The following is a 564,472-nucleotide window of genomic DNA, read 5'->3' as shown; positions in this document are numbered from 1 at the left end:
GGTGATAACGATTCGGCAAAGGCCTTGATTAAATCCATGCCATTTGAACCTGATGTAATGGTGTGGATGACTCAATTGGGTGCATGTAGGCTACATGGTAACATAGAACTCGCTACTGATTTAGAGAGGCACTTACTAGCACTGCACATACGTTATTCTCTCAAAGATGTATGGCCATCTTGGAAGTTGGGATGAAAGAGCAACAGTCAAGAGAGTCATGAGGGAGAGAGGAGTGAGGAAGGTTCCTGGTTGGGAGCTGGATTGAGGTGAAGAATAAGGTCCAGCCATGCATTTCACACCCTCAATGTGAAGGGATCTATCAGAGACTTGGGGAGCTAATGGATGAGATTCAAATGTTAGGTTATGTAACAAATGTGGAGTGTGAGATGTGTGATTTGGTGGTCTCTTTTACTTATCGTGAGGGCAACAGGGCAACGGATTGGCTGGTCAACTTGGCATATGAGTCAGCAGCTGATAAGTTCTTTAGTGGAGAGTCAAATTTACCTTTGGATCTTTGGCGTATTACATGAGCGGATGTGGTTGGTTTCCTAGTTTTAAGAAAATAGTCTTTATTTCATTGGGGGCTTTTGTATGGGTGGTGAGCTGTGTTCTCGGAGTGTTGGAGTGTGTTCTCTCTATTTTTGGATTGGGGTAAGACAGGCATGTCCCCCTTCCCCTTGTATTTGTTTATTCTTTGATAATTTGCTTTTTAATAAAATTCTAAGAGTTGGCCTGGGTCCCAGATGATATTCGGGTTAAAAAAAAAGCAAAAAAATGTGTGATTTGGATTATATGGGGATGGTTTCTGAGTCATAGTTGTTGACCTCAATCTTACCATGGATCTTGAAATAGCTTATATTTGTTTTTGGAAAAAAGAAAGAATTATATATTGATATTAAAATTAAAAGAACAAGGATATGTAGACCAAAAGACAAAAGGGGGAGATGGAAACCCCTAATGAACAACAAAACCTTGGATGTCTACAACCTCTTAGGTCCCTTGAAATAGCCACTTGGATCTCAGAGGACAGGGCAGTGATAGATAAGCCACCAAGTAGTCGAAGGTGCCTTCTTTTTGCCCAGTAAGTAATCATTAAAATTCTTCAAATCCGATTGTATTATCGCTCGGTAGAAACCCTGCCTTTTCATGTTCACTATCCCGACCAATGCAGCCATATTCCCTCGTGGTAATTAACATCATAGGAACCATCACAATTAATGACAATATAACCAGCTTGGAGGAGGAGACCATGAACATCAGCGAATGGAGGGTTAATGTTGGAAGAGACGAGTGATGCCTCACCAAGTACAAAAAGATCTTGCTCAAGTAGATCGAGTCTTTAATGAGACGTCATCAAAATGGTGTAGACACCACATTTTGCCACTTTGGAAGTGTGTCTTGGCAATGATAGTCAAGGACGTAACTCGTGTGGTGACTGAATGGAAAGAATTACCAATTTACCCTTACCCCACTTTTTGTAACCAAACTGTCCCAAATAGAACCTAAACCCCTAACATACCCGTTTTTAACCATTTTAAGTCCACATTTGAAGTTTCACCCAAATCGAACACCTTTTATGAAAATGACCATTTTGCCCCTGATGCGGTTCTCGATATCTGGACACCCGATTTAGTCTGAAACACTTTGGATGACCTCATTTGGTCTTATTAAGCTTTCACATAAAGTTTTGCAAATCGGATAACTTTTATAAAATTACCATTTTGCCCCTAACATGGTTCTTGGTATCCGAGCCACCCGATGTGACCTGAAACCATTTGGATAACTTTATTTGGTCATATTGTGTTTACACATAAAATTTCATGTAATTCTGGTATCATTTGGATCTTGATCGGTGTGAAACACCATTTATGTGTTTTCCTCGATATCCGTGCTACTTTTAGGCAAAATCTGGACATATCTGCCACACGGATGGAAAGTACGTGTTGAGACCTTTGCGGCGATATGTGGCGCATCAAAATCGGCCATTCGATTTTAAAGATATTAGCATTTGAACGTGGACCTTTAAAATGGAATCTTTAAAAGGTTTATATAAAAAATAAATTAAAAAGGGTGGGGCAAATTGAGTCGACCCAAATCGGGTCAACCCAGTCCGACCCAGCCTAGTTGAACTGTTGGCAAGGGACAAACCCCCACCATTTAGGCTGAGCCACACAAAGCCCATCACCCATGCCCACATGCATGTGTGTCAGCCAAGTCAAGGAAGGCTGCACCGGCCTAGGCTGCCCCAGCAGGCCTAGGCACACGCAAGCCCAACTGCCCATCAGCCTTTGGTTCCCTGCATTCAATATCCCAGGGCTCATTCAATCATTTCCTTGAATAGATTTTTTCCTATAAATAGGAGGTGTTTTGGAGAGTTTAGACAAAGAAAAATCATGATAAAATTACCTTCGTGAAGCCTATGCTCCCCTCTTTCAATCCATGCTAGATATATCCCGAGACCATGCTCCCGTAGATATATAAAATTTCATAAATACCCCCCTTGCTCACCACTATTGCCATTCGGAGCAACCACATTTGGAACGGCTTTCAGAGGTTTCAGGCAACTATTTACAGTCAAACAAGGTTACCCAAGCTGAGTGCAGGCCCTTCCACGCTTCAACGGTATTTTATATATTTTCATATATTTTTATATATATTTTTTGATTTTCTTTACATAAAGAGGCTGTTTTTCAGTTACAAAATATTAAAAATAATGTAAGATTGATAAAATCTTGGAATTTTTAGGGGATATGTTTCCCACTGTCTTTGATGTCCACTAATTTTCCTAAGCTCCAAATCATGTTTTTTGGGACACTTTTGCCCTTGTGAACATTTTGGCTTTTGCAAGAGTGGGGCCCACAAAATCGGATTCATGCTTAGAAACTGATATGGGTGTGAAGAGCATGTTTATATTAGTATGTATCTGTTTTGGTTTTGTCTGATTCGGGTTTTTAATATTTATTTTGTATTTTCTTTGTTCTAATCCCTGTTTTTTACCTTCCAAAAATACAAAAAAAATTGTTTTTATGACTTTCTTCACTCAGCAAGGACATGGGGTGTCCTCTGTGATGTATCATATCACAAAGAACAATCCCCATCCGTGTGTGGGTTTGATTTGTATGTCATCCATGCCTTTTCTCACCATAAGGGCATAATGGTAATTTTGTAAGTGGAAAACCCAAAAAAATGAGAAAATCTCAAAAAATCAGAAAAAAAAATGCTTTTATACATGACATGCTGTTCTAGAATGTTTTAGGATGTTTTCATAAGCATACATGCATATCATGTGTCATAACCATGCATAAAGTTCATTCTTGCCCTTAGGGGCATTTTGGTAATTTTACCAAATATGGTCCCAATGTACCATCCAGTAGCCTTACTTGGCATTTTAGTAATTTGGATGTTTAATGACATATCAAATGCCTGAAATTACTTGAAAGTGCATGTTCTTGCACTTTTACCATTTTACCCTTTAGGGGCATTTTGGTCATTTTCTGACCTAATCATGTTCAGGGCCCTGGAAAGGTTGCTGTCACTTTATTTGCATGTTTTAACTTGTATAAGCATGTTTTAAGTACAAGTTTGCATTTTCATGCATATTTGTGTTTTTGCCCTAATAGGGGCATTTGGGTAATTTTATTACTTGGTGCTTTTTAGCATTGTATACATTTTAATGATTCACATGCATGCTGTTAATTAGTTATAATCATGTTTTAATCTATCGTAGTATTTAAATGTGATTTCATGTCTTTGTACATATTTTGGCCCTTTAGGGGCATTTTCGTAATTTTGGTCATTTCGGTTCTTAAGTAAGTTTGTATTCTAGGTAAATGTCATTCTTCATGATATAATCATAGGATTAGGGTCTTAATCACTTTTGTACAGTTAACCTTATTTTTACCATAGGGTTAGGTTTTCTAACTTGAATAAAACACAAAAAAAAAATTAGTTTAATTAGGTGCATAATATGTATAACATAACAGTACACAACAAAGTTTGGTCTAGGAAGACTGGCCGTTGGCCGGGCGGTTGCTGGGTTCCTAACACCTTCCCAGTCTGTAACTTGACACTTACCCAGAGATCTGGGGCAGACCATCCATTGAGTTATTGGAGTTAATTAAGCATCCCTTTTGCAAAGGAGGGGCACCATTCATGGGTCATAGATCCTAAACCTAGGTGGCGACTCTCATTTTTCCATTTTCCTTCTTTCCCCACAGTGCACTCCGAGCGACTCTCCGTTCACTGCACTTACAAATGGCATCCCATATTGCGGTTGCAAAGGAACAAGATAAAAATAGATGATCATGTAATTCAAAATCTGTTTCACAAAGCAAGCACATTTTGGCTTATATCGGATTGTCGTGTGAACAATCTATCTCTATCGAGTGGATAGTATTTTGATCATAGCCAACCATGCAATAAAACTATGTCTGGGAATATGAAGAGCCACACAAGGGGAGCCCAATTCCACATCACGTCTCATTGCCAAAAGTGATGATCTTGGAAATCTGAGGCCATTAGTTAGTAAGGAATATATCATAACCAGGGTGGGTTACCCAACCATCCCTACCAAGACTGCTTAGCCGTTATTCTTGGTTTCTACCAAAAGCAGGAATAATCGGTCTTGGCTCTTGTCCAACTGTGGCAGGAGCTAGACGATCCAACCCCACTAAATGACAGCAAAAACAAGGGTTGGGTGGTCATTTCACATGTGGGGCTCAGGTGGGATCTACTTATGAAATGACCACCCAACCCCTATTTTTACTGTCGTTTAGCGGTGCTACCTGAATGCTCCAGCTCCAGCTCCCGCCACGGCTGGACAGAATCCTTTTCCGGAATAATCTCATTTCCCATTATAGATTCAATCGTGCCAGGGAAGAGCCAAGGATCAAGCCAAAAATAAGTCAAAACATTGATTATTACATTTCCAATCATGTATTGAATCAACGAAAGGATTAATCCCCAACTTGAAGAATTGCTCCAAAACAAGATGAACCTTGAGTTGGAATTTTCAAATGACCATATAGAGTTATGGACAAGGTATCTTTCTAGTACCCAAATAGTCCAGGGAGTGCCCGCCCCTTACTCTAGAGAAGAGACCAAACATGTCGAACCAAACCAGTTTTATTCCAATTCGCAACTTGATGAAGCCCCAATCCTCCCTTAGATTTTTTAAGACAAACTCTTGGCTAGCTAACCTTATATGTTATGTGTGTCTTGAATTCTTGTACCCGTTTTGAAGAATGACCCACTTCGACATTTTTCGATGATGATTCAAATGAAATTTTTTTTTTTCTTAGATCTACGATAATAGCGAAGGACTTGAGCATATGGGAAACTAGGCCGAATAGAAAATTAGAAGAGATAATTTTCCATGCCCATGACCTATTGTTAGGAAATAATTTTACATATATCGACAATGTATGGAATCTTGAATGTCCTTGAATGACATCATGATTGGGCTTATTAATTAACCCACAAACACTAGCTTTTTGGTTTGAATAACTCAATACGATATATATAGGAGTGGAGCACCAAGTCCCACAAAGATAGTTTCGTCTGAAATTATTGAACTCTTGAAACTAGAAAAGGCCCGAAGAGTTAAACCTAGCTTGATTGGTCAATGACTGAGGTGGAGAAGGCACTACTTGTGTTGTGTGAATTTAAGTGTCAAAGAGAGCAATCGATTAAAAATCCAAAAAAACCTTCTATCCCAAATTAATTGTCTTCCTATGTTCCCACAACTGATCTTTTACAAGTTACAAAATCCCCTGGGGTCTCCAATTGGACGTTTGGAAGAAAAAAGTTAAAAGTTATGGTGAAATAAACACGCAAATCTGCCGAGGCCAATGCCGATTCTGATTGATTCTAACCGATTCAGCTCCATCAGCCCGATTCTATTTGAAAATTAGGGATAAGATCAGGTTTATTCCGATTCTGACTCACCGTAACTAATGGTCTAATAAGTAATATATAAGAGATCCATGAAAGACTTAGACTTACTTTTAAGCTCAAGCTTCTTTGTTTCTTTCTTACCAATAATCCTTTAAATAATTGGATACTTCAATTCTCTCAAACACAATAACATAGTAACAAACTTTGATTTTGATTTTGAGGATGGCTGCACTTCTTCAGTTTTTTCTAGTTTTCAATATTCTCCTACTCTTCTTTGGGAGCAGCTCTTTGATGATGATGATGATCGTAGTAGGCAACAATGAGACAGATCGATTTGCTTTGCTGGAGTTGAAGAAACAAATTTATGATGATCCGTATGGAGCACTCAGTTCTTGGAATGATTCCATCCATTTCTGCAATTGGGTTGGGATCACATGTGGTCATCGTCATCGACAACGGGTTATCAGCTTGGATTTACAAGGGAAAAGCTTGGGAGGTAACATTTCTCCTTCCATAGGGAATCTCACTTTTCTTCATTCCCTCGACATGGGAAACAATAGCTTCCATGGCAAAATCCCACAAGAGATCGGAAATCTGATTCGACTACAGTATATTGTTTTTCAAAACAACACTCTCGAAGGAGAACTTCCTTCCAGCTTGGCCAACTGCACTCATCTAAGAGAAATTCGCTTCTCTTATAACAACCTTGTCGGGAAGATTCCAATTGAACTATTTACGCCTTTGTCAAAGCTGGAGGTAATTTCCATTAATTATAATGGTTTAACAGGAGAAATACCATCTTCTCTTGGAAACATTTCCTCCATCCGACGTATCTCTTTGAGTTATAATGAACTGCAAGGGAGCATTCCAGAAACCTTTGGTCAGCTAACAAACTTATTCTTTCTAGCACTTGTTCTAAACAAGTTATCTGGTATGTTTCCTCTCTCACTATACAATCTCTCATCTCTTGAAAAAATTGGCCTTACACAAAACCAACTACATGGGAGCCTTCCACGAGACATAGGCCTCACTCTTCCAAATCTCATAGAACTAGATATTGGAGCGAACCTTTTCTCAGGGAGAATTCCAAATTCCATCTCCAATATTTCAACACTTGAAACAATTGATCTCGGTGAAAATAGTTTTGTTGGACCCGTCCCTAACAACTTAGCAAATCTTCAAAACCTTCAATGGTTCAGCATTGAAGAAAATCAATGTGGAACAGGGGAAGCTGATGATTTAGATTTTGTAAATTCTTTGGTCAATTGTACAAATCTAGAGATGTTACAATTAGACACCAATGGTTTTAAGGGTCTCCTTCCCAACTTTAAAGCCAATGTCTCAACACAACTCTCAATACTTCTTTTGGGAGAGAATCAAATATCTGAAACCATTCCTGTTGGGATTGAGAATCTCGTCAACTTGACCTTTTTGGACTTGGAGGGGAACTTTCTTGAAGGTAATATTCCGTCTGTCGTAGGAATGCTTCCGAAGCTTCAAAGATTATTCTTGGATGGAAATAGACTTTCAGGACAGATACCTTCCTCTATAGGCAATCTCACTCTTTTGTATGAACTCCATTTAGAAGGAAACAACTTGAATGGAAGCATCCCTTCCAGCATTGGAAATTGTCACCAGTTACAGCATCTTAACATTGGTAATAATAGCCTCCAAGGCCCAATACCTAAACAACTCTTCCTTATTTCCTCCTTATCATTATCTCTCAACTTGTCTTACAATTCTCTGATCGGTTCCCTTCCAATTGAAATCGGTAACTTGAAAAGTCTTTCCACAATAGATATCTCCAAAAATAGATTGTCTGGAGAAATACCCTCTTCCATTGGTGATTGCAATAGTTTGGAATATCTTTATATGGGGGGTAATTTCTTTGAAGGAACCATTCCTCAATCTCTAACTCGTTTGAAGGGGATTCAAAATTTAGATCTCTCACACAACAACTTTTCAGGGCAAATCCCGAAAGATCTAGAAAAGCTTTCAGCATTGCAGCGTTTGAATTTATCCTTCAATAATCTTGAAGGGGAGGTACCAACAAAAGGAATCTTCAAAAATGCAAGTGCAATTTTAGTGAATGGAAATGATAAGCTTTGTGGTGGAGTTGCGGAGTTACATCTGCCTGCATGCACAGACCATGGATCTATGAAACGAGAAAAGTCCCATGCTTTTAGAATAGTTTTGGCGATAATCGGTGTGGTTCTTGGTTTTCTTCTGATATCTTCTTTTCTTACTCTCTATTGGATGAGAAGATCAAAAAGTAAAACTCCATCTGCACCATTAATCGGTGAACATTTCTTAAAGCTTTCATACAGAGATCTCTTCCAAGCTACTGGAGGATTTTCTTCAGCTAATTTCATAGGTTCTGGTAGTTTTGGCTCTGTATACAAAGGGATTATCGACCAAGATGAAACTATTGTTGCAGTCAAGGTACTCAACCTTCAAAATCCAAGAGTCTACAAAAGCTTTATCGCTGAATGCGAAGCATTAAGAAACATTCGGCATCGAAATCTTGTCAAGATTTTAACTTCTTGTTCAAGTATTGATTCAAAAGGAAAAGATTTCAAAGCCCTTGTTTATGAGTTCATGCCCAATGGGAGTCTAGATGATTGGTTGCACTTGCCGGTGGAGGCACATATTCATTCAAGAAATTTAAACCTTCTTCAAAGATTAAACATCGCAATTGATGTGGCTTCTGCTTTAAATTACCTTCATTATAATTGTCATGCGCCAATTGTTCATTGTGACTTGAAGCCAAGCAATGTTCTACTTGACATAGACATGATTGCACATGTCAGTGATTTTGGTTTGGCGAGGCTACTTTTGGAACCTGATGACAATTCATTTGAGACTCAAACTAGCACCATTGGGATAACAGGATCTATTGGCTATGCTGCTCCAGGTAATTAACAAATAAACAATACAATTTTACTTTAAGTTATCAATCATTACATTAAATTTGTATTCCATTTTTTCTAACTATTCTAATCACAATCTTTATGTAGGCTATTAAACATGACCCAAATAATGGTTTAGAAAAATGGTCCAGATCTAAAGTTCATGTTTATTAGGTTAATACTTCAATCCAACTAGTATTGGATATTCATATCTTGTTCTTAATAGTTGATTGAATATATCAACACGTTTTTCTATCTTAATTAGGGTGGATCATGGTTTTATTCATGCTATTTTATTATTATGATTTTTTATTCATGTTCATTTCAATTAGAAATTCATTATAGTACGAACACATTGGATCCTAGTATCTAATTTGACTGAATTTAGATTGGATTCTTTTTAACATTATCAAAAGAATCATGGTTTTCAAATTGAAGAAATGACAATGTAACTTGCTAATTTTGAATAATATGTTCACAGTTTTCATATCTCAGACCGAAATTTCGATTATATAAAAAAAAGAGGCAAATCTCTTATTGATATACTAACATGAAGTTTCTAAATTTCAGAATATGGAATGGGTGGAAGGGCATCTATACAAGGGGACGTGTTTAGCTATGGGATACTTTTATTGGAGATGTTCACAGGAAAAAGGCCAACAGATCATATGTTTACGGATGACTTAAATCTCCATACTTTTGCAAAAACAGCTTTATCCGTACATGTGATGCAAATTTTAGATCCAACATTCCTACTCAGGGAAGAACAAAGGGAAGAAATTGATGAGGTTGCTACCAATAGGATTAAAGGTCCTAATCATAGGACAGATCAATTGCAAGATTGCATAACGTCAATAATTGAAATTGCAGTCCAGTGCTCCATGGAATCTCCAAGAGAACGTATGGGCATGAATGATGTCATGAGGAGACTACATTTAATCAAAGGGAAATTTTCTTGAAGCAAGAATCGATCAATCATTCAGAGCAACTATGCCTAATTGGAAGGTGATTCTGAATTTATTATCTTTGTATTTGTTGTATTATCTTTGTCACTTAATTAATGATCATGAAAAATTAGGGAAAAGAAAGTTCTAGATCATGCAGAAGAATTAGGTTGATCTAGGGTTAATCACACTATGATTCGGTGAAGGTAACAATGGAATGAAATCCCCAAGCAAAGCTTGGTTTCGTGGAGCTGTACATGTTATGGCACGTACTCTCTCACAAATTGAAGTTCTTGGACTCAGATAGCTTGAAAGACGTACTCCAGTTTTTTTTTTTTTTTTTTTTTTTTGGGGGGGAGAAGAGCTTTTGTAAATAAAAGAATCAGACTAAAATAGGTTACATTCTTTGATATCTTCTTCCTCTAGCGTCCTCCCTTACAAGGTGGGACAGGGCTGGAGGAAGGCACGTGGTGCTAAAGGGAATCTCTTGGTCAATGAGCGAGAGACTTGCCAGGAAATCCGCCCAAAAATTTGCTTCTCTCATAACATGCATAAAAGTGCAGCAGGAAAACCCCACCTTAAGGCACAGAATATCCTCTACGAGGTCCATGCAGTGCCATGGGGTATGGAAACTACCCCTAATCATTTGAATGGCATACAGGGACCCTAATGAAACCTGCAGAGGAGGCTGTGCGAAGACCACACCGAATGGCTTCTAACTCCATACGCAGAATGTTGGTAACCCTGGAACCGCCGGCGACAGCGAACCGAACTCTTCCCAAACGATCGCGAGCTATGACACCATAACCACCCCGACCATCCTTCACCGACCCATCGCAGTTGATGGCTATACAATTGGAAGGGGGACGCAGCCAAGAGTGGCAAGAGGGCCGCTGCAGGTTGTAAAGCACTTTAATCCTCCATCGGTGGAAGAAGTCTCGGTTGAGGCCGGAGTCAGCAACGGTAGGAACTGAGCCAGAGAACCTGTTTCTAATGTCCTGAATGATTTGGCGATGAACACACTCACACTCGGTGACCATCGCGCCAAAGCTAAAACACCGGACTCTATTCAGGAGGGAGTCCCCCGTGAAGTGATTGGTGGTCCAGAGCACCACGTGAGACCAGGAAGGGAGAGTGGGCGTAGTAAACCCATTCAACAGGAGAACCTTTTGCCAGATCCGTTTGGAGAAGAGGCATTGGAAAAAAAGATGATTAAGATCTTCAATGCTCGAGTTGCAGAGGGGACACATAGTCTCCACCGTCAGGCCCCAAGAGGCGAGCTTACATCTTGTCGAAAATAGCCAGCCAGACAATGAAGGAGAACCGGGCTTGAGAGGCAGGGAACCAGACCAGCCTCTTTCCTATTTTGGGAAGTGTACGTGTGGTTGAAGGATTATAGAAGAAATAATAATATTGTAGCAAAAAAATTGCTTCATTAATTTTGGTAGGAACTTAACTTCTCACTCTCCTCCTCCCACAACCAAAGCTATCCAAGCATATGTGGGGGAGAGGGCCGGAGCTTCTATCAAATTGAGCTATTCAATATAATGGAAATGTGGTTTGTAAACAAGTAGGGGATTATTTAATTTTGGGTTTTTTTTTTTTAACAGATCATTCATATATGGGGTTAAATGGGTGAATTGTGGGAAATCTGGGTTTTGAGATCATCGATCTCTTCTGCATGTCAGTTATGCTTCAAAAAGCTTTCATTATCATTATATTAAGATACGGGAAAGATGGCTAAGATAATATTATCCGCTATTTATCTATTAGAAATGAAGGCAGCCCGGAAAAGAGAAATTAAATAAAAAGAGGCAAGAAGGCCTTTGAGGCAGTTTTAGCCAGTAACTTGGCAATGATCTTATAAATAACATTACATAGGTTTATAGGCCTAAAGTAAGATACTCAGGATGCCACATCTTTTTTAGGAATCAAGCAGCTGAGAGTATGATTGCACCCAGGGGGAGGGAGAGAGAAGAAAAAAAATCCTAAAAAAAATTACAAAAATCTGAGCCAATAATATCCTAGAACTTGTAGTAAAAGCAGGCCCGGAGACCATCAGGTCCTACTCCAATAGAAAAAATTGCATATTTAATTTCATCATGATCAGATATAGATGAAATGTTCAAAGCCATAGAGAAGGATCAATGAACCTATCAAAACACACACTCAACAAAATTAGGGTCCAAAGGACAGGATCGAAGATGTGAAAATGTTGAAGGAAACACGCAATAAGATACTTAATAAGATGTTGACTCCTAGTTAGTTTTTCTCCTAGCTAAGGTCTTGCTTTTGCTTACTGCAAACTCTAGCTTTTTGGTTTGAATGACTCAATACGATATAGGAGTGGAGCACTAAGTTCCATAAAGGTAATCAGTCTCAGTTTGAAATTATTGAACTCTTGAAACTAGAAAAGGCTCAAATATTTAAATAAACTTGATTGGTCAATGACTGAGGTGGAGAAGGCACTACGTACTTATTGGTTTAAAAGAGTCAAAATAGAAATCGATTCCTAATCCACCATATCAAACCTTCTACAAAGACTCTCTCGTTTGAAATTATTGAACTCTTGAGACTAGAAAAAGCCCAAAGATTTAAACCTTGATTGGTCAATGACTGAGGTGGAGAAGGCACTGGGGTGAGGTTGTCATTTTCGCCCTCACTATGAGAGGAACCTGAGAGGAGAAAAATTCCACTTGTATTGTGTGAATTTAAGAGTCAAAGAGAGCAATCAACTCCTAATCCACCATATCAAACCTTCTATCCCAAAATTCTCTATCTATGTTCCCACCACTGCTCCTTTACACTTACAAAATGCCGTGGGGTATCCAATGGGAAGTTTGGAAGAGAAGAATTAAAGTTATGGTGAAGAAAACACGCAATCTAAAGGATTTAAAAATCATTCTCTGGCTGATCTGATTCTTATCCAAATCTACCGATCGAGGTTGATGCTGATTCTGATTGATTTTGATTGATTCTAATCGATTCAACTCGATCGAAATCTATTTGAAAACTATATATATAGGGTTAAGATCAGGTTTATCCGGATCGTTCCAATTCTATTTTATCCTAATTAAACACCCTTGCCTTTCCATGGGGGGTGGGACGGTCATTTCATTTGTTGACTAATATTTTAATTCTCTGACTGGTTCCCTACCAATTGAAATCAATAACTTGAAGAGTCTTTCTACAATAGATATATCAAAAAACAGATTGTCTAGAGAAATCCCCTCCTCCATTGGTGATTGTAATAGTTTGGAACATCTTTATATGGGAGGTAATTACTTTGAAGGAATCATTCCTCAATCTCTAACTCTTTTGAAGGGGCTTCAAGATTTAGATCTCTCACGCAACTACTTATTAAGGCACATCCTAAAAGATCTAGAAAAACTTTCAGCATTGCAGAGTTTTAATTTATCCATCAATAATCTTGAAGGGGAGGTACCAAGAAAAGGAATCTTTGGAAATGCAAGTGCAATTTTGCTGAATGAAAATAATAGGCTTTGTGGTGGAATTGCGGGATTACATCTGCCTGCATGCACAAACCATGGATCTACAAAACGAGAAAAGTCCAACGTTCTTAGAATAGTTTTGATGATAATTGGTGTGGTTCTTGGTTTTCTTTTGATATCTTCCTTTCTTATTCTCTATTGGATAAGAAGATCAAAAAGTAAACCTCCATCCACACCATTAATCGATGAACGGTTTTTAAAGCTTTCTTACAAAGATCTCTTCCAAGCAACTGGAGGATTTTCTTCAGTTAATTTTATATGTTCCCATAGTTTTGGATTTGTATACAAAGGGGTTATCGATCAAGTTGAAACCATTGTTGCAGTCAAGGTACTCAACCTTCAAAATCCAAGAGTCAACAAGAGCTTTATAGCTGAATGCAAAGCATTAAGAAACATACAACATTGAAATCTTGTCAAGATTTTAACTTCTTGTTCAAGTATTGATTCAAAAGGCAAAGATTTCAAAGCCCTTGTTTATGAGTTCATGCCCAATGGGAGTCTAGATGATTGGTTGCATCTTCTAGTTGTGGCACATAATCATTCAAGGAATTTAAATCTTCTTCAAAGATTAAACATCACAATTAATGTGGCTACTGCTTTGGATTACCTTCACTATAACTGTTATGCACCATTGTTCATTGTGACTTGAAGCCAAGCAATGTTCTACTTGACAGAGATATGACGACACATGTCAGTGATTTTGGTTTGGCGAGGCTACTTTTAGAAGCTGACGACAATTCATCCCAGACTCAAACTAGTACCATTGGGATAAAAGGATCTATTAGTTATGCTGCTCCAGGTAAAAAATAAACAATACAATTTTATTTTGAGTTATCAATCAATACATTAAATTTTTATTCCATTGTTTCTTCTATTATAATCAGAATATTTTTGTAGGCTATTAAACATGACCCAAAGAATGATATAGAAAAAGGGTCTAGATTTAAAATCATGTTTATTAGGTTAATACTACAATCCAACTATTATTGGATATTCAAATCTTGTTCTTAATATTACGATCATGGTTTCACCGTATTCATTATAATTATGAATTCACTATACTACGAACACATTGGACCCTGGTATCTAATTGGACCGCATTTATATTGGATTCTTTTTAACATTATCAAAGAATTGTGGTTCCCAAATTGAAAAAATGACCATGTAACTCACTACTTTTGAATAATGTGTTCACAATTTCATGTATCATCCCATAATTGCTATTGTATGAAACAAAAAAAAAAACAGTAATACTAACAACGTGAGGTTTCTAAATTTCAGAATATGGAATGGGTGGAATGGCAACTATCCAAGGGGATGTGTTTAGCTATGGGATCTTTTTATTGGAGATGTTCACAGGAAAAAGGCCAACCGATCAGATGTTTACTGATGACTTAAATCTCCATAATTTTGCAAAAGCAGCTTTACCTGCATACGTGATGCAAAATTTAGATCCATCATTCCTACCCAAGGAAGAACACATTGAAGAAATTGAAGAGGTTCCTACCAATAGAAATGAAGGTCCTAGTCAGAGGACAGATCAATTGCAACATTGCATAACGTCGATAATTGAAATTGCAGACCAATGCTCCATGGAATCACCATGAGAACGTTTGAACATGAATGATGTTGTGAGGGTACTACATTTAATCAAAGGGAAATTTTCTTGAAGCAAGAATCTGTCAAGCAGAGCAACTATGCATGTCTAATTAGACGATAATTCTGAATTTATTATTTTTGTATTTATTCTGCTGTCATGGATGCTTAATGCTCATGAAAATCTGGAGAAAGAAAGTTCTAGATCATGCAACGGAAGCCTATTGATCTGGGTTTAATCATACTATGGTTTTGAATCTCGCTTGTGAATCATCAGTTAACTCCTTATTCCATGCCACTCAGGAGCTTCCTCAGTTTTTATGCCAGATATTAAGGGAAGACATAGGTGGTTTACAAGTTTTTAGATTGTAATTTAATTAATAGTTTTTCATGCTGGGTGGCTTTATATTTTAGCTCTGTGTGAAAGAGTAATCTGTTCCTTTGGGTAGGGGTAAGGCAGGTTAAGTCCCTCCTTTGTAGTTCTGTTTTATATTGATTTCTCCATAAAGTTTAGGGGCATCCCTGGGTCCCAGATAATATGCGGGGAAAAAAGTGTTAATCACACCATGATTTTGAAAAACGGAATCGATACCAATCAGGGTCAGGTAGGTCACGGCCAATACTGATATGGATCGATCAATAGACCTGATTTGATACCATTTTAAAACCATGATTCACATATGATATTAATTAATTTGGAAATTGGAAGAGTTTAAGTCTCAATTTCAACCTTATTTGAGCCAAACCTGTATCAAGGTTGTATCAGTTTTGAACAAGTAACTATATTCCAAATTTTTCTACGGGGCTTATGAAAGCAAAAATTTAAAATGGAGCATGACCCTGAAATTAAGTTAGAGACTCCTCCACATAGTGCCACTCTCTTTGGATTCAAAGGATATGAAAGAAACACTCTTTCCAATTTCGTTCTTCTAAGGCTAGATTCCCTTCTCATGCCTCTTGTCCACTATAACGGATCAGCTTCAAGTGAAACCGAGGTTATCTCATTCTACACAACACTCTCTGGAGACTATATAGAAGTCTAGGTGGTATCTCCTCCGAGAAAGACCAAACCCTCTAACTCCTAACTCTTCAAATTCAGCACAAATGAAGAGGGACTTCCAAATCAAGGAATCCTCCTTGAGTTTTTTCTTCTTTTTTTTTTTTTTGGTTCTTGTTTTTAGTTTTTTTGTGGCATTGTAATGAAAAAATGAGGACAGGCAAAACAGTTTTAGAGTAAATTACTCCCCCCTCCCCTCGATTATGCTCTAATGACAAACCCCTCCCCTGAGTATTGAGTAATAACTCTCCCCTCCCCAGCATTAACAAGATTCTATCAACTGTACCCATTCCATTAAAAATGGCTGTTAAGTGATGGGAAAAGACAATATTACCCTTTCACAGTTTGTCTTAAAATATTCTAACTTCTCTCTCCTTGCTCTATCGTCTCCAACCTTCAGCCGAGAGAGAGTGAAGATGAGGAGCTGAAACTGCCCCTGTTCCTTCTTCGTGAATATCCCATGCCCTTCCTCCTTCCTCCTCCAAATCTTAAATATCATAAACCCACCAACCCCAATCAAGATCACAACCGAAGCAACCAACAGAGCTAGACCTCACCTTCCCCAAATCGTTTCCCCAAAACCTGCAAACCCAAAACGAAATACTTACAAAATTAAATAAAAAAAGAAGAGATAAAGTGAACAAATTCGGATGGAATCAGCTACCTCTTAGAGAACTTGTGTCGTGAGGCTATTTCCATGTTCTTTGATGGATTCAAAGAAGAATCATCCCACTCAACTTCAAGCATTTGCGCACCATAAGCCGCTTCAAACGAATCATACCCCATTGTTGAAATCATCCACAATAGCTGAAAGCCCAAGAAGGTTTTCATCAGATAGAGGCAAAGTGTCCAGAATGTAAAGGAAAAACTCTTGTAAGGGAAGCAGAGACATTAACCAAAAAATAAAACCACATTCATAAACAGAGTACTAACCCAGTCTGGCTGTTGAAAACATGAAGAAGAGCACCCAAACCCGGCAGTCCACTAGACAGATGGGTTCTAAGACAATCTCAATTAGACTCAAAATCCCATCTGTCCGATTGCACAGCAGCAACTCAGATCCCATCGGAGAGGAAGGAACCAGAGGGAGAAATGACAAAAAAATTTGCAATTTTTTGAGATTCAAAAGGAGGGAATCATGGCTTTAACTTATATCAACATAGGAATCCCAAGTCAAAACATGCAAGAGGTTATTGAATCCAAATTCCTCTTCACCGAATTGGGTTTGAAACCCTAAGAAGGAAAGAAATTACCCAAAAATAGGAGGAATGAGCAGTGATTGTGGTTCTGAGAAGGGTTCAATGAGGATATGGGAGAAATCCTGAATTGCAAGTCCCAAAGCCTCTGAGTTTTGAATCTCTTATGCTCTCACTGTTTCGTTCTCATTCTTCTTCAAACGAAGAAGAAACCTGCTGTCTGAAAACCCTTTTTGTTTTTTGGGCAAAGTCTGAAAACCTTTCTTGCTTTTGAAAACCAGAGAAACCGATCTCAAACCCCTTTGTATCCATCTCTCTTTCTTTCTCTCCCTCCCTCTCTCTGTGTTTTTTGGAAGAAAACTGAACGAAGACGATGGAAGAAGAATCGAGAAATGGGGAAGAAGAATCGAGAAATGGGGAAGAAGAATCGAGAAATGGTGCTGTGAGCCTGTCCTCTCACTCAGGGGTATTATTATAATATCACAAATATAAGGGTAGTTTGGGATTTAAATAAATGTATTTAGGATGATGTCATCACTTAACAGCCGTTTTTAACGGAATGGGTACAGTTGATAGAATCTTGTTAATGCAGGGGAAGGGAGAGTTATTATTCAATATCTAAGGGAGGGGTTTGTCATTAAAGCATAATCGAGGGGAGGGGGGAGTAATTTACTCATAATTTTATTAGAAATTTTTTTCGAGAGAACCTTATTGTTCACAAAGGCCCAAAAATAAATTTGGAACAGAGAATTCCATGCCCTTCTGCTAAAATTTTCTGAGCCTCTTCATGTTAGACGCTATTGGCCATTAGTCACTAAAGCTGAAAGATTGTTCCCATTTCGCTTCTTGGATTCGTTTGTTTTAGGAGTCCAAAGGGGTCTTAAGCTTCCAAATTCTTGACTTAGTTTTGTTGCTTCAAAATCGGGAAAAAAAAATGTGCTAAACAGTTTAGCTAGATTTCAAAGAGACAACTTTCTGCAATCTAGGGTTTCTTTGTCAATGGGTTTGCTCTAACCTTCTGTTCATTAATTGTATGCCCTTCTCTTCCGTAGTTATTTGGTGCATAGGAAATTGATTTTGTTTTCTTCCAATAGATGAATACACCGGAAAGAAATTTACTTCTTGCAAGGGATAGAAATTGATATTTCTTCTTGAGGGTTTGTCTTCTAACAAGTTGGAACCATGGCACTAGGTCTAAAATGTCAGAATAAGAAATTTTGATTCCATAGAAACTAATTGTTCAAAGCATTACACTTTTTGAAAATTATTTGTGATTTCTTCATTTGTTGTCTTGGTACAATTTGGGGACTAATTGTTCATACCATTATACTAATCAAGCTATGGTTGACCATTGATGACAAATTGGAGCATACTTATCATCAAACAGGTGTGTTTTCTTTGGTCTGTGGGTCCTACTGTATCCAAAAAATTTTGATATTTATGTGCTTTCAATAGTTTATTAGTGATATTGGGTTAAAGCAGTTTTTGATTGGATTAAGTACCTAGAAAGTTTTATGATTTTAATTTCGATTTCAGGGGGTGATTTCTATTTCAGAAATTGTTTGATTTGATTTTTGCGCATTATTTTAGTGAAATAGAAGTCAAGTGTAATAGAAATTCTGAAATAACGGCTCTGCCACTCATGAAAGACAGAAACGTTCGGTCATGTTCTAGATAAAGAGTCAATTGCATTATGAAAGTGTTAACAAAAATCAATTGAAAAAGTAAAATCAGTTCAATATTGATTTTAAAAATTATAATTAATTTATTAAATGATTCAATTTGGTTTTAAAACTAATTAAAACTGAGATACTATTGAACCAATTATACACGAAAAATAGATTAAAAAACTGGTTCGTCCTAGCATTCTATATACGTTTCCTAAAATGTTTTATAATAGATATACACAATGTAGATTAATTTAGTCTAATTTTATATTTTAAATCACAATTTCAGCCTAAATTTCGTGATTCAAGTCTAACAGAAATAGGGGTTCCCACACCCTGGTTTTCCCTTACCTTGGCTCTGATACCACTTGTTAAGGACTTGGATATAACTCATCCTCAAAAGCTAGCTATTAAGGAGAGTGTGTTCAAATACCAATAAACCCACCCAAATCCTCATTCATATCCGATGTGGGATTATTTTTTCTGCCTACCGCGTGGAATCCCAACACATGAAACCTTTGTGGTATTCCCACTTTTAATCATTTTTCAAACTCTATTTCGATTGAAAATTTGACATGCGAGCAAAAAATTGTGAGCTCTATGATCTAGTTGCACATAAAATCCAACCCCAACCAAGTTATATCAAGTGGTAAATGATATACATGCATAATACAACAATAAAATTATGTAGTTTGCACAGACCATGAAACCCTGACCCGCAATGATGAGCTTGATCGATTTGACCAATTAAAGCCTGAAATCGGACAGATCGGTTAGTAAGCAGGTTGGTACTAGACCGATTATTATTCGCTTGTTCATGTTGCTTGGTTATATCCTGTTGAAAGCTCGACTGAGACCGACCGTTTATAGCCAATTTACAGTACGTTTATAGCCTAGTTACCTCAAGTAGTCCGTTTAAACACCGATTGTCCCCATTAACTTGACCCCAGTTACACGGACCAATAACTGATTGACTCAATATATATATGTTTCTATGCCTAACCTATGAGGTCCGATTAATTAAATGATGTAGAGCCTTAAATTGGTGGATACCAATTAAAGCCAATTCTTCCCTTCTTTCTTTCATTTTCTTGACAAACGGACATAGCCTCCTAGTTGATTTTCTTGATAAATGGGATTAGTTGTTCGGTTTTAATCGTTTCGTGTGTGCCACCGCAGACTGCTTGATTGGTTTGATACTCGTTACTTATTTTGTCCAAATCCTAATCCCTCTTTGCCCTTCTTCTTCACCTGCCATCATAGGTGTTTAATTTGACGAATAATTGCCAAATTGAAAACTCAATGAATTATTCCGATGAATCTGAATTATGATTGCTTTTCTTTTGGAAACTAGTGTGTGGGTCCTCCTTCATAAAGAAGGAAAGTGACGTGAGAGAGTAGCGTCAATTTTTTAAAGCAATTTGATGTAAGGAGCCGTGTGGGTCCTCCATAAAAAAAGAAGTGACGTGAGAGAGCAGCGTCAATTTGTGAAACCAACTTGATGTAAGGAGCCGTGGGTCCTCTATAAAAAAGAAGTGACATGAGGACATGAGAGAGCAGCGTCAATCTATGAAACCAACTTGATGTAAGGAGTCGTGTGGGTTCTCCATTAAAAAGAAGTGACGTGAAAGAGCAACGAATTAAGTATCCGTGTGATCCCTCCTCCGTAAAGAAGGAAATTGACGTGAGAAAGCAACGTCAATTTGTGAAACCAACTTGACGTAAGTAATCGTGTGGATCCTATTCCGTAAAGAAGGAAAGTCATGTGAGAGACCATTCTAACTAAGAAAAAATAAGACTTCAGGGAACAGAATCGGACTTGAGGTAAGTAACCGTGTGGGTCCCCCAGGGGTGCCAAATCCAGGCCAGGCTCGACCCGACAGACCCAATAGAGCCCGACTGGCTAAAGCCCTGTCCTACCCGACCTGTTTACTAAACATGTTGTGCTTAAGCCCGATACATTTAATAATCGGGCGTTTGAGTGTGGGGTCCTAGCTTATCGAGCATCCGACTGGACCGATCAATTCTAGGCCCCACCGAGCCCAACCCTTTAGCAGGTTGCATTTGTTGCTTCGTTTGTGTGTAATGGATGTAGTCAGTTTGTGTTTTTTTCTTTTTAGTGTCTAGTGGGTTCCCCATCACCTATTCACCCTTACTAGTAATTACTGGTTACATGTGCTGATCTTGCACTTCATTGGAAAAATAATCTTATAAATTAAGGCTATGGTGAAGTGGTGGTCCATGAACTTCTTATAAAGGCTAGAAGGCATTTTAAGTAAGTGTAAGGTTTAGTTAGATCTGAGATTTGAATGGATATAAATGGGAAGGTAAATCTATTACGCGAGAGGATAAGGCTCTCTTTAGTTAGATTTCAATTTTAGATTGGATTCTTAAAACAAGTTAAAAAAAAAAATTTTGATTTTTTTGGTCAAGAAATCCAAATTATTTGCTTGCACAAAACAAATCCAACCAAAGAGTGCTATTAGTGAGGTTATACATAATTAAAGCTTTAAATCTACTAGGTCCGACAACCAGCAAAAAGGAGATCTTGTAATTTACAAATAAGAAACAAAAACCCAAACAGTTATACTGAGAAGCACATACAAGTGACAGAATTGATTACAAAATTAAACTAAAACAGAGCTTTCACAAGTAGAATCCATGAATCGTTTTTCTTTTTCTCTCTTAACTATTTTGAGATCTCATGTGATAGTTGAAGCTGGTTATTTTTGTGGATATGGAATGGATCGATCTAAGTACTCCAATTTATTCGGTTTGAGGTAGAAACCATAATTAAATCGTTTATTAAAAACTCTACAGTTTGTGGGCCCTTTCGTCCTATGTCCTCTCAATTTTCTGCAATTCTTCCTTCATTCCCTGATTTTGAAGAATTATTCAAGTGTTGTGAATTATTTAATAATTATTGAAAGTTCTCTTAATTTATAGAAGGGGCAATTAGTATTACTATCCTCCACTTAGCCTATATTTATTAAAACTATCCTACCTTAAACTTCTTTTCTAAAACTACCCTGCTTTTAAACTTTTACATCACCTTCTATCCTCATGTTTTTAAATACCCAAATTGCCCTTCATTTTTACCTAGTAACCTGCTAATCTATTTAACCTACCATTCATCTTCTACTTTTTACTATTTTTGTTATTAAAATAGTAAAAAATGAAAGCACCCACCCGCTTCTTCTCTCTCCCATTTTTTATTCCATTCGGTTATTTTTTTCTTCAATTTTTCTATTTAATTAATTTTTTATTCAACATTTCATCCTCATCATTCTTCTTCTAACAGATCATGGTTCTAAGTATTAGTATCATATCACCTGTATAGGACGATACCTACCGATTTTGCTAGCCACCGATACCGTGCCAATACCGTATCGATAGCACGGTAAGAAAAAGGGGTAAAATGGTATTAGAAAAAAAAAAAAAAAAAAAAAAACCTCATTTTAAAGGAGATTCAAGGGTAATTTTGCTTGATACAATTGATCCAGGCCGATACCGTATCGATTTTGCAGGTTTTCGATACCCATTTCGATACCGTGCACTAAAACCATGGAACAGATGGACTCTCTTCAAAACACCCCACTTCTTCTCTCTCTTCCTCTTTTTATTCAATTTACTTTTTACTATTTATGGTGAGAGTCGATCTGTTCCATGGTTTTAGTGCACGGTATCGGAACGGATATCGGTAACTTACAAAATCAATACGATACCGATACGGTATCAGCCTGGATCGGTTGTATCGGGCAAAATTACCCTTGAATTTCATTAAAAAATGAGTTCTCTCCCCATTTTACCCCTTGTGAGTACCGTGCTACAGATACGGTATCAGCATGGTATCGGTATCGATGACTAACAAAACCGGTACATCGCCCGATACGGGCGATATGATACCGATTCTTAGAACCATGATCTGTTTGAAGAACAATGAGGATAAAATGTTGAATAAAAAATTAATTAAATAGAAAAATTGAACAAAAAAAAAAAAAAAAAAAAACTGAATGGTATAAAAAATGGGAGAGAAGAAGTGGGTGGGTGCATCATTTTTTACTATTTTAAGGATAAAAATAGTAAAAAGAAGAAGATGAATGGTAGGATAAATAGATTAACAAGTTACTAGGTGAAAAGGAAGGGCAATCTAGGCATTTAAAAACATGAGGGTAGAAGGAGATGTAAAAGTTTAAAAGCAGGGTAGTTTCAGAAAAGAAGTTTAAGGTAAGGTAGTTTTAGTAAATATAGGCCAAGTGTAGGGTAGTGATAGTAATTGCCCCTTAGAACCCAGATTGACACACAACTCTTGGAGTCTTGGGATCTCTCAAGTTAAGGGAGGAGACCCACACAGTTACCAAGCTCAAATCCAGGTTTGTGTGATTCTGCTCCCCTACGTCTTTTATTTTTTCTTGGTAGAAATATTCTTTCACGTCATTTCTTTTATTACGGATGAGACAAATTTTGATGCTGCTGCTCTCTCTCTCACTCACGTCACTTTCCTTCTTTAAAGGAGGATGACCTAGGATCCTGATTGTCTAAGGCGCTACGGGCAGAGCGGCCTGAGCGGCGCACAAACAAGGGCCCCTGCAATGACCGCCTTACCTCTGCCCGAGCACCTTGCCAGAGCAGGGGTAAGGCGGTCATTGCAGGGTGCCTTGTTTGTGCATCGCTTAGGCCGCTCTGGGCAGGGCACCGTAGACGATCTGTGTGCCACGTTGCCCCGGTAGTTAGTAATTTGTTAGGAGAAATTGGTAAAAGAAGTTGTGGATACAGTTCTTGATAATAGGATCTGTGGACAACCAATCAGGGGTGATCATAATAAAGCCGTGGATACACTTCTTGATAATGGGATCCGTGACCATAATTTTATTGTGGTATTATAGATGGATATCTTGTCCCGGGTACCCTGATCTTCTACGGCGCCACGGGCAGAGCGGCTTGAGCAGTGCACATACAGGTCGCCTTGCAATGACCGCCTTGCCCCTGCCCAAGCACCTTGCCCGAGCGGGGGTAAGACGGTCATTGCAGGGCACACTGTTTGTACGCTGCTCAGGCCACTCTGGGCAGGACGCCGTAGACGATCTCTGTTGCGTGGAATCTAAGGATTTAAAAATCAGATCCAAATCTGACAGAGGCCGATGCCGATTCTGATTGATTCTCTAAACCGATTCAGCTCGATCAGGCCTAGCTAGTTATTCTATTTTGAAAACTACATATATTAATATTATAAGGTTTGTTAAGATCATCAGGTTTATCCGGATCGTGTTCCGATTCTGAGCTATATATATATATATATATATAACATCCTTAATTATTAAACACTGATCTCGTCTCATGGACTGACTCAGTACCGTAACTATAAGGTAATAAGAAATGAAAGATTTTACTTTTAAGGTCAATTAAGGTTGTTTTGGTGGAATATAATATAATATAATATAATATTATCGTTATTTCTTTCTCTTGCCACGTAGTAGTATATCAATCCTTTTAAATAGCGAGTTGGATACTTCAATTCTCTCAAACACAATAATTCCGAGCTATCATCCTTATTAAACACTACTACTGTTCGATACTGCACTCCTTCAGTTTTTTCTAGTTTTCAATATTCTCCTCCTCCTCCTCCTCTTTGGGAGCAGCAGCTCATTGATGATGATGAGTCTAGCCATAGCAGGGAACAACAACAACAACAACAACTACAACAACGAGACAGATCGATTTGCTTTGCTGGATTTCAAGAAGCAAATTTATGATCCTTATGGAGCACTAAGTTCTTGGAACGATGCCATCCATTTCTGCAACTGGGTTGGGATCACATGTGGCCATCATCACCGACAACGGGTTATCGGTTTGTATTTACGAGGGAAGGGCTTGGGAGGTAACATATCTCCTTCCATAGGGAATCTCTCTTTTCTTCATTCCCTCGACATTGCAAACAATAGCTTCCATGGCAAAATCCCTCATGAGATCGGTAATCTGATTCGACTACAGTTCATTGTTCTTCCTAACAACACCCTCGAAGGAGAACTTCCTACTAGCTTGGCCAACTGCACTCGTCTAAGACAAATTGATTTCTCCTATAACAAACTTGTTGGGAAGATTCCAGGTGAACTATTTACATCTTTGTCAAAGCTGGAGATAATTACTATATATCTTTGTCAAAGCTGGAGATAATTACTATATATGATAATCGTTTAATAGGAGAAATACCAGCTTCTTTAGGGAACATTTCCTCCATCCAAATTATCTCTTTGAATTGGAATACACTGCACGGGAACATTCCAAAATCCTTTGGTCAGCTAACAAACTTATACAGTCTAGGACTTAGTATAAACAACTTATCTGGTATGGTCCCTTTTTCTCTATACAATCTCTCATCTCTTGAAATAATTTCCCTTGCAATCAACCAACTCCATGGGAGCTTTCCACGAGACATAGGCCTCACCCTTCCAAACCTCAAAAGACTAGCAATTGGAGAGAACCTTTTCTCAGGGAGAATTCCAAATTCCTTCTCCAATATTTCAAAACTCGAAGTACTTAGTATCACTGATAATAGTTTTGTTGGACCCGTCCCTAACAACTTAGGAAATCTTCAAAACCTTCAATGGCTCTTTATTGGAGAAAATCAATTTGGAACGGGGGAAGCTGATAATGATTTAGATTTTGTAGATTATTTGGTCAATTGTACAAATCTAAAAATTTTGGACGCAAACACCAATGGTTTTAAGGGTCCTCTTCCCAACATTAAAGCCAATCTCTCAACACAACTCTCAATGCTTCTTTTGGGTCAGAATCAAATATTTGGAACCATTCCTCTTGGGATTGAGAATCTCTCCAACTTGACCATGTTGGCCTTGGAGGAGAACTTTCTTGAAGGTAATATTCCGTTTGTCATAGGGAAGCTTCTGAAGCTACAAAGATTATTCTTCGGTGGAAATAGACTTTCAGGACAGATACCTTCCGCTATAGGCAATCTCACTCTTTTGTATGAACTCCATTTAGAAGAAAACAACTTGAATGGAAGCATTCCTTCCAGCATTGGAAATTGCCACCAGTTACAGTTCCTAACCTTGTTAAAAATAGCCTCCAAGGCCCGATACCTAAACAACTCTTTCTTATTTCCTCCTTCTCAATATCTCTCGACTTATCTTCTAATTCTTTAAACGGTTCCCTACCCATTGAAATCGGTAAATTGAAGAGTCTTTCTACAATAGATATCTCCAAAAACAGATTGTCTGCAGAAATTCCCTCCTCCATTGGTGATTGTAATAGTTTGGAACATCTTTATATGGGAGGTAATTTCTTTGAAGAAAACATTCCTCAATCTCTAACTTTTTTGAAGGGGCTTCAAGATTTAGATCTCTCACACAACAATTTATCAGGGCACATCCTAAAAGATCTAGAAAAACTTTTAGCATTGCAAAGTTTGAATTTATCCTTCAATAATCTTGAAGGGGAGGTACCAACAAAAGGAATCTTCGGAAATGCAAGTGCAATTTTTGTGAATGGAAATGATAAGCTTTGTGGTGGAGTTGCGGAGTTACATCTGCTTGCATGCACAGACCATGGATCTATGAAACGAGAAAAGTCCCATGCTTTTAGAATAGTTTTGGCGATAATCGGTGTGGTTCTTGGTTTTCTTCTGATATCTTCTTTTCTTACTCTCTATTGAATGAGAAGATCAAAAAGTAAAACTCCATCTGCACCATTAATCGGTGAACATTTCTTAAAGCTTTCATACAGAGATCTCTTCCAAGCTACTGGAGGATTTTCTTCAGCTAATTTCATAGGTTCTGGTAGTTTTGACTCTGTATACAAAGGGATTATCGACCAAGATGAAACTATTGTTGCAGTCAAGGTACTCAACCTTCAAAATCCAAGAGTCTACAAAAGCTTTATCGCTGACTGCGAAGCATTAAGAAACATTCGGCATCGAAATCTTGTCAAGATTTTAACTTCTTGTTCAAGTATTGATTCAAAAAGAAAAGATTTCAAAGCCCTTGTTTATGAGTTCATGCCCAATAGGAGTCTAGATGATTGGTTGCACTTGCCGGTGGAGGCACATAATCATTCAAGAAATTTAAACCTTCTTCAAAGATTAAACATCGCAATTGATGTGGCTTCTGATTTAAATTACCTTCATTATAATTGTCATGCTCCAATTGGTCATTGTGACTTGAAGCCAAGCAATGTTCTACTTGACATAGACATGATTGCACATGTCAGTGATTTTGGTTTGGCGAGGCTACTTTTGGAACCTGATGACAATTCATCTGAGACTCAAACTAGCACCATTGGGATAAAAGGATCTATTGGCTATGCTACTCCAGGTAACAAATAAACAATACAATTTTATTTTAAGATATCAATCAATACATTAAATTTGTATTCCATTTTTTCTATCTATTCTAATCATAATCTTTATGTAGGCTATTAAACATGACCCAAATAATGGTTTAGAAAAATGGTCCAGATCTAAAGATCATGTTTATTAGGGTAATACTTCAATCCAACTAGTATTGGATATTCATATCTTGTTCTTAATAGTTGATTGAGTATATAAACACACTTTTCTATCTTAATTAGAGTGGATCATGGTTTTATTCATGTTATTATATTATGATGGTTTTTTATTCATGTTCATTTCAATTAGGAATTCATTATACTACGAACACATTGGATCCTGGTATCTAATTTGACCGAATTTAGATTGAATTCTTCTTAACATTATCAAAATAATCACGATTTTCAAATTGAAGAAATGACAATGTAACTTGCTAATTTAGAATAACGTGTTCACAGTCTTCACATCTCAGACCATAATTTCTATTGTATAAAAAATTATTGCAAATCTCTTATTGTTATACTAACGTGAAGTTTCTAAATTTCAGAATATGGAATGGGTGGAAGGGCAACTATACATGGGGACGTGTTTAGCTATGGGATCCTTTTGTTGGAGATATTCACAGGAAAAAGGCCAACAGATCAGATGTTTACGGATGACTTAAATCTCCATAATTTTGCAAAAGCAGCTTTACCCGCACATGTGATGCAAATTTTAGATCCAACATTCCTATCCAGGGAAAAACAAACTGAAGAAATTGAAGAGGTCGTTACCAATAGGATGGAAGGTCCTAGTCATAGGACAGATCAATTGCAAGATTGCATAACGTCAATAATTGAAATTGCAGTCCAGTGCTCCATGGAATCCCCAAGAGAACGTATGCGCATGAATGATGTCGTGAGGAGATTACATTTAATCAAAGGAAAATTTTCTTGAAGCAAGAATCTATCAATCAATCAGAGCAACTATGCCTAATTGGAAGGTGATTCTGAATTTATTATCTTTGTATTTACTATATTGTCTTTGCCGCTTAATTAATGCTCATGAAAAACTGGGGAAAAGAAAATTCTAGATCATGCAGAAGAAGTAGGTTGATCTAAAAAAAAAACGGAATTGATACCGATATGGATACCGATCGGGGTCGGGCAAGTCACGGCCAATACCGTGACTTTCTCCTGTACGTTTATCTTCCTCCCTTTGCCCTCTCTATCAATCTCTTTGTTTCATCATCCCCATCCATCCATCCATCCATCGTCTTTCTGCCCCCTTCCTCTTTCTGATTGATTTAATCCTTCATAGAGATAATCATTGAATTTTTTAATGCAGCAGAAGACAATACTCGAACATGAATGAAGACCAGTAATTAATGGTTTGGAGAAAGTAACAATGGAATGAAATCCCCAAGCTTCATGGAGCTGTACATGTTATGGCACCTACTCTCTCACAATTTGAAGTTCTTGGACTCAGCTGGCATGGAAGACGTACTCCAGTTTTTTCTTTTCTATTTTGAGAAGTGTACCTGTGGTTGAAGGATTATAGAAGAAATAATAATATTGTAGCAAAAATTGCTTCATTAATATACTTTACGCTGTTATACTTTACCTTATTTGGTATATCTTCTGGTATATATATCTTCTTCATATACTTTACGCTGTTATACTTTACCTTATTTGGTATGGTGACAGTTGCCTTGACATCCAACCGTAACATTGTTGCTGTAATTTCTACGGCATTCTTTGCAATGTGGAACCTCTTCTCCGGATTCATAATTCCAAAATCTGTAAGTTACATCTATGTTTTACCAATCTAAGAGAACAAAAGCACAAAAAATAATAGAAGAAACACAAATTTTTAACTTTTATTTTTATTATAGTTATTTGCAAACGTTTTCATGCACTGCCGTGTATATGCTCAACTGGCATTAAATATGATTAGATTAGTTATTTAATTATGACAAAAGGTTATATGTTTGGCTGTGCATGGTGCACGTTGTTCATACATATAACCTTACGATGGAGACCAATGCCCTATTGAAATACCATACCCCATTATACGACGACTCACGCAATAGCCTGCACGAAATCCGTCCCCTTTAATTATTTATTTTGGTGATTGTGCACGAAATTCCTCTCTTTAATTATTTATGTTTCTATCATTTGATTCTTAACAGAAAATTCCAATGTGGTGGGTTTGGTGTTACTGGATGACCCCTGTTGCTTGGACAATGTATGGATTGGTTGCATCTCAATTTGGAGATATATAGGAAAGGTTGGAAAAAGGGGAGACAGTAGAAGAATTTGTGAAGAACGTACTATTTTGGCTATGAACACAGTTTCCTTGGAGTTGTTGCTGTTGTGATTGTTGGGTTCACCATAATATTTGTTTTCGTATTTGCTGTCTCAATTACGTTGTTCAATTTCCAGAAAAGGTAATTAAGAAGATCTCATACTCTACTGTGGAGAAGCTAAATCAAGCAACAACCTCTAAGTCGGGCATATAAATGTAGCAGATGTAGCATGCACGATCCAAAAAATTTACAGAATAAGTTCCAAGCTCTAAATATTTTCAATTTGGAAAAAATATTGAGATTCTGTTTTTTTCTTTCTTTTGTAATGTTTGTATAATCTTGGCGTTGGAGTGGTGGTTTTTTCCCTGGGTTTTAGAACTGATTCTACCCTACTTGGGTTGTTGTAGAGAGGCATTGTAACCTTATCTGTTGTTTGGGGTTTTGGCTGAAAGTCACCCCATTTATATTATTTATTTGTTCAATAAGGGAAATTTACACATGCCTCCCCTGAGGTATCTGTTAATTACCAATGCATCCATGATGCTTCACTATTTACACGTACCTTCCCTACTTTTCAAAATATTGAATAAGTTAATGTAGTCCATTAATCTGGTATGAAAACGTTAGAATATATCATATATTTATCAAATTGCCCTTCCTGTTAAAATAAACCTTTGCTTCTATTATTTCCCTTATTTCTATTCTTCAAGAACCCTAACGGCAGAGAATCATCCATGGACGCACCGTCTCTCCCATCTCCGGTAAGGAGAAGCCCTAACATGCAACTCATCTTGCCCGCGATGATGACTAACCTTGGCGGGCTAGTAACCCATTATTTTCAGTTCTTTGAGAGAGTTGTCTTGGCATGCAATGGTTAGCTGTGGAGACGAAGGTGAGCAGCAAATGTCTTCACTGTACTGGTCCCAAACTTCCATCAATTTTGGGTTTTCCAATTGTTTTCTTAGCTGCAACATGACTTGGGTTTGAGAGGATTGTAATTGATGGGTAAAGGGATGAAGAAAAAAAATTAAACAAATAGCAAAAGAAACAGGCCTGAAGATCCCATTGAAGAAGAAGAGCAGGCAGCAGCAACGATAAAAGATTTGGGGTTGTCTTACAATTCAGGAGAACACATTGAGATAGCTCAAAGTAAAGCAACAATATGCAAGAAATTAAAACATGAAAAGGGATTCTCCATGTTGGATTTTCAGAAGTTCAGAATGAACAGAGAGGGTTATAGAAAGATGAGGGCAATTTAAGTGTTCAGAGAGGCTGACCAAAGACCCAGGAAGGACTACTCAAAATAGCACCAAAAGAGGAGGACCAAGTATGATTTGTGGACTTGTTTTTGCCTTATATGAAGGGTTTCATGAGTTACGGAATTTACAGTTCGAATTCTGCAATTTCAGTGTATGATCAATGCAATAGTAAAACAATTTTCATCGTTTCACAAAGAATCTCTGTTTCCACCACCTAATATTGTCATTTCTGTCAATAACAATTACTTAACTGATAAATAAACCCCTAATTCTCTCTTTAGTACAGAATCATCTTATCTTAAAAGACAACACGGAGGAATCTCACAAACACAAAGCTGTGATTGTTTAATGAAAATATTACTAGTGCAGAAGAACATAACAAAAATATAATAAATATGACAAACATCAAAAAAGAGAGCAAGGGTTGAGGTCGAATTGAAACCTGAGAGTTGGTGAAATTAATGCTTAACAGAAATTAAGTAAGGCACAAGATACGGCTCGATATATAGGAAGAAATTGAGAAAAGAACGAGTACACCAGAAGAACAATTAGTAGTGATCTTTAAATTAAACTCTGGTGTGGCAAAAACAACCTTATCGTGGATGCAACCCCTTCCATCTCTCTGTCTCTCTGTCTCTCTCTCTCTCTCTCTCTCTCTCTCTCTCTCTCTCTCTCTCTCTCTCTCTATTGGGATAAGACTGAGTAGTAGTAGTAGTAGTTGTTGTTGTTGTTGTTGCTGTATTTGCCTTCCCACTCAAAGAATATTTGAGAATACAAATCAAAACCATAAAACTTGCAATGGTGACTCAGATTTAATCTGTGTCACTGTTTGAGACAATGTGTAACTCTGTTGAAGTCTCGTATACTGAGTGAAGTGAGTAGACATGCCATCAATAAACTCCTAACTGAAATAGTTAATTGATACATCCAATATTCATCGGGCCAATCAGTGGCCGCCACGTGTCACAGGGCCACCCGCTCCAGAACCAAGGGAAACGAACCAGGGTCCCAATACCCGGGCGCGGCCAGCACCAAGGCGTGGCCTCCACTCGGGCGCAGCCTCACCTAGGCGTGGCCACAACCAGGAGGCCTCTCACCCAGGCGCGGCCACACCCAGGCGCGGCCTGCACCCAGGCGCGGCCTGCACCCAGGCGCGGCCTGCACCAGGCGCGGCCTGCACCCAGGCGCGGCCTGCACCCAGGCGCGGCCTGCACCCAGGCGCGGCCTGCACCCAGGCGCGGCCTGTACCCAGGCGCGGCCTACACCTAGGCGCGGCCACCACTCAGGCGCAGCCTCACCAAGGCGTGGCCACACCCAGGCGCGGCCACACCCAGGGGCGGCCACCACTCAGGCGCGGCCTCACCTAGATGCGGCCACATCCAGGCGCGGCCTCTCACCCAGGCGTGGCTACACCGAGGCGCGGCCTCTCACCTAGGCGCGGCCTCACCCAGGCGCGGCCACATCCAGGAGCGGCCTCTCACCCAGGCGCGGCCTCACCCGGGCGCGACCACATCCAGGAGCGGCCTCTCACCCAGGCACGGCCACACCCAGGCGCGGCCTCACCCAGGCGCGGCCACCACTCAGGCGCGACCTCACCTAGGCGCGGCTACACATCCGGGCGCGGCCTCACCCAGGCACAGCATTGTGGGCACAAACGTGAGGTGGGGGCCACTCACCTATGACCCGATCGTATCGCTACAAGACTCATGTCACCACCAGGACTCTAGACCACCGCTTAGAAGTCACGTCATCCAGACGGATTCAAGCACCAAGGACGTTATCACCATACGCGGATATCTATCCACCAAGGATCCTGATGCCATCAGGACACTCCCTCCCACGGGGAGATGACCAATCAGGATAGAGCCCCGTTACCCAGGGCCTCTATCCACTCAACGGCACAATCGCCATCAAACTAGGACTCTCCACACCGCCATATGCTACTATAAAAGGCAAGGTACACAACCCCATCGGGGACATCTAAACTCATACTGAATAATCACTATTCATCTGTTTGCGCCAGGAGATCTAACTTTGGCATCGGAGAGCCCTAGGCCGGGACCACACCGGTTCTCTCTGATTGACCCCTTTGGTCCACTTGCAGGTGACGGCACTCGCAGGACCGCTCGACGATTTCTTGACGCAACATTAATAAAATATTAGAATAAGGTAACAGCTGCAACATTTTGAAATCCATGAACCCTCCTACCCAAATCCAGGTCTCCAATCCTTGCACAAGCCGTTATGGCACTAACTGTAGTTAACTTATTCGGCCTCTCTGAACTAGCATCAATCATTTCACCAAACAATTCCAATGCTTTCCCACAAAAATCCCTCTGCAAATACCCTGAAATCATACTATTCCAAGACACCAAGTCTCGGACCCAAACAGGAACCAAATCAAATACCCTGCGTGCAATTTCAATCACACCACAAGCTGAATACATCGAAATAAGAGAATTCTGCACAAAGACATCAAACTCAAATCCCAATTTCAGACTCGACCCATGAATTTCTACACCCTTCTCGAGGAATTGGATTCGGCTACAAGCTTTAAGGATGAAAGGGAAAGTATAGTTATCTGGTAAAACATCATTCTTTCGCATTAAATTGTAAAGAGAGATCGATTCCCAAGGCAAAGAGCTAAAAGCGTAAGCTCTGAACATGAAATTCCAGGCGAAAATATTGGGGTTTGAGATTTGGGAGAAAAGGATGCGAGCAGAGGTGAGATTAGAAGATGAGAGAGATAAAAGGAGCTTACTTGATATAAAAGGGTCTGTGAAGCGGCCGCTGGTGATGGCCTGAGAGAGGATTTGATTTAATTGACGGGTGTTTTGGGACTTTTCTAACAGAGATAGAGAGCAAGAATAGTAATAGCAATGGCGAGTGATCCATGGAGGGTTCAAACCGTTGGAGAGGAAGGATTGGAAGGTTTTAGATCTAAGAGAGTTCTGAGCAGAAGAATACAAGCGGAGCATCAAACTCATCAATCTCAAACAGCGCGGGAAAAGGTAATGAGTTTATTATGGACAGTTCGTAATTCGTATGGGTGGCAGGGGTAAGCGTTGCAACTGGACCGAGGGGCCGGGTTTTTTTAAAATCCAGGACCAAATTAGAGTGAAAAACCTGAACGGAGAGAAACATTCAAAGCTTGTGAAGGAATCAAGAAACAATTTGTGCGGGCCGGATTTTTTAAGATCCGGTCTTAAGATCCATGGAAACTGATTATGGGATTCCATTGCGTGTGGGGTTGATCTTTTTGGGCCAGCCGGGTATCTTGATGAGACAAAAGCCAAATTTTTATCACCTCCAATTCGCTACCCCCTCCAATCCCTCATATAGGAGCAGAAATGACCACCCTACCTCACCTTGGGTAGTGGATAAGGTGGTCATTCCGCTCCTATGTGAGGAATTGGAGGGAATTGGAGCGGGCAGGAATTGGAGGTGATAATGATTCGGCAAATGCCTTGATTAAATCCATGCCATTTGAACCTGATGTGATGGTGTGGATGACTCTATTGGGTGCATGTAGGCTACATGGTAACATAGAATTCGCTACTGAGTTAGGGAGGCACTTACTACCACTGCACATACGTTATTCTCTCAAACATGTATGGTCATCTTGGAAGTTGGGATGAAAGAGCAACAGTCAAGAGAGTCATGAGGGAGAGAGGAGTGAGGAAGGTTCTTGGTTGGGAGCTGGATTGAGGTGAAGAATAAGGTCCAGCCATGCATTTCACACCCTCAATGTGAAGGGATCTATCAGAGACTTGGGGAGCTAATGGATGAGATTCAAATGTTAGGTTATGTAACAAATGTGGAGTGTGAGATGTGTGATTTGGTGGTCTCTTTTACTTATGGTGAGGGCAACAGGGCGACGGATTAGTTGGTCAACTTGGCATGTGAATCAGCAGCTGATAAGTTCTTTAGTGGAGAGTCAAATTTACCTTTGGATCTTTGGTGTATCACAAGAGAATGTCCCAATTTTAAGAAAGTAGTCTTTATTTCATTGGGGGCTTTTGTATGGGTGGTGAGCTATGTTCTCGGAGTGTTGGAGTGTGTTCTCTCTATTTTTGGGTTGGGGTAAGACAGGCATGTCCCCCTCCTCCCTTGTATTTGTTTATTCTTTCATAATTTACTTTTTAATAAAATTCTAAGGGTCGGCCTGGGTCCCAGATGATATTCGGGTAAAAAAAAAAAAAATGTGTGATTTGGATTATATGGGGAAGGATTCTGAGTCATAATTGTTGACCTCAATCTTACCATGGCTCATGAAATAGCTTATATTTGTTTTTGGAAAAAGGAAAGAATTATATATTGATATAAAAAATTAAAAGAAGAGGGATATACAAAGGGGATATGTAGACCAAAAGACAAAAGGGGGAGATCGAAACCCCTAATGAACAACAAAACCTTGGGTATCTACAGCCTCTTAGGTCCCTTGAAATAGCCACTTGGATCTTACAGGATAGTTCAGTGATAGATAAGCCACCAAGTAGTCCATGGTGGCGTCTTTTTGCCCAGTAAGTAATCATTAGCATTCTTCGAATCTGATTGTATTATCGCTCGATAGAAACCCGGCCTTTTCACATTTGCTATCCTGACCAATGCAACCATATTCCCTCGTTGTAATTAATATCATAGGAGCCATCACAATTAATGACAATATAATCAGCTTGGAGAAGGAGACCACGAACATGAGCGAATGGAGGGTTATTGTTGGAAAAGAGGAGTGATGCCTCACCAAGTACAAAAAGATCTTGCACGAGTAGATCGTGTCTTTAATGAGACATCATCAAAATGGCATCCCATATTGCGTTTGCGAAGGAACAAGAGAAAAATAAATGATCATGTGATTCAAAATCTGTTTTACAAAGCAAGCACATTTTGGCTTATATCAGATCGTCGTGTGAACAATCTATCTCGATCGAGTGGATAGTGTTTTGAGCATAGCCAACCATGCAATAAAACTATGTCTAGGAATTACTATGAAGAGCCACACAAGGGGAGGCCAATTCCACATCACGTACTCTATCAGGTTCCTAGCTCATTGCCAAAAGTGATGATCTTGGAAATCTGAGGCCATTAGCTAGTAAGGAATATATCATAACCAGGGTGGGTTACCCAACCATCCCTACCATTGAGAAGACTACTTAGCCGTTATTCTCGATTTCTACCTAAAGTAGGAATAATGGTTCCTAGCTCTTGTCCAGTCGTGGTGGGAGCTGGACGATCCAGCCCCACTAATTAAATGACAACAAAAACAGGGGTTGGGTGGTCATTTCACATATGGGGCTCAGGTGGGACCCACCTGTCAAATGACCACCCAACCCCTGTTTTTGCTATCGTTTACCGGCGCTAGCTGGATGCTCCAGTTCCAGCTCCCGCCACAGCTGGACAGAATCCTTTTCCGGAGTAATCTCATTTCTCATTATAGATTCAATCGTGCCAGGGAAGAGCCAAGGATCAAGCCAAACAAAAAGTTAAAACATTGATTATTACCTTTTCCAATCATGTATTGAATCAACGGATGGATTAATCCCCAACTTAAAGAATTGCTCTAAAACAAGATGAGCATTGTGTTGGAATTTTCAATGACCATATAGAGTTATGGACAAGGTATCTTTCTAGTATCCAAATAGTCTAGTGAGTGCCCGCCCCTTACTCTAGAGAAGAGACCAAACAATGTCGAACCAAATCAGTTTTATTTCAATTCGCGACTCGATGATGCCCCAATCCTCCCTCAGATTTTTTAAGACAAACTTTTGGCCAGCTAACCTTATATGTTATGTGTATCTTGAATTCTTGTACACGTTTTGAAGAATGATCTGTTCCAGCATTTTTTGTGATAACTCGAATAAAATGTTTTTTTTTTCTTTTGAGATTTATGATGGTAATGGAAGACTTGGGTATATGAGGAACTGACCCAGATAAGGAGTTGAAGGAGATAATTTTCCATGCCCATAACCTATTATCAAGAAATAAGTATGGAATCTTGAATGACCTTGAATGACATCATGATTGGTCCTATGCGTTTTGGTTTGAATAACTCAATACGATATAGCAGTGGAGCACTAAGTTTCACAAAGATAGTCAGTCTCGTTTGAAATTATTCAACTCTTGAAACTAGAAAATTAAGGCCCAAAGATTTAAATAAACTTGATTGCTCAATGACTGAGGTGGAGAAGGCACTACTACTTGTGTTGTGTGACTTAAAAGAGTCAAAATAGCAACCGATTCCTAATCCACCTTATCGAACCTTCTATATATCCCAAATTCTACAAAGATAGTCTTGTTTGAAATTATTGAACTCTTGAAACTAGAAAAGGCCCTAAGAGTTAAACCTTGATTGGCCAATGACTGAGGTGGAGAAGGCACTGGGATGAGGTCGTCATTTTCGAACATCGGAAACAGATTAGTTGAATCAACCGTGACCAATCCCGATTTTGGACATTACAATTCGACCAATTCATGGGTTTTTTTTTATTACCGGATTACTGAGTTTTCAGATCAGTGCAATCGATTATAGGGTCAATTTCAGATCAGAATTTGATTAGCCATTGCAATTTTCATATCCCTGATCCATGTAAATGGGCCTTGCTTTTTCTGCCCTTAAATCTCTTCTTTCCCCTCCTCTGTGTTCTTAATTTGATTGATTTTCACTACAAAGTTTGAGGTTTCCCATGGAGAGAATATGCCCTCAATGAAGTTTTTTAACTCTCTGGCTTTTTAATCCCTTTTATGTTGAGTATTCGGACTAAGAGACAAAGTTTGGGTTTGCTGAATTTTTAGGGTTAATGGAGATAAGGGATAGGTGTGAGATGAGGAAAAAAAAAAAAAAAAGATAGAAAACAGAGGGAGAAGAGACGAGTAGTTGAGATGAGGGAGAGAAGACATAGATAATGGCAGGTGGTTGTGAAGGGAATACCCGTGCGTGCGGTAGAGTTGCAAGTCCAACGATTTCAATTTGGGGAAGAAGACAACGATTTTGGTTTATAATCTTAGAAGAGCGTAAAGTTGTAATTTTACATTGAGTATTATTTAACAGGATATTAAAAGAGGGTAAAGTTAGTATTTTACATTGTATTATTTAACATCGTCCACTCAGGGGATGCAGTTGTACAATTTAGAAACACAGGGGATCGCCCTGTATGTAGTACAAACCTCAGGGGGTGATAGTGTCATTTTCCCTAAATTTTATTGTTGTGGCATAGGTTCTACCCCAGTCTACAGAGACTCTAGGAGTGACAGTCATGAAGTGTAAAGGATTTTTTACTGAAGCATACTGGTATTGGATTGGAGTAGGGGCATTGATCTGTTATGCTTTCCTGTTCAACATTATTTTCACTGTTGCTCTCTCTTATTTGATTCGTAAGTATAAGAGAGATAAGAGAGAGCAACTATACAAGGGGACGTATTTATCTATAGGATCCTTTTATTGAAGATGTTCATAGGAAAAAGATCAACAAATCAGATGTTAATTGATGACTTAAATCTTCATAATTTTGCAAAAGCAGCTTTACAAACACATAGATGCAAATTTTGGAATAGTGTTTGTTCCTCTGTTTGGCATTGGGCGCGTTTGAATGAATAGCCTTCTTTCCACTAAAAAAAAATCGGTAACTTGAAGAGTCTTTCTACAATAGATATCTCCAAAAATAGACTATCTGGAGAAATCCCTTACTCCATTGGTGATTGTAATAGTCTGGAATATCTTTATATAGGGGTAATTTTTTTGAAGGAACCATTCCTGAATCTGTAACTCTTTTGATACGCTTAAGTAGTAGTTTTAATTATTGCTTAAACTTGACGGGCGTGATTCAGTCTACGGTTACAGAAAAGTTTCTCCTCAGTTAATTTCCAACACTAGAAATACAGACTAGAACCACAGAATAATATGTACAGAGACGAAAGAAGAGAGTAAAGAATGGTATGTTAACAGTCATATCTTATCCGAATTTTTATTCTCCACGGTGCAGTGTTGCATGGTGCGGCGTTGCATAAACCATGTACATCATGTGGGATCCATTGTGCCACATGACCTATGCAGCACCGCACAATGCAGTGCGCACTGCATCGTGCAGTAACAGGAGGCAACAAAAGTCCATATCTATCCATTTTGTATAGAAGTGAAGCACCTCTAATGTCAAGTGATGTGTTGCATGAAGTGAAACACGTTTTCTAGTCTCCCGTGGAATTCATTGAGGGACTTTTGACTAATTAAACAACACTTTTTATCTAAATTCTTGTTTTGAGAGTTGTGCGGAATTCATTGAACTGACTAAATTAACAACAGTTTGTTTGGTTGGTCAAACACGTTGTCTTGTCCCAGTGGAATCTAACGATTCAGCTTGATCAGGCCGATTCTATTTGAAAACTAGAGATAAGATCAAGTTTATTCCGATTCTGACTCACCGTAACTAATGGTCTAATAAGTAATAATTAAGAGATCGATGAAAGACTTAGAGTACTTACTTTTAAGGTCAAGCTTCTTTGTTTCTTTCTTATCACTAATCCTTTAAATAATTGGATACTTCAATTCTCTCAAACACAATAACATATCTAGTAGCTAGTAGCTATCTTATTTACGTCTCAAACTTTGATTTTGATTTTGATGATGGCTGCACTTCTTCAGTTTTTTCTAGTGTTCAACATTCTCCTACTTCTCTTTGGGACCAGCTCTTTGATGATCGTAGTAGTAGGGAACAACGACACAGATCGATTTGCTTTGTTGGAGTTGAAGAATCAAATTGATGATCCTTATGGAGCACTAAGTTCTTGGAACGATTCCATCCATTTCTGCAACTGGATTGGGATCACATGTGGCAGTCGTCATCGACAACGGGTTATCGGCTTGGATTTACAAGGAAAGGGCTTGGGAGGTAACATATCTCCTTCCATAGGGAATCTCTCTTTTCTTCATTCCCTTGACATTGCAAACAATACCTTCCATGGCAAAATCCCTCATGAGATCGGTAATCTAATTCGACTACAGTTCATTGTTTTTCCTAACAACACCCTCGGAGGAGAACTTCCTACTAGCTTGGCCAATTGCACTCGACTAAAACTAATTGATTTCTCCCGTAACAATCTCATGGGGAAGATTCCGAGTGAACTATTTACGTCTTTGTCAAAGCTGGAGGAAATTTATATTTTTTATAATGGTTTAACAGGAGAAATACCATCTTCTTTTGGGAACATTTCCTCCATCCGAGTTATCTCTTTGAGTGCAAATGGACTGCAAGGGAGCATTCCAGAATCCTTTGGTCAGCTAACAAACTTATACTTTCTATCACTTGGTCTAAACAACCTATCTGGTATGTCCTCTCCCTCACTATTCAATCTCTCATCTCTTGAAAGTATTTTTCTCCCACAAAACCAACTGCATGGAAGCCTTCCACGAGATATAAGCCTTACTCTTCCAAATCTTCAAGAACTATCACTTGCAACGAACCTTTTCTCTGGTAGCATTCCGAGTTCCATCCCTAATATTTCAACACTCCGAGTACTTGATCTCGGTACAAACAATTTTGTTGGACCCATCCCTAAAAACCTAGGAAATCTTCATAACCTTCAATGGTTCAGTATTAGTGAAAATCAATGTGGACCAGGGGAAGCTGATGATTTAGATTTTGTAAATTCTTTGGTCAATTGTACAAATCTAAAGAGGTTACAATTACGCAAAAATGGTTTTAAGGGTCCCCTTCCCAATTTTAAAGCCAATCTCTCAACACAACTCTCAATACTTTTAATGGGAGAGAATGAAATATCTGGAACCATTCCTGTTGGGTTTGAGAATCTCATCAACTTGACCTCTTTGGGCTTGGAGAGTAACTTTCTCGAAGGTAAAATTCCGTCTATCGTAGGGAAGCTTCCGAAGCTTCAAAAATTATTCTTGGGTGAAAATAGACTTGCAGGACAGATACCTTCCTCTATAGGCAATCTCACGCTTTTGTATGAACTCCATTTAGAAGAAAACAACTTGAATGGAAGCATCCCTTCCAGCATTGGAAATTGTCGCGAGTTACAGTACGTAACCTTGTTTAACAATAATCTCCAAGGCCCGATACCTAAACAACTCTTCCTTAGTTCCTCCTTCTCAATATCTCTCGACTTATCCTATAATTCTCTGTCCGGTTCCCTACCCATTGAAATCGGTAACTTGAAGAGTCTTTCTACAATAGATATCTCCAAAAACAGATTGTCTGGAGAAATCCCCTACTCCTTGGGTGATTGTAATAGTTTGGAATATCTTTATATGGGGGGTAATTTCTTTGAAGGAACCATTCCTCAAATTCTAACTCTTTTGAAGGGGCTTCAAGATTTAGATCTCTCACTCAACAACTTATCAGGGAAAATCCCAAAAGATCTAGAAAAGCTTTCATTGCAGAGTTTGAATTTATCCTTTAATAATCTTGAAGGGGAGGTACCAACAAAAGGAATCTTCGGAAATGCAAGTGCAATTTTCGTGAATGGAAATTATAAGCTTTGTGGTGGAATTGTGGAGTTACATCTGCCTGCATGTACAGACCATGGATCTACGAAACGAGAAAAGCCCAATGCTCTTAGAATAGTTTTGGCGATAATCGGTGTGGTTCTTGGTTTTATTTTGATATCTTCCTTTCTTATTCTCTATTGGAGAAGAAGATCAAAAAGTAAACCTCCATCCACCCCATTAATCGGCGAACGTTTCTTAAAACTTTCTTACAAAGATCTCTTCCAAGCTACTGCAGGATTTTCTTCAGCTAATTTCATAGGTTCCGGTAGTTTTGGCTCTGTATACAAAGGTAGTATTGACCAAGATGAAACAATTATTGCAGTCAAGGTACTCAACCTTCAAATTCCAAGAGTCGACAAGAGTTTTATGGCTGAATGCAAAGCATTAAGAAACATTCGACATCGAAATCTTGTCAAGATTTTAACTTCTTGTTCAAGTATTGATTCAAAAGGAAAAGATTTCAAAGCCCTTGTTTATGAGTTCATGCCCAATGGGAGTCTAGATGATTGGTTGCACTTGCCGGTGGAGGCACATAATCATTCAAGAAATTTAAACTTTCTTCAAAGATTAAACATTGCAATTGATGTGGCTTCTGCTTTGGATTACCTTCATTATAATTGTCATGCGCCAATTGTTCATTGTAACTTGAAGTCAAGCAATGTTCTACTTGACATAGATATGATTGCACATGTCAGTGATTTTGGTTTGGCGAGGCTACTTTTGGAACCTAATGACAATTCATCCGAGACTCAAACTAGTACCATTGGGGTAAAAGGATCTATTGGCTATGCTGCTCCAGGTAACTAATAATCAATACAATTTTATTTTAAGTTATCAATCAATACATTAAATTTGTGTTCCATTTTTTCTTTCTACTCTAATCATAATCTTTATGTAGGCTATGAAACATGACCCAAATAATGGTTTAGAAAAATGGTCCAGATCTAAAGATCATGTTTATTAGGTTAATACTTCAATCCAACTAGTATTGGATATTCATTCTTGTTCTTAATAGTTGATTGAGTATATCAACACACTTTTCTATCTTAATTAGGATGGATCATGGTTTTATTCATGTTATTTTATTATCATGGTTTTTTATTCATGTTCATTTCAATTAGGAATTCATTATAGTACAAACACATTGGATCCTGGTATATCTAATTTGACCGAATTTAGATTGGATTCTTTTTAACATTATCAAAAGAATCATGGTTTTCAAATTGAAGAAATGACAATGTAACGTGCTAATTTTGATTAACGTGTTCACAGTTTTCATATCTCAGACCGTAATTTATGTTGTATAAAAAAAATGCAAATCTTTTATTGATACACTAACGTGAAGTTTCTAAATTTCAGAATATGGAATGGGTGGAAGGGCAACTATACAAGGGGACGTGTTTAGTTATGGGATCCTTTTATTGGAGATGTTCACAGGAAAAAGGCCAATAGATCAGATGTTTACGGATGACTTAAATCTCCATAATTTTGCAAAAGCAGCTTTACCCGTACACGTGATGCAAATTTTAGATCCAACATTCCTACCCAGGGAAGAACAAAGTGATGAAATTGAAGAGGTTGCTACCAATAGGATTGAAGGTCCTAGTCATAGGACAGATCAATTGCAAGATTGCTTAACGTCAATAATTGAAATTGCAGTCCAATGCTCCATGGAATCTCCAAGAGAACGTATGGGCATGAATGATGTCGTGAGGAGACTACATTTAATCAAAGGGAAATTTTCTTGAAGCAAGAATCTATCAATCAATCAGAGCAACTATGCCTAATTGGAAGGTGATTCTGAATTTATTATCTTTGTATTTATTGTATGGGAAGCAGTTTTCTGTACGGGAGTGTGGCCTACGCCAACACTCCCATGAGTCTATCTCTCTCCTCCTTAATACAAGGTGGCAAAAGTGTCTTTTCACATGGGGAGGAGAGAGATAGACTCATGGGAGTGCTGGCGTAGGCCACACTACTGGACAGAGATCTTTTTCCCTTATTGTATTGTCTTTGCCGCTTAATTAATGCTCATGAAAAACTGGGGGAAAGAAAGTTCTAGATCATGCAGAAGAAGTAGGTTGATCTAGGGTTAATCACACTATGGTTTTAAAAAAAAAAGGGAATTGATACTGATATGGATACCGATCAGGGTCGGGCAAGTCAAGGCCAATACCGTGACTTTCTCCTGTATGTTTATCTTCCTCCCTTTGCCCTCTCTATCAATCTCTCTGTTTCATCATCCCCATCCATCCATCGTCTTTCTGCCCCCTTTCTCTTTCTGATTGATTTAATCCTTTATAGAGATAATAAGTGACCTTTTTATTGCAGCAGAAGACAATACTCGGACATGAAGTCCAGTAATTACTGGTTCGGAGAAAGTAAGAATATTGGAATGAAATCTCCAAGCTTCAATTCGTGGAGCTGTACATGTTATGGCACCTACTCTCTGGCATGACAATTTGAAGTTCTTAATTGGACTCAGCATGGAAGACTTACTCCAGTTTTTTCTTTTCTGTTTTGAGAAGTATGTGGTTGAAGGATTATAGAAGAAATATGATTGTAGCAAAAATTGTTTAATTTTGGTAGGAACTTATCTTCTCACTCTCCTCCTCCCACAACCAAAGCTACCCAAGCATATGTGGGGGAGAGGGCCAGAGCTTCTATCAAATTGAGCTTCAATATAAAGGAAATCTGGTTTGTAAACCAGTAGGGGATTCTTTAATTTTGGTGTGTGTGTGTGTGTGTTTTTTAATTTATCAGATCATTCATATATGGGGTTAAATGGGTGAGTTGTGGGTAATCTGGGTTTTGAGATCATCGATCTCTTCAGCATGCCAGTTATGCTTCAAAAAGAATTCATTATCATTATTGAGATACGCGCAAGATGGCTAAGATAATATTATCCGTTATTTATCTGTTAGGAATGCAGGCAGCCTGAAAAGAAGAAATAAAAAGAGGCAAGAAGGCCTTTGAGGCAGTCATTACACAGGGTTATAGGCCTAAAGTAAGATACCCTAGATGCTACATCTTTTTTAGGAATCAAGTAGATAAGAGTATGATTAACGCACCTGAGAGAAGAGAAGAAATCCTAAACAAAATTACATAAATCTGAGCCCATAATGTCCTAGAACGTGTAATAAAAGTAGGTCTAGAAACCATCAGGTCCTACTCCGGCCAATAGAGAAAGTTGCATGTTTTAATTTCATCATGGTTAGGTATAGATGAAATGTTCAAAGCAATAGAGAAGGATCAATGAACCTATCAAAAAGATGCTCAACAAAATTAGGGTCCTTAGGGTCCAAAGGGCAGGAAGAAGTGAAAATGTTGGATAGGTGGTCAATAAAGACATGTGCAATTCTTCTTGGATCCTCAATTTTATGAAACTAATATGGGACGCTTACTAAGATTGGGTGGATCCTTTGTGTCGAAAATGGTTCAATACCATTCTGGCTAAAGAGGACTTTCTTTAATTGGATTAAATTTAGAGGCAATTACTATCACTACCCTACACTTAGCCTATATTTACTAAAATTATCTTATGTTAAACTTCTTTTCTGATACTACCCTACTTTTAAACTTTTACATCTCCTTCTACTTACCCTCATGTTTTTAAATACTCAAATCGCCCTTCCTTTTCACCTAGTAACCTGCTAGTCTATTTAACCTACCATTATCTTCTACTTTTTACTATTTTTGTCATTAAAATTGTAAAAAATTAAAGCACCCACCTGCATCATCTCTATCCCCTTTTTTACTTCATTTGCTTTTTTTTTTTTTTTTTTTCTTTCAATTTGTTATTTAATTAATTTTATTGAACATTTCATCGTCATCGTTCTTTTTCGAACAGATCATGGTTCTAAGTATCGGTATTGTATCGGCAATACGTACTAGTTGTACTAGTCACCAATACTAATACCGTGCCAATTCTGTATCGATAGCACGATACGGACAAGGGGTAAAATGGCCAGAAAACTCATTTTTAAGGAGATTTAGGGATAATCTTGCCCGATACAACCGATCCAGGCCGATACCATATCAATATCGTATTGGTTTTGCAGGTTATCGATACCCGTTCCAATTCTGTGCACAAAAACCATGGAACAGAAGGACCCTCTTCAAAGCACCCCACTTCTTCTCTCTCTTCCTTTTTTTATTCAATTTAATTTTTACTATTTTTTTCTACCAAACGACTAGTTCCTGGTTCGAATCCCGGGCAACCCATTATCATTTGGAAATTTTATTAAAAAAGAAATGCAATCTTTTTTTTTGTTTTTGTTTTTAGTAAACAAATCCAATCCTTATTCAATATTCCATTTTTCAACTCAACAATAATTTTTACTATTTTTAAAGAGAGTCGATATGTCCATGAATTTAGAACACGGTATCAGAACGGGTATCGCTAACCTACGAAGCCGATACAATACCGATACGGTATCGACCTATATCGGACAAAATTACCCCTGAATCTCCTTAAAAAATGAGTTCTCTGACCATCTTACCCCTTATCTGTACTATGCTACCGATACGGTATCGGTATCGGTCAATAGCAATATGATACCGATACTTAGAACCATGATCTCTTCGAAGAAGAATGATGAGGATGAAATGTTGAATAAAAAATTAATTAAATAGAAAAAAAAAACAAAAAAAAAAAAAACCAACTTGAGTAAAAAAATGGGAGAGAGAAGCGGGTGGGTGCTTTCGGTTTGTATTATTTTCATGACAAAAATAGTAAAAAGTAGAAGATGAATGATAGGTTAAATAGATTGGCAGGTTATTAGGTGAAAGGAAGGGCAATCTGGGTATTTAAAAATATGAGGGTAGAAGGAGATGTAAAAGTTTAAAAGCAGGATAGTATTAGAAAAAAATTTTAAGATAGGATAGTTTTAGTAAATATAGGCTAAGTGTAGGATAGTGATAGTAATTACCCCTTAAATTTATTGAAATACGTTGATTGGTCAATGACTCTTGTGTGACTTATAGAGTCAATTAAAAGAGCAATCGATTCCTAATCCACCGTATCAAACAAATCCTCTTTATTATGTTCCCACCACTCGTTTGGAAAATTCAAATCCAAGGAGGAAGTTATGGTGAAGGAAACACGCAATAGGTAATAAAGTGTTGACTCCCAAGGTCTAGCTTTTGGTGTAATATCACTGTTGTTGCTTAATTAGCAATATCCTTTAAATAATTAGTTATTTTTCTCTTAAAGACATTAAGAGAGTAGCTAGCAGCTAGTTGGCTGGGTGGCAACTGCAAGTTGCATTTACCAAAACAGAAAAAACCAATTGCACATTGCAAGATCTTTCCAAGGGAAGGTCATTGATTTTACCCATTTGGTCATTGAATGCACCTAATTTCTAATAAAACTGTTTTATAATATTGCACACCAATTAGAATGAACCATCAATTGTACTCATAAAAATGAGACATTTATAAAGAAAAAGCTCCACAAAAAATTATGATATGTTTGACCAAACTCTTTAAGGTTTAAACAAATCTAGACTTAAGGCCATTAATGTGTTCTGTTAAGAAATCGTTTAGTGGCCCCTTCGAGTGTCGTAACCTGCAAAGAACCTGGGTGACAAGGGAGAACCGGTGTGGTTCCGGTCTAGGACTCTCCGATGCTTAAGTTAGATCTCTTTGAGTAAACAGATGAATAGTTAAAATTCAAGATGGGTTGATGGGGTAGACTAGTTTTGCATTTATAGTGGAATGTGGCGGTGTGGAGAGTCCCAGTTGATGATGAGTAGTCTTGGTAGTAGATGGAGTTCCTAGGTCGTAGGATTCTTCTCTTAGTTGGTTGTCTCCCTACGGGAGATAGAGTCCCAATAGGGTGGCTGTTCCTGGTAGATAAACATTCATACGTGTTGGATAAGATCCTTGGTGCTTGAGTCCATTTGGGACTTTGTTGCTAGTAGGCGGTGCCTTGTGCCCATGAGATGATGTATATCTTGTTGTTGGCGGTGGTAGCTTGTGTGTAATACTTGGACTTGGTCCTTGATGATAGTAGCTCGTAGTACCTGGACTTGGTCCTTTCCCATTTGGAGACGTGAGTTGGCCGACCTTGTGATGGCCTCCCTGCTCGGGCCAGGACATGTGGCTGCTTACAATTGATCGGTGTGATTTTGGGTTTATCATTTGCCCCCCATTCTCTTGGATTGAACGGTCCAAGAGAACAGTCTTTTCATTTTTGCATCAATAAGGGGTTTGCAGTGAATAAATTCTTCTCGAAGGGTGTACCTACGAATCTTTTAGTGAAATGGGAGAGGTTGTTGGTTCAAACCCCTCCCATTGCACTTTTTTGCCTTTTCTTCCATTTTGCTCTTCGTTGTGGATATATCTTCTTTCGTCTCTCTTCATTCTTCACTTCACTTTTTCTCCTCTCTCTCTTGCTTTTTTACTTTTGCTTTCTCTCCTCTCTCTCTCTCTTACTTTGAGCTTTGCCACTATTCTTTTGTGCCCCCCAAATGTTTGTTCTTGTGTCACAATGAACAATGTAGCCTCTTTCTTGATTCCTTGCCTTGCCTTTCCCTAGTCTCTCCTTCTCTTGGCCATTAGCCTTTGCTTGGTAGCTTGCCTAGTCTTGCCCTTCCATCTCGATTATGCCTTTGTGCTTACACTCGTCGTGCCTCGGTCTCACGTGCCTATCTGCACTGGTTCGCACCCCTGGTTGGTCCGCACCCTTAGTTGATCCGTACCCCTTGGCTGGTCCACGCCCTTGGCTGGTTCGTGCCCTTGACTTGGTCCGCGTCCTTACTTGGTCCGCGCCTATCAAGCCTGCCCCTAACTGGATGGAAATTTTGAATGAAGGACAGGGACCTCTAATTAGTCACCCAAACACGTTGTAGAGCATCACTCCAGTAGTTCAACCCCTGAGGATGACCACTTACATACCTGTCAGAAGGTGGATTGTAGCCCCATGCAGTTGCACTGCCCACAGCTTAATGTACTGCATAAACCCCAGGTATTCTCTCTCCTATCCATAAATGTGGGGCCCACACCTAGAAAGATGTGTATTAAGTCCTGGGTGTGATGTTGGTGCAAGGCCTAAGCCCTGGGCCAAGCCCCTATGCAAGCACAGAGGAATTACAGCTTTGCTGTATTCTCTAGGTGATGCACTGGGCGATTGGACCAATCGCCTAGAGTGGCTAAATTGCATTTTTTGGACTCCAGATATGTGGGGACCACCCATACAGACCATGGACACCCTCTAGGGGTAGATGAAAATTTTAGGAACCATTACATATCCTTGGACCCCTATGGACCCCACCTGAGTTGCCAGAATGGCCTAGAATCAGTTTGAAAATGCATTCTGAAGGAGGAGGGCTGGCTGCCAAACAGGCCTTAAATAAGGCTGGCCTATAAATAGGCAGCCCCAGCCCAAAATAAGGTCCCTACACTGTTCAAATCGTGGAGGGAGAGAAAGAAGAGGAAAAAGAGAAGGAAAAGAGAGAGAAGGAGAAGAAGAGGAAAGGAAGCAGGGTATCACTGCCTAGCATCCAACCTCTATCCCTGCAGCCCAAAACATCTCAGGTATACTGACCACCATCCCCTCATGTTGCTGTTCTCTATTTTCCCTTTTGGATCTCTGCTCTGTGGAGGTAAAACTGGCCAAGGAAAGCCCAGAACACCTAGGGGCTGCCTTGTGCTGCCTCAAATCTGATATGCAAACCTGTTGCATGAAAGACCTGAGTATTTTGCATATGTTATACCTGCTATTTTGCATCTGAGACTGAGATTAGCCTCTGTGCCAGATTGCACTGCCCAGTTGCACCTAGAATAGGCAGTCTAGACATGGATTCATGCATGCATGTTGTTCCTTTCCTAGCTCTATGTTGGGACAGCTCCCTACCATGATTTTACACGTAAAACCATCCTTGCATGCAGCCCAAACCATGACCTTGAGCTGGAACACAGCTGGGCTGCTGTTCTCTGAGCTGTCTGGACAGCTCCTGGCTTCCAAATGGAGGAACCAAGCTATGATCCATGTGGACCATTGGATTCCACTCCAAATGGAGACCACAACAACTCCACATGCAAGAAGGATCGATCTTGGGCACTGCCCATGCAGAAAAATCCAAGAAAATGAGCCTGTTCACGCTTCAAACAAGCACTGCCCATTGGAGATCTTGGTCATGCAACTTGAAATCAGTACTCTTGAAACTTTTTTGTTATAAAGAAAGTAAGTGATGGACCAAACATAGAGGCGGTGTCGCTGGTCTCCAAGTGAGATCAAGAGATAAAATTGGAATCGTTGAAGAGGAGCCACAGCTGAGAGAGATAATCTCAGTTGGATGGTATGGAGAAGAGAAATTAGAAGCAGCGGCGTTGGAAGTGGTTGTCTTCATCAAGAAGAGAAGGAAGGAGAACAGAGAGAAGTGGGTAAAGGAGAGCGTGGAGAAGAGAAGAGGTTTTTGGTTCCCTGGAATTCTACATTCCTCATCCTCTTGGAGCTATGGGTTGGCCGGAATGGTAGTGATGAAAGCAACTACGACAACCAAGGAGAAGAAGAAGCCAGGAAAAAAAAAAAGAAAATCAAGAAGAAGCAGAGAGGGTTAGAGAGGAAAGAGGATTTGAAGAGGGCAATTGTCATTTTACATTGTATTATTTAACAGCTTTTGGTTAATAATATTAGAAGAGGGTAAAATTATCATTTTACATTGTATTATTTAACACCATCCAATCAGAGGGGGTGCGGCTATATAATTTAGAAACATAGGGGGTCGCTCTGTATTTAGAACAAACCTTAGGGGGTCGCAATGTAATTTTCCCTTTTTTTATTACTTCAAACTCCACTACCATTGGGCCTAATTTGGTATGATTTCTATTTTTGTTTGGTTTGCACCTTATTTTAGTGAAATATAAATAAAGTGGAATAGAAATTCTGAAATAGCGGAAGAGCTGTTTCAGAATTTTTATTTCATTTGATTTCACTCTTGCTCTTTAATGAGCACATGGTTAATTTGATGGGCAAAGTAATAACTTCATGTTAAAAATAAAACACCACCATTATTCTTCTCATAATGGTCTGACCACCACCACCACCCTTCACAAAGAAATATAGAGAATCTATTCTCAGAAATTGAACTACCAAATGACTTTTTTTTTTTTATTCTTGAAATATTTCATATTTATACAACCAAAATAGTTTCAATTTTTTGACCAAAATTCTATTGTTGACTATTTCCTTAAATCAATCTGAAATTGAAATAGAAATCTTATCAAATCTGGCCTTGGTCTAAAACTTGCTCTCTCGAGAAAACATACAGAGGAACCTCTCCTTTCTCAACTACCCCGCTAAAGTATAGCCTTCTTATCATTCCATCTCTAATTTTCTTAAATCCAACTTCTTTAACCCTATTCTCTTTCATTTCAACTTAGATTTCGATTGCAAAATCTTTATTTTGAGATAAAGGTTCAATGAGTCTCCTGTAAACTTAACTTGTGGTTACCTTATTGATATTTTGGAAGGAAATAAATTCTCTATTTTAGTTGTTGACAGTATTATTTTTATTATTATTTTGGTTTAATCTATTGATCCGACGATCCTAGTTCAGTAGTATAGGGTCATATATCAATCTTAAAATTACCCATTTTACGGATTGAGGAAAAATGATTTTTGGTAAATCCTAAGTTCTCTTCTTTGCCTAGAGACAGCCCACTAATCCTTGATCCGTCTCTCAATTTGTCCATCTAATAGTCCTCACTGATTGGGAAGGATATCATTTGATTAATTGAAGACAGTTAGGGGTCTCGCAGGAGATTTTCAACCTTGTGTTTATTATTTAGTTGTGGACTGTTACATATTTGACCGATATGTCAAAAGTTCCAAAGCTGATGGAACGCGTTAAATCAAGCCGTTTAACCTATCTCATACTAAGCTGGCCAAATCTAGCACCCATACACTAGATCGAGCCCCATTAGACACATAATATGGGCTTTAACTAGCCTTAAAATTTTGCACTGCTTGATTTCACTTCCATTGAACATTATATGCTCCCTGTGCTTTGTTGTGAAATTTAGTTTTCCCATGTCACCCTTTTTCTTCTACAACTCCCTTTCACAATTATTCTGCTTTTGTAGGTCTCAGGTACTTGTCCAAATGTCTAGTACAGAGGTTGGAATACAAACACATACGCTGTCTTCTTCAGAGCAAAACCAAGGATCATCCACAGCAAAATCTGGTTTGGAGTCTATGCCTCTACTGACTTGTATCCCGTCGTCCTACTTTGCTTCAATCCCTTGAAGAAAACCCATGGCTTTTGCCTCAACCTCACCTCCTGTCACACCATAAACAAATCTTGTAAAATTAAACACACAAATCATCCCTTTTCCCCTAATACAGGAGATGCTGATGACCCTTCAAATTAATGCCAGTTTATTTTGAAAAGTAGAGACAAAAAAATATATATCGCAAAGAAAAAGGAAACAAACAGTTTTGATTCAAAACAATATTTATCAACCAAGGTGGGAAAGACTGAAACCAACAAAATCGCTATAGAATGTAGGAATTTTTATCACCTGCGGTTCCCCTGCCGGTATGGTTCCCTAGTGCCTCTAATAAAAAAGGGGTGGACTCCACTTGAACAGAAACAATGAGATATTAAGGTCTACCAGACTACCACATCCTTAGTAGAGAGTAACAAACCCTCGGGCCAGGGGGAGAAATTAGTTTTTGACAAATTTGACCCTCTTTTTGTTTTTTCAATTGGCGTAAACACTAAAAGGGGAATTTTATTCAATCATCAAAACAAAGGGTCATCTCCCCCATCATTGGAAAAGGATAACAAATATGAGAGATGTGGGGGTACATATATGAAACCATCAAACCAAAGAGAGAAAAAAAAACAGAGAAGATATGATGCTGCATTTGCCCTTGTCTGAACGTCAACAAGAGAGTTTCTATTATGGGCTGACGTTCTCTGCGCAATAGTGCAGGCTGTCCCAAGACACATGGGCTGGCCATTCAGGAGGGTGGGGTGGTCATTTCATCCATCCTCATGTGTTTGGCCACAGCCCGCGCCCTCGGCACAGAGAACATTTGGCCTTTATTTATGAACAAAGTTGATTTAATGAGAACAAAAATCCTGCTCTTTATATTTCACCAAATCTAGATGCTTTTTACTAAGTTATTGTTGTCTATTTTAATAAGAATTCATTGTAGGGTATTAAACATGATCCAAATTATTAAGGCCCGAGAGGAGCATTACGTCAATGTGATATTGTCTTCCCTGGGCCGAGGTCTGTACGGTTTTATAATGTTGCTCTCTCGGTACCCAAACGATGTGGAACTATCTTTAGTCGCCCCCTCCTTATTTTTACCACAATATAGGCCCCCTCTCAAGGGAGCTTGTCATGTATGGCCGGGGGTTCCCACAGACGGCGCTACTATTAAGGTCTGAGAGGAGCATTGTGTCCATGTGATATTGTCCGCTTTGGACCGAGGTCCGCACAATTTTAAAACGCATCTATATGGAAGGGGTTGGTCCCTGCTTATAAGCCACAAGCTCTCTTGGTACCCAAATGATGTGAGACTATATATCTTTAGTCGGATGTGATAGAGATCACCCTCCTTGATGTAAATGTGTAACTGATTGTCACGTGTATGTGAAGTGGTTAGGGTGATTAGTTATAGCCAACTGTCCTTGATGTGACTGGTCATCTATATATACATGTAATGTCAGATTGAATAATATATGAAAATCATTCTTGTGTAATCACTACATGGTATCAGATTCAGTTTTGCTCATGCGAGCTTTCGTTTTTCGCTTTTCGTTTTGCTTTCTTGTTTCTTGGCTCTTGCTCATGTGAGCTACAATTTTGCTTCCTTGTTTCCAGTTCCTGGTTCTCCAACGCTTTTCACTCTTCTTTGCGGAAATGGTGTCGCCACCACGCTCTGGTTTTGATCCGTCGCCGCCACACTCTGGTTCTGCGACTTCTGGATCTACTGGTTCATCATTTGTCTCTCCAAATGTCTCTGCATAGCTTTCGCTGAAACTTGGGCCGTCAAATTACATGCTTTGGAGAGCACAATTCATTCCACTGCTCCGTGATTATGACCTCCTTGGTTTTGTTGATGGAACCTTCGTGCGTCCATCTGAACCAGGATCTGCAGCCTTATGGGATCGACAGGATCAACTGATCCTGTCTTGGATCATTTCTTCTCTTACTAAAACAGCGATATCTCATGTGGTCAGTGCCACCACTGCTCATGCTGCTTGGTGCACACTCTCTGATGTGTATGCTCCTTCTTCATGCACAAGAGTGCTTGATCTGAAAGATCGCCTCACTCGCATACAAAAAGGAGCTGATTTAGTGTCTGATTATTTGCTTACGATCCGATCCATTGCAGACACGCTTGCTGCAATCGATCATCCAGTTGTTGATGAAGATCTAGTGCTGGCCACTCTTCGTGGTCTAGGATCGGATTATAGAGACTTCGCAACGTCGGTGCGCCTACGGGCTGACTCAATCTCGTTTGATGAATTGACTGGCCTTCTTTTGAGCCACGAGTTGTTCTTACGCAGCACATCACCAGATGGCTCTGTGGCTATCTCCACCACCAATGTTGCTTCAGCTGGATCTATGCATCAGTCGTGCTATGGTCGTGGATCTCGTAGCTACACCTCTCGTGGTCCCCGCTCTCGAGGCCGTCGGGGATACTATCGTGATTCACGCGGGGGCCAATATCAGAATCAAAACTCTTATCGTTCCTCTGGTCAATATCAGAATCAGAATTCCTATTCACCACAACATCAAAATTATCGTGGCACTGGTTCGCTACAACCACCAACCACGTTTTTGCAAGGTTCTGCTTCTCCTACAGGCTATTCATATCCAGCTACAAGTAACTCAATTCAACCTACTGATTGTCAGACTTCTCCTTCTTTCATGAACCAAGCTCGAGACTGCTGCCAAATCTGTAACACTGGAGGTCATCTAGCCTCCCACTGTCCACAACGATTTAACCACGCTTTTCTTGGTACGGCTACACTCTCTCTTGTCCCAACTTCATCTTGGCTTTTTGATAGTGGTTCTAACAATCACTTAACTGCAGACCTGAGTAATCTTGCCATAAGTTCACCTTACAATGGCCCTGATTAGATAGTCATTGGAAATGGGCAAGGTTTGCCAATTTCTCACATTGGATCTGCTGATTTTCTTTCTCCTTCTTGCACGTTTCATGCTTCTAAAATACTATGTGTGCCTTCAGTTCACTGTAACCTGTTAAGTGTTCATCGTTTTGTCTCAGAGAACAATGTGTACATTGAATTTCACTTTGCTTATTTTGTTATTAAGGATTGTCAGACGGGAACGACCTTATACCAAGGCCTGAGTGAAAACGGCTTATACCCTATGCCCTCCAGTGTTTTTCAGCCCACTCACACTGTTGCTGCTTCTTCATCATCCACTGTTGCTCTCTCCAGTGTTCGCACTTCAGTCCACACTTGGCACCATCGTCTCGGCCATGCGTCCACACCAATTGTTCGCAGACTTCTCCATCAATTTCAGCTTCCCTTTTCAACCTCGGCTGATGTTCACAGTGATGCCTGTCGACAATCAAAAAGCCACCGTTTACCATTTCAGCCTTCTAATTCCATTAGAACAGTGCCTTTAGCTCTGATTCATTGCGATGTATGGGGCCCTGCCCCTGTTATCTCTCATGATAGTTTTCATTATTTTGTTTTGTTTGTTGACGACTATAGTCGGTATAGCTGGCTTTACCCTCTATCTCTTAAGTCTGATGTCCTTTCAATTTTCAAAGCATTTAAACTTCATGTGGAAAATTACTTTGGCACTACCATAAAGTCTCTACAGAGTGATGGGGGCGGTGAATTTTTGAAATTGGATCCTTTCCTTCGAGAGCATGGCATTTCTCACAGGTTATCATGTCCTCACACACAGGCGCAAAATGGCGCCATTGAGCGCAAGCACCGACATGTGGTTGAAACGGGGTTGGCTCTATTATTCCATGCTGGTTTGTCACCCAAGTTCTGGACTTGCAGCGGTTTATTTGATCAATCGCCAACCTTCCTCAGTTATACCCAATAACGACTATCCTCTACAACGCCTCTTTGGTGTACCATTGGATTACACGTTCTTGCGCACATTTGGGTGCCTCTGCTACCCATGGCTGAGACCTTATGCTCACCATAAGCTGGATCCACGCTCTACGTGTCACGCCCCCATCCCAACAAGGGATAAAATACATTATAAGGGGTGACTAGGACGACGCTTGTCATCCTACTAAGCTGCCAGGATCACTGACACAGTGTCCCAACGCACAGTCATAACTAATATTAAAACAATATAATATCAGAGTGCGGAAAGGGAAATATTACATTCCAAATGATCAGTAATTTTGCGGAAGCGTATAAAATCAATAATTACAAGATGATCAAAGCCTAGATGATAAATACTGTAGTTAATCCATTTTTCATTACCATCTAATAATGATCAACAAGGGTATAGCAGTAAATGTTTATACATGGGCCTACGCCCTAAAATAAACAAAAGGGGAACAAGTCCCTAGAATTCTCACGGCCCGTAGGCGCAATCGTCACAAGGACACCCGTTGCCATGTTCCTCTAACACAACTTTCGGCTCCTCCGTACCTGCATCATAATCTAAAAAAATTTGTGTACACGAGGGGGTTAGCTCTCCACTGAGCCAGTGAGGGGATGGGGATGCACAAACACACAATTCACATAGTCCAATGATGCATGCATATGTTAAGTAAATTTTCCACCTAACATCACAACTAAGTCAATGGCATATGCTACTGTGACAACTCGGGAGACACTGTGGGTCACTTAACTTATCGCCACAATGAAACCTCAATTGTCACGTGGGACCTACGCCGATCGAAGCCTCCAAGACCACTCAGTGGCAGACCCCTGATAACCAATACTACCATGACTGGCCTCTCCCACCTCCACAGAATCCGGTGTACTGATTACCCAACACCTAAACCCCTGTTGGTAAGGGTCGTAGCATAAGGGTGTAAAATCCTAGCCACAGCTACATGCAAGTCCTATCGTCCCAAGAGGTAATCCGGGCGCATCAACTTTTCATCTGGTTTAGTGCCCGGTTACCAGCACGGCACGGCACATACAGTTCAACATGACATTCAACATAATTTTTTCATAAATGTATATAGTGTTCGGGGTTCTGGCACCGGTACCCACCGGCACCGAGACCCATCAAGGTACAACATTACCAATCAACATCATAACATTCATATATAAAAATATGCAATATGCGCAAGCATGCTTAATAATTTATAATGATGACATAATATACAATGCAATAATAATATCAAGCCCAAACATCCAAACCCACTCACATATGTGTTATGCCCCGATGTTATGAGTTGTTGCCGAAATCAAGTAACACGTCACAAGATGAAAACTTTAACCCTAAATAAAGAGTGAAAATAGGGTTAATTAAGTAAAGGGACGGATCCCCAAAAGGTCTCCCATAAATCATTTAAGTATAAGGTTTCAGAAGTGAAGTGGTTGCAGGTGTGGTTTCATGCCCAAATTCTGTAACCACATGTAAATCCTAGGAAACCAGGGGCTCAGGACAGTTTCAGTCAAGGTCGGTTGCAGATGTGGTTTCAGAAAACTGAAACCGAGTGTAAATCCGAGCTTCACAGGGGCTCAGGACAATTTTAGTCAAGGTCGGATGCAGATGTGGTTTCAGAAAACTGAAACCGAGTGTAAATCCGACCTTCATAGGGGCCTTCTCGGAAAGGTAATTTCAGGGTGGTTTCTTGCAGGTCTGAAACCACATGTAAATCCTAGCTAACCAGGGGCTTAGGATAGTTTTAGTCAAGGTCGGTTGCAGGTGTGGTTTCAGAAAACTGAAATCGAGTGTAAAACCACATACCTGCAGAACCGAAAATTGAAGGGTTTCTCACTAGGGGTTCATTTTCCAAGGGGTTTAAAGGTAGGGAGGCTTCAAGAAAGCTTCCTCCTAGGTCCATTAGGGTTCTAAGACCTCATTAGGTCCATGTAATCCCATGGATTTAAGAGAAAACAAAGAGAACCTAAATTAGGACATAATATGTTAGAAACCTTAAATTTCTTAAATGGAAAGAGATTACTTAGGCTTAGGGCTTGTAATGGAGTGAAATAACTCCACCATAGTCTAGGTTTAGAGGTTCCATCGATTCCTTGGGTTCCAAGAGAACCCTAGGTCGAATTTCTCCCATTTCCCAAACCCCAAAACCCAAAATAGAAGAAAAGAGATGGGATTGAATGGCTTACCCACCCCAAGGTAGAAGGCTCCAAGAAGTGATCTTCAAACCTCCAACCAAGATTCTCCAACCTTCTTCCTCCTTTTCTCCTTCCTTCTTTCTTCTTTCTCCTTTCTCTCCTCTTTCTCTCTTCCACGATTTAGGCTAGATGGGAGAAGAAATGAAAATGAATCCTTCTCCCCCCCCTTTGTCTTATTTATAGAAAATGGGCCTTGGGTCCTTTAAGTTAAATGGGTCAATAGCTAAATGGGTTGACCCATTGGTTTTAAAAAAAAGAACCCACTTGGGGATGGGTCCAATTGGTTGGGTAAGAAATAGAATAAAACCCATTTTTTTGATCCCACATGTCAAATGGGTTAAGAGTTAAATGGGTGGATCCAAGATGGCTTAATGGGTTGACCCATGGTCTTATTTAGGGTAAAGGAATGGGTTAACCCATCTTTGGGTCAAATAGAGTCAAAGGGGCCCTCAAGTTGAATGGGCCTCTTAACTAAATGGGCCTGCCCACAGGTTTCAAATAGAAAAGAACCCACTTGGGGATGGGTCCATCCACCATGGGATTATAAGCCCATCACACGCTCCCTTAAATAAGTGGGACCCACAAATGGAATATTCCCAACTCAACTAAAATAGCCCGGGCGGTCCCAATCTTGACCCGCACTTCGAGGGCATCGAGAGAAAGGGTAAATAAATAAGCCAAGGGCTAAAACTTACTTCTCCATTGCCATGGTGTGTCAATGGTAAGCCCGTATCATGGTCAATAATTTATAACTGGGTTTGACCACCAGTGAGAACAGCTCACCAGCACGTGGCAGTGATAACCACACGTCACGGGGAAGAAATAATAATTAATTATGATCCGGTGTGCGGGTATAACACTACGCCTTGTATTTTTCTTGGGTATTCTCTCACTCACCATGGGTATAAGTGTTTAGACGCAGCCACTAATCGACTCTACATTTCCAGGCATGTGCATTTTGTGGAGTCAATATTTCCAACTATAAATGTGCCAGAGCATGCTCCACCAACTGATTATTCTACCTGGTTTTCTTGTGCTCCACCAATTGTTCTCCCATGCTCCACTAAGTCCCTTGATAATCCACCAAGCCCAGCTATACAAACACCTGATGTCTCTTCCCAACCTGCAATTCCACTTGGGCCATCACTTAGCAATACACATGGGCCATCACTTGGATCACCACATGGGCCATCACTTGTATCACCACATGGGTCACAAACTGACAATCTGTCTGGGCCAGCATATGAGCCATCTGGGCTTGTAACGCCTACAGTTGGAGCTATCATACCATGGCCAAGTCATCCCATGATTACTCGGGCCAAGTCCGGAGTGCTATGAGCACCACAACGGTTAAATTTAATGGCCACCAAGCATCCTTTGGATCCCCTTGATGAACCAACCTGTTATACACATGCCATGAAATTAGCCCCATAGCGTGCGGCTATGGAGGAGGAGTTCAATGCTCTTCTTCATAATGGCACGTGGTCATTAGTACCTGCTACTAGTCATATGAATGTTGTGGGCTGCAAGTGGGTATTTCGGCTGAAGCGCAAATCTGATGGGTCTGTGGAGAGCTATAAGGCTCGCTTAGTAGCCAAAGGTTTTCACTAGCTACCGAGCATCGACTATAAAGAGACTTTTAGCCTGGTGGTAAAATTTGCCACTATTCGGGTGGTACTCTCACTTGCTGTCACCAATGGCTGGACCCTTCGACAATTCGATGTTCAAAACGTGTTTTTGCATGGGACATTAGATGATACTGTCTATATGGTTCAGCCACCGGGCTTTGTAGATCCTATGCGGCCTGATTATGTGTGTCACTTGCATAAGTCCTTGTATGGACTTAAACAAGCACCACGGGCCTGGTATTCTCGACTTAGCACATTTCTCATTTCACAAGGCTTTTGTTCTTCCAAAACCGATATATCCCTCTTTGTTTATAACAAGAATGGTACGATTCTGTATTTCTTGGTGTATGTGGATGATTTGGTGGTAACTGGCAACTCAAATATTGCCATTAGTGCCCTTGTTAGTGCCTTGTCAACTGAATTTGCGTTAAAGGACTTGGGCCCATTGCAGTACTTTTTGGGCGTTGAGGTCCAACAGTCTGGATCTGGCTTGTTCTTGAGCCAACGCAAATATTCGTTGGACTTACTTCAGCGGGCTAAGATGGCAGATGCAAAGCCCATCTCATCTCCTATTGCTGCAGGCATCGTTCTCTCCAGTACAATGGGTTCACCTCTACCAGATGGGTCTGAGTATCGCCAGGTAGTTGGAGCTTTACAATATTTGACAATGACTCGTCCGGACATTAGTTATGCTGTAAACAAAGTGGCACAGTTTATGCATCAACCAACCGATGCCCACTGGTCCGCCGTTAAGCGAATTCTACATTATATAAAATTCATGCTTGGAGATGGTCTAATGCTTCGTTCTCACTCTCCTATGGTCCTCACGGCGTACTCCGACCCCGACTAGGCAGGGTGCCCTGATTACCGAAAGTCAACAACTGGCTATGGTATTTTTCTTGGGTGCAATTTGGTCTCTTGGTGCTCTCGCAAACAGCGCACAGTTTCGCGGTCCTCTACGGAGGCAGAGTATCGTGCGGTTGCTACAACGGCTACAGAGCTTGTTTGGTTACGCTCTCTACTAAACGAACTCAGGGTCTTTCTTTCCACGCCATCGACTATATGGTGTGATAATGTAGGGGCTACCTACTTCACAGCAAATCCAGTGTTTCACTCTCTTACCAAGCATATCGAGATTGATTTTCATTTCATTCGGGATATGGTGGCCTCACACCAGCTTCATGTTCGGTATATTTCCACAGTGGATCAAGTGGCTGATGTCTTCACCAAGAGACTGTCACGTCCGCGCTTCACCACGTTAAAATCAAAACTCACCGTTGTTCCACCATCGGTTCTTTTGAGGGGGCCTGATAGAGATCACCCTCCTTGATGTAAATGTGTAACTGATTGTCACGTGTATGTGAAGTGGTTAGAGTGATTAGTTATAGCCAGCTGTCCTTGATGTGACTGGTCATCTATATATACATGTAATGTCAGATTGAATAATATATGAAAATCATTCTTGTGTAATCACTACAGGATGCGGTAGATTCAAAGCTTTTAACTTAGTATTTGATGATGTATGGCCTCACTAATAGCACTCTTTGGTTGGATTTGTTTTATATAATTTGGATTTCTTGAAAAAAAAATTCCATTTTTTTTAAACTTGTTTTAAGAATCCAATCTGAAATCGAAATCCAACAAAAGAGAGCTCTCACCCTCTCATGTAATGGATTTACCTTCCCGTTTAGACATGATTGGCCGGGCCCAATTCTTCCCTTTTTTTCTTCCATTTTCTTGACAAACAGACATGGTCTATCGACAGATTTTCTTCATAAATGGGACTAGCTGTTTGGTAGGCCCGATTAATTAAATGATGCGGGGCCATAAATTGGTGGATACCAATTAAGCCCAATTCTTCCCCTTTTTGTCCTCCCATTTTCTTGACAAACGGACCTAGTCTAACGACAAATTTTCTTGATAAATGGGACTAGCAATTCGGTAGGCCCGATTAATTAAATTATGTGGGGTCGGATATTGGCGGGCCTTAAATTCATTTAGGTCTGAAGATGAAAGAAGTGTAGTGTGCGAATCAAGAGATTCTTGATCTCCTTCCATCACCAACTACTGATCCTTGGACATGGCAGCTTCTTTAGGGCCTGCTGTATATCAACTCTGTTGGTCAGGATTTGGACTTAAAGTTTAACAAGTTAGGGAATCTATTCTGTTATGCAATTGCTTCTAATCTGACCATAAAAGTCCTGAACTCTAATTCTTTTGTATTTTACTCTTGTTAGGTCCTTCTTTCATTTTCTTGACAAACGGACATAGTCTATTGACAGACTTTCTTGATAACTGGAATTAGGTGTTCGGTTTTGACCATTTTGTGTGTGCCACCGCAGATTGCCTGATTGGTCTGATGGTTGTAAAATACTTTGTCCAAACACAAATCCCCCTTTGCCCTTCTGCTTCACCTGCCATCATAGTCGTTTAATTTGTCAAATAGTTGCCGAACTGAAAACTCTATTATTTGGACAATCCCAAATTATGAATAATTTGACTTCCTCCTTGTGTTATTAATATGTTTTCTATTTTTCTTCTACCAATCTATCTGTGCCTTCTTATTATAGGTGTTTTTGTGTTTGAATCCCCAATGCCAAGGATTGAGGTATTGATTTCGGGGACAGTATTGATCTCAGCTGATATCGATCCATATTGGCCCAGATCAGTCAATTTTAACCCTGCTTTTCATTAAAAATGGGATTTTTTATGATTTTACCCTTGATCCGATATCGATTCCTGATCTTAGATTGACCAAGTATCGATAAGCCGATACTGATATGATTTGGCCGATCCAATACTGATACCTCATTCCATGCCTAGGGCAATGTATTTTTCTCAATGAACAAGTTGGAACATTGAGGTTTTATAGGTTGTTTCCATTTCCATGTTTTTTTCATGTCACTTGCATATTATTAAAAATGAATAAAATCTTGTTTAATTTCTCTATTTAGTTTAATTCATTGTTATTTACTTTGAAAATCTACCTCAATTGAGTTTGATTCACCCTCCAAATTCCTTCAAAAGGGAAAAGGGGAGAAAGGGGGAGTGGTTAACTTATCTTTATTCTTTTTTGTTATTATCGAACTTGGTCCTTATTAACTCAGATGTTTGTTATTCATAGTTCACTTTTAGCATTGGCCATGGCATGTAGGGTCATTGCATAGTTGATTGATCTTTTTATTTTTCGGTAAGATTGCAAAGTTGATTGATCAATTCAACACCCCATCTTGTTATTATTGATTGAGGGTGAAACATATTTGTGGATGAAGAACCTCTGATCTAGATAAATTTTTGCCACTTTCACATGAAGGACACCTTATTGTTTTTTTTTTTTTTTTTTTTTTTTTTTTGTTAAAGTGGGTGCTCTATTGAGTAATACACGATGCCCTTGCATAACTTCTTAAAGTATTTCCCATACAATTGGTTCTTTTCTCCTAATTTTATTTTTAGCAATCCCTATGTTGGAAGCAAGATGTTGTCTGATTAGGCCATGAATTTCAAATTTCTAGAAAAATTCTATTGATATTTCGTGAGGCAATCCACATGGATGTAATGAAAGGCAATGGCCCAAGACAATGATGGAGAGCCCCGAATAATCAACCCGTTTACCAAGTGGCGGAATCTTCCTTCTTTGCCTTCAATTATATTTGAAAATGACTTGTAAATTTTATTATGATCATGCCTCATTGGTTATCCAACTTGACATAAGTAGCTGTGTGGGTCCTTTTCTATAAAGAAGGAAAGTGACGTAAGAGAGCAGCGATTTGACGTAAGTAACCGTATAGGTCCTCTTATGTAAAGAAGGAAAGTGATATGAGAGAAAAAGCAGCATTAATTTGTGAAACCAACTTGACGCTAGTAATAATGTGGGTCCCCCTCCGTAAAGAAAGAAAGTGATGGGAGAGAACATTTCTATCAAGAAAAAATAAAAGACGTGTTAGGAAGGAGAATCACACAAACCTGACTGACTTGGGTCGAAAATAGTTGAATTCATTGACTGACCATACACGTTTTTGATTGAATTTGTGAACTTGATGAAACACGTTGGTTGTCCCGGTACGTGGAATCTAAGGATTTAAAAATCAGTCTCTCGCTGATCTGGTTCAGATCCAAATCATGCCGATTCTGATTGATTCTAACCGATTCAGCTCAATCAGGCCGATTTTATTTGAAAACTATATAAGGTTAAGATCAGGTCTATCCGATTCTGAGCTATCCTAATTAAACACTGATCGATCTCATGGACTCACTTGACTCACCGTAACTAACTAATGGTTGGTCTAATAAGTAATTAGAGATGAAAGACTTACTTTTAAGGTCAATTAAGGGAAAAAGATCTCTATTTGGTGGTGTTTCCTATGCCCTCTCACAGGGCGCCTTGAGATGACGTCTCTACCCCCTGGGTAGATACCCAGACGTGCACCCCCATTGGTCCAGACGCTTGTGTAGATGCTGTTGTTTCTTTCCTAGCACTAATCCTTTTAAATAGTTGGATACTTGTCTCTTCAAAGACTATGTATAATAATAACATAGTTGCTCTCTATCTATCTTGCTTGCATGGTTTCTGCATTTGCGTCCCAAAAAAATTTGATTCTGATGATGATGGGAGCACTACTTCAGCTTTTTCTAGTTGTCAATATTCTCCTCCTCTTTGGGAGCAGCGGCTCTTTGATGATGAGTCTAGTAGTAGGGAACAACAACAACAATAACAATGAGGCAGATCGATTTGCTTTGCTGGAGTTGAAGAAACAAATATATGATGATCCATATGGAGCACTAAGTTCTTGGAATGATTCCATCACTTTCTGCAACTGGTTTGGGATCACTTGTGGCCGTCGTCATCGACAACGGGTTATCGGTTTGGATTTACAAGGGATGGGCTTGGGAGGTTACATATCTCCTTTCATAGGGAATCTCACTTTTCTTCGTGTCCTCAACATCATGAACAATAGCTTCCATGGCAAAATCCCCCATGAGATCGGTAATCTGTTTCGACTACAATACATTCAATTTGATAACAACACTCTCGAAGGAGTACTTCCCACCAGCTTGGCCAACTGCACTAGTCTGAAAGGAATTTACTTCTCCAAAAACAATTTTGTCGGGGAGATTCCAATCGAACTATCTACGTCTTTGTCAAAGCTGGAGGTAATTGCTATTAATGGGAATGGTTTAACAGGAGAAATACCATCTTCTTTTCGGAATATTTCCTCCCTCCAAGTTATCTCTTTGAGTGTGAATGAACTGCAGGGGAGCATTCCAGAATCCTTTGGTCAGCTAACCAACTTATTCTATCTATCACTTGGGATAAACAACCTATCTGGTATGTTCCCTCTCTCACTATACAATCTCTCATCTCTTGGAATTATTTCCCTTCCACTAAACCAATTGCATGGGAGCCTTCCACGAGACATAGGCCTCACTCTTCCAAATCTCATAATCCTACAAATTGGAGGGAACCTTTTCTCAGGGAGAATTCCAAATTCCATCTCCAATATTTCAACACTCAAATCGATTGATTTCACTACAAACAATTTTGTTGGACCCATCCCTAACAACTTAGGAAATCTTCCAAACCTTCAATGGTTCAGTATTAGTGGAAACCAATGTGGAACAGGAAGCTGATGATTTAGAATTTGTAAATTCTTTGATCAATTGTACAAATCTAGAGAGTTTGCGACTACAACATAATGGTTTTAAGGGTCCCCTCCCCAACTTTAAAGCCAATCTCTCAACACAACTTTCAATATTTCTTTTGGGAGAGAATCAAATATCTGGAACCATTCCTGTTGGGATTGAAAATCTCGTCAACTTGACCGATTTGGGCTTGAAGAAGAACTTTCTCAAGGGTAATATTCCGTCTATCATAGGGAAGCTTCCAAAGCTTCAAAGATTACTCTTGGGTGGAAATAGACTTTCAGGACAGATACCTTCCTCTATAGGCAGTCTCACTTTTTTGTATGAACTCCATCTAGAAGAAAATAGCTTGAATGGAAGTATTCCGTCCACCATTGGAAATTGTCAACAGTTACAGTTCCTAGCCCTTGATAGTAATAGCCTCCAAGGCCCAATACCTAAAAAACTCTTCATTATTTCATCCTTATCAATATCTCTCAACTTATCTTCTAATTCTCTGATCGGTTCCCTACGATTTGAAATCGGTAACTTGAAGAGTCTTTCTACAATAGATATCTCCAAAAACAGGTTGTCTGGAGAAATCCCCTCCTCCATTGGTGATTGTAATAGTTTGGAACATCTTAATATGGGGGGTAATTTCTTCGAAGGAACTATTCCTCAATCTTTGACTCTTTTGAAGGGGCTTCAAGATTTAGATCTCTCACACAACTTATCAGGGCAAATCCCAAAAGATCTAGAGAAACTTGTAACATTGCAAAGTTTGAATTTATCCTTCAATAATCTTGAAGGGAAGGTACCAACAAAAGGAAACTTTGGAAATGCAAGTGCAATTTTTCTAAATGGAAATGATAAGCTTTGTGGTGGAATTGCAGAGTTGCATCTGCCTGCATGTACAAACCATGAATCTACGAAACGAGAAAAGTCCAATGCTCTTAGAATAGTTTTGGCGATAATCGGTGTGATTTTTGGTTTTCTTTTGATAACTTCCTTTCTTTCTCTCTATTGGATAAGAAGATCAAAAAGTAAACCTTCATCCGCACCATTAATCGGTGAACAGTTCTTAAAGCTTTCTTACAAAGATCTTTTCCAAGCTACTGGAGGATTTTCGTCAGCTAATTTCATAGGTTCCGGTAGTTTTGGCTCTGTTTACAAAGGGATTATCAGCCAAGATGAAACCATTGTTGCAATCAAGGTACTCAACCTTCAATATCCAAGAGTCGATAAGAGCTTTAAGGCTGAATGCAAATCATTAAGAAACATTCGGCATCGAAATCTTGTCAAAATTTTAACTTCTTGTTCAAGTATTGATTCAAAAGGCAAAGATTTTAAAGCCCTTGTTTATGAGTTTATGCCCAATGGGAGTCTAGATGATTGGTTGCATCTGTCGGTGAAAGCACATAATCATTCAAGAAGTTTAAGTCTTCTTCAAAGATTAAACATCGCAATTGATGTGGCTTCTGCTTTGGATTACCTTCATTATAACACTTATGCCCCAATTGTTCATTGTGACTTGAAGCCAAGCAATGTTCTACTTGACAGAGATATGACTGCACATGTTAGTGATTTTGGTTTGGCGAGGCTACTTTTAGAACCTGATGAGAATTCATCCCAGACTCAAACTAGTACCATTGGGATGAAAGGATCTATTGGCTATGTTGCTCCAGGTAACAAATAAACAATACAATTTTATTTTGAGTTATCGATAAATACATTAAATTTGTATTCCATTGTTTCTGTTTGTTCTAATAAGAACCTTTTTGCAGGCTATTACACATGACCCAAATAATGATTTAGAAAAGGGTCAAGATCAGTCAATACATTAATGTTTTATTCAATTGTTTATTAGGTTAATACTTCAATTCTTATTGGATGTTTAGATCTTGTTCTTAACAGTTTATTGAGTACATCAATAGACTATTCTAGCTTAATTAGGGTGGATCATGGTTTTATCAATATTCATTTCAATTAGGATTTCATTATACTACGAACACATTGGACCCTGGTATCTAGTTGGACCGAATTTTGATTGGATTCTTTTAACATTATCAAAGAATCATGGTTCCCATATTGAAAAAATGACCATATAACCTTCTAATTTTGAATACTGTATGCACAATTTCCATATCTCAGACCATAATTTCTATTGTATGAAAAAAAAAAAAAAAAAAAAAGAAGAAGCAAATCTCTTAATGTTACATTAACATTAATGAGTGATTTCTAAATTTCAGAATATGGAATGGGCGGAAGGGCAACTATACATGGGGACGTGTTTAGCTATGGGGTCCTTTTATTAGAGATGTTCACAGGAAAAAGGCCAACAGATCAGATGTTTACTGATGACTTAAATCTCCATAATTTTGCAACGGCAGCTTTACCCGTACATGTGATGCAAATTTTAGATCAAACACTTCTATCCAAGGAAGAACTAAGTGAAGAAGTTGAAGAGGTTGCTACCATTAGGATTGAAGGTCCTAGTCATAGGACAGATCAATTGCAAGATTGCATAACGTCAATAATTGAAATTGCAGTCCAGTGCTCCATGGAATCGCCAAGAGAACGTATGACAATGAATGATGTTGTGAGAAGATTACATTCAATCAAAGGAAAATTTTCTCGAAGCAAGAATCTATCATATAGAGCAACTACGATCGATTAGAAGGTGATTCTAAATTTATTGTTTTTATATTTATTGTGTTGTCTTGACCGCCTTTTTTTTTTTTGGGTGAAATGTTTTGGCTGCTTTTTCCTTTTTGGGTTACTAAAAATTTCATTACCAAAAGAGAGGAGAAAGAAGAATTACAAAGAGCCCCAAAGGGGAAAAGCCAAACCAGCCAGCCTAAACAATTAGCTAGAGGAGGCCGGAGCAACCAAAGAAACATTAGAGAGACCCCAGGATTGAACAATGGTCCTGTTCTTAGAGGTGTCAATACAAGAAGAGAGGGAACTAAAGATAACTTGGCTTTAATTTCAAAGGAAATCCTAACTCCCAACTCCTAACCCCTAATTCGTTCCAAGTCGCCCTCCTCAGATTCAGCACAAATGAAGAAAAGGGACTTCCAGATTCAGGAATCCTCTTTGATTTGTTTTGTTTTGTTTTTTTTTTATCCTTTTTATTGCTTTGTTATGAAAAAATTCTGATATTCCCCCCTAATTGTAAAGCGTTAATTATGGTTTAATTTCATACAAAACCTTGAAATCTTAAAATATATGACAATATATCTTCTATATATCATTGTCAGAATTATGTCAATTTAATGATACTTTTGATATTTCTGATTTCCTGAAAAGAAAAACTGCGCGCACTTGCAGAGATCTTTCTATACATTACTGCATTGACATTGCAAGCTATGGCTTCAAGGGCACCTGAATTCTCCAGTCCTGTTGGTATTCATGGAGCTTGAAGCTTAGAACACAGTAAGGAATGAAGACAGACCTCCATGTGGTGCACTGTTTGGTTGGTGGGAAAAGTGTGTTGAAAGTAGCTAGAAATAGGTCTAAGATGGTTTTTTAATTTTTCCTTGGAGTGTATTGCTTTATCAGGCCATAGTGTTTTTTTTTTTTTGTTTTTTTTATGAGAAGAAAGCAGAAAATATATATTAAACAAACTGGAAAAGTACAGAGTTCATGTGGTAGGCATTCTTAGCCATGTTCATACCTATAGTTAGACAAAAAGAATCTCCAGGATTCCTATAATATACATCTTGAGATAGGTCCGATATATATAGTAGGTCTTTGAAAAGATTCCAAGGCCATGGGCATTTGGTTGGAGATGGAAGAGAAACTCCCATTTTCTCCGTTCTACTGGTGATTCCTCTATCCCTCTTTCCTCTCTCATTGAATTCGGTATTATTCCAATGAGGCCACTATAAATTTAACAATAGAGGGTTCTTTGAGCAAGCAAGGTGGAAAGGAATCTCCCACGCATGCATTCCCACACCATCACTGTTTTAGCCATCCAATGGGAAAGATATAAAGGATTTTTTTATTTTTTTTCATTAGATTTCACAAGTTGAACATGTTAACGTGTCAGTCTATGAATTCACCGAAAATATATTAATGGAGGAAGAACGAGTAGATGTACTTCAACAGCTTCTCTCCCTAAATAAATATCCTATTTTTATTGTGTGCAGGAATCCAGACCCCAGGACTAAGATTGGTAGGCTGGGCGTATATTTTTTTGATGGATGGAAGGTTTTTGTTTTTTGGTGCAGGAAATATTTTGGCATCTAAGGTTAATTTGGGATCCGAAATTGTATAGCATCAGGGAGGGTCTAGACCATGCAACTTTGTTAGGATTAAAAATCAAGGAGATTTGGTGCTCAAACCAACTGATCACCAATGCTCTTCCATCCCCTACTAACTCTCCTTGGCCATGGTTATACATTAAGGATCTTATGTATATCAGTAATCGAACTTTAGACATAACTTTTTCTACTTTTAAAAACCACCTATGCTTAGAAGTAGTTTGCAACCTTGCGGCCTATGTGCAAGGTACAGGTTGTACTTTTGCACCATACTTAAGTTGCTTTCTTTTTCATAAAAAAACAAAACAAAAAACCAGCTTCTCTCCCTCTCCAACAAACTCCTCAAGATCCTCGAGGTTGCAAACAGCTGATATCTGAATATCATCTCTCCTTTCTTGACCTGTTTTGGTCAAATGGAGTGTTGTTGTCATTGTTGGCAATGTATTTGGTCATAGTGGGATTGTGACAGTAGCTACGGGTGATTTGGCAGAGCTGGAATGGTCAAATAGGCTTTTACATAGTGTCAAGGGCAGTTTGGTTATTTGACAATGTCATAGTTAGTAAGTTAACATATTAATTGCTGCATCAATTACCGTACCTAATCGTATAATTCAAATTCCCGACTCTTATTTTATTCTATGGGTAGCTTAATTCAGTACACGACTTTTAAAAATGGTCGTATTAATCGTTGTATTAATGGCCGCGTTAATTGCCGTATTAATAAATATTTATGTATTTTAAAATAATTAAACAAATTAAACAAATTAAAACCTAAACCTAAATGCCGTATTAATTGCTGTATTAATACATATTTATGTATTAATCACCATATTAAATGCCATATTAATTGATTAAACTTAATTAATATTACATGTAGAGATCCAAAAGAATGGGAAATGATTTCAAATTGGAAAGCCCTATTAGTTTTAAGTGTTCATGAATGCATGAGAATTTTAGAATTTAATTGATTTTTACTATGATAAACCTGTATTTTTTCTCCTGTACTATTTCAGAGCAACCATATTAAAACACGTATTAAAGACTTACCAATTATTTTCAGTACGTGTTTTATTGCATTGGATTTTTGAAAACGAACTATTGCCATGTGGGTCGATTAATTGTTGTACGTATCCGTTCCCGTACTATTGTCATACCCGAACTTACTAACTATGGACAAGGTTATAGTGGCATCCGAGCATTACGCTGACTTTGGCAATATATTGGATCCCTAAGAAGTGTTTGGCAAAAGCCCTAAGCAGTAGGTGAAAGCTTCGTACATCAAAAGTTGTGATTTCTTAGGATTACGTAGTGGAGTCCACTTTAAAGCTATTTTTGGAAGTCTTAATGACAGAACTAGGCAAATCACTCTTCGCAAGAAATGTAGTTTGTCGAATTGTGGTTACAATGCAACTGGTTTAATGTTGTTTTGATGTTAGATGAGGAAGTTTTTGAGTTTTTTTTTTTGTGTCGTTGCGCGAAAATGGAGCGAATTGAGAAGGGGTTGAATCATGAATGGCTTTGAACGAATTTGGAGAGTATTTTGTTGTTTATTCCTGCAACAGGTTATGTAATCACATTTTTAACAGAGGTTATTTTCCAATTTGTCTGGGTTGAAATTGGTATAAAATGAAGTTTTAGAAGCAATATTCCGTTTCATTAGCTTTGGTAGGCTGGAAGGACTGAATTTCAGTGTTTCAAACATATACCGTATCATAAATAGACGGCCCAAATTAAAATATCTTATATATTTAGGTTTAGATAATTATATATAGTTATACATAGAAATATTATATATATAGGGAAAGAGAACGCTACTTCGGTGTGTGCGGTGTGCTGCCACTGCATTCCAACACAGGGGGTGCGCGAAATGATTACCAAGCCCCTGGAAAATTCCCCTTTTCCATGGGGGCGTTGTGGTCATATTGTGTGCCTTTGTGTCTAGGTGCAAGGGCAGCGCACCGTACACACCTAGGTAGCATTCTTTCTCCCAATAAAATATTAGTGAAATCGGTATCGTCCTAGATGACCTGATATTGATACATGACGCTCAACATAACACGATTTGGTGATATGGCCACGATTTGGTGATATGACATCATGGCGATAATTTGGCGCTTTGGTGTCATGGCAGTATTTTAGCAATATGGTGCCATGCTCACAATATGGCGATTTGGCGCTATGGCGGTAATTTGGCGATATGATGTGATGGTGTGTCAGTCCCGTATCTGATCGATGATATGGATCTACTGATACAACCATGCCATGGCAGTTGTCCCATATCAGAGAAAAAGAGCTCTAGTTGGTGCGACTTGTCCATGCAGGATTTTCTCTTGCTTTCTTTCTGATAGCTCATGGCCACCAGGGCCCTACCGGTGGACCACCCTATCGTCGATTCTCCCCACAACCTGGCTAGGCAGACCAAGTTGGAAGAAGGCCGGTCATGGGCTAGTCTCCTTGGGGGGGGGGGAGGAGGTGCTAGGATGAATCTGTGACTATTCCTTTCATTGAACCATAGGTAATAGGGGGGAAGAAGGTCACTCGTTGCAACCCTAATGATCTTTTAGAGGAGACGGATTGGTGGGAGGCTGCTTTAGTGGGCTATGTTTTCAGCCAGCACCCCTCTTTCACTCTAATGAAGCGTTATGCCAGAGAGAAATGGGCGCATGTGGGTGCAGTGGAGGTGTATGGATTAGAGAGTGGGATCTTCATTTTTGACTTCCAAGAAGTGTCTCTGAGTCGCCAAATCCTCGATGAAGGGCTCTGGACCCTGGGGTCTCGGCCATTGATCCTTCGCCCATGGTCCCCAGAGGTGTCTCTAATCAAGAAGGAGGAAGCCGTTCTCCCCATCTGGGTTAGATTATATGGGCTGAACTTGCATTTCTGGGGTAACCATTCACTGGGCTGTATTGCCAGCGTTCTCGGTAATCCTATTTGTATTGATCGAAGAACTGCAATGCCCGTTTCTGTGTTCTAATGAGTGCGGCTGATGCCCTCCCAGATTCTATCTCCATCGTCCTAGAAGATGGCATGCAGGTTGAGCAGCTAGTTTCTTATGACTGGGCTCCTCCCCACTGCAGCTCGTGCAAGATCTTTGGGCATGGTGTGAACTCTTACTTGACAACCACTACCAACACTGCGCCCATGTCCAGCAACCCCCCTGCGAAAGAAGACACTAGTGGTGACGGCTGGAGAGGGGGAGGACGGCGCCGTAACTGGGGGAAAGCTCCAAGGATTGCTCCACCTTCCCCCACCCGTGAGCAGCTCCGTTTCCCTGCTATAATAGATATGGAAGATTCTCTTATTTTGGAATGTGCAGATCTCGTTGCTCTTTCCACGGACTTGACCATGGCAGGCGCGAAGAATCCTTTGCAACCACTTTTAGAAGGTGAGAATAATAGCGACCACTCCGCCAAGGAAGGTTTTGATTCTCGCAAAAATTTGTCCCCCCCCCCCTTTAGATTCTCATAATGAAGGTTTAGGCATGGACGTAAATCACGTTAGGAGCCATGCAAAAGCAGGTGGGACCATATCCAACTCAGCTGGCACCATTAAGAGCAAAGATGACATGGCTCGAAAAAATGATAATCGTGGTTCGAAGCCCGAAGGGAAGGGAGGGAAGCAGAAGACCTCGGTTACTCCTGGAGGGGCCAATCGCTTTGCTATTCTCAATACTCCCACTTTTACTGGTGTAAGTGATGACGCGGAGCTCATGCATGATGATAGAATTAGAGAATGAAGTCCGGTCAGGGGGAGACCTTTGCAGAACTCCTCCTCTCCATCTCTCAAATGATCTGTTTTGGCGCGTGGAGCGCCAGGGGAATAAATGACCTTGGCAAAAGGAGGGCAGTGATGGATTGGGCGACTTCCCACAAGGTCGATCTTTTTGGGTTAATGGAAACTCGTATTAAGCCCAGAAATTTTGTTCTCACCTTTTGTATGTTCAGCCATCGTTGGAGATGCATTCACAATTACTCTTGCTCAGAGGCTGGCCGTATATGGGTCCTTTGGAATGAAGATGTGATCGATGTAACCCCCATTGACATCCTCTCACAAGTTATTCATGTCCAAGTCCACATTAAGGCGTCTCAGATTTGTTTTTATGCTTCTTTTGTGTATGGTGACAACTTTGCCAGCGACCAAGAGTCTTTATGGATGGCCATTCGTACCATGAGCTCCACAACCAACGCCCCCTGGATTATCCTAGGAGACTTTAATTCTATCAAGGTCCCATCTGAGAAGCGAGGTGGCAAACCTGTCTTGACTAGAATGGTTTGACCTTTTGCGGAGTGTGTTAAAGATTGTGATCTCTCTAATCTCAAGGGCTCTGGTTGTAAGTTAACTTGGAGTAACAAGGGTTCAGGTGATGATCTTATTTCCAGTAAAATTGATCATGTTTTGGTAAACTTTGCCTGGGTTGATGCCTTCCCTGCCGCTGCAGCTTGGTTTCTCCTTCTAGGTGTTTTTTATCATAGTTCTATGATTATCACCATGGGCACTAGTACATGGAATAGAGGGAAACAATTTTATTTTTATAACCATTGGACTGAGCATGCTGACTTTCTGCAGCTGGTCCAACAAGTCTGGATTGAGCCTGTGTTAGGTTCGCCCATTTTTGCCCTCATAGCAAAGCTAAAGAAGGTCCGACAGGTGTTAAAGAGGTGGAGCCGATCTCTGTTTCACAAGCTAGATCATCAGATTATTTCCACGACTCTTACTCTGGACAGGTTACAGGCCTCTATCGTCGACTCCAATCCTGACCGTGCCTTGATTGAAGTGGAGCGATGTACGTCCCTTGAGCTTCGCCATCTCTTGAGGACTCGCGAAGCTGAGTTACGTCAACGCGCTCGGGTTTGTTGGCTTGAACATGGGGACGGCAACACGAAATTTTTCCATCGTTCCCTGAAGACCAAAAGGGCCAGGAACAGGATTACCTCTATTCAGGACTCAATGGGTAATACTCTCACTAATGAAAATGACATCCGCTTTGAAGCTGCTCGGTTTTTTGAAAATTGTTTTATGGGAACTCCCCCTACGATTTGCTCCCCCTTTGAGCTCCCGATTAAGCGGGGCTTAGACCCTGGTGACTGCAGCTTTCTCGTTCGGTCCTTTTCCAGAGAAGAGATAAAGGAAGTGATTTTTGCAGCGGATGACGACAGTGTGCCAGGGGTTGATGGATTTGGTGCTCTTTTTTTCAAGCATACGTGGGCCATTATAGGGGATGACATTCTTGATGCCATCAATGATTTTTTAACGAATCTCCATCTCCTCGACTAGGTGAAGCTTTCTAGAATTACGCTGGTCCCAAAGGAGGTGATTCAAAACTCCTTCAACGATTACAGGCCGATTTCAGTCAGCTCCCTGAAATAGGTTCATCGCTAAATTATTGGCCAACCGTTTGAAGCTGGTCTTGCCTAAGTTGGTGGGTCTAAACTAGTCGGCTTTCATGGAAGGGCGGAAAATTACTGATAATGTTCTGCTCTGTTAGGAGTTACTCTATGGGTATCACTCCAAGAAAGGGATGCCCTATTTTGCTGCCAAGGTGGACCTTCGGAAAGCCTATGATTCGGTGCAATGGAGCTTTTTGTTCTCTTTGCTTCTTCGCTTGCGGTTTCCACCTCTGTTTATTAATTGGATCTCCCAATGCATTGTAAAGCCGGGTTACACCATCTTCATCAACGGGGCTCAATCCCCTTGCTTTTCGGCTAATAGAGGGCTGCGACAGGGATGCCCCATGTCACCGTTCCTCTTCAATATTGTGCTGCAGTTCTTCTCTGACTCCTTGGTTGTGACAGCGGATTCTAGTCTTTATGCTTATCATCAATACTGCGATAAAGCCAAGATTACTACTGTTTGTTTCACTGATGACCTCTTCATTTTTAGGCTACGACAGGGATGCCCCATGTCACCGTTCCTCTTCAATATTGTGCTGCAGTTCTTCTCTGACTCCTTGGTTGCGGCAGCGGATTCTGGTCTATATGCTTATCATCAATACTGCGATAAAGCCAAGATTACTACTGTTTGTTTTGCTGATGACCTCTTCATTTTTGGCAAAGCTTCCCGAGCAAATGCCACTCTGTTGCATAAGGAATTTGGGACTTTTTCTGCTTTGTCTGGGCTCACCATCAACCATGGCAAGTCAAATATTTTCTTCTCTAATTGTCCGTCCGAGGTTGCGGATTTCTTTTGCTCTACTACAGGTTTTTCATGTGGTCATCTCCCCATCAAGTACCTCGGAGTTCCTCTTACCTCAAAGTCTTTGTCTCTGAGTGATTTCGACCCCCTCCTGTCTAAGGTTGACAGTCGGCTTTGCTCTTGGAAAGCTAAGTCTCTCTCCTTTGGGGGAAGGCTTACTCTTATCTCCTCTGTCCTAGTCAGCATTATATCTTACTGGCTGAATTTTTTCCCTCTTCCCACTTCTGTCCTCACCTCCCTTGAGGGGAAACTGGCTCGGTTTCTGTGGTGGGGAAATGCTGATAAGGGGGTGTTTAAGGTGGCCTGGGATAGTGTTTGTAAACCCAAGGAGGAGGGGGTCTAGGCCTGCGCCGGCTTGGCGATTGGAATACTGCGGCTCTCATGAGACAGGTGTGGCACATTGCTACAGATCAAGATACAGCCTGGGTGCACTTTGTTAAACATAGATGGCTCAAGCGTCATAGCTTTTGGTTGGCCCAAACCCCATCTCAGTGCTCTCGGTCTCTCAAGGCAATCTTTCAGCTTCGCAGCACCACTATTCCCAACATCAAGTATTTGCTCAAGTCTGGTCGGGGTCTCAATCTGTGGTTCGACCCTTGACTTGCAAACCAGGAATGCTGATCACTGAAGCCTTAGGGAGGAGCATCTATATGACTGTTGACTCTCTCATTGAAGAAGGGAATCATTGGGTTTTGAACAGCATGGACTCGGCTATCTTTGATAGATGGCCCGAGATTACTTCTACCAGAATCTTCACTAAGCTCCCCTTGGACACTGCTGTGTGGTGTACGACCTCGAAGGGAACCTTTTCGCTCAAATCGGCCTGGGATTCCATCAGGGTTCACAATAAAAAGGTGGGATGGTATAATCTAGTGTGGTTCCCCTCCGCCCAAACTCTGTTCGGTTCTCTTTCATTGTTTGGCTCGCCATCCTGGGTCGTCTCACTACCAAAAGTAAACTCGTAAATTGGGGTGTGGCTATGGATACTACCTGTGTTTTATGCAATACTGGCTGTGAAGACCTGTCTCATCTTTTCTTCCAATGCCCCTACACTAATGCTATTTGGCAAAGGGTTCTCCACCTCAATGGCTTCGCCACCCCCTCCCCCCGTCCGTGGCCTGAGATGGTTCAGTGGGTTGTTGATCACTTCACTGGAGATTCCCTTTTGAACAGGATTAGGAAGTTCAGCTTTGGGGCCATGGTGTATCGCATCTGGAACGAGAGGAACTGTAGAGTTTTTGCGCAGCAAGAGTCCTCCTATGAGACTGTTCTTCGTCGGATTATTGGTGACACAAGGGGTCGATTCTCCAGCTCTACTCCTTCTGTCCCAGATCACAGCTCCACACATGATTTTTTCCACCGGTGGAGGATTAAGATGCATTTCTCTTTGCAGCGGTAATCTTTCCATTCTTGGTTGCGCCCTCCTTTCAGCTGCATTACCGTAAACTATGATGGATCAGTGGTGGAGGGCAGGGGTGGGTATGGAGCTTTGGCTCGCGACCGAATGGGAAGAGTCATCTTTGCCATTGCTGGTGGTTCTAGGGACGATAATATTATGCGAATGGAGCTGACAGCTATTTATTGTGGGCTTCACAGAGCAATGGACATGGGCTGCCAGCGGGTTCATGTTCATTCTAACTCCATGTGCGCCATTCAGATGATCAAGGGATCCTTTCGAGTCCCCTGGCACTGCATGGGGTTGTTGATATTCAAAGGGTTAGAGAGGAGTTTTCATGCTACACTTTTATCCACGTGGTCAGAGAAGCAAACTTCTGTGCTGACTTTCTGGCAAGTCTTATAAATTCAGACCAAGAGATCCTTCTTTGCCCAGATAGCCTTCCTCAGGCCCTCACCCACTTGATTGGGGAGGACGCTAGAGGAAGAAGATACCAAAGAATGTAAATATTGTATCTTGTTCCTTTTATTATTATAAAAGCTCCTTTTTTTTTCCCAAAAACGTTGTCCCATCGAATTGGTACCAATATCTATCATACTAAGGATGTCAACGGATATTCAAAATCCATATTTGATCCACATTTGTATCCGTTTAGGAGAATCCGAATCCGTTCGAAAACAAATCAGATACGAATATGATAATCCCCCTATTCGACCGATTATTATCTGATTCGTTTAGACTGTAATAAAATGGTTGAAATATATCTTTGCGTCCATCAAATCAATTAAGTTACCTTATTCGATTTTGTTTTCTTATTTTCATAATTTTATAAGTTAAGATAATGCGATTCTTTTTCTAGATTTTCTATTGATTTATATATATTGTTTATGTACTGTGATACATAGAATCATATATCAATTAAAATAAGGGTAAAGTACATGTACCCTCCTATAATGCACCCAATATTCCTCGTACCCCCCTAAGCTTCTGATAAGTCCACGTACCACCCCTGCTTTACCCCCTAATGCCATTTAAGTCCACACCAAGTGTTAAATGCTAAAAAATGACCAAACTACCCTTTCTTCTATCTTTTCTAAAATTTGAAAAGACCTAATTGCCCTGACCTATTTGCTAAAATTTAAAATTACCAAAATGCCCTCATCTTCCCCAAATCATTATCTTCTTTTACATACCCAATACCACCATCACCACCGTGAAGCCCGGCCCACTTCCAGCACCACCGCCACCCACCACCATTAATACCACCAACCATCTTCCCCAGATCGTTTCTCTAAAACATGAAACCCTAAACCCATTTTAGGGTTTCAAAACCCCACTGCTGCCTTTAGCAGCTGCCAAACCAGGGCCGGAAAATTTTCTTATCTAAGCATGGTACGAATACGATTACCCAAAAAAAAACAAAAATACTTGGATCATTTTTCACCAATCTAAGCATTAATCGACATATAATATCTCAAATCCAATTTGGTGGGCGTGATTAATGGTATCCATTTATTCCAATCTTCCAAGAATCCAAATTTCCAATCCCATTTATTCCAATCTTCCAAGAATCCAAACTCCCTCCACGCCTTGGTGAGGGAGATCGGCGGGATGAGCGAGGGCACCATCAAAGCCCGAGGGCCGCAGAGAACATTGAGTCGACAGGGTCGACTGCACGGAGATCGGTCTTTTCTGGGCGACTCGGTGATGGTGAAAGACCGAGGAGACACCAAGACCGACTGGAAGAGCCCCGAGGGCAACGCGCTACAAGGGAAGAGGAGGTTTCTCATCGTAGCCCCCAGCGACGAAGTCCACTTCGCCAGAGATATGGATGAAGAAGCCCGCATGAGTCTGGCCACAGGGATGATGGGCGCATGAGGAGAAATGATTTTGCCCAACCTGACCAGAATGGCCGACCTCATCGGGACAAGCAAGAAGATCGAGGTGGCCGACCTCGTCAGGATGATTTGGCCGACCAGAATGGCCTACCTCAGCATGGCAGAGTGCAAGAACCCATCAGAGCTGAGGAGCAAAATGGTCGAGCTTCAGAGTCTGAAATGGAGAAAAAGCTAAGGGAGCTGACCGAGCAAGTGGAAGGGCTTAAGAAGCAAGCAACCCTGGATGCTTACTCGCTGGTCGGGCGTCACCCCTATCCACCTGAGATCATGATGGCACGACTTTCGGTAGGGTTCAAACCACCTTCCTTTGATCGGTATGATGGGACTATCGACCTGACCGACCACATCAATTACTTCAATGCAATGATGACCATGTATGGCGGGACCGAGATTATTTCTTACCGAGCATTCCCCTCGTCCCTTAAGGGTGCAGCAACTTCTTGGTTCTCATGGCTACTCCCGAACTCTATTACCAGCTTTGCTCAACTCTGTCGAGCCTTCGTCACATTTTTCCAAAGTAGCATGAAGCATAAGAAGACGACGGTGAAATTCCTCAGCATGAAGCAGAGGTTGGACGAGTTGATTCGGTCATTCGTCTCCCGATTCAACAAGGAGTCCCTGGATGTCAGAGAGCTGGATGAAGCCACGACTCATACCACAATGAGCAAAGGACTTGCATATGAGGACCTCATCAAGGACTTGGCCCAAAAGCAGACCAAAATTATGGCCGAGCTCCTCGATAGGTGCAATGAATTTGCAAACATGGAAGACCTTCTCCAAGCACGTAAGGGGAATGAAAGCAAGAGTGAGAAGAGGAGGTCATCCACTGATGACCGAAAAGATGAGAAGAGGACTCAGACTGATTGTTGAGTCGAGAGATCGGACCGAGCTCGAAGTCCCAACTATACTCCATTGAATACGTCACGAAAATAGATCTTGATGCAAATTCAATACGATGGGTACATCCGCCGACCTCGCCCGATGCAAGCCAGCTCATCCCGAAACCCGAACAAGTATTGCCTGTTCCATAAGGACAATGGCCACGACACTGAAGATTGTTATCAACTGAAGCGAGAAATTGAAGAGCTGATCAAAATCCGAGCTGCCAAGTATACAATGATCGACGGAGTGCTTTATAAGAAAGCCATCTCGACGTCCCTTCTCCGATGCCTCGAACCGAAGGGAGCTGAGTACGCCCTGTCCGAGGTGCACGAAGGAATGTATGGAAGCCACATGGGCTGCCGAGCCCTAGCATATAAGATACTTCGACAGGGGTTCTATTGGCCGCGAATGCAAGAAGAGGCCATGAAGTATGTGAAGACATGCGAGAAGTGTCAGCTCTTCGCACCAGTGCCTAGCCGACCTGTAACAAATCTGACCTCTATGTTTAGTCCAATCCCCTTCGCTATGTGGGGGATGGACATACTTGGAGACTTCACCCCAGCTTCCAAAAATAAAAAATACGTGGTCGTTGCCATCGACTACTTCACTAAATGGGTTGAGGCCGAGCCCCTGGCCACCATCACCAAGAAGAGCATGAAGAAATTCTACCGAGACAAAGTGATCTATCGGTTCGGACTACCCAAAGTGCTCATCACTGATAATGGTGCGCAGTTCAACAATCCTAGCTTTTGAGAGTTCTACGAGCACTTCTGCATTGACTTTTGACGGGTCTCGGTAGCTCATCCATAAGCCAATGGCCAGGTAGAAGTTTCCAACCGAACATTACTTGCCGGAATCAAGAGAAGATTGGACGAGGTGAAAGGAAGATGGGTGGACGAGCTCCCAAATGTCTTATGGGCATATAGGACGACTATAAGAACACCCACCAAGGAGAGCCCTTTTGGGCTAGCATATGGAACTGAAGCCCTCACCCAGGTCGAGGTCAAGGCATCATCGTACTGAGTGCTCAGCTTCGACGAGAAGACCTACGAAGATGGGCTGAGGGCCAACCTTGACTTCCTCGACGAAGTTCAAGAAAATGCCCTACTCCAAAACACGACATATCAACAGAGGACGGCAAAGTACTATGACTCGAAAGTGAAGGAGCGACACTTCCGCCAAGGGGACCTCGTCCCCAGAAAGCTCAACACATCACAACCACGGCAGTAAGGAAAACTAGCACCTAATTGGGAAGGCTCGTACACAGTCTCCAAGCAAATTCGCCCAGGGACGTATCGCTTGCAGACTCCGGGGTGCAAGAAGATACTGAGACCTTGGAACTCAAAAAATTTGAAGAAATTTTTTCAGTAATTCCCTTAAGTATTTTGCTCGGCACGGTTTATGACGAGCACATTTGTATTTGGCTTCGGCTTCGACGTTTGATTCAATAAAACAAAGTCTTTCTCCACCACGTGGCGTACTTTCAAGCTCCAAAATCAAGTCGTAAGACCGGTCCTCATAGACCTGGCCAACCTTAAAGACTGACCCTCATAGGTCGAAAACAAAGTCGTAAGACCGGTCCTCATAGACCTGGCCGCCCTCAAAGACCGACCCTCATAGGTCGGCAACAAAGTCATAAGACCAGTCCTCATAAATTGGCCGACCTCAAAAACCGACCCTCAGAGGTCGGCAACAAAGTCATAAGACTAGTTCTCATAGACTGGCCAACTTCAGAGACTGACCCTCATAGGTCGGCATTCAAGTCATAAGACCAGTCCTTATAGACTGGCCAACCTCAAAGACCAACCTCAAAGGTCGGCCCTACCCACAAACACAAATCCTCACCAGGATCGAGCTGAATACAAATAAAAACTACGTAAATTTTTCTAAGGCATTGCGCTAGGTCACGGAGTCAGCTCGATCGCACGGCCCAATATGGCAGCCGACCTGATCGACCCAACACAACATAGCCAAAATTAACAGTCCTTGGGCTCAAATCAGAGGCCGGATCGTCAGCTCGGCCACGGTACACAAGCAATCAAGAACAACGTGGGTGTGCAAAGAAAGGCAAATGAGTGCCGAGCTCAAACACTTAGAAAATTTTGGGAAAAAGAGGTTTTCATTTATAAAAAGTCGATACTTCGACAAGGTAACAAAAGATGGGCAGCTCAACCCAATAAAAAAAAAAAGTTTGTTCAAAACCCTGCGCAGGGGGATAAATATATCGAGGAGGAAAAAGGAAATCTAGAGCTCAGCGACGTCGAGAGGGTCCTCGACGGCACGGTCCTTGTCGACTGAGCCCGCTGTGGCAGGGTCCTCGATGAGAGGGACGAGGTCATCTCGCTGGGCATCCTCGGTCAGGCCGACCTGGTCAACCTCCACCCCGACAGCTTCCCCCAACTCCTCGACCACGGTGGTCACATCATCATCGAACTGAGAAAGATTGAGGGAGGGGTAGGCGTCCTTGATCTCTTTCAGGAGGTCGGCCCGACCAGCCTCGTAGCCATCATCGTAGGGCTGCTTCCTGATCTCGTGGCACACCTCGGCATACTCCTCAGATAGGAGGTAGTCGCTGACCGCCTTAGCTCGGGCCTGTGCTAGGTCGTCCTTAGCCTTCCTCTTGACCTGGTCGAGCCGAGCTCTCAAGGCTTCGATCTCCTCCTTTTGCTCGATCGACGCTTCCTCCAGACGCTTGATCTTGGTCTCGACTTCGTCGAGCTTCTCGACAGTCTCCTGGTGTGCCTAGAAGGCCTTAAGCACGTCGTCGTTGGCTTTCGTGACCTGAGCCTCTAGAGAGGAGTTGGTGGTCAAAAGCCATTCAAACCGAAGGACGGTCTCAATGGCCTTGGAAAACCCCTAAGAAAGGCAACAGCACATCAGAAAAGCTGAGCACACAAAGTCTGACCACACATTAAGAGCCGAGCAGGAAAACTTACCATATTGAAATCTTGGAATAACATAGAGAGGAGCTCGGGATCGAACAATTTCCCAAGCATCTCTTGGTCGGCAGGGAACCGACCCTTGTCCAGCCACTCCTTAGCATGCGCGGCTGAGGCGAGGGCTGAGTCCCTCAGAAAGAGATGCCAGCTCGGCCGCAGGGGGGCATTGCTGGTTGACGCCCTCCCCAGGGCGAGTCAAGAGACGTCGGTCGGCGAGGCCACAGGCAAAAGACCCCCACCTATCAAGTTGACCGACACCTTTTGGCGCTTGAAGTCCCTCGGCGGGCTCAACCATCCCTTCTAACCTTTTCCCTTTCGGGGGGGGGGGGGGGGGCTAGTCGGTGCATTGGTCTTCTTGGCCTCGAGGCCGACCACCGCGGGGGATGGGCTCGGTAGCACTGCCTTTCCCTTCGGCGCCTTCGAAGACTCGCCTTGAGGTTTCTTCTCGGCATTCTTTCTTTTCGTCTCCACGATGGTCTCAGCCCTGAGCCGAGCCGAATCCATAGGAGGAATGTGGCCGACCACTACAACAGAAACAACCCGTTAGAAATGAACCAAGAAAGGAAGAAGCGACTAAGTAAGCAGGTCAGCTCGGGGGCAGGAACCAGGTCAGCTTGGACTCCTACCGGGGGTCATGTGCCACCTCTGCAAAAACCCCTCGTCCTGGAGTTGAAGGACGTTGAAAGGGGGATGTTGACGGACTAGGTCGAGCAAGTTCTGCTCGTTCTCGGTCAGGGGCAGGTCTCGGTTGACGTAGTGCAAGTTGATCTCCTTCCACTCAACTCGGAAGGGACCATTGGGAATGGAGGCAAAGAAGAACCTCGGCTTCCACTGTTTGTTGGAGGTGGGCGAGCCGACCAGAAACTTGTGCCCTCTCAGGGCTACGTTCTTCCCGGATCAGCGAGTGAAGTAATACCACCCTTTCTCAGGCGACTTCTTCAAGCAAAAGAGCCGAGAATAAAGCGCCACGCTCGCACCTCAACCCATCTCGCATAACAGAGCGTAGAAGCCGAACACAGACAGCCAAGAGTTCGGCACCAGCTGACCTGGGGACAGATGAAAGTGATCCAAGATCTGGTCCACCAGGTCGAGCATGGGGAGCCTGAACCCATACTTGAAGGGCAGCTCATACAAAGCCACCTCGCCCGGCCTGAGGAAACAGGCCATCTCTCCCGGGCTGGGGACTCGGAGGTTGATGTCCTCGGGGATGGCGTAAGTCACCCTGAGGCGGTGCAGGTCGGCCTCGGTATTTATGCTAGATATTAAGGGAAGACATAGCCGGTTTGCAAGTTTTTAGAATGTAATTTAATTAGTAGTTTTTCATGATGGGTGGCTTTATATTTTAGCTCTGTGTGAGAGAGTGATTTGTTCCTTTGGGTAGGGGTAAGGTGGTTTAGGTCCCCCTTTTGTATTTCTGTTTTATATTGATTTCTCAATAAAGTTTAGGGGCTTCCCTGGGTCCCAGATAATATTCTGGTAAAAAAAATGGCTAATCACACCATGGTTTTGAAAAAACGGAATCGACACCGATCAGGGTTGGGCAGGTCATGGCCAATATTGATATGGACCGATAGGCATAATTTGATATCATATTAAAACCATGATTCATATATGATATTAATTAATTTGGAAATTGGAAGAGTTTAAGACTCAATTTCAACTTACTTGAGTCCAAACTATATCAAGGTTGTATCAGTTTTGGACAAGTAACTATATTCCAAATGGAGCATGGCCCTGAAATTAGTTTTGAGACTCCTCCACAAAGTGCCACTTTCTTTATTTTCAAAGGATAAAAAGGAAAAACACTTTCCAATTTCAATTTTATATGGCTAGATTCCCTTCTAATGCCTCTTGGCCACTATAAAGGATTTGCTTTAAGTGAAACCGAGGTTATCTCTTTTTGGGAACTTCATATTCTCCCTAAGATTTAGATATTTTGATAGGAATTTGTTAGAAATGTTGTTATTAGGAATAGATATTCCTAATCTTAGGAGAAGTTGATGTTATTAAAGTCCTAATATATAAGGTTGTTAATTTTTATTTTTCACAAATTGAGAGAAATCTGTTGTCTGCGTTCATTGTGTGTAAATGATTTCTCAGAGATGTTTTGTTTTGTTTTCTTCTATTTTGTTTCTCTATTTTTCTGTCATGCAAGCTAAGCTCCATGTTGGCATTTTTTTACAAGCATCTAAACCATCTTACAAGTGAAGCTTTTGTTTTTTTAACTTCAAACTCCATTACCAATCATTTATTGCCATTCTTTGGTCTAAAACCTGCTCTCTCGAGAAACCACACAGATCGAGGAACCTCTCCTTTCTCAACTTCCCCCCTAAAGTATAGCCTTCTTATCATTCCTGCTCTAATTAATCGGGAATCAGTTTTCTGTATGGGAGTGTGGCCAACGCCAGCACTCCCATGTGTCTATCTCTCTCCTCCTTAAAACAAAGGGGCAGAGGTGTCTTTTCAAATGGGGAGGAGAGAGATAGACTCATGGGAGTGATGGTGTAGGCCACACTCCCAGACAGAGAACTTTTTCCCTTTTCTTAAATCCAACTTCTTTAACCCTATTCTCTTTCATTTCAACTTAGATTTCTATTGCAAAAACTTATTTATTTTGAGATAAAGGTTCAATCAGTCTCCTGTAAACTTAACTTGTGGTTACCTTATTGATATTTTGGAAGGAAATATATTCTCTATTTTTGTTGTTGACAGTATTATTATTATTTTGGTTTAATCTACTGATCCGACGATCCTAGTTCAGTGGTATAGAATCATCAATCTTAAAATTACCCATTTTGCGGATTGAGGAAAAAAATGATTTTTGACAGATCCTAAGGTCTCTTCTTTGCCTAGACCATCTAATAGTCCTCACTGATTGGGAAGGATTTCATTTGATTAATTGAAGACAGTTAGGGGTCTCGCAGGAGGTTTTCAACCTTGTGTTTATTATTTAGTTGTGGACTGTTAGGTATCTTATCGATACGCCAAAAGCTCCAGAGCTGATGGAATACATTAAATCAAAGCTCTTTTTAACCTATCCCATATTATAAGCTGACCAAATCTCGCACCCATACACTATATTGAGTCCCATTAGGCACATAACATGGACTTTAACTAACCTTAAAATTTTGCACTGCTTGATTTCACGTCCATTGGACATTACATGCTCCCTGTGCTTTGTTGTGAAATATAGTTTTCTCATTTCAACCTTTTTCTTCTACAATTCCCTTTCGCAATTATTCTGCTTCTAAAGAGATTTCAACATCTTACACAAAAATATTAATGGTTGGTGCATTTTCTGTAGGTCTCAAGTACTTATCACAATGTCTAGTACAGAGGTTGGAATACAAACACATACTCTGTCTTCTTCAGAAAAAAATCAAGGATGTTCATTATTTAGTTGTCGACTATTAGGTACCTTATCGATACGCTAAAAACTCCAGAGCTGATGGAACACTTTAAATCAAAGCTCTTTTTAACCTATCCCATATTATAAGCTGAGAGGTACTGTTCAACAATTAGAGAATGATTGAATGGGTTACTCACTCAAAATCAGCTGGAGATGAGTTGTGTGGCTGCTCTCTGATTCGAACACATCTCCAACCTGGCAGCCCGAGCATTCAACATCGCACCAAATGACAGCCCCAAGATAGAGCACCCAAAGGAAGCAAAATCCATCCATGACTACCTTCCTGGTCAGTGCTTCTTTCTATTCGATGCTTCAGTCAGATTTTCCTGTGCCCAGTTTTTAAGGGGGAAAGAAAAAAAAAAAAAATTTGAAGGTTGAGTGGCTTGGCATTGAATCCCATGAACATTCATACTTTTCATTCATATTGGGGTTTGAGATTTGAGAGAAAAGGATGCGAGCAGAGGTGAGATCATAAGATGAGAGGGATAAAAGGAACTTACTTGACATAAAGGGTCTGTGAAGCGGCCGCTGGTGATGGCCTGAGAGAGGATTTGATTTAATTGACGGGTGTTTTGGGACTCTTCTAAGAGAGATAGAAAGAAAGAATAGTAATAGCAATGGGGAGTGATCCATTGGAGGGTTTTAGATGTAAGAGAGTTCTGAGCAGCAGAAGAACGTTAGCAGAGCATCAAACTCATCAATCTCAAACAGCACGGGAAAAGGTAATGAGTTTATTATGGACAGTTAGTAGTAATTCGTATGGGTGGCAGTAAGCGTTGAAACTAGGCCGAGGGGCCGGGGGTTTTTTAAAATCCAGGCCCAAATTAGAGTGAAAAACCTGAATGAAGTTTGGAGAGAAACATTCAAAGTTAATGGAGGAATCAAGAAACAGCCTCAAACAAACAAGAATGAAGTTTGAGATTTTCATTTAAAGAAATGAACCCACAATAAAATAAAGAAGTTAGTTAGCCAATTAAACAAAGAACACCCAATGCACAAACACTGAAACCCAATTCACAAGTTAGATCAATAAAAAATAATAAGAAAAAGGGGGGAAAAACTGAAATGCCTTTCTAGCAAAGAACTATCAAGAGGTGGGAGGGATGCTTACAAGTGTACTTTTATTTTATGATCAATATCATAAGACAGTCTTTTTGCTATGAATCAGATGACATAAGGAAGTGGTGGATATGGGGCTACTGGATCTCTCCTATTATGTATGCTCAAAATGCAATTGCTGTTAATGAGTTCCTTGGGGAATGTTGGGGACAAGTAAGAATTTTTTTTCCCTTTTAATTCAATCCTAAAAATAAATAGAAATATATCATAACAAGAGGTCTTGAGTAAGGAAAATCATTTTTAAGTTTTATTTTTGTGGCATAGGTTCTATCCCAGTCTACAGAGACTCTAGGAGTGGCAGTCATGAAGTCTAAAGGATTTTTTACTGAAGCATACTGGTATTGGATTGGAGTAGGGGCATTGATCTGTTATGTTTTCCAGTTCAACATTTTTTTCACTGTTGTGCTCTCTTATCTGAATTGTAAGTATAAGAGAGATAAGATCGAGAGAGCAACTATACAAGGGGACGTGTTTAGCTATGGGATCCTTTTTATTGGAGATGTTCACAGGAAAAAGGCCAACAAATCAGATGTTTACTAATGACTTAAATCTCCATAATTTTGCAAAAACAGCTTTACCTGCACACATGATGCAAATTTTGGACTACCCAAGGAAGAACAAAGTGAAGAAATTGAAGAGGTTACCACCAATAAAAATGAAGGTCCTAGGCAAAAGATAGATCAATTGCATGATTGCATAACGTCAATAATTGAAATTGCAGTCCAGTGCTCCATGGAATCACCAAGAGAACGTATGAACATGAATGACGTTGTGAGAGGACTACATTTAATCAAGGGGAAATTTTCTTGAAGCAAGAATCTATCAAACAGAGCAACTATGACTAATTAGAAGGTGATTCTGAATTTATTATCTTTGTGTTTAATGTGTTGTTTTGGCCGCTTAATGCTCATGAAACACTAGGGAAAAGAAAGTTCGAGATCATGGAGCCAAAGTCTGCCGATCTAGGGTTAATCACACCATGGCTTTGAATCTCACTTGTGAATAATTTGCTAACTCTTTATTCCATGCCATTCAGGAGCTTCCTCAGTATTTATGCTATATATTAAGGGAAGACAAAGCTAGTTTACCACTTTTTAGATTGTAATTTAATTAGTAGTTTTTCATGCTGGGTGGTTTTATATTTTAGCTCTGTGTGAGAGAGTGATCTGTTCCTTAGTCCCCCCCCCCCCCTCCTTTTTATTTCTGTTTTATATTGATTTCTCAATAAAGTTTAGGGGCTTCCCTAGGTCCCGAATAATATTCAGGTAAAAGGATTAATCACACCATGGTTTTGAAAAACAGAATTGATACCGATATGGATACTGATTAGGGTCGGGCAGGTCATGGCCAATTCTAATATGGATTGGCCGATAGGCCAGATTTGATACCATTTTAAAACCATGAACAACATATGATATTAATTAATTTGTCAATTAATTGGAAGAGTTTAAGACTCGATTTCAACCTTACTTGAACCCAAACTGTATCAAGGTTGCATCAGTTTTGGACAAGTTACTATATTCCAAATTTTTTATAGGCACTTATGAAAGCAAAAATTCAAAATGGAGCATGGCCCTGAAATTAGGTTGGAGACTCCTCCATAAGGTGCCACTCTCTTTGGATTCAAAGGATCTAAAGGAAAAACACTTTCCACTTTCAATCCTCTAAGGCTAGATTCCCTTCTCATGGCTCTTGGCCACTATCAAGGATCTTCTTCAAGTGAAACCGAGGTCATCTCTTATTTGGAACTTCATATTCCCCTTAAGATTCAGATATTTTGCTAGGAATCTGTTAGAAATGTTGTTATCATGTATTTTAGCAGTCTTTCAAGCATTTGATGATAATGACTAACTATGGTCTTGACATCTGCAACTCTTGCAAGAAATTCCTTTAGCAAGTTGATTGAATATAAAAAATGTGGGCTCTTACTCTTTCTTTGATTTCAAAACTATTCCTTTTAATTTTTTTATTGTTTGCTAGGAATCAGAATGACCATATTAAAAATAAAAAGAGATTACAAAGAATGAACCTGGGCATTCCCTTATTACTCATACACCATCAACTCTCTAAATTTGAAAACCCTATGATGTGAAACATTATTAGTTATGCTGCAATTAGATGTTATTAAATATGGATGGTTAGGAATAGTGTTTTTTTTTTTTACGAAATAGGTCCAAACTATATGGACTAGAAAAGGAATTTATTAATGATACTTAATGCAGAAAAACTTTCGTGTCCTTGAGCAAGAATCTCCTCCTTTTCTTGACTTTGGTAACCCTGAGGAGCAACAAGCCTATGAGAGGTTCATGAGGATTAGGAATAGTGTTTGTTCCTCTGTTTGGCGTTGAGCGCGTTTGAATGAATAGCCTTCTTTCTACCAAAAAAAAAAACGGTAACTTGAAGAGTCTTTCGACAATAGATATATATCTCCAAAAATAGATTGTCTGGAGAATTCCCCTACTCCATTGGTGATTGTAATAGTTCGGAATATCTTTATATGGGGGTAATTATTTTGAAGGAACCATTCCTGAATCTGTAACGCTTTTGATACGCTTAAGTAGTTGTACTAATAAAATAAGTTGTATTAGTAGTTCTAATTATTGCTTAATATAAAGAACCTAGCTGCAAGAGGCTAATTAAATACAAGATACAGTGTAAAACTTGCCGGGCGTGATTCAGCCTATGGTTACAGACAATTTTCTCCTCAGTTGTATAATTAATTTCTGACAATAGAAATGCAAACTAGAACCACAGAGTAATACGTACGAAGATGGGAGAAGAGATCGAGTAACAAATGATTTCTTAATAGACATATCTATCCATTTTGTATAGAAGTGAAGCACCTCTAATTTCAAGTGGTGCGGTCCATGAAGTGAAACACGTTTTCTAGTCTCCCGTGGAATTCATTGAGTGACTTCTGACTAAACAACACTTTTTGTCTAAATTCTTCTTTGGGAAAATTACATGATTAGCTACTTTTGGTTTTTCAGTTACAAAACTATCTACCCTATGTTTGAGTTAACAAAAATAGATAAAAACAAGTTTAGTTTTACAAAACTAGACAAAACAGTGACTCTCCTGCCTTCCTCAGTAGTTCCCCTTTGAAAAAATCTCTCTTTTTTTTTTTTTATCCTCTGTTACTTGGGGTAGCAGAGAATGGCAGTGGCTGGGACAAGGGTAGGGTTGCAGGGAACGGAGGATGCCTGGGCAAGAAGGCAATGAGAGGGGTAAAAATTTCTAAAAAAGTAAGTGTGGGAGGGAGAGACATTATTTTGTCCAGTTTTGTAAACCTTAACTTGTTTTTGTCTATTTTTGTTAACTCAAACATAGGGTGGACAGTTTTGTAAATGAAAACCCCAAAGTAACTAATCATGTAATTTTCCCTCTTTTTTTTTTGAATTTGGTCAAACACGTTTGTGTGGAATTCATTGAACTGACTAAACAACACTTTTTTTTTTCTACATTCTTGAATTTGGTTGGTGAAATATCAAAGTATCAAGCACGTTGTCTTGTCCCAGTGGAATCTAACGATTAAGCTCGATCATGCCGATTCTATTTGAAAACTAGAGATAAGATCAGGTTTATTCCGATTCTGACTCACCGTAACTAATGGTCTAATAAGTAATAAGAGATCAATGAAAAACTTAGACTTACTTTGAAGGTCAAGCTTCTTTGTTTCTTTCTTACCACTAATCCTTTAAATAATTGGATACTTCAATTCTCTCAAACACAATAACTTAGTAGCTATCTATCTTAATTAATTATTTACATCTCAAACTTTGATTTTAATTTTGATGATGGCTGCACTTCTTCAGCTTTTTCTAGTTTTCAATATTCTCCTCCTCTTCTTTGGGAGCTCATCTTTGATGATCGTAGTAGTAGGGAACAACGACACAGATCGATTTGCTTTGCTGGAGTTGAAGAATCAAATTTATGATCCTTATGGAGTACTAAGTTCTTGGAACGATTCCATCCATTTCTGCAACTGGATTGGGATCACTTGTGGCCGTCGTCATCGACAACGGGTTATCGGCTTGAATTTATGAGGGAAGGGCTTGGGAGGTAACATATCTCCTTCCATAGGGAATCTCACTTTTCTTCTTTCCCTTGACATTGCAAACAATAGCTTCCATGGCAAAATCCCCCAAGAGATCAGTAATCTAATTCGATTACAATCCATTGCTTTTCTAAACAACACTCTCAAAGGAGAAATTCCTACCAGCTTGGCCAACTGCACTCGTCTAAGAGAAATTTGGTTCTCCTATAACAATCTTGTTGGGAAGATTCCAATCGAACTACTTACGTCTTTGTCAAAGCTGGAGATAATTTCCATTAATTATAATGGTTTAACAGGAGAAATACCATCTTCTCTTGGAAACATTTCCTCCGTCCAAGCTTTCTCTTTGACTGGGAATGAACTGCAAGGGAGCATTCCAGAATCCTTTGGTCAGCTAACAACCTTATACTATCTATCACTTGGTCTAAATTACCTATATGGTATGTTCCCTCTCTCACTATACAATCTCTCGTCTCTTGAAATTATTTCCATTACACAAAACCAACTGCATGGGAGCCTTCCACGTGACATAGGCCTCACTCTTCCAAATCTTAAAGTACTATTTATTGGTTTTAACCTTTTCTCAGGAAGAATTCCATATTCCATCTCAAATATTTCAACACTTGAAAAGTTTGATCTCAGTACAAACAGTTTTGTTGGACCCATCCCTAACAACTTAGGAAATCTTCAAAACCTTCAATGGTTCTTTATTGGACTAAATCAATTTGGAATGGGGAAAGCTGATGCTGATTTAGATTTTATAAATTCTTTGGTCAATTGTACAAATCTTAAGATTTTGCAATTACGTGGTAATGGTTTTAAGGGTCCCCTTCCGAACTTTAAAGCCAACCTCTCAACACAGCTCTCAATATTTCGTTTAGGAGACAATCAAATATCTGGAACCATTCCTACTGGGATTGAGAATCTCTTCAACTTGAGCGAGTTGGCCATGGAGAGTAACTTTCTCGAAGGTAAAATTCCGTCTATCGTGGGGAAGCTTCCGAAGCTTCAAAGATTATTCTTGGGTGGAAATAGACTTGCAGGACAGATACCTTCCTCTATAGGCAATCTCACTCTTTTGTATGAACTTCATTTAGAAGAAAATAGCTTGAATGGAAGCATTCCTTCCTGCATTGGAAATTGTCAACAGTTACAGTACCTAACCATTGATAATAATAGCCTCCAAGGCCCAATACCTAAACAACTCTTCCTCATTTCCTCCTTATCATTATCCCTCAATTTGTCTTCTAATTCTCTGGTTGGTTCCCTACCAATTGAAATCGGTAACTTGAAGAGTCTTTCTACAATAGATATCTCCAAAAACAGATTGTCTGGAGAAATCCCCTCCTCTATTGGTGATTGTAATAGTTTGGAACATCTTTATATGTGGGGTAATTTCTTTGAAGGAATCATTCCTCAATCTGTAACTCTTTTGAAGGGGCTTCAAGATTTAGATCTCTCACACAACAACTTATCAGGACACATCCTAAAAGGTCTAGAAAAACTTTCAGCATTACAGAGTTTGAATTTATCCTTCAATAATCTTGAAGGGGAGGTACCAACAAAAGGAATCTTTGGAAAGGCAAGTGCAGTTTTGCTGAATGGAAATGATAAGCTTTGTGGTGGAATTGCAAAGTTAAATCTACCTGCATGCACAAACCATGGATCTACGGAACGAGAAAAGTCCAATGCTCTTAGAATAGTTTTGGTGATAATCGGTGTGGTTCTTGGTTTTATTTTGATATCTTCCTTTCTTATCCTCTATTGGAGAAGAAGATCAAAAAGTAAACCTCCATCCACCCCATTAATCGGTGAGCAGTTCTTAAAGCTTTCTTACAAAGATCTCTTCCAAGCTACTGGAGGATTTTCGTCAGCTACTTTCATAGGTTCCGGTACTTTTGGCTCCGTATACAAAGGGATTATCAATCAAAATGAAGCCATTGTTGCAGTCAAGGTACTCAACCTTCAAAATCCAAGAGTCTACAAGAGCTTTATGACTGAATGCGAAGCATTAAGAAACATTCGGCATCGAAATCTTGTCAAGATTATAACTACTTGTTCAAGTCTTGATTCAAAGGGCAAAGATTTCAAAGCCTTTATTTATGAGTTCATGCCCAATAGGAGTCTAGATGATTGGTTGCATCTTCCGGTGGAGGCACATAATCATTCAAGGAATTTAAGTATTCTTCAGAGATTAAACATCGCAATTGATGTGGCTTCTGCTTTTGTTTACCTTCACTATTACTGTTATGCACCAATTGTTCATTGTGACTTGAAGCCAAGCAATGTTCTACTTGACAGAGATATGACGGCATATGTCAGTGATTTTGGTTTTGCGAGGCTACTTTTAGAATCCGACGACAATTCATCCCAGACTCAAACTAGTACCACTGGGATAAAAGGATCTATTGGTTATGCTGCTCCAGGTAATAAATAAATAATACAATTTTACTTTGAGTTATCAATCAATACATTAAATTTTATTCCATTGTTTTTGTCTATTATAATCAGAATCTTTTGTAGGTTATTAAACATGACCCAAATAATGATATAGAAAATGGGTCTAGATTTAAAATCATGTTTATTAGTTAATACTACAATCCAACTATTATTGGATATTTAGATCATGGTTTTATCCATGGTCATTATAATTATGAATTCACTACATACTACGAATACATTGGACTTTGGTATTTAATTGGAATGAATTTATATTGGATTCTTTTTAACATTATCAAAGAATCATGGTTCCCAAATTGAAAAAAATGACCATGTATTTGACTACTTTTGAATAATGTGTTCACAATTTTCATGTATCATATTGTTATTGTATGAAACAAAAAATATGCAAATCTCTTATTGTTATACTAACAATGTGAGGTTTCTAAATTTCAGAATATGGAATGGGTGGAATGGCAACTATCCAAGGGGACGTGTTTAGCTATGGGATCCTTTTATTGGAAATGTTCACAGGAAAAAGACCAACCGATCAAATGTTTACTAATGACTTAAATCTCCATAATTTTGCAAAAGCAGCTTTACCCGTACACGTGATGCAAATTTTAGATCCAACATTCCTACCCAAGGAAGAACAAAATGAAGAAATTGAAGAGGTTGCTACCAATAGAAATGAAGGTCCTAGTCAAATGACAGATCAATTGCAAGATTGCATTACGTCAATAATTGAAATTGCAGTCCAATGCTCCATGGAATCACCAAGAGAACGTATGAACATGAATGATGTTCTGAGGGGACTACATTTAATCAAAGAAAAATTTTCTTGAAGCAAGAATTTATCAAACAGGGCAACTATGACTAATTAGAAGGTGATTCTGAATTTATTATTTTTGTATTTATTTTGTTGTCATTGTCACTTAATGCTCATGAAAATCCGGGGAAAAGAAAGTAATAGATCATACAACGGAAGTCTGCTAATCTAGGATTAATCACACAATGGTTTTGAATCTAGCTTGTGAATCATTAGTTAACTCCTTATTCCATGCCAACCAAGAATTTCCTCAGTATTTATGCTAGATATCAAAGGAAGACATAGCTGGTTTGCAAGTGTTTAGATTGTAATTTAATTAGTAGCTTTTCATGATGGGTGGGTTTATATTTTAGCTCTGTGTGAGAGAGTGATCTGTTCCTTTGGGTAGGGGTAAGGCGGGTTAAGTCTCTCCTTTGTATTTTTGTTGTATATTGATTTCTCAATAAAGTTTAGGGGTTTCCCTGGGTCCCAGATAATATTCAGGTAAAAAACACAAGGTTAATCACACCATGATTTGTTTTTTTTTTGATGATTAACAAACAACAAACACAAACTACAGAACATCACGAGAACATATATTCCTAGCTAAGTTCTAATCACACAATGGTTTTGAAAAACGGAATCGAAACCGATCAGGGTCGGGCAGGCCATGGCCAATACTGATATGATCGACCAATAGGCCTGATTTGATACCACATTAAAACCATGATTCACATATGATCTTAATTAATTTGGAAATTGAAAGAGTTTAAGACTCAATTTCGACGTTACTTGAGTCCAAACTATATCAAAGTTGTATCAGTTTTGGACAAGTAACAATATTCCAAATGAAGCATGGCCCTGAAATTAGTTTTGAGACTCCTCCACAAAGTGCCACTTTCTTAATTTTCAAAGGATATAAAAGAAAAACACTTTTCAATTTCAATCTTATAAGGTTAGATTCCCTTCTAATGCCTCTTGGCCACTCTAAAGGATCTGCTTTAGGTAAAACCGAGGTCATCTCTTTTTGGGAACTTCATATTCTCCCTAAGATTTAGATAATTTGATAAGAATTTGTTAGAAATGTTGTTATTAGGAATAGATAGATATTCCTAATCTTAGGAGAAATTGATGTTATTAAACTCCAAATATATAAGGTTGTTAAATTTTTTTTTTCATAAATTGAATGAAATCGGATTTGCAGCCCAGACTTCCAACTCTCTGTTGTCTGCGTTCATTGTGTGTAAATGATTTTCTAGAGATATTCTGTTTTCTTTTCTTCTATTTTGTTTTGCTATTTTTCTGTCAGGCAAGCTAAGCTCCATGTTGGCATTTTCTTACAAGCATCTAAACCATCTCACAAGTGAAGCCTTTTTTTTATTACTTCAAACTCCACTACCAATCATTTATTGCCATTCTGGACTAAAACCTGCTCTCTCGAAAAACCATACAGAGGAACCTCTCCTTTCTCAACTTACCCCCACTTAAAGTATAGCCTTCTTATCATTCCTTCTCTAATTTTCTTAAATCCAACTTCTTTAATCCAATTCTCTTTCATTTCTCCTCAGATTTCTATTGCAAAACCTTATTTATTTTGAGATAAAGGTTCAATCAGTCTCCTGTAAACTTAACTTGTGGTTACCTTATTGATATTTTGGAAGGAACTATTTTCTCTATTTTTGTTGTTGACAATATTATTATTATTTTGGTTTAATCTATTGATCCGACGATCCTAGTTCAGAGTGGTATAGAATCATCAATCTTAAAATTACCCATTTTGCGGATTGAGGAAAAAAATGATTTTTGACAAATCCTAAGTTCTCTTCTTTGCCTAGACCATCTAATAGTCCTCACTGATTGGGAAGGATTTCATTTGATTAATTAAAGACAGTTACGGGTCTCGCAGGAGGTTTTCAACCTTGTGTTTATTATTAAGTTATGGACTGTTAGGTATCTTATCGATACGCCAAAAGCTCCAAAACTGATGGAACGCGTTAAATCAAAGCTCTTTTAACCTATCCCATATTATAAGCTAACCAAATCTAGCACCCATACATACACTATATCGAGTCCCATTAGACACATAACATGGACTTCAACTAACCTTAAAATTTTGCACTGCTTGATTTCACTTCTATTGGACATTACATGCTCCCTGTGCTTTGTTATGGAATTTAGTTTTCTCATTTCAACCTTTTGCTTCTACAATTCCCTTCCGCAATTATTCTGCTTCTAAAGACATTTCAACATCTTACACAAAAATATCAATGCTTGGTGCATTTTCTGTAGGTCTCAAGTACTTATCACAATGTCTAGTACAGAGCTTGGAATACAAACACATACTCTATCTTCTTCAGAAAAAAAATCAAAGATCATCCACAGCAAAATCTGGTTCTGAGCGAGTCAAAGATGCAAAAAAAAAAATAGAAAATCTGTGTGGGACTTGGACTTTGACTTGTATGGTGTCAAATCTACTATAGAGCTACTGGAAATACTAGACATGAGAGAAAGAGAGAGAGAGATTCCACTTATCACTTACTATAAAATCTTTAATTTTAGGGAAATTTTCGTTTACCACTTAAAATAATTATGCCTACCACCCTTGGTATTTCAATTATTTTATAAATCTCTCTTGTATTTTAAAAAATTCTTACAAATGTACCCCTACCATTAGATGAGAATAGTTAGTTACGTGATCTCATCGTCTCAGATATTAACTAAATACCCATAATACCCTTAATGAAGGTACTTTTCCATGTTTACCCCCATTTGTTTGAAACACTACTCAATTTTTTATTTTTTCTAATTTTACACTTAAAATAAACTTAATAGAACCCACCACATCACCGTCTTGTTGGAGGTTTTTCAACATAATGGCATTGGGAATAGTCCCATATCAGAAACGTGAAGTTGTTTCCTTGGGTATATTTAATAAAACACTACTTGTTGTTTAAATTAATAAATACAGTGTGTTAGCTTCGTTTGAAAACTAGGGGGTGACATGTAATTTATCCTATTTATTTTTTGACATCTTATTGAAAAAAAAAAAAAATTTCTTAGTGAAATCAGAACTGTTGACCTTTTGAATTTCTTGCTTTTCCTTTTAATCCTAGAGAAAACATATTTTTTTAGATTAAAACATCTAAATTACATAATGGAGCAATTATAATTCTGTTTTTAGTTGAAACATGTAAACTTAAGGTGTCAATGATCATAATTACCTTTACCAAAAAAAAAAATGATCATAATTAAACAATGTAAACAGTTTCTAGTCACTATAGCAGTCTACAGAAAATGGTTTGTAATCTCGGCCGATTTTGACACATTTACCCTTTTTTTTTAATAAAAAAATATTTTTATTATCTTTTTACCCTTGGCCGTACAAGTGGATAGGTATCAAATTGGGATCAGTCTTGACCAATACCGATTTGATCTGAGATTACGAACCATGCTACAGACTAATGGGTCCACTATTAATAGCTTCTACGCAAATTGCATGGGTTTTGATTAATTTTAAACGATTCAGCTCAAGTCGATTCTATTTGAGCTATCCTTAAAACACTGATCTCGATCAATGGATTGACTCACCGTAACTAACTAATTAATGGTCTAATTAGTAATAAGAGAATTTCTATTTTAGAAGCTCCATTTTTCCAAGTGTTTGACATGAAGGATGGACACTTACCATGCAACGAACTTGGAGTCCCCATGCTTGGATCTTAATATGAAAAGCTCACATGGACAGCATTAAGTTGGAAGGTGTTGAGGGAAAAATGGTCGAATCGGTTTCCCTCTTGTGTGTAGGTCACGGGAGAAAATACTACGTCTCCAACATTATTCACATGAACAGTAACTATGAATAGTACCTTATGAATAGTAACTACATCAATAGTAATTATGTGGATCCCACTAAAATACAAAATAACCGAAAGTAAAAATGCACATCAGAATTTTTACATGGAAAATCCTTCTGACACTGAAGGAAAAAATCCCGGGACCTCGTCCAATAAAAATTTCTATTATCAATCAATGGGATTGCAACTTCTCTAGTTACCACTAAAGGATTACAATATCAAGAAGGACATTCTTGGATAAACACAAAAACTCACCTAAAGAGGTGGAACTACAGGAGTACAACATGTCCTCATCACAGAGGCTACTCTCTCTGTGGCTCACCATGACTGAGGCTACATCTCTGTGGCTCTTGTGCACTCCTCACAGAGGTTACATCTCTGTGGCTATTATGCACCCCTCACAGAGGTTACTGGTTACCTCTTGGCGCATCCTCACTTGGTACCTCCAAGGTACTCCGTGTATTGGGAGAAGGTTTCTCTCAACTCCTCCACCCTTCACCCCTCTCCCCCTCGTCCCTATTTATAGGAAATGGAGGATGGCTGCCCTCCTTGAGTACTCCGCACAACTTACCATAATTCTCAATTGTTTAGTCATAGCTCATGTAGGTTTTTTAACGGCTTATTTTGACTTGGAGCCAGAAGCAACTGGATTTCTTTTTGGTCTACAACATACCTCAAATATGGGGATTAAGATCAAGAAAGGCTGGGGTTCAATAAAGGAGCTTCTTCAGCATCTCCCACAACCATCAAACAACTCTTGGTCGTGGGATATGGTACCTTTGTTGATTGATCTTAATGGTTCTCTCAAGGACTTGTAATTAAAGACAGTTCTATCTTGTTTTGGATAACTAATTTTGCTAGAAAAACTGTGACATGCCGTCGTCTCTTTTTTTTATGGTCCTGATGATGTAAACAGTTTATTTATCCTTTAGTTTATAAAGTTTTCTTTTTTCACAAAAAAAAAGAAGAGAAATTATATGATTAGCTACTTTTGGGTTTTCATTTACAAAACTGTCCACCTTATGTTTTAGTTCACAAAAATAGATAAAAACAAGTTTAGTTTTACAAAACTAGACAAAATAGTGACTCTCCTTTCTTCCTCGACAGTTCCCCTCTGAAAAGATCTCTTTTTTTTTCCTCTCTTACTTGGGGTAGCAGAGAATGGCGGTGGCTGAGACAAGGGTAGGGTTGCAGGGAACGGAGGATGCCTGGGCAAGAAGGCAATGACAGGGGTAAAAATATCTAAAAAAGTAAGTGTGGAAGGGAGAAATACTATTTTGTCCAATTTTATAAATCTTAACTTGTTTTTATCTATTTTTATTAATTCAAATATAGAGTGGACAATTTTGTAACTAAAAATCTTAAAGTAATTAATCATGTAATTTTCCCAAAAAAAAATTCTCAATTATTGAACGAGGTAGGTATTGAAAAATGGTGAAGGGGTAGGTATTGACGGATGGAGGTGGGCACCACCGCCCTCCTTGCTTCGTCTCGTCTTGTTGTCCTCTTCTCCATTATTAGTTCTGTCTTTCTTTGACTTTTGTCCTCTCTCTCTCTCCACTTTTTCTTCTTCATATTTATTTAATTTTTCTTTTTTCCATCTTTGGACAGTGGATAAACCTAGTGGAAAAAATGAGAGCAGATGGGTCCCTCCATGTGAGGAAGACCCCAACAGAAGGTTCAACTTTAAAAATCCCTTGACCTTAGAGTCGGTGGGAGATCACTTGGACCACAAAGATAAGCTGTCCAATAAGGATAGCATTCCTTCAACGATTTTGAGCACCATCTTGGGATGATTGTGAAGATCACCAACACATAGTGGAAGGTTTTGACCAGACTATGAGCTTGATAATTCAAGGTGATCGAATTCCTATAGTCCATTTCCTTAGTTTAGTCTTTGATTATTTTTGGTAATTTTGTTTCAAGGAGGCTTAATTAGGGATGTAAACAGATTGGATGTGATCGGATTCGAATATTCTTTGGCCGAATACGGATATCCCTAAACATATTCGAATGCGGATCAAATTTGGATTTTCGACCATCCATTTACATATTCGTCTCCTTAGCGGATACAATTCATTCTCAATCCATATCTCGGAGATCATGATTATCTTTTCCTCGTATTTTAGAACCTGTTTAATCTTCAAAAACCCTCAAGAATATTATTTGCTTAATTTTTTTATTATTAAGTATTCGGATTTATTTTCCGACAGATTTTTATCGGAATATTTGGATTTTTTTTTCTTCGAAAATCTCTAAACGAATTCGGATGTCCCTATACGGATACAAATGCAGATCAAAAAAAAGTTATCCATTTATCCCTAGGCCTAAGCTAGTTAGGGTTTTTCCTTTATATTTAATTGCTTTTATTTGATGTAATCTCAGCAATAGGATTTAGTAGGCTTAGAGATTAGAATTAGATTTTTTATTTCTTATAAATGTAAGAGCTTTGTTCATCGAGGGAGGCAGTTTTTGAATATTAAAGTTACTCAATAATTGAGTTGTCTAAGAACCTTGAAGAGTTGATTGTTGTTTAGAAGAATAACATTTTGCCCTGAAGAGCAACACTTAGATTTATTTAGAAGAGCAACACTTAGATTTATTTATTCTTCTCGTCTTCTTGTCTTCCATCGATTCTTGGTGCATTTTTTAAGTTCACACTTCATGTTTTCTTCATTTACCCATTAAACAATGTAATCTATTTCTGATCACTATAGCCTATAGAACATGGTTCGTAATCTCAGTGTATCGGATCCGTCTCAGTATCGCCCAAAATTGGATCGATTTGGACACAATTACCCCTTTTTTAATAAAAATTATTACCTTTTTACCCTTGGCCATAAAAGTGGATCGGTCTCAGATCGGGATTAGTCTTGGCCGATACTGATTTGATCCAAGATTACAAACCATGCTACAAATTATGGGTCCACTACTTTTTTTTTTTTTCTAACGAAACAGTTAGATTAAAAAGGAAAAAAAAAAAAAAAAGGAATAGTGCTTTGAAAATAGAAGAGAAGAGAAAAGGAAGAAAAACCATTCAACAAGCAAAATGAGTCCTTATAAACAATAATATCAAATTGCATGGGTTCCTGATAACAGTGACTAATCTTCCAAACAATACCATCAAGAAAACCCTGAAGAGCAAGCAATTTTTTCCGAATGAACCAGGAACCGATAGCTTTAAAACCAGCAACACCATAGTTGCCGAATCGCGTTCAATCCAAAGCTTTGGAACACGGAGAACTTGAGCCAACTCCAAACCAATAACCAATGCCTGAAACTCTGCCACAAAATTTGTGGAAACTCCAAGGTAGGATCTGAACGAAGAAACAACCTAGGCAATGCAATCTCTGATAACCCCCTAGCCTATGCTTTCCCAGGGTTCCCAAGAGAGCAACCATCTATATTAAGCTTAAACCAGCTAGACTGGGAGGGCACCAGAAAACTTCAAGCAAAGATTTAGGTCTACCCTATGGGACCAGGATATTCAGCTTCCTAGAGCAAAACAGATCCGCAACAGAGTAAGTATGTGGATCCAAATATGAAGAGTCAGACAACATGTAGATCTCTTCCCCCTTTTCTTCCTCCTATGTGCTAAGGGTATAACGTGTAGGGGGTTTGACAGTCCTCCCACTACGAGGTTCTTGAGGACGTTCTGCCACTGTGGTATCTTAGTCTCAGGATATATATATATATATATATATATATATATATATATATATATATATATAGGTATAGACAAAACTTGGTTATTAGAAACTTTTTTTAGGACCACGAGATCAGATTGCCTAGCAATATAATCGTCGATCTTCTAGGAATGTTGCATGTTTCTAACTACTACCTTTAAAAAAATCTATCTGTACGAGATTCCAACTTATCTCGGTATTAATATATCAAACTCTGAGCTATCCTTAAACACTGATCTCGATCAATGGATTGACTCACCATAACTAACTAATTAATGGTCTAATTAGTAATAAGAGATGAAAGACTTCACTTTTAAAAGAAGACAAACTCTTGAGTTTAATTTGTGTGGCCGCCGTGACTGGAACAGTCCAGAGATGATCTAGCAATAATCGATTCCTAATCCACAGAATAAAAAATCTTCTATCCCAAATTCTATCTCTTCCTAAATATGTTCCCACCACTCGTTTGGATAAGAAATCCAAGGAGGAAGCTCGCAATAAGGTGTTGTTGACTCCTAAGATCTTAGCTTTTGGTGGAATATTACTCTTGTTGCTTAGCAGTACTACTATGACTACTATCCTTTAAATTGCATGTATGGTTTATGTATTTGCATTCCAAAATTTGATTCTGATGATGATGGCTGCACTTCTTCAGCATTTTCTAGTTTTCAATATTCTCCTCCTCTTTGGGAGCAGCAGCTCTTTGATGATGAGTCTAGTAGTAGGGAACAACAACGAGACTGATCGATTTGCTTTGCTGGAGTTTAAGAAACAAATTTATGATCCATATGGAGCACTAAGTTCTTGGAACGATTCCATCCATTTCTGCAATTGGGTTGGGATCACATGTGGCCATCGTCATCAACAACGGGTTATCAGCTTGAATTTACGAGAGAAGGGCTTGGGAGGTAACATTTCTCCTTCGATTGGGAATCTCACTTTTCTTCATTCCCTCAACATCATGAACAATAGATTCCATGGCAAAATCCCCAAAGAGATAGGAAATCTAATTCGACTGCAATACATTAAATTTGATAACAACACCCTTGAAGGAGAAATTCCCACCAGCTTGGCCAACGGCACTAGTCTGAGACATCTCCAAAAACAACCTTGTCGGGAAGATTCCAAGCGAACTATCTACATCTTTGACAAAGCTGGAGGTGATTTCTATCAATTATAATGGTTTAATAGGAGAAATACCAGCTTCTTTTGGGAACATTTCCTCCATCCAAGTCATCTCTTTGAGTGGGAATGAACTGCAGGGGAGCATTCCAGAATCATTTGGTCAACTAACAAATTTATACTTTCTATCAATTGGTCTAAACAAGCTATCTGGTATGGTCCCTCTCTCACTATACATTCTCTCATCTCTTGAAATTATTGCCCTTGCAATAAATCAACTTCATGGGAGCCTTCCACGAGACATAGGACTCACTCTTCCAAATCTAAAAACACTAGCATTTGGAAAGAACCTTTTCTCAGGGAGAATTCCAAATTCCATCTCCAATATTTCAACAATTGATACAATTGATCTCGGTGAAAACAGTTTTGATGGACCTGTCCCTAACAACTTAGGAAATCTTCAAAACCTTAATTGGTTCAGTATTAGTGAAAATTAATGTGGAACAGGGGAAGCTGATGACTTAGATTTTGTAAATTCTTTGGTCAATTGTACAAATCTAGAGTTGTTGCAACTATGAAAGAATGGTTTTATGGGCCCCCTTTCCAACTTTAAAGCAAATCTCTCAACACAGCTCTTAGTACTAACTTTGGAAAATAATCAACTATCTGGAATCATTCCTGCTGAGATTGAGAATCTCGTCAACTTGACCGCGTTGGACTTAGACAGTAACTTTCTCGAAGGTAACATTCCATCTGTTATAGGGAAGCTTCCAAAGCGTCAAAGATTATTCTTGAACGATAACAGACTTTCAGGACAGATACCTTCATCCATAGGCAATCTCACTCTTTTGTATGAACTCCATTTAGATGACAACAACTTGAATGGAAGCATTCCTTCCAACATTGGAAATTGTCAAAAGTTACAGTACCTAACCCTTCCTAATAATAGCCTCCAAGGCCCAATACCTAAACAACTCTTCCTTATATCCTCCATATCAATATCTCTCAACTTATCTACTAATTCTCTGGTCGGTTCCCTACCAATTGAAATTGGTAACTTGAAGAGTCTTTCTACAATAGATATCTCCAAAAACAAATTGTCTGGAGAAATTCCCTCCTCCATTGGTGATTGTAATATTTTGGAACATCTTTATATGGGGGGTAATTTCTTTGAAGGAACCATTCCTCGATCTGTAACTCTTTTGAAGGGGCTTCAAGATTTAGATCTCTCACTCAACAACTTATCAGAGCAAATCCCAAAAAATCTAGAAAAGCTTTCAGCATTGCAGAGTTTGAATTTATCCTTCAATAATCTTGAAGGGGAGGTACCAGCAAAAGGAATCTTTGGAAATGCAAGTGCAATTTTTGTGAATGGAAATGATAAGCTTTGTGGTGGAATTGCGAAGTTACATCTGCCTACATGCACAAACCCTAGATCTATGAAACGAAAAAAATCCAATGCTTTTAGAATAGTTTTAGTGATAATCGGTTTGGTTCTTGGTTTTCTTTTGATAACCTCCTTTCTTACTCTCTATTGGAGAAGAAGATCAAAAAGTAAACCTCCATCCACACCATTAATCGGTGAACAGTTCTTTAAGCTTTCTTACAAAGATCTTTTCCAAGCTACTGGAGGATTTTCATCAGCTAATTTCATAGGTTCCGGTAGTTTTGGCTCTGTATACAAAGGGATTATCGACCAAGATGAAACGATTGTTGCAGTCAAGGTACTCAACCTTCAAAATCCAAGAGTCTATAAGAGCTTTATGGTTGAATGCAAAGCATTAAGAAACATTCGGCATCGAAATCTTGTCAAGATTTTAACTTCATGTTCAAGTATTGACTCCAAAGGCTTCAAAGCCCTTGTTTATGAGTTCATGCCCAATGGGAGTCTAGATGATTGGTTGCATATGTCGGTAGAGGCACATAATCATTCAAGAAATTTAGACTTTCTTCAAAGATTAAACATTACAATTGATGTGGCTTCTGCTTTGGATTACCTTCGTTATAACTCTTATGCGCCAATTGTTCATTGTGACTTGAAGCCAAGCAATGTTCTACTTGACAGAGATATGACTGCACATGTCAATGATTTTGGTTTGGCGAGGCTACTTTTAGAAACTGATGACAATTCATCCCAGACTCAAACTAGTACCATTGGGATAAAAGGATCTATTGGCTATGCTGCTCCAGGTATCAAATAAATAATACAATTTTATTTTGAGTTATCAATCACTACATTAAATTTTTATTCCATTGTTTCTATCTATTATAATCATAATCTTTTTGTAGACTATAAAACATGACCCAAAGAATGATATAGAAAAAGGGTCTAGATTTATAATCATGTTTATTAGGATAATACTACATCCAACTATTATTGGATATTCATATCATGGTTTTATCCATATTCATTATAATTATGAACTCACTTTATCTAATTGGACCGAATTTATATTGGATTCTTTTTAGTATTCTCAAATAATCATGGTTCCCAAATTGAAAAAATGACCATGTAACTCACTACTTTTGAATAATGTGTTCATAATTTTCATGTATCATACCATAATTGTTATTGTATGAAACCAAAAAAAAAATGCAAATCTCTTATTGTTATACTAACAACGTGAGGTTTCTAAATTTCAGAATATGGAATGGGAGGAAGGGCAACTATCCAAGGAGATGTGTTTAGCTATGGGATCCTTTTATTGGAGATGTTCACAGGAAAGAGGCCAATAGATCAGATGTTTACTGATGATTTAAATATCCATAACTATTCAATGACAGCTTTACCTGTACACGTGATGCAAATTTTAGATCCAACACTCCTACCCGAGGAAGAACAAAGTGAACAAATTGAAGAGATTGCTATCAATAGGATTGAAGGACCTAGTCATAGGACAAATCAATTGCAAGATTGCATAACGTCAATAATTGAAATTGCAGTCTAGTGCTCCATGGAATCGCCAAGAGAATGTATGAACTTGAATGATGTTGTGAGAGGACTACATTTAATCAAAGGAAAATTTTCTTGCAGCAAGAATCTATCAATATAGAGCAACTACGCCTGATTAGAAGGTGATTCTGAATTTATTATCTTTATATTTATGGTATTTTCTTGGCCGCTTAATGCTCATGAAAAACTAAGGAAAAGAAAGCTCTAGATCATGCAACGGAAGTAGGCTGATCTAAGCTTAATCACACCAAGGTTTTAAAAGACGGTATCGATACTGTTATGGGTACCAATCAGGGTCGAGCAGGTCACAGCCAATGCCGATATGGATCGGCCAATATGCCTGATTTAATACCATTTTAAAACCATGATTCACCTATGATAATAATTAATTTGGTAATTTAAAGAATATAAGACTCAATTTCAACCTTATTGAAGTCCAATCTATATCAAGGTTGTATCAGTTTTGGAAAAGTAACTCTATATTCCAAACTTTTTTTATGGGGTTTATGAAGGAAAAAAAATTCAAAATGGAGGCATGGCCCTGAAATTAGGTCGGAGACTCCTCCACAAAGTGGCACTCTCTCTGGATTCAAAGGATCTACAAGAAAAAAAAATTCCAAGGTCATTCCTCTAAGGCTAGATTCCCTTCTAATGCCTCTTTGCCACTATAAAGGATCTGCTTCAAGTGAAAGCAAGGTCATCTCTTATTTGGAACTTCATATTCCCCCTAAGATTCAGCTATTTTGTTAGGAATCTGTTAGAAAAGTTGTTAACATGTATCTTAGCAGTCTTTTAAAGCATTTGATGATAATGACTAACTATGGTCTTGGCATCTACAACTCTAACAAAATTTGCACTCTTACTCTTTATTTGATTTCAAAACTCTTCCTTGTTACTCATACATCATCCACTCTCTAAATTTGAAAAACCTGTGATTTGAAACATGTTTAGTTATGCTGCAATTAGATGTTATTACTTATGAAGGGTTAAGAATAATGTTTGTTCTTAGAAAAACAGATTTTCATCCTAAGAGCATTATAAGCAACATGCCTGATATTATCAGCCCTTGGAAGCCTCCAAACAGGCTGATTTAAGCTAAACTTTGATGGGGCCTTTGAAATATTTTGACAAACTAAGACTGAGTATTTTTCTCACTTTAGAATGAGCTTTTTATCTAGAATCTATTCCGAGAATGCATATCGAACACAGCCTAGGGCATCATAAGTTGGATCACAAGAATTCACTTGAGTTTCTTTGTGGTTGTGTAATATGTGGATTTTGATGTGCAGGTTCAAGATCAGTTGTAAGAATGGAAATTAGGGCTTTTCAATAAGAATTGCAACAAGCCAAATGCATGAAAATTGAGGAAAAGTAGCTGGGGGAGTCTGATACAAAAGAGAGTAACCAATTTTGTTTGATGGAAAACAGTTATACAGACTGGTTGTGCCTCTACTTTAACCTCGTCACTTAGATGTTAATAATCCTTTTATCCTGTTTTAATTTGCTCTTCAATAGCTCACTTGCTAGCTACCTCTTCTTTTTTTTCTTTTTTTTTGGGTAAAAAATTGATAGCTACCTTATTTCATAGGGATAACATATCTCATGTTTCTTATGGCCTGGATTTGTTTTCCAAGTTTATTGGTGTGTTATTTTATAATATGAGTGTTTTCAAGTATGAAACTCCTAATTTTTGTAGTGATAATGAAAATCCTTATCTTCACATGAATAGAAAAGGGGGGGGGGGGTGGGAGGATAGAGTTTGAATTTTTGTTATGGATTTTTGCTTCACTCCATTGGCAATAGAATAATTCCACTTTTTTGGATCCATGATTGGAATATCCAACTTAATGCTAAACTTTGGAACCAATATCAACTAATAATGAGATGGTTTGGTTCCAGTTCCTAATCGATCCCAGCTCTTAATTTGTCCGAATATCAAAACTCTTGTCATTAGAGCCCAAAGAAAATAGTTTTTAGCATATTGGGCTCATACACAGTTTATAATAAGGGTAAATTATACATCACCCCTTGATTTTCAAACGAAACTTAGATCACCCCTTGATTTTTGAAAAAACTCAAATCACCCCCTGGTTTAGATCCCAATATGACAAATTAGTCCTTACCGTTAGTTTTATGTTGTTAAGTGATAATGCATGTCAGTTAAATAAATTAAAATTCCTAAACTACCCTTGACCAATGTTGAAGATATAGGAAGGGTAGTATAAATTTAATTCTAATGTTTTAGTACAAGGGTAAAATAATCTTTTCACACCAATAACTAACAGTAGACTAACACCGTTATTGTAGAGGGGATGATTTGAGTTTTTTCAAAAACCACGAGTGATCTATGTTTCGTTTAATAATCAGGGAGTGACGTGTAATTTACCCTTATAATAAAATTGATAAAATCTATGAAATGCAGATCTTGTGGACTCAGCGGCCCATCAATACCCATTTTAATACGAGTATGCGTGGCTCAAGAGAGTAAGTAGTGGTTGAAAACCCTAAGCACCCATATATAAACTCCCATAATCAGTACAGAATCAGTTATAGCCAGGAACCTGGTCCAAGAATCCAGTCCTTCGGGTCTCTCGTAGTATGTATTCAAGTTTTGAAAGGTTCAACCAACCTAATGGGTTGACTCAATCAATCCATTAACACAAATAAGAAGAAAAGGGAGAGAGAGAGAGAGAGAGAGAGAGAGAGAGTTATGTGCTTCTTGTTTTCGATTCCTTGAAAATAGGTAGTTGAAATTTATGTCGATTTCCCATTGAAGGAGGAATTGAAATACAAGAAGATGGCGATTTTGATTTCATTATTGAGAGGAAGGATATGGTGAGTCTTGCTCAATATTAAATTGATTGAAAAAAATCATACCAAAACTATATTGAGAGAAAGAAACCAAAACAAAAGTTTGTGATACCTACAATATTCTAAATGTAAAAACCTCATTGGTACTAATTTCAGATTCGATTTCGTCCAACCCCATTTATGCATTTATCTTAAACTTCAAAGAACTCTTGCTCGCACTACGACATCACATTGTTGCATCAATTTATTTGCTAACATGAACCTTTAATGGCAGGTAAACTTGATAAATCTTTCAAATACTTTTTTGACATGTAAAGCATTCCAACCCTACAAGAAATTTTATTAACGACAGCATTTTTTACTCCTCCATAGGTCAAAAAATCGCCGCCATAGACATATAGGCTTGGTTCTGTTTCCACCGGCAAATTGACCGTCGGATTTGGAAAATTGTTTTCGCCCATAATTTATGAGTCTGCCCGTTTATATTGTCTACATTAGGGCATTTTTGGGGTCATAATTAAAAACAGTTAAATGTTATATTCTTTATTTTTTTTAATTAATGAAAATAAATTTTGTTATTCATAAAATAATCTCTATAGCAGTGGTTTTAAAACCACCGTTAAATATTGTATTTTATTTATTTTATTTGAAATTAATCAATGTAATTTTTTTTTTTTTTTTCTGATGATTATAAGGGCTTGCATGATAACACTTCTATTTTTCTATTTCTCTATTTTTTTGTTTCTAGGAACAAAAAAATAAGAGAAATCCGTGTATTAACACCGCTTTTTTTTTTTTGTTCTTGGAAATGAACAGAGACCAAAAAATTGCTGAGAAATAGAAAAAAAGAAATTCCAATTTGAAGCTTCTCTGTCCCAAAAATAAAAGGAAAAAATAAGGGGGGGTTTGCTCTTCAATGAACATATACTTAATTTGATGGGCAAAGCAGTAATTTCATGTTCAAAATAAAACACCACATCTAATACAACTTCAACCACCACCACCATCATCGACGACGCCACCATCTCCACCAACATCTACCTCCACCGAATTTTGGGGTATTTAATGGTATTTTTAAAATTTTATAGAAGTTCTAGAAACAGAAATGATTGTGCATAACAAACGCATTTCTGTTTCTTTTCTGGCCAAGAAATAAGAATTATTATGTGTTACCAAACATGTTTTTTTACCCAGAAATATGACCTAGTAACAGAAATACAAAAAATCATTTCTGGAATAGAATCATGTTCCAGAAACAAAAGTGTTATCATGCAGGCCCTAACTGCCTGCATGTATCTTTCTCTCTTATCAATTCTTCCTTTTTCCCATACCTTCTTGTTTTATTTTTTGATTTTTATTTCTAAGTCTGATTATTACATATGGGTTCCCTTTTTTATTCATTTCAATAGGAAATGCTTCTCCCTATTACTTACTTCCTAAATGAATGAAGGGCAAGAAGAAATTGATACTTGATTGTATAGCCTTTGCACCAGCATGGGAGCCCATGAGAACGCACACAGGGGCATCCTTACAGGACCTTACTCCAATGCAATACTAATTCAAACTCTTCCCCCCTCCCCCCACCCCAAAAAAAATAAAGCCCAAGGATCTAGATCCTCTACTTCCGCCTGCTCCTACTGCCATGTACGCCCCACACACAACAAAGCGTGTAAAGATTGCCTTACCCCGGCTCGGGCAAGGCGTTCGGGCAGGGGTTAGGCGGTCTTTATGCACCTTGCTGTGTGTGGGGGCGCACACGGCAGTAGGGACAGGCGGAAGTAGAGAATTTTGATTGAAATTTGTATATTTCTTAATGAATATTATATATCAATCAAATAAGGATATTCAAGCCTAAATAATAATTTTTTATTCTATACAAGAAATACATAGAACCTTTTGATGGAAGATCCACATCCAATGATCCAAATCCGACCAAAATCTGAATTATAACCCAATCTAATTAAATAGATTCAAATGCAATCGGATTTCAAATCTGAACTCCTCTATTTTGTACCTTTTCACCTCCCATAATTAATCTTCCCCTCATGTTTATGCTTTAAGTCTTTCACAATAATACACGTGAGAGAAAAGATTGCTCTGTGTTCTATTCTAATAATCAAACAGATTCTTGGTAAATATTTTATCTTAGAAAAGTAAGAGTCAAAATTCAAAACCAAAAGAAGGAAAATTATCTTTAATTATATACATTACTAATAAAATATTAGAAGGGTTTCCTTTTTTTCCCTAGCCACAATCCATCCAAATTTGGAAAAAATCATATAATTAAAATAAATTAAAATAAATTAAAATAAACTGAATCACAGTTTCATTTTGAACCTTAATTGTTTTGTTTCTTTTATTTTCTCCGTCTTCCCTATTATCCCTTAAGAAATTTAGTTTGGTTTTTTACCTCTTTTTTCTTCTCTGACCTCTAATAAACTGTTTAACAGTTATGGGTTGTGTGGTTCTGGTAATACTACTTGTGAGTTTTGGTTTGATTAATGGAGAATCAAAAGTAAGAGACTCAAAACCCCATCCATTGAGAAAAATCACAGTTGATTCATTTGGGTATGGAGATTTCAAAACCATTCAATCTGCAATTGATTCTGTTCCTTCAAACAACAAGCAATGGATCTGTATCTATGTCAAGAGTGGCATTTATAGGTAATTAATCATCTTCTTATATGAAATACTTCAGTTTTTTTATAATTAGTTTATTTTATCACTTAAGTTCACTATTCCATTTTTAATGTAGAGAGAAGGTTTTAATTCCAATGGACAAGCCATTCATTTTACTTCAAGGAGAAGGGAGAAATAACACAATAATAGCATTGGATGATCATATGACATTAGCAGAAAGCCCTACTTTCAGTTCCTTTGCAGATAATTTCGCTGCGAAACATATAAGCTTTAAGGTAATGATCTTGTTCACAGTTTAGTAATCTTATTAGAATAGTAATTTTAGAGATTTATAGATTATGGGTTTTTTTTTTCCTATTCTATGGAGTAAAAATTGAAATAGAACTCACCACTAGTTTTTATGAAGGTAGGCTCTGCATCACTTGAATCCTCCATAAAAGTCTCAAAAAATTAATTTTGAGACAGAAAAAAGAAACAAGGATGAAGCTGTTTGGTTCCTAATTGAGATTCTATGTTGATTTTGTGTTCTCGGATGATAAAAAAAACCATTTTTTATATTTCGAGAATGCATACAAAACACAGCCTAGGTGTCTGATTGTTTCGAGATTCTATGTCGATTTTGTGTTCTCGGATGATAAAAATAACCATTTTTTATATTTCGAGAATGCATACCAAACACAGCCTAGGTGTTTGATTGTTTCGATCGACAAAAAACATTGATTTTCCATGGACATTTCGATCAGGCTGTTGATCGGTTTGGTTTTGGTTCGACTCAAAGTATGAAGGGTTGAAACGAAAACTTAAACCATTTATTAAATGATTCCAATATCCCAAATCAAAACCAAATATAAATGGTTTTTATTGGTTTTGGTTTCAGTGTTGTTTGACGGTTTGAATTAATGTTTGGGCCTAAATAGGAATAAACTTACTTTTTCAAGCCCTACAAAGAAATTTGATGCTGTTGGGCTTGGAACATGGCATCTAAGCTCAAATTATGACTTAAGAAATAAAAATCAGGGAAAGAGATGATCGTCGCATCTCTAATCATTTTCATCTTTCCAGGGGGTGCAACGGCCATTACGTGTGTCCATGTGTCTGTGACCGGGGGTGACGTGCACTGTGCGATCGAACGGCGGTCTTTCTCCCTAAAAACAATTTAAAATAGTTTAAATGATATAAATCTACTACAAAACAGTAGAGAGCAAATATAGAATTGAAAATGTCATGACTAACCGATTTTTATTAATTGGTTTGGTAAGTATTATGGGTTCAATAGTGTACTAGTTCTAATCGTTTCAAAATCTACAATTTAAACGGTTTCACTTCTTAAAACCAAAACTATTAATAATCAATTTCTGATTTAAAAGGTTGGACTCGATTTCGATTAACACCCTCCTTATACCAACCACTCTAAACATTATGATGTGGGCCTTTCTGAACTATTGGGCCTAATTAAGGGCTCTTAATTCCTGCTTGTTCTTCTCCCAATTTCGGCCATTAAATAATCTCGTTTTCCTTAGTTGCCTTCCTTTTCAATATTTTTTCCACTCTTTCTGCTGCTGCTGCAAAGTTTTTTACCTGTCGATACTTGGCCCAACCAATACATTCCACTTGGTCAAATTTGGTCATAAGAATTAATGGGCTGGACATAGGGTTCATATTTGTCTTGGTTAGAATTGGGCTTAGAGTAATGGTGGCCCAATATTAGAAATGGTGGAACATGGGCTTAACTGGGCCAACAAGAGCTGAGCTCATGTGAAGTCTTATAGGTTAGAAGCTGATTCATATGAGTAAAACAATTCACGATTGGGGCACATATGGTGGGAACACTCGGAATCAAGAATTCATTCATTTTGTGATCTAATGATGTCATCAGTCACCAAAAGCATCTCAGATTTACTTTCATCTGCAGCAATACTAGCCTCTGCAGAGTTTTCTTTCTTCAGCTGGTTTTGGGTGCCACCCTTTGTTTTTTGCTTATTTAAAAGCTTGTAGTATTCGGATTTAACATGCCCCTTCTTCTTGAAGTAGTTGCAGGTCAAATTCTTATGCTTAGATTTTGACCTAACCTTCTTCTTGTCACTATTTGAATCCCTATCGGTAGTTCCTAACCTTCTTTTTATCGCTATTTGAACCCCTTTCGGTAGTTCTCCCCCTAACCACTAAACCAACACCCTCAGATTTACTTGATGTCAACTCATCATCAATTTTCTGCTTGCTTAGCAGAGTCATTTTGACATCCTCAACAGAAATGGTCTATCTACCATAAATCATGGTGTCTCTAAAATGCTTATATGATGGAGACAGAGAACATAACAGTAACAAGGTTAAATCTTCATCATCAATCTTAACATCTACCACTTTCAAATCAGTAACGATAGAGTAAAAATAAAAAAATATGGGATTTAAGAGAATTACCTTCACCTATACGAAGGGTATACAACTGTTGCTTCAATCTCTACCTGTTAGTGAGAGATTTGTTGAGATACAAGTTCTCTAACTTCACCCACAATTTCGCAGTTGTCTTCTCTGAGAGAACTTCTTGCAAAACTTCATTCGAAAGACATAGCTGAATAGCTGAAAGGGCTTTATCATCCATCTCATTCCAATCATCCTTGGACATAGTTGCAGGTTTCTTCGCCTTCCTAAATAGGGTTTTCTTCAACCCTTGTTGTGTAAGAACAACCATCATCTGAAGCTGCCATAAGCTGAAGTTAATGTTGTCATCGAACTTGTCAATGTAGTATTTTGTAGATGTAAAAGCCATGGATGTAGTGATCAAAACAGCCAAAGGCTCTGATACCAATTTGTTATGACAAACACAAAAAAAAAAAAAACACAAACAAAAAACAAAAACAGAGCAAGATGACATGGAGATTTAATGTGGTTCACACACCACTATAGTGAAGCCATGGATGCAGTGATCGAAACAACCAAGGGTTCTGATACCAATTTGTTAGAACAAACACAAAAAGAAACACAAATAAAGAATGAAAACAGAACAAGATGGCATGGAGATTTAATATGGTTCACACACCAATATGGTGTACTACGTCCACGAGCAAAGCTGAAGATGTTTCACTATATAAATCGGAGAAAGTTATACTAGAGATCTCTCAAGAACACCCAAAAACGGCGCTGCTGCTCTCTCCCAGAAATCCTAAATCGAAAACCCCAAATCTCACTCACTTTACAATAGAGCGGATAAAGAATAAAAACACTACTCCATCGGCCCAAGCCCTCCGCTACCATCACAAATCTCAAAAAAAATTCCATTTGGGTTACCACCAAAAAATATTTGTCATTCTTTGAACAGGTACGAGAATTCGAAACATACATAACAATTGGCATGACACTCCAAAAAGTCTATTGATAGCGTGTTTTAATTTAAGCTTAATGTAGGCAGCTAATATGATGAAAGAAAACCACACTCTAATGAATCAACAAGAGGTGGTTGACAAAGTAGACGAAGAGGTGGAAATTCAAACAAAGAAGGGCAGTAAGGTGATTAATGATGTAATGTATGTTCCAGATTTGAATGAGAATTTGCTTAGTGTTGGATAACTTTTTAAGAAGGATTAGTCACTCCATTTTGAAGGTAAATGCTACCCAATCTATGATAACGGCAAACAAAAGCATGTTGTGATGAAAATTAGTAGTTTTTCGATTCATTTCAGCTATGCAAAAGATGTTGTCTTGATGCAATGGATAAGTCTTGGTTTTAGCATAGAAGGTTTGGGCATTTGAACTTCCACAATCTCAAGCTACTTCAACAAAAAGATATTGTGCAGGAAGCCAGGAAATTCCTAGAATTTAAGAAAAATATAATGTTTGTGAAAGTTGTGAATTTGAAAAACATCAACGGCAACCATTTCCAAAAGTGGTAGCATGGAGAGCAAAGGAAGTCTTAGAATTGATGCATATTGATGTGTATGGTCCAATGAGGACTCCTCTCATTCCCAAAATAGAGATGTCTAAGTCTATGTTGTTTGAGAAAATTTACCGAATTTTTGGACAGAGTTGTGAATACAATAGTATACTTGATTAATCAATGTCCACAAAAGATGATATGGAATAAGACTCCAATTAAAACAAGGAACAGAAGAAAACCATCTGTGAGACATCTCAAAGTATTTGGGTGTGTTTGCTATGCTCAAATTTCGAAAGAGAAAAGGAGAAAACTTGATGAAACAAGTGAGAAGTGTATTTTTTTTTTGTTATAACTTAATGTCAAAGAGCTATAAGTTATATAGTTTAAAGACAAACAACATTATAGTTAGTTGTGATGTTTGGTTTGATGAGAAAACTACTCGAAATTGGGAGTAAGTTAAAGTTGATGACAAAGGTGTAGCAAATGTTGTTATGGCAAGAAGTCAAGCTCAAGAAAATGAGGATGGTGAAGATTTACCTCCCTCCACACCAAGGTCAGGTTCATCATCAAGCTCAAATCCAAGAAAAATGAGAAGTTTGAGTGATATTTATTAGAGATGTAATATTTGTGTTGTGGAACATGAGAACTTTGAAGAAACAATGAAAATTAAGGAAGCCAATAAAAGAAGAAAATGAAGTTATTTAGAAGAACAAAATATGACAGCTTGTAAATAGATTACAAGACAACGAAGTGATTGGCGTGAAGTAGATTTACATGGTGAAATATAATTTTGATGGTTTTGTACAAAGGAACAAGGCAAGGTTGGTTGCAAAGGGCTATTCACAACAACCCGACGAGACATTTGCTCCGGTAGCTCTTCTTGACACTATGAGAGCACTTATTGCTCTAGCAACTCACATTGGTTGGTTACTTTACCCACTTGATGTTAAGTCAACATTTTTGAATGGAGAGTTGAAAGAAGACGTGTATGTAGAATAACTTCAAGGGTTTGTGATAAAAAATAATGAAGATGATGTGTATAAGCTGAAGAAAGCATTGTAGGGGTTAAAACAAGCACCAAAGGCGTGGTATAGTCAAATTGATAACTACTTTGAAAAGAAAGACTTTAAGAAGAGCAACTATGAGTCTACTTTGTATGTCAAAAGGATTTAAGATGAGTAAGAGTGAGCCTACTTTGTATGTCCAAAGGCAAGGTAAAGCTGATATTTTCATTATTGTTTTGTATGTTGATGATTTAGTGTTTACTGGAAATAATGAGAAGATGATTAAAGAATTTAAAAAGAAATGAAGAAGAAATATAAGATGAGTGATAGGAGGCAGCTACATCATTTTCTTGGCATTGAAATTCATCAAGAAAAAGATGGTGTGTTCATCTGTCAAAATAAATATGTTGCAAATATTCTCAAGAAGTTTGGGATGACTAGCTAATTGTAAGCCAATTGCAACCCCTAGTAGTCAATGAAAAACTAATGAAAGAAGGTGAATGCAACTACTTGTTATGGAAGTTTGATTGAGAGCTGCTTGCTTTATCTCATTGCCACAAGGCTTGACATTATGCTTATTGCGAATTTGCTTCCAAGATTCATGCATAATCCCATCCACATAAGGTACTACAAAAAGGAGTTAAGGTAAATTCGAAGCACTCTTGTCTATAGAATCAAATTCAGCAAAGATTCAAAGTTGGAGTTAGTTGGCTATTCTGATAGCTAGTAATTGGGATGATTGTGCTAATGACATGAAAAGTACCTTTGGCTATGCATTTTCATTTGGTTTAGGTGTGTTCTCACGGGCTTCAAAAAAGCTACAATCGGTTGCTCAATCATCAACTGAAGTTGAATACATCTCAGTCTCATTGGCAACTTCACAAATCATTTGGTTGAGAAGAATCATAAAGGACATTTGAGTGAAGCAAGGGAGAAACACCATAATTCATTATGACAACAAATTAGCAATTGCTATGCCAAAGAATCCAGTTTATCATAATCACACAAGGCACAATGCAATCAAGCATCACTTCATCCGAGAAGCAATTGAAGAATGTGAAGTGGAGCTGAAATTCTGTAGGTCAGAAGATCAAGTAGCTGACAAATTTACAAAGCCATTACCGAGGGTGAAGTTCCAACAATTCAAAGAAGCTTTGGGAGTAATGGATCAACACATTAAGGGGGAGAATATAGAGAGTTAATTTGTTGTACAACAATTATATCTTTAATTTATGTTTTGTGTACATAACTTGAGTTGAGTTAGTTAAACTCAAGTTAAGTTAAATGGTTAGAGATTAAGACACATGTAGTTGAATGAAAGAAAAACAAGAAAGAAAGAAAGAACGGAGAAAATGTTGCAGCACAACTCCATTATTTTCTTTTGTTTTCTCTGTTTTGCACATACAAAGGCTGTAATTTTCAGCCAACAATTTGCATATAAGAAAATCAGGTATCTAATGAAATTCTCAAAACAAAAATCAACATAGAAATAGAAGATTGTACCTTTATAATTGTGAAATACTCATTTACTTATTTAATTTTGTGCTGGAATTCAATTAATGATCTATGTGGGTTCCTCTTGTCACATTGATCCCTCCATAATTTGTTAGATTATGAAGCACTAAACATCTCTAGTAATAGTTACATAAAGTTTTCCCTAGTCTCTCCCTACAGAATACATACAACATTGAAGATCCAATGGGGAAAAATCCTCGGACGCCAGCGGTTGCTGCGCTGATAGCAGGTGACAAGTCATCATTCTACAAATGCAATTTCTTTGGATTGCAAGACACATTGTGGGACATGCAAGGTCGCCATTACTTCAAGTCTTGCCATATTGAAGGAGCAGTTGATTTCATCTTTGGAATGGGACAGTCCATTTATGAGGTACTTAGTACATTAGATTGCTTTGAAAAACTTGAGAAAATAAAAAAAATTATTATTCATTTTTGCATTCTTAATTTATTTTTTTTTGGAAATTTCACTGAATTGCATCAGAGTTCACTAAAAGTTGTTTCTTGTACAGAAATGTGTGATATTTGTGATTGCAGAGAAGCTGGATCCTTATGGGAGATGGTTATATCCAGGCTATATAACAGCTCAAGGAAGAAATAGCCCTACTGATGCAAATGGGTTTGTGTTTAAAAATTGTGCAGTGTTTGGAAATGGTGTAGCTTATCTAGGAAGAGCATGGAGAGACTACTCAAGGGTGTTATTCTACAATTCATCTTTGTCTAACATTATAGTTCCTCAAGGATGGGATGCATGGGACTTCGATGGCCATGAGTATGCTCTCTCTCTCTCTCTCTCTCTCTCTCTCTCTCTCTCACATTCTTATAACTTCAGATCATTCATATCAACAATAATGGGATGATTTAGTTTTTCTTCAACATATATAGATGAAGATTTCTCTTCATCAATGGTGATTTGATACTATGATTGGACTATAGAAAGAGTACACGGAATCAATAAGTACACCGATCACTTCCTATTGTTGGAGGTTCGAAATAACATTCTCAAGTCCAATCAGAGGGTGAGATCCCGTAGATGAAGAGATTCTCTTTTCACCTTGGGTTAACAAAAACTGGGTCCATAATGGGATCCGCCAACAACAATGGAAGGATTTAGTTTTTCTTTTTTTCTTTCTTTTTACAATTGGTGAAGATTTCTCTCTTCCTGCATGCATGGCGATTTGATGCTATGATTGGACTAGCATCTCCTATTGTTGAAGGTCCGAAAAGATGAGATCCCGTAGATGAAGATATTCTATCTTCACCTTGGATTAAGAGAAATTGGGTCCATGATGGGATCCACCAACAATAATGGGAAGATTTAGCTTCATTTTTTTGTTTTTCCAACTCTTTATAGATGAAGAGATTCTCTCTTCACCTATGGGTAAAGAGAAACTAGGTATATGATGGAATCCATCTAATAATAATTAGTAATCTACAACCATTGTTTAAAATTTAAAGATTGTCTAAGGAACTTCCCACCCTTTTGAGTGCTCAATTGATTTGATTTAGTTTACTGATGAATCAATATAAAACACACGCCAAAAACAGTCGAATCGTCGGAAAATTGCCTGAGTTGCCGAGATATAATCCATGAAATTCTAGAGTTAACACAAAGAAATCTGGGCTAAGTAAAAGATGTGGTCTACAACTTGAAGTTTAGCATGGGGATTACATCTTAATAAGCTTATCATATCAAATATAATGTAATATAGTAATCTGTTGAGCATTAATCATGTAAAGAGTGTTTGGATAATAGTTCATTTTCCTTTCTATTTTTCACAATCCTTTTCATTCTCAGCAAATTAAAAATTTTGACTCTTTAATTTATCAGATATGACATAACTTTTGCTGAAGTCAGTTGCTATGGATTGGGATCAAACACTTCAGGAAGAGTGAGTTGGCTAAAGAAACTCAGCTACAGTACAGTGATTAATTTAATTGACTTGAATTTCATTGATACAGAAGGATGGCTTAGAAGACAGCCATTACACAAAAATATGCTGAAGCTGTAAAAGATCATTTTGGTCTTAAAACCTCTTTTTTTGTCACCTCAAAGATTGTATTTAGTATTGTTGGAATGTCATTTTGTCTCAATTAAGATTCTTCTCATGAACATAAATTTTCTAAATGTTACTGTTTATAGAATTGCAATATTTCTTAGTCTTAATGCTGAATTTACACTAGAAAGTTACAGAAATGAGACATTAATTGTTGTTCTTAGTCTCAGCTAAGAACAAGAGTGAGAGAAATTCAATCAACAATGAAGTTTGTAGCTTTTATAGAAACACAATGAGTTGTAAGTGCATTCCTGTAGAAGGGTTTTGAATCATGTAGCTGTATTAGAACAATTGTTAAATTTCAAGCCCTGACTTGTGTTCGATATGTGTGTCCATAAAACTCAATTTGAATAGCATAAATGGTATTAATTCTCATCATTTTATGTGTGACTGTATATGTCTTAAGGTTAGACCTTTAAACTATTCGCAAATAGGAACTGGACTAGGTATTTAGTTCATATGGTTGTTACACTAAGTATTTTGAGTGAATAAGATTCAAGAAATATTTTTTACCAAAAAAAAAATATATTTGATTGAAGAAATATGTTGTGTATCGCACTGAATCATTATGAAGGTCTGACATTGAATGCGTTTTGTTATTTTTTTCACCCCCTTTGTGTCTGGGCACAGGGCACACACTCCCTCACAAAGACCTTTCTCGCAAAAAAAATACGGTATGAGTACGTACATGTTTAACAGAAAAATGTTGAAAATACAAAAATACCATAAATTTCTATAACTATAATAATTGGATATGGTTCAATGTCATATTTTTATATTTTATAAGCTTTGAAAGGTTTCATGACTTTTCAGGGCATAGCTTGATTAAAGATCACATCATATTTGTTAGGTTCAACCATATTTATTTAATATTTTTAAATGTTCAATTCAGATTACATCCCTTCAATTGATATTTTAAATCATGAAAAGCACGACAGTACACCAAAGGCTTTTGAATGCTCCAATACAGAAGAGTGATTTGATTCAGATTGAATGAACTAAAAGAAGCTAAAATAAACCTAGGAAAAGTAGCGAGGAAAGATATCCATAGCTTAGGCCTTATATCAAATATGATCTTTAATAGAGCTAATTAGAGGGCAAGAATCCATATAACTGATCCTATATAATTGGGACAAGGCTGAATTGTTGTTTGTTTATTTAATCGGATGTATCAAATCGGCTGGAATCAAGATCAGTCATGGCTGATTCCAATCCAAATTGGCAGATTCATCAATCTGATTCCCAATTTCTTGAAACGCTGAATTCAACAACAGGTTTCACGCAGAGAGTGAGAGAGTGGAAGGTGAGAGTTCCATCGACGTCAAGACCGTCACCGTGGGCTTGAGGCGTGACTGCGTAAGAAACTGAGAGAGTGAGGGGTGAGAAACTAAGAAACACAGAGCTCGATTGCTCGAACACGATCTAACAAGAGAATCAAAGAGAGACAGCACCAACCATTAGATCAAGATAAAACTGAAATGTTACAATTTATGCATAGCTTCTTGTCTTCCAATCAACCTTAGACGTATACATTCAAGATGCATTACCTCTCTGATTTATCTCCTACATAAAGAAATAGTCATTGAGTTCATTACCTTCTCATAGTCTATTCTCTAGGGGCTGCAATTCCACAGAACAGAAGAGCAGCAAGTACAAGTATAGAATGAGTTCATTGCACCAACTCATTTTTTTTCTATTTCAGTAGTAAGAACAGAAATTCTACCAAAAATAAGTAGTAAGAACAGAAAGCAAAATAAATTTCACAAATTCTTTCTGAAAAAAAAATGAGTGATTATTTTGAGGAACACAAATCTCCCATTGAACACTGGTTCTTTAACTTGTAAGAAAAGAATCAGGCAATGGCAGAGGGAAGCCTGCATTAACTTGCTAAGAGGTACCCACAATACTGTAACGAATGCCGAAATCGGCGATTAATTCAAACTCTTTGGCACTTAATGTCTCGCAATCACTGATGGAGGCTAGTCTTCTGAAATGCATATATGCACAATAATCTCCTCCAGATATGGTTACACCCTCAAGTAATGCAGTGATAGAACCGACAAGTGCGTCAGCTGCATACACACATGAAAAGCTCAAGATAATCACAACCCCAGCATCTAATTAGAGGGATAATATTCATTTGAATTGCTCAATACTCTGTGATTTTTTGTGGCAAAATTGAAATGAAAACTAAGAATCAATGGTCACCAAGAGGACAAGGCATACCATGTGTGATAAGCAACAAGTTCTCATGAGGATATTTATCTGCAAGGGCCTTAATAACCCGTTTATATCGGTCCCTAGCATCCATTCTCGACTCCCCCCACTTTGGAAACTGCAATTCCTCATGGATAACTGCTATGTTAGTAAGACATAAATAGATACAAAAAACACAACTGGCTCTTATACTTGATAGTCTGACCATCCACATTTGATGTGGGATTATTACCTTAATACTCCCCCTTACATGCAGGCCTTCTTGGGCTCTGTCTTTGTGGGTGGAGCAGGGGCCATCGAGGCCCAACATACCCGCTCTGATAGCATATTAAGCTTCCATCTTAAAACCGATTGGTTCAAAGTGGGGTGGCCTCTTGTGGCTCTTATACTTGATAGTCTGAACATCCACAACCGATGTGGGATTATTACCTCAATAAGAATATCACAATCAAGGAAGATTCAAGCATGTACCTCTTTGTAAACAGGTTCAACAGAGCTATCCACTGTCCCAGCTGGTAACATCTCTTCAAGCTTTGACATTTCATAAACAAAGTTGCCATCTTTTGGTAGAAATTCAGTTTTGATGACTTCAGAACTTAGGAGCTCACACAATCCATACTCAATAGAGACCTGAAATGAAGTTGAAAGGTCCATCCAAATAACAAAGCACAGTCAATGATCAGTTTTGGCACCATAATCTATGCAAGTTAAGCAAAACAGGTGATGCAAAATGCAAGAAATGAATTGTTGTTAGTTTGAAAATATCATTTTACTTAAATCAATTCAACAAGGATTGCTGCAGAGGCAAAATAATGACCAACTCTTTCCTGAAAGTGTAAAAGACTCGAAATCTTCAGCACATTGAACTTTCCCGGATTCCATCTCCTGCATGTTGCTTCCCTCCTTGGATGCCTTACATTTGAGACTCTTCTCATTGTATCATTATATTACTAACTACATAGTTTCGCATTGATCTTTGATCAACTAGTTTATTTCTAATCTTAGCGTTTGGGACTTGTGTAGACTTCATCCTTAAAAGCTAAGTGTTTAGGAGAGGATGCCCAAGTACCTATAAGTCTCCACATCAGGGATGTGAGATTATTATTTCTTCCACACAGGGGACCGAGATTGTCTCCGACTTGCACACCAGGTAACCCTGGCTCCACCACAATCTTGGTCCTTCCACAACCTTAGCTAGCCATTAAGGAGAGAGTGTCCAAGTACTTATAAATCTCGACATCTAGGTAATATTTACTTCCGCTTTTCTGCAATTCTCTTTAGGGTCAGTAGAAATCGAGATTTGCAATATTAAGTCACCTTATATCAAGACTCCAGTCCAGTTCCTCAAGCTAAATATGAAACCCAAGCCTATGTTGTGAATATAAACTCCCAAAAGGGGAAAATCCAAGTTCTATCCTTGAAATGAGATTTGCATCCTGATCTGAATTGTATTTGTTACCAATTATTAACACAGAGAAACAGTTTGAAAGAACCCAGATGGTCCTAAAAACTACTTTTCAGAAAATCAGAAATAAACAGGGAGGTATTCCTCAATCAAAACCTCAAATCAAATTGATGATCCAATAGAGAACAACAGGTACCAAAACCAATTAACAAGTAAAACCCTGAAAAAACAATCAAAATAGGGGAAAGAAACAGAAAATCCATTTAGTATATAATTTAACAAACAAACCTTTAGTTTTGAAGGATCGATTTCTATGTTATCGCCGTTAACCTGGGAACCATCATCATGAACAGCACAGAGAGCAGAGACGGCCTCAGTAGTAGTCTGGAGGCAACGGGTGAAAGGAGAAGTAAAGACTCTGTGAATAGGGAACCCAAACTTCTCTCTCAGTTTTCTTCCGGTGGAAAATGCTCGGGTCCTACCCCCTTCCGTCAGGTATGGATCCCAAGGCCGGGGAGCCGATACTGTCCATAAGGGATCTACATCGTCAATCCGATCGCCGTGCCTTAACACAACCACGTTTTGCAGAAACTGACCTTCTAATGCCATTTTCTCCAACGATTGAAGAAGTGCAGAAGCTGGGTAGAATGATGAATATACGCAACACACACCTTGCTCGCACACCCGGTGTGGGCCTAAACTCACACACACAGCGTAATAAATTTTTTTTTTTTTTTTTTTTGGATGGTGAAATCACACGAACGGCGAACCACACACCAATCGGGGAATGGTATTCTTATCTGCTTCATTTCTTGTTAGTTCCATTTTCTCAATTTCCTCGAGGAGGTAGACTCCACTCGAGCAGGTACAGTGGTTATTTTTTTACCTTCTCTATTATAGGAAATTGGGGAGACAAAATTCCCCAAGAAATGAAGCATATAAAGGTTTCTATGGAATAACGGATACACATAACACACACCACACACACACACATTCGATGTCGGTTTAAATCCATGTATATCTAGTAACTTTGGATGGAGATGCGATATCGTGGGAAATGTGCCACCAAAATAAAACAAAATAAAAAAACAATTTTGTGAGAGATAGGCTGACATGGACCCACTTGGCAAAAAGGATTCTGGTTTGATGGTCTAAATGGCTCCTCCCACCATGATAAACCAAGGTCAACAAAGGCAACTTAGAGAAGCCTAATCTAAAATCCCCAGGGTGAGAGTGTGAGACTAACTGTCGGTTACTTGTTGAGTCAGCAGCCGAAGAATGGAGATATTTAATTGGGTGGTTCTTGTTGGGTAATTGTATTACAATTCCTTACAAATAATTGAAACAACACGAATTGCAATACAATAGATTAAGCAGTAGAAACTAGGCTTGACCTTTGGCTGAAATGAGAAGATCAAAGCTTGAATTTGATGTAGAACCACACCCGCAACAACTTGAACAAGCTTGAGGTTGAGTCACACTTGTGGTGCTGCCTTTAAGGTAATTGATGCCTCCTACTGCCAAGGAGTGTTCTGCACCACTACCCCACGATAAAACAACCTCCAACTAGAAGATAAAGCAGTCCTTCTAATCCCTTGAAGAAGCCAAGAGCTTCAACACAGCAACCCTCTAACACACTTAGAAGAAAAGAGAGAGAGAGAGAATAATACTCCTAGTGATTGCTAAGTATGGGCATGAACATGTATCCAAAAATGTCTCTTACAAAGCAATTGGTTGGTTTTATATAGGCCCAAGACCAATCCTTGCATTCCCTTGGAATTCTCAAGAATAACCATCCACTTATGACCAAATTGAAGAATAAGATTTATGGGCATGAATATGGACATGAATTGGAGGTTAATTCCAAATTCATGGTCATTCCCCACTAAGGGTCATGAATGACCTTAAAATACATTCATTCTCCACTAAGACCATAAAGACCTTAAAACCCCATAAAATGGTCATTCTCCACTAAGGACCATAAAGGCCTTAATACCCATAAAGGGAGAGACATCACCTATGGCCATGAATTGAGAAATCAATCTCATTCAATATCCTTAACCCACCTTCCCACTCATGATAGTGATCATGAATAGACTTTAGGGTAGCCCATAGAATGTTACAACCTTTGGAATTACTTCTTTGATCACATGGGTCCCACACCATAACAAAGCAATCAAAAAATTTTGAAACTTAAAATAAAATAAAATATATTTTAAATCTAACAGTTCTAATGTCGAACTCAATTGAGCTCCGAATTTGACTGGTGAGAATGAATTTAAACAATGTGACCTCTAGAAGAAGTATCAATTTTTTTTTTTTATGTTTCTGTTTGTTTTTTATACGTTTAGAGTTTAGACCGAGAGCTTTTTTCTTTAGGAAAATGAGTCTTTGCTAATGATATTTAATAACAAACTGTTAAAAGGGTTTTTTTTTTTTTTTGTTTTTTGATTTTGGATAGAAGTACTATAGAAAAAGTTATTTCCTCAACTATTTGCATTTTGCAATTCTTCTAAAGTGATACAACCTTTATCTATGAATATTTACATGCAGCCCCCCATCTTCTTTTTTGGGCCCTTTAGATACAACACATCTCGAGATTTAACGGATCGTACTCCTCTCAGGTTTCCTGTCTGATCAGGTTCGTAGGTTCCTCTAATATGGGGCAAAAATGACGACCTCACCCCCTACCCGAACACACTGCTCGGGTGGGGTGAGGTTGTCATTTCCGCACACCCTATGAGAAGAACCCGGGAACCTGACCGGTCAGGGAACCTAAGAGGAGAAAAATCCAGATTTAACACACTCTTCACCCTTCTTTATCCACTCATGCCGAGAGAAATTTGTATTACCATGGTGATTTTACCCCAACCCAGTCCCTAACCATGGTTAACCAAACCATTCCCCTACCGTAACTCTCCTTGGCATTACTTTCATTGGGGAATCTCCAGTGAGTTGTTTGACATTTTGCCCTTACTTTCATTTTCGCAAATCCTCCGTTCATCCTCTTTGTTTCACTTATTTCATGTGTGAGCGTACATCCACAGTAAGAATAAACCAACTCTTCTCTCACAAATGGTTTTTTTCATTGGCTCTGTTGGTTTCAACGTAAAATTTTACTTGGAGAGTTTTATTTAAAAATTTGGGTTTTTTATAATTACCATCCCAAAATTTTTATTATTTACTATTATCTTCCCAAAAATTTTCAAATAACTGTTACCCCCTCTATTGCATATTAATAACAAATTGACCCCACTGTTACATTTTCGTAACGAAGAGGGTTGGTCGTGACAGTTTGCCGTTGTCACGGATTTTTTAAGACCAAAATACCCTTTTGGGGTGGTAATTGTAAAAAAAATAAAAAAAATAAAAAAAACCCATCACCGTCCCTTCTCCTCCTCCTTCTCCTTCTTCTTCTTCTTCTTCCTCCTCTTCCTCCTCTGCAACCCCAACCCCAAAATCTGGCTGCCATCAAACCAAAATCAAAAACCTTAGACCGATAGAAAATTCAGGTTTTTTTCAGGCCCATTTGAAAAACCCAATTAAATTCTCACCCACTATAAGTGGCGTCTGAAGTACCCTGATGTGGGTATTCCAATAGTTCTTGATTTCAGTGTCCGTTCTTCCGGGTAATCTACCAGCAATTAGAGGCCATCTAAATATTTGAAAAAAGTCCCAAATGAGTTCATACTGGAAGTGCTTTCCGGTTCTCAATTAAATGTGTAATCGAAAAGAATTGATGAGAAGGAAAGAGAAGGGGGCTTACTTGTTTCCAAGTAAACTATGGAGTTTGATGATGAGCTCGTCTTCTTCTTCAGTAAAATTGCCTCTTTTGAGATCAGGCCTCAGGTAATTTATCCATCTTAATCTGCAACTCTTTCCACAACGCAGCAAACCTGAAACACACACATAAATGGAGAGAAAGAGAGTTAGAGAGGAAGTAACGACATGGGTTTTCTCTAGCTTGGCTGATTTGGGTTAGGTTAATCCTAAATGGGTTACCTGCGGCTCTGGGGAGAGATCTCCAGCAGCCCTCGCCATGGGCTCTGTTGTAGTTGATGAGGCGCTGATCTTCTTCTTTGGTCCATGCACCTTTGTTGGTGTGGGCTTTCTCACAGCAAGGAGAACGGCCCATCTGTCTATCTCTCTTCTATGTGATCTGCTGCTGCTTCTTTTATGTGTTTTGTGCCCTTTTAATTAGAGAGAGAGAGGATTTATGGAAAGGAGAACTGGAACAAAGGAACGAGAGGATTTATATGAGGAAGAAACTCTTGAGTACCAATTGAGTCGAACCCTTTCGTGGGCATTTGACCGACTTAGTGAGGAAGACGAGTAGTTACAAGATAGGATCCGAAAAGAGATGCTCAATGCTGAATGGGATTTGGTTGGTAGGTCTACTTTTTCATGAGAGTTAAAAGAAATTAAACGAAATCTCATCATTTAAACGAGAGGGAGAGGGAGAGAGATTTCTCTTTCCATATTTTTGTTATTTGATTTCTGTAAAGGTTGTTCTAGAAAGAATTTGATCCAGTGAAACTGGTTTTATGCAGAGGAGGAAGAAGAAGAAGAAGGAGGAGAAGGGACAGTGATGGGTTGTTTTTTTTTTTTTATTTTTTTATTTATTTATTACAATTACCACCCCAAAACCCCAAAAAGGTATTTTGGTCTTAAAAAATTCGTGACAACGCCACATTGTCACGACTAACCCTCTCCGTTATGAAAATGTAACGGTGGGGTCAATTTGTTATTAGTATGCAACAGAGGGGGTAACAGTTATTTGAAAATTTTTGGGGGTTAATAATAGTTAATAAAGATTTTGGATTGGTAATTGTAAAAAACCCTCAAATTTTTTACTTCAAAAAATTTAACAAATAGAATTTTACATGTTGAAAAATGTTCTAATGTTTACATATTCATATTGAAAAACTTGATAAACTTCTCTCAATTTTACATATTCATATTGAAAATTTTTTAAATTTTCATTTACAAAATAAAATTTACTGAGGAAAAATTTTTAGGTAAAATTGTACGCCGAAACAAATGGATCCAAATGAAAAATGATCCTCAATTAGAGATTGAAGTGGAAGACTAACAATCTCAGTTGATAAAATTACAATAAAGAATCTAAACAACCGCTCACCTCAGTTCTTACTATACGCCTATTTGGAAAAGTACCAAACCCTGTCAAATTCAAATAAAATCGGCCTTACTTGAAGTGATCTCTTTTCTGGCTTCTGGGTTACAACTTACAACTGTAAACATACACCCTTCAGGAGTGGATGATAACATTGTTACTACTTCAACGTAATTTCTAGTTGGCTTACGATGGGTACTTTTATCGAGAATGGATCATCTGCGCATACCAACAGGTGAACGTGCATCTTAAAGCCAATCACATTTTACTTTTGTTTCCATAAAAACCCCTCTTCCCCTTGTAAATGGTAAAAACAGGATAGATGATTGGCTCTCATATGTATGTTCACCTGTTGGTACGTGCAGAGGAACCGAACTCACTTTTATCACGTGTAATGATGACCAAGACATGATAATAGTGTTGCATTGTGTTCTAGGCATTGCTCAACCTGGCCATCTGAACACTAACACATTCTCTAGGAAGAAAAATACATTTGCTTGCATATTATGAATTTGCTTGAAAATACATTTTTATGAGAAAAGGGGTAACTTGTCCGATATGACCGATCCATATTGATATCGTATCGGTTTAGAAGGTAACTAAAACCATGTCGAAAATATCTATACCTTTTTTTTTGCCGTACCTAAACTTACAAATCATGATCCAATACAAACACATCTGAGAGAGACGACAATTCCCATTAAATAGGGGGAGGGAAATCAAAATTATTTTTGGCAGTTGAATGGTACAGTGAAAATTCATAATGACAAATTTGTGAAGAGGTTAGTATTTCCATTTTGAAATAAAAAGTACTTGTCCTGCCAAATCATACTGGTTTTCAATTTTATATTTTGGGCAAGTGTGGCCATGGTCAATTGGATTCAGATCCTCTACTGCTGAGCTACCCGGTAGGATGGTACTGTCGAGATACAGCAAGGCGGGAAATGATCACCTTACCCTTGCCCGAGCAGGGGTAAGGCGGTCATTCACCATCTCGCTGTATCTCGACAATACCATCCTACCGGGCAGCTTGGCAGTAGAGGATCCAAATTGTGGTCAACTGGTAATGAGACCAATACCCAAAGTGTCGTTTGTCGGTAAGTCTCACAAAGATAGTCTCGTTTTAAATTGTGGAACTCTTGAAACTAGAAAAAGGCCCAAAGAATTAAAACTTGATTGGTCAATGACTGAGGTGGAGAAGGCACTACTTGTGTTGTGTGACTTAAAAAAGTAAGAGACCAATTGATTCCCAATCCACCACATCAAACCTTCTATCCCAAATTCTATTCTTACGTTCCCAACACTGCCTGTATACAATTACAAAGATAGTTTCGTTTCTGTAAGTACATTAATAATCCCATGAATACAGTTCGGATCTTACCTTAATGGATATGGCCGGGAAGGCAGTGGAAGAGATTAAGAACTAAGTTTTGATTACTAGCACCACTGACACAAACAATCTTCGCAAAGCTTCTCCATAGAGAACTTCACACCGTAAATCCTTGGAAAAAGATGAAATCTCATAAAGAACATAAAGACTTGGAGAGCAAAACTGAGAGGAGAGAATTAGACTCAACTTGTGTGTGGCCTAAGGGTTTTAGGACGGTTTATATAACTACACCCAAGACCCCCCCCCCTCTAGAATTATAGTCGAAGTAGGAAGGTAAGGAGTAGTCGGTCACTTAAAGTGACTGGCCCTCTCTCTCTCTCTCTCGGGTAGGGGGCGGCAGCCCCGGGTGGGCACCACAAACCGGGTCCAAGACCCGGTTCCTATTAACAGTTTGAAATTATTGAACTCTTGAAAATAGAAAAGGCCCAAACAGTTAAACCACGATTGGACATAGACTGAGGTGGAGAAGGCACTTGTGTTGTGTGAATTAAAGAGTCAAGAGAGCAATCGATTCCTAATTCACCACATCAAACCTTCTATCCCAAATTCTACCGTTGTTTCTTACGCAGAATATATCCTATAAATATATGATAAACTTCTCTCAAAGACAATAACAACAACATAAAAGTAAGTAGCTATCTGACTTACTGCACTTCAAAATTGCATGTATGGTTTCTGCATTTGCTTCCCAAAATTTGATTCTGATGGCATTTCTTCAGCTTCTTGTAGTTTTCATTCTCCTCTTTGGGAGCTTATTGATGAGGCTAGTAGAATCAGTCACACCCAGTAGAAGGATGATCGTAGGGAATGAGACAGATCGACTTGCTTTGCTGGAATTCAAGAAACAAAAATATGATGACCCGTATGGAGCTCTAAGTTCTTGGAACGATTCCATCCATTTCTGCAACTGGGTTGGGATCACATGTAGTCATCGTCATCGACAACGGGTTATCAGCTTGGATTTACAAGGGAAGGGCTTGGGAGGTAACATATCTCCTTCCATAGGGAATCTCACTTTTCTTCATTCCCTTGACATTGGAAACAATACCTTCCATGGCAAAATCCCCCAAGAGATCAGTAATCTAATTCGATTACAATACATCACTCTTCGAAACAACACTCTCCAAGGAGAAATTCCTACCAGCTTGGCCAACTGCACTGGTCTAAGAAGAATTTACTTCTCCTATAACAATCTCGTCGGGAAGATTCCAATTGAACTATTTACGTCTCTTTCAAAGCTGGAGGAAATTTATATTTTTAGCAATGGTTTAACAGGAGAAATACCAGCTTCTTTTGGGAACATTTCCTCCGTTCGAGTTATCTCTTTGGGTGAGAATGAACTGCAGGGTAGCATCCCAGAATCCTTTGGTCAACTAACAAACTTATTCTTTCTATCACTTCATCTAAACAACCTCTCTGGTAAGTTCCCTCTCTCACTACACAATCTCTCATCTCTTGAAACGATTTCCCTTGCAATCAACCACCTGCATGGGAGCCTTCCACGAGACATAGGCCTCACCCTTCCAAATCTCAAATTTCTAGCAATTGCAAGGAACCTTTTCTCAGGGAGAATTCCAAATTTCATCTCCAATATTTCAACAATCAAACTAATTGATCTCACAGAAAACAGTTTTGTTGGACCCGTCCCTAACAACTTAGAAAATCTTCAAAACCTTCAAAAGTTTAGTATTGATGGAAATCAATGTGGAATAGGGGAAGCTGATGATTTAGGTTTTGTAAATTCTTTAGTCAATTGTACAAATCTAGAGATTTTGGGAATAGCAGAAAATGGTTTTAAGGGTCCCCTTCCCAACTTTAAAGCCAATCTCTCAACACGACTCTCACAACTTATTTTGGGAAGGAATCAAATATCTGGAACCATTCCTACTAGGATTGGGAATCTCTTCAACTTGGCCGCATTGGGCTTGGAGGGGAACTTTCTCGAAGGTAATATCCCGTCTGTTGTAGGAAAGCTTCAGAAGCTTCAAATATTACTCTTAAATGAAAATAGACTTTCAGGACAGATACCTTCCTCCATAGGCAATCTCACTCTTTTGTATAAACTCAATTTACAGAAAAACAGCTTGAATGGAAGCATTCCTTCCAGCATTGGAAATTGCCAACAGTTACAGTACCTTTCCCTTTTTAATAATAGCCTCCAAGGCCCAATACCTAAACAACTCTTCCTTATTTCCTCCTTATCAATATTTCTCAACTTATCTTCTAATTCTCTGGTCGGTTCCCTACCAATTGAAATCGGTAACTTGAAGAGTCTTTCTGGAATAGATATCTCCAAAAACAGATTGTCTGGAGAAATCCCCTACTCCATTGGTGATTGTAATGGTTTAGAAAGCCTTTATATGGGGAGTAATTTCTTCGAAGGAACCATTCCCCAACCTGTAACTCTTTTGAAGGGGCTTCAAGATTTAGATCTCTCACACAAAAACTTATTAGGGCAAATCCCGAAAGATCTAGAAAAACTTTAAGCATTGCAGAGTTTGAATTTATCCTTCAATAATCTTAAAGGAGAGGTACCAACAAAAGGAATCTTTGGAAATGCAAGTGCAATTTTCATGAATGGAAATGATAAGCTTTGTGGTGGAATTGCAGAGTTGCATCTCCCTGCATGTACAAACCATGGATCTACGAAACGAGAAAAGTCCAATGCTCTTAAAATAGTTTTGATGATAATCGGTGTGGCTTTTGGTTTTCTTTTGATGTCTTCCTTTCTTACTCTCTATTGGATAAGAAGATCAAACAGTAAACCTCCATCTACACCATTAATCGGTGAACGGTCCTTGAATCTTTCTTACAAAGATCTCTTCCAAACTACTGGAGGATTTTCTTCAGCTAATTTCATAGGTTCTGGTAGTTTTGGCTCTGTATACAAAGGGATTATCAACCAAGATGAAACCATTGTTGCAGTCAAGGTACTCAACCTTCAAAATTCAAGACTCTACAAGAGCTTTACGGCTGAATGCAAAGCATTAAGAAACATTCGGCATCGAAATCTTGTCAAGATTTTAACTTCATGTTCAAGTATTGATTCAAAAGGCAAAGATTTCAAAGCCTTTGTTTATGAGTTTATGCCCAATGGGAGTCTAGACGATTGGATGCATCTGCCAGTGGAGGCAAATAATCATTCAAGAAGTTTAACCATTCTTCAAAGATTAAACATCGCAATTGATGTGGCTTCTGCTTTGGATTACCTTCATCATAACTGTTATGCGCCAATTGTTCATTGTGACTTGAAGCCAAGCAATGTTCTACTTAACAGAGATATGACTGCACATGTCAGTGATTTTGGTTTGGCGAGGCTACTTTTAGAACCCAATGACAAATCATCCCAGACTCAAACTAGTACCATTGGGATTAAAGGATCTATTGGTTATGCTGCTTCAGGTAACAAATAAACTATACAATTTTATTTTGAGTTATCAATCAATACATTAAATTTTTATTACATTGTTTCTGTCTATTCTAATCAAAATCTTTTTGTAGGCTATTATACATGACTGAAATAATGATTTTGAAAAAGGGTCTAGATTTAAAATCATGTTTATTAGGTTAATACTACAATCCAACTATTATTGGATATTCAAATCTTGTTCTTAATAGTTAATTGAGTATATCAACACACTTTTATATCTTAATTAGCTAGGGTGGATCATGGCTTTATCCATATTCATTTCAATTATGAATTCACTATACTGCGAACACATTGGACCCTGGTATCTACGTTGACCGAATTTGGATTGGATTCTTTTTAACATTATCGAAGGATCATGGTTCCCAAATTGAAAATATGACCATGTAACTCGCTACTTTTGAATATTGTAAAATTTCCATGTGTCATACCGTAATTGCTATTGTATGAAACAAAAAATATGCAAATCTCTTATTGTAATACTAACAACATGAGGTTTCTAAATTTCAGAATATGGAATGGGTGCAAGGGCAACTACCTAAGGGGACGTGTTTAGCTATGAGATCCTTTTATTGGAGATGTTTACAGGAAAAAGGCCAACAGATCAAATGTTTACTGATGACTTAAATCTCCATAACTTTGCAATGGCAGCTTTACCTGTACACGTGATGCAAATTTTAGATCCATCACTCTTACCCAAGGAAGAAGAACGTGAACAAATTGAAGATATTGCAATCAATAGGATTGAAAGTCCTAGTCATAGGACAGATCAATTGCAAGATTGCATAATGTCAATAGTTGAAATTGCAGTCCAGTGCTCAATGGAATCGCCAAGAGAACGTATGAACATGAATGATGTTGTGAGAGGACTACATTTAATCAAAGGGAAATTTTCTTGAAGCAAGAATCAATCAATACAGAGCAACTATGCTTGATTAGAAGGTAATTCTGAATTTATTATCTTTATATTTATTGTATTGTCTTGGCTGCTTAATGCTCATGAAAAATTGAGGAAATTAACAAAAAATTTTAGATCATGCAGCGGAAGTAGGCTGATCTAGGGTTAATCATACCAAGGTTTTAAAAAATAGTATTGATAGCATTATGGATACCGATCAGGATCGGGCAGGTCACAACCAATACCGATATGGATCAGCCGATAGGTCTGATTTGATATCATTTTAAAACCATGATTCACATATGATAGTAATTAATTTGGTAATCGGGAGAATTTAAGACTCAATTTCAACCTTATTGGAGCCCAATCTGCATCAAGGTTGTCACTGTTGGACAAGTAACTCTATATTCCAAACTTTTTTATGGGGTTATGAAGGAAAAATTCAAAATAGAGGCATGACCCTGAAATTAGGTCGGAGACTCCTCCACAAAATGGCACTCTCTCTGGATTCAAAGGATCTAAAAGAAAAACAATTTCCAATGTCATTCTTCTAAGGCTAGATTCCCATATAATGTCTCTTGGACACTATAAAGGATCTACTTCAAGTGAAAGTGAGGTCATCTCTTATTTGGAATTTCATATTCCCCCTAAGATTAAGATATTTTGATAGGAATTTGTTAAAAATGTTGTTATCATGTATTGTAGTAGTCTTTCAAGCATTTGATGATAATGGCTAACTATGGACTTGGCATCTGCAACTCTTGCAAGAAATTCCCATAGCATGTTGATTGAATATACCAAAAAAAAAACAATTTGCGCTCTTACTCTTTCTTTAATTTCAAAATTATTCCTTTTTACTCATACATCATCAACTCTCTAGATTTTAAAAACCTGTAATTTGAAACATGCTTAGTTATGCTACAATTAGATGTTATTTAATATGAAGGGTTAGGAATAGTGTTTGTTCCTATAAAAACAGATTTTCATCCTAAGAGAATTATAAGCAACATGCCTGATATTATTAGCCCTTGGAAGCCTCAAAACAGGCTGATTTAAGCCAAACTTTGATGGGACTTTGGAAGTGTTTTGACAAACTAAGACTGAGCATTTTTCTCACTTTAGAATGTGTTTTATACCCAGAATCTATTCCGAGAATGCGTACCAAACACAATCTAAGTAATCATAAGCTAGATCACAAGAATTCACTGGAGTTTCTTTGTGATTGGGTAATAAGTGGATTTTAATGTGCAGGTTCAAAATCAGTTGTAAGAATGAAAATTAGGGCTTTTCAATAAGGATTGCAACAAGCCAAAAGCATGAATTTTGATTAACAGCTGGATAGTCTGATACAAAAGAGACAATGACCAATTTTGTATGATGGAAAACAGTTATATAGACTGGTCATGCCTCTACTTTAACCTCATCACTTAGATGTTAATGATCCTTTTATTATCTTTTCGCATATTATATGGGTAGCTAATTTGTTAGCTACCTTCTTTTTTTTGGTAAATACTTGGTAGCTACCTTATGTCATAGGGATAACATATCTCATGTTTCTTATGGTCTGGATTTGCTTGCCAAGTTTTTTAGTGTGTTATTTCATAATATGAGGGTTTCCATATATGAATTCCTAATTTTTGTAGTCATAATTTTTGGAAAACACTCCTCTTCTCCCTCTTTTATAGATGTTTGATGATAACAAACACATGAAGAATACTATTGTCTTGCCTAAGTATCTAAAACAGGCAGAATTGCCAAGACTCTAAAGCAAGAAGAGCTCAAGGAAAGACATGAAGAAATAGAAGTACCATGCAAGGAACTCGAACGATCATTCTCATAGAAGGACAATTGAAGGACTTGAAGGATTGAGTGTTGAAGAATACCTTTTGAAGAACTCAGTATCAACATTCTCAAAGCAAAGAACTCTTGAAGATGTTCGTGTGCACTTAGGAACACATAATTCATGTTGTACTTGGATTTGCATATTATAAAGACATATACCTCTTCTAGACACCTTAGGAGGTTGTCATGATCCCTCACTTGACCTTAGTATAGGTTAGAAAGACCTCAGAACAAAGTCCCAAATGTCAAACAGTCAAAATAGGTCAAAGGAGTCGGTCGATCGACCAGTACAACAGACATTTTTAATCGGAGGAGGCAGAAACTTGTCGATTTGAACCAACAGACTTGCTTGGTCGACCGGATCATGTTGGTCGATCTCCCGATCTATCGAACAACGATCGGTAGGTCCTATGAAGGCCATAACAGCTAGTTTTCCCCCAATGGTCATATTCTCTGGTCAATCAGGAGATCTTTAGGTCGACCTGTAGGACAAAAATATAGACGTTAGAGCTAAAAAGCAGATGTCTTGTAGAATATTAACTAAACTCTATAAATAGTGACGATGTCAGACCTTTTCACTATCCACTACAGTCCAAAAAATAGTTTTATTGAGAAGTGAAAAAGTCATATTCAAAGTCTCCCTCATTGTTGAAGTCAAGAAATCACTTTCAAGATCATTAGGGTTGACTTAAATGTTTAAGGCCTTCAGTTATTGAAGCCTATATCCTACAAAGAAACTCTAAAGAAGGTCAACCATGTTATACTCATTTACATATCATTCTTCACTTGTAAGGAGTACCTGTCACATTCCTTGTCTAGGTAATTCTTATCTTTTCACTGTAATTGTTTTCATTATTGCTCTTGAGTTGGCCGAACTCTAGATGAGCAAGGTATTTTTTGCATTAGTCTAGACCATACTTAGGCGCTGCAAAGGATTCATCTATCCTCAAAAGATTTAGGATCCTCTTGTCCAGGTAAAAAAAATTGTAAATGTGTTTTTCTCCACCTATTGTATTGAAAGGAAAAATTAGTGAAATTCTCTCAAAGTTGAGAGGAGTGGATGTAGACTCTTAGAGTCGAACCATTATAAAATCTTGTGTCTATCTCTATTTTGTGCACATTTTACATTTATTTTGTTCATTGTTTTACTTTGATTAATTTACGCACAATCAAAAGAATTTTAAAAAGGAACGTCTTCCACTAATGATAATGGTATGTGCAGAGTTTTCCCTCGCTTCGCTATCTTGAAGATGAGAAGAAGGTGAGAAGAAATAGATAATAAGAGATGAATAAGGAACGAATAGGCTGATTAGGAGGTGCCAAACCTCTTTCTCACAAGAGAAGTTAGATATAATCACGTAATTAGCTGCCTTTTAATATTCAAAAAGGAGATTAAATATGTTGCATAGCAACCGTTACAACCAAGTAGTTATCCTAATCCCACTATCCTAATCTCAAGTAGTTATCCTACCCTCACATACATACACTTATAACTTCTAAACTCATCTCATAACTTCTACCACCACTCCATCACTCCACGACTCAACCCACCTCTACTACTACTAAACAAATAAAATATAATAATAAATAAATTATCCCACATGCCACCTAAGCACCCACCTAAGCACGTAACAACTCCCTCCCTCTTAATTTCTGGTCTTGTCCTCAAGACCAAGTTCTGAAAGTTGGTGTTGCCTTGCATCGGTTTCTTCCCACGTGGCGTCCTCTTCCTCATAACAACCTTCGAGCAAGAACAATTTTTTGCATCGATGTCCTGGCACGAACCGTTCATTACAGTTGTAACAAAGTCCCTTAGCCCGCCTTTCTTGCATCTCTGTTGGTGAGATTCGACGAACGGGAAGAGGTTCAATGTCAGGGGGAATGCTTTTTCTCTCAAGTGATTGGTCACGGGCCTCATACAATCGAGCCAATCCAATAGCTGCAGATAAGGTTGTGGGGCGGCTAGCAAGGACGTCAACCTTGACTTGGTTGTTTAGTCCACTTACAAAAAAACTCACTTGCCGGTGTGGTGGAAGATGCCCCACCTTGGAGAGGAGTTTTTCAAACTGAGATTGATAGTCTAGTACAGTACCAAGTTGCTGCAGCTTAGCGAGCTCCCCAAAGAAATCTTGAAAGGGGGTCGGTCCGAATCTAGAATGCAATCCATCACAAAAGGTGCGCCAATCCAGCATTCTTTGATCTTGCTTAAATACCTGGAACCACATCTGTGCGTCTCCTTCCAAGTGGAAAGAAGCTAATGCCACCCTCTCCTCCTCAGGTGTTTGGTGGAAGTTGAAAAACTGCTCCGCTCTACAAGTCCAACTTGTCGTATCTTCCTCTCCGTTGTAACGCGGAAAGTCCAATTTGACTAACCTTGGAGTAAATGACTGCTGCGAGGTAGTAGCACGTGCCGGTGGGGTGAGAAGGGAAAATCGAGTTCCTCCTAGATTGGGCATTGGGATGCGTGACGTCTCCCCTACCTCCAGTTCCGGTTGAAGAGCTGATGGTGAAATCAATCTTTCAAACATCTCGCTGAGCTTGGTGAGCACCTGTTGTTGCCCATCAAGTTTGGTCAAGATTTGCTGCTGCCCATCATTGAGTGTACTTACGTCCTCTTCGAGTTTCTCCACTCGTTGCTCCATTCCCAGGCTTTGATACCAAGCTGGTATGTGCAGAGTTTTCCCTCGCTTCGCTATCTTGAAGATGAGAAGAAGGTGAGAAGAAATAGATAATAAGAGATGAATAAGGAACGAATAGGCTGATTAGGAGGTGCCAAACCTCTTTCTCACAAGAGAAGTTAGATATAATCACGTAATTAGCTGCCTTTTAATATTCAAAAAGGAGATTAAATATGTTGCATAGCAACCGTTACAACCAAGTAGTTATCCTAATCCCACTATCCTAATCTCAAGTAGTTATCCTACCCTCACATACATACACTTATAACTTCTAAACTCATCTCATAACTTCTACCACCACTCCATCACTCCACGACTCAACCCACCTCTACTACTACTAAACAAATAAAATATAATAATAAATAAATTATCCCACATGCCACCTAAGCACCCACCTAAGCACGTAACAGATAATATATTCACCTCCCCTCTAGGTTATCCCACAATAATGAAAATCATTATCTTCACATGAATAGAAATGGGGAAAAATAAAGTTTGAGTTTTTATTATGGATTTTTGCTTCCCTCCAATGGCAATAGAATAACTGGGTCAGGATAGGGGTGTCAATTAGGACTATTCTGATTAATTAGGACGGGTGTTAACTTCCTCTTTTTTGAATCTATGATTAGAAATATCCAACTTAATTAATCCTAAACCTTGGAACCAGTGTCAACTAATAATAGGATGGTTTGGTTCCAGTTCCTAATCGATCCCAGCTCTTAATTTGTCTGATGATCAAAACTCTTGCCATTAGAGTCCAAAGATAATAGTTTTTAGCATATTTGGATCATACACAGTTTATAATAAGATTGATAAAATCTATGAAATACAAATCTTGTGGACTCAGTGGCCCATCAATGCCCATTTTAATACGAGTATGCTTGGCTCAAGAGAGTGAATACTAATTGAAAAACCTAAACACCCATATATAAACTCCCATAATCAGTACCAAATCGGTTATAACCAGTTAATAGATTCGGTCCGGTTCCAATTCTAAAATATAAATCATTTTAATTGGTTGGTTCTGGTCCGGTTTCAATTCCCGCCCCAGATTGATACCATTTGTTTAGGTAGAACTTGTGAACTTTATGCTGGTATGTGTAAATAAGATTAAATATTTACTATACTCAATCGACCAAAGTACATAATAGATCCAAGATTTAAATTAAAGACTTTTTTGTTTATCAAAAAGAAATTGTTCTGCAAAAGAAATCATTAGAATTCCCAACAATTCTAATGAGGAAGTCCCAAGTGGTGCTCGCATTAAGAATCTAATTTCACTCCATAAAAACATCCAAATTGGCTGAAATGCTTACCATATTCAATCAACTGAAGTACATAATAGATCAAAGATTTAAATTATGTACTTCTTTGCCTATCAAAAAAGAAGTTATTTTTAATCCCTTATTGCAACAGAAATTCACTAGAACTCCTAACAATTCTGATGTGATGAAGTGTAAGTGATGTCGGCATCATAATCTAATTCCACCCCTTGAATCTGTAAAGCATTTGACACTAAAAATTTTGGTTAGTGAATTCTCTACCCAATGAGATCTCTGGATCTTTATCCTCTCAATTACAGTGTCCGTACTTGACCTCAAATACATCTAATAGAGGAGGTAGAAATGACTATCCTACCCCTTGCCCGAATATACTGCCCAAGGTGAGGTCCATGTGGGGTCCACCTCCTTCTACTAGATGTACTTGAGGTCAAGTACAGGCAGTATAATTGAGAGTTTAAAAATTCCATCTACTACAACACCCCAAAGAATTCAATCCTCTGGGTCCCTCGTAGTATGTATTGGAAGTTTTGAAAGTTTCAATTTATTGTTATCAAAGCCAAGTAGCCAACTAACCTAATGGATTGACTCAATCAATCTAGCAACGCAAATAAGAAGAAAAGGGAGGGAGAGAGAGAGAGAGAGAATGTTATGTGGTTCTTGTTTTGACAAGTAAACCCTCGATTCTTTGTAGATAGGTAGTTGAAATTCATGTCAAATTCTCATTGAATGATATTGTAATGAGGAAATACAAGAAGATAGCGGTTTTGGTTTCGTCATTGAAAGGAAGGATATTGTGAATCTTGCTCAATATAAAATTGATTGAAAAAATCATACCGAATCTACATTGAGAGAAGAAAAGAGAAAATTTTGTAATGCCTACATTATTCTAAATGTAAAAACAGTGGTACTAGTTTCACATTCAATTTTGTCCCATCCCTTTTATGCTTGTATTGGCCAATTGGAGTGCTCTGGAGTAAGGGTGTAAAAAAACTCGTCCAGTCTGAACCTGCTCAGAGCCCGAATAGGGCCGGGCCGGACGTGTGTTTAATATAGTGTCGGATTGGGTTTAGTTTTTACTAGCCTTGGCAAGGCCGGGTCGGGCCTGGGTTGAGACCTCGACCTTGGCAGGACCAGCCCGACCCTGTATTATATATTATATATTTAAAAAGTATACAAAGAGTGTCCCTTGGTACAGCGGTTAAAATTTTTCTAACATGACTATTTGGTCGACGGTTGGAGTCTAGTAACATACTGTTTCCTAAAAGATGTTTTTTTTATAGCTTGGGCTTTGTTAAGTGGGTAGACTGAGTGGGCTTTGTTAGTTCCACAAGCTCATGGGCAAAAATATTCAGGGCCAACAGGGTCGGGCGGGGTCGGGCTTGGGAAAACCCTACCAGGGTCGGGCTAGGTTGAGGGTATGCTTGGCCCTGGTAGAACCGGGCTGGGCTTGGGATTACGTTAAGGCTCCTAGGGTTGGGCTAGGGTTTAGTGCAAGCCCGGCCCAGCCCGGCCCGTTGGCACCCCTATTCTGGAGTTGTGTTGTCATTGTTGGCAACGTTTAAAATGTTGAAAAAGTGTATGTAGACTGAGTGGGCTTTGTTAGTTCCACAAGCTCATGGGCAAAAATATTCAGGGCCAATAAGATGGGGCCGGGCTTGGGAAAACCTTGCCAAGGTCGGGCTGGGTTGAGGGTATGCTTGGCCCTGGCAGGGCGGGGCGGGGCTTGGGTTTAGGTTAAGGTTCCTAGGGTTGGGCTAGGGTTTAGTGCAAGCCCGGCCCAGCCCGGCCCGTTGACACCCCTATTCTGGAGTTGTATTGTCATTGTTGGCAACGTTTCTAGTCATATACTGATGTTGTGGCGGCAATGGAGGTGTAGGCAATGAGCCAGTAGTACAAACTGATCTGTAATGGTATTTGGTAGTATATTATAACCTTACAAAGGCTTTGGCAATGTTTGGAAGCTTCAGGTGATGTTTTAGAAAAATATTGAAAAAGTGTATCACAGGTCACCACGGAAGAAGGGCGTACAACAATATCCTCTCCTATAACTGCACAATGCAGTAACTACATAGGATAAAATTTCACTTAGAGAAGCCTAATCTAAAATCCCCAAGGTGAGACTATACGAACTTTGATTTTAATGTCGAAGTCAATTGAGTTCCGGATTTAACTTGTGAGTATGAATTTAATTTAAACAATGTGACTTGCTAGAAGTAGTATCGAATATTTGCCCTTTATTTTTTAGGTAATAGGGAGCTCTATATATATTTTGGATAGAGGGGGGGAGGGGGGGGGGGGGAGATCGAACCGGGGAGGGGATAAGGTACCAGCCAGGAGACTCGAACTCGAGACCTCCTGGTGAGCATGGGCATGAAGCGCACCACGGCTCACCAACTAAGCTAGGCAGTTGTTGGTAAGATATTCGCCTTTTTTTTTTGTAACGTTTTCCAAATATTTCTTCATATGTGGGTGTAGGGAAGAGATGTAGCACTTTTGAAGAATTGCAAGCTGTTGAGGAAATAATTCTTTCCATAGTTGGTTATTAAATATCCGGAGCAAAGACTCATATTCATAGAGAGAAAAAGATCTTTGTCCAAGAGTGTGATCTATGCCAGCATTCTCATGAGTCTATCTCTTTCCTCCTCATATGAACTGACACCTCTATCCCCATGTTTTGAGAATGAGGTGATAGACACATGGGACTACTGGTGTTGACCACAAGCCGAACTGCAGGAGAATCTCTCTCTCTCTCTCTCTAATAGAGTAGTGACTCTTAACGCTTTGTTTATCTTATTTAATTCACTTATCACGTTTTTAATCTTATAATAACGCACATTTGTATGATTAATGAAAGTTTTTCTTCAGACAAGGTGAATGATTTACTATTTACCAAAAAAAAAAAGGGTGAAGAACTTACTCACAAATCTACTGTTATCATATGTTGGAGGTTGAAAATGTCCATTATTTTTTATACCACTCCAAATGAAATGATATATAAGTGGGGAATATTTTTTTCCTTCACATGGCTTTACGAAAACTCCATCGTTCCTTATATGATTATTTCACTTCTAATGTTAAATTGTTAATTCAATAAAACAGGGATTTTTTTATACAAACAGCAAAACTGAGGATTATTTTTTAAATAAATCATTAAAAATTCTTTTTTTTTTATTCCCCTGCATTGCATGAGTGGGAAACAATAGCCAATGAGGATCCCCTTATGAAGGATATCCCAGTCAAGGAGGAGCATCAGGTTGGCAATTTCCCTAACATGGGTTTTTTGCTACTATTATTTGGAGAAATTTTTTTGTAGGGGAAGTGTGTGCCTTGAGTCCAGACTTTAGACCAAGGTTCTAAAACTTAGGTTTCGATCAGTTTGAAACCGAGTTCGTTTCGATTTCGACCATATCTCGGTCAAAACCTGGAACTTTCTCTAGGCTAACTCGAACCTTGGTTTCGAGGTCCAAAAGTTGTTTTTTTGTCCTGATTCACACGCTATTGAAAGTGAAGTTCAATAGCCTGAGGAGTGTCTTCGAATCTTTTTTAGGCGCCAAAGTAAGCACCTCTTCGGGAAAGTCCAGTTCAAGCAAAGGGAGGACAGAGAGAACTCCATGGATCGTTCCTAGGTCAACGGTCCAACGAGCTTTGACTTTGTTGAGCTTCTTTGCATTCCCGCTCCCTTTGCAATCTTGTTGTGCTGCCTATTTTTGACATTTTAAAGTCAATCCATACATTAGTTTCATATAGAGAACACTAAAAATGATACTTGTGGTTTTGATCCAAGTTTGATACTGTATATTATTCTCAGACATGGTATTGAATACGGTTTGACTGGAACATAAAACCTTTAATATAAATCTAATTTAAACAATCTTAGATTTGCTAGAAAGCTTTGTTTTGATAGCTTTCTAACAAGTCCAAGATTGCTTAAATCTGGTTTATATTGAAGAAGTTATGTACCGGTCAAATTTAATTTGGTGTGTGCGAATGCAGTCAAAATCGCTCTGAATGAAAATATTTTTTTGAACATCAAAACAAATGAATATTTTATCGCACTTTTGGTTTTTAACAATTTTTTAAAATTTTTAGAATTAAAAAAAAACCCAACATTAGAAAGTTAAAAATTGCACCTACCGTCGAAAATCTAGTTTTTTTTCTTAAACTAGGAGATTGACTTTTTTTCCTTTTGAAATTTTATTTTTTAACTATTTTTATTGGATTCAAATAGGGGGTATTTGCTTATTTATGAATAATATCTTAAGTATATGAAATACAAATACAAAATCATTTACTTAAGTATTAGACATAATATTAGACATAAATAAGTGTTTGTCTTGGTTTCTGACCTAGTTATTGTCATACTTAAGTGTTTGTACTGGTTTCGAGCCAGGTTTCCCCAAGTTTCGATGGGCATAAGTATCGAAACTTGTGAAATTACCAATATCTCGATCGAAACCATCGAATTTCGATCGAAACCCTGGATTTTTTAAAATCATCCTTCAACTCGTCTCAGAAACCTACGAAACCAAGTTAACTCGGTGATTTCGACAAGTTTCAATCGAGTTCTCCTTCCATGGTCCAGACACAGAGTGGGTGAAATGATCGCCCCACCCCATGAAAGGCAATAATGATTGTCCTATTGATGCCACCACATGTATCGGACCCTTGTTTTATGGACGCCAAGACAACCATAATTCGAATACAGAGTAGTTCAGTTGTTTCGGGTGTTGTGTATGGGTCTGAATCTGTGTGCGTCAGCTTTAGCTGTTTTCGGATGTGTACATGAGTGGTGTTAATGTTCTCTAAATATAAATATATAGTTGTCCTATCGGCTTTTGTGATTCAACTTATTAGTACTTAGTCTTATCTCCCCTTCCGATGCATTTGGTCCTGGCTAAACCGAGACCTGACCAAAGGGAACTTTCACTCCTCTATATTCGAAATATGCCTTTCTAGGAGCATTACAATCTGCAGCTCAAATGATCCCTTATGAAGTCTCTATTGATCTTATTCTTATTGTGCGCCTTGTGAGCGCCTTGGTCCCATGCATGCACAGGGACCACACACTCACTTAGAAAACTCTTGCCCACTATTATTTTAGGGGAAATCTTTTTTTCAAAAAATATAAAAAAAAACTATTTGTCGTCTCTATTAAATATATAAAAGGAAAAAGATCTCTATCCGTGAGTGTGGCCTACGCCAGCATTCCCATGAGTAGAGTATTGACGTTGGCCATACTCCCGGACAAAAGAACAGCTTCCCATATATAAATTAACATATTAAAACAGATCTGATCAATCTATCCAACCACTACCACCTACTCTATGATACAAAAGTTATTCTAATACTCTCACCTTTTTTAACAAAGAAAAAATAATAATAATACTCACTTTCTTTCTCTTTCCCATGTCATTCATGTGTTAACTACCCACCGTTCTCCCTCATCTTCACTTCCTTCTACACTGACCAACCAACCAACGTGTATTTAAAAACAAACATGTGAAAGATGATACAGGTGATTTTTTTTAAGAATAAATTACATTTGAGTTATCAAACATAATATTATTTAGCATATCTACATTTAAAGTATGAAATATTTAGGATATATGCATTTAAGGTATAAAATGTTTAAAAGCTACTCTTGAGATACCTAACGTTTAGGTGTCTACGCTTGAGGTACATAATTTTAAAAAATAAAATTAATGTTTGAAATACCCTAAACACAAATGGTATGAGTACGTAGATGATAACAAACGATGGCGAAAATATTATAATACAAATAAATTTCTATAACTATAAAAAAATATTTCAGTTGGATATGGTTTGATGTCTTTTATTTTTTTTTAACCTTTGAAAGGAATCAAGAATTCATGACAGTTTACATCGCATTTTAAATAATGGAATATATCAGGGTATAGTTTGATTTAAGATCACATCAGCAATAGCTTCAAAATTTTCAATTACGACATAAATCCATTATGATTCCTTAATAATGGTTTTGAATCCTCTAAGTCTCAAACACTCAAATAAAAGTGTTTCTTTAGTGATTCATAACCCTTAGTTTTTCTTTAAAATTATGATTCATTTTTTTTTTGTTGTTGTTGTTGTTGTTGTTGTTTTGTTTTTTTGTTTTTTTTGTTTTTTTTTTTATGATGAAGTTTGAATATGCATCTTAAACATGTCTTAGCAGTTCCAGTAGTGGTGGAGGTGGTGGCGATGCTACTAGTGGAGATGGTGGTGGTGGTGGTGGTATTTTATTTTGAACATGAAATTACTACTTTGCCCATCAAATTAACCATGTGCTCATTAAAGAGCAACTCCCCCTTATTTCTTCCTTTTATTTATGGGACAGAAGCTTCAAACTAGAGCTTCTTTGGTTTTTTTGGATTTCTTAGCAACATTTTTGTCCCGATTCATTCACAGGAACAAAAAAATGAACCAGTGTTAGCAAATAGATGCTCTTTTTTTTTTTTAATTGTTCCTAAGAAGAAAAAATACAGAGAAATAGGGAAATAGAAGTATTATCATGTAGGCCCTTATTGCTCTTGTCCTAGAACTATCCCGTACCATTTAGTCATTGATTCAAAAATCAGTTCCCAAAGCCATCCAATTAGTAAGGGGCGACATTAGCTAGTTCCAGGTTTTAGTGGGTCTATTTCGAGACTCTTCTAATTCTAGTCCAATAATCATCTTCTATAATTGCTTTTTACTAGCGGCTTCACTTTGGCACCGGGTCATTCTTTCGTAAGAGGATTGAGATCAAAGATCGACTGCTCTGATACTGAAGATACGAACTTTGAGAGAACTCAACCTTATAAGCCTGACTTATAAGCTAAGGGAACTCAAGCCCATATCAACCCACATCAAATCTCTCCCTTAATCAACCTATGATCAACCCCAATTTGGATCATCTATTGTTGAGCTGTCTGGCTGGACCGTGCTGCCTAGGCGAAGCAAGGCACACAATGACCGCCTCACCCCTAATTGAATGCCTTGCCCGAGTGGGGATAAGGCACCAGCCAGGAGACTCGAACTCGAGACCTCCTGGTGAGCATAGGTATGAAGCGCACCACGGCTCACCAACTGAGCTAGGCAGTTGTTGGTAAGATATTCGCCTTTTTTTTTTGTAACGTTTTCCAAATATTTCTTCATATGTGGGTGTAGGGAAGAGATGTAGCACTTTTGAAGAGTTGCAAGTTGTTGAGGAAATAATCTTTCCATAGTTGGTTATTAAATACCTTGAGCAAAGACTCATATTCATAAAGAGAAAAAGATCTTTGTCCAAGAGTGTGACCTACGCCAGCATTCTCATGAGTCTATCTCTTTCCTCCTCATATGAACTGACACCTCTATCCCCTTGTTTTGAGAATGAGGTGATAGACACATGGGACTGCTGGTGTTGACCACAAGCCTGAACCGTAGGAGAATCTCTCTCTCTCTCTCTCTAAATAGAGTTGGGACTCTTAATGCTTTGTTTATCTTATTTAATTCACTTATCATGTTTTTAATCTTATAATAACGAACATTTGTATGATTAATGAAAGTTTTTCTTCACACAAGGTGAAGGATTTACTCACAAATCTACTGTTATCATTATTCTTTCTGGAGGTCGAAAATGTCCATTATTTTTTATACCAATCCAAATGAAATGATACATAAGTGGGGAATTTTTTTTCCTTCACATGGCTTTACGAAAACTCCATCGGTCCTTATATGATTATTTCACTTCTAATGTTAATTCAATAAAACAGGGATTTTTTTATACAAATAGCAAAACTGAGGATTATTTTTTAAATAAATCATTAAAATTTCTTTTTTTTTAATTCCCCTGCATTGCGTGAGTGGAAAACAATAGCCAATGAGGATCCCCTTATGAAGGAAATCCCAGTCAAGGAGGAGCATCAGGTTGGCAATTTCCCTAACATGGGTTTTTTGCTACTATTATTTGGAGAAATTTTTTTGTAGGGGAAGTGTGTGCCTTGAGTCCAGACTTTAGACCAAGGTTCTAAAACTTAGGTTTCGATCAGTTTGAAATCAAGTTCGTTTCGATTTCGACTATATCTCGGTCAAAACCTAGAATTTTCTCTAGGCTAACTCGAACCTTGGTTTCGAGGTCCAAAAATTATTTTTTTGCCCTGATTCACACTCTATTGAAAGTGAAGTTCAGTAGCCTGAGGAGTGTCTTCGAATCTTTTTTAGCTGCCAAAGCAAGCACCTTTTCGAGAAAGTCCAGTTCAAGCAAAGGGAGGACGGAGAGAATTCCATGGATCGTTCCTAGGTCAACAGTCCAACGGGCTTTGACTTCGTTGAGCTTCTATGCATTCCCGTTCCCTTTGCAATCTTGTTGTGCTGCCTATTTTTGACATTTTAAAGTCAATCCATCCATTAGTTTCATATAAAGAACACTAAAAATGATACTAGTGGTTTTGATCCAAGTTTGATACTGTATATTGTTCTCGGACATGGTATTGAATAAGGTTTGACTGGAACATAAAACCTTTAGTATAAATCAAATTTAAGCAATCTTAGATTTGCTAGAAAGCTTTGTTTTGATAGCTTTCCAACAAGTCCAAGATTTCTTAAATCTGGTTTATATTGAAGGAGTTATGTACCGGTCAAACTTAATTTGGTGTGTGCGAATGCAGTCAAAATCGCCCTGAATGAAAATATTTTTTTGGACATCAAAACAAATGAATATTTTACCGCACTTTTGATTTTTAGCAATTTTTTGAAATTTTAGAATTAAAAAAAACCCAACATTAGAAAGTTAAAAATTGCACCTACCGTCGAAAATCTAGTTTTTGTTCTTGAATTGGAAGATTGACTGTTTTTTCCTTTTGGAATTTTATTTTTTAACTATTTTTATTGGATTCAAATAGGGGGTATTTGCTTATTTATGAATAATATCTTAAGTATATGAAATACAAATACAAAATCATTTACTTAAGTATTAGACATAATATTATACATAAATAAGTGTTTGTCTTGGTTTCTGATCTAGTTATTGTCATACTTAAGTATCTGTACTGGTTTCGAGCTAGGTTTCCCCAAGTTTCGATGGGCATAAGTATCGAAACTTGTGAAATTACCAACATCTCGATCGAAACCATTGAATTTCGGTCGAAACCCTGAATTTTTTAAAATCATCCTTTAACTCGTCTCAAAAACCTGCGAAACCAAGTTAACTCGGTGATTTTGACAGGTTTCAGTTGAGTTCTTCTTCCATGGTCCAGACACAGAGTGGGTGAAATGATCGCCCCACCCCATGAAAGGCAATAATGATTGCCCTATTGACACCACCACATGTATCGGACCCTTGTTTTATGGACGCCAAGACAACCATAATTCGAATATAGAGTAGTTCAGTTGTTTCGGGTGCTGTGTATGGGTCTGAATCTGCGTGCGTCAGCTTTAGCTGTTTTCGGACGTGTACATGAGTGGTGTTAATGATCTCTAAATATAAATATATGGTTGTCCTATCGGCTTTTGTGATTTAACTTATTAGTACTTAGTCTTATCTCCCCTTCCGATGCGTTCGGTTCTGGCTAAACCGAGACTTGACCAAAGGAAACTTTCACTCCTCTATATTCGAAATATGCCTTTCTAGGAGCATTACAATCTGCAGCTCAAATGGTCCCTTATGAAGTCTCTATTGATCTTATTCTTATTGTGCGCCTTGTGAGCGCCTTGGTCCTGTGCATGCACAGGGACCACACTCTCACTTAGAAAGCTCTTGCCCACTATTATTTTAGGGGAAACCTTTTTTTCAAAAAATATAAAAAAATATTATGGAAAACCATCCCTAGTTTTTTTTGTCGCCTCTATTAAATATATAAAGGGAAAAAGATCTCTATCCGTGAGTGTGGCCTACGCCAGCACTCCAATGAATGGAGTATTGACGTAGGCCATACTCCCGGACAAAAAAACTGCTTCCCATATATAATAAATTAACATATTAAAACATATCTGATCAATCTATCCAACCACTACCACCTACTCTATGATACAAAAGTTATTCTAATACTCTCACCTTTTTTAACAAAGAAAAAATAATAATAATAATACTCACTTTCTTTCTCTTTCTCAACGACCTTTCCCATTTCATTCATGTGTTAACTACCGGCCTTTCTCCCTCATCTTCACTTCCTTCTACACTTACCAACCAACCAACGTGTATTTAAAAACAAACATGTGAAAGATGATATAGGTGATTTTTTTTTAAGAATAAATTGCATTTGAGTTATCAAACATAATATTATTTAGCATATCTACATTTAAGGTATGAAATATTTAGGATATATGCATTTAAGGTATAAAATGTTTAAAAGCTTCCAACCAAAAAAAAAAAAAAAATGTTTAAAAGCTACTCTTGAGATACCTAACGTTTAGGTGTCTACGGTTGAGGTACATAATTTAAAAAATTAAAATGTATGTTTGAAATACCCCAAACACAAATGATATGAGTATGTATATGATAACAAACGATGGCGAAAAGATTATAATACAAATAAATTTCTATAACTATAAAAAATATTTCAATTGGATATGGTTTGATGTCTTTTATTTTTTTTTTAACCTTTGAAAAGAATCAAGAATTCATGACAGTTTACATCGCATTTTAAATAATGGAATATATCAGGGTATAGTTTGATTTAAGATCACATCAGCAATAGCTTCAAAATTTTCAATTACAACATAAATCCATTATGATTCCTTAATAATGGTTTTGAATCCTCTAAGTCTCAAACACTCAAATAAAGGTGTTTCTTTAGTGATTCATAACCCTTAGTTTGTCTTTAAAATTATGATACAACCCTTATATAAATTACAATTATTAATCGTGTTTAGTTTGAATATGCATCTTAAACATGTCTTAGCAGTTCCAGTAGTGGTGGAGGTGGTGGCGATGCTACTGGTGGAGATGGTGGTGGTGGTGGTGGTATTTTATTTTGAACATGAAATTACTACTTTGCCCATCAAATTAACCATGTGCTCATTAAAGAGCAACTCTCCCTTATTTCTTCCTTTTATTTATGGGACAAAAGCTTCAAATTAGAGCTTCTTTGGTTTTTTTGGATTTCTTAGCAACATTTTTGTCCCGATTCATTCACAGGAACAAAAAAATGAACCATTGTTAGCAAATAGATTCTCTTTTTTTTTTTAATTGTTCCTAAGAAGAAAAAATACAGAGAAATAGGGAAATAGAAGTATTATCATGTAGGCCCTTATTGCTCTTGTCACAAAACTATCCCGTACTAATTGGTCATTGATTCAAAAATCAGTTCCCAAAGCCATCCAATTAGTAAGGGGCGACATTAGCTAGTTCCAGGTTTTAGTGGGTCTATTTCGAGACTCTTCTAATTCTAGTCCAATAATCATCTTCTATAATTGCCTTTTACTAGCGGCTTCACTTTGGCACCAGGTCATTCTTTCGTAAGAGGATTGAGACAAAAGATCGACTGCTCTGATACTAAAGATACGAATTTTGAGAGAACTCAACCTTATAAGCCTGACTTATAAGATAAGGGAACTCAAGCCCATATCAACCCACATCAAATCTCTTCCTTAATCGACCTATGATCAACCCCAATTTGGATCATCTACTGCTGAGCTGTTTGGCTGGACCGTGCTGCCTAGACGAAGCAAGGCGCACAATGACCGCCGAACCCCTAACCGAACCCCTTGCCCGAGTGGGGGTAAGATGGTCATTGTGCACCTCACCGTGTCTGGGAACCACAATCCTACCGGATAGCTCGACAGTAGAGGATTTGGATCCTGATCAACCCTCATATGATTGATATGAAATCATACCTGACTGGACTCTAGAAACAATGACATTAAGTTCCACTTTTTAATTTACATGTGTCAGCATTGGATCCATAGAAAAATATAAGAAAAGAAAATCTGCACCTCACCCTTACCCGAACATCTTGCCCGAGTGGGGATAAGACGATCGATCATTGTAGGCCTCACCATGTCTGAGCAGCACGATCCTACCGAACAACTCAGCTGTAGAGGATCTGGATCCTGATCAACCCTCATATGATTGATATGAAATCGTACCTGACTGGACTCCAAAAACAATGACATTAACTTCCACTTTAGACTTTACATGTGTCAACATTGGATCCATAGAAAAAGATAAGAAAAAAAAAATCAATTATCATAGACATTAACTTCCAGTTTTTACTTTACATGGGTCAACATTGGATCCATAGAAAAAGATAAGAAAAGAAAATCAATCTTCCATGATAATTGTGTTAGGTCTTACATCCTACTCTTCTGAAGAGGACCCAAACTCTTGGCCATATCTCTAAGCATAAACTTCTGAATTTTCCCTGTCGATGTCTTTGGTAGCTCATCAATGAAGATTACTGTCTTAGGGACCATGTAGTGGGGCAACTTAGCTCTACAGAACTCTATAATCTCCTTCTCTGATGGTTTCTTAGACTCTGATGTCTTCAAGGTCACGAAAGCACAAGGGGTCTCACCCCAAAACTCGTCCGGTCGAGCCACCACAGCCGCTTCATGAACCGCCGGGTTAGAGTACAACACTGACTCAACCTCAACACTGCTCACATTCTCCCCACCACTTATAATCACATCCTTCAATCTGTCCTTGATCTGTATATACCCATCTGGGTATATTACACCCATGTCACCCGTATGGAACCAACCCGCTTTCATGGACTCGGTTGTTGCACCCGGGTTTTTCAAATAACCCAATGTAATACTCCCACCCCGCAGAACGATTTCACCGAGTGAAGAACCGTCCCACTTCACACTCGCCCCTGACTTGGTATCCACTACATCTATTGCTGCCGTGGCGGCGGTCCTCACCCCTTGTCTTGCCTTCAACCTTGCCCGGTCTGTCAATGGTAACCGATCCCATTCGGGTTTCCATGCACACGTGATTATGGATCCGGCTGTTTCCGTCATCCCGAACCCATGACTCAGGACGAATCCTAGAGCTTCCATCCTCGACAGAATTGCCGCCGGTGGGGGTGACCCACCGGTCATGATCTGGACCCGGTTCGGCAACGGTCCACTCTGTTGTACACTTGATAGCATGTTGAGCACGATAGGTGCACAGCACATGTGGGTCACCTGATTGTAAAGGTATCAATTTAAAACCGAAACCAAAATCAGAACAGAAACCAGCCATTTAAAATCGAATCAAAATAAATCGGTTCAATTTTAGTTTCAAAAGCTAAAATCTTTTCTTAATATGATTGGATTTCAGTTTCATTATTAAAACCGTTTAACCGAGTGAATTACATATTTTCAAACCAAAGATGGAACAAGGTAAAGTTATATTCTTTAATTTTTAATATTTCAATTAAATGAGATTAATAGATTTTATTTTATTTTTAATGTTTAGAAACTTTTTGGTCGATTATTTCCTTGACAAATATAGATTTATATTGTTGGTAAAGATGTAAAAAGTTTGCCCAACATCTAGAGTAAAGTCATTGAAACGAATAAATTGATTCGATTTTGATTTTGAAAATATTTTATTTTTCTTGATTCGAATAGATTTTGGTTTCTATATTTTGTATTTTAAGTTAAATCGAAATCAAATCCAAATATCTGAAATCGAATCGATTGACACCCTTACCTGGTAGCGACGTATTGCATCGTAGATCGTTGCTCCATCGAATTTACGGAGACAGATGTTTATTGCACCAACGGCAGCCATTGCCCAAGTGAAACTCCAGCCGTTGCCATGGAACATAGGTAGGACCCACAAGAATACGGGTTGTTTCGGTACTGACCAATCGATCAGAGTATCAAGGGCCATGATGAACAGCCCACGATGGCAGTGAACAACTCCCTTTGGAGAAGAAGTGGTACCTGAGGTATAATTGAGAACCATAGGGTCCCACTCACTCTCCGGTCTAATCCACTTGAATGCCGGATCACCTTTCGCAATAAGGCCTTCATATGTACGGTCAGGATCACTGATGAGCGAAGATTCCACATCATCGTCGGTGATGAAATAGAGTGAAGGAGGTGAAGTGTCTGATGGGAATAAAGAGATGGCTTCTAAGATAAGGTTGCGAGAGGGATAGTCAACGAAGAGAAGCTTTGACTCACTGTGACGGAGTAGAACGGAGATGGTGTGGGCGTCAAGGCGAGTGTTGATGGTGTTGAGGGTGGCGCCGCTCATGGGGACAGCAAAATGGAGCTCATAAAGGGCTGGGATATTTGGGGCAAATACGGTGACGACTTGCTTTCTTTCGATGCCGAGGGAGACGAGGGCGGAGGCGAGTTGCCGGCAGCGGCGGTATGTTTCCGACCATGTGTAGGTGGTGTTGTTGTAGATGATGGAAGTGTAATTTCCATAGACAATAGCAGCTCGTTCAAGGAAACCTATTGGAGTAAGTGGAGAAGAATTAGCACTGTTTGGCTTCAGGGTATCCATGGCTTCCCTCTCTCTTTTTCTTTTCTCTCATAATTATAGGAAAGGTTTCAACAACATTGAAACTTATATGGATTATGATGTAGGTGCTACAATGAATGGAATCTTAGATTATTAGGTGGTGGTGATAATAGGATTTTAAGTTTAGGTCACAGATTTCATACACGGCACGGTCATGTCCCCTCTCACAAGGAATTGGAAAAGTCATAAAACCCCACTTCTATTTAGTGCCTTGAAACTTTCACTCTCTCACATGCACGGCTTACACAGCCGTGTATGAAAACTTGTCCCCTTAAGTTTATCATGTTGTGAATATACAAATTAAAAGTTGTATTAGTTAGTTAATTATTCTTGAGGGAGGAATTTTTAAAATTTTTTTAATTAGCGGGTATTTCGAGACAATCAAGGTGGATTTTGTTGTTTTGATGGTTGGATGGAGATGGACATGATATGAAATATGATTCCATTGGTTTTGTGTCGAATCTAATAATTGATTGGGGGAATATTCTATGTGGAACCACACGAGTGGAGCAGCCAATGAGAACATGCATTGGCATCTAGGGGTGGAATTTCTGCCTCATGGGGGTGGGCAGTCATTTCTCCCCCACTGTGTCTGGGTGGGGACGTACCCCACCCCACCTCACAGAGAACATTTTTCGTAATTGATTAATCATAATATATGTATTAGAATGTATGGTTTTTTTTACAATATAATTTGGAAGATAAATGATTGAATACAACATCAAAATTTTATTTTGACATGTGGTCAAATGCGATTATGACATGATCACACAATACCACTCTTATCCCATCGACAAATTGTCGCCTTTGTTGATGAATTCGAAAATACCATTTCCTTGGTCATCTGATGTTACAGATGAAGGAAACTCAGTCCTAAAACATATATGTGAGTACAAAATCGATGTGAACAAAAGCATACCAAATTTGAGGACCTAGACCCTCTCCAACGTGCATCTGACGACTGGGAACATCTAGCACACACCCTGAATGCCAACTTTGAGCCTCAAGTAAACTACTCACATAATAGTGTACATTTGATCCAAAGTGGGTCGACAAGGATGTCGACCGTTAAAGGGTGGGGTAATGTTATGTACAATAGTCCCACATCGGTCCCATAAGGAATTGAATGTGAACATATATAATATTGGGTTCCCTTCCCTTATAGACCGGTTTATGAGGGTGAGTTCTTCCAATCCTAACATGATCATAGTGGAGGAAAATTTCCTACACTTATATGTAGGATTGATGTTCACTTTTATCCTAAATTTCATAAGCACGTGATTTATCTCCTTTTCATGGATACAGGTCCTCTTCAATCTTTATTGCTACATGGGCAAATGGGCCTCAATAGGGAAAGTTAAATTTCAAAAAAAGTGAAATTTATGTTTGAGAGAATGACCTACACCAATGCCCCTTGGCAGCCACACGAGAGCACTTACATGTGATTTGCCTAAAATATTTGAGTATTCTTTGTTTCAATTTTACAACTAATGTCTAAAAGAAGTGCGCTAAAAGCCTAAGACGTTTCACTAATGACTATTCGATTTTGGAGTGGCAAGAGTAAGAGATAGGCCTAGGGGAGCACTGCACTTGCATGTGATTTGCTTCAACTTTTTTCTGCAATTTTACAACCACTATCTAAAAAAAATATGCTAAGACATAACTAATTACCAGAAAAAAATCCTCTAAAGTGCACTGCAGTGCGGCCTTATGAGTTCGACACGTGGATGATGTAATATTCAACGGTGTGAGCTCGATTGTACTTTTTTTTTTTTCTTCTCGAGGTTGGCACCATTGGATGTTACATCATCCACATGTTGAGCTAGCAAAGCCGCACCACAATGCACCGCCAAATCGGTGCACTTCAAAGGATTTACCGTCCAATTTTCTTTAGTTGGGTCACGTTGTTTATTAAATTATATATTGAATGTGATTACGAATTACGAAACGAAGCTAATTAACCTTCCAATACAAATTTTTTGAGAAAATTACTTAGACACCCCTTGTACTATGACCATTTTGCTTACGATCACCAACGTTTCAAACAATTACTTAACACCCCCTAAAACTTGACGGTGTTAATTTGCTGTTAGTGGTTGAATGGAAAAATCCATTTTACCCTTATCACATATTCAATAGAAAAATAGTGAAATTGACAGGTTTACCCCCTTCTTCTTCCTGCAACCGAAAAAGAAAAAAAAGGGGCAGCCATGGCTGTGCGTGAAGATAACGAGAGATTGAGACCTGAACTCTGCGGTTTCTTGATTTTCGATTCAATCTGAACCCAGAATTCTGTGCACCCAAAAACCCATAAATCCGTTTTCAAAATCGTTTCTTTTTAATCTCCTTCTCTCAAACGTAATCATCTTCTGGCCAAATCGAGGTATCTTTCGATCCGTATGAATATGTCAGGCAGAAATCCCACATATACCAACCCAGAACCCTGCAAACATCTAGCAGATTACAAGCTAAAACATGGATTGAGTGGTTACAATTCCCTCCAGAAGAGCCTCAATACAAACCCAAATGGAAGAACAGCCATGGACAGAAGCCAAACAAAGATACCCAGATGCAGTTTTTGTTCTGGTATCAAGGGAGACTGTATTTCTGTTTGATTTGTTCCTCTGTTTCATGTTGTCAGTTACCCGATTCAAATCACGCCCTCTTACATTCCCAAACTGAGATTGGTCATGAGATTGCAGTGGACATGGAAAGAGCAGAGTTTTTTTACTGTGTATGTTGTGATCAGGTATATGATCCTGACTTTGATAAGGCGGTTATGTTTAAACAGATCAAGGAGATACCTAGAAACAGCAATGAAGGGGAAATTGACAAAGAGAATTGCAATAAGAGGAGGAAGGTGATCTCTAAGTCTGTGAGAGATTATATGAATGCGAAAGACTTGGTTGAAATTGGACCGGGGACCGAATTCGTGTCTCCCTTGGGCTTTGGGAGGTCTTCACGCACAGCCATGGCTGCCGGTTTTTTTTCTTCACGCACAGCCATGGCTGCTGGTAAATCAATGGACCTTGAAAAAGGCCTCTAAAAGCTTTTAGAAAATCTACTCAGCTATGAAAAACGGGGAAAAAGTGATTTCATCTTTCAAATAGCAAGGAAATATAACCAAGGTTTTAAAACAAGGAATCGGGGTCCAATCTGGATTCAGCCGGAATCAGTCCTAAGAACCCTAGATTAGGCCATCAGATCTGCAAACTCTGACAGCATTTGCTACCGATCCCAAACACGAATAAAGGAGGAGAGTTGGTGCGTTAAGCCGACAGCTAGCACTGGAAAAAAAACCCTAGCCAAATAACCTTATATTATCAACGGTATGCTAGGACATTCCCCACTCGAATAACCAACATGCTACCCTATGATCTGGGTGTAGCGAAAAGTGAGCAAGGATTACCTAAGGCATCCCTTGTAAGCACGTCACTTTGGATGTGGTGACAATTTGACAAGGGTTCTCACACTAAGGATGAGTGCGGGTAAAGAATCTAATCCAAAAGCGTAGGATCAAGTTAGCATCTTGAAATTTTGGATCTTTAATGAGTAAGAGTTTAGAATTGATATATGCTATGAGGAGAAGGATTAACATAGGTTGTATTCAAAAGACAAGATAGAAAGATTAAAAAACTAAGGAGTTGGACGACTTTAAACTTTGGTATATGAGGGATAAAAGTAATAGAAATGAAGTAGGCATACTAGTGGATAGAATTGAAAGAATGATATGGTGGATGTTAAAAGATTTAGAAATAAGAAAATAACGATCGAGTTTGTGTTGGAGAAAAAGGTTGTCAATATAATTAGCGATTACACTCCCCAAATAGGATTGGATGAGAGTAGTAAGTTATAATTTTGGAAACATATAGATGGATTAGTGCAAGGTTTTAGTCAAGGAGAAAAAAATTACTATTACTGGTGATCTAAATGAACATGTAGGCAGGGTTGTAAATGGATAACCAAAAATCCGAATTCGATCCGCATCCGTATCCGTTTAAGGGCATCCGTATTCGTTTAGAGATATCTAGAAAAAAATCCGAATACTCCGATAGAAATCCGAATCCGAATACTTAATTATAAAAAATTAAGTAAATAACGATCTTTGGGGTTTTTGAAGATTCAACAGGTTCTAGAATATGAGGAAAAGAGAATCATGATCTAAAACTATTGATTGATAGTGAATTGTATCCACTAGGGGGAGGAAGGTTCGAGTTACACAAGGCAGAGGTGTAAACGGATGGCCGAAAATCTGAATTTGATTCGCATCCAAATCCATCCAAATCCGCTTAGAGGTATTCGTATCCGACCAGAAAATATCTGAATCCGATTACATCCGATCAGTATTCGAGCTGAATCCGATCCGTTTACAGGCCTACATGTAGGGAGAAATCGTATAGGTTATGAAGTTGTACATGTAGAATATGATTTGAAGAAAGGAATGAGGATGGGATCTCAGTTTTATATTGTGTTGTAGCTTATGATTTTATCCATTGTAAACACCTACTTTTATAAAAGGAACATATAGTTACCTTCAAAAGTGGACACCATAGTAGCCAAATAGATTTCTTCCTAACTAGAATGTCCAATAAATTGTTATGTAAAGACCATAAGGTTATACCAGGAGAGAGTCTAACCATGCTACATATATTTGTGGTCATGGATATGTGCCTCATTATGCAAAATTGTTTGAAATGTGAGTTTATCTATCCTAGGATAAGGTGGTGGAGTTTAAAAGGAGATACCTTGAAATCATTTACTGATAAAGTGGTCAAACAAGATTCTTGTATTAAGAAGGTTACTAAAGACGTCCTAGACGAATCGAAAGAAAAAACATAGGGAGAGTTGGTGGTAGGATCATGAGGTTCAATCAGTCATTAAGATTAAGAAAACTAGTTTTATGACATGGCAAATGAATAAAGATGTAGAGAATTTGAAAATGTATAGATTTATCAGAAATGAAGCTAAGAAATTTGTCGAAAAAGCAAGAGCAAAGAAATATGAAGATCTTTAAAACAATCTGAGTATAAAGGAATGGGAAAAACTATCTATATTATAGCTAAAATGAGGAAAAAGAAGAGTAGAGATCTGGACCATGTTAGATATGTTGCTGGTAAAAACTATATTTTTGGTATATCAGATGTATTAAAAGTGAAAATCGTAAAGTACTAATAAAGGATGACAACGTTAAGATGAAAAGATTATTTCTGTAGTTTCCTAAATGAAGACAATTCGAGTAATAGTGTTCTAGAAAATTACATTACCGATCAAGACACTACATGTCGTAGAAATGTACAAAAAATTAAGATGTCTAAAATAAATAAAAGAAACTTTAAGGAAGATGGAAGTAGGCAAGACACTAGGCCTAGATAAAATTCCAATAGAAGTATGAAAGAGCTTATGAATGGGTGTTTTATCTTGGTTTACCAAACTATTTAATAAAATTACGAGCACAAGCAAAATGTTAGATGAATGGAGGAGAAGCATTGTGGTTTTGATTTACAAAAACAAAAGTGATATTTAGAGCTGCACTAGCTATAGAGACATAAAACTAATAAATCATATTATGAAATTATGAGAGATGGTTATTGAAATCCATCTGTGAAAAAATACTACTATTACGGAAAACCAATTTATGTTACGAAGATCTACGACATAAGCTATTCTCTTAGGAGATTCATGGAAAATTTTAGAGATTGCAAAAAGGATCTTCATATGGTTATTATTGGTCTAGAAAAAGCTCATGACAAAATCCCTAGAGAATTACTTTGGCAAGTACTAGAGAAGATAAGTGTTTCAAGTAAATATGCCGATATAAGTAAATATATAAATGATAACTAATTTAAGAACTGTGGGGGGGGGGGTCAAGGTAGTGAATTACCAATTACAATTGAGTTACATCAATATCAGCTTTAAACCTTTATTTGTTTGCACTTACCACGAATGATTTAACCAAAGACATTCAAGATGAGATTCCTTAATTTAGTTTTTTTGTGGATGATATTGTTTTGGTGGATGAGACAAAAAGTAAGGATTAACGTTAAATTAGATTAAGGAGATCAACCTTGGAATCAAAAGGTTTTAAGATAAGTAGAACGAAAATAAAGTATGTGATGCGTAACTTTAGTTGCACTAAGATGGATAATGAGGTGGTGAAAATTGATGAGACAAAAATTCCAAAAAATGGTTATTTTAAATATATGTGTTCAATCATAAATAAAGTAGATGATACTAATGATGATTTTTCAAACAGAATTAAAATAGGATGGCTGAAGTAGATAGTTGCATTTGAATTGTTGTGTGATCAATATATTCTTTTAACTTATAGGACAATCATACAATTGGCAATGATGTATGATGCTGAATGTTGGGTTGTTAAGAAGTTTCATATAGATAAACTTAGAATAGCGGAGATGAGGATGTTTAGATGGATGTGTAACAAAGCTAGGAAGGATAAAGGAATGATCATATTCAAACTGTCTTGAAAGTAACTCCAATACATGATATGCTACGAGAAAATCATTTGAAGTGGTATGACCATGTTCAATGGAGGCCTTTGGATGCTCTAATATGGAGGAGTGATTTGATTCGGATTGAAGGAAACAAAAGAGCAAGGCCAAACTTTAAATGGCCCTAGGAGAAGTGGTACGGAAAGACATACATAGCTTAGGCCTTGTATCAATTATGAACTCAAATAGATCCAATTAGAGGGTAAGGTTCGATATGGCTGACCCCATTTAATTGAGATAAAGTAGTAATTAGTTTGTTTAATCAAACATGTCAGCTAGGTTGAAATCTAAATCGGTCGTGACCAATTCCAATCCAAATTGGCTGATTCACGATCTAATTCCCAGTTTCTTGAAACAATGAATTCAGTCATAAGTAAATCTATTTCAAGTAAGTGTTCATCATTCCAGCGGTCCAGCCTGGAGCCCTGGTCAGATCAAAATCATATTTTTCTTAATAAAATCCACAACTGAAACCGAACCATTAGATCAAGATAAAACTGAAATGTCACAATTTATGCAGAACTTCTTGTCTTCCAATCAACCCTAACCTACAGATTCAAGATTCATTACCTCTCTGATTTATGAGCAGCAATTCCACAGACCAAAAGAGAAGAAATTGCAAAACAACTTTATTGTACCAGATCCTTTTTTCTATTTCAAGTAGTAAGAACAGAAAGCAATATAAATTTCACAAATTCTCTCTGAAAAAATGAGTGATTATTATGAGTTTCAATGGGTTCTTAACTAGTAAGAAAATAAACAGCCAATGGCAGAGGGAAAGTCTCCATTAACATGCTAAGATGTGCCCACAGTATCGTAGTGCATGCCAGAATTGCCGATTACTTCAAACTCTTTGGCACTTAATGTCTCGCAATCGCTGATTGAGGCTACTCTTCTGGTTTGCAGATATGCACAATAGTCTACTGTAGGCGTGGTTACATCCTCCAGTATTGCAGTGATAGCAACCACAAGTGCTTCCGCTGCATACACAGATGAAAAGCTCAAGATGATCACAACCCAAGCATCTAATTAGAGGATACTATTCATTTGAATTGCTCAATACTCAATGATATTTTGTAGCGAAATTGAAATGAAAACTTAGAATCAATGGTCACCAAGAAGACAAAGCATACCATGTGTGACAAGCAACAAGTTTTCGTGAGGATATTTATCTGCAAGAGCCTTAATAACCCGTTTATACCGGTCCCTAACATCAGTTTTCGATTCCCCCCACTTTGGCAACTGCAATTCCTCATGGATAACTGCTATGTCAGTAAGACATAAATAGATACAAAAAACACAACCGCCAATTCCTCATTGATCTAGGCTTTTGTACTAAGAACATCACAGGAGACATATCAAAGAAGGTTCAAGCATGTACCTCTTTGTAAACAGGTTCAACAGAGCTATCCACTGTTCCAGCTGGTAACATCTCTTCAAGCTTTGAGATTTCATAAACAAACTTGCCATCTTTTGGAAGAAATTCAGTTTTGATGGCTTCGGTACTTAGGTACTCACACAATCCATACTCAATAGAGACCTGAAATGAAGTTGAAAGGTCCAACCAAATAACACCACAGTTAATGATCATTTTTGGCAAAGCAACCTATGTAAGTTCAGCAAAACAAGCCATGCAAAATGCAAGAAATGAACTGTTGTTAGCTTGAAAATATCATTTACTTAGATCAAATGATGTAGATCAAAGGTCCATGTGTAGCCGCAGGAACAAGCCCCAAACCAGCCCAGTGTAGTTGTGGGATTCAACTGCTGTGAGAGGCAATCTGATCTGATGATGCGGCAGGCTTTTGTTGGTTCGATGAAGCATCACATAAGGCAGCCCCACTCCAGATAGAAGCGTGAAGAAAAGAAGGAACCAAGACAAAATCCCAAAAAAACAATAATTTACTGTTCATGAGAACAGTACCACGAGTTATTGTTCACTTGAATAGTGCTATGGGCTCATATGGACAGCTGGCATGAAAGATTAGATGCTGCCAATATCATATCCCTAGTTGTTATTTCATTAGTTTCTATTTTGTTAGTTATTTGTTTCTAAGTTAGAGTTTCTATTTTAGTTGCTCAGCTGAGTTGGAATTTCTATTTTAGTTACCTTTAAATTTTGTTTCTTAGCAAAGTTCAATTACTTGTAACTCAAGTCTCAGCTCTTCTTGAGATTTTCTATTTTTATTGTTTCTATTTTGGACTCACCCTTGAGTCTATATAATGTAATGCCCTTAGAGGCATCCACACGATTTAATGAATGAAGTTATATTGCTGTTTTGCAAGGCATTGTCCTGAGATAGGTTGAGAAGGGTGAGATGCCCAGGCTGAGATAGCCAACCCCAGTATCGGTGAGAGGCCGTGGGTGAGAGACCCAGAGTGCGAGGCTCCATGCTATCAATCCAAACTATCCTTCTATCTTGTTCTATTTTTTCTTTTTTGTCTTCTATTACAATTGATTTCAGAGAGTTCTAACCTGAAAGTTACTAATCTGCTGAAGACCATTCAAAAGACTGAATCAGCCACTGGAATTGATTTTCGATTGTTACATGAAGGCCTAAGAATATCAGTACATTGATCCTACTGTAGTGTTAATTCTTAATTGAACTGACATCTACATTATCAAATCAACAAGCTCTACTTCAGAGGCAAAATAATGAGCCACTCTTTCCAAAATGTATAAAAGACTCGAAATGTTCAGCATATTGAACTTTAGGTTCTCTTCATTAGGTTGTTTTCAACATATTCCTAGATTTCATTAAAAGGAGGCTTACAATGACACTGTTTTGAGCTTTGATCAGCTAGTTTATTTCTAATTTTAGTGTTGGGGACTTGGGTATAATTCATCCTTAACCGTTAAGGAGAGGGTGCTGAAGTTCCTATAAGTCTCCACATTGGGCTACTACTCACATCCGATGTGGAATTATTTCTTCCATCCTCCACGTGGAATCCCAACAATCTCCCCCTCTCCTCCTCTACAAGGAGGTACACCGGATTACCACGCCTTGACTCTGCCACAATCTTGGACCTACCATGCCCTCCCCTGCCACAACATTGGCTCTAATATCACTGGTTAAGGACTTGGCAGGAACTCATCCTTAAAATCTAATCAACCATTAAGGAGAGGATGCACAAGTATCTATTAGTCTTCACATCGAGCTATAACAATTTCCATCTTTTCGTGTGAAACCCCAACAATGGGATCCTAGCAGTTAAGAATTCCCTCCTAAAGGAATTCTTTTTCTACAATTCTCTTGAGGGTCATAGCAATATTTAGTGACCTTACACCAAGACATCAGGACAGTTCCTCAAGCTAAATATGAAGCCCAAGCCTATCCATGAAATGAGATTTGCATCCAGATCTGAATTGTCTTTGTTGGAAATTATTAACACTGAGAAACAGTTTGAAAGAACCCAGATGGTCCTAAAAAATAAAAACTACCTGTCAGAAAATCAGAAATAAAGAGGGGGTATTCCTCAATCAAAATCCCAAAATCAAATTGATGATCCAACATTTAACCACATATACCAAGAACAAATTATGATTATAGTCCAATTAGGGGCTGATCTAAACAAAAACAATTAACAAGTAAACCCCTGAAAACCAATCAAAACAGAAAACAAAGAAAATCCATTCTAGTATATAATCTAACAAACAAACCTTGAGTTTTGAAGGATCGATTTCAATGTTATCGCCGGTAACCTGGGAACCATCATCATGAATAGCACAGAGAGCAGAGACGGCCTCATTAGTAGTCTGGAGGCAACGGGTGAAAGGAGAAGTAAAGACTCTGTGAATAGGGAACCCAAGTTTCTCTCTCAGTGTTCTTCCGGTGGAGAATGCTCGCATCCTACCCCCTTCGGTCAGGTATGGATCCCAAGGCCTGGGAGCCGATAATACCCAAGTGGGATCTGCATGGTCAATCCGATCGCCGTGCCTCAACACAACCACGTTTTGCAGAAATTGACTTTCTAATGCCATTTTCTCGAACGATTGAAGCAGAGCAGAACAAAGGGAAAGAAATAATGAGAGAATCTGAATGGGAAGAATGGAGGGTAGAAGTTATATTTATATATGAGAAGAAGAAGAGATGAAAATTGGTAATAAGGGACTCCCTACTGCTTAAGCCGGAAGCGAAGCAGCGGCATATCCAGCATCTTTGGAGATGCTTTCTCGGAAAATGTTTTACCCAAAAAATAAAAAAGGTTCTGGGAGATGGGCTGACATGGGCCCACTTGGCAAAAAGGATTCTGGTTTGATGGTCTGAATGGTTCTCCCTCCATGCTAAACCAAGATTGTCATCGGTTCGGTTCAAAATAAAAAAAAATGTGAGGTCTAACAAAAAAAAAAAAGGGAACCAAGGGAGTCAAAAATGACGAAAAATGAAAAATGAAGGATGAAAGATGAAAAATAGAAAATAAAAATTAAAAAAAATTTAAAAATCAAAACTAAACTGAGAGAATATGATCACATTTTCAAAACCAAAATCGAATTGGTTCGATTCAATTATTTATTTAGTTTTAATTTGGTTTCATATTTGGTTTGTGTTCTATTTTAGGTGTTTGGGCCAATTTTTTACATCTTCATCAATTTAAAAACCCTTATTTTTTAGGGTTTAGTCGGTTCCTTTGGTTAAACCATGCTCCCAATTCTCAGATCGGATCGGCACAGATCAGTTGTATCGGATAAATTTGCCCCTAATTCTTCTTTAAAAATAGATTTTTTGATTAGTTTACCCCTTGTCTGTACTGTATTACTAATATGGTATTGACACGGTATTGAGATCGATCACTTGCAAAACCGATACATATTACCTGATACAGATGACAGATGAAACGATACCGATACCTCAAACCATGGTAGGGAGTGACTTGTTGGTGTGGTTAAAGCTAAATTAGAAATTGGGAGTTCCAGGCTTCTTCTATCTACAGTTAGAAGCAGGATCACTCTTATTCAGTCAATCACGGTACCCCCATTAGTTCAAGGCTTCTTCTATCTACAGCTAGAAGCAGGATCACTCTTATTCAGTCAATCACGGCACTCCCATTCCTTCATATTGGATTGTATAGAAAGGACTACGACTGCTCTTGGAAAATGTTTGCAACCCTAAGTCTAAACTCTTAAGGCGGTTTAGGTTTTAGAATCTAAAATTTTAGATCATAATTTTGTTCTATTACTCAGCTTTGGATGGAGACTTCTCACAAACCCATGTTCCACAACACCACCGTAAAAACAACCCTAATCCGGATACTAATGTAGTCTAGATATCTACATTTATCTAAATAATGTAAATTACTGGAATAAAATAATAAAAAGGATGAGAGAGAAAATATCTTTTTTGGGCCCAAAAAAAGCTTACTGGCATGATTCCCATAAATTTTTGACACTCCTGCTATGATCCCGATGAAATTTTGATCTTCATGGATTTCTTGGGATTATTTAGGTTTTCTGTGGTTTTTCCACTCTTAATGTAAATTTCTAGGATTCCTTTAGATTTTAGACTTTCTCAAGGGTTCAGGGCTCCAAGGGACTTGAGGGATTTTTTTCCCGGATGTGAGAGTAGAGAGAACAGAGCTATGGAGTTGTGAATTTGTGAGATGAGGAAGAGGAGGGTCTCCTTTTAATGTAGATCATTGGAGTCTCCAAAAGGGACCTTGGAGACTCCAAGGGGTGTGCCACTTTGTAGCTCTCTATTGGTCCAAAAAGTGGGCCTATGTGCTTAGAGAATGACTTTTGTAGACCAAACTTCGGAATACGATTCCGGGATATCTGACCGTTGGATTTTTACGACCATATACCACTATAAAGTTCTTTTAGAATACTATCCAAATGATGCAAAGATCAACCATAACTTAGGTCAGAATACATTGAGAATTGCGCTCAAAACGAGAGACCCACATGACATGTATTTTGATGAAATGATAGCCAAATAGTATTGTCTTCAAACAAAAATTTAGATTTAGTATTATTATGATAAGAAAAAGACTTTTCCTACTAATTTCTTCACATTCGGACAATGTTTGGGCACCCAAGTCATCCTAGGGGAAAATGGTCATTTCCTGTCAAGGCAAATTCAGGCTTTATATCAATGCCAATGGGTTCTTTAGGGTTACACAATTTAGTGTCTACACTTACCGGTTTGAATTCTTTGGACCCGACAAGGTAATTTTTGTGCATGCTTGTAACTGAGCAAAATAATATTTCTGGTAGATGATTCACCTTAAATGGATTTGGTACGTTGAAAGAGGTAAAAAGAAAAATTATTTAAAGTTTCATGAGCTATATTTTATACTAAAAAATTTATTTTTATTTAATCCTCTTATTAGGGAACAACCAACTACTAAGGACATGATAAGTGAGTTTCGTGAGGTTTATTTTATTTTATACCTAGATGACTAAAGGTACTTTAATTCTTGACCATGTCATGATAGTAAAACCAAGCTTCTCTCTTAGTGTTCTTCCGGTGGAGAACGCTCGCACCCTACCTTTTCCGTCAGGTATGAATCCCAATGTCGGGGAGCCGTTGATGTCCACAAGGGATCTGCATGGTCAATCTGATTGTCGTGCCTCAACATGACAAAGTTTTGCAGAAACTGACTTGCTAATTCCATTTCTTCAACAATTATTGGAGTGCAGAAGACAAGTCCCTACTGCTTAAGGTGGAAGCGAAGCAGTGGCATATCCAACATTTTTGGAAGATGCGATTGCATGTGAAATAGGTTTTTTTTTCATTTTCTCTCTTATTTATTTATTTTTTGAAAAATAAGTAACTCGTTTGGTCCTTTTTTACACTCACCATTTGTAGTCCTGATGAATGCATAAGTTACGTGGTATGAGTTCCTTGATTTGCTCAAGTGAGGAAAGGCTAAGATCGTGTGATAACTCATTTTCTAGCTCCCCCACCCCTTCTCCAATTTTTGTATGAAAATGTAAGAGGCGATCGATCTAGCACTCTATTGCATCGAATGTTATATGCCAATACCCTGTATTGTAAGACCCTACATACCCACTTCCCTCCCCCCCCCCCCCCCCACCTCCCCCAAAATAAATAAATAAATAACGAAAAGAAACCTGCAATTTAGTAGATTTTTGTGATAATCTAGGTGCCTTATCTTCAATTTTATTTTCTTCTTTTCTTTTTAAGCCAATGATATTTTTTTTTCTTAGGCAAGAGATCGTTGCCTAATCATACAGTCCTTGCACCAACATGGGGGTCAATACATGAGAACATGCGCAAAAGTATCAACATGGATGGAATTTTTTATTTAGATACATGGGATGGTAATTCCACGGGTTTTTGTGCCTGGCATAGGAGCCACACGACCAGACAATGTTTTTTCCCATTTTTTCTTGCTGCAAATTTGAGCTCTATCATATATTGGACCATATAACATATCATGGGAAGATACCTCTTTCGGTACCATATATTATTATAGAAAAATATTCATTTAATGAGTCTTATTAGAGTTGCAGTTTCCACAAAGATTAACAATGAGGGCTTCTGACTTTGTATTTTAAAACCCAACACCAAACTTGCCCCCATGGTGCCAAGGTTCAACTTTCAACCAACTTCTAAAGCTGTCTCTACAATAAAAAAATGGGAAGTGCTCTCTGTTCGCGATCGTGGCTCCTATGTTTGTATGAGACCCAATCAACATTTCTCTTTTGGTTCAATCTATGAAGGTAAGGGAGGTCATTTTTTAGGAAGGAAGAGAGAGATAGACATAGGTGCCGGCACGAGAGCCACACTCCTGGACAAAAAAATTTCTTCAAAAAAATATATATATATATATATAGAGAAAGAATTTACAAGGGATAAATATGATAGGGGCATGTCTACATATTTGTGATCCAAAAAAGATGCCACATGGAAGATATTTGAGCTGTCAAAGAAGCCTTTGCCCACTTGCATTCCCACCAATATCCTTTAGAAGGAAAAAAGAAAACATTCTTTTGAGGTGGGGGTTAATATTCTCAAGGGAATATGATGTATATGTAACACTTTATATTTAGTACTCTCACAAATTCTTTCTCTTTTCTTATCTCGATTCTTAGAGATGTGTTTGAGGTTATTCTAACTAAAACCCCTTGGTTATGAAGTAGTTTGCCTACAATTGTGCTAAGCATAGTTGGAAAACCATGTTTTTTGACTGACTCATCCTCCTCAAGGATTCGATTCCTCTATTTCCGTTTGCCAGGTATTGCCTTGCGCCCCCACATACAAGCGCGGTGGAAAGTACCGCCTTACCCCCCTCAGGCAAGGTGCTCGGACAGGGGTAAGGCAGTACATTCCGCCTTACTTGTGTGTCGGGCGCACACGGCAGTAGGGGCAGGCGGAAGTAGAGGAGTCGAATTGTCCTCCTCAATACCTGGTGTATTGGATGAGTCAAAATTGGTCAAGCACTCTATGACCTTGGTCATGTTTTTTATTATTTTAAATACATTAAGGGTTGTGATTAGTGTCACAACTGATTGCGACAACTCATATCACAAATATGGGGAGTCACGTGGCTCCTGTGCCTAGACACAGTTGCACATGAAAGTACCGTGTTACCCCCATGGACAAGTGGAAATTTCGTTCAGTGATGCTTACACGTGCACTCCCATTGGCCAGCACGCGTATGCAAGCTCTAGAGGCCCAGCTGACAGCATTCTCTTTGCCCACCACAAATATATCATAGCTCTCCATCTTAAAAGACCCCTTCATCTAAAATATTCAATGTCAAAGCTTAAAACAGTTCTTTACATCCTGTTAACGATATACATTGGCTGACTCATTAGCACATGTTTATAATGTTTATTACCATTTTATGTAACTGTCATTTTATGTAAACTACAGAATAGGTAGGTTGGTAGGTAGGAAATTCTTTATTTTCTTTCCTTTCTTATGGAGTGATTTACTCCAAAGATTTGTATATTTATTCACAAAATTGCTCAATGGAAATATATGAGATTTCCAACACATGAATCTTAACATGGTATCAGGGCAATACCGATCCTGAGCTTCTCTAATGGCTACGGCAGCCACTGATCCCTCTTCTCCATACTTCCTTCATAACTCCGACCACCCCAGCACGCCGCTGGTCACTCAACTTCTCAACGGCGACAACTTTCCGACATGGAGTCACGCAATCACCATGGCCCTTAGGCCAAAAACAAAATCTGTTCCATCGACGGTTCTCTCCCACAACTGGCCGACGACTCTAATGATCTGGCAGCTTGGAAACGCTGCAACCCCATGGTCACATCATGGTTGATCCATTCAACCATTCCTTCCATTGTCGATAGCATCTTATGGAGCACTAATACCCATGCCATTTGGAAAGACTTGTCTGCTCGATTTTCTCAACAGAATGCCCCTCGTATCTTCAAGATACAGCGCTCCATCTCCACTCTTTCACAGGGAACTGATTCCATTTCGAAATACTACACTATGTTGAAAGCCCTTCGCGATGAACTTGGTGCCTATCGCTCGCTGCCTACATGCACCTGTGGTGCCATGACTACACTCCACTCGTATGTGGAAACAGATGCATTGATTGATTTTCTGCAAGGACTAAACGATTCGTTCTCGGCGGTTCGCAGTCAGATCCTTCTAATGGATCCCTTACCCACTATGGCCAAGGCATATTCGCTTCTCCTTCAGGAGGAACGCCAGCGTTCTTTACACAGCTCGCGATCCCCTGCTCAGGACCAAGTTGCCAAACTCGTAACTGTTCGTGTTCTACTCACTATTGCCGTGGCAAATAATTGGCCCATTCGGCAGCTTGATTTCCACATTGCTTTCCTAAATGGGGATCTCACTGAAGAAGTTTTCATGCAGCCCCCACCTGGTTATAGGCGCAAGGGGGACAACATGGTTTGCAAATTACAGCGGTCTCTATATGGTCTTAAGCAGGCCTCCCGCAGTTGGTTCTCTAAGCGACATACCCTGATTAGTTTCGGTTCTACACAATTGGAGGCAGATCATTCATTATTTTTTCTACATCGGGCGTCCACATCAGTCTTTGTCCTTGTTTATGTGGACAACATTCTTATTACTAGGTCTGATGTAGCCTTACTTCAGGACATCAAGGATCGCATTGGCACCCAATTTCACACAAAGGATATTGGGGTTCTCAAATATTTCCTTGGCATTGAAGTTGCTCGTTCTCAGCATGGTCTCTATCTCTGCCAGAGGAAATATGCCTTGGATATTTTGGATGATTGTGGACTCACTGGATGTCGACCCGCTGATTTTCCAATGGAGCAAAATTTGAAACTTTCAGATACATCAGGGCCCGTTCTCAGTGACCCATCTCCTTATCGACGATTGGTTGGTCGACTCATATATCTCACAGTTACACGGTCGGATATTGTACATATTGTCAATATTTTAAGCCAGTTTATGCATCAACCCCGTCAGCCACACCTTGACGCTGCACATAGGTTACTTCGATATTTGAAGGCAACACCAGGTCAAGGTCTCCTCATCCCTGTCAAGAATGCCCTTGAACTCAGTGCTTACTGCGACTCGGATTGGGCTAGTTGCCTGATGACTCGCCGTTCCACCACTGGCTATTGCATATTTCTTGGCTCAGTTCCCATATCTTGGAAAACGAAGAAACAAGTCACTGTGTCTCGTTCTTCCACAGAGGCCAAATACCGCACCATGGTTGTTACTACATGCGAACTCATCTGGCTCACGTATCTCTTACGCGACCTGGGTCTCCCTTCTCCGACACACATTCCCCTCTATTGCGACAATCAGGCAACCCTTCACATTGCTGCTAACCCTGTTTACCACGAACACACCAAACACATTGAGCTCGATTGTCATGTCGTCCGTGAGAAATTACAACAAGGTCTCACACGCACCCTCAAGATCTCTTCATTAGACTAGCTTGCCGACCTGTTCACCAAGTCCCTTGGGCGCTCTCAATTTCTCCATCTACGGTCCAAGCTGGGCATTCATGACCTTCATGCTCCACCTTGAGGGGGATTGTTAACGATATACATTGGCTGACTCATTAGCACATGTTTATAATGTTTATTATCATTTTATGTAAACTACAGAATAGGTAGGTTGGTAGGTAGGAAATTCTCTATTTTCTTTCCTTTCTTATGGAGTGAATTTTCTCCAAAGCTTTGTATATTTATTCACAAAATTGCTCAATGGAAATATATGAGATTTCCAACACATGAATCTTAACACATCCCACCATCATCTGCTCGAGAGTTGAAGAAGGAACAACCTCCGGGAACCACCATAGGTAGCCATCTTCTCCTCTCCTATTCATGTCTCTTTGTTTCTGTGACTCTCACTATGTCTCTCTCTTTCAATGGATCAACCCAAGGGCCCTCTCTCTTCTCTATCTCTTGAGAACTCCATTGTAGCTGAAACCCTATATTTTCCTCACTCTGTTCATGGATCTCGGGTTTTGCCATATTTTTTCCTCCACCTCCTTGCAAGTCCATCATCAAACCCTTGAATATCCCTCTCTTCTTCCAAAGTTTGCTTCACAATTCTCCGATCTGTCCTCTCTCATTATGTCTACAAGTTTTAAGTGATTAGGAGATTTCAAGGAACATGGAATCTTTGAAGGGCTTTGTTATCATCTCTACTTGATGCTACGTAAAGAGCAAAGGTGGAGAAGTTCTAGGCAAGGATTTAAGTATCGGTATTAGGTATCGTATTGGAATGGTGATTTTAAGAGATGTATTGCTATATTGGAGAGATGCACGAGACACTAAAGATACACATGGAATGGTAAAAAAAAAATGCATAGATGTGCTAATGATACATATAAATTATGCAATGTATAGATATTTATCAACTTGATGTAGGGATTTGGGTCGTTTTCACCTATCTAGTGAAGCATTAAACAAGAAAAAAAGACTTCTGTAACTATATCACTTTTTGAATGGGCGCAAAGTGGATCCATGAGATAAATGACTTCATTGGCATCACATCCCTAAAATTTCAACCTAAAATAAGCATGGGAATGAGTCCAAAATTTTGTAAATAACAGGAATGTAATTTTGTTGTCACGTTGAGCTCAATTTTAACACACTTTCCCCACTTGTTTTGAATTGCAATTTGACCAATGACATCGCTGTGGGGTCCTCAATCGCATGGCCCGCCTTTCTTTGCTAATATTATAGCTGTGACAAGACTCATCTCAGAAATCTTGGTGACCTGAATAGCGACCCTCAAAAATAATTGAAGGTAGGGCAAAATCAGAAAGACAGAAGGAATAGAAAGAACAAGCAATAAAAAAGAAGTTTTTCAGACAAATTTGAACTAGCAATCCATTTTAGAGGGGAACCCAGTTAGGGTCATCTTTAATTAATACTTTTTAAGTAAAAATATCAAACTTAAAATTGAAACAGGCAGTTTTCTGCAATTCATACAAAACCAAACGAACAAGCCAATTAATGTCCTAGGCACCTCTACGGTAGGACCAAACCAGACAAAATATGCCTGGTTCCAGTCAAACCTATTTCAACTGTCGGGTCCATATCCGATTTTGAGACCTAAGGGTACAGAATGCAAATCACAAAAAGCTGACATACAACTGAACAGCCCAATGGAATTGAGGCTCTTACCACATTTTAACTCCGGTATCAACATTTTTAACAAGGATAGCAAGGCATAGACCAGTGGATTATCAGTTAAGAAGACTGTCACCCAGGATCTCTACTGATTCAGGCCCTTGACAGGATAGCCTGACAGGTGAGAAATGAGAGTAAACCTTACTACAGAGGTCCCATAGTATATCATGACACAGTATTTTGGACTACAGTATGTTGCACACAATAATTAGGTTATTCATTTCCTGTGGAACAATCACATTAATGAACTTGATTGCTACATATAAAACATTTCACAAAATACAATGACTATGACAACCCAGAAATGCCCGTTCTAAATCATAAAAGTGGAAGCTCATAAAAATTATCAAAGCAACAGATAGAAAGTGTAGTCTCTTACCTTCACAACCTATCTGTGTCCATGGGTTCGCCTGGACCCTGATGGTGACCTTCCTGAATCAAAAGAGCTTCGATCCTTTGTATCCTTATTGTGTTTTTCTTGCTTTGGATCAGATGCCGACTTTTGCTTCCGCATCATTTCCTCAGCATGTCTCCTCCAAAGGGTCTCCCTGTCTTTCCTCGGCATCTTTGAATATCTAGGATCAGATTTGAGAAGGGATTTAGCTGTGGACCAAGAAGTAAGAACCGTCTTCCCATCTTGTGTGACTTGCGATGCCGCTTCAGCAGTTATGACCTCCGCTAACAGAGCTCTAAAATCACGTGCACACCGCTGTAAATCAAAATATCGTTAGCAGCATCAGAAGTTGTGATCATGTCCATCTAACAAGGAAGTATTATTGTAATATAGTCAGAGATTTCAATTAATGAACTGTTGCAACACTTCTGTTGCCTGCCAAGATTGTGTCCAAGTTCATCTCCCATTTTATTTCCTCGTAGAAAGTTAATATTATCAGGCTATGAGTCTATGACCCAACAAAAAGACTTATTATTGATTTTACAATATGTACAAGAGGATCATGCATGAAGTCAAACAGATAGAAGAAAGATTCACTTCAAACATGTTCATGGACCCCCCCCCCCAACCAAAGCCCCCAACCCAAAACTTAAATAACATTGTTCCTCCCAAATGGAGATGACTCGTTTGGTACATGGTCTAGTGTAAAATTAACATAAGGAATGCACCCCGACAATGAAAGAAGGGAAATTCCTCCCCCCCCCCCACCCAAACCCACATATGTGCCTGACTTTCATGACAAGGAAAAAACCTCATCATTATGTATCCTTTATTAAGAATTTTCGACCACTCGTGATTGTTACCAAAAGGCATGAAAATCAGTTATAATAGGAGAAAAATATATGAAGACTTTTGAAAGGGACAAGTCCTTTATAGGTGAAACAAGGAGAGTCAACAATTTTGATAACCAATGAATCTTATCAAAGCTGACCTCTTACCATAAATTTTTAACGTTATCACTATGGAATTAGATAAATATTAGTTAAGGTAGCATAGCAAACATCTAGTCAAAGGGAAGTGGTTTCCTGGATGGGCACGTCTAAGAAATTTCCTATACAGGCACTATTTTTGCCATGTTGCATGCCCAATAGGGCTGAAATTCTGTGGACAGGTAGATGCCAAAGTTCCTTTCTCATGTGTCAAGTTTCAGCGAACAGATTTTGCCTAGTGATAAAATAAAACTTCGAATTTTTTAGGGTTAAGTAATAAAACTTTGAAAAATTTAGAATTACAAAGAAGATGCATGGACTACCGAGAGGGTGCATGGAAATACATGGAAAGGTAAATATGATTGAATGAGGGTCTGAAATTTTACACATGCCAATCCAGACTAATCCTAAATAATCAACGGTTGGAATCGCCACTACACCTTCCATATGCCACAACTAGGGGTCCCTATAGAGGAAATTTTCCTCAATGTGCTCAACTAGGAAACTTTTTGCAAAAGAAACTCAATGTACATACTGGCCAAAAAGTCTATTACACAGTCGATCAAGGAAGCCTTGATGGCCCATGATGCCATGTGGATGGGTTATTTAGAAATGTCAACCGTTGGATAAGAAGGGCTACAGTCTGCATTGGCCATGTGCAAAACTTCAAAGCAACATTCAATCATATGCCCTCAATATATTTCCTTGTATTTCCTCTGTTCACTTATTTTCAGTCATTTTTCAGTTGGAAATGGTGTAAAGATCGATTCAAGAGAGCGAAGGGCGGAGATGAGAAAAGAAGAAGAGAAGATGAGGGGAAGAGAAGCGAGGAGAAGAAGAGAGAAGGAGATGTACAAGTGTGCAACCGAATGTGAGAGACTGAAGATTCCTCTCCCCTATTTGATTTACATGAAGAAGAATTACAAAACACCTCCCTACGGAGGTAAAAGGTAAAAAAGGAAAATTACAACATAAGACAACAAGATACTAAGCTAGTGCCCAAACTACCCTTATTACATGGACTCTTAACACTCCCCCTCAAGCTGGAGAATAAATGTCATAGATTCCCAACTTGCATAAAAGGTCACTAAACTGATGAGGGATGAGCCCCCTGGTAAAGATGTCAACCAATTGACCGCGTGTCTAAACAAAAGGAGTACAAATGTAGTCAGAGTCAATCTTCTCCTTGATGAAATGTCGGTCCACCTCAATGTGTTTTGTCCTATCATGATGCATAGGGCTTAGTTCTAAATCTCGCCAAGATATTGGCGAGGTATCGATTAACTCGAGCTACTCGAGACGAGATTACATATGAAACTTAAAACCTACGGTGTTTCAAAAATTTGGTTGAAATCTTGGCGAAATCTCGGATATCTCGTTCTGCTTGAGAAGAAACTACTCTTGTTTCTTCTCGAACAGTATAATGTGGCATTCATATGCCATGCAGACGGAAGACAATGCACGTTGGTTCCATCGGACCATGAGTGGACTTGATCCAACACATCTTAATTCATATAAATAGACAGTCACAAACTCATAATATTGTATTGTTGGGACATGGAGGACGGTGGTGTCTATGACATATGTATTGTTCACTGAACTTGGGTGTCTATTTAATATGCATTGTTTTACTGTACTTTGTAGTTTTTATTTCAAGTCCTTAACTATTTCTTAAATAATTATTCAAAATTATGTGTCTTCATCCATTATTGCTATTGCATAATTTACTTGTTTTATTTGCCCATTATGTCTTAAATAATTTACCAAGGGTGCAAATCCAAAGCACAAAATTAGGTGTTTCTTTTTTTTCTTTTTTTTCTTTTTTTTTTACAATTTAAGATTTAAATATGTTTATTAAGCCTAAAACCTGCTTCTTTTAAAGTTTCAGAGCCAACTATGGCCATTTGCCCACCGAAACAAAAAAAAAAAAAAAAAAAAAGTGCAGTCTCGCCGAGATCTTGACTTGGTCGAGACACCTCCTTGAGACGAGTTTTTAAACCTTCGCACAGGGTTGTGAGCTATACTTATGGCAGCCTTGTTATCACAATAGAGTCTCATAGGTGCCTCAACATCAAATCCCAACTCTTGGACCAGCCTTCTCAACCCATAGGAGTTCACACACTTTATGAGCCATAGCCCCGAACTCTACCTCTACACTAGATTGGGCCAAAACAGGTTATTTTTTACTTCTCCATGTGACCAAGTTACCTCCCACAAACAAGGTACTAAAACTCGGATCTTGGTACCAACTTGGCTCTTGGAAAAACCGAGATGAGTCGAGATCTCGACCGAGTTGGTGCATTTTTTTTTCCCAAAACAAAGCCTTAACTTTGAGTCAACTCGAGATCTGGACCTGAGATCCGAGATCACGCCGAGATCTCACCGAGATATATCGAGTTTTGTCGAGTTAGGTAAGGTATTTAAGTGGTAGGTGGGTTAAAAAAATGGGTCGAAACTGAGATCCAAACCGAGATTCGAGATCTCGCCGAGATATTGCACTTTTGAGACTCGCAGGCAGTCTCGTCTCGGCTTTTCCAAAAGCCGAGATATTCGGCTAGATCTCGCGAGTTCTCGAACTATGCTCACAAATGTACAATATCTTGATGTAGACCGTCTGTCAGAAATTGAACCAGCCCAATCTGCATCAGTGTAGCACTCTATCCTCAGATGGTTTTGCCTGCCATATAATAGTCCTTTCCTTGGGGTGGACTTCAAGTACCTGAGGATACGATACACAACATCCAAGTGCCCACTATTGGGCCAAGTAGTTCTTCAGTCTAGCTATCTCAGTCCTGTCATCTCCAGTCACCACAATGTCATCAACATAAACAATAAGAGATGTGATGGTACCATTACCACGCCGGGTAAATAAAGTGTGGTCAACTTGGCTGTGGGAATATCCATTCTTCAAAATGGCTTGTCTAAACCTCTCAAACCAAGCCTTCGGGGACTGTTTAAGACCATATAGTGCCTTCTTGAGGAGATACACTTTCTCTTTAGCTGAGGGAAACTTGAAGCCAGATGGAGTCTGCATGTACACTTCCTCTTCTAGATCATTGTAGAGGAAATCATTCTTCACATCCAACTGATAAAAAGAACAATCTTTATTAGCCGCCAATGATAAGATAACTCTTATAGAGTTGTGTTTAACCACAGGAGCAAATGTCTCCCTATAATCAATCCCATACACCTAACTGTATCTTTTGGCCACCAACCTAGCCTTGTATCTCTCAACTACACCATTTGATCGGTATTTGGCTGCGTAGACCCATCTATATCCACTTGGAACTCTCCCTCTGGGAAGATCAACTAGTTTCCATGTGCAGTTTTTTTTTTTTCAAGTGCCAACATTTCCTCAGACATGGCTTATTTCCTCTTGGGGTCAGACATGGCCTCAGTGACATTCTTGGGAATGAAAATGGAGGAAAGGGCAGCAGTAAAGCACCTATGGGAGATAGAGCATTATAGGAGACAAATTGGGCTATGAGATTAGTACAAATTCTCTTTCCCTTTCGAATAGCAATGGGAAGATCTAATTCAGAAGATCGAGGAGGAATGTTACCTGACTGAGGAAGGTGGATCTCAGGATGTGGATTCAAAGAGAACGATTGGTAGGCCTTCTTTTTCTTTCTTTTGTACACAATTAAATCCTTCTCCTTACCAGAACTGTTAGAATTGTAGGGTTATTCTAGACATTATTTTATTTTTTCTATTATGTGGTGTTTAGTCCCACATTGCTTATTTGTAATTTTGTCTTTTCTATTCAATATTATAAATAAAAGAGCTTTGGATGGACATATTCCTATTTTTACTACTAACCTCCTTTCTATTAGTAGTATTACTAGAGATCTTAATTGCAAAGTAACTTTTTTTCCTTCCCATTGTGTTTTTCAGGATCTGGCCTCTGGGAAGACGATTGGATTGGATAAGGTGCATGGTGGCTTGTACCTACTTGATGATGGCCGTCTCACTCCACCACCACTACTACCACCGCATCAAAACTCCTTAGTATCTTCTGAAATTTACCAGTGGCACTCTAGATTAGATCATCCTCCGTTAGGGGTTTTAGAATCTTTATTTCCTACCTTGGTCTGTGATAAGGCCGATTTTTTTTGTGAGGCTTATGTTCTGGCCAAACAAACACGTTCAACTTATTCTGTTTCTAATAAAAGGAGTTCTTCAATTTTTCATTGGGTACATTCTGATGTTTGGGGCCCCAGTCGTAAGACACCGCTTTCTAGTCATCGTTGGTTTGTATCTTTTATAGATTGTCATTCTAGACACACCTGGGTTTATCTTATGCACAACAAAAGTCAGTCTTTTCTTGTTTTCAGCATTTTCATAATATGAACCAGACTCAGTTCCAGGCTACTTTAAAGGTTTTGAGAAGTGATAATGGCACTGAGTATAGGGAAAATCAATTTCAAAAGTATCTTGTTGATCATGGGATTGCTCACCAGACTAGTTGTGTTGATACCCCAGCCCAAAATGGTGTGGCTGAAAGAAAGAACCGACACTTGTTAGAACTTAGAAGTGGCCAAGGCGTTGATGTTTTCGCGCCATGTTCCCTCCCAATATTGGGGGAATGCTGCCCTCACTGCCACCTATCTTATTGATCGGTTACCGTCCTGAGTTCTTGACTCCTGTAGTCCGGCTGATATTTTACATGGGACTTCCACCTTTGTGGTTCCTCCCAAAGTGTTCGGCTGTGTGTGTTATGCCAGAGAAACGAAATCTCATGGCAAACTTGAACCTCGTGGGCTGCGGTTTTTTTTTTTTTGGGTTACTCTCTAGTCCAGAAGGGTTATAAGTGTTACCATCCCCCTTCCCGTCGTACTCTGATCAATATGGATGTGATTTTTCATGAGTCTTTCCTATTATCCGTCCCCACATCTTCAAGGGGAGAGTTCTAGTTCCAGTGAAGATGTGTTTGTGTTTCCTCCCCTTGAAATTCCTCCTCTCACATCTCCTTTGGCTGCTGCCCAAGCTCCTACGGCTGCTGTCCAAGCTCCTACAACTGCTGTCCAAGCTCCTTTGGATGCTGTCCAGCCTATTTTGGCCGTTGCCCCTTCTTCTAAAGGGATTCCTTTACAGGGGGAGCTTGTTGAAAATAATGGTGGTAATATTCCTAGTCAGGGGGAGTTGGCTCCAGTCTAGAGAACCATCAGTGAATTTCAGAAGAGAATCGACAACCCCGATATCATCACCTACCAAAAGAGAGACTCCACAAGAAGGCAGCATCAATCCACTGTGGCACCAATACCTATCCAATTGCTGGCTCAGGATCGAGATCTTCCTCCTCCTCCTCCTGGTGAGACCTCTCCTTCTAACCTACCTATTGCTCATCGCAAAGGTACTAGGACTTGCACCCTACACCCTATTTCTCGCTTTGTTTCTTATAGTTCACTTTCTCCTTCTTTTTGTGCATTTGTGTCCTCTTTTTCTTCTATTTTATTCCTAAAAATTGGCAGGAAGCTTATACAGATGGAAAGTGGAAGGCAGCTGTGTTGGAAGAAATGAACACTTTGAAAAAAAAATAATACTTGGGATCTTGTAGTCCTTCCTCCAAGGAAAAAACCAGTGGGATGTAAGTGGGTGTTTGTGGTCAAACAAAAGGTTGATGGGACTGTGGATCGGTACAAGGCACGTCTGGTTGCAAAAGGCTTCACTCAGACATATGGAGTTGACTACCAGGAGACCTTTGCTCCGGTTGCAAAATTGAATACAATTCGGGTTTTGCTATCTTGTGCAGTCAATCTTGGATGGGATCTACAACAGCTGGATGTGAAGAATGCCTTCCTAAATGGAGAACTTGGTGAGGAAGTATACATGGATATTCCACCAGGGTTTTCTTGTGATAGTAATCAAGGTAAAGTGTGCAAATTGAAGAGAGCACTTTATGGGCTGAAGTAGTCCCCTCGAGCATAGTTTGGTCAATTTCAAAAAGCCATGATTTCTATAGGCTATAAGCAGAGTAATGCTGATCACACTCTCTTTATAAAGAGGGTTGGTGAAAAACTCACTGTTCTTATAGTCTATGTGGATGACATTGTGGTTACTGGGAATGATGGTGATGAGATCAGTCGGTTGAAAAAGTTTCTTGGTCAGGAGTTTGTGATTAAAGATCTAGGGAAGTTACGGTACTTTCTTGGGATTGAGGTTGCCAGATCTTCTGAAGGCATCTTTCTCTCCCAAAGAAAGCATGTCCTAGACTTGTTGGCTGAAACTGGGTTGTTAGGGGGTCACCCTTCAGATACCCCTATGGAGGCTACTGTCCGTCTCAAAGAAAAGGAGGGTGAACTTGTTGATAAAGGCTGGTACCAAAGACTAGTGGGAAAGCTGATTTATCTCTCACACACTCATCCAGACATTGCTGTTGTTGTGAGTACTGTGAGCCAGTTCATGCATGATCCCTATTCATCTCATATGGAGGTTGTTCTTTGGATTCTTCACTATTTGAAGTCAGCTCCTGGAAAAGGCATTCTTCTGTCTCCTCATGGTCACCTACGGGTAGAGGCGTATACCGATGCTGATTGGGCTGGTTCTGCAGATCGGAAATCTATCTCTGGGTACTGTTCTTTTGTAGGAGGCAATCTTGTCACTTGGCGTAGCAAGAGGCAAAATATGGTGGCTCGCTCCAGCGCTGAAGCAGAGTTTCGAGCTATGGCACAGGGTATTTATGAGTTACTTTGGCTGAAAGGCTTGCCACAAGACCTTGGTGTTCCTGTTCATCTTCCTATGATGTTGCACTGTGACAACAAGGCTGCCATCAGCATTGCACACAACCCGGTACAGCATGATTGCACCAAGCATGTTAAAGTGGGCAGGCATTTCTTTTTTTTTTGTGAATAAAAAATGTATTACCAAAGAAAGCCCGAGGTGGGCAACAAAGAAATACAAGGGAAAAAGGGGGGGGGGGGGGAGAAACAAGCCACCACTAGGAGGAGGGCTGTAAGTGGGCAGGCATTTCATTAAGGAGAAGTTGGAAGAAGGGTTGATTTGTGTTCCTTTTGTGAAGTCTACGGATCAGGTTGCTGATATTTTCACCAAGGGATTGTCTGGAAAGTTGTTCCATCCTAATCTAGTCAAGTTGGGCATGATCGACATCTTTGCTCCAACTTGAGGGGGAGTGTTAGAACTGTAGGGTTATTCTAGACATTATTTTACTTTTTCTATTATGTGCTATTTAGTCCCACATTGCTTATTTGTAATTCTGTCCTTTCTATTCAATATTATAAATAGAAGAGCTTTGGATGGTCATAGAACATTCAAGCATTATTCTCCAAGATTGTTTCGTTAACAAGAACAAACACCTGAATTATCACAAATATCAATATCTAAATTATCACAATTATCAACAATATCATCTCTTTATGATTCCCAACATTAAGCTGAAATGGAGGAATAGGCAAGCGGGGAAGAAAAGGAATGACATCAGTATCCTCTTTACTCCTACTATTTACCCCCTGAAGAGGATGCTGATGAGGAGCAAAGAAGGGAACAGACTCAAAGAAGGTGACTTCTTTGAAAATAAGTCGCCAACGGGAAGAGGGATGGTAGCACTCATAGCCTTTGGTAGAGGAGGAATACCCAAAAAAGATGCATTTAAGGGCCTTGGGATCAAGTTTAGTCCGAGTAGATTTATAAACATGGACATAACAAACACCCAAACACCTTGGGGTGGGGGGAGAGAAAGCAGAAGCCTGCGGGACAAGGTTTCCAAAGGGGATTTGGAACCAAGAAATTTAGTGGCATGCGGTTAATGAAGAAAGTAGCGGCAAGAAGGCAATCAGACTAGAAGGTCTTAGGAATATGCATGCCAAAGAGGAAACTCCTAGTGACTTCCAACAAGTGGCAATTTTTCCTCTCAGCTACCCCATTTTGTTGGGGTGTGTCAACACAAGTAAGCTGGTGGATAATGCCATTGTTGGTAAAAAATTTATGGAATCCACCATACATGTACTCACCCCCTTTATGAGAGCAAACAATTTGAATTCTAGTAAAAACTGAGTAAAAACTAGCTGATAGAAATTTTTAAAGGCATTATAGACATCTCTTACGTTTCATCAAAAAAATCCAAGGGGACTAGGAACAATCATGAACAAATGAAACAAAATTATGATAACCAAATAAAGTAGTGGGAAAAGGTCCCAAAAAATCAGTATGCACAACATGAAAGGGAACAGTGGATCTATTGCCATTGTAAGAATAGGAAGAACGACAATATTTAGCAAATAAACAGGATTCACACTGAAATACATGGGAAGAAGGAATAAAAGAAAACAAGTGTGGCAATTTGTTCCTCATAACATGGAAAGAAGGGTGGCCCAAACGTTGATGCCACAATATCACAGAGTCAATGGTACTGTTGTCACTACGCCCAGTCGCCCATACGCGTAAGACTGAGCAGTAGGTAGAGGGGATATTCCTGGATCAAGAAGGTAGAGTCCCTTTCCTCATGTCCATTGCCAATAATCCTCTTTGTCACTAAATCCTAAAAAACACAATAAGATAGGAAAAAAGTGATGCAACAATTCAAGGATTTGGTTAGGTGGTTCATAGATAAGAGAAGTAACACGGACACTACCCTTACTAGAAATAGAAGAATGACAACCATTAGCAACCCTAATCTTTTCCTTACCAGAACAAATAGAGTAGTAGTCATAACATTAAGATATGCAGGTCATATAATCAGTGGCTCTAGAGTCAATGACCCACGAAGAGGCAGTGGAAGAAGCAGACGTAGATGCCTATAAGGTGGAAGCTGAAGAATCTTGGACTGTAGGTGTAGGAAAAGAGCTATCCAGATATGACATAACCCTGCGAAACACTAAAATATCATCCTGAGTAAGAGAACAGTTGTTTGTTTGTAGTCCAGATAGATATCCTATCTAGGTTCAACCTCAGTCATCATAGTGTGTACTCTGGCTCCCCCCTCTCCTGCTGTCATGCATACTAGGGGAACAACTCAACAACCATAAAGCATCTAACATCTCTCTCCAGTGTGCCCAAATTTCCCACAATGATCACAGCTGAATTTATCCCTATCACTCCCTCGGAGTGGCCCTTGGCCTCTTCCTCCGACCTCTGACATAATGTAGGAACAGATGTAGAAAGTGGGGATGATAACCATACCAAATGGGGAGTACACTCTACCAAAAAAAAAAAAAATCCAGCAAGTACGTAAACATAAAAAAACTTGAAGAAAACTAACTCACATACACCCTTCACGATTTAGCTTCATTCCATGACAACATAAAAGTCCCAAAATATAACTCACTAACCAATAGCAACCAAACTCACCATACAAAGTATTTCGAGCAAAAAAAAAAGACAAAAAACACAAATCTGGCGGTACCTCGCAGCTTGGAGGAGGATGAGTTGTGCTCCACCAACTCACCTCTTTAGTAACCAAGGCCTTGGGGGGTTGAAAGCCACCCTTTGGGCGACTCTAGCAAGCTCAGCCCCATTCCCAAATACTGCCCGATGGAGAAGAATCAGAAGAGAGAAAAAAATGGCGGTAGTGACTAAGGGGCTTCTTGCTTCATCGAATAGTCTTCACAACCTCCAAATTTCTTGCATTATGCCTTCTAGGTGATGAGAAAACTTCAATAGATCTTCTAGAAGTGTGGTATAGCCTCTATTGGAACCCTCTACTTTTCTAGAGTTCCAAAGCGAGGTGTAGGAGAGTGAAAGCTTGGTCAACTCTCAAACCACACTCTGATACCAAGTTGGAGAGGAGAAGGTGAGGAGAAGAGAAGGAGATGTGCAACCGAATGTGAGAGAGTGAAAATTCCTCTCCCGTATTTGATTTACTGACATGAAGAAGAATTCACCTCACTAGAGAGGTAAAATGTGAAAAAGGAAATTTAACAACATAAGACAACAAGATAATAAACTAGTGCTCAAACAACCCTCATTAGATAGACTCTATTTTCAATACTAGACTTCACAATGAATTTTAAGAGAAATATTTCACTATGTTCATCCATTTGAGCTGAAATTTGATATGTGACTAGGGGAGCCCAGGCCCAAACCATCGACAAAATTTGAGGCCCCACCTGATTTGTTATGTGGGAAAATTTACATATGTACAGGCACAGCTTCCCTAGGCAGTGTGGATGTGTAAAGTTCCACTCATCTAGAGTTCACAATGTGTAAAAGAATTAGTTGAAAAAGTCAACTCTGACAATTATTGGAAATACAAAAGGGGAAGTCATTAAAATGGTGGACCACAAAGGTAAACAAGTGCCAATTCAAAGGTAATCTACCAATCTAATGATCGGTCAGATCAGCTTTCCGTGAGGGTCAAACTGACAGGTTATGAAAGCAAGCTTGCTCACAACAGACTGTTAAAAGATTTTTCCTGTAAGTACTAACATATAACAAAGGGCCACTTGGAAGTAATGGTCACATCTACAACATTGAGGAAAATGTTAGCATATTACAGTGGAGCATTTGAAAGCTCGCAAGAGATTGGTGTAAAATTACCTCATACAAAATCTTTACATGTTCCCGGAATAGCTTTTCCGTATCACCTTGATCTAAATCAGTGTTGGCAGCACGCCCTTGTGGATCCTTCTCCAGTTTTGGTTTTGATTCAGTCCAAGATGCCTAAAGACAAAGAAGGAACATAATTAAAATTGCAACAAGTATCTCAAAATAAAGATGAGAACCAGACAGTGAAAAACATTCATATAATTAGCTAGGCTTCATCAAATATTACCATCCAATCGTGACGATGTAGAAAACCTAATTATAATTGGAGGTATAAAAGGATATCTAAGTTAAGTGGAATAATGAAAGAAGGGGGGGGGGGGGAATGCAGGTATAAAACGATATCTAAGTTAAGTGGAACTGAAGTTAACCTTGACAACATGTCCAGGAAGTTGAGTTGAGTAAGGATAAGACATAGTTGAGTTTAGTTAATGCTTTCCTTCTATAGTTCCTTTGAGGCTATGCAAGTGATTAGAAAAGAGGATCCCCTCTAACTTCTCCTCTTTACCAAGAGTTGACATCTTCAATAGAACTCTGTAACAAGGCCATTGAGAGAAACTTGATTCAACATTTCTAGGCAGAGAGATATGAGTGGAGCTATCTGATGCAGTCAAGACTGAGCCTCTGAGAGAAACTTGATTCAAGATTGGGCCTAGGAAAACTTTACTTTGGGTCTTGGTTGGTTTACTTTGGGTCTTGGTTGGGTTCTATGGACTTTGTACATGGTGGTGTTTATTATATATGAGTCACTCATATATAGTACTTACCTGGGCTCACTGCACACACACACACACACACACACACACACAAAGCCATGAGCTAGGTTTTTCTTCCCTAGAGCCTAGTTTGATAAGTTCAGCTTAGTTGTAACTTGGTATGAATTTAGTAGTTGTCAAGGCGGCAAGACAACCCAAGGTGGTGGAGAGGCGTCTAAGCGCTTAGGCGACAAGGCACCCGCCTAGAAAACTCCTAGGCGCCCAAGTGTTATTTTTTATTTCCCCTCTTTTCTAACATTATTTAGTATGCTACAATATGTACTTTATATCATCACAAATTAACATTAAGCCATATCAAGTCATCAAAAATCAACATTAAGTCACATCAAGTCATCAAAAATCAATATTAAGCCACATCAAGTCATCAAAAATCAAAATAGAAATAGAAGACAACAAAACTGAAGAAGCAAGCTATTGGAAGTTCAAAACAATCAAAACATACATTTGGTTTATATGTTCTTGGAATTGGTCATTTTCAGGTATACCTAGTCTCACATTTGGTTTAAATTGTTCTTAGAAAATATAATCTTATCAACAAGTAATTAGCCTGCTCTCGATTTAGAGAAATGTTCCTGTTCTCTAAGAAATTTGATTGATCAAATGCTTTTATTTTTACATGAGTTTGTATTAGGTAGAGCACAAAACCAGTTTTCAAACAAATTCAAGAATGCTTAAATCTGATTTATATTGAAGGAGTTATGTTCCAGTCAAACCTTATTTGGTGTGCGAATGTTGTCAAAATCGCTCTGAATGAAAATATTTTTTTAGATATCAAAACAAATGAATATTTTACTGCACTTTTGGTTTTTAACAAGTTCTACCATATTAAGATTTATGGAACCCTCCTCCCCTCCCCCTCTCGCCGACCTTTGGAGCACCCTTCCCCCCATTCCCCCTGGACATCGCGGTAGAGGTGACACCATCTTGTGGCTCCCATCCCAATCAGGCAGATTTAGCTCTCACTCCGCTTGGGATTTGGTTAGACATAGAGAGACCCCTTGTCCTTGGCAAAGAGTAGTTTGGTTTCGTGGTCACATACCTCGCCATAGCCTCAGCGCTTGGCGCGCCCTCTCTGGCTGCCTCCCCACCCAAGCCTTTCTTGCTCATCGACATATTCTAGTCCCTACCAGCTGCTGTCTTTGCTGGAATGGGACTGAAGATGTTGATCACCTTTTCTTCACTCGTCCATTTGCCTCCTCCATTTGAACCCATGTTCTCCGCCTTTGCTGGCCCGGAAGACGCACTCCTCTCCCCCTTAGCCGAGAGTGGATTTGGATAGACATGACATTCGGAGGGAAGTTGATTTGCGACTCGATTGGCAAGATTGCCTTTTGTGCCACTATTTCCCACATTTGGATGGAACGCAACCTTAGAAGATGGACATCCAACTCCCGCTCTTTCGACATGATTTGGAAGGCCATCTTTTTTTATGTTTCATCTAAAGTTAGATCCCTCCCCCTTAAGGATGTGAAGGACTCCCCAAGGAATAGGCTCATTGTTGTCTTCTGGGGCATCCCTTCTTCTATCCTAACCCCCATCTAGTTCTTGCTTCGGCTTGTACATTCCTTCTCCTTTCTTCGTAATTTAATTATTATTCATCCAAAAAAAAAAAGATTTATGGAATTTTTAGATTTGAGAAAAACCCCAGCATTAGAAAATTGAAAATTTCACCTACCGCCAAAAATCCAGTTTTTGTTCTTGAACTGGGGGGTTGACTTTTTATCCTTTTGGAATTTGATTTTTAACTATTTTTATTGTATTCAAATAGGGGGGTATTTGCTTATTTATGGATAATATCTTAAGTAAATGAAATAACAAATATAAAAACGACGCCTTGACAACTATGGAATTTACCCAGTGTTACTTAGATCATTCATAATTTGTTCGCCGTTGTAATTCCAGGGTAGTAATGCTGGTTGTATAGGTTGATGATATTATTATTTTTGGTAATGATTCTTCTGGTATTGATGAGGTTAAATCTTATCTATGACAGCATTTTCAGATGAAAGATCTAGGTACTCACAGGTAATTTTTGGGGACTGAGGTTTTGCAAGGATTAGGAATAGTAAGGAATTAGTCTCTCTCAGAGGAAGTACATGCTCGATCTTCTGTCCGAGACTGGGATGTTAACATCCAAATCAAAAGTTTGGGGAAAATGATGGAGGAACTTACAGATAAGCATCAGTACAGGAGGCTGGTTGGTGAACTAATTTATCTAACTGTGACCAGGCCAAAACGGCTCATTGGGAAGCAGCTTGTCGAGTTTTGCAATACCTTAAAAGTGCTCCAGAAAAGGGTCTTATATACAGACCTAATAGAAATATTGATTGTGTTAAACACTCTGACGCTTACTGGATCAGTGCTGGCTGCTAGTGATAGGAGATCTACTACTGACTATTGTACCTTCGTCGATAAAAATCACATTCCTTGGAGAAATAAAAAATAGACCACAGTGGAAGTATAGAGCTCTGGCTCATATTGCAATTGAGTTAATGTGGATAAAGTCTTTTCTTCAAGAGCTTGAGTTTCCAATAAACAAAGCCTATAGATATGTTTTGTGATAATCATGCAACCATTTATATTGCAAGCAACCCTGTTTTTCATGGGAGCACTAAGTACATCAAAGTTGATTGTCATTTCATGAGGATTGCTGTGAGGAAGAAGTTGCTAGTTACACTATTATTTGTTTTGGGAGTCAGCTTGGTGATATGTTCACAAACCGTTGTTTCATCTTGCTTTCATTGAGGGTTGTTCCAAGCTGGGCATGGGTGATGTTTATGCTCCATCTTGAGGAGGGGTGTTAAAGATGTAGTGATGGGGCTGTTTGGTAATTGTGTGACAGTTAACTATTCATAGTGGTGTTTATCATATATGGTGTTGTTCAAATTGTGAAGTAATCTACTATCGTGTGGGGGGGTGTTTCTTTTTTGTTTTTCTCTGTTTTAGTCAACGATTATTCTTATGAATCACTAAGATATAATACTTACATAGGCTCACACAAAACCGTGAGCTAGGTTTTTCTTCCCTAGTTCTTCTCTCCTCTTCTGTATCTCTCTTTCACTTCTCCTCTCTTTTCTTTATTCTTCTACTTGCAGGTACTGTTCTAATCTGTTTTGATCTTGTTACAAGGGTAAAATCAATACACGAGATTAGTAGTTAAGTTAGAGAGTTTGAGTTATTAGGATACTTATTAGCTATATAATGTTCTTTTTTGAGTCTATTTACTTCATTCGGTGTAGAGTGATCAAAAGTCCAATTGTGAGTGTAATTAATAGTTGTCAAGGCAATTAAGCGACCCAAGGCGTTGGAAGGTCGCCTAGGCGACAAGGCGGTCACCTAAGCATCACCCTAGGAGTGCAGTATATGACTATATGAAATTTAGCAATGATAATTTTATACAATGATGCTTATATGCAACATAGAAGCCATATCGATGCAATAAGATATGATTATCCTAGCAATGACCTAATATGAGAAGACAAACACATAATAAACAAAACATATGATATAATATAAGCGTATTCATTAAAAAACAAAACACTAGACATAAAGCAACGTAAACATGTTAAGTGTCAACAAGGCATTTTTTTTTTTTTTTTTTGGTGAGTAAAAAATGTATTACCAAAGGCCGAGGGGGGCAAAAGGAAAAGAGGGGGGGGGGAAACAGACCCCAAACCAAACTAAGAGGGGGAATGGGGCCTCAAAAGAGCACTATCTAAACCCCAGGATACAACAATGTGCCTGTTCCTTGGGGAATTCAAAAAAGTCGAATGAGGCAAAAAACTAATCTTAGAGGAGACATCCAAAAAGATGGCTTTCCAAATTAAGTCAAGGGAGCAAGAGTTGGAGGTCCATCTCTAAGGTTCCTCTCCATCCAAATATGGTAAAGAGCTGCGCCAAACGCAAGCTTGCCAATAGTGTCGCAGATGGAGCAGCCAGGGTAAGTCCTGGTCAGCCAGAGCCACTCCCGAGCGAAAGGAAGGGGTCTCCTGTTGCGAGGCCAAATAAAAGAAAAGGCTTTTTTCCAAATGGAAAAGGTAAACGGGCAAGCAAAGAAAAGGTGGTCAATGTCTTCGGATCCATTCCAATAAAAGATACAAGAAGGGGGGACGAGGATTCTTCGGTGAAGGAGGAAGGCTTGGGTTGGAAGGAAAAGGTTTAAGGTTCTCTAGGCCAGGAAGCTATGGCAAGGGATGTGACCTTTGAACTAGACAATTTTGTGCCATAGGACAGTAGGGGCATGGATCCTAACTAGGTTCCAGGCAGATCTAAAGCTAAAAAGGCCATTTGTGGAGGGGAGCCAGAACCTTGTCCGCATGAGCTGGGGGGGGGGGGGGGGTAGGGGAGGGGGGAAGGGAATTCCAGATTAGGGAAAGGATGAGGGGAAGAGGGGATGGGGGGGTCCAAGATCCATGAGAGATGATGGAGGATAGGGGGGTAGACTTGGGAATGCCAGTGGAGTAAATTGCTGTGGCCCCAAAGAAGTTATAGAGGACTCCATTGGGGTGCGAAGGGGTCACGCCAGAGGGAGATGGAGGACCCATCAGCAATAGAAGAGGAGGCGGCTCTAGGAGCTAAGGGGCGAAGGAGGAGGATCTTGCGCCAGATCTAGGAGGAATCCGAAGGGATGGAGACAGTCCAAATGGAGTCATTTTTGAGGAGATGGGAGTAAACCCAGTGGACCCAAATGAAGTCATGCTTAGAGGAGATTTTCCAAATAAGCTTCAGAATTTCCGCAGTATTGGAGTCGCGGATACGGCGGATGCCAAGACCTCCTTCAGATTTGGGAAGGCAGATGGATTTCCAGCTAACTGGATGGAGGAATTTGGAGGTTTCCTTCCCTTTCCAGAGGAAACCACAAAAAATGGTTTCCATTACTTTGATGGTGGCTTTAGGAAGGCCAAAGATACCACACCAATAAATGTAAGAAGATTGGAGAACCGATCTAATGCATTCAAGCCTACCCGCGCAGGAAAGAAGTTTGCCTTTCCAGAGTTGAAGACATGGGGGGTGCAATGATGACTGGAGAGCATAGCAGGGATAAGGGAAAGGCCCAGGTATTTCACTGGGAGGGAACCCAAGGAAAAGCTCGTAAGGCGGAGAAGGGTGTCTCTGTCGGAATCCGAGACACCAGAGAGGAAGAGTTTGGATTTAAGGAGGTTGATACGGAGGCCAGAGAGACTCTCAAAGAGGTGAAGGGAAGACATGATGGCAGAGATGGAAGAGGGGGAGGCTTTGGAGAAGATCATAAGATCGTCCGCAAAGGCCAGGCGGGTGAGGTTTAGGTGCTTGCATTTGGGAATGGGGGAGATAACATGGAGGTCCGTTTTGGCTTGGATGCTCCTCGAAAGGGCTTCTAGGGCTAGAGAGAAGAGGAAAGGGGAGAGAGGGCATCCCTAGCGAATCCCAACTTTAGAATGGAAGAAGCCGGCGGGGGAACCATTGACGATAATGGAGGAGGGGGAGGAGATACAAGCCAGAATCCAGCGGATGAAGGCAGGGGGAAAGCCCATCTGGGAAAGCACATCGCAAATGAAGTCCCATCTGAGGGAATCAAAAACTTTGTGAAGGTCAATCTTCATAAAGGCAGCGGGCGAGTGGGATTTTCGGTCGAAGCCACGCACAATTTCGGAGTAGAGAATAATGTTGTCCGCAATGCTTCTACCAGAGATGAAGGCAGATTGGTTGGGGCTGACCAGAGAAGGGATGACAAGCTGGATTCTGTTTGCCAGGACTTTGGCAATGAACTTGTAAAGAAGATTACAAAGAGAAATAGGAATGAAATCAGACAGAGAGGAGGCTCCATCTTTTTTAGGGATGAGGCAAAGAAAAGTCTGATTGACCTAGGCTAGCTGGCTGGGGTTAAAGAAGTAGCAGCGGACAGCTTTGAAGTTGGACCAAAGAAAGAGCCTGGACCCCTAGCGATGCAAAAAGAGCAGTCCTTATAGTCAACAAGGCATGTTGTCATCATGGAAGTTGTACCAAAGAAAGAGCCTGGACACCTAGCGATGCCTTGACAACTATAGTGTGTGATGTGCACCTCCCCATCAATTACGCATGATTTGAGTAAATAATTTTGAGTTTTCTTAAGAGTTTTGGAGTTGTTGAGCTGTACATACGGGGCTTGTATTATAGATCTGATCTTCCATCTCCTTACAGTTCTGTTCATCTCTGAGAGCAGGTGTGATCTTTCCTCTCTCTTCTTTATTTTTCTTATTCTTAACTCTACAATCAATTTCTAAATTTCCTTCTTATTCCTTCCATCTATCACCCTTGGCAAAAGAGCAGTCTTTTTGTGGAAGTTTGTATCAACAACCACTGTCTCCACCATCTGGGAAAGGATAAACACCGTTGAAAGGAATGGAGACCTAATCTGTCTTCAATAAGCACAAGTCTAACACTACAACAACAGTCACAGGTGAGCAAAAAAACTTACTTAAAAAAATGTATCTGCTTTAAAGGAACTTCCCAATTCAGAATATTGTGCAGAGGAAAAAGTTTTGTGACACTTGGGTAATGGAAATACGATAAAACATTTTATAGATAGTATGGATATCTTCCCAAGAACTGCCAATCAACAAGAGAATTTTTCACAAGGTGTGCTATGGGGAGCTGGACATTTCAGTCAATGGGAATCATGTGTGTGATATTTTCATTTCTTCCACAGATTGCTTTTCCCCTTCTCCAGATAATAAGTTGACAAATAAATCACTCCTCCACCTCCTTGTAATAGCCTTCATAGTTGTACAAGTGCTAGGCGACTCAAGGCATTGGAGGGCCTTCCTAAGCACTTAGGTGATAAGGCGGCCGCTAAGTGGCGCCTAGGAGACCTAAGCATGCACAAACGATTTTAAAACATGAATACAATTTCATTCCCAGTCCTCAAACCCAAAGGAAAATAAACCATGTGGCAGGGTTCATAGACACAACTGACCACCCTAAAATCCCTTTTGGTGTTAATGTAATATATATATATATATATATATATATTTGTTTTTGTTAAAACACACACGCATCGTAAAGGGTAGTGGAGCGAAGGAGATGAGGAGTCACACGACACATGGAGACATTCTTGTGAGTTCTCTCTTTCTTTCTTTATTTCTTTTTTTTTTTTTTAATACAAAGACCCAATCCCATATTCCCATGCATCACACTGAATCTAAACATTCTACACCAACCCAATCAAAATATTAGAAAAACCATTTAATCTTATATTAATAATAAAAAGAAAAATACTATGGGTTCAATACAAAAAGTCGGTGGAACGCCTAGGTCCCCCCCCCCCCCCCAAAAAAAAAGAAGCCTTGTCGCCTAGGCGACACTTTGAAAACTATGATAGCCTTTCCTTAAATCACTGGATCTCGTTGGGATCGACATCTTCTTTCAAACGGCGAAGTTCTATGTGAAGAGACCTTGCTCTGATACCACTTGTGGATCGCAAGATGTAGCCCAAGAGTGGGTGAATTGGAAATAGCTCCTCAATAATTCGAAGGATGCAAAGTCAGCCCCCTCCCCCCAACCCCCACACAAAAAAAAAACAAACTGTTTACAAGGGCGAGACCACTTTACAGGCTGTGAAGAGAGGGTGACGATTCTGCAGCTAATGTGATTACAATGGTAACCAATAGTGGGTTCATGTCACCATGCTCCCGTACATCCATATAATGCGGCTAGTAACATTAGCAGTTTCCTTTACTACACAGTCACACATTTAATATTATTATACTAATGTCAAAGATTGGAGGGCAAGGATCCACGTAGCCAACCCCATTTAGTTGGGATAAGGCTGAGTTGTTGTTGTTGTTGTTGTTGTAGATACTAATGTCAAAGATTAGTCAACCAAACCAGATGGGCACGGTCATCCATTTGGGAGTGAACAGAAAGGTCAGCCTTACGAACATTAAGTTTTAGGAGTCGACAAATTAAGTGTTGGGAAGGAAGGCGTTCCACTTAATAAAAATGAAATTGGGCTATGTCAAAATAAGAGACTCATTAGGAATTCAAAAATTGGCATTCAACTGATAAATAACATAAAATTGCTATGAAGTACTTTTCCAATGGGAAATCATTCAGTACATGCTCACAATATTTGTAATCATTAGAAGGCACAGACACTCTAGTAGAAATCTTACTTTGAATTACCTTTGTATTCTGGCTGATTCTGAGAAATTTTAAGTAACAACACGGAACATCAAACCATCAAGGGTTCTTGAAAGTCTGAATTGAATAAACAATCATTCCAGAGCCAATACCACCCATTACTCAACTGGTAGAGATATGATGAAAGTACCTGAGGATCTTTAATTGTTTCCACAAGTAAAGCTTGATAAGAAGCAACTGCTTCCTTTCGGCGAACTTTCACTCGCACTCTCTCCATTTCTTGTTCTTCTCTCTCTTTTCGCTTTCGCGTTTCTCGCTCCCTTTCCTTCAATTTCTCCTAGTGATCAACGCAAGTATGTCAATCAGCTATTCCCCCAGACACATGAAAACATTAGATGAATCCTTGTACCAATCTCTACACAGAAAAAGTCCGCAACAAATCTCCCAATAAGGGAATGATTCACTGCAGTCCAGAACTGTCCAATTGACAGGCAACATCTTGGATTATTAAAGGTGACAGTCTAATCAGTTGAATTCTTGAAGATGGTAAGTAAAATGGAGAAAAGGAGTTGCACATTGTATTAATTTAGCTATATTCAACAACATATGATTTGTCCATGCCTAAGAATATCCAATTGGATACAACTTCTTGGCCATGCTGTCCAGGAGCCAGGAACTCAAATTGACAGTCTGGAATAGTGGTCTCCTAGTCATGTGGGAATGCTGAACATCTACTTCCTTCTGCATGAAAATATTCCGGGTTTTTTTCTCAATTTTTTTCTTTTGCCCCTCTGCCTTTTGTTTACAAACTGAACTTTCAAATATAAAACAGTAAATAAAAATTAACGGAAATACAAGAAGAATTGTCCTAAATAAGATATCTAGGATGAAAAGCCGAAACACCATATCAAAATATTGTACTACATACGATATCTATGACTAAAATCCGAAGCACCATATCCAAGTATATCTAGTTTACCATTCGGTAGGCTCAATTGCAGTCCCATGACATCTGATAGACCATTGTGACATTCAGATTTCAGAATATCAGATTTGTCCCTCTTTGACAATTGGGTGATGTAGATGCTCAAAAAGTAGTGTGGCAGTCATATATCGAGAAAGCCAAAATAGAGAACTTCATTTAGAATGGCCAAAGACAAAAGGCTGCAACATCGTGTATACTATCAAGTCTCACCATCATTTCAAAAGCTGTTCTCAACTTCAGGGATATGTCAAGGAAACTGATAACTATGCCAAAAATACATTGTGCATATGATTAGGATCAAATGGTCTTGTCTTTAGTAGTTAGTACAATTGGGCATCCTACCATTTGAAACCCCCCCCCCCATTCTGTGAACATGACTGCATTTTTTTTTCCAGATCAGCAACAGTAGGACTCCATTTGATCATTTCTACATCAATCCAGTAGATGTATACCTAAATTCTTTACTCTATCATTCTCAAGAATTCAACATAATTACCAATATTTCCAGAAAAAGAAAAATCATTAGCTAGTATCATTTACTAAAAAAATAAAATAAAATACATATACTTACTTGCTCCTCCCTCTTGACTTTAGCAGCTTGCTCAGCTTCTTCTTCAACAGCCTTTAATTCAGATATATATGCATTATATAAGACTTCCCTTTCTTCATGCTTAACAGACTTATACCTAGGATCATTCCTTAGGCTATCCTTCACCTACAGCAGTTGCAATTCAAAAAAAAAATCAGATAAAGAGAATTTTGAAAATTTTGAATGAAATTCATAGTGAGACAGAGATCTTAGTGACCACATGTTTCTGCATTTGACAGATCACAAAACCATAATGTTATTAATTTTGTTTGGCTTCTATTACATTATTTTCTTCTTCAATATGGATCCCATGCAAGGCTATAAATAGTCTATTTAAAATTTAAAATAACAATATGGATATTCCAAAAGTATAGTACTTATTAAAAAAAATGAAAACAGCTTCTACTTATTTTTATGGAATTTCTAATCCATTATACCCCAATAAAATAAAATAGTGTGATATTGCACAGGGATTTTTTGCAGTGATGTAGTTTGGGAGTTTCAAGACTAAATAATAAAAAATAAGAATCCAAAGACAACAGAACCAGTTTTGTCAACTTTGTTTAAAATCAAGGGATGGCAATAAGATGCTTCAGGTAGGTTTCAACAATAACATCCCTGCCCATCTATACATTTGCAAAGCCATAACCCACCAGCCCCTAGAAAAATGCATGGAGGCAATAATTTTACAAGTTGCTAAAGACGGGGCAGGTGCAGGGTTTTCAAATACCATATCTGACCCTAAACTGATAAGGGTCATAACATACCTTAACTGATGCAGATCAATTCCATGATCTCAAGTACAGCTGCAGAGACCATGCAAAGGGTGGTCCATCTCCTAAACTAATGAACCAACCCATTGGGCCATAGAGCCAACCAGCCCCCAGCGGTTGGGAGTTTTCTGGTCTTTCAAAACCAGTTCGTGGGGGTTAAACTTGAGCAATAAATTATTGTGTTTTAACTTAAATTGTTTCCTTTTTAGCTTAAGTCAATATTTGTCTTTTTGTGTTGGTTTTAGTTGCATAATAATTCAGCTATGTAATCGCTTGGGGATTAGTTATCACCCCTTGCTGTATTAATGGAAAGTAAGTTCTATATAATGAAATGGACTCAGTCCCCTCCCCACAAATTAATGAAGTTTTTTTTTTTTTTTTTTTTTTCATTTAATGAAGAAGTTAGATATTTGCTTTGTAAAATACCATTGTCCTGTGAGCTGTGACAGGCTAAGGTGAGAGACCTAGTAGGGAGAGAGTCCCTTGGCTGAGATAGCCACCTATCCCCTTCTTTCTCTTCCCCATCGATTTCTATTCTTCCCCTTTGTTCTGATTTATGTTGCTGCCTATATCAGTGTCTAGCAGAACCTTATTTGTGTGCTGATCATTACTATTGAATTCCCCCAAGTGCTGACTAAAGTTGCTGATCACAGACGAGAGAAATCCACACCTGCAGTTTCCAGATCTGGGAGTTTTCTCTGAGACTAGCTGTTGATATAACTCTGCAACCGAGGACCTATTGTTGCTGATATTTTGGGGTTCGATTTTCCCCATAGGGAGCCCCACTCGACCACCTTGGGAGGGAATTCTGGTCTCAGATCTGAGAGATATTTAAAATCTCCCAATCACTAACTGCAGCTGACTTGATATCCAAACCAACTCTACTGCAACTTCAAGCCTTTGTATCTCAGCAACCAACCACTGGAACTGGGTGATATTTGGAGCACAGGATCCTGCATTGAAACCTCCACTCGATCCTGTTTTGGTCCACATTTGATGGCTGGGTTTGCTTATTTTCACTAACTTTCCAATTCCCGTCCTTAGTTTCTATTTTCATTACCATGTGATATCTCTACATCCAGCCTTCACCTTGACCAGAGATTTCTAGGGTTTGTTCAATCCCTAGTGACCCAAACTCGGTGGGAGTTTGAGTCCCATCAGGTGGTAGCTGATTAGTGTTCTGATTATATTCAGTTTTCTGGGTTTTAACCCAGCTTTACACCCTGTTTGTATCTCATCAACCAATCACTGGAACTGGGTGATATTTGGAGCACAGGATCCCTGCAATGAGACCTCCACTCAATCCTGTTTTGGTCCACATTTGATGGCTGGGTTTGCTTATTTTCACTAACTTTCCAATTCCCGTCCTTAGTTTCTATTTTCATTACCATGTGATATCTCTACATCCAGCCTTCATCTTGACCTGAGATTTATAAGGTTTGTTCAATCCCTAGCGACCCAAACTCGATGGGAGTTTGAGTCCCATCAGGTGGTTGCTGATTAGTGTTCTGATTATATTCAGTTTTCTGGGTTTTAACCCAGATTTACACCCTATGATAGAGGGTATTGTGATGCTGGTTTTCTTATCTATGGGCTGGAGTTGTTCCTTATTTTAGTAAGTATTATTGAAGGTGTAAGGGACATATATATATTATTTTATTTCTGTTAAGTTAGTTATACATTCTGATATCAGTTATAAAATCAGTACCTTTATTTGGTTATAACTGTGATCCTACTTGGGGTTAGTGTAGTGACAGCTAGCCTTGCATTATTAACAATTAGAAGGTTGAAGGGCACCTTTTTAACCCTTCCAATTAAATATAATACAATGATGAGGAAGTGCAGAAACATTACGATGCCTCAAATCCCTATACACCTTTATTTACCTTTTTTCTACTTTTTTTTTTTTAGGGGGGGGGGGGGGGGAAGGGGGGCTGGTGGATGGTTAGGCAAAGAGGAAAATAAATTTATTACAGACATAAGAAGAACAAAAGAGAGCGTCCTAGTGCACAAGGCTCCCGCTACTGCAAGGTTTGGGAGGGGCAAATGTATGCAGCCTTACCCCCTGCTTCGCATGAGAGGCTGTTTCCAAGTTTTGAACCCACAACCAACAGGTTGAAATAGCGCAACTTAAAACCATGGAAAGAGAACTCGGTCGAAACCAACCAAAACCACCGAGATATGTCGGTTTCGCAAGAAACCGAGACGAGTTAAGGTGGGAGTTTAAAAAGTACAGGGTTTCAGTTGGTTTCGACCGAAACCAGTTGAATCAACCCAAACCGGCATATAAAATAATGACAAGTTTCGATCGAAACATACACTGACCATGATACATCTGCTGCTACATATGGATATGGGTCAGGTGCTGGGTCATCCTTTGTCGACAATATCTTCGGGTATCCATCCCAGCCATGTGTGCCGGCTCCAACTTCTTACAGTCAAGGAGAGCCCTTCCCTAGGTTGGGATATCTTATAAAAGTTGATGATGGAGCTTATAGATGGGCAGTTATGGACTATAAGAATAATTGGGCCCAAAGCATGTCATGGGATACATATGTGGTACATTCAGAGGAACAGCTCCGAAATATTCAGTAGTACGCAGCTCATAGATTGGACCAACCAAGAAACTCCGCATGGAATTGAGAAAGGAGGAATACCTTAATGTTTTATTTGGATAAAATGTATTATTTAGTGTTCTTGTACTTTAACTTTATGTGAAAGTAATTATAATACCAGGTTTAGTGTATCCTTCAGCGTACACTAATATACTTGGGTCAATACCACAAGTACCATTTTGAGTTGTTTTTTTTTTTGTGAAAATAGTTCATGCATTGTGTTTAGAATGTCAAAAATAGGTTGTGTACAAAAATCAAACCTAAAAACCATTTCTGGGCCTCGAAACCACAATCTCGAGCATGGTTGTCACGACGTTTAGGCAACCCAAGGCGTTGGAGAGGGTCCAAATGTAAGGTGACACCAACTAGGCGATCAAGGCGCCTGGACGCCTAGGCGACGCCTTGACAACTATGGTCTCGAGTTGGCTGGGAAAAAGTAACAGGTTTCGACCAGTTTCGACCATATCTCAGTTTCGGGCTGGTCGAAACCCAAGATTTAGAACCTTGCTTAAAACATAAGAAGTATACACAAAAGAATTTATATCACTTCAATTTATTCAGAAATACTGTAGATAACTAGAATACTGTATGATGTAACCAAGCTGTAAATTGTAAAGAAAATGTACCATAAGTTCTTTGGAATTATCTATGGCAACGGATGACACAGTGACCCGGACTTAGATACGCTACAGTGTCTAGGTACATTATGCACATGTTGCACATGTTGATTATGTTAGAAACTTAGGATTTATTTCCATATGTGTAATGATCTATGATTGTTAATAAAGTGGCGGCCTGTCTATTTGATAAGCAAAAACCATTCTCCTCTCTTCTTTCTCAACTTGGTATCAGAGCCCAATCCACTTTGGGTTCAACCTTTTTTCTTCAACTAGAGTTTCACTAAGTTACAGCCGCCGAGCCTACGGCCTCTCACCAGTGTTTAGCATGGATTACTGAACATGTGCTAAGGCATGTCGCCCATGCTAAACACCACTGACCACTGACAATGGACACGACCATCACTAGCCCACAGCCCCTGTCGGCTCCGCTGCCTTCGTCTAGGTCACCTGCTGCCCCACCTGGGCTCCTTGCCGCCCTTGTTTGGGCTCTCCGCCACCTGCGCAGTCCCTCTGGCATCTCTGCCGACTTGCGCAGGCCTCTTTGCCGTCTCTCCTGGCCTCACAGCCCCCCTGGCTCCTTGCCGCCTTGCCTAGGTTTAACAGTCCTTCTACCGCCTCCGCCTGGATCTGCCCAGGTCGGCCAGTCTCTTTAGGCCCTTCTACCGACCTGCCCAAGTGCTGCCAGCCCTTTGCTGCCTTGTGCCTTTGGTCCGTATGCTTGCTAGCAGTCGCTAGATCATCTTATGTGTGACCTTTTTTGAGGTAATTCCCATCCAACTTCTTGTGCTTATTTTCTTGGCACTATGACAATAGATTATGTTACTTCCATTGGTACTGGGAGTGGCCCCTTGAATCGGCTTGGCACTCCATACCATTCTCTTTAGCCAGGACCCACCAAGTTGAATGGACTTAATTATCTCGCGTGGTCGCACACTTGTCTTCTTACCATTCGTGGTAATCATTTCTCAGGTTACATAACTGGTGACACCCCTATGCCTACAGAGGCTTCTGCCAAGGAAAATTGGTTAGCAAGTGCTGCCTTGATTATGTCTTTCTTACTGAATTCTACGGAACCAGCCATCAGTCGAGGCATTGTTCTGTCGAATTTTACGAAAGAACTATGGGAAATTGTTAAACACACTTATAGACAGACCAGTAATTATGCTCAGATCTATGAGCTTCGTCGCCAGGTTCATGACACCACATAGAAAGAATTGTCTGTGCCTGGATATTATTCTATGATATAAGAGTGTTTGTTTACAAGTCATACCATACAATGATAATGGCGTTGTCTTATATAGACAAAACGCCTTACGGACTTAAATACCTTTGGAATCCACGGATTCATCATATTCTGAAGTCCGCAAGACACAACTTACAAAGCAAAGCAAACCGACACTTTACAAGGCTTATTACAACCACAAGATATAAAGCAAACTGTAGACTTTAAAACACTTTAAAACACATCCACAACTTTTAACAAAAGCAAAGCAAAGCAAACCGACACTTCCACTAATCTGAATTAGATGAGTGTACACGAGCTTCAAGGTAGTGATCCACTTCATGTTCCACGTGTTGCATCATGATATGATGAATGACAGGGTGGCAGAGATGATTGGTATTGACATCCCATGCTGTATGAGTGGTATTGATAAGGATGGGAGGTATGGTGGCGGGGTCCACCTGGTTCTCTGCGCACATGGTGTGCATGAACTGTCTCCATCTCTCTAGTGGCATCATTGGTGCCGCGTCGAGCAAATAGGTCATCATTAGAAGTTCCAAGAATGGAAAAGGTGGGACTGTAGGCGATAAGATGATGGTCTAGGATGGGGGGTTCAACAAGAGCTGGATGGATATGATCAACAGGGCGGTGAAACAGGATGGTGACAAAGAAATGATCACGGGGTAGGCTAGATAGGAGATTGATCCAATGAGGAACAGGAGCAAATAGTTGGAAAAATATGGCAAAGTGGGATGGAACAGCAAGACGGAAAAGGATATTGGTTCGGGATGGGACACGGTATACTGAAGAGGTTTGCCTGAGGTAATGGATGAGGGCATGAGTCGAGAAACACATAGCAATCTTATGGACAACCAGAAGGTGCCAAAAGAATACTACAAATTCTTTCTCAAAGCTGAAGTAGTGGGTGATGGTGAACAAGGTAAGATAAGGATGATCTGGATGGCAAACTTGCCAATCATAGGTAAGGCCATACTTGTGGGTAAGGACGGCTAGGAGGGATTGATAGGTTTGTAGCTGGTCATTGTTCTTCCTGAAATGTCAGAATGAATTTCAAGGGGAAGGGTTGGTAATAGAGAGGTACGATCAGGTGATGGCTGCTCTGAGGAACCTGGGTCTTGAGGCTGGGAAGTTGAGGGTCGGGATCTGGCTGAAGGCCAGAGGGGCATACAGAGTATGGGAATGGTAGAGTGGATGGGGATCTTGGTGCGAGATAAGAAATCTGCTAGAACATTTTCTTTTCCTTTTATGTGTTTGACCTTGAACGACCATTGAGAGAACCATTGTACCCATCTGAGAAGCTGTGGTTCAGGGAGAACCTTTTGCTTGAATTGAAGCAATCTGGGGAAAGATGACATGTCCATCTCAATCTGGAAGGTGTGGCCAATGAGATAAAACTGGAATTTTTCAATACCTCGGCGAACTGCCAGTATCTCTTCGAAAATGGAATGGTAATTGCGTGCAGCGGGCTTAAACTGTGCACTTCTGTATCCACATACCTTTCGGGTTCCATTAGGAAGTTCTTCTAGCAAGGCTGCTGCCCATTGGTCATCACTTGCATCCGTCTGGAGAATGTAGAGTCCAGTTAAAGGAATCTGGAGAGAAGGCAATTTCTGGGCTATCTGTTTGAGTGCCTGAACTGCCTGGGTATGCTCAGAAGACCAGGGGGTGGGGCCTGTTTGAGGAGCTTGTTAAGTGGTCCTGTGTACCGAGTTTGATTAGGGATAAACTCGGTCATGTAATTAACAATTCCAAGGAATCGTTGGAGCTGAGGGATAATGAACGGACCATCTGAAAATTGCAGAAGGGATTTGCCAATGTGCGGCTGGAGGTCATATGTACCGTTGGCAATGGTAACTCCAAGAAAGTCAACCTTAGGAACTCCAATGTCCATCTTCTTTGCAGAGAGCATGATACCATGTTGTGTGGTGATGTCAAGAAATTGAGACAGAAGCTGTTGGTGTTCTTCCTCTGTTTTGGAGAAGAGGAGAATATCATCTATATAAATGAGAGCATGCTTCTGAATGGGTGCATAAATGTGCATCATTGCCTTCTGGAAAAGAGAGGGGGCCAACCTTGAGACCAAATGGCATAACATTCCAATGAAAATGGTGGCCTGGAATGCAGAATCCAATTTTAGGACGATCATCTGGGTAGATACCAAGTTGCCAAAATCCTGCTTTTAAGTCGAATTTACTGAAGACTGTAGCTCCAGCAAGTTGGAGCATGAGAGCTGGCCGAGTTGGTAGTGGGAATTTGTCGTCAGCCAAAAAGGCATTGAGGGGCTGATAGTTGATGACAAGTCGAAGTTTCCCACGAGTTTGTTCAGCTCGCTTGTTGACATAAAAAGCTTCGCATGCCCATGGGGATGAAGTAGGTTCAATGAGTCCTTGGGCCTATAAAAGGGTGACTTCTTCGTGAGTCAGGGCAAGATGGTCTGGATTCATTCCAGCGTGACTGGCTTTAGTAGGATTGGCATCCTCATTCTTTTTTAAGGGAAGTTTGATGAAAAACTGGGAGTTTTTCCACAACGGGTGATCACATTTTTCAAGAAATTATGTGTGAGAGTCAACACAACAGTGGGAAATCAATTGGTGCTTGATATCTGCAAAAGGGATTGTTAGAAAAAGATTGGGGACTGCAGTCCAGGGAAGAAACTGCTTCTTGTAGGTCAAACCTTTGGCATTCCATTGTAAAAAAGGAAACTGACTGAGGAGATCAAAACCAATAAGGGCATCTCGACAGGGGAGGGAGGATCCTAAGACTCTATGGCTGATGGTCAACGTGGGGAAGATTTTGAACTTGACAAGGGCTTTTGAAATGAGATCGACGGCAAAAGTTTTGCCATCTGTTGCTGTGAAATCATGCTTATGGGGTTTCCAACATGAAGAGGGTAGCACGAGGGGCTAAAATGGTCATAGCAGCGCCAGTATCACAATAACCTCTGATTTTAACCGGGCAGTCCCATGGAGTGGGGACTATGTACAAGGAGGCCAGGGGGAGAGAAACTCTGGTAGTTGATAGAGCAAGTAAAGGTGGGGGTGATAAAGGGTAGACAGGTCCAACTCTGTCGGACTCAGGGCTGGAATCAGATTCTGTATCCGAGAACTGTTCTTCCAGGGCAAAGAGGAGATATGGGGAGAAATCCTCATCAATAGAGTAAAGAGACTCTATGTCTGCATCTAGATCATCTGTATCAAATTGGGTCAGCATATGCGAGAGCTTAGCCTTCTTCTGTTTATCAGGACAATTCTTGGCAAAATGGCCTTTCTTTCCACAAGAAAAGCACTTATCAGAAGTTTTTCCCCTAAACTTCTTACGCTTGAAATACTTGTATCTTTTACCTTTTTGTTGCTTGTGAGATGGACGAGAACGTTGATGCTTGTGAGGAGTGGACTTGTATCTGCCAAAACAAGAAACATGAGACTGCTTCTTCGTGGGGCAATTGCAGATCTGATCCTTGCACTTGATCTTTAAATAAGAATTATCACAAGTGTCTTTCAGCTTCTCAGTAGTCTTTTCCCATGTCTTAAAGAACTGTTGTTGGTCACAAAGCTTTTGGAGAGCTGTTTGAATTTCCTGGTACAAACGACCAAGGGTGACCTGATGCAACTGCAGACTTTAGATATGCAGATTTTTACTTCTATCACCCTGTTGCAATGACAAGCCCTACTAATGCAGCCACGTTAGCAAAAGAATGTGAAATGGAACGAGTGTATGATTTTCTTACTGGTCTCAATCCAAAATATGATCCGATTCGGCTTCAATTATTGAGTAGAAGCGAATTCCCTACACTTCTTGAGACTTATAATATGATTCAGCATGAGGATCGTAGTCATTCTGTTATGATGCCTCTTGTTGTTCCCAATCGGTCTGCCCCTGTCACTACTCCACGGCCCTCTTTATCTATGGATACTGCTGGTACAGTTAGCAAGTCTGGTGTTACTCGTGACCCTATGAAATGCGAATATTATGGCTGTCCTCGTCATACTCGGGAGACCTATTGGAAACACCATGCCCGTCCTAAAGGGGGTGGGAAAGGAGGAAAATCTGGTTTGACTCGTCTCCAGGCTCACTGACCAAGACAACAGAGACTTCTATTGGCTCCTCCTCTATGTCTGCCGAACAGCTTGTGACCCAACTCCAATGTATGATGACTCAACTTGGTCCTGCATCTTCTACCAGGGCACTCTTTACCCCGTCTGCCTCTCCTTTAGCCTAGTCAGGTATTTTTCTTGCTTTATTCGAGTCTAGCCCATCATGGCTTCTTCATTCTAGGGCATCGGACTACATCACCAACCGTGCAGATCTTTTTCATACCTACTTTCCTTGTTCTAGTAAGGACACGGTCCGGGTTGTTGATGGCTCCCTTTCCTCTATTTCTGGTAAAGGCACTATTACCTATACTCCTACCATTTCTTTATCCTCTGTCCTCCATGTCCCTAATTTATGTGCCAATTTGCTTTCCATTTCTCGTCTCACTACTGAGTTGAATTGCAGTGTTCACTTTTATTCTACTTAACGTATTTTCAAGACATAACAATGGGGGCAATGATTGGATATGGTAAAGTATAGGATGGTCTCTACTACATGGATGATGGATCATGGCTCTCCAACTTCTTCTCCGCCAGTCTCTGCTAATACTCTTACCCGGGCAGAGAGCACTCTTAATTAGCTCTAGCAGTGGCATCGTCGTCTTAGACATCCCTCTTATCATGTCTTACGTCATTTTGAGACCTTTAAAAGAACCACCCGGGTTTCACACCGCAAGGTGTCGATTGGATCAAACACAAATCCCACCAGCCTTGATCAAGCACAAGACAATCTCCAAGGGAGAGAACAAAGTTGCAGAGTAGTTTGAGCAGAATTTTCTAAAACAATTAGGTAAAGAGGAACCCCACGGTTAGCTTTATTTATATCGGCCAAAGGCCTAAATTCCTATGCAGCCTAGGAATAGGAAATCCCAGGCTGAGTCTAAATACAAAACACTCCCTCTCTAAAATTCGTGGAGAGGTGTGGACCCTAAAATATAATTTAAGTTAAAACAATTCTGTGAAAACCACTGTAAATTTGAACTTTGGAACTTGTGTGATTTCAGGTTCCAATTTTGTGACCATGGTTGCCTCGATGCTGTGGGCTGCATCAGTAGAGGATGCAGATCGAATTCTTGACACACCTATGGAGGATTCCAGGGAATCTTCCCAACTTGCTATTCTGGAGTCTGAGGACCCTGCTGGTACCTTACACCAAAGTTACCTGTGTCGGATCTGCTGGCTTGACAGCATGCAGAATCTTTCTATTTCCTAAACCTACTGTAAGTACTAATCTATCTTATTTTATATTGTATAATATTGACCAATTAGCGTTTATAGGGGCAGAATAGTAATTTCCACCTGTGGGACCTGGGGAATCCAGTTCCTAGTAGTTACCCGAGTTGGGATTTCCCCTGATGCCATATGACATCATTTTATACTTAAAAGAAGTTAATTAAGTAGATAAATTCTAATTAGAATCAATTTAGGAAATTAATTTAGAAAACAGTTTTTAGTTAATTAAATAAACAAGACTTAGTTGACTAAACATATATAACCAAAGTCCTATTCACTATTCATTAATCCTAAGACATAAGAATCGATCCAGCCCAAAGTAGAAAAGAAGGAGAAAAGAGAAGAAGAAGGAGAAGGGAAGAGAGGACTATATGATGGGGCTTTGTTTCTCTACTTGAATTTGGAGCTTTGGGGCCTTCTTTGGAGTCCTTGCTGCATAAGACTAAGGCTGCCTTCATCTCTTCTCACTGCTGTACTTAGGTAAGCTTTAAATCTGTTGTTCCCATCTTCTTCTCCTAATTTCTCTATCCCTAATTGAATTTTACAACTAATTCTGCCATTAAACCTTAGCAATTATAGGTTTAATAGACCAAACCTATCTTTTGACCCCTAAATTGGACCCAATTGTGGTTCAGGCATTGAATTGAACTGTGCATTACATGCTGACCTTCAATTTACAGCTGAACCATGAAATTTTATTAAACCCTAGGATAGTAATTGTGATCAATTAGCTAAAACCCCCAAATTAGTTGTGATTTTTTAAATTAAACTATGAAATTGTGTTGACCCACCTTAGATTAGGATAAAAACCTGAAACTGAGCCTATGCATGTGAAGATCCATGCATTTGAAACAAAAACCCCAAATCTGACTTGGCAGCAAGATGGAGATGCAGGCCTAGGGGCGGTCGTCCAGCCCTCTGGCAATCTGAATCCGGCTGCCCATTTTGGTGTCTTGGTTGGACTGATTCCTTAGGGTTTGACCTAGGATTCTTCCTAAACCTAATATGTGATGTTTGTGTGTTAATTAGGGCTATATACCCTGTTCTTTGTGTGAATTGTCTGGACTATTGGAGAATTGCTGGATTAGACTAATCTATCATATCAAGTAAGGGAATTTTGACTTAATTTTGCGTGTTCATCGACTTAATTGCATCTTTGTTGAGTATGCCATGTCATGCATCATAAATATAACTCATTTCATGTAGTTTTATAGCTTTTAAATTCTTTGCATTAGTTGCATGTGAATTAGGATGCATCAGCATGCTGCATTGCATTGATACTTTACTTTGGAACTGTATGAATGATGATGATGTACTGGTTAACTTACAATTACTCTATTTGATACATATGCCATCATGTTAGACTGTATATGGTTAGGATTTACATTGCCCAGTACTACGTCCCTTACCAACAGGGGAAAGGTGTTGGATAACCCGTGGTAGGTCTGAAAGGATGATTCCGGAATGCCATTCACTGTCCCATGTTACTGAAGAACACTCAGGTTTGGGAATAAACAGTAGGGTTAGTCACTGGGGGTCCGTTAGCGTCAGATGTATGATGCCTGAGCTGCCGGGTCTCCACCGTAGTAGAATGGTTTCGCTCTGGTGACCGACGTCTAGTTATGTGTTTCCGGGACCTAGGCTAATATTCTATTACAGTAGTACTTATACCTCATGTGACTTAATATCCATGTTAGGAGCATGCTTATTTTAAGACATTCATCATGGACTATTTGTATGTGTTTGCATGTTTTTCCTTATTGGGCTCAGTGGAGCTCACCCCCGTGGATATCCCTATTTTTCAGATGATATTACTGCTGTTGTCACCGGTGTTTCTGTGGGAGTCTCTTCTGCTTTGGACACTCCTACAGCTCTTGGAGTTGATACTCCTCTCTGCTCGTGTGATGACTACGCATTCTCTTGAGCTGCCTGACAGACAGGCTACTTCCTTCCCTTTTTGTTATAACACTTTTGTATATAAACTTTTGTAGATAAGTCTTTTGGTTGTGGGTCACTGTAATGGGTAGTCTTGTAACTCAGTTTCACTTAATATATACATATCAGCTTATCACTAGCTTTCCTTACTACTGTCTTAATGCTATATTTAATTGCTTCCGCTGCATTTAAATTTTGTATTTGTAAATATGATTATGAATAAGGTACTGCACTTGCGATCCTAGTGGGTTGGTTGGATGTCAAAGACATCCAGTCACACTTGGCCCTTATAAACCGGGCCGGGGTGTGATAAATTCTATCCAAATGAATATTCTAAAATCACTTAAATTGGACAAGTGGTTCAACCGGCTCAATTTAAAACACTAAACATGAAAATAAACTAAGAATATTCTATAATCACTTAAATTGGTCCTCACAATGGCCTCATCCCTTACCAACACTCTTCTATCCTCCCCTTTTATACATCTCACCTGGTCAAAGTCTTTACTATTCCTTTCTCTTGTTTTAGCTATTTTATAAATAGGTTTTTCCCCTTCCTTTATGTTTAGATTAATATAGAGCTCCTCATATTTCTTTGCCCTAGCCATCCCCACCATCTTCTTAGCCTCGTTTCTAGCCTCATTATACCTCTTTTTATCTTCTGTTTCCTTAGTTCGTTGATATATCTAAAACCTCTCTTTCTTGGTCTTGATGGTTGCTTGGACCTCCTCATCCCACCACCAAGTCTCCCTAGCGGCCTGACGCCTACCCTTTGCTTCCCCTAGAAAAATGATGCCAAATCTCCTGGCAACAGTTTCTAGCGGTAGGGTGCCAACATGGATGTACAACTCTTTACCTGCCCCTCGTGCTTTGTTTGTTCACCACCAACTATACAATCAAATAAACCTAAAGAAAGATATTTTGATAAACCTCAAAAGAAAAATCTAAAAATTAGTATCAGTTATCTATTTCAGAGAGAGGAAAGGGACTCTAAGATTAGATTCATTTGGAGAAAGTTCAAGAACTTGGTCACTGCATTTTTTTCTTTTTGTTTCGACATCATTAAAAGCAGGTGGTGAAGGTAATTATTCCCACATTTGGAGTTATATCTACCAGTTGCTAATTTTGTTGGCATTCCAACTATGTATACATATTTTCCATGTTATCCCCTGTTCACGCAAAATTTCAGTGTAATTGAACTTCATAAAATGTCAAAACAAAGTTCGAATAATGCAGAGGAGTACCACATACAAGGTGGGGCCATATGGTTGAGAAATGCCACTAATTTGACTTCCAAACTATACCTTACCTATTCAATTAACAGAACAAGTGAACAACTAAACCAGCTGTCCACAAGGAAGAAATAGATTCTGGTGAAGGAAACTTTCCTTCAAAGCCAGTGGAGGAAACCGTTTCCAAAATTTTATAAAATTGCCAATTCAAATATTTTCCCCCATTGAACATTCTAATCACAAACCTTTTCAGCGTAATAGATTTCATATAAATACTTGCCACAATTTTGGCCATGACTTTCTACCAAAATGAACTTTTTCTTTGGGGAATCACATTTTTTGAATAGCTATTCAAGGTGAATTACAGATTAAGTGAAAATAAAAACATGTCTTTGGACAGAAAACAAAGCATGCGTTGTCAATGTAGGGAAGCATTTCCTAACTCTAAACAGGCACCTACCCTGGACCAACGAGATCTTGTATTTATATCTCCCCTTTCTTGGAGCATAGACTTGAAGTTAGAGGCAGCAGCCACACGTATTGCTTGAATCTTGTCTTCTGCAGCTTTCTTCAGTGGAAGAACCCTGTAGAATACATACAAAATTTGTCTTTACACAACTAATGAAATAAGAAAACAATCTAAAGAAACTTAATACTAAAAAGAAGCAATCACTCTAAAGAAACTTAATAATAAAAAGAAGCACTCGCTCTAAAGAAACCTAAAACCTGAATAAGAACTCAACCAAGTCGGTAAAAATCTTGAATAAATTGACAACTCCTTCAAGAGTATCAATACATCCAGTATAAATACTTCCCTGACTGACAAAACTAGATATAATGTCTACCAGGACTTTGGCCAAGTCCAAGCAAGTTACACAATCTGACAGTTCATCTTAGTCCAAGCAAATGAATATTACTTCTGCCGCTGGGCTACCCAAATAATAAAAGTCAAAAAAAAAATAATATTTTGGATTTGAGAACAGTAGCTAAGGCATCAACTAAGCATTAACTAGTTGATTTACTATGATCTTCAAGTGCTTATAACAAAGGTAACAGACAGGTAATTGTGAGGAATCAATCAATAAATGTCAATCATGCTCCAGCAAGCATCCTATTGTCAGTTAACTAGGCATCAGCTACCTTGCATATGCTTTTCAACTTGTTAGGCCAACACTGATACCTAATGCTAATGCCATGTTTCCTGTTTTCAGAAACTAGGAACATAGTCCTAGCTTTCTTGGATCTGATTGGCATTGCAGATTCCAGGGTGGTTGAACTGAAACGTCTACATGTTAGCTTGCAACAAGCCTGATCCCTGGAGAGGTTCAGCATGGAAGAAGAGTGGACCGAGCTTTGGTGAATGGATTCTGATGAGGAAGTCATTCTAGGGAGATACACCCACTTTATGTGGCTGGGGGGGAGGGGGCTAGATCACTTGTTGATGATTGAAATGTCTCTTACTGGTTGAGAATAACGTCTACTAACTCTATAGCATATGAGCTGTCGAGGGAGGGCTCCTCAAGGGAACATCTATACATAAGCTTGCCCCAATCACGTAATCAGCCCTACTCTTAATCATAGTTCGAGAACCCGAGATCTCGCCGAGTTTCTCGGTTTTTCAAAATCCTGAGACGAGACTGCCTACGAGTCTCAAAATGTTAATATCTCGGCGAGATCTCAGTTTGACATAGGAAAATGCCCATCTAGGTCCTTTATATGAGTGCCAGATCTCGAGATCTTGCTGGAAATTCTTGGTATACAGACACCTATCTATGCCAGGAACCAAGACAGACACTTATTTATGCCTAATATCATTTAAGTAAATGAAATTGTAGTTCATTTACTTAAGATATTATTCATAAATAAGCAAATACCCCCCATTTGAATCCAATAAAAATAGTTAAAAAATCATATTCCAAAAGGAAAAAAGTCAACCCCCCAGTTCAAGAACAAAAACTGGATTTTCGACGATAGGTGCAATTTTCAACTTTCTAATGCTGGGGTTTTTCTCAAATCTAAAAATTCCATAAATCTTATTATGGTAAAACATTGCTAAAAACCAAAAGTGCGGTAAAATATTCATTTGTTTTGATGTCCAAAAATTTATTTTCATTCAAAGCAATTTTGACAGCATTCGCGCACACCGAATTAAGTTTGACCGGTACATAACTCTTACAATATAGATCAGATTTTAGCAATCGTGGACTTGTTGGAAAGCTTTGTTTTGAAAGCTTTCCAACAAGTCCAAGATTGCTTAAATCTGACTTATATTGAAGGAGTTATGTCCCGTCAAACTTAATTCGTGTGCAATGTCACAAAATCGCTTCCAATGAAAATATATTTTTGGACATCAAAACAAATGAATATTTTACCACACTTTTGGTTTTTAGCAATGTTTTACCATATTAAGATTTATGGAATTTTTAGATTTAAGAAAAACCCCAGCATTAGAAAGTTGAAAATTGCACCTACCGCCGAAAATCCAGTTTTTGCTCTTGAACTGGGGGGGTCGACTTTTTTTCCTTTTGGAATTTTATATTTTAACTATTTTTATTGGATTCAAATAGGGGGGGTATTTGCTTATTTACGAATAATATCTTAAGTATTGACTATTTCATTTACATAAATGATATTAGGCATAAATAAGTGTTTGTCGTGTGTCTGTCCTGCTTTCTAGCATAAGTGGCATAAATAAATGTGTTTGTCCTGTGTCTGTCCTGCTTTCTAGCATAAGTGTCTGTCCTGCTTTCCCACTAACTGAAACTCCTATTTGGACTTTGTTTTTGCAAAATCTGATAGTTTCATTGTGTTTAAATGGCCTAAAATAGGCTGAATACCAAGTTTCAGACCCAAACTAGGTCTAAAACCCACCGACATGAGGCTTCAAGTAGAGAAAAAAAAAAAGTGCACCAACTCGGCAAGATCTCGACTCGACTCGGTTTTTCAAGGGTCCGAGTTGGCACCGAGACCCGAGTTTTTAAATCTTGCTCTTAGTCAACTAGGAATTAGAAATTAGAGAATAAATAGGAGGCTATATTCAAAAAACACAAAAAGGAGAAAGAAAGATTCTAGTCAACCTAAAATTAACAATTAGAGATTAAATAGGAAAGTTAAAAAAAAAAAAAAAAAAAAAAGGGAGGGCAGAATAGAATCGTGGGAGAGAGAGATCATGAGAGATAAGGAGAGAGAGGAGCATAAAAGGGAAGAGATCGAGAGAGGGAGAGAGGGAGAGAAAGAGAGAGAGAGAGAGAGAGAGAGAGAGAGAGAAGCGAATAACAACAGAAAAAAAAAAAAAAAAAAAAAAAGGACAGGAAAAAGGGGGCAGAAAACTGAGAAGAAGAAGAAGAGAGGAGGAGGACTACTGCCAGTTGCTACTACTGTGATAGTACAACCAACTGCTGCTGTTGTTCACTGCTAATAGGAGGACTGCTGCTCACCTGTGGCTCGGATTTTCTGATCCGTTTCTGCAGCAACTTCAGACCTATATAACTGGAGATCTGTCCACTAGAATCGAGTGAAATTTGGAGGATAAACTTCTGCCAATCTCTACTCTGTTTTATCCCAATTTGAATCAGATCTGGTGGCTGGTTAGTTTGCATCCCTTAACCTTCTAATTTCTTAATCTATTGGGATCTTAGGGTTTGGAAGTTGTTTGACCCTGAAATTTCAGTAACTTTTCATCTGCATTAGACCTTGACTCCTTAGGGTAACAACCCCATTCGAGCCATACAGTTTCTAACTCTGGTTCAGGTTACTTCTGCCCATATAACTCTCTGTTTTGGGCCTGCGGCATACGTGTTAGCTGCTGATCATTGACTCCTTTGCTGGGACTGCTATATGTCTATTGTGGGTATTGTTGGGGTTAGTTTACTTGTGAATTAACCTTACATTAATCCTACTCAATCGATTTTTAGATCTGAAATCTTGTAGGGACAGCATGTGTACACGTGATGGGAATTTATTTAGGTGACCTAAGAGTAGATTCTAGGGGAATAAAATAGTGTTTTGGTATTTAGATTATGTGAGTTTTTTTTTTTTTTTTTTTTGGGGAGAATATAGATTATGTGAGAGTATGCATTATATTTGTAGGTTGTGATTAATTCGAGTGCTTTAACTTGGAGGGTGGAATTCACTCGTTCACAGGTCAAGGTAAGTGGAGTATAGTAGGTGTACACCAAAGTTGTGTGGTATGATTGATTTAAGTAATGTTTGGTATGTTTGTTGTTGTTGAAATATGTAAATATATGGGGATTTGAAATTGTAATCATGAGTGATATGTGGTTATGTGAGTAACGTTTTGTGATGTTAAATCTGGTTTCCGCCCCCCCCCCTTTTCTATCTCCCTGTGCATTCCCCCCCCCCCTTTTTTCCTGCTCCCCTCCTTTTGGGGTTTGGTAATGAAATTTTATTCACCAAAAAAAAAATTGTGGAAGTGGTGCCTAAAGGCTAGTGATTATTGCTTAGATGCTTTTGCATGAGTGTTATGTTATATAGAAAGAAAGTGATTGTTTAAGAGTGTAATTGGAGTGAGTGTTTGAGGGTAAATAGACTGCGCCGTGCCAAGGAGAATCATAGCCACCAGAGAGAGAGTGTGTCGTGGGGCCTCAGAAACATCCACAGTCACAAAGTGGGTGACAATGGTGTATACGTAGTCACAGAGTGGGTGACAATTGAGAGTGATTGCAGTGGGCCGTGTTTCTCTCGTGTTATGGGCGGTGGCAGTCAGTTTCCTCTCAATGCAGGCCAGAGTGATAAAGAATGTTTATAAGTAAAAGTGTGTTTGTGAAAAGTGTTATTTTTTAGACAATTAAAAGTGATTTGTTTAGTCACATATGATTGTTTGGTTGTTGTTCTGTGTTGTGCTCTTATTATATTCTGTAACACCACGCATGCATGTCATGGTTATTTTAGTGATATTTAGATGGAATTGAATATTTTTATACTTCTGTGAATATTTTATTAATATTTGTATTATGGTGGGAATGCTTTATTGTTCTTTGGTATTATTTATATGATCTTGTTATATTATTTTAATGAGTTTTAGAGTTGCTGGAGCAGTGAATTGAAAGGAAATTAAGAAGAAAAAGAGAAGTTGAGTCAAAGGTGAGGGATCCATGACTATGTACTATAATACAATGTATGCATGTTATGTGAGGGAAGCATGGGTATGAATTGTATGATGTGATGTGTTTATTGAATGATGCTTGATTTATGTATTGTTATATGAATGAATGTCATGGGAATGCTTAAAGTGTTTACTCGATAATATTTGGATGTTGTCCGAAGTATGACATGAGATGTTTATATGAAATGATGCATATGGTATATGAATGTGATTTGAAATCTGATATATGTCATGCAATGAAATATGTATGAGAATGATTTCACATGTTATACCAAGAGAAAGTAATGAATGATATGAAACGAAAAGGGTAATGAAGAGATAAAGTAAATGAATGAAAGAGAAGCATGTATGTATGTATATATGGTTAATGGTAACTTTGTAAAACATCTCTATGGTTACCGTCCCCTTTCCAGTAGGGGGTTATGTACTGGATGAGGGTCTTATAATGAGTAGGACCATGTCCGCTCCAGGGCTCCGGTCACCTGGAACAAGGTGTAGATGTGACCTACAATGAACTAGAGCTTGTCCTCCCCCAGGGCTACAGTGCCTGGATACATGGGAGTAGAGCCCGTCTATATTAGTATGATGCTTATTAGATGAGGGTTCCTTCCCCAGGGCTCCAGTTTTTGGATACATGGAAGAAGAGCCCGTCTAAATGGTATGATGTTTATTAGATGAGGGTTCCTCTCTCAGGGCTCCGGTGCCTGGATACACGGAAGTAGAGCTCGTCTATAATGCTCACTGTATCATACTCCCCAAGGTTGCAATGCCTAGGAATACGAGTAGAATAATGATACGATGTCAACTACTACCCTCAACAGATTGTGCACTACGGTAGTTCACTAAATGGCCAAGACCTGACCTAACTAATTAAAGAATGAATTTCTATGGTTTTTCATTTATGTCTTTGTATCCATTATTGTATTTTTCAATGCATGTGTGTATAGAATCATGTGTACCTCACTGGGCGTAAGCTCATCCCATATATGTTGATATTTGTCAGATGAGGAGGCTTGTGCAACTCTAGTGTATGTGAGTTGAGAACCCAAGGTTAGGGCCCAAAAGACATTTTGTGATGTTATAAACAGTTGACTTTTTGAACTGTAAATAACACTTTGATATGTTTGATTCAGACTTTTGTATATGCATAAATGTAGCTATTTGCCACCAATGCATAAGTTAACTCTTAAAATGTAACTTAACCTTTATGCTTCCGCTATGTTGTATGCGATACTGGGATTTTTGTTACTACTTTTACATGTTTATTTGTGACCTTCTGGGTCGGCGCCTGCGAGAGCAATGCTTAGAACCATGTCTGGGTTCGGGGTGTTACATATTCTGTCTTACTAGGCTGTTTAGCTCAACCTAATTTTTTTTTTTTCATCACAAAGGATTGAGCCACAGAAAAGTTTTTGGTTGAGAGTTCGAGGGTGACTCAAAGATCTATTTTCATTGTTTACTATTTTATTTCATTAGATGGATGTAATAGGGAGCAGTTTGAGAGAGAAACTCTGATAGATTGGTTTTTGAGGTTTTAGTTTGGACAAACCTTACCTGTAACCGATTTTTAGCAGTAATAATTATTGCTGCTACTGCTGTTGTTCCTACATGCTGAAGACTCCCTTGTTACTCATACAATCGAGGGATTGATCTGCTGGTTTTAGAATCTGGAATCAATGTGCTGTTATATCAGGTATTCTTCCTATGATATAGCAGAACACTGGTAGTGATCTAAAGTTAGTTTTCTGTGCTGTTTTTTTCCTAGTATACGTTATCTCAGTTATTCCTTCCTGTGATAGCAGAAATTCTGTTAGTGATCGGAAGTCAGTATATGTGGCTGTAATTCTCAATTGTACTCCATGTGATATGGCAGTCTTCTGTAGAACTCTGTTTCATGACCAAAAAATTCTGCAGAACTCAGTTTTGCAACCTGAAGCTAATATAAGTGTCCAGGGATCTGGTATATCCATTCTCTTTTCTATTTCTTTTTTTTTTTCTTTTTTTGTGTGTATGTATGCTGCTTCTTTGTGACCTAGTATTGGAGTGTGTGCCTGCATAGATCTGTGTGACTAGCTGAAAATACTATCGTATTGTCGACAATGGGAGACTCTACGGCTGCAGTTGATAATGAATGTTCTGATCACAGCTATTTAACTGCAAGGTGCTTCTAATTCTCCTACAATATCAAGCTGTGAAAGTGTATGTCAATGCAAAAAGAAAATTATAATATCTTACAACAATCCTCCAACCCATGATTCTAAGGAATATGAAGAATAGATGAGAGAGACTGACTATTCAAGTGTAGTTCTGAAACAGCATGGAACAATCAATTGCCAGCTAATATTCTATTCTGTTCCACAATACTGCCAAAGGTGTTTAGGAAGATATTAAGGAAAGTTTTTCTCAAGATAAGAATATTTCTCGTGTCTATAATCAATATGAGAAAAAATTTTATAAGGAATGTAGGAGCAACTCAATGTCTATCAGCCTCTGAAAGCAGCAACGAGTAGAGTTCCAAGTGGCCAAGTTCTTGTCTGGCCTTACTTCTGACCTCCAACCTATTATGAATCAAATCCTTACTGGTGAGAGTATTTCATCCAAGAATGATGCAGCATATTAATTCTCCCTCTTCCAAAGGAGAAATCTAGAGGTATCAGATCCTTTCCAAAAAAAAGGGGACATCAGAGATTCCAACAATTTGATGGTCGATTGGGGCAATGCAAAGATACCAGACCAATAAACGTAGGATGACTGACGAACTGATCTGATAAGCTCTAATCTGCCGGCATAGGAAAGGAGCTTACCTTTTCAAAATTGAAGCCTCTTCCGAATGAGATCAAGCATGGGAGTACAATGGTGAGCAGATAATCTGCTGGAATCAAAAGTAAGCCTAAATACTTGACCGGAAGATGACCAATAGAGAATCCAGACATCTCAATCAAACTAGCCTTGTCTGCTTCGGACACGCTAGCTAAAAACAAAAGAGATTTCTCCGGATTGATGCGGAGATCCGATAGATCCTCAAAGTGTTGTAGGCAAGACATAATGGCCTCAAGGGAAGCTATGCTTGCTTTGGCGAATATCATTAGATCATCTGCGAATGCAAGATGGGAGAGCTTGATAGAATTACACTCGGGAATCGGAGAGATAAGCGGTTGATCTGTGCTACACTGGATACTCCAAGAGAGAACTTCAGGAGCCAGGGTGAAGATGTATGGGGAGAGAGGGCATCCCTGACGAATTCCAGCTGAGGAGGCAAAATAGCATCCCGAAATACCATTGACCAACACTGAGAAGCAAGGAGTAGAGATGCAGTAGTGGATCCAATTTACAAACACTGGGGTGAAAGCCCATCTTAAGCATGACCTTGCTATAAAATCTCATCTCAAAGAGTCAAAGGCTTTGTGAATGTCTATCTTCATGAGCGCAGGGGGTGTAATTTCCTTTCAAAACCTCTGACAATCTCATTGCAAAGAAGGATATTATCCGAGATAGTCCTACCAGCTATGAAGGCCAACTGATTGTCACTAACTAGCTGGTCAACTACCAACTTAATACTATTGGCAAGGATTTTGGCAATAAACTTGTACAAAAGATTGCACAGGGAGCTGGATCTAAAGTCAAGTCATAATGGAAGTACCTTCCTTCTTAGGAATTACGCAAAGGAAGGAGTGATTGATGCCCTTGATCTGACTTGGGTTGTAGAAGAAACTCTTGACAGCCTTGATAAGATCTTCTTTAATATTGTCGCAGAGGAAAAGAAAAAGCCCTTACTGAACCCATCTGGCTCAAGGACTCCAAGTCACACTGTCACAATGTGTCATCATAGGTGCATCAAAAGTACAATTCCAAATCGTGCATAGATAACGCCACTCCAATAGGCATCTTGGCCCTCTGCAATTCACAAACCCTGATGGATCGACTCTTCAACTTATGCAAGGTAAACCCACTCCAGGACATGGATCACTGGGTCATGAAAAAAGACAAATATGCATATGTAGACCCACTATAGGTGCTGGGCAAAGAAGGCTGATATGGTGGATGAGGGTGGTGACTGTGTACGTAAAAAGGCTCTCAACAAAGGATGAGCAAATATCTAGCTGAGCCTCAGACTTAGTGGGGTACGAAGATTGACCATATCACTATATTCAGAAACATAGCTAATGTAGTTGAAGGGTAGTACAGGCCATTACCCAGAACCACTACCACCCTCAAGAATCATGCGACCTAGCGTGCATGCTATCTTCCATCTTGTCTACTCTAAACCAAAGTTTAAAATTTAGATAGGGTAGGCCCATTCACCCCCTGCGAAACCAAAATGTTTCAGCAAAATGGAGATGAAATTTGGTCCATTTAAGCGAAATTGAGAGAAATGGTGGGATTTTTCCTTGAAACATAGGGGATGCCTATTTAAGCATGAATACACATGTTTGAATCATTAGATTGAAGAAAAAAAATACCTAAAGTGGTAATTTGACTTCAGAGCCTATGACTCTAGTGTATAGCATAGCCTGCTGTATCCTTTCCCTTATCGAACCTACTCTACCAATAATTTATTTCTAGAACAAACAACATTCAATCAAAACAATTGAAATATGCATTAGGAATGAAGAACCCTAAATTTAGCAAGCATTCCACAATTATTAGTACGAAACCATTCAACATTACAATCATCCTTAAATCCATAAACTATTGTCAAAATTGTCATCATAGACAATAAGTACAAGTTGACAACCCTAGACATACATAAATACCACATATTGTTCTGCGGGTAGATCGATGTTTCCCCTTGACATATGATGGCTATGTCATCTCAGCCTGAAGAATGTCTCTAAGTCCTTCACAACAGCCCTATAGGTGGAATGATAAACGTATGAGGTAACCCTACCTAAGGTATAGATCATTGGGCTGTGAAGGTGCATATGTGGACCCACCGTAACTGCTTCATGGAGCAGGCATGGTTGGGGGGTCAGGGATGAGAAGATGCTCTCAACAAAAGATGTCCCACTTTGTGACTGAACCTCAGACTCAATAGGGATTGAAGAGCCACCACTATACTGGCCATATCTACCATACCCATCATATCCACCTGTTGAGATGTTGGGAATTATAGAGGTACAGTCCCACATCGGTTAAATTCGCTCCTTGGTGTCTTCATATACTTAAGGAGCTACCTCCACCTAATGCCTTAAATGTTTTGGGTTGGACCCTCCAAAAATGTTATGAAATTTTATTAATCTCTAATCAATTCTTTATTTATTTATATATTTTTTAATATTTATATCAACCAAATATTACATCAAAAGTCAAAACTACTGTAAGCGCAAAACAATTCAGGCATATCAGATCTCCAAGGTTGATCAATCAATTAGTTGCATCGATTGTACAGAAAATATCATAAAACACTCATGTATCACATCTTTCCAAACTAATCAGTACCTTTCATTTAATAAATTCTCTCGTTCTTTCCGGTCCAAGGCCTCAAACCGTGGGTCCTTGCCCCATTTCTTTTTGAGTGTCTGGTAATCAGTTTTATGATCAATATCCTGATACGTGCAGCAAGTCAGTACGCCTGTCCAGAGTTTTAAACCAAAAGGCTTTCTCTAATTGAAAATTAGGAATAGAAAATTAAAAATAAAATTGTACACATTTTAATTCACAGAAATCTTATACAACCTCAGAAGCTTCTTCTAACAGCTGTTTGAAGCCCTCAATCGCAGCCTTCTGAGCAGCTCGTTTTTCCTTGCGTACCTCTTCAGCTCGTGTCCGAACATAATGTTCAAACAGTGCTCTTCGACTACTATAACCTGGAACTGCCTGTAATAAGTAAAACAATTTCACTAAGAGCACTGATGGCATAAAAAAAATAAAATAAAATAAAAAACTCCACTAAAAAGTATCTACATAATAGTTTCATCTACAGAAATGGTACAGTAACACATGCTGCCACCATCTTCGAATAGAAAGGGGTGGATCCCTCAACCATCAAAATCCATCATTTACAGGTGGTTGACTCTGACTCCTTCCCTAATGGGACAATGCAAATTAGCTAATTGCCTAATTATCTGTCAATATATTAGGGATCATGACCAAGGCACTTGTGCCTAGGCGATGCCTTAACTAATGTAGAAACAATAATACATCCTAGAGCAGCAAGCCTGCAACTAATACAGCTCAAAGCTGAAGTAAATTAAACGAGAAACAGAACATCAATAAGCATCCATTTACAGAAAAACTGGTAATAAAATAGCATATATCAGCTCAGCAGTCATAAAACTAGGCCATTCAGATACATCAGCACTTACCTATATACCACTAGAATTAATTGTTTAAGGAAATTTTCAGCCACTAAACAGTTCAAAGTTCATTATTCATTTGACCAAGGTCTCCTCCATTATCCATAAAGGAATTTGGTGTTCTGGGCCTAGCACATCCAATAATTTAATTTAGGTTTGGTCTAGTCTCTCTTCCATATTGTTGAGGCCAAGAAGGAACGGTGATTTAGTTCTATGGCATGCAAATTCTTCCAAGAAATTCACCTCTGCCTAGAATTTGATTAGATCAAAATCCCAGCAAGTTCCTTGACATAGGATTGTCTGGTTTAATTTTGAATATTCCTAGGCATAGTTTTACTGTTTGGCGTGCTTTGACCCAATCTCTTCATACCCCAAAGTTCCTCCTCAAGAGAAACCTTTTTATAGTTAATTGTTTCCTATGTTGGAACTCCTAAGAAAATGTGGACCACCTTTTATTTTCCTGTCCTTTTTCTAGATCTATTTGATGTCTGTGGCAAAATGTTGGGCAATTAAGAAGTGCCATATAGCGAAGCTATGTGTTGCAAAGTTGTGGATGTTAAGATGGATGTGCAACAAAACTAAGAAGGATAAAGTAAGGAATGAACGTTTTAGAGCTGATGTGGGAGTTGCCCCGATCAGAGACAAGCTCTAAGAATGTCTTCTGAGGTGGTTTGGCCATGTGCAAAGGAGGCCTGGGGATGCCCCAATAAGGAATAGTGATCTGATGCCGATTGAAGGAGCTAAAAGAGGTAGGGGCAGGCCTAAAATGACTATAGGTGTGGTTGTGAAGAATGACATGCGTAGTTTGGGTCTTGTGCCAAGTATGACCTCAGATAGAGCCTATTGGAGGGAAAGGATCCACATTATCGATACCATGTAATTGAGATTTTCCTGATTTCCTAGGCTATCCTTTTTCCTCTTACTTCCATTTTTTTCATTTTCCATCACTCCCTTTTCTTATCGCTTTTTTTTTTTGTGTGTGTGTGTGTGTGTGTGTGTGTGTGTGTGTGTGTGTGTGTGTGTGTGAAACGATCCGTGTAGCTGACCCCATTAAGTTGGGATAAGGCTGAGTTGTTGTTGTTGTTGTATTTGGAAAGGAATCCTTAGTAAGTGTTGGCCTCATCAACAAACTATCCTTCCCTTTCAGGGAGAATGGAAGTAGATTTTAAAAAATTATGGTAGTAAGTCAACCTCTAACATTATTGGTAAGCTTGCCTTTAGTGTTGTGATTCACCATATTTCGTAGGAAAGAAATAAAAGATGGACCAACTTGTCACATACTATAGATCAAATCTAGGAAGCCATTTCCTTTGAGATCAGAAATAAACGCTGGAACCTTTGATGCAGAATTATCACCAAACTGGGCTTCTTTTATTAGGAATAAGTCTAGGGTCGGGATATATATATGTTGGGCCTTTGATCCCAAGGGTTTTCTATGTAATAGGCCACTTTAATGAGCCTAAACTAGGGGTATATAGGTTGCATACAGGATTAGCCCAATACTTAGTTTATTTTTATGTTTTGAAATTGAACCGGTTCAAATTGGTTGCATCCAATTGGTTCAATTTAAGTAATCATGTGACTTGGTTAAGTGGTCATGTGATGTAAGTTGGGCTGGATTAGGACTCTATAAGTCCAGCCATGTTTTGAGTCTATTTTCTTTAGTATTCTAGTTTCCTAGTCAGTATAAGTTACCTAATAGGTTAGGGATAGGGTTAGGCCATTCCTTTTTAGTGTTTAAGTCTATTTTTGAGTCTTCTATATAAGTTTGTAAGGGAGGCCAGCATTGAATACGAATTTTGATTAATGAAAAAGCTTTTGTTTGCTGCCATCGCTGCTGCCCTGCTCTATTGAGTGTTGCTCCTTGTGAGTATGCATCCTTGTGGTTCTATCAAGGTGGAAAGGGACTGGTGGAATCCGGTTGACTCCTCACGCCGTGACAGCTGCGAGGATCTTCTTCAATTCGAAGGTGGTTCTATCCTTCACAACTGTTCAAGCTGCTGCCAGTGGAATCTCCAGTAAGTTTGACACCCAATTTCTTCTTCTAACCCTCTAATCCTTTCCCCCAGTCGATCCCCTTTATTTTTTGTTTGAATCCCATAAACCCTAACTCCATTAAACCCTAGACCTTGCTGCCCAGCCATATTTAACCATTAGAATTACTTCAAATTCAAACCACAGCCTCTCCTTAGCACCCCCTACACTCGACCCAAGCTGCTGCCCCTATTTGTCTTTGAAAACCCTAAATTTGACCTAATTTCTAAAACCCAAAACCTGAAACCCTAACCCTAATTTCTGGAATTTTGAATTCTCATCTAAACCTAACCAAATCTAGCTTTCTAAACTCCCCAAAACCTGCCTAGTTTAATCGTATAAACTATATTCCCATTATCCTACCCTAACCCTTGGAATTGACCTAAATCCTAGTGCTGTCCATTCGAACCAGCAACCCCTTTTGTTATTTGATATTGTTGTTTGGCTCCTAGAAGGTCTCCTACCTATCTAGGACTACATTAACCTTCCTCTAATTTCTCCCCCATCCCCAACTTTTTGATGTATCATCCTTTTATTGATGTTTCTGCCCTCCCCTAGCTTTTGCTGTATCACCATTTTATTGATGTTTATGCCCCTCCCTGGCTTTTGGTGTTCAACCTTTGTTTAATTGTTTTCCCCTCCCCTGGTTTTTGATCTATCATCATTTTATTAGTTGTTTTGGTGTTCAGATAGGGGTCCCCCTTTCGTCTAGCCTTTGGGATCTGTCATTGTACTCTTCTTTTTCTCTTAATTAATTTTCCATTCACCTCCCAGAAAAAAATGGTCCGTACAGAATTATTTTATTCACCAGGTGTAAAAATGCAAGTTCAAAATTTGAATAATGGGTCTTTAGCATAGTAACCAAGGCCTCACTTACGCCATACAATGCCAAGGCCCTTTGTAATGGGCAAGGCCTTCACTCACCTAGTTTTTTACAAGACCCTCGTTTTGGTCGCCAAAGCCTCACCTATGTGTGTTACCTTGGTTGCCTTGGCCAGGTTTTGACTTAGGTGGGCTCCAATTTGAGCATGAATAATAGAATTTCAAAAAATAATAATAATAAGTTTCTCTGTATGCTTTTATGGTGCACAATTGTAGCTTGTAACACATTTAAGGAGGGTTAAAATTGGAAATTAGTTTGCTTTCAAATTTTTGTGGTTAGTTGTTTCAAATCATTTTCCCTTAAATTTGGTTTAAAGTTTCCTATTAATCCAACTATATATTGGTCATCTTTCTCACCTACCCTGTTTTCCCATATTCTTCACAGACAACCTGTTGCCCCTTTGATACCTGAGATATTCCTGAGGTATTTCGCAGACTAATGAAGCAGACTACCAGTGACACTTGACCTGAGTCTCATGCTATTCAGATCATCTTCTGTTGAGTTATTAAATTAATCTCATTCTGCCCTATTGTTTTCTCCTATTTCCTGGTTGTCTTTCTTGATTCTCTTAAAAAATTTGCCCCACAATATCTATTTAATTTCCTCCTCTATTCCATATGGCAAATATTATGTATATCCTCTCCTCTCATAGATCTCATCGATTTCCGTTTTCGAATTCTCAGATAGACTCTGTCTTATCTCAATATTAGTTTCAGATTTAAGTCTTAATAATTCCCTGCTAGTTCCCACTAGTTTCCTATAAAATTTATCACAATTTCTATCACATTTTAATGTAAACTAATCCTGAAACAGTAAAATTCAGCAAGAGATTAGTACAAACAGCATCGCAGAAACAGATACTAAAGACCAGAAATAGGTGCAAATTTATAACTCTGGCCTGACATATCAGGAAAAACTAGAAAAATGGTTGAGTATTACTCAAAAGCAATAGAATAACTCCGAAATTCTCTCTGAAAACAAATAAGTGGTCTGACCTACACAGACAATTCCTAATGGCACTAGGAAAATAGGTCTGCAGCTATGGAACTAGAATTTTAGTTGCTGAAACCAGAATTTTATGCCAGAATTCCAAAGGGAAGTATATCAGAAACTGATGTACAAAATTTGAGACAATACAAATCACTAACTAGCATAGTTGTTAAGCCGCCGACTAGGCGTCGAGGTGCCTTTTTGCGCCAATGAGACAGCATGCCTTGTTTGATGCAAGAAAGATGACCGCCTTGGAAGCCTAGGCGTCGCCTTGTGGCCTTGAAACAGCACACATTATACTATATCAGTTTTTTGACACTTCACAAGTTTACATTGATTTATGTTTATTGACCTCCTTTGGAACTCGACCTCCATTGGTAACATCACCTCCCATGTATCCTCATCTCTCCCTTGTCCAATCTCAGCTTCAGATTGACATGCTCAACTCTTTGTTGGCTGAGGAAGAGAAGAGGCTTTCCATTGAGCTCTCTTCTCTCTCCTCCCAAGAAGAGAGCTTTCTCCGCCAAAAATCCCGTATCAAATGGCTGGAGCTTGGGGACTCAAATATGGCTTACTTCCATCATTCTTTGAAAGCCCGTTTGAATTCCAACTGCATCACTTTGCTTCTCGCTCGGGATGGCTCCCCGCTCACCTTTGTCCATCACATTAAGTCGGAAGCCATCTCCTACATCTCCTCCCTCTTCAGCCCCCCCCCCTCTCCCCTTCCCCTGACCTCATTAACAAAATTGTCCCCCCTTCCTTATTTGATTCCCTTCAAGCTATCCCCTCCAAGGATGAAATCATCAAAACCATTCTCTATCACAAATCCAATGGGGCCCTAGGCCCCAACGGATTTAGTATGGGATTCTTCTTCGCTAGTTGGGACCTCATTAAAGAAGACCTCATCAAAGCTATCCATAGCTTCTTCTTCAACCCCCAACCAGCTTTCTAGAATCAATCAAACTTTTCTTTGCGTCTTCCTGTCTGACTTCAGACCAATCTCACTCTGCAATCTTCTCTACAAATTCATAGCCAAAATCCTAACTAACAGGCTTCAGCTTGCTATCCACTCCTTAGTCAGCCCAAACCAATTGGCTTTCATTTCTGACAGAAGTATTGCTGATAATATCCTCCTCTGTTCGGAAATTGTTCAGGGTTTTGATCGCAAATCTCATTCACCTACTGCCCTTAAGAAAATTGACATCAACAAAACATTTCACTCCCTGCAATGGGACTTCATTAGTGATTTCTTGACCCAGATGTCCTTTCCCCCTGTCTTTGTTCGTTGGATACACTCTTGTATCTCCTCCCCTTTCTTCTCGGTTATTGTCAATGGATCCCTAGCTGGGTTCCTCCCTTCTAAAGTTGGAATCAGTCAAGGTTACCCCCTCTCTCCTTTCCTCTTCTCCCTTGCTCTTGAGGTCCTCTCTAGGAGTATCCAAGCTAAAACAGATCAGCACCTCATCTTTCCCATCCCCGAGTGCAAGAATCTCAACCTTACTCATCTTGCCTTCGCTGCCGATCTAATGATCTTCTCTAAGGCTTCCCGTTCTACCATCTCAGCCATCATGTCCTCCTTGCAGGCTCTTCAAGAGACTATCGGGTCTTCGCATAAATCTCCTGAAATCCAAAATCTTCCTCTTTGGTATACCTTGGTCTCTCCCAATGAAATACCTTGGTCTCCCTCTCATCCCTGCCAGACTGACTGGTCATCATTGTACCCATATGTTGGACCTCATCCATAAAAGGCTCCAGCTTTGGAATGGGAAACTCCTCTCCTATGCGGGGAGGATTGAATTGATCATATCAGTTCTTCAATCCTCCTACACCTACTGGTGTGGCATCTATGGGCTTCCAAAGTCTACTATCGAAGCAATGGAATCCCTCTTCTGTGCTTTCATTTGGAGGGAAAAGAATCTTCTAAATTCCTTCACCTAATCAGTTGGGCCACCATTTGCCTTCCCAAATCTAAAGGGGGTCTTGGCCTTCACAAAATCTGTGATTATAACATTGCGGGTATTCTAAAGCTAATTGGAAAATCTCCACTAGGCATGATTCTATCTGGGTCAATTGGGTCTACCCTTATCACCTCAAAAATGACTCCATCTGGACCTCCCCCCCCCCCCCATCCCATAGACTCCTCTTGGGTCTGGTGTAAAATCCTTCTCCTCTGCCCCCTTTCCCTTCGTGCCATTTCCTCTGTGATCGTCGAGGGGACCTCCATCTCCCTCTGGCTTGATCCCTGACATCCCTAGGAATCCTTTACAATTTGTTAGGTATCCGGTCGGTCTACTCTTCTAGTATTTCAAAATCTGCCCCACTCTCCACAATCATCTCCCACTGTTCTTGGTCCCCCCCTCCCTCCCCTCCCCCCAGTCTCTGTGATCGCCGATGGGACCTCCATCTCCCTCTGGCTTGCTCCCTGACACCCCTAGGAATCCTTTACAATTTGTTAGGTGTCCGGTCGGTCTACTCTTCTAGTATCTCAAAATCTGCCCTGCTCTCCACAATCATCTCCCATTGTTCTTGGTCCCTCCCCCTTCCCCTCCCTCCCCCTCCCCCACCCTCATCCCTCTCATTCGGATAAGGTTATCTGGCTCCCCTCCTCAAAAGAGCTCTTCAGTTCCAGATCTACTTGAAATTTTGTTAGGACCCCAGCCCTCTCCATACCTTGGCACTTTGGTTTAAAGCCACATCCCCTGCCATAGTTTTAACGTCTGGAGAACCCTTAACCTATGCCTCCCCCACCCAATCATTCCTCCTCCATCGCCACATCCCTGTCCCCCCCCCCTCCTGTATTTTTTGTTGGAATGGTATTGAGGATATCGATCACCTTTTATTTTCCTACCCTTTTACCTCCTCTATTTGGAAAAAGCCTTCGACTCTTTTTGGCCCCATTGTAGGAGACCCTTACCCTTCGCTCGGGAATGGCTTTGGTTGGATATGAATTTTTCTGGTAGTTCTATTTGTGTCACAGTTGGCAAGCTTGTGTTTGGGGCCGCTCTCTCACATTTGGATGGAGCAGAATCTTAGAAGATGGACCTCCAACTCCCGTTCCTTTGATTTGATTTGGAAAGCCATCTTCTTTGATGTCAACTCTAGACTTCACATGCTCCCCCATGGTTCCCTCTCCGATTCCCAAAGGAACAGGCAAATTGTTGTATCATGGGGTTTAGATGTATCTCTTTTCACAGTCTCCTACCCCCCTTCCTAGGGCTTGAGGCTTGTATAGCTCCCCCCCCCCCCTTTTCTCCCTTTCTCTCCCCTTTGGGGTTTTGGTAATGAGTTTTTTATTCACCAAAAAAAAAATGTTTATTGATTTATTTTTTTATGAATATACTTATATTATATCCTATGATTTGTTTAATATATGTTGGCTTTCTCATATTAGGTCATTACTAGCATAATTATATCATATTGCATTGATATGTCTTCTATGCTGCAAACAAGTATAATTATGTATAACTATCATTGCTATATTACATATACTCCACACCTAGGTGCCTAGGCACCTTGACCACTATGCCAACTAGATAGATGTATGAAGAATAGTGCAATCTGAAATTTAGAAGAAAACAGGAGTGCCCAAATTAGAGAAAAAAATAATAAGAAGAAAAAATAGCAAGAGGAATATTAGAAGAGAAAAAGGAGGAAAGATCACACTTGAAACAAAAGATGAACAAAATTAGGAGGGAGATCAGATTCTGGAACACCAATCCCATATGCACAGCTCAACAGCTCCAAAATTCTTGGAAAAAAAAACTCAAAATTCTTTACTCAAAACATGCTTAAGTGATGGAGATGTATACATATATAAAATTTCAAATTTCCAAAAATGAGGCATAAAAGGACTTCTAATCACTCTCTTATACTGACTTAAAAGTAAATAGACTCGAAACAGAACTCCTAAATACTATTAAGTATCCTTATCGAACTCAAACACTTAACTACTAATAACATACTAACTTCACCCCTACTTTATGAGCTTATAAATTAGTCCCATTAATGAGACCCAAGAAAATAAGAATCTAAACCTATAACATAACTACCCAAAGCCTGTTTTCAGCCCATTGTACTGCCAACAGCACCTTGTAGGCCTTCTAGACTTACGTCTAGGCCTCCATACGGGATCATATTGATCCAACCAGTCTAATGCAACTGCATCAAATTTCCAATCTGGTTCTATTGTTTATCAGTGCATTCCAGCAAGCCTTTGCCTTTCCTGTCATTTTTTGCTGGCCTCGCTCCCACAACAATTCTGTATGGGCAAAAAAGAGATGGACAAGAATTACATAAACTAGATCAACATATAAGTATTTGGATAAGAATTAGATTTTGTTGGTAATGTGAACAACCCATCCGCCTCTCTTTGAAGCAAGGAGAACTTCCAGTTTTAGGTTCTTCAAACAATTTTGTCTTCTCCATATTACAATATCTCTAGAGTCAATAACTTAATATGAGGAAATAGGAATTACTGAACTCAATCACTTGTTGCCATTATTCTTCAATTTTCTGTTGCAGGTTCATCCCATACAGATACTAAAATTGGATCAATGATCTTTTTAGGTTTCATCGTGGACCAAGCTGGTTACTTCCAATTATTCCAGCACATTTCAAACAAATTATATCCTATTTAGTAGCTTAGGAGAGTTGTTCAAGTTTGTGGGGAATGTTTATTTTCATATGTACATCTAAAGGCCATAAAGTACAGTACTTACAGGAACAAAGTTCTCCACTAAAAAGCATTTTCCGGCCGCCTTCTTGCTTTTAATCTTTTACTCCTTAGTTACTTTTTTTATCATTTCTTCTCGTCTCTATCCTTTCTTATCTGGCAAGGGGGTGGGGGCGGGGGGGGGCAGGGGTCAGGGGGCAGGGAGTATTGGTTCTTACTTCTTAGCCCTACTCTCTTCAACTAGCACAAACCTATTCATCTTGCTTGTGCATTTTAATAGAAAAGGATATATATTCAGTGCATTAATCCTATTGGTATTCTGAACCAAGAAATAACCAAACCATATGAGTTCCATACTTGTCTGGTTACCCATAATTGTCCAGAATATCAAGCTCAAACGTGTAGAATAAATTAATTAAGTCACCTTTTAATATTGAGTACCACCTATGGCATCTTGTACCCAGATGCGAAGGGCTTGAACTAAGATTTCCGGATGGATAGGATGGGGATTAGCATGAAGCCAATCTAAAAGTCTAATAGTAGGTCATGAAACCTTCTTGTTTCCAATCACATCAATGCCTTTGATGGACACTACCAGTAGTATAAAACTAAGGGCTTCAAATTTTTGCGTAGGCTTAAAACTAATACAATAATTTTTGGAAATCGAACATTCAATAAGATTGAATTCAATTGCTGTCAAACATACTGGTATCCTGTGCCCAAAAAAAAGAAAAATCCTAAGAGATTACTCTTTCAGCTCATGCATTGTACAGTAAACAAGGGCAAAGTGCTTCCAATCAACAGTAGCCCTTGCAAGTACAGGCTGCAAAGTTCAGTTTTTATCACCACCATGTAGCATACAAAGTATGGAAAATCACAGCAGAAGAAAAGGAAAATATTTTCACCCTTCACAAGTGAGCAAAAACATATGAATCCAACAAACCTGATCCAAGAAGTTCCAGTGGTAGGAAGGCCCAAAATTCCCGTTCTAAGTAATTCATAATCTTTAGACTCAACAAACCTTAAAACGCGGGTCAAATACAATCTTCGGCAGTTCCTTCTCCCATTTTGAAAATGGCGCCACTCCACGTTCTTTAAGCATCTCCTGGAACATCGATATGAAAAAATGAATAGTGTAAAAGTAACTGCAACCAAAGTTGCACAATATGCAAAAATGAGATACCAATCCACATTCATCGCCTGATATGGATACCTAATGAATTGCAAACAAATAGAGCGTGAGCTGGAGAAAGAAAATAAAGTTTAGGACATTGAATAGAAATATATAAAATGAATAAAGAAGCAACACAAAAGGAACCAATAGGTTCTATTACTATTATACCTCAAAAGGATTTAGTTTGCTCTTGCAAAATATACCATTAAGCTTCAAACTTCACATAGTGCGATTATAGCATACTGAATTATCCAGGATAAGCAATGGACCCTAGTCGTCTAGGTCTCGCTTAGGCACCAAGGTACTTCAGAGTTTAGAATTGGGCCCACATTCACTCGCCTAGTTTTTTACTCCTTTTTTTAAAATCATCCAGTTTTTAACAATTTGGCACTCGATTTGGCTGCCTAGGCATCTCCTTGGTCGCCCTGGCCAGGTTTCGAGTTAGCCAGTTAGTGGGTACTATTTTAGTTTTTTTTTTTTATTTAAACTAAGGTATAGTGATATGTTTTATGGTGCACCTAGATGCACTTTATCATATATTTTGGAGGGGGGGCTAGAATTGGAGAAAAAATAAAACCAAGGGTTTAAATATGTTTGTTTATTGCTCGTTCTGAAAGTTGAATGATCAGTGATTGATTGATGAATGCTTCATTTCTCTTCTTTAGGTGTACACCATATTGTTTACATCACAAGTAGACTAAACATGATGCGAGAAGGCAGACCCAATATGGGATTCCTCAGCCGCCTTGAAAAAGGCCTGGCCATATTAACCATTGGCTTAGGCCTTATTTCAGGAGTTTCCGGGCCTCAAATGCTTAAGACTTCTTTAGTGACTTTATAGGATATGGGATATTTGCTTTTCAGCATTTAGTATTTTTGAGCATGAAATCAAAGCCCATGTGGCCACGTATAGGGATTAAGTGTCAAGCACGAAAAAGTACTAAAGTGTTAATAAAACTGAAATGAACATGTTTTCAATGCTCATATCACATTGAGGAATTACAAACGAAAAAAATTGCCAAAATTCAATCCAATTTATCACAAGCAATTAGTTAATGACAGAACTGCCACTGGACTAAAATAGCCATTTAATTTACACAATTCCAGCACTAAAATTTCAAATAATTTCTTAGAGAAATAAACTCCAAAAGCATATGTCTGGCCCCATTGTTAGGCATGCTCCCACATCAATATGCACCATCCAATGCTCATTAAATCAATACATTGCAGACATGCATTTGTGATTTCTAGTTAATATGATACACTTAGGGCTGTAAACAGATCGGATTCGGCTCGGATAGTGCTATATCTGCATCCGCATCCGCATCCGATTAGCTATCGGATGGATTCGGATAGTGCTAAACGGATACGGATCGGATAGGATATTTTATCCGTTTACATGTAAATATAGCTTTTCGGATAGCTATAACCTATCCGTATCCGCATCCGTTTAGCTTTCGGACGGATTCGGATAGTGCTAAATGGATACGGACACGGATACGGAAACAGATTTCGGCTATTCATTTACACCCCTAGACACACTCAGGTAAAACAATGTATATACGTAAGATTTTAATACTAAGGACTTTGTCAGATTGGATCAACCCTGTCCAAATGAAAAACTTCCCAACTGAACCAAGACTTTAATTTTTGCACACCTTAAGTATCAAATAGAGAGAGAACAAAGAGCAAAGAATATGCCCGTACAACTTCAAGATGGAAATAAGTAGAAAAGCTACCTTAAACTGTATAATACATTCCTCCTTAGTAGGTCCGCTGTCCACATCCTCTGAATCTGAAGAGGAGTCTGACACATTCCCATCCCCATTAGCTTCTTTCTGTTTATCTTTGCTGCTCTCACTCTGTGGGCCCTTGACCGTAACTTCAACAGCTCTCAAACCATTTAAATCCATCATGGCAGGCCCTGAGGAAGTGGGAAGAGGTGAGGAAGTAACTGGAGTAGTAGAATCTTGCAGCTTCTTTTTTATCAAATCCAGTGCAGATGACGACCCTGCAGCACCTGAAGGTCTAAGAGCTGTGGCATCACGACCACCAGTGCTAATGGCAGGGGCATTCAAGCTAATAGGAGCAGATCCTTTATCAGATGATACACCAGTGTTTTGCACCAATGATGTATTTTCTTTTAAAGAGTCACCATCCTGCTTCTTTCTCATCTCTGCAACCTCAGCCGGAATTTGCCAGCTACTTACCTAAACAAGAAAGGAAGTTGAGGGAGCAGTCTTAGAGGTGAACCAGAAAAAAAAAATTTACAACTAAATAGAGAAGAAAATAATATTACTTATTCCCAATCAATTCATCTGAATGCGTGCATTTGCATTTCCATGTAATGAATGCCATCCAGCCAGTATGTGTTCTAGGGTCTGACCACTTGAGTGGCCAACCCTATACATCCTACAACATTATCATAGGTTTTTCATCTAAGAGGTGGATAAGATCAACTTAGCAAGCTGATCTACTCATTATACATTTGATTCTTGCAAAAGGAAAACATGTTTCAGTGACACGTGATCCAATTCCTAATGTAAATTTTCCAAAGAGAAGGATCCGAACAAATGCAATCCGACCTTCAACGTAGCAAAAACATATTAAGTTCATTGTTAAATATAAGTACCTTAGTCTTGGTGCTGTAATAATACTTCTTTCCATCATTTGTAGTGACTAATGTCCAGTCAGTACCAGCCAACTTCTCCCTGAGAATGCGAAACATGAAACCATTGGAAAAAGCTGGTTTGGATGTAAGATACCAAAAAAACCATGGCTCCAAGAGAAATAAGATCATATCCAACTTCCATGACATTAAAGACACAATAGGTGATAATGCCCATATATATATAAAATAAAATAACTGATCTGTAATATTGGAAGTTTAAGTAAATTTTTAAGAAATTCCAATCTGCTCAGCAAAACATTCAAGAGAGACCAATCATGTGGTAATGCAGATCATAGAAGGATCTGCTATGGTGGGCTTAAGAAAGAATAATAGAAGGAAGAGAAGCTAAGGGCAGTGAACAGTACCCGTGAACAGTACCTCAAGAAAAAAGAGGAGAGAGAAGAGAGATCGCACAAAACAAAGAGGGGGGGGAGAGATGGTCACACAACCATTGCTATCACACCATACCGGTACCATAAACAATTCAACTAAATCAATTCATCAAATCTGCCCAATGAGTTGGGTTACAAGCATATATATTAAAAAACAAAAAAATAGAAATTAAGTTTCCTAATTGAAAAACCTAGACTAACTAAAATAGAAACTAATAGATAGTATCCTAACAAATATTGGAAACTGAGTCTTCAATTTGCATTCAATCTCTACCACTGTCCATATCAATCAAATCAATGTTCACGTGAACAGTGTCGCATAAACAATACTTCGTGGTACTGTTCACGTGAACAGTAATTTTGCCCTTTTCTTCATGCTTTGATCTACATCATGTGGTTCATCCCACCTCAATCAAGTGATTCAGGTCTGCTATGTATTGGAAGTCATCTGATTGGCAAGGTTCAAAATATCAACAACTAATTGTCAGATTGAAACTATGAGTACATTTGTGAGGGAACCAAGAAATATGTACATAATACATATCTAGAACATCATAACAAACCTACTACAGTTAAAACTATATTGACTTTGTTAAATATCAAGTGAAAAAGAAATGCCTTTTCTACCAAGGAAATAAGGGAATATAGACTCATTGATGCAGTAGCAATGAACTGGCCGGATAAATATGGCCATGTTTAGAGAACCACTCCCAAAAGAACAGCCCAAAATTTAATCTAAGGTCCATTCCAAAAACCAAGGAGTTGGGCTCAATTTTAGGCCCATATAGGGGTTGCCACTGGTGATTTGTTAGTCTTTAGCAAATTTAAGTTATTGGAGCGCATATTCGTATTTTTTATTTTAAAGTAGTAGTCCCTAGCTGTTAGTGTCAGGTCCAAGTACCTAATGGATTAAATTAATTTAAAAAGTCTGTAAATTTCTAAAAACTGTTGGTTGGACTCTGTTATTCTTTGAGAGAGAGAGAGAGAGAGAGAGAGATGGTCTTCTTTTCCTGTTTTTGGATCTTTATACTTAAAAGCAACCCCCGTAGGTCATTTGATTAGAACAATAAATGTATTACCCCTAGGTCAATATGATTTGAACAATAAAAAGTTTTTTCTTATCATTTTCTCCGACCTTCGGTTTCTTCTTTTCTTTCTTCTCATCATTTTCTCTCTCCCCCCATCGTGTTTTTTTTTTCTGCTATTTTCTCTCTTTCTTCTGTTGAACTCTTCTTTTGTTTTTTTCCCTTCTATTTTCTCCAACCTTTTTCTTCACTGCAGGCAGCTACCTCTGCAGAGATCAGAACCTGTACTTCTCAGCAAACAGGTTAGCTTATACTATCAAATATACATATTGGTACCTGTTTCTTTTCACTTATCTCTGATCTGCATTCTGCCCATAGTTGTCATGGCATCGCCATGGCCCCGCCATGGCGTCCTGGCGCTGGGGAAAAGGGCATATCGAGATCCGCCATGGTATATGTATAAATATCGAGCGATATGGCTTCCATGGCGTCGCCATGGACGCCATACCACGATATATGGGTATGTCGACCGATATTTGAACATTTAATGTATAAAAGTCAGGTCTATATTTTTTATTTTTTTTAAAACGATTTAATAACTTAGATGCTTTTTCGTTAATGTGTATTGGAGGTGTAACTTGAAAAGTTACACCTGCAATACACATTATCATAAAACTTAAAAATATTAAACATAATAACTTATACGGTTATACCCAATGGGGGGAAATAGAAATCGCAAAAGGGAAAATCGAGAGGAGAGGGATCGTGACTCCGGCAACGGTAACTTCGTCGCTTCCTGCAACTCTCGAGTCTCGGCAGCCTTCGAACAAGTTCGAACTTCTCCAGTTCTCCGGCAATCTCCAGGACTCCAACTCTCCAAGTAAGTAAATTTTTATTTTTTTTTTAATTTGGATCTTCTTCCTCCTCCCAGGCAGACCTCGTCTTCTTCTTCTTAACTTCTTCTTCTTCAGTTCTTCTCCTCCCAGCCTCCGGTAGTGATTACAGCCAGTAGTATCGTTTTTTTTTTTTTTTTTTTTTTTTTCTCTTGCCTTGCTTCCTCCTCCCAGGCAGACCTCTTCTTCTTCTTCGTAACTTCTTCTTCTTCAGTTCTTCTCCTCCCAGCCTCCGGTAGTGATTACAGCCAGTAGTATCGTTTTTATTTTTATTTTTTCTCTTGCCTTGCACAGCCACATTTACACACACAGAGACAGGGAGAGAGTCGAGAGACAGAGGGGGGGATTTATTTCAGTTAGTAGTCCTCGACTCCTCTCGGTTTTTATTTTCTTTTTTCGTTTTTCTTCTTTGCTTGTACAGTCACAGAGACAGGGACATAGTCAAGAGACAGAGGGGGGAGGGATTTATTCCAGTCAGTGCTGTAACCATAGTCCTCTCGGTTTTTTTTTTTTTTTTTTTTTTTTTCTTCTTTGCTTGTACAGTCACAGAGACAGGGACATAGTCGAGAGAGAGAGGGGAGGGATTTATTCCAGTCAGAGCTGTAACCATAGTCCTCTCGGTTTTTTTTTTTTTTTTCTTTTTTCTTCTTCTTGCCTTGCAACTAGCTTGCTTACAGTCACAGACCTTGGGACTTCTTGCCTTGCATTTTTTTTTTCTTCTTCTTGCCCTGCACAGTGCACACATACACACAGTGTCACACACAGAGACAGCGAGAGAGTCGAGAGACAGAAGGGGGGAGGGATTTATTACAGCCGCACTATCTCCGTTTTTTGTTTTTTTTTTTCCTTTTTCTTGCCTTGCAGTTGCAGGGTTGCACAGTCACAGAGAAGGTGTTTGTTTTTTATTTTTTCTTCTTCTTACCTTGCACACAGGCACACAGCCACAGGCCCACACATACACAGTTACACTTACACACACAGAGACAGGGAGAGAGTCGAGAGACAAGGGGGGGAGGGATTTAATAGTTATTACAGCCAGTAGTCCATCACTATTCACTGATTTCACTCACAGTCTCAGTCACAGACTCACAGTGTCACACACACAACAGCAGCAAGCACATATTCAACTCCATAATTTCTTTTTTTTTTTTCCCCTCCATCCATTAATGTTAATCTGCCAAAAACCAGTACTTGGATTTTGTGTTTTGACTGTTTTCCATCCTAGTTCAGCTTAATGTTAATATGCTAAAAACCAGTTTAATTGTTTTTTTTTTTTTTTTGTTACCTTTGTAGTCTACTAGTGTCTTTCACTCAACTAATGAATGGTTCTACACCAATTAGTAGTGGGGGTGAAAATATTGTAAGTACTGGAGCTACTCCAGGATATGATCCAAGCAAAGACCCAACAAGAAAGGCCAAATCAAATGACCCTGGGTGGAAGTATGGGTATTGGCCAGATCTAACAAACAAGAATGTTGTTAAATGTACCTTTTGTGACAAAGAAATGAGTTGTGGAATTAAAAGATTGAAGCAACATTTGGTGGGTGGATATGGAGACGTTATTAAGTGTACCAAGACGAATGATTCTATTTCTCAAGTGATGAGGGAAGCTCTAAATAAAAAAAAGAAGAAACAAATTACAGAAGTATTGGATGATGATGATGGTGATGATGATGTTGTAGAAGTTGGAGGGCAAATTCAATCAGAAGATACTCTAGAAGGACAATCCCAGACTCCTACAGCTGCTAGGGTGGCTCCTAGCTCTGGGACAATTGCTAAGAAAAGAAAGGTTACTCAGCCTCAAGTAAGGGGTCCCATGGATGCTCATGTTAGACGGACTCCTGAGCAAGTAGTCAATGAGAGGCATAATAGTAGTTCTACTCAGACTACTATAGAGAACCGTTTTAGGACACCAGAAAAAAAAGCCCGAGTTGATTATCACATTGCTAAGTGGATGTATCAGCAAAGTATCCCATTCAATGCTATTAAGGCAAGGACCTTTGAGGTGATGTGCGAGTCTATTGCACAATATGGTTCTGGATATATTCCACCTTCATATCATCAAGTGAGAGTGCCATTGTTAAGAAATGTTGTGAATGAAACTGCAGAGATGAAGAAAAAATATGAAGAGTATTGGAAGCAGTATGGGTGCACTCTTATGTCTGATGGATGGATGGATAAACGGGGAAGGCACTTAATTAATTTTCTCGTTAATTGTCCAGAGGGGACTTATTTCATGGGATCTGTTGATGCATTTGGTATGGTTCAAAGTGCACAAATGCTATTTGAATTGCTTGATAGCAAAATTGATGAGATTGGTGAGGATTATGTCATTCAAGTTGTGACTGACAATGCTTCAAACTATAAGTTGGCTGGTAAAATGCTTATGGAAAAGAGAAGAAAGCTATACTGGACTCCTTGTGCAGCCCATTGTTTAGACCTGATGTTGGAGGATATAGGTGGTCTGAAAGACTTTAAGAATGTGATAGGTAAGGCAAAAAAAATAACCACCTTCATCTACAAGCACACACGTCTTCTTGATGCAATGAGGAAAAGAACTGAACAAAAGGATCTTGTGAGAGCTGCAGTTACTAGATTTGCAACTGCTTGTTTGACATGTCAGAGTTTGGTTAAGCATAAGGATGCATTGAAGCATTTGTTTATTTTTGATGAGTGGAAGGGTTCCAATTTGTCAAAGACAGAGGCTGGAAAGAAAGTGGAAGAAACGGTGTTTGCTGTACCATTTTGGAACACTGTGGAAGATTTTATTAGAGCATCGAAGCCACTTATTGTTGTTTTGAGGATTGTTGATGGTGATGAGAGGCCTGCTATGGCTGAGGTTTATGTTGCTATGGAAGAGGCAAAAAAGAAAATCCGTGAACATTTAGCACATAAAGAACGGCTGTGGAAGAAAATTATAAATATCATTGACAGGCGTTGGGAGTGTCAGATGGAGCGTCCATTGTATGGAGCCGCACTATTTCTTAATCCCGGAAAATTTTTCATGTTCAAGGAAAGTGAAGATGGCGAACTGATTGCCAATCTACACATCTCATTGCTTGATGTCATGACCAGACTGGTGGATGACCCTGCTATACAAGACAAGATAACTTTGCAAATTGATGATTATAGATTTTCAAAGGGTTCTTTTGGGAGGGATATGGCGATTAGACAACGGACAACCATAAATCCTAGTAAGTAACTTAGTATTTTTAGTTTGTACCTACTTTGTATGCTACTATATCTATGATGTATTACTATTAATTCAGTTTTTTTATTATATTTTTATAGTTACTTGGTGGAGTACAAATGGAGGTCGTGCTTTTGAGCTTTCAAAGCTTGCACGACGCATATTAGGCCTCTGTTGCTCTTCTTCTAGTTGCGAGCGCAACTGGAGCACATTTGAGTTTGTAAGTATTAACTTACATGATTACATTTACATTTAATTTATTTTTTAGACTTTTTTTTTCACTTTTGTTATGTCTTTTATTGAAAAATGACTTTTTTGTTCCCTCTTGTTTATGAATTCAGATTCATACCAAGAAGAGGAATAGACTGGAACATTCTCGTTTGAATGATCTAGTCTATGTTCAATACAATAGCCGCCTCCAAGAAAGGTTTCAACAAAGACGTGAGCTGGAAGGCAAAAACAAAAAATATGATCCACTAATTCTTGATGAGCTGGATTGGTCTAGTGAGTGGATGGTTACCCAGCCAGTGGAAGATTTAGTCCATCCCAATGATGATCTCACGTGGGACGATGTTGGTAGAGCAATGGGGGCATTGATTGAAGCCCCCATCCGACCAAGGAGAACTCAAGCATCAACCTCTAGAGTCAATGTGACATATTCACGCCGTGGACATGGTAGAGGGAGAGGTAGCTCAAGGATGGCTAATGTTCAGGATGACTCTGAACCAGATGAAGACGAGGAAGAAGAGGAAGATGATGTGAATGACGACGAGAATGTCGTAGATGACTATGATGGTGTCGAAGAGCCACGACAAGAAAATCTGCCAAATGCAGATCTTTTAGATGAATATGATAATTAATTAGTTTTGGACCTTTTGGATATTGTGGATTGTTTAAACTTTGAAGTTTGAAGATTAGTTAAGGACTTAAGGTTATCTATATTTGGTATTTTGGTTGATTACTTGACTTTAAATTTTGATCTTTGATTACTATTATACTATATTCAGTTATGTATCTTAAATTATTTTTTTGCTTTTGAATACATAATTTCCTCTCCTCTTTCATCAAATTCATATATATTAATATATACCTATTACTTTGTTCAGGTTGCTTTGCTCCAAATCACACACACTGAAGAAAGACTATTGCTATCAAGCTTCAGTAAACAGGTTAGCCACTTAGCCTATCATTTGATTTTTATTGCTTTCAATTATTTGATAGGCTAAACTATATTTTCATACTTTCATATACACTAATGGATATTACACTTTCACGAATTAAACCATAGTATATTAGTAGTACTGTAGTACACTTTCATGTTGATTTTTGATGTTATAGGACATATATTATAGCATACTAAATGACATTAAAAATAGAGAAAATAAAAAATAAAACATGGTCGACATGCTAGCCATGGCAACACCATGGCGGGCAACATGTCGATATATCGACGTGACACCCCTCCACCGACTTGGATCGCCGTGACGCCGTGACAACTATGATTTCTGCCATATCTGCTGATTCTGAGATTAAAATGCACTCAGTTCTTATCACTGTTCTGCTATAATATTCTTCTAGTTCGGATCATCATATTTGAATAAAAATCCTCCTTTTACTCTCTTTTGATCTCCTATTCTATTTCTTGAAACTCTGACCGGAACATTGGCCCATTTTGTTCAATATCTATATCTGTCTTCAAGTTCTTCTTTTAGACCTTATAATGATTTCTTGATGTTCCCAGTGTTAATAGTTAATTTTTTCTCTTATTTCCGAAAAAAATAGTCCTTAAATTCCCTGTTTTACACTGATTTGTGGGCCTGTCCAGCAGCTTTGACATCCATAAATTCCTTAACTGGAACTTCAGGATAGCTGGCTGCATTACACAGTTTATCAGAAGAAAATGGGGGAAAAAACAGATGTAGGTAATGTATAGTTGTATACTAATCTCCAAGGTTCTAAATCTTGGTTTCGAGGCCGGTTTCGACCCTGGCCAAAGCCGAGATTTCCCAAGTTCCGACCAAAACCCGGTATTTTCTTGGCAAAACTTGACATGTAATGTGCTGTCAAAACTGGTCGTAACTAGGCTGGTTGAAACTGGTCAAAACTTGGTATTTTTCGGATGAAACTACAGCAATGTGCAAAATATGATTGAAACCAGGTCAAAACTTGGTACGAGTCAGTATCGACTTCAGGTTTCGTCTCGGTTTCTTGTGAAAACCAAGATATCTCGGCCGAAACTGCAAGTTTCGACCGAGATTTAGAACCATGCTAATCTCAAACCATAGAAGTCCGACAGAGACTAGTTCAAACTGGAACACAGTACACAGAATATAAACCAGAATATGGAGAAATTTATAACTCAGAATAGGAAATTCAGAACAGCCCAAAATTCAAGTCGAGTGGTCTATCCTGTTCGTAGAATAAGCCTGCAGAATTTGAAGAAATTCTGACAACAAAACAGGCTTAAGACTAGCATTGACCAGCCAGGAATAGAAGTCTTATTCCACTTATGACTCTTAAGAAATAAAACTAAACAGATAGGAAAACTATAACTCCTAATCCAGCCTTAATAATATGAATTAATAACAATCAGAAAAATAAAAACAGCGCTAATAAAAAAAACCCTAGGACCCGAACAGACGGGATATTCCTACTAAGACTAGGACTCTGTAACTGTGGAATGTCTCAGCCTCGACTTCTTCAGTTCTTCCTGTGTTAATATCTGCATCACTAGGTCCATGCATCTGACATATAGTCCATCAGTGTGCAATCCTCCAATCATTTTTCATGTGTTAGAGCTTAACTTCAAATCATGGTTCGAAATTTTCGGTGGAATCGTTCGATATATTACCAAAATATTTCGGTGTCAACCCAGCTCAAGACAAAATTGACCTTAACTCTGCAGGCATACCAAGTCTTGACTGAACCTTGCATGTTTCGGTCGAAATTTCGACACATTTCAGTGACTCCATTTCATTTCGTCAAAATATTAGACACTTTATATAAATATCAAATTTTGTTCAAAATGGGTCACTGTTTCAAGCCATTTCGAATGGTATTGACTGGTTTTGACCAAAACCGGTAATTTGGTCTCAAAGCTTGTGTTTTTGCATGATTTTTCCAATTGCAATTCTTAGTCAAACAACTAGTTGGAAGCTTGTACAAATCATCTACAGCTAAAATTTGGTGGATTTGATGGAGATTTCTTGAAGAATCACAGTTTGAGGTAGTACCCTTTTCCCTAAAGTATTTTTTTGCAAAAAGTAAGGTAAAATATGTGGTGATTAGGCTTCATTTTTATATATTAATAGCATAAGCCGATCTACAACTACATAGAGTCGGATTTAATTTTCTGTTTTTAAATTATTTTAATTTGACATAGAAGATGATGTTCCCCAGAGGATTGTAATAGGGTGGATGAAGTGGAGAGGCGCGTCCAAAGTACTATGTGATTGGCGTATTCCTTTTAAGTGTAACAGAAAATTTTATAGGACTGTCATTCGACCAGCTATGATGTATGGTATGGAACACTAGGCTGTTAAGAAGTGTCACATATATAAACTATGTGTAGCGGAAATGAGGATGTTGAGATGGATACGTGGGAAAACTATGAAGGATAAAGTAAGGAATGACCACATTAGAGCTGAGTTGAGAGTAGCTCCGATCCATGATAAGCTTAGAGAGAGTCGTTTGAGGTGGCATGGCTATGTTCAACGGAGGGCTTCGGATGCCCCAGTACAGAGGAATGACTTGATTCAGAGTGAGGGAACCAAAAGAGCCAAGGGCAGGCCTAAAACAACCATAGGAGAAGTGGTGAGGAAAGACATACTTAGCTTAAGCCTCGGATCATGTATGACTTCGAATAGAGCTGAATGGAGAGCAAGGATCCATGTGGGCAACCCCATTTAGTTGGGATAAGGCTATGTTGTTGTTATTTAATTTTCTTGTTACAAATTTGACTTTCTTGCAACAAATTTTTGAAAAAAAAAATGTAATGTTAATACTTAGTTGTTGGAGATCAACTTTATATATGTTAGACACTGTTGGCCAAACTACGGCCTCATGGTTACACTTTTTCCTGCCAAAAAATAACCATTTAAATTTCCAAAAATTAAAAAACTATATATATTTTGGTTTGAAAAATAGAAAACATTTTCTAAAAATTGTTGTTGTCTTTTCAATTCAAAATGATGCTTTATGTGTTGTTCCATACTTAAATATTGGTTAATTAGGTTATTATTGTTTAAAATTTTATAAAAAAAAATAGTATTAAGGAATAAAAAAATAAGAGTTGGGTAGAAATTAGGAAATAGCTTTCTTGTTGTCATAGGATATCTAATTGATGTAGGAAAATTTAATAATGTGGACACTTAATGTTGCAACAGTGTAAGAAGAGTACATCATGGCTGCTCAGGGAAGAGATGGGTGTGACATAGCGTGGAGGCATGGTGTACCCTATTGGGAATGACAACTCAATGCGATTATTGTGGGAAGAAAATCATGAGAAGTGAGACCCCTAGACTAAAGTGGAATTTGGCAGGTAGATATAGGGATGTGGCCAAATGCCCCAGGGTTCTTCTTGAGGTGCAGAAGGCCATGGCTAACCTCATGAAGGGAGAGATAAAGAGGAAGTTAGATAAGAGGAGGGCAAGGGAAGAGTTTGACGAGGCAGGAGGAGGGGACTAAGATTGATTTTAATTCGGATGAGGACTTTGTGCCAGCTGATTTGGAGACAAGCCAGACAGATACAGCAGGCAACAAGAGTGTGTGTGACACATATGCAGGACCAGGAGAGACACAAAGACTTCAAGGGAGGAAATGGTTCCTCTACAGAAGCTGTAGGAATGGCTGATCATAGTGGATCTAGATCTAGAGCAATTGCACCTTGCAAGAGAGGCTGGTCCTAGTGGTTCACTGCACAGGGTAGGAAGGAACGGAAGCAGCCAGAGGTGCCCTTCACGAGGTCACAGAATGTGAGGAGAGCCCCACCCCTAGGGGACAATGATGATAATGCTATCGACATACTTGAGCAGGATCCTGGAGCTTTTAGAACTCAGACCAGTAGACAACGAAAGCTGAAGTAAGTGTGGTCTAATTGGAGGGATAAGGTGGGGGATGCAGTGTCGAAGTGGTTCTTTTACCATAGTGTCCCAGCACATGCCACTGAGGTACCCTACTATTAGAGCATGCTAGACATTGTAGGGAAGGTTGGGGAGGGAGTGAAGAGACCCACTGTTTATAAGTTGAAGAATGTATATCTGCCCCAGTAGGAGTTACAGGAGTACATTGAGACCCCTGAGGGTTTATGGTCAGAATATGGGGTCATTGTGATGAGTGATAGTTGGGAGGGCAGCCCTTGATGCATCGGTAAAGGTTGCTCCATTGTAACCAAGTGGTCACGGGTTCAAGTCTGGAAACAGCCTCTCCGCGAAAGCAGGGGTAAGGCTGCGTACATTATGAACCTCCCCAGACCCCGCAGTGGCGGGAGCCTCGTGCACTGGGTACACCCTTTGTGATGAGTGATGGTTGGAGTCCATCATCACCTTTATGGTATATTGTGATGGGAGCACCGTGTTCCTCAAGTCTGTTGATGCATCTAAAGAAAAGAAGGATGCAAAATATATTTACAACTTGTTGAAGGAGGTGGTCCAGGAGGTGGGGATAAAGAACGTTATTCAAGTGGTGACGGACAACAGTAGTAACTTCAAGAAGGTGGGGGAGATATTGAAGGACAACAGTAGATACAGCCTATTTTGGACCCCTTATGCAGCCCACCAAAATGACCTTATCTTGAAGGACATGGGGAAGAAGAAATTGATACGGAGTGTTGTCAAGAAGGCAAGACAAGTGACCACATTTGTGCATAACCATGGTTATGCCCTACAGCTATTAAGGACCAAGTGTGGTGGGGATTTAGTTAGGCCAGGCATCACTAAATTTTCCAACAACAACATTGCCCTAAAGAGATTTGAGGCAAAGAAGGTAGGACTCAGATCTATGTTTGCCTCAAACAAGCGGTTTGGTTGGAGGGAGGCGGGTTCTCCATGGTGCAGAGCTACCCAGTAGACCACATCTAGTGAGCTATTTTGGCACAACCTAAAGAAGGTCGTCACATTACTTAAGCCAATGGTAAAGGTGTTGAGGATGGTTGACTCTAAGAAGAAGCCTACCCTACCACACTTTATGCGATAGTGGAGATGATGGAACACGTGGCAGCGGCGATACGACATGGTGGTAGGAGCTACATCCAAATAGTCCAAGATCGTTGGGAGAGGCAACTTATGCACCCACAGGATAAGGCTGATGAATTTTTAATTTCTAGTTTATACTTTATGGGGAAGAGTTCCCTGTGAGGGAGCGTGACCCCTACACACATGCAGCGGCCAATGGGAGTGCGTACAAAAGCATCAACAGGATGGGCATTTCCGCCTTTCATGGGGGTGGGGCAATCATTCACCCCCCCCCCTCTGTGTCTAAGCACAAAGGCCACACTCCCCCCCCCCCCCACAGAAACCATTTCCCCATACTTTATCGAAGTCAAATTACTTTCCACTAATAATTTCATAAGCATTTACGGGTGCTTTTATATTATTTTCAGCATACTATCTACTATCTAAATCCCAACTACCAATACAAGCACAAACTTGGGATGAATCAAGATTTGATAGATGCGATGGAGAATGTGGTGGCCAAGTTGGAGCGGAACCCAAATATCCAGTCAGCCTTCAATAGTGAGGTATACTTGTAGTTTCTTAAGTTTTTACAATTAATGCTGTTAGTCTCGTTAAGCTACTGATGTTGACATGTCAGTGTTTGAAATGGAAATAGCTAAAGACCACCAAGGCTGCACTAGGGACTTTTCGATTGTGCAGCCGCAAAGACCGGTTAGGAAAATATTGCTCCTGGTAGGTCCACTGACTTAGTTTCTTCATTCAATTCACAATTTTACATATATATGTATCCAAGTTCTAGCACTTAATAAGAATATTCTAATGCAGGTGAATGGCGGGTGCTATATGGAAAACATGCACCTAATCTGAGTAAGATAGCAATTAAGGTGCTCTCCTCGAAATGTTCTGCCTCTGGATAAGAGCACAATTGGAGTATGTTTTCACTCGCCCTATACGAGTGGGTGAGGGATCGCAGTGACTCAATGATGGATCAGCCCGATGGTGGGCCCGACCATGAGATTCCTAGCCAAATGGGGCCCATGTTAGTGAATTCATGCCCTCTCGAGAGGGTTAAGTCTACACACAGACACACCAACCTTTTGAGTTCTAGCCAGGCGGGGATGATGAGGATGTCCACTAGTCACATTCCAAGGGCCACATTCGCACACTGTCGCCCTCTAATGGTGGAGATGATGGTGGTGGTGATGGCGATAGATTTGCGAACATTCGAGAGGAGTATGACCAGGCAAAGGGGGAGCCGGAGCTGGAGCCGGAGCCGGAGCCGGAGCCTATCTGATTCACAGGAGAGACTTAGTTTGATCATGCTACCCAGAATGCCGACCATAGTGCATGTGACCCCATACATGCACAGCAGGTACGGACCAGATGAGGAGCATGACAGCTTTGTCATGGAGATAGATGTTTCATGACAGTATTGACATGGAAATGGATGTTTCTTCCTTGTCTGGCACACTTGGATGCCTCACTCTGGACAGTAGTAGTGGATATTGGGGGTATGGACAGCCGGGACAATGGTATGCACTATCATTTTCCACAGACACATCCAGCATCAGATATAGAGGGTATACTGGGTTTGATCAGCATAACTCTTCGTCATCTTCATTCCATACTATTCATGATGATCAATCACAGAGAGTGGCATCTTTTGGGGTAGCATCTTCTTCTTCTCAGAACCCCAGAAACCCTATCAGTCAAGTCCACCAAGCAGGCAGCTGCAATGGAGGCACGTTTGCATCATCTTCCCGACCCGGTGATCTATATCCGAGGTTAGGGTACCTAGAGTATGTTGATGATATATCAGGTTGTAGTGATAGACTTTGAGTGTTTCTTCCGACATAACATGGCGTGGTCATCTTTTGTGATTGAGTTGGAAAAATGGTTTTGTCGGCGGCAGCAATCGTCCTCATTTTTCGAGCCCGTCCGGAACTCTATGTGGTATTGCCATAAAGGAGACTAGGAGGAAGGGCAAGGGTCTTTTGCTTATTTGCACCTTTGATGTCGGTTGACTGACTGTACACTTATGCTGTTATAATATTTTGACATTTAATATTATTAAATGTCAAAATATGACCCTCCCCAGACCCTGTAGTGGCGGGAGCCACGTGCACTCGGTACGCCCGTTTTTAATATTATTAAATGATCTTTCTCCATTTGTCAGTTGCAATCTGTATATTTTAGTTATTTTCTAACATCTGAGAAAAGACCCTGTTGTTGGAACCAAGGTTCTACTAGCTCTTGCTCCAAGACGCTATAGCTCTAGAATGGCTTCTCCCTCTGGTTCCCCTGACACAAGACCTGTTCAGCTTCGATCGTCAGCGAGTATCATAGGAGATTGTCTAGTCTCCTCCGACGTTGGCCCCTGCCCATCGCTTCCTCCGTGTGGTACTCCCTCCTTGCGTACTGGTTCCCCTGCTTCTCTGATCCCCTCTCCAAGTCTTTCACCCTTTAACTCTTCTCTCTCGGTGGGCCCCACCCCAGTGGACTCCCCTTTTCCCAATCTGGCTCCCTCTCTTCCTTCCACCTCTACCCTTATGGCCCCCACTCTCTCTTTAACTCTCTCTCCTTCTACCCCTTCACGTGAGCTAATTCTGGACCCTGGATCGATCACTTTAGGATCTCGGGTCTGTTCCCCTTACCCGATACCCCTTTCTAATTCGGCTCCTATTTCTTCTTCTTCACCCGACAGCCAATCCTCGTCTGGCCCTCTGGTTTCAAAACATCCAAAGCTCCCTCCAAGCTGCTTCTCCCCATCTCTCTCGTATCTCCAAAGGCACCGTAGCTCTTCCCAATCTTGTGCTTTCATCACAAGGCTCCATGGGTCTTTGCTGCCACCCCCTCTCCCTTTGTCCAAATGAATCTTGATGTCCTTTGGAACACTCGAGGTCTCAATTCCCCTTCAAAGCACGCTGCAGTTCGATCCCAGATTCGACTTCTTCGTTCCAATTTTTGTTGCCTCTTAGAGACTCATATCAAAAGTCTAATGCCTCTAGAATTTCGAATTCTATTGCCCCTGGTTGGTCTCTTTTGGCTAACTCCTCCCATCATCCTAACAGCAGAATTTGGGTCCTTTGGGATCCCTCCAAAATCAATATTTCTCTCCTCAGCTCCTCTGCCCAATTCATGCATCTCTGTTTTGCTGATTGCCTTGGCCAATTTTGTTTCCACTTCACTGTTATTTATGGATCCAATGTCCCTACTGAGAGGCTCTCTCTTTGGACTGACTAGAGCTCTATTTCTGATCAGTGTGGCTCGCTCCGTTGCGGTTTGGGACGTGACTTTAACGTTATCAGATATGGCCATGAAAAGCAGGGTGGTGATCATCTAAAGATGGATTCTGTCAACTCCTTTAATGATTGTCTTGATGATATTGGAGTGAATGATCTTCGTTGGACTGGCCCAACTTTCTCTTGGAACAACAAAAGGTCGGGTAGTGCTCGCATTGCTTGAAAGCTTGATCGAGTTATTGTTAATGAAGCTTGGCTCTCTTCATTCCCAGCCTCTCATGCAGTTTTTGATCCCCCAGGTATCTCTGACCACTGCCCAATATCCTTATACATTCAGCCTCTAACATCGTTTGGCCCCAAACCCTTCAAATATTTTGGTATGTGGGCATCTCATCCTTCCTTCGTAACTATAGTCATGGAAGCTTGGAATTTGCCTGTGCAAGCCTTCTCTTCCCCCCTTATTGCTTTTGCCAGGAAGCTCCGTAATGTGAAGGCTGTTCTCAAAGTGTGGAATTATGACATCTTTGGGAATATTTCTCAGAATGTGTTAGATTGCAAGGAGAAGCTTGCCTCTTTTCAGTTGCAGCTCCATTCTGATAACCTCAATGGGTCTCTTGCCGAAGATGAGAAAGTGGTTTCTTTAGAGCTGTCCTTTTTACTTTCTCAAGAGGAGAGTTATCTTAAGCAGAAATCGAGGATCAAGTGGCTGGATTTGGGAGATTCTAACACTGCCTTTTTTCATCGTTCTTTGAAATCGAGGTCAAATATTAACTCCATTTTGCAGCTCATGGCCCCTGATGGTTCTCCTGTCACCAGAGTCAATGATATTAAAGATATGGCTGTCAACTATTTCAAAGATCTTTTCAATGGTCCTATGGCTGATTCGGGTTCCATCCCAAACGACTTGCTCAATAAAGTTATCCCCAGTGAGCTCATTTCTTCTCTCCAGTCTATCCCAAATGAAGATGAAATTGTTGCTACTATTCAGTCTCTCAAGGTGAATGGGGCTCCTGGTCCTGATGGTTTCAGTATGGGCTTCTTAGCTTCCTGGGATATTATCAAGGAGGATCTTATAAAAGCTATCAGGAGTTTCTTCCTTAATCCCAGTCAGATTAAAGGGATTAACCACACTTTTATTTGTCTCATTCCAAAGAAGGAAGGTGCTTGGCATCCTATGGGAATCCTTGCTCAACTTGTTAGCTCTAGAACTATTTACAGCTCTGGGCTTCCAAGACAAACTTTGGTGTCTGACATTTTAAATCCTGCTGGTTGGTCTCCTCCAACCTCCCTCATTCCTGCGCTCACCAATATTTGGAGTGTTTTGCCTTCTATCGCTAGAAGACCCTCGGGGAGAGAAGATTCTGCTATCTAGAAGCTCTTCTGGTTCATTTTCATCTAAGGCTGCTTGGGATTTTATCCGTTCTAGAGGCCCTTTAGCTCCCTGGAGGAACTTGCATTGGTTCAAGCATCACATCCCTAGGCACTGCTTCACTGCCTGGAGAGCTCTCTCTTACTGCCTTCCAACGCAGTCCTTTCTCCGTCATCGCCAGATTGTTGTCTCCCCTTTGTGTGGTCTTTGCTGGAATGCCATGGAAGATATTGACCATCTCTTTTTTGTTTGCCCTCTCTCTGCTTCCATCTGGAAAAGCATCCTCTCAAAATGCTGGCCTAGAAGTAGGAGAATTCTCTCTTTCGACAAAGAATGGATCTGGGTTGATATGACTTTTGCCGGTTCTACTCTTTGCGACTCAGTTGGCAAGTTGGCTTTCTGTGCGGCTATCAATCATATTTGGATGGAGTGTAATATCAGGAAATGGACTTCCAACTCCAAGACTTTGGCCCAGATTTGTGATTCCATTTCTTTTGAAATTAAAGCCAAGCTCTCTTTGCCTGCCCCATCTATTTGTATTGATACCCCAAGGAACAGGATCATTGTTGCTTCCTGGGGTATCTCTTCTATCTCTCTTCGAGCCTCTGCCTCCTCTGTTTGAGGTTGGGGTCTTTTGTTGTCTTTTATTCTTTTTCTTCCCCTTTTTCTGGGGCTGTTGTTTTCTTCTTCTCTTTGATAATGAATTTTGCTATTCACCCAAAAAAAAAAATAGGCTATCTCTGAGAAATATACAGGCAAGGTACGGAATACACTGCCAACCTAAGGTACAAAACCAAACTAACATTTTGAGCGTGTTTTTTAACAATACCATTATGTTTAGGGATGCTTAATTAGGGTCTCTACCAAGTTTCAGACCAAAATATGGCTGTTTGAACACTGAAATCATCAAACAAAACCATCCACCGAAACCTGCAGGATTTCGGCCATGTTTCAATTGAAATCCGAAATATTTCAAACTTCTTGAATGTTGATTCAAATAACACGTAGAACGGTGAAAAACAAACCTAGTAAACCCAAATACTTAATGAGATCCCCAACAATCCACTTTAACTTTATGAGCCAATTCTTTTGCCCAGTAAAGTCTGAAGGACCTAGGTCTACAAAATGTAGAATGCAAAAGAAGAGCTTTCCAGAAGAGAATATAAGTGGATTTGCAAGTAGTGTAACAAAATCAATCTTTCAAGCTGTGGCCATTGATGCTACACATCCATATATGACATTTCATATCATCAATACAAGCAGAGGGCACACAGGAATCATAGGGTCACCATCTCTACTTTTGTCAGTAACCCGAAAAGTGATGTGAATCAGGCACAATACATTTCTAGTTCTTTGAACCATGTCAGTATATCATGATCATCTTCTATACAACACAATGTGAATATGGATCCATAAAAATATCTATGCAGAGTAACTACTCAAGTCCCATCACTCCAGTGATTATTGTAAGCTATCCATAACAAAAATACTGATCACAAACACACTTGGTGATGCTTAAAGAGGGCCATTTAAAAGAAAAATCCACAGATTTCAATAAACTATCATGCTTGTATACTGTAAGTAATAATTAACTAGCCTTTTGACCTACCACAAGAAAATGACATTGACACTCACAAAGGCAACGGAAACAACTTAAAAAGAATACTTTCTCCCTATAAATTTCAACAAGACAATAATTGTTTTAAATATGAGGGTTCCAGAACAATTAGACAGGACGTACCATGAAACAGGAGTAGGCTGCTCTGTGACTTTCTCTGGCTGCAAAAAATGGGCGAGAGTTACTACTCAAGAAGAATAACGCAAGAAAAAAAAAAAAGAAGTGTCTGCTACAAAAACCATGGGGAAAACTTTAAAACATAGTTGTGTAAGAAAATAAAGACTAAAATCATTCATAACCACTGTCTATTACTGGTCATTTCTGAGAGAGAGTAAATAATTCATGAAAACACGAGAAGAATCCCCTAGTAAGCTTTCTATTGTTCATAAAGTACGATGAAAATGATCATGTAATTTTGGTCCTAAATATCAGAATGATATGTTTAGGACATCCTTTTACTTGGAATAAGTCATTTAGAGAGAGAGAGAGAGAGAGAGAGAGAGAGAGAATGATGAGGGACCATCCTGGAGATCAAAGAAGCATGATGAGCCTATTATTAGTAGTGGGCCAGGAAAGTATGTGCCACCCTACAAGAAGGGCAGCAGCCCAACCCAGCCAGTTAACCCATGGGCTTCTTTACAGGGAGGGACCGGCAGAAAATGTTATTAAGGGGTTTCATTCAATATGGAAACTCTCAGGGAATAAGTTGGAAATACAGGGTTTCTTTGGGAATTAGTTGTAATCAAGAGGGAAATGGGAGATATATGTAGGTGAGTTTATTTGATTTTCCAGTTTTAGAGCATTTGGATTACAAAGAATATTTTCTTTTTAGTTTTTTCCCTTTTCTAGAATCGTAGTAGTCAGTTTAAGGTCCTCACATAGGAGGAAGAAAAAGTTTGTTAGTTTTGAAATCATTGAAGTTTTTCTTTGTTCTTAGTTGCTATTACAAGATTCTGGTTTGCTGCTACTATGTCCGGACTGTATTACAGGATTGGTGTTGAATTCTTTATTATTCTACAACTTCTGGTAAGATCTTCCACCCCTACCTTGTTCCAGATTACAAGAAGTTGTTTATAGATGGGTTTCTAGAAGCCTAGGAGAGTAGGTTCAGAAACTCAATTGTTAACTATGATTGCAGTGAAGAATAAAAGGTCAGAACTAAGTGAAATCAGTTATAATCAGAAGTTCAGATGCATACAATATACTGGTCGAAGGTCTGATTTATAGTCAATAATAACTTCACAAAAGATTAATCTGATCCAACAGTTGGACCTATAAATCCAGAGGATTTCTATGGAGAGTAGAACTCTAGATTAGGGTTTCCAGATCAAGGGATCAATCTCAGGTCTTTTAGGGAATCAAAACAGTATTGAAGAATGATTAAACAGAATATAACCAAGCAACAACAATAGATCAGAAACCAGATTTAAAAGCAGAGTTAAATTCTGACTTGTGGATCTGAAGCAGGGTTAAAAAGTAACCAGTAGTAATAACAGCACATTCAAGAACTTAAACTTGGGAGAGTACTAACAGAACAAAACTTGGTTGAATCTTTATCAAGATCAGATTTTGAAAACTGAAATCAACAGAAAATCATATGCTAATTCTGAATATATATTCTGATCTGAAAAACTTAATTCAAAACTCAAGATATCAAAGAGTTTTAGCTGCAGAAAGAACTGATAAAACAGATCAGAGATTGGATCTTAACACAAACAACAGAAACATAAGAACTGCGAGTCTGCGACTGTAGGATATAAAATCAGGTCTGAATACCCAATGAAATCTGAGGGGAAAATAACAGATTCAATCCAATAACATAGTAACATACGCAAGATAATAAGATTAATCACTGACCTGTTTGAAGAAATTAATAGTGAAGGAGAAGAGTAGAAGAAGAATATATGATGATATGACCTGAGCTTCTCACTAAAGCCTCAATCAGCATCCCACTGATCAACCTAGCATCTCACCAGGCAGCAACTGCATCCCACAGCCAGCAATCTGAATCCCACAGACCATGTTGGAACTTGGAAGCATAGTACTAAAACTAGCGAAATTTCGGTCAAGATATCGAATATTTCGAGTATCTCGACCTGTCCGAAACGAAACGCAAGTCCGATATGAAAAAATGCAATATTTCGAATATTTCGGTAATTTCGGTCATCTCGTTTCGAAAATTTCGGAAATCTCGGTCATTTTTGGCATTTTACACCCACAGAAAAATACCATATTTCGACGAAATTTCGGTATCTCGGAAATTAAAACGAGATTTAGTACCATGCTTGGAAGAACCAAACTTTATTCAAAATATAAATCATGGGGTAGGCTTTCCTTAACATCAATATACAGAGAACTGAGTTAGACTCAGTCACTCTACGTAGAAAACATGTCCTAAGCAGGAAAACCAAGCTAAGAAAGAAAAACAAAACTCTCCATACTGTGAAGCAGTATTGGATTGTTTTAATTACATTAGGAACTTAAATAAACAAAGTGTTCCACTAAAACACAACTATACCCTTACCTTAACTAACACTTTAAGATAAAATAAAACTCTAAGAAAGAAGACAAAACAAAACTGTGTCTCTATCTACCACTATTACACCAGAACAAGAAAAATGGTTCAATGATAAACCGCCAGCTAAGTTTACTCGGTCACAGCAGTAAGTTAACAACTTAGTTATTGAGTAAATGCCTCAAGTTCTTTTTTCCTTTGATATTCTTTTGAGCATCTTCCTTGCTGATATGCATCATATACTCTGTTGACTACACAAATCTGCTGTGCCCCTCATTGGAAGTTAAAATAACAGTTCCAGTCACTCTGTTTTGACTAAAGTTTGGAGTCATAATCCAAATCTAAAATTCCTATCTATAAAGTTTGTGTAATCCAATTTTTTACTGTAATACTCCCTCCTAAAAGCGACTACATTAGTTTGGTGTTGGTAGAGTTCTGTATGTGTTGTTTGAAGATAAAATTGGTTTTTTATAACTGACTGCTACAGTAACCCCACAATACTCTTGGTTGAAATTTAAATCTCCGGTGATGATTGATTTTAGAAGGGACAAAGGTGGTAATGTATATTGGTGAAGTTTGGCTGGACCCGGAGCATTACTGGAGTTTTCACAAATTTATGATTGATTTTTAGTCTGTTCCAAGTTACTAATCACAGTGGCAGAGATAGTAAACTAGGATTGTTTGCGGTACTATTTGAGGGCACATAAGAAACAGTTGGAAACTGTTGGATTGATTTGTTATCCTGTCCTGCATTAGAGAGAGAGAGAGAGAGAGAGAGAGAAAGAGAAAGGCAAAATACTGAAATGAGAAAATATTCGCCAGCCTCAAGCAAGGGATTGAGTCTCTAAATCAGCTTCAGCAGATCAGCCGATACAAATCAGGATCAGACAGCTCCAATTCAGCCGACATTGCCTGAGGACAACATCATTCCCTCATAGATCAGCCAGTATTGGGCTGGATCGACCAATCTAGATTGGGATCAGCAGTGTCTAATTTGGTCTCTGATACCAACATTTTAGTCCTTTGCCTCAAGGGTGTAAATATCCAACCCAAAAGATCGAACTATTAGGCACAGGGACTCACAGGTATATGAGGCAATGGAAGGCTTTAGCCTTTAGGGGTAACCAATGTGGGAATATTCTCCCTACACTTCCCCCACCCCACATGTAGGCAGGACAGAACTGCATACGCATGCACGGATGCATAGATGACAGAACGAGATGGAGGCAGGACCAGACCTGCTCTGATATCATGTAGATTACCATGATACCATCGCAAAAGCATGAACTATTCTGTGAAAAGACTCACAGGTATATGAGGAAACGGAATGCTTTAGGAGTAACCGATGTGGGCTTATTCTCCCAACAAAGGGGCCTCCCGCATCACTTTGTTTAAAACTTGGCTGGTTAAAAATGCATAATTTAAATGAAAACATAGATGAACATGCCCACACAAACCTATGATAATTGATACTTAAAAGACAATACGTCTTATAGCAATTACCTCCCCTTTAAAGCCAGCAGGTTTCTCGTAAGTTGACTCTCCAGTGAATGCATTATAGTAATACACAGCTCCTGTCTCAGTCTTGTGGGCCGTCCAAGCAACCAGTTCTTCATTATTGACAGCACCTCCATCCTTAGCATGTTTCCCTTGATCTACAAAATACCACAGAACATTCATGAGAAAAATTGACCAAATTAAAATTAATAAGTTGCGCAAATCTGACTCGAAATCTTGAACATACCAATTCCTGGAGAGGATACTTCAGATTGTTTCCCTGTATTGTTCACCAGCTGATTACCAGATCCCACAGATGATGTGGGAGTTCCTCCAGGAGGTCCTATTGGAGAAACACCAGAAGGTTGTGATTCAGGGATCGGAACAGAAGGAACAGGCATGCCCCGTATGGGCATAGGAAAGGGACCTGGAAGTACACCAGGGTATTGTAGAAATGGAGGCCTCTGCAAGCCACCAATCTGTGGGGTTAGCCATCCCTGGGGGGATGGAGCCATAGGAAGCAAAGGTGAATAGGGGGGATATATCGGCTGTTGCAAGATTGGATTTGACGGAGCTGCAGTTGTAGATGTTATGAGGGGTCTTGGCACCGCAGTGGATGAAGAATCTGGGGCTGCCAACCGGACTGCAACAGTAGACATTGATGCAGATGGAGCTATACCTGGAGGTCCAGGTGTTCCAGGTGTTCCCAGCATTCCCACGGAACCAGGAAAAGATGGAGCAGTGGACATCCATATAGTTGCAGGATATGAGTTATGACTCACAGGAATAGTCATTGAAGAACTAGAAGTATTAACAGATAATGGTACAGACTGTGCACTAGACGATGTGGCTGATGAAGTCCCAGCTCCTTTTACAACTGTAGCTGAGGCATTCTGCAATCATTCAAGGAATATGATCATCACAGGTGAAAGTCATGTATTACATGGTAATTTATGCATCATTATATCTATCATTTCCCAAGACTCTCTCCCAATGCTCCTAACTGCTAAACTGCTTGTTTGAACTTGGACAGCAATTAAAAATATGATCACCAAAACATAAAGTTTACCAAGAAACTGGAACCATCTGAATTTTAATGCTCTATATAAGAAGTGCACCACTGTCATTTTTCATGGCTGAGAGCCAACTTGACCATTTACTTGATCAACATTGTACATTTAGTCATGTACTAATGCAGTGTCCCAGACCGATCTTAACCTTACCTGCTAACCTACTAACTACCAAACTTCCTACGGTATAAGAAAAGAAGTCCTGAAATCATGGGTCATGACCCAGCCAAATCAAATTTAGTTGCAATCAAATCAGGGGGTCAAATTTCATACTGGTCATTTTGGCTCTACATCTGAGGTTTATAATTGATTCAAATCTTTCATGGCTAATGTCAACTTTACTATTTCCTTCATCAAATTTGTTCATGTGTTAGTCTGGTGTCCAGCATAGTTGTCATGGCAGCAAGGCAATCCTATGCAGGCACCCAGGCAGCTAAAGCATCCGATAGAAGTTTACATTTACTAGTTCCTCTCTTGTAAATGACTTCATTGCACTTATTTTTAGAGAAGGTCTATAGTTTTGTCCTCATGATAGTATCATATTCTGTTATGTATTAAACAAAAATACTTTTAGTTTTTTTTTTTCCCTGTCCGCATGCACACACACACTCTAACTCAAGAAGCAAATGAGGTTCCAAGGCTCCATTAAAGGTCTTGATGAGCTCCCTCAAAGGTTTCAACAATAACAAAACATGTAGGTTTTTCTTCTCTTCTACTTCCCCTTCTTCTCCAGCACCGGCAATGATTACAGTTTCTCCGGCAGCGGTGGTGATGGTGGTTGCTATTGCTATGGCATCCTTTTCATCTTCACCAGGAGTGACAACAACAGTGACTGCTGCTGTTACCTTCACTGGCGGTGGTAGTCGCTGCTGCTGCACCTCTTTCTTGCTCTTCTTCTCCCCCCCTCTTCTTTTTATCTCATCTTTTTCCTCATCCCCCCCCCCCTCTTTTATTCCATGGACGACTTCTTATTGTTATCCAGTCTTTCCCCTAAGTTTTGAGTACCGAGTGCCTGGACAACTTGGCAAGTAGTCACTTTGAACTGCAAGGACCATCTAGGCGACACCTTGACAACTTTGGTATCCAAAACCATCTTAACCTCACCTGCTAACCTACGAACTACCAAACTAGCTTCGAGGGGGAAAAATCCCGAATCACTAGTTATGACTCAACCACTCAAATCCAAGGGGTCAAAGTTTGTAATGGTCATGTTGGTTTTAATCAGCCTCAAGAAACCTGAGGCTGAGTATAAGCCAGAAGCCAGATTTTGGGCCAGCTCAGTCAGTCTCCAATGAAATTTTCAAGAACCAAGTTACAAGGTTATTTACTCCTGTACATGAGAAGGATGAATATTAACCAAAATACATACAGAATTTGAAGATGGATCCTTCTGCGCCAATTGAGAAATCCCACCAAAAGAAAAACCTGCTGCAATAGATGAGGCTCCTTTTGGAACAGAGACAGGGGAGGGTATCAGAGGTGGCATCATCTGAGCAGCAGTTACAGAAGCAAATGGAGTAAGCTGCCCTGAAACTGGAGGTTGTTGGGGTACTGCACTTGTTGCAGTAGTCTTAGCACCCTCTGAGCGACCTGAAACACTAACCTGGAAAGCATCCGAAAGGACCGAAACAGAATAAACAAACATAAGCCCTTGAGGAAGTGTATATACAGAACATTGGAGTAAGGATGACAATGGGATGGGTTCAATTTTAATATGGTTGGCCCATGCCAGGTTACAAGAAAGGTGTAACTCTATTAAGGCTATTGACTGAAAATAACATATACTTACTTTTTTTTTTCTAGTATCTTACCAAATTCCCTACATTCTATCTCTCATTCCAACCTGTTTACTTGTAGGTCAAGCTCTTTTTTTTTCTTTTTCTTTTTTTCTTTTTTTGGGGGGAGGGGGGTGGGGGAGTAATTCGTTTAAGGACAGAAATTATGGTTATAATTATCCAGAAAATGTAGCAAGACAACATCTCATATCCTTCAAAGTAAAACAGAAAGAAGAAGAAAATAATCTGCAAAGTAAAACAGAAAAAAACAAGAAATCAATCTAAGATGCACACAGGGTAATGACAAGTACCACTAAACAATAATAGTGGCCTACCATACAAAAGATCATGCTTGTCCATCAGGTGTGTAATACCTGGGAGAACTCGGCTAAACATTGACTTGATTGATGAACTTCCACTATTTTCCTTGCCAAACCCCCGCCTTTTTTTAACAGCATAGAGGAATGCAATAGATGGGGATTTAAATCATCAGATCACCTAAATGTGTGGTGAAAGAGATATAGATGTAATGCATCAGATGGCAGGTCATTTGCATGCATGCTCCTTTTCAGTTCATGGATAGTACTCAAGGTTGTGCTGACATAATAAAAGATAGAAGCCTTACATTGCCTGACTGAAACTGCTGGCCACTAGGGGTCCCAACTATAGCTGGCGAGATATTGTATGACAAAGTGGATCCACTTGAAGACTGACCAGGTACTGGAGGTTGAAGTGTTGCTGCAGACTCTGCTGGATTTGACTTTAAAGCCTGCATTTGTAATCAGCTAACCAACTAAACTTGAAAGACAGAATAATATCCATACAACTAAGAAAAGAATAATAATAATGACAGAAACAATAAGATGATGTACACCCAGGGGCCCCAATTGTGGCCAGGTAGGGCATTATGTACACTGCTCACCTGTCTAATTTCAGTAATAACATGAAAAATTCAATTAAACTCAAAACTTTAAAAATTGGTTGAAAACAAATGGATGGCGAAATACAAAGGAAAATGCCAACAAACTGGGGTATATTATAAAATTTTACAAATTCGACAAGTGGCCAATATAAACTGTAACCTATCTATCCACTGTCAGAACTGTGGAAAAACTAAGTGGGTCATCAAGGAAAGGCTTCTTGGGCATGCTGTAGAAACAAACTTTGGCCAAATGAAATTTGTATTAATGTCTTATTGGCAAAGAACAAAAGAACCGATAACTTACATTACTAGATGAAAGGTGCTGAGAGCTTCCAGACAAACTGTTAGCCTTAGGAACCACATTGTAAGTAAATGAAGGTGCAGGAACAACATATCCCGGTGCATTGACAAATTTCGCTCTGACAGGATCTTGCACTGCATCACTTGCAGTACTATATGGACCCTTCGGAGTTAGTGGGCCGACCACTGGAGCTGGAGGAGCAGCAGTTGGAGTTGGAGGGCCAATATTTGACCCTGCAACAAGTGGTCCCGAGACAGAGGCTTCGGCAACTACCCCAGAAGCTGCAGATTGCACTTCCTGTGTTATCCAGGCTGGTGACGACATTGATTGTCTGTAAAAGATACAGTGAAGAAGATGAGAAATCAACATGTTCATTAAACAAAAGATAGAATTCTCAGTGACCCTTAGACAGTAAAAACCTAAATACACGCAAAAAAAAATACGAATAAACAAAAATAATCTGATAATGCATTACCTCTTAGGAACTGTGGGGGGTCAAGGTAGTGAATTCCCAATTACAATTGGGTTACATCAAGGATCAGCCTTAAGCCCTTATTTGTTTGCACTTATCATGAATGATTTAACCAGAGACATACAAGATGAGGCTCCTTAGTGTATGCTTTATGCGGATGATATTGTTTTGGTGGATGAGACAAAAGCAAGGATTAACGCCAAGTTGGAGCTATGGAGATCAACTTTGGAATCAAAAGGTCTTAAGATAAGTAGAACTAAGCCGGAATATATGGTAATGAGGTGGTCAATATTGATGAGAGGGAGATTCCATAAAGTGACTATTTTAGATATATGGGCTCTATCGTAAATAAAGAAGGTGACATAGATGATGAGGTAGGATGGATGAATCGAGAGGTGTGTCCGGAGCATAATTGTCACAGCGTCTAGGCGACCCAAGGCATTGGAGAGGGTCCAAAATCAAGGCGACACCAACTACACGACCAAGGAGCCCAAGTCGACCAAGGCGCTTGGACGCCTTGACAACTATGGTCCAAAGTGCTATGTGATCGACGTATTCCTTTAAAACTTAAAGAAAATTTTATAGGACTATCGACCGGCTATGATGATGGTAAAAACTATTGAGCAGTTGAGAAGCGTCATATAAATAAACTAAGTGTAGCGGAGATGAGGACGTTGAGATGGATTTATGGCAAAACTAGGAAGGATAAAGTAAGGAATGACCATATTAGAACTCGATTGGGAGTAGCTCCAATTCATGATAAGCTTCGAGAGAATCGTTTGATGTGGCATGGCCATGTTCAACGGAGGCCTTGGAAAACCCAGTACGAAGGAATTATTTGATTCAGATTGAGGGAACTAAATGAGCCAGGAACAGGCCAAAAATTACCATAGGAGAAGTGGTGAGGAAAGACATGCTTAGCTTAGGCCTTGTATCACATATGACTTCAAATAGAGCTGACTAGAGAGCTAGGATCCACGTGGCCGACCCCATTTAGTTGGGATAAGGCTATGTCGCTGCTGTTGTTGTTGTGTATGGTCCTCGAGAGTCTAGAGAGTGTGTGAAAATTCCACTTTTTTGGGTGCTTTCTCTCAAACTTTGGTGTTTGATTGAATGAGAAAGTGGTGACCATAACAATGGAACTTTTCTCACCCACTTTCTCATTCTCCCAAATAGGTAATCGAAGAATCATACCAAAATGGTGAGATTTTGTGGGACAGCATATGAAACCTTAATAAGTGAGTGGGTCCCACTCAATTTCTTACAATTTCTTATTACAATTTACAACCAAACATCAACTTTGAAAAAATGTGTCATTTTCTTGCACCTCAGTTTCACCTCACTTCACTTCCCTATACTCTCCTACCCTTTAACCTTCTCACACTCTCTTGACAACCCAATACAGCCTTAGAATTCAAGACTACTTACTACTTAGACAGGAAATCTACATTTCCAACCTGCATCTACATCAACCATGGCTAAGAAAAACAAAATAGAATGAGCTGCGGATACAGAATGCTTTACACAAGAAAATCCAAAAGCAAAATGTAAGAAAGGATTGAAAAACCTTATTTGTAGAGAGAGAAAACAGCAGTAGTCAAGCTGTGAAGCTCTACAGTGCTAACAAAAGGAAACCATGTTTTCAAGTCTCCAAACTGGCAAAAAATAAAAATATAAACAAAAATATTCAATTCGTCCACACAACCAGGATTTTATAGCCTTACAAAACTTAGCTAAACATATTATTAAAAATTGGACTAAAACTATAAAAAAAACACGCGGACTACTTTTGCAATCAATTAAACTAGTCTTAAACAGTATACCGATCCCATGATTGACCAGCTTAAATTAAATAACTTACAACTCAACCCCTGGGCTTATAATTGACAGCTAAAAAAAAAACCATAACTAAAGCCCATGCACAGAACTCCTTCATAACTAATAAAAAAAATGAGAGTAAATATCCTACTGCCTAATACATCCAGCCGTAGAAGCATGCATCCTCGTTTTCTTCTTCTGATAGAATTCCAGTGACTGCTAACTGCTTCATCTCTGTGAGATGGAATATAGATGTCTAACCTCTCCATTCTCCTAGTGGAATTACGATTTAATCACAACAAAAATTAACTTAAACAGTGATCAACCACTTAAGATGCAGGTTCTCTTTCTCCTACAGTTTAAAATATTTTCCAGCTGTCCCAGGCATCAACAGACACCATTTATGAGAGTTTCCCTTTTGGACCCCAGGGAAGGGAATATGGTATTGTTTGTGAGCCCTATTTCTTAGATAATAGAAATAAATTTCTCGTAAATTCAGAAATAACATTACATTTATTCATCTCTATCAGTAGAGAAAAAGAAATTCAATTTCAGCTACTATTAATTACCACATGCGTCTAACTGAACAAAATTGAGGACAAAAGATACAAATGACTTATTTCTTACAAAACCCATAAAGTGTCCCATGATTATAGAATTGCCGAAAAGGATTGTAGAGTTGGTTAAGCTGCTAAAATATAATAGAACCCAGAAGGGAACCAGAAATTAACATACTTTAAGATCTCACTTGAGCGTGTGGAGGGATTAAGGAATCATGATCGAAGTCCCCAAGTTCAGTGTTGAAGTTCACCCAGGTGCTTTCCTTCATTGGACTACTTAAATTAGGGAGCATTTTTGCATACTAGTCTCAGCCTAAGGACAACCAGGTACAGTTGGTACCCAGTCATACTAAAGTTTGAGGTTTTCCATGAAAACCATTTTAAAGAACAGTACGGTAAAAAAAAAAAATTTTCCTCTTTACAGTTTCCCTAATGTCACCGCGTCGGAAATCCTCCAAAAGGCGTTCATGTCGAGGTTGAATGTACACACAGAACCAATAACAGAAACAAAGAAAGCTAAAATTCTATATGTAGTGATAGAAACAACTCTACGATATGAAAAATGCAGAGTTAGGTGACAATAAAGATTCAGACAGGATGAACAATAAAGCAGAAAAGAATAACTGATTTTTTATTCGAAGAGGAATGACAAAATATCTGTAATGAAAAATCGCAGAAACGAAATGAATAACCTGATATAATGAAAGAAGAAACGAACGAGCGACTGATTACAAAAATGGAGCTTTCGGTGTCACAAACGTCAATCTGCGTTAGCAGTGCTGTTGAAGAGATGTGAAGCAGAGAGGCTTCTTTCTTTCGTTTCCGGAAGAAATGACTCGTGAGTCGTGACAGCGCTTCTCTGAACCGGCCTTTTGGGAAATAGGGAGCTGGGACTCGGAGACGGGAGACCCTTTGTTTAACATTTGCCTGGAGCCTAAGACAAATGTGAAGAGGTTCGGTGAACGGCTTGTGGGCATGTGAAGCTCTTGGGCCAGCCATAATGGGCCGAGAGATCGCACTGCTTTTGTAACTTTTCAGCCCATTGACTGTAGAAACCCTAAATCGAGCCCTAGACAATATGATGATTAATATTAGAGTGGGTTTGGCAGTAGCCCTGATTCAAGATAAGCTACTGGAAAGTCACTTTGAAGTGGTATGATCATGTTCAATCGAGGCTGTCGAATGCTTCAGTTTGGAGGAGTGACTTGATTCAGATTAAAGGTACTACAAGAGCAAGGGGCGGGCCTACAATGACCCTAGGTAGATCTTATTTCTTGTATGACACTTAATAGAGTTAATTGGAGGGCAAGGATCCGTGCAGTTGACCCTAATCACCCTTTTTTTTATGTGTGTAAGGATCCATATGGCAGACCCCATTTAATTGGTATAAGGCTGAATTGTTGTTGTTAAGATAAAAGATTTATCTTAGTTGGAGAGTGTAATAATGGAATTAGAAGCCAGATTGGCGTATTTATATGAATGGAAAAGATGTTTTGGAAACGATAAGTTCACTGATGACACATTGTCGACCGATGGACATGTATAGTAGATAAACATGAAGGTGAAAAGGAGTTGGAGGATCTGACGGATCAAGACCGGAAAAGATTCTAGCTTTGGGGATTGGAAGGAAATAGTATGCTAGAGATGATATGGGTGATGACCCCACTAGCATTTTTCTTTTATTTGTTAGTTTGTTGGAGTGACCGAACTTGAACAATTCCTTTTTCAAGTTGCCTAAGTACCCTTGGATAAGGATCAAGTCAAATGCAGTTTAGACAACTGATGTACTAGTGTCAAAACCTTGATAATTAAGTTACTTCATAGTTGGGTGAGCTCGAAGCTGTTAATGAAAATCTCATCGTCATTCTGCCTAAGAGGACTTACTAGATTGTAATGGGGTTAAGGATTGGATTCCAATTAAAGGTAAAAACTTAAAAATGCACCCAGGATCTAATTAATCGAAACTTAGCAACTTTTGCCCTAGTTACTTTATTTCCATCTCTCACATCCCATTTCCAATTTTGTGAGAGATATTTCTTTCTTCACCCCAACTTTGACTATTGTTTCACTTTGATTGTTTATTCTTTAAAAAAAATGTTTTGAACTCTCATTTTCTTTTGCCCCAAGTTTGAGTCAATGAATTTTCCTTGGCATTGGATTTTTTTCTCTATGGAATTCAAATCTTCAAGAATTCCCGTTTTCCTTTTCTTTCCCCAGTAGCATTAGGCTTTGGTATGAATATATTTCTTGAATAGACCTTAAGAGTTGATGGGATTAAATATATAAAAGGTACCTTGGTAATGGGCTAAGGGTAAGCCAGGTAAGCCAAATAGACTTCCAAAAGTATAGGTTAATTAAGGCCAAAAGAGAACTATCGGATTTTAATATTATAGGATTCATTTGAGATGATTAACGATCAAATATTATTTGAGGACTTGTAACTTTGGTAAGGTCAACCATGCCCATTCAACACCTGTCTCCCTGTTGACAAGGGGTGCCAGTTATGTGGGTCATCTCATTCCATTTCCATCCACCCACCTAATATATTTCCCTTTACATCATTTCGATCACTTCAATGTTTAAATAATAAATCATTACTCACATCAATCGAAAAATAGATGATAAATTAACATGCAATGACATCATCAAATAAAATAATAACTTTGTAAAACATGAGTAAACCAATGTTCTACTCACCAAGACGTACTGTCTATATTCGAAAGAAACTGGAAGAAATCTCTCCAACTAATGTCTTGAATTACCGGCTGCGTCACCTACATAAGCACGTCCTTCTTTATCTTAGGATTTTATCATTTTAACTTTAACAAATCTAAGGTTCCGTTATTGTTATTATAATTTATCTACTTCAAGTGTCAAATACCATGGTATTTATATAAACATTCACCTAGGTTTTCTACAAAGTTTTTTTATTTTAAAGACCCCTTAAAACAACCCTTAATTTAAATTCTTATGTTCATTATTTATCCCCATTATTTTCCCTCATACTTTGGTCCTCATCATCTATCTAGATTTTCAGCCATATATTGGGCGTAGACTAATAAACCAAACCTACATTTCATCCCATTATGATTCAATCATATGAAAACAACCCCATATTCATTCTTACGTAGACCCATTCACATGAAATTTTCCCCAACTGTTGATATAAGATTAAGCCTGGTTGTCCCATGAAGTGATTACATTATGTTTTGGGAAAAAGAACTCTGTCCGGGAGTTTGACCTACGCCAGCATTCCTATGAGTCTATCTCTCTCCTCCCATATGAAAAGACACTGCCCCCTTGTTTTAAGGAGGAGAGAGATAGACACGTGGGAGTGCTGGCATATATAGGCCACACTCCCAAACAGCAAACTGCTTCCCACATCATAGTAAGTTTCCTTAACAGTCGTGAAGTGATTACATTATACTAGGTTCTAAGCATATAACAGTCCAATATTTTTTAATTTCAATTAATTTGTGAATATACACTAATAGTATACATTTAGTATGTGAAAACAGTGGGTATATTATGCAATTAAGGCCAACATTAGCATCTTAACATATTAGAAGATAGCTCCAAAATAGTACTTTTTATACTATGGAAACTCCTAGTAGCATGTCATTTCAACTCCCTTACATTATCCTAGTAGCTGCCTAGTGCGGTTGGTGAGCCGTGGTGCACTTCATACCCATGCTCACCAGGAGGTCTCGAGTTCGAGTCTCCTGACTGGTACCTTCCCCCCCCCCCCTCCCCTAAAAAAAAAAAGGTAAAAAAAATAAAAAAAATCCCTTATATTATCATACAATTTCCATCAATTTGGTTAATGTTTCAGCTTGCTAATAATCTCTAAACTATCACTTTAATCAACTTGACCCAACTAAACTAGCATGATAATAATCTCTAATATACATGAGTGTAATATTAATAACGCAATAGATTTATTGGAATAATTTGTATTCTATAAAGATTTAATTTTATGTAAGTTTAGTCCATCATTCTTGTCTTGATCTTCCGTATTTTATATGTACATATGGTGTTACAAGAATAAGGCATGATTTGGTATGATTTGGTATGATTTGGTATGATTTCTATTTCAATTTCAGGAGGTGATTTCTATTTCTGAAATTGTTTGGTTTGATTTTTGCACCTTATTTCAGTGAAATAGAAATCAAGTGAAACAGAAATTCTAAAATAGCTGAGGAACTGTTTCAAAATTTCTATTTCATTTGATTTAGGCATTTAGCACTCTTGCTCTTGAATGAGCACATGGTTAATTTCATGGGTAAAATAAAACACCACCCTTCTTCTCCTAATGGTCTCACCACCACCACTACTACTCTGCTACCACCACCACCACCACTACCCTGCCATCACCACCACCGCCACCACTGCCATTGCCACCACTACCACCACCACCGCTACCCCTTCACCACCATCACCACCGCCACTACTTCCACGTCACCACTACCCTGCCACCATCGTCACCACCACCACCGCCACTATCCCGTTGCCACCACCACCATCCTTCCCAAAGAAATATAGAGAATCTATTTTCAGAATTTGAACTATCAAATGGATTTTTTTTATTCTTGAAATATTTCATATTGGTACAACCAAAACAATTTCTATTTTTTGATCAAAAATCTATTTGTGACTATTTCAAGAAATCAATCCAAAATTGAAATAGAAATCATACCAAATCAGGCCTAAGACAACATGTTTATGATGCAAAATTTATGGCAAAAGGCCTGTCGAATTGGCATCTTTCACCCTCTTCAAGCCAAGCCCTCATTCCTTCAAGTTTGCCGAATTATGCCATGAATATTTGTTTTGGTACAGGTCCTCTCATTTGAAGGAGTTTAAAGGAATGGATAGCCAAGTTCCTCCTACTAATGATCATTTGAAGACTAATTGGACACCACCAATGGGCAATTACAAATGCTTGCATTGTTCAATGCTCCCATTGATGAATATTTTTTAGGAGATGTAAATACTTTGGTTGTTGTATAGCATTTTTCTAAGTGAAATGAAATCAATGAATTCTTATGTCACATGGATGTGCTGTTAATTTATTTTATAAGATGGACAATGTATCGTTACAAATAAAGAAAAACATTTTTTGTAAATAAAAATACGAGAAAGTTTTCATGCACGGCCGTGTATGCATGCACGGTCCTGTTCGCTCTCACAAAGAATTGGAAAAGTCATAAACCCCGACCCATTAATTAATGCCTTGAAATTCCCACCCTCTCACATACACAACTTACACAGCCGTGTATGAAAACTTTCTCCATAAAAATAATTTATATTTGTTTAAGTATTACTTTAGTAATGGAACTTTTTCCATCACTAAAAAACTAATTTTTTTTAGCAATGAATTTTAATTCAGTAGAGTACACTATAACAACGGCAAAAAAAATGTGTCGCTAAAGTTCACAATTATATTTTCCTTTTTAACTACGGAAAATACCATTGCTAAACATCTATTTAGCGACGAAAAATGTTATCATTTTCACCAAAAATATTTTCCCCATCGAGAGGCTTTTTCTGTACATATATAATTAAACATAATAGGCCGTATTTGAAGAGCTGTAATAATCATTCACAACAATTTCACCAGGCACGAAAGATGCGGAAGCTACCCTTTGACAAATGCAAGCAAAAATGATCGTAGATCAGCTTACTCCCCTAGTAGTTACGTCAATGAAGGAGGGTGCTCATAGATCAGCTCTTGGATACGTATTCTACGTTTAAACTGAATTATTTTTAGTTAAAGAATCTCTTTCTAGTTGCTTTTGCACAATTAGAGGATTCTCTAAAAGAAATATGGGGCTCTGGCGACAACATGCTATTGGGTTAATTAATCAATGACGTAGTTTTTATCAATAGAATCCTTCAAAATTTAATTTTTTTTCTACTATTGTGAAAAGTATTAGTGACAGATGACTCTTTTTAGCGACGTTTTTCCATTGCTAAAAATGAAATTTCTTGTTGTGGTCCTGTGGAGTGGGGTTGTGGACGCAATATTGTTTTTCTTTAATCATTGTCAACATCAAAGAGTGGGAGATTTGTTTTAGAAACAGTACGATACTGTCTCTAATAATATGACAATTAATTTCTAAAACACACATGAGAGAAAGAGAGAGATGTTTAGAGACTTGACAATAAATGTGAGAGAGTGTGAAAGAGAGAGACGAGTAATGAAAGATGAAGACAGTTTGAGAAATAACATAACATAATTAATAGGGAAGAAGAGCACATAAAAGGCGTGGCCGGGGAAGGTTGTGAAGGATAGAACCCTTATCCATGACAAGAGTGAAGTAGCAATAAAGAGGGGGGGGGGGGGGTGTGTGTGGTACGTAAAGGTCAGCTCTGCTACCTACATGGGGATGGGAGGGGACAGACTTGAACCCTCCATGTTATATGAAGAAAGTTTTTCTCTAAAAACGGGGTAAAGAGATATCCATGCACTACTGTACGTGATCTTATAATGACTCTCCCTTATATGACTAATATCCAAAATGTCATTGGCACTGTTTCCAAAGTCTCATAAGAGCCCATGGATGATCAGATGTGATTCTCTCTTCAGCATGGATGAAGGAAAATTCAGCACAATTACAAATTGGGTGTAAATTTTCCATTCTATAAGGGAAAATGTTCTCTGCATCGGGGCACAGACTACGCATAGACACATGGGATGGGCGAAATGAACGTACCGCCCATTGAATAGCTGATCGAAATGCCCACATGCACTGTGGTGCAGAGAACATCGGCCCACTAAATTAAACAATATTAAAGGGAGAAATTTTTCTAACTAAATCCAGCCCAAATAACAGCCACATGGTATATATTAAAAAGAACAAGAGAAAATTTTGTATTATTTCTGTTTGTGACTTCTCTAAATATTTGAACCCTAAGCAACTTAAGGAAATTAAGTAGGTAATCTGCAAATATTCCTATTATAGTGACTATTCACAATTATTTTTTCAAGATCAAGTGTGTAATATTCTAAGAATTGAAGAATATATATCATGCTTCCATTGCTCGAGAAGTTCATTAAATTTATCGGTTTAAGATTTTGTTAGGGAGAAAGAACGCTAACTGGGACCAGGGATGTGATGGTTTTTTCGCACCGGATTGTATCTGGGCACAGGTAACACGTCCACACAAAGCACCGGTTAGTAATCCTTTTCCCATTTTGTTATTAGCATAAAGAATCAAGACTTAACGAACAAATAAAATATAATAAAATAAAAAGAAAAATATAAGGGATCAGGGTTTCCATTCTGGTACAAAGGAAATGTACTAATTTCATCTTGTTGTAATTTTTCATTTCATTCTTTTGTATACCCTCCTCTTTGGGAAAAAAAAAAAAAAACTCATTTGAATGGTCTGACCTTGATCATTTTATCAAGGTGGTCCATCATCTCATAATGCCACGTGGATCAATGATGTGGCAATTTCATTGGATATCTCGAATGTATTGACATGCATGGCCGGTTATATCACGGTACGCTTCTAATTTTGAAATTGATTTCCAACAACTATCATTTATTACCCAATTGGTACAAAAGAATTTTAACAATGTTAATAATGATGTACAAATGGTTTTATTTCATTACTTTAATTATTTCTTTTCATAAAAAAAAACTCTATTTTACCCCTTAACAAATTTTATTTGGATTAAATTTTTATATTTGAACAAGAGAAATTAGTGTCTACATGTAAAATATTTGGATGGGTCTTTCTATAATATACGTTTTGCCCTTATTTCTTTTGAAGAAAGATGAAGGCATGATTTGGTATGACTTTTATTTCAAGTTCATGAGGTGATTTCTATTTCGAAAATTGTTTAATTTAATTTTTGGACTTTATTTTAGTGAAATAGAAATCAAGTAGAATAGAAATTTTGAAATAATTGAGAAACTGTTTCAATTTTGAAATTAAAATTGATTTCACTCTTGCTCTTTGATGAGCACGTACATGGGTTTTGTTTGCTAAAGATCAGCAGAGATTATATTAAAGAGAAGGAAAAAGGATGTACAAAATAAAACACCACCCTTCTTCTTTTCCTGATGGTCTCACCATCGGCACCACACCACACCACCACCCTAGCTCTCCCAAGGAAATATAGACAATATAATCTGAGAAGTTAAACTACCAATTAATGGATTTCTTATTCTTGAAATATTTCAAATTGATACAACCAAAACAATTACAATTTCTCAACCAAAAATCAATTTATTGACTATTTCATGAAAATAATCCGAAATTGAAATAGAAATCATACCAAATCTATCCCTACTGCTAATAAAACAAACTTCTTCCTTTTTTATTTTACTTTCTCTTACAACAAACAAGTTTAAATGCTGTTCTATGAATGATAATAATTCAATACAATTGGTGCAATTTACCAGGAAAGCCACAATCAAGTCCTATATCTAAGCTTTCCATCTTTTTGTACTATATTTTCTGACTGACACAATACAACAGTAGAACATTATTGAGACAATAAATATAAAAACAAAAAACCCTTAGCTAGCTAGTAGATAATCAAAAACCCAATTAATAAATTAAGATTTCACAGCATCTTATAAATATCTACCACATTTTCATCCAAATTCTCATCATTGATCCAACCAAACTTCTCCATGAAAGGATTCACTAGGGTTTTTGGTGGGTACCTAGCAAGACAATCTTTCCAAACATTCTCATCTTCCAAATCTCTAACCACTTCCAATAAACAACTATTACACATAAAACCAGCTCCAAAGCTTATCATCATAACTCTATCACCTTTCTTCAACCTCTTCTTAGCTTCCATATAACTCAAAACATACCAAAGACTACTTGCAGAAGTATTTCCGAATCGATAAAGAGCCATTCTTGTTGGCTCTAAATCAAATTCAGAAAGTCTTAAACTCTTACCAACACCATCAATAACAGCTCTACCACCTGCATGAAGACAGAAATGATCCACACCAGTCTTAAAATTAACTCCTCTTTTGCTTTCTCCAGCACTTCTCTTCCATTTCCTAAGGTATCTTGTTACCATATACCTTACCTGTTCCCTTAAAGGAAGTACTTTAGGTGCCATCACTTTAAGATTCTCAAGCATAGCTTTAGCAGCAACACTTGGTAATGACTTGTTGAGATTAAAACCTTTCCTTCCATGTTCATCTTCAGTTTGCATTGCACAATTGTAAGCTTCATCAATGGCACCAAGATTAGTAGTAACTAAATCTTTAACTTTAAACAAAGCTTTAGATCTTAAACTTGGTTTATTAGTTAACAAGATAGAACACCCACCAGATCTAAATAAACAATTAGTAAGAATCATAGATCTATCTTTCCCTGTATACCAATTTGGTGCCATTGATTCAGCAGTAACCATAATAGCTAATGAATTCTTATGAGTGGTGAAGATATTCTTTACTGCACTCAAAGAAACAATACTAGCACTACAACCCATACCAGAGATGTTAAAGACTTTAATATCTTCTCTCATCTTGTAATGGTTGATTATCCTTGAAGCTAAAGATGGTTCAGGAGCTAACATAGAAACATTAAGAACAAGAATAGAGATTTCTGAAGGTGTAACACCAGTTTTGGTGAAAAGCTTATCTAGGGTTTCGAAGAAGAATTCATCCATCTCTGAAATAGCATCTTTGAGTGAAGGTGATTCTTCTCGACCAGCAATGATGTTTCTTGGACCATAAGTTTCTTCACCAATACCAGCACGAACATACATTCTTAAGAGAAACCTGTAGTCTTCAAGGTTCAGGTTTCTGTTACGTTTGATGATTTCACCACATTGAGCTGTGTCTAGCTTTCTATCTTCAGTTGGTTTGTGACACTCATAGGCTAATACATAGCAGCTTTGGTCTCTCAATTGGTTAAAGAGTTTCCAAAGAAGGAATAGTGGGCAGAGAAGAGCTAGGACTGTCAAAACAGTCATAGAGAGCTCCATGAATGTGATGAATGTGAGAGAGAGAGAGAGAGAGAGAAAAGGGTATGTGGGTGGGTGTGCAAATTGCTTGACCTGGGTACACATTTATATAGGCAACAGAGTTGTTTTTTTTTCTGAGAGATACTGAGAAAGATTCCAATTGGATGGATGGAATTGAATTGATTTGATTTTTATTTCATCTTTTTGGGTACCCTAATCCATCTATCCTGAATGAGTGAGACATGACTAAGCTTTAATGTTAGTGTCGGTAGAGTAGTGGTTAATGCCATTCAACTTCCAACTCCAACCAATAGGTTATAAAGTGAAAATAACAAGGAGAGAGGAAACAAAAAAAAAAAAAGGGAATTTTCTTTTATGGATATATATATCATAACGACCACCAACTTGGAGACTAAATTAATTATGGAACGTGGGCCTCTTTACTACATATACCAACCCAAAAGGGCGGAAAATTTTAGGGTTTTTTTGTTTGAATAAAAACGTAAAAGGAAAAGGTTTGAGGTAAAATCATGCTTGTAAGTAGAGAAACCTATACCAACCCAAAAGGGGGCAATCAAGATTATCAATTTGGAATCATGATTGTAAGTGTTAGTGAAAAATGTTTAAACTATTGGGAGGGGGAACATTGTCAGACTTATTTTTGTTAGGTTTTTTTTTTTTCTCACAAGTTAGAAGTGACGTGTTGAGTTATTAGATGTTAATAAGGAATTTTTCTCCTCTCAGGTTTCCTGTCCGGTCAGGTTCGTAGGTTCCTCTCATAGGGAGGGCGGAAATGACGATCTCACCCCACTCGGGCAGTGTGTTCGGGCAGGGGGTGAGGTCATCATTTTCGGCCCCCTATGAGAGGAACCTACGAACCTGACCGGGTAGGGAACCTGAGAAGAGTTAGATTCGTTAATAAGGCGATTAAAGATGTACAAGATTAAATAAAAATGATTTAACGCCCAACAAACAATTAGGGCCAAACAAACATAAAGTAAGCTACTTGCCTTGCAGAACAGCCTTTGGCATTGGTATCAGTTGAAACTACAAAGTAAGAAAGCATATAAAAAAACTAGAAGAGCATCAAGATTCACATCTGTATCTGGGCCTATCCTTTAAGTCCCAAAATATATCACGATGTATAAAATTAGGACATACAGTCCAAGGAAATAGTTGGGTTCTTTTCTTTGCTACCTAATAAGTTGGCCATTGAATTTGCTTCCCTGTAGCAATGAGATATTTGCAATGAAATTGTAAAAAGATAATTATTAAAGTTAGATCACCTCCGTAAAAAAAATCCATGTGATGGAATGCTTCCTCTAGCATAAAACAAGTGCATTAGTTTCACATTCAATGTGGAGACACTGAATTCCTTTATCTCTTGCCATATCTAGCACAATCAACAAAGCGGAAAATTCAGGTGTTAAAGGGTGTTCATACTTCCATATCTTCAACCCTTCCTCTAGGTCTAGAGTCCATGTTTTCTAAAATTGGATGATGATGTGCTTACATTCCAACTCCCATAGGGTGTAAAGCTAAGTTCCTCATTATCATGGATCAGTTTCCATAAATTTCAATTGTTATAATATGCTTTCATGTTATCTAAATGAATAAAACACTATTGAGGAAAAAGCTGTTGTTTTTAACCAACTAGTGTTGAGGATTTATCTAGACCAATCTCAAGTTTTGCCATGTGGGAAGGTGATGTAGCAATTTGAATGTATGAGTATCCAAGAGTTTAGAATTGATAGATATTATGACGAGAAGAAGGATTAACATAGCTTGTATTCAAGAGATAGATTTGGGAGTAGCTCCGATACACGATAAGCTACGAGCAAGTCATTTGAGGTGGCATGATCATTTTCAAACGAAGAAGTATGGAAGACTTGCTATATTGCAAGGATCTATACTCACCGTAGAGGGTGATACGACGAAACTCGAAAAGATGACTAATGCAAAATGAAAGACTATTGATCGGAAAATCGTTGAATCTATCCGTCAATTTTTGGATGACACCGTTTTTCATCACGTGTTCATAGAGACGTCGGCGCATTTACTATGGCAGAAATTAGAAAGAATGTATGAAAGGAAGACTATTGGTAACAAATCCTTCTTGATTAGAAAACTTGTGAACAAGAAGTCCAAAGAAGGAAGCTCATTTGAACAAGGCGCAAAGTATTGTGAATTAGCTCTCCATCATGAAGATAATGCTTAACGATGAATTACAAGCCCCGTTACTTCTTAGTTCATTACTTGATAGTTGAGAGACACTAGTTTTGTCTATTAGCAATTCTGCACCAAATGGGGTGTTCTCACTGAGTTAAGTAACATGAAGTCTGTTGAATGAAAAGACAAGAAGAATATCATTGGGCTTGCCTCAACAAGAAGCGGTTGTCACCAAAAAAATTTAAAATCGAGGGAGAAATAAAAACAAATCAAGGAAGGAGATTACATGTCACTACTGTAAAAAAACAAGGGGATGGAAAGTTTAATCCGTTTCCAATTATGGTTCGAAATCTGTGCGATGAAGTTCTTGTGATTGTGAGATCTCTTTCGGCTCTGGCTTTTTCGTGAGGGTAATAGAGGAGAGGAAAGAAAGAAGAGAACGTTCTCTCTCGTTTTGGGTTGCAAGGAGAAGGTTCTCACTCGTTTTGGGTTGCGACAAGAAGGTGCTCTCTCTGTCAAGAGAAGAAGGGAAGGTACTGAGGCTTTTACCTATTTTGTTACAACGGGTTTTGAGATGAGAGTGCTGTGAATCTCTGATCTTGTGAATCCACCTTTGTTTGGTGAATTGCTCTGTAATCCAAAAATAAAAATTTCTCTTGATATTTTTTAGTTTCTAATATTGACTAGAGGGTCTTGTAACCCCATTATTTATCTTAGTGGAAGCTTTTACCTGAACAAGATCCCGTGGTTTCTCCTCTTTCTTCTTGGGAGCAGGGTTTTCCATGTTAAAAGTTGTGTTTTTGCAATTGGATTGATTTGTTTCAATATATTATTACTTTTTTACATATTTGTTTATCGTTGTGAATCTTCGTTAACTTGAACACAGGTGTTAAAGGATTATTTTTTCCTAACACTTTTCCCTTCTATCACCCAAGATCCAAGTCAGCACCTACAGTACCTTGTGGCACCCTCACGACCAGGTCGACTTGGAAGCAAGCTAAGCTACCGAAAGCTTCTGGCGACTCACTTCTATGCCCGGCCCGCCGCCTATCCTATTGGCTTGGAAGCGAGCTATCTGTCGCCTATTTCACCCCTCTTAGACGTGAAGGGAAAACGGAAGTGCACAGATGCGCATTCTTGCGAAGAAAACACCCTAAAATATTACATTGGATGTTGAGTTTATTGGAGTAAATCCTCTTTAAGTAGTTCTTTATATGTCATTAGGGCTTGGAAGAACCGAAGAATGATGCACGTGTTACCTAAATGATGCTAATTAGAAACTAATGCATGCACTAATGGGAGCATGGGACGGAGTATATCATACTGGAGAGGCAAGGGGGTCATTTCAAAGGAGGGAGAGAGATAGACAAATAAGACGCTAGCTTACACAATATTGACAGTGTGTCCAACCTTTTCCTATAAAAAATTTAGGTAATCCTTGAAATTGCCCTTTATGTGTTTTTAGATAGTTGGAAAACTAGTTTTTTTTCCCCCTCAACTCGTGCTTTTCAAAACCCAGTGAAGAGGGTGAGTCAAATTATTTTCTTATTTTTTAAGGGAAAAGAATGTTACTTGGTCACATGGCTCACATGGCTCTTGCGCCTAGACACAGAAGCACGCAAAAGTTCTGCTCTGCCCCATGGAAAGGTGGAAATCCTGATTAGGGTGATGCTTGCAAATGGGCTCCCATTGGCCAACACACTTGTGCAGGCTCTAGAGGCCTAGCCAATGATCTCAGAGTGAATAGAGATTGAGGATATGGTTGTTTCACATGTAAGAAGAAAAAAAGGGCTAATATTGAAGACAAAAATAAAAAAAACAAAAATTCTAGAGTTTATTTAACTGTAAACCAAACTTATGGTTTATGAATAATATATAACCCAACAAAAAAACTAGTTTCAGTAAATTTTAAATGACTTCAATAAAAACGCGAATTTAATAAAAACTCGAACTAACTCGAAAATGTGATAATTTCTTAAACCTGAGTGACTACACATACACACATTTCAATTACATGGAATGTTGATTTGAACATTCAATATCTAATTAATCTCATACATGCACCACATGTAAAATATAAAGGATGTCTATTTTCAACAGTTCCCAATAAGTTTATAGAGCTGGATGCATTCAATGATATCATAATGACATAAAAAAAAAAAAGCTCTGTTGATACAGTATGGCAATTGTTGGCACGTCTGATTCAATCCCCTGCATGCCCTCAATTCAATGTTAGGGCTTAACCAATCCCCAACTAGATTTGAACCAAAACAAGTCACCAATATTATCTGTTTCAATTGGTACATCTTGATACAATTGGCCAGGTAGAAGAGAATTTAAGGATAATTTTCAGTTTCAGTTCTATGCAATTTTCTTTTAATGGACAACTCATAAAAAAAAAAAAGGGTAATCCTTTGTAGTACTGCCGGGTGTGCGGTGCACATCCTGTGACACAGCAGAGGTCACATGGTATATATGGCACACATGGCCTTTGCTATGCCATAGGATGTGTACCGCACACCCAACGATACTGCAAAGGATTTTTATACAATTTATTCTTAGGATAGAAACTACGTTTGGGATATCTAAAAATCTAAAATACATGAATTAAGTGTATTTAGTCATAAATATTGTATATTTGAAGATTGTGCAAAAATGGCTTAATTTGGATATCATTTTTTGCCAAATCAGTACCCAAATTTCATGCCATTGGATAGTACTTAGAATGAGCTTCGCAACGATGCTTGATTTACGAAAATCAAGCTTACGGATTTACTGATTATCAGAGTGTGTTCAAACATTGGCTTCATGCTCACAGAGATCATGTAACCAAGTAGTGGAAAGTGGCCAGACTGTCTCACACTCAAGAGGCAGGGCCTTCCCGGATCAAACTTACAGATTAAAAGTTATGATTTTTGTTTAAGGAAAACATTTAAAAATTAATAGTAAATAAATAAATCTGGGTCAGACCAGTCAGAAGTCAGAACATGGGTCGATCCCCGAGTCAACCCATGGGTTGACCTTAGCTGACATCAGTATATTAAAAAAAAAACAAAAGCAAAATCGGGTCAACCATGAGTAGAGCCGGCCGAATCACAAATGGATCAAGTGTGGGTGATCGACACTTGGGCCGCGCAGTGCGTGTATGTGAGGGACACAAGGATCTTTATCGTCTCCATTTATCTGCCCCTCCATTTCCTCCATTACATCTCATAGGGGAGAAGAAATGACCACCCTACCCCCTACCCGAACATATTATCCGGGTGGGGTCCACTCCTCCCCTATTAGATGTAATGGAGGAAATGGATCGAGGGCTAGATAAATGAAACCGAAAATTTTTCAAGACCACACGTACCGTGACATGCACGTACAATTATATTTTTTACTTTTTAATTGAAATAAATACAAAAAAAAAATCCAAAACAAATCCTTAAAAACTCATGCCTAGAAAAAAATCCTATAAATAGGTAGCCCCCCCGGCCCCCTAGCTCCCTTATTTGTTCACAAATCAAAATCCTGTGATACCCCCTTAGAGACCTCTGCAAGCCCCAGAAATTAAACACCATTTGACTTCTGCTAGAAAATTCCCAAAAAATTATGAAGAATTCAGGAAAAAATCCCATTAGAGTAAGATGACCTCTAAGCCTTAGGAGCCTTTTAAAATGCCACTAAAACCCTTAGAAACCTCAAAGATCCCCAGAAAAAGATTGTGCATATAGTGTTGGAATGCCGTATTTATGTTGCAGATTCTCTATAACTTGGAGCCTGTGCCCCTGAACTCGAGGGTATCCTACGGACAAAAAAAACTTCTTCAGCATGCAACTTTTTATCGCTAATTAATTGGTGAGAAGTCTTGTTCATCTCACAGTGACTCGTCCTGATATTGCTTATACGGTAGATTACGCGTCAGTCAATTTATGTCTACTCCTTGCTCAGTCCACTGTGCTGATGTGCTTTCCATTCTACAGTATATCAAAGGCAGACTCTTTCATGATATACATTTTTTTGCTGACTCATCTCTAGAGTTATGTGTCTATTATGATGTTGATTGAGCTAGAGACCCCACTCATCAACGATGCACTACTGACTTCTGCTTCTTCTTGGGGATTCCCTCATCTCTTAGCGCAACAAGAACCAAACTTTTACATCTCACTCCAACACGGAAGCAGAATATCGTGCAATTGCAGATACAACCTCTGAACTTCTTTGGTTACGTTGGCTACTTGAAAACATTGGAGTGAGTAAGTGACAAATTCTAGTGCTACTTTTCTTCATTGTGATAATAGAAGTGTTATCAAGATTGCTCACAATGATGTTTTTCATGAACACGCCAAACATATAAAAAAATTTCCCAGATTGCTCACAATGAGTTATTAGCCTCTACTGTTACTTTGTACGTCTCCCAGGTCGTTTCGGTACTCTAGTTTTCAAACTCAAGTTGGGATCAACCAATCAATTCTGCCACAGTGAGTTTGAGGGGAGGATGTTAAGGATATCCTTGTATATCTGTATTACCATGTTTGTATTACTATGTATTACCCATGTATTACATTCCATATACCTGTAGTATACATGTACAATACCTCTCTTGATCTATAAGTCTAAGTCCTCTCTTGTATACAAAGATATAGAAATATATCATGCAATTTTGTTAACATGATCGATGTATGTTGCTTTTAGGACCCATTTCAGCTTCTGCGCACACCATGTTGGCAAAAGATGAAACAATGCCACTACGAGGAATGAATGCTAGCACATGCGTGTGGCCCTGCAACCCACCTAAAAAATGGCAGCCCCCTTTTTGCTTCTTCCAGCAACCCTCTCCCTCTGCACGCTCCTGCAACCCCCCCCTCTTGAGTTCAATTCCTGCGTACGTACATGCACCATGTGAAAGGCAACCACCTATCTTATTTTTGTCATTTACAAGGGGAGGATGGGTAGTTATAGAAATAAAATAAACATGTGATTGGCTCGAAGGTGTATGTGTACGTTTTTTTTTTCTTTTTGGTAAAATTCGGAGTGTGCAAAGAATGTTCACGTATGTGAACAACTTACAGCCATTCAGATGGAATCTATTCTGTGGGAATTTTCCATCTGAACGGCTATGAGTCGTTCACATACACTCACGGACGTGAACATTCACCCCCCTCAAATTCAGAGGTGTATGTTCAACCTGCCTGCACGTATGTGCAGATGATCCATTCTCCCTCCTTTCCGTCCTCTACTCCCTCTTTCTCTCTCTTTCTTGTCAACCTTGTGTTTGGACGTAGGGGCATACAACCAAGCAGCTTTCTTTTTTTCATTTCTTAAATATAATATGGGAAACTTTACCAAAAAAAAAATATATATATATATATATAGATATAATCTGGGAACCATTCTCTATATGGGAGCGCAGGGGCTACTGGCCACATGTGCGTGGCAGCCAATGAGAGCGCACTGACATATTGGAGGCAGAAATTCCCTGTATGAGACGCAGGGCCACATCAATACTTTGGGGGTGAAAATGACCACCCCGCCCCCATGAATGATGGAATTTCCACCCCTAATATGCCACTATAAGTTCTCATTGGTTGTCGTGCACATGTAGCTCCCATACACAGAATGGTTCCCATATTATAAATTATAAGATATCAAGGCTCACCTTTCCATGTATTACAACACATATTCTATGTGGAAATTTGTCTAATCATTTCATCAGAATCATTTATTCTGGTCTTTGTTTAGATAACAATAAAAAAAATTGGAAAACATAGTACAATTAAAATTCCTGATCATAGGATGAATAATCATCTAATCCTGTTGGTTTTGTACCCTATAAACTTGGGACTGAGATAAGATCTACTAAAAGATGGGTCCTACTCTTGAGGATATATGAGACATAATGTGTCACAGATGCCATATTATTTGGCACCCAATACCCAATTCATAGGTTGCCTTGTGTTACCTTCTCTTTTTTTTTTCTCTCTCTCTCCTTTCTAATCTCTTTATTCAAGAAAAATTAGAAACATATGAAGCTAACCAATAACCAGGTTCATTACTAAGGTTTTAATTATCGGAATCATTACCCGAATCGGATCAGAATTGGTTTGGAATCGCAACAAGCGGTATAAAATTGTCGTGTGAAGCTTGCACTAAGACATAAGAACGCGCAAAATAAACGTCCTACCGCTCCTGAAACAAAAAATCTCATCTATGTTAATGTCTCTGCATGTGTTCTCATTGGCCTCCACATTGGAGTAGGGATCACGTGACTAGGCAACAATCTCTTGCCCAAAATTGTTAGAACCCGAGTTTTAATACAAGAATCGGTCTGGATTGATAAGAATCAGGATCAATCTCAGCCAATTTAGATCCAAATCGATTGATCCAAAAAATCCTATCTCAATTTTTAATTCTTTGATTCATTTTTGAATAATCTAATGTAAAGTTATTAGCAACAACAATAAGACTAAATATCCAAGATAATTGTATGTTCAATTGGTCAAAAGAAATCATGGATTCTACTGAGTCACTTTTGAGTAGGATTCGACCCCTTTCTTGTGAGCCCAGCACCCAGGGAGAGTCCGCAGATCAGGACGAAAAGATTAAACCCAAACGAAAAGATTAAATTAATTATTCTTTTCAATAAATGACTCGTGCAAGTGTCCCTCATCTAGAACGTCAACGACTTTAACCCTTTTTTTTTTAAATTAAATTACCTAACCATAAAGACCCCCCCAACCCTCACCAAAAAAGCCTTGCCTTACCGAGGTTAGGGTAGGTTGGGTTGGTATAAAAATTGAAAGGAAAAAAATTGCTAACTAGGTCATGTGGTTATCATGGTTCCTGCACTTAGACACAAACTAATAATATCTTTATGCGTGAAGAATTTCTTCAGCCCCTAATGAAATCAGAAATCGCATCCAAATCAATTGTTCTATGTGTATTTTTATTGGTTATTGCACTGGTGTAGGAGCTACATAATCGGGTAACATTCTCTTGCCCAAATTGAAAATATAAATTTAATTTACTATTTATAGAGGAAGGGGTTCATGTTCTGTTGCATATGGCGCTTGAACCATTCATCAAATAGGGAGTGGGAGTTTTGGTCATTTCAACCCCCTCTTGTCTTTATCTGAGGTTTTGTGTGCAACCGTGCATTGAACACAACTGTAGTCAAGGGAGATTGAGGGGTATTATCGACTTCCTACCATACGGGGCAGAACATTTAAGATCTAATACTAATTAAGGTAAGATAATAGTGATTTAAGGATGCTCTCCTATCCTGTATCCTTTATATTAAATCTCTTTTTTTCACCATGTGGAGGACCAATGGCCAAATTCAAACCATGGAATACTTAGAAGACTCTCAGTGTGCAGCTAAGTCATGTGCACAAGTCAGTGGATTTATTATTGTGGACCAAATATTCAACTTCTGTTATGATTCATTACAACATTTGATTTAAATTTTGACAACCAAGTGAAGGAAAGGGACCATTACTGGTACTTAATAGGGAAATGGTTGGAGATGTGACAAAAACCTATACTTTTCATTACAACACCAATAAATAGGAAAAATGATGGATTGTTATATGAAAGATTTTTTGAGTCTATCAACAGTGGAATTTGTGCTTGTGAAAATTATTGAATAATCGGAGATGAAAACGAATACCCGACCTTTTGTGAACAACATGGAATCGAGTTTGTCGATTCTTGCATTCGTAGATATCAAATGGGATACATCAAACTGGCATGTCTAGTAACTCATGTATATATGGTATTTGAAACGTCTTCCTAGTCAAATTAATTAGACCTACCGAGTTTCAATTATAGAGATTAATATAGGTTTACAAATTTAAGAGCTTGGTCCGATTCAATTTGGTTTGTTGGTTTTTTTCGATTCGACTTCCATTTTATTTTTTAAAATGAGAATATATAAAATTTAATTAATTAAAAATTAAGTATTTAGACATATTAATATTGTTCCACAAAGTTTTTTTCCTTCTTTATTCCCTATTCTATCTCTACCTTGTTTGATAATATTATAACAAAAAGATTTTATCAAATATAACACATCTAAGAGACGATTAAACATTTTCCATGCCCAACCTTCATTATTCCTTTGTCCGTCCAGACTATCATTTGTGTCCATCCTAATTCCTACACCTTCTGTATCCAAGTAGTAGTCCCCGAACCTCCGACTCTTGTGGATTTACTACAAGACATGATCAAAATTAAGATACTAGAGCAAACTATAAAGTAGATCTAAGACTTGTTGGCTAACCAGAGTTGTCTGACGTTGGATCAAAACTACCATCACAAATAATAACATAATCAATCATATATAACAGTCCATAATAATCCTCGAAGATAAAGGACACATCCGTACAAGTAAGAGGGTAGATAAGGTATAAATAGGAGTTAGCTAAGTTTCATTTTCTTAAACAAGACTTCATTTCTTATCAAGTTTTGAAAGGTAAAGATATGACCTCAATTTTAATTAACACAAAATTGACTTGATCTATATGTTTGACTTAGTTTAATTAGGTCACCATGAATAAGACATTATATATTGAAAGAGAACCAACTGAAACACCATCTACATCATTCTTTAAAGTTGAAACTCTATTATGGATAAAGTTAGGGTACAGTCAATTTAATTGCATTTAAGATTCTATAATAATCACATCATAGATTTTCTTAGCTATCATGGTTGTTCCCCATCGGGCTTGATCTAAAGTAAACCCTGTGGTCCAAATGAACATGACAGTATTAAATGGTCTTCAGCATCAACAAACCTCTAAATTACTCCACCTTTAGAAATTAATTAGAGATAACGACTGACACCCCCCACCCCCCAAATGAGTACGGTTCCTCTGCACGTTTCAATAGGTGAACGTACATGTGAGAGTCAATCATATTTTAATTTTGTTTCCATAAAAACCACTCCTCCCCTTGTAAATGGCAAAAATAGGACAGGTAGTTGGCTTCTCACTTGTGCGGTCACCAGTTGATACATGTAGATGATCCATTCTCCCCCCCCCCCCCCAACTCTTATTGTTTTATGGGAGAAAGATTGTTGCCAAGCTGTACAACATACGTTAACGCCTCCTTGTGTCTCTTTCTTTCCTCTTATGAAATGACATATATGTTCCCTATTAGGTGAGGAGAGTTAGGAGAATCTGAATCCGTTTGAAAACTAATCGGATATGAATATGATAGTCCTCCTATCCGACTGATTATTATCTGATTCGTTTAGCAATCGGATGGTAATAAAATGTCTATTCGATTAAGATTTTTTATTTTTTATAATTTTATAAGTTAAGTTGATGTGATTCTTTTTCTAGATTTTCTATTAGTGTATATATATTGTTTTATGCATTGTGATACATGAAATCACATATCTATTAAAATAAATACAAGATAAAACCAAATGTAGAAAACGTAAGAAAATCAAATCAAAGGCTAAGAAAAGTAGAAGAAAGGGTAGTTGTTGAACTCACAAGTCTCAACCATAACCCTCATCAACAAAACAGTAAAGACGTCAATAGATAGGATATTATTTGAATCCATCTGAAAACTAATAGAATATTATTCGAATCCGTCCGAATATAATCAGATATGAATATGATAATGTCACTATCCGACCATATTCAATCCGTTTACATCCTTACATGATTCTCTTTCGGGTCTTTTTAGATCTTCTCTCTCTAACCTCTCATCCTCTTTGGAATGTAGATGGTTTTTCAATGTATTTCTCATCACCCTATATTTCATCTGGGATTATCGAAATCAAGTTCTTTTTCGGAATAGTTCTCCTGACCCCTTTATTGTTCTTAACAATTTGTATGAGGATTAAGGATTTTTATTTGCTGGACCTTGATACACCATATTGTATCGAACCAGTTACCAGGTGACACGTGGAAGAGTGGGGCCCGAGAAGCATATTCCGTCAAAGACTCATATATCATATGAGGCTAGGTAAAACCTGGATAGACACATCAGCAAAGTTAGTTGGAAAGAATCCCAATGGCGTTAAGAATGGTAACTACACTCCATGTATGGGAAGACTCTTAAAGGCAGGAAATCAGGATGGGATCACGCCTCCAGGTACTATCCAAAGCCTAGAATGACTCAATCATCTGGGGGAAAAGGAAGGCAATCTCGCACGTCTTTGGAAAGGAAGTCGTGGGAGAAACATGTATAAAAAGAGGTCATAGTGCCATAAGAAGGATAGATCAATTACTTAATCAATCAATAAAGATTTTGCAGAGTTCTTCGTATTCATTACAATTTCTTGTGTTGCAGAGAGGGAGACCTCGTAAATTCAAGAACACATTTATTTGTGCAACAGACCTTATTGATTCTCCCTCAGCTACACGTTTTAGTATCGCCTCTACTTCAAATTCAATTCTGACTTATGCCCCATTGTGTGATCTCTTCTCTAAACTGCCAGATGAGGATCACGTTGTTTTAGTCATTGATGAGTTGTTTAACAAGTTTGATTGTCTGGTGAGCTCTACGGCCCTTATTTATGTGCATAATCAACTTATGTTTGTGGATATGAATTTTGGTGGTGTAGGAACAGAGTGGAAGCAACAAGGGGACTGCTTCAGGGCTTTCAAGTGGTAATGGTCCTTAGGGATTAAATCCTTAGAGGAGCAAATTGCCTCCAGTGAGGTGATGCAGCTTTTGATCACAACGATAGAAGCTAGCAAATGGCCATGATATTTTGTTAGCTATTGACTCTATTAAGGGATTAAAAAACAGGGCGTACCCAGTGCACGAGGCTCCTGCCACTACGAGGTTTGGGAAGAGTCATAATGTACGCAGCCTTACCCCTGCTTTTCGCCGAGAGGTTATTTCCAGACTCAAACCCGTGACCACTTGATCACAATGGAGCAACCTTATTGTTGCACCAAGTTACGAGATCGGTCAAAAATTAGTACTAGTCATATCCTTTTGTCTTTTTTTTACAATATTGTCCATGCCCGTACCAATCCATCAATGCAGGATCGATCAAAAATTAGTATTGCTGTCCACTGATACTGATACGAATCGACCGATTCGATACAGATTCCTCGAACCATGATGTAGAAGGGGTCAAAGACCAGTCAATTTTGGGTTTAATAAAGGGTAGTTTTTTTTTTGGGTAAAGTTTAATACAGGGTAGTCCGTGTGTTTAAAAATGATTAGAAATGGTGACTTGTGGTTTTGTAGGTTCAAGTGTTTAACAAAATGACAAGTTTTCCTAATGTCTATTTATGTTGAAACATAAAAGTTTTTACCCAAAAACATGGTGTGGCCTTTGCAATTACTCAAAGCAGGTTCTTTAAATATCACAAGCATTTTTAATTTCCCAAGCACATCACAATCATTTTGTTATGGTTTCACGTTAAAATCATATTTGGAAAATTGGGTTTTAATTGGGCTTGGTCGAGTCAAAATTTTGAAAAACTAGGTCAACAGTTGTGTAGACCAGCTCAAAATAATAAATGACGAGAAACTCATAAATCGTTCGAATCAAATAAGACTTGATATATATTTTTACCCGAGTCATGATAAAGTTGACAAAGTAGTCGTCTGTTTTTTGTTTAAAGCCATAAACCCGGTTCACTCAAAAACTGAGGAGAGTAAAATAGTAAATCCATATTCTAAAACAATAAGAAACCCTCAACTCCTCGACTCCCTTCTCTTAATCAATGGTATAAACCTTCAATTGAAATTGTTTTGGTTGTATCAATATGAAATATTTCAAGAATAAAAAAAATCCATTTAGTAGTTCAATTTCTGAGAAAGATTTCTCTATATTTCATTGAGAAAGGTGGTGGTGGTGGTGAGACCATTTGGAGAAGAGGGATGGTGTTTTATTTTTAGAGTAAATTACTCCCCCCTCCCCTGGGTTTTGAGTAGTGACTCTCCCCTCCCCTGCATTCCCAAGATTCTATCAACCGTACCCATTCCGTTAAAAAGGGTTGTTAAATGATAGGAAAAGACTATATTACCCTTTTACAGTTTATCTAAAATCCCTATTCTAACTTCTCTCTCCTTACTCTAATGTCTCCCACCTGTGGAAACGAGAAAGTGAAGATGGAGAGTGCATCTTCCACCTGCTGAAACAGCCATTGCCGCAACAACCTGCAACTCATCTCTCTCTGCAACTGCTTGGACGTGCATCTTCCATCTCCGCTTGGACCTGCAACCAACTCCCATCTCGGTTATTCTCTCACGTCTTGGACCAAAAAAGATGAGTGGAAAGTGGAAATTTATTGGTGAAAATGGCACTCCACAACATCCACCTGCTCAAAGACAGATAAAAGATATGTTTATGACTATTTTGAGTGTGTCTCTTTCTCACCATCACTATCAAAAACGTTTCTTTTAGAAGCCCAGACCCAGAAAATTAACAAATTAATGCCAGACGATTAGAGTTTCCATTCCATGCATGTACTGGAGGTAAGAAATTTACAGTAAACTCTTCATTTTTATAGGAGAATGAATTTAAAGCCATGGCCACCATTTCTATTGTTTGAGTACAGTAAATGGATCAAAACCCGATTAAGATAACCTCTTAGATTCGTCGTTTATTGAAGATTCAGAAAAAAAACACTTGAGAAGTTAGTTGGGAGCCAAATTGGCAGATTTCCTTGAAATCAGATTTCTGACTTTTTATTTGCATCTTTGATTGGTCTCTATCCAACTTTAGGAGATCTGGTTTGAAGTTCTAAACTGCTCTCATATCTATTTGCCCCATTTGTGATGAATTTTTCAAAAAACCTCTTACTTCTCCACACACAGTTTTGATTCTATGAATGATTTAATGTGGGTTTTTTGGGGAAGAAGATTTTATCATTTCTGTCCAAACAGAGTAGCAAATGATAACTATGATGCTCATGACTCCAGTAGTTCAATTCCTCTGTTCTTTGGAGTTATCCTAATTGGAAATCCATAATCTTTTCACAAACTCAGAATGAAGATTGATATGATCCAGCTTCTCTGATTAATGAATAATAACTCATCGTTCTCTCTCTTTCAAATAAGACAAAACTGTATTAAGAAAGCGATTCGTCATTCTGGCTCATACCCCATGGAATATGGCACAGGGCACAGTGTCTCCACAATCTTCTGTGGGACACACTTTAATTGTACCTCTACTATTGCTGAAATGAAAGACAAGGGAAGCTCAGTGTGCTAAATCTCTTCAATCTGAAGAAAGTGCAGACTGTATCCCTGATAGGTTACAAGAAGTTTTGATGAATTAAATTTTCTTAAGGTCGTATGGTTTACCATTAATAGTTTACAGTTCAATGGGGGATTAGAACTTACGGATATAATTGCAAAAAATAATTCACCTTCTTTAAAAAATGAATTTTGTGTTTATTGTCTTAGAACAATTCAATTTTAATGGTGGCAAAGCATCCTCAATTGTTTATTTCACTGGCAACTATTGTTGTTGTTAACGTGTATATTGAAGATAAGGGTGGACCGGGTCTATGACTGGGCCACCAAGATTCGCTGGTGATAAGGCTTCCCTAATTATCTCATATATCTAAGATATTCTACCAAATATGTTTCCAGATTTGGTCACCAAGATTGTTGGTGATACCCTAAAATATCCTACCATACTTACCTCCTGTAATTGTGCATTCATCCTCTATATATTTGGATGTCAATTGATGTAAAAATCAGTTAACGTGTATATTGAAGATAAGGGTGGACCGGGTCTATGACCAGGCAAGATTCGCTGGTGATAAGGTTTCCGTAATTATCTCTCATATCTAAGATATTCTACCAAATATGTTTCCTGATTTGGTCACCAAGTTTGTTGGTGATACCCTAAAATATCCTACTATACTTACCTCCTGTAATTATGCATTCACCCTCTATATATTTGGGTGTCAATTGATGTAAAAATCATTCAAATCAATAATGAAATATATGGCCGCGTAGGCTTTGGATCCGTGGACTTAGGGCTTATGGCCTGAACCACGTAAAACTTGTTTTCTTCTTTCTTCCATTGTTTATGTTGGATATCACAAACTTTAACATGGTATCAGCTTAAAGGTTCGGTCCTCTTCGATCTTTGTCTTCCACTTGCTGTTGCTGGTTTCTGGTTTTGATCGCACTATCTTGCCTGAGATTGTAATCGCAACCCTTTGCCTTTGGAGTCGCTGCTATCTTCATCGCATCATCATCACCGCTGCAATTGTTCACAAATCACTCTTACCCGAATACCCCAGTCAATCCCACCGCAAATCCCAATCCCAATATCCCTTTCTTATTTAATACCATTTTTCCTTCCTTATTCCCCCACCCACGTTCATCGTTTTTTATTTTTTCCTATCTTTTAGTTTGCTCAACCCATCTACCCATTCTTCTCTTTTTTCTTTTTTTTTCTTTTCACATATATATATCTACTTTCCCTAAAATCCCTCCCACTGAAACCGCCCATCCCTCCCAAATTCACTTTCATTCTTTTTCTATCTTTTCCCCTATATTCCCTCTAATCCCAGCCAAAAATCCATCCAACATCTCAAAACTCTCTCTCTCTCGGCTACCCAACCCATCGTTTGAAACGGACTTTACCTTCTTTTTTTTTTCCCCATCTCACCCCTACCCATATTCTTGAAAAAATCATTCAAATCAATAGTCAAATATATGGTCGTGTAGGCTTTGGATCCGTGGACGTAAGGCTTATGGCCTGAACCACGTAAAATTTGTGTTCTTCTTTTTTCCATTGTTTATGTCGGATATCACAAACTTTAATAGTTGTTCTTACCATAGTTAACCTCCCCTTGAATTTCCATTTGTCTGTATTTTTTTTCTTCAGAGAAATTAACGCTTTGATCAATTTTCAAACCTTTATCCTCTTACACATGGTCAATTCTAATCGGGTTCAAACTTAACCCACCTATAGTGGGTGATTGCACCAGAGTTACCAACTTTGTTTGAACTGCTTCTTCTTATGGACTGGATATGATGATGAAACACCTTACCTTCAACAACTTGGTGGTAGAAGAATAGCGCCAGAGTGTTCGATCGAAACGAAGAAGAAGCTCTCTGGTTCTGTCGGAGTGTTCAACGAGAGGAAAAAGAGGAGAACTGAACTTCTTGAAGTTCTCTGATTCCGCCGGAGTGTTTGAACTTTGAACGAAAGAAATAAGATTCGTAATCTCTGATATCGCTGGAGTGGTCGAACGAAATGTAGAATATCTTCGCTAGTTCTGTCGGAGTGTTCGAACGAAAGGGAGACTTCCACTGGAATGTTCGAACGAAATGAAGAAGAAGAAGAGATTTTGTCTATTGTTATTAGGGGGTATTACTGGTATATCAGAATAATAAGGGCATTTTGGGGTTTAAATGAAAATATTTTGAGTGATGTCATCACTTAACAGTCTTTTTTAATGGAATGGATACGGTTGATAGAATCTTGGGAATGCAGGGGGGGGGAGAGTCATTACTCAAAACCCAGGGGAGGGGTTTGTCATTTGGGCATAATCGAGGGGAGGGGGGAGTAATGTACTCTTATTTTTAACATGAAATTATTATTTTTCTAATCAAATTAACCATGTGCTCATTAAAGAACAAGAGTGAAATCAAATGAAATAGAAATCCTGAAACAGCACCTCATTCAACTTGATTTCTATTTCACTAAAATATGATACAAAAATCAAACTAAAGAATTTTCAAAATAGAAATCGCTCCTGGAATTGAAATAGAAATCATACCAAAACAGACTTTCTTAAATTCAAAATTTTAGAGGTGAAAATCTTGGGAATGTAGGTTGATAGAATCTTGGGAATGCAGGGGAGGGGAGAGTCATTACTCAAAACCCAGAGGAGGGGTTTGTCATTCGGGCATAATCGAGGGGAGGGGGGAGTAATTTACTCTTATTTTTAACATGAAATTATTATTTTGCTAATCAAATTAATCATGTGCTCATTAAAGTCCTTTTTAACGGAATGGACACGGTTGATAGAATCTTGGGAATGCAGGGGAGGGGAGAGTCATTACTCAAAACCCAGGGGAGGGCTTTGTCATTCGGGCATAATCGAGAGGAGGGGGAGTAATTTACTCTTATTTTTAACATGAAATTATTATTTTACTAATCAAATTAACCATGTGCTCATTAAAGAACAAGAGTGAAATCAAATGAAATAGAAATCCTGAAACAGCTCCTCATTCAACTTGATTTCTATTTCACTAAAATATGATATAAAAATCAAACCAAAAAATTTTCAAAATAGAAATCACCCATGGAATTGAAATAGAAATCATACCAAAACAGACCTTCTTAAATCCAAAATTTTAAAGGTGAAAATGCCCGATATGACGCACAACGAACCACTTTTAATACACGTTAGTGTCTGAGTTTGGGCGAGTGCCCACTGTGAGTGACACACAAATTAAAAAAATAAAAATAAAAAGTTCATTTTCGTGTCAATCCAGCTGATCTGGAAGTCTAGTCTTATTTCAAGTCAATTTCATATATAGATATTTTACAGATCTGACCCCTCCATGGGGCGTAGGTCCCACATCCCATGGAGGGTTCAGATCTATCCTCACCCATCCCATGTGGGTAGCAGTTCTAAACTCGCCCATTCATTAGATTACCCATTTAATATTTTTGGAGAAGTTTTCTTATATAATAATATTCAGAGTGTGGGCACACCCAAAACTGAGACAACTCATTGCCACTCTTACTTAAAAGCGACTTCAAAGTGAAAATTTAATGAAAAATGTCATTCTGTTCATGATCGAGTTTTCCTTCAGCCATGACCCATTCACTATGGGGTTTCAGATACCTGCTCGGGAGGGTATCGAAAGGATATTTTAAGGAATATACTTGTTGCCGTCATAATTTGGCTTGATGACGTGAATGATCTGTAAAAGATGAAAAGCATTGAAGAAACCTAGAGTGGACTTTAAGGGGGGACTCTCCTATGCCTAACTAAGATCCATGCAATAGTAAATTTAATCAGAAAGTACGGAGAGAACAGTATGCCGGAGTACAAATGAAGTGAATTTGTATATGGGTCTCCCATTTTCTATTAAAAGGGGAATGATTATCGAGGCAATTGCTGAGTCCCCTGGCAGTTGGAGTTCTGCCTTGTTTGGATATTCCATAAGCGTGTCACAGTGGGGGTCGTCATCCCATGAGTCGAGGGACTTGTCTCGTAGTGGGGGGTTAGTTATTGTGGAGGTTCGGCTGTACTCGATCGACTCATGACGTGACGGTTTACCTCAACTATCCCCTGATCATGCACAAACTGAGCCTCTTTTATCTGTAAGGAAATTACGAATCTCAATGCTCTATCTATCATTGGTGATGCTGGCGTTGATTAGGAAGCAAGTGTATATGATTCTCATCTTGCGGTGATGTCCTTTGATGACGAACACCCTTCATGAGGTTCTCGACACCTCCAACTATCATCGACTTGTATGGTGAACCAATGCCACGTGTCATGTGATCATTGGCGGGCTATTTTTATGTACATCAATAATAAACCCTATAGGGGTTTGTGAACCCTAGGATGGTGTGGTGAACCCTTCATCGCATGGTAGAGAAAAACTTTCTCCTTAATATTCAATTGTAACGTAAAAAATGGTAAAAATTCAAATTCTTTGTCAATGAATATTAAAAACATTCAATTAAAAGCATAATCAAGTGATACCATGTTTTTCTACCCAAAAATAATAAAAAAAAAAAATCAAGTTGGCTAGCCATGTGATGCAAATTGGAGATGTCCAAAGTTCAATTTGTGCTGATGTCATATGTATATAAACTATCAATTAACTTAGTGTAAATGATTCAATCGATTGGTTGAGCCTAGCCCGGTCGACCCTATGGTAATTGTCAAAGACGCTATCAACTCACCGGAGGCAATAGAACCTTGAGTTGATCATAGATAGAAGGAGGTGGGATGATAAGGCAAATGGAGGTATATGCTCCTCTATGTTTTAAGGGTTTAACATGCTCCTCTATTCATTCTGGATTTCTGGTATTCCATAACTCACCGGAGTTCATAGTGTTTGGTAAACAAAAAATTTCTGTAGGGGTGATTTTTATATCTGGGCTGTTTTCGGGCCATTGGACCGCTGCCGAAAAGAGGTAGACTTTTGTTGACCTTGACAGGGGTCTCTGCTTGTGGAGGTACATGGGTGTTGTTGCATCCCCATCCTCCCTCGACGTGGAACATGTTACCTCTCCCCAGTGGAGGAGAGAGATGAGAGAGGGGTGATTAAGTGTATGGAGGGGATCTCTATTCTTTTATTTTTGAAGTCGTTACCTAGATAAGTGCCTATGACCCATAAATGTCTCTCCCTTTTGGGGAGAGAGTTAACCCAAGTCGACAAGACAAAAAGTCATCTCAAATCTCTGAGTAAGTTCAAGGTTATGGGTATGGGAACTTTTACACATCTTCTCCGCCAGGTCGGAGGCGAGTCTCTTTCTATTTAGACTAATTCTAGGCTTAATTACTAGTCCTAAGTACTAACATGCATAGTAGAATTATTGAAAATAAACTAGCCCAATCTATGTTGTTAGGTTTGAAAGTTGCAAATTCAATGGAAGCAATATATACATGATACAAAAAAAATATGGGGGGGAAGGGGGGGTGAGATAAAATATAAACATAGTGGAGACCGTAGGCTACCTACATATCCTTACTAGGATCAGGTCAAGCATAGTTACACATGGTGACTATTACAAGCAGAAAACATATATTTTGGAATACTCTTTTCAAAAAACTTCGGTAGCACAACAACGTGACCAGGGGTATGTTTAGGAACACCGGAATTATAAAAGTATGTCGAGGGTTTTGAAAATATATATGCAAGTATATACTATATTGTCTAAATAAGCATACTTTAAAATCCTAAGAGCAACCCTTGCTTAGGGAGAAAACCCTAAACAAGGCACTTAATAATCTAAAGATCTACATTTCAATTGAACTAAATAAATAACTGGATTAACATAATTGAAGGGAGGAGAGATAAAAATACCTTTTTTGGACCCAAAAGGGCTTGTTGGCTTAGTTTCGACTCTTCTGTTGCGCTTCTGGTCAAATTCCGGCTTTTAGGGATATTTTGGAAATTTTCCTTTTTTGGGCTTTCTATGGTTTTCACTCTCACAAGGGTTTCTCATATTTTTCTCTGGATTTCAGGATTTCTCCAGATCTTTCCGGGAATCTGAGGGGTTGAGGACTGAAGGTGTGTTTGAAAATGAAGGAAATGAGTCCTATTTATAGAATTTCAAGGGGTGGGGCAATTTAGGCATTTAGAAAAAGGTGGCACCACCATAGCAGACTTGGACGTGCCACTAGATCTCCCTTGGTGGCACTACTAATAGACTGCCACGTGGCAGCCCTTGAGTGGTCTAGGAAACCTTGGTTTGTTAATTTCAATCGCTTTTTTTTCTGATTTTCCAACAGTGATATCGGGATATCCGACCGTCGAATTTTGACGAGTGATACGTTAGAAAGGTATTTTCGGGTACTATCTAATGATAGAATTATCAAACACATATTTGACTTCATAGTCAAAATTGTGCCCAAAGTGGCAAGTCTAGAATTAGTCTTTTTATGACAAAACAATGCTATCCTAAACATTTCAGGCAATTTTGATGAGGTTTGCCCACCCAATTCACCTTAGGGGTAAAATGGTAATTTTCTGCCAGCAACGCTTGAGAACAATTTTAAGATTTATTATCATTGACGAGGGATCCCTAGGACTAAAAAGTTCAGTGTCTACAGAAATCAAAGGACGTATTAGACAAAAGTCAAAGAAATTACTCTAATTTTATCACACCCAAGTTTTAAGTAGTAGCATTTGGTAGAACCCGAAATTTCATTCAATGTTTTTTCCAGACAAGGTATTATTCCTCCATATGATGGTTCTGTTTTAGTTGATGCTTCTCTTGCTATTAGAAACTCTAGTTTCATCTTGAGCTTGTGTTGTAGGTATCCTTTCAGTCTCGTCTGATCCAAAATCTGGATATTGGTTAGTTCAAAGGCATATCATAGTCCCACAAGAGTATAGACTCTTTAGAGTCACACATATTCTATTTCTTAATGCCTATCTTCTCTCATCATATTTACCAAGACCCTTTTTGATCCAACTATTTATAGTAAAGTCAGTTAAAGGCAATCACGTAAAAGTAACTATAGTTATACTTAAAGCATTTTCATAATTATGTTTGGGAAAAAAGAACGCTGCTTAGTCACTTGACTCCAACACTCAGACATAGGAGTGCACAAAATTACCGCCCAGCCCCTATTGAAATAAGAAAATAAAAAAAATAAAAAAAACTCATTTTTATTGATACCCCTGCACATGCTCTCATTGGCCCTCTTGTTGACGTAAGGGCCACACGACCAAGCAGCAATCTCTTGCCCTTATGTTTGTTATGGCTGAGATGTTATAATGATATCTGTCAGTGACACAAATGATTTTATAAAAGAGCTTTCCAAACGCTATTTCTAATCTTTTTTATTCCGGATTGTATCCCGGACCAGATATACCAATGATCATTTACTCCCACAGCTCATTCTAGAAGAGAGGCATCAAGAAAAATCAATTCCACCAAAGATTTGATCAACCAGAGCATGATTGCAACCAATAATAGCCAAATCGTCCTACAAGGGGGGGAAGAGGGGGGGCGGGGGGCAGGCATGGCATGAAATGGAGAAAAGAGCGAGAGGTGTGAGCATGGTTTGAGAAATCAGTATCAGATTGACCATTTCGTATCAATATCAACGGAGACCGATATTGATTCTTGGCCGGTCCAAATCAGTGGATCAGTATGAACAAGGGTAGAAATGTAAAAAAAAATTAATTTTTTGAAGAAAGCAAGAGTAAATTTGACCGATCCAGACCGATCCGGATCGGTATCGACAAAGACCGAGACCAAGACCGTCACCGATTACTAAAACCCTAGGTGTGAGGGCATTTATATAATCGCATGCGGTGTTCCTTACTATTTCCCAAAACAATATTTTCATTTAAAGTTTCAGGATTATACAATATATTCTACACAGGCATACCAAACCTATTTCTCATTATATAATATATTATGTCTAACAAATGATTAGTATTTATCGTCCATAAAATATTCTCATAAATAGGTTATAAAAAATATATATATATATTATACCAAAGAGAGCCTAAGTTAAGATATGGTCCTGGCATAGATTTTCAGAGTTAGCACAAAAAAAAAACATTAATAGGTCCTAACCCCAATCTCACTCTGGGACTTTTCCAGTTGAAGGTGAGGATGAGAAGAAAGCAGTGAAAATCACATCAAGACAAAATGTAGTGAACTGTAAAGCAAAATAAAATGTAAAGAAGCAAATATTTTACAGGTCCTAACCCCAAAATTCCATATTGTGAAACTTTTCTAGTTGAAGGGAAAAACAATTTTTCTTGAGGTTGAGGACAGGAAACAGCTGAGAAACACAGGAGACAAAATGTAGAAAGAGTGGTACAGCTTGATGTTCTTGTTGAGAAAGCTTAGCTTGCAGTATAACACAAAATTTTGCATTTGCAGTGAATCACCATTTGCTATTTCGCTCATCATTCATAAGCAAAGGACAACCCCTGTGACTGATTTCAAACAGCATTTCACATCAGCTGAAACCATAGAGATTCCAACATAATGGAACAAATGAGTGTAAGATGAACTTACATTAAGCAAAGGAGTGTTTTAGGGGTTCCTCGCTCAAACTTCCATTAAGTCCTCCAGATTCAATGGCTTTTGCAATCTCGGCCTTCAGCTTTTCGTGCTTTTCTACCAATTGTGAGGAGCTTATAGCCTCTGCAAGGCTCTGCTTGATTTGTTTATTTAGAGCCTCAATCTTATTTTTTGACTCCATGTCAGGTGTCTTTCCAGCCATTGCCACCAACAGCTTCAGCGTTTCTATCTTATTCTTTAGATCTGATGAGTTTATAGCATCTTCTATTGTTTTGCTTATTTCTTCATTGAATTCATCTACTCTGACCTGTAAGTCCAAGAATGATGTTTGCTCACTGGAGTCTTTAGCTTTTGATCCCACTGCGATTACATCAAACTTCATGGACTTGAGGACATCAGCCAATTCCAATTCTATCTCCTTTTTCACCTTCATGATTTTCTCCTTCTGTCCATGATCTAGATTCCTGTCACTGGACAACCTAGTATTTGCCATTTCAGCTTTAAGTGCCTCAATCTTCTCTTCTACATCTGACCGATCCATGACCTCTTTGAATCTCTTATTGATTTCCTGCTTCAATGCTATTGTTTGATCATTCTGCTTGGAGAGTTCCTTGGCTTCAGATAGTTCCTTCAGCATATCAAGCTTAGTTCTCAAGCTAGCATAATTTGGGGCCTGTGATAAGCTCAGGTTGAGCTCCTGCTTAAGCTTTCCAATCTTGTCCTTCAGACCTATATCAATTAGTTGGTTAGATGAACTTCTAGCTTTTGTAAACTCATCCCGTATAGTCTCAAGCCTGCCTCTTAAACCCAGGGCTCTAACTGCCTCAGAAAACTCTTGGTTAACCTCCCTTTGCAGTTTCAATATCATCTCATTTACATCGAACTCTGGAGGCTTGGTAGATGACACATTGGCTTTTAGAATTTCCTGTTTCAGCTTTTCAACCTCTTCTACCAATTCAACATGGGGAGTTCCTCCAATCTCTCCTTTTTGAACAAGGGGTACATCTTTCTTTTTCATGTTGACTTTCTTCTCAGGCTCTACTGGGAGTTTTTCTTGAAACCCACCAATACCACGGAACTTAAGCATCCGATGGTTTAGCAGTTCTGGAGTGTCCATTTTAAGGAGCTCCTATACACACAAGGAAAATTTAAAATTTGTTAGGATCTTGAAGGAAAATATGACTAAACATAAAAAAGTTACCATAACCAATACACACATCCATTGCTTCAACAACTGCAAATTTTATCTGTTGTGAGGTCCAAGAAGGATCAGCATGTGCGCCACCAACTGGTTCCTGTAAAAAGGTAGATATTCTTTTAGGACATGTTTCACATGAAAAATGAAAGTAGTAGCAAAAGTGCCTAGTGAAAAAGCATCTAGGACAACTGTTTTCTAGAATAAATGAAATTCGGTACAAGACATTTTAATGCTTAAATCAGATAATGTCATCATCAGTAGACATCTGGGTATGCCTTCAATATTTGGGAGGTAATCAATATATTCAAGGATGCCGTTGAGAAAAATGAGTACACAATGTGCCACTTAAGTCCAATCAAATCTGTGCTCCAGTAATTATTACATAAGCATTTCAAAACCTTCCTATTTACAACTTGTTTTTCATTCGCATGCCAAGGAAGATAATCACTTTCTCATCCCAGGGAAGATCATCACTCCATTAGAAAAATCATAGGGGACTCAAAGTGGCTGCTGGGAGAAAGGGAGCGGAAACATTTCATTGGATCCATATTCCAGAAGGTGGGTCTACCAATTGAAGAGGCTGGACTAGGAATAGGATATACTTATCTAAGAAACTCTACGATCCATGCTAAGTTCGATCGGCCTGTTATCCCTAGAGTAACTTTTATCTGAGCAAGGGTTAGGCCTGTTTTTTACGGGTCAGTAGAATCTTTATGGCCAAACCCCGGATTTCAATTGTCATTTTGTGGATTATCGCAAATGAACACCAATCTTTGTGGCATAAGATGATTAGGTGAAAACACATATCACATGAAAATGAGTGGGATACAGCGGTAGCTAATATAGGGTTACACATAGAGATCCTTGGAAGAGCATAAGTACGTTTGTGTCTATTTTATTACAGGTGAGACGAGGTGGAAAGGTGGAGAGAGCAATTTTAGGAAGATCTATGGTGGGGAGATGAACCTCTCAAAAAGGTCCATGCTAGACGGGCTCCTAATGGTTATTATTCTTTGAGCATACTTTCACATGAGAAAGGCAAGTAGAAGCAAAAGTGCCTATTGGAAAAGCATCTAAGACAGATTCTTTCCAGAGTGGAGCCAAGTGAATTTAGTACAAGACAGTGTGATGGTTTAGTCAGATAATGTCACATGTTAGCATACATCTAGTGATGCCTCCAATTTTTGGGAGGTAATCAATATGTTCAAGGATGCTCTAAGAAAAATGTGTACACAAAAGTGCCAATTAATTCCAAACAAATCCTGGCTAGGAAATTGTCAAATCAACTTTCAAAACCATCCTGTTTACTGCTTGTTCCTCTTTCCAAGGAAGATCATCACCCCAATTGCAAAAATCATAAGGGGTCATGGTAGTTGGGGAAAGGAAAACGGACCATTTGATTGGGAATCATAAGGTGGGTCTTGATGCAGTTTATGGTGTCCAATCCGGCCAATTGGGCCTTGGGTACACGGGAATAAGTAAAGGGATAAAGGTTTGGCGGGTCCCATGTTGATGTCGCTACTTGGTTAGGAGACTAGTTATTAATTTACGAGTTAGTTTAGTAAATCTACAATTCTAGAGTTCTTAGTTAAGAATCCTAATTACTAGGAAGTAGAGGATAGGAAGCTGAGATATTTTCTGTTTTCTATATTATGTAACCACCCGCACAATTTATGATGACTTTTGGTTCATGAATTGATTTATTTGCTTGGCAATGGCCTAGCTGGACTCTCTCTGTTTGGTAAAGGGATTCTTTTTCTTTCCTCTATCTCTTCTCTATCCTTCCCCATGGCAACTTTTTTTCTCTCTCGCTTCCCCCACGATCTCTTCTCTCTTTCCTTCTTTTCTCCCTTATATTTTCCTCCCATCGATATCCATTTTTCATCCCATATTTTCCCTCCCTTGTTTGTCCCATTGACACCTCAAAAGTTCACTATTTTAATTTTTTATTTTTATTAGAACTTCATATATTTATCCCTGTTAGCTTCCATCATCAGATCTGGATTGCTTTTCTCATTATTTGTAACCATTAGATCTAAGGTCAGATTTTTCCAATGTAATCCAACATATCTTCTCAGCTTTCAATCTCTTGATTGGGCCCAGTAGATTGGTTGTTCGGTCACAGCCACCATTATTCGGTATCAAAGCCAAAAATCCAATAGCAGTTGAGTTTGATTTGTTTCAATTTCACATGAAGAGAAGCATGAAGAAATTTATGGATGGACTTCATGATCTGCAAATAGGGTTTTGAGAGGTAGCCAATAATACTAACCGCCTCTGTGAGAAAGTGTTGGGCATGACAGGAGATTCAACAAACGAATCAGAAGTGGAAGTTCTAGTGGGAGAACTCGATGACCACTAAAGAGGATTCCAACTGAGGAAACACAATTCGTAGAGATCAAGACCATTGATTTTCTTCATCCTCCAAAAATATTGGATGTGAGGAAGCCGAGTGTTGCTGATTTGGTCATGAGATGCATTGGATCATTGTACCATCAAAGCCAATGATCATGGATGCCAATCAAGTGGTGTTGCTTCTCCCCTTTTATAAAACTCGAGGATGAGTTTTTCCAAAACCAGGGGAATTGATGCAGTTAAGGGTGTCCATCAGGCCAATTGGGCCTTGAATACTTTATTTTGGCCCATGATTGGATTCTATAGGCCCTGGACTTGTTTTGTGTTTATTAATATATTGTGCCTCCTTTATAAGCCCAAAATTTGGGATTTAAAGGAGTACACGGGATTAAGTAAAGGGATAAGGTTTGGTGGGTTCCATGTTGATGTTGTTAATTGGTTAGTAGACTAATTACTAATCTATGAATTAGTTTAGGAAATCTACAATTCTAGAGTTCTTAGTTGTTCAAGAGTCCTAATTATTAGGAAGTCTAGTATAAAAAGTAGATATTCTGTTTTCTATATATGTAACCACCCACAAGATTTATGATGACTTTTAGTTAATGGTGATGGAATTAAGAATTTTGGGGAATTGAACTTATGTTAATGAGACAAAAGTCCTCTTTATATATAATGAATAATAAGATGTGCAAGTTACAATCATACCCTTAGGGCAACACAAGCTAAACCCCACTAGACAATTATACCCTTGTACCCATATTACAACAAATGGATTGATTTATTTGCTTGGCAATGGCCCAGCTGGATTTTCTCTCTTTCCTCTTGATTTGGTAAAGGGATTCTTTTTCTTTTCTCTACCTCTACTAAGGGTGTCAATTTGGTACCGAAACCGTGTACCGATACCGAAACCGCCCGCGTAAAACCGTACCAACCCGTACTGTTGCAAAAATGGTACGGTACGGTATGGTCAAACGGTATTGACCACGGTACGGTACGGTATCGGTATTAGGTACAATACCATCGGTATGTACCGAAACCGTACCGTTTTTAAGGGTATAGTTGTAAACTTAAATAAATGAAAGTTGAAATGGTAGTTCGAGTGTTCAACACGCAATACCAATTCATGATGTAAAGGCAGCCAACCCATTGTGCAGATCGAGAAATTATATCCGACTATTATTATATTTATACATTGGTCATTGGGCAACCAACTTATTAAGACTGAATACTGAAGATGTTTTCTCACTTTTCTGTCAGACGTTTTGTGTCACTATCACATGTCATGAAATATCTATGCATTCAACTCTCAGACTTGTCACTGTCACATGTATTAAATATCTATGCATTCAACTCTCAGACTTCACTTTTTTACTTCACACACCACAAACAGCAAGACCGTAATCCATACCGTTTTCTATACCGAATCCATACCGCTTTCCATACCGTTTTTATACCGTACCGAAACCGTACGGTATCGGTATTGAAAATGATATTCTTAAACGGTATGGTACGGTATCGGTATTGGGTATCTATTTTTGGTACCGTACCGAAACCGTACCGTATTACCGAAACCGTACCGTTTGACAAGCCTAACCTCTACGCTCTCTCTTCTCTCTCCTTACCCACAGGGGAAGATTTCTCTCTTCCTCTTTTCTTTTTTTTTTTCTCTCCGTTCCCCCATGATCTCCTGTCTCTTTCCTTCTTTTCTCCCTTCTATTTCTTCCCATCGATATCCATTTTTAATCTCATACATTCTCTCCCTTGTTTGTCCCATCGACTCCTAAAAGGTTTACTATTTTAATGTCTAGTTTTCATTAGAACTTCATATATTTATCTCTGTTATCTTCCATCATCAGATCAGGGTTTTTTTTTCAATATTTTTAACCATTAGATCTAAAGTCAGATCTGTCCAACGTAATCCAACATACCTTCTTAGCTTTCAATCTCTTGATTGGGCCCATTAGATTGGTTGTTCGATCTCAGCACTCATTAGTCTGCCAATTAAAGAAGCTGGCCTAGGGGTAGAATGATGTAGACAGGTTCCTGGGCCAGCAATATAGCCGCAGGAACCAGGCCCCTCACACTTAATAGGGACCATGGTTCGATGGGCCTTTGGACCAACCAGCCTTGGGCTGGGCCAGCCCATGCGCCTGGGTAGTTTACTGATTCACTAAAAACCAGATAGTGGGGACAGTTTTAGTTGAGATTTTATTTTGTAATCTTTGCTCTCTATTACTTTCTATTTTGAGTTTATAGTTGAGAATAAATTTTTCTGGCTGTACAAGTCCCATAGTTGCTTTGTAAGGAACTTTCTAATTTCTGTTATGTCCTTTCTAGTCATGGCAATAGCCAAGCTATATGTACTGGACTTTGAGGAATTCTTCCCCATGATTAAACGAAGTTGAATGCTTTGGTTTTTACCAAGTTCTCTGAGAAGCAGTGAGGTATAATAAATTGTGGCAGTGAAGAGACTGACCAAGGCTATAGGTGAGAGGCCTTGGTCATATAACTCATATCCCCCCTATCTTCTTCCTCTTTTCCCTCCATCAATTTCCTAAGTTTCTATTTTACTTTACGGTGATCTAACGAGTCATGGTGCTGCTGTTGGAAGTTCATGTTTGGCCTTAGAATACTCTTCTGTGGCTGCTCCATCGAGGTATTGCCTGATGACTTAAAGACACACCCTGCAGCTCTTCTGAGTGGTCTCCTATTGCAACAATCTTCAACCCCTTGGAATTCCAGATCTGTTCATCAGACCTTGATCAAGTTTTGGCACTGCAATACTTCCACATTGCTCCTCCTTAGATGATAGTTTGAGATTGATCTACTGGTTGGATTGGTTATACTCGGGGATTTACTAATTTCACTTTCTAATTTTGAAGCCCTGTTCTATCTCCACATCTAGCCATCAGTTCTGGATGTAGTTTTGAGGAGTCATAATGTAGTCCTAGATAGGAGTAGTCCCACTAGGAGCCAGGGTAATGGGGTCACACAAAAGGGCTGGCCAATTGGGTTAGGGTTTACTAATTTAGGTCAAAACTAGGGTTAGGGTTGGACAATGGCAATGGGGTTTAAGGGGTTTTAATGTGCAGGTCTAGGGTGCTTTTATGGCATATAAATAATAGGATTTGGGAAGGTTTTCAATTCTGCAATTTGGACAGAATTGAGTTGCAGGTTTTGGGTTTAATGGAGTGGAGGAATGGACGGGATAGAGTGAGAGTTATGGGCTGGGTTTTGGATCAAGTGTAGGGAGAAGTGTGGGGGTTGTATGCTGGAAGTTTGGTTTGAAACTGATGGTCAGATCTGAAGTTATGAGGGAGTCCTAGTTAAGGTAGGAGTTGCAGGTTTAATGGAGGTTAGGGTTTGATGGATGGAGGGGAAGGATATATGCAGGAAACTAAAATTACTTACTGGTTTGATCTCCTTCAAAGACAGCAGCAGCAGCTTGAAGAAGCTCGATTGAAGAAGAAGAAGAAGAACCTCCCGGTACCGGACAGACGCAAGGAGTCGTGAGAGTCCACTCACCCTAGCACCTTGAGATCCACAAGGCAACACTCACACAAGGGAGCAATAGCAGCAACAAAGGCAGCAAGCATAAAGCTGAGTTTTTATTAATCAAAATTCGTGTTCAATACTTGGCCCCCTTACAATCTTATATAAAAGACTCAAAATTAGACTCCTACACTAAAAAGGAAAGGCCTAACCCAATCCTTAACCTATTAGGTAACTTAAACTAACTGGGAAACTAAAATACTAAAAGAAATAGACTCAAAACATGGCTAGACTTATAGAGTTCTAATCCAGCCCAACTTACATCATATGACCACTTAAATTGTCACATGACCACTTAACCAAGTCACATGATCACTTAAATTGAATCAATTGGATGCAACCAATTTGAACCGGTTCAATTAAAAAACATAAAAATAAACTAAGTCTTAAAAAACATAAAAATAAATTAAGTATTGGGCTAATCCCATATGCAACCTATGTACCCCTAGTTTAGGCTCATTAAAGTGGCCTAATACATAGAAAACCCTTGGGAACAAAGGCCCAACATGTATATAACCCAACCCTAGGCCTATTTCTAAAGAAATAAGCCAACTTCTACGATGAACCTGCATCAAGTCATTACACCCCTGATAACCTACACTCGACAGGGATATCTTCCCCATCAGAATAGCTCAGTTGCTATTTCTGTTGGCAGTTTTGATTAATGGTTATTCAACCTTTTATCAGCCCTGCGATCGACTTGAATCAATGGCTGAAATCATCCTAAGACACTGTTAGGCATTGTTGAGGGTTGTAATAGCTAAAATACCTTGCTGTTCATTTACTGATTAAGTGTTTGTCATTTTCTATTGCTGGAAATTGGTGATATATTGTAGTCATTAGTGCGAGTGATCCTGTAGATTAGGTTCATAGTTGTCTATTTGAATCCTAGTGCTACGTTATGGGAAATACTTTGGTGGCAGCCCACAAACCATTATCCTAAACTGATGAATTAGGGCTAAAATTAGGGAAATAGAACAAGAGCCAGTACAGAACAGAAAACGTTGGAGGGTACCATCACTCTTGTCATCTGAATATTTTCTCCCAGCCACCTTTTTCATCTCTTCGAATATTCAGCACATTACTAATTTGAGAGTGACGTAAAAAATAAAGATCCATATTGGGACTCCATTAGGGAAGAAGTAATCTTTAAGCTCTCATACAAAATTGGTGACAGCCTACAAACCGTAACCCTAAACTAAGGAAGTAGGGCTAAAATTGGGAAACAGTACAAGACCTAGCGCAGGACAGAAAAGGGTTAGATCTAGGGTATGAAATCTAGAATTTAAGTTAAAGTCAACGGGAACTAAACTGTTAAGTTCTGGGATAGGCCAGAAACAGGGTCACTCAATGTGAGTGGAGCTAGGACAGAACTGGGCTCAATGGGGAGAAAATTAGTAATTGGTGATATAGGACTCAGATGGGGCAGAAACTTCAATTGGGTTCCCTACTCTGATAGTCCTAATTGTTGGAAGTGTGTCCATCAATTCGATATAAATGGTTATTAAATATTGATTTAATTTGCATGATAATAATGGGAGGATGTTGTCCTTAGGTTTTAATTTAAAATTCGTTTACAACTAAGGACAAAACTGGGCATTCTGTTCAATTGTTCATATGGTTGTCTCAATGTGTGATTCTCAGGAATGGAGATTCTAAGACACAAGTGTGAGTATACATATTGTGTGTATATTGAACTGAATCACATGAGAACTTGAATGGATTACTATCAGTTGTGTTAAGTGTAACAAAATCAGATATTAACAACCAAAATCTGTGAAGAAGAAGAAGAAGACGAGAAGGCTAGCGAACACGATGGAGAAAAGGGGAGAGAATACTAGGCCACAATAGAATTCAGAATACTGCTATTGTGGTCTAGCCCCATCACTAATATCATATTATCATATTCAAATAATTGACTCTTAAAAGGAAACCTACTAAGAGTCCAAGTCTAATAACAGTGAAAGTAAATAACTAAAAGCAAGTGAACAACTAAAAGGAAACTACAACTACCACTCAACATAACCCAACGATTACTACTTAACAGGGACACTCCCCCACACGATATTAATCTTTAACACACCCCCTTAAACTAGAACATATATACCCTAGGCTTCAGCTTGGAAAAATAAAGATAAACATAACCAACAGAACCCAACTTGAAAAGTCAACCATATGTAGAAGCCAGTAGTCAGCACCATCTCCTTCCAGTCACAATATAATCATAAGCACCTTAACAATCAGCACTGTAGTAGAGGAAAAACCTCCGTGTCGAATAAACCCAGATACCAACGAGAAAAATAAGAGGTAGAGAGTATCAACTGCAAGCCAAAATATCAGAGTAGCAACAACAACATCATAAGCCCTTCTCAAGGAAGGGAAGTAGTAATCTTCACAAAGAAGACAGATAAAAGTGCAGCATAGGTCACACTGCGAATCACAAGTAACAGCATGAGGTTGCTAGGAACCACATAACACAGCATAGGTCGCTGCGAACCAGATCAACGTAGATAAGGAACTACAGCCTCAAGGCAAATTCATAATAAAACTAGAAATCCCAGCCACAGGGAAGCATATACTAGAGCAAGATGGAAACACCGTTGTAAGAAGTAGAACCACCAACTGTAGGAAATAAATTACAAAACAGATCCAGAAACAGAAGCTGCAAAGAGGAGAGCACAAACCGCAGGACACAAACATGGGAGGAAAGTATTAAATTAATAACCCAAAACTGGAGAGCCTGATGTCTCCCAAATTCTGGTCAAATGCTTCTTGCATACAATAACAATAATCCCCAAAATATTGAATTAATCCAACGGCTGGTTTGAAATATATATAGCACACCCACCAAAATAGCAGGTTACTAAGAAACCCAAGAAAAAAAAAATCCGATATAGCAGATCTTTTGACCAAGTTTAATGATTAGGCAAACAAATATGACAGCAAAATTGGCGGTAACCTGACGGTTTGATCTTCATATAAAGCACAAGCATATAAATAGTTGGTCACCAAGAGGAGAAATGTAATGGTAGAACTGTAAATATATCGAAAGAACCAAAGGGATGGCAAAATCTGTAATTTATCACTTGTTCTCAAGGGAAATGGCAAACTTGTAATAAGCCAGAATTTGAGAGGATTATTGGGTAACTCAATAGGAGAGGACACCAGTGGAAATTATATTGAATAATGAGGGTCAGACTTGGACGTGACTCAAAAAGAATGATAGAGAGTAATAACGGAGATGAGGGGTATTTTGGAAACTAAGGATTAAAAAAAGGGTTAGAAACAACCTACGATTTGGTTGTTTTCAACCTTCTAACAACAGAACCAGCAGAAAACCATAAGCTCTTTGGATGAGAGAGCTTCCTCTAGGAGACACCCATCGAAGTGAGATTTCAAGCGAAGGATGCTATGTCAATATCCTCCCGAATGCAACCCCCAGTGGATCCAGCGTCTAGCAACTGAGAGATAAATCAAGCGTAGCGGTAAGGGTGTGACCAGTTGTTGTGTTCTCTACTCAAGAATTTACAGTCCCAGCAAGGATTCGACCTAGGGATGTGCAGGTGGAATCGCCCAGAGGTAAGGATTGTTATCTCAAATTATAGAGAGAGATGACAAGGGGACATGAGAGTTCGATACCCAACTCTAAGGCTGGGGTATCGTCCAGAAACAGAGAGAAAATAAAGGGAACAGCAGCAACCATTAATCTTCAGAAAATAAAAATAGAAAAATAAAGGTAGAGAGAACAGCAGCATGGCATGAACAGAAACCCTTGTTTTTATTCTCCATTAACAAGATGATTCATCATAAACAGAGGGCAGCAGTGGAAGAGAGGAGAAAAAGCATCTGGCAGAATTTTTTTTCTTCTTCATCACTCTGATACCATGTAACAAAATCAAATATTACCAACCAGAATCTGTGAAGAAGAAGATGAAGAAGAGAAGGAGAAAAAACACAATGAAGAAAAGGGGAGAGAATCCTAGGCCACGATAAAATTCAAACTACAACTATTGTGGTCTAGGCGTACCCAGTGCACGAGGCTCCCGCCAATGTGGGGTCTAGGAAGGGTCATAATGTACGCAGCCTTACCCCTGCTTTGGCAGAGAGGCTGTTTCCAGACTCAAACCCGTGACCACTTGGTCACAACGGAGCGATCTTTACCTCTGCACCAAGGCCCGCCCTCTGCTATTGTGGTCTAGCCCCATCGCTTATATCATATTCAAGTAATTGACAATTAGTAGGAAACCTACTAAGAGTCTAATTACAATGAAAGTAAATAAGTAAAAGGAAACTACAACTACAACTCTAATACCACTCAACATAACCCAACAATTACTACTCAATAGAGACACTCCCTCTCACGGTAGTAATCTTTAACATTAAGAACAAGATTCTCATTAGTAGATTTCAATTGGTTCCCAGACCCAAGAGGTCCTTATCATTGCAGTCAGGCATTATGGGCTTTGGTGTACTAATGGTTGATGTCTCCCGACCTATATAAAAGTGTGTTGGGTTCATTGTGTTTGCCTATAAATGAAATAGACACTCAATAAGAAATCCACTTTCCATACAAGATGAATATCAAAGAGAGATAATGTTTGTTCATGATTGGACAAAATTTCGGTACCGGTGGCACGCTTTGTAAATAGTTTATAACAGGATTTAAAATATTTTAAAGTATTAATAATTAGTTTCTAAATGTTTTGGTGGCCAACCGATGGTTCAGATTCTCTGTATAAGATTAGTCTGACAGACTAGGGTGGTGACAATAGTTAATTTCCTGCCCGTAGGTCCGTCTGTGATGTTGCTAAGTAGAGGGACTTGATTATAATAAACTTATTGTTTTGGGACCATAGATGTTATATCTGCTTTTAATGTCGTTGTATATAAATATCTTTAGTTGAGAGTTAAAGAATTTGCTTATCAAGTATATTTAGGTGGATTACCCAATGAGATCCTACCTCTTTCCAATCGGAGCAAATCAGGGTTACTATAGCAACTCAGCTTTATAATTAAAAGGAGATGAGGGATGAGAAGAATTCTCACGCATGTAGCCTCTCTCCCTACTTGCAATCTCTCTCTCTCTCTCTCTCTGGTTCTTGAGTTAAGGTTTTGAACCCCATCCGTGTGGAGAAGAAGGTCTCCTCCCTCCTTGTGCAAAGATTCCCTATGCTTCTTACTATTGCTAGATTGGGGAAGAGCTGTATTCCCTAGGAGTTACTGGACTTATGGTACAACAGGTAACCCTTGTAATGCAGTTCTAGATAGGGTAAAGCCCTACCAGAAGCCAAGTAAAATCAAGTTCTGATCGAGTCTGCTGTTTGGGGCAGATTTGGGGCTGTTTAGGGCTAATTTAGGGTTTAGGCTAAGGTTAGGGATGAATGTGATATATGGTAATGATCAGTAGGTCTAGGGGATTATTTTGCTATAAAAATATTGAGATTTGGATGAGTTTAAAATTCCTGCAGAATTAGGGTTAGGGTTTGGGTGTTAGGTTTCAGGTTCTAGGGTGAAACTTAGGGTTTTGGATGGGGGTTTGAAGTTGGGTTTTAGATGATCAGACTGGGTTCAAACTAAGATCGAGTATAGGGGCTGGAATAGGGATGATATGCCTGAAATCTGAGAGGAATTGGGTGAGGGGATAGGGCTGGACAGAACTTAGATTGAACTAGGGTTTATGAAATTAAAACAGAAATTAAAGGGCGAATGGGGAAGGAGAAGAAATGGAAAACATAATTTAAATTCAAACTTACCACAGGATTCCACCGGCAGCAGCTTGATCAATGAAGGATGAAACCACCTTCACAAAGAGAGAACCTCCCAGCCGTCACAGCGTAAGGAGTCATAGGAAGTCCACCCATCCTTCTTCCTTGATAGATCCACAAGGAAACACTCCAAGGAGCAACAGCAGCAGCAGCAGCAATCGGCAACCAGTAACAGTCTTTTTTTTCTAAAATTCAATTGTGGGGAGCCCTCCACAATTTTGTTTATTTATAATAAGGCCATAGGCCAATTCCTGCTACAAATTAAATACCTCTCCTTAAAAAAATCGTGGAAGGGAGAGGTTTAAGTCTAATTAATTAATAACAACAGTATAATGACCTAACTACCCCTACTAACTTAAAATAAAAGAATCTAACTTAAAACTACTGATTTAAAAGAAGATTCCTTACTAGCCAATAGGATTTAAGAACCTATTAGCCAATAGGAGCACTTCACTTAAATCAGACCAACTGAACCAATTGGATGGAACCAATTTAAACCGGTTCGATTTAAAAACCATAAAATAAACTAAGTATGGAAAATGCAAGCAAAATAAATCTAACCTATGGCTCCCTAATTAAATCCTAAGTTTAGGACTTCTTCTTCTTCTTCCTACTTGGAGCTGCATCACCTTGCTCCCTCTATGTGATGGATTGTATACTCTAACCCTACATGAGGCTTGAGTTGAGATTTAGGTAATGGATGTAAGGTAAGAAAGAAGAAGAAGATAGAAGAAGAAGAAGAAGAGAAGAAGACGATGAAGAAATGGAGAGGAAGAGAATTCGGTGGAAAAGTTGTGTGTTAGAGAGAATGTCTCTCACACACCTATATTACTTCACTAATGAGAATAGAACAAATTACATACTCCTCCCTAGGGAGGTAAAAGGGAAAAAAGAGAATCACAACATAAGGCAACTAGTAAACTAACTAGTCCCTAAAATAACCTTACAACATATAAACTCTAACACTCCCCCTCAAGCTGGAGAATAAATATCATGCATTCCCAGCTTGCATTATAGGGTACCAAACTGAAGAGAAGAAAGCCCTTTGGTAAAGATGTCCGCCAATTGATCACCTGTCTTCACAAAAGGAGTGCAAATACAGCCGGAGTCTATTTTCTCCTTGATGAAATGCCGGTCCACTTCGATGTGCTTAGTTCTATCGTGTTGTACCGGATTGTGAGCAATGCTTATAGCTGCCTTGTTGTCACAATAGAGCCGCATAGGATCATTTGCAGCAAACCCTAACTCTTGAACTAATCGCTTCAGCCATATAAGTTCACAAACTCCATGTGACATTGCCCTAAATTCTGCCTCTGCACTGGATCTAGCTACAACAGATTGTTTCTTGCTTCTCCATGTAACCAAATTACCATCAACAAATGTGCAATAACCAGAAGTAGATCTTTTGTCTGTGATGGATCCAGCCCAATCAGCATCTGTAAAGCCCTCTATCCTCAGGTGATCATGCCTGGCATACAATAGTCCATTCCCTGGGGAGGACTTCAAGTATCTAAGTATACGGTATACAGCATCCAAGTGCCCACTCTTGAGGGCATGCATACACTGACTCACAACTCCCACTGCATAAGAAATATCTGGGCGAGTCATAGATAGATAGATGAGTTTCCCCACTAATCTCTGGTACTTCCCTGCATCAACAAGAGGGGGACCACAATCTTCTCCTAGTTTGTGATTTTGCTCAATAGGAGAGCTCGCTGGTTTGCAGCCCAACTCCCTGTCTCTTTTAACAAGTCAAGAACAAACTTCCTTTGACATATGTTGATGCCTTTCTTGGACCGTGACACTTCAATTCCCAAAAAATACCTCAAGGGACCCAAATCTTTAATCTCAAACTATTGAGCCAAGTAGGACTTCAGTCTAGCTAACTCAACACTGTCATTACCAATCACAATAATGTCATCAACATAGACTATAAGGGCTGTAATGGTACCATTACCACGTCGAGTAAATAAGGTATGGTCAGCTTGACTTTCAGAGTATCCATTCTTCAGAATAGCCTGCCTGAACCTCTCAAACCATGCTTTTGGAGATTGTTTGAGACCATATAAAGCCTTCTTGAGGAGACACACCTTGCCTTCAGCTGAAGGGAACTTGAAGCCAGGAGGAGGTTGCATGTATACTTCCTCCTCTAAGTTACCATGGAGGAACGCATTCTTCACATCCAACTGGAATAGGGGCCAATCCCTATTGGCTACCAATGATAAGAGAACCCGAATAGAATTGTGTTTAGCTACAGGAGTAAATGTCTCCTGATAATCAATCCCATACACTTAACTATAACCTTTGGCTACCAATCTTGCTTTGTACCTCTCAACTGCACCATCAGACCTATACTTGATTGTATAAACCCACCTACATCCGACTGGGACTCTTCCCCTGGGAAGATCTACTCATTTCCAAGTACCATTCTTCTCAAGAGCCATCATTTCCTCATACATGGCTTGCTTCCACTTTGGGTCAGACATAGCTTCAGTGAGATTCCTGGGAATGGAATCAGAAGAAAGAGCAACAGTGAAAGCAAAACTTGCGGGAGAGAGAGCATTATAGGAAACAAACTGGGAAATAGGGTTAGTACAAGCTCTCTTTCCTTTTCTAACAGCGATTGGAAGGTCTAAATCAGAGGGAGGAGGAGGGATATCACCTGAATGAGGTCGGTGGAGCTCAGGATGAGGATCCAAAGAGGGCCCTGGGCAGGTCTTCTGTCCTGTATTATGCAAGCCTTCCCCTCTTTTGTATGTAATGTGGTAATCTTTCTGATTACCAAAACCATTTTCAACAACAATAGCCCCTTCTGTTTCATTGCTAGCATCATTAGCTGAATGAGTATCAGTATCAACAACAACCCCTTCTTTGTGTTTCCCAATATCAAACAGAAACGGAGAAGTAGGCAAAGGTGGATAGAAAGGGATAGAAGCAGCCTCTTCATTTCCACTATTCTCCCCCTGAAGAAGATGATGAGAAAAAGTAAAGAAAGGAATAGATTCAAAGAAGGTAACATCTTTGGAGAGAAATGTACTTCTGAAAGAAGGATGGTAGCACTTATACCCCTTGGTAAAGGAGGAGTATCCAAGAAAAATACATTTGAGTGCTTTGGGGTTAAGCTTGGTCCGAGCACATTTATTGACATGAACATAGCAGACACACCCAAACACCTTAGGAGGAAGAGAGAAAGCAGAAGTCTGAGGAGACAACAAGTCTATAGGGGATTTGGAGCCAAGAAGTTTAGAGGGCATGCGATTGATTAAAAAGGCAGCGATGAAGAAGGGCCGGACCAAAAGTCTTAGGAACATGCATGCCAAACAAGAGACTCCTAGTGATTTCCAACGGATGGCGATTTTTCCTTTCTGCCACCCCATTCTGTTGAGGGGTGTCAACACAAGCAACTTGATGGATAATGCCATGATCAGTAAAAAACTGTTGAAGCCCCCCATACATATACTCCCCCCCTTTATCAGAACGAACAATTTGAATGCGAGTATGAAACTGGGTACAAATGAGCTGATAAAAATTTTTAAAAGCATCATAAACATCACTTTTTTGTTTTATCAAGTAGGTCAAGTGGACCTGGAATAGTCGTCAACAAAGGAAACAAAATAACAATAGCCAAACAGAGAAGTAGTGGGAGATGGTCCCCAAACATCAGAGTACACAATATGGAAAGGAACATCAGATCTATGACCATGATAAGGATAAGGAGAACGACAATGTTTAGCAAATAAACAGGGTTCACACTTAAACACGTGGGAAGAAGGAATGGAAGAAAACAGGTGGGGTAATTTTACCCTCATAATACCAAAAGAAGGGTGACCCAAACGCTGATGCCACAACATAACAGAGTCAACATTACTATTGTCATTACGCCCACATACATATGGTAGCGATCGTAAGAGATGATGGACTGTATCGAAGGTAGAGCCCCTTTTCCTCACGGCCTCTGCCAATTACCCTCTTTGTCACCAAATCCTGAAAAACACAATGAGATGGAAAGAAAGTAACAGAGCAATTCAAGGATTTGGTTAGATGGCTCATAGATAGGAGATTAGTATGAAACTGAGGAACATGTAGAACAGAGTCAAGAGAGAGAGAGATGAAGTACACGGACACTACCTTTACCAGAAATGGAAGAATAGGAACCATCAGCAACTCTAACCTTTTCCTGACCATAATAGGTAGAGTAAGAGTCATAGCACTGAGATATGCCGGTCATATGGTCAGTGGCTCCAGAGTCAGTGACCCACATAGAGGTAGTAGAAGAGCCAAATGTAGAGGCCTGTAAAGTGGAAGCTGGTAGTACACCAGTGTCTGTCTGTAGTCCATATGGAGGTCGCATAGGTGTATCCTCAGTCAACAAGGTGCATGCTCTGGCTCCCCCTCTTCTGCTGCCTGGTATACCAGGGAGATAACTATGAAGTGTCCAACATCTCTCTCACGTATGTCCAAACTTTCCACAGTGGTCACAACGGAACCTATCTCTATCATTTTCTTGGGTTGGACCCTGGCCTCTTCCACCAAGGGCTGACATAATGTAGGAATGAACAAAGAAAAGGAAATGATACTCAAATCCAATGGGGAGTATATTCTCAACCCAAAAAGAAATTTTCAAACACTGGTAATTGCAGTCCAGGTAGCAAACCAAGCTAGTACTTCAACAATATCCAATTCCACCATATGCTTCAAAGTGTAATGGCATCATACAACAACACGAGAGACTCAAACAACACACCTCACCAACACCAAGCAGCTGAAAGTATCACATACCATCTAGGTTGGTAGCCCCCTTCTTCACCAATAGCACCTTCTATCCATTATAAAACAACCCATAATCTTGAAACAATATAACTCAGCAAATAAAACCAATCAAATAGGTTCAATACAGTAGTATATCACAAAATAGTCATTATTTCAACAACTGGCAGCATTATAGAGCATCACAATTTGGAGTAGCAAAAAAAGAGGGCTAGATATCACCAGCTGAGCCTATATAGGCTTGAAAGTAGACTCTAAGGCGACTCCACAGGACTTGATTTCATCTCCAACTAACCTTGGATGAAGGAGAAACAAGAAAAACTTCCCAGAACAGGCGGAGTTACTGTAGCAGCAGCATAAAAAGTGAGTTGCAAACCTTGGGCTTTCCTCCTTTGCAACCAATGTTTTGGGGGCTTGAAAGGGGACCCTAGGGCGACTCCAATGGGCCAGGTCCAAGCTTCAACAAAGCCAAGATGAGGGAGAACAAGGGCTGTTTCAGAAAAAGGAACAGTAATTTCTCGGGTTACTATTCACAGAACAGTATTCTGGGTTGTCTTTCATTGATTTGGGCTTCAAACAGCCAAGTCTTCACATGAAGACCTATCTTAGTGCTTCCATAGGCTTCATCAAGAGATATGGCATGATTTCTTCAAAGTTTTCACATATCAGCCTCTTCCTTGGAACCCCTTTGTAACCTAGGGTTCCAAAGAGAGGGAAAGGAGGAAGAGAGCTTGTAGGACGACTCTCAAACCAGAAACGGAGGTTGCTCTGATACGAAGTTGAGATTTAGGTAATGGATGTAAGGTAAAAAAGAAGAAGAAGATAGAAGAAGAAGAAGAAGAAGAAGAAGAAGAGAAGAAGAAGAGAAGAAGAAGATGAAGAAATGGAGTGGAAGAGAATTCGATGAAAAAGTTGTGTTAGAAAGAATGTCTCTCACACACCTAAATTACTTCAATAATGAGAATAGAACAAATTACATATTCCTCCCTAGGGAGGTAAAAGGGAAAAGAGAGAATTACAACATAAGGCAACTAGTAAACTAACTAGTCCCTAAAATACCGTTACAACATATAAACTCTAACAGCTTGACCTTAGATTCATTTTGAATAGAAAATCTTAAAAGGGAATAATCAATTATCAATCAACACTAACAATGGTTCGAGTATTGCAGGAATCTCTTAACTCTGTTGGGGGTGCCAGTGATACGTTGCATCCAGAACAAGGGACAGGCCCTGGTTTGATATTAAACAGGGACTGGTGTAGGGGTTTAATGGTAGAAAACAGTGGGGAAGGTAAACAGACAATAATGGAAGAAGTTATGGGGGAAACAGAGGAGGATGGAGAAGTTATTAATCAAGCAAGTGGGTTGGAAGTGAGGACTAAAATAGGGTATCGTGTGTAGTGGGAATTCCACACAAGAACATCAATGGAAATTTCAACCTCAGAATTCTAACAATCATCATTCTGATGAAAGAACAAGATAGAGTCTCTCAAACCAGCAAGAAAAGAGAGAACTTGAGAGAGATAGCCCGTAAACCATATAAACCGACATAACATTGAGACTAATGAAGCCTAATTGATCAGATTTGAGGCCTCTGCCTGCATCATACTTATAAACTTCTCAATACTTGCCAAGTGGTTGAAAATATACAAGACGAAAGACAAACTAGACGGAAATGGGTGGGATACAATGGTAGCCAATATAGAGTTATAATCAAGGTGCCCTAAGATCATAAGTAGACTTGTGCCTATTTTATTTGGGTGAGATATGAGATTGGAAAGGGTGAAAAAGTGCAGTTACGGGAAGATCTATGGTGAGGAGATGATCTCTCAAAGAGGTGCATCCTAGACAGGCTCCTAATGGTTATTATGCTTTGCATTGTGAAGATGCTATGAGCCAGAATAGATCTTCTTATGGGAAGTAGTCTCCCAAAGGACTATGGTTCTTCTCTCTTTGCTTATGTTGGATTAGGTGCAGAAGACTCTGTTGTTTTTATGGATATTTTGGCTTGTACAAGGAGTATGACATTAAGTATTGAGAAGGGGAGTCCTGTTTGCAAATCAGATATGATTGTAAAGTTGTGGTAGATGCTGTTGTCAGCAAAGCTAGCTTCCCATGGTACACAAGACATTTTCTCAGTGCAATATTGATTTAACTTTGCAATTTCAATTTGTGGAGTTTTAGCATATTTGGAGAGGCTAACTTTAAGCTTGATTTTGTTGCCTCTATACCATTTAGAAATGGGTGAGATTTTCTTGTATCCTTGTGACTTTTCCTATGAGTTACGTAATCTTGCACGAAGAAATGCTGATCATTGTATCAGTACTACCATGTAATTCTTGTTGTTTACCAATTAAATCCTTATTTACCTATTAACAAATAAATAAGAAAATGCATCACAATAAAGAAAAAATAAACTGGAGAAGAATTACTGGAATGATGCCATCTGCAATTTTCAGCTTGCACAACTCTTTAGAAGTTATCTTCAGCTTCTCAGCGGCCTGCACAGATGGAAAATATCATGTCTATCCTTAAAGCAACCTAAACAGACATGGCAAAAAAGGGAATACTACCACTCACTTTTGGAGAAGCTTTGGCACTCTTCCACAAGATCGCCGCACAAGCTTCTGGGCTATTGAATGAAAAAACAGAAAAACAGATATATGAAGATGCAGAAAATTGCAATATTAAAAAAATGAAATAAATAGGGAACAATTTACAGACTGGAAAATTGCATGAACATAGTAGTATCTCATTGCAAACAATAAAAGAGGAATTCACTGAACAACCATATGGTATAGATTCAAGACAACACATTTTACTCTACTTTGATTTCCTTTTAATGTGGTACTTCATCATACACAGAGGTGTCAAATACAACAAACCCCTAAAGTAGGATTTATGAAGCGAAAACATATGGAAGATTCTACTAACGAAGAAACTGGCAGTGACAACTGACAATGAGATGCCACTCGGTCATTCCCTCAAATGTTAATCGTCTTCCCTCAGTAAAATGTGGGAACCAGGAAGAACGTGAGTAGTTTCAAAGGCTGTGTTGATACACTTTCAGTTCTTTCTGTTTCAAAACATCAAAAGTGTTTTGGGCTATTTTGGTTTTCTAGTTTCTATACAAAATAAGAAAACAATGTTTGGCACTGCACAGTATTTCTCTATTTCTTGAAAAAAAAAAAACAAATAATACATTATTTTATCAATGCACTCCCAGAATGAACAGTACCATTGACAGAGGTGCTCCCTCTTAGGATGTCAGTTGAATTTAGCACATCAGATGGAATCATTCAAGTATCGCCAGTGCCATGCACACAGTTCTGCATATCACCAACAGAATCAGATCTGAGATTTGAAAGAACATGTCTGCCCTATCCACATTTCTGCACTACAGTGATCCCAACGAATCCAATTCCGTGCAAGACATATTACCCACACCCAAAGAAAGAACTGCTTCAAGCCCAAACCGAAAGCACTGCTGACAACATAGCCACCCCCATAGCAGCTGCACTACCTAAAAATTGCAGCACGATATCCAAAAGTAACCCCTCGACAATATTACCATCTCTAGCGGTTAACTAGTAGTAGACAGCGAAGGCAAAGAAGAAGGATCAGAAGATTAGAGAGACACCACAAGAAAATACAGCCCTGCTCATCGCCCTCCCCATCAGATGCCGGTGGCGGCAAGCCCCTGCTGGACCTACAACAAGCCACATCTCAAATCCTAGCAACTATTTTCAAATTTTTTGGCCTAGGGCTGTACAAATGCTTAAGTAGGATTCTATCCCAGTCCATGCTTTCATCAGCTATATCTTGATCAGTCTCTGTTCTCCACACAAAACCCTCTTATATTATTATTTTTGGCACAAATGTTTAGGCCGGATTCTGTTCCCAGGTCTATGCTAGCATCGGTCATATCCTGATGATTTCTCTTTACGGTCTCCACACAAAGCTCTTCAATTGTTTGTTTGTGTGTGTGTGTGTGTTTTTGGGGGGTGGAGGACCACCACAACCTGAATTTCAGTCAAAGAAAAAGGAAAAGAGTATCATTTGAGATCACATTAGTGAAGACTAAGTTTGCCATCGAAGTGAGCTTGACACAGCCTCATCCAATCAAGATTTTAAGTATCAAGATCAGACAAGCAGATCAGCCAATCTGGATCTATCCAATACTTGTCAAATATGTCACAGTACTAGCCGAAGATCGGGCAGGATAGAACAGGTTTCAGGATCAGCACAGCCAATCTCATCTCCTTTCTTTCAGTACAGCAGTGCACCCTCTCTCTGTCATGTTTCTTCACAAGGATTATTATGGATCCTACCAGTTGATTTTCGTGTAACAAGCAGGGTATAAACCTAGAGTTTTCCGCAATATTTTAAAGTTTCTAGCTGTATATCAAAATATCAATAAGTAATAAAATGAAAGGAAAAAATGAAGCCTCTGCAATCTGATACATATATGGAAATAACCAGCTGTGCACTAACTTTATATGGACCAAAGGGTCCAACTTTAAACATCTGTAGCAAGCATGCCAAATGGTACCCACTGTTCAGTAATGGTACAATCCGTACAGACCTACCTTATATATCATTACTGGTCATTGGAAAACTATTTATAGAACTATCGTGTATTCAAAACTACAAAATTTTTTGGGTTTCAAGAAATAGAAAGCATTTTTTGTTAGTAAACATGATGATTGGGAGCACTGGATCAAAGTACACTGGGTTATTTTTGGCGCTTTTCTTTGGGTCTATTTTAGAATGTCAAAACTCATCTATCTTTGGAAAGTTATGAACAATTTACTATTGAGGAGTTTTATTATAAGTCTACTTCTTAGATTGAAATACTCATTTATTTAAGAAAGGGTCAAACATTCATAAGAGCTGTTAAATTGTAATTATAGTCACAATAAAGTCTTCTCAAAGAGAGTTAAATTCACTTATCAACACCCCCCCCCCCCAAAAAAAAAAGTTCAAATTCGTCTAGAGCTAGGATCTAGTGGCAATGCCTTGCCTATATAAAGCATTGTGAGAATATTTTGAGTATAATCATTTGGATTTTGGTTATGGTTATGGGAATGGTACTCTTCCAAGTGATCTGATGGTCACACCCCAGAATTAGTCATGGTGTGAACAGGCATCTTATCTCTTTCTTTCTTCAATTAGACACTATTCAGTTATAACTCTAGTTGGGCCCATTACACGCAGGTTCCATAAATCTGTCTGCATCGACAAGTGAGTCGAAACAGATAATGCTTAAACCATCAGAAGCATAGCTTCTTTTGATCAAATATAAAACCTACATTTCCAGAGAATCTTTTCAATTGATCCCTCTTGTTGAAAATTCAAACCTTATTAAGTCATTCTCCCAATACACTGGTTAGACAAAAGATATTAAGCATCATTCACTTGGTTAATTAATCACAAAAGAAAATATATGCAAAGTAAGGAAAGACCCAGGGGGCAACGGTTCAGTATCTAGAGGAGTTCCAACTATATCAATGAATCGCAAAATCACCTGGCAACATAGAAAACTGCATTTTCAAGCATTAGTAATTTATTCGCACAACCTATGGCCAAAGCACCACCAGAACCACCTTCTCCAATAACAACAGAGACAATTGGGACCTTCAGACCGAACATGGTCCTCAAATTGTGGGCTATAGCTTCACCCTGAATGCAGAAAGGGAAACTCAGTATCCAGTAAGCGGTGAAACATGTATAGATGCGTACAGCTAAATCAAATGCATACTTGGCCCAGTTCCTCTGATTTAAGGTCTGCAAATGCCCCTGGTGTGTCAATGAAAGTGATAATAGGGAGTCTGTGGTGATCAGCGTAATACATCATACGTTCAGCCTTCCGGTAACTGTTCAAATCAAACTTACTGCTTAGCATTTTAAATTTAAAAGTTTTTCTCATGCAGAATTTCAACAATATGGGTCACAAAGAGCTTTCCACGACCAGAGGTTTCCAAAACTTTTAGAATTTAACTAAATAAACCTTGATTGCATCTCTTATGTAATTTGAACCACAATAGGACAAAATGAACAGAAATAACCTACCAATAAGATCTTAATTAACAAGTAATATAACTAACTTCTTTTCATGCTATAATTCAATAATCAAAAGAAAATACCCATGCGGAGTAGGCATTCCAAAGTTGCGCTGAATGTTTTCTTTAGTGTTCCTTCCTTTTTGGTGACCCATGAACATATAACTTCTACCACCTATGGATCCAATACCAGTAACAATAGCAGGATCATCATAACCTGCTCGATCTCCATGGAGTTCAACCCACTAGACAATGAATCCAAAACGATAGTAAGTCAAATATTACCCTCAAAAGCAGACCATAGAAAACAAATGACAAATATAAAAAAGTTTCTATCATATGGCAATGAATAAAAAATATACACTGAAAGTCAGTATCTCAACAAAATTACTAAACCTTGTCGGTGATGTTCAACACATGGTCAAGAAAAGTTGGCCTGTTAGGATGACGAGCAATATTCACACGTTGTATTGGGGTCAGATGTGTGTATAAATCCTTTAACGCCTGAAATCAACATTAAAACAGCCAACAGAGGGCAATCAGAACCAGAACATATCTTCACAAAGAAACTCTTATACTTACGATCCATCATACAGTAGTAGAAGAAAGCAAATCATGATAGCTGGAAGCAAAGCATGATGGATCAATATTCATGTCAATTTACGCAATGAGCTAATTTAAACATCTTAAATAAGGATAACACTTACAAAACCAAAGTATATATTATCTCCCATCTTTCATGAAGGAAGTAAGCTGTCTATCTCACATCATCACATGAGAAGGTAAATCTAGAAAGTAATTTTTTTTTTAAATCAGACGTATTGGAAGCTACACAGAGTAAGGAATTGCTTTTAATATTTCTTCAAATCCAAAAAAAAAATTTAACACAGTTTAGATGACTTATTCGGAACTTGCCTGTTGGTACTTATTCTCCAATGAGAGAATCTGATCACTGAAATCCAGACCAGTTTCATTCGCCATTTTTCGCACCTGCAAGCAAGGAAAGCAGAACTCTGAATTTCCGAAACTTATACCAATAAATTTAACTACTAAAGCCCATTCTGAATGAGAATTTCAAAGATTTGAGCTTACATCAATGATCTTCTTCTCCAGATCCACAAGTGGTTTCTCAAACTCCAAAGTGACTGGCTTGGGCCTCTCTTTCGAAGGCTTGAAATGTGAAAGATGACTTAGTACTCCACCTTTGACATTAGGGTCTGCATCATCTGGCCATGGATAATCTTGCTTCTTCACCTTCCTAATCTTCGCATTGACAGTAAAATCCCTCCGCACAAGCCCAAACCGCGATCTACCCAGGGATTTCAAAGGAACACCATTGACACCATTTCTCGAACTTTGAAGAAGATCCGAAACAGTTGTTGCAGGTGATGTAACTGGAGAGTGATACGAAGAAGCCATTTCCAAGCTCCTCAAATTGAGAACTGGAATCCTCCAAAAATGCCACAGAAATCTGAAAACACCACCTCAAAACTTCCCAAATTACGAGCAGAAATAGACCGAAAGGAGTTCAAATCATTGGAAATCAGCTGCAGCAGAACAAGATTTGAGATGGGTCAGACACCAGGCGGAAGAATCGAGGGCGGGGAGATCGAGGAGAGATGAAATCCAAGCTGAGAGAGATGGAGAGAGAGGCTATTGACTAAACAAAAAGCCATAATGGGCGTGCAATTTTCGGTTTGGCCGTTGGGGGTTGGTATTTGGTAAGGCTCTCTACGCGTTGGGTTTGATCTTGGATACGATCATGCGATCCATCGTTTATCGGTATCGGTATCGGTATTGTATCGCATGATACCGATTTTTCTAGTCACCGATATCGATACAGATACCATGTCGATAGCACAGTACTGATAAGGGGTAGAAGTGTCAAAAAACTCATTTTTGAAAGAGAATCAGGGGCAAAGTTACCCGATACAATCGATTCAGACTGATACCATATCGGTATCGTATCGATTTTACAAGTTACCAACACCCATTCCAATACCATGCATTAAAACCATGATGCAATCTGAATCATGGTTTCAGAATGGATATCGCTCAACTTGAAAATCAATACGATATTAAGATCGATAAATTATAAAATCGATATATATCATCCGATACAAACGATGAAATCCCGATAACTCAAACCATGATCTCTTTGAGGAAGAAAGGATGTAGGTCGATTAATGAACTCACATACACTTGATATTGCAAAAAGGGGTGATTTCTAAGGATTACCAATATAATACAAAGGATAAAGTTTTCTTTTCTTTTCTTTTCTTTTCTTTTCTTTTTATCTTTTTTTGTTTTTCGGGTTTTGTTTTTCTCTTTTGGAATTGAGAGTTTATATATATATTTTGTTATGACGTCTGAATTTTGCGGTGTTGGCCCTTGGGGTAAAGGATCAAGTTTTCCTTGCTCAATTTCTTCAGCCACCTTTTAGGGTTCATTTTGAGAATCATTAAATCTAATAGTGCCAAACCCTAAATTGAATCAGTCAAAGCCGTCACAATTGACAAAAAAAAACTTAAATTAAACTAAACCAAACTGATTTCTTATTGGGTCATTTTTTTTTGGAATATTGTGGAACTGATTTAAAAACGAACTGCATTGGATTGACCGAAAACTCCATCGAACATGGAAAACCAAACCAAAACTGATTTCAAATTGATATAAAACCATTAAGAAACCGATAAAAACCCAAAAATCATTAAAAGAACATGTATTTTTTTCCATAATCATGTATGGTAATTCGAACTTAAGCCGGATTGAACTCGATATCAACTTACTAATTGAAAACAATACAAGCAATAGTATTTAGAAGATTGCAATAATCATAAAAAACCACAAGTCTTGGATATATATGAAAAATTACACAAAAAAGATGAAAATAGGTAAAGCAATAAAGCCCAAATGGTATTCCAATTGCGATGTGGAAGAGCTTAGGAATCTATTGAAGAACTTGGATAATTAAGTTGTTTAATAAAATTATCAGCACAAAAAAAAATGCTAAATGAATGGAGAAGAAAATTTGTAAGTCAATTTATAAAAATAAATGTGATATTCAAAAAATTATCATAACTATAAAGGTGATTAGGCATAAAACACCCCACCAATCAGAAGCTGTCACATGGCCGAGCCGAGGTTGTTCCAAGAACCAAACCAAGCTCAGCGGAAGATCGGGCCGACCCGATCTTCGACAGACCTTACTGCTTGGCCGAGCTCGTCGGACACATCCACGTCAACCGGATGCTGAGCCGAACTCGTACGGGTCGGACGAGGCCGACCTAGTTGGCCGAGCTCTTCTCTTCGGCCGATCTTTGGTCGCACGGCATGGCAGATTAGTACCTACCCAAAGATCCTCCATCGCTGCGGAGCAGCACGCCCGCCAACCCCACGGTCCGAGCCTACGTAGGTCGGTCTCGATTGGAGCACCATAGCACGGCCAAGCTCACACAACTAATGATGACCCTCAAGTCATACGGGCCGGGGCCGAGCTCTCCACGAAGGCTACCATAACGCCCCACCGGAGATCACGGTGCCACGTCAGCACCACCCGAGAATCACGGGATAAGAATCGAGTCACGATCTCATCATGATACCGAATCATACTCCCATTAGGACTCTTACCTTAACAAGAGTCCGACCTCGAAAGAAACTCCCCACTCCACTCTGCTCCGCGGGGAAGAGCCTTACCAAACAAGGATTCTTACCATACTAGGACTCCTCCAACCGCCTCATCTCCCTCTATAAATACTCAGGTATAGAGCTTTATTGCTCATCTCATTTTTTACTAGCTGTTACGCTGTTGCACTAGTGATCTAACTTTAGCATCGAAGAGTCCTAGGCCGGAGCCACACCGGCTCTCTTGTGCTCATCACTTGGTCTTTGTAGGCTCATCCGTGGGCGAACCAAGCATCGGAGGTTTCCACACGCAACAAAAGGAATAAGATTTATGAGTCATATTATGAAAAAATGAGGGAGAAAGAGAGAGTAATTGAAAATCTACAAGAGACAAGAAATTAATATTGCGGATAACTAACTTGGTTTAATTACAAAAGCTATTTATCTTTTTTTTTTTTTTTTGGTAAACAACTATTTATTATCTACTTAAAAGACTAATGCAAAGATCTAGAAAATGTTAAAAGGAACTTTATATGGTTTTTATTTACTTAAGAAAAACTTTTGTATAAAAAAAAAAAAAGACTTAAGAAAAGCTTATGATAAAGTCCCGAGAGAATGGTGGTCTAGGTCGCTTATCAATGTCAGTCGTTTCAGTCGGGTGCCTATTGGGCTACAACCAATTAAGCACCATGAATGACTGAATGATATTTGTCTAGGACCGACACTAGACCTTTTACTAACTGGTTGATCCAATTTCAAGCTTTAATCGATCAATTCCAGTCGAGCTTACTAATGCAGACTAGCTTTTGACACCCCTAGTTTAGATTAGTTATATGTGTCAAATTTTAGACTCAAATTCCATTGTATACCCTCCCATGTATTAGCATCATGACTCGAAATCTCGGATCGGATCGGCCGATTTTGGCCAAATCGGATTGGTATCAGCCGAGACCGAGCCGATCCACCTTTACGAACAAGGATAAAAAGGTAAACAAAAATATAATTTGATAAGGGCAAAAGTGCCATATTTGGCCCAAGTTTGGACGATCCCGATCCAATCACAATAACAAGATTACGAACCATGATTAGCATGCACTTCTGCACCTTGTTGGAAAATCCCATATATTGGCAGGGGAAAACTTCCAACAGCTAATCAATCAAATTAAAAATAGGGAAAAAGTTTTGTACAATATCTCAAAAATGAAATTGCACAATCCAGGGGCGATATGTCATAAAAGCCCTTGTCTCTTTTGTCAGATTTCAGAGAGGATTCATTTATTCACCCAAAACTCCAAAACTGCACTCAAGCAATGCAAGAACCCTCTCCCTTAAAAATTAAAAAAATATGATTGACTGCGGTGAACGTGGATCGAACACGTGACCTTCAGATCTTCAGTCTGACGCTCTCCCAACTGAGCTATCCCCGCTATAAATATTTTATAAAAAGAAAATAAATTATAAAGTTACAAAATAAATGAAGAACGAATCCTTCCCACATATATAGCCAACCGTTCGTTATCTGAAGATAAGGTATGAGTAATAATTTGGTGATCACACACATATTTGGAATGAGAGGAGAAAGATGGAGAAGATGAGAAATGCAAGTCGTTTCTTGTCAGCAAGAAATATAAGAAACCCAATCTGCTCCCCATACTCTTCTTCTCCTGGATCTGAAATCCTTAAATTCCCGTCAAGGATCTCTTCCACTACCATCAAAGCTGCTGCTTCCAGGAAAAATGGTGATTCTCTGGTAACGTTACCTCCTTCTCAATCTGCTTTTCTATCTTTCGTTCTGTTCCATTTCATTTTGAGTTTCAATTACTTGTTCTTCCAGTTTTTCTTGGTAATTCCTTTCTCCTTATCTCTCTATCAATGTTGGTGTGATTCAGAGAGAGAGAGATTGGCTGGATTTTTATCTTGTTTTCTCTCGATCAATTTAAGCTCCACTACTGTTGAACTTTACCATGCGCTATGATACTTTATTAAGACTATGATTTTAAATCTCGGTTTTGAGGTAGTTTCGACCTTGGTCAAAATCGAGATTTCTTAGATTTCGATAGTATTTTTTGGATTAAAATCCTGTGCAGTGCGAGCATTTGGCGGTGCACTGCAGTGTGGCTTGAGAACTCGACACGTGGAAGAAACTTCATCCAACGGTGTAAGCTCGATGCAAGGCAGCTTTTTTTTTTTTTTCTTTTTTTCCCTTCTCAAGCTAGGCACGGTTGGATGTCGCATCTTCCATGCGTCGAACTCTCAAGCCCGCACTACAGTGCACTGCCAGATTAGGGCTGCAGAGGATTTTTTTTCGTTTTTTTTTTTTTGGGTTAAACCCAAAATGTCATGGATTGGTTGAAACTATCAAAACTGGTTGAAGCTCAGTATTTTTCGATCGAACCTCGGCTGGTCAAAACTAGGTATTTTTTTAGGGAGAAAAAACGCATCTCGGTCGTGTCAGACTTGCCGTTTCTACGCCCTGAAACAGGGGTGCTTGAAATGACCGCCGCACCCTAGTTATTTGCGGGTTCTAGGAGGGTCCGACGGTCATTTTGCATGCCCTTGTGTTAGGGCGCAGGGGCAGCGTGTGTTGCACGATCGGGTGACATTTTCTTTCCCTTTTTTTTTTTTAAATCAAAACTAATCGAAACCACCGAAATATACAAAATATGATGGAACCTAGTTGAACCCTAAAATGATCTAGAATCGACCTTAGCTACGTCTCAAAAAATGTAGAAATCGATATCTCGGTCGCAATTTGCAACTGCAAATTTCAATCAAGATTAAGAACCATTATTAAGACATGGAGAAAAGTTCTCTCTGGGGGAATGTACCACCCACGCTTAAACACAATGGGGGCAAAATGATTGCCTCGCACCCTATGAAAGGCAGAAATCCTACCCCATGATGTTTATGCGTGCGCTCTCATTGGTCTCCACACACACACACACACGTAGGGATCACGCTCTCCCTTAAGACATATAGCATCGATATCTTTTATTTGATTATTTACACTTACCTAATGTTTGCTTTCATGATCTGAACAAGATTACACGTAAGAGTCCAAAAAGCCCACGCCGTCTGATAAGCATTTCAACATCAGATAATCGATGGAATGGGAAATGGACCCTCGACTACATTTTCACATTGAAGGAGCTTCAGTTGGCAGATCTGGCTGAGGATGGACAAAAAGATGCAGAGGTTTCCGTTAGCCTCAACATAGAGAAGGTGAGTTTAATTTAAACAATCTTTAATTAGATTTTGCCAAAATTACAGTTCAAATAGTGTTGTAGGTTTAATCATATCATATCAAAAGTTTAGAATCTAATACATCTCTTACACACATATTAAATTGTTTAGAGACCCAGCTTTGTTAGGCTCGGCCGATTCGGACCTAGTTAGCATGGTTTTAAGTATCGGGATTGGATCATCAAACACCTAATTGGTTGGGTCAATTCAATGTAAACATAAGAAATTTATAATATAAGATCATGTAAGGTTTGCATTCTCGGAATAGATTATGGGTCTAGAACGCATTTTGAAATAACAAAATAGAGAAAAAACCTACAAACATCATCATACACATAGTTCCATCCATTATCCATATAAGCTTATTTGAATAGGACCATTTATACCAAATTTAATTTGATATAGATAGATCAATATAATTTTATTATGCTTTTAAAATATTTTTAAAAAAATTGATAATATTTTATTTTTATTTATACTAAATATTTTGATTATTTAATAATTTAAAAAAATTATTTAATATTTTCTTTTGAAACAAATTGACTCTCGTAGAATAGAAATCCACGTGACACCTTAATAGGCTCTCCATCATGTCTTAATTTGCATGATGAGCTCATGTTCTCTAGAATACATGCCACGTTCTTTAAGGAAGGAAAAGCATCAAATAGATGTTTTGGTAATTTCCACCTTGAAGGAACATTGATCAAAATACCAATTGATTCTTTCTTCCTTTTCATCTGTTGATGTGGCACTCAAATATTTCTAAATATCAACCTCGTGGCTGCATAATTGTAAAAAAATTTCAAAAAATTTCAGACACATTATCCATGTCATCCTTAATCATAACTTCAATCCAAGAGTATTACATCACATGACATGTTTAATTGGTCAATTTTGAAACTTGACACATGATCACTTCACATGATTCCTTATCTATCTAAAATATGAGAGAGGATTCCCTAAAAGACAGCGTGACTCCTGTGCCAATACAGGGTTAATAGGAATATTATTTGTGAAAGCATCAACAAGAATGAGATTTCTATCTTACATGAGCAGCGCAGTGATCATTTCATACCCGTCTCCATGGAGGGCATGCTGCCTTTCAGGATCTTTTCCTCCAAGATATTTAGAATTTTCCCACATCAGCCCTACAATGATTTGATTTGATAGCTTGAAAAATATGACAAATTAATCCTCTAGAAGTTAGTCCATATGATAGATATAAGCCATGGAATTTTGAGAATCTAAAAATGCCTTTATCGAAAGGTCAATTCAACTTCTTCTTTTTGTACAACTAAAGGTCAAATCAACCATATAGATAAGCCTTGTTCAAAAATAAGGGCTGTAGGTGTAACATTGAATCCCACTACTTGAAGCTAGATGATTAGATTCCCACTTAGCCAAAGAATTTTCACAATAAATGGAAATTAATTTCCACATGTTTAAGTTGAGGTCTTAATTCCAAATTCCATTTAAGGTTTTCCCAAATTATTCCACAACACCAATTAATTTATAATGCAAATCAATAAAATTTTTCCAAGAAGATTATCTCTTATGGATAGGATAGTTTGGCTCAATTTCGATTCATATGATTCTACTGATTTAATCTCAGATTTCAGGAGTGTAATCCGTGTTCTTCAATAGTATTTCTGTTTACAAAAAAATATATTCATACAATACAAAGTCCAAACTGAGCTTTATCATAAAAAAAAAAAAATGAAGTCAATGAGAGTTAATAAAAGAAAACATAAACACACGATCAGCTAACTTGTGTTGCCTTTGTTCCAGCATGCCAGTTTTGGCTTTTCAATAGATGGAAGGATCATCACGGCTTTCACTAGAAAATGCATCAATTGCTCTTCGCCTTTCTGCAGAAAGGTATATTTATTTCCTGCTTCGTTCGTGTACTTTTATGTCTAGGCGTCACTATGCATAGTGAAGTATTACGTTTCATTATTTATCATTTTTTTTATGAAAATTCATTATTTATCATTTGATAATATATGAGTTAGTCCATGTGATAGAAGACCTCACATACATCTCAATGACAAAATTTTAGTCCAAAGTAAGCAAAGATAGTTGCTCAAAATCTGATTCAAAGTTCTAATAAAGTTACCAAAATATGATCAAATGGAGATGAATATAAAAATAAAAAATGGTGCCTTTTGTAAGTTTCCTCTACTCATCCTAAACAAAAACTGTACCAATTAGATTGTTGTTTGGTCCTGTATCAGAAGGATTAACCCATGTATTGTGAAGTGATAAATAGTGAAACATTATACTTAACTATGCATAGTGACGCCGAAGAAAAACTTCATTTTTATTTATTTATGATAGTGTAGTTAGAAATCGAACAAAAAAGGAGAGTTTTCTTTCGCTACACCAACATAGGATTCATGAACCCCTATAGTGTTTTTAGTATGTTCCCCAAAATACCCTCTCAATACCATCTCGAGTGCATTCAAAGCCCCATTGTGAATGGATTCACACTTTGGCAAAAGACTTGATGAACAACGTACTAGGAAGGCTTTCTTGGATGGATTTCTCTAATTACCCAACATGTAAAGTGATGTGATAATTCTAATAATTAGATAATAGGGCAGGAAATAGATTGCCCTCCAAATTCAATTATATACCCACTCGATCTACTAGCAATTTTCTTGTATTTTCAATTGTCCATTTGCTTTCAATTATTATTTTTTTTTTTCAAAAGATAAAATCATTTTCTTAGTGGATTTTAAAGCTTTGTTTTGCCACATTCTCAGACAGAGAACTCTTCCCCTTATTATTAAAGATGCGATGATTAAGATCATTTGTTCAAATTTTAGAACTTAACACATTGGTTGTTATCATCTCATTGTATTAGATAGACACCATGTTCGATGTTTGGGTTCTTCCATCAAGTAGGCGAAACCTTTCGATGCAATCGCCCGAAATCGGTGGTGACGATCCATCATTAAGTCTCTTAACCCATCTTTCTCTATATCTATGTATGTGTGTTTATCATACAGGGACAATTAACACCATTTTTTGTTTGCAGGTCATCTATGTGAAACCCGGAAGTGAAGCAGATCTTGATTCACTGGTTCAGGACACGATTCGGCTTAACACCTCAGTGAAGGCATGTCTGACATACTTACCACTAAAAAATTTTCAAAACTTGTTCCTTATAAGTCCTTGTTGGCTTGCACAAGGTTCACAATCTCGGTCTCGGATCAGAAAAATTGGCCGGATCAGATCTGTATTGGCTGAGATTGATCCCGATACTGATCCGATACACTTGCACTGACAGGGGTAACATGATAATATAATCAGTTAGAGTAAATGCGTCTTATTTGGTCGATCTGATAACCCGATCTGATCTCCCAATACCGAGATTACGAACCTTGGTTGCACCAAGTCTGGGTTCAGTTTGGGATTGGCCAAAATGATCTCTGTTTAAATGGGTAGCTAATTTCAACCCCTGAACCAGTCTCTGTTAGGTTTGGCTCATATGACCCAACAGAGAATGCGCCAAAGGGCCAACCCAACCCAACCCAACCCAACCCAAAGTTTTTAACTTTTCTTCTATGGGTAGACAAAGCAACCAACTATACTCTTATGGATTGCATTGTTGTTTCTCATTGCAGGAAACTTGCTCGGAAACATGCGAGAAATCCGAATTAAGATGGCAGTGTATGTGATCCATTTGAAAGTTTATTTTAGGTTCATAAACTAGGCTGTGTTTGACATGCATTCTAGGTCGATTTCGCATCCTCGAACTATTAAAATAACTATTTTAACATCTGAGAATACAAAATCAACTTAAGAATGCATTCTAAAGGGAATAACTTCTTGTCACCAACCATTACCCTTGGTAGCTCCAATGGTCAAAACATTGGTATGTTACCTTGGAAACCAGGGATCAAATATTGGTATGGTGAAAACCCTCTTCCCTCAAACTTGCTGTCACCAAGTGGTCATACTCCAGAGGGAGGATTTGGCGCCAAGAGGATCTAATCGTACTTTTTGAAAACCTAGCAATCAGAATCAGAATCAAATTCAGTTCTTCTTTTATCTTATTGTTTTCATCGATTTGCTGGCGTTGACGGAAGGGTTTCCATTCCCATCAAAACTGAACCAGCGCATATTTTCTGTTCAGATCGTGTTTATCCATTAAAACACTTCCTTAATTTGTTCAAACTCTAACTCAATCCTTCCTTACCCCGCAAATTTGTTGTTCAAAGTCGTTTTTATCCATTAAAACACTTACTTAATTGGTTTATTCAAACTCTTAACTCTCTCTATTTCCTTACCCTATAAAAGAAATACTTCTCTTAATTTCCTTTTAATCATTATTATTTTCAACTCTATCCATCTCTGTTTCTGGCGAGTTAGCTTTACTTTCTCTCCCTAATGGCTTCCATCGTCGATCAGACCATACTCGTCACTGGCGGTGCCGGTTTCATAGGCAGTCACACTGTTGTTCAACTCCTTAACCAGAGGATTCAATGTCTCTATCATCGATAACCTCGATAATTCGGTGGAAGAAGCCATCAACAGGGTTAGGGATTTAGTGGGTCCTGATTTGTCCAAGAAACTTGAATTCCATCTGGGTAACCTTAGAAATAAAGGGGATTTAGAGAAGCTTTTCTCTCAAACTAAATTTGATGCTGTGATACATTTTGCTGGGTTGAAGGGGCATTGGGGAGAGTGTCGCTCATCCTTTGCGTTACTTTGATAACAACTTGATTGCCACAATTAATCTGTATGATATCATGGCTAAATATGGGTGTAAACAGATGGTATTCTCATCATCTGCAACTGTTTATGGCCAACCTGAAAAGATTCCATTTCTTGAAGAAATTGGAAGAGATATTCAGAAAGCAGATCCAGAGTGGATAATTATATTACTAAGGTACTTCAATCCTGTTGGAGCTCATGAGAGTGGTCAACTTGGTGAAGATCCAAAGGGTATCCCAAATAATCTCTTGCCTTACATCCAACAACTAGCCGTCGGCAGGCTGCCTGAGCTGAATGTATATGGCCGGCCATGACTATCCCACTAAGGATGGTAGTGCGGTTAGGGATTACATCCATGTCATGGACTTAGCTGATGGTCACATAAAATAGGGGGTTGTGTTGCTAATTACAACTTGGGAACTGGGCATGGCACTTCTGTGCTTGAAATGGTAACTGCATTTGAGGAGGCATCTGGCAAGAAAATCCCCATCAAACTATGCCCAAGGAGGCTAGGAGATACTACGGAGGTTGTTTATGCCTCTACTGAAAAGGCTGAAAGGGAACTTGGCTGGAAGGCAAAATATGGTGTAGAGGAGATGTGCAGAGATCAATGGAACTGAACTGGGCAAGAAATAATCCGTGGGGTTATCAGTCCAAGCCTTAAAAGAGTAGTATTTTACATACATAATGCTTTGTAGTCTTACCTGCTTGGAGACCCAAAGATCAAAAAGTTCTGATGAGATTGAGGGTTCCCATTGAAAAAATAAGATACTTAAAATTAATCTTTAAAGGAAAAAAAGAAAACAGTGACCTTAGGTATTAGATTTGAAATTGTTTCTTTAAATGTTGAGTTGAGTGTCTCTAGTTAAAAATGTAGTAGAATCATATTTATGGGTGTTATTATTTAAATAACAAATATATATATTGAAATTGTTTCAAAAAAAAAAAAAAGAAAAAGCATTCTCTCACTCAAAAGTGAATAGCAATCTTTTTCCTCATATATTTTTAACCAAACTTCAGTACCCAAGTCAGCCCCTCTAAGTTTAACTTTTAAGAAACTAAATGGAAACCAAAAATTACATGTACTGGGGATGGAATACCTGCCTCACCCTCTGCATTGACATACAAAAGTGCTATCAGTGTATTATGAATATTATCTATTCACATATGATCATTAAATGTGAGATTATGCATATTACAAGGGAGATCAAGAAAGGAAGAAAAATATGAACAACTAGAAACCTTTTGAATATGAACATGAATGATAAACAGTAAAAAGACTTAATATATAAAAGGGTGAGGGTTCTCTGACCTGATGGGGTGGGGCCGTGGGGGGAGCCAGCCAATGAGGAGGACGAAATATAGTTCGGCGTAGAAAAGAAAGTGTCAAGAGGAAAGAGATAGTGATAGAGAATGTTGGCATATGCCGCTTGCTTAGAGTGATTTTTTCCCACATATAAATAATTGACATCTTAGTCCCCTAACATTTTTTTTTTGTGTGTCTATTTAACATTCAAATTAGATTGAAATATTAAATAGGGAGAAAGAATGCCACCCGGTCGTGCCAGACACATCGTCCTTGCACCCTGACACAGGGGTGCGTAAAATGACCACCACTCCCTTAGTCATTTTCGGGGTTCTAGGAGGTGTGGTAGTCATTTCGAACGCCTCATGTGTTAGGGCACAGGGACAGCGTGTGCTGCACGACTGGGTGGTGTTCTCTTTCCCTATTAAATATTATAGTTGACAGACTATTGAATGGTCATTCCACAATACTTCCAAGAGTCATTTTTCTTAGCTGAACTTGGTAGTTAGATATATATTGACATTATTGTTTTGCAGCTACTAGTGGTGAAGATTCTTCTATTGATGGGAGGTGGTCGAGACTTCTCGAGCTAAAGAATGTAATATAAAACATCCACATCACTCCAGTAGTTAATTGTGAACGCTCATTGGAGTTACAATCTTAATTATTTTAATTTTTCATGTTTTTGGTTGTATATATACATAACTTTTCTTTCTCTTTCAATAAAAATTTGGATTCTTTAGTCATAGAAATATGGTAAGAGGCATCTTAGGTGACACACCTATGAAGGTATCTCTTAACAGGCACCATTGGAAATCAGAAAGCTCTCCTTCTCCACTTTCTACTAGAGTTGTATGTTTTTAAAATCAATTTTGGATGTCTTATTTAGGCAGTGTTTGGTATGCATTCTTGGCTTGGCGGTTTGAATGCTTACTTAACAACTTGCCCAAGCATTGGTCAGTGGATCAACTCCTTTCAATATGCAAAGGTGTTTGGCATAACCAATTTGAGCTTATTGGATTATGCTTCGGACTGAGGTTTTGTGACGCCGAAATCAAATCGGACTGCATCGAAACCAAACCAAACTAACACCAGACCAAAACAATATAAGATATACCAAGATAAGAAACCGGTTCCAGACTGATATTTATAAAAAAAAAAACCCGTTTTTTCATATTTTTTAATATATTTATAGGGTAAAACCAAACCAAACCAATAGTAAATCGTAAGAGAAACCAAAATCGGTGCACCCTTGTAAGAAAATGTTTTAGACTCACTCATTCTCATATCAAAACAGATGAAAGCGAACCAAAATTGATCAATTCTGACCAATAAAACAGATGAAAGCGAACCAAAATTGATCAATTCTGACCAATTGACACCCCTAGTGGGTTGTCCTGTATGGCCTCCTGGCCCTTGAACTTGTGCAAAAAAAAATAATTGCATGAGTGCCGATAGATTCCAATGTATGCCAATTTTACCAAAAAGAAATTCTAGATGGACTTTTTGAGTTACCATCTACTCTTTTCTTCCTTAAACTTGGCCAGCTTGATGGGTGTAATCCATATCTTTTTGTCACATGAAACCACCAACATCAATCCTTGTCTACCATATAGCAGGTTTTGGCATTTGGGTGGACCTTAAATTAACCTTCATGAGCCCCATTAAGCTTCCCAATTCAACCCCCAAGCAAGAGGGAAAAAATCCTAATTTAATTGAAATAATATATATGGGATTTTTGCAAGTGTCAAATTATTTGTAACTTTACTTTTTTATCCTTTTAATATAATACATTTTTTTTAATGATGGTAATTGTCATTTCACATGTATACTTGAAAAATATCGCAAGACAACGATATGTTTTGATAAAGACAAAATGGTATGTCATAAGAGGAAAAGCTTAAGATGTGCTTCAAATATTCTCCATCCAGTTATCAGAAACTAGTAAGGTATTGGGCTCTCACTACAGCTATTTCTAATCAAATCTCAAATAAGCTGATTGATATATATCAAGTATGAAGCTCATTTTGGAACCAAAACAAATAGCTAAAGTACAACCAAATATACAGTTTTAAGGTGTCAAAAATAAAACCCAGAATGGTACCCCAATGCTAAAGGGCCCTAACACCCTCGCCATTGCTGTAGTAGTCCTCTGTTTAGTCTCCTACAGTTCCGAGCTGCCGAAATTCAAAACTCTGCCACACAAACTACCATTTACAATAACTTGCCTTAATGCTCACCTTTGAGGCCAATCTAACTGTCCATGCTCATTGTTTACATGCCAAGCCCCTTCAGCAATCTCATTAAAGAGCTGATTCCATTCCCAGCTCGAGGACCCAAAAAAGAACCAATAGTCCTTAACCATTTGGTTTCCAGATTTGAGCCCCTCAACAACTTTGGTTGTGGCTAACTGATCAAGAAAGTATACACTTGGAAGGACCTCAGAATACCCTGGTTCAGTAACTACTCGAGATAAACTGACTAGATACCTTCCTTTAAATAAAACTGGGCCTCCAAAGGACAGAGGAGCCTCCTTTAGAAGTTCTAACCCATCATTTACTTCCTGGAGAGTGTCCCAGCTGATGTATTTATTAATAATCAAACCTTGAAAACCTGTACTGCGATCTGCCTTCACAATGAGAACCACAGAATTATCAAATGGGGGGGCACTGAGAAGCATTTCAGTGGCAGTAAGGACAGAGCCAACAAGCACATGAGGTGATGCTTTATATAGGTCCTTGGATATGTCTGATTCAATCTGATTGTTTTCTAAAGTTTCAGCAGGTGTCTTGAGCTTAAAGATGATTTCATGGAAATTTCTCTTCACAAGAGGATCATTTTCATTAACTATAATTGGAGACTCATTTTTTAACAGATACGACCTCACACCTCTTTTTCCAGCTCCATTCCACAAAATACCTAACAAGACCAAGACCAACAAAAGAGTTCTATCACCAACATGCAGACACCATCTAAGTCAGACATCAAGTACTGCAGAATAAAACACAAGAACAGATATACAAACATTTGCTATAGCTATGTAGAATTAAATGTGATCGAGAGAGATCCATTATCTTTCACATTTTTGGAGCAGGACAGTCCTCAGTTAAAGGGTCAAAAAAGCCCCACAAACTATAATGGGTCAAAATAAAACCACAAACTATGTATCTACAGAGTACTCCACTTTAAAGACAAAAACATATGACACTCTATGGCGGAAAATAAAGACCAGGTTGGAATTCATAATGCAGCCTCAAAATAGCCGATAGAAGGTATTTTTTTGAGTAGGATCCATAGTTTTAAATATTTAATCAATCCATCAAAATTGCATCTTAATTTTCACTAATTGACTACTAGTTTTTCTCGGTTAAATGTTCCATTCTCACCTAAAATCGGTCTTATTCTACGAACCATATTTCAATAATAAAAACTCGTTTACCTCCAGTAAAAGCAACCCCTAAACCTAAAATAACTGCCATACCCCATTAATGTGATCCTAAACCAATGCACATACTCTACCACTTTATTGTCTCAAGCAACATTTTTATTTTATTTGGCCAAAAAAGGGGAAAAAAGAAAAGCTAATTCCTAAGCATACAATAACCGTCTTAGAGCCCCAAAACTAGTACTGCTTATATATTATCAAAAAAGAAAAGAAACTTTCAATTGTTTATATTAAACATAATTTGTCCCTATCTGGACTTATCAAATGTCATATGTATGGCCACCTGGGTGCAGACTTGGGGTTGATTCTTCCTTCCTGAGTGCCTCTTATTATTTTCCATTGACAAAACAGGAAACAGGGACAGAAATTACAGAAGGGAAGCAGGCATTGGAAGGAAGAAGAGAGGTGGGGAAGGGGAAGACTTGGGGTTGATTCCTCCCCTCCCAAATGACCCCTTATTATTTTCCATTAACAAAACAGAGAAATTACAGAAGGGAAGCAGGCATCGAAAGGAAGAAGAAAGTTGGGAAGGAAGGGGCAGACGATGTAGAGAAGGATGAGGGAGGAGAAACTATACTTTTTGAGTTCAGATTGATGGTCAGCAGCAGAGAAGACCCCCCCACACACACACAACACATAAATAATAAGTGGGATTTTATATGCCCAAGGACCAGAGCCAAAGATATAGACCTCAATCAGCTAATGCAACCCCAGTTAAAAAATTGGTCCTAGTCTGATATCTATTGGGTGTGGGCTTTTACTTCTTTGAATTTGATTAGTAAGGAACTGAATCATCAAAGCCCAAAAATATGGGTCTAGGGGGTATAGGAAAATTAGTTTTTTAATTCAAGAAATTAGAGTGTTGAGCCCTACAGTAGATATTTTATTAGTAATGTCTTGGGGACCAAGTAATTAGGAGTTTTAGGTTTTTTACGAGTTTCTATTTTTCTGGTCTCTTTACTCTTTTAGAAAGGTAGGGTCACTGTTTAGAACAAGTAACGGTAAAAGCTACGGGCAGCCAGGGCAATGCCTGGGTTCAAGTCTTGAGGCCGGCCACTTTACGCAAAAATACCAAAGGTTAGATGAACTCCAAACTCACCCTCCCAGGACCCCACATAGGCGGGACCAGCACTGGGTAATGGCCCTTTTTGATATTTTCGAGAAGGAGTTTTATTAGTTAGGAAGTTCCTATGCTTTTTTATTGAATTAGTTAGGAAGTTCCTCTCTCTCTCTCTCTCTCTCGCAGTGGTCATAGACACCATTTAGCAGGGAAATCAGCTGGCTACTCTAAACTGTTGCAGCCCCTTTTTCATTCATTATTATACAATAAGATTATGAGCACAAGGAAGTACTATTACAGAGAATCTGTGGAAGAGCTTAGGAATTTATGGTTTATCTTGGCTAACCAAGCTGTTTAATAAGATTATGAGCACAAGGTAAATGCCAGATGAATGGAAGAGAAGTATTGTGGTTCCGATATACAAAAATAAAGGTGATATTCAGAGCTGCAATAACTATAGAGGTATAAAACTAATGAGTCATACTATCAAATTATGGGAGAGGTTATTGAAACCCAACTGAGACAAGAAACTACTATTACGGAGAACCAATTTGGTTTTATACCAGGAAGATCTACGACAAAAGCTATTTACTTAGGAGACTCATAAAAAGATTTAGAGATTGCAAGAAGGATCTTCATATGGTCTTTATTGACCTTGAAAAAGCTTATGACAGAGTCCCTAGAGAGTTAATCTGGCAAGTACAAGATACAAGAAGTGTTTCAAAAAGGGACTCTATCCTCCAACCGTAGGCTGTGAGGGAGTTTCCTAATATAATCTAAAAAGCTAGAAAAAATGATAAGATTAAGTCCAATCTTGATTATACTACCAAATAAGAAATAAAATAGAATAGTGGGCCCCATGTATTGGATAAACCTTACTGTGGGGGGCCAAAGTAGTGAATTCCCAATTACAATTGGGTTACATCAAAGATCAGTTTTAAGCCCTTATTTGCTTGTACTTATCATGGATGATTTAACCAGAGACATTCAAGATGGGGTTTCTTGGTGTATGCTTTTTGCTGATATATTGTTTTGGTGGATGAGACAAAAACAGGGATTAACGCCAAGTTGGAGTTAGGGAGATCAACCTTGGAATCAAAAGGTTTTAAGACGAGTAGAACGAAGACGGAGTATATGATGTGTAACTTTAGTTACACTAGGACAGATAATGAAGTGGTGAAAATTGATGAGAGGGAGATTGCGCAAAGTGATTATTTTAGGTAATCTCTCAATCATAAATAAAGGTGATATAGAGGATGATGTTTCACAGTGAATTAAAATAGGATGAATGAAGTGGAGAAATGCATCTGGAGTGTTGTGATCGGTGTATTCCTTTAAAACTTCAAAGAAAAATTTATAGAACAGTCGCACGACCGACTATGATATATGGTGCGGAATGTTGGCAGTTAAGAAGCATCATATGGATAAATTCAGTGTAGTGGAGATGAAGATGTTGAGATGGATGAGTGACAACTAGGAAGGATAAAGTAAGGAATGATCATATTAGAGCTGCTTTGGGAATAGGTCCGATACATGATCAGCTATGAGAAAGTCGTTTGAGGTGGCATGGCCATGTTCAACGGAGGCCCTTGGATGCTCCAATATTGAGGAGTGATTTGATTCAGATTGAAGGAACTAAAAGAGCCAGGGGCAAACCTAAAATGACCTTAGGAGAATTGGTGAGGAAAGACTTACATAGCTTAGGCCTTGTATCAAGTATGACCTCAAATATAACTGATTGGAGGGCAAGGATCCATGTAGCCGACCCCATTTAGTTGGGATAAGGCTGAGTTGTTGTTGTTTCTGTTGTTGTATTAATTTTTTTTTTTTTTTTGGTAAGAGTTGTATTATTATTATTATTATTATATATATAGGCCTGCGTGGCAGCTTATCAACTCCTCAAATGCTAATTTGCATCTAAGGTTTGGCTGGCTGCATCACCATTATTAAAGAATTGTAGTCTCTTTGATACCTTTAATTCCTTGCATGACAGACCTAGGATCCACAGCTAAAGCTATGGACCTGGATTAAAAACCCTTATTCTGAATCTTTCCATGTAGTAATGAAAACCAATATATTTTGTATTTTTCCTGCTTTTAATTTAATTTGACCTCCTCTGTAACAATAAAAAAATATTTTTATAATATAAAAAAAGCTACTAATTATTAAAAGTCTATACAAAATCCATATTTTCCCCAAGTTCCAGAATCCTGTTTTTTGCTCATAGATTGGGATAGCCGCACCCACATCCTCATTAAAAAAATTCACCCTAAATTATAAAAAAAAAAAACTTGAAGCATCACCATTTTCAATTGTTCAATACAAGGTAACAAGCATGAAGTCTCCCTGATTGAGCAAATAATAGTATTCTCCCACAAATCAGCTCAAAGAGAGAACATTGACGCTAAACAACCCAGCATAATAGAAGTGAGCATGACACGAAGACATTCATTTGATAGTGAAAATAAGAGTTCAAATGATCCAAAGAAGTAAACAATCGCAGGCAGGATACTCTTACCTTCACTAATAAGAGAATTACTTCCATGATCTGCTACAAACCTAATTATGTTAGCTACAGCCATATCCCCTTCATAAAAGATAGCATTCTTCTTCCCTGCTGGAAATAACACCAGTGCCGGGTAAAGTACTTTCTGCATGTTTTAATTACAAAAGAAGACTTAGCTATAGTTCAATAATACAATTAAAACAATCGCAACAATGGTTAGCAAGTGATCCACTGGTTCCTCATTAATCCAAGTGGCTTACAGTTATATCAATAGCATCAAACATGTATTAAATTTCATACAACAGGAGAAAGAAGCAAGAAAAAGAATTAGAATAATTTCTTTATGAATGTATTTATTATAAAAGAAGACTTAGGTGTGCGCATGATGTCAAGTATTGGTAATGATTGGCGTATCGGGGGTGGTTTTAAGAGATGCCTAGGATACATGAAAAATACTGTTTTGAAGCATAATACACCAAAAATAAGCAAGTAATTAGGTCCGACCATAGGACGTTAGGTGGTCGGACCCAATTTCTTCCACATGGCAGCAGGTAGCGGTCAAGAATGCCCCATGATACCCTGATTACCTGTCACTTTGAACTCAATCAGAATTAGCCATGTGGCAGTTTAAAACTTTGAAGATTCATTACATTTTGAAAAATAAATAGGTGGCTAAAGAACAAGGGAAAGATGCCAATACATGGGCAGTAAATGGTTGAGTTTTGCTGTAAAAATTGAAATGTAACCAATCCATACCATGCCCTTCCTATCCAATAATTGGATTTGCCAAATCATCCTCCCATGTGGCACATTAGGACGTCAGTGCATGACAGCTTTCGGGGGGGAGTGAGTAACAAAGGTATGGTTTCTTTGACAGGGGCCGTGCAGGATCCACACGCCCATACAAAAAAATTTCCTTTTTTTATTTACTTGATTTTTTTAGTGATAAACACATGGGGACATGGTCTATTCCAATTAATCTAATGAATCAAGGCCTGAAACAGATCAAAAGGGCGTACCCAGTGCATGAGGCTCCCGCCACTGCAGGGTCTGGGAAGGATCATAATGTACGCAGCCTTACCCCCGCTTCGCGGAGAGACTGTTTCCCAAATCGAACTCACGACCACTAGGTTGTAATGGAGTACCCTAAAAAGGCATAGAAAATAAGAACAGTCATTGAAGATTCTAAACCATCATTGAAGGTTCTAAACCAGTGGCTTTCGGAAAGAGTCTATCTAGGTAACAATACACCCTAGGAATAGAGAAGCACAAAGTAATAAAAAAGGAAAAGAAGTGTAAATTGTCAATAGACCAAAAACCAGTGGCTTTCGGAAAGGGTCTATCTAGGTAACAATACACCCTAGGAATAGAGAAGCACAAAGTAATAAAAAAGGAAAAGGAGTGTAAATTGACCAAAAACAATGACAGAGTTTCTTCCTATGTTCAGCTCAACTCCAACAAAAGGGTGGACGGAGGGCATGCAATGGCAACTCGTAAGCCGGATAGAGGAGTGGGAAGGATGGGTTGCGGGATAACAGAGGGGTTAGCTCTCTCTCATCCTCCTCAAGACTTCCACTTCAAAACCACAATTTCCTTCACCTTTAATCCCACAAAAAAAAAAAAAAAATCTGTGTTTGATCAATCCTTTGGAGTTGTTTCTGAGTCTAAAATACTTCCCAAGCTCGACTATTAACGTATCTAAGCTCCAACACTGATTTTTCTCAGTTTCGGTGTCTGGTTCTATAACATATCTGTGTTCTGATTTTTTTGCAGGCCAAATACAAAAACTTTTTTCCCTCCTTAGTCCTTATTGCATTGTATCATATCCATTCTGTGGTACGTGATACATATTGGACTGATATGGTCAATACGTATCTGTACTAGATAATCGATACCATTGGTATGGTCCAATAGTAAAATTAAAACAGTCACAGCCATAGTTCAAAATCTCGCCGAAATTTCCGATTTCGGCCAAGCCGAAACGAGATGCTATGTCGAAATGCAAAAATGCAATATTTCAGAAATTTTGGTCATCTCGTTTCAAAAATTTTGGTCGTCTCAATCTAAAAAATGCACCGTTTTGTCGAAATTTCGGTCATTTTGTTTCGGTATTTCGGCATTATACACCCAGAAATGGTCAAGCAAAACTCAGAGAAAAAATACAATATTTCGGAGAAATTTCGGTATCTCAGAAATTTCGGTCTGACCGAAACGAGATTTAATACTATAGTCACAACAATGGTCAGCAAGTGATCCACTGTTTCCTCACTACGCCTCCTTTTTTTCCGAAAAGTGTGGTTAGAACTTGGACGATAGAAGAAAGGTGAAGGGTGGGATTCGATCCCAAGACCTGGCCACAACAATCCAAGCTTCTTAGTGCTGCGGCACACGGCACCTTCAAAAACAAGTGAAGTGAAGTAAAATCTAAAGTCCAGAACAAGTGAAGTGAAACTAAAACATAACACAACGGAAAATTCACAATCATTACCAAGAATAATTGTGTTAATTTATCCAAACTCAACTCAACTCAACCCAACAAAAGCCTTATCCAAACTACATTGTTTCTCATTCAACTTTATTCAAAGCCATTCCCGGTGTCAACCCTAATCTATGCATGTCTTTTCTCAGTACTCCCAAAGTCATTTTAAGGTTAGTGTTAGAGTTTAATAACTTTATGTCCTAGGGGTACTTTAGGAACTGAAACTTATCTAGTTCCCTTATTATGTAATTTCTTCTTTTTCTTCTTTTTACCTTTTACCTCCCTAGGGAGGTTGGATGTAATATGTTAAGAGTTGTTATTTGAGTAATATAGGTGTGGAGAGAATAACCTCCAACACGAAAACTACAACTGAAATAGTTTCTCTTCTTTCTCCTTGTCTCCTTCTTCCTCTCCTCTCTTCCTCTTCCTCCTCCAACTTCTTCTCTTCTTCTTACCTACTTTCCTAACCTAAAATCTAACTTGGTATCAGAGCTTTAGGTTTGAGAGTCGCATCAATCCTCTTGCTTCTATTCTTTTCCCTCTCTTTGGAACCCTAGCACACAAGGGATTCCAAGGAAGAGGCTCTCATGTAAACAACTTGCTGGAATAGCATGAGATAGGTTATATACAACCTATTTAAGAGATGGAAGATTATTTTTCAGCTTTCTTGAAGCTCTCGTGGAGTTTTGAAGTTCATCTAGCTGCAGCCAGATTTCCGCCAGTTGCAGGTTGCAGTCCCTGTTTCATCTCCATTTCGGCATGGGTTTGGTTGTTGGAACAACTCACTAGGATCGTACAAGGGTCCTACTTCTCCCTCTAGTGTTCTCTATTGATGGATGAGGCTCTTCTTTGAGCATAACTCAGTTTTGTGGTGTCTCTTTTCTGCCCAGGTAAACCCGATAATGTTGTCCTTCTCTTGTTCTTGCATTTAGGGTACATTGGGCTTCTTTTTGGCTGAGGGGTGATTATGAATACCTGTATTTGAAGTCTTGGAGCTTGTGTAAGCTGTTTTTACTCCTTGGAGAGTGTTAGGGTGAAGCTTTGTCCAGCTGGTACTTGTTTTCTTCCTTGCTGGAATTTCTGTTTTATGTTGGAATCCTCTATTTGGGTTGAGTGTGTACTCCCCACTTGCTGTTGGAAATCTGGTTTATGGTTAAGTGTTGTTTCCCATACAATATGGTTGATTCGGGTACATCTGGACTTGGTTCGGTTGATTCACAGCCCACTCTAGCTGCCCCTCAGTTGGTTTATGAGAGCACACATACACAGATTTCCTTTGTGAAGCTTGATGACACTAACTACTTGGACTAGTCACACTCTGTGAAGCTTTCCCTTAGGAGCAAAGGGAAACTTGGGTACATTACTAGTGCTATTAAAGCTCCAGAGCCTGGTTCACCTACCTATGACAAATGGGAGACCGAAAAACTCTACAGATATGAAATGCTTAATTTTCTCCATGACACCCGAGTTTGGGAGAAGGTTTATAAGAAAAAAAACTGCCAAAGCAATCTGGGACAGTGTCTCCCAGACTTTTGATAGAGTGGGTGACTCTGCCAAGGTCTATCAGCTTCACCAAAAAATTAACTCAATGAGGTAGGGTGACAGGACCATTTCTGCGTACTAAAATGCTTTTCTTGGTCTTTTGGAGGAGTATGACCACTACAGGGTTCTTCACTTGACCAACCCACTGGATGAAGCAAAGATGTATCGGACTCTTGAAAATGAGCGTTTCTTCACTTTACTTGGTGGTATGAACCTTGACTATGAGCCAATCAGGCTCCAGATTTTAGGTCGGTCTCGCCTTCCATCTCTTAATGAGGTCTGTAGTTACTTACAGAGTGAGGAGACTCGGCGTGTTGCTATGGAACCAACACCAACATCATCTCTTGAGAGGTCAGCTCTCAATTCTAGTTCTTTCCGAGACACCCGTGGAGGTGGTAGAGGCCAAGGGCCTAATCGTGAGGAAGACAGAACAGTGGAGACAGTTAGTGCTAGTAGAGTTGGGAGAGACAAGTTTAAATGTGATCCTTATGGGAGAACTAGACACACCAAGGATAGGTGTTGATCTCTTCATGGTCGTCCTCCTGGCACACGAGGTCGTGGTGGCCGTAGAGGGGGAGCTAGAGCACACTCTGTGATGACTAAGGCAGATGCTACACAGAATGACTCCACTTTGGCAGATGCAGTGTTTCGCAGGGTCCTGTCACAGCTGAGTATATCTCTTGCACCCACAGTGGCCAGCTCTTCTTCATCCACAGCTTTGCAGGTCTCCACCTCCACTTCTACTGAAACCCAGTCTTGGGTCATTGACTCTAGTGCCACTAACCACATGACCGGTACGGTAGCTGACGGCTCCCTTTCCTCCATATCTAGCAAGGGTAGTATCCCTGTTACATCATCTATTTCCCTTACTTCCGTTCTTCATGTCCCTAACCTTACACTTAATCTTTTATCTGTGAGTCACTTGACTAAATCTCTGAACTGTTGTGTCACATTTTTTCCTTCTCACTGTCTTTTTCAGGATTTAGTGACAAAGAGGATTATTGGTAGTGGACATGAGGAGCAAGGCCTTTACCTTTTTTACCCTTTTTTGCCCACAGCTCAGTCCTATGTGTGTGGACGTAATGATAGTAGTTATGTGGAGTCTATTATCTTATGGCATCATTGACTTGGCCATCCATCTTTTGTTGTAACGAGGAAACAGTTGCCTCACTTATTTTCTTCTTTTGCTTCTTCTCATGTTTTTCAATGTGAACCATGTATGTTTGCCAAACATTGTCGTTCTTCTTATCCATATCATGGTAATAGAACTGCTGCTCCTTTCCATATTGTGCATACTGATGTTTGGGGACCTTCCCCTACTACCTCTTTATTTGGCTATCGTTACTTTATGTCATTTGTTGATGATTTTTCTCGTGCTACTTGGACTGTTCTTATGAAACATAAAAGTGATGTTTGTGATGCATTTCAGAATTTTTATCAGATGATTCTTACTTAGTTTGATACTTGTATCAAAACTGTTCGGTCTGATAAAGGAGGAGAATACATATTTGGTGGCCTCCAAGCCTTCTTCACTAATAATGGCATTATCCATCAACTCGCGTGTGTTGACGCACCCCAACAAAATCGGGTTGCTGAGAGGAAAAATCGTCATTTATTGGAGGTCACCCGTAGTCTCTTGTTTGGCATGCATGTTCCCAAGACCTTCTGGTCTGCAACTCTTCTCACTGCTTCCTTTCTCATTAATCGCATGCCTAACAAACTTCTTGATTTCAAATCTCCCTTAGAAATCTTATCTCTACAGGTTTCTGCTTTCTCTCTTCCTCCTAAAGTCTTTGGCAGTGTTTGTTATGTGCATGTTAACAAATCACATCGTACTAAACTTGATCCCAAAGCTCTCAAGTGTCTCTTTCTTGGGTACTCTTCTACTACCAAAGGTTACAAGTGCTATCACCCATCTTCTCGCAGGTGCCTCACCTCCAAAGATGTGACTTTCCTTGAGTTTGTCCCTTTCTTTGCACCATCTCAGCATCCTCTTCAGGGGGAGAATTGTGGAAGTGAATAGGCGGCTGATTTCCTTCATTATCCTCTACCTATCTCTCCCTTTATGCTTGACATTGGAAAGTACAGGACTGTGGATGTGGATGTGGATGTGAATACAGATTTAGTTGTTGACAGTGGTCCTGGTAAGGAGAAGGATTACCACATTAAATACAAGAGAGGTGAAGGCTTGCATAATGAAGGAAAGAAGACCTACCAAGAGTCCTCTTTGGATCCAGATTCACATCCTGAGATTCATTCTCTTCAATCAGGTGATATCCCTTCTCCTCCATCTGATTTAGACCTTCCTATTGCTGTTAGAAAGGGGAAAAGAGCTTGTACTAATCCTATAGCCCAGTTTGTTTCCTACGATGCTCTTTCTCCTACAAGTCTTGCCTTTATTGCTGCTCACTCTACAGCTTCTATTCCTAGAAATGTGACTGATGCTATGTCTGACCCAAAAGTGGAGACAACCTATGTCTGAGGAGATGATGACTCTTGAAAAGAATGGTACTTGGCAATTGGTGGATCTTCCCAAGGGACGTGTCCCAGTTAGATGCAGATGGGTCTATACAATCAAGTATAAATCTGATGGTACTGTTGAGAGATACAAAGCAAGGTTGGTAGCCAAGGGGTACAGTCAAGTCTATGGGGATGACTATCAGGAGACATTTGCTCCTGTGGCTAAGCACAACTCTATAAGATTTATTTTATCATTGGCTGCCAATAAAGATTGGCCATTATATCAGTTAGATGTGAAGAATGCCTTTCTTCATGGTGTCTTGGAAGAGGAAGTGTACATGCAACCCCCACCAGGCTTCAAAATACCTTCAATTGAAGGGAAGGTGTGTCTCCTCAAGAAGACACTATATGGACTCAAACAGTCACCAAAGGCATGGTTTGAGCGCTTCCGACAGACTATTCTGAAGAATGGATATTCCCAGAGTCAAGCTGGCCACACTCTCTTTACCAAGTGGGGCAATGGTACCATCACAGCCCTCATTGTCTATGTTGATGATATTGTAGCCACTGGAGATGATATGGCTGAAATAAATAAACTGAAAAATTTACTTAGCTGAACAGTTTGAAATCAAAGATCTGGGTCCCTTGAAGTATTTCTTAGGCATTGAAGTATCAAGGATGAAGAGAGGAATCAACATGTCAACGAAAGTTTGTGCTTTATTTGCTGACAGAGACAGGCATGTTAGGCTGCAAACCAGCAAGTTCTCCTATTGAGCAGAATCACAAACTAGGAGAAGATTGTGGTCCTTCTCTTGTTGATGTGGGAAAGTACCAGAGGCTAGTTGGGAAGCTAATTTACCTTTCTATGACACGCCCAGATATTTCCTATGCAGTGGGAGTAGTGAGCCAATTTATGTAGGCCCCCAAGAGTGGCAATTTAGATGTTGTGTATCATATTCTTAGATATTTGAAGTCGTGCCCAGGGAAAGGACTGTTGTATACCAGACACAACCACCTGAGAGTGGAAGGTATTACTGATGCTGATTGGGCTGGATCCATCACAGACAGGAGGTCTACCTCCAGCTATTGTACCTTTGTGGGAGGTAACTTGGTTACATGGAGAAGCAAAAAACAGCCGGTTGTAGCTAGATCCAGTGCCAAGGTAAAATTTAGAGCTATTGCTCATGGAGTGTGTGAACTCATATGGTTGAAAAGACTAGTTTAGGAACTGGGGTTTGACACTGAGGGCCCTATGAGACTCTACTGTGACAACATGGCTGCCATCAGTATTGCCCACAATCTAGTACAACATGACAAAACCAAGCACATTGAAGTTGATCGACACTTCATCAAGGAGAAGATAGACTCTGGCTGCATTTGTACTCCTTTTGTAAAGACTGGTGATCAACTGGCAGACATCTTCACCAAGGCACTTGCCTCTCTTCAGTTTGGTACTCTCCTATGCAAGCTGGGAATGCATGACATTTATTTCCTAACCTGAGGGGGAGTGTTAGAGTTATTAGACTTTATGTCCTAGCGGTACTTTAGGAACTGAACCTTATCTAGTTCCCTTATTATGTCATTTCTTTTTCTTCTTTTTACCTTTTACCTCCCTAGGGAGGTTGGATGTAATATGTTAAGAGTTGTTATTTGGGTAATATAGGTCGGAGAGAATAATCTCCAACACAACAATTACAACCGAAATAGTTTCTCTTCTTCCTCCTTGTCTCCTTCTTCCTCTCCTCTCTTCCTCTTCCTCCTCCAACTTCTTCTCCTCTTCTTACCTACTTTCCTAACCTAAAATCTAACTGTTAGCCCTTGCTCTTTTATCTCCAATCTGAAAAATATCATTCTACCTCGCCAGTGCATTTGGGGATCTTCGTTGCACATGTCCATGCCACCTCGAAACAACTTCTCTCTCAACGGATCTACTCCTAAATTACCTCCAATATATTCATTGCGTACATTAATTTTCCTAGTTTTACCATTCATCTATCTTGACATCCTTATCTTAGCTACAATAATTTCTATTTACAATGTTCCTTCACCACCAACATGCAGCTTCATACATCATTTCTGGTCTTATAACTGTCCTAAAAAAAATTCTTTTCAGTTTTGGTAATGCTGATCACAACACTCCATAAGCACCTCTCCACTTGATCCACCCTGCACTAATTCTATATGTAACATCTTCCTCTATTTCTCCTTTATTTATGATTCGACCTAGATATACAGAACTATCTCAAGGCTATTCTGGTATTTTGATCATGGAATTCCTTCATTTCTGTATTTCCGCAATATGAGCATGTGACTTGTTATATTGAGCCCACTGAAAGTATAGAGAATGGGTCCTTTTTTTCTTTTTTTTTTTTTTTTTTTTTTTTAAGAACTGCCTAATTTTCCGACTAGAATGATGAAATAAATTTTTATTATCTCAGTTAAAAATGAGCCCCATGGGTCTCTTAGTTGTTGAGAGGGTTGCCCAAAAGTGGTATACAAAGCATACCCGGTAAAACAAGTGAACCAAATATAGAGATGGCGAGTATCGTTGTTGTTTCCATTACCAGATAATTTCAAGACTACAATGGATCTATGATAAGATCAATGATAAGATCATGCATCTGACCTATTGGACCGGGGGATTGCATTGATTATAGAAATTAGAAACATGAGTACAATTAGTCGAGTTATTAGTGAACAAGGAAAATATATTATCTAGATGAGTGAATAGATTGACGTCAAAACAACAACGATTAATTACTACTTCTATAAAACAATCTAATATTTTATCGTTGTTAACTTTTCTTAATAATGATAAACTAAGCACCAGTCGCCAGCCATTTCATAGATTTCCTTAACCACTTCAAAAACTTCTTAAAAACTTTTTTTTTGGGGGTGAATAAAGAATTCATTACCAAGAGCCCCAAAAGGGGAAAAAGAAAATACAGGATAAACAAGAAACACAAAGGAAAACCCAATCCTCAAGAGGGAGGGACAGGGAGATAAAACAAGGGCAAGGGCAAACCCCAGGAAGCAACAATAAACTGGTTCCTTGGGAAATCTAAGACACTATCATTGGGTAACAAGGAGAGCTTAGAGCTAACATCAGGAGTTTGGTTTCTGATCAGCAAACCTGTTGGCATATTCTGTGATGATCAAGCAGCTATTTATATTGCTAGTAATCCCATCTTTCATGAGAGGACCAAACATATTGAAGTGGGCTCTCATTTTGTTCGGGATGCAATGATGAAGAAATTGATTTCCACTCTGTTTGTCAGTTTAGTTATCAACTTGGAGACTTGTTTACCAAGGTCTTGTTTCGCAATGTATTTCTTAAGGGTGTTCCAAGCCAGCAGGGACTGGGTGATATCTATGCTCCAAGCTTGAGGGGGAGTGTTAAGTTATGTCGGTTTCATAAGGGTATATTTGTAATGTTTTTTATATTTCTGTTCTTCAGTGTAAAGTACACTTATGTTATAGGCTTTAGTGTGAACCCAGTCCTTTATTGAAATTTCTTCTTTTATATTAATATAAGTACTCACTCCCCCCAACCCACAGTTTGGAAGATTCTGCTCCTCTCTCAAACTGTGGGCATCTTTTCTCTTCTTCTCTTCGACTTCCATATTCTCCTCTCTTCCTTATGTCCAGGTACTGAATTCAGGTTCTATTACTGTCACAATATACATATAGTCAAAAAAAAAAAACAGTCAAGATGATAACTTATGTTCACAGAAATATGTAAAAATCAAAACCAAGATGAAACATCTGCATACTGTGGCCCTACCAAAAGGAGGGATCTTCCTACAACTCAAAGCTCTAATTGTTAACTCCATAACCATCCCCTCCACTAATACTTCAGAGTTCAGATCGAGTTGTTCTTTTTCGGTTGAGATTTGAAGACAGCTGGAGTATTCTGAACAGACTCCAAAGTTGAGGTTTCTTGAAATCTAAGTCAGCTCTTGAGAGTGCTAATGGGCTCTAAGAAGATGGGCATTTCTTATGATTCCACTGACTTGATTCAGAGAAGCGAACCTTTCAGACAGTAAATTTAGGACTGCTTCCTGGACGTTGGTTGTACTAAGCGGCCTAAGCCCCAGAAGGCTGTGCTTGGGTTGTCATATCCCAGCCTGACCTCTGGCTGTTCCAACCTGCTGCACAACTTGCACCCCCAGTTGTGTCTGAGTCCTAAAATAGATACTTCAGCCCAATATACAGTTAATAAAGTGAAGAAGACAATACTGCCCTTTTAGAGATCAGAATATACAACTTATCCTCATAAGATGAAAAGGCATAAGTACCCTCAACAGTCAACATATATATGCTTCAGCACATAAATTTCAACAAAATTTGATTAGAAATTTTTAGTCTCTTTCTTAAGCTGATATTTTCATTTGTTTAAGGAAAGCAATCACCGGAGTTAAGTTGGACTCAAATTAGGGTTCTTAGTTTAACTAGGAACTAAAATAAAAAGGAGAGTCTTTCCCCCTCCCCTTCCTCCAAAAAAAATTATTGCAGCAGGAATAGTTGGGTTCTTCACTGACATCAACAATTTGCTGCTCGTTTAAGTTAATTTATGCTATGCATTATACTCCCGCAAATGTCACTTGAATCTTAAAGCTGTCATCCAACCCTCAAGTTTCCTAAAAGTACATCCTATGCCAATAACCCGTAAGGCACTCATACCAAAGTCTCAGAGGAGCTTTTGCAATCCACTCTTCCTGGGATCATGCTTAAGGAGGATTAATACCAGGTCACAGCATTTTTATCGATAATGACATTTCAAGCAAGTTCACTGATTTTAGTCCCTCTCATGCACCGTCCAGAACTTAATGATGATTTATAAGATGCTAGATTTTTGCTCCTCTCCAAGAATAGATTTAAGAGTTCAGCAAGGAAGGACTTGAAAAACATGATACGTCGCAACAAAATTCAATAATACATAAATGTTGACTCCACACAACTTACCTGACCCATTGATTCTAGAAGAGAGTTGCAGTCGTTAAATGTACAGTCCATCAAGAAAATCTGTGGAAGCTCGTTTAAAATTGCATCTTTTGATCTATCTGCCACCAGTACAGTTTTGTCAGAATATAAACAGATATATATAGAACAAAAGCTACGCATTCTGACACAGCTTGCATATTTTAAAGTTTTAGATAAATAATTAGGGTAAATAAGGTGAAGAATTCTCTAAGCAAATTGTGACCATAGATATTAAACTTCAAGGAGGGGGACTAATGCAGGAAGGTCTAAAAACCTTGAAGTCCTACAGATAACAGGCTTTAATTGAAAGAAGAGGGAGAGAGAGAGAGAGAGAGAGAGAAAAAAAGTCAAGTCGAAAGATAGGCTACATTAGGGTTGGAATAAATAGTAAGCTGAGCTGCCTATCTCGCTGTGAGCACTACCTAAGCACTGTTGAAGGCAAAAAAGTCAAGTCGAAAGATAGGCTATCTCTTCATCCATAGGAACAAATGAATGATAAAACAAGAAGAAGCAAGCACTAATTAACTGACCCCATTTAGTTGGGATGGCGTTGTGTACATGGAAAAAACATCTCGGTCGAAACTGAGATGTCTCGGTTTCGCAAGAAACCGAGACGAGATGGCCATTGATTCTAAAAATTCCCATGTTTCAACCCAACTCGACCTGTTTCGACCAGGTTTCGATAGAAACAGTCCGTTTTTTTGCAAGTTTCAACCTGAACACCTGTTTTTATATTTTTTATTTCATTTACTTAAGATATTATTCATAAATAAGAAAATACCCCCTATTTGAATCCAATAAAAATAGTTAAAAAATAAAATTCCGAAAAGATAAAAAGTCAACCCCCCCAGTTCAAGAACAAAAACTGAATTTTCAGCGGTAAGTGCAATTTTCAACTTTTAAATGTTGAGTTTTTCTCAAATCTAAAAATTCCATAAATTTTAATATGGTAAAACATTGCTAAAAAACAAAAGTGCAGTAAAATATTCATTTGTTTTGATATTTGAAAAAATATTTTCATTCAAAGCAATTTTGACAATTTTCGCACACGCCAAATTAAGTTTGACCAGTACATAACTCCTTCAGTTAAATCAGATTTAAGCAATCTTGTGTAGCTGAACCCAATTAGTTTGTAATTTTGTATCAGACTGATCTGTAGTTGATGTTGTTGTGTTCTTTTCTTTACTTTTAATTTTTATACCTCGCCTTCACAAGGATTCATCTAGCCGACCCCATTCAGTTGGGATAAGGCTGAGTTGTTGTTGTCATAAAGATTGATTGAATATCACGACTCCAGCTTAATCTAGTTTTGTTCTGTGCTGGCCAATGTTCATGTAGTGGCATGTTTTATGGTTACATGTTATATCTGTATTGGATACTTGGGTGAGCTCATCTGAGGGCAGCAAGCTGATTAGGATTTCAGTGACCCCTGGCTGCAGTAAACTTCCTCCATGGGGCTACAGTTCCTAACTTTCCACAGCAATATTTCCTCTTCACAGAACAAAGTAGATATAAAATACACCCAAGAGATTTATGTTATGTTTGCCACGTCAAAATCAAATTATCATAATGGGGCCCAAAATATACAAGGGCTCAAGTGGAAGCCCTAAACACTAATTTCTTATTAGCTTCAGAAGCAACCAAATAAACAGGCTCGACATAGTTTTCATTCCCATCTCCTTAAGAAGAAGCACCAAACCTCAAATAGAATGGACAATGGATAAGGAGATGGGACACGGATTCAACAGCATCCAAACAACATGAACATACGGGCACAGAGGGAGAAGCCTCTCAAAATTAGGTGATTAAAGTTCAAGGGACAGTGGTTGGCAGCACATCATATGATATTTAGTGGGAAACCTATCCCTTCCCCCCCCCCCCCACATCCAAAAAAAAAACTCTAATAGTAACGGAACCATCTACAGAAAGGATATAGAGATTGGCATCCTGGATCACATCAGCTTTGACAATCCCAATCCAGGACATACCCTTGCTGTCTAGGCACCAAATCCTACTTTCACAAATCACTCCCATCTGAATAACCTAATCACTAGCGGAAGGGAACCATCTGCGAAAAGAATATAGTGATTGTAATCCTGGAAAAGATCAGCTTTGACACTCCCGATCCAGATTGGCCGATTTCTTGACTGATTCTTAAGAAATCTGTAATGTTCCATTGTTGAGATTGATCACATTAATTTGTTTACTACAATGGAACACTTGCATTTAAAAAATTAATAATAATTCCTCAGCCTTTCAATATTTTTGTCTTCTGTCACTTTTCACAATTTTTTGGCTTCTGAACATTGTGACATTAAATCTCAAACCCCCCCCCCCTTATTGCATGGGTTCTCTGCAATTTCAAGAACAAAAATCAGCTCTTATCATTATGCTTTCAGCAAGAAGAATAGAACTAGATGCATTTTACGTCAACTAAATAAGCAGATGATGAAATAAATGTCAATAACAGGTATCTTCACTTGGACCACTAAATTATCGAGTTACGAGCAAACAAAGAAAGAAAGAATGCAGAGCTGATGTTATATCCTTTTAAGAGCAGAAGTTAATGTGATTCTGAAGTACATACCAGGAATATGTTGTGATTCTCCATTTCTAGATCCTCCCTGCAACACGTTCAGGTAGCCCTTGAAGGCCTGGTATACTTCATGAATAACTAACTCTGCTCTCTGGCAAAATCCACACCAACTATTGCTAAAAAGCACCAGAACATCCTTCATCCAAGCATGCCCAACATTTTGCGAATTTGACTGATTATAGCCTTGAACCAACTCAGAAAATGTGTGGGCAGTGACTCGAGGGATCGGATCCACCTCATGAAAGTCCAAATTTACAAATGGAGGATGGATGGGCTCCCTAGGACTTTCGATTATGGTTTCTGAACGCTGATATGAGTTCAGCTTTCCATTAGAAAATCCATCAAGAAACTTAGCCAAGGAAGAATAGCAGAAAACTTCTTCTGGGAAGACATAGTGTTTTTGTGAAATAGGATCAAGAACTAACATAGACGGAATTTTGGATCCACCATAAAGGGTTCTCAGCAATTGGTAGCCACCATCAGAAAAGAAAAAACAACCTCTGAATTGTTGGTGTTCAACCTTTTGCCCAACATGTTGTTGGCCAATCTTCACAGAACTTTCCTCCTCTAAGTTCATAACCTTGGGAAAACTATTTTCACCAGGCATGGGAGCTTTGTCTGGTTCTACAGAAATAGACTGAGGATCCTCCTCAGCATAACCTCCCATTTCTTTTTGATATGGGGAAGGTCTAACAAAAGTAACACCAGCCAGTTCCTCATGCTGAACTGCAGTTGCACTTGCACTACTCGGTAAATTATATTTTCCCGGAATAATACTACTTTCACCAGTATCTTCCATTGGAAATTCTGATGGAACTTCTACAGATTGAGCAGTTTCCTTCTGTGATGGTAATAGATCTGCTAGTTTCACATCAAAATCATCAGATAGAAGCTGGAAGCCTAGCTCCTTTGCAAGAAAACTTAATTTTGCTTCTTTCTTCTGCTGAAGCAGGTGCCCTAAGATGTCATTGACGGACTGGAACTGCTTATCTGCCGCTATATTATTTAAAGCAACTTTTCCATCCTCGTTGATTATCACAACAGCCATCTTGTCCTGGAGCTTGGCCATTTGAGTTGCTGAAGAGAATTCTCCTCTTTGGTTTCCATCTTGATTGGATATACTTCTCCTCAGTCCTTTAGAAGGTAGGGATGAGTATTCTCTGAATTTAACACTGTGTTGTCCAGCCCTCTGATGGAAAAGCTCATTCTGCAAAGCTATCTCCCTAAAAGTGTTAAGAGCATCCATACTCTTTTGTCTAATATCCAATGATTCAGATGATCGATCCACAAAAAGAATTACTGATGGCATGTTTATGGGTAACGCAGGCTCGAGATCACGGCCTTCACCTTCAAGCTACATAAAAAAGAAAGAAAAAATCTTTGGATCAATAAGCAGAAACATACTCGATAAAGCACCATGAAAGCATGCTAAAATAAAAGGTAAATAAATAACAGATACTGCAGCAGCTGTATAGCTTCATATGCTACTAAATGAGAGCATAGTATGTGTAAAAATCAAAAGAGGCATATGTACATAGACATTACATTTCAGCATCAATGTATAAACAATGTCAATCCTAAGAAATACCCACATCTCTGGATTTGTCATTATAGACATACATACATGTGGTGGTCCTGTAGACTCTAAACAGCAGCCTTGTATCCAATTGACACGGTTGATATTTTAGGATAGGTCAATTTAGTATAGTAGTATTACAATTTTATGGCAAAATGTTTCCTGGTTGGCTGACCAACCTAACCCTTGGAGGGAGGTGATAACACTTACAAGGGTATTTGAACAATGGAAAGTTCACAAAACATAACATTTGATGAGCATGATCTGAAAATTTGAGCATGTTGAAATTTCTACGAAATATTTCTGATGAAGACATCATACCAGCTGATTGTGGATTCAGAGTATACCAGAGGAGGTGTCGCCGATCTCAGCCATTCACTGCTTCTATATGGATTGATGACGAGTTCCGAGGTTACCCATATTGCTAGAGCACACCCCTGTGGACCCCACTTGCAATAGTCTTTAGTATTAGCTAGTAATTCTGGTTTCTATTTATTATTATTTCTGTTTCTTTTTTTTATTTCTATTTCAGTTTTTTAGTATTTCAGTTTATGAAGTGTATGTGAGGAGAAGTTCTTTTCTTTTCTTTACTGTTTATGTTGTAATTGTCCCCCTTCCCCTTCCCCACGACTTGGCATTTTCCCTTTTTTTTTATTTTTCTTTTTTTTTTAGTAATGGAAACTACTTTTGTAACCACCCCATTCCCCATGGTTCCCCTTTGTTTTTCCTTCTTTTAATGCCTATTTTGGCACTGTTGTAAATGGTTGGACATTCAGGAAGAATGGAACTGCTCCCTCATGTGTGAGTCACTCTCTCCCTCTCCCAATTTCTCTTCTTCTTTGTCTTCTTGTCTTGATTGTCTGCTCTCTTTTCTCCTTTTTCTTCTTCTAAGTGTTGCTCCCCTACTTCTTCTATTTCTGTTCTCTCTTTCCTTTTTCCACGAGTTCAGTCCCCTCCCCTTATGTTGTTGCCTTCTTTTTCTCCAACAACCCCCCCCCATGGTACTGCTCCCTTGTTCTTTTAACTTTCTGTTGTACAATGAAGTTAATGGACAGAACTACAACTTTATGGAAGCTGTTCACTAACTGCAGTGCCTAAAATCTGAGTGGTATTTATTTCTCCTATCCTGATCTTTAATTCCCTTTCACCTATTTTTATGCTATAGTTTCTTTGAATTGGCAGTGTTGTTGTCTTGACATGAATGTTGGCTGAAATTCTTGCTATGCTTAGTCTTACAATTTTTAGGATTCTTGAAAGTACATGCCTGCTAGTATTTGATTAAATGTTGCCTGATTTCTAACCTCTATAGCATCCAATTGAACATTGTTTAGTTGAATACATGTGGCCAATGATTTCCCTATGATTTCTATTGTTCATTGCTCACTGTTATTGCTGTCCCCTCATGTATGTTACTGCCCTCCCCCCCCCCCCCTAACTAGACAGTCCTTAGGAGTAATTGGTGCCTACCTTAGGTTAGCTTGTTATCCTTGTAGGAAAATTTAGTTTCTAGGTTTATCCTACATCGAATTTGGTATCAGAGCCTGAGTTTAATTATCTAGTTTGCAGCTGGTACATGTGTTTCATGTGAGTTCAGTCACCATTGCATGCCTTTACGTAGTGGACGTGACTACCATATCATGTCTACCCCTTCTTATACCCCAATGTCACCTGAGCAGTGGACTAGGTTACTTCAACAGAATGAAGAGACCTTGAAAGCTCTCCAAGCTAATCAGGAGCTGCTTAGGGCTGCCCATGTAGAGTTGGTTGCCAGTAGGACAGCCCGAGTAGCACAAAGCCACAAACTACTAGCCTCCAAGCCATTACAGCAAGACTTGCTACCATAGAGACATCCATACTAAACTCTGAAGGACAGCAAGGCCACAATACTCATGATACTGGACATAGGTTAGAAATCCCCAATTTGGGGAATCATGTCAATTTCGAGCGTCACAACCACTTTGAAGGTTATAACAGAATGGGGGATAACTTCCTAGGCAATGGACATGGCCGAGGTAGAGGACGAGGACCAAGGGGTCCGAGACATCATTTTCCTTATGGAGATGATGATGACACTGAGCAATATGGTAGAGGATGGGATATTAGGAAGATGGTCAAATTAGAAGTTCCCTCATATGATGGCCAAATAGATGCCAAGGTCCTGCTCGATTGGATTAGACAGATGGATAGGTACTTTGACTTCTATGATATGTCTGAAGAGCTCCGCTTCAGGTTTGCTAAAATGAAGCTTACTGGAGCTGCCCAAGACTTTTGGACTGAGTTAGAGTATCAGGAGACGAGTCTAGGACATGAACCTGTCTCAACTTGGGTTGAGATGCAAGAGAGACTCAAAAGGGAGTTCTTGCCTATCACATATAGGCTGCAATTATTGAAAGACATGAACACCCTGGAGCAAGGAAAGATGTCAGTGACTGAGTACATGGCTAAATTCAATGAATTGAAAATCCGAAGCCGTACTCATGAGGATGTTGAGCAGACACTGTCTATTTTTCTGACGGGAATTAATTATGACATCCAGTCGTGCATGGCACATTGGCACCCCATCTAGTGAAGTAGTGAGAGAAGTTCCTCAAGCTTTCCGGATAGCTCTTGAATTAGAAGGGTCTTTGAGGAACATTCCCTAAAAGAAGAGTGGTTTCCAAGCCAGGGAGTCTAGTAACCGGAAACCATTCCAGAGTCCCTCAACTTTTCCAAAGCCACCCACTAACCCTCAACATCAATTTGACAACAATAGGGGTAAGGGCATCTTGGGAGAGGCACCTAAAAAGAATGACCAGCAACAATGTTTCAAATGCCAGGAATTTGGACACTTTGTTAGAAAATGTCCCAACAGAAATCTTTATGTGGTAGGACAAGACCTTGAGGACTATGACTAGGAGGATACCCAGGACAATGAGTTTGTGGACCATAGGCCTGATGAGATCATCTCAAATGAGGAGATTGAGAAGATTGATACCTCCAGACTTGGTGTTGTGAGATGTATGGTCTCACAGCCTAAGGGCAACGATGATTGGCGACGGACCAACATCTTTATCACTTATACCTGTCATTAGGATAAGAACTGTCGTGTCACCATTGACAGCAGTAGCTGCATGAATGTGGTTGCCCAAAGTGTAGTCACTCGAATGGGGCTCAAACCAAAAGCTCATCCCAAACCTTATAAGGTTGCTTGGGTCGATCAATCGACTATTCCAATCACATTGAGATGTTTGGTTCCCTTGCACTTTGCAGGTTATGATGACCAAGTGTGGTGTGATGTCTTAGAGATGGATGTCGCCCACATCATCCTTGGTAGACCATGGTTGTATGACCGAGATGTGACCAATTATGGGAAATCTAACACCTGTGTATTTCACTTTAAAGTGAAGAAGATTAGACTGACACCTAGCGCTCACAAAAGAGGTAAAGATATAGGATCAAAAGAGAAGCACCACTAAACCGAAACCTCAAAAAACACTCCACATAATGAATTAAAAGCAGTTTGAAATTGAGTGTAGAGGTTTCGAGGTTGTGTATGAACTGTTCCAGCTAGTAAATTTACTAAGGCCCCTAGAGAGGTGCAACCTTTGTTGAGAGAGTTTAAGCACCTGTTCCCTGAGGAATTACCGGATGAGTTACCACATATATGTGACATTCAACACGCCATTGATCTAGTTTTGGGTTCTTCTTTGCCAAACTTGCCTCATTACTGTACGAATCCCAAGAAGCACGCCGAGCTTAAACGACAAGTGGATGAGTTGCTTCAAAAAGGACTCATCAGGGAGAGTCTCTGACTCTCAGTCCCTGTGCAGTACCTGCTTTGCTTACGCCTAATGACGGTACTTGGCATATGTGCGTTGATAGATGGGTCATCAACAAAATTACAGTCAAGTATGGGTTTCCCATACCTAGACTTGACAACATGTTGGATATGATGGCTGGGTCATTGATTTTTTCTAAGATTGATCTAGGCAGTTAAGAAAGTAATATAGATAAGATGAGTGTAGCGAAGATGAGGATGTTGAGGAGAATGTGCGGCAAGACCAGGTTTGAGATAGAATAAGAAATGATTTTATTAGAACCGAATTGAGAGTTGCACCAATCCAAGACAAACTCCGTGAGAGCCGCTTGAGGTGGTATGGTCATATACAACGGAGACCTATGGATGCACCAGTAAGAACTAAAGAGTGACCAGATTCAGTTTGACGAAGCTAAAAGAGGTAGGGGCAGGCCCAAAATGACTATTGGAGAAGTAGTAAGAAAGGATATGCATGTAGTAGGGCTCGACCCTAGTATGACCGCGGATAGAGTTGTTTGGAGGATAAAGACCCGTGTAGCCGACCCCTTGCAGGGGGATGTTCTTGGGATGCTGCTTTGACTACTACTTTGACTTCTTCCTTTTCTTATTTTCCTTTTTCTTCCTTCTACTCCTTTTTACTTCTTTTTTACTTCTCTTTTTTTTTTCCTACTATTTTCATAGCCTCGATCAGATCCATGTAGCCGACCCCATTTAGTTGGGATAAGGTTATGGTTGTTGTTGTTATTGATCTCAAGAGCGGGTATCACCAGATTCGGGTTAGATCAGGGGACGAGTGGAAGACTGCCTTCAAGACGAAGGATGGTCTCTTTGAATGGTTAGTCAAGCCTTTTGACCTAGGCAGGTAGCATTTCAAGCTTAAACAAGAAAACTAAAAAAAAAATCATGTTTGATGTATGCTCTTTATGGTGCATATTACAGCAGCTTATCACATATTTAAGGGAGTTAAAATTAAAAAAAAAAAACAAAACTAAGGGGCTAAAATTGGAAAACAAATGTAACTAAGCCCTAAAATCATTGTAATTGGAAAAATTGATACTTCCTTGATCTTTGAATAATTGTCTTGATATAAATGATCTTTGATTACTTGGTGAAAGTTGGATGTTTACTCTTTAGTTTATGCTTAATATTACTATTGAGTAGGCTAAATAATAACATAAGTTGGTCAGGATATCAGCATAGTCCAAAATCTCGCGAGATCTCGCCGAGATTCTCGGTTTTTTTAGATACCGAGTCGAGATGCCTTACGAAACATAGAAGTGTACTTTCTCGGCGAGATCTCGCGAAATCTCGTCTCGATCTCGTCTCGATTTTATGATGAAAACCAGAAGAGAAAATGCAAGATCTCGGCGAGATCTCGGGTCGAGTTTCAGGTTTCGGGTACTGGGCTTGGGTCAATTGACCCATTTAACTTAATTTTAGCCATCTACAGATTGTAAACAGCCCCAAACTCGACAGAAGCATTCTTTCTCTTCTCTATTTGGCTCTCTCTTCTCCCTAACTCTCTTCTTCTCTGAAAGTTTCAATTTTTCTCTTCCCTTCTTCATTTTTTGGTTGGATTGGAAGCTTTGGAAGCTGATTTTGGTGCCAAACTAAAGATTGAAGGTTAGTTTTGCAAGATTGATCAAGATTTTGAAGGTTTTTTGCAAGGTAACCCATTTTCCCTAAACCTATTTTTTTGAAAAAAAATTGATGAAATCTTGGTAGATGGGTGTGATTTTGAGTTATGTTATACAAGTTTGGCCAATCTATCACTTGATGGAGGCCGAATTTTTTTTGGGTTATTAAATTTTTATTATAATTTCTGGAAAAAAAATAGGATAAATACTTATTGTTTGGATGTGATCTTGATGTATGTTAGACAAGTTTGCATACTCCACAGCCTCATGGAGTCAATTTTTTTTTTCACCCATTAAAAAAAATATTTTATTTTTCAGATTTAATAATAATATTATTAAAATAGTTAAAAAATATATAAAATTAAGGAAAAATGCCTGTTTTTTTTTTTAAATTATACACAACATTTGTACATAATGTCCAACTTCAAATGATGTCAAATACATCATTATGTTGTAATATTTTATATTTGAAGGGATAATTATTTATAATAAAAATTATAAATATTATTTTTAATTAATAAATAAATACTAGGGTTAGGGAATAAATAAGAGATAGGTATTTGATTGTTCTAGTAGCTTCATATTATGTTTAATAGTTATGAATACAATACTTTAAGTGTTTAATACCTTACTATAAGTCTGTAATAATTACTAATACATGTTTTTTTTATGTAACAGTGTAAAAAATAAGATATTTCTTACACAATGGGGGATATAGCATGGCAACATGGAGTCCCGATGTCTGAAGACAAAAAGAAGTCAAAGTGTAACTACTGTGGAAAGATTCTAAATTCTGGAGGAGCAACTAGGTTAAAGGAACATTTGTCTGGTCTGGGCAAGGATGTTGCCAAATGCCGAAATGTTCCGAGCCAAGTGAAACTGGCAATGGCACAAAACTTGAGAGGAATACGAACAAAGAAAGCTGATAGGGAAAGACAACAAATAGCTTTCGATGAGGCAGTTCTAGAGAGGCCTGGTGTAGACATCCTTGGAGGAGTAGGAGGTGATACTGAATATAGGCCTACACCTGGTGAGTTCGAATCAGAGGCTGAATATAGGATTTACCAGCAGACTTTGGCAGAGAGTAGGCAAAGTTTTCATTTTGAGAATAGAAGAGCATATGAGCAAGCAAGAGGAGCTGGTGGATCTGGCTCACCGCACTGAGCAACAAGATGAGAGGAGGAGAAGCACTGGCACAAGAGATATCCCACGGCCCCAAGCCCGACCCCGAGCACGTTCCCCAGATACCATTTTTGAGCAGGATCCATCTACCTTGAGGCAACAAGATGCTTTCTAGCCAACCATCCCGCAAGTGTTTGGTGGTAAACAAGAGGAAGCACGGAAAGCCTTCAGCAAGTTCATGCTATACAATGGCATTCCAGCTAATGTAGCATAAGGAACATATTATAATGCATTCCTTGACGCTGCAAGGAGGGCTGGCCCAGGATGGAAGGGGCCTACACCATATGAGTTGTATAATGTATATTCGCCTAAAGAGGTAGAGGAGATGAAAGAGTACATAGAGGGTCTGAAGCCAAGGTGGGACACATATGGGGTTACTCTTATGGCTGATGGTTGGACTGGACCTACTAGACAGTCCATTATAAATTTCATGGTGAGTTGTAATGGGAAGACTGTCTTCTTGAAGTCTGTTGATGCATTAAAGCATGTCAAGGATGCATCATACTTGTATAAGCTACTGAAGCAAGTGGTGGAGGAAGATATAGGAGCAAAGAACGTTATCCAAATTGTGATGGATAACGGTTCTAATTTTAAGAAGGCTGGAGAGAAACTGATGAACAAGAAGAGTAAGAGGATCCGCCTCTTTTGGACTCCATGTGCAGCCTATTCTATTGATTTAATGCTGAAGGACATGGGGAAAAAAGCTTCGGTGGCTGGTGTGGTCAATAGGGCAAGGCAAGTGACCACCTTTGTGTATAACCATGGTTATGCTTTAGCCATGATGAGGGAAAAATGCACGGGGGATTTAGTGAGGCCTGGTGTCACTCGATTTGCCACCAATTACATTGTATTGAAGAGCATTCAGTCGAAGGTGATAGGTCTGAGGTCAATGTTTGCAAGTGAGCAATGGTTTAGTTGACGAGGTTCTAAGACAGAAAAAGGGAAGGCAGCATAAGAGACCATTGCAAGTGATGGATTTTGGAAGGACTTGTATAAAGTTGTTGCCATATTAGAGCCAATGGTGGCAATACTAAGGATGGTTGATACGGAGAAGAAGCCTACCTTGCCCCACATATATGCTGCCCTGCAGAAGATGAAGGAAATGGTCCGAGCTACAATACCCCGAAGTGCTCGCTCATACATTAACATCATTGATGAGCGATGGGAGAAGCACTTAAATCATCCCTTGCATAAAGCTGGTGAGTTCAACACTTCAACATACTTTACACTTTATATAAATTTTTACATTTACATATTCAAAACTCGAAAGTATTAAGTCACTAATAACTTATATTTGTGGTTTCCCCTTTACTAGCATACTATTTGAATCCAAAGTACCAGTACTCGCATAATCTTGGGCTGGACATGGATTTGTTACTGGCAGTTGAAGCTGTTATTGAGAAGTTGGAGGTCAATCCCAAGACACAATCTGACGGCAATGATGAGGTGAGACTATGGGACTTTGGTACATTGGTAGTCAGTAAAGGAATGTAATTACTAAATAGCAAATACTAATGCCTCTAACACTGTTTGAAATTTAAAATGAAAATAGATCAAATTCTTCAGAGAGGCCTCAGCAAGTTTTAGTCGAAAAGCTGCAATGGAGGGTAGACAAAAGTCAGACCCTGGTAGGTGGTAATGTGGCATGACTTTACATTTATGAATTATAATTTTATCCCTTTACAATGCATATATTCTTAATATTCTATGTTTATAATGCAGCTGATTGGTGGGGGATTTATGGTACAAGTTCACCCAACCTGAGGAAGGTAGCAATCAAAGTACTCTCACAAACTTGTTCATCCTCTGGGTGCGAGCGCAACTGGAGTACATTCGCATTGATACACTCAAAGAGGTGGAACAGATTGGGTAGTCAACGACTGGAGCAGCTGGTGTATGTGCATTATAATATGAGACTAAGGATGAGGCACATACATGAAGAATTTGAGAACAATGACAAAGATCCCATCGAGCTAGCCAACATATTCCAAGAGGACTCTGATGATGATGAGGATCCCCTATTCCAGTGGGTGAGGGATCGTGGTGCACCAGAGATGGATGAGCCTGGAGGTAGGCCCGACTCCACCATTGCGTCCGTAACCGGTACAGATGTTGACGACTATATGTCGCAAGAGGGCCGTGCACATTCTTAGTCACCGAGACCTTTTGAGGATGCAACAGGAACTGCTCCTGATGATGATGATGATGATGATGATGGTGATGGACTGATGGTGATGATGATGGTGATGGTGATGGACTGATGGTGATGGTGATGGTGATGGTGATGACCCTGGTGGTGGTGGCATGCAGAGTGATGGTTATTATGATGATCATCATAAGGGGATGCGCGAGCAATACCAGCATGAAGTGGGAACCCAGGAGGACCCTGTGCGTTTCACAGGTGAGTCTCAGTTTACACATGCCACACAAGATCAAGACCATGGTGGCCACAGCAAAACGTACAAGAGAAGGACGGGTTGCAAATACAACCAACCTCAGTATGAACACCATGCTAGCAAGTTTTGGAAGCATGACTATGGATACTGGTAGTGAGCATCAGTCGTGGCAATCATATCAACCTCATCATCACCATGATTATGGCCAGCAGAGCACCGGTTCTGAATATAGTGCCTATGGTCAGTTTGGCCAGTCAACACATGCATATGACTATCAAAGCAGTGAATCTGGCTCTGGCAATGGGTCCACATTCCCAGTCCCATACATTTCTCAATATGACAGTAGCACAAGCAGTGGATATCAACCTTCACAGCAACGGTCTAACGCCACTATGGAACAACTATACCCTAAGATAGGGATCTTGGCATATGTGGATGAGAAGTCTTATATGAATGTTGTGGAGAACTATATGCAACAGTGGAGCAACAATATGTCATGGGAAGATTATGTGGGACAAATGGGGAATGAATATGTTATTCAATCTAATTTTATGTGATGATAGTTGTAACTTGTAACATCGTTAAGCTTGAGCAATTTGATGTATCACTTATTCACTTTAACATTTGTAATACTTATTAAGTTGTTTTCCTATTAATTGAATGTTTTGTTTGAGTCCTATATACATAAATTATGTCATTAATGTATATAGTATGTTATTTTAATACGTCTTCACCTACCAACTAAGGGTCCAATGTAAAAGTCCTATTTGGACAAAGTTTTTGCAAAATCTGATAATGCCATTGTGTTTAAATGGCCTAAAATAGGCTGTATACCGATTTTCAGACCCAAAAGAGGTCTAAAACCCACCGAGATGGGCTTCCGAGTCGGAAAAAAAAAAGTGCACAAACTCGAAGAGATCTCGGCCCAACTCGGTTTTTTGCTGGGCCGAGATGGCTCCGAGACCTGAGTTTTCGAACCTTGGCTATCAGTAAATAATAAGTACTAAGGTAACCAGAAAGTTCCTAAACTAAACCCTGTTCTATGCACTGCCATGACCAAATGAGGCCTCGTCAAGGCGGTGCCTAAGCCCTAGGCTCCAAGGCTCCTGACCAGCACCTTGCATCACCTTTGCACCTTGAAAACTAATGGTTTTCTTTGTATGGTTCAAAGGATTTCATAAAATGTTGTGGGATCAGTAGAGTCTTATTTGGGATTGTTCCATTATTCTGTAGCGGCTATCTATTTTGTGTACATTACAATGTCCAATCATAAGTATCTTAGGGGTCCTTAAACACCATATATTAGTAGCGCACTAGAGCTAACTTACCAAAAGCCTGAAATAAGTTTTTTTCGGGACAGAAGCATTGACTAAGTCTCGAGAGATGATAGACCAGTGAGTAAAACAGATAGACCTACCTCAATAACAGGAGAGTGGTGCATCTGCAGAACACTTCGGAGGTCCTCTCCTCTTTTAAGAATCTCTGAACAATTGGGACATCCCGCATAGTGAAGCATTACCAACCATGAATATGAATCAGAATCACCAACACCCAGAGATGACAGCAGTGCTCGATCAGAAACCAGCCCAAACCTGTGCCTTTCAGGAGGAAGAAAGAACTCTCTTGCTGTTGTTGTGAACTTTGATAAGAATGAATCAAACAGCTGAAACTCATCAAATGTACAGGAGATACCAACATCGGATGTCATAAATTCAGAATCCAGCAGAGGAGCACTGTCATTTGCCAAGGAAAATCTCTCCAGCCAAGGTATTCCATTAAGCCCATTTTTGACCTCACAAGTAAGCTTTTCATTTCTCAGCCCCTGTTTTTTAGTCAAAGAAACTTGGAATCAGGATTTCGATTACCTGATGCATAGCCTTCTATATATTGTTCCAAAATCAGGCTCATTTGATGTTTATTTAAAAACTACCAGCCACCTTCTCATTTATCTCCCCCTTGGATGGAAGTGTTTTATTGGTTTCTCCATGCAACTTTGCCCCAAAAATAACCCCTGCAATACAAAGATCTTGTCAGTAAGCCATGTAACATGTAATAAAAACCAACTCATGTTATATGCACACTTGTTCCTCACAAACAACAAGAATTCATTTCCCAGCACAAGAAAACATTTACCATTTGAGACCATTTATGTGGAGGTGAACATTCATTATACCTTAAGATATTTATGAAACTTCAATGAATTAAAATCATTCACCTTTATCAGTGCCACGAACATGTTACACATCCACAACATAACATGTATTCCAACAAATATAATCCTAATGATTCTTATTCTTCTGTTTCTTTCTATTTTTAACCTACAACTTAGCACTAGGCTATGTTTGGATGTCAAGAAAAGAAAAAATTCAAAAAAAAAAATTTTGAATTTGAGGAGAGAGATAGACACAAATCAATCATTATGTCATCATACTTTTTGTCTTATTATGTTTTTCCTTTTCTTTTCTTGGCATCCAAACATAGCTTAAGAGTTAAAGTAATATCTACAGTTTACCATCTCTTTTTAGCATGCACTACAGACATGTTGAAGTCAGAGGGACTTGAAGAACTGTTCTAGGCATTCTATTTGTCAAACACCAGAAAGACATTATGACAAATAGAGAGCAAGAAACCAAACAAAAGCTTGGGAAAACTCCACAGGCACATACAAAAATAAACAGAGACCTGCATTGATAAGTTATTTCCTTCACAACACGTGGAAATCAATTCTTACTCATAATGAGAATCATAACAACTAATATAACGAAGAGTAATGCTAATACAGGATAATATCAAGTGAGGAACATATGCATTAATAAAAATAAGAAACAATGCTGACTGAAATTACATACCCCCCCTACATTTTACCAGGTCTCACAATTATTGTAATGTGGACTTACGAAGACCTAGTACTTATTTCTTTAGTATGTTGATGTAAGAGAACTTGAAGACCTGTTCTATGTGTTCTATTTGTGTGACACATCAGAAAGATATTATGGCAATTTGAGAGCAAAAAACCCAAACAAAAGCTTAGGAGAGCTCCACGGCCGCAAACAAAAGCAAACAGAGACATGAAAGTTATTTCCTCAAACAATGAATAATCCTAGAAACTGCTATAACAATGAATAATCCTGATGCAGGATAATAGGAAATGGAGGGAAAGATGCAACAATCAAAATAAGCAACAACACTGACTGCAGCTACATACCATTTTCTTTTGCATCGTGCACATGGAAAGAACTTTCATTACCATTGGCTCCTGTGGCCAACAATTTGGCACTCCATCCACAAAATTCCAGCAGAAGTACAGACTTGTCTGTTGACCCCAAGAATGCTTTTAAGTCTTCCGCAGTGTTTAAGGCTTTGAAAGGGAGATCTTCAGGTTGAAGAGAGACAAGATGATCAAAGGAAGATAATATATTATGTGCTCTAAGTCTCCCTTGATACTTATATGACATAGAGTAGTGATAGCAGAATACTGTTAGTTCCTTGGTAGCACCAAGGAAGTCTGCAAGCATCTTGTCAGTATTTCTATATACAACCATTAGCTTTGGAAGATGAACTCTCTCTTTTTTATAAGCAGACAAATGTGCCAACTCCTTCATAAGGGATCGCGACTCACCAGACCCTATTTATCAAAGACCATAATTCTCAGAACTATATCATTTTTTGACAAATAATGAAATATTGAAAGCCATAATGATTGCAGATCGAGTTGCATAACATGCTCAATGGTCTGCAACAGAATATGAGCAAGGCCATGTAACAAATACACAAAATTAGAATAACCATGACAAACATTACTTGAGCATTCTGAAGGTAACCATCATAGTTAGTCAAACAACATAGTAAATAATATTGTTTAATATTTTAAAATAGAACCATTTAGAACTGTTTAAACTTTCATGCAAACACGACAATTATCAGTCCATATTACTCCCTCTCAGGATGCTTCTGTGAAAGACAAATTCTTGATGGAATCCTTATTGCAAATGAATGTCTGGAGAGTATAGGAATAAGGGGCAGAAAGAAGCCACAATTAAGGCATATTCTGAAAAAGCTTATAATAATGTGACATGGGATTTTTTGGACTACACAATGGAAAACAAAGGCTTTTGGGATACATGGAGAAAACTGATTAAAGGATATAATAAGAATGTGGATAACTCTGATCAACGGAGTTCCCAAATGCAATTTCCCTGCAAGGAAAGGAATCTATCAGTGGGACCTTCTTTCTCCTTTCCTTGTCACCTTGGTAACCAATGTTTTGAACAGACTATTTGGTAAGGCTTCCTCTCTAGTTTTGGTGAAAAACTTTGAGATAGGAAGGGAAAATGTGGAGGTTTCCCATCTACAGTTGGCTAATGAAACAATCTGATTTTTAATCCTAGTCAGGAGGAAATTCAAAATGTGAAACACATATTGGTGTGTTTCCAGTGGATTACTGGATTGGAGGTCAATTTTGGGAAATCATTGGTAGCTGAGATAAATTTGAGTAGTGAGGAGCTAGACTTTTTAGCAAACAGTAAAGGTTGTCCTACCACTCAATTTCATATGACATAATTGGGTATTCCTCTTGGAGATAACCCAATGTCCACCTTTTTGAGACCCCTTAGTGGAGAAAATTTTCGAAGAAGCTTGCAACTTGGAACAGGAATAACATTTTTTTTTTGCGCGGGGGCGGGGAGGGGGGGGGGGGAGGGGAAGAATCACTTTAATAAAATCGACTTTTCAAAACCTCCCTGTTTAATGCACATCCTTGTTTAGGATGCCCAAAAAGATACTAAACGAATTGAAATTTTCATTAGGAACATTTTTGTGGGAGCCAGGGGATAGAAGAAGGGACCGCCTCATTGATTGGGACACTTAGTTTGCCAACTGAGGACAGAGGTTTATCTATTGGAAACATCTCCATCAGGAACACTTCACTAATGGCAAAATGGTTGTGAAGGTTCCCAAATGAACCTCATTCATTGTGGAATTTGTTGATCAGGTCAAAGCATGGGATAAATGAAGGAGAATAGATTCAAAGATAGCTCAAAGAGTAACTCTAACGGGAAGAGTATAAGCCAGCTTACCCCGTTGTTTTTGCATTGGACCTATACGATGTGGGGAATGGAGAAAGAGTTTTGGGAGGATTTGCGCAGGAGGATATTCGATTTAGCCAAATCTGATTGATTGGGTCATGGGCTAGGTATTTTTTGGGTGACTATTGTAAAGGGCTAGTTTTGTAAGCCCACATGATGGATAGTCAGTCACATACAAGATTACGTGTTAATTTTTAGCACATTGTCATGGCGTCTAGGCGACCCAAGGCACTGGAGGGGGCCTGGATGCAGGCAACCATAGTTGTCAAAGCGCATGGCCTAGACGGCGACATCTTGACAACTATGGTTTTTCGTTTCTATTACTCTGTATTTACTATTTTCTAGAAGATGTAGGCTAGCTTGAGTACATATTGAGTTTCATTTTGAGTTGTTTGACTTGTTTCTACTTCTTGTAAGAGAGCTCATGAACATGGTCTCAAGTATCACTACAATACAGACCAATAAGGTATCGATACACATATATCCTGCACCATACGGACTGATGCTAGAATCTAGATACATAGGCTGCAAAAACCGAAAAATCTCAATTTTTGAAAGAAAACTTCTTCCTGTGTGATTTTTTGCCCAAACCTAAGTTGATCTCATCTATACTGAAAAACAACATAGGATGAGTGATTAAACAACCTGTTGATACGTATTGTTGTGTCCCCTTACCTAACAACTCGAGCTTTTGGGATAAGCGGTTGTAACATGGTATCAGAGCCAGCAGGTTGGATGTTCGATCCTTGGTATGTGTGAGGGATTTATGTTGTGTGTTGTTGTGCCCCTACGGCCTGTACCCTCGAAGCCACGTGATGGTGTCACGTGCAGAGCTGTGTGTGGGTCTGCACGTGCGGGAGGTGTTGATAAACATTGTTGTGACCCTTAGTTAACAGCTCGAGCTTTTGGGACAAGCGGTTGTAACATGAACAAAAATTTGCATTAAAGCTCATAAAGTGGAAATTGATCATCAAAGTCAGGTTGAAGTATGTTAAAAAAATAGATTTTTCTTTCTTTCTTTTTTGGGAGGGATCACCAAGGTTAGAGGAATCAGGATCGGATACAACAGAATTGGCTGATTATAGTCAATCCGGAATGGGTTTTCTAGGGCTTTTTTGACTAATTCAACCCAATTCATACTGAGTATCACATCTAAACTGGAAAACTGACACAGATTTGGATCATCTTGAATGATTTGTGAAATAAAATGTATAATTATGTTTTTTGCTGAGCACTTACTATTAATAGTTATAGACTACTTCAGATTTGTTAAATCTGTTACTAGTAGAGCAATAGTGTGCTTAATGGGTAATATATTTAAAAAAAAGGTGTACCCAGTGCACGAGGCTCCCGCCACTGCGGAGTCTAGGAAAGGTCATAATGGGTAATATGTAAAATCCGCAATAAATTTAAACTTTTTGGAACTTGTATGATCTCAGGTTCCAGCTCTGTGTCCATGATTGCTTCGTGCTATAGGCTGCATCGGTCAAGGACACAGATGAAATACTCGACACACCTATGGAGGATTCCAAGGATCCTTCCCAACACGCCCTTCTGGAGTCGGAGGACCCCGATGGAACCCCGCACCGGAGTTACCTATGTCGGATTTGCTGCCTGGAGGCTATGCAGAAGCTTTCCCTCAATTAGAATTAGTGTAAATATAATTTAAATGTATTTATGTAATGTTTTGTACAACCAATTAGAATTAGAGGGGTATTTTAGTCAAATTGCCTCTGTGGGACCCACATCCCCAGTGAGGAATCCTGTTCCGGACAGTTACCCGTATCCGGATCATCCCTGATGTCGCATGACATCATTCTGTAGCTGGAATAAGGTAATAAATACAAAAGAATCAATTTTAGAAATAAATTATGGCCAAAAGACCATTCTGCCCCTTAGTGGTTAAGTATCCTATATATATATATATATATATATATATATATATATATATATATATATATATAACTTCTCTTATACTATTTACAAATCACTTTACACAGTTAGAGAAAACTGAAAATTCGTTCCAACTTAGGAGAGAGAAAGAAAGAGGAAAAGAGAAGAGAAGAGGAGAAAAATTGGGGCTGCTCTTGAAGGCTTAGCTCCCTCATCCGATTTTGGACTTGAAACCTCCATTGCAAGGCTGTTCTCTAACAATTTCAGGTAAGCCTTGAGAACTCTTGCTGTTTCTTTCTCTTTCACCTCTTAATTTACTGGATTTCAGTCCAAGTATACCTGAAATAAAAATTCTGCCATTAAAGCTCTAAGTTTGAGCTCAAGTAATAAGAATCTTACCAAATTGCTTGCTGTCCTAATGCTATTTAGGCTCAATTATGCTGAATTTCCATGGCAGTACCTCTAATAAGTCCAATTTCTGTCCCCAATGACTAGTCCATGAACCCTAGATAAGAAATTTAGGTTTAATTGAAGAAGTTCCTAAATTAACTAACTAATTATGAAATAGAAACCCAAAATAGATTGACCCACCTTGAATTAATGTTAAAACTCCTAATTTGGGCCATGCATGCAAAGATCTGGCCAATTGAAGCAAAACCCCCAAATTCGGACACTGACCCAGATGCTGTTGCAGGCCTAGGGGCAGTCGACTTGCTCACTAGAAGTCTGCATCCGGCTGCCCCTTTTTGTGTGATTGTTGGACTGATAGGGTTTGACCTAGACTATTACCCTCACTGATATATGATGTTTTGATGTTTATTTAGGACTGTTTTACTCCATTTTTTGTGAGGATTACTTGGCCTTTTGGGTTTCTAACTGACTAGGTTTATCGACTATCTCAGGTAAGGAGATTCAACCTTAATTTCCTGCGTGTTTATCACATTAATTTCAACTTTATGCTGAATGCCATGCTCATGCATCATTACCTCTATACCTGGAGCATGTAGTTTTCTAGCTTTTATTTAATGCATTAGACTGCATGTAAAATAGGTTGCACAAAGACATACTGCATTGCATTTGCATTGATTATTTATATGATGTGAATTTATGATGATGGAATTCGGTAATTTATAACTCAGATCATGCTTGCGTCATCATGTTTAGACTGCACTGGGATAGGTTGATATTCATTACCCAGTACTGCGCCCCTTACCAACAGGGGGAAAGGTGTTGGACAACCCGTGGCAGAGACCGATGTGTTAGTTCCGGGATGCCATCTTCTGTCCCATGTTAGCGGGTCCCTAATTCCGCTGTGGGAATAAACAGGCAGAGTTGGTCATTTGGGGGTCTGTCAAGGTTCGATGTGTTAGTCCCGGAACTGGTGGGTCCTCACCGTGGTAGAATGGTTTCGCTCAGGTGACCGAAGGGTTAGTTCCGGGACCGAGGTTAGCATCTACCACTAGTAGTAGTACTTATACCCCATGAGACTTAGTATCTGTGCTAGGAACATGTTAGTTTAGCACATGCATCATGGATTTATTGTGTTTGTATGCTTGTACCCCCTTACTGGGCTCAGTTGAGAGCTCACCCCTGTGGATATCCTTATTTTTCAGGTGATTTAGTTACTTTTAATGATGGATTTGCGGCGCTGGAGTTTGAAGTGCACGATACTTCGTGCGCACGTGATGATTGCGCAATCTCCTGATCTTGGCCTGACAGTCCAGGCTACCTCCCCACTCTTTTATACTTTATAAACACTTTATATAGTTATAGTATAGTTTCTTGTGTAGTTTTACCTTCTGGTACTTTTATGAACTGTATAATTGTATCACAAGCTTTATCCTTTATATATATGAAATATCACTTAGACTTCTCTTACTAATGATGTTACCTCTATTATTTAAATTGTTTCCGCTGCCTCTGATTACTGTATTTGTGAGATAATGATTGTAAATAGGGTACTGCACTTGCGATCCTTGGGGGATTGGTTAGATGTCTCTAAAAAGTCTCTCCTGGCCCTTAAGCACCAGGCCGGGGTGTGACATAATATATTTAATGTATGTTAATACTTCGTAGTAATTTTATACTTCATATTTCTTGCACGGTTTGGACCTTTAGCGGTTACTTCAAGTCAGTATCCTAATACACAAATAGATTTTTGTTTTTTCAACTCTTTTTGCTTAATTGCCCCTTATTACTTATTATAGATTTAATATTGCACTTGCCAATGAAGATTTGAATCGCATAGATGTCGTGAAGATAAAGATAACTCGACATTGATTGGATATCATTATCTATTGCTTATTTATGGTGCACAATGCTTAAAAAAACTGGTTTTGAATGTGTCATAACTCATAAGCATATCCATGCGTATAAAAACGTATCTAGCACCTCTCCAATACGTCTCTTTAAACCAGCTTTCTGACATGCTTCCCAATACTTGACACCTTGCTTATGAATCTAGTTCTACAAAATCTAAAAGCTCTAGAAAGATGCAATTTTCACATTACTTGGTTCTAAGTCTAGGAATTTAGGAGAGTTTCCAATTAAGTTATGCTAACAATAATAGGAAAGGCTGCTGGTTTAATTTATAAAAAGGGATTAAATACTGCTGCAACCATGGTTTTTTTTTTTCATATGAATGAATGAGAATTGATAATTTATTAGGCATATCGATGTGGGTGCCTTAGTAAGTTTCATATTGAGAAGCTTTGTGTGACAGAGATGAGGATGTTAAGACGGATGTGTGGAAAAACAAGGAATGATCATATCAAAGCTGACTTGGGAGTTGCTCCGAGAGAGTCGGCTAAGGTGGTTTGGTCATGTTCAATGGAGACCTAGGGACGCCCCAGTAAGGAAGAGTGATATGATTCCAATTGATGGAGCTAAAAGAACGAGGGGCAGGCCTAAAATGACCATAGGAGAAGTTGTGAGAAAGGACATGCTTAGTCTAGGTCTCGTGTCATGTATGACCTCGGATAGAGCCTATTGGAGGGCAAGGATCCGTGTAGTAGACCCTATTTAGCTGAGATTCTCTTGACTTGTTGGGCTGTGCCTCTTTCCTCTTTCATTTTTCTTGTATTTTCCTTTGTTCATTTGTCATTTTTCATTTTCACTTCTCATCTCAATTTCCCATTCTTCTCTTTCACTTCGCAGTTTTTACCTAGTTTGTTTGATTGGATCCATGTAGTCAACCCCATTAAGTTGGGATAAGGTTTATTTGTTGTTGTTGATGTGGGTGCCTTAGTAAGTGTGTTTGTGGTGATATTCCCAGGTTCATGGCCCGTTTGATTTGTGTTACTGCTGCTGCTGTTGTTTTTTCTCCTTCTAGTGTTATTTTTCTTCCATTAAAGGTCAACCGATAGCTGTTTTTAGTGGCCTGCAGACACTCTGTTCTGGAGCTTAATCCCAGCCTTCAACTTCTGACACTATCTCCTTCAATACCTCCCTGTTTCATCGCCTATTCTGTTCCCCATCTTCTGTTTAATTATTCTGCTAACATACACCTTGAAATCCCATATCCAGACTCTGTTTCATACCGAATAAACATCCTTGCCCGGTTCTGGCCGACATTTATTCCTCGGCCAATCACACCCCTGAAACAGTTAAGGATAACAGCCAATATTTTGGGAAGGTTAGTCTCAATCAGAGGTTACTCAACCAGAAATCCACCCTGTCAGACCTCTGGTTGGTTAGATATCAGAAACCTCATAAACCTGTCCTGTGCTAGCTATTATCTGTTTTTCACAATTTTGGACCTAATTCTTTAGTTTAGCATTAGGGTAATTGGGCCGCCACCAACATTCCTCCAGAGATGTGTTCCCTATATTGTATTCTATCTTTATAGCCAAGAATTTGCCGGTGGCCTCACGGGGACAAATGTTATCAAATGGGTTTTTTTGGGATCTCAGGTTTAGAATGAGATTTTGGGAAGGGGAGATGGATAAAATTCAGACTCTGAAAACCTTCAACATTTTTCTATTTCCAACGCTTTTGTTGACAAAGGAATATGAGTCCTTAAAAGATTCTCATCCGAGTCTTTATTCCTCGCAATTTGTAATAATGTCTATGCTGATGAAGAGAACTCGCGTGATCTTTTTCCTTCATAAGATTTTATGGAATCCAAATTACCAATGACATGGAAGTATAGTTTTCATGCCATCCACCCATGGCAGTGCCTAGGTGACGCCTACGCAGTCTAGGTGTACAAATACAAAGGGGGGGTTAAGTGTAAATATTAAAGTTCCTTTCCCAAGCTATCAGCATGAAAAATGTGCAAAGAATCCACAGTCCCCCCTCTCTATAGTCTATATACAGTGCTGATTAAAAACCATTTGATCCACAAAAATATGTTGTCTCCAATTCTGAATGCTACAAAGCCTTACATTGTGAGGCAATTGAAGACTTAGGTCTGATGGCACCTCCCCAACATTCATGGAGTAAAATTGACAGAATTCTTTTTTCTCCGAAGACTAACAGAGCTTCTTTCTCAGCAACTGGAGACCAAATCAAGAACAACTCCATTTGGGACTGCTCTGACAGGCTCAAACACTTCAACAAACACATCTGAGCACCTATCAATCATGCTAGATTCCATTTGGCTCAACTTACCGAGACCAGAAAACTTCACATTGAAAGCAACTCAATCTTTGCACCCTTATTGTCTCTAGGTACTGGACTCGCCCTCCCTCCCTTAACCCCTCTACCTTATCCTTGTTTTGGCAGTACCTCCCCCCCCCCCCCCCCACTCCCACCCTTGTAGATAGAATCATTTGGCTTCCTTCCTCCACTGGCTCCTTCTCCTCTAGGTCAGCCTGGAACTTTGTGCATGATCCCAGCCCCACCGTCCCCTGGCACACCCTAACCTAGTTCAAGGGCCACATCCCTCGCCATAGCTTTATTGCTTGGAGATCCCTTAGACTTTGCCTTCCTACACAAGCCTTCCTGCTGCACCGCAACATCCCTATTTCCCCTTCTTGCGCCCTTTGTTGGAGTGGTCATGAGGATATAGCCCACCTTTTCTTTGTCTGCCCCTTCTCCTCCACCATCTGGAAAAAAGCCCTTTCCCTCATTTGACCCCGAAATAGAAGACCGTTGGACTTTGATCAGGAATGGCGTTGGTTGGTGAAAGCTTTCTCAGGGAAGTCTGTCTGTGACACTATTGGTAAGCTGGTTTTTTGTGCTGCTATCTATCATATTTGGATGGAGTGAAACCTAAGGAGATGGACTTCCAACTCCCGATCTTTTGATCTGATTTGGAAGGCCATCTCCTTTGACGTCTCTTCTAAAGTCAACTGTGATCACATTCGTCGTATCTTGGACTCCCCAAGGAACAGGCATATTGTTGTTTCCTGGGGGCTTGATTTGTCTCTTTTGAGGCCCCCTCCTCTGCGTAGGCTGAGCTGGTCCTCTTTTCTTCCCCCCCCCCCTCTCTCCTCTCCCTTTGTATATCCCCCCCCCTTTTTTCCTCCCTGCCCCCTCCTGGGTACGGTAATATATTCATTCATCCAAAAAAAAAAATCTTTGCCGTCCAAATCTTTTAAGGCCCGACCCCTAATCCTTGGCACCTAATAGCTATATGGTGGACTATAGACAGTGAGAGCTTAGTTTTTAAATTATGCATGAATTTTAGCTAAGCCATCAATGATGTCACTAGAAAATCGTGTATGGAAACACAAAACATCAGTGGAGCTTAATCGGATTGTATTTGACGGTTTAGGAGGAAAGACCCCTTCCAGGTTCAATCTTAACAGACCTAAATCTACAGTGACAGTTCCGTTTCTCGAGTTCTCCCATTACATTCCGAATCATTACAAAATTCCAGAAACTCGAAGTACCGAATATTAAAAACCAAAAAACGAAACAATTAAAATTTTCCTCTTCGCGCTAATAATGGAAGAACTCAAATTTCTAAACTTTCCCATACATACAAACACAACTTTCCAAAATTGTACCAATAATATCTACTGTAAAAAAAAATAATCAACAAGGACGATAATGAAGACTGATTAGGAAAGGCATCCTTACAAGGAACTGTGACAATGAGCAGAATGTGTGGATGAAGACGGATCTGAGATGAAAATTTTCTCCCGGTAAGGGTCTGCCATTCGAGACAGTGATTTCGATTCGAATCAGCGAAAACGATATCAACGGAGCAAAGAAAAAGAAACAAGGCCAGTGTAGGTAGTCTCCATCCCCTAAAACAATAACTATCAGAATTATTCATCTGAGAAGGAACCGAAGATTAACGCCGAATCTGAAGCACTGGCAACTGGTAAGTGGCGAAAGAAGATAGGCCTTTGGGCGTTCCAAAGGAAAACGAAGAGAGCCCTTCTCCTCCTTTTCGTTTTGGAGGAAGGAAGAAGTCGAAACCTGGTCACCTACATGTACGTCCACTTCACGTATGGGTAGGTGATAGACATGTACCTCGAGAAGCCACAGTGTGATCCAAATCCGAACCGAGAAGCGACTCGGTTCCATGAAGTGATAGTGTGATCCAAATCGGTTTGGTTTCGGTTCGATTCTATGAAGTGATAGTGTGATCCAAATCCGAACCGAGAAGCGACTCAGTTCTAGAATTGGATCCAAATCCAAACTTGCTCGGTTCAATTCGATTTTGGTTCCAATTCGGTTATAGAATACAGTTCCAATTTGGGTCTTGATATGGTTTTAATTCAATTATGGGCAAAAGAAAAGAATGGTGCAGGTTGTAATAGAGAAAAATATATCCATAATTCAAAAACAAAAATTTATTGTAGGTGACATGTGACAGGAATCTCTCCCTCAACAATGGTCAAGATCTGGCTGGTGTGCACTCCGAGGAATATAAAGTCTGGTTAAGCTTCCTCTACCCAGAAGGGTATATCTTTGAGCGGAATTGTCGTGGGTTTTCTTGAATCTAGTATTCAAGGAATTATGGTACAGCACATGTGACACTTTTTTCATAAACATTATACGTTGGATCCTAATGTTTTGTGATTCTCTGTTGCATGTGTTACTCTGTAAGTTTGTAGTTTACAGACTGCAAATTGAATTGAGAGTTGGAGCTTGTGACTTGGGAGTTGGGAGAGACAAAGAGTCATAGAGAATAGAGATAGTAAAAGGTTGGAACTTGGAACTTTGGAAGATAAAGAGTCTCGGCAAAGGAATGAATGAATAAACTAATAAAGCATTAAAGCCTAAAGCTAAAGGTCAACTGTCAAACGTAAAAAAAAATAGGGATTTAGCCATTTAGGTTCGGTCATTCGGTTTGGTTTCGGTTAGAACCAATGGTTCTTGCATCGAAACCGTATCCGAACCGAACTAAATAAAAAACTTACTTGGTCAATCCAAATCCGAACCAAATTAATTCGGCTCGATCTTGGATTTGGTATTCGGTTCCGGTTACATTTTGACACCCTTACTCGAGACAGGTTCACGTTCGCATACATGAGCATACGAGAACGGGTCACATCAGTTCATATAGAATCCACCCTGTGGGACCCACATGAGGTGGATTCCATCTGAACGAATGTGACCCGTTCTCGTACATGAACGTGAGCCCAACTCTTGTACCTCTTTACTACTGCAAATCTATCTTCACGAGCATGTATGGATTATCATAATGCTTCACCAAATTTTCCCAACTTTTTTTTTCCCTTTCTGTCAACAAAAGGACCACATGGTCCCAATCACGGATTATCATAATGCTTCACCAAAAGTAAGTGATTAAGTTCAAGAGACAATGGTTGGCAACACATCATATGGTATGCAGTGGCCAGTGGGAAATCTATCTCCTCCCCCGGGCTAAAAAAAAAACCTCTAGCAGTAATTGAACCATATACAAAAAGGATATAGAGATTGCCATCCTGGATCCAAGGTTCAAGAACTTGTTTCTGTACAAGTTTCGACCTGACCAAAGAGTGAGTTGGGGTAATTTTTTTTTCAACTCAATGGGTGGTTTCGTTAGGTTTTAGACCTATTTTGAAGCTGAAACTTGGTACTTATCCTATTTTAAACCATTTAAATACAATGGAACATTCAGATTTTTCAAAAACAAAGTCCAAATATGAGTTTCACTTCGGACCCTATGTTGGTAGGCGACGACATACTAATAGACCATATTCTACACATAACTTAGTAATTAAATGCAATCAAATCATACAATGAAAATAAAACAACTTAAACAAACATTACAAATGTAAAAGTTTTATGCTGGTCTCCGCCAAGCCGGTTAGGACACATTTCCATTCTTTTATGAAAGTCATCACTTAGATGAGGGTCTATTATCCATAAATGTCAGTTCCTTTCAGTGGAGAAAATAAACTCCAATGGACAAGGATTTGGTTTGTTCTAAATGTTGGGTAAGTTTTAGGTTACATACTAGGAAGGTGTTAATCACCTACTCCCGCCCAGCCGATGGCCGGTCTTCCTAATTCATTTGTTCCTACTAAAATATATTAATCAATAGGGATAAGTACGATCATTCATATGTCCAAAAATGTTGGGACCTCCTCAATCGGGGACCACAACAAGTGACTCCAGTTAGGGGCAACAAAGATTGACTGACGGAATGCGCTTGTCCATTTTATCTTGTCTTGTTGGTGACAAAGATCCATTTTGAAATTCTTTTGGAGGGATATTGACAGTAATAGGATTTGTCGGAATTTTGACAGCATAACAATGCATTGTCATCAAAATGAAAATACCTCTGGTGGACTAGGACGCATATGTATATGTATATAATTATGGAACATGGCCAAAATACTATATAATATATAATTTGAAAACGGACCGGATTATTAGAATGTTGTAAAAACCCTGGAAGGACCATAAAAGTTGTGCAATAGATTGGTAAGATTTTGGAAGTGACCAGAGTCGTTTACTCTAGAAAGCACATCATAGGTGGGCAAAGCTTGGCTCAACTAGTCGGATCGTTAGTACAAACAATATGCAAGTATGAGACCATCGACCTATAATTATGGAGATGACCGAAATACGTGAAAGCCAGAAGAAAAATAACCCAATGAGAGAGGTTGTGTGAAAGAGGGTGTGCAAATAAAAATGCAAGGAAAAAATGAAAAACGATTGAACACACAGTGGTTCGGCAACTCACCTACATCCATTAACAATAATATATTTGACTGTCACTATCTCCAAACACTCTTACAAAGCTTTTACATGATCAACACAAACCCAAATGATTTAGATACACTCACACCTAGTGGTTTTACCAAGGCTCAGAACTAAATAATCTAGACAATTCTCTCTCAACAAGATGAGAAGAAAAATTACCAGCTTAGTAGTCAAAATAATCAAAAGTGAAGCTCAAGCTAAACACTTATAGAAATTGGGCATACAAATGAATAGCACAAGAGAATTCTTACAATATAGGCACTTTAAGAGATTTAAAGAAGTTCAATTTCAGTTTAATATTTGACACTTTGAGTTTCTGGATTTTGAGCCCTCTTTGAGCATTATTTAAGACCCTTATCGGATACAAAAAGCCCCAATAAGGTTCTTAAATAACGCTGAAAGGGGGCTCAAAATCTTTTAGCAAAACAGGTTCTAACGAGCAAATAATTGCCTAACTCGTTGACCGTCATTTTCAACCGGTTGTCCGAATATTAGTGACAATTACTATGTATAGCCGTTAGAATAGTAACTGGATCAACATCAACGGACTGCCCAAGTGAGTAGAAGACTTCCAACTACTACTAATACATGAGCTGGAAAAAGCCAACTCCTTATGGGTTTGCAGCCGACGAAGTGAACGGTTCATTTAAGCTTTTGGGTATTGGATCTGGTTGCTAATCCGACAAGCCTAAAAAGCAACCGGATACCTATAAGTTAAATCTCATTTTGATTAATTTAAATTCCAATTTTATTCCAATATGTTTAAGTCAAAACTATTTGATTCAGGCCAATCTAATTCTGAAAGCTAGTCTACCAAAAAGGTCATTAGTCAAGGTATACCATTGTAGATTAATTTAGGTCTTTTGGTTGTATCCTAAGTGTCCATGGTATGAGAATCGCTTTAAATAGGATTTTATAAAAGATGTACAAGTTGGGAATGGCCATACCCTTGATTGCAAGATGGTAGATCAACATCTTGACACTCCAAACCCTGGCCTTGACTTTTAGTTAAACCAGTGCACGATGGACTATGCACTAGTCATTTATGATGGTAGTTTTGATACATCCACTAAATTGGGAGGATGGGGTTCCTTTATCTTTTACAGAAATGAAATTGTTGCCATTTGTATGAACTCTGGATATGCAAGGACAGCTCTGGAAATGAAAATCAGAGGAATCAAAGAAGGCGTCGAAAGGACCCTACTGACGGAATGTAAGAACATTACAATCTGGACTGATTCAGAGGAGGTGAAGAACTGGTTGACCGATCAGGAATTGTATCCATGGCCTTGGGATCTAATTCATTTGCTTTTTGATATTCAATCTCTTTTAAAGATTTTTTGGAATGTAACAATTATTAAACAACCTAGATCTTTAATTACCCCAGCTCATAGGTTAGCTATGCAGCTGAGACTTGCGGATCCTGATGAACATTGTATGTTATCCTATTTTAAGTAATTTTCAGATTTCTTCCCAACAAAAAAAAAAAAAAAAAAAAAAAAGATATACAAGTTACATATAAAATATCTTAAGTTTAGAGTTGTCTTCAAATATGGTCCTTGATGAATGAAACTTTTGAAGCTCTTGACCCACTTTTGGAATGGAACATCTCCAACAAACTTGGTCTTACACAAGGCATATGATCACCAGTATATGAATTGTCACATGCTGCCTTTGATGGATGATTAAGAACCTTGAATAACCACGAAGTCATTGCCACAAAACATCATGCATACTTACATGCAATACAACAAAGGGCTATATAATTCATTCATATCAAACACATTCACATGGTTTAGTTATCACCAAGAACCAAATAGACAATTCCTCAACAACGACCTGCATGCTTTTCCTTTGGTGTTGGAGGTTTTCTTCACAGATCCATGAGTTCCAAAGAAACAGAAGACGAATGAATATTGCTTGCTACTTGGCGAGTTAATAGTTTAATTTGGATTTCGTCGAAAGCTTGGTGATGATGGCAAGGAGTTCAACAATTTATAGATAAAAGAGAGAGGGAGAGAGAGAGAGGGAGTGAAGAGAGAGGAATGTTTGAAATGAAGAGAGAAGTGTGTCCACAGTCATTCATATGCACACTGTTAGAGATGGATGCAACGCTTTCTCCTTATTTGTCTACAACATCCTACCCAAAATGGTGCTACTTTGTAGGCAAATAAGGTGGAGAAGATAGTCAACCAACAAGAACCCTAACTTGTTGATGTTGTCTAACTGTATTCTCACCCCATGTAACGAAACACATAGATTTCACTTTGTTTATAGGTAAGTTTACAACTCTTCCACCTCACCAAAATCATTGCAAACAAATGAGCTCTACATTTTTAAGAGGGTGAGTTGAAAAATAATTTTTTGTTGTCTACCGACATTGAACACGAAACTCTACTAGTGGCTTTTCAATATTTTAGCATGACTTGCCATTAAAGTACATTTGCTTTGTATATTGGTTGACTTGACTGATAACAACCAGGTCCAAGTTCAGAGTACATAGTATTATGGTATACACGAGAAATGATATAACACATGTCAATTTAATTGTAGTAGGGACATTTTAGAACTTATTAGCACATGTTTATCATGCCCACGCATGCCACCTCCCATCCTTATCTCTATATCTATATTTGTCATGTATATGTGTACAATCTCTATCATAGCAGTAGATTAGGGAATAATTTATTATAATTGATTCTTGTAACTTGTATATATATTCAGCCATAGACATTCAATAAAATCAAGCCAATATAGCTCCATATTTTGGCATTGCCATACTTAACATGGTATCAGCCTAGTTTCTTTTATGGGAGATTTTCAATCCTCCATTGTTGCTGCCATGGGCGATTCTCCAGTTTCGGTGGTTCTTGCTTCTTCACCTTACTTCTTACATTCTTCCGATCAACCTGATTCTTCTTTGGTTACTCCTCTCCTTGATGGAGATAACAACCCAGACGGTGGTTCAAAGTTTGCTCGTCCTCTTGCTTCTTTGCCCCTGGCGGCCAATGTCACTGATGCTCCTAGTTCAGTTTCAGTTCCCACCCTCACAACTTCAACAATTTTTGGCTCTCATTGCATCGGATAACCATCCTCTAGTCAACATGGCAGGTAACCAGTTTTGTTTGAACTCTTCTTCCACTTGGATATTGGACTCTGGAGCCACAGATCATATTACTTTTGATTCTTCTTTATTTACCCAATTTCATGCTCACAATTCTTGCTTACCGATCTCATTACCTGATGGTTCTCAAGCCCCTGTATCCCATATAGGCGATATTTCCTTGACTTCTGAAATTTTTCTAGATAATGTCTTACTTGTCTTACTTGTTCCATCATTTCGCTATAATCTCCTTTCCATTAGCAAGTTGACTGCTAATTCTAAATTTATCATTACTTTTACTTGTGATTCCTGTGTCTTTCAAGTCCCTCAATCGAAGAAGACTTTAGCGACGGGTAAGAGACATGGCGGACTTTATTTCCTTGAAATTTCTCGGGCAACTCCATTCGTTTTTGCGGTTTCTCCAAGGGCACACTTCGATCTTTGGTATTGGCGTTTGGGACACCCTGGTTCTTTTTCCCAACCTCATTTACATAACATAGACTCTACTATTTTTATTTCTAAGAAGTGCATTTGCACGGTTTGTCCTTTAACCAAACATTCACGGTTTCCATTTTCTTCAAATAAGATTACTAGTACACTTTGTTTTGATTTGATTCATGTTGATATTTGGGGTCCCTATAGAACTACATCATTGTTTGGTGCACGTTATTTTCTCACCATTGTTGATGATTTTTCCCGTAGTATATGATTTTTTTTAATGGCTTCCAAATCTGAGGTTAACAAATTAATTCCTCAATTTTTTGCAATGATTAAAACACAATTCAACGCTTCCATTAAATGCATCAGATTTGACAATGCGCTGGAAATTTTTAACACCCAAACTCATGATTTTTTTCAACAATTGGGAGTTATCCAACAATCTAGTTGTGTTCATACCCCCAACAAAATGGGGTAGTGGAACGCAAGCACCGATAGCTTCTCAATGTTGCCCGGGCTTTGCGCTTTCAATCCAATTTACCATTGGACTTTTGGGGTGAATGTGTCCTTACCGCTACATATTTAATTAACCGTCTTCCCAGTCGTGTTCTCCATGGGAAAACTCCATTTGAAATCCTTTTTAACTAAACCCCTCGTCTTGATCATCTCCGGGTTTTTGGTTATCTTGTTTTTGGGAGAAATCCAGTTATTCTTCATAAGTTTGATAAACGTGCATCCCCGGGTGTTTTTATTGGGTATCCCCATGGCTAGAAAGGCTACCGTGTACTAGACCTCATTTCTGAAAAGATTTATGTGAGTCGTGATGTTACCTTTCTTGGAAATATTTTTCCATATGCCCTTTTACCCAACCCAATTCCAAGTGGAATCCCTGTCCTACCTCTTCCCCAACCTGACACTCTTGATACACCTCCTATCGATCCCATCACCACTGACACTCCATTGGTCATACCACCATCGACCACACCCACTACACACCCAGCTCCTACACCACTCGATATCATCCCAATCCCTCCGCTATCGATACCCAGTGCTACCACCCGACCACAACAAAATTGGCAGCCCCCGAGTTATTTAAAGGATTATAAATGTTCTCTTATTACATCACCATCGTCTTCCTCGGTTGTAGGATCAAGTATCCCTCACCCTCTTAGTCATTTCCTTTCCTATTCTCGTTTTAATAAATACCACTTGGTTTTTCTCACCTCTGTTACATCTCATGTTGAGCCCAATAGTTTTTCTGAAGCTATGCGTTTTGAGGAGTGGCGAACGGCAATGCAATCTAAAATTGCAGCTTTGACCGCCAACAATACTTGGTCCCTAGTTCTTCTACCACAGGGCAATAAACCAATTGGTTCAAAATGGGTCTACAAAATCAAGCGGAAGTCGGATGGCACAATTGAACGCTATAAAGCACGATTAGTGGCCAAATGGTACATCCAACTCGAAGGTGTCGATTATCATGACACGTTTGCTCCAGTGGCGAAGCTTGTCACTGTCCGTGTTCTCCTTGCTATCACAGTTGTCTAGGGTTGGCCCCTCCATCAAATGGACGTGAACAATGCTTTTTTACATGGTGATCTAAATGAGGAGGTTTATATGTTACCTCCACCTGGTTATTGTCGCAAGGGGGAGTCTCTTGTTTGTCGCCTTCACAAATCTTTATATGGTCTCAAGCAAGCCTCCCGCCAATGGTTTTCTAAGTTTTCGGCGGCCTTATGTGCTTATGGCTTTTCCCATTCCACAGTTGATCATTCTTTATTTATCCTACGTCACTCCACAATGGCTATTTTTGTCCTCTTATATATTGATGATATTGTCATCACTGGCTCAGATCCCTCCCTGATACAAGAAGTCCAAGACATGCTGCGTGCCAGCTTCCACATCAGCAATCTTGGACCATTGAAATATTTTTTTGGTATTGAAGTTGCTCGTTCCAAACAGGGTCTCTACTTATGTCAACGAAAATATGTTCTTGACATCCTATAGGACAGCGGTTATACTAGTGTATGCCCTGCTTCCACCCCTATGGAACAGAACCTCAAACTCACCAATGTCATGGGTGATGTTTTGCCAGATCCCTCTTCCTATCGTCGCCTGGTTGGCCGTTTGATATATCTTATTGTTACTCGCCCTGATATTGTTCAGGCCGTTAATATTCTGAGTCAATTTATGCACCAACCACGGCAACCCCATCTTGATGCTGCCCATCGGTTACTTCGATACTTGAAGACTACACCAGGACAGGGCTTGTTTTTTTTGGCAGACTCTGATCTCCACCCATGGGCTTAATGCGATTCTGATTGGGCAAGTTGCCCCATGACACGTCGTTCCACTACTGGATATTGTGTTTTGCTAGGATCAAGCTTAGTCTCCTGAAAGACTAAGAAACAACATACCATATCACATTCTTTAGCTGAAGCAGAATACCGTGCCATGGCTAATGCTACTTGTGAGCTCACATGGCTTATGTCTTTGTTCCACGACATTGATCTTGAATGCTCTCTTCCTATTCCTTTGCACTGCGACAACCAGGCGGCCCTCCACATTGCCGGTAATCCCGTTTTTCACGAACGAACCAAACATATTGAAATCTATTGTCACCTCGTTCGGGAGAAAACTCAAACCGGATTGATCAAACCTACCAAAATTGCCATCGGTCTTCAACTTGCAGATTTATTTACCAAGGCGCTTGGACAAGATCAGTTCCAGTTTCTTTCATCCAAGTTGGGTGTTCAAAATCTTCACGCTCCAACTTAAGGGGGAGTATTAGCACATGTTTATCATGCCCACGCATGTCACCTCTCATCCTTACATCTTTTTATCTATATTTGTCATGTATATGTGTACAATCTCAATCATAGCAGTAGATTAGGGAATAATTTATTCTAATTGATTCTTGTAACTTGTATATATATTCAGCCATAGACATTCAATAAAATCAAGCCAATAGAGCTCCATATTTTGGCATTGCCATACTTAACAGAACTCCTACTAAATCATTCGGTGAGGGCCACAATAGCGATTGTGGGGCATAGATAAGGGTGTCAAAGTTCAGCTCGAACCGAACAGATCAATCGGTTTAGATCGAATCGAGCTGAACAAAACCCTTATTGGGTTGCCTTTTTTGGAAACTAGTAGAAATCAAAATAGACTGACCGAATGCACTACTCAAAATCGAACTAGACCGACCGAATACATTGACTAAAATCAAAACCGGATCGAATCCCATAAAAAATGAGACCAAGCCGATAGTAGCCCGATAAAAAACTTAAAAACAAAGGATTTTTTCATTAATTCCTCTATGGGAAAAATAATATTAGTCGTGTGGCCTTGCACCAAGACATAGAAGGGTGCAAAATTACCGACCTACCTGAAATAAAAAATCCCATTTATGTTGATGCCTTTGTGCACACTCTCATTGGCTCCTGCATGTGCTGGTGCAGTGGCCACGCAACCAGGCAATGATCTCTTGCCCTTTCTTTATATAGAGACCCAAAATTGGACTAAAATCGAAAACTCCCTAAACAATTTGGTTTCGATTTTCTAGTTAGTCACTGAAACTAATTCAACCCAACTAAAATCGAACCGAATTGATAGAACGAATTGTCACTCTTAGGCATAGGTCAATGCTTATGAAAAAGACATTTGTTCTGAGATGGTAAATGCCTTGCCATTAGAGTGTAGGCTCTCATGAAGTAAAGGGTTTGACTCTCTTGAGGCAAATAGTTAAATAGGTGGACAATCACCCACCCTCCCTCTCCCCCCAACTAATTTCCTCCCTGAAATTCCTATGGAGCAACTTAAATAAGTAGAAATTTTTTTTTTGGTTTTTTGTTTGGAAAACATCATGTTGGGATTGAAAATCAAACGTGTCGGGCTCCCATCTTGGGGTACTTTTTCCTCATATTGTTCATCACGGCCATTTTCCCTGTAATAAACCAGAAGCCCCAGTTGCGAAAAGGTTCTTGGGGCTCAAAGCTAGAAAGGGTAAGAATGAGCTAGCCGTGTCTATCTTTGACTTTGTTCAAAATTTGCTCTCTTACTTCAGAGCTTAGACCCATGCGTTGATACAGAAAATAGAGATGCCTTGTTCCCTAAAGGTGGACTTCTTGACCCAGTTCGTTCTTCGTACGCGTTTTCTCCCGCTATTTCCTTCTTCTCCTTTCATAAATTAGCCATTTAATGTAAGCCTATAGAAAGGAAGTAGCCAATCTTCCCGTCTTTGCTGCTGTAAATCAAGAGAAGAATGTATGAAATGGTTCAGGTACTTCAATCTCTTATCTTACCAGTTGTTTTCTCTCTCTCTCTCTCTCTCTCTCTGTTTCCTTTTGGATCTCTGCCCTGAATTTTTGAATTTTTTTTTCTCCCATTTGGGTTACTGAACGTGAACTCTGACTAGCTGATTTTTTAATCTTGTTTTGATTCTATATTTCTCTGATTAATTTTGTTGTTTGTCTTAGGGTGTTGAATGAAAGATTAGGAGAAGAAACACTAACATCTAATTTTAATTCTCTAGAAATAACCTATTTTTGTGGTTACACATTTCCATGACACGCAGTTTATGTTTTATACACTGATAGATGGATAGTTTGGTATTTATGTTTATAATTTTGATTTTTATTTGGTTTTATTTCCCCTCTCGTTTTCGAAGAATTGCAAAATTTAATGTCTGAAAGACAATTAACCTGAAGAGATGTTCAGATCATATTTTGGGGTGAAAAGGAGTGGCATTGGTTAAGCCCAGGTTTCTGCTCAGGAGGAGGGCATTTATCACAGCTTTTAATTCTAATTGGACAGGAGTAATTATAACACTTGATTTGGCTTCCCCTACAGTGGGAATTGCACTGATATCTCAAATTGTAAGCTTCTATGAGACTTAAAAGTTGAATTGCAGAAACTCATCCAAATTAGGAAAGAGGGATGTCCTCGGGACTCTCATTGATACATTCCCATGTTGCTCATATATCTAAGGAACCACGTAAGAAGTACACAGTGGTTCTTCTGGGTCATCTTTAAAGCCTCAAAATTTCAATATGCACCTCAGTTTTGGATTTTGCAGAATATCTTTTTCTGCCATTTCCTTTTCTTATTCTTTTTGTTTTCCCCCCAATTCATTCCTCTATATGTTTGACGAAGATGGCTAATGAGGGAATGCCAATCCATTCAGTAATATATTGCTTGAACTACAAGTGATGATATTTTATTTCAGTTCTTCTCTATCTCAGTGGTTAACGAAAGAAAGAATTTTTTTACCCTGGGGGTGAGGGTAGGGAATGTTAAAGGAACATTTGCCTTCGGAAGTTAGGAGTAAACTCATTTGCAAGATTGTGCTCCTTTAAAGACCAGTTTCAAAGTTTTATCCCAATAAACCAACTGGAGAACTGAATCTGGATGACTGTCCATGAAAGCATAATTCGAATAACAATTGTGACAGTATTTGAACAATAAAACCAGTAATTAAAAGAGAAGAGAAGAGAGGATGGATGAATGGGGGACTGGCTAGAGAAGAAGAACCGATTCCTAGCAGTCCCCCCACACTTTATTTGTAGTTTAGGAATTACATAGAGATAAGGCTTCTTCTAATAGAAGGAATCAGAAACAATAGAAACAAAACTGAATCAAACGACTTACTAATCCTAGACCTAAGAGGGTGGGCCTTGGTGCAACGGTAAAGGTTGCTCCATTGTGACCAAGTGGTCACGGGTTCGAGTCTGGAAATAGCCTCTCTGCAAAAGCAGGGGTAAGGTTGTGTACATAATGACCCTCCCCAGACCCTGCAGGGGGGGGAGCCTCGTGCACTGGGTTTGCCTTTTTACTAATCCTAGACCTACCAGAAAACCAAACCACAAACACTTCATTAGAGGGAAACCCCTCCCCCTATCGTGTAAAACCTAATTTGACCTAAATTGTACCTCTCGGGTACAATAGTTAACACTCCCCCTCAAGCTGGAGCATACAAATCTCCTATGCTCAACTTGACACAATTCTTCCGGAACGTAGGCCTGAAGAGAGGCTTCATAAACATATCACCAAGCTGATTAGTAGACGAAACAAACAGAGTAACAATTAGTTTCTTCATGACAACATCTCGCACAAAGTGGCAATCAACGTCAACGTGCTTGGTCCTTTTATGGAACACCAGATTTCTAGCAATATATGTAGCAACTTGGTTATCACAATACATAGTCATAAAACGAGTAATAGAAAATTCCATCTCTTGAAAAAGAGATCATAACCTCATCAATTCAGCAGCAGTATGGCCATAACTCTATATACTGCTTCAGCACTAGATCTAGCCACTGTGGTCTGCTTCTTGTTACGCTAAGTGACTAGATTTCCTCTAAAAAAATGTACAATAACCAGTAGTAGATATTCTGTCGCCATCTGCACCAGCCCAGTCAGCATCAGAATATCCTACTAGATCAACATTCTGATGAGGACGATAAATAAGCCCCTTTTCGGGAGACCCCTTCAGATATCTCAAGATCCTACATGCTGCCTCCTAGTGGATCTTTTTCAGTGACTGCATAAATTGGCTAATAACTCCAACAACAAATGATATGTGAGGACGAGTGACAGTTAAATAAATTAGTTTGCCTATTAGTCTTCTATATTGGTGCACATCAGCAAAATCCTCATCTGTAGTAGTACCAACTACCAAATTTCTGAAGGGGATCCATAGGAGTATCCATTGGTTTAGAGGCAAGCATACCAGTTTCAGCTAACAGATCTAACACATACTTCCGTTGAGAAAGACTAATCCCATTCGAAGAACTTCAATACCAAGAAAATATTTGAGATTGCCCAAGTCCTTCATCTGAAAGCGTTGATGTAAGTAATCCTTTACAGTAGCAATTATTGAAGTATCATTCCCAGATATTATAATATCATCAACGTACATAATCTAAACAATCACCTTCGACCCTTGTCGACGAACAAAAACAAAATGATTTGAATAGCACTGGAAAAACCACATCGAATGACAGTATAACTAAACTTGTCATACTAGTCACGAGGTGATTGTTTTAAACCATAGATAACCTTTCGTAACCTATACACCTGGGTAGAATTCTCCCCCTGAGCAACATACTCAGGAGGTTGCTCCTTATACACCTCCTCATCAAGGTCACGTAAAGAAAAGCATTTTTAATGCCCATTTGATAAAGAGGCCAATCTAAATTGATGGCAAGAGAAATAAGAACCTAAACAAAATTTAACCAGGCCACAGGAGAAAAAGTTTCAAAATAGTCCACACCGTAAGTTCGAGTGTACCTCTTAGCAACTAGATAGACCTTGAGTCTTTCAATGGAGCTATCCGGATTGTATTTGATTGTATGGACCCAATGACACCGTACAAGATCTTTACCGGGAGGTAAATCAACTAGAGTCCAGGTTTGACAAGATAACAAGGATTCCATTTCTGTGTTCATAGCTACTTTCCACCCAGGGTGAGATAAAGCTTCACGTAGTGCTTAGGGATGGAATGAGTAGATATGACTTTTTCCGATCCTCTCTCTGTGACATGGTTGGCAAGTTGGATGGAACAAAATATCAGGAAACGGACCACCAACTCTCGGTCTCTCCATTAGATTTGGGATTTGATTTCTTTTGAAATTAAAGCCAAACTTTTGGCAGCTGTTCCCTCTATATGAATCGATACCCCAAGGAATAGGCTTATTGTTGTATCCTGGGGTCTTTCCTCTATCTCCCTTCAAGCCTCTGGTTCCTCTGTTTGAGGCTGAGGCTCTTTTGTTTTTTTGTTTGATTTTTTCTTCTGCCTCCTTGTTTTGGGGCTGCTGTATTTCTCTTTCTCTTTGGTAACGAATTTTTTTATTCACCCAAAAAAAAGAAGAAGGAAAAAGCAAAATTATGTAATGGATATGGAGGATGAGAGATAGACACATAATGATCAATAGGATAGGCAGCCATAGATTTCCGAGTGCAGGAACGAGTACCTTTGTGGACAACAATTGGCAAGTCTGGGGAAGGCACCTCTCGAGGAGCAGGAGAAGAAGTCACAGCAGGGACCTCAACAGGAGCAGATTGTGTAGAGGGCAATGTAGAGTCTGGTACTAGAGGAAACAACACTATCCTCTGTCGCCAAGTATAAACCTGTAAAGGACGGTTAGAAGGAAGTGGCACAACCGCACAACAACAGGAATAGGAGTATTATGGTTAGGAGCTGTACTAGGTGCAGGTGTAGGAATGGGAGGAGGATAGAAGGGAGTGTCCTCAAAAAAGGTAACATCGACACTAATGTACTGTCAATGAGTAATAGGATCATAACACTTGTATTCCTTCTGGGTCCGAGAATAACCCAAAAAAATACTCTTAACAGAAAGAGGAGATAAGTTTATCAATATTAGGTTGTAAGATATGAACAAAACAAACACAACCAAAGACCTTAGGAGAAATATGAAATAAGGGGAAACTACGAAATAAAATAGAAATTGGAGACTGATTGGATAAAGCCGAAGAAGGCATCCGATTAATAAGAAAACATGTAGTAAGAACAGCATCACACCAAAAGTGCTTAGGAACATGCATATGAATCATAAATGAGTGAGCAACTTCCAATAGATGACGGTTTTTACGTTCAGCCACCCCATTTTGTTGAGGAGTGTATTAAAAACTTGTTTGATGTATAAATACCATGATCTAAGCAAAAATGAGTAATTTCACGTTGGGAATACTCGAGCATTATTGGATCTAAAAATTTATTTCATTACAAAAGTATTTAAAACTGGACAAAAATTCAGACCGATCTTTCAACATATAAATCCAAGTTATAGGAAAGTGATCGTCCACAAAGGTAACAAAATAACAAAATCTTCCTAGTCTGAAGGTCCTGAAAAACACAATAGGAAGGCTAAAATGTAATTGAACAGTGAAGCATTTTAGTAAGTTTACTAACTGACAAAAGATTTAAGGGTGACTGTGGAACATGTAATACATATGACAATGTTAACGAGGAAGTAGGAGATACCGTACCATCACCGGTGACAGTAGTAGAGGAACCATTAGCAAGAATAAAATGTGAAGCAGAGTAAAGAGATGCTAAGGATGAAAACAACCGGTCATATGGGCGGAGGCACCAGAATCAATAATCCACGGAGAGGAAGAAGTAGTGGAGAGAAGGGCAGAAGTACCTGTATGGGATAAATTAGCAGTAGAAGAGGAAGCTGTAGTCTCAAGCTGCTGAAGAAGCTTGAGAATCTGGTTGTAGTCATCTCGAGACATGGAGATAGTAGAAGAACCCCCAAATGCAGATGTAGTAGTATCACCAATAGAGACTTGTTCAGTTGTATTCTCAGTAGTAGCAGTGTTGGCTAATTCATTAGCCCAATCTGGTTTGCCTGCTTAGCCCAACAAGTATCAACAATATGATTAGGTTTATTGCAAAAGGAACAATATCTAGAAGACTTGTCAGAATACTGGCCACTGTTACCTCGTCCACCATTACCTCGACCGCGGCCTTTGGAGGAAGCACTACCCCTTCCATTAGAGGACCCACGTCCCCGAGTAGCAGTACAAGTAGAACCTTCCTTCAGAGAAGGTGTAGTAGTAGAACCCTTGCGAGGGATAGACATACGCTGCAACCGAGAAAAAGTTTCATTGAGAGAGGGTACTTTATCGCCAGTGAGAAGGTGTCTTTTCACAGATTGATACTCAGGATGTAAACCAGCCAAGAATTTGGCAACATAAAACTCAGCTCAGTGTGTTTGGAGTTGTTCCAAGTCAGTACTGAGGGGCTGATGTATCTGAAGGTCTTCAATAATACCTTTGTATCCACTGTAGTATTCATTTAGAGACTTGTCTCCCTGTGTGAAAGTAAACATCTTGTCATACAGCTCATAAATTCGAGAAAGAATCTTTTCTTGAGAGAGACTTTCACGAAGATCATTCCAAACTCCTTTGGCAGTAGAGTGAAACGTAACATTGGAGGCAATAGAAGGATCAATACTGTTCCACAGCCAGATTTTCAAGGTAGAATCTTCATCCATCCACTCCTCATATGCAGTCACAGAAGTTGGGTCTTTCAGATCACTAGTAGGAGGATCATCTAGCATGTATATAAACTTGAACAGAGCCCATAGCATGTAATTGGATACCCCATTAAGTTTAATTTTGGTGATCTGAGCATGAACTGAATCAACTGGAGGATTAGGATCAGCCATTAAGACAAAACAGTAGTAGACTTGATGTAAGATCCAGATAACAGCAATTAAAGGATAAGTAGTACCAAAATCGACAGCTGCAGAAAACTCAATAACCTTCAGATTCAAATTCCCAGAGATCTGAGGTTGAATAGATCTGGAATTGTAGTCAAAGAATCCTTTGGTTGAGGGTAAGAAAACACCCAAAGTAGACCTCCGATCTGATAGTAGGATCAGAAGTAATTAGGTATAAAAGAGAACAGAAGAGAATGGATGAAAGGGGGACTGACTAGAGAAGAAGAAGAACCGATTCCTAGCAGTCCACCCCAACACTTAATTTTACATAGAGATAAGACTCCTCCTAATAAAAGGAATCAGAAACAATAGAAACAAAACTAAATTAAACAACTTACTAATCCTAGACCTACTAGGATTCTAGGAAACCAAACCACAGACACTTGATTAGAGGGAAACTTTCCCTATTGAGTAAAACCTATTTGACTCAATAACCTTCAGATTCAAATTCCCAGAGATCTGAGGTTGAATAGATCTGAAATTGTAGTAAAAAAATCCTTTGGTTGAGGGTAAGAAAACACCCAAAGTAGACCTCCGATCTGATAGTAGGATCAGAAGTAATTAGGTATAAAAGAGAAGAGAAGTGAATGGATGAAAGGGGGACTGAGTAGAGAAGAAGAACCGATTCCTAGCAGTCCCCCCCAACACTTAATTTTACATAGAGATAAGACTCCTCCTAATAAAAGGAATCAGAAACAATAGAAACCAAACTAAATTAAACAACTTACTAATCCTAGACCTACTAGGATTCTAGGAAACCAAACCACAAACACTTGATTAGAGGGAAACTTCCCCTATTGAGTAAAACCTATTTGACCTAAATTGTATCCCTTGGGTACAACAGTTAACAACAATGAACTATAGTTCCTGGTTTGAATCTGCAAATCTGACGTTTCATCACTCTGAGCTTCCTCCTGAGTTAGTATTAACAGCCAAGGAATGCGCTTACTTGGTTCCAGCATGTGTGACCAATTAGGAGGAAGCAAAATTCTTCAGCTTCCTTAGTTCTTTAGAAAAATTCGGAGAAGTGGTTTGCTAGATTTACTTTAGACAACATTTTTTCTTTTAAGTGCTGAGCTAATGCTCATATGAATATGCAGAATTTTTTATTTCCGCAAATTTGTTCTCTCAATAATTTCACATTTCATTCCGTTTTCTTTTTAATAATGAATGAGCTTACCATTGTAAGATTGGAATGTACTAGTGAGTGAAGTTATTTTTAAACAAATCAAATCAATATATTCCCACACATTGTTACTTTCATGGTGATCTCCCCTTCATATTGGTATCCATGTTTTACTACTACTTTATACTTTAACTGCAACCTACTTTCCATCCAAATTCTTAGGGCTTTCTTGAAAAATATCCACCTAATTCGTTTTTTTTTGTCTTTTCATTTTGGGTCTAGCGTTTAGACTATGGTAAACTTACCTTGAGCATATCCTTGCATGGGATGGATAGTGTAGAGTGTTGAATAGAAATTGATGTCTAGATTTTATATTTCTTTATTTTTTTAAATCTTTAACATTTATTTCAAAAGGGAGAGGGTTCTCCAAGCTGGCGGCTTGGAGGAGACACCAATCAGAGAGGAGCATGGCAGTTCGACAACATGGGGGCAGGGAAGTTTGAGGAGAGGGAGATGGTGTAGCCTCCGCTGCCAGTTCAGAGAACATTTTCCTTTTTCAAAAATTAGAGAATTTATTGAAAAAAAGGGTCATATTCTGAATGGAATATATAACCTTCAGATATTACCAAAAGATTTAAGTTTATGCGTTGCATTTTCTTAATTATTAAGAGTTTAGGTTTTTTTTTTTTTTTTTTTTTTGGTTGGAAAAAACGGCGAATATATATGTATTTCTTAAATTTGCAACACATCAGAATATTTTACAATGGCATCTGACATTAGGAACTTCGCCATGGATGAGTGCGGGTAAGGAAGCTAGACTAAGAGTATAGGATTAAGATAGTAACGTATCCATGGAATCTATTTGGTTAGCTTTTTTACTCTTTCTAGTTGGCTCTTTATCTTTATTCTGTAGAATTATTGGCATGCTACATCTTGACTTATTTTCCACTTTGTCTTCTTGCTTCAACTGAGTTGCCTTGGGGTCGTCAGGTTTAAGGCAGCTTAGGGACCTCAAACTTTTGTAAGAGGTATAGGAAGCACCTATCTCACAGGTAGTCTTTGTTGATACAGCATGAGCTTTTGTATCTTATTTCTTCCTGTACCCATTTTGTCAAATTAACTACCTTATCCTCTAAGCCTATGAACGGGCTTTCTCCTCTCTTTGGCGATATAGCATGATTGGATTGGCGAAATTAGCACTCTACATGGCTCAAATCAAACCACCTGTTCCATGAGCTTATTAACACAGTTTTTGTGTATGTTATGTATTCAGAGTCTGAGAACAAATACACCATTGTTATTTATTTATTTCTGTATTTTAATTTACTTCTCGCATATTAATTAATGCTAAGAGAAAAAAGAAAAGGCATGTCCTGCTGGGTTTTCTCAACTATGCATCTGATCTCATGCAGGAGGAGCATTATGTAACAACCATACTAGAGGAGGATCAGGCCTTAATCTGTTGGGGTTGTGGATTGCGCCTTATTCTTCCATGTTATACTCATATTTTCAAGTGTGGCTGGTGTGGGGCCGTAACAAACAAAAATGCACGGAAACATGAACATCAGGGCTTTCAGTGGAGACGTTTGCGAGACCGGTGTTTTGTCTCTATCCTTATACTCTTCATGCTGTTTGTCATATGTATGTTATTAGAACATTTTACATTCTTTTTACATGCTCAAACCTCTAGTCAATACCTCTCTTTGTGAGACTGTCTTGTATCGTCTTTTAGAAGGAAAAATTGGGTTTGTTAGTTTTGAGTGTGATGTAGCTATAGGGTTCTCACTATGGAATGATATCAAGCTCCAAATAGCAGTGGAGAGAAGGGCTTGAGGAAATCTAGCTTTGTAGGCTACCAAGAAAACTAACCAGAAAACTGGAGAAAACCCAAGCCATTAGGCTGCTACAACAGTAAACTCGTGTTGATGAAAACAAGGAAATAAACTTTTCTGTTTGTACCATAGTTGTCACGGCATCTAGGCGATCCAAGGCGGTGGAGAGCGTCCAAATGTTAGGTGACACCAACTAGGCGTCCAAGGCGTCCAAGGCGCCGGCCTAGGCGCCCAAGTCGACCAAGGCGCCTGGACGCCTAGGCATCGCCTAGTCGCTTGACAACTATGGTTTGTACTACCACTTCAAGTATTACAACCCAGCTAAATAAAGGCATATACTACCCTTCTGAGGCACTATTAATGAGGGGCACAACACACAATTGATTAAACAAAAGAAACTTACTTGAATAGAGATCATGACTGAGAAAATAAAGGATAACTAGTGGACCAGCAATCCTGGACATACTTGGACTGTTGTCTAGACTGAACTTCAGCCTTCAAATCTGACAAATCAGTCCTACACCTCCATAGGACACCAGCCATAAAATCTGGAAGCAAGAGAGAATTAACAAGGAAATCCGGATCTGATTTCAGCAGCTGGCAAATACCCTATACTGTTACTTCTCTCAATCTCTGCGACCAGCGGCTGTTTCTACTGAACCTGAAGGACTTAGGTTGTAGGGTTTCTTTGCTATGGATTCTGAGAAACCATTTCTGGCCCAGAATCTGTTCTGAGCCCAGAAATAGGCATTTTGTCGTTTCTTGGACCCTATTCCCATTCTGAAATTTCTGAGAAACTATTCCTGCCTTCATGCGTCATGTTTAATGAGCACGTGGCTTGTATTGGGCTAGAATGGTCATTTCTCTGTTCTGAAAAAATCAAATACCTCCTCTTTGACACAGCTTCTTTCTCCCAACTCCCAACCCAGTGCTTGTGTGCTGGACTGAAACAACCTCACTGCAGCAATGGTGACATAGAACACCTTACAGCAGCGACGGTGACAGCTACCGGGAGGTCCTCTCTCAGCATCTATCTCTCTCTCTGATTTTGTCACTGCTCACTCTCTCTGTCTTGCTCTTGGATCTCTATAGCAGAGCCCCATTGTACCTCTGCAACTCCATCACATGCCTTTCTCTTGCAGGTTCTCTCCTCAAGGCAGAGCCCCCTTGAACCTTTGCAACTCCGGCGATGGAATTGCAGGCCTGAATCCTTCCAGATTCCACCAACTAGCACTTCCCTTCTTTCTCGGTTTACCATCAAACAATATATGGGCTCCTCTGGGAGAAGTAAGGAATGATCAAATTAGAGCTGATTTGGGAGTAGCTCCTATACATGATAAACTGCGAGAAAGTCGTTTGAGGTGGCATGGCCATGTACAACAGAGGGCTTTAGATGCTCTAGGACGGAGGAGTGATTTGATTCAGATTGAAGGAGCTAAAAGAGCCAGGGGCAGACCTAAAATTACTCTGGGAGAAGTGGTGAGGAAAGACATGCATAACTTAGGCCTTATATCATGTATGGTTTTGAATAGAGCTGATGGAAGGGTAGGGGATCCATGTAGCCGACCCCATTTAGTTGGGATAAGGCTGAGCTGTTGTTGTATCCCTCTATATTTGTAAGAAAATAATATATATATTTATTTATGTTATATATGAGCCTCTCCCTTACAACTTGAAAGGAAGATATCCTATGTTTACCTGTATACCTCCCCATTTGTATGTACATGCCTTGATCACCTACGCATGCCTAGGCAGCAAGGTGCCTGGCCATTACTGAGACTTGCCTTGGCACCGTGACAGCTTTTGTGGCCACATATAACCTGTTGCGCCTGAAATGAAGATGTTAGATGAGTTTAGACCCTGTGGAGGGAATGATTTCATTATAAAGGTTATCAAAATTGAGTATTTTCTTTTGTTTCACATTTGTTTGTGTTTTCCTTAAAAGGTTACTTTGAAAGTACTAATTACCCCCCCTCTTTTAAACCCAGAACAAAACAGGACCCTAGGCACACCCTCAGAATATTCCATGGTAAATAGAAAAATTACAACCTAAGTGGAGGGTGCAATCCTTGCTTACAAGAAACCAAGAATGCTACCAACTTTAGTAAGGAACCAATCTATAAGAAGGAAACCCAAGTCTATCACCAAACAGAGCAGCTCAGAATGTAGAAGATACCATGGTTGACAAAGTTCCAGTTGCTAAAGTATCATCAACCCTTTCTTTTGCATTCATAATAAAACATTATACTTCCTATCGTTCACCTTCTCCAAGAGATCCCGAATCTCTCCACAATCATACCACGAAGCCTAAGATTGAGTCTGCCTTAATATAAGAATTGAAAATATTTGTTGAGTCAGATTTATTGTCTACCAAGGACTGATTCAAAGAAATGCATATGGGAAACCATCTCCTAGGAAAAATTCTCTGCTGAAGACTTTGTAAAAGAACCATACAAGTGTGAACAAACCATGAAAAGGTTTCCTCCATCATGAGGAATAATTCCTCTTTCCTCCACCACTGGTACTAGAAAATATTTCTGCTCAATTTAACGTGACCATGACTAGGGCAAATAATTGCAGTAAAATGATTATTTTAGGTGGTAAAATTATATCTTTGATGCTTAGATATTGTAGAACACTTTTCTTCATAAAAACAAGAAGGTTTAGAAGACTTTGAAGGACCAATCTCACCAATTCAAGTAATAATTTTGTACTGCATTTTGAGTGTAGTTTTCCTTTTATTTTGTGTTACTTCACTATTATAATCTGTGTTCTACATAAGATCCTATTCTGCTGCCTCCGATATATATTTCCTGGACAATTGCAGGTGGTGGAGCCTGGGCCATTTACCCGGTTGTTTTCTCCATGAGTTACTTCTGTGGAGTTTCCCACTCTATCATTACATTGGTTTTATCAACAAGTACTATTTCTACTTTCAGCCTTGCGGCATTTCGCTGTGCTGGGACTTCACCAAACATACCTTGGGGTAGCTATCCTGCTGTGGGCAAAGATGACCTTGAGAACTATACCTTTTGTCTTTATTGCGCAAAGCCCAAGTCTCCACAAACTCATCACTGTCGTTCGTGTGGGATGTGTATATTGGACATGGATCACCACTGTCCATTTGTAAGTCCTCAACACCTTATAATTATTTTAATCGTCTTAAATGATATTAAAAAGATTCTGAGAACAACAAAATAATTGTTGAAATTACATTTCTTTTCTTTTTAGTATGAAATATTTTATTCCCATTACATGCTTTGAAATGTCTGAAATTTAAATAGTCCTGAAACAAGTTTGCAAGGATTGTTAGATTTCCTTGGATAAAATAGAGGATGATGTTACACAAAGAATTAAAATAGGATGGATGAAGTGGAGAGGTGCGTCCAGACTCCAGAGTGTTGTGTGATTGATGTATAATGTATTCCTTTAAAGTTAAAGGAAAATTTTATAGGACAGTCATACGACCGGCTATGTTGTATAGTGCAGGATGTTTGGCAGTTAAGAAATATCATATGGATAAACTCAGTGTAGCTGAGATGAGGATGTTGAGATAGATGTTTGGTAAAATTAGGAAGGATTAAATAAGTAATGAACAAATTAGAGCTGGTTTGGGAGTAGCTGAGATGAGGATGTTGAGATTAGATGTGTGGTACAATTAGGAAGGATAAAAAGTAATGAACAAATTAGAGCTGATTTGTGAGTAGCTCCGATACATGATAAACTGTGAGAAAGTTGTTTGAGGTGGCATGGCCATGTACAATGGAGGCCTTTAGATGCTCCAGTATGGAGGAGTGGTTGATTCAGATTGAAGGAACTGAGAGAGCCAGGGGTAGACCTAAAATGACTGGGGGAGAAGTGATGAGGAAAGACATGCATAGCTTAGGCCTTGTAACAAGTATGGCTTTGAATAGAGCTGATTGGAGGGTAAGTATCCATGTAGCTGACTCCTTTTAGTTGGGATAAGGCTGAGTTGAGTTGAGTTGTTTAGACGTCCTTGAATATAAGAAATATGATGTGCTTTAAGCTTCCAAGGGAAAAAACCTTCTACTTTGATTAGGTACTCAACTAACCAAGCATGTTTCCAACTATATAGGGTTTGCTATGCTGATTTTGTTTTGTCATTCAACTCTATCTAAAGCAATGTCTGTTCTCAACCCAAATCCACTCAGTTCTTTTCTCACTACTAATTCCCAAGTAATTTTCTCCGTACCCTTTGGCCTTTTAACTCCTTTAAGCGGCATCATATCACTCCTTATTGGTTCAATTAATGGCCTTTGGAATCACTACAAATGGCCATTCCACTTCAAACACTTCCAACAATTCTCCTATTGAGTCATCTCTCTCTTTGTTTTTTTTTTTTTTCATTTCTTAATTGATTTTTTTTTACAGTTTTTCACTTATCCATCTTTACATGCCGACCTTATAGTTGGAGTGGGATGCACCTATCATAATATCATATACATATAATACGTCAGAAGCACCTATCCTCTTCACCACCTGCTCTTATTCTATGACCAACATTTTCTTCAATTTCTCCTTTATTTATAAAACCATTACTCTAATGTTTTTCTACCATCTATCCTAATTACTTCATTTTTGTCCGACTTTTGGTAAAGTTATGTTCCATGTTTTATGTTTTTGTCTTGCTTATTATAAAACCTGTTGGCTGCAATGAACTTGTCCATGATTCCAATTTGGCATTAACCTCTTCTTCCATTTCAGTAACCTAAACTATATTGTCAGTGAATGTGTAGTCAATTCATCTATTACTAATGCAAAGTCACATGGCCTTTGAGCTGATATTTGATGTAAACATACATAATTGGGAACTCGTCTGTTTTCCCTCCGTAATTATAGAAACTTCTCCTCCAGAAAAAATCTTTGCCCTGGGGCCCACAGAGCAGTAAAATTGGATCCTTCAAGAAAGCTTTGCTTGGTGGGCGCTGCCCAGACAATGATCTGCTCACGAAACTAGTTCCTACCCCATCATACATACCCTTAATTATATCAATAAATCTAGCTGCAACATTATTCTTCTGTAAAACACTGCAGATGATCTTTGTAGGTACTCTATCATTGGCGGTTTTTCTAAGCCAATGAAGGCCATGTGATGATCTTTTTTACTCTACAGCTCTCATCAGTCTCCTATGTTGTAAGTAGCTTCAGCTGTTGATCTTCTTAGCATAATGCAGACTAATTTTTAGTTACCGTAATCATATATAAAGTACCAAAGCCTACCATAAAAGTCTTCCTTTTTATTTGGTGCACCGTCTGCTATTAGTTGTTTAAGAATTAACTTTTCCAAGAATAAGGTGGTTATCCATAAAGGGAAAGTCTTAAAACAGTTAGATGCTGTCAGCAGTGGTGGGTTGCAGTGTATGATGCCGACACTTGCTAGAGACGAACTGTGGCTTCTGATCTATAAGAAGGCTCAGTGATGCTTCGAATGGATAAGTCAATGTGGAATTAAATCTTAAGTTGTTGGGTTTATTTGCACTTCTGTTTATTTATCAAAGAAGGTAAATTGTGTGAATTGATCAATTCTTTAATTTAGTTATGGTCTGGGGTTAGATATAGTCTATCTACAGTAGATTAGATGAGTCAGATGTCCAATAATATGTTCTACACAGGATAAGTTGTTCTTTAGAAGTTGATCATTTTTTAAATAAGACAGCTATTAAATGTCTTTGAATAAGTTTAAGTGAATAGTTGTCTAAAGAGGATTCACAAATGGGTTACATATGCCATAATAATTTTTTCTTAAAACCAGTTTTATGGAATGGAATATTATGCATTTGCTAGAACTTGTTCAGTTTATGCTTGGTGGTTTGACCATGTGCAACGGAGGCCTGGGGACGCCCCAGTAAGGAGGAGTGATCAGATTCCGATTGAATGAGCTAAAAGAGTTAGGGGCAGGCCTAAAATGACCATAAGTGAGGTTGTGAAGAATGACATGCATAGTCTAGGTCTTGTGCCAAGTATGACCTCAGTCTGATAGAGCCTATTGGAGGGCAAGGATCCACGTTGTCGACACCTTGTAGCTGGAAAATTTGAACATATCCAACATTCCAATAAGCATTGAGCTTTTTCTTCCATGGCATTGTAGTTGAAATGGATTCAGTATGCACTATAGCATGGCTCAGAAATCATTGCAGATGAGCTTGCTAAGCAAGGTGCCTTTTTGAGGGGGATTGTGGTCAGGGCATTCTTTTTATTTACCAGGATAGAGGTTATTGTGTAACTTCATGGATTGGGGATTATGTTCTGCTGTAATTTCATTTGTTTTTAGGGGAACCTGGTGGCTTTGTACTGTTCCCATTTTCTGATTCAATAAAATTTCGACTGTTAATTATCCAAAAAAATTATGTAATCTACCTTAAGTCCAAGAGGTTCCACACTGTTCTAAAAGGATAAAAAGAATGAGGTTACAACTTCTTTTGTAACCAATGTGGTTGCAAAACCTTGGGGCCTAACTATCTCCCCCCAAAAAAAATTGTGGTTGCAAACAAACACACCCTATCTTCCAAATTCTTACTGTGCTAAAACTTGTTTAAGGCTATTTCTCATTCACAACTCACGAGATTCTTTGCTGAGTTTCAGAGTCTTGATGTTTGTATCCTCAACCTATATTTTCCGACACAACTATGCCATTAGGCATATGAAACTATTTCCATTCATTTTTGTATGTTAGGGTGCTTAAATTGATGCTCTTGTTGGACTTGATGATTTTCCTAACCATGTGATAAACACCCCTGATTTGGTCATTCTTCTCTTGCCCTATTTGGTTTAACGTTGTTTTCTTATTCTACTTGCAGATTGGGAACTGTGTCGGTGCTGCAAATCACCGTTACTTCATTGCTTTTCTGTTCTCAGCAGTAATCAGTACAGTGTATGTTTCCATAATGTCTGCATATGTAGGGTTTCATCTTTGGCCTCCATTGGCATACAGGACTCGTCATAGTTTCTCAGGGTCCAGCACAGATGTGGCTATGAGACTGCTGAAGGAAATTGTTATTGCTTTCATCGACTCTGCGGTAGTTCTATCTGCGAGGGGGCTTATCCTTGTTTATCTCTTCATTGCAAGTCTATCCGTGGAGATTGGGTTAAGTGTGCTTTTGTGGCAGCAGGTTTGTTTCATTTATGAAGGGAAAACTTATTTGAGTCAGTTAAGTTCACAAGGAGATACAGATGTTGGAAAAAAGGGTTGCCATAATCTTTTTCGCTTTTTAGGTTACCCGTATCCAGCTTCAAGATACTTCCAGTTTTTGTTCAATAACAAGAAGATTCACAGTAAATGAAGGGAGATCCTCTGATGACTGAACAACTAAATATTTTTGTTGTGATTTTGTTTGTTTTCACTTATCACACCATGAAATGGTTGTTAGAACCAAGCACTTGTATGGTAGCTGTTGACATGTATAATAATGTAAATTAGAGAAGAGAGAGAGAGAATTGGACATTGAAAACTTACTGTATTCTTAAAGTTTCCACTTTCAAGCTCCAAATTAGGCTTATCTTGTTGCACAAACGTACATCTTCGCAAGTTCTCATTTTTGAGAATTTTACTGAAACATTCCTCAGTTGTTCAGTCATCAGAATCATGTCGATCAGTTCAGACAGTTCTTGATAGGGAGCAAAACCTAGAATCTTGAGTTTGATATTCACACAATTTGATCTTTGAGATCATGTTGACCATTTCAATGGGGGAAGACTGAAGTCAAGATAACCATCTCCAAAGTCTTGTTCTGAGGATTGATTGTAGAGATTTTAGATTAAGCTTATTAATGGGTTCATTAAAATTAGTGGGCTAGATCCTTTTGTCCTTTTCAACTTGTCAATTCTTTCAAGCAAATAAAACGTTTTCTTAAAAAAGAGGGAGTCTTAGTTCTTTTCTAAACCTGATATGCTCTCTCTTAAGGAGCATTTAGTTTCTCTGTGGAAGACGAGCAGCTAAGCAGATCATTACATAAGAAAGGGGGAACTTCTCTGTGGAGTTTGGTTTTTTTAATCAAGTGGTAGGGATGAAGTATTGGAGAACTACTCTTGGGTAGTTCCAAGATCATATTCTTCATCTCTTCTCGGAAGAATGTTTTTCAAGAAGAAGGTTTGGAATGCAGCAGAGCATATACGCACTCCCTTAAAACTATCAAATGAACTGATCAGAGATGGGTTTTCCTCCTTGTACAGAAAGAGTTTGAATCATGAATCAGAAGAGGAATCAGGTTTTACTCCTTGTACAAGAGATAGGTCTTCCTTACTCTTAGGAGCATTTTTCGATATTTCTCTAGAGACCTACTAGCATTATCAAGGGACTCAAAAGGTTTATAAGAGCACATGAAAGCCTGAGTATGTAAGATGAAAATGAAATTAGGGTTCCGCCAAACTTCACTGAAGATCGAAGCAGCGCAAAATACGCGTAAGTGAAGATTGTGGTGTGGGCGTGGCGATTAGAGAGGCTACACCGAGTCGGTATCAGGTACAATCCTGCATCAAACTCTTTTCAGTTTAGAATTTATTTTATGTTTTCATTACTGTCTTTCTTGCTATTTCATTTTACTTACATTTCCTTAATAAGCGTTTTGCCTTGCAGGTGAGGAATCTTGTCAATCCTTATGATTGTAGTTAGTTGGAATGAGGGAGGGATCAATTTCCCCTCACCCAAAAACCTAAAAAAGAAAATACAAACTTGATGTCATGTTTATGTGTGAAATTAATGCTGTGTTTGGTATGCATTTTAGGTTGATTTCGTATTCTTGGATGATAAAAACAACTATTTTTAACATCCGAGAATGCGAAATCGACTAAGAATGCATACCAAACACTGCCTGAGTGTAAAAATTTGAATTTTAAACATGATATGTTTGGTGGTGGCAGCAAAACATGTAGACATGAATGTGATGAAACATACTTTTGATAATTAATTGGAATCAAGAGCCGCTTGGATAGATGGAAAATCAATCATTTATCTTAAGCAAGAAGGACAATTTCCATCAATTTTGTACTCAATTCCATCATATTCGATATCTTATTTTCATTTCCCTCTCAAGGTTTGCAAACATCTAGATGACATTTTGTTTTCATAAATCATCTAGATGACATTAATGCACATTTGTAGAGAGGAGTTTTAAAGTCTTAAAGTGATAAATTATGTTTGATATCTTGGTTAAAAATTTGCCAACATAAGGCTATGGAAGGTTTAAGCATAAGAGAGCTTTACACACAATAAGGCTTTTTTGTTGAAACTTGGTTGACAATTGTTTTTACTTAATCTATCAAACCTTCAGGCCTCTATTTTAAAGGCAAAGCTTTCCTAAAAAAGTTCTTTCTCGACTAATCCCAACAACACAACAAAGGATCTTGGGCTTGGAACAACATTTTGAGTATCTTACTGAGTATAAAAAGCTCCGAGAATGTCATTTGAGGTGGTATGTCCATGTTTAACAGAGAGTTGGGGACACCCCAGTAAGGAGGGGTGATTTGATCCCTGATTGAAGGAGCTAAAAGAGCTAGGGACAGACCTAAAATGACCACAGGAGAGGTTGTGAAGAATGACATGCATAGTCTGGGTCTTATCCCAAGTATGATCTCAGATAAAACCTATTGAAGGGCAAGGATCCAGCTTGTCGACACCACGTAGTTGAGATTTTCCTGATTTTCTGGGCTTTCCCTACTTTATTTTGAAAGGATCCATGTAGACGACGGCCCATTCAATTGGGATAAGGCTGAGTTATTGTTGTTGTACTAAGTTTAAGCAAAATGATTTGTTGAAGAATTGAAGATGGCCGAAAGGTTGATATTTGGAAAGACCCAAGGTTTCCTAATTTTCATTTTCAAAAGTTTAGGATCTAATCAATAATAGATCATGGAATGCAGGACTAATTCACAGTATTTTTTCTTTTTCGAAAAATAATTGTAGATACGGCTGTGAAAATCCCTCTCAATGTGACTCCTAATGCAAATCATTGGATTTGCCCCTTTACTAAGACACAGATTTTACAACCAAATCTACGGCCTCTTATTTATTTATTTATTTTTATTTGGTGAAGGTCTACAGCCTCTTATTATACCATGATTCAAGAAGCTCTCAATTCAATCTGATCTTTCCAAATAGGTATGGAATACCTTTTAGAAACTTAAAGGCTGTGTTTGGTATGCATTCTAGGTAGATTTCGCATTCTCATACGATAAAAACAATTATTTTTATCATCCGAGAATGCAAAATCAACTTAAAATGCATTCCTAGAATACATACCAAACACCGCCTAAGATTCACCCAAAATCGAGACTTTTTTGGACATTTCTATTCTTTTCACTATATCCATTACTATTTATATTTTATGGACTGCCAGAAACTATGCTCTTCTCAAGAATGAGCCACCAAACCCAAATCAGATTCGAAGAACATTTCTTGGGTTTGGGATTCAAATATCCTTCACATATCTCATACATACATTTTACCCTTTAAGATTACACCAACTTGCCTACTACTATTCATCCACTCATCATCTCTGATAGTAGTTTTTGATTACCAATCGAAGGAAGCTAGATATGCAGCAGTTATTTTCTATAATATGTTTGTATCAGCATTTATGGATCATAGATTTGCAGGAAACCTAGAAGAGGCCGAGGCAAGGGGACTACAAGAAGGAGTTCGTGGAGCATTGTTCGGAAACAACACCATAGAAGTAGGGATGTAAATGAATAGTCGAAATCCATTTCCGTATCCGTGTCCGTATCCGTTTAGCACTATCTAAATCCGTCCGAAAGCTAAACAGATGGGCAATAGCTACCCGAAAAGCTATATTTACATGTAAACGGATAAAATATCCGATCCGTATCCGTTTAGCATTATCCGAATCCGTCCGATAACTAATCGGATGTGGATGCGGATGCGGATATAGCACTATCCGAGCCGAATCCGATCCGTTTACAACCCTACATAGAAGGGAATGTAGACTGGCTTTCAAAGAAAAATGAAAAAATATAGGAAAAATTACACTATCACCCCCTAAGGTTTATACTAAATATAATGCGACCCCCTGTATTTTCAAAATATACACCTCAACCCCCTGAGTTTAAGGTATTAATTACATTCAGCCCCACTCCCTTAGAGCATTCCCATTAGTTGGTGCCGTGTTGGCCATTGATGCCATAAAATGACAAATATACCGTTAATGGATTGTGAGCTTACCAATTTGCCCATAGGGTAAGCCCAAATTTCACATCCCCTTCCTCAGACCATCTTCAAGCCCAACACCGGCGACCTGCCTCAGGTACATGCTGTAGCGATCTGCTGAGGCCATCACCGACGACCTATGACGAACTTAGAAGAAGGCATACGGACAATGGCTTGGTACTCTGCTTCGGGGATTCCAAGATGCTCACTGTTTATGTCCATTAGCTTCATCTCAAAACCTGCAATCTTATCTTGATTTAGGCTTTCGAACATGAAAGTAACAGTGTCGCTGCCGTCATTGGCCTTCAGAGTGGCGATATCTTCGTTTCTGGCACACTTGAGCATCTTGGACATGTTGTTGAGGTTCATCCCCATGGACAGATTCCAGTCGCAACGGTAGTGGTCGAAGCCCTCAAATCTCAGGAGGAGAGCTACTTGAGCAACGTGGCTGGAATCCATGGCTTGGACCGGTGGCCGAGCAGTCGAAGTTAGCATCGGTCACCAGGTCCTTGATCGCTTCCAGCGCCTTCTTAAACAGACTCCCCTGCACAAGCCTTAGTTCCAACATCTTCGAACTTCTTCTCTGCTCACAACACCTCTTCGAGTCCTTTTTTTTTTTTTTTTTTCAAAGATCATTTAAGAATAACCAATAACATGATCTCCAAAAAAGCAAATATCCAAAAACAACCATGGCAGAGGACAAGAAATCAGTCGCAACAACTCAACCAATATATTCTGCTTTGAAATTCAGAATAAATTCAAAATAAACAGAGTCAAAATTTAACTGACTTAAGACTGAAATCAGTGTTCTATTGCTGCTTCATCAGTGGTTGTAGGAGGAGAAAAGAATATAACCAGCCGCTCAACTTCTCTAGTGTTTCTTGCGGAAACCTTCAAGACCCTGAAACTGCAGATCCATCCGTCAACTAGAGCCAATATTTTTACAGTCAAATACACTCCTTATAGACTCCCTTCGATGGTAATCTGAATTCAATCTATTGGCTAGGTTTGTCTATACCTTTGAGTTTTTAATTCTGGACCTAATTTTCTATTTCTGAATTCAACCTATTGGCTGAATTCCTTGATTTTTGCCCCCTTCTCACGAGCCTCCCACTAGGGGTTTTGACGACCCTCGTCTCGTTGGATTTGGTGGCAGAGCTATGCCGCTTCCGATAAGTGAGCCTCTGAACCATTTTCAAGAAGTGGGAAGAAAGTTGCACCGGTGGTGGGGTTCTGGTTGAAGAATAAGAAGAAAGATGATGAAAGAAGGGGAAGAAATATTGGTGAGTCTCACTTTTTTTATCTTAGAAAAATAAAAAATTAGAGGGTTATTTTAATTGAAGGGTAAAATTGTTATTTAAATTTTATATTTAACACGTCCACTTAAAGGTGTTGGGTGTATATTTTAAAAACACAAGGGGTCACACTGTATTTGGTATAAACCTCAAAAAGAGTGATAGTATAATTTTCCCTAAAATGTAAGTCAAGAGTTCTCTATGGAGGGGGGAAATGGATCCTATGTGCGCATGGGGACCAATGAGAGAGCGCATGCCGGCAACGGGGTGATTATTTCTTGGGAACTCTTGCATCTTGCCGGCTCCTAAAAAAGGAAAGCTCACAATGCCAGCCCGGAATAGCTCTATTTTTTCCAAATTCTCTAACATAAAAAACATGTTCTCCTTTCTTCTTCTGATTCTCAAGCCCTCATCTCTCTGCCGAAAGAATGGCTTTCTGAACTCTCCCCATCTACCCCTGAAGGCGCCCTGAATAGTACTCCTGGTGGCCCACTGCTCTCGGACTACACTGTCACTGATCCTGATGCACCTAATCCGATCCAGATAAGTGATCTTCCCCTACACCCTTCTAATTCTTATCAATTCTGGTGTGTTTTCTTTATAATTTTACTATCTCTCTCATGGTGTTGGCTCTCTCTTGACCGTAAAGCTCGTAATAGGTGTTTCTTCCCTCGAAGGTGTATGCTTATCTACCCTTCCTTTTTAGTTTTCTCTTTTCTGTGCATTTTGATCTTCTTCTTCTTCTTCTTTCTTTATTTGCTTTTTTTTCAACATGATTATCTTTTCTTGGAATGTGAGAGGGATTAATAACCCCTTTATAAAAAATTGCATATCAAATCATCTCAAGAAAATCAAACCTGACCTTGTATTCCTGTGTGAAACTAAGTGTGTGAATCATGATATGTTAAAATTCAATTTTCTAAAAAATAACTTTAAAACCCTGGTCTCCATTAATAGCCAAGGCACGAAAGGCCTTGGGGGGGGGGGGGGGGGTATGTGGATTCTTGCTTTCCCTGCTTTAAATACAACCATTTTATCTATAAACCCTCACTTTGTCATTATTAATGTATTGATCGACAATGGGATTTATTTCACTGTTATTTTCCTCTATGCACCACCACAGGCCTCTTCTAGACTATCGGTATGGGAAGCTCTGTCTGTTTTTCTTTCCTGCATCTTTTGGGATTTTGCAATTATTGGTGACTTTAATGAAACACTCACTTTTGCTGAGAAATTTGGAGAGAATCCCTTTGCAATCCACCCATCTACACAAGCTCTACTCTCCCTCATCTCTGACCATAGACTTGAAAATATCACCCTTCTTGGACCTTGCTTTACCTGGTCCAATAAACAAAAACCCCCCAACCTAATAAAAGAATGCCTTGACCAAGCCCTAGTTTTCCCGACCTGGCTTCTCCAGTTTCCAAGCTCAACATTGCTTAAATTACCCTTTGTAGGATCGGACCACAACCCAATTTATCTAAACACTGACCCTTTCAAAAAATCCTACAAAAAGCTGTTCCATTACCAAGCTGCTTGGGAATTTCACCTTGAATTTACCTCTTTTTGTTCTCACAAATGGGCCCTCTTATGCCAGGATAATCTCCAAACAAAACTTTCCTCCCTTTGCAGGCTCTTGACCTCTTGGAATAAGGAAATCTTTGGATATATCTCATCTCTCAAATCCATGTACTGTGACCAATTTAGGAAACTTGAGGACTCTTTGCTTGACATAGATGCAACCAAGGATTTGCAGTTCATCGCTTCTAGAATTAAATGGGTCACTGAGGCTAAAGAGATGTTCTGGTTCCATAAATCACGACATGCTTTCATTAAGGATGGTGATAGAAATACTAAATTCTATCTCGCTGTCTCCAAAACCCATATTAGGAAAAGAAGCATTGCTTTCCTTTTTTATGAGAATGGTAATAGAGTGGATGATCTGAGAGGAATGGCCTTGGTTTTCTCATCTCATCTAGAAATAATTTTCCACTCCTCCAACCCTCTTGACACCAACTTTATTGAATGCTTTTTTCCCACCATCATCAATGGCGAGACTGCATCATGTTTTTCTTCTATCCCTGACTTGATTGGAATTAAAAAAGCCACATTTTCTATTGGAGCTTTTAAAGCTCTTGGGCCTGACGGTTTCCAGGCGTGTTTTTACCATCACCTTCGGGACTTCATTTGGCATGACATTGAAGGTTTTGTTCGTTCTTTTTTTCTTAATAGAACCCTCCCCTTGGGTGCAACACACTTTATTTTGCATGATTCCTAAAAAAGACAATGCATCCTCGGCTGCTGATTTTCGACCAATCAGCATGTGTAATGTGTCTTATAAAATTGTAGCAAATTTTTTGGCAAACAGACTTAAACCTTTTCTTTCATCTTTCATTTCCCCTTTTCAGGCGACCTTTGTCTCTAGTCGCCAAATTGGGGATAATATTGCCATTGCTCAAGAGATTTTCACTTATCTGAAAAAACTTAAGGGTAAGACTGGTTTTGCCGCCATTAAGTTAGATATGTCAAAGGCCTATTATAGAGTTGAATGGCAGCTGATTGCTAACCTCTTTCGTTTCCTGGGGTTAATGATCATTGGATTTCTCTTGTGAACTGTCTGATATCAACCACATCTTTCTCTTTTAAAATACAAGGCAGTTTCTTTGGCTTTCTCAAACCTGACAGGGGGCTCAGACAAGGATGCCCCCTGAGTCCTTATTTGTTCCTCCTTACTATGGAGGTTTTATCTCTCTTACTTGATGCCTATAGGGATATTGGCCTATTTAAGGGTATTAAAATTGCCAGACTTGCACCTGAAATTTCTCATCTGCTCTTCGTAGATGACACTTTTATTTGCTGTCGGGCCTCTGAGAATGATTTCTCCACCATTAAATCCATTCTTGACCTTTGTTTGTGCAAGAAATAATAACCGCAAGCGTACGGATCAATCGTAGCTACAGGTCGAACTCAAGGAGATGTACGCCACTATATTTTACTCACTTAAAAGCAATGCAAAGTGAATCAAAGTAATTAAAGTGGTGGACTAAACTAATGATAATTAAATTAACGTGTCCTAACTCACAAGCTGTGAAACCTAACACGATGCAGAGAATAATGGAAATCGCAAACACAATTACACAATACGCACAAAGATTTACGTGGTTCGGCAAGGTTGCCTACATCCACAGTGAGATGAGATCTGTTTCACTATCAATGGAGAATAGAGTTATAGTCGCTCGTTCCTCACACCTCTCTCAGATTTTTTTCAATACTGGGAAAGAACTCTCGCTAGAGGTTTATAGCGAAAACCCTATACAAAAAATTTACCGAAATACCCATCTAAGGAATTGAATCTTAACACAAGCATCTAGGAAAATTACGCATCTAAAGAATTGAATTAGCGTCCTAATACATAAGCATCTAACCTATCAAAACTAATGCAGATTTGAAGGAATAAATTACAGCCACACATCACAACCACATAAAAAAAAAAAATACAAAAAAGAGATTAGAGAGGTAAAACTCGAAGGTGCTTGAACCGGATTGAAATTGCTTGCTTCTCACACTTGAAATGACTCTACCAAATCTAAAATTAAAACAAAAATAATTAAATTAAAAACCTACCATAATGCATAATGATAATAGTAATTAAAAAATAAAATTCTAAAAGCATGATTGAATTAGAAAGGTAGAGAATAAGAATGAGAATGAAAATAAAAATAATAGAGAATGAAAATTCCTAATAGAATGGAGGGATTAATAGAGATGGGAATACTAATAAAATAAAACTAATAGAAGAAGAAAGAGGTAGAGAATAAGAAGAAGAAATTAGAGACTAGAAGAATTAAGGGATTAAGAAGAAGAAAAGAACAAAAATAAAAATTGAAATTAATACTCCCTTCTACCAATGTTGAAAGTGCATGAATTAATTAGGCTTTGCATGAATGTAATTGAAGAAGCTTGAACACTTGAATAATCCTTGCATGGCTTCCTCTTCCAAGTCTTTAATTTTTCTCACAAGGATTAGAAGCCTAGACTAGAAAGCTTTAAAACTAAATTAGAATTAAAATATAACAACCAAATTGAAGACATAAATTGAAATTAAAGCATGAATTAAACCTATTACAACCATTAAACTAAGCTCATAAAATCAAAACTAAGAACTAGAAAACCAAAAATCACAAATTAGAAGGAGAAGAAGAAGAATTTAACTAAGCAACTGAACTAAAATTGCATAAAAATTGAACTAGAACTAATTAAAAACTAACTAGTTATAACCCAAAGGGCAAGGGGTATTTATAGGGGGAAGGAGAGGAGAAGGGAGAAGAGAGAAGAGGTAGGAGAAATATTCCCTTCTCCTTCCTTTACAAAAAGCTTGAATCCCAAGAAAAAAATAAAAAAATAGAAAGTGGGAGAGATAAAAATCTTAGCTACATAAACCTTCTATTTTCTAAAAGGTGGACTTTCTAATTTAATCTTGTGTTTCTTTTTCTTTATAGGTATCTTCTCCAAGCAATGAGATCAAGGCATCTTTGACTTTTCAACCTTCCAAGGATGAGAGAATATTCTTCAAAGAAATCCATCCAAAGTAAAATCCCAAAAGTACCCTTCGAAAGTTGGAGGAGAGAGAGAGAGTGATGACCAGGATTCCACTCATAATAAATAAAATACCCATTCTGTCCTTAAAAAAAGTGGAGCATGGGATGCTTATATAGGCCTCACTGTTGCATTCCTTACAAAAAATCACCCAAAATAGACCCAAATTTCGTCCAATTTGGAGTTCGGGAGCTCAAGATATCTCAAGTTGAAGTTGAATTGGACCAGAGTCTTTCAAATGGAATCTTTCGGCTAACAGAAAAGATAACTTCTGATAATTATAATACGGCCCCTTGAATCCAAACTTCCATTTTACTTTATCCCCGATCAATTTTTGATAATTACAAACAAACCCCTATCATAAAAATTGAAAACATTTGCATGCCATTTTCGCGTGTCGTTACGAAAACGGCTGTAACTTCTTCGTTTCAACTCAGAATCAAGTGCCGTTTGAATCGTTACGAAACTGACTCAATGGGCTACGCATCCATACTATTAACACCTTAAAATTATGCTAACGGGCCCACTGTACTCACGTTCAAATTTGATTGATTATCGTGATTCTTTCAGTGCTCAATCCAAACTTGATTTTCTCGACTCCTGGGCGCTTCCGGCTACTGCCAAACACCACTAAACATCTTAAAAACAGCTCCTTAGCATTATTTGCTCCATTTTCATAAGAATTCACCTAAAACCTGAAAACACAAACAAAAAACCGCGAGTAGCTCCGTTCCAAGTATACAAATGGATGCTCTATGACCCTAAGATTTCACACATAAATGTGCTCATCAACCTTTTCTCAAATCTTACTGGACAAGAGATAAACTTCAATAAAAGTGATATTTTCTTCAGCAAAAATGTCTCACTTGGAGATAGACGAGCCTTATGCTCTTTGCTCCAAATGAAGGAAATGTCACCTTCCTCTGTTTATCTGGGAACTAAGCTGTGCCACTCCAGATCTAAATATAGGGAGTTAAACCCAATTGTTGAGAGAGTTAGATCCAAACTCTCTTCATGGAAAGCCAATATGCTCTCCTTTGCTGGCAGGCGCATCCCTGATCCAATCTGTGCTTGCCTCAACCCCTGCCTTTTGCATGTCTAACTTTCTCGTTCCCCTTAAAACCTGTAAGGACCTTGATAGCATCTATAACCGTTTTTGGAATAATGATCCCCCTGACAAGAGGAAATGCCATTTAATTGGTTGGGAAAATATTTGCAAGCCTGTAACCTCTGGTGGACTGGGACTTCGAAAATCTTCAGTCCACAACAAGGCCCTAATTCTCAAACTCGGATGGAGATTAATTGCTGAGTTTGAGAATTTAAAGGCAAAATACTTCCTCCATTTGGGCCAAGATTTTAAAGGCAAAATACTTCCCAAGATCCTCTATCTTCGACCCAAAAACTCTCAACAAAAGAGGATCTTGGACTTGGAACATTATTACCAAAGTGCTCCCGGATTTGAAGAATATGGTTTACCGACTCAGGGAATGGCAAATCAACCTCGTGTTGGTTTGACCCTTGGGTCCCCTCAGATTCAGGTAAGTTCCTACCCCAGATCATTAATCCAGCTTCATGTTATGTCAATGTTAGTGATTTAATGACTAACAATACATGGGATCACTTAAAGTTACATGCTTGCTTTTCCTCTTCTTCTGTGGATAATATTCTTAGGCTTAATACCTCCTCCAATGATGACATTTGGAAATGTACTTTAACAAAGAATGGAAACTTCTCTACAAAGTTGGCCGCTAAGTACATTACAAATTCTCTTCCTCTCAATCCCTTGATAGCCAAATGGTGGAAATTTTTTGGAAACTTAATATTCACCCTCGTTTTAAAATTTTCTTTTGGTGTGTTTTAAATGCAGGACTCCCTGTTAGAGCATCACTTTCACATTGGATGCCCGTCGAACCTACATGTGTTTTCTGTGGCTCTTGTGATGAATCAATTTGACATCTTTTCTTATCATGTGACTGAACTAAGCGTATCTGGGCTTCTGGTCCTCTTGGACTGAGAACTGAGCATTTCTCTGGCCCATCTTTCATTCATCTTGTTGCATCACTGCTTGGCACCTTTGCTATTGATAGACAATCCTTAACCTGGTTTTTCTCTATTTTTATCTTAACTTGTTATTTTATTTGGAATGTAAGGAACAAAGTTATTATGTGTGCCTCTAAGGCTGACCCACTGTGGGTTATTAAGAATGTATTAAAATGGTCATCAGACCTGAATATCACACCCCCATCAACGAACCCACCCATGTTGGCCACTCCTCATAATACATCTTTCATTGAACTTACCCCCATCTCTGCTAACGTTGAAATGCATATATCTGGTTTACTGATCGCAGGAGTTTATGAATCAGATCTTAATTTAGCAAAATGAACATTTAATATTTTAATAGATGGCCAGAGAATCCTAACTGATGCAAGTACCCTCACCACAAAAGATGTTAAGGAAGCAGAGCTTTTTGGCATTTGGCAAGGTTGGAGAAAAGCCAGGGAAGAAAACATCAGCATCAAATAGATTTGGCTATGCAAAACTCACCTATACCTTGGAACCTTATAAATATGTTTTTTGTTGTAGCTGAAGAAACTGAGAACTTCTCTAGCATCAAGTTTCTAATGTCCAGGAATAGTATGACTAACCAAAATCTGATGTACCCTGTCCTTTAGTTTTCTTTAATAAACTTTATTTCCATAAAAAAAAACAAGGTGATCATTATCGCCTTTCATGGGGGATAGGGCTGTCATTTCGCCCCCATGTGTCTAGGTGCAAGAGATACACTCCCCCCCCCCCCCCCCCCCCAACAAAGAACATCTCTCTATAAAATATAATGAAGTGCAAAGGGAATTAAAGGGAAGAGAAATGAAAATTTCATACTTAAAAAAAAAAAAAAAAAAATTTTGTATTCATTGCCCCCTGTTCTCCCAAATAGCGGCCAAGGCCTATCCACTTCGACCCAATCTCTTCCACCACCATCCTATCAATCCACTACTGAATAGTTTATCTGCTACACCTTGGTAAGTGGCAAGTGCACGCACAAAATCACTGACGTTTTCAGTAAAACGCAGGACAAAGCTCAAGGGAGGGCAAAACAAACCCTTCTGAATGATGGGTGTGAGCTACCGCTTCTACTACATTTGTGATTTCTCGGTTGAAATTGTGCAGCTTGCAAGCTATTGGTTGTGAATTCTCCTCATGTGTAATTAAGGAATCTGGTGCTTGGAATGATCGTGTTCGCAGTTTAAAAACCTCTTCAATCAGCGGCAGCCAACCAACCACAACCTTAACAATGCAACAATCACCAGGCCATGTTTCTTGGTGTTTAGGAGAGCACAGAGTCTGAGAGAGAGGTCTCCAAATTTCAAAATAAAGAAGGAAACACAAAACCTAATCTAAGTGAAGAAATCTAAACCGATATCATATTTTATTTAAGTTCAGGAAGAGACAATTGTGAGTGTTATATGACAAACGCATTCCTGTTAAGCTCAAGGAGAAATTCTACAATAACAAGACCAGCTATGACATATAAGGCACAATGTTGGGCAATTCAAAAGAATAACATAAATAAAATGAATGTAACGTTGATGAAAATGTTGAGGAGGATATGCGACAAATCCAAGAGAAATAGAGTAAAGAATGATTGTATTAGAACCAAATTGAAAATTACACCAATACAAGATAAACTCCGTAAAAACCGCTTGAGGTGGTATGATCATGTTCAATGGAAACCCAAGTACCAGTAAAGAAGAGTGACTAGATTCAATTAGACAAAGCTAAAAAATAGACAATAATAACCCAAAATGACTAGTAAAAATGTGGTAAGAAAGGATATACATGTTATAAAGTTTGATCTTAGTATAACCAGCTAAAGTTGTTTGGAGAGCAATGACCCACGTATCTAACCCCTTGTAGGGAGATGTTCCTAAGATGCTACTTTGACTTCTTCCTTTACTTATTTTCATTTTTACTTCTCTTATTTGAACTACTGCCATAACTTCTATAGGATCCATGTAGCCGACCCCCATTTAATTGGGATAAGGTTATGGTGGTGGTGGTGGTTGTTTGAAGAAACCATCTTTCCCTGCATGTTAGATTCAGAAGAGAGAACTTTCCTTCCATGGTTCTACACTTGGACCAAGCGTTTGACCTCAAAGCTCTTGGTGGCAGATTGAAATTACAATGATGGTGGATCGTTCAAAGATGAATTTGCTGGCCCTTCTAAATCAGACTTGGTAAAGGCCAATATGGTGAGTTCTAAATGTGAATCATGAGCAGTAAGCGGGTTAGGGGTTAGGGGTAAGGGGTAAGAGAGAGCGGATGGGGTATCAGAGGTGGGGAGGGTCAAGAGATATTGCGAAGGGTAAGGCAGCAAGGAGATAGAGAGGGTTGGGGGGAGCTGCACACCAATGGATTATAGCAGTGAGCGAGGAGAGTTGGCAGAAATAGGAGTAGAGAGAATGGACTCCCAGATGACATTTGCAGAACATAAAGAATCCTCATTCTACGTCTCACCATAAATAATCACATATATGAGTAAATCATGGGAATGCACAATGCACATCTAACATGTACGGCACCTAAATACATAATGAGGGTTATGAACAGATGCAAATGCCACTATCAACTATGGCCTAGATAAAAAGTTGATAAAATATAAAAAACTATTTCTCATTGTATCAATGCTACATTAAACAGGTATTCTGGCAAAACTTCACGAAATGTATCACCATGGCCACCATACCAAACTTAAAACCTTGGAAGGTCCCAACCAAATAACTTAAGCTTCAGAAACATTGTTCGTTACTCTGCAACTTCATCCCCATAATTCTACCCGAAGGAGATAACCGCACCTTGCAATAACGCCAAGGGCATTTAACAGTATAACACAAAATCTAGTTCTGTAAGTGTTCAATCTAGATCAGGGATGTAACTCGCAACAAAAGAATATGATCTGACTGCAGCTTTACCTACCAGAAACACCAGAAGACAGCACATCATCAATGCACTGCAAGACTGCTGCTGCATCCATAATCTATAGTCATAATGATATGGGGCTCAGATAAATCTATAATACAGCTAAAGCAGTGCTGACAGGTAGAGTAATCACGCTTAAAGCTTGCAGATAACTATTTCCTTTAATATAACAATGGAACCTAATCAATTAATTAAAGACCTCAAGTAGAAACCAAAATACCTGCCCAAAGAAGAGGATTGGAAGCTCACTCCAGGATCCAGGGATCACAAAGATGCACCAGGGCACACTTCAGAACTGAATGAAAGGGTGGTTAAAGTAATAGTTTTGTTCTGTGAATTCTTCTCCCAAGTGAAATAGATAAAGATGAACAAATGAAAAAAAAAAAAAAAAAAGGGGGACTGCTGATTGGTGTAGCTGTTCTATAGCATCTACAAACATTCAGATAGTTTATAGGAAAATATTACAATCATACTTAACCAATTTTCCCTGTTGCGATTTGCGGCTTAAGAATTTCTTGCCACTCTCAAATTGAAGAATTGGAAGAAAATTAATGCTACGCACAGTGACGTGTGATTTTGTCATTGCCATGTCTATAAGATCAGTAATAGAGAGAACCTCAATACATGGTCTAGCCATTGTTTTCACTTCTTGAGAAATACATTGTCCTGGAGGACCTGGACCATGCAGAAAGAATGCAGATTTAAAGGAGGACCAACAGAAAATTTTTAAACCTGTGAATATTTTAACAAAAATCTAAAGCAAACGAAGACATCAATGTATCTCAAATACAACTGGGACACATTTTTATGGTTTGGACATACCACTCCACGGATTCAACCAACTGGACAATAAAAATAAATTCATTGTCTGAAACAAATCTACTGTACACTGGTACAGATCTCTAAATACCAACCTTGATTAAAAAACAAACTTTGCAAACCAAAACATAGATGAGAAACAGAAAGGACAAACCAAAATAAAACCATAGCCCCTCAACAATAACAAGAAATCCTAGCAATAATCTCAATATTTAGTACACTTGTGCTGCACCATCTTTACTGAGAATTTACTGTAAATATAAAAGGAATATTATTGTGAAATATATATAACCAACCACTGACCTGCTAAACATAAGTGGAAGGAATTAGCATATATTGCTATTGTCCTTAAGAAATAGGCACCAAGATGCAAGATCAATTGTAGATACCAAATTAAAACCAGTTTAGAAAGAGATCTGGATAATAAAGATAAATGCAGTCTCCAACAGAACAGCCAGAGAATACAATCCCATAGTGACAATTCTCTAGTGAAGAACATTCACAGTAATAAGAAAGCAACAATATAACCTTTAAATGCCTCCTCTAAGGAAATGCTTCATCTCTTTCTGCCTCCACGTTCTCTTAAAGCAAGGGTAAGGGTTTCTCCAGCTCCAATGTTGTAATATGCAAGTGACAAATTATCCTTGAGAAAACCAGCTCTTCCACTTAGTTTCTGTTTGTTTGCAGGAAGTTGAATCTCTCCCGCAATTTTCTCCTTCAAACTGGCAACTGTCTCAGATAGAGACTGTATAGTGATTTCCAGGAGTTGCCCTTTGAGATTTCCTTCATCAATGTTTGGAACAGAAACGGTAATTCGAACAGGTCCCTGAAGAAAAAAAAGGGCCAATTAAATACAGAAATTCCAAGGAACTTCAAAACCGAAATAAGAACACAATCATAGAAGAAATGAAGCAAGCAACAAAGTAAAAAAGAATACTACACCAAACAAAAATGGTAAAATGAATAAAATGTATGAACAAGAACAGTACCGGATGTTGAGCCAAGAACTGTTCCTCTGGAATAAAGAGAGAATCATCGACTCTCTGCCTCTTTGGCTCTGGCTCATCAGGCGGCGGTGGGGGAGCATCCTCTGGTGGTGGTGGTGGAGGCATTCCTTGGGGCAAGGGTGGGGGTGGAACCATAGGCATAGCGGGAGGTGGGACAGGAAGATTAAAAGGTCGAGGAACGGCCAATGGAGTGAACTGTGACCCAGGTGGAGGTGGAACAGGGATATTAGGAGGATTAGAAATTGATGGAGGCATTGGGGGTGGTCGGTTCACCATAACAGGTTGTTGTCCTGACCCCATTGGCATAGGAGGAGGTGGCCTAACTGATGGAACCATTGGCATAGGAATGCCAGGATGTCTAGGAGGAGGCACAAGGAGTCCACTACTGGGAGTAGAATATTGAACAGAATTTGGAGGCATACGTAGAATATTCAGCGCTAGTCCAGGCGGTGGAGGAAGGGGCCGAACAGATGGTATACTGGGTTTAGGCGGAGGTGCAGCAGGACCCAGGAGGGCTCTTCCCTCATCATTAGCTGCATCAGTTTGAACATCTCCAGAAAGATTCTGAGCCATGGCCTGGTTTGCAGTTCGTCCAATACTTCCTGTGTGGCCATCCCATATGACTTGCTTTGGTTGCTCCTCTTTCTTTTTCTCAATCTCTGCCTTAACGGCATTGGAAACTTCTTCCTCAGTTGTTCCAAAGATATCAGGACGAGTCCGAGCAAGCCCTACAATGTTCCTTGAGATCTCATCATCTGCAGCTAGAGTTGTCTCCCGAATCTTGGCCATCATCCTCTCTTTCTGCTCCTTGTATTTGGGATCAATAAGTGAAATCCGCATGTGCTCTGCCATCTCATTAATAGGAATCAGTTCTCCTGTAATTGGGGAGACGACGAACTTTGTCGGGTCTCTTTCTGCTGGGATTCTATCCTCAGGTCTCTTCCAGTTCTTCACTATTCTCATTGGCGGTTCCGGTTCATCAGGAGCTGCCTTTGTCTCATTCTTCTTATCATCATTGTTCTCCTCAAGACTAGCAGCCCTCATTCCCTCCTCAACAAGATGAACCTCTTCTTCATCCATCTCCATATCATCCTTCCCGGGCTCCACAACTTCCACTTCTTGCTCCACAGCTGACGTCTTGCTCCTACTTATAACCTCCTCCAATGTCATCGGTGGGGGCAACTCCTCATCTTCATCATCCACAAACTCTATCATCTCAACCACAACAAAATCATGCCAATCAATCATTGCCATCTGCATCCTCTCCTGCTCAATCTCATCTTCAGCTTTCTGCCTTGCCTGCTCTTGTGACTTTTCCCACTCAAGCCGATGCAAGCACCGTTCAAGAACAGTAGTCATATCAGCCACACTATTCCTCAACTTTTCCGTCAGCCCTTTTGGAGGCATTAGTACCTTCGAATACGCATCAGCAAGTGCAGTAAAGAACATGAACATACTATGGGTTGGCTTGAGAAAATGAAACTGTGGGTTATTAATCTCTCTACTAGTCAATCCTGTCAGATATGATTTTCCATTCCGAGCTACAAACTGGGCAGTAAGCTTAATGATATCCAACTCCTCCCCTGTAATCCCTTCAGGTAGTCGAACCGTATACTGCTCTGCCTCTGGGGGCTCAAGTACCTTACGTACAGGTTTAAACTGAGCCAAAAGATCAGGCTTAGCTGCTGCTTCATTCCCATCAGCTTGTGGTGCAGCAGAAGGGGCCGTCTCAGGAGCAGCAGATGAATCGGAAGGCTTGGAAGTTTCGGATTGTTGAGAGGAGGATTGAAGCTGGGTCCGAAACTCAGACAAACGATGCTGGTAATAGGCATGGTAAGGATCAGTGCTATTCAAGAAATTAAACTTCGCGTTTCCCGCATTGTTCGCAATGATTCTCTTCTCGAAATCAGGCCCATTCTTGGCCACAAACTGTGAAGTTTTATCCACAATAGTTCGAATATCGGGAGGTGGGTGTATGATTCCAATGGTTCTTGTGTGGGTGGCCACAGGGGCAGGAGTTGAGTTCACCTTGCTCTGCTCCTCATCCTCAGGTTGCTCGGGCAGTTGGGCAGGGGGGAGGGGGCCGAGGTTCCCATCAGTGGGAGGTGCAGGGAGAGGCAAAATTGGTAAAGTGCCAAGCATCGTTGCTGTATAACAAACTTCTCACAGCTTCATAACCTAATCTCTTATGGTTATCACAACGGTGATTCTGCAAACAATCTGCAAATTACGAAAGTTCTGCGAGCATTAATTAAACATAAAGAACAAAGAAGAAAGAAAATTGGGGTTTGAGCAAATATTTCAATGGTTATCCGACAAAAAGGGCGGTTCTGCTATCAATCATAATGATCTGCAAATGAAAAAAAAAATGCGGCATAATTAGTTCTCTGAACTTAAAGAAAATCAGGGTTTGAGCAAATAAATGAATGGTTATCCGACAAAAATGGAGGTTCTGCAACCACTGAAAACGATCTGCAAATGACAAAATTTTGGGCTTAATTAGTTCCCATGAACCTAAAGAAAACACAGAAGAAAGAAAATTAGGGTTTTAACAAAGAGTTAAAATTCGAGGAAAGGACTACAATAAAAGTTGTTTATGAGAAAAATAAACGAAATATGGTTTCTAGAAATGCAAATATGGAAGACAAACTTATCCACATTAAGACCAAACGAAACAAAAAACATCGAGAGTTTGAGAAGAGATGGTGAAACAGTGAAGCATACCTACTTCTTCTTCGACAGAGATCTAACCGATCTCAGTTTTACTTTTCGACTCTGTTCCCCGAGAAACTAGGGTTTGGCAGTGGGGGTGGATGCAAGGGCTGGGGGTGTTTGCAGGTCGCAAGGGCGGTGCGCACTGGGTCACAGGGCTGGGTGAGGCGTGGAGAGTGAGGATTTACAAGGGTAGATGGAGAGAGGAACTTGTGAAGTTGCAGGGAAGGATTCTCAGGTTAGGGTTGCCGGGGTAGCTGATTTGCAGCGCTGTTGGGCGCACAAGGTGCAGAAGAAGGCTAAAGGGACAAAGAAAGGGTAGGGGTGTTTTATCCAGGGTTCCCAAATCAGGAATCGGTGGCGGAATAGGCCTGTGCCGATTCCCGAATCGGATTCAGATCTGATTGGAATCGGTTCGATTGACTCTAGAATCGGCATGGAAGGGCAGAAATCAGGAGAAGGGAGAATCTCAGGGTGAATATTCCAATTCAAATGGCAAAACTCGGATTCGCCACCAGCTGATTCTGATAAGAATCGATCAATTCCCAATCCGATTCATCGTTTTTTGAAACCCTGGTTTTATCGGGCTCAAAGGAATTGAAGGTTGGGTTTCTTTCCTCCATTTTAACCCGGAATTTCGATAATGTAGAAATCAAAACTGCATCATATAAGAATAAGCCAAAATTAAATTTGTTTTACATTTGATATAATTTTACCGATATTCAATTTTCGTTAACCGATTTATAATCGGTTGACATATAGTTTGTAATCTCGATTCACATTCATTTTTAACTTTTGTACCCTTTAATTTTATGTGGGAAAAAGCGGGGCATGCCATTAGGCTGCCTATCTATATATATATGGATGCTTAGGGCTGCAACAGGGTCGGGTTAGGCCGGGCTTTATAAAACCCTAGCCCAATCCTAAGTCTCCTTAGCTGGGCCCAGACCCGACCTGACCCTAACTCAGGGCCTTAAAAATCCAACCCTGACACGCCCTTAGGGCCTGAAAAATCCAACCCTGACCCGGCCTCAGGGTCAGGCTAGGCTGACTCTGATTGGCCCTGATCATGGAGAGGGGGAAGGAAATGCATGGGTTGGAATTGATCGGGGAGAAAATTATCAATTTTACTTAAAATAACACTATAATAAAATGTATTGTATCACTTATCTTCATATATAATATATTATATGATAAATTACATGTCCCGCCCTAGTTTTCAAACGAAACTCAAATCACCTCCTGATTTTAGAAAATACTCAATTTTTATTTTTTTATTTTTGGAAAAAGGAGCTGTGTATAAAGAATAAAGGAATAAGGTTACAATCTGAAATAAATCTTCCATGAGGTGTCATTCCTTACATGATTGGAGAGACCACTAGGGAGACTGGTAACACAGAAATCCACTTCCTAGCAAGAAGTTAGATAACTTGCAAGGCAGTCAGCACAGGAGTTAACTTCGCGGAACTGGTGCACAAAGACGCAACTTTGGAAGGACGCACGAAGCTCATGGATCTCAGTAACTACACCTAGAGCGAACCAAGGGACTTTAAATATCCCCCTAACAGACTGGATCGCCACGAGGGAGTCAGACCGGACCTGCACATACTCAAACCCAAGGGATATGGCTGTAGCTAAGCCACACTTGATGGCAACCAGCTCGAGCACAACATTATTGGTCTCCCTAGTGCCACTTGCAATCGCAAAGAGGACGTTGCCTGAGACATCCCTGCCAATGGTACCATATCCACCCCTATCGTCTTGGACCGAGCCGTCTTAGTTTATAGCAACCCACCCCTCCAGGGGCGCAACCCACTTCAGGGCTCTAGGGCAAACCGTAGCAAAGGGCACCTTGATTTTCCAATGGCTGAAGTACTCCCTAGTAGCAGCAGTGTCCTGCACCCGGATTTGAGTGTCGCAATATCTGGACTGGGTATCCATGATGATCTGGTGGAGGACTCTCTCAGCAGGGGTGGAAGTGTTGGAGAAGACCCTGGAGTTGCGCTCGATCCAAATCCTATAAATTGTTGAGATAAAGCTGAAGCGTTTGATGTGCGACGACAAGGTGTTTCCCTTGAAATGAGCAATGAGCCAATCAATCTCCATCTCCCAAGTGCCCAAAACATCCCGACCATAGCCGTTAATAGTCAAGATTCCTTTTCAGACCAAGGCTGAATAAGTACATTGGAAGAACAGGTGGTCCAGGGACTCAGGTGACCCCTGGCAGAGAGGGCAAGAGGTGTCCACCACAACACCCCAGCAAGCCATGCGAACGCGATTGGAGAGTCTACGGCGAAGGGCCAACCAAGTGATGAAAGAGAACCTGGGCTGAGCAGTCGGGAACCAAACCAAGCCGTGCCAAGGCACATGGTTGCTGCACCCCCATAAGGCCTCCCAAACCGATTTGAAAGTGAACTTTCCTGCTGCGGAGGGGGTCCACACCAACCGATCTATCAAGAAACGAGGGAACATTCTAGTCGCTGTAATCGCCTGCCACTATGACAAATTAATCCCTATATTATAGGGTAGGGGTGTTTTATCCAAATTAGGGAATCTTGGAGATGCCTAAATTCTAATATAAATGAATATGACATCATTCAATTATATGTAAAATTCAAATAAATTAAGTTTATGGATAATTCGTCCAGTAAGCTTGGCAAGTTGGTCAATAAATGATGATAGTAAATTTCTTATCTTTATTTTTAATTCAAGTGGGAGACTTTGGATTTTATTTTATTTTTTTAAATTTTTGTTAACGACTTTGGATCACTTTAAGTGAAAGGTGAATAAAAAACGAGTTTAAATAAGTAAACTCTTGTGTATCTGATCATCAATATAATATATCTCTCATTCATACAAACAAATGACCAATCGATAGTCTCATATGAAACCCTTGCCCAAAATTCCCATGGATGGCTTGACTCTCAATCCATGACAATCTTTTGAACAGCTTGAGATCAAGATCCCTCGAGTAACCGCTTCCATCATTCTCTTCTCCATGACTTCATCCTCCACATCCTCTTCCCCCCTCTCTTCCATCTCTTTGTGTCCATTTGAGTGGTCGTTGTTATAATTTGGCACTGGCTCCCTGCATGACGATGCTAGCTCGTGGATGATCTCGCTCTTACACCAGGTTACTTAACTAGGTTTGGAATTCCGTTTCTCCACCCCCCCCCACTGAACTCTGCCTCCATCACCCTCTCTACAACAACCGACATATTATTCACCCTATGACCATTTTTGCTACCTCTACACGGACCTACACTCTACTATACACTTCTGCCACAACCAAGTACAATCTAACCACTACCACAAAAAACCCTCCACGTAACCCTTTCCACCACCACTTCTCTAGTCTCATTCATTAATAATCCCCCTTACTAGGGGTGTCCAAAAAGCCCGCTCGGCCCGAACCCGCCTGAACCATCTCTGAGCCCAGTCTGGACCCGACCTTGATTTTTCAGTCCGAAGGGTGCGTTAGGGTTTAGAAATTGCTTGACCCTGGCAGGGTCGGGTCGGAATCCGGTTTAGGCCTCGAGTTGAGCTTGGCCCGGCCCAACCCGACCATGTATTGTTTATAAGCATATATATATATTTTTATATATACAATATATACTTATATAGATATGTATATTATACTTTCTCTTTATCCTAACACTAAAAAAATAAAAAATAATAAAAAAACACTCAAAACCCTAAGAACGACTCACATTTCACTCACCCCCATGTCTTTTCCTTCACGCAGTTTCTGCAAATCTTCTCCAAACGAAATAGGGTAAACCCGTTCTCTTTCTCTTCTCTTTCCCCCTTCTCTTTCCCTTCGGCCTTCCATCTTCCCATTGTGCGATTTCTGCAAATTATCCCCACATTGAAAAATAAAACGAAGAATCGTTGAACCTGAAGGAGTTTTGAAGTCTGAAGGAGTTGAACATCTGCAGATTTGATCAAGATCGAACCATGACACTGTGCATCATGTCCTTGAATTCATAGAAATCAATGCGGCCGTCCTGATTACGGTCAACGGAGAAGATCATCCGTTCAACTCGACCGATGTCTCCCCCTTCGGGCATCCCTAGCTTCCTCAGGACCACCTGCAACTCCATGGCCGAGATGAAGCCATCACTGTCCTCGTCAAACACCTTGAAGGCCTCCGTCAAATCCGACTCTTCCTGCGACGACGACGACTACGAAACAGGGCTACTGGAGCCATCGTCACCACCATATGTCTTGTCATCGTCAGCGTGTTCAAGAATATTTTGGTCCTCAACTCCTCGTCGTTGTTCCCAAAGAAGGTATCGTCGAACGACTGGTGCAAGGCTTCGAAGTCTTCAAAGCCGAGGCCAGTGTTGCCAGGCCTTATATAGGAGCGCACCATGGAATCAATCTCGGTGGGTTCGGCTTCCAAGCCAAGTAGTTCCAGGGCTAGGCTTAGCTCTTCCATTGAGATCATGCCGTCTCCGTTCTTGTTGAATATGTCGAAGATACGACGCAGGCGGATACAATTGAGGCTAGCTGAGTGGAGCCGGAATGATGACGACGGGCGGATCAGGCTCGCCGTTGTACTGCTTGCTGGTTTTGCCTTCGCCATCTCTCTCTCTCTCTCTCTCCTCCCCTTCGGCCTGTACTCGATTGTACCTCTTCCCTCCTTTGAATATGGTGTTGTGGTTTTAAATAAAGTCAAGGTCAGGGTTACTCAGGGCCAACCCCACCCTGCCCGACCCTATCAGGGTCGGGTCGGGTCGGGCCGGGCCGGGTTAGGAAAAACCCTAGTAGGGTCGGATCAGGGTTGAGGGTTTCTTGGCCCTGCCAGGGTTGGGTCAGGGTCAGGGTTTAGGCAGGCCCGACCCAACTTGACCCATTGACACCCCTACCCCTTACACACTCCTCTTGTCTCGGAAAAAATTTTGCTACTCCACTTGTAGCAGGAATGTTCCTACTACAAGGTTGGCAGCCAAGGAAATGGAATAATTCACTGCCCCTTTGGGTTCATAAAATACCCTCCTAGGTATTAGTATTTTCTAAAATACCCTTTAAGATCCCATTTCCTTGGCTGCCAGCCTTGTAGACTAGTAGCAGCAAAATTTCGTCGTCTTGTCTCGCCCCTCCTTGCTGCACTTCATTTATTTTCTCACCCTCTATGTATGTATCCTCTCCTCTTTTCTTCACTGGGAAGTTTTGGCTTTTGACCATGGCTAAACTCTTCCGGCGGGACCCAATAATTATTACCCTGTACAAAACTGATTCTTTCCCCACTAAAATCCTTTTTAAACCTACTTCCTTTCCTTTTCTGGGTCGTTTTCTCCAACTTTCACTCCACTCCCTCCCTCTCCATCTTCTTATCTTTTACATCTCTATTCGGGTACACTCCACCTTAAGCTGTTTACCTCGGTGGGGGACCATGCCACTTGCCCAACTGAATTCCCCTCTCATTGGCCCTCCAAGAAAAAAGACTGTTTCTCCTCCTCAACCTATTTTTCGAAAAGGTAAACACTCAGGCAACGACAAGATCACTACCACCAGCGAAGGCACCTCTTCACTATCTTCTACTACCACTCTCCCAAAACCCTACTTACAGACACTAAACCACACCTTGTATGGGTATGCTGTTGGATGTTCCAACTCTCTAGGAAACCTTGGCAACCACCTTCTCTCCTTGTGGGATAAATATCACATCCGCAGAACTCTCGTCCTCCCCAATCGGATCTTTGAAGTTTCATTTGCATCTGCTGCTGATTGCATTGCAGTCCTTGAAAACTCGCCATGGTGGTTCAACAACTTCATGCTGCATGTCTATTTGGATAAGCCCTCAAACAACAATACCCAATCAACCAAAACTTCCTTCCCACTTTGGATTCAACTACTGTCCTTGCCTGCTGACTGCTTTTCAAGGGAAACTATACACAAGGCTGCTTCTGCCATTGGTACTCCCATCGTGATCGACCTACAATGGGAAAAACTTGGTCTCCCACCCTTCTCTTCTCACATCAAAATTCTCTTCCCTGTGCAGCGACCCATCTCTCAGTTCACTACTGCTGTTGGGCCTAACGGCAGGTTATATAAAGTTTGGATCAAATATGAAAGCCACCTGTATTGTTTTCGTTGTGCCCATTTCACCCACAGCCTCCCTGACTGCTCGGGTAATGCAGCCGCCTATCACCACCCCAAAACTGTAGAAGATTTCAAGACCATGAAGCAATACTCGGACTGCCAGGATGCCAAAGTTGACAACATTACCACCACCCCACTCTACTTCTCTGAGGAGCTGGATGGATGTACTGGTAGCTAGTAGTGCATCACCCCCCCCACCCTTGGTGGTAGCAAATTCGACCGTTTCTGTTACACCTGATCTGGTACCGACACCACTTGAGATTTCTACATCTCTTAGTCTTGATATAAAGTCCCCACCCAACGAGGGCTCCCATGATATATTAGTGACGTCACATGATGATGTTGGAGATGCATGTAACTTGCTACAGCCCCACCACACTTCACCCTGTGACGACAATACTCTCCCCACTCTTGAAGAAGAAGGAGAAATCCCTGCATCTGATCTCATTAACCTGGAGGGACTTTGGTCTAAGGATATCTGCCATGAAATCTCACAATGCCTCGACCCACTGCCCAACCTCAACCACACCCATCTCAACCCTAACCTCAACTAAGTACCTCACCCTAGTCCCACCTTCTCCATGATGGGAGTTGAACTGTATGACACATCCACGTGGCAACCCTTTTCAACCCCAAACCCTGACCCCACTAGCTGGAATTTCCCTCCTGACTTCAATTTTATTCCTACTCCCCCAACTTTACCACCTCAAGATATACAATTAAATTACTCACCACCGACCACATCACACCAACCCATTAACTTCTACAACCCTAACCTACTCTATCCACCCCTGAATTCTATCTACCCCACATATCCCTACTACACCCCACCGCCTCCACACTTTGACCTATCTCCGCAATATTTTCCTTTTTCCACCCACCCATACCTAAGGGTGTCAATTGGGACGATTTTCGGTATTTGGGATGGGACGGTACTGGTATCGGTATCAAAAGTATCAATCCCAGTACCGTCCCATTTAGTTAATGAGACCAAATCTAGATCCCAGTCCCAATTATTGGCGAGATGGGACGGTATCGGTTCTTAAACGGTTCTAGGCACTGTAGAAAAAGGAAGAAGAAGTTTAATTGTTTCTAACGAGGCAGGTTTATTAGTGTTGTGAAATTTTATCACTATCATGAAATCTAAGTTGTCTACTATTTTTTATAAAACAATTTAAATTATGGAATCATAGTTTTACTTCTTCAAACTCCCTAAGATCACATGTAATAAGCTTCTCATTTTTTTAAATCTAGAGAAGTCCTATAGAATGGAAGAATCCCGTTGTGTTTCTTCTTTGATTTTTTCAAACAAAACTCTATTTATCATACATGTCACATGGTAGTATGGTATGAAGTGCAAAAAGGAAGAACCTGGTAGATGTAGTGTTGGTCGAGGGAGGAGGGAGGAGGGAGTAGCACTGTAGCAGATTCTGTGAGGAGAGACTTCAAGCTACGACTGTTAACCTGTTGTTCCTCTTCGTATTCAAAAGGTAATTAGTGAAACCCTAATTAGTTGTAATTCTTATACCCTAATTTTTTTTTTAAACAAAAGATCTTGTATACTCTTTCTTTTTAAATAGTACTAGTAGTTTCGGTACCATCCGGTACCTAATTGGTATTTCGGTACTGGTACCGTTGGGAATCCCATCTTAGAACCGTCCCGTCCCATTTATCATTCGGTACCAAAATCAGATACCAATACCATCCCATTTACTAATGGGACGGTCCGGTACCGGGTTTTAGCGAGACGGTATTGGGACGGTTCCTGGTTCCGATCCCAAATTGACACCCTTACCCATACCACAACTCCATAACCAAAATACCACCATCCCAACAACAAAACCGAAACCTGGCACTGAGCCTCATCCCAACACTCACCCTACCACCAAAGTCCTGAGAAAAAAGAATTTACCCAAACTGCGGGTACCCTCCCTAACCAAGAAACTCAAGCACCTCAATCGACTGAAGAAGTGGTGGGACTCTCTATCTCTCCAAGATTTGTGTCACATGGCAGGGAGGTCGAATCCTCGTGGGGAGTCTGAACCAGATCTTGCTCATAAAGATACTGTGGAGGGGCATGCTGATACCACCCCAACTAGGAAGGGAAAAAGAAAGAGGGACGAAATCCTTGATGATGACAAAAAATCTCCTAAACCCGACATCTAGCTTCCAACAACTATCGTCTAACCTCATCCACCTCTCTAAAATTCCTGGAATTTTGCCAACCAAGATGAGGAACCTGGTGTGCGAGTTGAGATCTGAAGTTGAACAACACAGATCTTCTCAGAAACGAAGAACCATACGCATTGGAGAAGATCTTGGACCAAGCATCAATCGCAGGGAGCCAGACAACACTGAAGAACCGGTAACTCTTTGCATTGACCATTACTCTTGGCTCGATTTCTTATCTGTCTTTTTTATTTTATTGTTAGCTTTCTGTTTCTATTCTTTCAAGTTCTACAGTAGATCTACTTGTTGTGTTTCATCTTTTTTAAATAATGAAAATTATTAGCTGGAATGTTAGAGGTCTGAGAAATAAAATCACTAGACGCTCCCTTGGTTGCCATGTTTTCAAGCACAATCCCGATTTTCTATTTCTATGTGAAACTAAAATGACCTCCCCTAATTTCAAATTCCTACCCGATGCTTGTAAATTTTACTCATCCATTGCCTTGGTCGAGGGGTCGTGTTCAAGGGGATTTAGTGGTGGACTATGGGTATTGGGGAAACCAAATCTTGTTACCCATAGTGTTGATGTTTTCGAACAATTTATTTGCATCACGATCTCTGATCATTATTCTGTTGCACCTTGGTGCCTTGTCTGCCTCTACTCTCCACCTAGACCTGCTGAGAGGTAGGGTTTTTGGGTCACCCTTCAATCTTGGCTTAATTCTCTAACTAAGCCGCTTCTCCTGATTGCATATTTTAATGAATTACTTGAACCCAGATATAAATTTGGGGGAAGAGATGTACCCATGAACCGTGCCTCTGCCTACATTCTTTCCAACATAATCAACGACTTTGAGGTTGAGGAATTATGCCCCTCTGGACCATGGTATACCTGGTCCAACAAGCAAAAACCACCAAAAACCATCCTCAAACATCTGGACAGTTGTATTACCTCTCTGTACTGGCTTACAACATTTCCTACTGCAACCCTTCACACCCTCCCATCTATAGGATTGGATCACAGACCCCTGCTTCTCAACACATCCCCACACAACAGAACTTACAGGAAATTATTTCACTATCAAGCTGCCTGGACCAAACACCCGGACTTCACCCAATTCTTCAATTCAAAATGGGACACCTCCTTGTATGATAATCTACCTACCAAACTCGCTGGGATTTCTAACCTCCTAAAGCAATGGAACACCCATACTTTCAATAGGATCCCGAACCTAAAACAACAACTTCTCCAATCCATTCAATCCCTCGAGTCTGTTACATCCTCCACCGAGTCGGCTGCACTCCGGGCTGAGGAAGAGGCTAAACTCATGACTCTACTTGAAGCCGAAAATTTTTTCTGGATGCAGAAGTCATGAGTCTCGTATGTGGCCGATGGAGATCGGAATACCAAATTTTACCATTCCACCACCATGGTAAACATTAGATCCAACAACTCAATGTTCATTGTGACGGACATCGGTGAGAAAATCACCGATCCCCCGGTGCTGGCACAAAAATTTTTAGATTATTTCCATCTAATCTACTCCTCCATCAACCCACTTGACCCTGACTTCATATCCTCCCTCTTCAACCCGTGCATCTCTCAAACTCAAGCTGACCTCCTTATCTCTAGTTCTCTACACCCTCTGATGATGAAATCCAGACTGCTGTTTTTAGCATCAGGGCCTACAAAGCCCCCAATATTGATGGTTTCCTTGCTTTTTTCTACCAATTTCACTGGGATATGGTTAAAAATGATGTAATCAAACTGGTTCATGATTTCTTTGAATCCCAATATCTCCCTCCTGGCATCAACCATACTCTGCTCACCCTCATCCCAAAAAAACCGAATACCTACTCTGTAGAAGACTTCAGGCCCATCAGCCTTTGTAACGTCTCCTACAGGATAATTGCAAAAATCCTTGCCTTCTGCCTCAGACCCCTTCTTGACTCTTTCATTTCACCCCAACAGTCTGCCTTTGTTAAAGGAAGGCAAATCAGTGATAACATTATCATAGCCGGCCCATGAAATTTTCTATGATTTGAAAAAGAAAAAGAAATGAGCAACTGGGTACATCGCCCTAAAACTTGATATGTCCAAGGCATATGACAGAATTGAATGGGGTCTTATCAGAGCTATTTTTTAATTTCTTGGATTTCCTGAGCGCTAGTGTGATCTCATCTGCAAGCTACTGGCTTGCACCTTCTCCATTAAAATCCAAGGGAGTTGCTTAAACAACTTTGACCCTTTTAGAGGACTTAGACAAGGATGCCCTCTTAGCCCTTACCTTTTCATCACTACTATGGAATGTCTTTCCAGACTGATTCAGACCTGCAGGGATCTTAAAATGTTCAAAGGAATTAAGATTGCCAGAGGTGCCCTCGAAATCACACATCTTTTCTTTGCTGATGACACCCTTTTTTTTGCCGATCCACAACTGAGATATCTCTACCCTCCAGTCCATCATTGCACTTTTTGAGGACCTATCCGGCTAACAAATTAATCTGGATAAGAGCAGTGTGTTCTTCAGCAGCAACGTACCTTTGACACAAAGGGAAGCCATTAAAAACCAGTTGGGAATAAGGGACATGGATTTAAATTCAAAAACTTGGGAACACCTCTTATCCCACCCATCTCCAAAATCTCGAGCCTCAAATGTATAATCTCTAGGGTACGCTTCAAACTGACATGCTAATAGAACAATACTCATTAAATCTGTACTCAACTCGGATCCCTCCTACCTGATGTTTTGCTTCCCATTCTCCTCCACCATTTGCAGCCAACTGGACTCCATAAATGCAAACTTTTGGAAGGGTAAAAACACTGGACAAAGGGGGAATGTCTTTAATCTCATGGAAATCCATTTGTTCACCGAAACAAGCTGGTGGACTGGGCCTTCGATCATCCAAAACCCATAATAAAGCCCTCTTAATGAAGTTGGGGTGGAAACTCATGACGGAATCAGAACCCCTTTGGATACAAACCTTGAAAATAAAGTACTTTCCAAACACACCCCTAATTACTTGCAAAAATATGAGAAAGAAAAATGCATCTTGGGTTTGGAAAGGCATCTGTTCCATCATCGATGAGCTTCGCCCTTTTTGTTGCTGAAAAATTGGGGACGGGAAAAATGCTCTCATTTGGGAATCCCCTTGGATTTCAACCTTACCTTGTCACTACATCCTTGAGTATATCACCCCCCATCCATCTTACAACAAAGTGGAAGACCTTATCATTAATCAAACCTGGAACCAACCCCTAATTCATTCTATCTTCCCAGCTCCAATTGCCCGTTTAATTATTAGCATTCCATTACCCTTTCAACCACATTCAGATTTTCTTATTACCACACACAATAAATCTGAAAAATTCTCAACAAAATTGGTAGCTCACTTCCTCAACCACCAACCCACTATTGATACTGAGATTTGGAAAGGTATCTGGAATCTCAAAACACACCCAAAGTTTCAACTCTTTGGTTGGCGGGTCCTTAAGAAAGGAATCCCCATAAAATTGAGAGTCCAAAGGTTTTGTAACACTGATCTCCGTTGTCCGCTATGTAAACAAATAGATGAAACGGATTGGCACTGGCTATTCTCTTGTGATTTCTCAAAACGAATTTGGGCCGTTGGTTCTCTAGGTCTAAGGACTGATCACCTCCAATCCACAGACCTAAAAGCTCTTTTACACTCGTTCCTTGTCAATAAAATGTATACCAAGGAACAGAAAATGTGCATCCTTAATGTGGTCTGCATCACAGGATACTTCCTATGGCAGGTAAGGAACCAAATACTCTTTCAAGGAATTTAAGTACATCCCCTAACCATTATCAACAACATCAAGAAATGGGAAAGGGACCTACACATTATTGAATGGCCTCAACCCCACGAATGTTACACTATTGAAATCGACAAAGATCCAATACCACAAAGTCTGGATTTTTATTGCAGCATAACATCTGAAGATGATTGCATCGTCATCACAGATGGCAGCCATGAGGAAATATCAGGTATCGGGGGCTGGGCAGCTGCAATTTTCTCTAACTATGAACTCATTTCCGCAACCATGGATTTGGATGCACATGATCAGCTCAGGAAGCAGAAGCAAGAGGAATCAAACAAGGAATCCAAAGTGCAATTTCACTGGGAAGAAGGAGAATAGAAGTTTGGACAGATTCACTCAACTTGATGCAGTGGCTATCAGACGTAGAGAACTATCCTTGGCCGTGCCAGCTTTTTACAGTTCTATTTAATATCAAAACTCTTCTTTTGAAATTTGAAAATATTTGTATCCTTAAAAAACCAAGGCATGCGATTTCTATTGCACACCATTTGGCACATATTGCACGGACTCACTGCCTACAAGACGATGTAACTGAAGACATCTCCATTTTCTATTAAGTATATTTTCTTTAACATCAAAAAAAAAAAAAAAAAATTTTGACCAATCGATTCGGAAGATTTACTTCCCCAATGGTTTAAAACTCGACACCTCTATACCTAAAAGTCACATTGTTTGTTTTTTTCTCCAACACACGTAAGTGACCATTCAAGAGAATACTTGGAAGGTGTACATTGGAGAAATTTGTGACTTTTGAGAACTATAAATGACTATTAAATCAGTTTAATTTTACTAGCTTTGGACTATTATTACATGAATTGTGTGTAAATGAAGCCATGGCTATTACACACTCCTATCATCAATAGATGTTCTCATTACCTAAAAAGAAGGTATGACCATATTGTCTTACATGCCAATAACAGGGTCTTCCTGGCTATGAGATGGGCAAAACCAATGGATTTCTTAGAGATAAAGACGAAGACACAGCTTACAAGACAAAAGGATACATTAAATATATCCTTGGGTGGAGAAGAAACCACTAGTGGAGGTGTGGCAGACAAAGGCCTATACATGCCCACTTTGATGTCTGACATCTTTCCTGGTCCTAGAGTTCTCAACTACATATGTCACTTCTACCAAACTAGTAAGTGCGTATGGCCTAGAGATTCTCTGGCCTTCCATTCCGACTCTGCTTTTGACATTGGGAACTTGACAATGTTTGCTCCATCCTCCGGCCCATGAAGATGGGGAAAGTTAAGGGTAAAAGATCCAACTGTTAGTTGCGCTTCCAACGTAGACTTTCATTGTCATGCGAAGTTACAAAAAGAGTAGAGTTGTAATCACTGGCCACAATGGGAGAGTAATGAGCATTATCAATATCCTCTTGATGAGCACTATAATAAACATTTGAGTAGCTTTAAAATCCATAACCGATGAAAGATAAGGAGAAGATGAAATTGAACCTTTTCATTCTAGAGTTGAGTTGCATGAAATGAGGACAAGAGTAAGAATTGATGGGCGTTGAATTGTGTAACCGCTTGGCAAGTAAATGGAATTAATGACCATTGAATTGATGGTCTGTTACTCGAAAAAGTCGGTTGGGTTGACTAAAATGAAACATGCTCTGCCCTGCCATGTGTCTTTCCAAATGGCTGAGGTTCATCTTCTCCGACCACGGTAATTATTTGTATTAATTACAAAAAATGAAAAGAGACAGATGAAGTTATGACTTTTTTCCTTTTCAAGGAAAATAGGATAAGAATGAAATTTATAATATTTGAAAATTATTTAAAGCAACAAATACTTAATATCTTTCCATCATAGGCAACAAATAATTATTACACACCTAATGAAGGATAGAGCTAGTGGTTTAGAATGAAAATCTTGTCTATTTAATTAGGGAAATGATGAGAATGAAGTAGAACAGTAGAAAAAAATTGCAATGCATCAAATTTCTATGATACTCGTTATTGTAGTTTTCCTAGCTTTGACAATGTCATCAATGGCTTCAAGCTTTTTGTTTTTGAAGACAGTAAATGTTTACATTGTCAATGATTTGGGACCAGGAAAGGTACTCACTGCCCATTGTCAATCCAAAGATGATGACTTAGGTGTGCATAGCCTCGAATTTGAGAATGTGTATACGTGGTCCTTCAAGAACGTAATTTATGGGGGAACACTATTCTATTGCGATTTCGCGTGGGAGAGATCGCCGGGCGCAAAAGTAACTGGTCATGTAGATGTATATGATTGGTTCAATGATATAAAACTTTGTGGTGTGGATTGTTGGCGGATGGTCCAACAAGATGGCATTTTTGCTTTGGACTCAGATACTGCAAGCGTTAGAAAAATGGGTTCATGGGCAAATTGAGAGAGATATTTTATGATTTAAATAAACTACTTGTTCAATGCTATGTTGTTTTCTTTGTGTTGAGATGAATAAAGCAATGTTTTTAAATTCACAATTTGCAGTTCTCCACATCGGACTACTCACATCCGATGTGAGATTATTGCTTTTGCCTCAACAATCTCCCCCTCTAAAGAAAGACAAATGTGGAATCCTCAGCCAAATAGGAATTCTCATGCCCCAGCTCTGATGCCACTTGTTGGGGACTTGTTTAGAACCCATTCTCAAAAGTTAGCTGTTAAGGAGAAGGTGCCCAAGTACCTATAGGTCTCTACATCAAGCTACTCACATCCGAAAATGTGAGATTATTACTTTTGTCTTATGCTGGACATCCCAACAAGGGTTTTATGAATTAGAAATCTGATTGGGGAATTGATTGATTAAGATCGGAATAAGCTGACATTGATCCCAATTTACACCAAACGTGGTATAATATTCATTTCTTTTGATGTCTAAAAAAATATTTCCATTCAAAGCGATTTTAAACAGCATTCGTGCACACCAAATTAATCTTGTTGCTACTATGTGGTCTTGGGTTCCTGGTTCACATCTTTCCTTCCCCTTAGAATATAATAGAGTAGGACCTATAAAAAAAACATAATAGGAAATGAGTACCTTCTTTAGGAATAGTCTTACTTTCTTAATATTTCAATGTTAGAAAATTATTTTAAGCACCAATAAATTGAGTGTTTTTTCATATATATTTTATATAAGAAAAGGGAAAAGGAACACTAACCGGTGCTGCAGTGCGGCATTTACCTGCTCCCAGACACAGCTGTGGGCAAAATGATCGGCGCACCCCTAGTCCTTTTGCTTATTCAAGGTGTGCACCGATCATTTCGTGTGCAGCTATGCCTGAGAGTAGGTACACGCTGAGGCGTAACACCGACAAGCGTTCTTTATCCCATAAGAATATAATTATTACAAAAAAATAAAATAAAATGAAAAGAGGAAAATGAGAGTATACATTCTTCCATTATCACATATCTAATGAGCTAGTTGCTCACATTCAAGGTCTTGGGTACTTTGGTCTTTAAGAGTAGAAGAAGTTTGATTTTTTTTTTCAAGACAAATAGAACAAGTTTGAAATTTATAATATCTGGAAATTATCTAAAGGGATTTTTTTATTATTGAAAACCTCTCAAGGTGTCGAACAAGTGTTATCTTACTTTTTGTCCTTTTCGTATGATACATAATTTTTTTTCAATAAGGGTAATAGTGTCATTTCCTATGTGTACTCGAAAATTGTGTATAACAATGACATAATGACGTGCCACTATCAAATTAATTTTGAAAATCCATTCATACTCTTATCTTAAAAACATTTTAGGAATAAGACAAGGGGTAATGAAAAAGGTGTCAAATTCTAAATATAACTATTAAGGTAGGGGTGTCAAATGTGAGACCGAACTGGGTAAACTTGACTGAACCGAACCGTTGTCTTATTGGATGGGTTTTGGATTGGGGTATTGCAACCCTGAAACCAAATCGAATCACACCAGATACCGAAAGACCCTGAAATCGGCTCAAAACCCAGACCATAACCGAAACCAAACTAATCTATCTCGATAAGAAGTCGATAACAACCCGAAACCCATTAAAACTTTTTCAGATTATCCATATTTTTTGTGTACATACAACAACAACAACCATAACCTTATCCCAATTAAATGGGGTCGGCTACATGGATCCGATAGATGCTATGATAATAGTAAAAAAGAAAAGTAGAAAGAAGTAAAAAGGAGTAAAGGAAGTAAGAGGGAAATAAATAAGAAAAGAAGTCAAAGCAGTAGTCAAAGCAGCATCCTAGGAACATCCCCCTACAAGAGGTCAGCTCACGGATCCTTGTCCTCCAAACAACTCTATATATGGTCATACTAGGATCGAGTCCTACTACATACATATCCTTTCTTACCACTTCTCCAATAGTCATTTTAGGCCTGCCCCTACCTCTTTTAGCTCCGTCAAACTGAATCTGGTTACTCCTTATTGGTGCATCCATGGGTCTCCGTTGTACATGACCATACCATTTCAAGCAGCTCTCACGGAGTTTGTCCTGGATTGGTGCAACTCCCAATTCGGTTCTAATAAAATCATTTCTTATTCTATCTCTCCTGGTCTTGCCGCACATCCTCATCTCTGCTATGCTCATCTTATCTATATGACTCTTCTTAACTGCTCAACATTCTGCCCCCATATGTTATAGCTGTACGATTTCCATAAGGTGGGCTGGCATAGTCCCACTTTATTTTAACAAAATCGATTTAGTTGTGTTGATGGGAGCTACCTTAATGGTATGAGTCCAGTTACTATGTGTGGACCTAAAGTATTGTTTCCTTAATGGGAAAAAAACCCTAGTTTCTATGCAGGGTTGGTCCCTACTCTCACCACTATAAATAGTTGTCACTGGCCCATTAAGTGACTAACCTAAGTAAACCTAAAGTAGAGTGGAAGAGGGTAGACTAGACTAACATAGTTCGTATGCGATAGAGATCGTCAAGAGTTATTTTAGGCCTGTCCTACCTCTTTTAGCTCCGTCAAATTGAATCTGGTCACTCCTTACTAGTACATCCATGGGTCTCCGTTGTACATGACCATACCATCTCAAGCGGCTCTCATGGAGTTTGTCCTGGATTGATGCAACTCCCAATTCAGTTCTAATAAAATCATTTCTTATTCTATCTCTCCTGATCTTGCCGCACATTCTCCTCAACATCCTCATCTCTGCTACACTCATCTTATCTATATGACTCTTCTTAATTGCTTAACATTCCACCCCCATATGTTATAGCTAGTCTTATTACTGTCCTATAAAATTTTCCCTTAAGCTTAACAGACATACGTTTGTCACAAACACTCCCTACGCACCTCTCCACTTCATCCATCCTACTTTAATTCTGTGGGAAACATCATCCTCTATATCACCCTCTCTGTTAAAGGTTGACCCTAGGTATCTAAAGCATTCATTTTGTGGTATCTCTCGCTCCTCAAGTTTCACCACTTCATCACCTCTCCTGGTTTAATCAAAGTTACACATCATATATTCAGTCTTTGTTCTGTTTAACTTAAAACCTTTTGATTCCAAGCTTGATCTCCATAACTCTAGTTTCGCATTAATCCCTTCCTTATCAATCAAAATCATCAGTGAAAAATATATACCAAGGGACCTCATCTTGGATGTGCCTAGTTAAATCATCCATGATGAGTGCAAATAAATAAGGGCTTAGAGCTGATCCTTGGTGTAACCCAATTGTAATTGGGAATTCACTACTTTGGCCATCTACAGTTCTGATATTCGTCACTACGCTCTTATACATATCTTTAATTATGTCCACATAGTAACTTGAGCTCCCTCTTTTCCCTAGAACATGCCAAATGAGTTCTCTAGGGACTTTGTACATATGCATGTTAAAACGAACCCAAACTGGGTTGAAACAGAAGTCGACCTGGATAACAACTCAACACAACTCGAAACCAAATCCAAACTGAAACCGAGCTGAAACCGAACTTTCCTTATTGGTTTGTTTCAGATTCATCACTCTCACATCGAAATTGACTCAACCCAAATCAAAACCAACCCGAACTGACCGATTGACACCCCTAAGAGAGCTGTCATTCTGACACTCCCTTATTTAAAGCAACAAATAATTAATATCTTTCCATGTTAAGTAACAAATAATTATTACATACTTAATGAAGAATATAGCTAGTGGTTTAGAATGAAAATCTTGTCTATTTAATAAGAGAAACAATGAGAATAAAGCAGAACAATAGAAAAAAACAAAAGCTGCAATGCATCAAACTTCTATGGTACTCGTTATTCTAGTTTTTCTTGCTTTAACAATGTCACCAATGGCTTCAAGCTTTCCCTATTCGAAGAGAGTGCATGTTTACATTGTCAATGATTTGGGATCAGGAAAGATACTCACTATCCATTGTCAATCCAAAGACGATGACTTGGGTGTGCATAGCCTCGACTTTGAGAAGGTGTATACATGGTCATTCAAGAACATAGTTTATGGAGAAACACTATTCTATTGCGATTTAGAGTGGGAGAGATCGCCAGGTGAGAAAGTAACTAGTCATGTAGATGTATATGATGGTTCCAAGGATATAAAACTATGTGGTGCGGATTGTTGGCGAATGGTCCAACAGGAGGGCATTTTTGCTCTGGACCCAGATAATGCTAGTGTTAGAAAAATGGGTTCATGGGCAAATTGAGAGAGAGAGAGGTTGCCTATTGGTTTAATGTTTTGTTGTTTCTTTGTGTTGAAATGAATAAAGCAGTGTCATTGGCTAATTTGAAACGGATTCAGATCAGTCGAGTCGGCCGATTCTTGTTCATTTACTTTATAATCCACCTTAAATCGGACTGATTCATGGGTCGATTCCCAATTCTTAAGCCAAATTTATTTGTACCACAAAATAGCTTAGAACCATTTGGATCGAACCAATTCAAGCCATTCTGGATCAGATATGGACCAGAATTGGCTTTGACTGATTCCATCTCCGATACGATTTGTAAAACCCTGGTTGGGGTAGGCACCAACGGAAACGCCTGTAGGGGTGACACTGGTAACCGGGGAAAAAATTTGGCTGCAACCATGCTCCTGCTGCAACCTACAAACTTGGAATAATTCCTTTCCCCTTTGGATTCACAAATGCCCTCTTAGGTTTTCGTATTTTCTATAATACTCTTTTAGATTTCAAATCGACGTTTACAATTGGGGCAGCAGTAACATAGCTGCAACACGAGCAGCAGCCAATTTTTGTCCATAGTACCGGTTGGACAGCCGTTGTCATGGTGCGTGTGGGACTTGAAGACTGATCTTGCTTCCTTCATCTTGATCTGAAATGCAACAAAGGAGATCATTGCTCCTCCTTTGCCTCTTCTTTTTCAATTGTTTTGGTAAAAAGAGAAGGCTAGAGAAAGAAGATGTAGCAGGCTTGGTGGGGTCGGCAAATGCAGGGAGATCTCTCTCTTTCTCTCTCTAGATATGAGCCAGGGTTCTAGAAATAGGAATTGACCGATTCTGCTCTCAACAATCAGGCTAAAAAGTGAAAAGGACTAGGGGTGCATCGATTATTTTGCATGCGACTGTCTGGGTGTAGGTACAAGTTGCATTACATGACCAAGGAAAGCAAAGAGCAAAAAACTTTTATTTTTGTCAAAATCACAAAATTTAAATCCAAGGTGCCAAAAATGAGAAAATTGGAAATAAATCATGGAAATTATTATGGGTTCTTAAAAATGTTTCTAATGACAAATGGTAAGAGATTTTCCATAAACCTATTAAAATATAAAAAATTGGGAAAAAGAACACTAATTGGTCGCGTGGTTCCTGTGCTTAAACACAAATCAATGCATTTGTGCACGAAAAGACTGTTCAACCCTAGTGAAATTGAAAATCAAATCCAAACCAATGCCTCTATGCACATTTTCATTGGTTAACATGCTAGTGCAGGGGCTACACGATTGATTCTTGTTCCTTGACCTTAAAATTTTTATAAAATGTGTTATCCTAAAGTTAATTAACATTGATTAATAAAATTAAAAAGTAAATAAATAATATGAAAAAGTTATCTGAACAGGTGACATAGAGGATCACACCAATGAGGTGCGGGGAAAGGGAAGATACGTTCGAAGAAGCAAGGTCATTTCATGAGAAGAAAGATAGACACAAATGTGCCAGTGTACCCTGTCCCATCGGCTTAGTGAACATTTTTTCCTAAAAATTCAATTCAGAAGTGGCCCTGCACTAGCATGGACCACTGGAACCGACATGGAAGCAGAATTTTTATCACCTCCAATTCGCTGCCCCCTACAATTCTCCCTCCAATCCCTCACATATGAGCAAAAATGACCACCGTACCCCACCTTGGGCAGTGTGTTCGGGCAATGGGTAAGGTGGTCATTTCCGCTCCTATGTGAGGGATTGGAGGGAATTGGAGCGGGCAGGAATTGAAGGTGATAACAATTCCATGGAAGCATCAACTAGGATGGGATTTCCACTATTCATGTAGGAGTGTCAAAACCTAGTCTGAACCGATAAAATTAACCAAAATACCAGGACCAAACCAAGCCGACCGATATGAATTTTATGCCTTCATGGCACAGGGCGGTCATTTGGTACAGGAGCCACGCTCCCGGTCAGCCTTCTTTCTCCCAATTCCAATTCAAGTATTGCTAGAGGCTAGAGCCATTGATCCTTTATACTTATACACATCGCGCACTAATTACGCTTCACGATTTCTGACTCTCACCTCTCTCCTTCTAGGTTTCCTGATTCTCTTATTCCGTCTCTGTTTCGATTCAGTCTTTCAGATTCCAGGTACTTTCAATCTTCTCTGCCCTTACATTTTCCCTTTTTTATGTGCTATTTTCTTTTAAATTTCCCCCCCTTTTTTTTTGTTGTAAACATTGTTCTTTCATGGGAGATTTTTATACGTCTAATTGGATACTGAAACAGAAGAAATTTAATCGATGATATATCAAATGTTTGTGGCTGGAGTCGCCTTTAACCTTTTCTATCTCAGTCGATATTAAAATAAAGGGTTCTTGCAGAACTGGTTTATCGAGTCTGAGATGCAGTTTTAAAAGCAGAAACCATGATTTTCTCCATGTTTGGTTGGAGCAGATGGAGGCTACTAATTTGATATAATTTGTGCCAGCTTTGGTCACTAACTTAAATAGCTTGAAGATAGGGTGATTTGGTAAATCAAAGGAGATTGGGATTGATTGGAAGTGGGAGTTCGAAACTATAAGCCTAGGATTGATGATGTTGGGAAAAATGTGCTTCATTTATTGCTTTACTGTACTTAATTACTTTGGTGTCTTAGAAGTTTGCAATGATTACAAGCATTGGGTAATTGTGAAATTGTTCACATGCATACATTGCTACCTGTTAGGTGTATTGCCTAGCCTCGGGTGACATATTGTTTCAAGCTCTTTTCTTCTATAGATTGGTGACTTTGAAGCGGATCCAGTTCCAGTGAGTTTTCTAATAAAAAGAGATTTCCCTTTCAAATTGTGTCGTGGTGACTTTCCCTCTGTTATGGAACCGTTGTTCTGCTTGGTGGGCTTGAAAAGAGGGGGCTTTTCTTCTTGGAGGATAATTCCCCTTTATAATTGGTTTATTAGCATTTTATTTCTTTCTTCTGAAGGAGATTATGCTAACTACTCTTTATCCATGAGGAAGCTAGTGGCTGGGCAAAGGATAGTGGATGTGATTTTACTTTCTATGATTTGCATCTAGGGTAATGTTTTCGAAGTTTTGTTAATTTGGCTATCAAGGTGCTTTCTTTTTGGATTGCACTCTTTTTTTGTTGCTATTGATAGTAATTTCAGTTGTTTAGCTGTTTATGAAACAATTTTTTTTTTTTTATAACTTATATGATACAAGAAAGAATTTATCTATGAAAATGATAATAAGGGATTCATCCAGCCTTACTTTTATCTACTTTTCAGTACATTATTTGAAATGGATTTATTTTTGGATTTCTTGGTTTTGTTTAATTATAGTGAAGTTAAATGTTGGGAATATACAACAGTAGTTTGTCATGGCTTCCTCTGACTGTTATATTTCATCAATTTGTTTATTAGTTTAATTTTCTTTTGTTCGCATTGATATTTATAATATTTGCACTTTTCAACTCAGTAATCCCTGAGCTTGATATTTATAATTTTGGATATATTGAGTTTAAATTTCTTCTAATCATGCGTGGTAGTTTGGATTCTTTTTTGTAGTATAGTTCTTCCACATGGTCTAAATCTTAAAAAGACTGTATATACAAACTCCAATTAGCTGAGATTCTCCTGACTTGCTGGGCTGTGCTTCTCTCCTCTTACTTTTATCTTTCACTTTTCTTTTTGTTTTCCATTGTTCATTTGTCACTTTCCATTTTTCAATTCGCATCTCATTCCCATCCCTCTTTTCCCATCTTTGCATTCCCCTATTTTGTCTAGACCTCAGTTTACCTACTTTGTTTGATTGGATCCATGTAGCCGACCCCATTAAGTTGGGATAAGGCTGAGTTGTTGTTTTTACAGTGACACACTTATCTGCTGACATAATTATTGAAATTGTTTTTCTCTTTCCCAGAACTTTGTGCTGGTTATATTTGCTGAGATTTCATGTGGTTGGTCCATAGTAATTGACATGGCAAGCTATTCAGGAAGTGGTGTTCCATCAAACGGTTCTGTCTATGTTTGTAACTTGCCTAATGGAACTGATGAAAATATGCTGGCTGAGTTTTTTGGCACCATAGGGCTGCTAAAGGTAGGAAGTCCTCACAGGTATCAATTGAATCTACTCTCTCTGTAATTCTGCTACCCTTTTCTCTGGAAAACATCTTGGTTGGAAGCTAAGTATGTTTTCTTTTCAATTTAAACTGCATGCTCCATCAGAGAGACAAAAGAACTGGTCGACCAAAGATGTGGTTTTATCGAGACAAAGTGACAAATGAACCAAAAGGAGATGCAACAGTTACATATGAGGATCCACATGCAGCATTGGCTGCTGTGGAGTGGTTCAATAACAAGGAGTTCCATGGTAGTACAATTGGAGTTTTTATAGCAGAGTCAAAGACCAAAGATGATCACACATATGACTCAGGGAATCATGGGGGACATACAAGTGGTGATTATGGTGGACAGGAGGAAGGTGCTAGGGATTTGAATGGGAGTGGGGGAAGAGGTAGAGGTCGGGGTGATGCTTCAGGGAACGCATGGCAACAAGAGGGAGACTGGTTGTGTCCAAATACAAGGTCTGTGATGTGACATTGGTGAGCAGCTCTTTCTTGCACTTTAAATGCTTTCATTATTTAGTGTATTTTATGTTATTTAAGAGTATGACAATGAATTCTCATGCTTTACTTTATGCTAGCAGTTGTTCGAATGTAAATTTTGCGTACCGTGGTGTATGTAACCGTTGTGGAAGTGCTCGACCTATTGGTGCCTCGGGCACCGGTGCTGGTGGTCGAGGTAGAGGCCGTGGTGGAAATGAATCTGGGGGTCGTGGTCGCCCTGCTACTGGTCCTACAGGACTTTTTGGTCCGAATGATTGGTCTTGCCCAATGTAAGACTATTTAGGCTTATGTTCAAGAATATATCTCTCTCCTGTTTGGGCTTGCCTAGTAAATTTTGAGGCATTGATGTTCTGGAAACTAATCTTCTCATGTTTGATTGTGGGTGTATATATATATATATATATATATATATATTTCCGAGTGAGATATGAGTTCGTTTGACTCACATTCCATACACACACACACACACACACACACACATATATATATATATATATATTATCTTATTTCTATCTTTCCTTCTATCATTTCTATAGTGGGTGTCAATGTTTTCTTGTTGGACATTAATATCATGATACTCTTAATTTTCTCTACTTCGTACATGCATTGGGTGAGTGATGTCATGAAAAGCAACAATAATACTTGCCTAATCTTGTGGGTGTGGACTTTGCGGTATTCATTGCTCATGCCCATAAAATATGTAGAATCTCAAGCATATCAGTATCCACATTCTCTTTTATATCATAGATCAATGATATAGGCAAAATCATAAAAATTAAGCAAGTAAATGTACAACAAGTTACCCATACAAAAACAAGTTCAATTACCTACATCTATGCATGTAAACGTCCAGTGTTCACTTACCTACATTTTTAAGTTCTGACACTCAGTAACATAATCACAAGAATCCTAATAAAATTATAACTTCTCCCAAAAGCTAATACCATGATCCTGCGGTCAAACTCCCCTTTTGTTCCCCCCTAGATCTTGCTGTCACAATTCTGCCAGTGGGCAGAATCGCACAAATCAGTAAAGTTGGTCACCAACACACCCTAACCAATCCCCTCAGAACTCGTATATATCTTCTGGAAATTTATCTCAAGTTGTAAAACAAAAATCACTTATAGAGTAAAATTATCATCAGATTAGATATAAAAGAACTGAAAACATGTTGAGAGTAACTGGTAGAATTTTTAGACAGTGTATCCTAGCTTGTTCTGGGGTTTCTTATGGGTAGGCGTTTCTGAAAGAGATTTTTGTTGCATCATGTCTGGAAAGTTTTGCGGGCGGAAATTGTTAACCCTTTTCATGGTCTTTTTATCCACTCTATCATTTTTATCAGATCTTTCCCCTTCTGTCCTTCTCTATCCTCTGCCTCATTCCTTTTTCTCCAATGTGCTGACAGCCTAAACTTCAAGTACATTTGTTGTTCCAGTAACTTCTCAGCTTTACGTAACCTGCTTTGAATTGGATATTTGGTGCCAAATTTTAGATGTTCAGCACGATTCATAGTAGTTATTGAGAGGCCTTGATATCTTATGGGAAAGATGAGGAAACCGCTACATAGAGACCACCAAAGGACATAATAGGCAGTCTGATTTACTGAATAAGCTTCTACATTGGGTGAATGATGTTCTTCTATGTTGATTGTCTTACATAGTAGTGGTAAAAGCAGTTTTTTCATGAATCAATTTATGATATAGTTTTAGAGTGACTTGCTTTGGTCTTTCCTAATTTTTTTGAGGTTTAATTTCAGGTGTGGCAATATCAACTGGGCAAAACGCAACAAGTGCAATATTTGTAATACGAATAAGCCTGGTCACAATGAGGGCGGGGTGAGGTAGTAAATTGTAGCTTTTATTTTAGTTTGAAAATTAAATGTCTTGTTCCTGGGTGAGCATTATGATGATTTATTAGCTGATGTTTACTGTGCTCTTTATTTGGCCTTTGGACTTGTTTGAGAATCCATAGCAACTTAACAAACAGGAAAAAAAATTTTACTCAACAAAAAATACAACAGAAGTTTTTTCTTTTCTTTTCTGTTATCCCTATAGGTATGTCAGCGTATTGTATCCATGTTTTTTATGACACATTTTTTGTTGTTTTTATTTTCTCCATCACATTCTTTACAACGACAGTATTGTCTCTCCTCTCTCTTTCCCTTCCCACAAAACAAAATTTTCACTCCCCCTAGCAGATTTCAAGCTTTCTTTCAAATTGGCTAGCTCTCTCTAATAATCCACTGCTCACTTCCTTTAGCAGATTATGCCAAGTAGCTTTTTTGCTTCGTTTTCTTGTTTTTTGATGGGATACAGTCTTTTTCTCTGTTTCCTTGTTGCTTTTCCATGGGGTACATTCTTTTTTCTCTCCTCCCACAAATATTAATTCTAATGCTGACCAATTCTTGGGGGTGTTTATCTGGGACAGTTTTTTCAACCTGAGGAACATGTAGAAAAGCTATAATAAAGTAGAATCTTGTTCTGTTTCTAGCTTCTCTATTATGAGTTCTGGATTGAAGCAAAACCATTACTTATTTTCTTCTTGTTTGGTGAATTTTGTCCATAATGGACTTAGATTTGGATCACTATCCTCTTCGACCCCCCCCCCCCCCAATAAAGAAAAAGTATAAAGGCTATGCATTGTGAAGTTTAGCATTTGAGAGAATTTATACTTTTTCTACATGGGCAAAGACTATGATTGTTGAATTATTGGGCAGCAGGCCTTGCTCAAAAGTCAAATCCCTTCTCTTACTAACTGCTAAGAAGCATTTTTTTTTTTTGGGGTGCGGGTTTTAGGGATTGGGATTGTATCTGCTGGGACCAATCCTAGTTGATTTGTCAATCCCCCTCAGAACTTGGTTGTATCAGATCTGGAGATTGCTGTTGTGCCCAAGTTTGGGCGGATCCTACTGAAATGGGGCCAGATTGACAGGGGATTGGATTGGGATCAGCAATGGGCAATCTGATCCCTGGCCTGAGCCCGAAAGCCTCGTGCACTAGTTAAGGTATGAATGGTTGAACCTTTGCTTTCCTTATCTTTCTGCAGAGGAGGACGGGCTGGAGGTTACAAAGAACTTGATGAAGAAGTAATAGAGGAAACTAAACGACGGAGGCGGGAAGCTGAAGTAGGTTCTCCTCATCATCAGTATTTGTAAGGATTTGAAGGATATGCTTGCTTCAAAAAATCTTGCTTTCTCCAATTTCAGGATGATGGGGAGTTGTATGATGAATTTGGCAATCTCAAGAAGAAATTCCGTGCCAAGGCGCAGCAAGCTGAAGTACGACAGGCGCTTCCAGGTACTGGACGTGCAGGATGGGAGTTCGAAGAACTAGGTATTGCCATTTTCTCATTAAGTTTATCCTCTTAAGAGTTTCTAAAAGTAGTTTAGATGTAGTTGTAATTTTATTACACTTAATAACTAAGAAACTCACTTTTCTTTTTATTGCACTTCTGTCGTTGCGGGGATGACTCATCTAAAGCAGATTACACGGCTTGTAAATATTTTGTACATTCATGTTTAATAGCTTTGCGTAGGTTAGAAGGATGTTTGAACTTAGTGCTGTCCTTTGCACCAGCGAGGTTTAGCTAGTAGTTCAAACATTAGTTGACTGAATCAGTTCATAATCATCTATCCTGTCTTTCTGTATGCTCAGAATAACATGGCACTTGTGGTAGAAAAGTTTATTTTGGGTGGACACAATTCCAGGTCCTTTGTGTCTGGCTTTATGCTCAACTGATGTTACCCAGATTCGGCAACACCCCTGCTGAATCGTGTGTCCATTCATGTGGAGATTCTGCCATGGGTGTGGGATCAATTTGCTGGGTTGCACAGCCCTCTTGTGTTTTTTTCCTCTTTATAAATTTAAAAACTGTAGTAGAGAGAACCATTACTGGAGGAGGCAGAGGGGTAGGAATAGAAGAAGAAGACGGAGGAGGAAGAAGAAAGAGAAGGAAGAGCAGTGGGGGCTTACTTGGTTTGAGACTCTTTGTCTGCTTCTCTGTCTGCAAGAAGCTCCCACATTTGACTTCTCTGTCTACAGGAGGCGGTGGCTGTGGAGAGGATAGAGATGAGCTAAAATGTGATAATTGTGGCAATTTTTGGCATACTAAGTAAACATGTTGGGATCTTCAGTTCACCAACTTAAGTATGCACCTTTTGGTGGTGCCCGAGGTGGCAGGACAGAGGGAGCATAATATCTGATACTGACTCTCTAGGGAGTGCTTCCACTGCGAAGGGATCGCAATCCGATGGTTGTTCCCTCACCAAAGAAAATAGTGCAGCATTCCTTCGAGTTATGGCCTAGCTAGACAGCACCTCTACCACTATCTCTCTCATTTGCCTAGTTAGGTACCTCGAACTCCACCCTTCATGCATCTACTCCAGCTGCTTTATCTTCTTGGGTTATTGATTCCGATGCTAAAGACATGTCACATTAATTTGATTCCTTACTCTGTATGTTTGGGTAGGGATAAATTAGGGTTGCTGATGGCTCTCTATCATTTATTTCTGGGAAGGGAAGTATACATGTTACCTCGTCCATATCCCTTGATTATGTTCTTCATGTTCCCAGTTTTTCTATTAACCTCCTCTCTGTTAGTCATGCCACTAAATCCCTGAATTGTAGTGTCACCTTTTTTTTTCCCTCTCACTAATGCAATTGTCGACCTCGAACTGGGTAAACCAGCGGGAGATCAATTGCAGCCAGGATCAACACAACAAGGATGAACAAATTGAATAACTGAAACTTTATTACTTTTGTTTTCTGTTTACAGATGAAAGAAGAACATAGAAAAGTATAAGAAGAAGAGGATATAGAGAAGATAGAAGAAAATGGGGGGCGGGTAGGGGAATGGCCTTCTCAGCCTCGGTCTCTCACCCACAGCTATCCCAGCTGTTGAAACCTAGAATTTCTCCCATAAACGATGGCAACAAGGCCTGAAATTTTTTTTCTCCAAAGCTGATGCTTCCTTAGAATAGGGGGCCTATTAATAGCTTAGGATAGCTTACAAAATAGAAGGTAGAAAATAGAAACTTTCTAAAACCAATAGAAGGTAGGAAAATAGCAACTAATGAAATATAGAAACTAGCTGTAACTAGAAACTACTAAGGTTTTATAGATCTAGCCTTCTAAACATGCAAGGAAACAAAAATAGAAACAAACAGAAATTAGAAGCTACCTAATATACTTTCTAAAACTGAAAATAGAAACTAAACTATGACAGGATTAGGAGAGAATCTTTCTCCATTTGATGGGTCCACAAAATCTTCAAAAAAATATCTCCACACAAGGAAAATATTGGCTGTGAAACTGTTCACGTGAACGGTGCGTGAACAGTGTTTTGGTCTTTTAACTTCTTTATGCTTCACTCTGGGCTTGGGCTGAGGCTGCCTTAGGTGATACTCCATCGAACCAGCAAAAACTTGCCACATCATCAGACCAGGCTGTGTCTCACAGCAGTCGAATCCACAACCTTGCTGGGCTGGTTTTGGGGCTTGTTCCCGCGGGTACGTATGGACTTGTGATCTACATCACTCACTGCTTGTTTTAGGATCTGGTGATGAAGATGGTTATTGGCAGTGAAGGGTATATCTTTTTAACCCTAAACAATCCTTTTGAAAGAAGTACAATCTTAGGTTTGTGAAAGTATTGAGGATAATTTTGTGAACAATGTGATGCTGTGGCATCAATGTTTGGGACATCCTTTTGGGTTATGAAAAAACAGTTGCCTCATGTATTATTCTTTAATATCTATATCCCTTGTGTTTCGAAGTGAATCTTGTTAATTTATGAAATATTGCTCACTACTCTTATTGTGTACTAGATCTAATGCTCCGTTTCATATTATCCATTTTGATGTGGGCCAGCTCCCATTACTTTCCTATCTCGTTATTGTTATTTTGTCACTTTATGTGTGAATTCATGCTGAGACCATGACAGGCATGGCTGAGAAAGATGGTAAAGATAAAAGTAAAGACACAGGCAGAGACCATGATGACAGGGAGAGCAGCAAGAGTCGGGACTGGGATAGTTACACCCATGAAAGGGATAGGTATCGGAGTCGGAGCAGAGAGAGGGAGGGGGACCGCGACAAAGAGAGGGGTAAAGACCGGAATAGAGATAGAGATTATGATCATAGACGAGGCAGAGAATATGGACGAGATCGGGACTGGGACCGGGATCACTACCGAGACTGGTAGTTTAGCAGAAGTTTGTCTTCCATCTTGCCCTTTTGATCCTATTATCCTGGTAAGATTACTTCCTGTCAGGAGTATAGCACGAAAGTGAACTCCTATTAGATGGGATCTCTTTGAGTTGTCTGCTTTTGATGGATCCATAAACTAGGAGGAACTCATGAGGTTCCTATCATCCTTTTAATTTCTCTTGTTGCTTGATTTGAATAGTTGAGGTACAACTTGAAACTGATTACTGTTATCCCAATTCACTTGCATTCAATTATTATGGACTCAGTTTTTTTGCTGTGTGTTATCAATTCACGGAACATTTTAAATTCTCATATTAATGTTCCATTTTACTTGATTCAGAGAAGTGCAGTATGGTTTGAAATTCAAGTGCATTTTAGACTGATTATGCTGAAATTTTTTTAACACAGGATAGTCCAGCCAGTTGTTTTTGCTAGTTGGCTCAACTTTTTTGCTCTTATTTTTCCATTACCTTTGGAAGGGCTCGGGACAATAGGACCTTATCTTTTTTAGTGAAGGTGATCAAAGATTTCTGATGTGAAGAAACTTTGGTTTTAGACTTAGTTGCTAGGAACTGGTATGTGATTCGGGTACCTGTGCTAGTTCTAGTATGTTACCTCCACTCAAAAATAGTTTCAGGTGTGGTTTATTTGGTACCCTATATGATACTTTTTTTGGTATAACATTGGTACTCTCTTACAAGGATTATTTGGTATGCTATTGGTATATGTTTTCTTAAGGTTTAATGGTCTAGGATTAATGGATAAAAAAAATAAAGAATATTTCTACTATCCAAGTTTTGACTTCAAAAAGTAGTTGAATGTGAGTAAAACATTAAACCCAGATAGAACATTAGGGAAAACTTCCTTTTAAGTAAAATAAATAAATACTAATATTGATTCAATCCTATCTAACATATTATATTCCTAACCTTGGGAGTTCTGTCTTAACCCATGTTAGGATAACCCTTGGAAATTCTGTGTTAAAATCGCTTTATCAAAAGGTAGTGCATAGTCTCAGTATCTAGTCCTCTTACTCATCCATCTACTTGTTAATTGTTTTAGGGTTTTGGAAATATAATCTGGGCTGGATTCTTATATGGTGCTCAGATGTAGGGTTTTTTTTAATATTTTATTTCTCCATTATGGGGAGGTGGTTATTGTTGTAATTGATTTGAGTACCAATGCTTTGGAAGAAGCTTGTACAGTTTGAGAAGGGGTTTTGATTTATCAAAAAGAAGAATCTACTATAGTTGTCCATTATGCATATAAATAACATCTGGACCCTAGAATTGGTAAATTGTAAAAACCACATCTTTCTCTAACAATCGCTACAAAGTTTCGTTAGGAACTGCCATGAAATTTTATTCTTAAACCTTAGACCACGAATGTTAAGCCTTGAACTATTAAAAAACCCAAACCTCAAAAATTAAACCTAAATATGATACTTGCGTGGTTATATTCAATTGTCGATCCAGGGCTTGCTCTGGTGGTTCGCTACTCCCTTGGGAGGACTACGTCAGTAGTTTGATCGGTGGTTCAAGTCTCATTAGCGACACCAAGTCCACATTTACTTGCTTTCCAAGAAGTGGAGTCCATGGGGGTACCATATTGATCTCTTGTGGCGGCTTGATGGTATTGCCATTTAAACAGAGAAGTTGTGGAGGAGACCCTTTGAGTAATTCAGATTTGTCTTGTAATTGTTGGGAACATCACCTTCAATTAATACATGGATAACTACCTAAATAAAGTAGACGAGCACATCTCCCTAATTCACTGATCAAAAGAAGGATTGACGAGTTTTGGCAGGTTTTTTCATGTTCACCGGAGCAGCAACGCCGGTGAATCATGTTGTTGGATCTTCTCCTGTTGTCAATAATGACAATGGGAATGGAGATACCGGGCAGCGTACGTGGGCAAGTCTTTTCCCTGGTGGGAAAATGAAAATTGGGGGGAGTGATCTTGCATATGTGGAACTTGATGTTGTCAATGGAAGGAAGGTTGCAGTGTGCACAATGGAAGATTTGGCTGATGAAAGAGATCGTTGGGCGTCTGCATTGGTTGGGTACGTTTTTGGTCCCAAGCCTGCCTTCACATCAATGAAGAGATTTGTAAGTGAGAAGTGGAGTCACGTTGGCGCAGTTGAGGTTTTTGGTTTAGAAAGTGGCATCTTCATTTTCGATTTTCAAAGGGTTGATCTTAGTCGGCAAATTTTAGATGAGGGTCCTTGGAGTCTTGGCTCCAGACCTTTGGTCTTAAAGCCATTGTCCCCTGAAGTTTCGTTGTCGAAAAGGGAGGAATCTAAGTTACCCTTGTGGGTGCGGGCTATGGTCTCAACCTCCAATATTGGGGCTCGAAGTCACTAGGGAAAATTGCGAGTGTCTTAGGACAACCTATTTGTGTGGATGGCAGAACTATGATGCGTGAACGGCTTTCCTTTGCAGGTTTTGTGTTTCAATCAAGGCGGAGGATGGACTTCCTATGGTTATCCCCATTGCTATGGAAGATGGTTGCATTATAGAGCATTCAGTTTTTTACGACTGGATGCCACCATGATGCACTGTTTGCAAGGTTTTTGGACATGTCAACAATGGATGTCCAATCGCTGCAATCAACAGCAAGCCTGATAGTGGCTCGGTGAACCATGATGATATGCAGGTTGAGCAAGTTTGGATGACACCGAAGAGAAAGAGGAATCGAGGTAAGCTCCCAATGACCTTGGAATCTGCAGTAAAGGTTGATAATTCTTGAATTCTGGCTACCATCTCCGACCGCGGGGAAGCTGCGATGAATGTGGAGGTTAGGGATGGGATGCCAGGTGGCAAGGCACATGTTGATCCACGTGTTGTGCGAAGGAGTGGTTCTCCTTCCATGGTTGTTTCGAAAGATAATGCCGTTATCAACAAGTTATGGTTTCAAATTTGAATGATGCCTCACGGTTACGTGGGGGGTGTAGTTGTGCATGGGAGTGGACAATTGGGGGATGACACGTCATTATTGCTTGAGAATAACGGTATAAAGGCCTTAGCTTCCAATCAAAAGGATCGGGTGGCGACAAAGGCTATCTCTTCTGGACTGGGTTCTAAGATCGTGGCTGATCGGCTTAATGCAAATGTGGAGCTAGTGTTGGGCGCTCTGCCTCAAGGCTCTAATGGAAGGGTAGATAATTTGCTGCAACTTGAAACTAAGGTTCAAAGTGATGAGGGTCTGTTGGATGCCCCTATCTTTCCAAATCGGTTTGCGGCCTTGGATTCAGTGGGGACGACTGAGGGTATTGCGGATGGTGAGACTGCTGTTCCCACTGTTAGAGGACGTGATAGAAGTCCGGGTTGGAGCGGCTCGTTGCGACGCCACTCTCCTAAATCGTTATGATTAAGTTCGGTGCCTGGAGTGTCCGGGGATGAATGCCCTGACATTACGTGACTTCTTTGATAACTGTGTTTTCGCGCATCATGTCCGTGAGACTAACTGTTGTGCGGATTATTTGGCTGGCTATGTGTCTGTGCCGCAAATAATCCATTTTATTTTACAAAGCCTTCCTTTGGCTCTTTCTGAGATGATACAGAATGATGCCAAAGGAAAGGTCTATTCTAGGATGTAATACGTTCCTATTATAGTATATAAAAGCGTCATTTTAACTAAAAAATTACCTAAATAAAGTATTTATTGTTGTCGCAACAACTTTTTGTGACGTGTCCAAAAGTCGCAAGACAGATTTTCGTTTCGTGCCTTTTTCCTATCTAAACCATTAATTTATGCTCATAGTTGGGAAAGTGCTGTAATGTCTAGAATATTGGTTCACATGCATGGACATATACGGGATAGTGTGTCAATACAAAAGGTGACATATAATTGAACTAGACTCTAAAATTCATCAGGTGGTTATTTTAGCCAATATTCTCTCAATCTGATAGTCGAAATGGACATTTCATCTATCCACATGGCAGAATAGTTGAGGTCGAGTGGGTAACCAAAACTTTGGAAGTGATTTAATCAGGGCCTTAGAAAAAATTACCTTTTGTGCCACTATTACTCAAGTTTGGAGAGAAAGGAATGTTAGAATCTTTCGTAGCAAATCCAAAACAAAACCTCAGCTCCTTTTACAGATCCGAAATGATGTGAAGGACAGAGTAAAAAATAAGAGGTAGAGGTCCAGCCGGAATTGTTATTTGAGCCAAATGTGCCTGTCTATTGAGGGGAGATTGGTCCTTGAACTTGTTCCCTTCAAGGGGTTTTCCCTTCCGTTGAGCTCCTCTCCAGGGAGCCCAGCATGCCCATGGAGCATCTAGCCATTGGGTTGTGCTGCACACATCCCTAGGTGTGCGCCGAGATATGTGCGGCACAGCCCAACCTTTGGATGGCCCCTGGCACTCCTTGGCCGTTGAGCTCCCTGGAGAGGAGTCGGATCTGTTTTCTTCTTTAGAATAAATATGGCCAAAGATTTCATACACGGCCATGTAAGTGTGCACGTTCGTGTTCCCTCTCACGTGAGTTGGAGAAAGACAAAATGTTCAACTTTTATTTAAGCCTCAAAACTCCCACACTCTCACATGCACGGCTTACACAACTGTGCAAGGCCAAAAGTTTTTTGGCACAACATGCATCTTTGCTCGGTCTTGTCCTCCCTCTCACAATAGGGAGTCAAAATGATCAAATCATCCCTATTTTTCACATCTTAACTGCCTCCTCTTGTGTTGCCGTGCATGCAAACCGTTCCCTAAGAAAAAGGAGAAAGAACGCTACCTGGTTGCGTGTGGTACACCGTTCGTGACCCCTATACCTAGACACAGGGTTGTACAAAATGACCATTGTGCCCCCATGAAAAGACAGAAATTCTTGAAGGGAGGGGGACGATGATCATTTTACATATCCTTGTGTCTGGGCACAAGGACCGTGTGCCACACACGACCAGATAGCATTCTGTTTCCCCCGCCCACCCCTTTAAAAAAAAAAAAAAAAAAAAAATTTATTCTTGTATGGACTTGGTTTTAAAGAGGAATGGGTCGGTCAAAAAGTCTGTCGCCCCGGTACCATTACGCATTTGTGGAAAACATTTTCTTATCTTGACTTTAAGACTAGAACACTTAGACGAGAAGTCTGCCCTGTGTTCTCTTTATGGCCTCATATGGCTTCTTGATTAGTAAATTTTCAACTTTGTCCATTGCTTTAGATGCACGTAGTTATATTAAAAAAGAAAAAAAAAAAACTAACGGGATAATAAAGATTATTACGATTTCACGGGTCAATTAATTGAACTGAGTCAACTAATAACTTAAACTAACATGTAAAATGATTCAACTTTTCAAACTTTGGAACAGCCGGTTAATTTTTTTCTTTCTTTGCTTGATAATAAGATATTGGGCTTATGTTCTCTGTGCCGCAGCGCAGGCTGTGCCCAAACACATGGGTCTACCACTCAGGAAGGTAGGGTGGTCATTGCACCCACCCCCACAGAGAACATTCTCCCTAAGATATTATGGTTGTAGTTGGCAATTTGCCAAGTGTAAACGGTTTTTATACTTTTGACTTTTGGAGTGAACTTCTCTCTTTCTTTTTGATTTTATAGCTATAGATTCGATACAACCAAAGTTAGTTCTACTCTTGGAGATGGATATGAGGAGTCATGCATTAGAATCACTTCTCCTTGATCTTCTCGTTCAACTTCATGGACTCATAGAATGAATGGTTGGTTGACTTGAAAGAGAAGAGTGGCCGATACAAACGAGGGGGAGGGGGAGGGGGAACAGGGCTCATGTCTAGTCTTCTATTCCTTTTCTATGATAAAGTTGTATTCTATTTCCTTCACTTTTTTAGAAGCAAGAAAAGGGTAGGATGAATGGGCCCATGGCATGATTTAATATATTTAGGCAGTATTTAGTATGCATTCTAGGTTGATTTCACATTCTCATTCAATAAAAATAAATTTTTATCACCTGAGAATGTCAAATTGACTTGAAATGCATACCAAACATTGCCTTAGTTTTTGTGTAAATAATAATAATAATAATAAATGATGATGATGATGATGATGATGCCCTGTGCAAGTTCCTATTGGCCCTTGTACCAATGCATAGGTCATTTGTACGGACATTGTTCTTCTTCCCATAAATTTTTTTTTTTGGGTTAAAGGTCAGTAAAAGAATAAATTAAAAATAAAGGATGCACAAGATTAATGTCCAGGCATACTCAGACGAGATTATATAATATAAAGTTGACTTGAAACCCTGTCTAGGACATTTTCATCTATAGAACACAAGAAACCTAAGTTGATTTGAGGATCCTCCTTTGGCATGGCAATCAGTAGAAACCTCAAACCAAAACAAACAAGCAACATGCCCTAACTAATATAAGGAGATCTTAGATCATGATGTACACAAGGAGGATGCGAAGGCCAAGAAAAGGAAGCTTGATCGTTGCACTTTTCTTTGCTAACAAATCTGCCACCGAATTTACTTCTCTGTAACAATGGGTGATCCTCCATGTAATCGATAAGAGATACTACTTCAGATGACCTCATTGTTGCTGGAATAACCAAGGAATGGATTGATTGGAAACACATAATTAAGACAACAACATTTGAATCACATTCAATCCACAATTATTGAATTGATTTATTCTTGGTCAGATTTAAACAATGATAAGAGCTTTAAACTTAACAATAAAGTTCGACTAAACTCCGAAATATTGACTGTAACTCCCCCTACGAACACCAAATGAATTACGAAAAATACCATCTACACATGTATGTCCCGAGTTACCCAAAAAGCATCCATCAACATTCAACTTGATCCAGTCGAATTCTGATTTACATCTTTAACTTCAAATATTCTAGCAGGTGATAGATTTGAAGGAGATATGCCCCAATACCTTGGTAAAAGCATCATGTATTGATGTAAAATTAGGCCAAACAATTTTGAATGGATCTAGAAACCTTTGCCATATATATATATATTCTTTGAGTAAGTGCATTCCAGGAACATGTGATTAATCTTAAGCAAAGATTACATCTTGACACAAGAGGAACTCCTTTCCGAACATTATAGTCATCAGTGGAAAGTCTCTAATTCATCATTCTCCACTCAAAAGTTGATTGTATAGGGTGTAGGTAAGAAGCCCATAGAACTCCAAGGAGGCATTGCAGATGTACTTCCAAATAAGTTTGTCATCAACCTAGAGGGATGGTAACTAAATTTCTGTTGCTTTTGGAAAACTATTATGCAAAAAATCAGAAATCATTATTGTCAAATTACCACCAAATTAAAGGTATGTGATGTTTCTAGAAATGGTACACATGCATGGACATACACAAGATGTATGTCAATACAAGAGGTATTAATTGAGTTACACTCCAAAATTTGACACTTGGTTAATCTAGACCATGTCCTCTTTATCCTTATTTTATTATGATAAAAAGTTTTCTACTCTACCGACCAATTAGGGGAATTGGTGTTTTAGAGCAATACATCATGTAGATGCCATAATCATTCCCTCTGTAGTATGAAATGTCTGAAATATCCTATGCCTCGTGATTATATCTTATCAAACTACTAGAAAAGGTGGTGGGCATGCAAACCAAAGATCCTTACATCATAATAATAATAATAATAATAATAATAATATTATTATTATTATTATGGTTTTTGTTTTGCCGGCAAACTAAGGGAGTTTGTGATCTAAGCACAATACACCATGTAAATATAATGAGGGAAAAAGATTCTCTAAGCCTCCAAGGAGGGTATGCTAGTACCCTCTATCTCTCACTTCTTCACATGAAATGACCTTGCTGCCCTCCAATGTAGGAAGTTATTCTGTTGCACCTCACTCATGTGCTCCGCTATGCCCCTTGCCCAGAGAGTCCTCTCCATAAAATAATTACTTCCCTTTATAATACAAATTGTCAAAATATCTTCAATCTCATGGTTATGTCCTATCCAACCCCAAAAAGATGGTGGCCATATACGAGAGACCCCTAATTTATTATTATTATTATTAAGGAGAGGGTTTTCCATGCTGCCAACATGGGAAGGAATCTACACACTACCACCAGTTGGGAGAGTGTAGATTCCACCATTATTATTAGGGGAACTGTTTTTTGCATGGGAGCGCAGGGGCCACGCACATGCGGCAGCCAATGAGAGCACGCGTATTGGCAAATTTGGGAGGGGGGATTCCGCCATTCATTGGGATGGGGCGGAATGTGTTTGGGCGTGGCCCTTGCATCCTATGCAAGGAACTTGTCTGCTTATTATTAGTAGGGAGAGGGTTCTCCACATGTGTGGTGCCTTCACTTTTGTGAGAGAGTATGGGAGCAACCGGATAGTTTTTTTTTCAAACATCACAATGTAAGTATTCTGCCACATGGACAGATGATGTGTTCGTTTTGATCGTTGGATAGAGAGGACATGGTCTAGATTAGCCAAACACTAAATTTCAAAGTCTAATTCAATCAAACACCCCCTTCTACTGGTATGCATTCTGTGTATGTCCGTCAACGCGTACAAGAACTCTAAACAATATTATGCACTCTCCCAACTCCAAGTGAGAAGAGACGATTTAGATTAAAAAAACTGTAAAAAACAAATGTTTCAGATTTGTGGAAATGGCACATACCTTTGTTACATGGATAACTACCCAATCAATGTGAGCAGTAAAATAATAAATATAATAAAAATTTATTACTTAATTTATGAGATGGACAAAGAATTTGGATTTCTTTTCATTTAAAAAAATTTGGGTTTTTGGGTTAGGATTTTTTTTGGGGGGCTATCCCATTTTGTTTTTTTTTTTTCATAGAAAAAAATTTTCAATTTTTTCAGAGGATGCCTTGTTAGATTTGATATTTTCTTATTTTTTTGAGGCGACTGAATGTAGGTTAGCATGATCATGGTGATCAACTAATATTTTGGTACATTGTGTATCCAAGGTCGCGAGTTTGAGTGTATTTTTAGATATTCGTAAATAGAGTTGTAATGACTGGTGGGTTACTATCGTACAAAAAGATTTCATTTTACAACTCCCAAGCACTATCTTTTATGCTTTCCCACCCTTTTATTCACTCCGCAACACAATTGCTCATCTTATCGTAAGTCTTATACAAAAATTGATCTCCATAAAGGATATGTAATCTTATTCATCGAAAACTGTAATGGATTAATCTTGGTATAACTAAACATAGTTATATTGAGATGTCATCATCCTATGTGCATTATATAAAACAGAATGTTAATAATGAAATAACAAAATGGATGGCCCCAAATATATGAAAGAGGAAAACCATCAAGATTGCACAGTCCAGAGTAACCAACCAAGACAAACTCTATATGAATCAAAGTGTTGGGAAACCTTAATGAGTACAAATTAAAACAATGTAATTAAATAGAGTTTTCAAGAAGACAATTGTCATTCTCCCTCCCCTCCTCACCCCATTCCCCCTTCTCTTGTAGTTGTAGTTAAAGTCTCATTACGCAGTTAGATATGATAGACCAAAAAAACAAATACAAAAAAGAGTTTAAAGAAACTTGGGTGATGGATGCCCTATTTGTCAAAATAGAAATGCAAATGCAAAGACTTTGTAGCTTACAATTATCAATCCAGCCACTTGAATTGACTAGATTTCTATTCTCTTGGTGCCCATATTATACTCAAGAAGTTGAAACAAAAATTGTAAGTTATGTTTGTCGTAAGGCTAGTGGTTTCTCTTTACAATAATTAGTGGGTGCCCAAATGAAAAGAAATAACAAAAGAATTTTCCAATAAATAAGGGAGTTTTGGGCTTAGTTAGTAAGTTCGGGAATGGCAATTGAATGGGAACGGATACGTTCGGCAATTAAACGGACTAAACGGCAATAATACTTTTCAAAAATCCGGTGTAATAAAACACATACGGTAATAATTCGATACGTATTTAATATGTGTTTAATACTACCGCTCTATGAGCAAAAATACGGGCATATATTCACTATGTAATAGACATGCACCACCTAATAAACAAAATAATAGCATATAGACAATGATTTTATCAAAAAGAAACCTCACAACTAAAATAAACACAATATAATATCTCCTATTACATCTCATAAGATTATCATTTAACAAATCAAAATATCAATAAAAGTATCTCATCCAACAAAAGAAAAAAATAATGACATACTGTATTCTAGAACTCATCTCTAAGATGAGCTCACATCAATGAACTCATCTCTAAGATGAACTAACATCACCAATGGAAGGTCATTTGCCTCTGCAGTCGTCAATTCACCCAGCAGTAATTAACCGGCCACCTGAACTGAAATGAGAACGGAGATGAAGAAGATGAATGGAATGGGGGCAGTCGACGGCTAGGGTTTGAAGAGAAAAAGACCAAAATCGTATTATGCGAGGGTTTTGTTTTGTGTTTTTTCTTCTTTAAGTTTTGAGTTTGTTTTTTTAAATAAAACTAAACTTAAATTAAAAAATATTAAACGTGTTTAATTCGTGTTTAATACGTGTATAATACGGGTGCAGTTAAGAAACGAATATTTTATCATATATATAAAAAATATACGATAAAATAAGTTTTTTTGAATTAAATGTTCGGATACACATATAATACGCATATTATATGTGAACTTACTAACTAAGGTTTTGGGGGTGGAGGACTCGAGGGAGACATACACCAAATGTATTAATTAATCATTAATCAATGTTTAAGAAATCTAATGAGATTCATTCCACATGAATGAAAGATAAACTCTGAATTATTTTTATAAATTGTTATAAAACAAAATTGTTAACTCAGCTCAATTTCATCCATTCATGTATTTACATTAATTTACTTAACGTAAATGAAATGATAACCTTCATGACAACTTGACTCCAATTCTTTATGTCGGCCATTTAATGAGTTTGCAGTTTAAAAAACATGTGCTTGATTGTACTCTGGTGACCTTAACAAAAACCAATAAAATACTAACCAACATGACTATGGCTGATATCCTCTATTCATTCACATGTTGTTATTATTATTATTATTATTAAGGAAAAGGAATACCATCCGATATACTTGTGCCTAGACAACTGGGCGTGAACTATCCGGCACACCCTTGCCTTTCTATGTGGATAGGGCAATCATTTTGTGCCTAATTGTGTTTGAGCGTAGGTACATGCCACAACACAAAATCGGGTGATGTTTTTTTTTCCTTTATTATTATTATTGCTAATCGGTATAGCGCCTTCTCCAACATACGGGCAAGCCAATAAGAATGTGTGCATGAGCATTTAAGTGAATGTGATCTTTTAATTCTTAGACGTTGAGTGGTACTCTCGAATATTGTGTCTGGGTGCAAGAAGACCGGTTAACGTTCTATTTTCGTCTTCTTATTATTATTATATCGGTTGCCACTACCCGTATAGAAATAGAAATGTACGAACTCAAAAAATCGCTAAGGTTAGAAGTCAATGAAATGCAAATACTTAGCACCTTTGTGTTTAGAAAATATTAAAACTTACGAGAACAGAGAAAGTGAATTATTCTATTTTTGTGATTATGCGTTTGATAGCAGGAAAGTTGTTGCAACTCGGATAGCCTCAAAATTTCTTCTTTAGAAAGGCTTTGCCCGGTCCATGTATAGACTTAATCAGATATCAACTTAATAACTAAACTTTCAAATATTATTCGATGTTACCAAAGATAACACTTGAGTACTTGACACACCTCTGTTCTAAGTGGACCAAAAGACTAATTTTCTCTCTCTCTCTCCATAGAATCTTATAAATAGAGGGTTTGTTGTCCCTCCCTAGTATCTCCCACAAACTAAAGCCGCCAAACAAAAACTTTCCAAAGGAAAAAATGCAGCAAGCACAGGGCATTTGCAATCCACAACACTTCTCCATCCCCGGAAATATCCGGAATCTGCCACCTCATCATGTAAGAACCACCACTTCCAAATTCCGGCGACAATCAATCTCAGCAGTAGCATCGCCACCACGCCCATGTGGTACAGTCACCCACTCGATGCCACCGGAGAAGGTAGAGGTTTTCAGATCTCTTGATAACTGGGCCACTCAAACCATCCTTCCTATGCTAAAGCCAGTAGAACAATCCTGGCAGCCACATGATTTCTTACCAGACTCAACCCAGTCGTCCGATTCATTCATAGACCAAGTACGGGCCTTACGTGAACAAACCTCTAGATTACCTGACGATTACTTGGTGGTGTTGGTTGGTGATATGATCACTGAAGAAGCTCTCCCCACATACATGTCCATGATAAACCGGTTTGACGGGGTTAATGATGAGACCGGTTCTAGCCCGGACCCTTGGTCTGTTTGGACCAGGGGTTGGACCGCTGAAGAGAACCGGCACGGTGATCTTCTCAAGACGTACCTTTACCTGTCCGGTCGCGTCAACATGCCTACGGTGGAGCGTTCTATCCAGTACCTCATCGGTGCAGGGATGGACACTGGATTGGAGAACAACCCTTACTTGGGATTCGTGTACACATCATTCCAAGAGAGGGCAACATTCGTGTCTCACGGCAACACCGCTCGTTTAGCGAAGGAGAATGGCGATCTGGCGCTGGCACGTATATGCGGTATAATAGCATCGGACGAGAAGCGACATGAGAATGCTTATATCAAGATGGTGGAGAAGCTATTAGAAGTGGACCCCACTGACACCATGTTGGCGATCTCTGATATGATGCACAAGAACATCACGATGCCTGCACATCTGATGTACGATGGTCAGGACCCACATTTGTTCCACCACTTCTCTGCTGTTGCACAGAGGCTTGGCGTCTACACGGCCAGAGACTATGCAGATATATTGGATTTCTTGGTTGGGAGATGGAAGCTGGAGAAGCTGGAAGGACTGAGCAGCTCTGGGCAACAAGCGCAGGATTTCGTGTGTGGGTTGGCACCCAGGCTTCGAAAGCTACAAGAGCGAGCTGATCTGAGGGCCCAACAGATGCAGCCACAAAGTGCACGGTTCAGCTGGATATTCAACAGGGAGGTCACTTTGTAAGGTGAATTGGAGATGCACCGTAACCTTTTCCAATACGACCACCTCTGTTTCAGGGAAGAGTTATTGAGGAAGTATATGTATATGCTTATACGTCAAAATAATCAATAGGAAAACATGTACAAGTAACCGTAAACAGAAGGTTTTATTTGGTAAATATTTTCAGAATAGAGACTATAAAAAATAAAGAAGAATCGGGTTTCAGAATACGTTTTGGACCCAGAATCTATTCTGAAAAATGCTATCAAACATAGTCTAACTAATTAAGATTATGTGTGCTTTCATTTGTTCATTCCGTCTCTCTCTTTTTTTTTTTTTTGTCCTTTCTTTATAATATTAATATATTTATCACCTTGTAATATGAAGACATTGTAATAGAAACATTTTTGGTAGTGTTCTACGAGTGCTCTTTTCATATTCTAGGGTAAAACTTTCTCCTCTCAGGTTCCCTGCCCGGTCAGGTGCACAGGTTCCTTTGATAGGAGGGCGTAAATGACGACCTCACTCCATCCGGGCAGTGTTTTTTGGGGGGGGGGGGTGGTTTTTTCTTCCCCTGTTTGAGAGGAACCCGATGGCAGGGGGAACTTGAATAATAGGGTTATCATGCCATTTATGACCCACTTGGCCAATAGAAAGCCACCATTAACTACAAAATGAAACAATCAAGCAGTATAAAAATCTAACTATATTATGGATTTGCTATTGTCCATCCTAAACCTATAACTAACTAATTCCTAAATGCTATGTAAATTTTGATGGATGATGTATTGAAAATCCATATGATGTAGCAAATGACAGATTCATCAATATGTCTAGATTTGTTACACTTGTAACACCGGAAACCCTTTTTCTCTCGATCCAAAAGTCTCTTTTTGCTCAAAAGGAATTTCATGAAATTCATAGTTAAGAGAGCCACTTCATCATCCTCTTTATCTTCAATGTCTGATGAAGCCTTAGGGATAAATCCTTCTCCCCCTTGGACTCATCAGATCTCCCAATCATCATCATCTCATGGGTGATGAGTGATCCAACAAGCTCTTCCAAAAAACCATTCCTAAGGTCTTTGGACTTTCACCTTGGCTCCCAATTCTCAGGTAGACACCTAACAACCTTATTCACAAGTTCCACCATGATGTACTCTTTTCCAAGAGCACTTAAACCTATCAGAATTAAGATCGAATGCTCTCATGACTGAGAAGTAATCCACTGAGTTTTGAATAAGTAGGAGGCTCCAAGCGAGTCAAGATGGAGGGACCAATGCCTTGGAGATCAGATAACAGTGCACGAAGAACATAGGTATTGAAATCAGCCGATTTGAGAGGGTTTCCTGTGGCTACGAACTCGTCGGCAATGACCTTTGCAGGTTGGAGATGGGTAGGCTTGAGATTTTGGAGAGACACACTCAAGTTCATCATCCTGGTAGAAGAAGTAGAACAATAGGCATCCCGAAGCGTGGTCCAGATTTCATGACTGGATTCTTTTCAAGTACACAAGAGTAGACCTCTTTTGAGAGAGAAGAAAGGAGTATGCTTGTAATGGCGGCATCTTGTTGCGCTAGTCATTCGTGGCAGCTCCAGCAGGTCGACACAGTTTGGAACCATCAACATATGAGAAGAGACGTTGTCCTTTAAGAATGACAACTTTTTGCTTGCCCCATGAGAGATAATTATTGGGTGTAAGTTTCAATGAAGCATAATGATGAGCCTATGGGAGGGATGAAAAAATTTTGCAACAGAAGGGATCCACATCCTATACTTCCTCTAGTGGTACTTCCATCCTACTTCCATGGTTTGCCAGTGCGCCACCTGGCTTTATAAATATCCAACGGTTGTGAAAGAATGAATCCAAAAAATTTTGAATTTCACCTGAGCCATGTCTGAACCACCATAAACAACCCAAAACATCCCAACCCGACCGGTCTATTTCCACTTTGAAATGAGGATCTGAAATGAAGATGGGTTTAGTTTGATAGGGTATGGTTCGGTTAGGAATAGAGATGAAAGAGGGACCGGCTTGAGTGGAGGAGGTCGACATAGAGATGAAAGAGGGATCGGCTAGGGGAAGAGAAGAGAAGAAGAAAAAAAATTTAGGGAAGGGAGGGACATGAGCCTCTTAGCTCTGATACCATATCAAAATTAAGATTTCTTTCATTGATTCGGTTCTCTCAATGGAGAGTTGAATATAAAGCTACAATCCTAGCCGATCTATATATGTATGGCAGGTATGATCACATGTGATATGAAAATATTACATTGGAGATTCTTGAATGAAATAAGAAATATGAGATGAAGACTGAATATTGAGTTCCCAAGAATGGGAAACTCCTTATTTGGTCAATAAAACCACTCAGTATATTCATGAAACTTGCATACATCATGGTGATCATCATCAACATGCATCTTGAAAGGTTCATATTGATGAACTAACAAGTTAATATTAGAGTCTTTCACTTACATGTTTCCCTCGTAGGCACTCAAAAGTTCTCTAAATTTCCCTTCCAATCTTGCAAATGGAGACTGGTTAAACCCTTCAAGACTCAAACCACAAAATAACACTTTCATTGCTTTAAAGTTTGTGTATCTCTTTTTCTCTCGTTACTCCATGTTGACCTCATCTTTGGGACCATCTTCTTGTCATTGGTTGTGGTAGGTTTCTCGTAATCATTTTTTTCACAACATCCCTTAGATCGAAGTTGAGTGATGCAAAAAAATCAGCATCTTCTAGTAGTTAAAGTTAACTTCGATGAATCTTGGTGGACAGGTGATCGTAATAACTTCTCTTGTTGTGGTGTCTATCTCTCTTTGAATGATTACATTTTTCTCTGACGAGATCCATTCTAATATTTGTAGATAACGAATTTTTTCACCCTTGGCTATGATGACTACAGGACACAGACAAACCCTCGAATCTCTCTCAAGAAGGACTTAATTCGACCATAAGCCCCTCACTTGTGTAATAATAATATTCTAATATCTTTGGGATCAATTTTGGCGTGATAATTAAGGCATAGGTTGGTAACATGTACGTTAGGTCGCTCCTTGCCTAGGGTAGCCTTCCATGTCTCAAGCTAGATTCATGCATCAAGTAGGAAACCTAGAAACCCGATGCTTATGGTTATGTCACAACTAACGTAAATGTTGTGTGAAAACCATGGGCATATGTGTAGACACCTCATTTTATCACCCCAGAGCAGTCCAGGAAATGATGAAATCAATATGTACCGAAGTAACGTGGGACCCATTATTTATAACTCTTCCTTGCCCCTAGTATCATTCAAAATCCTCATATGTTTAGGAATTCTCTAAAATTGTCAACAATATGTTTTAAAATCATAAAAATGGATTTTTCATACATTAAAAAGACCGAGCCCAAAATCCTAAAGAACTAAGACCCCTTCCGGTTTAGCTTTAGACTTGAAATGGGTCCAGTTCCTGTGTCAAGCCTCAACCAGTTCTTGACTGAGGTCGTCACCATCATGCCTTTTGCTGACACCTGTTAGTCCTCAATTTGTGTCGGCCAGAACCCATTTTGTGCCTGAGTTTCTGGCATTTCCAGATTTGTGGACTCTTGGAGTCTCGATTACATTGGCTTCTACCTATTGATATATATTACCCTCTCTTCTTCACGGTATTCCGATTGAGTTTCCTATTGAAACTCAATCTCTTAACCAAGGCAACCCTATCCCATGTAATCACATACAATATAGAATCCCATATAATCTCCAACTTGTATAGAAAGTGTATCGGACTAGGGTTCCCACGCTCTCTTCTTGTAAACTATTGTATATATTGTCTCCTTGAGACCTCACATAAATCAATGAATGAATATATAGTTTGACATGGTATCAACCGCTCTTGGCTAATGCCCCTCCCCCTTGATCGATCCTGGTTTCTCTCTTTGAAACCCTAGTCCACTGCCATGGGTGACTCCTCCTCTATCGTCACTCCCTTTCCTTTGGGTGCTCACCACTTTGTCTCGCATTAGCTCACTTCTACAAATTATCTCCTATGGCCCAAACAACTGACTGCATATCACAAAGGACATAATCTTTATTCCTATGTCGATGGCAGCAGCGTTTGGCCCTCTCCTCCTGTAGACTCCTCTTCATGGCAACAGCAGGATTCTGCCATTGTTAGTCTCCTTCTCTCCTCGTTATCTGAGAATGTATTGTCACTGGTTCTTGATAAGGAAACTAGCCATGCTATCTGGGATGCACTTCATGAAGCTTTTGGGTCCACCTCATCCACTCCTCTGATGTCTCTTAACATGAATCTGCAAAATTTACAACAGCTTCCTGATGAGTCTATTTCTCTATATCTCCAACATGCCAAGTTGCTGGCCGATGAATTGGCTGCAGCCGGAAAACCACTTGCGCCTGTTGATTTTAACATATATGTGCTTCGCGCCCTTCGATTAGATCTCCAGGACATTGTGCCCTCTCTTCTTACCCAGCGGGGTGCCTCCCTCTTACAATGAACTAAGTGGCATATTATTGAGCCATGAGAGTATGAAAGAATTTAAAAAATTAAAGCTTGCTGAGGCCCCTATTGCTACTATTGCTCCATTTGCGAACGCTACCCAGGCCAATCTTGCTTCTTCTGATGCCGGTTCTACTACCAGTCGAGGTGGCCGTGGTCATGGGGTAACCTGCTTTGTAACCATTGCAAACAGACCAAGCATACCATTGAACGGTGCTTCTACCGTCATCTCCCACCTAACCCATATCCCCCTCAACTGTACAGTCCCTACTCCCCTCCCACTTATTACCACCCTAACCACCCATACCCTAACCCTCCACCACCTCAACCGAATCCCCCTCTACTACCTACCCCATCCTATCCCCCATCCACAACCCTGACTTGGTACCCCGACACGGGTGCTACCCATCATGTTGCTCCTGGCATCCAGGCCTTCTCCTCTTTTGATGGTTATAATGGTACAGATCAGCTGGATGTAGGTAATGGTAAGGGACTGCCCATATTGCATATTGGTCATTCTTCCCTACCCTCTCATTCCCCTACATGCCCCTTATCTCTTCACAATATTTTACATGTGCCCTCCATTACCAAGTCCTTATTATCTGTCCAAAAATTTTGCATTGATAATCATGTTTATTTTGAATTTCACCCATCTCATTTTTTTGTCAAGGATCAGGTGTCCAAGGAAATTCTTTTCTCCAGACCGAGTAAAGATGGGCTATATACACTGACCTCTTCACCACAATCCTCTTCCCCGACTGTCTCTGTCGCTGAACGTACTTCCATCAATGGTTGGCATCACCGCCTTGGTCATCCTCACAAAAGTCTTCTTTGGTTTATGCTCAAGGAATATAACATGCCGTGTCAGTCCACACGGCTGCATTCTGTCTGTCCATCCTGCCAGTCCGGCAAGGCTAGTCGTCTATCTCTACGTGAAACACATAGTCACAATCTTTTCCCTTTAGATCTTATTCACAGTGATGTATGGGGACCTTCCCCCACTTTTTCTAAGGATGGTCATAAGTATTTTGTCATTTTTGTGGATGATAATACCAACTTTATCTGGTTTTTTCCTTTGGTTAAGAAATCTGATGTTTACCTTTGTTTCCTTTCAAACTCTTATTGAACGACAGTTTTCTCAAAAAATTAAGGCTCTCCAGACTGACTGGGGTGGTGAATTTCACACTCTCCTAAATTTTTTTGCCAAACTTGGGATCTCTCATCGTCTATCCTGTCCCCATACTCATGAGCAACAAGGTTTTGTGGAACACCGTCATCGACATATTGTTGAGACCGGCCTTACCCTTCTTGCTCTTGCCTTGGTTCCTCTTCATTACTGACACTTTGCCTTTGATACAGCTGTGTACCTCATTAATCGCATGCCCTCTCGTGCATCTCATTGGGTTTCTCCTTTTCAACTCATTCACCATAAACGCCCTGACTTCTCCTTCTTGCGCATTTTTGGTTGTTTATGCTTCCCTCTCCTTCGTCCATACAATGCTCATAAATTAGATTTTCGTTTCAAACCGTGTGTTTTTCTTGGTTACAGTCCTTCTCACATAGGTTATCGGTGTCTTGATCTCTCCACACATCGCATGTATATAGCTCGCCACGTTCGGTTCGATGAGACGGTATTTCCCTTTGCATCCACTTTACAGGGTTCTCCTACACCCAATCTGACCCTACCTGCTGCTCCTTGGGGTGTTCTCCCTACCTGGGTGCCTCTACCCACACCTGTGCCGGTTCCCCCCCTTGCGCCTTCCCCTCCTCCTACCCCTGCGCCTTCGACTCCACCCACGATGCTGCCCACCCCCCATGAATCCCCTACTGCCTCCCCTACCACCCCATCTCCCTCACCCTCTCCTCCTGGCCGAATCCGTACATTGGTGGATCTATACAACTCCACTCACCCCATACCTCCCCCTTCCCGTGTTCCCCGTGCCCTGACTACCACCATGAACCCTCCCCCCACCGAACCCACATGCTACTCCCAGGCTCGCAAATTTCCTGAGTGGCGGGCAGCCATGTTTGATGAGTTCACTGCACTGGTTAAAAATGGGACATGGTCTTTAGTACCTCGCTCTCCTCACATGAATTTGGTTGGGTGTAAATGGGTTTACAGGATCAAGTGTAAGGCTGACGGTTCACTTGAGCGCTATAAGGCTCGCCTAGTCGCCAAAGGGTTCCATCAGCTTGAGGACCTAGATTATACAGATACATTCCGCCCTATAGTGAAGCCTACCATTGTCCGCACGATTTTAGCTATTGCTATCTCCCAGGGTTGGGCGATTCGGCAGTTGGATGTTCACAACGCCTATCTCCATGGCGTTCTTTTTGAAGAGGTATATATGATACAGGTATACAACCACCTGGTTTTGAAGATTTATCTAAGCCTGATCATGTTTGTAGGTTGCATCGTTCTTTGTACAGGCTCAAACAAGCCCCCCGGACATGGTTTCATAGGCTTACTTGCTTTTTACTTCAGCTGGGCTTCACTGTGTCGCGCATGGATCCGTCATTGTTTATTTTTTGCAAGGGAACATTATTGATCTATGTTCTTATTTATGTGGATGACATAATTGTGACTAGCAACAACACCAGTAAGATAATATCTCTGCTCTCTAAGCTGGCTATGGAATTTTCTATTAAAGATCTGGGTCCGCTTTACTTTTTCTTGGGGATCGAGGTCATTCCGCAGACAAAGGGTGTTCTTCTCTGTCAAGGACGATATATCAAGGATCTCCTAGAGCGTAAGGGTATGCGTGATTGTAAGCCTATCTCTATGCCTATGGCCACTTCTCCCCCTTCTGACACAGGGGGTGCTCTTATGGCTGATCCTACCCACTATCGATCTATTGTAGGCGCGTTACAGTATGTTACCTTGACTCACCCCGATGTGGCCTTCTCTGTTAATCGGGTTTGTCAGTTTATGCATGCACCTACTGAATCTCATTGGGCTATGGTAAAGCGTATCTTACGCTATTTGAAAGGCACCATGAGTTATGGCTTATTCCTTCAACGGTCCTCCACACATTCTCTACAGGCATTTTCTGATGCAGATTGGGCTGGTAGTGGCTCCGATCGTCGATCTACGGGTGCATATGCAATCTTTTTGGGTCCCAACTTGATCTCCTGGAACTCTCGTAAGCAGAAAACTGTGGCCTGCAGCTCCACTGAGTCCAAGTATAAAGCCCTTGCAGATGCTTCTGCGGAGTTGATTTGGCTGGAGGCTCTTTTCAAGGAAATTGGTTTCCCCCTCCAAGGCCCGCCCATTCTCTGAGTGTGATAATATTGGTGCGGCCTATTTGTCAGCTAACCCGGTCTTCCATGCCCGAACCAAGCACATAGAGATCGACTTCCACTTTGTGTGGGAACGTGTTGCCAATCGACAGCTCTTTGTTCAGTTTATTTCGACCACTGACCAGATAGCTGATGCTCTCAACAAAAGTCTCTCCACCGTGCGATTTCAGTTTCTTCGGGACAATCTGAAGGTCCATCAAGCTGAACCTCCATCTTGAGGGGGTGTATTGATATATATTACCCTCTCTTCACGGTATTCCGATTGCGTTTCCTATTGAAACTCAATCTCTTAACCAAAACAACCCTATCCCATGTAATCACATACAATATAGAATCCCACACAATCTCCAACTTGTATAGAAAGTGTATCGGACTAGGGTTCCCACGCTCTCTTCTTGTAAACTATTGTATATATTGTCTCCTTGAGACCACACAAAAATCAATGAATGAATACACAGTTTGACACTACCTCGCCTTTGCTGACTTAAAACTCATCCCGACTCTTCTAGAGATCCTTGAAGATTTTATTGAGGTTGCTATGAGTGTTGCACTTCATCACAAACCCTTGCCAACTTGTTTGATGGAGTTTGTATTCATCTATAATTCAAAACCAACTAATTCCCTTAGAGCCAAGGAATTGGGATGAGGAATGTTTGTTTTGGACGTGCGTAACACCTTATGATATAAGTAGGAGGTACCTCTCATGTTTTACAAAAACCTTAGAAACCTTAAAATGATCAGAGAATGGTTTTAAGAGTTTTAAGTGTTCCTTCAGAGAGAGAGTTCGAATTTCGGCAATTCTGCTTCCGCTGTCCTGAGTTGAACCTCTTCCTACTTGAGCTTGGTCTGCTCTTACCCTCATGCATGCTTCTTGAAAGTTGATGAAATGTGAATCTTCTTTTATTTTTTCCTCCTTTGATTTCATTCAATTTCATCGAGTATACAATAAGACATCCTTTATTTACTGACGGTACGTTGTTGCTGCACTCAACAGGGCAACAACGTTGTGCCATGTTTTTAAGGTATGTCCCTATAATTTAGTGTCCGTTTGATAACACTCCAAGAAACATGTTTTTCCATTTTTTGTTCTAAGAAACGGAAAAGTACCACGAAAAATGTTTGATAAACGCGTTTCGTTTCTACTATTTCTTGAAACATAAATTAAAATTTATGAACTAGACAACAGATTTGGCGAAACAAGTATGCCTTGTTTTTCTGTTTTTTGAAATAATTTGAAGGAAACTTGTGCCCGATGAACAAGGGGTGGGGGGATAGCCGTTCCTGATAAAAAGCTCCAGCACCTTTGACTCTCCTCCAACCTCAAACTCCATCGCCATCTCGACTCTCCTCCAATCTCAAGCTCCAATGCTATATCGACTCTCTTCCAACCTCAAGCTCCATTACTCGTACTGCCTACGACTAACCATTGCCATATAATGTTAGTTTTACTATTGCTTTCTTCTTTTTCTTCTTTTTACCTAGATTTGGGATTTTGAAATGAAATCCCTAATCTCTCCGCTTCATCTTCGAAATAGGGTTTACAGGTTCTGGAACAAGTTTACCAAATGCTTTTGAACACCCCAAAAAATATTCACCAAATGCTTTTGTAGGATCCTATGGTGCATCCAAGAAGGAAGGTGAATTAGGTGACAATAAATGTTATAATACAAATATGAAGAAAATCTTAGAAATTAAAAAAGAAAAAAGGTTATAAAACAAATGTGCGTACGATGCCTTCACGGTCCACAGTCCACAGTCCACAGTCCACAGTCCACGTTTTTAGACAAAAAAACTCAGCTCGATTTCATACATTCATGTATTTAGATTTAGTTGACCAAAAGCCATAGGTAAGTCAAGGAAGATTATTTTTAATTCCCTCTTACCCCCTTTTAATGGGTTTGTAATTCCCACAAACGTGTTTGTACTTCGTACTTGGATTATTATGTATCGATGCTGTACTGTTCATTACCATTTATTATTATTAATAGAAATAGAAATGTAGGTAGGAACCCTGAAAATCGTAAAGGTTGGAAGACAAGGAAAAGGCAAAGACTAGCACCGGCGATTTTAAGAAAGAACTTTCAATTTTCGATGTTACCAAAGATGTACACTTGAGCCGCTGGTCTAAGTGGACCAAAAGACTAATTCAAATTACACACCCAGAGGTAGTCAAAACAACCTACCCTCTCTTCTTTCTCTCTTTACCATACATTCTTATTCTTATAAATAGAGTGTCGGTCTTCCCTGCCTAATATCACTCACAAACTATAGACAGACACACCAGGCCACATACACATTCCAAATAGCTACCCACACACCACAAAACACACAACTTTCCAAAGGAAAAAAATGCAGCAAGCACAGGCCATTTCCAACCCACAGCACTTTTCCATCCCCGGAAACTGCCGAAATCTGCCTCGTCATCATGTAAGAACCCCAGCGGCAACCGGTTTGAAACTCCGACGACAATCAATCTCAGCAGTGGCATCGCCACCACGTCCATGTGAGACAGTAACACACTCGATGCCACCGGAAAAGATAGAGGTGTTCAGATCTCTTGATAACTGGGCCACTCAAACCATCCTCCCAATGCTAAAGCCAGTAGAGAAATCCTGGCAGCCACATGATTTCTTGCCGGATTCCACCCAGTCGTCCGATTCATTCATGGACCAAGTCCGTGCCCTACGTGAACAAACCTCTAGATTGCCCGACGATTACTTGGTGGTGTTGGTGGGTGATATGATCACTGAAGAGGCTCTCCCCACATACATGTCCATGATAAACCGGTTCGATGGGGTTACGGATGAGACCGGGGCGAGTTCAGACCCTTGGTCTGTTTGGACCAGGTGTTGGACCGCCGAAGAGAACCGGCACGGTGATCTTCTCAAGACTTACCTTTATCTATCTGGACGCGTCAACATGCCTACAGTGGAGCGTTCTATCCAGTACCTCATCGGTGCAGGGATGGACACTGGATTGGAAAACAATCCTTACTTGGGATTCGTGTACACATCATTCCAAGAAAGAGCTACATTCATATCCCACGGCAACACAGCTCGTTTGGCGAAGGAGAATGGTGATCTGGCGCTTGCACGCATATGTGGCATAATAGCATCGGACGAGAAGCGACATGAGAATGCTTATATCAAGATGGTGGAGAAGCTACTAGAAGTAGACCCCAGTGACACTATGTTGGCGATCTCTGATATGATGCGAAAGAACATCACGATGCCTGCACATTTGATGTACGATGGTCAAGACCCACATTTGTTCCACCACTTCTCTGCCGTTGCACAGAGGCTTGGTGTCTACACAGCCAAAGACTATGCAGATATATTGGATTTCTTGGTTGGGAGATGGAAGCTGGAGAATCTGGAGGGACTAAGCAGCTCTGCACAACAAGCGCAGGATTTCGTGTGTGGGTTGGCACCCAGGCTTCGGAAACTACAAGAACGAGCTGATCTGAGGGCTCAAAAGATGCAGCCACAAAGTGTGCGGTTCAGTTGGATATTCAACAAGGAGGTCACTTTGTGAGATGCATGGGAGATTAATATTCACTAAAGCAGAACCGAGTTTCTTTTTGTGTATATGATTTATTTTTGGCATGCAATCGTTCCTTCTATATTGTAATCTTTTTTATTGGTTGATTAAGGCATTTGGTACACACTTGTATAAATCCTCTCATGGTTGAGAATTAATTCAAAGATGAAATTATTTCAACTCCGCAACTGTTTTTACAAGATGATCAACTTCTCAATGAAAGAGAAATAGAGAAGAATCGGGTTTCAGAATATGTTCTGAACCCATAAAAATGCACACCAAACACAGCCTAATTTTGATTCTTTTTGTTTCATTTATTCATTCTCCGTTTCTTTTTCTAATATTTCCCATATATATGTTTATCACCTTGTAATATGAAAATCGAAAAAAAAAAATAGAAAAAATTACTTGTACACCTCTTATACTATGGTCCGATTGCTTGATACAACCAACTTTTTAAACAATAACTTGAAGCTCCTTTCTTGGGTATTACAACAAAAAAAAGTATCTCTTGATGGGCTCCTTGACGGCTGTTGGCTTAAATTGTATAACTCTCCTTCTCTTCCTCCTCCTCCTCCTTACCTCTTCAATTCCGGTGACCACGAACATGTGACATGCAAAACTAGTGACCAGACCCAGTTATGTATGACTTTATTTTGCTGCTTACCAGTCAGATTATAGCAATTAGAATTTGTCAAAGCACAACTTCGATGATTGGCCCGACTCTAGTGACCCACAACTCTAGCAACTAGCAGCTTGATTTTAATAACTTGTCACTCAGGCAACTATTGGAGAACATTTTCAACACCTACTCTATAGGACTATTTCCACTAGAAGAACATGTTTAATGATCGCTTTCATAAAGTGCTTTTTTTTTTTTTTTTTTTTTTAATTTTTTTTATCACTATTAAATAATGGATAGCGTTTAGTATTATCTGAAGGATGTCACAAATGCAACAGAGACGGATCGAGACGTCCTTGATTGACAGTCGATCGAATACGTTGCGTAACAATCTTTCTCGTAGCAATGCAATCGATAAGTGATCGTACAAGAACGATCTTCCATACTTCAAGTCTCAGAACAATGATGGAAGCTCTTGAGATGTACACACACACACACGATGAAGTGAAAGGGAGAGAAACGAGAGAGAAATTTAGAGAGAGAGAGAGAGTTGTGTGCATATACATGCTCTTGAGGTGGGTCGCTCTTGGTTATCTCATATAACCGTAGCCTACCTCTTTTCAACCTCTTTACGTGTTTGAGTATGAGCAGGAGACCCTAAGTGACTCCTTCTCCAAGTAATTCTAAGTAGACTCTATATGAGTCCACGGTTGCCCCATGTGGGCGCACGGATTGGGTGAAACCGAATACACTAACAACGACAAAAGAAATAGAAATGTGCTTCGAAGGCATTGTAATAGAAGCATTTTTGGTAGTTCTACGACTCTGTAGGCTGTTTTACTCATCGCTTGCTTGTGCCCTTGATTTAATTGTTTGCTAACTTATATATCCCCTTATTGTTACTTGTGTTACTGGTTCAATTATTTGCTTATTGTTTTTATCTGCTGTGTCCCCCTTATTTCCCCTTTTATTCCCCTGAGTATTTTGTTATTGGTGTTCTTTCTTTGTGCCCTCCATTATTAATCTATTGTTTTCCTAGTATTGGCTACTGATGTTTGTTGGTCACTAGAGGAATTTTTTTCCTATTCGGTTCCCTGCCTGGTACGGTTGTCCAGTTCCTCTCATAGGGAGGCAAAAAAGACGACTTAACCTCACTCGGACAGTGTGTTTTGGCAAGGGTTTATGTCGTCATTTCTGACCCCTTATGAGAGGAACCAGACAACTGTACTGGACAGGAAACCGGAAAGGACCGTCACAGGTTCGTGCTCATGTGATTTGAAGATGTAAGGAGGAAGAGAAGGAGTTATCCAATTTAACCCGCCAGTGGTCAAGGAGCCCATCAAGAGATACTTTATTTATTGTAACACCCATGAAATACTTTACCTTATTTCTTTTATTGTATTCATATTACAAGGTGATAAAAATATTAAATATATATATATATATATATGGCTAATGAACAAACGAAGGCTTCTTTATCCCCTACAATTCCATGTTTAGTATGCATTTTCAGAATAAATTTTGGGTCCAGAACGCATTTTGAATCCCGATTCTTTTTTATTTTGTATAATCTATTCCAAAAATAGATACCAAATATAACCTTAATGTACATGTTTTCATTATTTTGTATAAACAACTTCAAGTAGTTATGTTGGCATTTTGAATATTCTTCCATGCATCTTACAAAGTGACCTCCTTGTTGAATATCCAGCTGAATTTGACACTTTGTGGTTTCATCTTTTGGGCCCTCTGATCAGCTCGTTCTTGTAGCTTTCGAAGCCTGGGTGCCAACCCACACACGAAATCCTGCGCTTGTTGTCCGGTGCTACTCAAACCCTCCAGATTCTCCAGCTTCCACCTCCCAACCAAGAAATCCAATATATCTGCATAATCTCTGGCTGTGTAGAAACCAAGCCTTTGTGCAACAGCAGAGAAGTGGTGGAACAAATGTGGATCTTGACCATCGTACATCAAATGTGCAGGCATCGTGATGTTCTTTCGCATCATATCAGAGATTGCCAACATGGTATCTGTGGGGTCCACCTCTAATAGCTTCTCCACCATTTTGATATACGCATTCTCATGTCGCTTCTCGTCCGATGCTATTATACCACATATACGTGCAAGCACCATATCACCATTCTCCTTCGCTAAACGAGCAGTGTTGCCGTGGGATATGAATGTTGCCCTCTCTTGGAATGATGTGTAAACGAATCCCAAGTAGGATTGTTTTCCAGTCCAGTGTCCTGCAATATATGTTAATATATGTTAATATATGTTATTATTTTAATACCCCATAAGAAACTCCAATAGTAACTGATCTTTTGGCATCTAAAAGCTTATTATGAAGGGTAGGCTCGGAACTTACCATGCCGGCACCGACGAGGTATTGTATAGAGCGTTCAATCGTAGGTATGTTGACACGTCCGGAAAAGTAAAGGTACGTCTTGAGAAGATCGCCATGCCGGTTCTCTTCAGCGGTCCAACATCTGGTCCAAACAGACCAAGGGTCAGAGCTCGCCCCGGTCTCATCCATAACCCCATCGAACCGGTTTATCATAGACATGTATGTGGGGAGAGTCCCTTCAGTGATCATATCACCCACCAACACCACCAAGTAATCGTCGGGTAATCTAGAGGTTTGTTCACGTAGGGCACGGACTTGGTCTATGAATGGATCGGACGGTTGGGTGGAATCCGGCAAGAAATCATGTGGTTGCCAGGATTTCTCTACTGGCTTTAGCATTGGGAGGATGGTTTCTGTGGCCCACTTATCAAGAGACCTGAACACCTCTACCTTCTCTTGTGGCATCGAATGTGTTACTGTCTCACATGGGCGTGGTGGTGATGCCACAGCTGAGATTGATTGTCGCCGGAATTTGGGAGCGGTTGACGCCGGAGTTTTTACATGATAATGTGGCAAAATCCGGCAGTTTTCGGGGATGGAAAAGAGTTGTGGGTTGCAAATGCCCAGTGCTTGCTGCATTTTTTTCCTTTGGCCAAGTGTGTGTTTGTGTGTGTGGGTCTACAGCTTCGGAGATATTAGGGAGGGAGGACCCCGACCCTCTATCTATAGGACTCTATGAGAAAGAGAGAGAGAGAGAGAGGGAGAATTTTGACTACCTCTGTCTGCCTAATTTGAATTAATCTTTGGTAATATCGAAGATTTGAAGGGTTAAAAACATATTAAGTTGATATCTCATTAAACTGTACACTTGCCGGGAAATGCGGGTAAGTCAGTAAGTCTTGCCTTTCTTTGACTACTAATCTTTTGTCTTTTGGGGTTCCTACATTTCTTTTTCTATACAATCCAGCAGTGGAGAGTGCAGTAAGAATCACGTGTTCGACATTGCAGGTATCATCCATTGTCATGTTGATTATGTAAAAAACACAAAAGGTCACCAAAACTTCAATAAAGCTTCTCATAGTTTTAAAATTTTCATATTGTTGCGTGTGGAAATTTTCGATGCTTGATTCGTCCACGGATGAGCTTGCAAAGACCAAGTGATGAGCACAAGAGAGTCGGTGTGGCTCTGGCCTAGGACTCTCTGATGCTAAAGTTAGATCACCAGTGTAACAGCGTAATTGCGTAGTGAAAAACAAGATGTGGAATGATGCTCCATACCTGGGTATTTATAGAGTGAAGATGAGATGAGGCGGTTGGGAGAGTCCTAGTATGGTAGGAGTCCTTCTTTCGGAAGGCTCTCTCGTGTAGAGCGGAGTGGAGAGCCATTTTCGGGGTCGGGCTCTTATTAAGGTAAGAGTCCACGTAGAGTGTGATTTCGTATTGCGCTGGGATTGTGGCTCGATCTTTATCCCATGATTTTCGGGATGCGCTGACGTGGCCCCGCGATCCCCGGTGGGGTGCTATGGTAGCTTCTGTGGAGGAGGCTCGACCTCGGAGGTCGACTTAGGAGGTCGGCCTGGTAGGTCAGACTTGAGGTTGGTCTCGGCAGTCACCTCGGCCTGAGAGGTTGGTTTCGGCAGTCAGCTCGGCCAAGAGTTTATGGTTGACTTGTGTGAGCTCGGCTCAGAGCTTAGCCTCAGCCCCGGCTGAATTGTGTGAGCTCGGCCTTAGCCCCGACTGACTTGTGTGAGCTCGGCTCCAGCCCCCGGCTAACTTGTGTGTGGTCGGCTCTGTCAGGTGACCTATCAGAGGCCGGGTCGGCCCGGATTCCTGCTCAGCTCAGTTCGGTTCTTGGACTGACCTCAGGTCGGCCACGTGGCAGCCTCTGATTGGTGGGGTGTTTTATGCCTCATCACAGGATTTGACGTTGCACGGTCTGACGGTTGGGAATCAGTGCCACATCAGCAGAGTCATTATGGCAGGCTCGGGAATTCGAAACGTCCTTTGATCTGGACAATTGAATTATACTGAGCTCTCCTCGGCCATTGGATCAATTCAACCCAAGAGTTATAAATAAGCAACTCCTAACTATTCATTCTTCACTGCTCCAAGTTTTTGACTTCTCGGCAAGCTCGGATTTCTCAGCTCTGCAGCGCTCAGTGCTTTCTGGTTCGTGATCAGCTCGGCCTTTGCTTCGCTCGTGTTCAGCTCATCCTCAGCTCTTCTTCAACCAGTAAGTCTTCTCCGCCCCGTATGTCAGTTGGTAGTAGTCCCATGGGCGAGCTGCTCGTCGGGGCGGCAGAGGGGGTGCGAGTCCGAGCCGAGAGCTCCCCGCTCGTTCTCCCACCATAGACTTGTTGGGCTCGACTTCGGATGAGCCCGATGTAGTGAAGCCTCGTCAGGCCGAGGTGGCTGAGCCTTCGTTGCTTCTGGAGTTCTGCCACGCGGTCCAACCAATTGCCACGAACCGAGCCGAGAACTCTGGGTCATCCTCGTCCGATGAGGAGTCAAGTGAGGGAGATTCTTTTGAAGTGGGGGTCGGTTCGGTCAGCTCGTCTACTGACGCCCCTGAGCTTGAAGAAGGGAGTGTAGGCACCGTCCCGAGCACGATCACAGATGCCGACCTCGACTATCTTAGGACTACTTATGCCATCCCCGAGAACATCCAGCTCCGAGCTCCCAACCCCGGGGAGATGGCCTGCTTCATTAGGCCCGTCGAGGTGGCTTTGTACGAGCTGCCTTTTAAGTACGCGTTTCGACTCCCCGTCCTCGGCCTAGTGGACCAGATCTTGGACCACTTCCACCTGTCCCCAGGTCAGCTGGTGCCGAACTCTTGGCTGGCCGTGTACGGCTTCTTCGCCCTGTTCTATGAAATGGGCCGAGGTGCGAGCGTGGCGCTCTTCTCTCGGCTTTTTTTCTTGAAGAAGTCTCATGAGAAAGGGTGGTACTATTTCAGCCGCTGATCTGGGAAGAGTGTGGCTCTGGGCGGCCACAAGTTTTTGGTCGGTACGCCGAGCTTCAATAAGTATTGGAAGCCCCGTTTCTTCTTTGCTTCCATTCCAGACAGCCCTCTCCGAACCGAGTGGAAGGAGATCAACTTGAATTATGTTAACGGGGTATTGCCCCTAATCGAGAACGAGCTGACCTCGCTTGGCTTGATCCCCCAACGTCCGCCCTTCGATGTCCTTCAGCTTCAGGACGAGGGGTTTCTTCAAAGGTGGTATATGACCCCCGGTAGGAGCCCGAGCTGACCCCTTTACTTAGTCTTCTTTTCTTTTTCAATTTGTTTTTGACGTTTGGTTTCTTTTGCAGTGGTTGGCCATATTCCCCCTATGGATACTGCTTGGCTAAGGGTCGAGACCCTTGCGGACCGGAGAAAAAAAAATGCTGAGAAGAAGTCCCGGGGCGAGTCTTCCAAGGCCCTTAAGGGCAAGGCCGTGATGCTGAGCCTGCCAAACGCTGTGGTCGGCCTTGAGGCTAAGAAGAGTATGGGCCCAGCGGGGTCTCCGAGGAAAGGGAAGGGCCGAAAAGGCGAGAGGAGCCCGCCGAAAGATACCAAGCGTTAGAAGCTCTCGGTCAATCTGACGAGTGGTGGCCTTTCGCCCGTGGCTTCATCCCCCAACATCTCCCGATATGTCCTGGGGAGGGCCTCGGCCAGCAACGTTCCTGTGAGGCCGACCTGGAGCCTCTTCCCAGGGGACTCGGCATTGACGTCGACCGCACATGCCAAGGAATGGCTGGATGCAGGTCGGCTTCCGGTTGACAGGGAGAAGCTCGAGGCACTATCTGACCCCGAGCTCCTCTCCACCCTGTTTCAGGATTTCAACATGGTAAGTTTCCTGGTCGGCTCTTGTGATTAGGTCCGACCTGTGTAATCTGTCCTGACTTTTGTTCTCATGCTTTTTTGTAGGGCTTTGCCAAGACAGTGGAGACCATGCTTCATTTTGAGCGGCTCTTGACCGAGAACCACTCCTTGGACGTCAAGTGCAAGAAAGCCTACTAGGATGCCCAGGATGTCGTTCAGAGGCGTCGGGAGACCCATGAGAAGCTTACTGCCATCGAGGCCGAAGTAGAGAGCTCTAAGGCTGAGGTGATCAGGCAGAAAGAGAAAGGTCCGGGCTTCGCAGGCTCAGCTCGCCGAGGCGAGTGAGAAGGCCAAGGAGGACCTGGCCATGGCTCGGGACGAGCCGATCAGCGACTATCTCCAATCGAAGATGTACGCTGATGTGTGCCATGAGATCAGGAAGCCTCCCTACGCCGAAGGTTTTGAGGCAGTCCGGGCTGATCTCTTGGCCGAGATCAAGGCGGTCTATCCCGATCTCAATCTCTCACGTTTTGACGACGACGCGACTACCTTTGCCGGGGAGTTGGGAGATGAGGAGGGAGCCGAGGTCACCCAGGCTCTGCCCCTTGAGGAACCTATGCAAGCCGACCTCTTCGACCTTGACGCTGAACTCCAAGACCCCTTGCCGAGCCTACTGCCGTGGATGTCGCCAAGTCCACCGTCGAGGAGACTGAGATGTAAAAATTTGTTGTTGTTTTTTTTTTTTTTTTTTTTGGGCCGAACTGCCCTCATTGTAACCAAGCCGAGCAGTCGGCCTGTACTGAATAAAAAAACTATTTTTGCCAAAATTTATCCAAGTGTTTTAGCTCGGCATTCTTAGCCTTCTTTTTCCTTGTGTATGTTGTTCCATTTGAGGTTGTGGCCGAACTAACGACCTGTTCCGATAGCCGAGCTTAGGGACTCGTCTGTTTTTTACCCATACTTCACGTGGTCTTCGGTTCGGCCATGCCATGCCCGAGGTCAGGGTGATTTTTGCCTTGGTTAGTTAATTCACCGTTTCCATCAGTCCGATTGGACCGGCTATCATATAAGCGGACGTGTGGCCGAGCAGCCTTCCTGGCCGAGCGTAATGCCTTAGCTCAGTTTCAAACTTTGTTCGGCTCGGCCAAAGGGAGAGTTTGCTCTTGTTAGTTCAGACGTCGGTCAGCCTTTGAGGACCTGTCTTATGACTTGATTACCGACCTATGAGGGCCGGTCTTTGAGGTCGGCCAGGTCTATGAGGACCGGTCTTACGACTTGGTTGCCGACCTATGAGGGTTGGTCTTCGAGGTCGGCCAGGTCTATGAGGACCGGTCTTACGACTTGGTTGCCGACCTATGAGGGTTGGTCTTCGAGGTCGGCCAGGTCTATGAGGACCGGTCTTACGACTTGGTTGCCGACCTATGAGGGCCGGTCTTTGAGGTCGGCCAGGTCTATGAGGATCGATCTTACGACTTGGTTGCCGACCTATGAGGGTCGGTCTTTGAGGTCGGCTAGGTCTTTGAGGACCGGTCTTACGACTTGGTTGCCGACCTATGAGGGTCGGTCTTCGAGGTTGGCCAGGTCTATGAGGACCAGTCTTACGATTTTGATTTAGGAGCTTACAAATACGTTGAGTGGTGGAGAAAGACTTTATTTAATTGAATCAACCGTCGGGGTTGAAGCCGAATAAAAACATGCTCGTCAAAAACCTTGCCGAGTAGAATACTTATGGAAGTTACTGAAAAAATTTCTTCAAATTTTCCGAGTTCCAAGGTCTCAGTACCTTCTTGCCCCCCGGAGTCTGCAAGCGATACGACCCCTGGTGAATTTTCTTGGAGACTATGTACGGGTCTTCCCAATTTGGTGCTAACTTTCCTTGCTGCCTTGGCTGGGATGCGCTGAGTTTTCTGAGGACAAGGTCCCCTTGACGGAAGTGCCGTTCTTTTACTCTTGAGTCATAGTACTTTGCCGTCCTCTGTTGGTATGCCGTGTTCAGGAGTAGGGCATTTTCTCGAACATCGTCAAGGAAGTCAAGGTTGGCTCTCAGCCCATCTTCATAGGTCTTCTCATCGAAGTTGAGCACTCGGTACGACGATGCCATAATTTTGACTGGGGTGAGGGCTTCGGTCCCATAAGCGAGGTGAAAAGGGCTCTCCCCGGTTGGTGTTCTTACTGTCGTCCTATATGCCCATAGGACACTTGGGAGCTCTTCCACCCATCTTCCTTTGGCCTCATCTAACGTTCTCTTAATGCCGACGAGTAATGTTCGGTTGGACACTTCTACTTGTCCATTTGCTTGTGGATGAGCTACTGAGACGGGTCGGAAGGCAATGTAGAAGTGTTCACAGAACTCTCGGACGGCCGGGTTGTTGAATTACGTGCCATTATCTGTGATGAGCACTTTCGATAGCCCGAACTGATAGATGGCCTTATCTCGGAAGAATTTCTCCATGTTCTTCTCGGTGATGGTTGCAAGGGACTCGGCCTCGACCCATTTAGTGAAGTAATCGATCGCCACTACCACGTACTTCCTGTTTCTCGATGCCGGGTTGAAATCTTCGAGGATATCCATTCCCCACAGCGAAAAGGATTGGGCTCAGCATTGAGGTCAGCTTTGTTGCTGGTCGGCTCGGGATTGGTGCAAACAGCTGGCACTTCTCGCACGTCTTCACATACCTCATGGCCTCTTCTTGCATTCTTGGCCAATAGAATCCTTGTCGAAGTATCTTGTATGCGAGAGCTCGGCCACCCATATGACTCCCGCATATTCCCTCATGCACCTCAGCCAAGGCATACTAGGCTCCCTTCGGTCCAAGGCATCGGAGAAGAGGGGTCGAGATTACTCTTTTGTAGAGCACTCCGTCGATCATGGTGTACTTGGCAGCTCAGATCTTAACCTTTTTTGCTTCATCTCGGTTCTCCGGGAGCAGGTCATTCTCCAAGTAGTTGACAATGGGGTCCAACCAGGTCGGCCCGTCCTCTTCAATGTGCTTTACGCTTTCTTCCTGTAAGGATGGCTTCTCCAAGATCTCTATGTACATTGATCATCTCAGATATTGGAGGTCGGCCTCGGCCAACTTTGACAAGGAGTCAACCACGACATTCTCTTTTCTCGATATTTGAGTCATCTCAAAGTGCTCGAGTTCGGAAATCAGATCTCGTGCTTGGCTCAAGTAAACTATCATCCTTTCGTCTTTCGCCTCATAGTCTCCGTTGACCTGGTTGACCACGAGTTGGGAGTCTCCTCGCACCTTCAACCGCTTTACGCCCATTGCCTTGTTGACTCGAAGTCCAGCTAGGAGGGCTTCATACTCGGCCTCATTGTTCGAGGCGGGGAACTTGAACCTCAGGGCATATTGGATCAGAAACCCTTCAGGGCTCACCAGGATCAGGTCAGCCCCGCTTCCCCCGGAGTTGCTTGAGCCGTCGACATACATGGTCCAGGTCGGGTCGGCAGTAGCCCCAGCCGCTTCTGTTGTCTTTTCTCCCTCTACTTCGAGGTCGGGCCCAGTGCATTCGGCAATGAAGTCGGCAAGGGCTTGTCCTTTTATTGCCATCCTTGGACAATAGCTTATATCGTATTCACTCAGCTCAATCGCCCAGGTGATCATCCGTCTTGAAATGTCGGGTTTGTGTAATATCTTCTTGAGTGGCTGGTTGGTCAGTACTGCGATCGGATGAGCTTGGAAGTACGGCCTTAGCTTCCTTGCGGCTGTAACAAGAGCGAATGCTACTTTCTCGAACCCAGAGTATCTTGTCTCGACGTCGACAAGAACGTGGCTCATGTAGTATATGGGTTTTTGAGTTTGACTTTCTTCCCTAATCAACACCGCGTTGACCGCTACCGGGGTAGCGGCTAAGTAAACTTAAAGCTCCTCTTTTGGCTCGGGTCGGCTGAGAAGAGGCGGGTTCTCCAAATATTTCTTCAGCTCTTCAAAAGCTTGCTGGCATTCATCCGACCAGATAAAGTCCTTCGGGTTCTGGATGTTCTTGAGGGCCTTAAAGAACGGCAGACACTTGTCGCCCGATCTCGACATGAATCGTACCAGCGCCGCCACTCGCCCGTTTAGCCTCTGTATTTCTCGGATCGTCCTTGGAGGGCTCATCTCTTGGATGGCCCTGATTTTTTCCGGATTGGCTTCGATGCCTCTGACAGAGACCATGAAGCTGAGGAACTTCTCTGAGGTCACGCCGAATGCGCACTTGGCGGGGTTCAGCTTCATTTGGTTCTTCCTCAATATGCCAAAGGCTTCTTCCAGGTCGGCTAAGTGGTGTTTGACCTTTAAGCTCTTCACCAACATGTCGCCCATGTAGACTTCCATATTTCTTCCGATCTGCTCACAGAATATATAGTTCACGAGCCGCTGGTATGTCGCTCCGACGTTTTTCAATCCGAACGGCATGACCTTGTAGCAAAAATTTTCTTGATCAGTTCGGAATGCCGTGTATGGCTCGTCCTCCTCATGCATCATGATTTGGTTGTAGCCAGAATATGCGTCCATGAAACTCAACAACTTGTGACCGGTCGTGGCGTCGATCAAGAGGTAGCGGGTACTCATCTTTTGGACAAGCCTTGTTGAGGTCGGTGTAGTCGACACACATTCTCCACTTTCCGTTCGGCTTGGGGACCATGATCACGTTAGCCAGCCATGTCGGGAATTTTTCTTCTCGGATGAACCCTGATCGGCGGAGCTTCTCCACCTCTTCTTTGATTGCGGTTTGCCGATCAAGGGCGTAGTTCCTTCTCTTCTGTCGGATTGGTTTTCGGCTTGGATCTATGTGGAGTCGGTGTTCAGCTATATGCCTGGGTATGCCCGACATATCGGCAGCCGACCAGGCAAAGACATCGGCGTTCGCCTTTAAGAAAATTCTGAGATGATTCCTTTGATCTTCATTCAGCAATGATCTGAGCTGGACCACCTTCAATGGGTCCTCATCGCTGAGGGGGAATGGGGTCAGGTCTTCCACGGGTCATCCTCTCCTCTCGATGAACTCATCCCGCTAATCCTCGGGGAGGTGGTCGAAGCACATTACCTTTGTTTTGCTTGACAAAAGTAACATAGCACTCCCGTGCCTTCTTCTGGTCACCTCGGACTTCACAGATACCGTTCTCGGTGGGGAACTTCATCTTCAAGTGCGTCGGGGAGATGATGGCTTGGAGAACGGTCAGTGAAGAGCGACCTAGTATGGCGTTGAAAGCCACTACCGACCGTACTACCATGAATTTGACCTGGATCGTTGCCTGGCATGGAGCTTGTTCGATGGTGACCAACAGGTCGATTGAACCCTTAATGGTTGTGGCAGCTCCCGAGAACCCATGAAGTGAGGTGCCCTCAGGCTTGAGCGCTTCATCGCCGAAGCCAAATTGCCGATACGCATCTAGCGACATAAGGTCCACGGATGCGCCGGTATCGACCAATACTCGATGGACGGGTCTCTTCGCAATTTCTACCTGCACCACTAAAGCATCGTCATGAGGTAAACTTATACCTTCGAGGTCGACTTCGGTGAAGGAGATCGTCGCCGCTGGCTTGAGCTTCTTGGCAGGCATCTCGGCGACTCCGATGAATCGTGCGTTTGCCTTGGCCTTTCGAGTAGTCTCTTGTCCGGGCCCTCCGAGGATAGTGTATATGGGAGCTCCCTTGTCACTGCTCGGCCCGAACCCGTCCACTTTCTTCTCAGCTCGGGCTTTATCTTCGTCTCACTCGACTCGCCTTTTTTTGGGCCTCGGCTTGGCTCTTCTTTGATCCCACTCTTCAGGTCGCCGACCCCCACGCTCTTCACGACCTTCTTTGACATATCGCTTCAAGTGACCCGGCTTTATCAGCTCTTCGATTTCTCTTTTCAGCTGATAACAATCCTCGGTGTAGTGACCGGTGTCCTTGTGGAACTGACAATACTTGTTGGGATTCTGAGATGACCCCGCTTGCATCGGTCGGGGTCTGTGGATGTACCCACTGTCCCGTATTTGCATCAAAATCTCCTTACGCGAGGTATTCAGTGGGGTGTAATCGGGGCTCCGAGCTCGATCTGACCTCTCGGCTCGGTGATCCATCCTGGGCCGTTTGTCTTCCCTACGGTCGTCTGTTGTCGGCCTTCGTTTCCCTTCCGGGCCTGGAGAACCTTGGCCATATTTGCAAATTCATTGCACCTCTCCAAGAGCTAGGCCAGGTATCTGGTCGGCTTCTGAGCCAAGTCCTTGATGAGGTCCATGTCGACGAGCCCGTTGCTCATAGCAGTATGGGCCGTGGCCTCATCCAAATCCTTGATGTCTAAGGATTCCTTGTTGAAGTGGGAGACGAATGCTTGGATCGACTTGTCGAACCTTTGCTTCACGCTGAGGAGGTTGACCGTGGTCTTCTTGTGTTTCATACTACTCTGGAAGCGCGTGAGGAAGGCTCGACAGAGTTGAGCGAAGCTTGCTTCACCCTAAGTTTTAATATTTGAAAAAATACCCTTTAAGATTCTATTTCCTTGTCTGCCAGAAGGGTAGCACGAACATTCCCGCTACCCTGGTGGCAGCAAAATTTGGTTCCTTGCAAATACCCCTCTTTTACCATATAAAAGCTCCTCCTAAGCATTCATTCTCTATTCGTTCTTATTAAGAACCTTACTGCCTCCTGCACTACTACCAGTTCTTCAGCATGGGAATGTTTTCTGTGTTTTCCAACTAGATTTTTGTTAAAATTACGAGGTTTTGTCTTCGTCACTGCTAGACATACTGGGTGTAGGAGCCCGACCATGATTTGTAAAAGATCCGGCTTTTGTAAGTATTGGATGTAATCCCCTCGGTAGAGAGTAGAGAGTAGGGACTGCACGCCATTTCAATCATTCAGGGGGGCAAGCCAGTCATTTCATCCACACCTGTGTGAGCGCATCTTAGATTTCAATACTAATTTGTTCAGTTTTATAAAACCCTCTGCTATTTTTCCTTTGGTTTCTTTGATGGGTCGATAGATTTTCAATAATATGTCCCTTGTTTCCTAACTCTATTTTTTCCGTTGTTTGATTCGTTTGTGATATACATTTTTATAGGATCGTATGACACACTATTTGAGTTAAAATAAAACCGCAAGCGTACAGGTCAATCGTAGCTACGGGTCGAACACGAGGAGATATACGCCACTCTATTTAACTAACTTAAAAGTAATGCAAAATGAACCAAATTAAAGTGTTAAATTAAACTAATTAAACTAACGAAAATCAATGCATCCTAACTCATAAGCATCTAACAAAATTAAGGGATTAAATCAGCGTCCTAACACATGAGCATCTAACCTATCAAACTAAAGCGAATTGAAAGGAATAAAAATGCAGCCACACATACTAACCACATAAAAAGAAATAAGGGAATAAAAATGCATCCATAAACCACAACCATATAAAATTAAAATAAAAGAAATAGAGGGGAAGAAGAAGAAGATAGAGAGAGATAGAGGAGATGGAGAATGAGATTGAGAGTTTAGATAGTAAAACTGGATGTGCTTGCATGAATGTAAATGAAAAGCTTGAATACTTGCATAAACTTACCATGGCCTCCTCTTCTAAATCTTCAAGTCTTGTCATCAACTTAAGAACTTAGACTAGAAGGCTTAAAACCTAAACTAGAATTAAGAAATTACAACCCAATTGAAGACTTAAATTGAAATTAAAGCATAAACTAAACCTATTATAAGCATTAACTAAAAATTATAAAAGCAAACTAGAACTTAGAAAAGCCAAAAATCACAAATTAGAAGGAGAAGAAGAGAAGAAATTTCACTAAGTGAATGAGCAAATTTTACAAGAGAGGTAGGGGGTATTTATAGGTGGAAGAGAGGAGAAGAGAGAAGATGGAAGTGTAGGAGAAATATTCCTAAAAAAGAATATTCTCTTCTCTTTCCTCTTTACAATGCCTTGAATCCTAAGAAAAAGAAAAAAATAGAAAAGAAGAAGAGAAGATTGTTTACATGACTTTCTATTTCAGAAAAATAAACTTCCAATTTTAACAAGTGCTTCCTTTTCTTTGTAGATATCTTCTCCAAACGGGTGCTTTGATTTTCAACCTTCCATAGATGAGAAAATATAAATCTATCCCAAGTAGAATTTGAAGTGCCCTTGAGAAGTTGGAGGAGAGAGAGAGTAAGGGTGATGACTAGGATTCCTTCAAGAATAAATAAAATACCCATTCTGTCCTTCAGAAAGCGTGGAGCATGGGGTGCTTATATAGGTCTCACCATTGTGTTCCTTGCAAAAATCACACAAAATAGACCCAAATTTCATCCAATTTGGAGTTGGGGAGCTAAGATATCTCAAGTTGAAGTTGGACTGTCCGAGCCTTCCAAATGGAATCTTTCGGGTACAGTAAAGTAACTTCTGATAATTTCATTAAGGCCCCTAAAATCCGAACTTCCGTTTCACTTTGTCCCCATCCGACTGTCAATAATTATAAATAAACCCTGCAGACCATTTTCACGCATCGTTACGGAAACGGCCATAACTTCTTCGTTTCAACTCGAATTAAGTGCCGTTTGAACCATTGCGAAGCTGACTCGATGGGCTATGCATCCATTTACACTTCTAAAAAGCTTAAAAACATCTCCTTAACATCATCTCCTTCATTTTCATAAGAATTCACCTAAACCCTGAAAAGCACAAGAAAGCACCGAGTAACTCTGTCCAATGTGGTAAAATGTATAATTTACGCCCTAAAATTTCACACATAAATGTGCTCATCACACACCTAAGAGGGAAGTTGAATTAGATCGAAAATCTCTGAAATTTAAAAAAAAAATGTTTTATTGCCAATGCGAGTAGCTGCCTACAAGGTTCACCTTGTTAGATCAAAACTCAGCTCAATTTCATTCATACATGTATTTTTGTTTATTTGATGTAATTGAAATGCTAACATCATGGTCGATCAGTTAATTAAATATAAACAAAATTATTTTATGGGGCAATTACTATCACTCCCCTACACTTAGCCTATAATTACTAAAACTCTCGTACCTTAAACTTCTTTGATACTCCCTTACTTTTAAATTTTTACATCTTTCTCCCCTCATGTTTTTAAATACTCAGATTACCCTTCCTTTTCACCTAGGAACCTGCTAATCCACTTATCCATTTTTATTGAGTGACTCACAAGTTGCTTTTACCGAATCAAGAAAGAACCAACCAATTAACAAATTTGCTTTTACCGAACCAAACTCTTCAACACTCCTCCCACTAACAAAGTGGTAGTTCTTTTGGTACTGATTTTTATCATTTCTTTATTATTTTTTAGGGATAAAGAACGCCACCCGCTCGAGGGGGTGCGATGGTATTTCGTTCACGATTGTGTCTGGGCACAGGTACACGCCGTATTGTGCGACCAAGTGGCGTTCCTTTTTCCTATCTCTTAATCCCTACAACCTCTTGTTGCTACCTTATTGAATGTACCACTGATCCCATCCCAATACGGATGAGACCGATACTGATCCCATCCCAATACCGACCTTGCCATCGATTATTAAATCCACGATGATGAACGAGACAAACGGAAAAAAAATTAGATAAATTGACATGTCCTTCAATAAGTGCTCATGTATTTAAATATAATTCAACCGAAAAAATAATAATTTAATCACATTAAAATACATAAGGGGAAGAACTACTTGGTTAGTGGAAGAAGGTGTTGAAAACATGAGGGGAAAAGAAGATGTAAAAGTTTTAAAAGCAGACGAGCACTACAAGAAATTGGGCCTATGATGGCGTTTGTAAACACCGTTATAAGTCCGAAAAATGCCGCCATAGGATATAACGGCGTTTATAATTTGTGCCGCTGAAATGTCGGCAAAGGTACCGCCGTTTTTGTACAACGGCGTTTTTTTAGTGTGACTGTGTATGTACCTTTTTCACGGCGGTTTTTAATAAATGCCGGTTAAAATGTCCTACAACGGCGTTTTTATAAGTGTCGTAATAGGTATTGAATTTCAATTCTTTTGCGGCGTTTTTCAATAAACGCCGAAAAAAGTGTCTTACAACGGCATTTAAAAAGTGCCGTTATAGGTATTGAGTTTACACTTTTAGCGGCGTTTGTAAAAACGCCGATAATTGTAGGTTTTTTTAAAAAAATTATTTATATATTCAATCCATTAACCTATTTCAAAGATAATAGATTCAACATGTCATCTATTTTTATATCCAAACCAAATTCATATATAAAACAGAGATATACCTCACCAAATACCTACCCATTTCAGATTCAAGTGTCCACAGAGATGGGATGAAATAAGAGATTTAAGTAAATATATCCAAGTCATGTTAAAGTCGATACATTTAAAATGCAATGCACTCAAAAGAGATTAAGCGATCAATAGTCCAAATCAAACTCAAATCGACCCATTTATAAGTAATAGGCGAGAAACAAGGACTTGAGCAAGTAATTGTCCAAATAAATAGACTAAACAAATGTGTCCTTTTATGCACAAATTCAAAATTCATCACAAATCATCTAAAGAGAATTTGAGTTTGAGTTGCTCAGTCAAACCGATGCCTTAACACACTTGAGGGGATTGTAATCTAATAATTGATGATATATCTCTAGAACTGTCATGAGATGGTAAGGGCAATGAATGCTCAGCATGTAAAACACGAAGCACATTAGGTAGTATGAGATCCAACACAAATACTTGTTAATGATTAGACAAATAATATCACAAGTATGAATGGTCAACTAAGTATAATAATAGGTTAGAAATGAATATGTCTCTTGAAAAGTTGGTCTCAACCATATAAACTAACTTGTTCCTCTTTAGTTAGATCAAGTCTAAAAGAATGATAAATGAAACACAATATTAAGCTAAGCATGGCATAACACGAGACAAAATGATATTTATGAACTAACAAGAAATAGAGTTTTAATTGGATCCTTATCACCTAGCATCACACTTCTTTATACTAACAATGAAATATTACTCTTATATAGTACTTAGCCTTTCACTCATAATCAAATGAAAACATGTTTTGCAGCCACAAAGATGTTATAATTGCTTCTTCTTACAAAGATGATTACTTTAACCTTAGCATTTCAAGATTCCTAAATCATGTGGATGTACCGAGGAGCACCGCCAAAAGATCGTTCGGAATAGCTAGATTTGCACAGCATGGTAAAGTCTACATCATCAGCATTGACTTGAGCCATTTGAAGAGCTCTCTTTGCTGCCTCAACAGCCAAACCCGTCAATCTATCTTTCCCGACCAAGGCACAAATCAAACCAAGAAATTCAATATTTTCATATGTAGACTATCATAACCTATTAAGTATCAAGTAAGCTTTCCCTTACCCAAAAAACAAAAGAAGTAAGCTTCCCAATGATTGTTCACTATGTAAAACATGAAAAAGAAAAAGAAAGAGGGAAGTCGAATGGTGGGTATCAACAACCAAAGATTCCCATAGTTATTTGAGATCCTCAAGATTGTGAGGATGAGGCTACCGAAAGAACTCATTGATTAAGAATCCCAAGGAAATAGAAATCCATTCATCCATAAATAGTTAAGCCTCTACACTTGACTGACAAGAGCAAAGTGAAAGAAGAGAAAAGAAATAAAAATAGTCAAGAAAAGATACATTTTTCAACCATTGCTGAATTTGTTTACGTAAGAGAGAAACATTCCAAAACAATGATATATCAACTATCTAACTTGTGGTTAGAATAAGAAAACCCAAAGTTTACATCGATACATGCTAAAAACACACACATACACTCATACACACAGCCTAATGGGCAGCGACATAAACACCCAAAAACACACACACTCTTGCGACCACTTGGGCGAAAGAACACACATGCACTGGACTTACACAACCCACAGGGTGCCTCCGCGCCATGCTTGTAGCCTGGAGTTACAATAGCCATCCATGAGTTGATAAACTTTATAAATTTCTCACTTTACCCATATGAACACCAAACCTAAAGCCTGGTGGGAAATTTGGAATTTTAGGTGAAAGCTCTTACTTATTGTCATTGCTCGGTTTTTGTGTCCGGTTCAATGATGGTTATTGCTTTGTGTGGAAGTGAAATGGGTGTTGTGTGGGAATAATGAATCCAGAAATTAAAATCAATGGGGACTAATCAAAAGATATTTTGGTGACAGATTGTTTGAGAACACTAACCAAATGTTAGTTTAGTTTCATTTCCATGCGGATTGCTACCCTATCTAAGATGCTTTATAGCAAGACCCACTTGCACTTTGGCTTTGATCTCCATTGCGTTTGTTCATGATCCGAAAATACATATGAAATAATACATGGAGTAGAATAGTAAAAGAACAAGAAGGAAGTTGAATGTCAACCAAGCTTTGTTTTCTGGAGTGAGAGCCTCTTTCTTTAACCAATTAAGCAATTTACTCAGAATAAAAAAAAGAACAATTATGCTATTCTACACCAGTTTTCTATTTAAAACCACTTCGGAAGACATACATTTTAATGAATTCATATCAACCTTCCAAAAAATAAAACTTAAATATTCGGTTTCCTCTACGAGATATTTAAATATGTGCAATCAAATACACTCTTTAGGGCTAGCTTACTTATGAATCTTATTCCTAGTGGATTATGTTAAATTAGAATGTGTTGTTTTATTACCTTCGTGAGGAACTCAGAGTGTATATCCGGCCTCGGGGACCGTAGGGTGGATTCTCTAGTGTGTACTTTCCTATAAGAGCACCTACAAGTTCGAAAAGATAGCCATTAATGTACGATACATTAAAAGAAAATAGTAAATAAATAGAAAGGAGAAGGAAGAAGAAGGGTGTGCGGTGGGTGCAGAGTTGAAGCAACTCACAGCAATCCTTTGGACTCAAAAGTATAGAACCACAAAAGTTATTTATTTCTCAATAGAACAAGACAAAATAAGTGCTTATCACAATGACAACCTCGATGAAATTTCTCCAGGCAAAGAATAAGTGAAATAAAAACAAGGTCAAAATAAAAGTCAGCCAATTTTGTAAACCTTGAGAAGGAAGCACTACAAGAAATGCTTGATGTGGTGTTGGGAAAGAATAGTCATAGGTACTGGGTAGAAAAATACCAAATAAAAGTAAACTAGAAAACAAAAGAGAGTAACAATACGATTAATGCAACACTAAAGTCTCATTGAATTATTGGACAAATCCTCAACTTGAAACTAAAGTTGAAAATGCTGAAAAAGTAGTCATCTAGGTTCTCCTTTGCATCCTAAGTTGAATTTTGAGTTCGAGCATATATTTTTAGCAAAATGTTTCTACGTACATAAGAATGTATAGGAATCCCACCTTAGGTAATAGGAGAATACGCAATTAGAGTGATCCCCACTCATCACGGTGGCTTTCACACCTTTTTCCTCTGAGCTCAGTATATCAGTGTAATTTACCTGTTGGAAGCCGTGGAATACCTCTCTTCTTAAGCTTCTCATAAGCATCACGAGACGTTTAGAGGAACCTAGACCTACCGACAAAATTCACTTACATATAATATGTTAATTTGGGACTAAAGAGTTTTATACAAGTTTTCTCAAGGAAAGAATAGAGGTGTCGTTGTCCTCCGTGTGGCTGCTCAACTTTGGAATCCCTAAAAAAATGATTAGATGTTCAAGAGAATTCACAAAATTAAATCTTTGTAATCCAAAGATCATCTTATTTGTTTCCCTTTGTAACTTTTTTCCACACAAAAACCATAAACACCATGTTGTTGAAAATGAGAAAATTAGCGTTGTAATTTGAGACACCAACGACCTTCACAAGGCCCTACTCAACCGCATCTCCAAGGCCATCAATGTAACTCCGCAAATATCATTTAATCGCCTATGTGAGAGAGTCTTAAGACAGCTTGTGCATAAGAATGATAAAATTTCGTGCTCATTGCAACATGGAGAGTAATGGGGGTTGCGGCGCGCAGCAGGAGGCCGTGAAGCTCTGCTTTCGATGATGGTTCGAAATGGTGGCGGATCATGTCATTGTGATAGTGTCTTTGGGGGTTCTCAAAGCTGGGATTCGGGAAAATCGGGTATGTTCGAGTCCTCCGCTTCCCTCCTTCAAGATCAAGCGATTTCCGGCTTGGTTTTGGCGCTTAACAAGTTGTTTCGCAATTGGATCGAAAAGTGAGAATCTTGAAACGTTTCCTTCCTACAAATGGTGTTTTCTTGGTCTGATTCGGCGGAAACCAAAAGATTCCCTGGTGGATGCGTAAAACGCCTTCGCTCTTTCCAATCTACAAGAACTCTAATGTAGTCCTCTCTTGGTTTTCTGGGAAGAAGCTCTAGAGCTCGAGTCTCTCAAAGATGATGAAATTCTAAATGGAGTCTCCAGAGTCTCTAGTTTCTTGTCGATTCTAAGCCCCAAAACAAGAATGGATGTGTGAATTACGTGGAGTGCAATCATAGTCATGGGAAGAAGATAAAGTTCACTAGGGTTCTAAGGAGCAAATGGGGAAACAATCCTTTGTTCATGGGTTCTTACAGCTTATGTAGCGGGGTCGAGCGGCCATGATTTTGATTTAATGGCGAGCCATTGCCACAAAGTAGCAATGTGACTTTGTTGAAGGAGCTTCTCCTCCTCCTCTTCAAATTCTATTTGTAGGGGAAGCTACATACAGAACACACTATTCTACCACCCATGGAGCTTATTTCAGTGGTCTAACGGAAGCTAATAGACTCCTACAACATTATCTCTTGCACCATTAAAACAGTAGAATTCTTAAAAGATCTTCTACTCAATATGACAAAGCAAGAGTGAAAGGGAGATGGGTTGGGTATTACTATTATTTTTTCTTGAAAATGTATTAAATTAAAGAATCTTCTTTTAGATCTTTATAACTTGGGGTTAAATTCCTTTTCTTTTTTTTAATGTTGGATAATTTTATTTGGGAGTTTCTTTTCTTATATGATCTTATGATCTTCAAAGCTAAGTTGGTTGAGAAATTGAGATCATGTTTGGCATTTGTATATTAGAAGGAAAAAAACAAAAGAGAATTAAAGCAAAAGTTAGAGCTTGCTATCTCAATCTCATGTAGTCGGTCTCTCTCACTGTTTCTTAATTCCTTTAATTGGACGGATTCGATAAACCCGGTCCTTTCCACCTTGGGATATCTTCCTTTTCTCTGCAAAATTTTGTTGGCAATTGCCACAGCTTAGTAAGAGGTGACATGAATGAAAGAATAGCCATGAAATACTACTTAAAAAGGGGTACAAGGAACTGGTGATGTAGTCAGTGCACCCCCAAAGGTCTGATGTGGGCTAGCTGGGGCTTCCTTTGTTGGGAGAGGGAAAAATGAAAATGACTAGTCAAGATCAAAGGAGCTTTTCATATTGAATAAAGACTCCATTATTTGTTTTAGTTTTGGCACTTACCTCCTTCCAAAACTCACAAAGCTGTCTTCTTCTTCATCATCTTCTTTCCTCTGCAATTCTTATGGGTATTTCATTTCCGTAAATCTTTTTGTTGATTTTGTGTACAAAAGTGCGAACAATCATTATGTTCTTTTCGATTCAGCAATCTGTGATAAACAAACAAATGAGAATCTCAATTCCCCCAATATCCTGTCTCTCCTCCTTCCCAACATGATGTTCTCTTTCTAGGAGACGAGGGAGAAGGGGTTAAAAAGATCTATATGACATTAGTTGTAAAGAAAGCATTGATTAAGGACAGAAATTCCACAACCTCTACTTACCTCTCTCACCTCCAAAACAAAGAACTTAGGCTCAAGTAGTCCAAGTAACACTCATTTGGGTTATTAATGGTGGCTACTTACTCGGGTAGTCACTAATCGAATGATTATGTTCTAACCATCCGAAAAGAAATTAAATTTTGAGGGTAAGTACAAGAATCACCGTCACCATCATCACCATCATCATCTTTCCACAAAGATTAGAGTTTCACTCTCGGAGAACAGCTTGGTGTCACTCGCAGTTATAGGTACAAGTATAGGCATATTATTGGTATCGTGTCCGCCGATATTATACAAATAGTTTGGAATTGGATCTTGTCCGGCGATGATCGGCTGTAATTTCAAAATTGAATTAATTTTTGTCCGATACATCCACAACAACTAGTAATTAGAGCTAGGCAATTTCTAATAAATCCAATGATCGAATTGAATCCGAACAAGATATCGAAATCGACATCCTAAACACACTTGGAAACAAATAGAACAAAGATGAAAGTAAAACCTATTCTATTTTCTTTTTCCCCACCTTTGTTTGATCAAAACAAATCCAAATTAGCTCAAATTCTACTGTTTTCACTTTTCACCATCACAAAGACAATAGAAAAATATCTTGGTTACCTCGCAAACGATGGATGACTAGCAGGATTTTGCTATTGTGAATTATCTTTCCTGGTTGATTTGAGTTGGCTGATTATGCATTGAACAACCTGGTTTGTGTACTATGATTTGATTATAGGTTCTATTGATTTAATCGAGAATAAGGACAATCCTCTTTTGGAAGTTTGAGATGCGTAGAAAATTGTAATTTCAATTGAGGAACTAAGAAGTACGTAAAAAATATGCGGACTTGTAGTGATAACTCGGAAGGATTAAGGCTGACTAAAAGGTGATGTCCTCTCTGAATCGGCAGTAAGTGTTGTCAAAAGGGCATGACGATCTTGTGCCAAGTACACTCTCGGTCCTTATAAACACATGTTCATATGTCATTCATTTTCCAACCTAAACAATAGGGATCTAAGAGATGTAACGAGGGAAGAAAAGGATTTCAAACCTTCAACTAATCATATAAGATACTAAAATACTACAAATCAAAAGGTCGTATCCAGCTTACAAAGGCTAAGATAATATAGGAAAGCTCATGCCGGCTTTGCACCACCATTTTCTTGTGGTGTTACAGAGTGTGCTACCACTCTTTTGGAGCTGCTTGATGTCCCCGTAATGGTCCTGCCCATGAACTTTCCAGCCTTGCCGAGGCCACGCCCACGCACCAACAAGCCCTACTACCCGCCCCAATCCCGCCCAACCGACCTACTCCAGCCCCAATGCCACTCCCCACAAATCCAACTCCAGCCCCAACTCGCATCCAGCCATCAAAGAAAAAGAAGAAACCCGGATAGAAGTTGGGTATTATCCATGTCCCCAAAATCCGGACACTACTCGAGTGGTTGTCCCGTGTCCCCCACCCTATCACTCCACCTCAATTCCCCTACCCTTCCTTCCTTCCTTCCTCCCATTTTTTTTTTTTTTTTTTTTTTGTAAGCCTCCTTCCTCCCTTCAAGAGAGCTAAAAAGAGAGCGAGCATCTTCGAGGAATAAGTCCCAATCATATCTCATAACCCATGTCCCCACCCCACCCCACCCCACCCCGGCTTCCAACTTTTGTTTTCTCTCTAAGTGTCTAGTCTCTCCCCACTGTACCATCGTTTGTTTTCTCCATCTTAAGAGGCCTGCCTCAAGATGGAAAGTGAATGGTTAGAGCTTCATGTCAACCTCACACTCTCTCAAAGGGCTCTTGGTCCTTATGCCAAAAGCCAACTACACAAAGGGTACTCCTCGCAAGCAAGCTACCTCAGCCCACAACTTAAAAGGTGTCTCTCTCTCTCACTTCTTAATTTTCAGTCCAGACTCAGTAGTCCATACAACCATACCCGTAGTAGTAGTACCGTAGTATGATATATCAACACCCCACGTGCCATAAAGCTCTACAAAGCTCCAAAAAGCTCATGCCCTCAAAGTGACGCCGACGACAATCCCCATTAGAATTTCAAATCAAACCTATCTTTTTGGTCCTCAAACGAAGCAAAAGAATTGAATGAACGAAGACGGAAGAGAGAAGTAGAAAATACTCTCCACCCTCGAGATCAAAACCACATGTTCATACATATATAAACTACATAAGCAAATCCAAAGATAAACACAGAATGAATCGAGCGAAACAGAGAGAGCGAGAGAGAAAGGAGAGTTTAAGATTAAAAAAATAAAATTAAAACAACAAAATTTAACCGCAAAAACCCTAAACAAAAGAATATTGGACAAAAACTTGAAATACTAACAACAGATCAAACACAAGAACTAATACTTTCTCACAAATCAAAACATGTAAGAAAAAAGAGAGAGAAGGATTCAATGGGATCGAACCTTGTGGGACTTGCGAGAATTGGTGTTGCTTGATTCACCGTTGCTCTGTCGTTTCGAGAAGTTTGACGGTTGAGAGAGGAAACAGATTTGAGAGAACTTTGAGAGAGAGATGGAAAGAGCGGGGAAATGAAAAGGTTTTTGAGAGAGAGATGGACAGGCGGGGAAGTGAAAACAATTTTGGGGTTTTTTTTGGCTGAAAACTATTATTTTTTACGGCGTTTATTTATAAATGCCGTTGTATTGTGACATACAACGGCATTTCTTTGGAAACGCCGTTAAAAAAAATATTATACCATTATTAAATAGTGAACTACAGTGGCGCTTGTTAAAAAAACGTCGCGGAAACTAGTTTGTTTAACGGCGATTGTGATCAAACACCGTTATATATTCATATATGTCGGCGTTTATACCCATACGCCATTATACCTTTATATATGACGGCATTTTTAATAAAATATCGGTATATCTTCACATATGGCGACATTTGTAAAATATGCCGCAATAGCTCAACCCAAAGTGCCGCCATTGCACCAATTTCTTGTAGTGGAGTATCAAAAAAGAAGTTTAAGATAGTGGTGTTTCAGTAAATATAGGCTAAATGTAGGGGAATGATAGTAATTGCCCCTTATTTTAAATGAGAAAGAATACTACCCGGTCCTTTGCTTTAGCGTGTCAATCACTCCCAAACAAAAAACAGCCTTGGGGTGCCGGGAAATGACCACCCTATTACCCACATATGATGGAGATTTTGTATCTAAGCATGGTCGCCGTGCAAGGCAAACGATCGGGTAGCGTTCAATTCCCCTTATTTTACTTTTCTGATTGGTTAATGAGTTTGCAATTCTGAAAAACGTGTTTGTACTTTGTACTTCCAATTGAAACTATAAGCCGCATTATTGAAGTTCTGGTGACTTCAAGTCTTCAACAACAAATTAATAAAATACTGATCCCAACTTGTTCACTACCCTTTTTCCACCAAAAAAAACTTGTTCACTATCCTTTAGAAATAGGAATGTAACAAAGACGAACATGCACCGGTGTGTATTTAGAAAGAAAAGCTTTGCTCGGTCCTTGCGAAGTTAATGAGAAATCGATTTAAAACTTTCGAGTCTTCTATGTTACCAAGGATACACTTGAGTCTCTGGTCTAAGTGGACCAAAAGACTCATTCAAATTAGACACACAAGTAAAATTTTACATCGAAACAAACGAAACCTAAAATATTTTATCACCTTGTAATATGAAAATAGTAAAAACAAAATTAAGAAAAATTACTTGTACACCCTAGGAATTATGGCCCGATTGCTTGATACACCCAATTTTCCAAACAATTACTTAGAAGCCGTTTTCTTGAGTGTTACAACAAAGAAAGTATCTCTTGATGGGCTCCTTGATGGCTGTTGGCTTAAATTGGATAACTCTCCTCCTCCTTCCTCCTCCTCCTCCTCCTCAATTCTGGTGACCACGAACATGTGACATGCTATACTAGTGACCAGACCCAGTTATGTATGACTTTATTTTGTTGCTTACCAATCAGATTATAGCAATTAGAATTTATCAAAACACAACTTCGATGACTGGCCCGACTCTAGTGATCCACAAGATCTCTAGCAACTGGTAGCTTGATTTTAATAACTTGTCACTCAGGCAACTATAGGAGAACATTTTTCAACACCTACTCTATAGGACTATTTCCTTTTTTATCAGTATTAAATAATGGTTAGCATTTAGGATTATCTGAAGGATGTCACAAACGCAATGGAGACGGATGGAGACGTTCTTGATTGACAATTGATCGAATACGGTGCGTAACAATCTTCCTCGCTGCAATGCAATCGATAAGTGATCGTACAAGAACAATCTCCCATACTCCAAATCCTAGAACAGTGATGGAAGGTCTTGAGATGTACACACACACACGGTGAAGTGAAAGGGAGAGAAACAAGAGAGACATTTAGAGAGAGAGAGAGAGAGAGAGAGAGAGAGAGAGAGTTCTGTGCATATACATTCTCTTGAGGTGGGCGGCTCTTAGTTATCTCATATAACTGTAGCCTAAATGAGGAAACCATAGGAGAACATTTTTCAACACCTACTCTATAGGAGTATTTCCGCGAGAAGTATGCTTCAACGTGCTTCTAATCTCGGTGATCAATCCTGCATTAAAAGAACATGTTTAATGATTGCTTTCATAAAGTGTTTTTTTTACCACTATTAAATAATGGATAGCGTTTAAGGATCGAGACGTCCTTGATTGATAGTCGATCGAACACGTCGCATGACAATCTTCCTCACAGCAAAGCAATCGATAAGTGGTCGTACAAGAACGATCTCCCACACTCCAAATCCCAGAACAGTGATGGAAGATCTTGAGATGTAGACACACACAGAGTCAAGTGAAAGGGAGAGAAACGAGAGAGAGAGAGAGTTGTGTGCATATACATTTTGTTGAGGTGGGCGGCTCTTGGTTATCTCATATAACCGTAGTCTACCTCTTTTCAACCTCTTTTCGTGTTTGAGTATGAGCATGAGACCCTAAGTGCATGGCCCCTTCTCCAAGTAATTCTAAGTAGACTCTATATGGGTCCACAGTTGCCTCATGTGGGCGACCGGATTGGGTGAAACCGGATCCACCAACAACTACAAATGAAATAGAAATGTGTTTCGAAGGCATTGTAATAGAAGCATTTTTGGTAGTTCTACGACTCTATTGGCTGTTTTACTCATCGATTGCTTGTGCCCTTGATTTAATTGTATGTTGACTTATATGTCCCCTTATTATTACTTGTGTTACTGGTTCAATTATTTGCTTATTGTTTTTATCTACTGTGTCCCCCTTATTTCCCCTTTTATTCTCCCGAGTATTTTGTTATTGGTGTTCTTTCCTTGTGCCCTCCATTATTATCCTATTGTTTTCCTAGTATTGGCTACTGATGTTTGTTGTGTCCTATACCTCCCCCCCCCCCCCCTTGTGATTCCCTTTCCATGTGTATCTCATTATCTTAGTTTTGTGTAGTTTTTGTTATAATTGTTTAATGAGATAGAACCTTTTGTTTATTCCTATTTTTATTGGTGCGTCAGGTAGGCAGCTGACACTATGTTCTACCAAGCCAATCCCTTTTACATGGATCCTAGGCCCCTTTGGATCCATGTAGCGGATCCCATATTTAGTTGGGATAAGGTCATGGTTATTGTTGTCTACGAGTGCTCTTTTCATCTTATAGGGCACTTGAAGTTGTGCAAGGACTTCCAATTGAAACTCATCTTCCAAATGAAAAGGATATAGTGATTCTTTTGTGTAGCATACCTGTATTAGTAGTTTTTTTTTTGGTAAATCACCTGTATTAGTAGTTATGCAAAGGAGATATGGTAATGCTTCCTGCAATTGTAGTATAATAATGACAGAAATTTACACTACACCCAATTGTAGTATAAACCTTTATTACCACTATTTTCTGGCATTCGTGGCAGTTGAAGATGCGTAGGCGTGTTAGAATCACAAGGACTCAAGAAATTATAAATTAAATTGAATATAATTTTTAATCAGGAAAGAGTGGGATCTTTTCAGTTTCTCGATCACTCCACGAACATTCCCACTACCCTGGCGGCAGCAAAATTTCGTTCCTTGCAAATACCCCTCTTTTACCATATAAAAGGTCCTCTTAAGCATGCACTCTCTGTTCGTTCTTATTAAGAACTTTACTGTCTCCTGCACTACTACCACTTCTTCAGCATGGGAATGTTTTCTGTGTTTTTCAACTAGATTTTCGTTAAAATTGCGAGGTTTCGTCTTCGTCACTGCTAGACTTACTGCGTGTAGGAGCCCGACCATGATTTGTAAAAGATCCAGCTTTTGTAAGTATTAGGTGTAATTCCCTTTGCAGAGAGTAGAGAGTAGGAACTGCACGTCATTTCAATCATTCAGGGGGGCAAGCCAGTCATTTCATCCACACCTGTCTGAGCCCATCTTAGATTCCAATCATAATTTGTTCAGTTTTATAAAATCCTCTGCTATTTTTCCTATGGTTTCTTTGATGGATCGATAGATTTTCAATAATATGTCCCCTGTTTCCTAACCTTTGTTTTTTTTCGTTGTTTGATTCGTTTGTTATATTTTTATAGGATCGCATGACACACCTAAGAGGGAAGCTGAATTAGATCGAAAATCTCAGAAATTTAAAAAAAAAATGTTTTATAACCAATGTGAGTAGATCCCTACAAGGTCCACCTTGTTAGATCAAAACTCAGCTCAATTTCATTCATACATGTAATTTTGTTTATTTGATGTAATTGAAATGCTAACATCATGGTCAGTTAATTAATTATAATTAACAAAATTATTTTAAAGGTCAACTACTATCACTCCCTACACTTAGTCTATAATTACTAAAACTTTCGTACCTTAAACTTCTTTGATACTCCCCTACTTTTAAACTTTTACATCTCTTTCTCCCCTCATGTTTTTAAATACCCAGATTACCCTTCCTTTTCACCTAGTAATCTGCTAATCTATTTATCCATTCTTAGTGAGTGACTCACAAGTTGCATTTACCAAACCAAGAAAGAACCAACCGGTTAACAAATTTGCTTTTACCGAACCAAGCTCTTTCAACAGTCCTCCCACTAACAAAGTGGTAGTTCTTTTGATACTTATTTTATCATTTCTTTATAATTTTTTAGGGATAAAGAACGCCACCCAATCGAGGGGATGCGACGGAATTTCGTTCGTGGTTGTGTCTTGGCATAGGTACACGCCGTGTTGTGCGACCAAGTGGCGTTCCTTTTTCCTATCTCTTAATCCCTAAAACCTCTTGTTGCTACCTTATTGAATGTACCACTGATTTCATCCCAATGCGGATGAGACCGATACTGATCCCATCCCAATATCGATCTTACCATCGATTATTAAATCCATGATGATGAACGAGACAAAAGGAAAAAAATTTAGATAAATTGACATATGTCCTTAAGTAAGTCCTAATGTATTTAAATATAATTCAACCGAAAAAATAATAATTTAATCACATTAAAATACATAAGGGAAAGAACTACTGGTTAGTGGAATGAGTGTTGAAAAGCCAATGCTTTTCTCTCTTGGTTTGGTAAAAGCAAACTTGTTAAAAATTTGTTAATTGGTTGATTCTTTCTTGGTTCGGTAAAACCAACTTGTGAGTCACTTACTAAAATTGGATAAATAGATTAGCAATTTACCAGTGAAAAAGAAGGGCAATCTAAGCATTTAAAAACATGAAGGGAGAAGGAGATGTAAAAATTTAAAAGCAAAAGAGTATCAGAAAAGAATTTTAAGGTAGTGGAGTTTTAGCAAATATAGGCTAAGTGTAGGGGAGTGATAGTAAGTATCCCTTATTTTAAATGAGAAAGAACACTACCAAATCATGTGCTTTAGTGGGGCAATCACTCCAAAACAAAAAACAGCCTTGGGGTGCCTGGAAATGACCGCCCTATTATCCCCATGTAATGCTGGATTTTCCAGAGCGCCCGCGGTTTTGTGATGACTTCAACAACAAACCAATAAAATACTGAACCGGTGTATTCAGAAAAGCTTTGCCCGGTCCCTGCGAAGTTAATGAGAAATCGACTTAAAACTTTCAAGTCTTCGATGTTACCAAAGATACCCTTGAGCCTCTGGTCTAAGTGGACCAAAAGACTCATTCAAATTAGACACAAAGAGGTAGTCAAAGCTACCTACCTACCCATTTCTCTCTCTCTCTCTACCATAAAATCTTATAAATAGAGAGTTGGGGTCCTCCCTCTCTAATATCTCCCACCAACTGTAGTTAGACGCACATAGCTACGCACAGGAAAAACCCTCCAAAGTTAAAAAAATGCAGCAAGCACAGGCCATTTGCAATCCACAAAACTTCTCCATCACCGGAAATTGCCGGAATCTGCCACATTATCATTTAAGAATCCCGGCGGCAACCGCTTCCAAATTCCGGCGACAATCAATCTCAGCAGTGGCATCGCCACCACGCCCATGTGAGACAGTAACACACTCAATGCCACCAGAGAAGGTAGAAGTATTCAGATCGCTTGATAACTGGGCCAGTCAAACCATCCTCCCGATGCTAAAGCCAGTAGAGAAATCCTGGCAGCCACATGATTTCTTGCCAGACTCCACCCAACCGTCCGATTCATTCATAGACCAAGTCCGTGCCCTACGTGAACAAACCTCTAGATTGCCCGACGATTACTTGGTGGTGTTGGTGGGTGATATGATCACTGAAGAGGCTCTCCCCACGTACATGTCCATGATAAACCGGTTCGATGGGGTTACGGATGAGACCGGGGCGAGTTCAGACCCTTGGTCTGTTTGGACTAGGTGTTGGACCGCTGAAGAGAACCGGCACGGCGATCTTCTCAAAACGTACCTTTACCTGTCTGGACGCGTCAACATGCCAACGGTGGAGCGTTCTATCCAGTACCTCATCGGTGCAGGGATGGATACTGGATTGGAAAACAATCCTTACTTGGGATTCGTTTACACGTCATTCCAAGAGAGGGCAACATTCGTGTCTCACGGCAACACCGCTCGTTTAGCGAAGGAGAATGGTGATCTGGCGCTTGCACGCATATGTGGCATAATAGCATCGGACGAGAAGCGACATGAGAATGCGTATATCAAGATGGTGGAGAAACTACTAGAGGTGGACCCCACGGACACCATGTTGGCGATTTCTGATATGATGCGCAAGAACATCACGATGCCTGCACATTTGATGTACGATGGTCAAGACCCACATTTGTTCCATCACTTCTCTGCTGTTGCACAAAGGCTTGGTGTCTACACAGCCAAAGACTATGCAGATATATTGGATTTCTTGGTTGGGAGATGGAAGCTGGAGAAGCTGGAGCGACTGAGCAGCTCTGGGCAACAAGCGCAGGATTTCGTGTGTGGGTTGGCACCCAGGCTTAGGAAGCTACAGGAGCGAGCTGATCAGAGGGCCCAAAAGATGCAACCACAAAGTGTGAGGTTCAGTTGGATATTCAACAAGGAGGTCACTCTGTGAGATGCGTAGAAGAATATTCACTAAGGCAGTGGATAATGGAGATCGATATACCGTATTGACCTAATGTTGGGTTCCCTGTGAACTAGGTTTCTTTTGTGTATATGATTTATTTTTGACATGCAATCTTTTTTTCTATGTTGTAATTTCTCATTATTGGCCAACTAGGGCATCTGGTACACACTATGCATAAAACCTCTTATTGTTGAGGATCAATTCAAAGAAGAAATTATCTCAACACTGACACACCGCAACAGTTTCCAATATGACGACCTCCTCAATGAAACTGTAAACATCAAGGCTGTGCTTGACATGTATTTTTGGAATAGATTAACAGAATAGAGAAGAATCGGGTTTCAGAACATGTATAGGACCCAGAATCTATTCCAAAAATTCATATCAAACACAGCCTAGTTAAGATTCTATGTGCTTCATTTGTTCATTCCCCATCTTTTATTTTTTTAATATTAATATTTGGGAAAGAGAACGTTAACTAATATTGTGTGTGATTGTATACCTGCATTAAGACAAAACCTGACACGAAAAGACCACGACACCCTTGTACGTTTCCACTTTTTTAGGGGGTGCAGTTGTCTTTTTGCATCACGTTGTGTCCAGGCGCAGGTACACACCCACATGAAATACCGGTTGGCATTCTTTCTCCCTTAATATTTTTATCACATTATAATATGAAGACACTAATAAAAATTAAGATAAAAGATTTCATGGGTATTACACTATTACAACCTCTGTTAGCAATATCGCGTTTAAAACTCTGGGTTTTAAACATGTTCTCGTTTATTCTTTTTTTTGGCTTTGAACACGTTTTGTCGTATGTTTTTCACACATACGAGAAAAAAATGGCAAACGGTAAGTATTCCCTTTTTAAACTTGTTTAAAACATGTTACCCTTTTCTTTCTTTTTTTTTGGGTTTTTTTATGACCTTGGACTTGTCGAACAATGGTTGATTTAACTGATTATATCTCTCTCTCGAACTCTGATCAGCCTGATTCTTTCACCAACGTAAAAGATGACTCAAAAGACTACATTTTTCATTATATCACCTTCTACTCAAGATCAATGTATTCTACTCAAGATCAATGTACGGACATCGAAATTAGAACCATGTATTTCAGATAAAAATTCCTCAATTTATATGATAATAATGCCATTTTTTTGAAATATAAACGTTTAAACCTCATACTATCCATTTTCCATTTTTTACCGTTCTCTATTTTTTTGATCGTTTTATTTGACCGTCCGTTTGTAAATTTTTTACCGTTTAAAACCCGTACTATAAGACTTCGCTTTTTTCCTATTCTTGTTTTTGCTAACTATGGTTACAACAAAGTAAGTATCTCTTGATGGGCTCTTTGACGGCTGTCTGCTTAAATTAGATAACCCTCATTCTCTTCCTCCTCCTTACCTCTTCAATTCTGGTGACCAGGAACCTGTGACATGCTAAACTTGTGACCAGATCCAGTTATCTATCACCATAGTTAGTAAGTTCGGGTACGACAATAATACGGGAACGGATACGTACGGCAATTATTCAGCCCATATATTAATAATACGTTCTAAAAAATTCGGAGTAATACATCACGTATAGCAAACTAATTTTTACGCAAATAAACTCTAATCTCTCATGCGTTCATGGACACTTAAAACCAATATCACTATAAAATTTGAAATCATTTCTCATTCTTTTGGATCTCTACATCTAATATCAATTAAGTTTAAACATGTCTATCAAACCAAATGTTGATAGGTAATACATCAACCACAATCTATCATAGCAAAAAATAGCATGTATCAGTAAAAAACCCAAGCTAGAGCTACTTAATTAGGCTGCATTAATTTATGCAAGTCAAGATCCAATCCACTTCTTATTGACTATGCTACATAACCAATCAATTGATTGCAGACTGATGCAACTTGGAAGAGCCAAGGTAGGTGTTGGTGCTAGCCAGTAAATATCCATCAATTTCATGGATCAGGCACTAGGGTCAGAATCTAGAGGGGTTTTTTTTTTTGGTTAAAGAATCCAGAAAGTTATGGCTAGCACTTGAACGACTTAACAGCCTATGCTCTCTCTCACGATGAGTCTAGGTTTGGTTTCAAATTCTAAATGGATTGTAGTAGAACCGATATCAAGATGATAGGATTGTTTGTTATGTGCGATGATGGAAGTTGAAAGCTTGTTGGACTCGGTATTTTTCTAGTGTAGATTTGGAACAAGCTCTTAAGATTCCTTAGGATGCTACACTCTCAGGGAATACCAGATCAAGAAGGAAATGAAGGAGTTTGATTCAATTAGGTAGCTGGAATTTCATGTTTGTGCGTAACCCTCCAATAAGAAATGATAAAACCATGAATCGAAATCAACTTACACAAATAAAAAAAAACACCTAGTTTATCTATATAAATCATATCACTCTAGAGAGAGAGAGAGAGAGAGAGAGAGAGATGAAAGATACCTAGATTTGATGGATATGGACTAGAACTAGAGTCTTCAAGGTTGATCAGAGAACCAAAGAGAGAGATGAAAGATACCTAGATTTGATGGATATGGACTAGAACTAGAGTCTTCGAGGTTGATCAGAGAACCAGAGTGCTTTCCTTGACTGTTAAAGTAGATGGTTTGCAAGAACTAGAGTCTTTGGGTTTCAAGTTAAGGGGTTTTCTCACTGGCTTTTGGGCTTTTAGGTTTTAGTTTTTTATTTTGTTTTAATTGAAACTCATAAATCTTTATTAATACATGATTAATATAACAATTAATACACATATAGTACAGTATTTCTTCAAAGTTGCATATAAAATTTGACTACTAACATAATGGTCAGTCAATCAATTATAACAAAATATTTTAATGGGTTTGCAATCCTGAAACACGTTGTTGTACTTCTTATTGAAACTATATGCTGCATTATTGAAGTTCTGGTGACCTTAATACTTTTTTCTTTTTTGGTAAACTGTTGACCTTAATACAAACCAATAAAATACTGATCCCAATTTGTTCACCACCCTTTTAAAAATAGAAATGTAAGAACCCGGAAAGTCGTAAAGTTTAGAAGTCAAGGAAATACAATCACTATGCACTAGGCAATAGGCACTGTAGACTCGGCTCCTGTTCAGTATCCTGCCCGGGCTGCATGTGTAACACCGGACACAGTGAGGCATAAAAAGATCGTCTCACCCCTGTCCGAGCATCTTGCCCAAGCAAGGGTGAGGCGGTCCGTCCATAAGTTACTGAGAAATCAACTTATCACTTTCAAGTCTTCGATGTTACCAAAGATACACTTGAGCCTCTGGTCGAGACCCACATTTATTCCACCACTTCTCTTCTGTTGCACAAAGGCTTGGTGTCTACAGAGCCAGAGACTATGCAGATATATTGGACTTCTTGGTTGGGAGATGGAAGCTTGAGAATCTGGAGGGACTGAGCAGCTCTGGCCAACAAGCGCTGGATTTCGTGTGTGGGTTGGCACCTACGTTTCGGATGCTACAAGAACGAGCTGATCTGAGGGCCCAAAAGATGCAGCCACAAAGTGTGCGGTTCAGTTGGATATTCAACAAAGAGGTCATTTTGTGAGATTAATATTCACTAAAAAACAATGGAGAATGGAGATGCACCGTATTGGTCTGATCCTGTGAACCGAGTTTCCTTTTGTATATTGGATTTATTTTTGGCATGCAATTTTTCATTTTGTATTGTAATATCCTTGTTGGTGGATTAGGGTATTTTGTACACACTTGTTTAAATCCTCTTATTCTTGGGGATCAATGTGCTGGTGTTTCCACTAAATTCAGCATGGACGGCGTGAATTGAAGATGCTATAAAATGAAATGAATCAAAGAGTGAGTTCTACCAGTGCCTTGGTAATCCAAAGACTTTTCAAAAAGAAATGCAAAGATTGCAATGCCAAGAACAATATAAAGAAGCAATCAAATTAATTCTCTCCAAATACATATTTGGTCAAATGAAGGACTACAAGATCTTCAATTTGACTTAGAAGGATGCATCATTGCATCTATAGTACTATTGGAGAGTAACCCCAACAGGTACTTTTAAAGAAAAGAACAGAAACCATTTTACAATTAAGAATAAAATAAAATAAGGGGCCGATTTTCATGCACGATTGTGCATAAAAGGAATTTTTTACACTGGATTTTAGTAACCGTCAGATTAAAGCATTTTAATCTGAACCGTCGAAGGATAACTTCTCTTATACGATTATCTTTTAGTTACTTTTTTAAATACAGGTAAAAGATTTTGTTTTTATCAACAATAATTAAAAAAAAAAATACAAAACACGTCTCTGCAACTTCCTTTTTCATTCAATGCCTCTCCTCTCTTCTCTCACGATGATCAAACCCTTGCGCCAACAGTACAACTGCTCTCTCACGCCGACGACGGTCTCACGTGACGGAGCACCCTCACGCCGGCACATTATCCAACAGTCCAGGGCGAATCGAACTTCTTGGTTTTAAAACTCCTACTCCCTCTTTGCGAAAACAGTGTTGCAGTAGAGTTCCTCTTCTTCGCAACACTAATCTGGAGAGAAATCCATATTTCAATCCATAATATATATAGATAGAGAGAGAGAGAGAGAGAGAGGGAGAGATCTCAACAGCGCGGATTTGAAGAACCTTCACCTTCCCAAATAGCAGCCGTATTCCTCTTCTAGCCGCGGGGAAAAAAGCTTCCACGGCAGTTCGAGAGGGAGGAGTGGAGATTGCCAGGGAGAAGAGTTAAAAAAAGAAAAAACAGAGAGCATAAAAGGAGAGCAGAGAGAGTGAACCAGAAGGAGGGAATGAAAAGGATCTGAGACAGTGAAGCCGAGGCTTCTCTGAGCCGGGGGAGGCGACCAGCCAGTGTGGTTCATCATCTTCTTCCCGTTTTTTGTTTTTATTTTTTTCTCTTTGCTTGAATTCCAGCCATGGTTCTCCATCTTCCTTCCATTTTCTGAATTTCTTTCACTCATCACTGAACCCATTACTCCCTAAACCCATCTGTTCACCACCATCAACGAATCTCACTCACACCCCAGTCAAACCCATTTTCGTTTTTCCTTCTCTTCTTTATTTCTTCACTTCTACCTAAGAGTTAACCAAATTCGGTTTCTGGAAGGGAACAGCCGATGCCTCTCCTCGATGGAACCAAGCAAACAGGGTTGTTCTGGGAGAAATAGGGAGTGGAAAATGATAGCTTACCTGGACCGTGAGAAAGCCCTAAGCAATGGTTTCTTTTGCAAGAGAACGTATTTGAGAGAGGGAGTTGCAGAGAAGGAAACCAAAAGGAAATTCTTTCGTTTTTTTATCTTTTGCAAGAGAAAAGGAGGTTGCAGAGAACTGGAAAAAATGGATTTTTTATGTTTGGCATGAGAAAAGGGAGTTGCAGAGAAAAAAATGGAAGTTGTTTCGTTTTTTTTTTGTTAATTATTATTGATAAATATAAAAGGCAGTCTTTTATACGTATTTGAAAATATAACCGTATAGGAGTATATACCCTACTTTATCCTTGAACGGTTCAAATTAAAACTCTTGAATCTAATAGTTAATAAAATCCAGTGTAAAAGATTCCTCTTATACACGACCGTGTATGAAATTTTTTGCCATAAAATAAAACATAAAAACAAAGATTTGTTTGATTGTTTTGTGGGTTCCTCCCTTTGTTTTGAATTTTTCCTTGTATAGGCATCCTCAGGTGGTTTCTGTAGTTACCAGGTAGTTTAATAACTACCCACTTATTTGAGAGCTTGTTGTAACCACCTTGCTGATCGTTCGTAAGTCACTGACCGTTTCGGGTCCTTGACCGCTTTCCAGTCACTAATTAACATGTTAATCTAGACTGAAATAGATTTCGGTCTATTTCTCTATTGACCGAAATAGACAGAAAATAAGGTATAAACAACGTCATAGGCCACACTCAGAGGTCTTTGGCTAGCACCGGTTATTCATTAATTCATGCCAACCAAAACTCATTTTGTGTCGGATTTTGTAGCATTTCTACAATTGTGGACTCTTCGAGTTCTTGTTTGAATTGCTTTTCTACCTTGCATCTGCCAACTCAAAACTGATCTAGATTCTTCTAGAGACCATAGCGGGCGTTATGGAGGTTGCTATGAATGTAGGACTTCCTCACAATCCCCTTAGAGCTAAAGAGTTCTCTAAGAGTTGGGATGAGGAATGCTAACCTTGGGCGTGGGTAACACCCTAGGCTATAAATAGGAGGTACTTCTCATGTTTTTAAAAACCTTAGAAACCTTAAAAATATCAGAGAATACTTTTGAGAATTCTAAGAGTTACTTAAGAATGCATGAAATAGGTTCACCTTGTTAGATCAAAATTCAGCTCAGTTTCATTCATTCAATTTTTATATCGTGTAGGTATTGTAGATGTTAATTCAAATTTATTTGAGTTTTATCAATCAAAATTTTAATGTTACAAATCTTCTATTAATATTCTGCAGGGAGAATATAACTGTTAGCGACCCTCCAGAGAGAACCTTAATATTAGCGACCCTCCTCTATCATCAATTCACTACCAGCGGTGTCACTCGTAAATATGGGTCCCTGGACGTCTTTACTGGAATCTTTGCCTTGAAGAAATATCTTATTTCTGTTTTGTTATATATGGATAGTGTATTAGATGATCTAACAAATGTCTTAAACTTAATTGTAAACTGCAGGATTCATTTGACACGCTGGTGCTAAGGAGCGTGTCAAATGAATCCCGCAGTTTACAATTAAGTTTAAGACATTTGTTAGATCATCTAATACACTATCCATATATAACAAAACAGAAATAAGATACTTCTACAAGGCAAAGATTCCAGTAAAGACGTCCAGGGACCCATATTTCCGAGTGACACCGCTGACAGTGAATTGATGATAGAGGAGGGTCTCTAATATTAAGGTTCTCCCTGGAGGGTCGCTAACAGTTACATTCTCTCTGCAGAATATTAATAGAAGATTTGTAACATTAAATTTTATTGATAAAACTCAAATAAATTTGAATTAAAATCTACAATACCTACACTATATAGAAACTAATAATGTCTTTATCTCCACCCTTCTCCTCTCGTTCTTTACCATCATACGCTACCTGTAAAACACAAAAAAGAGAAAACAATAATGAAATCTAAAGAGTGTGGGTTGCAGGTCAACGGTTATCCCAAGCATTAACACTCAAATAAAACAAATTAACAGATACAACCCAGCCGAAAGAGAAAATGGGTGGGTTCAGTAGTTAATCTTGGCGAAAAGATGGGAATGTAAAACTCAAAGATATATAAACAAAAAAATACAAGAAATTGCAAAACTCAAAAGAACATTATAAAGATAAACAAAAATCAAACTGCAGTTAAGAAATTGTAAAATAAATAACAGATTGGAGAGAGAAGCACAGTGCAAGAAAGCGCAAAACCCAAAATATAAAAAAAATAGATCAAAACAAAAGAAGAAACAAGCAAAATACAAGAGAATTGCAAAACACAAAACACATTGCAAGAAATTGAAAAACGCAAAAGATTCAGTGAAACTATTCGTATGACTCATCCCCCTTCCTTTTTCTTATCCTCATGGCTTTTGTATGACTCTATGTCTGTTTGTTATTCAAGGGTTTTTAAATAAAACGTATTTTCACTAAAAAAAAAATAAAAAAAATCAACCCCACCCTCAGGGGAAAAAGATCCTGTGTAGCGGTGGCGGGAGCTGCATAGGTGCAGCACCGCTAAATGACAGCAAAAACAGGGGTAAGGTAGTCATTTCACAGGTGGGTCCCACCTGGGCCGCACATGTGAAATGACCAGCCCCTGTATTTGGGGTGGTTTTCGTGCTGCACCTGTGCAGCTCCCGCCATGGCTACACAAGAGCCAAGTCCATCCTCGGGCTATCTTTAGCGTTGGATATAATCTCACTTATCTTCGAGACAATAATGAGAATCCCAACTGCAATTGGAAAAAAAATTTTGCTACTACTGGGAATGCAGGAATGTTCCTTCTACCTTTGCTGTCAGCAAGGAAATGGAATAATTCACTTCCCCTTTGGGTTCATAAATACCTTCCTAAGTTTTAATATTTGAAAAAATACCCTTTAAGATTTGATTTCTTGGCTGCCAGCAGGGTAGCACGAACATTCCCGCCACCTTGGTGGCAGCAAAATTTTGTTCCTTGCAAATACCCCTCTTTTACCATATAAAAGCTCCTCCTAAGCATTCATTCTCTGTTCGTTCTTATTAAGAACCTTACTGCCTCCTGCACTACTACCAGTTCTTCAACATGGGAATGTTTTCTGTCTTTTCGGACTAGATTTTTGCTAAAATTACAACGTTTCGTCTTCGTCACTGATGGACTTACTGCGTGTAGGAGCCCGACCATGATTTGTAAAAGATCCAGCTTTTGTAAGTATTGGGTGTAATCCCCTCGGTAGAGTAGAGACACATGGAGCAGGAACTGCAAGTCATGTCAATCATTCAGGGGGTAGGCCAGTCATTTCATCCACACTTGTCATAGCGCATCTTAGATTCCAATCATAATTTGTTCAGTTTTATAAAACCCTTTGCTATTTTTCCTATGGTTTCTTTGATGGGTCGATAGATTTTCAATAATATGTCCCTTGCTTCCAAACTTTTTTTTTAGTTGTTTGATTCGTTTGTTATATTTTTGTAGGATCGTATGACACACCTAAGAGGGAAGCTGAATTAGATCGAAAATGTCTGAAATAAAAATAAAAAAAATGTTATAAAACCAATGTGAGTAGAATGTAGATCCCTACAAGGTCCACCTTGTTTTATCAAAACTCAGTTCAATTTCATTCATACATGTATTTTTATTTAGTTGTTGTAATTGAAATGCTAACATCATGGTCAGTCAATCAATTATAAACAAAATTATTTGAAGCGGCAATTACTATCACTCCCCTACACTTAGCCTATATTTATAAAACTCTCCTACCTTAAACTTCTTTGATACTCCCCTACTTTTAAATTTTTACATATCTTTCTTCCCTCATATTTTTAAATACCCAGATTACCTTTCCTTTTCACCTAGTAACCTGTTAATCTATTTATCCATTCTTATTGAGTGACTCACAAATTACTTTTACTGAACCAAGAAATAACCAACCGGTTAACAAATTTGCTTTTACTGAACCAAGCTCTTCAATACTCCTCCCACTAACAAAGTGGTAGTTCTTTTGGTACTGATTTTTATCATTTCTTTATTATTTTTTAGGGATAAAGAACACCACCAGGTCGAGGGGGTGCGACAGTATTTCGTTCACGGTTGTGTATGGGCGCAGGTACACGCCGTGCTGTGCGACCAAGTAGTGTTCCTTTTTCCTATCTCTTAATCCCTAAAACCTCTTGTTGTAACCTTATTGAATGTACCACTGATCCCATCCCAATACGGATGAGACCGATACTGATCCCATCCTAATACCAACCTTGCCATCGATTATTAAATCCATGATGATGAACGAGACAAACGGAAAAAAAAAATTAGATAAATTGAGATGTCCTGAAGTAAGTGTTAATGTATTTAAATATAATTCAACCGAAAAAATAATAATTTAATCACATTAAAATACATAAGGGGAAGAACTACTTGGTTAATGGAAGAAGTGTTGAAAACATGAGGGGAAAAGGAGATGTAAAAGTTTTAAAAGCAAGGGAATATCAAAAAAGAAGTTTAAGATAGTGGAGTTTTAGTAAATATAGGCTAAATGTAGGGGAGTGATAGTAATTACCCCTTATTTTAAATGAGAAAGAACATTACCTGGTCTGTGCTTTAGCGTGGCAATCACTCCCAAACAAAAAACAGCCTTCGGGTACCTGGAAATGACCGCCCTATTACCTCCATGTAATGGTGGTTTTGTGTCTAGGCATGGTCGCCACGCAAGGCAAACGATCGGGTAGTGTTCTATTCCCCTTATTTTACTTTTCTGATTGGTTAATGAGTTTGTAGTTCTGAAAAACGTGTTTGTACTTTGTACTTCGAATTGAAACTATTAGCGGCATTATTGAAGTTCTGGTGACTTCAACAACAAACCAGTAAAATACTGATCCCAACTTGTTCACTACCCTTTAGAAATAGGAATGTAACAAAGACAAACATGCACCGGTTTATTTAGAAAAGCTTTGCCCGGTCCTTGCGAAGTTAATGAGAAATCGACTTAAAACTTTCAAGTCTTCGGTGTTACCAAGGGTACACTTGAGCCTCTGGTCTAAGTGGACCAAAAGACTCATTCATATTAAACACACAGGTAAAATTTTACATCGAAACAAACAGAACCTAAAATATTTTATCACCTTGTAATATGAAGATAGTAAAAAAAAAATTATGAAAAATTACTTGTACACCCCAAGAATTATGGCCCGATTGCTTTATACACCCAATTTTTCAAACAATTACTTGAAGCCCTTTTCTTGGGTGTTCCAACAAAGAAAGTATCTCTTGATGGGCTCCTGTTTTTTTTTTTTTTTGGTGCAATTCAAGGGCCGACCGGCCATCAACTCCATCAGGGCCCCACAAGGAGGCAAGGAGAGGACCCACAAGGGGTCAAATATGGTACCCATAGGCTCCACTTCTTGGAAAGAAAATAAATGTGGACTAGATGTCGCTAAGGAGACTTGAACCACCGATCAAGTTCCTGACACAGTTCTCCCAAAAGAGTAGCAAACCACCAGGGCAAGCCCTGGATCGACTTGATGGGCTCCTTGATGGCGTGATAGATGATGACACCTATAAAGTGAATAGTAAAATCATTTAATATATGCATGGAGACTCACTCACTCATCTTACTATTTGCATTAATGAATGGAAAGACAATTCCCATTGCATTTCCATTGTCGGTGGCATTAAACAAATGAAGAAGAGTGTGGAGAGGAGGCCACATGCCATGTTCGTCACCCACAATCTACCCATCTACCCATCTACCTCACACTGAGTTGGAAAATAGAGAAGAGCAATGCAGCTACAATTTTGAACATGACACAAACATGGGACAGGGGAATTGAGAAGGTGCATGTACACTGCGTACCAGCCCCTTCCCTTGGTCTATAAATAGAGTTGAAGAAGAGGAGTTTAGTACAACGGTGAGAACAATACAACAGAGAACTAGAACTCAATGTTCTCTGAGAGATTCTTGGTATTCTTGGACCAAAAGACTCATTCAAATTAGACACACAGGTAAAATTTTACACCGAAATAAATGGAGCCTAAAATATTTTATCATCTTGTAATATAAAGACAGTAAAAAGAAATTAAGAAAAATTACTTGTGCACCCCAGGAATTATGGCCCGATTATTTGATACATCCAACTTTTCAGACAATTAATTGAAACCCCTTTCTTAGGTGTTACAACAAAGAAAGTATCTCTTGATGGGCTCCTTGATGGCTGTTGGCTTAAATTGGATAACTCTCCTTTTCTTCTTCCTCCTCCTTACCTCTTCAATTCTGGTGACCACGAACATATGACATGCTATACTAGTGACCAGACCCAGTTATGTATGACTTTATTTTGTTGTTACCAATCAGATTATAGCAATTAGAATTTATCAAAACACAACTTCGATTACTGGCCCGACTCTAGTGACCCACAATTCTAGCAACTGGTAGCTTGATTTTAATAACTTGTCACTCGGGCAACTATAGGAGAACATTTTTCAATACCTACTCTATAGGACTATTTCCACTAGAAGAACTTGTTTAATGATCGCTTTCATAAAGTGCTTTTTTATCACTATTAAATAATGGATAGCGTTTAAGGATCGAGACGTCGGTGATTGATAGTCGATCGAATACGTCGCATAACAATTTTTCTCACAACAATGCAATCGATAATTGGTCATACAAGAATGATCTCCCACACTTCAGATCCCAGAACAGTGATGGAAGCTCTTGACATGTACACACACACACAGAGTGAAGTGAAAGGGAGAGAAAGGAGAGAGATATTTAGAGAGAGAGAGTGTTGTGTGCATATACATCCTCTTGAGGTGGGCGGCTCTTGGTTATTTCATATAATTGTAGCTTACCAATTTTCAACCTCTTTACGTGTTTGAGTATGAGCAGGAGACCCTACGTGGCCCCTTCTCCAAGTAATTCTAAGTAGACTCTATATGGATCCACAGTTGCCCCAGGTGGGCGCACGGATTGGGTGAAACCGGATCCACCAACAACTACAAATGAAATAGAAATGTGTTTCAAAGGCATTGTAAGAGAAGCATTTTTGGTAGTTCTATGACTCTATAGGCTGTTTTACTCATCGCTTGCTTGTGCCCTTGATTTAATTGTTTGTTGACTTATATGTCCCCTTATTATTATTTGTTTTTATCTAGTGTATACCCCTTATTTCCCCTTTTATTCCCCCGAGTATTTTGTTATTGGTGTTCTTTCTTTGTGCCCTTATTAGTACACATATTTTCAAACCCACTAAGAAGCTTTGTAAATTCTTATTGCAACTCATCCTATGAGTTTCCGTTATCTTGTTCAATTCCAACATCATTAGAACACTTTAATTAGAGCTATAAAACAAAGGTTGCAGTCTGTTAATTGTATAGCACTAGAATCATGGAATGAATTGGTATATTTCTATTGATGTCAATGTATCAATATATACAAGGATTACATGGGTCAATCACCCTCAATTATTACCTAATTAAATCCTATCAATATGATATGGATAGGAAAGAATCAATTATCCTAGTCAATGGATAGGCTCATATGGTAAGTGTCAATTATCCTAGTCAATGGGTGAACTATGAAGACTCATATGGTAATACTCCCCCTCAAGGTGGAGCGTGCAGGTCGCAAACGCCCAGCTTGGAACTAAGATGCTGAAATTGTTCACGACCAAGAGATTTGGTAAGTAAGTCTGCAATCTGATCCGAGCTAGCAATCTTGGTCGGTCTTAGGAATCCTTGTTGAAGTTTGTCGCGAACGACATGGCAATCGATCTCAATGTGCTTAGTGCGTTCGTGAAAAACAGGATTGGAGGCGGTGTGGATGGCTGATTGCTTGTCGCAATACAGTGGTATGGGAGAAGATAAATTAATTCCCAAGTCTTTCAAGAGATAGGATATCCATGAAAGTTCACATGTTGCAACCGCCATTGCCCTGTATTCGGCCTCTGCAGATGATCGAGAAACAGTGGATTGTTTCTTGGTCTTCCAAGAAATTGGACTTGATCCAAGGAGAATGCAGTACCCTGTCATCGATTGGCGGGTCATTGGACAAGTTGCCCAGTCTGAGTCACAATATCCCCGAAGCTGAAGCGAGGAGGTGGAGGAGAAAAAGATTCATTGCCCTGGGGTGGCATTCAAGAATCGAAGAAGCCTATGAGCAGCATCCAAATGTGGTTGTCGAGATTGATGCATAAATTGACTCAGAATGTTTACCGTGTGAGTAATATCTGGGCGCGTGACTGTGAGATAGATCAAGCGCCCAACAAGATGACGGTAAGGTGAAGGATCCGATAATAAGTCCCCATTAGATTCTGTTAGGTGCAAGTTCTGTTCCATGGGTGTCTCGGCTGGTCTAGTTCCAGTGAAGCCACTGTCTTGTAAAATGTCCAGCACATATTTGCGTTGTGAGAGATAAATGCCCTTAGTAGATCTTGCAACTTCAATTCCCAGAAAAAAATTCAAAGGACCAAGATCCTTGATGTGAAAATTATTGAATAAGAAATTTTTAACTATGTCAACCAAATCGGCAGTGGCTCCAGTGATGATAATATCATCCACATAGAGCACTATATAAACACTCTCTGTTTGACGATGCAAGGTGAACAATGAGTGATCAGCTTGAGATTGAGAAAATCCGAAATCCAGGAGCACAGTAGAGAACTTGGAGAACCATTGTCTAGATGCTTGTTTTAAACCATATAAAGATTTTTTAAGTTTGCAGATGGGTTGCTCCCCCTTACGACGATAACCCGGGGGAGGGGTCATGTAAACCTCTTCATCTAGGTCCCCATGCAAAAATGCATTATGGACATCCATCTGATGTAATATCCATCCATTAACGGCTGCTAGAGCAATAAGAGTGTGAACTGTAACAAGTTTCGCAACGGGTGCAAACGTATCATGATAGTCAATACCTTCCACCTGATTGTAACCCTTAGCGACAAAACGTTTGATTGAACCATCAGAACGCCGTTTAATCTTGAACACCCATTTGGACCCAATTGGTTTCTTCCCGTGTGGTAAGGGAATAAGTGACCAAGTCTTATTTTCTGATAAGGCCTGGATTTATGCTTGCATTGCATCATGTCATTCTGTGTATTTCATTGCCTCAGCAAATGTGGCAGGCTCAGTTGTACTAGCAAGGGATGAGATAAATGCAACATGATGAAGAAGAAGATGAAGTTGCAGCATCATCAGTCATGGTGAGAAGGAAAAAGGAAAAAAATGGAAAGGATCCCAAGAACGGCTTAGGCTGATACCATGTTAATTGTATACCACTAGAATCATAGAATGAATTGGTATATTTCTATTGATGTCAATGTATCAATATATACAAGGATTACTTGGGTCAATCACCCTCAATTATTCCCTAATTAAATCCTATCAATATGATATGGATAGGAAAGAATCAATTATCCTAGTCAATGGATAGGCTCATATGGTAAGTGTCAATTATCCTAGTCAATGGGTGAACTATGAAGACTCATATGGTAATACAGTCCTAAACATTGGAGTCATCTTTTGACACACTAACATCTAAGTCATTTGATGTTGCTAATATTGTCTTCCTCCTTTTCTGTTTTTCATTTATTCTTTTGGAGATGCAATCTTCACCAATGTGTCTTGATTTGTTACACTTCTAACACCGGAAAACCCTTTTTATCTCGACCTAGGGTTTCCTTTTTGCCCATGAGGAATTTTCATTATCCTCATTATCATACTTTTCACTATTTAATGAGACCTTTAAGGCTAATAACTCATTTTTTTCTTGGACTCCTTAGATGTCCCAGTATCATCATCTTATGGTTGATGAATGATCCAACAAGCTTGAACTATGTAATGACTTGATCCCTATTAAGGATATGCAGCCTCAAATTCAGGCAGTTATTTGTGGCATGACCTTTTTGGTTGTGGTAGTGGCAGAACAAATCAGAGTCGAACTTTTGCTTTGATAAATATTCTAATTGCTATAATCTGATTGCTAATCAATAAAATCCAGTCATAGTGTCATAGATAACTAGATCTGGTCACTAGAGGAATTTTTTTTCTGTCCGGTTCTTTGCCCAGTATGGTTCTTCAGTTCCTCTCATAGGGAGGCGGAAATGACGACTTAACCTCACTCGGGCAGTGTGTTCAGGCAAGGGGTTAGGTCGTCATTTCCGACCCCCTATGAGAGGAACCGGACAACTATACCAAACAGGAAATTGAGGAGGACCATCACAGGTTTATGGTCACCTGATTTGAAGAGGTAAGGAGGAAGAGGAGTTTTCCAATTTAACCCGCCAGCCGTCAAGGAGCCCATCAAGAGATACTTTCTTTATTCCATGAAATACTTTACCTTATTTCTTTTATTGTATTCATATTACAAGGTGATAAAAATATTAATATTAGAAAAAAAAAAAAAATGGCTAACGAACAAACGAAGGCTTCTTTAATTATCCCCTACAATTCCATGTTTAGTATGCATTTTCGAAATAGATTTTGGGTCCAGAATGCATTCTAAAGCCCGATTCTTCTTTATTTTGAATAATAAAAGTAGATACCAAATATAACCTTAATGTACATGTTGTCATTATTTTGTATAAACAACTTCAAGTAGTTAGGTTGGCATTTTGAATATTCTTCCATGCTTCTTACAAAGTGACCTCCTTGTTGAATATCCAGCTGAATGTCACACTTTGTGGTTGCATCTTTTGGGCCCTCTGATCAGCTCGTTCTTGTAGCTTCCGAAGCCTGGTTGCCAACCCACACACGAAATCCTGTGCTTGTTGGCCAGAGCTGCTCAAACCCTCCAGATTCTCCAGCTTCCACCTCCCAACCAAGAAATCCAATATATCTGCATAGTCTCTGGCTGTGTAGACACCAAGCCTTTGTGCAACAGCAGAGAAGTGGTGAAACAAATGTGGGTCTTGACCATCGTACATCAAATGTGCAGGCATCGTGATGTTCTTTCGCATCATATCAGAGATCGCCAACATGGTATCCGTGGTGTCCACCTCTAATAGCTTCTCCACCATCTTGATATACGCATTCTCATGTCGCTTCTCGTCCGATGCTATTATACCGCATATACGTGCAAGCACCATATCACCATTCTCCTTCGCCAAACGAGCAGTGTTGCCGTGAGACACGAATGTCGCCCTCTCTTGGAATGATGTGTAAACGAATCCCAAGTATGGGTTGTTTTCCAATCCAGTGTCCTGCAATATATGTTATTATTTATAAGAAACTCCAATAGTAACTCATCTTTTGGCATCTAAAAGCTTATTATGAAGGGTAGGCTCGGAACTTTACCATGCCGGCACCGATGAGGTATTGTATAGAGCGCTCGATCGTAGGCATGTTCACACGTCCGGACAAGTAAAGGTACGTCTTGAGAAGATCACCGTGCCGGTTCTCTTCAGCGGTCCAACATCTGGTCCAAACAGACCAAGGTTCAGAGATCGCCCCGGGCTCATCCTTAACCCCGTCGAACCGGTTTATCATGGACATGTATGTGGGGAGAGCCTCTTCAGTGATCATATCACCCACCAACACCACCAAGTAATCGTCGGGCAATCCAGAGGTTTGCTCACGTAGGGCACCGACTTGGTCTATGAATGAATCGAACGGTTGGGTGGAATCCGGCAAGAAATCATGTGGTTGCCAGGATGTCTCTACTGGCTTTAGCATTGGGAGGATGGTTTCTGTGGCCCACTTATCAAGAGACCTGAACACCTCTACCTTCTCTGGTGGCATCGAGTGTGTTACTGTCTCACATGGGCGTGTGGTGATGCTACTGCTGAGATTAATTGTCGCCGGAATTTGGTAGCGGTTGCCGCCGGGGTTTTTACATGATAATGTGGCAGAATCCGGCAGTTTCCGGGGATGGAAAAGTGTTGTGGGTTGCAAATGCCCTGTGCTTGCTGCATTTTTTTCTTTGTGTGTTTGTGTGTGTGGGTCTACAGCTTGGGAGATATTAGGGAGGGAGGACCCCGACCCTCTATTTATAGGACTCTATGAGAGAGAGAGAGAGAGAGAGAGAGAGAGAGAGAATTTTGACTACCTCTGTCTGCCTAATTTGAATTAGTCTTTGGTAATATCGAAGATTTAAATGCTTAAAAACATATTAGGTTGATATCTTATTAAACTGTAACTGTATTTCTCCTCTCAGGTTCCCAGATCTGTAAGTTCTTGTAAGTACCCATCTAAAAAGTTGACACGTGGATAAGTAACATCCAATGGTTATTTTTGAATCCTCTCAAAAACCCATCCAACCCTAACTCAGTCGGGTTTCTCTGTTTGGGTTTCCTCTCTCACGCTGCCTTCTCTCACTGACTCTCTCTCTGGGTTTCCTCTCTCACGCTGCCTTCTCTCACTGACCCGACTGTTCCTCTCCCCTCCTCCTCCTCCTCCTCCTCTCTCTCTCTCTCTCTCTCTCTCTCTCTCTCTCTCTCTCATTGCTGGAGTGTTCTAGCGACGGCGCGACGGTAGTGCAACGGAGACTAGTATCTAAGGTTACGAAGAGAGAGCTTACTGTGAGAGATGCTCATCGTTTGGGATATCGTCCTTGCTTGGACTTCAGCCAGGAGAATCAACGGTACAGTGTTGGGATTGTGAAGGATCGGACCAAGTATTTGATGGTTGTGGTTTCTGGTGGTATGACCAACAGGAATCAGATCATCCGATGTTATTGCAAGTGAATGTTATTTTGGGGGATGAAAGGTAAAGACAAAGTGAAAGTTCATAGCTCAAATAAAAATTAGTGAAAAAATTGGTTTTCTAAGATCTGAAATACAATCGATTTACGAGTCCTGTTCCAGTGTTCCTGTTCAGATTTTCAAATCCTGGTTTTCTAAGATCTGAGTTGTTGAATCTGATTTTTGTTGCGGTTTAAGTTTTCATATAATTGTTTATTCACCAATCAGATCATCATTGGTTTACTCTTTTGAATCCCTTACATCCTGCAATCGATTTCTCAATCCTCTCTAGGTTTCAAGAATCTAACTTCCAAGTACGATGTTTCTAGATTATTTACCTTACTGAAAAGACCCTTCGACCAGAATATCTTCCATATTTGATTTGTTTCCATTGAGTTTTTAAATATCTTTTGAATCTGGGTTTTATCCCTTACTTGCGATTCTGGTTTCATTTGAGTTTTTGAACTGATAGAGTTCTTATTTTATCAAATCGGTAATGGACTAGATCAGTAGAGAGGGTAATCAAAGTCAAGCATAGATTCTGGTAGGTTGTTTGTACATAGGGGGTTGCCCATTTGAATTCCCACTGAGATTAAATAATGAAAAATCACCCTGATTCCTGAACCCTTGCTATTTCGTACGAACAATTGAGAGAGGCTCTTTGTAGCTCATGGGGAGAAGCTCTGGTTTGATGCAATCCGTCGCCGTGGCTGGAACACTCCGGCTGCGAGAGAGAGATGACTGAGAGGAGAGAGGAACAGTGTTGGTCAGTGAGACAGGGAGGCATGAGAGAGGAAACCCGACTGATTTAGGGTTGGCTGGGTTTTTGAGAGGATTAAAAATGACCGTTGGATGCTATTTGTCCACGTGTCAACTTTTTAGATGGATACTTATAACAACTTACAGATCTGGGAACCTGAGAGGAGAAAAATCCTTACCGGGAAATGGGGCTAAGTCAGTAAGTCTTGCCTTTCTATGACTACTAATCTTTTATGTCTTTTGGGGTTCCTACATTTCTTTTTCTATACAATCCAGCAGTGGAGAGTGCAGTAAGAATCACGTGTTCGACGTTGCAGGTATCATCCATTGTCATGTTGGTTACGTAAAAAACACAAAAGGTCACCAAAACTTCAATAAAGCTTCTCATAGTTTTAAAATTTTCATATAAAATAGAAACACGTTTGAAATTAAAAATATTTGGTCTGATATTTGATTGGCCGACCTAAAGATTTGGGATCAGCATGAGATTAGCATTTTAATAGCTTTAAATAAATGTAATTTTCATATAAAGTAGAAACACGTTTGAAATTAAAAATATTTGGTCTGATATTTGATTGGCCGACCTAAAGATTTGGGATCAGCATGAGATTAGCATTTTAATAGCTTTAAATAAATGTGTAGGTATATAAGAGATCGTTGTCTGGTCGTATAAAGCGTTAGCACTAGTACGAGGGCAAATAAGAGTGTATGTAGCGGTATTAATGCAAGTATGCGATCTTAATGTGTACCCCTCATAGAATCTCGTTTATCTTTATTTAATGACATGGGTTGTCATTGTATACGAATCGATACCTACCAAAACTTCTCGATATGATTAGGTGTATTGTCATTGCATGTGAAATATATATATACTAAAAAACTTTCACATGCAAATGCACATGTGGCATTTATGATGTTAAAACTCATTGCATCGCTCTATTTCCTAGGAAACAAAAAATGCATGTGTGGCTATTTATTGGATGGCGAAGAGAGTATGAATATAACAAACTAAATGTTTAAATGCTATTGAGAGAGAGAGAAAGAGAGAGAGAGAGAGAGAGAGAGAGAGAGAGAGAGAGAGAGAGAGAGAGAGAGAGAGAGAGTTTTTATCGTTCATTTTACCCATAGGGGTAGAAATGTCACGAGTAGGTATTTGGACATTAGGAAAGCTAAGGATTTTTTTTTCAATTTTTTTTTTCTTAATATGATGCCCCTTCGTGTGGAGAGATTCCTCGGGCATTATGCTTTTACAGCTTTTCATCTAGAGTATCGTATTTGGAAGTTACCTTGTTCTTATGAAATGCATGAATAATGATTATTAGTCTGTACGAATTTTTTTTTTAGAAAATAGTTTTCTGTTCGAGAGTGTGGCCTACACCAACACTTTCATGTGTCTATCTTTGTCCTCCTCAAAGTAAGGGGCAGTATGCTTTGTTTCTACTGATTTCATTTTAGATCTTTTTATATCTCATTATTTAAATCTAGGTCTTAAATTCCAATCATGATTTGTCTAGAATTTTATAAAATCCTTTGCTATTTTTCCTTTGGTTTCTTTGATGGATCGATAGATTTTCAAAAATATGTTCTTTATTTTAAAACTGTTCTTTAAATTGTTTGATTAGATTGTTTATATTTTGTAGGATCGTATGGTGCATTCAAGAAGGAAGGTGAATTACATGACAACTAGGGATGTAAACGGACATTCAAAAATCCATATTCGATCCGCGTTCATATCATTTTAGGGGAATTCGAATCCGTCCGAAACTAATCGAATATGAATATGATAATACCCTTAGCTGACCGATTATTATCCAATTCGTTTAGCAATCCGACGATAATAAAATATTTGAAATATATCTCTTTGTTCATCTATCCTTTTAAGTTACCTTATTGGATTTTGTTATCTTATTTTTATAAATTTATAAGTTAAGATAATGTGATTCTTTTTCTAGATTTACTATTGGTTTATATATATATATATATATATATATATATATATATATATTATTTTTTTATGCAATGTGATACATGAATCACATATCTATTAAAATAAATACAAGATAAAATCAAAAGTAAAAAACGTAAGAAAATCAAATACTAAGAAGAGTAAAAGAAAGGGTAGTTGCTGAACTCTCAAGACTCAACCCTAATCCTCATCATAGAAACAGTAAAGATATCCACGAATAATCAAGAAAATTTATATTTGATCTGTGTTCATATCCATTTAGGAGAATCTGTACTAAAAAAGTACTATTCAAAAATTATCCGAATCCGTTTGAAAATCGATAGAATATTATCCAAGTCCGTCCGAATATAATCGGATACAAATATGATAATGCCACTATCTGATCAAATTCGATCTATTTACATCCCTAGGGACAACAGATGTTATAAAACAAATATGAAGAAAATCTTTGAAATTTAAAATAAATAAAAAAAGGTAATAAAACAAATGTGAGTACGATCCCATCACGGTCCATAGTCCACACTGTTAGATCAAAACTCAGCTCGATTTCATACATTCATGTATTTATATTTAGTTTACCAAAAATCATAGATCCAAAGATAAAGACCTCTTCCTCTTACCTGGGAACCAAGCTTTGTCCTTCTAGATCCAAACACAAAGACTTGTGGTTTATCATTGACAGGGTCAAGGCCAAATTGGCCACTTGGAAAGTCAGCCATCTATCTTATGCTGGTCGACAGGTGTTAATTCAATCTGTCCTTGCATCTACACCTTCTTACCTGATGACTTGTTTTCTTTTCCCTAAGAAGACTTGTGCTGAATTGGATTCTATTTATAGTAGATTCTGGCATAACCAGGCCGGTGATCAAAGGAAGATACAGCTGATCAATTGGAATAAGATATGCCGGCCTAAGACACATGGTGGTTTGAGACTCAGAAATTCTGAGACCCACAATGAAGCCTTAATCCTTAAGCTTGGGTGACGACTTATTTATGAACCTTCTGCCATATGGGCAAGGGTTCTCAAGGCCAAATATTTCCCCAATCGCTCTATTTTTCATCCAGCATCTGCTGCAAAGAGGGGATCGTGGACATGGAATAGCATTGCCAAACTGCTCCCTCGCCTTAAGACTATGGTTACCAAGAACATAGGTAATGGTAAATCAACATCTTGTTGGTTTGATCCTTGGATCCCAGGCGTAGCAGGTAATCCTCCAACCCTAAACCCTCATAAGCAATCTTCTGTAACTCTAGTTAATGATTTCATGATTAACACTTCTTGGAATAGGCTTCTGTTAAAGTCTTGGTTTGATTCTCATTCTGTTTGTTGATAGTATTCTCCGAATGAATATTTCCCATTTTGATGATACTTGGACTTGTTCTTTATCTAACAATGACAAATTCTCTACCAAATTAACTGTAAAACAACTAACACCCTCTATATTGCCTAATCCTCTGATTAGCCAATGGTGGAATTTTTTTTGGAAACTTAACTTACATCTGCGATTTAAAATATTCTTTTGGCATGTCTTAAATGCAGGACTATCTGTCAGAGATTCACTTTCGAAATGGATACATGTCGAGCCTTCATGTGTATTCTGTGGCTTTCACAAGGAATCACTTTGGCATCTTTTTCTATCTTGTGATTGGACTAAGCGAATCTGGGCTTCTGGACCGCTTGGATTGAGAACTGAGCACTTATCTGCTCCCTAGCTCATCTGTCTGTGTGCATCCCTTCTTGGCTCCAGGGCCATGAACAAACAATTTTTTCGTTGGTTTTTTTTCCATTTTTATTATAACTTGTTATTCCGTTTGGTCTGTACGAAACAAAGTCCTTAACAATGGTTTTAAGGCTGACCCTTTAATGGTCATCCATTATGTTAATTTTTGGATCTCTGATCTAAATTTGACCCCCCCCTTCAACTAACACCCTCATTACTGATGCACACCACACACCTGATCCACCTATACTTCAACACTTTAATATTGATTCTATCACTGACTTCAAAATGGACTTGCCTGGTTTGCTGGTCGCAGGAGTTTTTGATCCCGAACTTCGAATAGCCAAGTGGACATCCTCGATGTTCCTTAGTGGGAAAAGAATTATAACCAACGTCGGTCGAACAACTTCTAAGGATGACATGGTGGCAGAGCTTTGTGGCATTCTACATGGATGGAAGACTGCGGTTGCAGATCATATTAATTTAAAGGAGATATGGTGCTGCAACAAGAATCTTTTTGACCTTTTGATTAGTCAGGCCTTCACCTTAATACCACGGAACAGTTTACCTTATTTTTTGGATCTTGCAGAACTTACACAAAACTTTTCTAACATAACCTTTAGATGGTACAATATAACCGCACAACTATAAAACCCTTCTTGCTTTTTTGAATATATGCTCCTTTTTCATCAAAAAAAAAAAAAAAACCCATAGATCAGTCATTCAAGGAAGATTATTTTTAATTTCCTCTTACCCACTTTTAATGGTTTTGTAATTCCCAAAAACATGGTGTTTGTACTTTGTACTTGAATTATTATTATTATTAGATATAGAAATGTAGGAACCCTAAAAGTCGTAAAGGTTGGAAGTCAAGGAAAAGGCAAAGACTAGCACTGGTGCATGTGTTTGGCGATCTCTGATATGATGCGCAAGAACAACACGATTCCTGCACACTTGATGTACGATGGTCGAGACCCACATTTTTTCCACCACTTCTCTGCTGTTGCACAAAGACTTGGTGTATGATACACCCATTCCTACTCAACCAAAGGAGAGGCGACACGTGTCCACCACGAAGGTCGGGTCGGCCAAACATAGGGATAATCCAAGACGGCCGATGGGACGATGTGTCGAGAAGAGCCGGGAATAACTCGGTCTCAAGATGGCTTGCATTTATCAAGGATCGATGAGAAGATCAACAGATACGCGAACCGAACCTAGCTCATCATGACTAGGTTCAGCGTACCCGGCAACGATGGGATTACTTCACCCAAGTCACACAAACCGCATGAGCTAGGGTCACGCATCTGAGGTGATCCTTCGGGACAGGTGTCTGCCCAAACAAGGCTCCACCTCAACATTTCCTAGACCGAAGCAATAGTCTACCACCAATAAAAGCCTATAACGGTCCTTGGCACAGAACCTATCAATAGCCAGGTATGTCACAGTTGAAAGGGTGGATTAAAAGCTCTACTTTCTAAATTCAAGAGTTTATCTGTGTGCACGATCTGACTTAGGCATCGGAGTTGACTCTGCCGGCTTAGACTGGCACCCCGTTAGCCCAAGCTTATTATTTTGCAGGACGGTTTGCAATCCCAGACCCTCGAAGTTCTTATCGTATCATAACAGATTGGCGCCGTCTATGGGAAATAGACAAAAAGCTTACATGGCCACTGACAGATCGAAAATGTCCCAACCTCGATCAAGTCAGGCTCAAGGCCGAGTTGGACGACCAAACACCCGGCGGACCGCGAAGGAGGCACCGCCACCTATTGATGACGATCGACGGGGCCCCGTGGAGCAAGAGAGTCATGATGTCGTCCCTCCGGCCCAGAAGGGCCTGGGCACTCTGCTCTCACACCCACAACCCACATTGGTCGAGCTCGAAACTCTCGACCCGGGCGCCGTCTATTGGTATCTATTGTCATTTCTTTATTGCGAGAATGAGAGAATTTATGAGAGGGAAGGAACATTGGGGAGAGTTCGAGAGAGAATCAGGATCAGCTTTGAGTGTGTGTATGAGAGAGAGGGAGAGAGCTTGGGAATGAGAGAAGGGGAGGGCATGAGTTTAAAGAAAAAGACTCTCCTCCAAAATGTCTAAAGGAGAATATAAATCCAAACCTAGAGGTCAAAATCAATCTAACTAAATCAACAAAGATTAACAAAAATTTTAGCAAAATGGGTATAGGATCCCATAGCACCTAGTAGACAATGTTGTCATTATCTTGTAGCTTGGTTTCCATAAGGAACAAGCTCAAGATCGACAATTGTAACTAATAGACCTCGGCATTTGATTAGCAATGAACCTTAACTAAAAATTATCAAAAACAAAGAAACCCAAGAACAAAATCTCATGGATAGTTAGAGAGAGAGAGATTAGTTAAGAAAGTGTGTGAGAGAGAAACCAATGTGACATTTCTTCAGCATGAAATAAAAAAAAAAAATTGCTAAGCTCGGCTCGAAATCGAGCCTTTTAAAGAAGACGTAGAACCCAAGGATGATCCACCAAGAGTTTGGGACCAACTGACAGGGGCTGATAAGTGAATGGTCGAATATCTCCTTTACAAGACCTAATACAGGAAGCCGCAACCCGTTATAGAAGAACATCTCGTGTAAGCTAACCCAGGGACTGGTGAAATAATACCACCCGTCCAAGTGATATTTCTTTAGCATGAAATAAAATGAAAAAATTGCTAAGCTCGGCTCAAAACCGATCCGTTTAAAGAAGACGTAGAACCCAAGGATGATCCTCCAAGAGTTTGGGACCAACTGACAGGGGGTGAGAAGTCAATGGTTGAATATCTCCTTTACAAGACCTAATGCAGGAAGCCGCAACTAGTTATGGAAGGACATCTCATATAGGCTGATCCAGGGACCTTTGGTATAGCACGCCATCTCCTCCTTGGAAGGAAGTCTCAAGACGACATCATCTGGAATCGCATACTTCTTCCTAATCCGAGCTAGGTCAGATTGACGTAGAATGCTAGACACATTGTACACACTTTGCTCCAATTCATCTGGTGCGGACTCTTCGCTATCCTCATCCTCATCCTCGTCATCTTCGTCATCATCTACTTCCTCAGAGCTGGCCTGATCTTCCCGGGCGACCTGATTTTGGACCCCATGGCTCTCCGCAGCCAAAATATCTACTTCCACATCCCAAGCTTCCGCCGCTAGACCAACAATCTGGACATGTCTCTCTAGGTCGGGACAGGAAGTTAATGTCTTACAGATCTCCCGATCGGGCTCCACTGCTACATCCTGGGTACGGCAAACATTACTGAGGTCGTTGGAAGTCGAGCTGAGGAGATCCTCGGCATTCAGGCTACTGGTGAGTCTGGGTCAGAACCTTGACTATAGCCCTTTACCGAGGGGCTCACCCCAGACAATCTATATTCACTACCACTATAAGCCATGAGCATAGAAGAACTTACTTGTGGCAGACCTGAGCAAGAGCACCACAGAAGAAGAATGTAAAGCACCGATCTAGTAAACCACCCGAGCTAAATAAACGCAACCGAGCAAAGGAGCAGCGACCTTCAAAAGCGAACAACGAGTGAAAAATGAAGTCTAACTATTCTCCTATTTATAGTCTAAAGGAACGGACATCTAATGGTCAACAGATGATGCGACGGATGGCCACGATTCAACAACGTTTCGGTTACCCGATGCATAATCATGATGCTCCCGAACACGTGGCTGAACGGCGACACAGTACCCGAGGGCGAATGAAGAAAGAAGCCCATAAGTGAGTGCGGCTCAGCACGAGCCGACCTAAAAAAAAAAATGTTTGCACAGTAGGGAGGATGAATGGGACATCGACACAGACGAAGAGGGGTGCATTGGTACTCGCTCAGACCACAATGAGACTAAGCGAGTAGGGGGGCATATGATACACCCATTCCTACTCAACCAAAGGAGAGGCGACACATGTCCACCACGAAGGTCGGGTCGGCATGGCCGACCCAAACATAGGGATAATCCAAGATGGCTAATGGGACGATGTGTCAAGAAGAGCCGGGAACGACCCCGTCTCGAGACGGCTTGCATTTATCAAGGATCGATGAGAAGATCGACAGATACATGAACCAAACCGAGCTCATCATGACTGAGGTTCGGCGTACGTGGCGACGATGGGATTACTTCACCCAAGTCACACAAACCGAATGAGCTAGGGTCACACGTCTGGGTGATCCTCCGGGACAGGTGTCCGCCCAAACAAGGCTCTACCTCAACATGTTTATCTGTGTGCACGATCTAACTTGTCCACCAATTAAAGCCTATGACGGTCCTTGGCACAGAACCTATAAATAGCCAGGTATGTCACAGTTGAAAGGGGGGATTAAAAGCTCTACTTTCTAAATTCAAGAGTTTATCTGTGTGCGCGATCTGACTTAGGCATCGGAGCTAACTTCGTCGGCTCGGACCGGCACCCCGTTAGCCCGAGCTTATTATTTTGCAGGACGGTTTACGGTCCCAGACTCTCGAAGTTCAAATCGTGTCATAATAGTGTCTACACAGCCAGAGACTATGCAGATATGTTGGACTTCTTAGTTGGGAGATGTAAGCTTGAGAAGCTGGTGGGACTGAGCAACTCTAGCCACCAAGCTCAGGATTTCGTGTGTGGGTTGGCACCTAGGCTTCGGAAGCAACAAGAACGAGCTGATCAACGGGGAGAATGGAGATGCACCGTATGGGTCTGATCTTGTGAACCAGAGTTTCCTTTTGTATAGTGGATTTATTTTTGGCATGCAATCTTTCATTTTGTATTCTTATATCCTTGTTGGTGGATTAGGGTATTTTGTACACACTTGTTTAAATCCTCTTATTCTTGAGGATCAATGTGTTGGAGTTTCCACTAAATTCAGCATCGACGGCGTGAATTGAAGATGCCATAAAATGAAATGAATCAAAGAGTGAGTTCTACCAGTGCCTTGGTAATCCAAAGACTTTTCAAAAAGAAATGCAAAGATTGCAATGCCAAGAACAAGAAAAATAAACAATCAAATTAATTTTCTCTCCAGATACATCTTTGGTAAAATGAAGGATTGCAGAGATCTTCAATTTGACTTGGAAGGATGCATCATTGCATCTGATAGTACTATTGGAGAGTAATCCCAACAGGTTCTTTTAAGGAAAAGAACAGATCGAAACCATTTACAACTAAGAATAAAAGAAAATAAAAGATAAAAGTAAAGACTTGTTTGATTGATTTGTGGATCCCTTCCTTTGTTTTGAATTTTTCCTTTTATAGGCATCCTCAGGTGGTTTCTGTAGTTACTAAGTAGTTTCATAACTACCCACTTCTTTGAGAGGTAGTTTCACAACTACCTACTTCTTTGAGAGTTTGTTGTAACCACCTTGCTGATCGTTCGCAGGTCACTGACCGTTTATCGATCATTGACTGTTGTCTATCACTGACCGTTTTGGGTCCTTGGCCGTTTTCTGACCGTTTTGGGTCCTTGGCCATTTTCTGACCGTTTTCGGTCACTGACCGTTTTTTGATCCATAATTAACATGTCAATCTTGACTGAAATAGATTTCGGTCTATTTCTCTATTGACCAAAATAGACCGAAAATAGGGTGTAAACAGTTGGCATTGGCTACACTCAGAGTTCTTTGGCTAGCACCGGTTAATCATTAATTCATGCCAGCCAAAACTCAGTCTGTATCGGATTTTGTAGCATTTCTAGAATTGTGGACTCTTCGAGTTCTTGTTTGCATTGCTTTTCTACCTTGCGTCTGCCAACTCAGAACTGATCTAGACTCTTCTAGAGACCATAGTGGGCGTTATGGAGGTTGCTATGAATGTAGGACTTCCTCACAATCCCCTTAGAGCTAAGGAGTTCTCTAACAGTTGGATGAGGAATGCTAACCTTGGGCGTGGGTAACACCCTAGGCTATAAATAGGAGGTACTTCTCCTGTTTTAAAAAACCTTAGAAACCTTAAAAATATCAGAGAATACTTTTAAGAATTCTAAGAGGTACTTAAGAATAAATGAAATTGGTTCACCTTGTTAGATCAAAATTCAGCTTAATTTCATTCATTCATGTATTTTTATTTAGTTGACGTAAAAATAAAGACATTATTAGTTTCTATATAGTGTAGGTATTGTTGATTTTAATTCAAATTTATTTGAGTTTTATCAGTCAAATTTTTAATGTTACAAATCTTCTACTAATATTCTGCAGATAGAACGTTAATATTAGCGACCCTCCTCTGTCATCAATTCACTGTCAACACTGTCACTCGAAAATATGGGTCCCTGGACGTCTTTACTGGAATCGTTGCCTCTAAGAAGTATCTTACCTCTGTTTTGTTATACATTGATAGTGGATTAGATGATCTAACAAATGTCTTAAACTTAATTGTAAACTGCAGAATTCATTTGACACCCTGGTGCTACGGAGTTGTTTTAGCAATGGGTTGTAGAATTCAAAAACCAAAGCATCTTCATGGCTATTTGGCCAATTATTTGTTTGGAGCTTGATCAGCCCATAGCTAAAACAACTCCGTAGCACCAACGTGTCAAATGAATTCTGCAGTTTACAATTAAGTTTAAGACATTAGTTAGATCATCTAATCCACTATCAATATATAACAAACAGGGATAAAGAAACTTCTTCAAGGCAAAGATTCCTGTAAAGACATCCAGGGACCCATATTTCCAAGTGACACTGCTGGCAGTGAATTGATGATATAGGAGGGTTGGTAATATTAATGTTCTCCCTGGAGTGTCGCTAATATTAACATTCTCTCTGCAGAATATTAATAGAAGATTTGTAACATTAAAAATTTGATTGATAAAACTCAAATAAATTTGAATTAAAATCAACAATACCTACACTCTATAGAAAGTAGAAACTAATAATGTCTTTATCTCCATCCTCCTCCTCTCCTTCTTCACCATCATACGCTACCTGTAAAACACAAAAAAGAGAAAACAATAATGAAATCTAAAGAGGGTGGGTTGCAGGTCGACGGTTATCCCAAGAATTAACGACCAAATACAAGAAATTAACAGATACATCCCACCCGAAACATTATAGAGAAAATGGGTGTGTTTAGTAATTAATCTTGGCGAAAAGATGGGAATGTAAAACTCAAAGATATATAAACCAAAAATACAAAAAATTGCAAAACTCAAAAGAACATTATAGAGATAAACAAAAATCAAACTGCAATTAAGAAATTGTAAAATAAATAACAGATTGCAGAGAGAAGCAAAGTGCAAGAAAGCGCAAAACCCAAAATATAAAGAATATAGATCGAGACAAGCAAAAAATAAGAAAATTGCAAAAACACATAACATATTGCAAGAAATTGAAAAACGCAAAAGCTGCAGTGAAACTATTCGTAGGACTCATCTCCTCTTCCTTTTTCTTATCCTCATGGCTTATGTATGACTCTATGTCTGTTTGTTATTCAAGGGTTTTTAAATAAAACGTATTTTCATCCCAAAAAAAAAAAAAAATCAAACCCACCCTCGGGGGGAAAAAGATCCTGTGTAGCGGTGACGGGAGCTGCACAGGTGCAGCACCGCTAAACGACAGCAAACAGGAGTAAGGTAGTCGTTTCATAGGTGGGTCCCACCTGGGCCCCATATGTGAAATGACCACCCCTTGTATTTGGGTTGGTTTTCGTGCTGCACCTGTGCAGCTCCCATCCCGCCACGGCTGTACAAGAGCCAAGTCCATCCTCGGGCTATCTTCAGCGTTGGATATAATCTCACTTATCTTCGAGACAATTATTAGAATCCCACTTGCAATTGGAAAAAAAAAAAAAATTTGCTACTATTGGGATGGCAGGAATGTTCCTTCTACCTCTGCTGTCAGCAAAGGAAATGGAATAATTCACTTCCTCTTTGGGTTCATAAAAACCCTCCTAAGTTTTAATATTTGAAAAAATAACCTTTAAGATTCTATTTCCTTGGCTGCCAGAAGGGTAGCACGAACATTCCCGCTACCTGGTGGCAGTAAAATTTGGTTCCTTGCAAATACCCCTCTTTTACCATATAAAAGCTCCTCCTAAGCATTCATTCTCTGTTCGTTCTTATTAAGAACCTTACTGCCTCCTGCACTATTACCAGTTTTTAGTTCTTCAGCATGGGAATGTTTTCTGTGTTTTCCAACTAGATTTTTGTTAAAATTACAAGGTTTTGTCTTTATCACTGCTAGACTTACTGCGTGTAGGAGCCCGACCATGATTTGTAAAAGATCCGACTTTTGTAAGTATTGGATGTAATCCCCTCGGTAGAGAGTAGAGAGTAGGGACTGCATGTCATTTCAATCATTCAGGGGGGCAAGCCAGTCATTTCATCCACACCTGTCTGAGCACATCTTAGATTCCAATCCTAATTTGTTCAGTTTTATAAAACCCTCTACTATTTTTCCTTTGGTTTCTTTGATGGGTCGATAGATTTTCAATAATATGTCCTTGTTTCCTAACTCTATTTTTTTCGTTGTTTGATTCGTTTGTTATATATTTTTATAGTATCGTATGACACACCTAAGAGGGAAGCTGAATTAGATCGAAAATCTCCGAAATTAAAAAAAAAATGTTTTATAACCAATGTGACTAGATCCCTCCAAGGTCCACCTTGTTAGATCAAAACTCAGCTCAATTTCATTCATACATGTATTTTTGTTTATTTGATGTAATTGAAATGCTAACATCATGGCCAGTTAATTAATTATAAACAAAATGATTTTAAGGGACAATTACTATCACTCCCCTACACTTAGCCTATAATTACTAAAACTCTCATACCTTAAACTTCTTTGATACTCCCCTACTTTTAAACTTTTACATCTCTTTCTCCCCTCATGTTTTTAAATACCCAGATTACCTTTCCTTTTCACCTAGTAACATGCTAATCTACTTATCCATTCTTATTGAGTGACTCACAAGTTGCTTTTACCAAACCAAGAAAGAACCAACCGGTTAACAAATTTGCTTTTACCGAACCAAGCTCTTCAACACTCCTCCCACTAACAAAGTGGTAGTTCTTTTGGTACTGATTGTTATCATTTCTTTATTATTTTTTAGGGATAAAGAACGCCACCCGCTTGAGGGGGTGCGATGGTATTTCGTTCACAGTTGTGTCTGGGCGCAAGTACACGCCGTGTTGTGCGACCAAGTGGCGTTCCTTTTTCCTATCTCTTAATCCCTAAAACCTCTTATTGCTACCTTATTGAATGTACCACTGATCACATCCCAATACGGATGAGACCGATACTAATCCCATCCCAATACCGACCTTGCCATCGATTATTAAATCCACGATGATGAATGAGACAAATGGAAAAAAAAATTAGATAAATTGACATGTCCTTCAATAAGTGCTAATGTATTTAAATATAATTCAACCAAAAAAATAATAATTTAATCACATTAAAATACATATGGGGAAGAACTACTTGGTTAGTGGAAGAAGGTGTTGAAAACATGAGGGGAAAAGAAGATGTATAAGTTTTAAAAGCAGAGGAGTATCAAAAAAGAAGTTTAAGGTAGTGGTGTTTTAATAAATATAGGCTAAATGTGGGGGAATGATAGTAATTGCCTCTTATTTTAAATGAGAAAGAATACTACCCGGTCCTATGCTTTAGCGTTTCAATCACTCCCAAACAAAAAACAGCCTTGGGGTGCCGCGAAATGACCGCCCTATTACCCAGTCTTGGGGTGCCGGGAAATGACTGCCCTATTACCCCCATGTAATGGTGATTTTGAATCTAGGCATGGTCGCCACGCAAGGCAAACGACCGGGTAGCGTTCTATTCCCCTTATTTTACTTTTCTGATTGGTTAATGAGGTTGCAATTCTAAAAAACGTGTTTGTACTTGGTACTTCCAATTGAAACTATAAGCCGCATTATTGAAGTTCTGGTGACTTCAACAACAAATTAATAAAATACTGATCCCAACTTGTTCACGACCCTTTTTCCACCAAAAAAACTTGTTCACTACCCTTTAGAAATAGGAATGTAACAAAGACTAACATGCACCGGTGTATTTAGAAAGAAAAGCTTTGCTCGTTCCTTGCGAAGTTAATCAGAAATCGACTTAAAACTTTCAAGTCTTCCATGTTACCAAGGATACACTTGAGCCTCTGGTCTAAGTGGACTAAAAGACTCATTCAAATTAGACACACAAGTAAAATTTTACACCGAAACAAATGAAACTTAAAATATTTTATCACCTTGTAATATGAAGATAGTTAAAAAAAAATTAAGAAAAATTACTTGTACATCTCAGGAATTATGGCCCGATTGCTTGATACACCCAATTTTTCAAATAATTACTTAGAAACCTTTTCTTGGGTGTTACAACAAAGAAAGTATCTCTTGATGGGCTCCTTGATGGCTGTTGGCTTAAATTGGATAACTCTTCTTTTCTTCCTCCTCCTCTTTACCTCTTCAAATCTGGTGACCACGAACATGTGACATGCTATACTAGTGACCAGACCCAGTTATGTATGACTTTATTTTCTTGCTTACCAATCAGATTATAGCAATTAGAATTTATCAAAGCACAACTTCGATGACTGGCCCGACTCTAGTGATCCACAAGAACACTAGCAACTGGTAGCTTGATTTTAATAACTTGTCACTCAGGCAACTATGGGAGAACATTTTTCAACACCTACTCTATAGGACTATTTCCACTAGAAGAACATGTTTAATGATCGCTTTCATAAAGTGCTTTTTTATCACTATTGAATAATGGATAGCATTTAGGATTATCGAAGAATGTCACAAGCGCAATGGAGATGGATGGAGACGTCCTTGATTGACAGTCGATCGAATACGTTGCGTAACAATCTTCCTCGCTGCAATGCAATCGATAAGTGATCGTACAAGAATGATCTCCCATACTCCAAATCCCAGAATAGTGATGGAAGTTCTTGAGATGTACACACACACGCGGTGAAGTGAAAGGGAGAGAAACAAGAGAGATATTTAGAGAGAGAGAGAATTGTGTGCATATACATTCCCTTGAGGTGGGCGGCTCTTGGTTATCTCATATAACCGTAGTCTAAATGAGGAAACTATAGGAGAACATTTTTCAACACCTACTCTATAGGAGTATTTCCGCGAGAAGTACGCTTCAATGTGTTTCTAATCTCTGTGATCAATCCTGCCCTAAAAGAACATGTTTAATGATTGCTTTTATAAAGTGTTTTTTTTACCACTATTAAATAATGGATAGCGTTTAAGGATCGAGACATCTTTGATTGATAGTCGATCGAACACGTCGCATAACAATCTTCCTCACAGCAATGCAATCGATAAGTGGTCGTACAAGAACGATCTCCCACACTCCAAATCCCAGAACAGTGATGGAAGATCTTGAGATGTAAACACACACAGAGTGAAGTGAAAGGGTGAGAGAGAGAGAGAGAGTTGTGTGCATATACATTCTCTTGAGGTGGGCGGCTCTTGGTTATCTCATATAACCGTAGCCTACCTCTTTTCAACCTCTTTACGTGTCTGAATATGAGCAGGAGACCCTAAGTGCATGGCCCCTTCTCCAAGTAATTCTAAGTAGACTCTATATGGGTCCACAATTGCCCCAGGTGGGAGCACGGATTGGGTGAAACCAGATCCACCAACAACTACAAATGAAATAGAAATGTGTTTCGAAGGCATTGTAATAGAAGCATTTTTGGTAGGTCTACGACTCTATAGGCTGTTTTACTCATCGCTTGCTTGTGCCCTTGATTTAATTGTTTGTTGACTTATATGTCCCCTTATTATTACTTGTGTTACTGGTTCAATTATTTGGTTATTGTTTTTATCTGCTGTGTCCCCCTTATTTCCCCTTATATTCCCCCGAGTATTTTGTTATTGGTGTTCTTTCTTTGTGCCCTTAATAGTACACATATTTTCAAACCCACTAAGAAGCTTTGTAAATTCTTATTGCAACTCATCGTATGAGTTTCCGTTATCTTGTTCAATTCCATCATCATTAGAACACTTTAGACCTATAAAACAAAGGTTGCAGTCCTAAACATTGGAGTCATCTTCTGACACAACTAACATCTAAGTCATTTGATGTTGCTAATTAATATTGTCTTCCTCCTTTTCTGTTTTTCATTTATTCTTTTGGAGATGCAATCTTCACCAATGTGTCTTGATTTGTTACATATGTAACACCGGAAAACCCTTTTTCTCTCGACCTAGGGTTTCCTGTTTGCTCATGAGGAATTTTCATCATCGATCCTCATTATCAAACTTTTCACTATTTAATGAGACCTTTAAGGCTAACTCATTTTTTTCTCGGACTCATTAGATCTCACAGTGATCATTATCATCATCTCATGGTTGATGAATGATCCAACAAGCTTGAACTATGTAATGACTTGATCCCTAGTAAGGATTTGTAGCCTTAGATTCAGGCAGTTATTCGTGGCATGACCTTTTTTATTGTAATCAATAAAATCCAGTCATAGATAACTAGGTCTGGTCAATAGAGGAATTTTTTTCCTGTCCGATTCCCTGCCTGGTACGGTTGTCCACTTCTTCTCATAGGGAGGTGGAAATGATGACTTAACCTCACTTGGGCAGTGTGTTCGGGCAAGGGTTTATGTAGTTATTTCCGGCCCCCAATGAGAGGAACCGGACAACTGTACCAAACGGAAATCAAAGAGGACCGTCACAGGTTCATGGTCACGTGATTTGAAGAGGTAAGGAGGAAGAGGAGTTTTCCAATTTACCCCACCAGCTGTCAAGGAGCCCATCAAGAGATACTTTCTTTATTGTAACATCCACGAAATACTTTACCTTATTTCCTTTATTGTATTCATATTACAAGGTGATAAAAATATTAATATTAGAAAATATATATATATATATGACTAACGAACAAACGAAGGGATCTTTATCCCCTACAATTCCATGTTCAGTATGCATTTTTTGAATAGATTTTGGATCCAGAATGCATTCTAAAACCTGATTCTTCCTTATTTTGTATAACCTATTCCGAAAATGGATACCAAATATAACTAGCCCGACTCTAGTGACCCACAACTCTAGCAACTGGTAGCTTGATTTTAATAACTTGTCACTCAGGCAACTATAGGAGAACATTTTTCAACACCTACTCTATAGGACTATTTCGACGAAAAGTACGCTTCAACGTGTTTCTAATCTCGGTGAGCAATCCTGCACTAAAAGAACATGTTTAATGATCGCTTTCATAAAGTGCTCTTTTATCACTATTAAATAATGGATAGCATTTAGGATTACCTGAAGGATGTCACAAACGCAACGGAGACTGATCGAAACGTTCTTGATTGACAGTCGATCGAATACGTTGCGTAACAATCTTCCTCGCAGCAATGCAATCGATAAGTGATCGTGCAAGAACGATCTTCCATACTTCAAATCCCAGAGCAGTGATGGAAGCTCTTTGAGATGTACACATACACACATGGTGAAGTGAAAGGGAAAGAAACGAGAGAGACGTTTAGAAAGAGAGAGAGAGAGAGACAGAGAGAATTGTGTGCATATACATTCTCTTGAGGTGGGCGGCTCTTGGTTATATCATATAACCGGAGTCTACCTTTTCTCAACCTCTTTACGTGTTTGAGTATGAGAAGGAGACCCTAAGTGGCCCCTTCTCCAAATAATTCTAAGTGGACTCTATATGAGTCCACGGTTGCCCCAGGTGGGCGCACAGATTGGGTGAAACCGGATCCACTAACAACTACAAAAAAAAATAGAAATGTGTTTCGAAGGCATTGTAATAGAAGCATTTTTGGTAATTCTACGACTCTGTACGCTATTTTACTCATCGCTTGCTCGTGCCCTTGATTTAATTGTTTGTTGACTTATATGTCCCCTTATTGTTACTTGTGTTACTTGTTCAATTATTTGGTTATTGTTTTTAGGGAAAATTACATGATTAGCTAGCTACTTTTGGTTTTCATTTACAAAACTGTCCACTCTATGTTTAAGTTAACAAAAATAGACAAAAACAAGTTAAGGTTTACAAAACTGGACAAAATAGTGTCTCTCCCTCCCTCACTTACTTTTTTAGACATTTTTACCCCTTCCATTGCCTTCTCGTCCAGGTATCCTTGATAATCGCAGGGAAGGGAAGGGAGGGGCAGGTTTGGGTAGCACAGAATGGCGGTGGCGGGGACAGGGGTCGGTTGCAAGGAACGGAGGATGCTTGGACGAGAAGGCAATGACAGGGGTAAAAATGTCTAACAAAATAATTTTGGGAGGGAGAGGCACTATTTTGTCCAGTTTTGTAAACCTTAACTTGTTTTTATCTATTTTTGTTAACTCAAACATTGAGTGGCCATTTTTGTAAATGAAAACCCAAAAGTAGCTAATCATGTAATTTTCCCTTGTTTTTATCTATTGTGTCTCCCTTATTTCCCCTTTTATTCCCCCGAGTATTTTGTTACTGGTGTTCTTTCTTTGTGCCCTTCTTAGTATACATATTTTCAAACTCACTAAGAAGCTTTGTAAATTCTTATTGCAACTCATCCTATGAGTTTCCGTTATCTTGTTCAAGTCCATCATCATTAGAACACTTTAGACCTATAAAACAAAGGTTGCAGTCCTAAACATTGGAGTCATCTTCTGACACACTAACATCTAAGTCATTTGATGTTGCTAGTTAATATTGTCTTCCTCCTTTTCTGTTTTTCATTTGTTCTTTTGGAGATGCAATCTTCATCAATATGTCTTGATTTGTTACACTTGCAACACGGGGAAACCCTTTTTCTCTCGACCTAGGGTTTCCTTTTTGCTCAAGAGGATTTTTCATTATCCTCATTATCATACTTTTCACTATTCAATGAGACCTCTAAGACTAACTCATTTTTTTCTTTGACTCATTAGTTCTCCCAGTGATCATTATCATCATCTCATGGTTGATGAAAGATCCAACTGGTCTGAACTATGTAATGACTTGATCCCTAGTAAGGATATGTAGCCTCAGATTCAGGCAGTTATTCGTGGCATGACCTTTTTGATTGTGTAATGGCAAAACAAATCAGAATAGAACTTTTGCCTTGATAAATATTCTAATTGCTATAATCTGATTGCTAATCAATAAAATCTAATCATAGATAACTAGGTCTGGTCACTAGAGGAATTTTTTTCGTGTTTGATTCCCTGCTCGGTACAGTTGTTCAATTCCTCTCATAGTGAGGCGGAAATGGTGACTTAACCTCACTCGGGAAAGGGTTTATGTCGTCATTTTCGGCCCCCTATGAGAGCAACCGGACAACTGCACCGAGCAGGAAACCAGAGAAGACCGTCACCGGTTCGTGGTCACTTGATTTGAAGAGGTAAGAAGGAGGAAGAGAAGGAGTTATCCAATTTAAACGCTAGCCGCCAAGGAGCCTCGATACATCCAATATTCATCGGGCCAATCGTGGCAGCCACGTGTCACAGGCGACCGCTCCGTAACCAAGGGAAACGAACTGGGGTCCCAAAGACTCAGCGCGGCCTCGCACCCAGCGCGGCTCGCACCCAGCGCGGCTCGCACTAGGCGCGGCCTCGCACCAGCGCTGCCTACACCCAGCGCGGCCCGCACCCAGCGCGACTGCACCCAGCGCGGCTCGCACCAGCGCGCGCCTGCACCCATTCGTGGCCTGCACCCAGCGCGCTCGCACCCAGCGCTGCCTGCACCAGCGCGGCCGCACCCAGCGCGGCTCGCACCAGCGCGCCCGCACCCAGCGCTGCCACCACTCAGCGCAGCCTCACCAAGGCGCGCCACACCCGGCGCGGCCACACCCAGCGCGGCCTCCTCACCACGCGCCCTCCTCCCCCGCGGCCTCACCCAGCGCGGCCTCCTCACCCCGCGGCCTCTCGCCACGCCACGCGACCTCCTCACCCCGCGGCCTCACCCGAGCGCGCCTCCTCACCAGGGCGCGGCCTCACCACGGCGCTGCCTCACCCAGTGCGCCTCCTCTCCAGGGCGGCCTCACCCAGCGCGGCCTCACTCAGCGCGGCCACCACGTGGGCGCGCGCCTCACCTAGGCGCGGCTACACACCCGGGGCGCGGCTTGCACCCAGGCACACGATCGTGGCACCCGAGGTGGGGGCCACCCATCTATGACCCGATCGTATCGCCAAGACTCATGTCACTACCAGACTCTAGACCGCCGCTTAGAGGTCACGTCATCCGACGGATTCAAGCACCAAGGACGCCGTCACCACAGTATCTATCCACCAAGGATCCCGATGCCACCAGACACTCCCTCCCACAGGGAGATGGCCAATCGGATAGAGCCCCGCTACCCAGGGCCTCTATCCACTCAACGGCACACTCGCCATCAAACCGGGACTCTCCACACCGCCATACACCGCCATATGCTACTATAAAAGGCAAGGTACGCAACCCCATAAGGGGGATCGAATCTCATATCGAATAATCACTATTCATCTGCTTGCGCCAGGAGATCTAACTTTGGCATCGGAGAGCCCTAGGCCGACCACACCGGTTCTCTCTGTTGACCCCTTTGGTCCACTTGCAGTGTGACGGCACTCGCAGACCGCTCGACGATTTCTTGACGCAATGCATTGGCGCCTGCGTGCAGAACGACGCTAGCCATTACATCTACTAGCTCGCTTCCATACTCATTCAATGGCACGAAAGAAGACTACCACCACCAACAACGGAGTAAGGAATGGATCACCACCCCGCAGGGCTCTCGCCAGAGCCAACAACCAGGACCATGTCCCTCTCGGAGGAGGAGATCCCCTTAATGACCGGGTTGACCGGATCCGAGCCCCACAATGACGAGGCCGACCATGTGGTGGTGGAGGTGACATCCGACCCCAATGCTCCAGCCATCGTGGGTCGATCAACGACCGCAACAACAGATCCTCGATGAACAACGACTCTTGCGAGAATACCTGACGCAGCGTGCGACATCTCACCGTCGGAGGACTTCACCTCAGCAAGGGTGGAGTCCATACCTCAACAAGAGCCAAACCCTAGGAGATCATCTCCCAGGGCGCGAGATCGAGAGAGACTTGCGCGACAGCAACCCCCACTCCGCAGCCGGGGGAGCCTTCCCAAGATCCCAGAGAACAAGAGACCTCTCGCCACTGGTCGAACGTGGGAGGACGCCAACACCCGGGCGAGGGTGTCTAGCCCGCAGGGATCGATCCGGAGGTCCGTGTTCGACGGGACGACCGGAAGAAGGTCACATACCACGCACGGCCGGACCCACAGAGAAGAAAGCCCTCACCTTCACGACAGGTTCATCCCAAAGATGACCATTCACCATCCCGCCAACACTCAAGGCGGGAGGGGACATCCAGAGAGAACGTGAACGGGTCGCAGCGAACGTCCGGCTAGGCGTGGGGGCGGCAGACACGGACGAGGAGCTCGATCAAAGACTCCGCGACCTAGATGAGAAGTCGGAAGGGTTGAAGAAGCGCACCAAAGGCGAGACACACTCCATACCGGGACAACACCCCTTCTCGCAGAGATCATGTCGCGACACTACCTTCCGGTGTTTCGACTACCCACCTTGAACTCTACAGGGTACCACCGACCCTAATGACCACATCAACTACTTTAATGGCATGATGACGCTGTATGGGGGTCGGACGTGGTATCCTGTCGGGCATTCCCTCGTCCCTCAAGGGAGCAGCCACATCATGGTTCTCCAGTGCTACGACCGAGATCTATAGGCTCGCTCGCAGAGCTATGCGAACAGCTCGTCACCCGCTTCAAAGCCAGCAAGCGTAAGAAGACCACCGCAATCTCGAACGTGGTACGTAACCCTGGGAATCTCTCAGTGAGAGTACGTTACCAGTTTCACCAAGGAGTCCCTGAGGTACGAGACTTGGATGACCGGACACAAGATGCAGCCCTAGCAGGAGGTATTAGGGACTGGACTTGATCAAGGACCTAGCACGTCATGAGACCAGGACTATGAAAGAGCTTCGGAGCGATGCAACGAGTTTGCAAATATGGCCGAAGTATTACAAGCTAGAACAAAAATAATCGAGGCCAAGCCACAGACAACAAGAGGTCAAGACTCGATGACCGCAAAGAGGGTAAGAGGTCGAGGACAGAGCGCCGACAAGAGAAGAGCGACCGCCCATCTAGGAGGACAGACCGCCCGAGAGAAGTGAGAGGGCAAGCACCCCCGAGTTCACACCATCAACACCACCAGGTCCCGATACTCATGCAGATCCAAGACCGTGACCTACTCCAGGCCACGACCCATGCTAGCAGGGCGCAGAGAAGCGAAACCCTAACAAATATTGTCTCTTCCACAAAGAGAATGGGCACGACACGGAGGAGTGCTATCAATTGAAGAGAGAGATAGAACAACTGGTAAAAGCAGGAAGCTTGAACAAGTATGTGAAGGGGAGACGTGACAACCGCTCGGCCAAGGAGATAGAGGTCGCGACGAGACAGAGGGAACCGAGACGAGAAGAAAGAAGAACAGATCGAGAGAGACCGCCCGAGAAGGGAGAGATGCCACCGAACCTAGTGGCACCAAGGGACCTCCTATCCTCACCATATTTGGAGGACCAGGGCAAGAGTCCACCGTAAAAGCTAAAGCTCATGCCAGGTTCGTGGGAGTGGCAGAGAAGCCCAAGATAGCCAGGACCGAGGCGGTGATCTCCTTCTCGATGAAGACTGGAAGGACTAAACTTCCCGCATGAAGATGCCCTGGTAGTACAGTGGAGGTAGCCAATCGACTTGTACACAGTGGTACCGATAGACACAGGGCGTCTCGTTGACGTACTCTCCTTGGACGCCTATCGACGCTCGAGTTCGGGACGACCAGCTCAAACCAGAGCCCACTTATCTCCATGGATTCTCGTGTGCCACCGCCTCCATCGAGGTACCATAAAGCTACCCGTTACCTTCGGGTACACCTCGACAAGTAACCATCATGGTAAATTTTATGGTAGTCAAGTCCGTGGTGTCCTTCAACGGCCTCTTAGGGCGACCATCACTGACACCCTTAGAGGAGTCATATCACCACTTCACCTCAAGATGAAGTTCCCCACCGAGAACGGGTAGGCGAAGTCCGAGGAGATCGAAGAAGGCAAGGGAGTGCTACGCCACCTTCATGAAAAAGAATAATGGCAACACCCGTGGAGTGGCACTCGCCTAGAGAGCATGATCAGTGACCAGAGAGATGAGCCGACAGAGAGAAGGGGAAGGCCAGTGGAAGACCTCATCCCATGGCCACTCACCAGGATGACCCCTCCAAGGTCGCTGAGGTCGGCTCACCGCTAAGCAAGGAACAGAAGAAGAACTTGGACACCTCCTCCAAGCAAACATAGATGTCTTCGCATGGTCAACCTCCGACATGCCAGAATACCACGTTCCCATAGCGGAACACCGACTACACGTCGACCCAACCAGAAGCCCGTTCAACGGAGCGGCGTAACCGCCCCGACCGACAAGCAGCAATCAAGGAGGAGGTCGAGAAGTTAAGCCGATCAGGGTTCATCGAAAGGAGAAGTTCCCAACTGGCTCGCCAACGTGGTCATGGTACCAAAGCCAAATGGGAAGTGGAGGATGTGTGTCGACTACACCGACCGAACAAGGCATGCCCAAAAGATGAATACCCACGCCCAGGATCGACCCATCGGATCGACGCCACCGCGGCCATGAGATGCTGAGTTTCATGGACGCCTACTCCGGATACAACCAGATCCTCATGTGTGAGGATGATGAGTCTTACACCGCATTCGGATCGACAAAGAGAACTACTGCTACCACGTCATGCCATTCGGGTTAAAGAATGCAGGGGCCACCTATCGTAGGATGGTCAACAAGATGTTCGAGGAGCAGATCGGGCGCAACATGGAGGTATATGTGGATGACATGCTCGTGAAAAGCGTCCACGCCAGCCAACACTGACCGACCTAGAGGAAGCATTCACAAGATCGAGGAGGAACCGATGAAGCTAAACCTCGTGTGCAGCCGGCGTAACGTCGAAAAATTCCTGGGGTTCATGGTCTCACCGTGGAATAGAAGCCAACCCATCCAAGATCAAGGCCATCCAAGAGATGGCACCTCCTCGAACGGTCGAGAGAGGTGCAGAGGTTGAATGGAAGGGTCGCGCCCTTTCCAGGTTCGTGTCACGATCAGGTGATAAGTGCTTACCATTCTTCAAAACATTGAAGAACCTCCGAAGCCCTAAGGACTTCACATGGACGGAAGAGTGCCAAAAGGCGTTCGGAGAATTGAAGGAGTACCTAGAGAGCCCACCCTTGCTTGGGCGACCGGAACCTAACGAAGAGTTGAAGCTCTACACCGGCCGCCACCCTGTCGCGGTCAGCCAGATCGTCAAGGAAGAGGACAAAGTCCAGAGGCCCATCTACTACGCCACCATGTCCGATCGATGCAGACCAGGTACACTAGGATCGAGAAGGTAGCCTATGCATTGGTAATGGCAGCCGAAGCTACGACCATACTTCCAAGCCCATACCATCATAGTCCTCACGCACCTACCCCCAAGAAGATATCGCACAAGCCGGACGTCTCCCGGAGATTGATAGCATGGGCGGTGGAGTTAAGTGAGCATGACATCGAGGTTCCAACCGGACTGCCATCAAAGGCCAAGCCTTGGCAACTTCGTCGTTGAATGCACCTTACCGAGACAGAGCCGAAAAAAAAAAAAAGAAGAGAGAGAGCCAAGTGGCTACGGCCAAGAGGCCATGGCCAAAAGACCATGACCAAGGGGCCACGGGCAAAGGGTTATGGTCGTCATCAATGAACGCACCTATCAAAAGAGAGAGGCCAAGTGGCTACGGCCAAGAGGCCATGACCAAAAGACCATGACCAAGAGGCCACGGCCAAGAGGCCATGGCCAAAAGACCACGACCAAGAGGCCACGGCCAAAGGGCTATGGTCGTCACCTATCAAGAGAGAAAAAAAAAAAAAAAAAAAAAAAAAAATTTTTTTGGGTGCCATCCGTCAAAGGCCGCCCAAAAGCAAAGAAGAAAAGAGAGAAGAAAGAAAAATAAAAAGGGGGTCTTTGGCCATGGCCAAGGGCCACAATCGACAAACCATGGTAGAAGTTCAAGGTTCGAGGTTCGAGGTTCGAGGTTCGAGGTCCGAGGTCGGAAGTTCGAGATGGTTCGAGTTCTAAGGATCGAGAATGCAACGTTGATGCAATCGTCCGGGCTAGCCAATGATGAACTCGTAAACCTGGCCAATGCAAGTACGTGGAAATATTACATGAGCTAACATGCCGGAGAAGCAAGTTAATGAGATTGAGGAGGGCCTAGCTAGATGGACCCTATACTCAACTACCTACGGAGACGACGTCTTACCGAGACAAGGCCGAGGCAAGGAAGATCGGGATGAGAGCTGCAAAGTACACCGTCCTAGACGGGGTGTGTACAAGCGGGGCAACAGCACCACTACTCCGGTGCCTAGGACCCAAGGGGGCAGAGTACGCCCAGCCGAAGTCCATGAGGGGATATGTGGAAGCCACATGGGGGACGAGCCCTAGCCTACAAAATCCTCCGCCAAGGACTATACTCGGCCACGAATGCAAGAGGAGGCCATCCAATATGCCAAGAAGTGCGAGCAATGTCGGTTGTTCGCCCAGCACTCCCATCTACCCGCCACCAAGCGACATCAATCCTCAACCCCATACCTTTTGCCATGTGGGGATTCGACATCTTAGGCAACTTCACCGCAAGACCAGGAAACGTAAAGTACCGGTCATCACGATCGACTACTTCACCAAGTGGGTTGAAGCTAAACCCTTGGCCAAGATAACGGAGACAGAGATGGAGAAGTTCGTCCGCGAAGACGTCATCTACCGGTTCGGGTACCACGGATCCTCGTCTCTACCATGGAAAACAATTCAACAACCCCAAATTCCAAGCATTCCACACGGCTACAACATCGACTATCGGCTGTGTCGGTAGCATACCCACAGGCCAATGGTCGTGGGGAGGTCACCAAGAACGCCACGGAAGGAGTCAAGAAAAGGCCGAGAGGAGCCAAAGGCAAGTGGGTAGAAGAGCTACCCAACGTCCCGTGGGCATACCGAACTACAGACGGACGCCCACCGGAGAGAGCCCATTCCGCCTAGCATATGGCACTCAAGCATTGGCACCGATAGAGGTCTGCGCCATGTCCCATAGGGTTCTCGCACTTCAATGAACGCACCTATGTCGACAGATCGCGGCGAACCTGGACTTTATAGATGAGGTCCGAGAGAGAACACTACTAAGGAACGTCGCCTACCAAAGAACGCATCGCCGGGTACTATAATGCCAGGGTCAAGGAAAGGCTATTCCACCAGGGAGATTTAGTACTACGGAGGGCAAGTGCATCACATCCACGAAAGGTAGGGAAGTCACACCCAATCGGAAGGACCCTACATAGTCTCCAAGCGAGATACGCCCGGGACCTACCGCTTGAAGACTCCGGGGGCAAGAAGGTAGACCGTACCTAGAACTCACTATACTTGAAGAAGTACTATCGTGCAAAATAACAACAGGAGTTTGACACCACCAACAAGTAGAGTAGATGGCATTACGCTTTCAAGGATGAATTGAAAAAATTCGGGAATGCTCGGCTTCTTCTACTACTCAACGAGGCTTCGTGCCTAAGGCGGTATGCCAACACCGAGGCTTCGTGCCTAAGGCGGTATGCCAACACCGAGGCTTCGTGCCTAAGGCGGTATGCCAACACGAGGCTTCGTGCCTAAGGCGATATGCCAACATTGAGGCTTCGTGCCTAAGGCGGTATTGCCAACACTGAGGCTTCGTGCCTAAGGCGGTATGCCAACACGGAGGCTTCATGCCTAAGGCGATATGCCAACATCGAGGCCTCGTGCCTAAGGCGGTATGCCAACACCGAGGCTTCGTGCCTAAGGCGATATGCCAACATCGAGGCTTCGTGCCTAAGGCGGTATGCCAACATCGAGGCTTCGTGCCTAAGGCGGTATGCCAACACCGAGGCTTCGTGCCTAGGCGGTATGCCAACACCGAGGCTTCGTGCCTAAGGCGGTATGCCAACATCGAGGCTTCGTGCCTAAGGCGGTATGCCAACATCGAGGCTTCGTGCCTAAGGCGATATGCCAACATTGAGGCCTCGTGCCTAAGGCGGTATGCCAACACCGAGGCTTCGTGCCTAAGGCGATATGCCAACACCGAGGCTTCGTGCCTAAGGCGACATGCCAATATTGAGGCTTTATGCCTAAGGCGTTATGCCACCCCGAGGCTTCATGCCTAAGGCTTTATGCCACCACCGAGGCTTCATGCCTAAGGCGTTATGCCACCCCGAGGCTTCATGCCTAAGGCTTTATGCCACCACCGAGGCTTTATGCCTAAGGCGTTATGCCACCCCGAGGCTTCATGCCTAAGGCTTTATGCCACCATCGAGGCTTCATGCCTAAGGCGTTATGCCACCCCCGAGGCTTCATGCCTAAGGCTTTATGCCACCACCGAGGCTCTATGCCTAAGGCGTTATGCCACCCTTGAGGCTTCATGCCACTACCGAGGCTTTATGCCTAAGGCAACATGCCACCACCGAGGCTCTATGCCTAAGGCGTCATGCCACCACCGAGGCTTCATGCCAACACCGAGGCTTCATGCCTAAGGCGACATGCCACCACGGAGGCTTCAGGCCTAAGGCGTCATGCCACCACCGAGGCTGTATGCCTAAGGCGTCATGCCAACACGAGGCTCTACGCCTAAGGCGTTAACCCACCAAGGTCCAAGGATCACCAAGGCACGACGCCACTACCAAAATCCCATGACTATCAAGGGTCGAAGAGCATCAACGTGCAAACGATCACCAGGAGACAATGCAATCAATATCAAAGCGACAAGGATCAAATCATATCAACATCTACAGGAAAGAGTCAAGTACATACAAAAGCAAGCATCACAATCCAAAAGTTATCATCCAAAAAGTTAACATCTAGAAAGAACATCTATAAAATCGGGGGCATCTAGTGGAGGAGCACCTCGATCCGAGAAGGAGACATCATATCACCTCACGGATGAGCAACACTCTCCTCTGGTAAGACCGCACCCTCCTTTGTCACCACAACATCATCCTCGGGAGAGACACGAGCCACTATAGCGAGTCTCGGTAGCAACAGTAGTGACCTCGGAGAACCTTGAGAAGTCATAATCACGGGTCTTCTCCAGGATGCGAACCGCCAAGTCCGAAGAAGTCAAGACGCTAGGAATGAAAGCCAACTTACTCCTAAGGTCACCAACAGAATAGAAGCTCGGAGGCCCTACGACCCCTACTAAGGGGGAATCTCCAGAACATCCTCCTCCCCTTCACTAGCAACAGGGAAGGCAAAGAAGAAAAAGTATCGGCGGGGAAGAAGACTCCTCAAGGGATCCAACCACGACCGCATGGATCGGGGTCATTAGGGGATGACATGGATAAATAATGAAGCGGACTAGCTACTTGGTCGAGCAACGATCTCCCGGACAAGAAGCCAACAAGAAAAATGAAATGAAGACCACCCGCAAAGTATAAACAAGCAGATCCATCATAGACAAGAAGGAGAGTGGACAAACATGAGGGTCCATCACACCCACGCCGTGGCCACCATAGGCGCGGCCTCACACCCAGCACAGCCATCCCGTGCTCAGCCTCACACCCGCGCGGCGGCCACCCGAGACGCGCCTCACGCAGCGCGACCTCAAGCCCCATAAGCGGCCACATCCACAGCGCGGCCACCCAGGGCGTGGCCACACTAGCGCGGCCTCACCGAGGCACGACTTCACCACGGTCTCACCGAGGCGTAGCCACACCCGCAGCGGCCTCACCTAGGCACCGCCTATAAAAAATAAAAAAAAAAAAAAAAAAAAAAGAGAGCAAAAGAAAGAAAGGGGACCGATTTACCTCGAGACAAAAAGGTGACCGCGCGAAAGACAGTACACACGGCGACGACTTAGCCACACCACGAGGCACAATCAAGGGATAGAGGTCACAAGAGGCAAGGCACTCAAGCCAAGCACCACTCAAGCCTTCCAAGCAAACCAAGGCACCAAGATAACACAACCCAAACACAAGGACCCAAAATCAATCAAAGTGGACGATGCGGAGGTGACCCAAAAACAAGCACGGGGTGGGCACCAAAGAGAAGACAAAAGACAAAAAAGGGGAATTAAAGGAGAGCAAAAGGGGAGACAAGAAGTAAGAAAGAGAAATGAGAAGTGAAAGAAGAAGGGAGAGGAAGGAACATATACCTACAAAAAACAAAAAGAAAAAGTGTAGGAGGTAAGGTTTGAACCCCCAACCTCTCCTACCTCATTACTAGAGTTACGAGCAAGCCCCGCAAGGAAAGTCTGTTTGCAGCGGACCCCTCACTATGTAAAGGCATCTACTCTCTTGGACATCCTATCCCAAGAGAGTGGGGGCAAATGATACATCCAATATTCATCGGGCCAATCAGGCCGCGCACGTGTCACAGGGCGAACCCGCTCCGAACCAAGGAAGCGAACCAGGGTCCCAGCACCCAGCGCGGCCGCACCCAGCGCGGCCTGCACTAGGCGCGGCTGCACAGCGCGGCCTACACCAGCGCGGCCGCACCCAGCGCGACTGCACCCAGCGCTGCCTGCACCAGCGCGGCCTGCACCCAGCGTGGCCTGCACCCAGCGCGCGCTTGCACCAGCGCGGCTGCACCAGCGCTGCTTGCACCCAGCGGCTGCACCCAGCGCGGCCGCACCAGCGCGGCTGCACCCCAGCGGCCACCACTCAGCGCAGCCTCACCAAGGCGCGCCACACCCGGCGCGGCCACACCCGAGCGCGGCCTCCTCACCACGCGGCCTCCTCACCCCGCGGCCTCACCCGGCGCGGCCTCCTCACCCCGCGGCCTCCTCGCCACGCCACGCGACCTCCTCACCCCGCGGCCTCACCAGGCGCGGCCTCCTCACCACGGCGCGGCCTCACCCGAGCGCGGCCTCCTCTCCAGGGCGGCCTCACCCGGGGCGGCCTCACTCGGCGCGCGCCACCACGTGGCGCGGCCTCACCTAGGCGCGGCTACACACCCCGGGGCGCGGCTTGCACCCAGGCACGAGATCGTGGGCACCGAGGTGGGGGCCACCCATCTATGACCCGATCGTATCGCCAAGACTCATGTCACTACCAGGACTCTAGACCGCCGCTTAGAGGTCACGTCATCCGGACGGTTCAAGCACCAAGGACGCCGCTGTCACCACAGGTATCTATCCACCAAGGATCCCGATGCCACCAGACACTCCCTCCCACAGGGAGATGGCAATCGTGGATAGAGCCCCGTTACCCAGGGCCTCTATCCACTCAACAGGCACACTCGCCATCAAACCGGGACTCTCCACACCGCCATACACCGCCATATGCTACTATAAAAGGCAAGGTACGCAACCCCATAAGGGGGATCGAATCTCATCTTGAATAATCACTATTCATCCTGCTTGCGCCAGAGATCTAACTTTGGCATCGGAGAGCCCTAGGCCGGGACCACACCGGTTCTCTCTGTCTGGACCCCTTTGGTCCACTTGCAGGTGACGGCACTCGCAGGACCGCTCGACGATTTCTTGACGCAACAGAGCCCATCAAGAGATACTTTCTTTATTGTAACACTCATGAAATACTTTACCTTATTTCTTTTATTGTATTCATATTACAAGGTGATAAAAATATTAATATTAGAAAAAAAAAATATGGATAATGAACAAATGAAGGGATCTTTATCCTTAACAATTCCATGTTTAGCATGCATTTTCGGAATAGATTTTGGGTCCAGAACGCATTCTGAAACCCGATTCTTCTTTATTTTATATAATTTATTCCAAAAATAGATACCAAATATAACCTTAATGTACATGTTTTCATTATTTTATATAAATAACTTCAAGTAGTTAGGTTGGCATTTTGAATATTCTTCCATGCTTCTTACAAAGTGACCTCCTTGTTGAATATCCAACTGAATTTCACACTTTGTGGTTGCATCTTTTGGGCCCTCAGATCAGCTCGTTCTTGTAGCTTCCGAAGCCTGGGTGCCAACCCACAGACGAAATCCTGCGCTTGTTGGCCAGAGCTGCTCAAACCCTCCAGATTCTCCAGCTTCCACCTCCCAACCAAGAAATCCAATATATCTGCATAATCTCCGGCTGTGTAGACACCAAGCCTTTGTGCAACAGCAGAGAAATGGTGGAACAAATGTGGGTCTTGACCATCATACATCAAATGTGCAGGCATCGTGATGTTCTTTCGCATCATATCAGAGATCGCCAACATGGTATCCGTGGGATCCACCTCTAATAGCTTCTCCACCATCTTGATATAAGCATTCTCATGTCGCTTCTCGTCCGATGCTATTATACCGCATATACGTGCAAGCACCATATCACCATTCTCCTTCGCTAAACGAGCAGTGTTGCCGTGGGATATGAATGTTGCTCGCTCTTGGAATGATGTGTAAACGAATCCCAAGTATGGATTGTTTTCCAATCCAGTGTCCTGCAATATATGTTATTATTGTAATACACCATAAGAAACTCCAATAGTAACTCATCTTTTGGCATCTAAAAGCTTATTATGAAGGGTAGGCTCGGAACTTTACCATGCCGGCACCGATGAGGTACTGGATAGAGCGCTCGATCGTAGGCATGTTGACACGTCCGGACAAGTAAAGGTACGTCTTAAGAAGATCACCGTGCCGATTCTCTTCAGCGGTCCAACATCTGGTCCAAACAGACCAAGGGTCAGAGCTCGCCCCGGTCTCATCCTTAACCCCGTCGAACCGGTTTATCATGGACATGTATGTGGGGAGAGCCTCTTCAGTGATCATATCACCCACCAACACCACCAAGTAATCGTCAGGCAATCTAGAGGTTTGTTCGCGTAGGGCACGGACTTGGTCTATGAATGAATCGGACGGTTGGGTGGAATCCGGCAAGAAATCATGTGGTTGCCAGCATTTCTCTACTGGCTTTAGCATTGGGAGGATAGTTTCTGTGGCCCACTTATCAAGAGACCTGAACACCTCTACCTTCTCTGGTGGCATCGAGTGTGTTACTGTATCACATGGGCGTGGTGGCGATGCCACTGCCGAGATTGATTGTCGCCGGAATTTGGTAGCGGTTGCCGCCGGGGTTTTTACATGATAATGTGGCAGAATCCGGCAGTTTCCGGGGATGGAAAAGTGTTGTGGGTTGCAAATGCCCTGTGCTTGCTGCATTTTTTCTCCTTTGGACTAGTCTGTGTGTGTAGGTTTACAGCTTGGGAGATATTAGGGAGGGGGGACCCCGACCCTCAATTTATAGGACTCATTGGAGGAGAGAGAGAATTTTGACTACCTCTGTCTGCTTAATTTGAATTAGTCTTTGGTAATATCGAAGATTTGAATGCTTAAAAACATATTAAGTTGATATCTTAATTAAACTGTACACTTACCGGGAAATGGGGCTAAGTCAGTAAGTCTTGCCTTGCTTTGACTACCAATCTTTTATGTCTTTTGCGGTAGTCAGCAATGGAGAGCGATGCAGTAATGATCACGTGTGCGACAGTGCAGGTATCATCCATTGTCATGTTGGTGACGTAAAAAAAAAAAAAAACACCAAAACTTCAATAAAGCTTCTCATAGTTTTAAATTTTTAATATAAAGTAGAAAAACCTCTTTTTTGGTAAATAAGAAACGTAGAAAAACGTTTGAAATTAAAAATATTTGGTCTGATATTTGATTGGCCGACCTAAAGTTTTGGGATCAGCATGAGATTAGCATTTCAATAGTTTTAAATAAATGTCTGGGTATATAAGAGATTGTTGTCTGGTTGAATATAGCCAGCACTAGCACGAGGGCCAATAAGAGTGTATATAGGGGTATTAATGCATGTATGCGATCTTAATGTGTACCCATCATAGAATCTCGTTTATCTTTATTTAATGACATGGGTTGCCATTGTATACGAATCAATATCTTCCAAAACTTCTCGATATGATTAGGTGTATTGTCTTACCTTTTTTTTTTTTTTTTTAAACTCGAACCTTCTTTACTAAAAAAAGAAAACTAGGTGTATTGTTGTTGCATGTGATATATATATATATATATATATATATATATATATATATATATATATATATATATATATATATATATATATATATATATATGTGTTTTAGTAAACATGCATGTGCAAATGCACGTGTGGTCAAAAATGTGTGTGTGTGTGTGTGTGTGTGTATGTGTGTGTGTGTGTGTGTGTGTGTGAGAGAGAGAGAGAGAGAGAGAGAGAGAGGGAAATAGTAACTGGTCAATATTTGTGCATTCTAGCAATTATTCAACAAGGCCTACTAAAATATATGTGTTGAATCGTGAATTAGCTTGATTCAATGTCCATATTTACTTTGATAAAGTCTTCTACTAGCTCCATATTTACTTTGGACAATAGAGAGAAAGCTTACAAGCAGCATATTAACAAGGACGATCGTACAGATTGAGGTGCAGTTTATGGTTTTAGTTGCAACAATGGATGGAATCCTATTAACAAGGTAGCTATTCATTTTTACTTTGTAAGGACAATAGAAAGAAAGGTTACAAGCAGCATATTAACAAGGACTATAGTACAGATTGAGGTGGAGTTTATGGTTTTAGTTGCAACAATGGATGGAATCCTATTAACGAGGTAGCTATTCATTTTTACTTTGTAAGGACAATAGAGAGAAAGGTTACAAGCAGCTTATTAACAAGGACTATAGTACAGATTGAGGTGGAGTTTATGGTTTTAGTTGCAACAATGGATGGAATCCTATTAACTAGGTAGCTATCCACTTTTACTTTGTAAGGACAATAGAGAGAAAGCTTACAAACAGCATATTAACAAGGACTCTAGTATAGATTGAGGTGGAGTTTATGGTTTTAGTTGCAACAATGGATGGAATCCTATTAACGCGGTAGCTAGGAGTTTATGGTTTTAGTTGCAACAATGGATGGAATCCTATTAACGAGGTAGCTAGGAGTTTAGTGGTTTAGTTGCAACAATGGATGGAATCCTTTAGCGCAGCTAGGAGTTTATGGTTTTAGTTGCAACAATGGATGGAATCCTATTAACGAGGTAGCTAGGAGTTTATGGTTTTAGTTGCATGAATGGATGGAAGCCTATTAATGAGCATTGTCCTTTGCCATTGTAAATTGTTTATCAATTGACTATTTAGGAGTTCTAGCTGAGTTTGTCCTTACAGTCCTTGGATCGTTCTAAATCTAGATTCCTAGCCAGATTAACCAAAAGGAAGCCATCACTTTCACTTCAATTACTAAATCTACTTAAAAAAACCCATAAATAGTAGATCTGTAGCTACAGTTCAAGCAATGACTAACTGTTAAGGGGGAAAAAATTAATCAATTGTGAAATGCTAGAGGGTGGGCCTTGGTGCAACAATAAGGTTGCTCTATTGTGATCAAGTGGTCACAAGTTCAAGTTGTGAAAGCAGGGATAAGGCTGAGTACAATATGACCATCCCCAGACCCGTAGTGGTAGGAGCCTCGTGCACTAAGTATGTCTTTTTGTTAATAAATCATGAATGCTAATCCTTCTTCATTGGCCATGGATTTCTCCAACAAACAATGAAGCCAAGTGTGACCTATGTGAGACAAAGGAATAGAGAGAGGAAGAGACCGCGGGAGGAAGAGACTTGGATGAGGCAATGGATCTCTCTCTCTCTCTCTCTCTCTCTCTTACGTGGTGTACTTGGTTTCTAGAGAAATCTAAAAGAGGGAAGACAAAGATATCATTTTTACATTCACAAAATACCTAAAATGACCCATTGAAGATGCTTGTGATTGTTGGAAAAAGGAATTGTAGAGGTGCACTATTCTTCCTCTCCTCCTTCACTCTCTGTAAAGTATGTTTGAGTTATCTGTTTAGTTAAAAAATTATTTGATCACATCTGTCCAGATTTTCTCCAGAATTTAGTAACATGTTTTTATTCTTTTTCTTTTAATATAAAAAATTCTAAGAATTAAGTTTTAACTAGCCCGGATGGCAATTGAGGTTTGTAATTAACATGCTATAAAGGATAATAAGCTACACCAATATTGTTTTTTGCATGAATTTTCCATTTTCTTAACTGTCTAACAATGATATTCTACCATTTAGAAATAACAACCAATGCAAGAAAACAGCAAAAAAAAGTTTTTTTGATTTACCATAAGAACTTGCAGCCTTAACAGTTATTAGCTTCAACTTCGCAAAAGACATGATTGATAGTGATACAAGATGTAAGAAGGAAGTAATCAATCAATTTGTGTTAAATGTTTAAGGGACACTCCAACCTTTGAAATGACCAATAGCGTCCTCCAGATGGTACAATTTAGGTGCCAAGCTTTTTTCTTTTTTTTTTTTAAATAAAACCTCATGGAGGGTTCTTTTTATTTTATTTTTTGAAAAAATGGGGACTCAGTCCTAAAACATATTGGCAAAGGCAACAAGCCACTCGCTCATCCAAGAGAAAAATAAAAAAGATTACGGGGGATCTGTGAGGCGCACCGAGGTGGTTCTTGTCTATTCGATCGTTGGGGGATCTCAGCATATAAACCAGGCTAATCAAGCGCCACACGGGCCAAAAGTGCCTCCTCCTCTGGTGGAAAGCGAGATGGAAGTTTTTGCAACCCCACTTCTAACCCCTTTTCAATCTGATATTTTTCTAACGCCGCGTCCACCACCATAACACCAAGATTTGCATTCATATGACCCCGAGTTCTGCCAATAATTGGAGTTGCCATATGGAAACCCACACGACCACCTTGAAGAGCATTTCTACGTCCATCACGATTTTCCGACCCAACACCTGAGTTGCCAAGTTTTAATCAACAATAGTAGCTTTATCTCCATTAAAATTAGGTAAGCCTATATGATATTAAAGGGCAAATGTTCTCTATGCCGCAACGCAGCCTGCACCCAGACACATGGGCCCATCATTCAGGGGGGCAGGGTGGTCATTTCGCCCACCCCATGTGTCTTGGCACAGCCTGCACCCCGGCACAGAGAACATTTGGCCTAATAAAAAACATAGCTGCTAATTAATTAGTTTTTACATGGGTGAAGTTCTTTTGTATGTCTGTTTGGAAAAGGTCCATATCATTATTAGTGTGAGGGTAAGGCCACAATACCCCTACCCGAGCGCCTTGCCCGAGTGGGGGTAAGGCGGTCATTGCGCGTCTCACCGTGTTTAGGCAGCACGATCCTGTCGAGCAGCTCGGCAGTAGAGGATCTGGATCCATGTTTAAATACTATTGAGAGAGAGGGAGGGAAAGAGAGTTTTTACCCATAGGGGTAGAAATGTCACGAGCAGGTATTTGGACATTAGGAAAGCTAAAGATTTTTTTTCGTTTTTTTTTTTGTTAATATGCTGCCTTTCATCTAGACTATCATATTTGGAAGTTACCTTGTTCTTATGAAATGCATGAATAATGATTAATTCGTACGATTTTTTTTTTTTGGGAAATAGTTTTCTGTCTAAGAGTTTGGCCTACACCAACACTTCCATGTGTCTATCTCTATCCTCCTCAAAATAAGGGGCAGAGGTGTCTTTTCATATGGGGAGGACAGAGATAAACACATGGGATTTCTGGTGTAGGCAATAAACCACAGTTCCGGATAGAGTTATTGCTCCCTTTTTTTTATTTGTTTTTATTTCTATAATCTTTTTGATAACTAATATTTCTATAATCTAGAGAATACAAAACATGTGTCATGGCTAATCTACAAAACTCAAGAGACTTTTTCTTGCTAAAGATCAGCAGGATTATATTAAAGACGAAGAAAAAAAGAATACAAGAAAAATATGCC

General features: G+C 39.6%; 31 protein-coding genes, 2 long non-coding RNA genes, 1 other non-coding gene and 5 pseudogenes across 43 annotated transcripts; 22 read left to right on the top strand and 17 right to left on the bottom strand.

The window, feature by feature from the left end:
• The first annotated feature begins 6,117 nt into the window (after nucleotides 1-6,117).
• LOC122645139 (LRR receptor-like serine/threonine-protein kinase EFR) lies at nucleotides 6,118-7,583 on the top strand. The gene is made up of 2 exons (XM_043838480.1): nucleotides 6,118-7,538; nucleotides 7,571-7,583. The coding sequence occupies exons 1-2, from the start codon at nucleotides 6,118-6,120 to the stop codon at nucleotides 7,581-7,583; spliced, it is 1,434 nt and encodes a 477-aa protein (XP_043694415.1).
• A 71-nt stretch (nucleotides 7,584-7,654) lies between these two features.
• Nucleotides 7,655-9,763, top strand: LOC122645137 (probable LRR receptor-like serine/threonine-protein kinase At3g47570). The gene is made up of 2 exons (XM_043838479.1): nucleotides 7,655-8,809; nucleotides 9,375-9,763. Exons 1-2 carry the CDS (start codon nucleotides 7,768-7,770, stop codon nucleotides 9,761-9,763), a joined length of 1,431 nt encoding a protein of 476 aa, XP_043694414.1. The 5' UTR covers nucleotides 7,655-7,767.
• A 3,255-nt stretch (nucleotides 9,764-13,018) lies between these two features.
• Nucleotides 13,019-14,867, top strand: LOC122645136 (annotated as a pseudogene).
• A 9,564-nt stretch (nucleotides 14,868-24,431) lies between these two features.
• Nucleotides 24,432-28,056, top strand: LOC122645135 (LRR receptor-like serine/threonine-protein kinase EFR). Its single transcript, XM_043838478.1, has 6 exons — nucleotides 24,432-24,882; nucleotides 24,978-25,848; nucleotides 26,007-26,071; nucleotides 26,231-26,403; nucleotides 26,509-27,106; nucleotides 27,668-28,056. Exons 1-6 carry the CDS (start codon nucleotides 24,432-24,434, stop codon nucleotides 28,054-28,056), a joined length of 2,547 nt encoding a protein of 848 aa, XP_043694413.1.
• Nucleotides 28,057-39,283: 11,227 nt separating this feature from the next.
• On the top strand, nucleotides 39,284-42,923 carry LOC122645134 (probable LRR receptor-like serine/threonine-protein kinase At3g47570). The gene is made up of 2 exons (XM_043838477.1): nucleotides 39,284-41,963; nucleotides 42,524-42,923. The coding sequence occupies exons 1-2, from the start codon at nucleotides 39,284-39,286 to the stop codon at nucleotides 42,910-42,912; spliced, it is 3,069 nt and encodes a 1,022-aa protein (XP_043694412.1). The 3' UTR covers nucleotides 42,913-42,923.
• Nucleotides 42,924-63,683: 20,760 nt separating this feature from the next.
• LOC122645132 (putative receptor-like protein kinase At3g47110) lies at nucleotides 63,684-64,706 on the top strand. Its single transcript, XM_043838475.1, has one exon. It carries the CDS (start codon nucleotides 63,684-63,686, stop codon nucleotides 64,704-64,706), a length of 1,023 nt encoding a protein of 340 aa, XP_043694410.1.
• Nucleotides 64,707-65,343: 637 nt separating this feature from the next.
• Nucleotides 65,344-87,392, top strand: LOC122645131 (probable LRR receptor-like serine/threonine-protein kinase At3g47570). The gene is made up of 3 exons (XM_043838473.1): nucleotides 65,344-66,382; nucleotides 66,947-66,976; nucleotides 87,258-87,392. Exons 1-3 carry the CDS (start codon nucleotides 65,344-65,346, stop codon nucleotides 87,335-87,337), a joined length of 1,149 nt encoding a protein of 382 aa, XP_043694408.1. The 3' UTR covers nucleotides 87,338-87,392.
• Nucleotides 87,393-91,852: 4,460 nt separating this feature from the next.
• LOC122645692 (probable LRR receptor-like serine/threonine-protein kinase At3g47570) lies at nucleotides 91,853-94,210 on the top strand. Its single transcript, XM_043839022.1, has 2 exons — nucleotides 91,853-93,280; nucleotides 93,750-94,210. Exons 1-2 carry the CDS (start codon nucleotides 92,239-92,241, stop codon nucleotides 94,136-94,138), a joined length of 1,431 nt encoding a protein of 476 aa, XP_043694957.1. The 5' UTR covers nucleotides 91,853-92,238; the 3' UTR covers nucleotides 94,139-94,210.
• A 9,143-nt stretch (nucleotides 94,211-103,353) lies between these two features.
• On the top strand, nucleotides 103,354-105,927 carry LOC122645130 (probable LRR receptor-like serine/threonine-protein kinase At3g47570). Its single transcript, XM_043838472.1, has 2 exons — nucleotides 103,354-104,953; nucleotides 105,407-105,927. Exons 1-2 carry the CDS (start codon nucleotides 103,354-103,356, stop codon nucleotides 105,709-105,711), a joined length of 1,905 nt encoding a protein of 634 aa, XP_043694407.1. The 3' UTR covers nucleotides 105,712-105,927.
• Nucleotides 105,928-110,979: 5,052 nt separating this feature from the next.
• LOC122645129 (probable pectinesterase 29) lies at nucleotides 110,980-119,787 on the top strand. Its single transcript, XM_043838471.1, has 6 exons — nucleotides 110,980-111,191; nucleotides 111,283-111,442; nucleotides 117,717-117,929; nucleotides 118,069-118,328; nucleotides 119,388-119,564; nucleotides 119,700-119,787. The coding sequence occupies exons 1-6, from the start codon at nucleotides 110,980-110,982 to the stop codon at nucleotides 119,785-119,787; spliced, it is 1,110 nt and encodes a 369-aa protein (XP_043694406.1).
• A 1,556-nt stretch (nucleotides 119,788-121,343) lies between these two features.
• LOC122644584 lies at nucleotides 121,344-137,786 on the bottom strand. The gene is made up of 6 exons (XM_043837962.1): nucleotides 137,783-137,786; nucleotides 133,396-133,398; nucleotides 123,524-123,873; nucleotides 122,302-122,460; nucleotides 121,840-121,948; nucleotides 121,344-121,685 (listed from the first exon to the last, which is right to left on the bottom strand). Exons 3-6 carry the CDS (start codon nucleotides 123,842-123,844, stop codon nucleotides 121,501-121,503), a joined length of 774 nt encoding a protein of 257 aa, XP_043693897.1. The 5' UTR covers nucleotides 123,845-123,873; nucleotides 133,396-133,398; nucleotides 137,783-137,786; the 3' UTR covers nucleotides 121,344-121,500.
• LOC122644585 (myb-related protein 330-like) lies at nucleotides 126,986-127,370 on the bottom strand. Its single transcript, XM_043837963.1, has 2 exons — nucleotides 127,238-127,370; nucleotides 126,986-127,131 (listed from the first exon to the last, which is right to left on the bottom strand). The coding sequence occupies exons 1-2, from the start codon at nucleotides 127,368-127,370 to the stop codon at nucleotides 126,998-127,000; spliced, it is 267 nt and encodes an 88-aa protein (XP_043693898.1). The 3' UTR covers nucleotides 126,986-126,997.
• LOC122645128 (probable LRR receptor-like serine/threonine-protein kinase At3g47570) lies at nucleotides 130,428-133,274 on the top strand. Its single transcript, XM_043838470.1, has 3 exons — nucleotides 130,428-132,126; nucleotides 132,286-133,161; nucleotides 133,261-133,274. Exons 1-3 carry the CDS (start codon nucleotides 130,428-130,430, stop codon nucleotides 133,272-133,274), a joined length of 2,589 nt encoding a protein of 862 aa, XP_043694405.1.
• LOC122645127 lies at nucleotides 137,573-138,568 on the bottom strand. Its single transcript, XM_043838469.1, has one exon. The coding sequence runs from the start codon at nucleotides 138,566-138,568 to the stop codon at nucleotides 137,573-137,575; it is 996 nt and encodes a 331-aa protein (XP_043694404.1).
• A 13,585-nt stretch (nucleotides 138,569-152,153) lies between these two features.
• LOC122644586 (2-methylpropanoate--CoA ligase CCL4-like) lies at nucleotides 152,154-154,335 on the bottom strand. Its single transcript, XM_043837965.1, has 2 exons — nucleotides 153,506-154,335; nucleotides 152,154-152,994 (listed from the first exon to the last, which is right to left on the bottom strand). The coding sequence occupies exons 1-2, from the start codon at nucleotides 154,310-154,312 to the stop codon at nucleotides 152,155-152,157; spliced, it is 1,647 nt and encodes a 548-aa protein (XP_043693900.1). The 5' UTR covers nucleotides 154,313-154,335; the 3' UTR covers nucleotide 152,154.
• Nucleotides 154,336-161,471: 7,136 nt separating this feature from the next.
• On the bottom strand, nucleotides 161,472-164,858 carry LOC122644583. The gene is made up of 4 exons (XM_043837961.1): nucleotides 164,501-164,858; nucleotides 162,221-162,379; nucleotides 161,973-162,081; nucleotides 161,472-161,819 (listed from the first exon to the last, which is right to left on the bottom strand). Exons 1-4 carry the CDS (start codon nucleotides 164,819-164,821, stop codon nucleotides 161,635-161,637), a joined length of 774 nt encoding a protein of 257 aa, XP_043693896.1. The 5' UTR covers nucleotides 164,822-164,858; the 3' UTR covers nucleotides 161,472-161,634.
• A 3,909-nt stretch (nucleotides 164,859-168,767) lies between these two features.
• LOC122644581 (pre-mRNA-processing protein 40C) lies at nucleotides 168,768-263,054 on the bottom strand. 3 transcript variants are annotated; one of them, XM_043837959.1, is made up of 20 exons: nucleotides 261,778-261,903; nucleotides 259,337-259,664; nucleotides 258,736-258,879; nucleotides 257,705-257,938; nucleotides 255,513-256,158; nucleotides 255,272-255,423; nucleotides 251,377-251,414; nucleotides 233,313-233,391; nucleotides 232,420-232,890; nucleotides 230,528-230,611; nucleotides 220,308-220,448; nucleotides 220,071-220,177; nucleotides 209,967-210,090; nucleotides 195,747-195,890; nucleotides 194,381-194,527; nucleotides 185,309-185,431; nucleotides 173,814-174,143; nucleotides 171,567-171,572; nucleotides 170,348-170,353; nucleotides 168,768-168,790 (listed from the first exon to the last, which is right to left on the bottom strand). In XM_043837959.1, the coding sequence occupies exons 1-17, from the start codon at nucleotides 261,804-261,806 to the stop codon at nucleotides 173,823-173,825; spliced, it is 3,312 nt and encodes a 1,103-aa protein (XP_043693894.1). In that variant the 5' UTR covers nucleotides 261,807-261,903; the 3' UTR covers nucleotides 168,768-168,790; nucleotides 170,348-170,353; nucleotides 171,567-171,572; nucleotides 173,814-173,822. The 3 variants fall into 3 exon arrangements, with proteins under 3 accessions (XP_043693894.1, XP_043693893.1, XP_043693895.1); XM_043837958.1 differs by lacking the exons at nucleotides 168,768-168,790; nucleotides 170,348-170,353; nucleotides 171,567-171,572 and adding an exon at nucleotides 172,753-172,807; XM_043837960.1 differs by lacking the exons at nucleotides 168,768-168,790; nucleotides 170,348-170,353; nucleotides 171,567-171,572; nucleotides 261,778-261,903 and adding exons at nucleotides 173,393-173,548; nucleotides 262,876-263,054.
• On the top strand, nucleotides 212,873-237,157 carry LOC122644587. The gene is made up of 4 exons (XR_006330417.1): nucleotides 212,873-212,885; nucleotides 218,297-218,302; nucleotides 235,327-235,330; nucleotides 237,044-237,157. It is a non-coding gene; the product is annotated as an uncharacterized LOC122644587 (long non-coding RNA).
• Nucleotides 263,055-270,752: 7,698 nt separating the features above from the next.
• On the bottom strand, nucleotides 270,753-272,186 carry LOC122645455 (3-ketoacyl-CoA synthase 12-like). The gene has a single exon (XM_043838761.1). The coding sequence runs from the start codon at nucleotides 272,151-272,153 to the stop codon at nucleotides 270,765-270,767; it is 1,389 nt and encodes a 462-aa protein (XP_043694696.1). The 5' UTR covers nucleotides 272,154-272,186; the 3' UTR covers nucleotides 270,753-270,764.
• Nucleotides 272,187-279,195: 7,009 nt separating this feature from the next.
• Nucleotides 279,196-324,587, bottom strand: LOC122645680 (acetyl-coenzyme A carboxylase carboxyl transferase subunit alpha, chloroplastic-like). Of its 3 annotated transcripts, XM_043839003.1 has the most exons (12): nucleotides 324,582-324,587; nucleotides 320,767-321,145; nucleotides 320,590-320,664; nucleotides 320,071-320,178; nucleotides 319,759-319,919; nucleotides 319,374-319,488; nucleotides 319,140-319,294; nucleotides 316,193-316,244; nucleotides 316,045-316,113; nucleotides 297,192-297,269; nucleotides 295,969-297,103; nucleotides 295,576-295,880 (listed from the first exon to the last, which is right to left on the bottom strand). In XM_043839003.1, exons 2-11 carry the CDS (start codon nucleotides 321,091-321,093, stop codon nucleotides 295,970-295,972), a joined length of 2,274 nt encoding a protein of 757 aa, XP_043694938.1. In that variant the 5' UTR covers nucleotides 321,094-321,145; nucleotides 324,582-324,587; the 3' UTR covers nucleotides 295,576-295,880; nucleotide 295,969. The 3 variants fall into 3 exon arrangements, with proteins under 3 accessions (XP_043694940.1, XP_043694938.1, XP_043694939.1); XM_043839005.1 differs by lacking the exons at nucleotides 295,576-295,880; nucleotides 324,582-324,587 and adding an exon at nucleotides 279,196-279,207 and having other exon boundaries at nucleotides 320,767-321,140; XM_043839004.1 differs by lacking the exon at nucleotides 324,582-324,587 and having other exon boundaries at nucleotides 295,576-295,886; nucleotides 320,767-321,140.
• A 65-nt stretch (nucleotides 324,588-324,652) lies between these two features.
• Nucleotides 324,653-324,725, bottom strand: TRNAF-GAA. The gene has a single exon. It is a non-coding gene; the product is annotated as a tRNA-Phe (tRNA).
• A 155-nt stretch (nucleotides 324,726-324,880) lies between these two features.
• On the top strand, nucleotides 324,881-333,255 carry LOC122645126 (large ribosomal RNA subunit accumulation protein YCED homolog 2, chloroplastic). Its single transcript, XM_043838468.1, has 7 exons — nucleotides 324,881-325,048; nucleotides 326,341-326,520; nucleotides 328,330-328,419; nucleotides 329,408-329,497; nucleotides 329,582-329,662; nucleotides 330,171-330,216; nucleotides 333,106-333,255. Exons 1-7 carry the CDS (start codon nucleotides 324,881-324,883, stop codon nucleotides 333,174-333,176), a joined length of 726 nt encoding a protein of 241 aa, XP_043694403.1. The 3' UTR covers nucleotides 333,177-333,255.
• On the top strand, nucleotides 330,904-331,953 carry LOC122645681 (annotated as a pseudogene).
• A 1,272-nt stretch (nucleotides 333,256-334,527) lies between the features above and the next one.
• On the bottom strand, nucleotides 334,528-377,568 carry LOC122646075. Of its 3 annotated transcripts, XM_043839549.1 has the most exons (9): nucleotides 377,232-377,568; nucleotides 367,433-367,852; nucleotides 366,165-366,238; nucleotides 365,645-366,049; nucleotides 353,632-354,994; nucleotides 351,027-351,124; nucleotides 339,593-339,725; nucleotides 335,459-335,488; nucleotides 335,198-335,358 (listed from the first exon to the last, which is right to left on the bottom strand). In XM_043839549.1, the coding sequence occupies exons 1-9, from the start codon at nucleotides 377,428-377,430 to the stop codon at nucleotides 335,339-335,341; spliced, it is 2,742 nt and encodes a 913-aa protein (XP_043695484.1). In that variant the 5' UTR covers nucleotides 377,431-377,568; the 3' UTR covers nucleotides 335,198-335,338. The 3 variants fall into 3 exon arrangements, with proteins under 3 accessions (XP_043695483.1, XP_043695484.1, XP_043695485.1); XM_043839548.1 differs by having other exon boundaries at nucleotides 334,528-335,488; XM_043839550.1 differs by lacking the exon at nucleotides 335,459-335,488.
• Nucleotides 377,569-387,922: 10,354 nt separating this feature from the next.
• LOC122646840 (protein S-acyltransferase 11) lies at nucleotides 387,923-404,535 on the top strand. Of its 2 annotated transcripts, none has more exons than XM_043840449.1 (4): nucleotides 387,923-388,144; nucleotides 396,651-396,835; nucleotides 399,898-400,196; nucleotides 403,889-404,535. In XM_043840449.1, the coding sequence occupies exons 2-4, from the start codon at nucleotides 396,784-396,786 to the stop codon at nucleotides 404,369-404,371; spliced, it is 834 nt and encodes a 277-aa protein (XP_043696384.1). In that variant the 5' UTR covers nucleotides 387,923-388,144; nucleotides 396,651-396,783; the 3' UTR covers nucleotides 404,372-404,535. The 2 variants fall into 2 exon arrangements, with proteins under 2 accessions (XP_043696384.1, XP_043696382.1); XM_043840447.1 differs by having other exon boundaries at nucleotides 387,927-388,144; nucleotides 396,651-396,879; nucleotides 403,889-404,534.
• A 3,840-nt stretch (nucleotides 404,536-408,375) lies between these two features.
• LOC122645125 lies at nucleotides 408,376-408,853 on the bottom strand (annotated as a pseudogene).
• An 11,442-nt stretch (nucleotides 408,854-420,295) lies between these two features.
• Nucleotides 420,296-423,413, bottom strand: LOC122646893 (probable splicing factor 3A subunit 1). The gene is made up of 2 exons (XM_043840528.1): nucleotides 420,929-423,413; nucleotides 420,296-420,765 (listed from the first exon to the last, which is right to left on the bottom strand). The coding sequence occupies exons 1-2, from the start codon at nucleotides 423,086-423,088 to the stop codon at nucleotides 420,496-420,498; spliced, it is 2,430 nt and encodes an 809-aa protein (XP_043696463.1). The 5' UTR covers nucleotides 423,089-423,413; the 3' UTR covers nucleotides 420,296-420,495.
• A 4,189-nt stretch (nucleotides 423,414-427,602) lies between these two features.
• On the bottom strand, nucleotides 427,603-428,246 carry LOC122645124 (annotated as a pseudogene).
• Nucleotides 428,247-437,778: 9,532 nt separating this feature from the next.
• Nucleotides 437,779-438,147, top strand: LOC122645123 (S-protein homolog 5-like). Its single transcript, XM_043838466.1, has one exon. It carries the CDS (start codon nucleotides 437,779-437,781, stop codon nucleotides 438,145-438,147), a length of 369 nt encoding a protein of 122 aa, XP_043694401.1.
• A 3,828-nt stretch (nucleotides 438,148-441,975) lies between these two features.
• Nucleotides 441,976-442,404, top strand: LOC122645121 (S-protein homolog 5-like). The gene has a single exon (XM_043838465.1). The coding sequence runs from the start codon at nucleotides 441,976-441,978 to the stop codon at nucleotides 442,402-442,404; it is 429 nt and encodes a 142-aa protein (XP_043694400.1).
• Nucleotides 442,405-444,477: 2,073 nt separating this feature from the next.
• Nucleotides 444,478-453,775, top strand: LOC122644596 (transcription initiation factor TFIID subunit 15-like). 3 transcript variants are annotated; one of them, XR_006330419.1, is made up of 9 exons: nucleotides 444,478-444,500; nucleotides 446,266-446,462; nucleotides 446,591-446,949; nucleotides 447,072-447,260; nucleotides 448,748-448,831; nucleotides 450,037-450,115; nucleotides 450,197-450,323; nucleotides 452,931-453,274; nucleotides 453,765-453,775. XR_006330419.1 is itself a non-coding variant. In XM_043837977.1 (8 exons), the coding sequence occupies exons 2-8, from the start codon at nucleotides 446,343-446,345 to the stop codon at nucleotides 453,188-453,190; spliced, it is 1,218 nt and encodes a 405-aa protein (XP_043693912.1). In that variant the 5' UTR covers nucleotides 444,478-444,500; nucleotides 446,266-446,342; the 3' UTR covers nucleotides 453,191-453,442. The 3 variants fall into 3 exon arrangements, 2 of the variants coding, with proteins under 2 accessions (XP_043693912.1, XP_043693913.1); XM_043837977.1 differs by lacking the exon at nucleotides 453,765-453,775 and having other exon boundaries at nucleotides 452,931-453,442; XM_043837978.1 differs by lacking the exons at nucleotides 444,478-444,500; nucleotides 453,765-453,775 and having other exon boundaries at nucleotides 446,341-446,479; nucleotides 452,931-453,442.
• An 11,244-nt stretch (nucleotides 453,776-465,019) lies between these two features.
• Nucleotides 465,020-466,207, top strand: LOC122645512 (stearoyl-[acyl-carrier-protein] 9-desaturase 6, chloroplastic-like). Its single transcript, XM_043838822.1, has one exon. The coding sequence runs from the start codon at nucleotides 465,020-465,022 to the stop codon at nucleotides 466,193-466,195; it is 1,176 nt and encodes a 391-aa protein (XP_043694757.1). The 3' UTR covers nucleotides 466,196-466,207.
• A 6,969-nt stretch (nucleotides 466,208-473,176) lies between these two features.
• LOC122645120 (uncharacterized mitochondrial protein AtMg00810-like) lies at nucleotides 473,177-473,950 on the top strand. The gene has a single exon (XM_043838464.1). It carries the CDS (start codon nucleotides 473,177-473,179, stop codon nucleotides 473,948-473,950), a length of 774 nt encoding a protein of 257 aa, XP_043694399.1.
• Nucleotides 473,951-476,319: 2,369 nt separating this feature from the next.
• LOC122645511 (stearoyl-[acyl-carrier-protein] 9-desaturase 6, chloroplastic-like) lies at nucleotides 476,320-477,530 on the top strand. The gene has a single exon (XM_043838821.1). The coding sequence runs from the start codon at nucleotides 476,320-476,322 to the stop codon at nucleotides 477,502-477,504; it is 1,185 nt and encodes a 394-aa protein (XP_043694756.1). The 3' UTR covers nucleotides 477,505-477,530.
• Nucleotides 477,531-479,811: 2,281 nt separating this feature from the next.
• Nucleotides 479,812-481,118, bottom strand: LOC122645119 (annotated as a pseudogene).
• An 18,560-nt stretch (nucleotides 481,119-499,678) lies between these two features.
• LOC122644634 lies at nucleotides 499,679-530,650 on the bottom strand. The gene is made up of 4 exons (XR_006330428.1): nucleotides 530,640-530,650; nucleotides 521,006-521,011; nucleotides 511,944-512,014; nucleotides 499,679-499,689 (listed from the first exon to the last, which is right to left on the bottom strand). It is a non-coding gene; the product is annotated as an uncharacterized LOC122644634 (long non-coding RNA).
• Nucleotides 508,193-509,421, top strand: LOC122644631 (stearoyl-[acyl-carrier-protein] 9-desaturase 6, chloroplastic-like). Its single transcript, XM_043838013.1, has one exon. It carries the CDS (start codon nucleotides 508,208-508,210, stop codon nucleotides 509,390-509,392), a length of 1,185 nt encoding a protein of 394 aa, XP_043693948.1. The 5' UTR covers nucleotides 508,193-508,207; the 3' UTR covers nucleotides 509,393-509,421.
• LOC122644632 (stearoyl-[acyl-carrier-protein] 9-desaturase 6, chloroplastic-like) lies at nucleotides 525,198-526,340 on the bottom strand. Its single transcript, XM_043838014.1, has 2 exons — nucleotides 525,874-526,340; nucleotides 525,198-525,779 (listed from the first exon to the last, which is right to left on the bottom strand). Exons 1-2 carry the CDS (start codon nucleotides 526,315-526,317, stop codon nucleotides 525,213-525,215), a joined length of 1,011 nt encoding a protein of 336 aa, XP_043693949.1. The 5' UTR covers nucleotides 526,318-526,340; the 3' UTR covers nucleotides 525,198-525,212.
• Nucleotides 530,651-558,578: 27,928 nt separating the features above from the next.
• LOC122644633 (stearoyl-[acyl-carrier-protein] 9-desaturase 6, chloroplastic-like) lies at nucleotides 558,579-559,866 on the bottom strand. Its single transcript, XM_043838015.1, has 2 exons — nucleotides 559,249-559,866; nucleotides 558,579-559,145 (listed from the first exon to the last, which is right to left on the bottom strand). Exons 1-2 carry the CDS (start codon nucleotides 559,864-559,866, stop codon nucleotides 558,579-558,581), a joined length of 1,185 nt encoding a protein of 394 aa, XP_043693950.1.
• Nucleotides 559,867-564,472: the final 4,606 nt, after the last annotated feature.

Source organism: Telopea speciosissima, chromosome 11, assembly GCF_018873765.1.
Source record: "Telopea speciosissima isolate NSW1024214 ecotype Mountain lineage chromosome 11, Tspe_v1, whole genome shotgun sequence".
NCBI classification, from domain to species: domain Eukaryota; kingdom Viridiplantae; phylum Streptophyta; class Magnoliopsida; order Proteales; family Proteaceae; genus Telopea; species Telopea speciosissima.
Note: the sequence above shows the minus strand (reverse complement) of the source record. Positions and strands in the feature narration are given on the sequence as shown.

Coding starts and splice junctions, on each gene's coding strand:
- LOC122645135 (XM_043838478.1), top strand. CDS start 24,432: ATGAGTCTAGCCATAGCAGGGAACAACAACAACAACAACAACTACAAC. Junction 24,883..24,977: donor ACTTGTTGGGAAGATTCCAG/GTGAACTATTTA, acceptor ATCGTTTAATAG/GAGAAATACCAGCTTCTTTA. Junction 26,404..26,508: donor TTTTGGCGATAATCGGTGTG/GTTCTTGGTTTT, acceptor CATTTCTTAAAG/CTTTCATACAGAGATCTCTT.
- LOC122645137 (XM_043838479.1), top strand. CDS start 7,768: ATGGGGGGTAATTTCTTTGAAGGAACCATTCCTCAATCTCTAACTCGT. Junction 8,810..9,374: donor TATTGGCTATGCTGCTCCAG/GTAATTAACAAA, acceptor TCTAAATTTCAG/AATATGGAATGGGTGGAAGG.
- LOC122645132 (XM_043838475.1), top strand. CDS start 63,684: ATGGGAGCACTACTTCAGCTTTTTCTAGTTGTCAATATTCTCCTCCTC.
- LOC122645680 (XM_043839003.1), bottom strand. CDS start 321,093: ATGGCTTCTTCGTATCACTCTCCAGTTACATCACCTGCAACAACTGTT. Junction 320,665..320,766: donor TGGAGAAGAAGATCATTGAT/GTAAGCTCAAAT, acceptor CCTTGCTTGCAG/GTGCGAAAAATGGCGAATGA. Junction 319,295..319,373: donor AATCAGAGGAACTGGGCCAA/GTATGCATTTGA, acceptor TTCTGCATTCAG/GGTGAAGCTATAGCCCACAA.
- LOC122646893 (XM_043840528.1), bottom strand. CDS start 423,088: ATGCTTGGCACTTTACCAATTTTGCCTCTCCCTGCACCTCCCACTGAT. Junction 420,766..420,928: donor AGTTCTTGGCTCAACATCCG/GTACTGTTCTTG, acceptor TTTTTTCTTCAG/GGACCTGTTCGAATTACCGT.
- LOC122644585 (XM_043837963.1), bottom strand. CDS start 127,370: ATGGGCCGTTCTCCTTGCTGTGAGAAAGCCCACACCAACAAAGGTGCA. Junction 127,132..127,237: donor ATCTCTCCCCAGAGCCGCAG/GTAACCCATTTA, acceptor TGTGTGTTTCAG/GTTTGCTGCGTTGTGGAAAG.
- LOC122645134 (XM_043838477.1), top strand. CDS start 39,284: ATGGCTGCACTTCTTCAGTTTTTTCTAGTGTTCAACATTCTCCTACTT. Junction 41,964..42,523: donor TATTGGCTATGCTGCTCCAG/GTAACTAATAAT, acceptor TCTAAATTTCAG/AATATGGAATGGGTGGAAGG.
- LOC122644586 (XM_043837965.1), bottom strand. CDS start 154,312: ATGGATACCCTGAAGCCAAACAGTGCTAATTCTTCTCCACTTACTCCA. Junction 152,995..153,505: donor ATGCAATACGTCGCTACCAG/GTAAGGGTGTCA, acceptor CTTTACAATCAG/GTGACCCACATGTGCTGTGC.
- LOC122645130 (XM_043838472.1), top strand. CDS start 103,354: ATGGGCCCCCTTTCCAACTTTAAAGCAAATCTCTCAACACAGCTCTTA. Junction 104,954..105,406: donor TATTGGCTATGCTGCTCCAG/GTATCAAATAAA, acceptor TCTAAATTTCAG/AATATGGAATGGGAGGAAGG.
- LOC122645139 (XM_043838480.1), top strand. CDS start 6,118: ATGGCTGCACTTCTTCAGTTTTTTCTAGTTTTCAATATTCTCCTACTC.
- LOC122644583 (XM_043837961.1), bottom strand. CDS start 164,821: ATGGCATTAGAAAGTCAATTTCTGCAAAACGTGGTTGTGTTGAGGCAC. Junction 162,380..164,500: donor TCGATCCTTCAAAACTCAAG/GTTTGTTTGTTA, acceptor ACTTCATTTCAG/GTCTCTATTGAGTATGGATT. Junction 162,082..162,220: donor TTGAACCTGTTTACAAAGAG/GTACATGCTTGA, acceptor GAGGAATTGCAG/TTGCCAAAGTGGGGGGAATC.
- LOC122645131 (XM_043838473.1), top strand. CDS start 65,344: ATGGGGGGTAATTTCTTCGAAGGAACTATTCCTCAATCTTTGACTCTT. Junction 66,383..66,946: donor TATTGGCTATGTTGCTCCAG/GTAACAAATAAA, acceptor TCTAAATTTCAG/AATATGGAATGGGCGGAAGG. Junction 66,977..87,257: donor GGGCGGAAGGGCAACTATAC/ATGGGGACGTGT, acceptor GAGCAACTATAC/AAGGGGACGTGTTTAGCTAT.
- LOC122646075 (XM_043839548.1), bottom strand. CDS start 377,430: ATGAATAATTCTGATAGTTATTGTTTTAGGGGATGGAGACTACCTACA. Junction 354,995..365,644: donor ACCACTCTCCTGTTATTGAG/GTAGGTCTATCT, acceptor TTTTTTATGTAG/CTTGAAGGTGAAGGCCGTGA. Junction 339,726..351,026: donor TTCTAGAATCAATGGGTCAG/GTAAGTTGTGTG, acceptor TAAAACATGCAG/AAAGTACTTTACCCGGCACT.
- LOC122644584 (XM_043837962.1), bottom strand. CDS start 123,844: ATGGCATTAGAAGGTCAGTTTCTGCAAAACGTGGTTGTGTTAAGGCAC. Junction 121,949..122,301: donor TTGAACCTGTTTACAAAGAG/GTACATGCTTGA, acceptor GAGGAATTGCAG/TTTCCAAAGTGGGGGGAGTC. Junction 121,686..121,839: donor CTTGTTGCTTATCACACATG/GTATGCCTTGTC, acceptor GTGTGTATGCAG/CTGACGCACTTGTCGGTTCT.
- LOC122645123 (XM_043838466.1), top strand. CDS start 437,779: ATGGCTTCAAGCTTTTTGTTTTTGAAGACAGTAAATGTTTACATTGTC.
- LOC122645692 (XM_043839022.1), top strand. CDS start 92,239: ATGTGGGGTAATTTCTTTGAAGGAATCATTCCTCAATCTGTAACTCTT. Junction 93,281..93,749: donor TATTGGTTATGCTGCTCCAG/GTAATAAATAAA, acceptor TCTAAATTTCAG/AATATGGAATGGGTGGAATG.
- LOC122644581 (XM_043837959.1), bottom strand. CDS start 261,806: ATGCATGCTTCTACGGCTGGATGTATTAG. Junction 230,612..232,419: donor AATGTATTATACAGTTTAAG/GTAGCTTTTCTA, acceptor TCGATGTTCCAG/GAGATGCTTAAAGAACGTGG. Junction 220,178..220,307: donor TGTTAGAAGAAGCTTCTGAG/GTTGTATAAGAT, acceptor TGCACGTATCAG/GATATTGATCATAAAACTGA.
- LOC122644632 (XM_043838014.1), bottom strand. CDS start 526,317: ATGCCACCAGAGAAGGTAGAGGTGTTCAGGTCTCTTGATAAGTGGGCC. Junction 525,780..525,873: donor ACCTCATCGGTGCCGGCATG/GTAAAGTTCCGA, acceptor CATATATTGCAG/GACACTGGATTGGAAAACAA.
- LOC122644596 (XM_043837977.1), top strand. CDS start 446,343: ATGGCAAGCTATTCAGGAAGTGGTGTTCCATCAAACGGTTCTGTCTAT. Junction 448,832..450,036: donor CACAATGAGGGCGGGGTGAG/GTAGTAAATTGT, acceptor ATCTTTCTGCAG/AGGAGGACGGGCTGGAGGTT. Junction 450,324..452,930: donor ATGGGAGTTCGAAGAACTAG/GTATTGCCATTT, acceptor AGACCATGACAG/GCATGGCTGAGAAAGATGGT.
- LOC122645127 (XM_043838469.1), bottom strand. CDS start 138,568: ATGGAGCAACGAGTGGAGAAACTCGAAGAGGACGTAAGTACACTCAAT.
- LOC122645129 (XM_043838471.1), top strand. CDS start 110,980: ATGGGTTGTGTGGTTCTGGTAATACTACTTGTGAGTTTTGGTTTGATT. Junction 111,443..117,716: donor CGAAACATATAAGCTTTAAG/GTAATGATCTTG, acceptor CTCTCCCTACAG/AATACATACAACATTGAAGA. Junction 117,930..118,068: donor TGGGACAGTCCATTTATGAG/GTACTTAGTACA, acceptor TTTCTTGTACAG/AAATGTGTGATATTTGTGAT.
- LOC122645455 (XM_043838761.1), bottom strand. CDS start 272,153: ATGGAGCTCTCTATGACTGTTTTGACAGTCCTAGCTCTTCTCTGCCCA.
- LOC122645511 (XM_043838821.1), top strand. CDS start 476,320: ATGCAGCAAGCACAGGCCATTTCCAACCCACAGCACTTTTCCATCCCC.
- LOC122644631 (XM_043838013.1), top strand. CDS start 508,208: ATGCAGCAAGCACAGGCCATTTGCAATCCACAAAACTTCTCCATCACC.
- LOC122645126 (XM_043838468.1), top strand. CDS start 324,881: ATGGAGAAGATGAGAAATGCAAGTCGTTTCTTGTCAGCAAGAAATATA. Junction 329,663..330,170: donor GGCTTAACACCTCAGTGAAG/GCATGTCTGACA, acceptor TTCTCATTGCAG/GAAACTTGCTCGGAAACATG. Junction 330,217..333,105: donor ATCCGAATTAAGATGGCAGT/GTATGTGATCCA, acceptor ATTGTTTTGCAG/CTACTAGTGGTGAAGATTCT.
- LOC122645121 (XM_043838465.1), top strand. CDS start 441,976: ATGCATCAAACTTCTATGGTACTCGTTATTCTAGTTTTTCTTGCTTTA.
- LOC122645512 (XM_043838822.1), top strand. CDS start 465,020: ATGCAGCAAGCACAGGGCATTTGCAATCCACAACACTTCTCCATCCCC.
- LOC122645120 (XM_043838464.1), top strand. CDS start 473,177: ATGGATCCGTCATTGTTTATTTTTTGCAAGGGAACATTATTGATCTAT.
- LOC122644633 (XM_043838015.1), bottom strand. CDS start 559,866: ATGCAGCAAGCACAGGGCATTTGCAACCCACAACACTTTTCCATCCCC. Junction 559,146..559,248: donor ACCTCATCGGTGCCGGCATG/GTAAAGTTCCGA, acceptor CATATATTGCAG/GACACTGGATTGGAAAACAA.
- LOC122645128 (XM_043838470.1), top strand. CDS start 130,428: ATGGTTTCTGCATTTGCTTCCCAAAATTTGATTCTGATGGCATTTCTT. Junction 132,127..132,285: donor AGAAAGCCTTTATATGGGGA/GTAATTTCTTCG, acceptor ATAATCTTAAAG/GAGAGGTACCAACAAAAGGA.
- LOC122646840 (XM_043840447.1), top strand. Junction 396,880..399,897: donor CTTCATGCTGTTTGTCATAT/GTATGTTATTAG, acceptor GGACAATTGCAG/GTGGTGGAGCCTGGGCCATT. Junction 400,197..403,888: donor TGGATCACCACTGTCCATTT/GTAAGTCCTCAA, acceptor TTCTACTTGCAG/ATTGGGAACTGTGTCGGTGC.